This window comes from Toxotes jaculatrix, chromosome 15, assembly GCF_017976425.1.
Source record: "Toxotes jaculatrix isolate fToxJac2 chromosome 15, fToxJac2.pri, whole genome shotgun sequence".
Lineage (NCBI taxonomy): Eukaryota > Metazoa > Chordata > Actinopteri > Toxotidae > Toxotes > Toxotes jaculatrix.
Window position 1 is genome coordinate 13,788,366 of NC_054408.1, and position 563,056 is coordinate 14,351,421.

Consider the following 563,056-nt stretch of genomic DNA (forward strand, 5'->3'; position numbering starts at 1 on the left):
GTCAGATTTTTTTGAAGTCAAAAAGTCAACATTGGTATCGGCCTGACAGATCCCGTATTGGTCAGGCTCTGTTAACGTCACTAATTTCCCATTTTTCAATGTTACTCAGACACTGATACGGAAAGAGGATGAGCAAAGTCACAACAACAGTCTTGTTTTATGATTGTACCTACAGTAGACACTAATGCACTGCATGTACACTGCACAAGGAAGGTCATTTACAGTGCACACCATCACAGAGACGTGCCCTGCAATCTTCTTGTCATAGATGCTTCTCTGTTGTACTTGTTTGTACAGCAGCTAAGCAGCAGCCTGAGCAGCTCAGTGGATGCACAGCTAGCAGCTGTTCGACATAGTGTGAGCACTCTGATATCAGTGTTCTCCATGCACAGACCTCACACGAGGCGAGGTCCCCAAAGCTACAGCTTGTTGTGTCGCCTGAATGGCAGGTGCAGCTTCTCTCAAACCTGTGGCAAGCAGTAAGAGGAGACACCTCCATAATGGAAGATAAGCCGCTGCTGCCAGGAACTCTCATGTTCACTGGCCGGGCTGTTACAGGAAGGGGCATATGATGTGTGTGTGGTAAGAGCCACCTGGAGAGGGTGTGAAGAGCCAGGACCGGTTAGGATGAGGACAGCGTGGTGGGGTGAGAGAGTTGAGGTGAGGGATCAGACACTCAGGGTCATGTTACGCAGCAGCCACTGCTGAGAGCGGCTGCCGTTGCAGTCTCTCAGGGTGGGGACCATCTTGTCCTCCTCAGACGGCATGTCCAAACATTGGTTGCTGTTCACGTGCAGCAGGGTGAGTCGCTGGAGTGAGGCAGACAAAGATGCAGGCAATTACACAAATGTAAAGAGGTACACATAAATACACAGACATGACACAAATACAGGTTAAATACAATTTCACCCTTGCTTCACTGTAAAATCAACCTACAGTGTGTCCTCATTTTGAGTGTTATTTAATGTTGAAGTTTTTCAGTTATAATTGGATGGATAATTGAGGCTCCCGTTGGTGGGCAGACTGTTGTCACTGCCACTTTATAGGAAGGATTTCTTTGTGAATGACTCTCAAGCATCGGAAGCATCAAAATGTTAAAAAAAAAAGTATCTAGAAAGAACTCTTTTCCCTCCTTCAGAGGGACTGCAACCAAATGTGCAGCCTATGTTTACAGCTGCCAATGCTGCTAACAATCACCACCCCCCTCTCTGTAGCATTCAGCAACTTTCTACTCAATGTTTTGGTTTGCAAACCAATTTTATGCTCCCTGCCCTGCATGAAATGGCCGAGAGACAAAGTGAGCAAGTGGTTAATGAAGAACACCAAGCCAGAGCAAATGAACAATTTCTCAAGAGTTGGCAGGCTAAACGGGGGATAAAATGCCAGTAAATATTGGACATGAAGGTACAGTCAGGAGATGGGGATATAAAGACTACAACAGGAGGAGCTTCATGTTAATGTGTTTCTGTCAAATGTCCAAGTAGGGAAGGATTTTCAAAAACATTTGCTCTAAGACTGTACAGACACTGTATTAGACCTAGGTGAAGAGGACTTTTCAACACAAAATTATGGGGGACACTTCCTCTTGTGTTTCATATAAAATTCTCATTTCACCAAAGTGAAAGTTTAAAAGAAGATAACAGTCAAACAGCAAGTGTACAAGTTTTCCTGGTAAATTTTTAAAAATCTGTTCTTTTTGCAGCAAAAGGAGGATGTAAGGCATGAAACATATGTATAAAAAATACATGTCATTTCTTTGAGTTAAGGCTGCCATATTTAATCATTCATAAAAATACTGGCATCAGTCTTAATCTGATTAACATTTGTCATACCATTACATTGACACAATTGTGACACTGACATATTCATTTTTAATTGACTGATGAATCAACTCACTCTCTCATTGTTTCAGCAGTATAATCAATAATTAATAAAAAAGAGCTTAGCTATGTCAGGTCATGGGAATGATTAAAAATGTTTAAATATAGTTTAGATTTAAATAGTCCTGACCTCAAAAATTCCTGTTGTTTTTGGAGTTTATTCTGCAGTAACAAACCATGTCACCACAGTATGAGCTCAAATTTATCTCTTGCTCCTCTCCACACATTGTCCCCTCTTCCCCTGTCAGCCCTGTCTGTGTGCTGTTCTATCACATAAACCAGAAAAGCCAGAGGACAGAGCAGGCGCTTTTAAAATGTCCAGACTGGAAAAAACACACCTGTTGTGATGAGCTGAACTCAAGCACCACATGAGCATGTAGCACAGAAATCTGTGGCTATCTGCCACAAGGGCTCCAGAGATAACACCCCCCCACTAACAACTGGAAAAGAGCGTTCAATGGCCTTGATTAACCATTTATGCTCATTCCCACAGAAGTAACACGCTTCCGCTATTTCGTTCTTCACTTTAGTTGCTTTTCTTGTCCTAATGATCACATGCAGTAGCAGAGAAATTGGAGTTGGTTGGTAAGGAGAAGCAGTGCCTCTGCTGGGGGAAACACTGTCGTGAGAGGAATTGGGGAAATTACGTTAACTGTTACTGCATTAAGATACCATTCACTGTTATTAAATGTAAGGACTTCTGAAGGAAAACTTGCAACGTGCATGATAACTCGCCACAAAATGAGAGAACCTCTGTATCACCAGTTTGCACCCTGTCATCTGGGAGTCACTGTCAAACTAAACAACGGAACAAACATAAAAGAAAATACCTGAGAACAACTACAACAACAGTCTTCATGTGGCATTACAACATGTGCATCAGCACAATTATTTTATCCTGTGGCTGAGACATAATTCTTCATTAAAACAAGATTGTACTTTGAGTGTTGACAGAGGATATTCAGACTAATGAGCACACAGAGACGCTCAGGCCATGTTTGACCTTAAGCTATAAAACACAAGGGCCTGACATTCTCTGCCTGGATACAAAGAAGTACACGCGCACACAGACACACACACACGCGTACACACACAAACATCTTTCCTGAAGTACACATTACAGGCTGCCCTACAGGGCACATTTGTTCAAACAGACCAAGAACAAAGAAAGCAGGTGGCGTTCGACCTCACACACCTGCCAAAAAACTAAAGAACAATAAGGTGGCTCTGCGCTACAGATATTTTTCTTTTCTTGCTTCATTAAAAAAAACTAAAATTTTAAGGATAAATCAGAAATGCTCTTTTATTCCAGACTTTTTTGAAATAAAATATGCATTTTTATATATTGTGCAAATGACAAGCTGCGAAACCAACAAATGCTTCTCTGTAAAGGCGTGTTCATACATGGAGCCTCTCCGAGCTGAAGGTAGATCTAATCTATAAATCATAAGAACCTGGCTTAGGCAATAATGAAAATAATATTTTTTTCTTTCATTCAAAGATCCAAACCTACTCTCCTGGCAGAGACGACAGAAGAGGGGTATAACAGCGGAGGGTAGGGAAAAAAAGGTTTCACATTTAATGAAAATACTAGAAATGTGGAGGTCCTGTCCTTTGCTCATAATTATTTCATGCCTCCTTTGGGGCAGAGAAAACTCCCATCTCAGCCTCCCAGCAAACCAAGCAGTGTCTCCGGAGCAAGTCGCTGAGTGTGTGCACAGCTGAGACCAGCTAATTAAATGAGGACGGTTTCTAACCATAAGCCCCGGTTGAGGAACATTATCCTCTTTGTCACCAGGCAGCACACTGGACTTGCTGAAAGGCACAAGAGTTCCTGTTTGTCATGGTCTTGCGCTGAGTCTGGAAGAAAATCTAGAAGTTTCTGCTGATTTTTGTGGGAAATACAAAATCAGCAAATTCCTTTTTTCTCAAGGCAGAGTGGGGCAACAGTCTCATTTATTCTAATACCACCCTGCTCTTGTGTACAAGCTCTCCTCTTCTGCTGGTTATACCACGAGGGCCTCTGAATGTGAACAGCAAATCAGGCCATCTAACAGCAGGTCACTTTACTGCCGCAACTCTGACACACACCAGCAGCCCTGGGAGCTCCTTACCCAATTTACCCTGCTTGGACACAAAAACTGTGGCATGCTACAGTGAAATTGCTCTTTAGCTTTTTGAGAGATACAACAGCACAGGACTCTGAGGTGCAAAATTCCAGATAACTCAGCAGAACAGAAATGACTGCAAAAAAAAAAAAAAAAAGAAAGAAAGAAAGAAAGAAAAATGACAGGCACTGCAACTGGAAAAAGCAGGAAAATAACAACCCTGAAATGGACAGAAATGCTGAGCCAAAAAACATTCCTTACAAAAGTATGTAAATAAGCAGGCCGAGTGGTGAAAAGCACCGATAATTGGGATTCATTGGTTTTACAATATGTACATGGCACACAGTGTACACAGCTGCTTCAGGCCAACAGGAGAGTGGCCTGAGAGGCCAGGGACATGAAAGGTAGGTTCACAATGAAGGATCACTTCAAAAGAACTTGTAAACAATGGCAAGCCCATTTGAATCAGCCCAGCATGTAGATAATCAGCTAAAAATAAACACGTCCCCCTCCATCTCAGGCATCATTCACCAAGCGCTAGCAGTCCAAGGGACAGCCAGTGAATTTTCCCATCTAAAATAAAATATTTATGTTGGAAAATAAATGTCAAATGAGATCTAATTTAGCATGAAGGCTGGCTAAAGGTCTTGTAGATAGCATCTTATACACAGAACCATCATGATGGGACATCTGTCACTGCTTGATGTGTTTCTGCCCCTGCCTTTATGCCTTTTCCCTGAAAGGTCACCGGCAAAAGCTACTTAATGCCTCCTAAAACAATCTGCACACACATTCAGACTAATAACTGGAAGATCATCATCATAACAACAAGCTCTGCATTCATCTGTTCTCACTGACACTAACAAGAAAATTAAAAATACTCATCCTCAATTAGCGACAAAGATGCCCATCAAAGCCCAGGCAGGTCAGACTAATCTACTACCAGTTCTAACAGTGCTAAACTACATCACTACAGATCTGCTACAATGAGCACCTACTGTCTACTGTAAGCCTAAATTATACTGACCTGCTCACCTCAGGGCCTACAGCGCCCCCCCCCCCAAAGCTGATGGGGGCTTAGAGAAAATAATCAGTGGGGCTGAAGTAGAGGTGTCTAGCGACCTCCAGACGAGTGTAGTTGTGGAGGATCCAGGTCTGCAAGGGACTATTGTTACAGTACTCCACTGTGGGGCCGTAGGTGCCATCCTCCAGACGGCTGATGGTCAGACAGGACTGGGTGATGATGTGGAGGAAGGTGTGCTTCTGCGGCGAGCCGAGAGTGAAAGGGAGACATGGTAGCGAAGGTAAATCTGAGAGTCGTCAGTTTTTCTTAAATGAATCCATCTGGCCTTCAGAGCCGATTTTTCCAGTTTAATAACAGGTGATTTTTCAGTGAGAGTTAACAGAAAAATGTGTTGTGTGTTCAAGATATTCAAAACTTGGACTTAAAAGCTGACCTTTAGATAAAATTTGATAATTTCTGCTGCGTTAATATGAAATATTATTTCAAGTATTCACGGTTTGTGAGAGAAAAGGTTGGATTCCTGCACACTGTCGGTACTTTACTAGTTTATTAGACATAATATTTTCTTCAAGGACCCATATTAGGCATTGAATTCACATTATGAAACAACAGCATCTTAATACTAAAGCCACAGGATGTAACAACCAGAAATCAAAAGGGGGATCAGATCTCAAAACAAGGACAACTACCACATCAGTACTTGATGAAAACATCCTTGAAATGAGACAATGTAATCCAGTATCTGTGCAATACAAATGCAAACAGTAAAAATAAATAGATTTTTATCATATTATAAAAGATTAGATGGGAAGTGCAAAGCAGTTTTCATCACCTTCATCATGTTCTTGTGGTATCAAGATTAAAATAACTGAGTTTCTCACTCCTAACTTTTTTTGAAAGCTCTGACATGTCCAACTTGGCATAGACTGAAACTGAAGTGTCTGTGAACCAAAGAAACACGGATGTCACCCAAATTTAATAGATATGGTGTTGTACTGTAAATGCACAGTATTTTATTAGTCACACAATATTATTTTTTCCTTTAATTTCACAATGAAGATTTGTGATGAAAACATTATGTTTCTTAAAAATTCAGTGATGACAATGTGCAGGAATTCAACCTTTTCACCTTTTACATGATTGCAAATTCCTACTCATCTGTCCACCAAGTGCACTGGATAATGCTTAGTTTATATATTCACGGCTTGAAATAATGAAGAAATTTGGATTAGTTACCTTTATGTAGCAGAGCCAACTTCATAAGACAACCTGACAACTCTCAGTTGGAGAACTACAGTAATTGAACCACAGTCTCTACAGCACCACACAACACAAAACTTCATCAGTAAACCCAAATGAAAAGTACAGCTGGATAACCAGCAGAATAATTTTGACTGTCATAATGTATGTAACTGGTATATTCATGTGTGATTGTTGGAGACGGCCCAATGAAAACAGCTTATTTCTGGCTGAAATAGCAGAGCGGGTGAAAAGGAAGGGAAGGCCGTCTGTTACGGTTCTGAATGACTACAGAAGGAATATGGAAAAATCAGGTATTCCTGTGAAACCGGTGACCAGATGAAATGTTAATGGTACTGTAGTCACTCAGGATTCAGCCCCGACCGTTATACCTGGACTAAAAATAACCTCGACCACTGACAGTGGTGAAACCCCAATGCTGTTTACAACAGAGACAAGCCCTCTTAGTTTATGAATTATTCAATTTTTTCATATTAAGAATGCACCCAGAGAACAAAGTGTAATGAAAGTGTTTCTCCTAGGGTTTGTTCAAAGCGTGATGGAAAGGCCTCCGGGCTTCCTCACCTTGTCATTTTCACATGTCAGCAATAGGACATCTCAATCACTGAGAGATAACACCGTATTCAGTGCAGTCTTTTCTAACCCTCTCCCGGTGGTTGAAAAAAAAAAAATCCATAAATTGTTAATATAAAAGATGCTTTTTGAGTTGTATAATCTATAATGTACTTTGAGTTCTGAGTCAGCACGGCTTGAGGAGAATATTTTGAGTTCTCCTATGAGATTCACATTGTCTGTTTCCCATTTAAGAGATTCCAACATCTGTTTCTGCATTTGATTAAATATTGAAATGATAAGACTATTACAGATTGCATAAGCAGGAATATTAGGTAAAATGAAAACCCTGGTGTTTAATATGCAGTTTTTGGCATTGTCATTTGTCTAATTTTAGTTTTCATTCTGGAGTTACAATACCACAAATGAATAAGCCGTGCCTCTCACAATTGTATATTGTATAAATTCAATAGTGTGTCTTACAGGCTGAAAGGTCCATAATGACCCACACAACATGAAAATACATCAGAACGATGTTATTTCTTTTTCATCCTCGTTCACCACAGATTTAATCATTGTTTTGTTTTGACTTCTAAGATATTACGTTAGCTGTACTTCTGAAATTTGCTCTACATTTATAGAATGGCCATCACTTTGAGTATTTGTCCTGTCATTGGTGTAAATAATTTGGCTAATGTCTATAGCCACCACCTGGTGGCGGAAATTTATAAATAAATAAACCTTTTTTTTTTTTTAAATTTAGGATCAAAATCCACTTAAATTCCCCCCCCCCCCCTTAGCACAAGAGATACAGTTTACATAAAGATTTTAATTATCTACTCTAATGACCACTGACACTTCACAGTCGACACACAGTTGCAGGATTTCTGGAAGAACAGGTACAAACTACAGGGCGATATTCTGGAGTGATGATTAGAACAGCTTACCTCAAAATCATATTCCCATTTGCCAACATACTATGTAAAAGCAGAAAACATAAGAAGAGAGACACAGCTGCTGGGTGGCAAAAAGCAACTCAACTTCTGTGCCGCTTGAAAAAAAAAAAAACTGGCATCCAGCACCATCTGGTGGCTGAAAACTGGTACTCTATTTCTACCTTTGCACTCAAATTCTCAGTGTGAACTATTGCACGTGCAATCTCATCAGACACAGACAGACATAATCCATCAGCATTTCATCAAAGTCATTTTCGATACATCAGCCATAAGGACGCAGGAATGGCTGCCTGCAATAACGGCCTCGGTACAGATTATTTGGCTACTTTGGGGAACATAGATCCTACCTCGGCATCATACTCAAACATCTGATTGCCCTTCATGTGGTGACACTTGAGCATGACGACAGGTCCGTTGAGGCGTGACACGTCCAGACAGAGGTCATCTGTCCTAATTTCTTTGTCCGCTGTGTATGAGAACACCTGGAAAGAACATGTCTCAGAAGATGAAAAGAGTCTGCAACAGCAACATTTTTCACCATCTTACATTCATAAAACAAACAGGATATATAACCAAACTGAATATATTAATTCACATCATAGATTTGGATTAGACCAAAGAATACAAAATGAAGAAGGGACTGTATGTACAGTATTAATTATGATATATACAGTATAGGGTAAATAAGAACAAATACTGAAACCGAAGACTTTACACATGCTTTCCTGACCTGGTTTCCGCCCATGCCGTGACAGTTGAAAAAGCCAACTTTCTCGTTCTCCTTTCTTCCCATGTTGTCCACACACTGGTTAGTCTCAACATTTCTGATCTACAAGCAAGAAGTACACAGTGTTACAGGTTTATTTGCACTCAAATTTCAAATTAAACTAACCAGAAAACCATCACTCAATTCTGACAACTCAAAATTCATCTGTTAATATGGTCATATGTATTTTTCTTTGACAGTACCCCAGGCTGCACATCATACCAACAAAAAAAATATATATTTTATTTTCAGGCAGACCCTACTCTGTATGTCTCATTAAAATGTATTGTCTTTTCTACCCTTTTTTTTCTTTTGGTTTTTGGTTAATGTTTCTAACTGTCCTCTTCTTTAGTGCTATTGTTACTTACAAATTTGTAATGTTTTCATAGAGCTGAAAACAGTTATTGTTAATGGACTAGTTGATCGACAGAGATTCAATCAGAAACCATTGTGACTATCAGTTAATAGTGGTAAGTATTTTTCATGTACACATTTTCTGGATCCTGTGAAGATTTGATGCTTTTCTTAGTCATATATGACAGTAAACACATATCACATACCTGGAGTTTGAAACACGTAATTTGAAAGTACTACCCTGGACCTTGGGAAATTATAAAAAGCATTTCTGACTATTTTCTAATCTTTTGTAGACAAAATGATTTTTTGAATAAGTAATTGAGAGATTAATCAGTAATGAAAATAATCATTAGTTGTAGCCCCAGTTTTAAAAATGCTATATCTGGCCTAACTGGCTTCACATTAACCAGCGTGATGACAGCACCTTGCTGTGTAAGGTGCTGCTGACGTTGAAGCCAGATCAGACACAATTCACAGCTTGAGTGTTGTAGAAGACAAAACCTGAGAGACTGTCAAAACTGGCTGTTTACAGTAGACAACCGTAACTGTTAATCAGTTTCCAAACAGCAAAAATGCATGTTTATCACTAGGTTTTTCTGACTCCACTGATTCCTCAAGGATTTAAATTCTAGCAAAAATCATGCATACGACAGATACTGAGTCAGGTTAATACGGCTTCTATTCATTATCTTCACGTTACAAGCTGAAATAGATAACTAATCTGAAAGCACAGTTCACAACTATTGACATCACAGCTCCCACTGACTTTATAGTCAACTCAGCTTTCTAATGAACTCGTACTTTCACAGAGCTAAAGCTGAGCTGGCTCTAAATGTTGTCTAAGCAACTTAATATGCCTATCATGCAGGAACAGAACAGCGTTCATAATGAAGTGATATAAAACCTAATGGCTCCAGCTGTTAAAGAAAGGCTGACTGTGTTATGGAGGATGAGAATCACTCAGAGAAAGTCTGGTTTAGAGGAAGACGGGAGCTGAGGTGCTGCAGTGGCAAAAGAGAGAGCTTGTACTGCAATACAGCAGAGCAGCACAGATGAAAATATCCTCTCATCCTCAGCAGTATGAATGTTGAAGGATTACAAGCTCATTCACTGTGAGTTCTTCAAACGACATTACTTTTAAATGGCCCTCCATCTATTGTACAGACAGCACACTGGAGGTCAGCTCTGACTTTACCCCCATGCTGCACTGCTGTCGACACGGAGCCATGGGCACCAAAAGGCAAAGTCAGGTCACTTAAAATCCGTGGGAGTGAGAACTAACTAATAAATGGAACTTAAACTTCTGGTATCTTGAAAACAATTAGCCACGAATTCTCACGCCTTAGCTGCAAATTATCAGTCAGTTCCCACAATACCCTTATTAATTTCTAAAGGGCACTGCTTTGTAGTTCTGTCCCTGACTATTAAAGTAATCATCTGATGAAGCATTTGTTCAGTTTTTTAAGTATTCACATCACAGAGAAATACTTCTCTTCTACAACATAATTGTGCTTTAAATTTTAGGTCATGTACAATACAAACCTGCACCATGAGACTGTGTAGAATGTATACAGGAGCCTAATCTCACCTCCCCACCATGCATGGTTTAACTGTTTAAACATGTGACTGGGATCAATACCAACTGCACGAACGTCCCCTTGTTTGTTTATCATACGTGTTCAATACGAACAGCTGGGGATGTTTGTTTTTATCTCATTTTGTTCAGCATTTAATGGATTCTGAGATTTTCAGATTTATCTCACCAGCAATATTGTCTTTCTGAAAACAAAGCCCAGAAGCTGCAAGGACATATCTGACTGAATGCAGACGGGGCAGAGTACATGAAAGCTCATACTTCACCAAGTGAGTAGTATCTTCTTGGGATCTGGGAATCTGGGTAGATGTTCTCTAGATACCAGGAAAATGGTTTGCACTTCAAGGCCTCACGGAGGGCTTTACGGGACGAAACGTCTCCATAGTCCACCCGCATCACACCTGCAGAGGAAACGCAGTGACAAGGATTCAAACACATGTATCACTGCATCATCAGTCAGTATTCACCTTAGTATTTACATTTCTGTGTCCTGAAGATATAAGGGCACTCCTGTTTTCTTGCACCACCGAAACCTAACACCAGAGGGACCCTTTATAAAGACCCATGTTGCATCTTTACCTGAAAACATGGACTATGTGGGTCATCGCGGAAGGATTTTCTATTAAATGTTGCATACATCATCCGGTATGCACAAAGAGCAACGTAATAAAGAGTCATGTTTTATTCATACAAAAGGTGTATTGGTGCAAAATTTGTGGTATACATGTGTCATGAAGTATTTTACTTTAACGAGATGTAAAAGCCTTAATGAAACTGAACACTGAGGACGGACGGCGACTGGGCACAGACACTTACAAACACATTAGGCAGATGGTTTCTCCCCAGAGTGCCTCTCGAGGACTCATAGCTTGCATGTACATAGAGCCAGAGGGGTAATTTTTCATGAAAGAACATGATTGCAATAAGGGAAAATAGAGTACAATTTTCAAAAACCAGCCAACATGTGAGACCGGCAACACAGTGCTGTGTATTTAGCCATCAAACACAAGGAAGACAATGCAAACAGCACCTTCTATAACACCAACAACGTCTTACACTTTAATCTGGGAAATATTAATTTCAAGCTGGCAGATGAAAGCAATGAGCTGAAGGCCACTCTTCCTCCCCTGGCTCTATACTTCCCCTTCTCTCTCTCTCTCTCTCCCTCTCTCTGTAGGGCCTGAGCATCACATGTTGCAGATGATGAATAGCCTCTTTGATCTTGAAATCACCAGTGCAGAGGAGGGATGAGGAGGGAGATGCACTTTTAATAGGATCACTCGATGCCACACCCCAAACTCAGCCGGAGCATCATACTGTGCTCCTCTGTGTCAATAAGTGAGGTCTGGCAGCAGCGTGGCCCAGATCATTCTCCCTAATGTCCTGGAGGAACAGATAGTCATTGTGGGGCCACAATACACAGAAAGACTCATCCATCACAACCCCAGCCCTGTCTGCACACTTGCCTGTGGAGAATCCCACCTGACTGAGTGGAGGGGAAGGTCAGAATTTGTGCCATAAGATCGGCAGATTACGGATGATCCCTTATAGGTTGGCTGGCATCTGAAACACTTAACCGGAGATTTCCGGGGCACTGCTGTCTGCTAAAGGGTAATCACATTACTAAGTCGACAGATGGAGGGCTACTCATCTCTCAGCCTGCACAGTCGTATTGTTCTAGTTTGTCCGTGTGTTTTTTAGCTCTGATGGAGAGGAGACCATCTTTGACAAATTTCCGAACTCAGGTTCAGTAAAACACTAAAAATGTGAGCAAGAACTAATTAATTCCACTTTGCAGATGACAAGGGAGCATTAAATTCCTATGTAAGACAGTCAGAGGAGAAATATAAATTTTTAAATGAGCAAAAAAAAGTACCATGAAAGACAATGAAAGGATAAAAGAGAGCAGACAAGTCTTTCCTTTTCACACCAGTTAGCTAAATGTAACATCAGCGAGCACATAAGTAGCACAGAAAAGTTTCATAATGAGGATTGCTCATATCTGCTTTTGAACAGCGGTGCACAATGAATAAAACATCCTGACTCAACTATATATTCCCCAAAACTTTTCAAACATGAAGAATTCATGCCATTTTGGCATTGTCTTCAACGTGTGATTCCATTCCAGTGACAGAGAGATGCAGTCAAACGGAGGCAGTTTCACTGCTCTGTACCTGGTGATATGATATAGAAGAAGTCTTTGAAATCATCCATCCAGACTTCAGCCAGGCGCCTGTTGTTCTTGTTGATGACTTGGCCCGTTCCTCCGGGGAAGCTGTATGGGGTGGCCTTCCGGAAAACATGCCCCACGTGGGAACACGTTACAATTTCCAAAGAACCGCCGCATTGCCAGATCTGCATACACATAAAGACAAGCTAAATTTATATAGCATGTGGCAAGAGAGCAGACAAATACATTTGGTATAAACCTACAAGACCTTTGGTATATGCCATTTCCCTTAACTGATTGTTCATCACCCCTTGATGCTCAGGTGACAAAGAGATTGATGAAATCTGTCAAGATAATTTGCTCTTAATTTTGAGAACAGTGCAGCTTCCAGGAGGAGCAAGAAAACAAAAGACCAGTGTATGACAGACTGCAGGATGCTGCAAGAGAGTGGGCTGCTTTGAAACAGAATCATAGCAAAACCACACTTTTATACCAGCGTGGACACACACTTGGACCAGCTCATGTATAATATCTATCTAACCGTTTATCCTGTGAAGGTCACAGGAGGGCTGGAATCAGTCCCAGTGGACACTGGGAGAGAGGCAGGGTACAACCTGGACAGGTCGCCAGTCTATCACTAGCGAACAACCATTCACACTCACATTCACACCTAACAACTGTTAATTTTTCATCTAGCGCCATCATCAGGTAAAATTTTCATTTGTCCAGCACTTTGTTTTTTGTTTTTTTAACCATATACCTCTAAAACTAATGGTACCCACATCAGCCTTAGCTGTGCTTTGTTATTAATTAGCAAATTTCAGCATGGTGACACTAACATTTAGCTCAAAGCACCGCTGTGCCTCAAGTAGGTAGGTAGGTAGATGCCTTTGTCGGTCACTTACTCTGAAAGACATTTCCAGGTTCTCTCCACCCCAGATATCCATCCCTGGATCATAGCTTCCTATTTCTTCAAAATATGTTTTGTCTATAGAGAACAGTCCTCCTGCCATGGTGGGAGTCCTGCAAGAGACACACGACAAATTCAGACAAAACGCATAAAAAATTCCTTTGTAATATCACATCTCCTCACGCTATACTTATTAGTATCTTTGTGTACCACTGAGAAACACTCAGAATATAATAAAAGACCAATTTGTTTGACAATGTGATACAAAGCCTTAGAGGGATAATTACTTTTTTCTTTTAATTAGTTCTATGTTGAAGTCTCCCATAAATTAAGGATAATGTTTGTTGCTGGGATTTGAATGCTGGCGACAAATTGTACCCAGTTTTGTGAATCCAAAAAAAAAAAATGCAACTGCGAGCAGAGATTCCATTTTTCTATTTTTAAAATAAATGAGCTCATACATACTTACATTACCACAGAGCACAATCACAATTATGTAGATGCTGTTTAGGCAGTTGTTTGCATCAGTGGTACACACAAAGGAAAAAGATCTATTTCCATCTGCGGATAAAAATGGCAATTTTCATAAGAAGAGCTCTTGTGAAGAAACTAACCATGTCTTCTCTGTAGCCTGCTGCCATCACAGATAAACTCATTCTCAGCTCAGATGAAAAACTGAGAACATCTGTTTGAACTTGGAAAAGTTTCTTTTCACTTCTTGTGTACTCTGGCATATTTTCTGTTAATTCTTAATCAAAAACATTAGTCTGTCACACGTTCCCCTCAAAAATGATCTAGATTTAACTTCAGTGGAGGAAGAAACATTTTCTTTGTGTACCTGACAGGAAGTGTTCTGTCCCCTTTGCGCCGATCCATCTCCCGCTGGGGAACAGGGTACCAGCGGAAATTCAGCTTCCAGTTGAACCCACCATACGTCATATCTGAGCCTGCCATGTATTCAAACGTCTCGTCGCTGATGACATCGATGATAGGGCACACCACTGCTGTCCTGAAAGACACGAGTAATAAAAGAGTAAGATTCAATGTTCAGATAAAATATCTGTGCATGCACTGTACATGACATGTAACTAGAATATATCATTATTTAACAAATGTCAAACATAATGTGGAAAGGCGAGGTGGCATATAGGCTATATACTCTCTGAATGTGAATAAATCAGGTTCTGGTTTGTAACTGTTTCTTCCCTCACTCTCTCAGGTAAGGGAAGAAAATAACCACACTGGTACTGTTTGCAAGAAAAATGCATGTACTTTGTTGTAGGATGGCCATGGGCAAAGGAGTATCTTCATCAAAAAGGACCAGGAAATTTAATTTCCAGATTCTCCAAATGAAAAGTGTCCTTCATAGACTATATAACCATTGCAAACCACAAACCATCACTAGTTCTAATTACTGTGCCTTTGTATCAGGACTGAGCATTCAATACTATTGTTTACTGAATTTCAGTGACATTGTATGATAATATTATGATACCATCATGTTATTGTACAAAAATTGACAACATGAGGATTTGAAGTGTGAAGACTTTTTTTTAACCTGTTGTGGAATATAGTTTATTGCATTGAACACTTTTTATATGAGACTTTGAACACATCTGCCATATTGTAATAGAGTATACATTGATATTTGATAAAATGTTAATATCACAGATCTGATTTCAACCATGTATCTCAGCCCTACATTGGATTTAACAGAGTTACCTGTATCATCAATCGTGTGAATCTGTAGGGAACATATGGTGTACTTTCTACACCATCGCATCAGTCTGCACCCTATAAATATATGTGCAGCAGCATTCAGTAAAAGTGTAATGGCTTCTTAATATAATATTCTGAGTCATATGATACCAATTTATTCCTGAGGGAAAATAAATGCGTCTGACCTCAGATAAGAGATGGATCGCAAGAGAATCATTATTAATCCATCCATCTGTTTATGTCACTCACACATACACACACACACTCAGCAGATACATAGTAAAAGCTTGAAAAAATAGCTAAAAATTCTGATAAAGAATAGCAGGCAAACACCTTGTCACTTTAAAATGAACCCATCTGGTTTAACAAACACATCTCCTACTCAGCCATGTCATATTAATCTCTAAACATGTAACTGTTGAAGCAAGAAAACATGTCCTTGTCCACTTTAATCTTGACTCTGCTAGCATCAGTTGCAGCAGAGTAAACACAGAGATGGTCCTACCATAGACAATGCAAAATGATTATCGTCTCCTATCAGCTGTGTCAGTCTCAAATAGTGTATTCATGACTGATAGCTTGCTGCCCCATCAATATTCAGATGGAGCCTTGGCCCAAGCACCCAATGATGCAACTTAAGTGAAATGTGATAATATAAGTATTAACTACAGTAGAATGCCATTCAGTAGAGTGCATACCTCCACCAAGGCAAAACCATCCTACCCATGTTTGTCTAGCTCTTATAACAGAGCAATAGGAGGCAAAAGGAAATAGTCTGCTAACGTAAATGATCTCTTTGTCATAAAACATAGTAAAGTACATCTCTGTGTGTAATGTGGATTCAACATTTCTGTCCACCCGATCCAGATTATTATCAGGATCTGGACCAAATTGTACAAACTCATGGATCTCTGCCCCACCATTAACCAGATCCAAACCAAAATGTAATGGATCATTCCCTGGCCCATGCCCCATTCCTCCCCTCCACCAAGTTTGGTGCAAACTGGTTGAGTACTTTTTGTGTAATCTTGCTCCTAAAAAGCAGAATATGTTCATTATTTCATACAGGCACCGTAAATATCAACATTAACTCCGATGCATTCTTTGTGGTCGATTTCAGCTCCAACCTGTCCTCTTTGATGCGTGCCAGCAGGGGCTCCAGCCAGCCGACTGTACACTCGCAGTGAGCGTCCAGGAAGGTGATGACCTGACCTTTGGTGGCAGCCGCCCCCCTCAACCTGGCTCTGATCAGACCCGAACGCTGCTCCATCCTCAGGATTCTCACTGGCACCTCCAGAGTCCGCACATAGCTCTCCAGCTTCTTCTTCAGGAAGTCTGAAACAAAAGAGCAGACGATCCAGCAAGGGTTCAACTCAACAGAGCTGAAACAACTGGTCAGAAAAAAACAAGACATTTAAATATGTCATCTGGGGGTCTGGGAAATTCTGATAGGCATTTCTTTTTATTATTTATACTACTATTATTGCTTCCAATATTTTCTGACTTAATTTAGAAGAAACTGTTAATTGACTAATGAAGAGTACAGATTAAAACCAAAGCAACAAAAACAACTGTTATTTGCAGTCTTACATCTCAGTGTAGTTGGTGCATTTATTGTCACCTGATCCAAAGACCAAATAAAGATCCCTGTTGTTGCTGTAAAAAGCTGTTATGAGTTAACTGATTCTTATATTGATACCATGCTGGAACAGAGTTTTGACTCCCACACTGTTTACACTGATCATCAGCCTTGACTTGAAAATGTACATCCTGTATCCTTGACTACAGAGTTAAACCAGTGAGTCTGTCAGACATCAGACGGCGTGTAGTTTGTGAGCTGCTTATTAGCCACAGTGTATACTACCAACCTCGCTCGCTGGCATCGTCGACGAGCACGATCTCCACAAGCAAGTGTCTGGGTGAGCGGTTGATGACACTGTGAACAGTACGCAGCAGGGTACTCCACGCCTCGTTGTGAAACACGATGACGATGCTAGTGTTGGGCAGGTCGTCTGGGTACACCTTAGTTTTACAGCTGATAGAACAACAGGGGGGAAAAAAGGGAAACTTAGTGAAGCAGAACTGAAGAAAGTACATGAAGTTTCATTATGGAATTTCACTGAGCTTGAGGAATGAAGAAAGCCACACTAGCAGTTTTAGACTCTTTAATTTAATGCAGTGTCTATTTGTGACATGAAAATGTGAGAAGTTTAATCAAAGAGTGATTTTCCCTTCTCAGAAGGCCTACAAAAGTAAAACTTTTAAGTATTCCACAAAAAAGAAACATTAAAGAGGAAGAGAAAATATATGTTTTTAAATTATTCACCACTCTGTAATCATTTTGCAACTTCTTTGATTCATCTCAGGACCCCCTGTTGGGGTCCCAATCCCTAGATTAGGAACCACTGTTTTAGACTGCTCCACTAACAGATTGCTGCTCTTAACTCTAAAAGAAAACAATCAATTCAATTTTGGTCATAAATTCATCCTTTAATCCAGCAGAATTTCAAGAATTTGCTGGTTAGAGCTTCTCACGCGTATAACTGTAAATTGAATATAGATGTTTTGAACACCCACCATTTGTCCTTATTTTTGACATTTTTTCACAAAATTTTGAATTAATTCTTTGATAAATAAACAGAGAATAAAAATTCTCATTAGTAGCAGTTAAACTAAACTCATTCACATCTAATTTAATACCTGAGCTTAACAATTTGTATACTTATACTTGAACGTAACCATCTCTAACTTACCCAGTCTAAATTTTTTGGTCTAAAACTGTAGTGTTGGTTTCAAGCTGCAGCCACAGCAGTTCTCTGTGCCTGCAGCTCATTATCTTTATGAAAAGTGTCTGAGAACAGAATCCTGCTGCTATCCAATGCTGCCATCACTGCAAAAACATTGTCATATGAGATTTACTGACAAATATCTCCAAAGAAAGTAGAAAAAGTAAAACCAGCATTGACAGCTATGTCAGCATGCCCTTGGCTTGATGGGATGTCTGTCAAAGGCAAAGAGTGACAATGTGGCAAACTTGGGGGAGGCGAAGTATGGATGATGTTGAATAAAGAATGAGCTGCATTACAGAAGAGGAGGAGGTGAATGGCCAGAGGAGCTTGTATGGCGGGAGGAGGAGTAGTGGGAGGTGACGGAGGGTGAAAGAAGCTATCGGAGCAGATAGCATTGCTAGATCAGTCCTGTCTATTCAAAGTGACAGCACTGACTGACACAACTAGGCCGGGAGGTTGCCTTCAAGACAAAATGTTATCGCCCTTCAGAGGCAACGACTGGCAATTCTGCATGGCTCTGGATAATTTTCACCACCCAGCTGGTGAAATTTTGCAAGGCTAAGCTGCGTTCTGTAATAAAGCTGCTGTAATATTTATATTGAGACAAGGATGGAGCCATAATGGACCAAAAAAACTAGAGGAGTTGGAATCAGCTGAATATTCACTTTTTCCTTAGTAATATGGGTCCTCTTTTGCACTATGTAGGCAAAATGATCTCTATATTTGAATCTCCACATTGGAAAACATCTTGAGTTGGCATTTTCTTGGTATAAGTGCAGAATGTAGGTGTGGAAAAAAAGCCATTCCTGTGGCCTATTTCTCATGTGAGTGGCAGAGCCTTTGGTATCCACTTAATGAAAAGTGCTGTGGAGAACTCGCGTTCAGCTTGAATATTTAAGCATGAATCACTTGGATAATGTCTCCAAGAGAGGCAAATGCCTGTGCATACCAGCAGCCCAAGATGAATGTGCTCATGTTTCACACAAATTGCTCCTTGGATTTTCATTAAGTGCTCAAGTGGATCTTGAATGACAGTAAACAAAACCCTACTCCCATTCAAATGTCAGGTCTAATGTACACACTTGAGGGATCTGATGGATTTGGCGATGAAACAGTGCCCATAATTAGAGCTGTTTTTTTCCACATTGGATCGTGTTATTAATACCAATGACATCTAACTCAACAAACAGTTAAATTTTTTTTATTTTAATCATCAAAATAGCTTTGCTTTTATAGTTTAGAGCATTTTATCTACAGAAACAGCGCCTTGTATCACTGTCTGCAACCCTGTTGAGGGTCTTTTGATAAGAGAAAGAAGCCCTGCTGCTTTACTCAGCTATCTAACACATTTGTCAGAATACTGGAGCAGTTTCTAGTGAACCCGATATACGATGAGTCTGCACACATTAAGGAGTGAAGAAGCCCAGAAAAATAAAGAAATAAAGAAGCTAAAAGCAGAAAGTATCAGTTGAAATGTCAGCTTTTTCACAAAGAAACCACAGTTCCCTGTGATATGTGATGGGTATCAAAGGTATCAAAGTTTACAGGCAGCGGAGGAGCAGGCTGTCTGAGACTGAGTGTTATGCTGGGCTGCTGAAAAGCGGATGTACAGTTTGTGCGAGAAGGTGTTAGAGGGTCAGTAGAGTGAATCACAGCATACATCTGGAAGACACCCAAGTTTACGCACCCATCCAACCTCACATCCGGCAGACTCCTGTTGAGTGCAATCATGTCACTGGCCATCAGATTGAACTGGTTAATCTTGAAGAGCTCCTTCATCTTCTCCTGGTCGTCCTTGGGGATGTTCACTGCCTTGCCCATCTCCCCTGGACCCTCATGGCTTCGTGATATCACCGCTGCAGCATAACAGAGGCAAAACAGAAGGATATCTGATAAGAAAGCAAACTCTACATTTGTTTTGTTTGTAGTTGTTTTTTTATTTTTTTTTTATTTCTCACTTAATGCCAAAGTACATTGTAAAAAAATCACTTAGAGACTACTTCTTGATGGGAAAACAATGTGAGAAGAACTACTGTGTTATAAAAGCCAACTAAACTACAAATTACATCTCCTCTCCAAATGGGACTGAGAGTAATGAGGACTGACTGACCTCCATGACCCCAGTCTGTTGGCTGTTCGCCCTGTTCTTACCAGTGACGGAAAAAAAAAAAAGGGGGAGTTGTGGTTGTTTTTCAAGAACTCGAAGAAGGAAGAGTGCAAGGGCTGATATGTATATATGGCAAAGAGAATAACACACAGATAAGTTCAGAGTGATCCCTTTTGTACTGATAGCAATGGCCCCTGGTAAGATACACAAAGTCTGTAGTGGGCATCATAGATGCAGGGTTTATTATCTGTGTCTTCAGGCTGAGGAGAGTGCAGCTAGGCATGTTAGTTCTATCTCTTTACACTCCACTGTGAAGTGTAATTTTCTATAATTGTAAAAAGCCAGAGCAGAAAACATAATTTTCCAGATCAGCGTGCATGTACCAAACTGGAATTACAGGTTTTAAGAGCATTTTATGTACTGGAAGCTTCTATATAGGATGTGCACAGTATGGCATATTGCCCTTTAATAACACTTGATAACATCACATATACAGAAAATGTGATAGCATTCTCATTTGCACCATTAAAGGCTGGGAAAAAATATGTAACCATACACATTATAGAATGTGAAAAACAGTGTAAGACATTTGATACTGACTGTGCAGAGGCTCTGCTTAAGCTCTCTCCTGGTTGCTGTGGTTTGATCTGATTGGGTATTAAGCGCTGCACAGTCTGGCAGCTATATTTAATTTTAATTTAATCTATTAGGAGGTTTTGAATTCAGAGATTTAGGAGAATGTATTAATAGATGAAAAAGTTGCATGAAAGCAAAATCCTTCCTACAGCTGCTACAGTCTCTTTTGCTACAATCAAATGCCTGCAAAGCATCAGCACTGCTGTTGTTCTTGTTGTTGCTGCTGCACAGAGCCAGCTCCTTTCACCAAAGGTAAATAACCTCCCATGGATTTATGACTCTCTCTCTCTCTCTCTCTCTCTCTCTCTCTCTCTCTCTCTCTCTCTCTCTCTCTCTCTCTCTCTCTCTCTCTCTCTCTCTAATAATCTCTCAGAGCAGAGGCAGCGATTTCCATGAAAAGGGGGCGCACAGTTCACATTAGCTGCACGGCCCCCCAGTTAAGAGGATTCCCTACGACCACTCGCAGAGACGGGCTGGTGTCGGCTGGACTGTTAACCTCAACTGATCCTGCTCTTTTCTTTATGGTGCTGCTGACACTCTCCATTTGGATGCTGGCTTAAATGTGATGGACGCAGCTCAAGAGCTGAGCTGGATGACTTAGTACATACTCTGCTTGTCCAGCCCATCAGTCCATACATACGAATAAAATCAGGTTACGAATTTTCAGGAAACATCTTGTCCCTCAACATCAGTCTGTGTCACCTTAATTTATTTGCATCACTACAAGATAACAGATACAGATATAGATACAGATTATTTAAAGGTTCAAGATTATACATATTTTAATCTTACTATAAAAAAAGGATTACTACTGAATAACATGTGGAACAGTGCCATCAGATGTGAACAATCACTGAGAGCAGAATACTTTGTGAATTTTGTAGGAGACAGTCCTCGGGCCTTGAAATAACAAGGCAAGCCATCATTCCCAGGTCACCGCAATGTTTCTGGTCCATTGGTACAACTCAAATATCCTAAAATATCGGACAAATTCATATTTTTCAAGCATGGGTAAACCCTTATGTGACATACACAATGGCTAAATGTAAGTATGAATAATATGTTGGAATAATATGGTTGCAATACCAGATTGAAATACCTTTCCAGGCAATGAATCCTAATGACTGGTGATTTTGACTTCCTCTAGTGTCATCACGAGGTTAATTTTTGTGGTTCTGAGTGATCTGATTGACAACTATTGGGGAGTTTGGCATATTCTGGTACAAACATTCATCATTGTGGTCCTTTTGTTGATGCCCTGAATTTTTCTCAAAGCACCATATTGGCACTGTGAGCATGTTGGCATGCTGATGTTAGCATTTACGACAATGCTAACATCACACAGCTGCTAGAAACATGTCTTTTTCAGGGTGTAGTTTATGACACAGTTGAAGCAATGCTACCAGGGGACACATCAAGGATCTCCTTCCTGCAAGGAATATTTTGTTCTCAAGACTTTCTACTATCTATTTAGAGTATTTGTGTACCAAATGTCAGCATATTTATGTTGCATTAAGCAGCCACTCACTTTTCTTTCAACACTTAATTACGTCATGTTTGAAATAATATGAGTTTTATGTGATTAGCACATTCTCAAATTAGCAATTTAGCTCCTTCATTAAGACTATAAATAGTTTTTCACCTTCAGCACTTTCAAAAATAGACCATGTATGAAATAATACAACCAGTCAGACTGAATATAAAGGCTAGAACCATTCAAATAAATCAGCTTTTGCTTAGCAACACACAGATCAGAGGAATCTTAGGAAACAAACTCTCTGTGGTATTTTCGAGCATGCCACACTCTCCTCCTGACACAGAGCATTCATTATAAAAGATGGCTGCGATCATCTGGGAAGAAAACAGTGGCTCTGTCTGTCCTCGGGTCAATCAATCTAATTCAGTGGTCCCTGCCTGCAGCTTTATCCCAAGCAATTACAGTGAAAAGGTTTTCCTCACACTCGCAGGTAATGAGTCTTCTGAGACACAATCACTCAGATTTCAGTGTTGAGAAAAAAATAAAGTGCCACATGCCTTGTTGTCCAACTGTCCATTATGTAATTTATCAGATTATAATTCTGACAAATTAGCAATCAATGTGCAATTCTAGACTCTCTAAAAACACCTGCCGTCTGTGGTATACGTAAGCCTTACATGCCTGTTTACAAGAATTTAAGATTCTTCTTGTCAAGGTGGACTCAGACAATAATTCCCATGCAAATTGTTCACTGACTTCTATATCTTGTGACTTCAACCATAGCCCAATTATTTTCATTCACGTTCACCTTAGAGGAAAAGCTTTGCCTTGTGAAGCTCTGTCTCTTCGAGTTCTTCATTGCTGTTCCAAACATAACACACAGAGTTGTGCTCTGTTTTTTTTTTCTCTGTCTGTGCTGTAGTAATGCAACAGTCACATAAAGCACTATTCACTTACAATGTTGAAAATAATGAAAAAGTTCAAATGCATTTCACCTCCATAAACTAATCCCAATTGACTAATAATTTTCAATCTATTGATAAATTGATGGAATACTTTTTAGTTTAAAATACAGATACAATTCTAAAAGTATTGAAACATCTACCACTGAATTCACCAAACATCCTCTTAAACAAATGATCACACGTGGCTTTTATAAACTAGATTAATGTGGCAGATTTACTTTGTTTATCTACAAACAAATTGCAGTGGAAGCTTTAAAACATGAGCTGCACAATCGAAAGTTGTTCAGTTGCTCTTTTTCACCTCACAAATGGGAAAACTGCAAACAGTTAAAGCAGGTGATTAACAGCACTTGTAGAGGTCTCATGACAAATCTCCACAAAGTGTAATAACTGGTTGGTTCAGCCAAATTAAAAAGTCATGTTTGAATTGGTCAGAAAAGAGCAACAAGAATATTTCTAAAAGAAGAACGAGTTTTTACAAATTCCTACTCCAGTAAGTCATGGATAGAAATCAGTTCCTGCCAAGGCTCCGTTCACTCATCATGAGTGCCACCAAGCCTGTGAAAACTGTCATATAACAACTTCAGTGGCTCTACAGAGAGCTTGCCAAAGTCTGAGAAAATAACCCAGATGATGTCTTCAGGGTTACCTCAGATTGGGATTGAGAGGAGAAACAGAAAGCTCTTTAAACAAACTGCATGGAGTTTGAAAGATATTTGAAACCCATTTAATAGAAGGTGCTATTGAGTTATGGGAAGTACAATGTTTTGGGGACTTGACCTGTACTGGGGATTAAAGGATAAGAATATCTCGGATTTTGCTTTCCTTTTTTTAACCTGTTACCCACATCCACCAGCTTATGCAAGCATAAAAAGTTACTGAAATAGCCCTTTAAAACAAAACTCCTGATGCACAAGTATTTGTACATGTTCTTATGTGATTTCATCAGGAAACAAAATTAGTCAGACTGTGGTGCTAAACAGAACAGAGGAATGAACACAACCAAAAAATCTGTGCTTAAACGAGATCATGTAACATACCAGTTCAGACAACTTTACTTTATCATGTCAAGCAAATGTTAAATCCCAAATAAACATAATGGACAGCAGTGACTGGTCACAAAGTTTACTCTGGTCAAACTGAAAACCACTGACAGGAGCCAAGATGTGTCTAATCTAATCAGGAATTTAAGGCAAACATTCTTTAAAGGGTCATTATCGACCTGGTAATGACCCACGCATCCAAAATGGATGAACTGGTGGAGAAACTGGCTGCAACCCATCAAATCATACTGTAAGCTCTGGCAACTCAGCCCAAGGCTAAGTGATTTTAAATTAATTTAAACATGCATTAATCAAAATGACTGACACTAACATTTAATCAGATTTCTCTGTGCAATGCAGATATAAGCCAAATTTAGCATTATGAAGCTTCTTTAGCTGATTGTTAGCAGCTCTGAAAAAAAAGGAAAAAAAGAAAAAAAAAACCATAGGCCATCATTTCCAGTTAAAAAAAACTCTTACAGCTTACTGTTTTGGTTTCATGCTCACAACTTACCATTTGTGTTCAGCCTCACCACTGTCATCACCATCATTTTTTGATGCTGCAGGCTGATGTTTTTCGCTAAAAACCTCTACAAAGACACTGTGTACCACCTGACCGAGCAGATCAACAAAGTTAGCAACTAGCTGATTAACAGAGTGGAGCATTTTGTTGCTAAAGAGCCAGATGTTTCTTTCAGGTAGACCAAAAACAGAGCTAAATGCAAAGTGAATATTGAAATTACATTTGTCCAGTGGACAAAAACACAAATCCAAAGGAATGCCAATGTGTCTGCTGGATGTGTAAATAGGCAACTGGCTAGCAAGTTTGCCATAACAACTTTATAAGGTGATAATATGTAAATGTTGTGTTTACAGTTCATTTATGCTGCCTCCAAGAAGCCAAAAAAAAAAAAAATCTGTTAATGCAAGTGAGCTAAAGATGGAGCTAAAATGAGAGTGAGTGTTGGACTCACGTTTGTCAGGTGGCCAGAAACAACAGCTGTTCTGAGGCAGTCCTATAACGATTTCTTTTTATTGTATATAATCTAAAATATAATATAGTGACTTTTTGACCGCATAAGTAGTGACTGAACAGTAAATACTTCACTTTTGACTTTATAAAAATGATTCCATAACAATCAAACTGGGTCAATTGATTCCAATCAAAAACTGAACATGTGAATCAGTGCCAGATTAAGAGTGGGCTCTTCAGTTGCGGGCTGAATGAATTTAAGATTACACTTGACAAGGTAAAACTTAAAAACGCCCACAGTGTTGTGGCAAAACCAGTGAATGAAAAAATTCTCAACACTCTGTTCATATATTAAGCAAATCATCCACTTTGTAAGCAGTATAACATTAGACTTTTGTATGGTAATTAGTCTCAGTGGCTGGCAGCTCTTCCTCATTCTAACCTTAAAAGCAGCTTAGCAAGCCTCTTAGAAACCTGCTTACTTGAGGGCATATGAGGAAATGAACTCTGCTAAAACAGCACTGTGGTTTCGGGTTCACACGCACACGCACACACACACACACACACACACACACACACGCATAAAGCCATTGGTTTAAACTTACAAAGGTAAATTAATGCATCTTTAAATGAATCTTCTCCCACAAATTAGAGAAATTAGAGATGGAGATACATCACATCACTAAATTCATCAATAACTACAAATTTACACTTCTTACAGAGTCAGCTTCATTGTGTTAATATATTTGTGACAGATGATGACTAAGTTAAACACTGAGCTGGAAGGATGGAGTCTATAGCTTAAATTCACAAGCATGTCTGAGTGATCCTTAAGAAAAGGCAGAGCCTACAAGATCAAAAATGCAGACAACCAAAACAAAAACGGGAACTGTGAGTTAACTGTCGTCTCACTTATAAACTGGGGTTATCAGATTCAATAGTCCTACAATTTGGAAAAATTCTCAAAGCTTTTTTCTTAAGAAGGCTCTTAAAAATGGGTTGGTTCATGCTGATTGCTGCCTCAAGAGAAAGCCAACTGTTCCCTGATTTGCTGAAACCTTTTCTTTTGTACATTCAAGGGCTTGAAAAACCAAATCTCAAATTCACATGGCTCCAAAACTGTAATTTTAGATATTTTGTGATTTATTTTTATTTCCAATTACCATTAATATCATGACCCACGTTGTAGAGATTTACTGAGCACAAAAGTTGAATTAGAAGAGAGATCACACTTCACCCACTGCAAAACACACTCCACACTGAATGCTTCCCAAGCAGACATTCATCCTGTATTTATTTTGATTAGGCTGTCATTATGTCATGAAAGGAATTACTACCTAAAAGCTAAAACATGCCTGGCCCACTTTTTCAAGAGTATGAGGCTTTGTGTGGTGTTGGTTTCAATGCATTCCAGTACAACATTTAAATCTACATGTAAAGATTACAAAGTTAAATAGACATGTCATACAGAAAAACAGTATTACAGCAGGCTTTCAAAAGAGGATGTACAAGATGTAGTTTTCTGTACAGTATGTACAGAAACATAAAGTGGTTTATTGTGTCATTGCCAAAAACAGGCACAATCATGCATATGTTCCTTAAGGATGATTTAGGGAATTCAAATGTCTCTCTGTCTCTATAGTACACACATGCAACTATGTTCAAGATGTTCAAAGATGTTGAAGATATTGTTACGACTTGATTTAATTTACGAAATGAAACAAAAAAAAGGTATCACAGAGTCAAAACACTACCACTTCTCACTGCGCTTTTGGACTAACTCCCTTTAAGATGTCACAAATGGAAAACCAAATCAAATCATCACCAACCAAATAATTTCCTTTGAACGACTGCTAAAGCCCCTGAAATCCAAAAATGAACATTTAAACTCCCTCTGAGAAGTTTTAAAATTCCCTCACTGTAACCCCCTTTGCAAACAGAATCTTCATTCATTCAAGAGAAAATCCCGACAACCGAAAAATGGCACAGTTAACATTAAAGCTTAAAGATACAGGGAATGGGAAAGGGAGAGGGAAAGAGGCAGTCCAGTCTGAGACTTAGTGTATCTCATAATGGACTCCTGAAACCTTTAAGCCCCATCGCGTTTCATTCTGTGAATGAAAGGTGTCGGAGGCACTGATCTGGACTCACCTCGGAGGGCAGGGAGCAGCGAGCGGTCTTTCCTATCATCACATTTGTTACACTCGCTGAAGTACAGCAGCAAGAACACATCCACCAGCACCCACACTAGAGAGGTGGTCAACACCACCTTACAGTAGACGAACCGTCGCATCACCGCCCCAGGATGTCAGCGGGGCAGCCAAACAGGGAGGACCGCAGTGAACGCTCAGTCTCCTGATGAGATGTTTGAACTCTGGTGATGGGATGAGAAACTGAGAGGCGACATCCTACAGGAGAGAGAACAAACAAAATAAGACAATGAAAAAAAAAACTGTAACACAGACTCCTTCGACGGTCGGTTAGTACAGTCTACACTACAACAAGCCATATTGTCACAAAAACCTATCCGAGCATTGGCAAACAAACACGGACACAGCAGCCCCTGTCAACTGTTGGAGGTAGCCGGAGGCCTCTGGATGTAGCCGCCTAGCCCAGCCGATACTTTAGCAAAGAGCTAACTGCCAGTGCCTGTCTATGGTGCTGTCACTCATCGTAACCCTAATTTATGTAAGAATTTTAAGCCTAAATAACACTAAAACGGTTGTGGTACAAACCCCCCCCCCCACACACACACACACTGTTCATGGAGGTGGAAACTATCAATAGAGACCAAACACAAAAAATGTACCAGGCTGTAAATATGTTTTTTAAGGCTGTAAAGTTGGCTATTTTAACATGGGGCTCAATGGAGAATTGCTCACTTCTGGAGCCAGCCCCCAGCGGCAGCCAAGGAACTGCAGCTTTTTGAACGCGGAAGTGATCCTCACTGCTGAAACCTACAACTCCCCCCTTCTTTGAGTCTGGCCACAGACCTTTGTTGCATTTCGTTCCCTATCATTTCATCATCTCTCTCTAGTGTCTGTAATAAAGCCATAAAAGTGCCCAAAATAGTGCATTACTTTTGTCTTTTAAGACTAGTGACCAGGGATGCAACGACCGTATCGTTATCAGGGCTGATATTGGCCATATTTCAGAAATCCAATATTGGCCACATGTGACAGATCCACATTGAAAAACTGTTGTTTCATCTGTGTCATCAAAAACTTTTTTCAGTTTCCACTATCAGCTTTTGTCATTAAGTCATGGCGACCTGTAAACTCAGTTTATAGTGCCACAACCCTCCCTGAGATCATGTTAACTCACATAAAAACGATCCCAGTGAGTTCCGACACACAGCACACAGCTTTCAAGTTTGAGAAAAAGATAGCACTGGTATTAAATCAGAAATCAATATCGACAGGTACCCTGAGCAGAGGTATCACAATGATATTAGGAGGAGAGAAAGATGGACTGGTGTGTCCCTGGTTGTGAAGCTATGTACTAAGCTGGGACAGTTTACAGTTTAAAAATTGGACATTGGACTGACCCCAGACCCTCAACATTCTTCCATCTGAAAGGATAAGTGACTGTTCATTTCCCCTTTACAGACTTCTCCCACTTCAACAGTAGTGCTGCTAAAACCATCTGGGAAGCTTTCATACCAGAGGCAATTTGTGGAGATTAGATATCTCATTGGCATGGGATGTATGGTTCACAATATTTATGATGAAAAACAACATCATTTTCTGTCAAACAGGATTTCTACCAAAATTAGAGGTTTTGGTGAACGAAAAGCTTATGAAAGTATAATGAGAATGAAATGGGGAAAAAAAGCCTCCAGTCAAAGAGAATCAAATACATGAATAGCCAGTAGCCTTTTAGACACCCATGACACAAATATAGGCTACAACAAACACCACACAGCGTAGCAAATTTAGTTAAAGCAAGATTAAAGGTTCACAGCTCGATTTTAACCTAAGATGGTTAACACACTCAGAATGTTACATATATTCAAAATAGGTTTGAGAATATGGGGGTGAATTTAACTGCAAATGCAAGTATGTATAATAACTAACCTAACCCTTTACTTTTACAACTAGTAGAGAATGCCTAGAGCATCTCTCGTTGGGAATCTGACAGATTTCCTTATCTTTCACTTGCAGCATGGTAATGATTTTGCACTCTAAACACACACTGTCCCCTCTGCTCGCTGTCTAAATGTCCATCACGGGGTCTGACACCGCTGCCTTGGGCCAACTCTTATCTCATTCACAAACAAGGCAGCCTCTGCCCAGCTGTATCAGGAGTTTCAGAATCAGATCACATGCAATCACGTTCACACACCGTTCACAGACCTTAACCCGAGTTAAGTCGATGGGCACAGTCTAGACTCCCAGATAATGAGTAGAAGCAACAAAATGGTCTCAGTAAAAACTACTGAAATCCAAGCCAATGTGTAAGATATCACCTCCACTCACATCGGAGACAGATCAATGATGACTCTGTCTCACGATGTCTGTTTGCATCTCTAACCATCTGCTTCGGTGCATCGGTGGCTGAGACATGTTTGGGTTTGGTGATACTAACGGCGCTGACGGCAGCTTGCTGGAGTCTCGGCCCAAAGAAGTCTGAGTCAATTAATCCAACCATCTGCACAGATGAATTTTACCTATCTGCTGTGCACTGCTCCATGAACAGAGCTCCCCAGCCTTCACGAGCCACATTTTTCCCACCCTTTAAAGATAAGTGTAAACCACCAGGCACCATTAACTGCTTCTTGAAGTGACACTTAATTGTGTTGTTAACAACACTCTTTGTTGTGAAATGGCTGGTTCGGTGCTATGAGCTAAATAACATATTCCTTAGTCACTTAACAGGACTGCTTCAACTGTATGCATTTGCCAGACTGTTTACTAATTAGTTCTCACAGTAAAATAACTGAACACACCTTGGATCAACACTTGTTACTGAAATCATGACAGTAACATGACAAGAAAACATAGAAAACAAAGCTGAAAGAAAAGTGACCTGACTCCTTTTCCTCCTCTACATTCATCAACTTTCTCAGAAGCAGCCAGGGCAAACCTTAGCCGTCTGCTGCTGACCACTGACTGATCTAGGTTAAAGTGCCTTGCAAAGGGGTACATCAAGGCTAGGAGAAGAAGGATCATTCACACTCAGACCTGTCCAGCAAGGGATTCAAACCAGCGAGCTTTCAGTCACACACCACCTGTGTGTCTACTGTGACAAGCTGCAAGTAGAGCTGCGTATCGAACATCAATACTTTCTGACTGCTGAACAAATTGTGTCTGTGGCATCAGGTGTTGAGAACTGACTTGAAAAATTGGAACTGAATGATTGGGGTGAACATGTATTAAACAACAATAAATAGTACAGAGTTTTGGCATGGAAAATAGACTTGAAATTAAAAAAAAGATAGAATATTCCTCAACTTAAAATATTGAAACAAGTATTTTTTATACAAGTGCCATAATTTAGGTATCATTTTGGCACCAGTATTGAAAAATGTCAATCTATACCCAGCCCCAGCAGGAACAGGAGGTGATTATAGAGCTTATCCCAATAAGCCCATTAGGCCAGTGACTGAAGCCTCTTTTTTTAACCCAAACAACATAAAATATGTAGATGTGCTCGATGTGCTCTGCTGAAATTTGCTTGTGCACTTAATCAACAGAAAATACAAAAACTTACATTCATAATTCTCATTGTTTTGATTTCAAAGGTGTGGTGTATACGCATACACACACACACAGGCACTGTCCATCTTTCATTCATCTGCATGCACATCATATATTGACTTATAAATTGTGGGATTTGACGGAAACAAGATGGAAAAACAGTGTAACAAAAGCAGTTAAGCAATCAACAATCACCCTGAACTGATTCTGCATAAATACAACACATGGGAACCAGGATTAAACGTCATATCAGCCTAAAACCAACATCTCAGCATCCTTGAGATCACCATCACATGTTGCGATGTGTACAGCAAAAAAAAAAAAGGACAGCGGCATGATTTTCCTAATGGAAGGTGTGCACGCAACACGAAAATGAGGATACTCTTTGCTTACCTAATTTTTGGATGGGGTGAACCAGTGACCTGCTCCAGCCTCGCTCTCAGGCAACGTGTTGAACGCAGACAACATGACCCAGTATAGGCTACAGTACAATTGGTGGCTGAATAAAACTGGGTAAATTTCTCCTGCAACACGCTCAGCGTCTCAAAACGACACTTAAGTCACAGTCCATATCAACACAGAGTAGTCCACCATCCAATGTGATACTGTCCGTCCAGTAATGCCTCTCATGGTACCTGTTTGGACTCCTTGATATGATTTGTCCCTAGTTGAGCCGCAGTAAACCGGCGTACACGAACAGTCTCCATGAATTGTCCCGTTCGTCTAAAACGGGGAGCGGTCAGCGAAACATACTTCTCAGCTCGCACCTGTTCTCCGACTGAATATTACAACGGTAAGAGGAACAAGCCAGATAATATTCAGCACAATCTAACCTCAGCTGAGACCGACCTGGAAAATGTCTCGGTTCTCCTCTCTGATTGGCTCACAGCCACGTCCGTCATGAAAGGCTTTTTGAAGTGGAGCGTCCCTGGCGTCTGGTAAATGTAGGCGCGTTACTCCACACTATAACCAGCACAGGCAAAATACTGTATATATATTAATTTCCAGTTAGTTGGATGAAATGCCAGGGGGGCTTGAACATAATTGTGTTAACAGGTTTTTTTGTCGATTGGATTTTTTCGAATAAAAATTGACAAAAGTATCCGTGTCTCAGAAATTTCCTTTTTAATTGAATTTACATAAGGATTTTCATTACACATGGACCTTAATATTTTGCTTGTAAATTTTGCTTTTCACTTAGCTTTTAAGTCATTTATTATACAGAACAGCATCAGATTATGACCCATTTGTCATCTAAAAAAAAAAGCCACCACAATTCTGTCTTTGCATAGTAAAATCACAGCAGAGCATTTTAGTACTAAGATGAATCAGATTAGAATAATGGCAGATCTGCAGATTTGTTAAATTTCTCTAGCTTTAAGTTTTATTACTATGGTGCATATAAGAATTATCCTGGAATTCTTCACAGTGTTGTTTGTTTTCACATTATGATCAACAGCAAGGAAGTAGGTTTATATTGTTCTGCAAAACAATTTTCACCCAGGCAGTTGTTACATAAACAATTAAATCAGATATCAAGCATAAATATCATACACCTTAGTGTACATGCATGTGTGTGTCTATATGCTAAGAAACTCAAATATGCAGACTGACAGTGCTGTGTGGCCTCCATCACAGGAGACAGGCCTTTGGTGAATCATATTGAACAATGCTGCCATCTGCTGCTACTGATGAGGCACCTTCAACGTTGCATTGATCTCTGGGCAATGTAGTACATTCAATCTGAGCCTAGCATTTAATTAACATTTAGCAAATCGTAGTCACTCTGATGTGCTATTAATGACGCACAGTCACAGACTGCAAACTGCCCTTTTTAGGCTTTTATTGCTATTCCATTAAATTCAACTATAATAGCTATAAACAGCTGACTCATACTGCAGCCAGTGCACTGTGGGATGAATTTGACTTCCATTCATGATTATACCGTCTGGTAAGCAGATTACAAACGCTGTGTTCACGCCAGGCTCCAAACATCCACTAGATGTCAGTGAATGCTGTGGTTCCTCCAGTTTCAGAGAGGGAGGGAAACTTTTTTTTTTTTAATGTCATGGCTTTGAGCAGCTGCCAGGAACAAAATGTGATGGAAAGTTGAAAAAATATATATTTTATGAGTGATGAACTTTCACCTATTATGTGATGTGCAAGACATACTTTTACTGTGAAGTTGTGGCTATGACATGTTTTACCACCAACAAGGTTTTCAGCGTCTCATTTTTGCAGTTTTTTTTCTTCTGCAGTTTGAAATGCAACAGTAGTTGCATTCATCAGTAGTTTGTAAAAGTAGTGTAAAGACCACCTGTAATGGGCGTCAAATTAGTTTCACGACTCAAAATCCAAAAAGGTTGAGGAGGGCTGATATAGAGCTGTGCCACTGAGTTCAGTTATTATTAGTGATAACACCTACAATCGACTGTATTAGTGTACAGAAAAAAAAATTCACTAAATAATAGTGAGATGTTCATTTACCTCTGTTTGCTGCTCTGTTTGTGTTTGTGGTGGTTTGTGTTGATCTGGGCTACAGGATAACAAAAGTTTTTTCTAACATTTTGTCAACTAGAATATTAGATGCACCTCATAATACAAATCTCTGAGTCAAAAATAAACTTCATGTTTCTCGCAGGGCTCTTGCATCAGGCTCCATACACACAAACATACATAGCACACACAGTACATAATGTACTAAATACGAGCGTGCACATTTCTGACACACGTGCGGTCTGGTCGTATGGTGGCGCTCTTGCCGTGTTGTCCTGTCATTTGAACGGTCCAACGTAGGCAGGTACAGTCAGGCTATTTAACCGCGGGTTGGCGGATTCATTCCGCTCTGAAACTGGCAACAGATCACATGAAATCTCCAGTAATGCAATGCCAAAGCGGCTTGTTCAACTCCAGAAGAGCCTCGTTTGATCTGACGGAACTTCTTCAACTCACCGCCTCATCATCTTTACTTTTCACTTGATGACAATTTCTGTGGGATTGTGCCAGGCGCTTCTTTCCCTCTCTGACTTTCAAATCTCTCGCACTTAAAGTTTGATATAAATTTTTGTTTCTTAAAGAAAAAAAAAAAGTGGAGATGAATAACACCGGGTTCAACCAAACGGAGAGCGGACTGTTCAACAAGACAGAGGAGTTTTTTTGCTGCAACTTTTCATCCGTGGTGACTGATAATGGCTTTGTGGCTGCCGCTCCGGATGAGAGGAGCCTCTTCATCATGAGGGTGGTCCAGATAGCCGTCATGTGTGTTTTGTCCCTCACGGTGGTGTTTGGCATATTTTTCTTGGGTTGCAACCTTCTCATAAAGTCAGAAGGGATGATCAACTTCTTGGTAACGGACAGGAGACCGTCAAAAGAAACGGAGGCAGTTATTGTTGGAGCCTACTGATCAGATGAGGACCTGTACATTTTGGTTACTCTAATCTGACGGAGACAGATGGGAGACAATGCGATGATCAGCTGCCTGAACAAGTCCCTCTTTTCATTTTTTTTTTTTGGTATTTAGATAAACCTCAGAGAAACAGTCACCATGTAAGAGGTAACTGAACCCTGGTGACTGAAGCTCACAGATGTTCACCTTATTTCATGTGGCTTTTTAACGCCAACAAAGACTCATTCATCTCCAGGAGGTATAGTGCGTTTTAAGCCTCTTTGTTTATAAAGTATTCCGTCAAGCACTGTTGTAATTTCCGTAGATGGAGCACCATTTGTAAAGCAGCATCCTTTGTCATGTTAATGGCAGAGTCTTCGTATTTGCTGCTTAATTTTACCCTCTCATATTGCTAATGCAATGGAGAAATTAATGTTTAGGATGTTCTGTATGTTGTATGTGTTTTTGCATACAATATGCAATATATTAATCAGTGTATTTCTCTGGTTTTCCTGGTGATAACTGTGTGAGTGTCTACGTGGGTGGTGGAGAAATCCCAACATGCCATGTATCTTGTTAATTGGAATAAATTCACCTGTAATTAAAGTTTTCCTCTTAATTAAGGTCTATTTTTCTACCATGAATATTGCCCTCACCACGCCCTCTGCCAAAGTCATTTAGATTTCAAAAACTAAAATTAGACCCTTCTAAAAAGCTATTTAAACCAGTTATTTCTCTAGTTTAATTTGGTACAGTGTGGTAATTATAAAAATCCTTTTAAGAAAACAGTATTTGTTCTACTGATCCTGACCAAAAAAAAAGCATTGTATGAGCATTTATTAGAACGGACACCAAAACCTATTATTTTCTCTGGCATTCATATGAGGAGCAGTAAGTGTTGAATCCGGAGGAAATGACTCCACACAATCTCAGCCCCTTTCATTTGCTCTTTCCATTAATAGTCATAATGCAAATGTTAATTCAATTCAATCAACTAAATATGTTATTTTTTTCTTTAAGCTACTCCAAAATTACTACGTAAAGACTTTAAAATGAAATAGTAATATCCTTGTCATTGTCTGAGGGTATTTTCTGTCTGGGTCAGATTTTGATCCGGGCATCGTTTTTACATCTTTCCTCCTTCCATCAAAGCATCTGTTGTGCTCTGCTCCTGGCGAACCTGGATGCCACATCCCCAGGGTGAAACCCACAGCTTCAGAAATGACTTGTCTTGTCAACCGAGGGAGGATAAAGCTACCGGGCAATATGCTGCTGTCTGATTGCCCACCTGTGCTCCACATACACAGCTGAATAGTTTGAATCGACTTACTTTTCTCCTTCACCTCAGTTTGATTGACACGGTCTTATTCGGTCTGCTGATGGATGGCTACAGCTTGTCAAGACTGACACAATGGCCACTGTCTTAAGTCACACACTGGCTGTCCTCATGTCAGATTTGAAGAAAACAACCATCACAGGGATTGTTAAAATGCTTTGTGAAGTTCAACATAATAATATGACCCATCAGATGTTCTTGTGGTGGACAGTGTACATTATAATTATAGCAACCACTGTATTATATAATACAATTAAGTAAAGAGACAATGGAATGAATGTTGCCTTTGCAAATCTCACAATGTTCAGTTCCTTGAGGCCATAGTTCATAGTGTTGTACTAGATTGCATTATGTTGTAAGATGTCTTCCCTTGTGGGTGAAAATATTAGGTATATATTGCAACACAGTTCCGTTTACATCACCAAAAATCTCAGCTTCAGAAATTGCCACAGCTGAATCAACACTTTTCTGACACAGTCTTCACCAAAACTCAGTGTTACAGTGTAAACCTCAACAAACATGTCACTTCTTGTAGCATGACTACAGTTCGGATTTTTGTCTTTCCCTGTTCAAAACATCGATGTGAAAAGTCTGCAATGACGTATGAAACTTTTAATTTGACAAGTGCTGTCAGAGCAGATTAAAAATGGCAAGTTAAATCGATTCTTTACAAGTAAGAAAAAAAATCACTGAATAAATTGGCACTCATATATCAAGGTCTCACGTTGACACAATCTAGCAGATAAATTTAGTTTATGTATGATGAACCTTATTCGTAAGTGTTGGACCATATTAGAGTAACATATTAACACTGTAACCAAATATATAAAATTAAGACTTTTCATTATGGAGATATCGATTCCATTCACAGTGGAGAAAAAAGAAACTGAATCCAAACCCAATATACAGCAGACAAACATACCCAGCTTTAAAAAAATATTGCTTAAAATGTCAGTTACCTGATTATGTATGTTATGTTGCAGTGAGTATACAAAAAACAAACAACAAACAATTTTTAGACAGTGCCACAGTCAGAATTACTTTCTACGTGTCACACCAAGTGTTTCTTTGCTTTCTCTTTGCTTTGTGTGATTGCTTTCATTAGGGTGTACTGGGAATAGCTCCCAGGAAAGTGTTGTGGTAGTTTAGCATCCAGCAGAGAACAATCTTCTGTCTGCAGCTGAACCATTGTTCGTTCATCCTGTGGTGTCTTCCACACATACTCATATTTCCAGGATGGATTCTGACCTGCTCTGCAGAGGTTTTGGAGAAGTTGAAGACTGAAATTTAAAAACCACAGCTGCATTGACTGCAGACTCTTTTGAGAAGTTAGTTTCTTGACTGCCAGCTCAAAAGATTTCGCACACCAGTGCTCAGATATTTAGGAGATAGCAACAGCAACAGTCATCTATACCCCTGGCACTCCTGCCATCAACAAACTGATAAGTCCTCTGCAGGGCTGATGAGCAATTCTTCTCCAGATTTTTAGGAATGTATTGGGAGTTTTACACGGCATAAACCAAAAGCACCGATGCTGGGCATAAAAGATATATAATTAATTCATAACGTTGGTCTGGTTTTACAGTATGCTCTCACATTGTTTCCCAAAGGCAGAAGTGAAAAAAGAACACTTTACATTTTTATCGTGTATCTGCAGTCTGGTTAGAAAAAGTTATATCACCGGAGCAGCACAAGTAAAACAAGCATCAGCTTACTCTATCTCATGTCTACTGTATGTGAGCTGTGTCCCACAGTCACAGCATCTGCAGGGTGTTGATTGCGAGTTAAAAGAGGCTTCAGGTCCTGGCTTGCTCTCATGTGATTGGCTGGCGAGTATAGGTCCAGTCGATGAACTGGATAGTGACTAAAAGCTCCAAATAGCAGCACGGCAGGCACAATCATCTCTCCTGTTTACTCCTATTGTCGCACAGCTCCTCATCCGTCCTTTCTCCTGTTCTTACATTACTTCTGCTACTTTGTGGTGGGAGATACATATCTGTTAATGTGGTGAATTACATATATTATTATATTAAATTGTGGTTGTTTTATATTGAGCTTCCCTCTCCCCCTGACTGTATCTCTTTCCATGAAACTAATATTTGATGCATGTCGTATTGATTTTGTACTGCGGTCTCTTCAGAGCCAGTTCCGGCTAGAGTTAGATCACTGACTCCAGTAGGAACTGCGCTTTTGAAGGACACAGGCAGACAGACGTTTCCATCAAAAGCACTGCCTATTCAGTCTGAACCAAGCTGCAGCAAACGTCATGTGGCGCCTGGATTCTACGACAGCAGCAGTAATTGTGGAAGTCAAGCTGTGATAAATCCATGCAGACTGATTCTGAAGTTATGGCTCTGTTGTACCACTGATTGTTTCACACTGAAACATCACAGGGATTTCACATCTGAACAATCCTGCAACTAACACTTTACTGTAATCCACTGTGTGTTTGTGTTATTAACATTGAGGGGAAAAAAAATCTGTTCCTTGCAAAGTAAACAATTACATTTCAAAGTTGGTTGGACCTGGTTTTTGGTTTAGAATAGAGCTATCCATATATCTATATCTATATCTATATTTATATTTACAATGCATCAAATGATCTCGTGTAGTGAAAGGCATGGCCTGTAGTGAGGAAACCAGTCACCTTTCAGCTGACTGTTCTCATTTTCTGACCCAGGCTTCTGTTTTCAGTGAAAAAGACCCTGCCCAGCACTAAATGAAAGAATCTAAGCCATGTTCAGACCAACTCCAATGCCAATTTATTTCTTGATCGTTGCAACAAAAGAAAAAATTATTGCCGCCATGATGACTTTCCAGAGTTGTAAAATCCTGTCTGTGAAAGTAGTAAAACATGCTGCAGTGTTTTGGCATGTGATAAGCCTTTAAACACATTTTCTGTTATTCCAAATGGACTTCCTGGATCATACGCCAATGTCTCACCAGCACCATAACACACCTCACCAACGCAGCCCCCTGTACTGTTTTAACACAGGGCTGTTTTTGTTCTTAGTCTTCGCTGAGAGACTAGCCAGTGAAGACAGTGAAGCATCAAACAACCAGAAGATCTAGGAGACAGTTGTACCATCACTTCCTTGGTTGGATTGCACATTTAATGGTTGTAGTAAAGGTCAGAGTTAGACCTTGTATGTGTCTGTGTGCATCTGTTTGTGTCTGTTCCTCTGGAAGTACAAAATTTATTCTCTGTTGTCAGAGGTAATCAGGTTATTTTGTTGTGTCAGTTCAAGAAACAAATGTACTTTTGTAATTAGATGGTACAGCACATTTCTCCAGCGAAAATAATTTCCTGTTTAAATAACCTTTCTTTACACAACTGACACAAGGCAATATCATTAAAGATGACCAGCAGGAACTCATTATTCACTGCAGTCATGCAAACGTGTAACAAGTGTTCATAGCTTTAAAAGTAATAGCTGTGATGATGTGATATTGACCCTGAAATCCATTTTAATTTTTGCGTGAGTGTGTTTCAGGCTTTATTGACCTTCCAATCATGCAGCTCTCTGTCAGCTACATCAGCTTCAGCACAGACTTGTCTCTGTAAGTGAACTACTGCTTTCAGGGGAAGGTTTCTCCCTACACCATTACCACAAAGGTAATAACCTTTTCAAGAGAGCACTCAAAGCACAGATGGAGTTTCAAGTGTCTGTTTCAGCATTAAGACAAACTTAAAGGGGAGTTTTCAAATTCGCTGATGAGGAATGTGAGGACTGCTACTGCTTCTTGGTGGTATCCAGATACAATTTGACTGATAGGGTAGACACATGGTTTTCCTTGTAAAGGCTTTCTGGATCATTTTTATCTCAGCAAAATCATAATCACCTGAAGTATTTCTCAGCCACATGTTTTAAAGAGCTTAAGCTGACTGACAGTACATTCTGTATAGTACACTCTACAAGGATACTCTGCCACCATCCAGCTTAATTCCCCTGAGCCTGAGTAAAGACACCATTAGCTGTCATTTTTCTAAATCCACCACGACAGACCAAATCACTTTTTTTTTTCAACGCATAGCAGCCTGTCAGCTTGGGAATAGCCATCAATAATGTAGGTGTGTGTAGGCAGGTGTGAGTAATTACACAGCACAATGTTGATATGATGATAGAATGATAGAAATATGTATTATTTAGCCAACTGCTTGTCTGGGCACAAATGACCTATGTCTGTCTGCTGTTTATACCCTGGCTTATGCAGGGCCATGTCTAAAGAGAGGGGGGGGGGGGGTGGGGGGTGGCACCAACCCCTGGTGCCCCTCCCCAGTACTGTCAGTGCTGTATTAAGGCACTGCATAAGAGCCTTAAAACATTTTCTAAGACAATTTATTTTCAATGCTATATTTATTTCTAATAGAATTTTCAGTTTTTTTCTCATTTGCAACAAGCTTATCCAAGCCTCTTGCTGTGGTTGTATACAAAATGCTAGAAGGGCAAACTGTACACATACTTATGTAATAAATAACCTGTCACAAGAGATATTTATAAAAAAAAAAATCTATACAGCCTAACATCAGCTGATTTCTATGTGCACCTGCCCGTGTATAACCTTTGGACATTTTCTCCTACTATAATATTTTTATCTTAAAGATGACTTCAAGAAAACACCAAAGACCCACTGGCACTCTTCTACCTTTTATAGTTTGCGGCACCACATTTTTCCTGACCTGTCACACTGACTCAGGTGTATCTGAACATGTATTTTTCATCAAACTGTTGAAAAGGTCTCTTTTGAAACGATTGTGCTCAGAGCTCTTTGTGTTGAGCTCTGACAGGCGGTTTCAGTAGCCATGAAGAGACCTCAGCCCTACACCTGGCTCACACTGGCATCATGGATATGGACTCATCTGCAGGCTTTATGCCATCATTATCTTCACCACCACCACCGTCACTTGCCCTCCTAAGACATGACTGACACAGGGGAGCTGTTACTGACTCACATGTTTCACAACAGAATGACAAAGATGGCACTGTGTCTGAAGCAGAACAATAAAGGAGAGAATATGATTAAGGTTAATTATTAATGGTGCTAAAAATCTTTGTGAGGTCATGTATAATTATGATTATTACATTTCAAAGTCCTTTCTAGCATTTATGCAAAGAGCCGATCTCTTGGCTGAGCAAAGATACACTGATAAGAAGTGCTCTCTTCAGACCTGACTGTAGAAATCAGCTGTGACAGTTCGGACCTGCCTGCCAAGTAGCAGTGTCCTGTCTGCCTATGTGGCGCACTCCCGTGCCCCAGCTGTCAGCTGCACTCAGTCACTGTACCAGTAATGAACCACCTTTGGCAAAGCCATCTTTTACCACTACATACAGTATGTCCTCCCTGTTCATCCCCTAACCACAACTACATCATGTCTATGCTTTAGTCACAACAGGATTTTTGTACAATGACGCTATTTGTCACATTTTGTCCCCCAAATAAATCCAATTTTTACAATGAAAGTCATTCAGTTATTTTCTGTGGGAGATTGTAGAAAATCTTACGCTGTTCCATAGGAAACCTGAATGCAGGAGCACTGAATTCATAAACTATACTGCCTACATGTAGTGCGAATGGTAGATATAATCTGATTTGCCAGCTGAGCAAAGTGTCCCATGTTTCAGATGTGATGCTATACCTTGGGAATTCATGCCTAATGGTGCACCTCCTGGTTCTGTCACAGCACATGAAAGTAAGCCTGAGTGCTGTATGATAAAACCTCTACAGGGTTGTGACTTATTGAGCTTCTTCAAATTGTTTCTTACAGTGCGGTAAGCTCTTCCTCCCTCAGGCCTGGCTCCATTATCACCTGGCTCTGTCTGCAGGTGCTTTACAGTCACATCACTGACGTCCTCCATTTAGGCTATGCTGCAGCTTAGCGCCAGGGAAAACCACCATACTGCATGCTGCTGATGATCTCCACATCGGCAAATCATTTAATTGACTTATTGACTCAGAAATAGAAACACCATCAAATAAAAGTAATAATAACATGTTTGTTTGTTTTTTTTACATTAAAAATGATGGTGTCACTTTCCTAATGATAATTATGACTTTGTGAAAGAGAACAGATTCTCCCATGTTTGACTTTTTGAACAAAAGTATCATATTTTATAAAAGACAGACTCCTTAAAGGGGAGACTTGGTGAGCAAAGATAAGCAGCTGCATTGGCAGAACAGATCTATCATAACGCAGAAGAGATACAGGGAGACTGAGAGAGGAAAAAGTAAAGATATTAGAAGGAGAGGCAAGTTAAATCAAATGAGTCAGAAAAGGAGATGACATAAAATGTTATTTCTGTGCAGATGATGTTATCTGAGCACAGGAAAAGAGCGTCAATCACTCAATATCAGTGTCGCCCACCCCCCTTCACAAGCTGTGTGTGACTTCACAGCCGAAACGGGATGACATTCGAAAATGTCACTAATGTAACACTGCTGGTCCCAGGTAGAGTCAACGTATGGGCAGCAGCTGAGGAACCAAGCAAACGTTTTACAGTTATTAACCGTATGTGTTCCCATACATGCTAAATCTGTTGCTGTGTTGTTTCACAGCTTTGAGTGCCAAAATAACAGTGAATAATCTCGGAGATGAATTTTGTTAACAACTGCAACCACCCCGATAACATCTTCCTTTCAGGCTTCTTTTGTTCAGTTTGAGCTGTGATTCAGTTCTAGTAGCTCTCCCTCTCTTTTTCACAGTGTTATCTTTACTGTGTGGTGTGTATGTGTGTGTGACACCTTCCTCCCCTGTGCTAATACACTATAAGGGTCTGCATCACAGGTGCAGCTGTGACCGCGGAGCGTTGCGGCAGTGTGTGTGAAATGACAACCCAGCCTAGCAGAGCCACACCTTACAACACAACAGCTGTCACAAAGGATCAGCATCTAGGCCACCACACTCCAGGAGCCGCTTTCTAAAAGACCTCTGCTGTTCTGTTGTCCTCACTGCTTATTCTTACAAATGAAAGGTCAGCCGCATCACATGACCAGCAAACTCCCGCCTGTCTGCATCAGCTCAGGTTGGACCATAAAGCTGATAATATGGGTTATTCAAGGCATGAAGTTCAGTACAAACAGGGTTATTACCCACAGTTTCAGAGCTAAAAAATAATACCTCTCTACAGTGATACTACAAATTACACCAATCCTCCCAGAACATCTTCTCAAATCCAACATAACATTTAATCAGTAATCACAAACATGCCATTTAGCCTTTTAGTAGCTCTTACTCAATGTCCTAAGTAAGTTACAAACCACTGTTTGTCCTAAGTGCCAGTCATACAATCAAACATTTCATGATTAGCGTATTCCTGACTATCCTATGTGGCCTCATTCCATTTACACTGGGGCTGAGCTGTAGAATCACCCATTTAGAAAAAAAAAACACAAAGCCTGGCAATAATATTGTGAATTACGCAGCTGCTCGAGTCGCCACATAAAAGGTTTCATCTCAGAGCTTTGCACCTGGCTAGTTCCAGGGATGCTTTGATCTGTTTCTCTGCTTTGTAACCATTAAACAGCTCCCTGGTCCCTTTGAGACGAAATTGATTAGTGATTAAAAAAGGAAAGAGAAGGAGGGGCGTCTTTGTGTCCAAACAGACTCCCAGTAGTGTGGGTGGCTGCTAACAGTGCAGGGACTAGCTAGTGGATGTGACAGGGTGATTAGACGATATCAGCGTTAAGCCTGCTAAATCTGAAAATGCCCATGTGAAAACGGCATGCATCCATACTAGAGTTTTCAGTTTATTTTTGGTGTAGTCTGAAATGCCTGGACAAAAGGAAAATAGCTAAATCTCTTCTGCTTTATCCTATTTCGGTGAACAAACTACAAAAGCATTTCCCCCTCCATCGTCATTTGAATTGCATCTTAATATAGCCAAACCTCCCAAACATGTTTTCAATCTCTGTTGTCAAATAAAATGAACATAAACTAGTGATTAGATCAGAGCTCACAGAGGCTACTGTTTAACTTGGTGAGCAGAAATTATGCTGCTTTACTGAGATCTCAAATCACTAGTTTATTAATAGTCATGTAGTCACATACCATAGTCATCTGACATAGCATGAATCCAAGGTATCTAATTCAGATATTTTAGCTCTAGGACTGGCATTAACCAGCCGGAGCTATGAATGTTGCCGGAGTTCTACTGCAGACATGCTCATAAAGTGAGGAAATAAAGGTGTTTAGAGTGCTAACAGCCTGCCACACCACTGCTGCTGTGAGAGAGGTGCGACAGCATCATAGCTGTCATTAATCTAAGCCCTGCAGTCGCAGCCGGTCACAACAGCTGCAGCTGGTGTGCACCATTTGAGTCTGACTCCCTGACTCCGACTCTGACCTCCTCCCCTCCACTCCTTGCAGAACTGATCGCATCCCTTGACAACGCCTCAGGGTTTCACCTGACTGATGGTGCCTTTCACTACACCTCTCATCACACATTTACCTGTCAGTGGGCCTTGCTCTGGTGTCTGACGTGGAGCATCTGTCCTGTCCGTGTCCTTTTCAAACCTGTTAAAGTCATAGACACTAAAGTTGTATTCACTTGTTCAACTTCAGTAGTGAAAGCTCTAAGGAATTAATTATTCTTCCCACATTGTGCAGTGTTGTTAAATTATGTTCTAACAGAGAGTTAGAGGAAAAGATTGACACCACTCTTATACAGCAGGGATACACTTAGCTTAGCTTAGCCAAGGTAACAAAATCCTCCCACCAGCACCTCTAAAGCTCTGAAGTGTGTAAATATGTGAGCTTCAGGGGTGTTGTTTGTTACCTACAGACAGAGCCAGGCTAGTTGTTTCACCATTTCCAGTTTTATGCTAAGCCAACCGGCTGCTGGTATCAGTCTTCTCATCTAACTCTTGGCAAGACAGGGAATGAGCATATTTTCCAAATGTTTCCTATCTGCTTCCCCAGTCAAGAATTCCATCCATCTAGCTCCAGTGTCACAAGTCAGTGAGGTCTAAATACTATAACAATAATATAGTATTTATTTGTATTACATGGTCTTGACAACTATAACATAGAAATTTCTAGAATTTCTATTCACCCTCGTCAATCAACACACATTGATTGAACTCTTTGTGGAAGCACATTACATAGTTTAACAACAACAGCCACGAGCATAAGGCTTCATACTACAGACCATCTTATTCACTTTTTAACTTATTTTTTCTCTTTTACAAAATTGTCCTCTAAATTGAAGTTGTATTTCTGTAACCAACAAACCAGAAAGTTTTAAACTTCAATCGCTGCCTGTTGTGATTGCTGGTCTCTGGATTCAACCTTCAGTGCACACAAACTCATGTCCCCTGTTGCATCCACTACTCACGTTCATCCCAGTACTTTTCATTTATGAGACAGAATTAAAATCAATGCGTATGAATCCATGGGATTTTCCACTGCTGAGAACAGCGACCCACAGCACATCACGTGTTTTCTCCACTGAGAGCAGAGAGGAACACTACTGTTTCACCAATATAATATATTGATAATAGCACAAAAGAGTCCTCCTCTGACATTGGCAAAAAGCATATATAATTTAGAAATCGGCACAGTGAGCTTGCCAGGTTAGACCAGTTCACCATAAACTCCCTCAGCTGACAGCCAGTAAAGGCTGCACAGGTCCCTGTTGGAGCGACCCCAGGGCAGACAGAGAGAATGCTGTGCTCTGCCGCCCCCCACTTTCATCACGCAAAGCACATCAGAGGGTCCCAAACCAGGCAGCCTCTGAAGGGGGGGGGGGTCTCTTCGTCATATGTCAGACAGGGGCATTATTTTGTCTGGGTATTTAAAACATTTTTGGAGAGACAAATTGGTTTCCAAAGGTTTTCTCTAATAATAGCTCAGCCAGTGTGGTGCCATGCCATGTTAGGTTATTTTTACACAGCAGATGCGATGCACAGGGAGAGCCACAGCACTAAATGGATGGAACTGACATGAAATGGGCTGGTAATATTGCCACCTCCTTTAATCTTTGCTAACCCAAGATGATACCAGCACATAACAGAGGCTGTGACAGAAGGACTAGAAAGAAATGCACTTTTCTTCTCAGGCATGACATTGTATATGCATTTTTAGGCTTAATACTCTCTGACAGCTAAGTGACAGCAGCCACCCCTGAAGCCCTGAAGCAATGAGCATATAGAGGTTACGAAACTACAAGTACTCTCAACACAAGAAACACACACATCCAATGCATATGTACATACACACACAAATACTCAAATAATCAGTCTGCAGAGGTGATGGCTTTGACAAGAACTCCAGGGAGTATATGACAAGCTGTCTCCGTTACACAGTTTATTTCTGCTGGTCAGCTGCTTGTAGCTGAAAGCCCTGAAAATTACAGGTGACATTTAGAAAATTGTTCATTTCATGATGAAAATGTAATAACAGGACATGTCAGCTGCCGGATTTCTGAGGTAGACGGGGCTGAAAATGAGCTTGTTTAAAAATATGAGAACTTTATGGTGAGTAAAATCAAATCTGTCTTTCTCTTTGTCTGCACTGTTCTCTGTTTATTTGTCCTCTGGTTTTCAGTGGTCCCCAATCCTCTCCTCTCTACCTTTTTCCATCCCCAGGGTCCTCAGTGTCCCTCTGCTTGCTTTCAGCCTGCATTTTGGTGACAGCAATGTCAAAACACATCAGCTGTATTTAGGGCAGAGCAGGTTTTGGTGCCATCAGGCTCCACCACCTGGCTGTGTTCAAATGAAACATCTCTCACAGAGGCTACAGACACCCTCATCCCTCCCTAAAACCACAACATTAAAGCTGCCCCCCCACACCCAACAAAATAAATGCATTATTTTTGAAATCAGTGCCTGACACACTGCTCTAGACTGAGAGGAACATAAACTGAACTCTAATAATACCCATAAATGTGATAATGTGTTTACTGAAGAATGATAGGACTGTAGATAGCAATGTACATAGCAACAAGATCTGTGGAGACAAGAACAGGGAGAGATGAAAAATGTAGTGGAACTGTCATAGTACAGATAGAGTGAGCAACTTTATCATTAGCAAGCAGAATATTTTTCACTGAGTTACTGTGTCTAATTGTTGCTTTCTCCTCTATTAGTAACCTAAAAATGTTGTCAGTCAAGACCGTCTGTAGTCAGTCATTCTCATTCTGGGTGAACAGAAATACTCAGCCCAGGCCTCTCATCAGAAAAGAGACAAGTGCATGCTGCTGCTGAGTGTCTCAATACTGGTTAGTCTCATAATCCCCACTTGATTTTGTAGCATCCAATTTCAAAGGCTCTTCTCGAAATACTCCTTCATGAGAACTGCCCACATGGAGATCGACTGTATAAGAAGAGGAGTAAGAAGTCAACTGCAGTTTGCATGTAACATGTAAGTGACATCATGAGGGTGAATATAGTCCGTACCAGTTGCATGTTGTTCTATAAAAAGAACCGGAGTCTAACTAAAAAAACACAGCACACATTACAGGAGCAGCACATGGGGGTCCAGAATCTGTGGTTGCTTGAACAAGGTTAAATAAGACCAGATTCAGTCAGGACTGGAGAGTGTTCTAGTGTCTTTCAGCTCGCAACTTTACTGTTTTGGCTCAGCCTCACTGCTCTCCTCAGTGCCATCTCAAGTTACAGCATGCAGGTGTGGTCAGCAAAAAAAAAAAGTCTTGGATAAACCCACTCTGAACTACCTGTCCAGCTCCAGATGACAAACAGTAAAAAATAAAATGATATTGCTTTAAAGTGTGCATGGAAGCATACAAATGCTGAAATAGAAATATCAAATCTTTCTGATTGTCAAACCTATAGAAAATTTCTGTCCATGTATTGTTTATTCCAAAACGACAGTGTATAGATGGACATGCTCCTGTTTCTTTACTGAGATGCCACAAATAGCTGTGAGCAGTATACTGCAGTTTCCTAGAAGGATGTGGGGAGTGACATGCTGCATGGGTTTGACAACTGTCATATTATATTAGCCTTTGGATGCTGGCTCTGATTACAGGCAGGTTGGACAGATCTGACAGAAGGCACCTAACACTTTTAAGATTCATGATTGAGTAGCAGGGACACTGGAATGGAATCTGAGAGCTGGTTGATAAATATTCAGCAGTGGCCTGTGTCTCTCCGGTCAAAAGCGTCACATGCAGAGACAACAAATCGCTGTTCAGAGGACTGTTCTCTCCTTTTCAGTCCTTTATAACTGAATTAATGTCCGCAGCTCCTGACCTTTACTTCCATGTTCAGGTCTAGTGATGATAGGCATCACATCCTTCAAAGATTCTTATTATGGAAATGAGCATGTTAGTGGACTTTGTGAGTGGGTTTGCAGATTTAATAAGTGACTCTAACAAGAAGCAGCTGCCTCTCAAACAATAACACCACAATCACTGTTAACACAGGAAGTTTCAATCAGTACTTTAACACACTTACATTAAATGGCTGCACTGATTGCATTTCAGTTAATGTTGAGTACGTAAAGGTGACTGCATTAAAAACAACTCATGAACAGCAACTGATGTGTGTTGTTATACATATTATGTTATATGAGAGAATGCACGTGCATCTAGATTTATCTGGTTGTTTCTTCACCAGCGCTCACAAACATACAGACAGATGACAAATTATACAAATGATGCACAAGGCGGTGTGATCATGCTCGGTGAAATGTACAATGCAGAGCTCGCCCTGACCTTGATTTTGGATCAAGATAGCAAGAGGAATGAGAGAAAATTTGAAAGACATTTCATTACTGGATGGCAGGAGATTTAGGGACAAAGACTTCTCAACTGGTTAACATTTCAACAGTGACTAAACTGACATCTGCATTTAGGTCTACATACGGGTAGGGCACCATACTGTATGTGAAGGAAAACAGAGGACCAGCATGATCAGACGGTGCCAACAAGAACACTCAGCTGACATCAACATATAGAGAGGGATATTATAGAGGGATTGCAGCGTATAAAACCCACATTACACAGATGAATGAACACCTTAGAGTTCAGTGGTGCAAAAAGTTTGAGCACCAGGCAACACAGATCTGCAAATATGAAATGTATACTGTACTCTATGATCAGATGAGTCATTCTTCACTTTTCTTAACAAGTGGGGCAAATGCATGTGTCATCGGCATTAAATTGGAGGGGAAAGCAAGTAACTGTAAAGGTGTGGCATCCAAATAAGGAGTGGCACAAATAATCTAATTCGAAACACTGAAGTGGATGGTTAAACATAAAAACCCTTTAATAATATGGGATATTATATGGGTACGGTATCTGAATTTCTGCAGGAAGCAAAATTAGCGAAGCATCACATTAGACCTGGCAGAACACTTGAATTTGCACACACCATCAGAATGAGCTCACTGTTGTAATTACTAATTATGTTCAAACAAGACACCAATCACAGACATTAAGTCAATGAGGCAGTCTTTTTTTCTATTTTCCAACAAGTTCTCACTCATTATGCAGCTGTTGCTAGTTATGCTTTGCTCCTAATGTACCTGCTTCACACAACTGTTACTTGTGTTGATTAATTTCTCCAACTCCTCCTATAATATTATCTCAGTGATATGTGTCAGCTGGGGTTTGCTGCACAGTCACACAACTACTGAGATCTACTGAGATCTACTGGGGTGCACCCTCAGGAGCAGAAACTATTTTACCAAAGTGAAGTGCATGATCATTTATGCAATAAATTTTCCGATATCTTCTGCCATACTGTCCCTCACAGAACCAATCTGTTGAAATGGTTTGGCAAATGTACATGAATGCAAGATGACTGCCATAACATTCAAAAAAGAAAGGTAGTGACAAAACGATAGCTTACTTGTTCTGAAAGGGTTGTTTTCCTCATCAGGACTGAACCCTTTAAAACTTGGAAAGTTGATTGCAACAGAGACAGGTTTCTTTCTCCTTTTTCTAATTTGAAAGATGAAATGCTTTTCTGTGATTTGCACTGACTTGCTCATCAGTGTAAGTTACCTATTCAACCACAGCATTACACTACCATTCATAAAGTCACACTAGGTGGTGTGGTTAAAAATCACATTGGTTCAATGTTGTATAAATATTTTTGACTGAATAGCATTGATTTTTGGCTTGATATATGTCTGATATAAACAGTGAGATACAGTATTTTTTGAGCCCATCTGTTTCCAGACTGTATATAGTTTGTGATGGAGCTGAATAGATGGCCTTTCTGTGCAGTGCTGTCTCTCCCTTGTGGCTGCTGTACTGATGAATCCCCAAGACAGTGTTACTCTGTAAGGGAGCAGCATCCAGTAGGACAGACACAGACAACTGGTGTAACAGAAAATAGAGAAGGAAGAGAAGAACAATACAGCTTCTCAAATTGCACTTTTGTGAACTGTTGGTAAAACATTTTCAGTCACAGTGTCACAATAAGCCAGGCCAGTGAGTGAGCATGCACACCATTGATACTATTGATTACGCCTATGATTTTCCTGCTGTAGCATGTCAAAATATTTGCTGTGAAATCTATAAACTGTTTACATTTATCAGAAAAAAAAAACAGTCACAGCACTGTTGTCCAGTCAAAACACTAGGCTAATGTATGCCCTGACTCATTTTGCTGCTTGCATTTAGAATTGCATTAAGATATGTAGTTACATACTATATATACCTATATATTGACTATCATATCCTCTCCAAAGGAAAATAGTGATTTCTTTCCTACAATAAAAAATTGCTTCTAACAAAGTGGGGAAATTTACAATTCTTCAGTGCTGCATTTCAGCCAAATTGGACACTTCTGAGTGTGTCTGCATCTGGCAATCCCCGATTGTTAATTAGATACCATGTTAAACTGTCATTCTCTGTTTGCCTGACTTATTTAATTTGCCCCATCCCAAATGCTCTGTTCCCCCTTATCTCCAGGAAACAGTTGGGCTGAAGCCATCTCTCTGCTGGCTCTCACTTAGGCTGGTGCAATCCTGTTGACTTCACACATGGAGCAACCCTTTTGTGCTGTTTCTCAGAGGCTCTGATATCACGGGTCTGTCCTGTCAGACTTGAGACAGGCATGTAATTAAAAGAGCACTGCTGAGATGTTTTTTTCCACTGTGTTGCTCTGAGCCATATCACTCTTCACTGGGTCAAGAGGTATTCAAGGCACTAACGTTTGGTATTGCATCTTTTGAAACGGGATTTCTATCTGACAGAAATTGATCAACCTCTGAGCATCTTTTGAATGGACTGATTGCAAATTGAGCATCACCAATATTTAATATTGTTCTCTATCATCTGTTGTCTCTTACACAGTTGTGATATTTATCAGTATGAAAATGCTTAATTGTTTGGATAACATAAACACCTCTGTAATGACACTCCTCTAATCACTGAGCACAGATAAAAGCCCTCAGCTCGCTCTGAAGCTGTTTGTGTGAAAAATGTGATGTGATGAAGTTCTCTGACTTCTGACATTCATGAAATCTTACTTGTAGTGTCAGGTATCCTTTATGTAAGTTTAGCTTTGACACACATAAGAGTTAGTTAATAAGTTTGTCTGCTATCATCTTAGTGCTAACCAAGCTAGCTATTATATTTGCTGTCTGAGTGTTGCTAATTCACCATTATAGGTAATTACTGTTGGGCTAACACTTGTTACTCTTGTAAACTTTGTGTTTGCATTTACAAGATTTACTAGATCAGTTGTACTTCCTATGTGAACTTAATGTTGTTTGCTTTCTCCCTAACATGATTGACATTGTACTGTAGGTACAAATAACAACAGCAAACATTTAACAAACTTACATTATTAACAGCTCTGGTTCTACATATAGCTAAAACCTGTTCCACTCATTTCTCGTGTATCATCTTTATTGATATTTAAGTATGAAAAAACATAACATCATTAATTAATTATGCCATTCATGATATATGTGCTACCAAGACAAGAACAACCGCTAAGTGCAGTCATTAATATGCAGTTGGTACCCAGTAAAACTAAACAGATCATACTCTGTACTGGGATTGTTGTGAGATTTTAAAATTAGGACCTCTATGATTATTCACTGATTTTGATCACAAAATAAAAATGACCTTTCACTATGGAGTGAGAAATTGCATTGTAAGTTGGAATAATTATGAAAACAAACCTCAGCAAAGTGAGTGCGACAGAGAACAATGCGAAATTGGTTCATTACATTCCAGAGGCAGCTTAAGGCATCAATTTAATGAAAAATCAAACGCTTCAGCAAGTTACAGTGGTGGGGCATTTTAAATGGAGCCACCCCACCTGAGCTTCAGACATGAGGTCATATTTTTTTTGCCTGGGCTCACGGTTTCTATCAGGTTTTTGCCATTTGGTTCTCATGCAGCAAACTCTGCATACTCATTACAGACTGGGAGCAGGTGCTTTCAGCTAACTGAATATCATAATGCTGCGTCAGTCACCACATCTGGGAGGACAATGGATCTGTCTGACTCTTTGAGGGTCTCATGGGCCCCTGGGAGGCTTTGAAATTGGATATTCAATGTAAGTCAGAAAATAGAGCTGCATGGAAAAAAAACTCCATATAAATACATTTTTTTAAAAGTGTAATTGAATGGAAGCCATAAAACTAACAAAAATAAAATTTACTTCATTTCACTGACTAAATATTTCGCATAGGTGAAACATGACATGAGAAATGAATTTCCCATCCACTGTTATGAACGAAAATGCCTAAGATATTGACACAGCAACAAATATAAGTGGCATTTCAATTAAAAATTCCGTTGTGGACTGTCAATTATAATTACAGAGTCAAGACAGGCTGCTTATACAATGACACCTTAATGTTTTAAATCATTTTATATAAGGCTTGACAACACTGTTGTCTTTTGTGAGGTGTTAAATATCAGTTTGTCGCTATTACTGTACAAATTTGATAACATTGCTTTTGAGCTGGGGTAGATCTGACGGGGATCAAAGAGTTATTTATGCAATTAAATGTGTTGCTTGGAGTTGGTGGACAGGTATTATTATTTTCATCCACGCTGTTTTCATCATGTAAAAGGACAGTAACTGGGCCACTGAGATGAGATGACTTTGTCACACATTGTGTTGTTCCCAGAGTCAGGAATGATATGCCATGCTCAAAACAGTGGCAGTGATTTTCCTAATATTCTAACGCCATGCAGTATTTTGGTGTCTCGTCTACTGCTGACACATTAAGCTGTGGCAATTTACAAAGACGTGGATTTACAAAGTCTGTGGTGTTGTGCCAAATGTTCTGAATATGATGTTAATGTTTATGCCCCCTTTCTACATGTCATTTCAAAAAAAAAAAAAAAAAAACTTCACACATCCAAAAGACAAATCTAGTTAACTTCTCACAACAAAACTTCAAAACAAAATATTCTGTTCTCTTGTGGCCTGAGTGGTCAGTCTTGCATGTCTAATTGGTATTGCCAGATGTTTAGAAGCATTCCAGTGTGTTACAGAATTAGTCCTCTTGCATAACAGATGTCAAATGGTTCCTCTGAATGAGCATTTTTTGGGGCTATTTATCTCCAGTTTGTCATGTACTGTGGGATTAAACAAGGTGTGATGAACCTGCCATCGCTGCCCCGATTTTACAGTACACTTCCCACAGCGGCGCCCTCTGGGATCTGTATCACATTCCACATCTGATGTTGGTTCCCCACCTGATCTCAGCAGTCCTCCAAAACAGCTGCCACATCAGTCTCAGACTCATGCATTTAGATTCATAAAGTTTGGTGAGCATCATTATCTCCATGGAGTCGCTCTGTCTGATTGACAAGCAGGGTATTACATACAGACAAATGAGCACTGTAATAGCTAATTGACCAGTCATTCATGTCCTGGACACAATGTTCTGTGAAGAGGGGAGGGACTATAAAACAGCAATTACATTATGCGGGGGAAGTCAGTGTGCTTATCGATTCTGTGTATTTTTCTCTTCCTTTGGGTAAGAAGGTCCTGTGCTGTTCCTTGGAGATAGGACTAATATCAGATGAGTTTAAATTGGCCACTCTTTTGAAAGCAGTCTATATTTCAAAGTAATCTTCTCGGAGCAGTGTGGTGAGTGTGGTTAAAAGCCATGGCTGATCCAGAGATTACACCGCAACTCACTTGCTCTTCGCTGAGATAAGCTGGAAAAAATCCTGTGACTAAAATATTCATCCTGCACTTCAGCATAAGTTTCCATGGCTATTAGTATATGCGATGATGCAGTAGCTTGGTGGAGGACTCATGTTTTAATTAAACCTGTGGTGTTTAGTACAAGACTCTAATATGTGGCTGCATAATACATACAGTAAAGTACCTCCCATACAAAATACCCAGCTGGCAAACTGATTTAAAATGCTGCACAGAAGGAATCAGAATGAGTGTTATTCATGATTATGCTGTTGATCACGTGATGGAGTGAACAAGCAAGCAAGGAGACAAACAAACTATTATAGTGGGTTACTATATATGCTGCTATGTATCAATAATTTCCTAAAGCCAAACTCTTACTTTGGTTATGTTGTATTTGTATTTATATCTTCAAAGTGAAAATTATGAGTTCATGCATATAAATGTGGTTTTGCTGGCTCCAAGAGGTCTAATTTGAGTTTTTTCTTTTTTTTAATCCTAAATATAAAACTATGACATTCAAAAGAACTTCACTTGCTCAGTACAGGTGGGTACTTATTTGGAAATGTTAGGGAGGAGAAAAATGGCAAGAAAGGTTATTTGAACAGCACCAAAGAAGTCATCACAAACCAACCTGACCTGAGGAGATTCATGAGAAAATCACCTGCAGCAAATTTTCTTGAAACTCCTAAAATACCTCAAATAGTGCTGTAGCAATCATGTCACATTCAGATATAACACCACTTGTTCCATATAAGCCAAAAATATTTTCAAGCAACCATGCATTCCTGATTAACTCTCCCCCAGCACAATCATGAATACACATCGCTGCAACAGGATATTTTTTAAGAAATTTGAAACGTAGGACATGAAGCATAAAGGCCCATTTCGAAGACTGCTATTACACATAAATCCCCTGGCATCCTCTTTGTGCTCCCACCGCTCCACCCTATTTCTCTAGCCATTTCCTCTCATTATAGGCCACAGACACAGCAGCCAGCGAGTGCCCACAGCTGGACATCAGTCCTCAAATGAAAACCACTCACCACCTTCACTCCTACCTAAGAGACATGAAACAAGGACCTATATTTCATGCTATGTTTCAAAATGGTGGTAGGCAGATATATTGCATGAACTGAATGACTGAAGAAAGAGCGCATAACCTTTTTGGTATCTAAAGTTGCAACTTAAATGATTTTACCCCACACTGTGAATCCATTTCAGACAAGCAAGAACAAGGTTTATTACAAGTCTGATGCCTATTACTAATGCGCAGAGAGAGTGGAGTGATTAGGTCTACCACATGAAGAGCCATATGCATGTCACTGCTGGGCATCTCCCTCACTAAAACTCGTTTCTCATTCATGAAATAAAACCATTTGCTTTAGCACAACTGGGTCGATAGTAGTTGATGGCAGGGCTTTGTGCGTTTAAATTCAACAAATTTCTTAAAGGAATAGTTTGACATTTTTCGAAATTTACGTTTACTTCAAAATGGAGAACAAGACTAATGCATATGTTTGAGAGTTTCATGAAGCATGGAGTGTTTCTAAAAGTGAAGAAACCCATTTACTGATTTGAAAATATTTACTAATTTGTTGGGAAGCAAATTACATCGATAATGCAGGGCCTGTTACAGTCTCACTTCTGTCATTTCAGACCTTGAGCAAGCGTGTGTGCGACTGTCTCTCCATGTCCTGCAGCCTCTGTCTCTTTCTGAGTGACAACCTGTCAGCGGAGGCCTGACCAATTCATTTTCTGACAGATGACAATGCATCCTCGATCCTCTCAAAGTGCTCACACACCCTCATGGTCCACAAAAGAACACATTCAGCAGAAGCTCTACAAGCGCTGAGCAAAATGTCAGGTTTATCAGACAGGAAATGTTCATATCCAAGGCAGAGAATTTTCCTGAGTCGTCACGTTGCACAGGCGACAAATAATTTCAACAGAGATTTCAAAGTGTAAAAAGAGGGTAAGACAGGCGGAAAATACAGCATCTGACATTTACTATGACATTCAGCAGCCATATCTTATTCATACTTTTTTTTTCTGCTGTCCTCTGACATAATGGTCATAGGTTTGCTGTCATCTCCATCAGAAAAAGTTGAAAAAAATGGTATGGTGCGTGTATGTGTGTGGAACTGCAAAATATGGTAGAACATGGCCTACATGATTGATATCCATAAAATCAGTAACTCTTTCAGAACAAGAGACTGTGAATAGCTGGTACTCAGCAATCAACAGCTTTGTGTGTTCGTGTGTGATAATTGCAACCCAGAGAGGAATTTACCAAAAATAGTTTCTCAACTCCTGCGATAAATTTGCTGTACAGGCTCACTGTAGCTGAAGTTAAAATTTGTGATCCCAGCGTCTGACAGAAGCAGTGTAATGTAAAGTCACAGATAAACCAGGCTGCATGTAGCATGTAGTAAATGTCATAATGTTTGATTTTTTTTGGCTCAAAGTTCATGCTTTCATCGATCATGTGGCACAGTGGTCAATTTGTCCAGAGGACAAAAATGCTTTTAGACTAAATATGCTCCCCTCAAGCAACAAGAAAAAAGTGAGAAGAGATGATGTTACTTATCTTATAGCCGGACAAATCCTTTCCTGAGGGCAGATTACTGTACAAAGGGCATAATTTTAAAGATATAAAACAGTGCTCTCATTTATATAAACTGTGCTTCTAAATCCTCCACTAATCACATTAATCATCTGAGTGTGGCTTCAGTTGGAGAGAAAAAGATCCCAAGCCATGTGAATACATGAAATCTTCACTAAAGAGATTTTGATGAATCATAAAAAAGAGGTCTTCATGAATTTTCTTTTGGAGCAGTTTTCTCAAAAAGGTGTCACATAAACCTTTTTGTAAAAGCTCTTAATTTGAGAAAAAATAATCTAAACAGACTTACACAACCTAATTCAGGGCTGTTCTGGCTCCTTTATTTTTAGAGTGGAAATCGAAAAGCATTCCGCAAATGTAATATTGTGCTTTGTTGATAGTTAATGTGAGCACAGTTGACAGGAAGCCAATTGTTAGATGAGAGAAGAGTGCCTGTAAGGCAGGTCAGCAGCAATGCTGGAGTCAAAGCTCACCGGGTAAAAATGGCTGGAGGCAAACATTGACCATCTCATATATTGTGAATCAATCACACACTCAACAATGAGGCACTGGCAAACTGTGTTAGGATTTATAAATAGAACAACAAAGAATATAAATGTACTGCGAATATATCTGCAATGTGGGGAAACTGCTGAGAAATTATCATCATTATTCATCTACAAGCAAATGAATGATAAATAAAAGATGGCGAGTAGATCAATAAAAAGTAGCAAAGCAAAGACTTAAGTTAGAGTGGTATTTGATTTGTGTAAGACACCTTTTATTGAAGTCTGTCTGGAAATTTTTTTTCACTTGTACTTGACAGGAAGGTCCAGACTTGTCAGATACAGAAGAGCACCCCCGCTGGTAACAAGGCCTCTGTTTCTTGCTGAAAAACTCTAAGGTACCACCATGTCAAGCAGTTTTACCATTTTAGTCTTTTATCATCATATACTAACTTATAAGGAGTTAAAGCCTTTTTTAAAAAAAAAATCATTTACAACTGCTTACATATTTGTATGTATGGTACTATTAAAAAAAACAAATCATAAGCTTTTTTAAATATATGAATAATTTAGATCCTGTGATGTGTCTGCTCAAAGATCAATATATTCATACTCAGTAGAAACTGAATTTGTGACATAAAATTAAAAATGAAAGCTCAATATAAATATTACACTCTCTAAGAACTGTTTTTTTTTTTTTGTTTTTCTTTTAAATCATTCAGTCCAACCAAAACCATTTGCAGCTATGCAGTACAGTTGATTCATGGCTGGTTTTATGTTTGTTTGTTTCCCTGAAGACAACTGATGCACTGTGGTTGACTGACTCCCATCATTAGGTTGAGGCTCAATCCATCACTGCCCCTCACTGTCGCCTTGTTGTCTTTTTGCCTTGTTAAGAGAATGGATAGGGAATTCTCCTGCACTTGTCAGTAAATGCATCAGAGTTTATTGCAGTCTACCTCAAGTGTGGGCTCATCTGTTTCCCCAACTCTTTGTAGCATGCTTCACACTCCAGTAACACTCTAAATCCCAGGGACAACTCCACAGTAAACAACAGCACTGACAGCAGCATAAAGATAAGCTGTAATATCCGTTTTTCACTTTGAAAAGATCTTGAATACATACCACCATCATTCAAAATGTTTAAGACTGTGTACATGGCATCTCTACACAACAGCAATAAATGAAAATCAATGTGCTCATTAGACCATCAAACTAATTTTCTGTTTGAATAACCCTCATAATGGGTGAGCGACTGCTTAGCCTTGTTTTGTGGGAAAAACATATGACCAGAGTGCAGGAGCAAAAAGAACAGGATAAGGGTGAAAACCATACCCATGTGAATGGCACCTAAAGAGGTGAAAAGTGTGTAGACTGACCACTTTCTAATTTCCCACCGTCATTAGGAATCATTCCAGCCACATACAGCCAAGAGAGCCATGTCACAGAAGCCAATAATTGGAAAATCACAGCCAGTTCTCCAAATGATCCCCAATACACCAAGGTAATTTTGCTGCGGCTGAGCACCAGCTACTCCAGCTTCTGTAATGGGCACCTGTTACAACATCTAAAATAACAGGGGAGAAAATCACTTGTTGTAACAGTGTAAAAAAAAAAACTCCATGGCAAAGAATTCTGTAACGTGCAAGGAAGTGCAGGGTGAGGACTGCAAATAAGTGGATCTAATATGGAATATAATTAGGGTCATAGTGACATTTAAGAAATACCCTTTAACATAATTTCCCAGTTATTTATGTCATAGTATGACAGACAGACAGACAGACAGACAGAAAACTTTATTAATCCCCAAAGGGAAATTAGGTTGTTCCAGTAGACCGTGAAGAGTAGATAAAATAGGATAAAACAATATGAAATATACAAATATACAAACAAGAACTCCAGTACTAAAAATATGTATAGATAAAAATAGAGATAAATAGAAATAACAAGAAATAAAAAATGAAAAATAAAAATCTAATACAATAGAAATAACGAGGTGTTAGAACATATGGTATATACATAGGAAGGTGCTGTGAGTAAGGTGCAGTGGAAGGATGGTGTTTAAGGCTGATGGTAGTGTAATGTTACTGAAAATAGCACAATGTAATGACATAATAACAGTATATAGTGCAATAACATAATATAATAACATAATAACAGTATATAGTGCAAGTAGTATATATATAGTAAGATATAGTAGGAGCAGTAATAATAATAATAATAGTAATAATATAATATACATTACGATAATTATTGTAATAATTATAGTATAGCATTCTATGTCTAGCACACATTGTGGCAATGGTATATTATAATTATGATAATAGATAATAAACACAGTAAGAGTAATAGCAACGATAATTATAATATGTGCATGAGTAGTGCAAACTGATACAAATATTGCATGGTGATACAAATATTTATGATATATAATATCAATAGTAGTAGTATCCTCCTTTTTAAACAACAGATTCCTTTCAGTGACTTTAAGTGAAATGCTTTTATAGGAAAGTAATAATGCTACTAGCCTACACAAGCTATGTATAACCCTACTGCAGATATACTTTATGTAGCAACAGATATATCTAAGGTCACTATTGTATTACCCATACAATATTTATTCCAGTGTTCTTTGTACCACTTCCGTAGCGCGGTTATTTACCAGACCCCAATCCTGTACATTTGACCTGTATGCAGAATCTGTACACTAGTTTTTCCAGCTGTTGTTTTTGTTGTTAACTGTCATTTTAATACCTACTTGCCTGTTCAATGTAGCTACATAACTATTATGTATTGTATTGTTTGTTTTTGTGTAACTTGGTTGTATCTTTCTTTACCTGCATGTCTATGTTTATGTATTTTCTGTCAAATCTTGGAATGTTTTTTAAAAATTATCTTCTTAATGTACATTCGAATTACATTTATTAAAACGTTTTAATTGGTTTTTCTATATTTTATTTCACTGCAGGCCTATTTTAAGTTAATATATTAAAAGCATTTAATTTCAAATCACATTGTGATTAGTTAATCTTCTATTTATCCAAGTTAGACAAACTGTTGCATTTGAGAAGAAAAGCTTAACTCAAGGTTGACTTACTGGCTTTTTTGCAGCTCAGGGCCTTCCCCAGCAGATGCAGTTTGCTCATTTCGCGTGGAGACGGCTCAGTTCTTGCATATATTGTTGTATATCGTATTTTCACGAACTCATACAGTTATTACAATGTCAATACCACCCCTCTGTCTGTTATAGTGCATTTCTGCACACAACAGACGCAGAGCGACGCTACAGAATCTTTACCTTTGACCTCTGTGCATCAGGAGACAGTTTAACCAATCATTTTGTTCGTTGTTGAGAGGTACTGAAGTTCCTCGTAGGCTCTTACCCTCTCGTCAACATGGTGAGTGCATCCATTCAAAAATACTTTATTTACAATAAAGTAAAAACCAAAAACTGTCAAGACTGTTTTTGTTCAACTTTATCGTTTGGTTAATAACCGTCTTTTGGCTTCTACAATGTTAAAATAACGTTAGTCGTCCTAGAATATCACAGGTTAGCATGTCGTGTTAGCGCTGAGCTAAGATAGCGGCACACACATATCGCCATGGTGCAGACTAAGTCCTGGAACTCATGGTAACTAGAAAATAAGAGTAGAAACCACTACACACAGTTAGTTTTGAATGCATAAACGTTTTGTAGATACAAATAAGGATATACATAATCTAAAACGTCAGTGTAGTAAAAGGCGTATTTAGCGAGCCGAGTAGCTAACTAGCTAAGCTCTCACGTTAGCTTTAAACCTTTATTCTCTACCAGAATTTAGACAGAGTCTTCAATCATTCAGAAAGAACAGACTTTTACACTGGAAGAGTTACCTAGCACGTTAGCATTATTCGGATGCAAAGGTAAGTCTTTTTGTAATGTCTGTGTTTGTTATCGGTAAGAGTTAACGTGGGGTACAGCGGACAAAGACAAAACCTGATGTTGGGCAGCCTGTCAAACGCAGCTAACATTAACGGTATACGTTACGTTAATGCAGAAGCTTTCTGGTAAAGTTAAAGTGTTTTCGCCGTCGTTTATATAAAATCTCATGAGCTAAAATCCCATGTAACCGAATCAGCGGTATTATCTAAAATAAATATTTCTTTAGGACTTGTTTACAAGAGAATGAGCTGGGGTAGCCAGACTCGCGCGTATATCGTTTGGTGATAGTATAGTTTTTTTTAAACGAATGTACTTTTATATACGGTCATGTTTAATGAAATGTGGAGGATGCCATTAAGTTTAATTCCATCGGCGTTAAACATAGTAAGAGTTAAGCTTGAGCATGACGGGATAAAACGTATTTCATTTAAAGCCTCAACTGTTAATGAGGTGCAGACAGTAACGCATGTTAATAGCACCCCTGCAATAAATCCTTGTGAAGGTTATAATGTTGAAATGTTTTGATTCAAGATTATGGTGATTTTGGAGGCTGCAGTTTGTGGTGCTGCTGAATCGTATTACATTATACCGAGAGACTTCACGTACTCCATTCATTGTATTTCACTGTAAACAAAAACTGCACCATTCGGTTTATTGCCCTCGTCGTTAGACATAACAGCAGTGAGATTTACATTGTACATGTAATGATGTAATAATAAAACTTTATTTTATCTCATCAACAGTGCTGAAAGTACAGTAATATAGTGAGAAAACAAATTTAACAGTAATTTATAAACTTAGGGACACATTAGGTGAAACCACGTTATTACACCACAAGCTGTTGTGAGTTCACTAACTGTGTGGTGCTTCTTATTCATGACAGTCTTCATCGGAGGCCAATAATGGCCCGAGCCAAGCGCCACCTTATCCAGGTGTACCGCCCTCAGGGATACCTCCCCCATTTGTAAGTCAGTGACAGAGATGTTTATGACAATTAGCTCTCCTCCTCTTTTTTCGAGTTGTCATACAGGGCTGAACTGAAAGTGGTAAATGTTAAAGGTTGTCATTAATGTTTAATTTAATCTAATGTATCTTCCCCCCCTCTCTTTTTCTACTCTTTAGATGGGACCACCAGGAATACCACCTCATTTCCCTCCCATTGGAATGCCTCCTATGGGACAGCGACCCCCCAGCATGACTCCGATGCCTCCTGGTATTATTCCCCCTGGTATAATGCCACCGATGGGGGCACCTCCAATGGGACAGGTGAGTCTTGTTGGAAGCACATAGGTTTTTCTATATGTTTTTTGGACTTGTTAGGTCTGGGGGCTTAGTGGCCAGTGTTTCCGCTTCTTCTTTCATGCCATTTCATCCTGCTCTCAATCTGAACCAACAAAGACTTAATATTTTAGATGAAGAAACTAGATGGCATTACTTTACCAAAGAAAAAGTCTTGGATCTGCTCTGTAGTTTTTCATAGTATACTGGGTTAATGATTTATAAACTACTGTACTGAAAGAAGAAATAAGTTTTCATGTGTGGCCTTACAGAAACAAAAACTGCAAAGTCTCATTCGGGAAAGATATGAAAGTTAAAAAAAAAAGTTTCATCACAACTTGAGCTTTATTTGAGGTACTCCAATCATTGATTTTATCTGCAATGATATATTACTCACCAAAGTAATGGCTGAGATATCTTAAGTTGAAACATCCCTAAAAAAATGGTTAGGTGGGGTATGGCACATGAATGTTTAAATTAATAAACCTCAGTGTTAGTCCCAATTATTTGAAAGAGAACCAGAGGCAAATGCCAAGTCCATCCAGACCAACTTCCTGGTTTAAGTTTGACCTACTATGCTTGTTTGCTGTTGCTTCACATAGATCTAGTAGAGATTTTCACAGGTTCACTTGGTTCTAAGGAACTCAGTCTCAGCCCAGGACCCGAGTCAGACAGTGTCAGATAAGAATGCAATGCATAACAACTTTGTTCTGACAAAGGAACTAAAGCTAAGCTTATTAAAGGAAAATCACTGGCCCACAAGATTTACGCTATGAAATGACAATTAATAACATAATTAAATCAAACAATTTAATTTGGAATTTGATTCACAGACATTAAATAGGGCAAGTAGATTTTCTTTTGTCTATTGATCACCCAGTTGGTCACAGAATGTTTTATTCTTGGTTCAGAAGATGGAAATAATATTTTGAATTGTTTATATAATTTTGTCATTCAAGCATTTAGATGAATTATTTTAGTTCCTTTGACTTAACATTTGTCATTAAAAATGAATTATTATTACATTACTGCTCTCTTCCATCACAGCTGCTCGGTAATTGATCAAATGAATCGATATTGCAACATGCAGCCACTGGTGTGTGTGTTAGGGTCTGTTCGGATCGACCATATTTTGGATCTGGTCTGTTTTGGGTTGGGTTTGGCTGTGCTTAGGTTACCCTTGGGTCAGGTCTCTCTTTTTTGAAAACAATTTTATGTGTGACCTCTTGTTCTTAGTGCTTTAAAGAGATGCCACTTTTTTATATTTATTTATTTAAAGCAAAAAAAAATTGGTCACATTTAGCAAGAATATGTGATTCTGTCACAGGGTAGTGTTTGATCCATAGACTGTATAAAATATGGACGTAGTACCCGTGACGTCACCCATTGATTTCGGGGAGTCGGTTTTGTGACCAAACCATGGGCATTTGAGCTGCACCATCTTGGATTTTAGTGTGAGTGTGCTTTCCATATTTGGCGAAGAGGCGGTTACTCTACGGGTCAGCCAGCCGAGAACCCGGCCACTTAGCTCGGAGCAACCGAGCTAGCCTAAGGCTGATCAGCTAACCAGCTAGGCTAACAAGCTAAGCGGCAGCTACACGCAGCTACATCCACCACACCGCTCCGAGTCCGACCCGATTAGCTCGACCCCGTACGACCGCGACACACAGCATACAACAGAGATCATAATGTTGCTGCTGTGTTTTAAACATGACTGTTTCAGATAGAGTGGTTTTAGGAGGAACTGCAGGGTTTGGTGGATGTAGGTTGGTTGTGGGGGGAAATTTATTTCTAGCCTATTATTTAACTGTGAAACAATCATTATTATTTCATATTAATAAAATATATAAAAACGTTAAAAACATTATTGTTATTATTGTTGTTGTCATTATTAGTAATGATAACAATAAAAAAATAATGTTAGCTGCTCTGTCCATGCAATGTCGGACTTTTTAAACAGAGCACGGAACACACCGCAGCAGCGTTCCTAACATTAGCTGCTCCGGTCCTCTATCTGTATCAGCAGCGACCATAAATCGGCAATTAAGTCAGAAGCCAGCGGCAAAATATGCTAATACACGCTAATTAGTGCAAACATCCAAGTAAAATAGTGAGAAATTTACTTACCGAAAAAACTGCAACACAGACTCCTTCGACGGTCGGTTAGTGCAGTCTACACTACAACAAGCCATATTGTCACAAAAACCTATCCGAACATTGGCAAACAAACACGGACACAGCAGCCCCTGTCAACTGCTGGAGCTAGCCACCTAACCCAGCTGATGCTTTAGCAAAGAGCTAACTGCCAGTGCCTGTCTATGGGGCTGTCACTCAACGTAACCACGCCGTAATTTATGTAAGAATTTTAAGCCTAAATAACAATAAAACGGTTGTGGTTTTAGTTGTGTTCATGGAGGTGGAAACTATCAATACAGACCAAAGCAAAAAATGTACCAGGCTGTAAATATTTTTTTTAGGCTGTAAAGTTGGCTATTTTAACATGAAGGTCAGTGGAGAATTGCTCACTTCTGGAGCCAGCCCCCAGCGGCAGCCGAGGAACTGCAGCTTTTTGAACGCAGAAGTGATCCTCACTGCTGAAACCTACAACTCCCCCCTTGGTTTGATCCAAGTGCCAGCAGCACAAGCCTGGAGAGGTGGTGTGGGGATAAAGTGGTGTGGTGTGTTGCTGCTTCACAGATCACAAGTTGTGGCATCACACCATAAATAAGCATAGCAGACTCAGTTTCAGTCTCACCTTCTCTTCCCAGTTGCAAGCAGCCTTCCACATAGACACCAACACCTTGTTTCACACTGTGTCTTGATACTTGTGGCTGCACTAGGTGGTATGGAAATGCCAGATGAATATTTCATGATGCTTCTTTTATTAGATGCCAGGCATGATGCCACCTATGATGCCAGGGATGATGATGCCCCCTCGCATGCCAGCTGCGGCTGTCCAACCAACGGGACCGGTAACTCTCCTCACTACTTTTTCATCAGTGCTCTGCTTCACACTTCTTAAAAATACACTGCAATCTGTGAAATGCTAAATGAAGCATTTGCACATCCAAGTAACACTTCTGTTAGATACAATTTGATGTCACCATATTTAAAAAAACTGTATATTCTTAACCACATATTAAACGAAACAGATGAAAAATGTAATTACTGTGCCTTATTAAAATGAAAATGAACACCTGCGTGCAATATGTCCCATATTGTCGCTTTTTTGTTTTGGCTTTGGTTCAGCTTTGAATAACTATCAGTGTAATGAAACACGAGTCCGTCACTGTTGATGTTCTGTTAATTTTTCTTTTCACTGAGTAGCAAACAAGTTATGCAAATGAACAGACTGATATATTTGTTGTAAGAACACCATGGCAGCTTAAGAGCTCATAAGACATCCACTTAATCAACACAAGTATATTTTTGCATCTTTACGATGTGGAGTTTTGTACTAATTAGGAAAACTTTGTCAGTTGCTGTGTATTGTGAATGATGAGTCTGTATTCCCAGCTGAATTCATCACTCAGCAGTAGAGATGGGATGCTGTAAACCTCCAGATTTGTTTCTTGGGAAAACAGTCTTCTAATATATTTGTCTTTTCCACAGCCCGGTGTTGATCCCACAGGTAAGCTCTTTATTTGATATGAGTTATGAACAGTATTCTTCTGTATTTTGTGTTCCTTCTAAGCACAGGTTCTGACTGATTTCTGTTTTTATCCTCACAGCTGCTGCACCCGGAACAGCTGTAAGTGTAATATAATTATTCTTTACATGCAGAAATTGCAGTTTTGAGTTCTCATCATTTGCACCAGTGTTTTGCCCTCTGTCTTCTCAATAACAGCAGTCTATCAACCTTTCATTTGTTTCTTTGTCTCTGCAGAGTACAACAAATGGATCTCCACAGGAAGAACAGCCAAAGAAGGTTTGTGCACATTGAAAATAGAAAGATTGATGTAAAAGAGTTGACTCTATCAACTGGGAACTGTAAAAGCATTTAAAATCAAATCAAACTGAAATGGTTTCTTGCTTTGTTTTTTAATACTGAACCAGCTGATTCTCTTGTTAATGTCCTCCTCAGAAGTCCCTGTGGACGGAACACAAATCACTGGATGGGAAGACCTATTATTACAATACTGAGACCAAGCAATCCACATGGGAGAAACCGGATGAACTCAAATCTCCTGCAGAAGTACAAACCTTTATCAGTTATATAACTTGTTTTGTAGTTTGTCTTCATCATATGTTTTGCCATGTCTTACTCTCTTGTATTGATCAGGGACAGTGCACATTGATCAAAATTAATTAAATTGTAAATGTACCAGATTCAGACAGGGTTGACTATGTCTCATCTACAGTTCAGTTTTCAGAACACTGAAAGGCACCGCCTGCATATATTAGAATGTCTCTCATACCAAATACAATTAGATTAATTGCATATACTTAATAAAATAGATTAGTCACTTTAATATGGATCCTAACATCACACTAGTTACCCTTATTACTGTGTGTCCCAACTGACATACCTTCCCCTCTGTTTTTTTGCCTTTAGCAAATGCTGTCTAAATGTCCTTGGAAGGAGTACAAGTCAGACACAGGGAAGCCTTATTATTACAATTCTCAGACGAAGGAGTCCAGATGGACCAAACCCAAAGAGCTGGAGGATCTGGAAGGTAAAGAGTTGCTTTCTGATGATGTGGAGCCTATTGTGAAAAAGGCAGTGATGTTCCATACTGGTGAGCCTTTAACAGCATGGTGAATGGCAGACCGCTGGCTTGTTCAACAAATGACGCCATGCATTAGGGGGTTTGAGCGTCATTGATGTACAAGCACTGGAAGTACAAATACAGGAACACATGGTGGCTCCTTCAGTACAATTATCTCTGTGCTGGTCTCTTATGTGTAGTAAGCTTTGAAATGAAAACAAGTAGCCTAACAGCTATCTCCTTTTGTCTATTCCAGCTATGATCAAAGCAGAGGAGAATGGGTAAGAGCTTCTTGTTTATGTTTGGTTACCCTTTGCTGATACACCATGTTTTATGAACAAAAACAGTAGTTATTAAAAGTTATCAAAACTCTGTGTATTATTAATAAATCTATGTATTTCATTTTCATTTGAAAGCCCTCCATATCCCAGTCAGTACATTTTGCTCATGTTCCACCATCATGGTGTGATTTCAGAACGGCAGAGGCAACGGCCCCGGGCACCACCACAGCTCCTGCAGTGCAAGCAGATAACACAGCCACTATGGCGACCGTAGTGGAGGCGGAAACTGCAACAGCAGTCTCAGAGGAACACCTGTCCCAGGCGGCTGCGCATCACACAGCTGAGGTCAAGACTGCAGATGCACCTGTGGCTTCCTCAGAGAGCTCAGCTGCCACAGAAGCCACAGCCAGGTAAACAATTATGTCTGACACAGAGACAGGTACTGTCTCCAGTCCCACACACCTCGGACAAGCCAGAACCACACGGTCGCAGTGACAGATCTTCCCATGACCCTTTCAGCTTAGGAGGTCTTGTTTTGTGTTTCATTTATCTAATTTAGATCACTGGATGTGACAAACACTCAGTGTCTTAAATGCAGGGCTAAGTTAATCAATTGTCATCTTCCTTTACCCTCAGCGTTGAAGTCACAAAGGAAGAACGGCCAGAACTTCAGAAGAAAACTTACAAATGGAACACGAAAGAAGAGGCCAAGCAGGCCTTCAAAGAGCTGCTGAAGGAGAAGGTGAGACAGATTGTCAAGTGGGGTTAACCTGGAGATGAGCTAGAGGCCACACAGTGTAGGAAAGTGCGGGGGCTGTGCTGTCCCTGTGGGGAAGTAGTGAATGTTCACGTTAGTTGACATTTAACCAGTCAGCGACAAAAACTTCCATCTGCTTGTTTCAGTGTGCTGGCCTGGACATTTGATTAGCAATGCGGTCTTCTAAGAAGCGTTCTAATGATTGAGTTTTACACCACTATATATAGATCTGTTTTTAAGATTCATTTCTCCACCTCTCTCCTAATGCCTTACCAGCACACACTTTGCATTTTGATCAAGATCTAATCCCTGTCCTTCCCCAGGAGCCCCTGGGAGGTCTTAGCACGATTGTTAAGGTTCACCTCCTGTTGCGTCGGGTGTGTTGTGTGTTCAGTTGCAAGGTGGCCTAGCACCACCCACCTTGAACACTGCTATATTTAGGCTCTATTTAATTTTGTGCACAAAGCTCTCCTCTGAGATTACTTGCCATTTCCTGTGAGATCTTAATGGCTCTGTCTTTATGATTAGCTTTATTGGATCATAGGCACGGGGCTCGCTGGAATTAAGACAGTGAGAGAAAGTGGCATGCCTCAGTGAGTTAGAATAACTGTGACAGCTGACAAGGCAGAGGCACGTGGTGGAATTGGTTTATAATGGATGAAGGAGTCTCTCTCTCTGGGAGAGGCAAATGGCAGAAGGCGCACTTCTTTGAATTATTGCCACTTCAGACCTCTAAACCCAGCATCTATTAGTAATAAAGAAAATGAGTGCGAGGAGCCAAAGTAGCAAAGCTCGTTGCTCCTCCGCTTGTCTCGTGTCTTTTCTAACAAAGGGTAACAAGACAATCCACTTCCTTTGATGTATTTGTATATGTTTGAAATAATCACATGTAAATTTAACAATTTAGTTTGAGCTTAAAGGCCATCACAACCATATCTTATTCTCTGTATTTCAGGGTGTGTCCTCAAACTCCTCATGGGAACAGGCTATGAAAATGATTATCAATGATCCTCGCTACAGGTACACTGTTCTCCCATGATCAGTTTATTCTGTTTAATGTACAATAGGAGGTGGGAATAATGTCCATCTCTGACCACAAATTTCTCACTTATCAACACAGCGCGCTTCCCAAACTGAGTGAGAAGAAGCAGGCGTTTAATGCCTACAAGGTCCAGACAGAGAAAGAAGAAAAGGAGGAGGCCAGAATTAAATACAAGGAGTCCAAAGAAACCTTTCAGAGGTTCTTGGAGAACCATGAGAAAATGACGTCCACCACCAGATACAAGTAAGTACTGCAGTGATCCTGTGATGAATGTGTGTCTCCCCCCCCCCCCCTCCATATTGATTTGTGGTTCCCTAAACTGTCAATATGATTATGCAGATGAGATGACTGAAAGGTCATCTATGGCTTATGCACGACATCATGTAGTTACAGCATTGTCAGCTTCCACTTAAACTGATGTGACCTGTTAGAGCTCATCACACTTTTGCTGAATTGTGTTCACCATAACACAGTGCTGCCAGGTCTCAATTTAGTGAGTGAACAGAGTTAAGCAATATGGAGCGACATTTACTCGTTCTAACAATGAATCTGCACAACATCTTTGCCTTCTATTTTATCCAGCTTCTTGCGGTTTTCACACGTATAAAATGCAACAGATTCCACAAACGAAAAGAACAGTTCCTTTTTCTGTTGGATCAAGATTTTTTTTTTTCACCGTTAAACATGTAGCAAGGAGATATGCTCTGAAACATTTGGTCCATAACCTATAGAATGTTGCAGTTTTGATCATTGGTCTTGCAAGTGACATCCAGTTCACCGGCACTTTTTTTGGTTTGGCGTTTGTGTGAAAGTCATTGTGACGGACAGAGGGGACGGACGGATTGACCGGTGACCTTGACAACGAGCCAGTTTCAGAGTTTCAGACTGGGGCTGCAATCTGGGATGGCACACAACAAGCAGTTGGAGAGCGATAGCCAGGCTGTCTGATGGTGTGTGTGTGTGTGGTTGGTTGTCCTTCTATCTTTGTGAAGACCAATATGAGTTGTAGACCTCATGAAGTGTGAACATTTTGAGGAAGATGAGGACATTTTGGCTAGTCCTCACAGTCTGACACACCTTCAAAGGGATGTTTGAGGGTTAAGATTTGGTTTTTGGTTTCAGGTCAGAATTAGGTTTAGGTTGGGGTAAGGATTTTGGTGAGGCATTTAGTTGTGATGGTTAAGGTAAGAATGCATGTCAATGACAGGTCCTCTCAAAGATGGAAATGCAAGTGTGTGTGTGTGAGAGAGAGAGACACACACACACAGAGCATGAGTATGTCTCTCTCTGTTTACATTTAAAAGCTTATTTCATTGTAGTCAACCACAGCCTCTGATTTTTCTGCGCATCCTGTTTGTAACAGCGGTCAGGAAATGAAATGTTCAGTGCACATCCTGATGAGCGATGAGTTTCCCAAAAGAAGTGCAACTGTACTTATTAAGTTTTTAATAAGATTTCATGAGTTTTGTTACAACTCTTCACCACTTTGCATGTGATGGCTTGGTCTGAGCATTAATGACCAACGTGTTAAAGGAAAATTTGGCCTGTGAAATGCTGCCATCGTGTGGGTTATTGTGTGAAAATATCCGAAATGTGTGTCTCTGTGTTTGTGTACTTCCAATCCAGGAAAGCAGAACAAATGTTTGCAGAGCTCGAGGTGTGGAGCTGCGTTCCAGAGAGAGACAGGCTGGAGATCTATGAAGATGTGCTGTTCTACCTCGCTAAGAAAGAGAAGGTAAGGCTTTGTTTTCCAGTTCAGCCAAAACTCCTTCCAAGTTTTAGTCTTTGAGGAGATTTTTAGTCCGATGTCAGCTAAAGATAAGAGTTTGGCTAATACTGACACTGTTAACATCCTGGTTTCATCTTCTGTTCCAATTCGGTTTCCAGGAGCAAGCCAAGCAGCTAAGGAAGAGGAACTGGGAAGCTCTGAAGAACATTCTGGACAACATGGCCAACGTCACCTACCGCACCACCTGGTCTGAGGCCCAGCAGTACCTGCTAGACAACCCCACCTTTGCAGAAGATGAGGAACTGCAGAGTATGAGCACATAATTTCATGTCTCGTGTAAAGTTTATCTACTTTACACGCTACTCATAGGACAGATTTACCTCACTACATCTAAGATAGTCACAGGTTTCCTTGGTTCAAACCCTGTTGATATTGTTATTATGCACTGACAGATATGGACAAGGAGGATGCCCTGATTTGTTTTGAGGAGCACATCAGGGCACTGGAGAAGGAGGAGGAGGAAGAGAAACAGAAGACTCTTCTGAGGGAGAGGAGACGACAACGCAAGAACAGAGAAGCCTTCCAGGTGAGAGGGATACTTGCAAACATACTGGAAGTTTCTGTGTTGGGGAAAAGTAAAGCTGATTTCTCGCATTGCTAAAAATGCTGCAGTGGGTCCAATCTATTTATAATGTAAACTGTTGTGTTTTTTATATTTATGTTGAACCTTTTTCAACAGAAATATAAAAAAAAAAAAAAAAAAAAAACAAGTAAAAGGATAAATTCTATTAATTTGGGATATCATTTGCTGTCCTGAGTCATATTTTGCTGTTTTCTCTCTCAGAAATTTCTGGATGAGCTCCACGACCACGGCCAGCTTCACTCCATGTCTGCCTGGATGGAGATGTACCCAACCCTCAGCTCAGACATCCGCTTTGCCAACATGCTGGGCCAGCCGGGTAGGACAGCAGGCCACAGCACACGTGGCTTCACACGTCCGCATGTGCTGAACGCTCTGAAGCATGTGAATGTGACATGCAGACAACAGCACACGACATGAACACAGAAATAAGGCATACACAGCTCAGGATGTAAATACTGTATGAAACACAGCAGTGCACTGTTGATCAAGTTTGAATTTTTATGCCTGTCCCATTCACTCTTTTTTTTTTTTAATTGTAAAATATTTTTTTGTAAATTTTTTTTTTTTTTTTTTTTTTTTTTTACTTTTTCCCCAAAATAATTTTTTACATTATGGTATCTACTGTGCAGGTTCCACTCCCTTGGATCTGTTTAAATTCTACGTGGAAGATTTGAAGGCTCGCTACCATGATGAAAAAAGGATCATCAAAGATATTCTTAAGGTGAGATTATCATACCTCTGTCGCAAAATGCATATTGTCATAGGAGCAAAGCGTACACGTTACATCCGTACATATCAGTGGCTCCTCTGAGAGCTTTGTTTTGGTTTAAGTATATTTTGCACAAGTTATTTAATTTAATTTTATTCCTTTCTGTCCCTGCCCAGGACAAAGGTTTCCTGGTTGAAGTCAACACCAGCTTTGATGACTTTGGATCCGTCATCAGCTCAGACAAGAGAGCCACTACACTGGATGCAGGAAACATTAAGCTAGCCTTCAACAGTGTAAGACTCCTACAAATATTTTTCCTCCTTAGCTTTTCACATTAATCCTTCATATACTCAGTGGCCACTTAAAGGTACACCTGTTCAATCTGTAGCAGTTCAAAGCATCAGCTCTGCCAGAAACTTTTCATTTTCAAAATGTTTGATGTTCAGTTTTTGTTGACAGTGTCAGATATGTGTAAATTCAGTTACAAGTTTATTACTGAGGTCAGAGTTAAAGGAGGTGTTGTACAGGACTACTTTTATATCACGAGGTGTTTTCAAATTTTTTGTCCTCCCCTTTTAAATACACAAATGACAATGTCAAAAAAAAAAAAAAACCCACTTTACAACCTCTTTCTGTGTAGTTGCTGGAGAAGGCTGAAGCCAGAGAGAGGGAGCGAGAGAAGGAGGAGGCCAGGAAGATGAAAAGGAAAGAAGCAGCCTTCAAGAACATGCTGAAACAGGCCACACCACCACTGGAGCCGGAGGCTACATGGGAGGGAGTATGTCCTTTATGTGAATAATATTGTTTTAGTTTCACAGCCTCCATTTATACCCGTCTCTCCACTATTTAGCTCTAATCATTTCTCAATAATTCATAAAAGTAATAAAGAGCAGGTTGTCTTTTCAGTTTTTATTCTACTCAGTGTCGTATCTGTGCACTTTGTGGTTTGTGATGATTCATAATTTAATAATAATGATTTTCAGGTAAGAGAGAGATTCTTAAAAGAATCTGCCTTTGAAGACGTGACTCTGGAGTCAGAGAGGAAAAGGATATTCAAAGACTTCATGCATGTCTTAGAGGTAAGGCTGTCACGACAGTGGGAATGGGCTGAATTTATCATTTATGATGATGGTGTTAAACATAATGTTTATTATTTGAACAGCACGAGTGCCAACATCACCACTCTAAGACAAAGAAGCACTCCAAAAAGTCCAAGAAGCACCACAGGAAGCGTTCCCGCTCTCGATCGGTCAGTAGTTCCCACCACCGTGTAGCTTGAATCAATAATCCGCACCCCATATTGTGAATTGTTGAATTCTAACTTACTTGACTTTAATGTTTTCACAGGGATCAGAGTCTGAGGATGAGGAATACCACAAGAAGAAGAAGAGGTCGCAGTCCAAATCCCCCTCTGAACGCTCCTCGAGTGGAGAATCTGGTGAGTGGTTTTCACAGCTTAGTCAATCTATTTATCATCATATACATTAGGTGCAGAGCATTTGGCATTTACTGACACTTTCTGCCTGAAACCAGAGAGAAGCTATAAGAAATCCAAGAAGCACAAGAAGAAGGGCAAGAAGAGACGCCACAAGTCTGTAAGTACACAGGAAGACCCCAAGATCTGTGTATTGTGTGTATATATATATAATCTGAATGTGTGTTGTATTTGTATTTAATTGTGATTGTGACAAACAGGCATCACCAGATTCTGACAATGAGAAGAAAGGAAGAGAGCGTGATGGAAAGCGAGAAAAAGACCTAGAGAAAGATAGAGATAACGACAAGTCTCGGGGGAAATCTCGCTCCGACTCTAAACAGAAGTCTCCTAAAAGGAAAGCTGCCAAAGAGGAGGTGAATTTTTTTTTATTTATTTATAAATAAATAGTTTTAATTCCATCAAACCAGTGTTTTAATGGCTGCTAATATAGATTTGAACAGTGAAAGTTTTCAAAAAAAAATTTCAAAAAAAGTGTTTTAGATTTATCCCAGTTAATTTTCATTTCTCATAGTTTATTACTTTACCAAGTCTTGTTTTCCTGTGTCGTAATCAGGGTGGCTGGGATACATCAGGCAGCGAGCTGAGTGAAGGAGAGCTGGAGAAAAGGAGAAGAACTTTACTGGAACAGCTGGATGCACCTTGATGATCACACCTCTGCTGCCCTTCTGTTGTACTGGTACACCTCTACAAACATGCATTCCCCTTCAGGCTCATCTGACTGCATGGGTCATACCATTCTGGACAGACTGTGAGATAACGCCTTCACTGCTATTTTATGGGAATAGGCTACACTGAACTTGCACACTTATTTGGTAAATAATTTGATATCAGTAACAGCTGATCAGTCGTTAAATGTCAGGTTGTTCTTTTGTTGCCTTTGTTAGCTTTAAGATTTTTTTTTTTTTTTTTTTTTTAGTTGACTGTAGTTGTACGTTTTCCATCACAATCATTTTTATATTCAATTAAAAGCATATCTCAGTGTCCGACTGACTATCTTTCACCTGGAAATGTAGCAAGAAAACGGGCACATGTCCACAAATAACAGGAAATACTTCAGATTTGATCCAACTTAACTGCAGCTGTGTTCTCAAGAAATGATCCGAAAAGGTTTCAATTGCGGCATTTTGTCAAAATTGATGTATTGTAGTTAAATGTAATAAAATTGCTTCAAAGAATGACCCATGGTCTGTAACTGGATACTTGTGTTCAGTACGGCAGAAGTGACAGATTCTCTTATTTACTCCCGTAATTTCTTATATTTATGAGACAGGCATACCAACTACCAAACCCTTCAAAATGTCTGCAGTATTCCCCTAATGTGGCCAAATAATGGATCCCGTCCACCATAAGAACATTCTGTTCAAACAGATGTAAAAACTTAACCAACAGAATGTTCTCTGTCAATTCTCAGCCAGTTTCAAGTCGTGAACAAAACGAAAAAGCGATTCAAGGTAAACAATTCTATAATCAATGTAAATAGTTTATTTGATCATATTTGTTGAAAATCTCATATCACCTAATTTTAAAAAAGCTTGTTATTTTGTAATAAGCACAAACTGCCTAAAATACATTTCTGGTGAAAGTAAAAACAAAACAAAAAAAAAAAAACCATGCCAGTATTACCCAGTTAGAGAAATGACACTATTACAGACAGTGAATTTGAGAGAAAAGGAGATGTACGGCAGCACATGCTTCAGTGGAGATGATTACAGTCAAAGACAGAAAGGTGCATCACTGAGCCAAAAAACCAGCTCATCACAGGTCAGCAAACACAAATGAGATTAACAGTTACAATGAGTCCTTGTGGAGTTGAACACTTGCAAATCGGAACATGTTGCGTGTTGCTGTCTTTGACGCACCTGCGATACTCTCACAAGCAAACTTGATCCTCCTGCGTAATGTGAGACGTGATTTTAAAACAATACCGTAGATTTCTGGCTGCATTTGGCTTAATTAAATACAAAAAAAAAAAAAAAAAAAAAATGGAAACAAAAACTATAAGTTAAAATAACATTCAAGTTGTATAGCACAAGGCAATGAAAACTTTTGTTTAAACAATATGTACAATATTAACCATCTGGTAATGTGAATAAGTATAAAAAAAAAAAAAAAAAACAAACAAACATGGTTTGTAGCAAAATATCTGTACATTTTTTTTTGTTGTGTAGTTTTGTTTCGCCATGTTCTAATGACTGTGGACACACATTTGATGGAAACATGAGCTTAAAGAAATCTTTTCAGTGGTTAAATACTATACATTAAAATTACAATAAAGTGAGTAGACACAGTAGCCTAGAATATGATTAACCTGTAAGAAAAAAAAAAAAAAAAAAAAAAAAAAAAACGTTTACAGAGATAAAATGCTGTTATATCCAGTTCTGAGGGTGAGATCATCCAGTAGGGTTGAGTATCTTTCGTGCAGTTTCTGTGCTCGATAGAAAAACTATCGTGTGTTGCTTCTTAACTTGTTCCCAGAAACCAGTGCTGCTATACAAATGGACGGTAAGAGTTTTATGTAAGAGGGCAGCCTTCTTTTATGGATTAAGAGCTACAAACAAAGTCGAGCTTGATCCATTAACTGTAGTAACCAATGATGAAAGAAAAGCCAGTATGGAGAAGTCTAATATGTACAATTCACATTAGCCTGGTCTTGTTTGGAAAAGAACTACTGTTTTGATGTATTTTTCCATTCATTTTTCATCTACGTCATACTTAATTTAGTACAAATATAGATTTTTCATGATATTCTTGTTTACTTCCTTCCTGCTCGATCATCAGCCCTTGCGGTAAAAGATGAGAAGCCTCATGAAACGCATGTTTGTATGGTAAGAAGAATGGAAAAGAGCACCGAAATATTACCGAGTGTCAGACGTTTGTAACAGCTAAAGGGAACGCGTCCCATACATTCTACACTATGTTTCCGAGGAAGCATTTCTTCTCGTGGCTCTTAAAGCCACCGCGAGTCCAGTTTTACACGTCTTACAATTAAAGCCAAGTCAAATTGTATTGCTCGAAGTGGGGATATTAAAAACAGTCACCAGACAAACAGAAAACGACATTAGAGCACAAAAATAAGTTCAGGCACTTGACTTGTCTAAGGTTTCTGAACCAACCTTTCAGACACTTTTCTTTAAATTCTGTCCCACACATGTCCCAGTCCTTCATAGTGAAAAGCTGCTACGATACCACAGACATGGAATAACATGTATTCTTATGTAATATATATACATACTCATCTCTATGGCTGCTACAACACTCGTCATCTTTCTCTTATCATCCTTCGCTCTGCATCCAACCGTCTGTCTCTCCCTCTCAACATTTTACATCCTCACCACCTTTGCCTCCTCCACCTCCCAGCACATGCACCGTTCCCTCGTCACATGACCACTTCGCCGTTGTTCACCGGCCGCAGGTTCTGATCATCAAAGCGTCTCCTGACACTCCTCCGCACAGCGTCTGCTCGCCTGTAAGGCTGATTCCTCAAATCTGAGAGGGAGGATGGGGAAGAAGGGATTGTATGGGGGGGAGGGGGGGACAAAAGAACTGTCAGTCATCTTGTCAGTGACACTTGATGTGAGCCCACATCCTCATGGTGCTGGTAGCCTGTCTTTCAAAGCAGCGTGAGGTCTACACAGGGAAAAAAAGACCCTCAGGTCTGCTCTCTCTCAGTATTACAACTGAAACAAGCCACAGGGTTTTGACCTGTAAGGTCAAAGAAATTTAGAAAATCTGAATCTGTAGTTTCCCAAGAAAAAAAAGGTGAAACTACTACAAAGAGTAACTAGATTATTTTGCATTTGATATTCAAATGCACAGTTATTAAGGAGATATAACAAGGAGAAAAGAAAGGGACAGGTAGGTGATTGCTGAGTGAAACCTAAATGAGAGGACAGTAAAACAGGAAGGGAGGTAAATAAAGAGATGCTTGCCAGGTTTGGGACACATCCACCACTACAGGGGTGCTACTGGAGGAGTTCCTTACCCTCGAGTAGACATTGGGAAATTTAGTAATATTATTCTTCTTTAGGGCTAGATAAAGAGAAGACAAAATGAAGGTTAAAAATGGAGGAGGAGGAGGCTGACCAGAGCATGTCAGCCCAATATTTTCACACTGGCTTTGCACAGTGAGCGCTGCAAGAGCAAAGCAGAGTGGCAGCAGGCTGCATGGGGTGGGGGTAAGGAAACGAGAAGGGAAAGAGCTGGAGGATGTTAACTGGTTCAACTGGCAGGGAGGAGGATAGAGGGAACAGGGTAGAGGATCAAAGCTTATTTAGCTTTTTTTTTTTTTTTTTTTTTTTTTTTTCCCGGTGTTACTAAACCCAGACTGCTTTGCAGAGTGGCTACCAGCAGGAAAGAAAAAGAGCCCGTTTCAAACTTCAAGTACAGAGCAATTGTGAACTGAAACAAATAAATATGGTCCCAGGAGACAGCAGGATTATGTTCAACAGCACCTTCACCAAAAACCAAACAAAGAGCATGCATGCAGCCAGGAAGACACTGATTACCAGTGAATGCATTACTGTCAAACAGGTGTCAATACAGTGAAACAACCTGGTTGCATGTTAGTAGCACACAAGACTGCTGTAATGTAAAAGATTATTTATATGCAGGCATCATGCAGTGTGTTAGTGAGCTCGCCAGACAGCACAAAGTCATGTGGCAGAGCGGTGGCCTGTCAGCAGACAGCAGGACCAAGCACGGCGTATGGGCTAAGCGGGAGAGCAGGGGTGCGTTGTGGGAATAGCGGCAGGGATGAAGCGATCAGCATGCAAGAAGCTGTATCAACAGCAGTAATGATATATGATCATGAACACACAAACACAAGTCATTTATGATTAAAACATCGATTGAAACAAACAGAAAAAGCAAGTTATAATGCCACAGGCACTTACACATCATGACGTTAGTCATACCTGACATGTAGATGATGGCTGAAGCTTTATGTATAATAAAGTACAGTAGAGGATGGCACTTCAGCATGATGGGTGCCACTGACCAAACTGAATCATCAAATTAGAATCTATTCAGAGATGAATGCTAAATATTTCATTCATTAATTAGTATATACTTTCAGCTTACTACCACTAGATGGCAGCACCCAGCTAAACGTTTCTGCTCCTTTACATGACCAAAAACAGTACAGGTAAGACTGACCTTGGATACTGTTCTCTCTGTGACATTATGGTTTGCCATGGTTGATAAAATAATGGTGATAAATGAGGGTGTCACACTTCATGCAAGTGGGCAGAGAAAAACCGTTACTCCAACACCTTGTCATGCTCAGGGAGGGAGAAAACGCGTGAACACGTACACATACAAACCATAAAAACAAAAAAACCATTAGATTCGGGCTCAGTGCACATGCACAGGTCCGAAGGGTGAGAGTGGAGTGTGACGATTAAAAGGAGTGTGAAGAGGCATGCAAAAGGAGGGAGGAGAGGAAAGACATCAAGATGAGGACGTTTTGTTCCAGCAACCTTTGAGAAGAGAGAGAGTTCTATAAGCTTAGTAATGGTACTCCTCATTGAGGGCGGGCTCGCAGAAGAACCGAGAGCCGCGCTTGGCTGTGCGGGCGGTAAAGGGCACTGTCTTCAGCACTGCATTAAAGAACAACAGGGACAACAGCCAGGACAAGACAAGACAAACACAATATAAGAAAAGCAGATACCTACAGGGGTTTAGCACTGGTTAGCACTAAGCAAATAACCCAACAACCGCATCAAGAGGGGCCGGGTGAAAAATGTCTTCAGGAGTGTTTGAGAGTGAATTCTAGCAGCTGAATGCTTTACTGAAGGGCCCGACAGGCTGCTAGTGAACAAACACGTAAATTATTCCAGGGTTACTAGTTTTGCCATAAACATTTTCTGGCTCTATAAGAATCTTAAAAAGCTTTATTGTTACACAGTTTTGGATCAATCTGAATTTCAACTGCCAGGGGTCTTTAACAGAAGTTATTCCTGTGGCTAGTGGTGGACCAAGTATCCAAAGCTTAAGCCAAAGTATAATAAGTATTAAAGCCCTTATTATGAATAAGTAGCAAACACTGGAGATATTATAATATATAATGTACAAGTGCCTCCAAACTCTATTTAAGTACAGAACTCTAACAAATGTACTTAATCACATTCCACCACTGACCATGTCAGGTTTTCATAGGCTGTGAGTAAACTTCTCATTAATTAACATTCTAGGAGATAGTCACGGCCCGGCCCTGTCTACGTACAGACGGTGTTACAAAGCAGTGACAAAGCAGATAAGCAATGATCATCAGAAACATTTGAGCTGAATATCATTGGATTAGCTTGACTGTCAGTGCATGTTTGTACTCATCAGGTTAAACCTTTAGTTCTCAAACATCTGACAGCTGAATTTTGAAAGAGTCATCGTGTTAGTTGCTTTAGGATCCCTTTGTTAAAGACTGAATGTGCAGCATAGAAGAAGACCTTCATGCAGAGTGACCTGTATGTATGTATGTATGTATGTGTGTAGTGTGCAAGACAGCAGCCCAGGTCCAGGTCACGTTACCAGTGATGATGTCCTCAATTGCTCCATCTTTGCCTTCGTAGACGTGGCGGCTGTCTTTCACCTGTTTCCTCCTGAGCTCCTGGATCAGCTCTTGCTGCTGCCGCTTGTTCTTATGGGACGGAGACTGAGAAAGACACACACACACACACAGACACACACAAGACATCATTTAACATCTGTTAATAAGTCTTAATCTCAGTCACGACTGCAGTATGCTCTCCAAAGGATTCTCCCACTCGTAATTTTCTTTTCTTTGTCTCCACTCATCCCTTCATACTAGTGTTTGTGCATGTGTGAGTTAGTTGAACGGTTTAAGAATTATAACCACTGATCCTGAGTCGATGTGATGTGGCTCAGCAGGTGTCAGGCTGTAGAACCAGATATAGAAGGCAGTAGGTGCTCAACTAATCCTGTGATCAGAAGTCTGGAGGAAGAACGGATGAAGAGGAAGGGGAGGACGTGGAGCCGGCTTACTTTCTGGTTGTCGTGATCCACTGTAGTCTCCTGCCCTAGAAAGCGATACAGGGAGGGAGGGGGGGTTGGAGAGTTGGGAAAGAAGAGCGACTTACCTTCTGGTCTTCCTCCATCATGGCCTCTTGTTCTAGAAGTTTCTCCATCATAATCTGCTCCTGTCTCTTTTTTTGCTCGTTGTCCTCTTCTGCTTGCTGAGGAGATCACATAGTCATGTCATGCACACACAGACACAAACAGTTTAAATATAACAATGACTGTCAATGACAACACTAGGTTGTTGCCATAATAGCGGAAGCCCTTCTACAGTTTTGACTGGATTCAACACTGAATTGTAAAAACACAACAACAACAACCGAATGTTCTCTGCAAACTGGGATTATACTTGAGCATATGAGCAGTTTGGAGTAAAAGTTAAAAAAGAAAAAGGAGAGCACTGAACAGAGGTGACACACAGCTGCTGTGGAAGGACAACAGCTACAGAAAGACTTGGCTTGAATCCCAGTTCATGTTGATCAGACTGATGCAATGAGTGAAATATGTATCTATTTAACATACAATGTATTTTTTAAGTGGTACTGTAGTAGATAATTCTTAGAATTAGCTTATTTGTAAAGACTTTTTGTTTTTGTTAAGCATTTCAAAATATCTCCAAGCTGACTTTTCCCAGATACTATAATCTAAGTCTAGACATAACTGCTGGCCAGGTGTGTGTTTTTGACCGGTTTTGCGTGACTGTGTGAAAACGATTTTCCAGCTCACCCTGTAAGCCTTAACAAATCGCACAAACACAGGGAAGAAGACGGACGGCGGCGTGGTTTTGGAGTTTTCCCCGAAGAATTTCACTGCCTCGTCGAAGGCATCCTTTCAGAGACAGACAGTGGGTTTGCTTAGAAAACATTCAGAAGACTGTTGGGGACTGAAGGGGCAGTAGTATAATGACAAAGCGAGGTGTGCTCATGTTACCTGTGCAATCTTGGCGTCATCCTGCAGCTTTTTCAGCTTGTTTTCATTGTGTGCGATGAAGTCTTTGAGCATGGTGTTGTGGCCGTGCATGCTGTACTCTCGTTTGGTCAGCTCCATGCCTCTCTGCAGCTCCTTTACGTCTAGCAGGACGTTCTCCAGCGAGACTGCGAACAAAGGGAGACTTATAAGCGCACATGCGACCCCATGCCCAACTGTACCAAGTCAACTGATATCAAATGATGTCAAAATCTTGTGGACAAATTAGCAGAAACTAATTGAAATTGATTGAAACTCCAAGTAAAACAGAAACACAAGAATTTGTCTCTGTGTCATTGACGGAGACCAATGGAAAATATATGAACTAATATTCCAACTCACCTGCTGCAGCTTTCTCCACGTAGTGCAGCTCATTGTAGAAGAGAGAAACTTGTGTGTATTTCTCCTTCACCACATTGGCTATGTAGTGTAACAAAGTTATCTTACGGTCTGTCGACTTGGTATCAAGTAGCTGTGAACGAAGTAAAAGAGAGATTAAAATATGCTGAAAATGTGTCAGGGAAAAAAAGGGGACAATTTGGCAGGCAGGAGGAAGCAATCTCAACTTACCAAGTCTAAACTCTGCAGCTTGAATCCGTACACTGCTCCTCTTTTGCTGCTGTTCATGTAGTTTCCAAGTGCCAAGATAATCTGCAGAACAGCGAGGAACACGAATGTGAAAAAGGAAGCCAGACATGGATTCAACTTTACGTTCAGTCCTGACACAACTGGTTCAATTACCTCTAGAATTTTCTTTAGCTTCTGTGATGACTTGATGGACACTGATGCTGCAATGACTGCATGAAGTTGCTGTGAGGCAAAAAAAGAGGAAGACAAGATGTCAAACTTAGTGCAACATTGTTGTTGTTATAACATCAGAAACTAGTACTACTACAAATAATAATACTGTATCATATTAAAAGCATACTTATTTTGAAATTTAATGGGAAATGTTGTCCCAGAACTCACCGGTGTGAGCATCTGAATGCTCTCACAGAAGTTGCCGATGAAGGCCATGATGGTCATCTTCTGCATGAGCCGCTCGATCTTACTGAACTGCATCATGAAGCGGTCCTCATCCGTAAGGCTTTCCAGCGGTTTGCGCTCCTTTTCGAACTGCCGCAGGATTTTTATCTCGTTCTCTGTGGGCTGGAACCGCATCAGACACTCCACAAAGTCCACCGGCAGAGTCCGTAGGTCGAACCTAGGAGACGGGTCATGTTCGCATCATATATTCACTTGTAAATGCCAGGTAGCAACATTAATCCAAAATTTCATTTTTAATCATTGGTGTATTTTATTGTAACATTCATCAAATGCCAGTTTACAGGACACTTGAGGCATAATGGGAAAGCATGTAAGAGCACCAGAGGGATCAGGGGGTTTTTTGTTTTATTTTGAAGGGGCTTACAACTGAATGGCCTTGCAGATCTCCTCAGGTGTCTTGCCCACTTTCCTCAGGGTGATGGCCAGGTTCTTTGCCCTGTTGGAGTCCAGCAGAGCCACCTTGTTGGGCCCCTTTTGGATGACCTTCTGCTTGCTCATGGTGAGGTCAATTGGCGGGCCCTGGGCTTTCGTCTTAAACATCTCCTCGAACTCATCCACATTCAGGTCCTGAAAGGCGGCAACAAAGAATCAAGTTCATGTTTTCAGTTTTCATGGGAATAAGGCTGAGAATGGTCGAGGCTAAGTGACAGGAGACTCTTACCTCGAGTATCCTCTCGTCATCAATCTCATTGAAGACGGTCCCATTGATCTGGTTTGGTTTAAGGGCTACCCAGTTGAAGACGGGCATACGGAACTTCGTCTTGATGGGCTTCTTGATCTTAACAGCTGTACATAACAGACAAGTTAGCACAGTGTTTCTGCTTATCTACTATTAGAGAACACACATGCTCACTCACACACGTGCAGGTGAGAGGATGGACAGATATTTGGGATTTGTGACACACGTGGATATGACTCCCTTTGTGGCTAGATCCTAGGTCTGTCTGATCTCTAAAAACATACAATCACACTTTATTTTGATCTCTTTTTTTTTTCCCCAAGCAGAGTGAAGCCTCTTAGCCTCAGGCAGGAGAATAAGGCCAAAGGGTGTACCTGTACAGGAAAAGCTGCATATGGTGAGGATTTCCTGCCTGGCCGAGTGCCAAACTATTTATTAGAGAGATTAAAGCTATTTGTAGCCACCTGCGCTGATCCTTTGAAGCTAAACGTTACGATGCAACACATGTGTCAGCGGGGACGGAAAGAAAACGCTGTTTTGGGTAAACAGCATTCCAGCTATGCTTATCACTTTCTTTCGTCAGCACGCCACAACAGGTCATGGTGTTTCAGCATGCAACCGACACTTTGAGATGTGGACGAGATACTTCATTCATACAAACACTGAAATATACACAATCACACTAATACAGCAAGGTGTGAAGGTAAGTCATGCAAAAGTTTGATATCTGGTATTTTCATTGTTGCACTGTGAAGATCTGTTGTTCTTGTGTTTTCAATTGGGATTCAAACACTGAAAATACCATTTTCAAAACTTGTGGAAAAAGGAAGGGAATAATGGAGGGGGGGGGGGGTGATAAACATAACACCAAACATGACAGGCAGAACCTACAGAAAAGTTTGATGGGTCCCTCTGGTGTGCAGAAAAAAAAGAAGCAATTCAAAGACAAGTCATTAAGAAACTGGAAGTTAGTGAGAAAGCTTAAAACACACACAACTCAAACACACATGGCTCAGTAACGAATATGTGCTTTCAAAATAAAACTTGAAGGGGGTTTCTAAAGTTTACTAAGTTGCGTAACAAACATTACTGGGCTGGCGTCGTCGTGTTTTCTCACTCAAAGGTTTTAAGCTTCTTGGGGAGGCTGTTACTAAGTACACATACTTACATATCAAGAAATATACACCCAGACAGCAAGTTTGACTTTGTTTCAGATATCTTAACATAAAAAACATGAATACTGGCCTATGAAACTGGAAGGCTTTTACTGTGAAGCAGCTGTTTTTAAATTTCAGTCCTTTGCAGTCACTTAAAAAGAAGCTGCTATGCCCATCATAGAATACATTTTCACTAAATAGCATATTACTCGTTCACTACATATACACAAAGATACTTCTTGTGTGTGTGTATTGTTTCAATGAGTCTGTGTGTGACTTTACCTGCTAACCCAGAGTTCATGATGACAGTAGGTGTCCCACAGCCGGGCAGCGGGGGGGCCATAGGAGGAGGTGGAGGAGGCAGAGGGGCTGAAATTCCTGAGGCTGGTCCTGGGGGTGGAGGGGGAGGCGGAGGGGGAGGCGGTGGGGGAGGTGGTGGAGCTGCTACCGCTGCCGGAATGGCCGATGACGGTCCATTTGGCACTGGGACAGGGGAGAGAGGAGAGAGACGGTACAGTAAATAAAAAACGGAGGATATGGCAAACCCTGCATCTTCTCTCTTCTTTCTGCATTAATGATCATTTACTTATCAACTGGACTAATATTAAACCTACATGTGCCGTTCACCGGCAGCGGAGGGGGCGGAGGTGGTGGTGGAGGTGGAGCAGGTGTGCCTGCTACAACTCCTACATGGTTTACACCGACAGCTCCTCCAATCACAGCACCTGGCACACCCTCAACGCCGGTGGGTGGCGAGGGCAGGATGGAGATGTCACCATCGCCCTTCTTGTGGATCTTAATGGTTCCCTGCTTCTCCAGCTCGTGGATCTTCTTCTCCAGGTTACTCTGTCGCTGGATGGCCTCATCCTTCTCCTTCAACATCTGCCGCAGCGAGTGCACCTGCGAGCTGGTGTCCTTGTAGACTTCCTGTGTGTGGGGAAGAGACAGAAACACAGAAGTTTGGATTGTCAAGATATTAGACAAGCTAGAACAGTCCAAATCTAAAATAAGGAATGGAGAAATTAGAAACATGTGAATGCACAGGTATTTTCTATTATTATATTACATTTTTTATTATATTTTTCTATATTTTTTCAACTGTTTATCAAATGGAGATTTGATTCTTGTATTTAGTGAGTCCTTAAAAGACAAATGAAAGGACAAATGTTATGTAAATGTCCAGAGTGCTAGTCTGACCCTGATGGATTCAAGATCCTTGTTCCTTTGCATCAGCTGCTTCTCCAGCTCCACAATCTTGGACATGGCCTCGTTCTCCATGTCCTGCAGCTTCTCTGTCATCTATAAGAACAACAGCCAGGAGAAAGAGGTCACACAGTGACGTGAACTCATGGCGATGAACATCCAACTCAATATGTCAAAGAGATCCAACGGGGCAGGAAGTAAGGCATTTAACATACATGTTTTTCTGGATTAAAACAAACTATGAGGACTTAAAGTTATGAATGTTACTATGTCTGTGCCCATATATAATGTGTCCTTTCAGTCTTGACAGGCAGCTGTCAGTTAAGTGAAAGAATTAGACCATAGTAATCCCATGCTGAGAGGACACCATATGACAACAAGTGAGATTGACAGGAGGTTCACACACATAGCGATGCCCTCCATCAATACGCTGTGTCTTCAGCGTCCTGACATGCTGGACGTTAATATATAGCCTTTTGCGAGAGAAGAGAAATGAGACTAAGGAGTCGGTTTTATTGATTTTCACATGGTAGAATCAGTAGTCGAAGGCTCTCACGTGTGACATGTTCTCCTCCAGCTCCTCCACCCGCTCCAGGGCAGCGTTTTTGGTCTCTGCATCCTCCAGGAGGGCGCCCACATCAAAGACGTTATCCAAGTATGCCTGGATCTGAACCTGCAGCTTATCGCTCTCTGTATGCTTTAGTTTCTGGAAAACACACACACACACAAAAAGAGATCAGAGTGAGGCAGACAGGGAGTGAGAGTGGGGAGATATTCATTTTTTGAGTTCACCGCATGAGGCCGACATCTCAGACTCCGAGGCCAGCATCGATCTCACCTCTGCAGCGAGGCGGGAGACGAGGATTTACACAACTGACTGATTTTTTTCTGAAGTAATGGAAAAGCCATTATTGACTGCTTTTCTGTGGCTGCTGTCTCCGGCCAGCTGTAATGACAACCTACTGTATTCTCTGGACTGAGCTGAATATTAAGAGCATGACTGCTATGACTGTCTGTCCACTTTTCCTGCGCCGTCATGTCTCAACTCACGTCTAAGTAGTCGTCCAGACACAGTTTGGTGAAGTCGTACTGTAGATGAACTCTGAAGTTCATGTCCTCCACTGAGTGCACAACAATGTTGATGAACTGCATGCATGCCACCTAAGGAATATAAACAGAAACAATACAGTTAGTGGATGAGGATACACTTTATACACTGTGGGCTTTCTGAATGTTTTTGTACACATCATCAGCTGTAATTCGAAAAGTGAATATAAAAATGGCTGACGACGCAAGATTAAAAGTGTTAATGAACAGATTTACAACAGGTTTGAGATCTGTTGCCTTTTAATATCGCTTCCCCTGAAACTGTGTGTGTAAATCCATGATTCTGCTCACATAGAGGGCAGAGTAGTTTATCTGGCAGATTAAAAGGATCCATGAAAACAAATGAAAAAAAAAAAAAAAAACAGCCAGTCAAATTCCTGCATTTGCTGCATTTTAGGAGGCTGTATAAACAGATCAGGGGGGGGATCTCCTCTCTAATGTATACACACACACACACATGCCTCTCCTCACACTGACAATGGCTTAATGAACTCCCTGTAAGAAGCTCAGCTGTCTTGTGCAACATGGCGGTCAAGTCTGTTTGCTTTAGTGCTGCTGTGAGACGACGACTTGTGACAGAGGTCCGATTCAAAGTCCTGCTGAAGATGATTTAAATACAGCATCTGCTGGTTTTCACTCACACACTGGCAGTGAGCGAAAACCATGTCTCAGTTGGCACTTTCTTCACAAGTCTCTTTTAATTCTTATCTGCTAGGCTAATTAGCATCACTCAGCCTGGAAATGACAGACTTGGCATGGCTTCCTCACTTAGGGCCGCTGCAGTCTGATGTACAGTACTACATCTGCAGTTTGTCCTCAGCGCACAGACACTAATAGCCCTGCGAGTGTGCATTATAAATTTGTCCGTTTCTTGTTTGAACACACATATGAGGACACGTGCGGAACAATATCTATTGTATTTCTAACCGCCTGGAAACTCAGATTTTATTTCATCACAGCTGGACCTTTGCAGCTCTCTGTGCACCCGTTTAACCTGCAGATTACAGTTGCTGTAACACTACCGTGCAATAAGCACCAGTGAAAAATTAACAGCAAACGCCTTCACTCCAGGCTTTTTCAGCCCGAAAATGCTCACAAGCCATCTGTGGTTTGCCTTGTGATGTAGGATTTTCAAGGGAGCGCAGCACAATAACACAATCAATAGTCATTAGGGGAGCGTGTGTGCGTGTGTGAGCTTGTGTGTGTACAAACCATGAAGTCAATGTTGTTGTCCTCGTTCTTGAAATACTCCATTAGCTTCTCAAACCGCTGTGTCTCCATACATACCTGCAAAACAAACCACATCACTGAATTTAGAGAAGTCAAGGTCTAGAAAGTAAGAAACAGTGATTAATGCAATCAATCAATCACTGATTTACATGAGTGGCAGCCGCACCGCCAACCTCTTACAATTTACATTGATTAAGTCATAATTGACACGTGATTTAAGCTTTAATTTCTGCCTGAGTTTTCTCTCTCTGCAGGAAGACAGACAGGGGTGTGTGTTGGTGGCACAGAGAGTGCTGACAAAATACAGAGCAGGACCATATCCTTGTGGCCCTTTAATCCCTAAATTAAAAAATATATATATATGGCCATTATGCTGTCAGAAAACCACACATCATAACCAGTGTGGGGTGAAAATAAAAAGTCAGGGATGTTGGCTGCTAAATAGGTTACACAGTTTTTAGAGTGATAATTACTATGATCAGTTATTCGTGAACTACTGCTGGGTCATTCCTTCATTTTATACACAGCTCACACGGTGCATCTGTGTTCAATATTACTTGTGGTACAACTTTTACCACATGCACTTTTTTGGTTTGTTTGTTTGTTTATTTATTCATTTTTTTGTTGTGCTGTGTAAAAGACTGTCTGAACTGGACTTTGGGAGAGAGAAAAGAACAGAGAGATAAAAAGAGGTGGAGAGACATAGAGACAGAGAGAAAGAGATGCTCTGCAGCTCAGACAGTTCATGTGGAGGGCAATGAGGGAGATGGAGCATGATAAAGAACTGAGAAGGAAGAGGAGGAGGAGAAAGTGGACGGGTGCGGATCCAAAAACCTCTGAATAGCTTCAGCCTGCAGCCCTTTCATCCAATTTCTGACACAGGACATCAAAGTCACTTGGCAAACTAGATCTAATAACATTACATTTGAAAGTGTCACTTTGCAAATGAAAAAAAAAAAGGAAGGACACAGACACGTGAGCACATCCTCACATTCTTCCAGCAGCCTACACTATCATGATGATTTTTCAACCTTCATCTCATTAGACGAGCTATGTTCTCTCTAAGCCTTATTCTCCCACTAATGCCAATGCCGCTGAGAGCAACACTCAATATTTCATTCAGGGGTGTAAATATTGCATTAACTGCAGTCGGCCCATGTTTGCGGGCTGTATGCTACAAAATGGGGCTGCTGTTAGCTCCCACTCCATCATAAACCTCCCACTCTTCTCTCCAGCAGCCAGAGTACCTCATCCAGACAGGCAAGGGTCAGGGAAGGTTGTCTGTTACATTTGCCTGTCTGCTATTCTGAGCTTTGATGTGTCCGCCAAATCCAGTTAACACACACGCAACTGTTTTCTCTCTAGGTCCTCCTATGTTATGCGGCTAAACCGGTGTCTGTAATCAGTTGACAAAGAGCTCATTCCTAAATGCTATTGCTTTGCAACAATGAGGAATCTGCTGGTCTCGCATCTGCCGGAGGAGCATTCCACCGGGGCTGAGTCACTGTTTGAAACTGCACAGTCGAAATGTAATGACATATTCGTCTCCTCAGACCCCGCTTCCCCTCTCCGTGCAGCTCCTACCTCCTTAAAGTTGTCGAATGCGGAGAGAATTATTTCGTGGCCTCCTCTCACGAGACAAACTGCCGCCAGGAGCTCCAAGACCAGAGCTTTAGTTCTGTAAAACAGGGAGAATATAAAGGCAGGAATGGTTTGTAAATGACAAGTGTCAGCGCTGCAGCAAACCTGTACTTAAACACAGAACAAACAACGTGGAAAACTGTGTAATTTCCTCCCAACGCTGAAACATCTGTGTAAAACTGATCTATGTGGAAACTACAGTTTTTACTACATTTAATGTCCTTTCAATTTCATGCATATATTGAGGAAGAACACTATCACCATATATTGTTAGGTTTAAATCAGTGCCTGAAAGGTTAAAAAAAAAAAAAGCTGCACATTTTTGTCTAATTCATTGGATTAAAAGGCAGGTATGAAATAGTAATACTTCAGGCCCAGTCCGTGTGTTTGTGTGTGTGTGGACAGAGACATCCTGTCAGTCCAGTCTTAGGTTCATTCATGCAGGATGTCTCTGCCTGGATGAGACAATATGTGACAGGTGATGTGGTTTCATATCCACTTTTGAGGAAATCAGACCCTTAGAGCTTAGACCCCGGGCCATGAAGTGGAAACACACCGACCCAACCATTCACACACACACTCACACACAGAAGCGGGTCCTTCTGGTGACTGTCTCAGTAAGCAGCTGGACAGTGCCAGTGGTGGCCTGACATGTCTGTTGGGATGAAAGTGCCCCTGAGCAACAAAAACACTCACTCTGGATCAGACTGTCCAGGTGCACTGAGGCTAATGTTGGACTCTGTGGTTTTATTTTGAATTTAGGTCCAAGTTGGTAAAATACTTGGATTTGTCAAGCTCTAAATCAAACAAATCTCTTAGTGAGTCTGTCCCCACCTGACTCTTTATGAGCAAAGAAAAACTTGAGTTTTAGTTCTTCAAATGTTGAACTGAGAATTTTTGTTCTTACAGTTATTTTTAATGTTTGGTTTGAACTCACCTGGGGTTTTTATTGTTGAGACTTAGTGCAATTTCATTCACAGCATGTGGGTGTGACATGACCATGTTGAAGCCATACTGGAAGATAAAAAACAAATTAGAGGGAGAAAGACAGAGACAAATTAGCTAATTAACAGGGAACAGGGGCCACTGAATGAGCAAGAGGTGCATTCCGCAGCATAATAAATGAAATATGAAGAACTAACAGTAGAACAAATTTAATTTGGCTTTAGTTAGATAAGTGTGTTTCAGGCAAGAGGGGCATGAAGTCTGCGTGGCTGTCCAGCAGGGAGTGCAGAGGGCTGACCTGGTAGTTCATGATAGCACGCAGGCACATGATGCAGACGTGGACGTCGTCTTTCTTACAGACCAGTCTGGAGTTTTTCAGCGTTCGCCGGCTGGGCAGTGTGTTACAACTGAAAAATTATACAAAGCACAAAAACAAGTGAGTGAAAAGAGGAGAGAAACACTATTGTACTAAAGGAAGAGTCAGGTCTATGAGCATCTGAACACAAACAAGAAAACAGATGCCATTAGTGAATGAGCCCTCGTCACACAACCTCTCCCTTCACACAGGGAGGCTATTAAACCACCACGCCGCCTCACGTTAACACACACAAAGGCCATATAATCTACAGCCTCAGCAGGGGCCACAGGATGCCCTCTTTCAATTGTTTTAATTTAATGTCCTTCACAAAGATATCACTTACAGCTAACACAATAGAAGCCAGTCATTTGCATGCAGAGCAGTGATTGGGCAGCTTTATGTGAACAAAAACAAGGCCTTTGCTCCTGGTGCAGCTCGCACAATAAGAGAGAAATGCTGGAGCAGCAGTATTACTGACTAATATGCAGAGCCAGTCACAGCAAAACAGTTTATTTTCGGACTTTGTCACGAGGTTCAATTACCAGCCCGAGTTCTGGTTAAAAATGTGTCTTCAGGCTACTGACAGACACGCTGATTCGTGTCAACTCCTATGCCTGAAGGCATGACTTCCCTGAGTCAGAACACGGTGTGTGTGTGTGTCTGTTTGTTTGTCTGAAAAAGGCAAGCACTCATCTTTAATTGCAAAATTTCACACTAAGATAAGCTGGAAAACAGTTTTATGGCCTGAAAAATGCTGGGTTTGTGCGTCTTTGTATTTATGTGTATTCTGCATGTTGTGTTCAGCAGAATGTGGTGCGGGCCCGGTGCAAAACAAGTTCCCTGACATAGATGCAGTCGATTCACGAGACTCTTTCTGACAGAACTGGAGCACCTGCCTCACACAGGAGAAAAACTAATCTTACAGGACTTCTGTCCTGGGCTTTTCCTCTCCTGATTGATCAACATCCAAACTGAGGTGGGGCACAATTTGCAGGAAATGACTTAGCAATGTTTCTTAATCACAAACCGAACCAATGATAAATGATTATGTAATGCCAGCAGTGTGTCATACCTGAACCTGCTTTGACTTGTCTGAAATTACTCAACTAAACTTGATATAACACAATAAACACAGTGGACCCAAAGGGATTTGCAGCAAATGAGAAACGTATAAAATAGAGAACAGAATAAAACAACAAAAGTTCAAGAAATAGTACTAAAGGACAACAAACTAATGATTCAACAATTAAGTTTGGCCTCAGTCAAACAGAGGACAAGCAAAAAGTTGGATAGAGTTTAAAGTTGAACCTTGAAAGCCAAAGAGGGTGGCGATGATTAATTATCAATGGAAGGGAGTAGGACGTTCAATATTTTAGATGATAAATGAGAAATCCTCATTGCCATAACATTAACCTTTGGATAAACTGTGAGGACAGACTGAGGCATCTGGAAGACTGCTTTGTAGACAAACAACAAGAGTTTACTTTCTGAAGCTGTGACGGGAGATGAGAATCTGAGCGATATGGTCTCGACCCATTTCCTTGAAACAGGAAGACCATAATAAACAGAACACGTTCTAAATAACACCACAGAACATAAAACACTAAGACTATAAGTACAAGCTATAAAATACAGACAAATACAGCTACAGATTTCTAGCTAACCCCATGTAACTGTACAGGCATACCGTCTTATTTGAGAGCACTTTGGACAGCTCAGTGTGCTTGGTGTTCTTCAAGATGGCAGTTTGAAAAGGACACATACGAGTCACAATTTAACATCCAGTTGTTAGCAGTTAATAGGTTCACATTATTCTAATTCAAAACAAAACTAAAGAGTGATAAACACAATAGGGGATAAAGATTCTGTATAATGGACGACTGGGAGTTTAAGAATTATTTAAGAAGTACTGATAGCAGACATGAGAAAATGCTTCATAATTAACGTCTCCCGTAAACCAGGAAAACAGATAATGCATCCAAAATACAGAACATTACAGAAATACAGAACCATTAGAGGATACCTAATCTATCTGTACTGTTTGTAACCTAGTGTTTAGCTTTTGCAGGGCTTTTGTAGAAACTAGGCTAGCGTCTGCACAGAATGGCATTTAGGGAGCCACACAAGCAGCACACAGGCACAGAGGCAAGAACAATGAGTGCAGAAAAATCCATTTGCTCCAAGGAAGGGAGAATTCAGTCTCAAGCACGGGAGGGGAGGCTGGCAGTACAAATAATTCACATCCCCGACACAGACAGCGGGACAAATAAACCGGGCAGCGCTAGCAGGGAGGTATAAAGTACAATGAGGCAGGGAGACTGTGTGTGTGTGTGCGCGCACGTGTGTGTCTGACTATGGCATTATGTGTCTGGGGAGGGAGCAGGGATGGTTAAGGCTCCAGAAAGCTCACTGTGAGCCAGCAGAGCGAAGCTGAGACCTGCCTGCTGTCGAAGACTGGCAGACAGAAGAGTAGATGACTATGGAGGAACACCAGGACAGAACAGAAGAAGACAGTCAGCCTCAGTGAAGACCCTCTGACCTGTTACACATACTGCACATGCTCAAGTGATGACACAAGGGTAACATCTGGAGACAGCAGACGCCTACAAGTGATGTGAAGTAGGGGTAAATGGTAATTTTACAGATTATTATGAGATAATATAGATATTCCTAAATTTAATGTTCAGAAGAAACTGTTTCAAGCTGCACTGGAGTAGTGCAGTTTTCTTTCATGATTTTGTGTACAAAACCAGGACACTCCAAAAACAGGTTTCCAGATTGATTTCATTCATAAACAGCACCTTACAGGTGTTGCTTAAAATAATACTGTGTATGACCAATGGAAAACTTGGATTAGCATCTAACTTGCTATAAAAAAAAGGGGAGCTAAAGGGTAAAAACAGTAAAATCTGTTTTTTTCTATGCTACATTTACTCATTTAATATGTCTTAATTTAATATGTCTTACTTAAAAAGACAACTTTTTACTTTTAGAGACAATAGGCAACTGAAAACAACTCAAAGAAGGAATAAAAATGGTTGGCTATTATCGTGCAAGGATCTTATTAAGATGACATGTGCCTCATTGAATCAATAGTGCTCTTTGTGTACGTCTTCAAGTTAACCTCTTCAAAAAAACAGATTAGAGGTCATAGAAGTCAGTGGGAGTGCTGTAATGAAACATCAATGGAATGACCACGAGGATTAGAGAAATAATGCACAACTGAATGGGATTTGAGCTTCAGAGAGTATATTAGCACGGGCTTATGAATTAACTGCTGTGAAATATTGTGTGCGCAGGATTTGGAGTTAAAATGGTCTGTTTGGTGTTCACAAAAACAAAGCAGGAAAAAAAGATTCATTCCATAAAAAGAGATCTTTACTTCTGCTGCCATCATCTGTCACAGGGAAAATCACTGTCCAGCATGTGTCATAATCATGTGTAAAACCAGCCTGAGTCTGACAATCTCAAAAATCCAGACAAATGGTATTTGCATGCGGCTGCAGAAATGTGTCTTAAGCCATTTAAAGTCTTACAGACCTCATGACTACACAAAGGGGCCACTGGGGCATCATATGAAATGTGTGACTCCTCAAAATAATCACAGTACAATCACACTGCTCCAGCCGAACACTAGATAACTCAGAAAATGGAATTCAGAAAGGCAAACAAGTTCAGATTAAACAAACACACATGGTTAGGAGTGAAACCTTTTAACCATCAGTGGTAGTCCGTGTGTGTATCGTACCGTAACGTGGAATGTCGCCCAGCACGTGTGATGCCATTCCCAGTGATGGGAGATGGCAGGGTGCTTCCTCCATGCAGGTCCTCTATAGAGCGACTCCAGGGCTTCGACTTATCCATCGCAGCCTCCGGGTTATTCTCCATACAGTCTCCATCAAACCTGTTGCACCGTGCAGGCAAGACATAAAATAAGGCACAAACACAGTATTTACTTTAAATATAGCTCATCTTCTTTCTGGTGTTATTTAAAGACTCTTTTGTTGACCACATAGAGAAACTTTTTTTTTTTAACATGGATCCATGAAATTTAGTTTCTCAACAGTGAGACACGTGCACCTAACAAAAGGTATTTCCTTGCCAGTCATCAAAGCATCCTTACCAACAACCAAAGGCCAAGCTAACTAGTATAGCTAAGCTAATGTAGCGGAGCTAACCAGTGCATTGTGAGCACTAGCAGCCATTAACTACCTAATGACCCAAACAAGCCTTATGAGCTAACAAGACACAGATCATACACTTCTGACATTAGCAGCTGACACCACAAGATATACACATAAAAATACATGTATGGGCGGATGTTATAAGCTCAATACACCATATATTAAAAATATTAAAAATATAATATCTAAGTTTTATAGTATATAAAATTTTAGATTTTCGGTTCAGATGTGATAGAGAAGTGAGAGGGCTCATGTTTCATTGTACTTGGCAGAAACTTTGGAAAGAGCTGCTAGTTACAGCATACCTGTTATGATCTATTACAGTTTTCAGACTGGACGTTTCCATGACTTTTATGCTGCTGCTGCAGTGGTACTGAGGGTAAACACACTTTTACAGCTAACCATTTATAATGTGGACAGACCATAATAACATATGGTGAAATGGGGGGGGTGGTGAATTAAAAATTTAACTACATGGCTCTTTGGCCCTGTACAGGGACTTTGTGACTGACTAATAATCACACTGTCAGTCCATGAATAGAAGCCTATGGTTGGTATAAGACACAGTGCCAATGTGTCAGCAACGGGCCCCGAGTGACTCAGTGTTTCTGACAACCAGGCAGCAGCGGCAGCGGCGGTGGTGGTGGTGGTGGTGCTGGCGCTGTGTGGTGATGCATCAGCAGCTGTGCAGAATAGTAGCATTGTGTTGGCTGTCAGCTCTGCATATAGACTAAAGTGGTAAAGAGAGAAAGAGAAAGAGCTGCTAGTGACTTACGTGACAGCATACTGTGCAAAAGAAAGATACTCCACCAGCACATCCAGGCCTTTGTTCTCTTCATTTAGGAATTCTCTCACCCACCTGAGGAGAGATGAAAACAAGGTTAACTCTGTAAAAGTTTATCAGGAGACAAACTTTTATAAAATCATTTCATTAGTTTTTGGTTAGAGATCCACAACCAGCTTTAATAAAAGGGGGAATTTCTCTGTAAAACTGGTTTCAAAAGAAACTCATCTCCTTTGGGAAAATTCACAGAAAAAAAAAAACAAAACTCTTTCTCCAACTCTAGAAAAAAGCTGGGGTGTCCACAGTGCAGCTTGAAGAAATAACGTTACAGTACCTTCTACTCGGAAAGAAAAACTGCAAGAATCTGCCTTTTCTTTAGTTTGATCATAATCTGTAGTGTAATAAGCTTTGTGATAACTTTTCCCAGGCATGTCTGCAAGTATCTGTTTGGCATGTCTAATATGGACATACCACACAATCCCAACAATAAAATATTTAAACACACATAAATAGAAGTCATATGAGTCTAAAGCTCTGGAAAATCACTTGCTGTTGTGATAACAAAAAGATATTTTTGAGATGTTTCCGTATATAGTATATAATGCATCATTTCTTTTCTCTAACAATCACTGCAGGCTTTGACCACACCTGACCTTGGTATACAGATGTTTTCAGATAATTTCCCAACTCTCCTGCGATTTTCCCTCTCTATGCCAAGAAGAATGGTAATGACCCATTCGACAGACTTCAAAGCCTCCTGGCTCGGAGCAGCAAACATATCACACATGCATATGTCTGCAAAAGCACAGGTATCCACACACACATAAACAGAATCTCATTACTGAGTTTGCCTCACTTTTCTATCTCTGTTTCTCTACCACACACACACACACACACACAGTTTCAAACTCTGATAAAGACAAGCCCTCAGAATGATCAAAAGCCCATTCTCACCTTCCTTGTTGGCGCTGAAGTGGGCCACCCATTCAGCACTCGGCGTGAATTCATTTTTTATTCTGCACAGAAAAGCCGAGCTTTTCACAGGAAAGCTCCTGCTACCTTCGGCATGTTTCTGTTCTCCCTCCATATTTATAAGCAGTGTTGCAACTGAATCACAGAACATCTTTATTTAATCACATCATATGAAGGCCTGATTGCTCAGTGATTAGAGAAATTCGCAGGGCATAAACAGGCTTGTGAGTGACACTGCACTGATGAAGATGTAGGGACTAAACTGCTTTAAAAATCTACTAGCTGCTCCTTTATTAGCTCCCCTGTGGTGTAACTGCATGAGAGTTAGTAAGACTAACAAGAGCGTCCAGTAAAGCGGTGCCTGGTAGGGCCCCTCGTGTTTTAAAAGGGTTTGGAGGTGTGGCCTTGTAGGACCACATGGTAATCATTACCACAGGACACTAACTAACAATCCTCCCATTCACCACATGTTGTTGGCCACGAAGCAACATATGAGGAGCAGGCAGGGAGGTTAGCAACAGCAGTGCATGTACAGGGACAATCTGCCTATTATACATGGCTTATATATACATTTCACTGTTTCTCCTCTGAAAAGAAGAGGTAATTATTCACTGTCTGAGCGGGTGACATCTTGCTCCCTCGATATCCCCTGCCCCCCACCCTCTCAGTCTCTCTCTCTGTCCCTCTGCCATCATGGTAATGCTTCGTTGTCTAATCTAGATTAGGTCGATTGATAACGTAATCTAGTTTACCAACATAAGGTCGCTAAAAAGAGTTAATCCTTGTAAACAGTGCCTCGACTGCTCTGCCAGATGGACGTCGTCTCTGGTTGTGGTTGGAGTTTATTTTTGCTTTGAGGAGTAGGATCTGATCAGTGTGTAAACCGCGTGTAGGTGTGTGAGAGACAGTGTTGTCAGAGACACAAGACGATATGCGAATCTGTACGAGAGAAGCAGACGAATTGGAGCAAAGTGTGCATGGGAGGGACGAAAAAGAGAAAAACAGAGGGATTAAGAGACATAGTTCAGATAACGTGTGTGTGTGTGTTTGAGATCTTGTGATGGTTGTGTAACTAGTGCATCTTTGTTTCTCTGCTGTCACAACAGTCTGTGGCCAGTGGATGCTCTCATGTTTGCCTGTGCTTCCTGTCCTTGAGGGGGTATCTCTGTCTCCTGTGATCGCCCACCTCATCTTCATTCTGACTAATGAATCGTGAGACCTAATTTATGAACTATTACACAGAACAACCGTTCAATTCGTAAATTACAGGCAAACTAACTCTACTGTCAGCTGTTTCTTCCGGAGTAAAATTATGGGATGTCTTTTTTTTTGTTTGTTTATAAACATAATGCTGCCGGTTTCTCTTGTTCCTCTAGTACGGTTCTGTATAAGAACCTCTATGTATCTGTGACATTTATATTGTGTACTGCATTTTTTTTTTTTTTTGGCCATCACATAAAATAAATTGTTTTTTTATTCATTTGGAAATAGCCTTAATAAATGAGACCCTTGAATCCTACAGATCCCAGAATGCATTAGGCCTCGTTAATGATGCTAAGCAATCCATCATAGTCTTTAACTATCAGGGTCTCTACTGACACAAACAGGCCTTGTGATTTAGAGCAAGACAAAAAAAAACAAGACTTTGTATGATTCTCACTGAGATATTGATCTTTCATTGAGGCTGGATCAATATCAGTTACAGCAGGTTCAGGCTTGTTATCCTGGAATACCTGGAATTACCAAGTGTTTTTATCTGTTGTGAAATCAAGCTGTCTTTAGTAGCATCTACTGTAACACCTCTGCAGGACGGCACACTGAAACACTGATGTGTAAAGTTGTAAAGCTCAACTACGGCATGAAAAATGTGTTTTCCCTCCTCTAGAGACTGTTCATGTGTTAGCTGCACCGAACAATCAATCAATTCATCTTTCCTCCATCGCCACATGGCTTTCTGTGTAATATTAGGCCTGAGCATAGAGATGAATGGGGGATGGTGGTGGTTAGTGTCAATGTCTGCGTCTCCGGGTGTCTGGAATGCCAGACTTTTCCCCCTGAATCTAATATAACCAGGTCCAGGACATTCAGCACTACACAAGCTTCACACAATCCCACAGTGACTCACCCTATATGATTGGTCCGTAACGAAATTTCCAGTTCTCTCAGGACTTGGGTGGACTCCTGAACCCTCCGCCTGAATTTCTGAGGAAGGAAAGAAGGGGTGAGTTAATATTTCACCGCACCACTAGACCTGTAAATCATCAAGCGGTAGCACAGGGATGTTTTGGCTGGAGAAATTTTTATTTTGACAGAAAGGTCAGACACAGACACAACCACAGTGACATTTAAATGTGAAAGCAGGAAAACCTTACGCTGATTAAAAACTAAAAAAAAATCTAAGCTGGGATTGGGTTGTTCTCATAAGATTCTTAAATGGGCCTTTTACGTGCCGGAAACCATTCAACAGGCTAAAAAAAAAAAAAAGGACGAGCTGAGTCACTGGAAACTGTGAATATGGAATAGTTCCCGTTATCTTGTTTGTTCATGTTGGTTTTCCATATAGCAGTAATCCCCCACTGGTAGCTGCGTGATAAAATCAAGTAACCTAATTGGTTACCTCTTAAGCCCAGAGCAGGACAGGCAGACACACATGTACACACATACACATTCTTTGTCCCGTTACTGTGGATACAGCTACTAGAAAGAGGTGTGGGAGCGATGTGCATGAAGGTATGAGCTGCCAGTGAATGAGAGACAACAACAGAACTGGGAACATGAGCGGCTTCCGCTTTGATTTCATTCCTCTGACAGGAGGTGATCTGCAAAAACCAAAAACAAAAAGCCCTTCAGGCTCCTACACAACCGCAGGACCATAACAAGCAAAGTGAATGACCAGTGGTGATTAGCCAGCCTTAGAGCTACAGGAGGGGGAAATCCCCGGTGAGAGAAACTGTTGTAACAGAGGAGAAAGAAAAAGTAAACTTCAACTTTTAATATCACAATCTTCTGCAGGGTCAGCAAGGGTTTTTTTTTTTTTTTTTAACTTTTGTTAAGGCTTGCTTTTTTTTTTTTTTTTTAATTCAACAAAAGCATTAAGCCTCTTTGTTTGATACATTATTAGTATGAGGGGAAGAAAAAGCTAATCTTTTAATATATAAATATCCTTGTGTAGTTCAAAATATTACAGTATTTTTTTTTTTAAAAAAGAAAAATTTTGAAATCAACACAGCCTATAACAATATGCAAAGCGTTTTCTGTTTTTTTTTTTTTTAATACATTCCATTAACCCTGTGTCCTCTCTCTCCCGTAGCCCTGTGCTTGTTTCTCTCTGGTCTCTCTTTCTCTGTACCTTTCTGCAGGTATCTCTGGCTCCGGAGCTGCATGTTCTATGGTCCTGGCTCCACTGACCTGCTGCTGTTTATTGTCTACAACTATCCATTTCTAACACATTTCTATGCTTAATGTTCCACTCTGCTTCAGATAAAATTTGAATTAACATTCTATGCAGACTGTAATGTAAATAATTACCAATCATGACAGATTTCTGTTTCTGTGCTCTGTTTCCTATCATAACTGTAATCTGCTGAGCACACAGTATCCACTAACTGTTCTGTAATCTGAATGCTGGCCCTCTAACATTGTCCATTGCCAACCTTGTTTGTATCATATTTTATATGCTGCATGTCCTTTTCCTCCTCTCCTCCATTCCCAGCTTCCTCCTTTTCCTCCTTTCACCCAGCCCGGCCATCGGCAGGACGGTCCCCCATGTGAGCCAGGTTCTGCTCAAGGTTTCTTCCTGTTAAAAGGGAGGTTTTTTCTTGCCACTGTCGCCTTAAGTGCTTGCTCTGGGGTCAGGCTCTGGGTCTCTGTAAAGCGCTTTGAGACAATTTTGATTGTGGAAGGAGCTATATAAATAAAAATGAACTTAACTGAATTGAATACAGTTTTCTAGGTTTTTTTATACTGCCAAAAATTCTTCCAGCTTCTCAAATATGGGATTTGAAGAAAGATTTTTTTCAGCGTTGTATCATTGTAAATATGAATTAAATTTTAGACTGTTGGGTGGACATTTATCACTGTTTTCTGAAGAGACCAAATGTTTCATGGATTAATTGGGAAAATAATTGGCAGGTTATGTAAAATAAAAAAAAAAAACTGTTAGCTGTAGTAATAATGGCCTCCCCAGGCAAACTGCTATTAAGGAGTTTTCTGTACTTTTTTCAAGGTGTTTCGAGTTTCAAGTTGGAAAACTGCAAGAAGAGAAGAGGAGAAGAGAGAAGAAGAGAAGAAGTCCAAGGATCCACCCAGAGTTGGAGGGCCGGGTCACTTTCCATGATGTGTTTGTATCAGGGAGGAAACAGAGCTCAGCCCTGTGTTAACCTATTATTACCATTCACAGAGAGGAGAGCTGTTCCCATAGCGAGGGTCTCTCTCTCTCTCTCTCTTTCTCTGTAGTCTGTGTCTTTGGGCTTGGGCGGTGTGTGTTTGGCACATGAGGAGATGAGAAACAGAGTGTTTTTATTAGGGAGGAGCCCTTTGTGTGTTTGTGTGGAAAGCAGAGCATATTTAGGGATACTGCGCAAGCTCCCAGAGGCACCCCAGTCCTCCACCTCCTCCTTCTCCCACCAAATGCCCTACACTCTACACTTTAAGTACTACCAGCTGCATCACCGAGAGAGCAGGAAGAGAGAGAGGAACCGGCAAGAGAGGGTGAAGACTGCATGAAGGGGAAGGAGAAAAAGAGGAGGAGACGGGGAGGGAGCAGTGAAAGGGGAAAGCAAGAGCAGGGAGGCAGGACTGAGAATGGGGGGGTTTGAAAAAGAGAGATTTTGGGGAGTGTGAGCTCAGGAGGGGTCATCCTGGAAACAAATCAATGGCTGATACATTCTTGAGGACTAGTTGGACTGGAGCTCTTCCTCTTTGGCTGCCTATTGGCTGGGAGCTGCCCAGAGGAATGCACCGGAGCCTGCCTATGGAAAGCAGAGGCAATGACCTCCAGCTCTCTCACAGTGGCACAATTGTTTGAGTTTGAAGAAAAGGGGGATGGAACAGGAATGTAGGAAGAAGCCCATAACTTTCTTTTCCTCTGTGCTCTCTTGGGCTTCTTTTTTGTCTCTCTCCTGTTCTCTATCCATCTCTTGCTCTCCCTCTACCCTCTCTCGATCAGTCAGCCTTTCCCTCCCTCTCCCTTGCCCTTCTCACTTTACACTCTCATTCAACTCCCATGTCCCTGTCTGCTTCGACTTTTTGATCAAGGAATAGGCGGCAGCAGCAGCCGCAGCACCTCGGCACATGAGACTAAACACTAAAAACAAGATGATAAATGAACAAAGACAGCAAGTCTCTCAAAGGTTGTCTCATCTAAAGTGGCTTAAGATAGACCCAACAACCAGTTAGTCATGTAGCCACAGATGAGTTTGACTTAGATCAAGTCTGACAAACAAACATTCGTGTCCACCTGGTCTGGATGAGGTCCTACAGCCATGACCGTGTTGAGTGTTTACACTCAGAGGTTTAAACCTGGTCAGCATCTTCTTAAAGGAAACGTCTGACATTTTGGATCATATGCTTATTCATCTTCTGGAGGTTCATACCAGCTGCCGACAAGCCTGCATCTCTAACCTTGAGACTGCCCTGCCACAAACTGACACGCTTTACATTGTTGTGTCGATAATGTCTCCTTTAACTTGCGTCACTCCTGCCTTTATCAGATCGACTTGTGTGTAATCTCACAGGAATTACAATACACAGAAAACACAGGGGTTTAGCTGAAAGTAAGCCCAGTGGCTTTCACCTGATATAACCTCCCCACGGGCCTATCACATAAACCCAAGTAGCCCTTCATCAACAACAAACCTCCAAATGTGGTTCATCTGAAATGATTTTAGACTCTGAGTTATACTATATGTTCACAAAATTTGGACTCCGTTTACTTTGGTTGACAACTGGACTAGTAGCTGGACATTTAAACTATTCCTCTTAGCTTACTATTTCAACTGACTAATTTAAACTTTTTATTTAACCTGTTCCCACTTACTTTAAAGCTATCAGTTTCAAGCATTTATCCATTTTTCCATAATGTTAACTATTTTAGCTAACATAACATTTCAACCCTGCTGGCTTGTCTACTTTATAATCTTTCCACACAACCCCAGTAAAACTGCTGAATTCCCCATTAGGGTGATACCATTTGGGAATTATTATCAACATTAATAATTCTGGTCTGAATTATATCAAACACAAGATGTAATGTACAACACATTTTTGCATGTTTTATAAAATCAGGCAGAGGAATGTAATTCAGCAACTGTGTGTGTGTGTGTATGTGCTGTGATTTCTAGGAGTTTGTGTGGCCATACATGCCTGTGTGTGCGCCTATTTGTTCCCCTGCTCGCCACAGTCATCTCCGTTCATGCTGTTCTAGCTAAAATTTCAACTCCAGTCAGTGCTAATTGAATTATTCAGCGATTTGTTGTTATTCTGGCAGAGTCTATTGGTTAATTTGTTTATCACAGAGACTGGTCTCCCAGCACTCCCCGCACAGCTCTCTCACCCAAGCCAAAAAGACTTAATTCTGGCAAAGCCTGCGAGCTGGCTGATACTTTGCTTCATGGAGCCCCTCCTCTTACTCCCTTCCACAAGCAGCCAGGGAAATAGCCAGAACTGGCTGCTGGGATGACATAAGACCATTTTTATCATGTAGCTGATATCCTCCATTAGCTCCTGCCATGCTGCAAGGCAATGTCAATGCCGCAATTAGCCTGACTGTCTGCAACACTATTATTGCAGTATTGTTGGTGTGTCTTGCCTAATGACTGTTCAGCTGGGTAGAGGTTTCTCCGACATGGGCGTTTCAGATAAACAACTGTCTCTTTTCTCACTAAACTACACTGCTGCCTGTTTTGTAACCAAATTTCCCAAGCTGTCTCCTCCAGAAACCCTGTGCACAATCTTTCTTCAGCTGTAGGGATATCCTGGACAAGAGATATAGAGGGTCAGAGGGGAAGGAAAAGCTGCAGCTGTGGAACAGCCAGGCCAGTGGAAAAGGATAGAGTGTGGAGAGGGTGCTCACCTTTCTTGTGACTGCTGGGTCTAGATAACTCCTCAGCTTTTGGAGGTATGTGTGAGGCGGGTTTTTCACTTGGAATCGCTCCTGTCAAAAAGAGGAAAACAAGAGTGAGATGAAGGGAAGGAAATTTTTTTAAAAAAGGGAAAGGAAGGAGAATATAAAGCAGAAAGACACAGAGACAAGACATACAAACATAAGAAAAATCACACCCTCACAAGTCTGAAAACATCTCCTGCATACAGTAAACTGTTATTGACACTAAAACCATCAGATTAAAACTGAACAGGCTTTGAGTAAATTACAGCCATCATGAGTCATCCTTCACCTGATGGGAACTTCAGATTATGTTCTACGTTAAGAGGCTGAATGGGAGTAACAACAATTCCCACACTACGAATCTGCTTTAGCGGGGGATGACAAGCTTTTATATAAGGTCATATTTACTTTGCTTGGTGTGATGAACCTGCATGTATGAACCAGCTTTTCTTGGAGATTTCAAAAATATCTTCTGCAGCCCATTCAAGGATCATTTACAGTTTGTGTTGCACTGTAAGAATGGCTCTTGTGTGGACAATTGCACTGTACTATAACTGCATGTTTTGCTTGTTGGAAGAGAGGGTTTAGCACTTGACAACTACATTAATTTTTATTCTATTTTCTTTTTTTTTTTTTGCAAAATTCTCAAAGCTCAACTGTGTGTTTCTACATCAGTGGTTGTGTTTAGCTGGCAAACAGGTGGATGAGAGCAGGAAGGTGATGAACTCTGCAGATCCCTGGTCACAGCCTGATAAAACAGAGCAAGGAGACTGTGACTGTTAAGGTCATTCAGCCTGCAGGAGCTCATAAATGATCTTCCTGGTAATTATTGTCATTAGCTTTAATGTGCTATAAAGAATAATCTGCCTCTGGGATTGTTACCGAACCTGTATGGTTGTGTGCGTACATGTCCTGAGTTCAGCCAGGAACAGGTTTTAGGTCAAATCCCTCACATCACTGTGCTCTAAATATAAATACAACAGATTAGTGCTGGATTTGGATCAGTGTGTTGAGTGGGGAAACCGTATTTGGATCAGGCTGCGCGCCACACCACAGTGGCATGAATGGTTCTGTTTAGTGATTTACCCCACTGCACTGCATCGGAAAATGTGAGACACGAAGGGCATGTCATTGAGGAAATTAATTTTGTGCAAAGACATTTACTTCGTTTGTCAACTAGCTAGGACAGCTGACTGACTTGACAGAAAAGGAAAAAGGTTCACCTTTGGACACTTTCTCTGTTTGACAAGAGAAAATCTGATTTTCAGTGCATAACTTAGTATGCACGGATCTTAGACAGAGAACTGTAAGAATCAGTCTCTGTGTGTTGGTTATTTGATTTGCTCCTCATGCGAAACATGTGCTCTTAAGCCACTATACTAAGAAGGCACACATGTATTAATCAGCTCATGGAGGGCTGTACATGTGCATACCGAGAAGTGGCTCCATCGTTTTCTGAGTCAATGCATATTATCTACGTATTCTGTTATTTGGTGCAAACAACGTCAGAGTTCCCTGCAGTGTTTTACAGTGGAGATGAATACCACATCACCTAACACCATTTCACACAGTGAAAACATTATACTTCATGAGTGTGGTTATTGTTTAGGTTGTCATGTATTAAAAAAAACTGAAGATGAGGCCAGATACATCAGGATCAGGGTGGCTTTACCACCTTGGTTGAACTGGGGACTGTGCCACCTCAGCAATTTGGTGCTTGCTGAATTTGGTTTTTTATTTCCCCATTTGTCTCCCTACTTTGGAACGCCCTATTCCCCTCCTGTTCATGTGGTTCACTGGTCACCAACCACTTCTTTTCTGGTGATAACCTCCAGAAAGAGGTTCATTTATTTTCCTTTATTTTGCCCTGATTCAACCCCACACTGTGCCGAAGCACCAACCAACTAGTACGAGTCAAAAGTGCAGTGAAAAGGACATGAGCCCTCACCAGCTTCCCACTCTTAAACACAACAAATGTCTTCACAGAGTCACACAAGTCAACAGAACCACAACTGGGAACTGAGCCCTGGATCTGCGCCGACCATATGAACGAGTATTTTCACTCACTTTCATCAAAATTACACACACACACCATTCCACTCAAGCGTACATAAAGTACTACAAAGTACTATTGTTTATTTATGATCAAGTGTTTTGGTATACTGTAACCATTTTACCCTCAACCAGCCTTGTCCACTTCTACATGAGTTTGAGATTTTCCTACACTTCCCAGAATCCCCCACAAAAATGGACCAGTTTCAGATAATGGCACAAGGCTTTTTAACCAACTGGGAAAAAGTAAGCTAATTTGTAAGGGTATTTCTGTTTCTATATTTATTTTCTCTGTTTATGCTTCTCTGTATTTATATGTAGGTTGTACAGGCAAACATAAATACTTGACATTAAATTGAAATTTTATACAAATTTAATACAACAGTACCACAGCTTAAAAGTCACCAGAGAACTGATTCAGCCTCTTTCTGACAGTCTAAATGGAATTCAGTTATCAGCTTCATAAAGGTAGGCTTTGTTGTAATGCTTTTATAAAAGGTGTCTGCCCTCTGTGTACAAATACTGGATCACATGCTCCTGGCTTTGCTGTGTTAATCAGCAGCATCACATTTCTCCAAGCCACAGCGCAACTATCTCACAAAAACAGGAAAGACGACAGCGGCGTCAGGAAAGAGAGCTGGCTGTCATGGACACAGCTGACAGCAACGAGCAGACAGGCGGCTCAGTCCTGTTTGAGAGTTTCATTGCTAAAAAAATTCAGATAAAAATCTGGCGGTCGGCAACATAGTAAATGAGTCGGCAAGCGCTGAATATACCCTGTTGCATGCAAAGAAATGTGAGGAATGGAAACAGGCTGTAAATACGTGAAGCAAGAGAGTATATTATAGAGAACACACGTCTGGTTTTTAGGAGCTCATATAAACTGGTTCCAACATGCTCTCTGTGGCAGTTTTAGAGTTTTGCCTGGGAGAGCTGGTTTGTATTAAAAATTTGAGAGATGAGGTACACTTCCCCCTCTGCACCTGAGGAGTGGAGCAGAGACTCAAGAGGGGGAATCACTGTACAAGAAAATGGGCAAGCAGTTTTTTTTTGCCGTTGGTTGTATGCAGACATGTTTTGGGTGCATTCAATTATGCGTAAAGACCCATCTATATGAGCGACTTCTCTAGGAAATGTTTTGCTGGTTGGAAAGAAGCCACAGCCTCAGGATTTGACAGCAGTGAGTTCATCATATCCTTTTCTTTGTACTCTGGATGTCTTAACCTTGTCTTCACATCAAGAGAGCATTCTCCATCTTTCATACATCCTCATAATTGCCCCAAAAATGTTTAATATTTCAACCTTTGCAGGGCCTGTTTTTCAAAGGGGATGTACCTGTCATCTTTGATTTTCTGCCTCCCTCCATCACCGTTGCCATGGTTACATAAAGAGATTCACTGTAGCTATGACACAGAAAAGACTTTACTCCCAGAGCTGCCTGTGCCGTCATGGGTGTAGGTTTGAAACAAGTAAAACAAGTAAGGGATAAAGATGTTAGAGGACTAGTTTAACAATATTTTTTTTGATGTTTGCCATTTAAAATAATGGGGAAAGTGGATGATCTTACACCAAACTTACAGTGCTGTACAGTTAAGAAACCTCACACCTCTTTTACAGTAAGTGAGCAACTATAAAGAAGCCACGATACTTGTCAGCAAAATCACTGGGCAATGTTTTTGTCAGCTTCTTCACAAAGGGAAACCGCCTATTTTCACTTCAGGTCTGACAGAGGAACATAAAGTTCTCTAAACTGAAAGAGGATCTCTGTCTGCTGGTCAGCTGCCCTGTGGGTTCTTTCCGGCACCGTTCCCTTCAGGGTCAGCAGCCGTCAATGCAGTTTGGGGGGCGGGAGGGGGTGGGGGTGGTCCTGATCTCATCTCCGTCTTTCTCCTCTGCTCAGGGATGCAGAAAAACTCTATGGCACGGAGGTTGCGGGCTGAGTGGAGCACTCCGACCACAGCTCACTGCATAGCCTGCACCCTCTGTTATTTTCTACATGCAGAACTGATGCCAATAACACGTTGAGTATTTTAACTGGCTAACTGATGTGTGCTCCCTGCCGTGCCACTTAACCCATTTGACCAGGGAAGTCAGGGCAGTGTGTAAGGGCCAAGAAAGGCTTAAAGGATAAAGGCAGGGCAATGGAGCATGGGTGCCGTGGTCACGACACACCGAGGTACAGACCCTTTCCAGGATTAAATATTCAGTAGATAGTTGAGACATACATATATGTAGCATCACTTTTTGTTTTCTTTGTGGAAGCGCTAAGCAGGCTGATTGATAACTATATACATAAGTTCAATTAATCTCAAGATTTTCAACATTGGTTCCTGTGAGTCTGGTAATTATGCAGCCACAGTGCATCAAGTGTGACTTGCACCGCAGCTACATCACATCATATCATACAGATGAGTGAGTGACACCCACCTGATCACAGATGAGTTCCCACTTCTTCTCGTTGTCGTACTGCCGCAACAGTCGCGCTTTGTCTGGGGGAAGATTCATCGAGTTCTGAGAGAGAGAAAAAAGGGTTAGAGTTAACTGGATGCAGAAAATGAAATATCATCGTCACATGAGTCCAGTAAAAACTGAAAACACACACCTACTCAAACAATGAAACTCCTACACAGGAGGGAAAGGGAAGTAAGGAAACTGACCATCTTTACTGGAAGATCCACATTTCCGAGGGAAGAGGCACCATATTACCATTCTGCTTTGACACAGATCGCTCAGTCCTTCAAGATCTAAAACAACGGGTTGCAGATCTGCGCTCGGGCCTAACACCACCTGACCATTACCTTCACACTCGCCATTGTAGGACTACGATGGAAAAAGGTGACCTAAAATCAACAGGTTTCTTCCTCTTTCTCTCAGGCCATTAGTTTTCGTGTTACAGTATGTTCATCAGTAATAGACAAACAAAAATTTCCAGATCCCCTCAATTATACAGATAAGGGACAATGTTTTCTTGTGGTCAGCAGTGTAGTTAAAGTGTTGCACTACAAACCCTGGTCTGTGTGGATAATCAGCACACAGAAACATGCCATTACACAGTATGATAAAGAAAATTAGACTGTCAACCATTTATTTTTATTTCACCACCGACAGACACTCTGCCAGATTAAACTACAGTCATCTACCATGCTCACTAGGCTGCTCCACTGCAAACACTGGAAACTAATAAGCGTCTCGCTCAGTGGCACCTTGGAAACTGTTGTTAAGGAGAACCCAAAACAAAACTTCATTTGCTTTCCCTGATGAGATTTTTTATGTCAGTCCAGGTTAAAACATCTTTTCCCTTCTAAAGTTTCTCCCTTTTCCTTGAAAACAGTTACCAACTATATGACTGACTGAAAAGTAACTAATGAGAAAAATCCCAAAATACCTGCCATGTGAAAAGCTGTAGAGCAACAGAGGCTGGGAAAACAGGTCTCTCGTTTATCACACCGAACGTAGAAAAGTGAAATCTCACAGCTCTGCTGTCTGAGTCACCGCTTTGAATTTGAGGCCACTGGGCCTGACCACGTCATACTAGCCAGCATCAAATGTATGCAGCTGTCATTCGACACTTAGCCCTTTTTCTTTTACTTTCTTTCTTTCTCATTCTCCTGATATCAGTGAATCAGGCATTCCCTTTTTTTTAATGTTTTCTAGAGTGATTTCCTGAGAAATGTGTGTTGTTCAGGACTAATCTAATGTGACCCATGTGCTGCTTTGCACTCTGTGTCTGAAACCAAGCCCCAATCGTCCAAGAACTATTACACAACTCCTTTCTTTATCCTGCTTTTCTTTATCAACATCTGCTTCATGTTCGAACACCTCTGCAGTTGTCTAAAATTTGGCTCTTTCCAACACAAGCATGATTCACCCCGCCCTCAAGTGAATTAGAAAAGCTTGAGACTATTAACCAGCAGTTAATCCTACCACCTACAATATGTAGAGGATGGAACACGCAAATTTATCCAGAAAAAAAAACTAAATAAAATGTGTGACCCAGATGGAGACTGGTTAGATGGCCGGGGCAAATACATCTTGCAGACAAAAAAAAAACAAATGTCCCAAGACAGACACAAGACATATAAAAAATATCCTGTTACAGTAAATCAAAGCTCCAAAAAAAAGTGTTTCATCTGCCTCCTTCATCTGCAGCTTTCAGTCATAAAAGATATAACAACTTTCCACTGGTAAGGGGAAAAAAAAAGGGGGATATGTGGCCATTATGCACTGCTCAGCTTGGGGTTCGTTTCCACTCCATATTCGATGGGCTGGATCATCTATCAGTGTGTGTTCAGCACTCAGCCTCCACTTTTCCTCCGCAGGACTTTCCAGCAGAGCTCACAGGAGGAGCAAAGGGAAGATGGATGAGGAATATCCCTGGATGGGGCCTATTCCCAGGAGTCAGACACTGATTGAGTGGTCTCATCCCCCAACTTGCTTTAGAGTTTTGTTTTATTGTTGTTCTGGAGTTGTTTTAGAGTAATGATTTATTTTTCATTTTGTATATGATGCTATGACAAAGCTATTGATCTATACAACCATCCAATTTAATATTGAAAGAGCACATCTGTAAGAGAAAATCAATGTAGAGAGAGCTGCTCGGGAGGTGAAGGGAGGGCCTTATACACATCATTGTCTCTTACTAAAAGCTACTGAGAGGAAGACTGTAGACAAACAAGAGCAGGTTTGTGCAAATGTGGTTAATACTGGTAACAAAAGAACTAGAGAAGCATGAGGATAAAAAGTTAACCAGTATGTTGACTTTTATGCTAACTCCTTATTTCATTGTGTTCATTGTATTATCTTCTGTCCCACACACAGTTAAACCTGTTTGCTTTTCAAAACAGATATTGATATGGCTGAATTGATTTCATGCACGAGTACCAATAAACCCACAAAATGAAGTAAAATCCCAATATAAGAGTACAATTTGCTTTCAGTGTGTATATATTTAGATGCATCAAATCAATTTCATGCGCAATGGTGATGTTTTACTTGGTATAAACGCAGGTTGTAGCCCATCCAGTCTCCTCTACGAGACCGACCAGGAAATTGCATTAGCATTCAGCAGACGTTGCGAGTCGCGCTGATTGCAGCTGTGCTGACTGCAGGGAATTGGGAGTCAGGAGGGCTCCACTGACTCAGTTTGGCTGCAAACCAGATGAGTAGAGTTAGTACCCGTTTTCCTTCCCTAAACACATTAAAATACAACTTGATACCCGAGTAATCAGTCACATTAGATGATATTAAATCGCACACAGAAGTGCAAAAAAGGCTTTTCCATTTTGTTGATGGCAAGCTCAAATTAAAGGAGGAGGGCATTTCTAGACTATTGCTTTAGCTACAAATAGGTTTGTGGTAATGATGTAGGTGCTCAATATAGGTGCTGTGCTCCTGCAGGCTGGTTGGGTGACTGGGTGGTTTGCTGAGTCGCTGCGGGTGCACTGAGCTGTGGGCTTCCTGCCTGGTGAGGCTCCAACTAAAGCAAAGAACCACTTCTACCAGCCTTCATTTCATCCCAATGCTAATGAGCTGTGACAGGCACTCAGCTCACTGGGGTCAGGTTACCCCATGTCTACAACCACACGATTTGTGTGTGCGTGTGTCTGTGTGCCTGCGTCCGTGTGTGTGCCTGTGTCCATCAGTGTTATTAATGGGGTGATGCTGAGAAGGGTGGGGCAGCTTTTCACCAACACATGACAGCAGACCACCCTCATGGCCCCACACACAACTAAATTTGACTCATTAGCAAGTCGTACAATAATTAAAGTGTTCGTGCAATAGCGTAAGCAGAATTGTGACAGGTCTGAGACATTCGAAAGAGAAAATATCACATGGATTAACTGCATACAATACAGACTATCGGTTTCACAAGCCTCAAAAGCTTCAAAGCCCCCACAAGCAACACATCGCATGATAACTACAGCAGCTGACTGCCATTGTCATATCAGCTGTGTGGAGGGTTTGCACCCTAAAGGTGAAACAGCAGAATCCAGAAGCTTCAATAATCTGACTGTATCATGCAAAATATAATAATGAAGCTGTACAAGAAACAAACCAACAACCCTCAAGCAGACAATTGTGCAAGGGAGAATCAAACACTGTAGGAAACAATGACAAAACATGAGCAACTCTCTCCTGACAGCAACAATATGAAGACGGGGGGGTGGATTGAGGAATTTACTGTGCTGGATGACCAGCCCCCTCCTGTGAAATGTGGGGTTTCAACGCTTCAACATCTCCAGCCATGCTTCAGGCTGCCAAACTCACATTTCATCTCCAAAGCAGCTGTCCCACATGTGTACTGAAAGTTAGTGAATTCCTTCAGAAACATTCGGAAAAAAAGCTAAAGCTGCGACTTTCAGCTCAGACAGAGCCGTACAGTATGCCAAATCTACTGTATACTGCAATACATTTTCACAGTTATCTTTTTATTCATAAAATTAATGTTAACTAATTTTCAATACATCAGTACTATATCTTGGGTCAATGCTGACATCTTTTTCTGACTAATTACAGTAAGGATGTTGCATGATGCATGTTGGACGTTTGCAGTAAGCCCCTGTCTCCTACAGGTCTTCATCCAACCACTTCACTTTGTTTATTTTTTTATTATTAAACTGATATGCTAACAAAAAAGGGCTGAAAATGCCCCAAACATTGTTGTACAGATCAGAGAACAGTGAGGCTGCTACAAAACCCCCAGAACAGTGGATCTCACATTACTCAGGAGCTAGTTAATAATAAGAGGTACAACCACATGATAAATCACACAACTTGGACAAAGGTGTTACATGTTTAAGGTCCTCTCCCGCTCCTGAACAAGTCAACAACATCGAGGGACAGAGTGGTTTTCTTCTGCTGTGAGGCTGCAGAGGAAACGCCTGTGATCACGTCTCACCAAACCATGCAGGCCTTTAGGCCTAAATGTAACTATGACAACCAGTAGCTCAACTTTAACCACAGCTACTGATGCCAATTCATGCCAGTGTTTAGCTCACATCAGGTCTTAAGGTTCAGAAATATGGGGAGAACCTATTAGTGTCCATGTAGCCTCTCATTAGGCAGCTTGAGTCATAAAAGGGGTAAAAATAGACAGCTGGCTCGAAGCCCACCAACCACCCACTACCTTCCAGGAGGTCTGAGGAGACATGGCCTTCACAGCACAGCTGGCCAGAAAAGCAAACACACAGCCCACATGAAGGACTTGTTTTGGTTGCTATTGCTGTGAAAAGATGTGGACCATGTTGACAAAAACGAGGAGTTATCCACTGAGGGCATCCCATGGGGATGAGGGCTAAAACAGAGTATTTTTCTAGCCTAGGTGAGCAAACTGACCGCTGTGTGTGGTGACAGAAAGGTTTGTTATTCTCCAAGATGACCCATCAAAGTCTGTTTGTCAATGCAACAAACCGTCACCCAGGCCAACCAATGTCAATACTAATTTCTTCAAACATCACAGAAATGTAAGAAAGTTTGACTAATTTTGATTGATTTCACTTTGGTAACTGTGGTGACTTTGGTAACTAACCCCTGGAAATAACTACAATAAAACAAACAACAAACCACTTAAAATCTGCATCTTTACTAACTACAAAAGAGTTTTTTGGGAAAGTTAAGGGTCTTTTGGGAGCAAAGTTGCAGAAAGTGTGTTATGTTGTGGACAAAAAGCAAAGTCAAAGCTTTGAAATGAAAGTGATTTTTTTTAAGCCAGGTCACTAGAAAGAAGCTCAAAACCTCAAAACAATGCTAAACCACCAAGAAATACTAACTTTCTTGAAAGCAGATGACTGAAATCTACCTCCTCTGATGTACTTATACACAACAACAAGAACAAGAGACAGAAACTGACTCTCAGCCACACATCCTCCTGTCAGATATCTTTCAGAGCAGGGATTGATTTGTCCTTGGGGACTTGGGCTGCAGTAAGTTCGGGACACGCCTACGCTCCCCTCTTAATTCTGTCTTTTTCCTTGCTAACCTATCACCATCAGAAAGAACTAGATGCAACGTGACTTGATCTAAATCATCAAAAAAAAACATTTTCCCAGTTCTTACAAGCGATACGACACCAGGCAAAAATCAAACGAGCAACCTTCACAGACAGCAACTCTTTCTGTTGTAAACACTCCATCTGAATCATTCAACGCGATGTTCCAACCTCTAATTTATTACCATTCATTAACATGTCTTGCTGTCTTTCTAAACCAGCATTACGGACTCCACACAACATGCCGCAACAAGAAAAAAAAAAAACTCTGACTGCATCAGATATTGATGACTAGTCATAACAAATATTTGCAAATTGCTCAATACTCCGGAAATGACTGGATGTTGTACTGTTCTTTCGCACTACTTGCTTCATCAGTCACTGGGGAATTTTATGTTTTTAAGGCATTTCCACAGATATAATGAGGTTAGCGCTGCAGGCTGCTTTACAGCGGTGAAACACCTCCCCAGGTGGGGAAGTAATGCGTGACAGACTGCACAAGTACTCGTAAATGTCACGTTCCAGTTACTTTTCTTCTGGTTTACCCGGCAGGGACGTGAGACAGTCCTGCAGCTCAGACCTATAAAAATCAAAATCTGTCATATCCATAGTGGAGGTTGTGAGCAATAAGGAAGAAAGGAGTAACACAGCCCTGAAGTATGGTCTATGCAAGCTTTGCCATCATCCCCTCATTAGCACAGCATGGACCCATAATCCTTGGCATTCTTTGGGGGCACAGGTGTCCCCTGTCTGTCCTCAGATTAGCTTTGTAATCCCCAGGACCCCCTGCCCCTGCTCAGCGGCCTGCTCCATCGAGACCGTGGTGTTTATGTTTGCGAAGCTGTTCAGTGGAATGCCTCTCAAACAAATGGCGAGTTCAAATGTTGTAGCCTGGCCTCTCATTTCTTAGCCCTTTACAAGCACATTCCTATGAAATTCCTTTCATTTACCTCAGTGATGATGACTCTATAATCTTAGAGACAGTGCTTAATGCACCATCTGTGCCACTGCATGAAACCTTGCATGCACCACAACAAGTTCATCAGTCCGTACCAGCTATTCTTTGTGAAAGGTATCACTTCATTGGTGTAATTTTCCTCACACCATCTCTATTGTCATCAAACTCCTTTCTGAAACACCCTGTGCATCCAGAAAGCCATGCCATACACCATACTGTATATGATTAATGACACAGTTAAATCAACAGTGATGTACAGAGAAAACAGCAGCTGCAAGGGGGAGGAATCAAATTTAACTTCCTCTGCGCACAGTCTTAAAATCCGAGGGAAGAACCTTTAGAGAAGCAGACGTTTAAAAATCCATAACACTCGCTTGGCTATGTGGTGGGGAAATTTACGGTATATTGCAAAAAGTCTAAAGCAGAGTTTATGTTGTGGGTAAAATCACTTTGGCTTGATACAGAATGTCTTTCATGGTGGACATAATCCAAATACCGGAAACATTATGGAGATGGTTTGGAGCAGCAGGAAGTCGTCCAAATAAAAATAAGTGATACATGAAAACAGGGGAATTCTGGCCAGGCCAGATGTTGCAAGGTTGTGAAAGTGTCTGGGCAGAGGTGGAGTCCGCGTTCTTGTTCCAGCCCCACGATACAACGAATATGAATCAGAAAAGCTGTTTATCTAAAACATAAACAAAGGCTCTGGGGAGCGTAAATGCAGTGAGTTACAGAATGAAATCATTGGTTTCCTTGAAATCTGTTACATAATGTTTGAAGAAAACACCTTCAGTAAAAGTTTCTACATGAATAAACTTTATTTCTGTAGGAGGCAGTGGGATGAACAGGAAACTTTGAGCTCAGAAAAAGGAGGCTAACTAATTTAATACTGCTGCTAAGTATAATCCTACAGAGCTTTTAATCAGTCCACTGTTAAGTACAAGTACTTTTGGTTATGTGACAAATTAGTTCTTCTTTGCGTCTGAGGAGCTCCTGCAAGTTTTTTGTCAACGTGCAGGCACCTTTACTTATGTTATGGGGGTGTTTTCATGCAGCACAACGTTGTGTCGTGGCAAAAACAATCACATGTATTCTAGCCTCATCACACTGGAATTGTTTTTGTGGTGCAATATGTCTCCTCCTGCTTTGACGCCACAGTCAAGCAACGGTCCCTTTAATACAAAATAAAACAAAATGAAACTTTTTGTCCCCTAAAGTGCAAAATAAACTGTCTAATAAATAAACACTGCTTCACACATGAAATAGTATCAGATTCAGACTTATTTAAGTAGAAAAGATGTTTTTTCTGGCTTGTCAAACACATGCACTAATAGGCAAACTGTAACAGGCATAAACATCTGTTTTTGCTGATATGGACAACTATAGCAAGCTTTACTGGTGTTTGGAGATATCAAGTTATCAAACTCTTGCATGTAACAGCTAGCAGCTTTAACACTTTACTGACTCGGAGCTGATATGACAGGCTTAGTTTATTCTTTGCTTAGTCAGTTGTGTTTCTGGGATATTTTTGGCACCTCTGATACCATTTCTGACAGAATGATGATTACCAATAAAAACCCCAAGCTCTGTGGTAAACTTTAAAACTGCAATCACACCACAGGGATTTTCCTCACATCCGAAAACATCATCCCTCCAACACAGGAGAACGCATCATAAGGAGTTGTACAGCCACTTCTTCAAATGAGGTGATTGATGCCCTCTGAACTACAGGGGCCCAACACAGAAATGTGCTTTTGAATCATTGAATCATCAAAGATTGCTGATCACGTAGCTGTCGTTATGTCAAAATATAGAAAAAGAAAGGAAACAGCAAGAAGGAGAAATCCTGAGGCCCAGTGCATCAAGCAGAGCACAAAGATACAGTGTGGGCAAAGTGTTTACCGACTGAGCGGTTTGGATCAAATCTGTCAGAGCCAAAACATCTGAGCAGCAGTTTTACTGTACTTATTTCACTCATTAACTAATCGGTCCATTCATCTGTCCAGTACAGTGACTCGTGCGTCAGTTATTACAGGCTTATCATTGAAAATTACCTGCTCACCTAATCACAGGCTTTGATCCCATAAAAGTAAGCTCTGTGATCTGCTGCATTTATAATGTGTATTTAACCTAGCAGCAGCTGAATGAAATTGGCTGAGGCCGCTACTGTAGTTAAAAAGTAAGTAAGTCCACAACAATAGGGTATGTGCTGCTTAAAACTCTCTAAATAATAAACTCATTTCAAGATGGAATTTTGTCAAGACCGTGCTTTGGCTTTTGCGTTGTTCTTGGAATACATAATTACTTAATCTAAACCCCAAGCAATGAGACTGTGGCTGGTCCGCTATGCTTTGGTTTCATGTGGGAGGTCCAGTGTGACAGGCACATCTTCTGTCCAATAAAACCTGATACAACAGACTGCTGTATTGTCCGTGGCTGTGATGGGGCCTATCAAACTCTGGCAAAGAGCAGTGAAGTACATTCACATGCAACGGGACCTCCCATTCTGCTCTGCAGATGTTAGTTCTGGCAAGTCGTTACCCGACAAAACCTGCCTTTTTGATTCCTGCAGCTTCAAAAGCAGCATATGTCCCAAGAAAGGACTTAAAAAGAAATGAGACTATGTTAAACTGCTGAGCTTTTACAACAGCCAAAGTACAAGTACAAGTGACAGTCGAGGATATCAACAAGGATATTGAACAAGGTTGTAAAAAGTCCAAAAATGGACAACATGTACCAACAACTCCAAAGCATCAGCAGATAGACCATGAGTCCTCGTCCTTAGACAAGTCTCACAGATCCACATTATTTGGTTCCAAAAACAGAGGAAGCTGTGATGATGATTCTGCAATTCAGCCTAAAATCAAACTGTAAACATACTCAGTAAAGATCAAGGTCCCTAAAAGAGAATGACCACAACATCAATGTCACAAGATAAAGCGGAGTCTGAAGCCACAACACCACTAATCTGTCACAGTGACACAGACATTTGAAGGTTTTTCTGGAGCTCAACACCACAAATGTTGACTCGTTTTTAGCAGTTCACAACAAAGCACACACTCTTGTGCAGCACTTCAGCCAAGCAATCTCACTTTATAGCGCAGCTGCCACTTTGGAGCCTGGACAGATCCTGACCATAATGTACTTCTCCACAGAGCTGTGTGACTCTCCTGCTCTTTTGTCCTTGGACCAGTCTCGTTGGACAACACAGGCAACTGACTATGTCCGACATGAAAGGATCAGGCTGGCCTTTTCCAAGCTACATCATTATGCACCTGCTCCCTACACAGGAAGGCCTACAGCAGAGAAATTCATGGCCAAGTGCAAACTCACCAACTCTGGATCAATGTCAGAAACTGCCATGGAAAGTTTGTCTTTCCTTAAAAACGGTCGATATCTGGTTTTCATTCACAACTTCTTATTAATCTCAAGCAAAACATTTAGCTTACTCACTGTAAGTGAGGCACAGGGGCACTATGCCAGACCTCAGAGACTGTGTTAATCCAAAACAAGTGTCAGCAACAGTTGTAATCAGATACGATCATGCTGAAAACCATCTGAAAAGCTTTTAATGTCACTAAAGTTTTGTTTGGTCAGTAATGTAAGCGGCCTCTGCCACCCACTCAGCAGTGCTGAAAGTCAAACCACCTCCAAATGTGCGACTGTCAAAACTGAACTGAGAACAACAATACTGATTGAAGTCCAGTGGTTTCAACTCAGCGGTGCCTGCACACAGACAAGAGACCTGTCCCTGCATAATCAGCTGACCCTCGGCCAGCCAGGCAAGATGCCCCCGGGCTCCGCTTTGGGGTTTTGAGCAGCACATTATGGCTAAACACTGCAGCACCTCACATCCCCTCAGAGAGCCTGCAAAGGCCAGCACACTGGCTGCAGGATCTCATCGCTCCCCGAGCATTTCATGCTCAGCTCTGTTACGGCTAATTGGTTGGTGAGCATCCTGGGCACAGCGGAACCACACACATGCACGCATGTACACACACACACACACACATTTGAGTGTATGTGGTGGTCTCTCGCAGCCTGCCGGGTCTGGGTCCAGTGCCAGGCTCCGTCTTGGGCTCTCCACAGAATAAAGAGTGGCTCTGTTTCCTGGGCCTGCTGCACGGGATTCAGCCACTGTTCACCCTCTGCTCCTCAGACAATACCCATTGTTCTTCTTTTTAATGAAGAAGAGTCAACATGAGAAAACTTGAAGGGCAAGCTTAGTCACTTCCTGGGTCCCATGTAGGAGTGTAAGAGATGAAGGGGTTACTGTCCTCACACAAACAGATGACACACTAACAAACTGCACGTACATTTCTCAAGCTTGTCTCTTAGAATAACCTAAATGCATTTACATATTACACTGTATTCTCAATCTATTTTTTCTATTCGTTTCAGTTTCATCACTTGTTCACTGATATACTTTTGGGTGACAAATTAACATACTAGCCTCCATATAAATGCACAGTGGCCCTTCATACTCCATATGCAAGCATCGGCATCTCTTACGCTCTATGCTCAAGTAGGTAATAATTTACTGTGGGTTCATCACTATGAGCAATCACTTTCTTATTGTACCTGGTCATTTCATCCACTGTTCATATCACAACATTCACAAATGCAGCTTTAAATACAACTTCAACCTGGTTTAAGTACAGCTGAATACTTCTAGGTAGAACTAGTGTGTCAGTTAAAGAAAAGAAAAAAAAAAAGCACAGCTACCTTGGACCTGTCAAAGTGACATATTAGACTTTAGTTAAACGTGAAGGCTACTCATGTGATTAATCTGGGGAGTAGATTTCAGATGCAGTACCTCACAGCACAAATACCAGCAGCTCGTGGCACTTCGGCAGCCTTCAAACAAAGCAGCTTAGATGTAATCTGGGCAGACTATTGAGAAGAGCAGCTACAACAACAGCTAAGCCTATAGCCCCCATATGGCATTTCAACCAGCAATGGCTGTAAACTTCTCTGCTTCCTTGACAGCAGTGAGGATGTCCAGAAAACACTTGGAGTGGATGGTATCCTGGATGTGGGTGCAATTTTAAATTTGATGTCAACTGTGGTTATCTGAGGCAGAGGAGCAGGCATGAGGCCTGAGCTGCATTCCTATTACACAGAGTCATTTTCCTGTGGCTCAGGGTGAAGCCTATAGAGCGACTCATGCTGTACATGTGACTCACAGAGATTGATTGCAGTCATTTTTTCACATGCTTTCAGCCAGTATGCCCTTACAAACCGAGAAAACGAAAAAGCCACACTGAGGTTTTGCTTATACCCTCTAATGGTTGCCTAAATGACAACGTTAGACTGATTAGGCAATAAGCGCAGAGTAAACTGATCTACCAGGATGTTGATATGGACAGCCCTAAAGTAGACTCACTGGGATATTAGAATTGCGCTGTGCAGAGTAAACATCAAGAGCGTTGGCCTAAAACTAGCTCATCTTCATGTGCAACCCATCTTCTTCTTGTAGACCTATGTCACCAAAACTATGGCAACCACAGGAGATGGGACAGGCTCGCAAAAATGCTTCCAAGAGTAAATACTAAGCCATTTTACCCTGGATGCTGTATGAAAGCATGAAAACTACAACCAGTAACGTTCCCAACAAAACATCCAAAGCAAAGCGAAAGCCTTTGACGCACACAGTAAATTGCTTATTGAAAAAAAGTGAATGAATTCCTGTTTACACCCGTATGGAAATCTACCACCCTCCACCCTTTTAAGTACTTTAACCAATGAATATTTGGGTTTTAATCTCCACCTCACTTCACAGCCAAGGTCACATGTGAATTAGCCCTCTCTTATCATGGCAGAGGCCTTGCATTACAATTAGCCGAAGTCTATTTCCAAGATCAGCCCCTGGCTCCAGGGATTCATGAGACACAGACTTCAATGGGAGCTTTTCTTTTGGAAGAAAACTAACTAAGCCAGCAGTAAACCCTGATTTTTTTCCAGAAAAGTTTTGCTCCAATCATACAAGGCCAGATCACAGTGTGTGACTAGTAAAAAGTCAAACCAACTGACAACACTGATATGCAAGCTGGCAACAGGTGGTACGATATCACACATACAACCTTATCAAAGAAGGCTGATAAAATTTAACTCTGAAGGGTTGAAGCAGTTAAAAATGTGTTGTGTTCAGTTAAAAATGTGTTGTGTTCAGTTAACATCATTTTAAAATACATACTGTTTGTGGGATAGAAAGACACAAATTTGAGAGACACAATATCTTCACGATTACTGAGATATATCAACTGAAATGTCCCTGTACAAAACTTAATGGAAGTGAAAGCTTCTTTTGTGGGAAAACTAAAAAAGAAAGAGGCAGGGCTGACGTAATCAAATATGACATCTGTATAACCAGAAACAAAAACCTGTTTTACAGTAGATTACATAGCTCTTGTATGGCTGCTTGTTTTAACAACATTAAACACTAATGCACTAGTAAATTTGGCATATTTTGTCAACCAGATACACGGGTTTGAAGAAAAACGTGCTCAAATTCCTCAGACTTTGACACTGATAAAAAAGTATTGGTTTGGTATTAGTACCAAAACAGGGGTATTGCACTGGCACTGGAATAATGTAAAGGATTATCGACCTAAACAAGTGATGCAAACCCTGGAAGCATGAGACCTGTCTCATGTTAAAAAGCAGCAGCACTATCTCCTAATGGGCACACTGTAGGCTAATGTTATTTCTCAGTCTAAGGATCAAATAACTTTCGCAACTGATGATCTACACTCATTTCTTACTATAGGAATTAGTCACATATGTGGTCTGCTCAGATGATGAAACTCATGAGTCAGTGTCTGAAAGGAGTCACTGTCCTAGCACACAGCATGGACCAAGATTCAGATACTGTGTGCCCTTAACAAGAAACTCAAAGGTTTTTGAGAGGTGTAGTGCTTGAATGTGGTCGAACACAGCACAACCCTTTAATCCAAATGTTCCCCTGCTGTGATCCAGGGCTTTCATGTTGATCAGACCTGTCAGCAGTAAGGTGAGGGAAGTCTCTAACGTTTTGCATTAAGTCCAAAATATGTGGAATCAGAAAAAAATAATCTGTTTGTTGTATTTTATGTGATTTATTAATGAGGGAACCAGTGAAACAGATTAATCAAAGCACTGCGAGTGTTATTTGTCATTTGCAGACAGTATCAGAAATTATTAATTAGTCAGTGGAGTGTTGATCAGTAGCGAAGAACACTTAAATCTCAATTCATCAGTCCTGGTAGCCACTAATAAGTTATAGAGATATCATTCTTAACATGTGCCAGTCAAAGTGAACTGAGGTCATCAGAGTCACACAGTGCCACTCGCTCAGGCAGTCAATGGAGCCAACTGCCATCAGGCACGGCTGAGACACATTAGGGTTTAAATGGCAGTAAATAACACTAAATGCTGTGATTATAGCTCTAAATTCTTCTGATGCTGGAGGGCTTCCATCCCGCCAAGAGCTGAGGCATCACGCTGGCAACAGGGAGGAGGAAGGGAGGGAGCGGGGGAAGTTCCTGACATGCTACGAGGATCGGCTTTTCTGACAGTCAGCCCACGAAATCCTAGAGTTAGACAGGTTGATTTTTTTTTTTTTTTTTTTTTTTTTTAAATTCTGGAAGGCATGATGAGGATTAATTTTGTAAACCAAACCTATGGATCCTAATTATTTTCAGATTCCTGGCAGTTACCACACAAAGTGTTTTTACGGAGAAGAAGCATCCCCTCTGATGTTCAGAAACTGTAGGACGTAGTTGATTCTAACAGCAGAGTTGATTAAGAAGAAGGCACAAATCCCTCATCAGTGTGACGTCAAACCTCCAAACAACCCCAACGTCTGCTGCCTCCAGGAGAATGAGATTCATCAGCATCTGACAAGCAGCAATCACATCCCAACACAACACCGTGACACAGTGATTTGACTTCCACCTAAACTTGATCCGCTTTTTGTAATGGGCTTACATGCTAAAAAGATCTGTGACACCAATTTTAACGTTACAAAAAAAATAATAATCTTGCTCAGTGACAGAAAACAAAAAACAAAGTGAAAAAGAAATACCTCTTTCTTGTCTTCCAGACAAGTTTAAGAACTGTCTTTGCTCAAGTCAAATTCCTTCTCCTGAGCCGCTAATGTTTATGGGAGCAGTAGGCCGGGCGACAATCACGTTTGACCCACATTTTGCCAGCTCTCAAATTTCACCCCAACTTCACTGTTGTTCTACACAGCCCTTTATTCACTGGCTGTGGAGCTGTGTCCTGGAAATTCTCCTGATCAGCAAAAGTTATTTGTCACTCCTAACAACGACCTATATAACGATGTTTTACAGCACAAGAGAGCATGAATAACTCCTCAGTGTCCAAGCACTGTACTACTTTCTGACCTACTAATGACCCACGAATCAATCGACATAGTGGTGATGGAAGTTTGTGTACACATGCGACCAGTCTAAAACTGTTTCATCATTCAGAAAAGCTGGATCCTAATGGAACCACTCTGCACTTGTGTCTACACTATTAATCGACCTGTTAGCACTTTAAAGTCTGGAGGACCCCTCAACAACACCAGCCATGTTCAGCGTTCACCTCCCAGGTAACATAATTGTTGACAGATGCTGCTGACACTTTATGATGTGACAGATGTCTGAAAGGACCTGGCATGCTGGGCACTCACAGCCACAGTAGTGTAGCCAGCTCCTAGACTCATAAAGTTGGAAAAGGACAGCCATAAAACCAATCATTTGCCCTGTTTTGACTACAGGTGTCTCGTGCGACTACACTTGGAAACTTACAGAAGCATTGAGGCTGCTAAATGAGAAAACTACTGTACAGACAATTTGTATTTAGGGTTGACTGAGCTAAAATATGATGTTTGATGTATTTTAACTTGGTGTGGCAAAGAGTAGAAAGGCTGGTGAACACTTCTCAATGAGAAACTTGTTGAGTCAAGACAGATTTTTAGGGTTAAAAGACCAAAACGCTGAAATATGATGGCAGAGAAACAGATCTCATGTACCTCTGACACAAGTAAACAAACTTTTTTTTTTTAAGTCAGAATACCCCCTTTTTTTTTTTTTTTTCAGCTGAACAACAAAGAAAGGATCAGGCGTGCTGGACAAACAGAGGACCAACCTACACACAGCTGTCTCGTCCCAGGACACTGAAGCATGGAGGGAACAAAGAAAGAGAAGACAGATAAATGTTTTTTTTTCCTCTTACCAAAACGATTGCAAATCTTTCCTCCAGTTCACTTGGCTCTGGCATGGGCAGTTTCAGAGGCATGTTGTGTCCTCTGAAATCAGAGTGATGGTCCATGCTCCCTGCGTTCCCCATGTTTCCTCTTTAACCAACAAGTACAACTTTTCCCCCCCGCACCCCACGTCCACTCGAGAAAATCTCCGCACGGCAGAAAAAGAAAAAAATGAACAAATATCCTTTAAGTTTTGCTCAGTCGTCCTTAAAAACTCCTCACAGTTTTTTTTTTATCCTGGTCACTTCTTCAACATAAAGCACATGTGAGGGAGGCAGCGTAAAGCGACGGGTCCGAGCAGCAGCAGCAGCGGCACAGGCGGCGTCGGCAGCGGCAGCAGCAGTGGCAGAGCCCCCGGTGAGGCATTTTCACGGCAGACAGAGAGAGGAGACTTGGAAACTTGACTGGATCCACACGGACCTAATTCTTCGCTGTTATCCGTATCTTGCACAGTTCCGGCTCCACTCCCAGTCGGTAGTAATGACGACGAGCATGATTCACGCTTATTGCAATCACCCCCCTCCTCCTCCTCCTCCTCCGTCTCCGTCTGTTAATGGTGAGTGAGCGGAGCTGGCTTTCCTAATCCCTCCACTGCTGACCAGCTAGTTAAGGAGGAGGGGGTCCTCTCTCTCTCTCTCTCTCTCTCTCTCTTTCACACACACACGCACGCTGACACCACACACACCGCGGCACACACACACACACACACACACTCCCATCCCTCCCTACAATGAGCCCTTTCAGGGGCAAGCCTCCCACTTCTTCTTGGGGCGTAGCTCCCAAAGCCGTAGCCAGGGAGATGATATTTTTTTTTCTCTGTTGCATTGTGGTACTTTGAGTCCATTGTGACAGACAACAAACTTGAGTTAATGGTAATTGCGGCGACCCCCCCCCCCCCCTCCCTCCCTCCCTCCCTCCACCCCGCACCCCACAGGGGCCCCTAGGCAGGAGACCCCTTAGAAAACTCACGGGCGATTACAGGGGTGAATTCATTATGTGTATGTAGGTTTTTCCTCTCTTTATTCAGCCACATGTGGTGATTAAAGTGTTTGCTCAAGGGGTTAATTTGTTGCATTTAACGTATTGATTTATTGATTATAGGTCCATTCCAGTGCCACTAAATGTTTTACAACATAATATCCTGCTTTGCTAAAATGATAAACTATCTTATTAAAACTATTTTCCATGATAGTCTGTGAATGTTCAAAACAGCAGCTCCCAAATACATTTAGTCATGAGATACATTTAGATGAGATACGATTGTTATTAATCACACCTTTGTTTGACAAGTCAGAAAGTATGCTATGGGAAAGTTATGGCTTAATACAGTGACTTAAACCCTGACAACACTTTTGAAAACTGCAAGCTTTTGGTCATCCAATGATAACACACACACACGAGCTTGTATCACGTTTGAGGTTAGCCAGACTAATCATCACATTAAACAGTGTTTTCCAAAAGAGCCTGCGAATGTGCAAACCAACACCTAATGTCAGTGAATGCTATGACAAGATTAACTTAACTCACTGTTTCAATGTTGAAATCACTCCACCCAGGCACTTTTCCACTGCAGACACTTTGAACTGCCACAACAGGAGTGGCACAGGTGATACCACTAACACTAACGATGGCTCTGTCCCATTAAACCCAAGCAAGTGAGACAGCATAAAGATGACCAGGACCCTGAAACCTGCAGGCATCACATGATTGTTATTAGTTACACCTGTGTGTGACAGGTCAAAATCTTGTCATTTAATGTTTGAGGTTTGCCAAACTAACCACCGTATTTAACAAAAGTTTCCCCAAATTGTGTGTGTGTGTGTGTAAGCGTTGTATGAATAATCTCAGTCCATATAGTATAGTATATTGTCTGTATATTGTCTACTGAATGTGTCTTTTTATAGGATTCCTTGAGATGCTTTCAGTGAAAGTAGATTTCATTTATTTAATTCAGTCTATTCTGTCTATACAGAAGATGTTTTTTTCACTCTTTCTGTCTTACACCCTTGTTTCACACCACAGACAAACATCCTTGGGCCACAAATTTGAGCAATTACAGATCTTTTCTTTAGGCTGAGAGCTATCACTCAAAATGACCTAAAATCCCTGAAGACTAAACAGTCCCTCCGCTACCTTCTGTTCACTGTTATTAAAAAAAACAACAACTTAAGAATCATTGTAAAACTACAATTTTTATGAACAATAACAGTCACAGTCACACATGTTAACTCCCCCTCAAGATCTTAAACATGCATTAACATGAAATCTGATCTGCTCACAGGGTGGAGACCACATTACACACAAGTGGGTGACGTCAGCATGCAGAGCTCTGGAGATGATCCAGAGGTTCTCCAGATGCACAGTGGTTTCATTCACGATGCTGGACCGATTCAATAGGGGAGGGTGTCACATCTGAGGTTAGATGCTGGCTGGATGCATTGAGGAGGAGAAACACAGCTGACTGACCTCATGCGATCGTTACATGTCCCAAGTTAAGTTGATTTGCTCTGTCTGAAGACCCCCTCCCCCCCTGTGTTGTGTACATTACATGTTTATCCACTTATTGGGTTTTATTTACTCACAGGTTGCTGCGCGTTTTGGCGTTCTTTCAAATTATGGTGGAATGACACAGCAAGAGCGCAACTACCACGATTAAGGAAAGATAATCTAGTCTTGTTAACGGGGGGTCGAGTTTCATTCACCTATTATTATGCTAATGATGTCTATATATACACTATACAGAAGCATAGTTACAATAAATACGTGTACGTGACTGTGCAGTTGGATTCAGTCCATCTATTATCTTGCCACAATAATATACAAATTGTCCTTACTGTACACTGTCAGCAGAGCAGCACGTGAGTTAAGACAACGAATGAGCTTTAAAACAACAATAATACAAAGTGTCTCTCTATTAACTGCAGTGAAAAAAAAAAAAAACAACTGAGGGCATGTGCTGCCTCGCACGCATCCCTGACAGCTAATGGTGACACAGCAACAATGAGTTGACGGGAATCTTGCCTGTTAATGTGTGTATGCTGAGTTTGTGTGGTGAAGTGCATATAAAAAGTGTTTTTTTCTTTCAGCGGTTTCATTAGTGTCTTTGAATCCTCCCTCCTTCCCAGTAGGCCTCATATTCAGTCAATCACATACTTATTTTGAGAAAAATATTTTTTCAGTTTCATCAGTGAAGTGCAGCAGCTTTGCTTTTAGAGTGGTGCATTTCACAACACAACATTTCTTCCTCCCGGAAGCTGCGCATTAGAAACCAGAGACAGTTTGAATGTATGGGTGGAGGGGGCACCTTGCAGCTGCATCTCTGAGAGGTCTGGGGGAATATGAGTGGCTTCAGATATCTCCATGAGGTAATATAAAATGCAAAGGAGATGCCAAAAATAAAGGCAGCACAATCAGACCAGTGTGCGAGGAGTCTCACAGGAAGTTCATTTGGCTCCTCAGTTTAGTAACATCTGTGAAATGAAGTTCTCTTAAATAAGAGGAGGCTCGTGAAGTTATGGCCTTCACAAGGCTGGAGTGGAGCAACAAATGTGTCTTTGTACTGTGGCTTAAAGGGTGGAGTATTCAACCAAAACAGACGTGCAGAGCCACAGTGCCCTCTAGTGTGTGAAAGATATGTTGCCCACTCTGAGTGAGACTGCCTTAAAAAAAAATCATGATTATGGGCTCAGGTAAGTTCACCTCTGCTCCAGGGCTTCACATCTGGAAACAATGACTCTTAAGTTTCCACAATAACATAAATTAGTGGCCGAAATATTTGTTTGAACCTCTGGTTACATGAGACAGTTACCAGATATCAAACCACAACTCAGGATAGAAAAGTCTATTTCAACACTCAGCCTGAAGTGATCTCTCTAACCAAGGCCTTTAAATGTCTGCATGTTTATTTACACCCAAAATGTGAATATTTTAAAACATCCGCCCTGCATTGTGTAGTGTCGTGTAGCTAAAATATTCATGTCATAGCAGAGCCACATAAATGGAAGCTAATATATACCTCAAGAGGCCGAGTATCAAACTATATTTATTGTATACAGTATAGGGACAACAAATAATGTACAAATTAAAAAAAGAAAAAAAAAAGAAATATACTGTCAATGTCGCCCTGCAAATCTAACAAATGTTAACTTTTAAAATGATGGTGGACATTCTCACAAAACAAGCTTTCTAGCAACACACAAGTCCAACTAATCTGTAGATGTGGATAGATTTTAGACAACTGTATTCAAATTGGCAACACAGCATTGACTTGTTGACTATTTATACACTGAAATATATAACCTTATATGAGACATGTATTACTTTCTGGACTGCCAAAGGTGACATGTTTAGTGTATATTTTAAGGTCTTGAAAAGGAGGGAAAAGACATAAGAAACATATAAGACATCTGCGTCTTATATGTTAAAAAAAACCCTTTTATAAAAGAACACTATTCATTTAGCATTTTTGGTCCAGAAACATTACTGTACTTTATTTACCATTCAGTTAAGTCTGTGTTGAGTGACAGTATTGAGGTAAAACATCCATATGGATCATATTTTCTTAGCAACTGTATCAGGTAAATGGGTCTAGATACATGAAATTATTTTAAATGTTTCTTTAAAAAAAAAAACACTACTAAAAGTTTGCTACATGAGAAATATGTAACCTTTCCCATCTGTGGAGAGATTAACCAATGACTCCCATGCAGCAGTTTTCATCAATTACATGAATTAAAACAAGCCCATCCTGATTTTAAATGCTTACAACAATCTGGATAACTTAAAAGGAAAAAAAAGATTTTGGCATGTACTTTAGCTTATGATTTATGAGACATGTAGGATGTCATCCCAACATCAAAAGAAGAAAAAAATTCTAATCATCTGCTTATGTGAATGAAACATGAAAAAAATCCCTGCATCTCAAAGTCATGATTTGACTTTGGATGATTACAAAACCCTTCTTTATGTTGTGAATAGTCTGATATTTAGCAAAGCACAGTGGAAAAAAAAGGAAATAAGTAAAAACAGAAATGAACAAATACAACATGAACAAATGGTGTGGATGTTCTTCAAAGAGTAGAGTTCACATCACACTTAAGAACAGACTCCTCCTGTCTGTTGTTGAAATACATCAATAGTGTCTTCATCCTCCATCTCCAGCTGTGAGAACAAAGCAGTTTACACATTAGTCATTCAATAACACAGAAATACATTTATTTTCTACAATGCATAATATTTACCCTTTATAGATATTAGCTCATAGCAACAGCTGTCAAAATTGTCAAGTACTCAAAGTATATTTTAAAATTTTCTTAATTGTAGCTCATCTAAATCAAAATGTTGCTACTTGTAGATTATTTTGACAAATTTCTCTGATGGTTGCTTGTGCTTTGACATGGACTTTGTATGGAATGAAAAAAAAAAGGAATTTGTAAAATATTTAGATTTTACTCAGTGTAAGCCATCAAAAAGTACTGGTGCATCACATAACTGCCGCTACCACCATGCTTTACTGTAAGGATGGTATTAGTCACGTTGTTCAGTTTTGTCTCCTCAGACCAGAGAATCTTTTTCCTAAAGCTCTCAGAGTCCTTTAAATGTTGTTTGGCAAACTCCAAGTGAGCTGTCATATGTCTTTACTCAAAGTGGCTTCTGTTTAGCTTCGCAATCACTTAGGCCTGATGGATGGAGTGTGGGTGAGATGGTCGTCCTTTAGGCAGGTTCTTCGATCTCTGCAGAGGAGATCTGAAGCTCTGTAAAGAGGACTTCATGGCTTGGTTTTAGTCCTGACAACCAGTGTGAATTGAGGGATCCTATACACGTGTGCCTTTTTAAACTATGTCCAGTCAATTAGAAAATGTTTTATTTTCATTATGGATTATTGAGGGTTTTTTTTTTTTCAGCTCAGTTCCTCAGTTGAAAGGCAATAACATCTGGTTGGTCAATTTCCTCCCAAAACTCATGTAGACAAAGCAGTATTCTTAACCAATATGCCACAAAGTTAGCGACAAGTATCAATCAGGGAAGCATACAAGAAAAGATCCAAGTCCTCCAAAACTGATGGGCGGTGTGAGAGGCCACCAAGAGGACTACTGACACTCAGGAGGATCTACGAGGTTACATGGCTGAGATGGGAGTCAAGCTACTTTTTTAGCAGGGGAGTGTCTCAGAGAAAGCGTCTTCTAAAAAAATCGGCATGTTAGAAAGTAATATTAGAAAGTGGATTGTAGGTTCTGTTTTTTTTTTTTTAATCAAATGGAGGACAAAAACTGTAGCGTCCAGGTGTGAAAGGCTGATACTGACTTATCAACATACAGTAACACAAGACAAGTTAAAACAGCACAAATGGTACAAGGGTTTGGTGATATTTCTTTCTAAACAGCCACTGACAGTAACAGTGACATGCTCACATATCCCTGCAAAATATTTACTGAACATGAAAACTGCTATTGTGCTAGAACAGACTGGGGAAGGGGGTTGTAAGGAGAGCTAGTTTAAATATCTCTTAGCAGGTGTTGGGGAATAGTAGAAGGAAGCAGAGGAGATATATTCCTTCTTTGATATGACAGATGTGCTTAATTAATTTCAACTTGTGATGAGGTTTTTAAGATTGTCAAACTGCCCTTAACTTCAACAATTCAACTTCAAATCGCAAACACCTTAAAATATGAAAACAACCAAATATGAAAAATGGTCTCATTTAGAACAAGCCATTACCACTATTAGCTATGAATTATACACTAACCACTTATTTACCTGTTCATTAGAGCAAGCAGGTAGCTCAGTATATTCAGGGATAGTGTAAGTTAGATATGGATGCCATTATAATACCAATCACTGAATAAGTTAGTTCTCTACTAAGAGCCTGACTAAATGTAAACAAACAGGTGGAGAACAATAAAGAGGTGCCTTATATGTGTGTGTGTGCACTTTAATGTATGAAAGCACACATGAATCTCCTCTGGTTTAAAAACAAAATTTAAACATGGCTGACTAGTGACTTGAGGAAAACAAATATACATACCAGTGCGCACCTTAAAAACTTTATAAAATAGTTACCTACAAGACAAGACTACATACGTTTTTAGAGCAGCATAATGTATTGTGTTTCACTAACCTGTGCAGGTGTGTCTGTTTCATTAATTGGCTGTCCATCAAACCTAAACCTTATCTGACGAATTGACAATCCCTGAAAAAGACAGAACATACAGAAAGAGCATGTTAAAGAGATTTGGCAACCAGTTAGCTGTTAACAAAAAAACGTAAACAAAGCCAACAACTGAAGTAACAGCGCAATAGTTTGTTTATGGCACCCTTCTGTAAACGTTTATCGTTATCACAGGGAATGAGCGGTTTCGGTTTTTCCGGATGTGTTTACCTGTCTTTCGCAGTATGCCTTCATTAGTTTGCTGAGCGGAGTGTGCCTCTTGATTTTGAACTGTACGACTGACCCGTCCTGACCAGCTACCTTGAGGTTAATGTGGTCGTTCTCCGTCTTCACTCCCTCCTGCAAGAAAAACCGCAATCAGCAGCTGCAACATACCGGTGTCCGATAATGTAACGTTAATCTACAAATACAACAGCAGCTAACCCAAGTGGCCAGCTAACTTAAGTCAGTTACATTTACAAGACAAGCTCGGTCCTGGCGGCAGGTTTTACCCCCTAAAACCACCACACACGAAAGGAAAGGTTCCAAGCTCCTTTTGGTGGTTAGCATAGCAAGCTAGTCGGTGTTCAAACTGGCGCAGAAAGCCACAATGGCGCAAATGAAAGGAGAAACACATCATTCATTTCACATGGAACAGCACAGACATTAGCAAATATTGCACAATTTAATGGTAAAACAAATGGGTAGTAGCAACGGGTGTTGTTATCAGAGGAACACGAATAACGCCAAACCGTGCGCCTAAATACAAAATATCCGCAAATTGGTGAACCTTTGTTTTCTCCATCTACCCGCTCAAATGCGGTATCTGTAGCCTAGGAGCAGGCTAGCCTAGCAGAGTGTGCTAACGTTAACTTGCGACTGGCAACATTAGCACTCAACGGCAAACATAAACACGGTGTTCCTTCGAAGAAACACAGCACTGACCTTTGGCTTTTCTTCAGACATTCTGCTATTTTCCCCGGGATTTATTAATATTTGTGGAGACCAACGGTTAACAACGAAGCGAGTTAACAGCTCCTCCGGCTCTTTCGTTTGGACCAGGAGCGCGCGCTGAAATTTAAAATATGATTCGACCAAAAGGGTCACGTGCTTTCGGGGCCGCGGATACGAGAGCGCGCAAGCTAATTTTGCGCACTCCCGCGAGTTAGGCAAAACAAAAAAAAAAAAAACAAAACACCTCTGCAGAGAAACCCTACAGTCCAGGCCAGAGGCAATCAACAGCCTTTAAATAAAATTAAACTCTATTTCAGTGGGAGCCAGAAACAAAGGAAACCAATCCACTAGAAACATGGTAGTAATATTTTTTCTTATCTGTGGTTTACATAAGCATACTCTGTCTTAGTGGGCATTATTCCACTTAAAACAGTGAAGTGAAAAGATGTTTGGATTATTCTAATACAGTTTTGATTATTACAATTACACCCCCTGTAAGTTATATAGACTTGGTTGAAAATATTCTGCATGCCCAGCTGGCACGCAACAAAATCCGACATTTCTGTAGGCCTGGGGCCCAGACTGGAATTATCATTTGAAAACAAATTCTTCTCAGGAACTGAAACATGCACAAGGTGCCTCCTTTCCAGGATTAGGTGATTAAAAAGATTCATGCATATGAAAGAATATCACTTGGAATGTGTCAATTGTCCAGAAAAATATTTCCAGGGGAACATACATTTCTGTAATAATGATGTGCTGGAAGCATAGTGATGAAATTAATTTCCATGTAGGATTTATGGTTCCATACTTTCTCACAGTTTTAAATAACTCCCTTCTCTTTCTTCCCCTTTTTTGTCAAAACACAGCATTGTAGTTTTGTTGACCCCTCTTGTTCCTGTATGTGTGTCTAGGCGGGGTGGTGATGGGATTTTAAGTTAAAAATTCAAGTCACAAAACATTTTCAATTTTTATTCATTGAACTTGAAATTTACTGTTACAATTTGTTTTTAACAACAGCTGCACAGGAATCAGATGCTTCTCATGTAATTCAAGGATGCACATTTCCTTTATCCAGTAAAGTTCTGAATCTTATTCTGATATTTAACAGATAAAATAGCAAAAAACATGTAAAATGTGTTACATGTTACAAACGAACTATTTATATAAAAATAAATGGTGAACTTTAAACATGAATGATGATCAGTAAAATAGTGTGCAAATACAGAATGAAAGTGAAAGTGATAATTTTATTTGTTTAAAAAGCATATTTTAAAAAAACCATAAGCACCAATCAGCTCTAGAGTTGTGGCAATTTTATAATACTGCATTTTATGCAAATGAATACAGTGATGTTTGCTTATCATGGTGGACAATATCTTTTGACAGGTTTGCGTTTATATTTTGTTTCCTGTGTGGACAGAAAAACAAGTCAATTGAACAGATTTTCACACACTCATTCACGTCAAAATGAAGGCAGACGAAACATTAGTAGCAGAGAGTGACGATTATAAAAAATGAAACAGGTGAACGGACCACGTTTGGAATACAGTACACAGTCAGTCAAAATGGCTTCAGAACATTTTGGTGACTTTTTTTTGTCATCATTGAACCACTGAAATCAATCTACATAATCACAGTTTATCATATGCTACTTGTGTGCTGTATCTCAATGTTACTGGCATCAATGGGGATTTTCTTTTGAATCCAAATCATCGCTGAGATTCTGCTTAATGGTCGTCCATCCGGGAGTATGGATTATCCTTTGCCAGACCTGAAAAGAAAAAAGAAGAATGGAGGACAGATCAGGTGATCGATAGTACAGCTACAAATGCATCACTCTGAAGAATTAGGAATATGAACTATTGAGATGAGTTTTGATGTAGATCCTTGTAGTCATAAATTTGGAATTGAATTCATGTATATCAGGTATGTACAGTGTAGTTTTTCTCCAGCAGATGTCACTACTGGATTATTATCATTATTATTATTATTAGTTAGTTCCATCTTTCTTAGTTATGTCTTTCTCTTGGTTGATAAAGATGTTTTATAGTGGTCCCTTGGTTCATCTGCTCAGATTTCATAATATTAATTTTATTTTATCAATCTTACCATTCCGCACTTTTTTGTCACTGTGCATGTAAACTAAGCACAAACAAAACAAGCCTGTTTGATATTCCACATTTACATTTATTAATCCACTCAAACCACATAAACAAGAAATGTGTCTCACCATATTTCTGCCTGATTTCATCATGCCTCATCTGCATTTCTGTTCTCCTGTAATGGGGAGTGACAATTACAAATTGTTAGACAACAGAGAACACTGGCCACTCTCATGCCTACAGTGTCTGAATCTTGGACTAAGGACCAACACAATGTGCTTCTGTAATATGCTGATAGTATCTACCAAAACCCAGCTTCACATCTTAACTTAACAGTAGGTGTGTACTGATTCAAACAACCTCATTTATGATCTAGGCTAAAAAGAAAATAACTCATGAAAGAAAAAGAAAATATTCAGTAAACCTCATTGTAATGTATGTTAGTGGTGGTCACTGAGGTATGTGGCAAAAATATACTGGCCACTTAAAAACAAACAACAGCACCATCTGCACCATTTGTGTAAAAAAACGAATGAGGGTTCGTATTATTTATCTGAGGATATAGTTAAATTGGTTACTGTCAGACCCCTGCGCGTTTACCTTGCCTTCTGACGGGCCTTCCTCGCACGGTTTTGTCGCTCCACCTTTGCATCTTCTCTCTTGTTTCTGGAATATAACATTATGCAATCATCATGGTTGTGTTTGTGTAAATGAATGCTTATATTGCAATATAAATGCCAATAGTGAGAATTTTACTTTTTGCTTGAAAGAATAAACTCTGATGTGCTTACAGTTAGTCAGTCCAATAATCTGACCAAATATAGCACCGTTTTCCTCTTAACACAACACCCATTATTAAATTAAGTAGTTTTTGGAAGAAGTTTGAGCACATCTTAATGGAAAAAAGCAATGTTATTTTCAGAGTTAAACTGCAGTCACAAATTCTGGCAGGCTTTTTGGAGACGGCGGTATCAGCCTAGCCTTGCAGAAAAACAACCCATTGTGTTCCCCATCCTCCTCCTCCTCTTTCCGCGCTGAACCAGATTTCACAGTCAACACTTCATGTGACTTAACGCTTACCCAATTCTTTCACATTTGCAGCAGCAGATGCAGCAAACAAGAAGGGCAATAACGATGATGCCAGCCAACACTGACATGGTGATGATCAAAATCTGGAAGTTGACTGGGAGAGACACAGGGAAAAGGTAAAAATTCACCTAACCGTGAGCCTGGGATGCACAAAACCAATGAACACACCAAATGAGGGTTTCACCTGTCAGACTTTAATTAACAACTTGGTGTTCAGGGTTTTGGTAGAGTACAAAATTTTAGCCAGTTTGATGTTGGTGCGATTTTTCTGTGAAGAATAAGCACCATATTTGAGTCATCATTATATTGAATATTGATTGATTGATTGATTGATTGATTGATTGGAGGCATCTTATGATAACTGTCCTTATCTGAGAAAGGTCCTACACTAGGAAAGTAAATTAATGCTTATTTTCATTATTGGTTGGTCTGTCATTTATTTTTTTCTATTGATCAGTTTATTGTTTATGTACTGACCTCTAAAATGTAAAAAAAAAATAAGGAAATTTCTACAGCTGTAAGTGACATCTTCAAATTGCTTTGTGTAACCAAATTGTGAAACTATTCACCTTAATATCAAGTAAGAAAGAGAAAGGCAGCAAACTCTTGCATGTGAGAAACTGCAACTAAAGCAATTTTTGCTTGAAAAATGACTGAAACAAGTAATTAACTATAATAATAGTTTTCCACAGTCTGTCCCACACATGTCCCAAATATCAAAGCCAAATGTCAAATACTTGCAGGGTATGCCCAGATTTATCTGAGGCCTGAGGGTTGGAAAGTCTTACCCCAACAGACCCCCCATCGTGCATCAGTCAAAGGACACACACTGCTGGGGGGCAGGATGTTCCTCACTGGGTAGTCAATGCATTGTTGGGTTGGAATGCACCACAAACACTGCAACAAATACAGCAACAAACACAGTGCTGACCGTCTTATCTTTGGTATTTATGGCAGCACATCACTAATAAAACCAAAGACAACAACAGTATTTAGTATTTGGCTGGATTTTAGGAGACTTACTGTCACATTCTGCAGGCATTCTGCACAACTGGTGTTGGATCTGAAGGAGCAAGGAGCTGAAATTGAGAGAAATCCCAGTGTGTTATAGTGTTACAGGCTGGGTACTGACCCTAAATTCACTTACAGGCTCATGCAGTTCTATAAATGCAGTTACAAGAAAGAAATCTAGAAATCAAATCTTTTGCCCACAGCGACAAATTTTGTGTAGACCATGGAACAACATAGCTTGTAGTGAGTCAGATAAACAAGATAAAAACAAGATTAAAGTTTTCTGTATAATTCAACAAACGTCCATACGCAGGTAAGCCATTACAGTGAAATCAGACGATTATCTTTTCTTCTATGGTTAGTGAAAATCCATTTTGTAGCATGTCATGTGACAGCCTCCTGACCTGACTCCGGCTGAACAAAACAAAACAAAGCACATCAACTCAAGAAAACTTACTCGGAGCTGGAGAAGGAGTCGGTGTTTGCTCCTGTGTAGTCAGACCAACACCGCAGAGGAGTAAGGCCACAGCGAGGGCCGAAGCTCCGCAAACTCCGGACATTGTGAGACGAGAGAAAACCATCGAGTGCATGGAAATAACCAACAAAGTAAAGCGTCCGTGAAGTGAGAGTGAAGGGTGGACCGAGAGTTTACGAGCGGGCTGACGTCAGAAGCTCCTGACGCTGGTGTCATGAAACAGCTGCAGAGAAACATCTGTACACTGAGGACAGAGGTCTATTAATGCCCGAGCATTTGGGGAAGACACACACACACACACACACACACACACACACACACACACACGTCCGTTTCTTTGTGTTGTATTTTACGAGCAGTAACACTAACTGTCCAAAGACGCACTCAAGTCAGTGCTGCTTTCAAACAAGACACCATTTTGTCAAGATTTTATGCTGTAAACAATGACTTTACAAATACATGGTGAATCATGTACTAATGCTGCTATATCAGGCTGGGGCCAGTACTAATAATAACAACTTTTGGGTTGCTAAGTTGTGAAAAATCTCACTTTAATTCTCACACAATGACTTATTAGTTCTCAAGTCCTCCAGGGGAACATTGGACCACTTACTCAACATAGATAGGACAGCAGAGCAAATATTGTAATCCACAAGAGTAAAAAATATATGTGCAATATATAGTCCAAACCTTTTCAACATGTTTTTAGCATGTAAAATCCCCTTTTTATGTTTTGTCACCATTTATGCCAGTTAAATTAACTTCAGACTGGTGATTCTGGAGCAAGAGTTCGCTGTTTATAGTAATTGTTTCAAGTTTCAATGTTGGCATACAATGTGAACTACCCATTACCACAACGTTTCAAGTGCTGTTTTGTTAAAACAAACATTTTTACATTTTCATAGAAACTAAAACCCCTGTATCTTACAGAAAAATGCATTTTGATGGCATCGTCTTTTTGTCATCACTCACCCTCAGCTGTTAAAGTTCTGTGGGAAGTTCTGTACATGTAGCGTAGCAATGCTTTCATCATTTTATTCTGTTATTCATTTTATCTGTTGAAATGAAGCAAGTGAATGCAAGTGCACATAGACACTAATTGAAATTCCAGCTCTGTTAATTCAACCATTGTAATGTGTTCATGTTTGGCACCACAGGAGACTGAAATTCACAGAGTTGCTGAACACATCTAAATTCTGTATTGTCCAACATATGACATCCTCAAATATTCGACACTGATAACAAACACAAGACAGACTTTGAAATACAATAATTTATTAAAGCATCTTTAAATTCTGATATAAAACATTTTCTGATTTTTCTTCTTCAAAACAATCAGAAATCTCAGAAATACAGTCATCGTCAATGGCAAGATCAGTCTCTGGTGTGGCCGCCGGCAGCTGACCAGAACGCCTAAGTGAGTATGATTGGAGAGCAATGGAAGACAGTGATGCAATGTGAGGTAAATACTAAGCTCATTAAGTCTGGATCATGTTATTCTTATCATGAAATATACTGTAGTTTGATTGGTATAAGCTTGAATCCTTTGTGTTCATTTACAGTGGCCTAAGAGAGGAAATATCCTCTGGTTAGTTAGACAATAAAGGGAACGGAGCATGTTGGATGCTGAGGGCAACACACTTAGGTTATTTCATGTTGACAAAAGGCCAGAAACAGAACAGGGAACAAATGGGAAAAAATCAATAGTAAATCATGAACAACTTGTCTGTTTCTGAATCTTGTGAATTTTTGTGTCCCTGAACGCAGATATAACACAAACAAAGTACTAGCAAAACTGCATCATTACATTTCCAGCACACAGTTCACTTCTCTGAGCTTATTCTCCCAATCCATTGACACTTCAATAAATAAATACCCCACCCTCACATGGCCTTTGACATCACTGGAAAAAACACTTTTTTAGACACAGACATACTGAACAGGTCATACCATGCTTGCCTCTTAAAACACATCCTTGAACATCAGTTTCAGCCATAAAAAGTTTCAAAGACATACCCTCAACTCAGTACATGTTAAATCAGCTCAATGCTGAGCACGTGTTCCAGGACAGAAGCCCAAATAGTTCAACTGATTTTAGGATTGGTGCCTTTTGAGAGATTACTCTACAACAGTGGTTACACGAGTTGCATCTCCACTGATGCAGTGGTTATTCACATTGAATTTCTTTGTTTTCTGCATTAACTCAACTTATATAAGGTAAATTTTATTTATTTTTTAAATTTCATTTAGAGATGTGAATGTGTGGCACATGCACCCATGGAAGCAATAACTACCACTCATCAAGATACTTAACACCCCAGAATTTAAACTCCGTTCCTGAAAGGCCACATTTGCACTCAAACTATTAGTCCACAATAGCTACAATAAAAACTTAAATAAGGCAAGATGAGGGAGATAATCTCCCTGGGAGGATGACAGTCATATTACACATTAACCTGAGGGAATCTCCATTCAGGAAAACATTCATTACAATGGGCTGCAATATTCTTTTAAAAAAAAACACTTAAAGGGTGACAACTCAGTCAGTGTATGACTCAGTCATGTTTGCCATTCCAACACATTCTTTCACAGAGTTTGGGATGTAGGCTTAAATGAAATTCACTGTTTTTGGAAATCAGATTAAGTCCAAATTCAGATGTGAATGTGTGTCTTAAATTATCTGAAATATTTGGTGGAAAAAGAGCATGGGAGCTCTCGTCAGCTTTCTCTGGGTATTAAAATAAAGTCCACCAAAGGATACCTGAATTACATTTCAAGTAGCATGACAGAAATGACCAGTGTAACTTATGAGAGCAACCAGGTTCGGAGACTGCATGGAGGGAGGCAACACTCAGGACGACTGTAAAGCTTAAAACGGTGCAGATGCTTCAGTGTTCCCACACTTGCCACAAGCAGTAAAGATATCACCTTTTTTGTGTCTCTTTAGAGCGGAATCTTTCTGGATGGAGTTTGTTTACTTATGTTGTGTTGCTACATACCCAGTTTCTATTTATCGAAGTGAATTGTTCCTCTTCTCATTTCCATTCTTGCTTGTTATTGTTCAGGTCTACAATAGCTGAGTCCTCATTGTGCCCCGTACAGTCGATCACCTGATCCAGTTGGTCCCATAACTAGAGACAGACTTCACACTGCAGCGCTTCTTCACGATCATGTTTATGTAGGCTTTCATGATCTTTGTGATCTCTCCAACCTGGAAATGTGCAGATGAAACACACAGTCAGAAAGAAAAGCAATGCAACTAAACTGCATGTGTAAAGGACGCAGATATCCATGTTATTTACAACAGACTGACAAAACTCTTGAGTGTCCGTAAACAAGAGTGTCCACTGCTGTAATTTAGGCTCTGATGAACAATGTGTATACAAGACAAATATGTACCTGTGGTGTTTCAAAGAACATTTCTCGCTCATCCACCGTGATCTTGTATGTGCAGGGCTGTGGAGCGCCAAAGAAGATGATGTGCTCATATGGGAATGTCTCCAGAGGCTTGGGCTCCCCTCTTTTGTAGACAGACACATTTTCAGCACTCACACTCAACCAGAGATCATGAGGGAAGCCTCCTTCTTTGCACTAGAAAGACATAAATACAGGCTCTCATTAGAATTATTCAACGTGCGAGCGATGTCGAGGCCAAAATTGACCTTGCAGATTGAGTATCACCAGGATAAAATTCATTGTTTCTGCTATCATTTGCATTTATTAAGTTATGGCAGGCCATCAACTTTAGTTTTAGATCCACAGCAATAATATTACCAAACATAAAAAGGCTTCAATGAGTTCCATAGAGGAGGGTAAGCAGATTTTAAAACTGGGAAAAAGAGAGTACTGCTCTTGAGTCTGTACTGAGTATCCACTGAGTTCCTGAGCTGAAGTTTTGGATCTGCACTGAGAGAAAAAGTCAGATCCCTGTATCCCTGTTGCCAACCTGACTGACACCTAAGTCACGATTAAGGTCTCTGTAAACTTACCTCGACATCAAACAGTGTGGATCCATATCCAGGCCATTCTTTGATGATGGTCATGTATTTGAGCATCGCCTGGTGCTGATCCAGACCGCTGAGGCGGGACCACTTCTCCACGATGCTGGCTCTAGTGGCAGACATCTCCTCCTTTATCCACATCTCCAACATCTGCTCCTCCTCCATGCGCTGCTTCTTCATGGAGCCCGTCTTCAACCCCCGACGCAGCGTCCCATCCAGGAAGCTGGTCCTCCGACGCTCCAGAGTTTGGCCTGACCCCGAGGCTCCACCCACCTTGGTAAACTGTATGATGCGACTGCGCAGGCGGCCCACGGGGTAGACATTTTCCAGACTCCAGGTGACCCGTGCTTTGTCTCCGTACAGAAACTGCAGGCGTAGAGCGGCCAGGTGCTGCAGGGTCTCCTCGCGGGCAGGGAAGTGGCCTCTGGTCAAACTTTCATGAGCCTGAAGGAAGAGAGTTCAATATTAGGACCAACAATCGTGATTAAAAGAAGCCTTGGTGAAGTGTAACATGCTGAGTAAAACACACCTGCTCAAACATGAACGCAAACTCCACTCCTTCCTTCGGCATGCTCTCCACATCCAGGAAGCAGTAGAGTTTGAAATAAAGTTTCCACTGGCCTTCATCCTCAGCTTCCTCGCTGCCAGCCAGTCTGGTGGGACAGTCACAATCATGTCACTTACACATTGCTCTTTTGGTCATTTCTAGCTGTTGAATTTTCTTATCATTATTATGTCCTGAAAACAAATTTCCTCTATAGGTGTTGGAAGAGGAAACCAAAATCTTAAATATATTATTAAACACATTATATTAAAAAAAAATAACCTTGTAATCTCTGCATGGGTGACATACCTTTCAAATTTAGCCAAAACATCAGCCACCAGGACCCTGCTTTCCACAGCTCTGTCAATAGTGTTGTTGTGTTCAAAAAGAGCAAACATGTTCCTGCTGTCCTCCATAGCCAGACCTCTGATCAGCTTCTCGACCACCTGAACAATGTAAGGCAAAATATAAACAGTCATAACATAATCACATAATTACATGCCAGTTTACATTGTATCTTGGAGAGCAATATTTAGAATAGTCAAGCAAGTAACCGTGTATCAGAAGTCACTAAAGCTCTCTTACCTCTCCAGCGGTGGTGTGTGAGTTAATGGAGATCTTACAAGAGCCTCCTCCGTGGCAGTAGACTGTGGTTGTCATTTCCTGTCTGGTTAGCAGTGCCATGATTTCCTCTTGGGATGGAACAAACTCTCTGGTCTTGGTTTTCTTCAGAGACTCACCAATGAAATGGGCAAACATTTCAATCTCTGTACCAGGGAACAGTTCCTTAATCCTGAATATAAGGAGAAAGGACAAAAAGACAGTGAAGTGTAAATTTCAGCCCGCTGTAATCTGTTGTCATGGGATTTTTATGAATGAAGGCAAGTGTTCAAAAAGTGGCCCATACCTTTTGAGGTGAAACTTGAGGTAGCGTAAGATGCCTCGGCTGGGCAGGAAGGTGCAGCTCATACAGGTCAGGAGATGCCAGTGGGCACGATTGGCGGGACTGTTGGGGTGTGGGACGTGATTGGTTTGTTTGATCAGCTGACAGTAAACCTCGTCTCTTAATGGCCTCAGGTCTTGACAGGTCTGCAGTATTCCCTGGATGATTGGCACAGGGTCTGAAACTGCCTCCATCTCCTGCAGTGAGTTGAAAATCTTCACAGCCTCATCCTGCAGGCTGGTATAACCCTTTTCCTTTTGCACTGGGAAAGAGAGAGACCGAGAATTTAAAAACTGTTGAAATTCATTTTTAAACTAGTTTCTTTACTTAAGTGTTTTCCCTATGTAGTACCTAGAGTACTACTGTGTACCTAGAGTAATCTGGTATGCCCCAAAAAGCAAAAGTATCAAAACCAACAGAAATCAATAGCAATAGCTTGTAAACAGTAGCTGCAGGCCAGAGCACTTACAGTGGATGCTGACATCTCCATAGGGCAGAGGTAGAAGAGGGGAGTGCAAAGGATGCTGGGTATATCTCAGGATGGGGTTCCTCCAGTATGTCTGCTCCACAGCCTCCACATTTAAACTGCTCTCCTTAAAAGACAAAAAACAGGATCAGCAGTCTTCACGTGAACTCTTCAGGAACTGCCTTTACAGCAAAACAGAACATCTTAAATAGGTGGGAGTTTATATTTAAGTCAGATTACAAAAATAACAGTAGTAATATCAGCGATGAATATTGTTATTGAAGTTGGGAAACAGCTGTATATGAGGAAAATAGGTAGATAAAAATGTTTTGAAGCACACAAAGTTAAAACTTGAAGAGGATCACAGCACACACGTAGTGAGTACAAGTACCTCACTTTACTACAGTGTGTGTCCCTGCCAAAGGTTTGCATGACTGAAAAGAATTTGAGTTACAATAACATTAATGCCAACATGTTAATGCAATGTCACACAGAATTGTTTGTCAAAATCATTTAGTGACACAAATGCAGAATAAAATCTCACAGCCAACACAACAGCACAGATCACAACAAAGGGAGGAACAGTCAAGCAAATGTTTGAATACCTTGATGTCCCTGATGAGTTGCTGCGTTGGAGTTTCGATGGGAACTTTGCTGTCTATTGCTCCCTGGATGGCATTCGTCCACCTCATGGCTTCATTCAGCATTTTGGTGTAAAGACGGTATGAGTGCTTGCGCCCATGGACGATAATATTCCAATAACCTGGGTGAAAAAGACAGAAGGTAATTACAGTCAAAATAGCTCCCTGGAAGAATCTGAATTGTTGTAAAATGTAAATAAATGATATAGAACATAAATAAGCCACACAGAGGTTTGGAGAGTTTTAAGAGACTAATCCTTAACTATATTTTTCCTAAAGCCAATAGACTGAGCATAATGTTGACCACGAACTAACCAGTGTCCTTGAAGACCTTCTCATCAGGCTGCACCACAGAGCAGAGACTGTTGAGGACCAGAGTTCCCAGTTTGGAGGCACTGCGCTCGGATGACTTGTAATAGTCCAGAGAGTTACTGGTGAGAACAAACCAGCGCTTCTTCAGCTTCAGAGACGTGCTTTTGGCTCCTGATTTCATCTCTTTATGCAGCCAGCCTGTGAGGATAAACAAATGATTTACTCATCATGTTTTAATAAAGAGTATTCTTGTCATAAATTGTTAATCCTTAATAATACTTTGTTCTCTCAAACAAATTCAACACATTACGTTTTTTCAGCGCAGAAACACTTCAGCTATTTATGGACCTAACCACAGGTATTCTGCTACATATATTATTAGTGCATGAATCAACCCTCAAATCGTAAGCATCCCAGAGTGCGTGTCTGCTGACTCACCTCTGACTAAGAACTCCTGTCCGTCAACCCTGGTGTCTCCCTTGGATTTCTGCAGCAGGCCGATCCAGTGGTGCATCTCTTCGGGTGTGTCCGTGTTGCAGTGGATCACCCTGTTAGCCGTGATGATCACAAACGAGTTCGGTCTGGAAACAGAGCACATCACACATACACACACACACACACACACACACACACACACACAGTGTTACGCTGCATATTGTACATGGTGTCATGCCGCTCAGACTGTAGTTTAAATACTTTTAATCAGACATGGGTTAGGTTTCCTCACCTGTCGGGGTTGTCTGATGCACAGACGGAATCAATCAAGCCCACATCTAGTGTGCCCTGGACAGACAAGAAAAGGGTGAATTGAAATATTATTAGCTTTTTGTCCATTTGTAAATACTTTTCTTGTTGGGTTTATGATGATTTTGCAGTCACAGCAAAGATCTAAACATCACTGTCCTGTACCCCAAGCAGTTTTAAACATGTTATAAGAATGTGATTCACTTAATAATACTGTGTAGAGTCAAATCAGGAAAGAGACAGGCTGATGTGGTGTACAGGATTCTTGTGGGGTGTGGAGAGTATAAGAGAAAGAGAGTTGAAGGGAAGTAACAGGATGTTTCTGCTACTGTATTGGTAATATTACATATGTTTGTTTGGCTGTGTCTATGTAAAGTGGCTTGAATCAACCCATCATTTGGTTTTCCAGCTCATTTAATCTGAACATCTGCAAATGCTATTAAGTACACTGTAATTGTTTCATGTCCATAAAAATGAACAATGACACACCAGTGTGTGTATTCTGCTCCTTCAGCTTAAATTACTACATGGCCCAGATCTGGGCGGTCGTACTTCAGCTGATTCAGTTTTATGCTTCATCATTATTGGTGAAAAATGGAGTTGAGGCTGGGGCCCTGGCAGCAGAGAGGTAAAACAGCACTAACCACTGCATTCTTTGGGTTGGCCTGTTCATGGTGCATCTCCATGAGCTGTTCTGGGCTGGCGCTGTGGACCCGACTCAGCACACTGAACCAACCACTGGATGGGGTGAAAGGGAGTTCAGGAAGTAAAAGTTAGAAAACATGTAATTGAAGATTGCATTGTGAACTCCCACTGGCAACCACAAGGGGGAACTTTATTTCCACACATTACTTTTACAGAGAGAGACGCAAAGCAAGGCAGAGCACTATTCATAAAAGAGCCACAGTTAGCTGATATACAATATATGGATAAATATATGGATATGCTGTACCTGGCATCTTCTGGGGACTCTGCATAAATGTGGTAGGTCCTTTCCTCAGTCACAATATTCAGTGCATTTTCCTTCTCATGATTGTCCACTATCTCCCTACATAGAGACCCAGAGTGAAACTTAGTGGACCATAATTGTTCAGTTTTATGAGGAACAGTAATTAGAGACAACAGAATAAGGTATTTAACCCTGCTGACTGAGAACAGGGTCTTACTTGGCTGTGCGGATATCAATGGTTCCTTTCAGCTTCTCTTCGCTGTCGTTCTCAAAGTACATGAGCTTCGACTCCCGCAGAACGAACCAGCGCATCTTCCAGTTGCGCCGAGACAATGTGGACATCCCTCCACCTTTCTTGTAAAGCCAGCCGGATTTGACGGAGTCCTGCTTGGCCCGAAACCACATGAAGGTCTCGTCCTTGAGCACACACCAGCGACGACGCCACGGGATCATCAGACCACCTGAAAGCGGGAAAGATGCACAGAGCAGAGAGGGAGAAATAAAGGATGTTGAGTTATATTATTTCCTGTGAAACCCCAGTATGATGTGGGAAGTTAAAAAGAGACCCACAAACAGTTTTAACACCTCCCATAGACATACACATGGACATTAACACACATATACACATGGAAACAAACACAATAAATGAAAAACAAAAAAGACGACCTATGTTTCAGAAACATATACAGTGGTATTACATCATAAAAGTACTTGAAAAGGAATAAAGAAAAACAACAAGCAAGCAAGAAACAAAGAAAGCCTGTAATGAATTTCTAGAACTGACACGACGACCAATACGAGCTGCGCTCAGCTGTGCATAAATCATGTGCATGCCTGCTGGGCAGTGATTTGATAAAGCCACTTACTCTTCATGTAGAGGTAGCCGTGGAAGTATGGAGGCCCGCTGCCATTCAGCAGATTCACTCTCCCATTGGAAACTTCCTCATCTGTGTCCACATAGCCATCGTTGTCCTCATCGCTGTCAATGAACTGAAACACAAACACCAGCGTTTATGGTGAGAGAGGTCCTTCATGAGAACCTTTGGCAGTCACTTTTAGAGTAAAAATAATTTATAAAAAATGATTTTATGAGCACTTTATATTACGATGTTAAATTTTGTGAAGACTATGTGAAGTCAGAGTCTTCATTTTGCAATTTAAGCACTTAAACCAGTGTCCAAAATCTGTCTGACCTGGTTGTCACTATTTGTTAATCAGCCTAGCCATGAAAGTGGTGTATATACACAGCCACACACACTTTCACATGCAAACACAAACACTCTCCTTGTTCCCCTTTGACATTTTGCTGATCTGACAGTGTTGGGTCTGAGCTCTCTGCTTGACTTGCAGTATCTGGGAACAGATTCATGTGTTCATCAGCAGAGCCAAAACAAATAACTGCAACAGTGTTTCACTGTTATTCTGACATGAGCTGAGTCTTTTGATATGTTAAGAGAGAATTCAGGCTTGCAGACATGCAAGCATCCAGTTCAGCACCGTATGTGTATAGTATTATTATAGACCCAGGGGAAATCTAGGAGTGTGTTAAAAATTTGAGGCCAAAATTTTAGTTTACTTTTTTTTAAAGTTCAACTGTAATTCAGTCGATTTCTCTATAAACATAACACCCGCTTTGTCCAGGAGGGAATTCCTGTTTTGGCAAAATTTACTAAATTTAAAAAATTTACTAAATCTACATCCACTGACACCAGATTAACCAGTTGGACAAGTGCAATTCTGCACATTTTCCAGCTGTAAAAACTCAGCAGCTTTCAACATAAATGGCTCTCGGCCTGTTGGTTCTCACCGAGTCCGAGCTGCCTCTGAAGGAGTCCAGGCTGTTCTGGGTGCAGGAGGATTTTCGTAGCACCTCCTCATCTGTGATATGTCCATCGTTGGTGCTAGCACCTGAGCTCCCGTGAGCCTCCTCAAACTCCTCCTGGTCATAGTCTGATTCCGTGTCTGGCAGGTTTGAGTGGGACGGCTCCTCACCCACAGGCTCAAAGGCTGACCCCCCGCTGACCCTCTGGCATGGCTGCCTTTCTCCATTAGTGACCACAGTGGGAGGAGGAGGAGGAGGAGGAGGAGGGGGGCCGGGGGTTTGGGAGTCTGTGAGAACAGGGGTACGACTCAGTCCATTGGGGGTAACTGGGGAGAGCTTTCCCACTGCAGGAGAGGAGGCCGAAGAGGGCGGGACCACCAGTCCTTCTGCAAAGGCAGGAGGAGGAGGGGGAATACTTTGGAACACTTCCTTGTCCAGAGGAACCACAGCTGGAGGCGGGAAGTCAGGCAGAGGAACGCACTCATCCTCAGCGTGGAAACCCTCGTCGACCTCCTCCTCAGCCAGAGGGGCGGTGGACTCAGTTGGGTCGTGTAGGTTCTCCTCGCTCGAGAGGGATGGCTCTAAACCACCAAAGTCCAGCAGGTCCAGGAACTCAGTAGCAACGCGGGAAGCCTCCTTCTCCAGTCTGTAGATCTCTGCATCCCTCATCTGGCGTAGCTCCTCGCGAGACACGTCTCCGAGGAGGGACACGCCGTCTTCCTGCTGCTTTTGCAGACGCTCGATCTCCCTCTCCAGCCGCAGGATCTCCTCCATCTGACGGCTCTCTTCCTCAGAGGTGTGACTGTAGGACAAAGTCTGGGACAGCTCCTTCTGTACATGGGACAAGACAACATAGGAATAAAAATTGACAGCTTTATGATGCCACATTCACGTCTCATAGTGTGTTTTGTGTTATGAAGGTTATTAAAACAAAATTACCTTCTGACAAGCACCGTTAACCAGTGAGTTCCTAAAGACAAAATAATTATGCATTAGTGATGAGAAATAATACATATTAAGAGTCATCTGATTTTTATGACTGCACTTCAAACTTAATACTCTACCTTTTCTTGTCCGCTTTAGCTGCCATTTTCTGCTCTTCTTCCTTCTCCTTCAGCCTCAGCTCCTCCTTCCTCACTGACTCCTCCTCCTCCGCCCTCCTCTTCATCTCCTCGTCCATCAGCCTCTGTTTCTTCTCCTCCTCCTCCCTCCTTCTCCTCTCCTCTTCCTGCTGTCTCCTCTCCTCCTCCATCCTCCTCTTCTCCTCCTCTACTCGCCTTCTCTCCTCTTCTTCTTCCTCTCTCTTCCTCCTCTCCTCTTCCTCTCGCTTCTGTTTCTCCTCCCTGAGCTGGCGATAGAGGGATCGGGCCAGTTGGCCTCTGTGGTGTTTCTGGAGGACGATGGTCGCCAAGCGCAGGCGCAGGAAGACACGTCGCCAAAAGTGAGCGCGGTAGTTCTTCTGGATGGTGACGACGCTGGACAGAACCTTTTTATATTGTTTCCTGGTGAGAGAAGCAAACGCATGCATTTGTAGTCAGTGTAAAGTCTCGTATTTAATTCAACATTATCACCACAAACATATTTGTGACGTTGCACAGCACCACACGGTCTCCTCCTAGCGCCCGCTGGCATTCTCTGTTTAAATAAACACACTGGTAAGAAAGCCTGTACATTGTGGACTGTGCAATGTTTAGAGTCTGATGAGCCTGTGCTGGTCCATTGTGGCCATGTGGGCTGTTGTGTTTGGGTATGTGACTAAACCCCATCACCCACACACTGCAGATGCACTGAATACACACACATGTAAACACGCACACACACAAACACACATGACTTGTGAAGGACCACACACAATGCTGTGACTCTCTGACCCTTAGCACGGCCCAGTCTGCACAGCAATCACCTCTGACTGGTCTCAGGACAGGCTCTGAGCAGAGATAATGTTACATATAATAATACAAAGGCTTTACTTGTGTCTTTGGGGAACTTCCGGAGCCTCTCTCTTTAGTATGAGAAGCTCTGAAGGGAAGGGAACCCACAACCTGAACGCTGTCATCAGTCCCATTATACTCTCCCAACGGAGCCTTTCAGAGGACTGTATGTGACCTTACATATGGCAGCACGCAGGTGGCTGTCTGCATGTGCTGATTTTTAAACCACCATAGTGATGGATGTCCTGTCTGTCAGGTGGAGTGGAAAGGAGGAAAACTTGCTGCTCAGCCTGAGATGATAGCATCAACTGTACTGCTGATTATTTTCCAATAAATGAATAGACACTGGCTTTCCAAGAACGGTCCAACTAAGGAGCATGACCAGGACATTATTCCAGATCAGACTGTTAAATGGATGTTAAAAGGATGTTAAATTCATTGCTGTTTGAAGCTAGAAAAAATGTACACGAATATTAAGTGTTTTTCATGGCTGCACCACAACTTCATATGGAAACATACTAGATATCTTGAGATTCACTTTATACACATTTCTTCAGTGTGAAAGAACAAAAACAAAAAATCCTGCACATTGTCGATCACTTGTACTCACTCTATCGTGCTCTTCAGATCTCCATTATTAAATATTATCTGAAGAATTTTACCTGAAGAGGGTCTATGGACTGAAACGTCATTTATAAGTAATATAAGTAATGCACAGGTGGACACCTGTTTTTAAGTCTTTCTAGAAGCATTGGAAACTTGGCTAGAATTAAAAAAAAAAACAACGAGTTGATTTGAACGATGTTTGGCTGCACAGTGTCAGTTTATAATGACTGGCCTACTGGCGAGTCAGCAAGATTTAAAAGGTCTATTTAAGAGGTCTCTGTGGATATTTCACTTATGAGATGAAATACCTGTAGAACTGTACACCTATAATCCACTACAGAATCTGTAAAGCTACTTCTGCACTAATACAGTATATAAACCCACACAACACTCAGACAAAAAAAGCTAAACACATGTGTAAAGGCATGCACATATGCACATAACCCCTCCCCCCCGCCCCAAACATATACAAAGACTGTACACCTCTATTACAAAACAAACACTGACAACTGTCACTGCCACTCAGCACCCCCATCCCGCCCCCACACCCACCCCCCCCTCACCCCACCCCCTCTTCACTCTACCACTCACCTTGCCACATAGCTGAGGATGTGGGCGCGGATCACCATGCCAGCCCTGCGCCGCACCTCTTCCCTCTCTTTCTCCAGCCTGTGCTCCAGGGCCTCCTTCAAGAACACCTGCGGGACGAGCAGTGCCGCGGCCGGCAAGGAGTGGCAGAGACAGGGAGAGAGAAGAGAGGGAGGTTTGAATGGAGGGGGAGTGGAAGGAAACGGGATGGGTTAGTTCCTCTTCTTGGTAAAGGTATAAAAAAAAAGAGGGCCCACAGAGATGTGAAGGCCCCCTGTTGTCTGTTGGCAGCACCCTGTGCCCACTGCAGAGGAAGCTGTGGTGCAGCTGAGGCTAGCAGGCTAGCTGCTCTCCTGGATTGCAGAGCAGAGCAGAGGGGAAAACTGGCACTGGGACTGCAGTATTGCTGCTAATGCCGCTGCTGCAAAGCCTCATTGTGTTCGGGCGTCCTTCCTGAGCATTTCCCTCTACTGCTGCTGCTGCTGCTACTGCTGCGTTGGTAGCTCGACTGACGTGCACAGGCAGAAAGGCACAGAGAGGGAGGGGAGGGGAGAGGTAGGGAGAGGAGGGATGGAGAGATGAGGGGGAGGGATGGTGGCTGGTGTCCAGATAGCAAGCCACACCCCTCCTTGCTCTTATGAAGGAAGGAGGAAGAGTTTTAGTTAACCCTTCCCTTGCTCCTGGAGACTTTTTGTCCAGTTGGTGCTATCTCTGTGAAACATTTGGCAGCTTGAAACTGCTCCTAAACCAATACGCAGAAAAAAAATTAACATAACATGACTACAACATAATCAGATTTCATCTAACCATGTTAGCAGGCTTGGAAAACCAACCAGCTGCGTGTCTGGGTTTTTGTGATAATGCAATATCTGTTGCTGGCCTGTAGGATCAACTACTGGGGGGGCTTTTAGTGGCTGTGTGTGTGTTTGTGTCCCAGATGTTCCACCACCAATCAAAGGATCCCACAGCTGCAGCCCTGCCTGCCTCTGTAAAGTCTGTGAGAGGAGGAAGCTTCCTCTTCGTCCACATCCTTCCCTGGTCTGTAAAACAAATGGCTTGCAAACTCACACACACACACACACACTATCCGTGCAACGTGACCCAAGCCCCTAATTCTGGGCACACACTTCCTCTGTACACAATCAGCACATATATAATTACACACAGATTGTTTCTCCAAAGGAAATGAATGTAGACCCCCTCTGTCTGTCAGCCTCCTTCACACAGCCCACACCAAATTTTCCTGAGCCCAAAAATATTGTGCTGCCATCAAAAACACAAGCATATGCAGGGAATGGCACATACTCAGCCTCTCCGTGCATTTTTTGGCCTTCCCTTGGAGAACTAGCCTCTTCCTCCTTCTCTTTCAATGTATATACTTTACTATGCAAAGTATATACTCTGTTATCAGCAGAGAGTCAGCCAAAGGTCAAAGTTCTGACCCTGGACGCATAATGAAGTTTTACCCACACAGAGGAAAAATATTTCTTTCGCTTAAGTCAGTAACACACAGTGACTCCAGAGATTTACACTGTGCGCATGTGTGAGAAATTTAATATACACAGGCATGTGCATATTCGTGGTTATGCACCAGTTATGTATTCATTAAGAACCAACATGTGGTTCACATCAAACCTTTTCAGTCCTGATGTATATTTCACCCTGCCATATGTGCAGCTGACACTATTCATAGTACGCAACCCAAACGGGGTATTACAACAAAACTGTCCAGAAGGGAACCAACAAATTTGAAATGTCTCAGTGATTTTACATCCTCAAAGAAACCACAACTTAGAGCAGGAAGTAACAGTGGGACAAATGTGGATTTAGCTGATTTCAAGAAATCCCATAAAAAAAACTGTTTTATTTATATCCTCTCTCTCTGCTTTGTAGAGACCATTTCTGCTGAGTCTGACGCAAAGCAAAGAGGGTTTTACTGTACAGATCAAACAAGTCATTAAAGGTTAATCATTCAATGAGAGTGCAGAGAAACAGAGAGGGTGCTTTCCGCGGGGGAGATGATAATTGTTTGTAAAAAAAAGAGCCAGAGAGAAAAAAAAAAAGCGGGCGAGTGAGAGATAAGCATCACTGAGAGCTGTATTGCAGCAGATGGAGATCATAAAGCTATAATAACTCTTCTAAGACAAATGCATGAGATGTGACTTTCCTCTAACCTCTGCTCAGATGCAACGTCTCATCACTGTAGGCCTCCTCCACATCAGTCGCCTGGAGTTTAGTTTATCAAATCAACAGCTTGGTGAGTGTCAAGAGGCTAACGCTCTTCCAGCTACAGCAAGGCTGCCTCAGGATTACCGTAAGCCCCCGCACTGGGTTACGGTTACAGTAACAGTTGTTGGTGTCAGAGTTTTTAGGAGTAGCCATGTAACTCTGTGGTTGCCAACAGGAGAGCAGTAGATTGACCACAACCGGCCAGAAAAATCTTTGGGACATGAGTCATAGTGGGGGCCGTCCAAACTGTGGCACAAATTAACAGCTTGGGAATGACAACAGCTCGATTTTAGAGAAAGAATTTGTCCCTGAAGAGAACCAATCTGGTCTCAAGATTTTCTTCAGACCACTACATTTTTAAAAAAAAACTAGCTTTCAAAAAATCAGTCATTATCCACATGCTGAACATGAATTGAAGAGCATACATTACGTATATGTAATTGACTGGTGTACTGCAGAGGTCATCTTCCAGGAAAACATAAGTGGACACATCACCTAATTCCTCAGCTTTCCCATCTGTGTTCTTGTCTGCTTTGAGCCTGCAACTCTATCCTGTCCGAGTGTGTGTTTGTAATTGTATTAATCACACTGTGGGGACAAACATCTGTTCACACATCTGTTCTGTCATTTAACAGGGGACTCACCTCTCATTCTGGAGACAAAAAGCTGGCCCACACAAAGTAAAACGTAACACTTTAAGATTTAGAGTTTTTGGTTCACATTAGGGATAAGGTTGAAAGTTAGGTTAAGGGTGGGGCTGGGCTGGGGCAGTGGTTAGGGTTACTGTAAGTATCCAAGGCATGAATGTAAGTCAGTGCAATGTCCTTCTTAGTGACAAAAACATGTTTGGACGTGTGTGTTTATATAATTGTGTGTGTGTGCGTGTGTGCTTCACCTTTGTCTTCCCCAGGTGCCACTCTTTCTTGGCTTTATCATGGAGCGTGAGAAGCTCTGAGCAGTCCTGCTTCTCATCGTCTGAGTGGATTTTGCTCTTCAGGATCATCTTGTACCTGTGAAAACATATATACACACACATACACACACACACAAGCAGGAACACACATAAACAGATGGCAACTTGCACAAAACTGTGAATAATATGAGTACATTCACATATTGCACAAACTGTAAATAAAATTGTGTACATTCACCACAGTCATATCTTTATAATATTGCAAGATTCATATGTACATCTACCACATGTAAATTCTGATCCCTAGTGCCCTCTAATTTATAATATATTTATATTTGACTGTACTTTCTTTCTTTCTTTTCTTTTTTCGAGCACCTCACAGAGCCTAAACAAAATGTCATTGCACTGTACAACCTGTATTCTGCAATGACAATAAAAAGATTCTTATTCATATACAGTATTTACATAAACATAGCACAAACCTGTCAGAATATCTAATATCAGTGCAGAAGTATCTAATCTTTTTAACAGTTGAGAGGGTTTTTTTTTTATGTTTTTATGCGTATGTACTTATTTTCCTGACCTGCTATAGAAGTCCTTAAAGGTTCTGCGGACAGGGAACCCAGCCCTGCGGATCTTCACGGTTTCCAGCATCCCAGAGTATCTCAACTGGTTAAGTACTACGTCAGGATCAAACTGGTTGGCCTTCTGTAGATGACAGACAACAAAACAACATGAATCTGCAAACACTAAAACATAAAAAGCTTATTCTTCTTAATGGATAACATCACTTGATTACATCATTTTTCTGCCGTTACTATGCACTGAAGGTTGACCTGCATACAGGCTTTGTTCTGCACAATTGATGTTGTGGTATGTGTTCCCTAAATACAGCCTGCCTCACCCCCAGTATCTGTTAGTGGAAGATATGGGACACTTAACCACTGCTGGTAAACATAACCCTACACTGTTGAGCCCACACACCTATTCAAATGATCTTACTGCTGAGTCAAGTTAAACTTGAACTAAAAAGTAAATTACCATGGTGAACGCTATCATTTTACATTAACAATCAGGTTACGGCAAAGAAAACACACACCAACAGAGAGAAACCTGAACGACGTTGAGCAAGACCTTGCTAACGGGGAAGACCTTTCTTTCTGGAATAATCAGCTGCATTGTTCACAGCTGTGTGTTACCAATGATCCCCAGTCCTGCTTATTATAGAGGATCTGTGATGTCTGCTGCCTCACACCTCTACACAGGCTGCCTGATCACTCAGAGGGTCCACCCGAAGGCTGGATAAGCCCCACACAGCACCGCAGCATTCCCCAATGTGTCAATCTAATAACAGGCTAATGCTACTATGCATGGAAACAGACACACTTTGATACAAAGGCACTCGAACACTTCCATGTGTTCATGTTCATAATCAGACACATACACGTGCACCCCTCTGAGCTCTGAACTCTGCTCTTCAGCAGAGGATTTAGGCAGCTGAGAAAGGTAAGGCATGTTGACTTGTTTGAGTGAAAACAAGCTGACCCTTCCCTCAGTGACATTTATTCCAAGGAGAGCGGGTGTGTGTAAATCACACAAATACACTATGTGTGCGTGTGTGCGTGTGTGTTTGCATGCATACAATCATGTCAGAGAGAGAACTGTGCACGCAATCCTGTCATTCTGCAGGATTAACAGAGGCACGGCTTGTTCCGTCTTGACCAGCAAAAGACAGGTGAGCGAATGCGAGGCGCTAGCCAATGAGAGCAGGCGACAGATCAGGGGAAAAAGGCAGAGAAAAAGAGGCGGGCGTAGAGAAGGAGGCTGAGAGGACGACAGTGCAGCTTCCATGGTAATAAGTAAGCGAGAAGGTGTGGAATGACGTATAGGGAGTGGGTGGTGAGGAGCAGAGAGAAGAGGACAATCACCACACTGTGTACATTAATAAGTAACAGCAACAGATTTCAGAGTAGCCAATTCAATATGTCACGTAGAAAATAAAGAAACAGAATAAACAACATTCAAAATGATCCAGTAATGGGGTTCAGAAAAGTGGAGGAATAGATGCCTACTACAGAAATGTCCCACTGTGGTCTTATCTTGGCTTTCCACTGATGCAGCCAGATCAGCAGAGCATCAGCCAAGCCGCTGCAGCTGGAGCAGCCAGCGATGACCTCTGACCTTTGGTAAAGGGGCTTAAGTGGTAGGAATGTGCTGGTACACAGCCCTTTTATTTGAGGAAGTACAATGAGGGCCTTTGCACCAAAGCAGGAGAGCGATATCAGTTTATTAGTAATGAAAATTAGCAGCATGCATGACCAAAAAGAGCAGTTAGTTTTCAAGTGGAACATTTATGTGACTTTGCAGTAATGAGTGCCATTACACCGTAAAATTACTTACTTCTTAGCTGGAGTCATGAGACAGCAAGACTAAATATTAGCTCTGAGCAATGGGAGCTATGAATAGCACCAAGGAGGTTTAACTTTACAGGCGCTGACCTTGACAAGACCTGGCATGGGTTTCTGGCATTTTTTTTTGTGCTATGAAATTTGCATGACCTACCTTGTCCATGTTTGGTTTGATGCAGCGTACAAAAAAGGGGTTGGAGGCACTTAGTGTGGCCATCAGGGAATGGAGAGAGTCCTGAAACACATCAGCAGCAAGAGGATAAAGATCAAGACAGCAGAGAAGCTGGCTCATCAGTCCAAACATATTCCTTTATGTCTGTTTATTTATGCCAACATCGGGTTTATTTTTAATAGGAGTGACTTGAAATATGTAGATTTTTCATAGCTGTGCTTCTCACTCAAGACAAGAAGACCTGAGATCAAGACATGCCTCACTTTTCTTATTTGTTCAGTGCTTTCTCTAAAGCATGTGTGTTTAAAGGGCTCGTTTTAAAAGATTATTATTGGCAAACATTTATTTAAAGTATTAAAAGTAAAGGTACTTACTAAACATTGTTGTTACATCTCTTACATGGTTACTGGTTGGCCCATATTTAGCCCAAAAGACACATATGTACAGATACACACTGCGAGGACCCTTGAACCTCACAAGCTATGTCAGCCTCACTCTCCTCGCTGCCTCAGACAGTCTGTCTCCAGCGAGGCCTGGCCTGGCAGAGCTGAGCGTGATTGGCCCCTGGTTGGCCCCTCTCTGCCCAGCCATCAACCCTAATCCCCTGGCTTTGGGAACTGTAGGCCAGGGCAGCCTGCCAAATCCTCCTCTGCTCCTTCTCTCCACACTGCACTTAGGACATGCTAAGCTACCCCCCCACCCCCCAGCCCCCTTGGGGCTGGGGGGTGGGGGGGTAGCTCAATATGTGGCTCACAACCACATATTTCATACATCCCATCACCCATAACAGACAGCATTCTCCTTCCCACTCTGTCTCTCCACGATTTCTATACTCTCCATTTTTTTCCACTGTGCTAAAATGCATCATGCCAAATTACAAGGCTGATGTTAAGGGTTAAGTGGCCATCATGTGCAGCAGCAGCACATGGGAAACAATTAACAGGCTGTCTGTGTGATGACACAGTCGTACAATCATGGGTTTGGAACTGAGAGAGATATTTAGGCCACAAACGCTTCAGTCTCACCCTGAACTGAGAGCTGACAGTGGGCTTGCGTCTGGCTGTGCCCATCTTCAGTGTCTCATCTCCATTTCTGCTACCGACGCGCTCGAAGAGGTCGTAGATAAAATCGAGCCTGCAGGTGCACAGTGCAGAATAGGGCATGTGAATGTAGAGACACTTGCAGTGAAACATACAGGTGTGCGCTCAGCATGCAGAGGAGAGAGTGTGGAATACCTACCTACTGTCCTTGAGAATAAACAAGATGTCATCTCTGAAGGTGTCTCTGTTCTTCTCCAGGATCCCTCGCACATCATAAAGCACCTAAACAGGTGAAAACAAAAAAGCAAGTAAGAGGAAAGTGTACAATAAGAAATAAGTAAGTAAGTAAGACATATATATTATACCCATTACGCTACTTGGGTGATATACATGATTTATGCAATGTGCAAATAGCTGTGTGCATATACACAGAAGTAATGAATTTGCAAATAATTGCAAATTCATTTGTAGCAGTAGCCAAATATAATCCCGGTTTATCAAATATTCAAAACATTTCCAGTCATGAAAGTCAGTGACTAACATCATCAGAGCTTAATGCGACAGACAACTCAAACTTTAAAATAAAGCTATTTGTATGCCAGCTTCACTATAGGCCCAGTAGTAGTAAAATGCCAAGAGGTTTAAGGTCAGTCCAGCACAGACTGAACGTTCATGTCTTCAAATGATGGATGACTCACTTGGAAATAAAGCTCACTCATCCAGGATCATTATCCAGACATATGTGCACAAAGTGTGACATGAAAGGGAGCCGTAAATGTGTGTTTAAGGCTCGGTGTGAACAAAGCAGAGGAGGGTGGGCCTCTTCAAGTCCAGCGGAGCGCCCGTGTGTAAATGCAATCACCTGTTGAATTCTGTTCAGCCTTCGTCTTAGCAACATAGCATTCCTCTGCTCGCCCCTGATCCACGGTACTGCGCTCTGCGTTTGTCTCAGTGCGCTCACGCAGGTGTGCGCTCGTGCGTGTATGAGAACGTGTCGTGGAAAGTGAACGTGCAAAGAAAATATTTTATGCAAGAAAATGCTAATGTAATAAGAAGAAGATGCATACTGTAATCTCTGCCAGTGCGCACACACAAGCCAATTTGTGTACATGTGCCTACATGAGCTTGTTTTCACAGCTGCGTGTGTGTGTGTGTGTGTGTGTGTGTGTATGATATAATCTAATAACCACCCCCATCCCCCCAAGCTCTGAGGCTCACGGGAGCCATGAGAACCAAACATGACGACATATGTATTTAGAAATCACAGACACTAATTACACTCCATTCCTCCAAAGAGGAGCTTCCAAAAAGCTCTCTGTGTCTGTCAGTTTCAGGTTCGTGAACTGGGATGGTCTCATATGATGCCACAGAGAAATGGGTTTGTCGAGGACAGCACGCTGTTTGAAGGCAAAACCTTGCAGGTGGTGAGTAGTGCGTAGTGAGTAGTAACCACTGAATCCACAGAAATAAAACACAGTTCACCTGTAACTGTATTTCTAAAAGTTTCTTTGCATTATTGCTTGGAGACACGTGCATTTTTTTTTTTTGTTATCCGTGAGTAAACAAGGTGTCTTTTTTTTCTTCGCAAATTCACATCTTAAAATGAGAGACTTAACTCAAATGAATTGCATTTCTCTGGCACGATACAGCTAATCACATCCACGGGGGAATGCTACGACTCCCCCACTAAACTCACGGCACCGTTTCTTATAACAGTGGGAGCTTTCAGAGAGGCGACTGAACTCCTCAGAGAGGCACACTGGAGAGCGAGAGAGAGAGAGAGAGAGAGAGAGAGAGAGAGAGAGAGAGAGAGAGAGAGAGAGAGAGAACAACTGGCCGGCCTGCTTGTCCTCTCTAGACCAAGTCATTACCATAGACAGCCATGCCAGGCTTGTGACTGAACTGCCACACTCACACTGAGGAGACCTTGTCTTAGGCAGGATTCATAAGGCCATTCTTTATCAAAGCTAATCTTTCTACTCCCCCCTACATCCCATCCATCCGTCCGTCCCGTCCCTTTCCACTCTCTGTGTTTGTGCTTCTTTCCTGATCTCCTTTGCCTTTCCATACACTTGCATCAGCAGTAATGGATGCCATTATGTAAGTAAAGGAAGGAGAGGGTGATAGAGAAGCTGTTTCAAAGGAGACCCTACTGACCATCCAGACCTTTACCTCACTTCCCCAAATTACTCATTCAGGGAGCAAAAGGAACCTGGTTTTGCTCTGTATCTGTGTGTGTGTGTGTGTGTGTGTGTGTGTGTGTGCTGTTAATGACCTCTCCAGCATAGTGCTTGATGCCAAACTGGTGGTCGGTCACTCTGGGCTTCACATAGTATGGGTTTGTCTGAGGAGAAAGAACAAAGAGGCCGCTGGCTTTTAGAAATGCTGTTCATAATTAGTTCTAATCAAATTAAACAGAGCACATTGTACAGTGAGTCGTCCAATGGGAGTTGCATCTGCAATTAATGATTACTTTCATTAACAAAACTCCTGCTCATTCTTTTTTCCAATAAACTGATAAATGTTAAGACAAAATTTGATGACATCTTGTTTTGTCAGATCAACAGTCCCATATTAAAAATCAATCAATACATTTGACAATAATTTTGCTTTATTTTAAAAAAAAATTGTCAATATTGGACCTGATTCTATGTCTTCTGTGGATCTGATTAAATATTAAAAACTTCAGAATAAAAATAATTAAAATAAATGAATAAATAAATAAATGTACAATGATAAAACAGAGAAAAACAACTGCTGAAGATGGATTTTCTGTGATCTACACCCTTGTCATGAAGTGAGACAAAGAATCTATTGCTCCTTCAACCATAACCTTAAAACATAACACATGGATCAGCAGTGACAGCTCAGTGACACCTCAGGGAGAGGTCAGGCTGTTCTTAGTTCTCACTTTGTAACTCCTCCTGTTGTTTCCGTCAGCCACAGAAATACCTGTTGGGTTTTCTGAGGGCACTCTTTTCTCCTGCACACAATGCTGATCAGGCCCAGAGAACGGCTGATCACATTTCAGCATTGTTGTGTTTGCATGTGAGAGCGCTCGGGGGCGTGTACAAGTGCTGAGCAGACGTTCAATCCGGTACCAAAGGCAACAGGCGATTCATCAGACAGGAGAAAGAGTTAACTCTTTGAGGCTGTGTGAGCTGGTGGGTGGTGAAGGCAGTTCCTCAAGGAGCTATGGTGAGGGGATATGGATCATTTTTATGACTTTGCAAGTGTTTGCCTTGGAGGGATAGGGTGTGTACGCGCTGCTGCATGTGTGAAAGATGCAGGTTTTCATGTGCACATGTAAACTCACTGCGTGTCGGCTGTGCAGTTTCTCCAGAAGGGTATAGTCTGTGCCTTTGGGGAAGCGACTCTCCTCATTGATAAGAGCCAACATGCCCAGTTTCTAAAGGGGGAGACAGACAGAGGAGCAGAGAGGGTGAAACACACCGCAGTCATGATGGAACTAGTTATAATCCCGCTGGGTCACATCTGGCAGCTTTTAGTATGACAATACATCCAGGAAACAGCATAGTAATTCATTCAGTTTTCTCTTTTATTTATAAAGAGAGTATTCACTGAGCGGGCACGGTATTTGGCTGCAACGATTTACTTTACATTCCCACATGTACATAAAGTCACCATTAGCGAGTCTTTTTGATTCTCTTAAACTTTCCAAGCTTGTGATTTTTGACCCCGAAATCTTTCAGACACAAGCCCACCTCTGCAGAGGCTCAGCTTTAACCATCATTATAACTATGGCGATAAAATAACACAAATTGTCTTCATGCTTCACTTCAGTCATACCTCTAACCGCCAACTGGTGTACATTACTGTGCACACAACATGCAAAATGAGACTATATAATGATAGACTGGGAGATGGGGGTCAATGTAAGCACAGTGTGGCGTCTGGGTCAGCACGCTCTGGCTGGCGGTTCGCGGTCGGTCCTGGTGGTGGCTTTGCTCTCTCAGGGGCTGACTGTCTGTTACCTTCTCTATGAGATCCAGACACTCTGCGTTATCCATCCAGTCTATGGCCTCCCACTGGATCCCCTCCCTGAAAGGACAACACACACACACCATGTATATATATATAAATATAAACAACCAGGGAGACACAATGGTTGTATTGTTCAGAGTGAACATGTGATGAAATGAGCCATGTCCAGGCTGTTGGCCCATTATACAAGAAAACAACTGTCTGGGGGAGAAACTGAGCCAATTCCAAACCTCTGGCAGTTTGCCTGCATCGCCTTGAGCAGACCCAAACCCCACCCCCAGCCCTATCTGTCTGTGGGACAGTCACTAACACATGCAAATCCTTGTTTTATTTTCTATATCCATGTATCCATCAGCAGCACAAGCCTGGATGTCTTTGAGCATTTTAAACATATCTAACATCTTTACCTGTTGTACTCCAGCTGCTCCAGAGAGAAGATGTGCTTGTTGAAATACTCCTGAAGTTTCTCGTTGGCATAGTTGATATTAAACTGTTCAAACCGGTTCACCTACAGGACAAGAAACCAGTTTGGTTTTATAACAGTCTGTTCTGTAGGTTAGGCAAACAAACATTTAGAGACATGAACGAGTGATTTAAGATGTCTGTGGCCTTCGAGAATTTTTCTCATACTTGGGATTTTCTCTTAAGTCCAAATGAAATTCATGAATGGTCCATTTAAATGAGGTACAGACAGTGCACCTTTCTCCGCAGGGCAAAAAAACACTCCTGAAATCATAATAATGCCTTAATCTGAATGAATTTAGAGTTTAAATCAGATTATGTTTGATAACAGCAGCTTATACAGTTAAGTAGTTGATGGAAAATGCTCTCACTTCATCACATTTTTTTATGCAGGCCTCTGACCAGTATCATCCTCTGTTGCACCTGACAGTGTAACATCACCTACTGTGATACTGCGTACTCATGAAAAGAAGCTGTTTTCAGGGCCTTTAAATGACGATTTAGCTGCGATGCGCAAGCTTTCACCTCAAAGTTCTCAAAGCCGAAGATGTCCAGAATGCCGATGGACTTGAAGTTGTCTTTTCCTTTTATCTTCTGGTTGATCCTCATTATAATCCAGGAGAAACACTGAGAATAAAGCGCCATGGCAACCGAGTCCCGCGAGTCTACCGCCTGCAAATCGTGACATGAAGAGATGAAGGTTACCATGGATACCAAGTCAGGCATAAATAATAAGAGAGAGGAAACTTTGCAGACTGTATCGTGAAGTCAACATACAGTGCATCATCATATACATTTCATCAGTTCTGTCAGATGGCGGTTAAAGTGGTTAGAAACAAGGACAGGTTTGATTGTTAGACTGATGGTGCGTGCGTGCATGTGTGTGTGTGTTTGTGAGACCACAGTGTGTAAAACAAATAGTGGTTTGGAGACAAAGGTGTGTTATGTCAGCGTCTGTCTGCAGGTAAGACACTGTCTGTTTTCACAACAGACAGCGTCCTTTATCACCTACATCTTGAGAGTGACGCACTGCAGTCAGTATTTGTCATATTACAAACATCTAGTGAAAACAAAGACAATTCCAAATACACTGTATAAAAAATGCTTTCATACATGACCGTCTCTAGTCTTATTTATTTATTTATATATTTATTTGTGGCACCTTCCCACAGATACAGAGAGGTCATAACACCACCACCAGACCGGACAGAGGCAGTGGTGTGACGTACACTTTGAGGAACTTTACTTATCCATTTTCTGTGACTTTATACTTCTACTCCACTACATTTCAGAGGAAAATGCCTCTACCACCCCTGGACAGACGATGTACACTATTTGTACAGGAGAGCAAACGGATTGTAAGACAAGTTGTAATTTTACATGGAAAACTGATTGTCAGACAATTAAACATTATAACAGAAAAAAACTAAATCTACAGATGAAGACAACGAGATGTGATTGGATGTTTCCAAGGTCAAGAATGAACTGTCAAATTCAGCTTCAAAACCAATATGGATGCAAACTCCTAAATAAAACAGATGAAATTTTAAACATCTGCAAATTTGTTGCAACTAAGCAAATCACTCAATCTGCTAAACAACACCATGTGATAAGCTCAAAAGAAAGTAAGTGGGACTCAGAGTCGTGATTAGCAGAGACATTACCGGGGCTGGTAGCTGTAACTCAACTCATTTAACACTCCAAAAACAAATAAATTAAAAAAAAATCTATTTGAATTGCCATTTGACCCAGCTATGATTTTCTCCAGCTGCCACCAAGTCGGCTTCTCAGCCAGACACCATCTGTGTATGTACATAAAAAGCTCGAGCTTGCCAGATACACTTCCTCCACAGGCATTGTGCTTGAACTGAAAACAAAACAAGAGTGTGGCGGTGTGTACTGTATTTGGGGCAACAATGCTCCTGGGCCTTTGAGTAATCCATCATGCCCAGTCACCTCTTGCAACTAGCGGGTGTGAACAGAGCGCTGGTGGCTCCAGGATCTCCGTCACAGGGGTGAGAAGAATGGCTGTTTGTCCAGGATTGGGAGGGGGTGGGGGACGGTTGGGGGGGGACTACTGCAAGCAGTCGTGGGGTGGGTGACCCCTGGCCACTGTGAGAAGAAGCCATTCTTACCGACTCCAGGACTGGAATAATGAACTCTATTAAGAGACAAGCTGCTTCAAAGGCCAGGCAGAACAAGCAGCAGCGGGGTGACAGCACAAGGTCTTTGTCTGGTGATGAAAAGCTTTCTTGTGACTTTCGGGTCCCCTGTGATAATAGTAAAGGTCCATTCTGCATATTCGCTGACATTTACGAGTATGAGTGGGCCAAATGCTTGAGCTCAGCCAAAAAAAGGATTGTGTCATGCGTCAGAATGTTCTTGTGGCATATGGTGGAAAGGATAACACATGCAGATCAGGACTTGTGAAATATTCACATTAATTACAGACAACAGGGTGAACATTTGAAGCAGAGAGCGACACGAGTGAATTATTGCGCCAACGTCTTTGGGTGTCTGGCTGCGTTGCCTCCAGAGGAGAAGACTCTCGCTTCAGCCCCAGTCATTGGCTCTATTGTGCTTTTGACTCAGATCACTATCATGATGGCTTTATTGTGCCAGGAATCTGGCAGACAAAAAGCAGGAAATGGCTGGGAGTCACGCAAGGGATCTGGAGAGGCATGTGGGGGAGAGCGCCGGAGAAAGGCTGTGTGTGTCACCAGGACAGGGGAGGGAGAGGAGTGAGGACGGGGGTTGACAAACAGGCATCTACTGTATGTTTCAGTGTCTCGACAGTGTCGAGCTCTGAACAATCCCTTGCACCCAATCCCTAGATACTGCACTGAAATCTGGGTAATAAGGGCGGGGCAGCAGGATTGTTCCGTGTAAACTGTATGACTCTTTAATGGATGTGTTGTTACCTGCTCCACGGTGAGGGGGGAGCAGATCTCCTCTCCTCTGAGGATCATGGAGCGTTGGGTCAAAACCTCTGACAGCTGGAAGGAGTCCAGGCCAAGCAGATCACTGACATTACTGACCACTGAAACACACACAGACATGGATATAGACTTACACAGTGTATAACAAACAGAGCACAGACAGTTCAGGTGACTCCCACTGATGTCAAACAACACATGTGACTGTGATCCTACAGAGTCTATAGGAAACTCCATTCTGTTGGCTTCTGCAGTCACTGTAGTTCACTGGTTCTTTGGAAAAGAGGTCAAACACAGGGAACAAAGGAGCCTTGAGCTCATGTTACAGCCTGCTCAGTGCTCCGTCTGCTAGTACAATGTCAATCAAACTCATAAGGAAAACTGCAGAGTGGTCCAACATCAGTGGTGAACTTATTATCTGCTTTAGAAAACAGAGGTTTCCTACAATAAATTCCAGCAGAAACAGCTGGTCATTTTAACTGGGCCTAACCACTTAAAGCCACATGTTCCAAGTTTCCCCCTGAAATAGAATCAAACTTTGATAAAGCGTTTTTCCACTCTTTGATAAACATCACGTATATTTGGGATCTGCTTCGCCCAGCACTTCAAGCTGTCATTTGTGACATTTTCTCATACACACCTTTCTCTATTATCGTTGCAATGTTTGAAAATGTAACGAAAAAGGCGTGAATCTATAATAAAGTTGTACGGAGTTAGTAATGATGGTCTCACCAAAGAGTTCGAGAGGCTGAAAAGGTTTGCTGCTTGTTTGTTTGGATGCCAAAGAAGAACTGGTTTGGTAAGCACCGTGCTCTCATAATTAAAAAATACTTTGGTTTTCCGAGAGAATAAATACTTTCACTGGCAATTTAATTTAAGGCTCTGCAATTTCCAAATCATTTCCTACTGATTTCCTAGGAGGCGTCCTGGAAATAACTAGATAATTGAGTACTCGGTTTCAAGGGAAACAAGAATTTCCTTGGAAGAACGGCGCAATTTAAACCCAAGTGAATATTCATTCATTACCTATTTAATATTGGAGACATCCATCTGCGCTTGCTTTTTGGCAAATCTCACATTTTTCCACATTCATCTAACCTGCTGCGTACTGACTTAAAAACACTGTGTATGAAGTGTACAAATTGAGTGCAGCCTCTATAGTTAGCACCAAGTCACACAGTTCTTTCTAAAAAATTTCCCAGGAAATTATTAAGACATTACTCAGAAATTACACAGATAAAGCATTCCCCGAATTTCATCTTGCTACTTACTTGTGTCCCTCACAGTTTCAAAAGTATGGTGCAGATTGTGGATATGTGCAACACTTTTACACTACACTCTATGTGTAGTAGAACTGCATATATGTACATACATACAAATACATTTAATTCCTTCTCCTACCCCCTTTTGAAGTGATCTGAGCTCCGCCAGCAGTCATGAACTCAATGTTACCCATCTGGAGGACAGCAGACAGCAACTTGAACACATCTCTGATCTCCTCCTCACTGAATTCCATCACTTTCAAGGCCTCCTGCAACACAACACAACACAACACAGAGTTGGACAACATGTCCCTATAAGGACAGTATCAAGATGTGACAGCAGTTAAACATTTGCTTTTGCTCCCAGCTATATTACGACATAATTTAGAATGTGCCTCCAAAGCCAATATATGTTTCCCTCAGGCTCAAGTTTCTGGAAGATAAGTCTGTCTTACCAGATACACTCATGATAAAGGGTTATGGCGCCCCCTGGAGGCCAAACAAACTGTATACATTAAAAAATTCCAGTATTCTTTCCCTCTTCTCCTTCTTACCATCACACTATCAAAGAGGTGCTTGTCATCCAGGCTGCTGTCCTGCACGCAGCCCGACTGGCTCAGGTAGTGATATGACTCAGGACCTTCAGACAGTAAATACATGTCTGAAACACACGGAGCAATGAATGAAATAAACAGAAGTTTACTTTGTGCTACTTGTTGTTAACCATATTGTACAAAGCAACAATGCTGACATTTACAAGTCCGTTGTACGGCCTATAGATTTATAGGTAGTTGGCAGAGGAAGAGATAAATATTTAAAAATGTAAGTAACAACCATAAAAAAAGGTCATTTTAGCTCTGGTTTGTTCAAATTATTGGTTTGCTTTTCATTATTTTTGTGTATATTTGATTTTCAAAAGTAAAGTATCAGAGCTGGCTCCCTGCCATTTAAGATTATTTATCATTTAGCTCTAGTGAAGCACATATTTTGATGAAAAGTCGGGACTTGCTATTACTAACTTTGGTGACCACAGTTGGTCAAAAATTTGGAGCGCTCCTTTAAACCCTGTAAAAACGAACCTCTGTGGTCTTTGTCAGCCCCTGCTAACAGCGCATAGAAGATGTGGTAGTTTCTCTCTCCAGGATTCTGACGAACCACACGGTTCTTGGAAAGAGAGGATGGTTAGAAGAAAATGTATTTTAATATTCATTGGATTTTTGCTCGGGCACGATACATTACATGTTGGCTACTGAACGTTTCAACACTACACAAACTTACCTTTTCCAGCAAATCTGATTACTGTAAGTCAAGGAAAACAAAAGTAACTTTAAGTAATTGCATCCTCTGGAAAAATGCTGTAGATGATAAAAACTTTCTTTACAGAATATCAGAGTGAACTTTCGAAGGATACAGTCAATGATGCAGCCTCCATGAATGTTTCCATTTTGGGAAAAGTGAAGCTGGATAAACTTCCCAAAGCGACTGGAGTTATTGTTGTACACAGTCTTAGCATTCCCAAATGCTTCCATGATGGGGCTGGAGAGAGAGGACAGACAAGTCAAGAAAATCAAAATGTCTTCTAAAATGTCTGTCTAAAATGTACCCAGTGATTGTCCATCTATTTCTATTTTGATGCAGATGTGGATGCAGATGTGGATCCAGATGCAGATGAAACATTTCTTAAAATTTTCTGCAGCCTTGATGGAAGTGTGCACTCTAACAGTATTTTCTAGTTTGTCTTGATTTTTTGCTCTATGCTGTGCCAACTGTGTGAGTGACTAAAACATTTTGGATATATGGATGACATGAGGGACACCTCTCCGATCAGTACTGTGGGTTGACAAAAAGAGACGCTAACCAAATAAGCACTTTTTATTCAGTCTCGATATTCTGGTTCTTTTTTCAAGCAGGACCGTTTATAATCCTTGATGGTCTAAACAGTGTTTTAGAGATTTCCCCGCCCTGTCAATTTTGCAATTTTGGTGGAGCCTCTATCAGTCAAAACAAATCAGTTTCAGAATTATAAGGACGACATTCAAGAATAACAAGATGATGAGTTGAGTTAGTTGAGTTGAGGTAATCTTGTTGCCATTACTCAAATGTGGTTAGGAACTTGCCTTGGTGAGCTGACAGGACAAATGCAATGTAAGCAAAAAATACTGAATACAATGAATAGCTACAACAAAATATATATTAAAGTGCCAAAGGTTTATGATTAAAGAATCAAACAACCTAGATCTAGTATTATCATATGCAAAATACCACAAATAATAACCAAGAAAACATGTTTATTGCTCTTCAACTTTTAAAATGTAAAGGGCACAAGATAGCAGGTGACAATTCTTAAGAGACAACTCAAACCCTAACAGACTAGGACTCGGAGGTCAGCGGTCAAACAGTACCTGCTCTGGACGAGGGCCTGCTCCACCCTGGTGGTCCTCTCTGACGGAGGAGTGCCTGCTGAGTTTTGACTCATCACTGAGAGAAACTTCAGCAGCAGCTTGGTGCTCTCTGTCTTCCCAGCACCACTTTCCCCACTGAAGAGGCAATATACACAATCAGACAGAGAGAAGTACATATTTAGATGATATAATGATATAAATCCCCCTTTTGGGGTAAATGCCACATTAAAACTTTTTTTATTCAGCAGAACTATTTTCCAATCAAAAGACTCATAACTTAATCCGTAATTTACAGCCTCTTATTTTTCCTCCTCAGTCCTCACCTGATAAGCACACACTGGCTGTCGTGCCTCTTCCACAGGCAGCGGTAACACTCATTGGCTACGGCGAAGATATGAGGAGGCAGCTCCCCCATCTGGTGTTTGCTGTACAGATCGACTGCAGTGCCGTCGTACAGTCCTGCTATCTGCTTATAGGGATTTACCGCTGCCAGGATCGAACCTATGTTAGTCTGAAGAAAATAAAAAGGCAGACAGAGGTGTGAGAGAGAAAAGGGAAAGGAGGGTTAAAAAGGATTATCAGAGATTATCAGTGAAAGATGAAAAATGCTTTTAATGTATTTTACTCTAGGATTTATGACTCTTGCCAAGCACTCTACTAACGCTAAACTTTTATATGAGGCCTGCAGTACAATTAATTAATATCAATTAGGCAGATTCTTCCAGTTTCCTGTCTCCTTCCTCTGACATGGTACCTGTAGTCTGTAATACTCTTAAACTGTTATGTATGACCTAGTTTGCACTGATGGTAGTATTTTAGGATCCATTTCTTCTGCTCGGGTAATGCGCTTTGGGGAAAAGTGCCTCACAAAAGTGTGTTTGTGGGTCATCATAACTGTTCTGTGATGCTATGTAGACAGACTGGGTGAAACCTCTGGGATGAGATTAGGAGATAGGATTTCCAAAAACATAGTTACCATGTGTCTGTGGGCAATGATTATTTTAATAAAGCCCAGATAGAGTTTCAACCTCAGAGGGCTTCTACTGTGAAAATAATCCTGGGTATGAGAGCGGGTCAAACAAACATATCTGAGATCTTGCATTCTTGAAAAAAATAAAAAAATACAGCTCTGAATACCCTTACAATGTTTTGTTTCATTGTTGTTTGAGGTACATTGTAATCCACGAGTTATCTGTCCCAGAATGTCCTCAAGTTCCAAAAAATGTGAATATTTCTTATCCAGCTGTGGTTATGTATGCCCAGTGAAGAGAACGGGTGCGCTAGTAATTGCAGGGTAATATCAAGAGTATGTTTGGAAGTCGTGAGGAAGTGCAGGTCATGCTCCTCACTCAAAACACAACATATCTTACTGATACATTGCACTTGCCTTATATAGAAATTAATTTGTAATGCTTCCTGTTGATGTTTTTAGATGGTTGGAGATTTGTTATACTTTGAAATCTCAGTCAAATCTCAGTCTCTGCTGTGCATCACAGTTCTCAGAAATACAAAAAAAGAAAAGAAATCCCTGAACAACATAAAAGACCCACAGATACACCAGGTACATGGTAGTGTTGCAGGGTGAATGTGCTCACAGACTGTGCGGTGCCTTACATAGATGTTGTCTTTCTGGTAGCGCATAAAGAGGTTGTGCATGATGGCAGCTTCATGCAGCTCTGCCAGAGTCGACATGTCCTCCACTCCATGGACACTACTGGGGTGCATCGGGTACACAGTCTCTCTGTTCAGCTCTGCCTTCTGTAGATAGATCACCTGCAACAATACACACACACACACACACACCCAAAGAGTTCCCAGTTTGAGTCTGGCCATGGACCTCTGTGTTGCTCCCCATCAATTCACTGACATTTCAATTAACTGCTTAATTGATTCAAGGTGTACTGCACAGTAAATAGCTTTATTTACACTTTCAATATCTCCTATCACAGCTAACAAAGTCAGCCGAGACCCACAGGCTTCAGGGTTTGAACAACACTTATGCAGAAGTTGAGCTTGTCGAGAAGTTCACACAGATGTGAATCCAGCTGCTGGCACATCAGTCTCACCTCTGTGACCATAGCACATGAACGCATGGATGACAGGCAGATTGAGGAGACGATACAGGAACCACTAAACTGACAGACTGAATCCCTTATGTGTTCCTGCATGTGCCTGCTGTTGGCAGGTAGAGAACCCCTGTCTGACACAAGCCCAGACACATGTCCATAGATTTGTTCAGTTCACTTCTCTGTCTCTGTACAATAAATCTATCGCATGTCACATTCCTGGAACAAGGCCTATTAGACGCAGTGGTAAAGTAAATGCAATGACTGGAGGCATGTCTTGACTTTCAAAGCCCATTTTTAGATGGCCGATTTGAAATGAATCAATGGGGAGTGAGTGAGAAAGATGAAGGAAGAAGATTTACTCGTAAACCAGCAGGGACAGACTTTCTGGCTATCAGAACTCTAATGGTCAAGACATGAGATAAGACAGGCAGGCTACAACTGGTCACTTGATGGTAAGTAGGGTTTAGATCAATGCTGATGGACAAGGGGCGGGGGTTGCGGTGTCCCAGTACATTACTGCTGGTCTTCTGGAATATTTATGTGGCCCAGTTGGGAGCAGACATTGGGTTTCAGAGAGCTGCTGAGTCAGCACAGAGGGGCTGCTGGGCCTCTGTGGGAGTGCTGATGAAGGTTTGAAAGGGGTTAGTTGATTCGTTGAAGGTGCAGCTAATGAACTTGAGAAACCAGATCCTTTGTGTATTGGCCAAATGACATTTTGAAATGGAGCCCTTTATGCAGTAGAGTTGAGATGAGCTGAAAAACGCTAAAACAAGCTGTTAAGCTGGGGGGGTCTGGTAATTCTCACTACAAGTGACACCTAGTGTTAATATAGAAATATTGATTAGTGAAGCTTTAACAAAGTCAGTGGCTTCACAAGAAAGCATCAAGACCCTCCATTAATGTCTTTGTTATCAAATCAAAGACACTTCAGCACCATCTCCTCTTCTTGTAAACGTATCCAAATAGAATTAAATACACACAACAGATAAATACACAGGACATGAGTCAGCTACATGAAGATAAGTCATGGGACATCCTTCATGTTATAACGCATCTATGTTTCATTCTATACATTATAGATCTGTAAAGCTCTTAAGAAGATTGCGTTGTTGGAAGGTTAACTCTGTGTTAAATAAGCACTGTTCGTGTGTGTGTGTGTGTGATTTCCATCTTTTGCACCGATTGTAATGCATTAACTAAAGTGAACCTGTATGAAAGTGTTAAAACAGTCTCCTGAGCATGTGAAATGATAAACTGACTCTCTTCTGGCAGCCATGTCCATTTCATAGCTGAAAATAGATGGACGATAGAGAATGGGCGTGTGCGGAGACAAAAGCACAACAACAATGCAGTCATCAGTGGGTTGATACATGTTTTTGTGGTATTAAGGACTTTGGGGAGAAAAGCAGCATGTGCAGTGATGACATCCATCGAGCAGAAGCTAGCAGATTTACAGCCAGATGTCCCTAAACATTTGGCTTTAACCCCACCCTCTCCTCTCTGGCTAATTGGCCTGGGTTCACCAGGCAGGGCCTCACTGACTAATAAATCAAACAGGCTTTTCACTTGTTTTACATCTTTAATCAACATTATCATTTTACGTTCAATTACATCAGTCGCTTAATGTGACTGATGTCAGAATCAGCACCTGAGCACAGCAGCTGATTTATACAGGATAATATACTGTATATCATTATTTTCTTTCATATATTTTTATATAGATGAAAAAGGGACATGGTTACAAGCATCTTCAACCCTTCATCCCTCTTTCATCCTGTAAAAGAGGATGTATCACCTGCTCTCAGTTCTGAGCTCACCTTCTACTGACACTGGTGGAGAGACACTGTGTCCAACAGCCAACCACAGAAATCTGGGATACGTCTTCCACGTGTGTTAGCGTTCTTTACATTCCCAAAGCACAAGTTCAAAGTTGCACTGAGATGACTGGAAGCAAAGATAATACAAGATAACAAACAACTAGGAGAGGCTGCAGGGCAAGATTAAATTCTCAATTTCACCTAGAGTTTCACAGGAGGAAAACCAATATGGTTGCTTTAGCTAAACACACCTTCACCTTGGAAAGCACCTTCACCACATCTCTAGCGATATAGCTTCTGTGCATATTTTTTGGTGTGTACATCCATAGGTGTGTGCGCAGATGTATGTGTTTGTGTGTCTCTACATTATACTACTTGACCCTTGTTTGCAATCTTCTTTAGACCACTGTTCAGATTTCAGAGAGAGAGCCTCTGGGACTTTTTCATGACTGAAACATCAGAAATGCTCAAGAGAAAACTGAGCTGGATTTTCCAGCATCAAAAGGGGTTTCGCATTCCTCCGTGTTGCCCCACAGTGGTCTATGATTGCTTGGTTTCACTGTTGGTTTCATTCCTGTAAAATCAGTCACTGAGCTCTGGCCTCACAGCGAAAGCGATTCTCATCAATATTTATTCCTCTCCTCATAAATTTGTTTCCAAATAATTTACTGAATAAACAGCATCCCGCAGATATGGCTAAAAGGAATCTAAGATGGAACATGAGAGCAGATAAGGTCTAGACACAGACCATTTCAATCTCTATGAGGTACAATTATGTTCTCTTAGTGTCCATTATAACTGCCAGACATACTGGAACATTTTCCCTGTGGGAGCTGCAGAGCCGTCAGCCTCAGTCCCATGTGATGCCACAAAAAACACTCCAACAAAAGCCTGTCTAATCCAACACAGTGATGTAACACTGTGTCCACTGTTGTTGGATTTCAACTTCCAAAAGACAAATTAAACCACAGTTTGAATTTATGAATTCGCTCTGAGCTCATAATCAAAACTCACCAACTAAATCTAATTTATTATGAGCACAAAGCACATGGCGACGCAGCATCATCAAAGTTAATCATGTGAGTGCTGTAACGATGGCCGGAGATACTTTTATGCCACTTACAACAACATGTGACTCATGATTGATTAGTGAAAATGTTGCACTGCACAAATCAATGCTTTCCAAATGGAGCCTTGTGTTAACAGTAGCACATTACGCTGTCGGCCACGAGGCCGGACACAAAACAAAACAAAACAAAACAAAAAAAAAAAACAAACAAAAAAAACCCCACAAACGTCTCAGTGATGATATAAAAGTTTTAACTTTCTTTGAGTCGTTAACAATAACCCATAAAATTTTGCACAGCAGTAAACAGCACATAGAGGGTGTGTGGTAGATAATATATGGTAATTTTAATCCGTCAATGGACCAATAATTATGCATGAGATATCCAGTATTTTGCACAAAGAGAAATTTCAAAGAAGAAAATAAAACATTCAGTGTGATAAAATATTTCAGCAGTGGTGCTGAAACAATTAGAATGGTTGATCAATGGCATCTATTTTGATAATCAATTTTATCAATCCAATGATTTTTCAAGCAAAAGGATGACTATTTCTAAAAATGTGAAGATTTGCTGCTTTTCTTTGTCTAATGTGATAATAAACTGAATACATTAAGGTTTTTGATTGTTGATCGGACAAAAAAAAAAAAAAAAAAGCAGTTTGATTGTGGGGTTTTTTTTAATCCACAGCTGATCCATTAATCTGTAAAGTGAACAGCAGATTAATCAATAATGAAAATGAAAGTTACATGCAACCCTACTGTGCAGTGAGTCACAATAAATTATGAAATGCTGAATTTTTTTTGCTTTCAGTTCATTTCTTAGACAGAAACACTGCTTCTGCTTTACTCATTGAAAATACAAAGTCTCACCAAAATGATACAGACTAAATTGTGGCAACATTTTTTCTAAAGATGACGAGAGACAGAATCCATCTGAATTTCAAAACTTTCTTGCAGCTGTAACGCTCTTTCTCTTTGTTTCCACCTCACTGAAACCACACCCTGCTGTTGCTTTGTTCAACCGGCTCCACTCAATATTCACATTTAGATGGGGTCAGACTCAGTGACTCAGTGGACTTATGTTACACTGGCACATATATTCAGGGCTTTAGAAATAGCACATGGCCAGATACAAAATCACAGGCTTGTGGACACAAACACAGTCTTGTTTATCACTGTCTGTTTGGGCCTCCCTTTCTTTTTCTGTTTTTTTTTTTCTTTCACACAGTCTGACTCTCTCTCTGTCTTACAGTGAATCCATCTGCTGAAGGGAGATCCCGCCCAGACCCGGGGGGATATGGGGTGGGTGGGGGGACAGGGGGCAGAGGGGGTTAGGCTTATTAATGGTGAAAACTGTGCAAAAAAAAAAAAAAAATATATATATATATATAACAGAGAAAGACGTGTACATAACAACCTGCTCCAAAAAAGCAGCCAAAATCTTCAAGCTAGTATTGCCTACAAGGCATAAAGCAAAGCCAAACCTAAAAATATTTTTTTACCACACAGTCAGACACAGATGCTCACAATAATGTTTGTGTGAGCATGTTACTTGTGTGACCACGCTCATGAATGCACATCGCTCACATTAAGGCTCACATAATGGATCCATTGACTAATAATCCAGAAAAGACTGAGGAACTATCAACGATCTATTTCAAAAGTCAGAGACTGTGTGGCTACAGGCCCCAGGCAGCTTGGGAAGAGAGAGGTCTCATCTCTTTCACTGAGGCTGGGCAAAAGACAAAAAAAAAACATGCCTGAAGAGTGAACGAAAAAGCTTCGAAATATTCACTTTAAGTATATGAGCAATATACACTACATATGCCAAAAGATTCATGCCTAAATATGGTATTGGGACTGACATAGACTGACATAACACGGTCTAAGATCGTTTTATTGTTCAGTAAGATGACATCACCAGCAGCAGCTCTTTAGTTCAGGTGACAGAGCCTCTTCCTGCTTTTCTTTGTATGTTCACCCATCTGGGGATAACACACACACTGTTAATCCAGCTGGTTCCATCTGGCCACAGGAAAACCAGACACAGACACACATGCACTCAAACACACAAAGCCACAAGAAGTTTAGCTTTAGCTGTCTGCTCCGGTGTGTCTGCTGCATCCACTCAGGCCTGTGGTGTGGAGAGGATGAGACAGTGATGAATGCTGATATGATGGTTAATGTGACTGAGTCAGCCTGTTAAAGCCATAGACAGTGTGGGTTAAGACATTCTCATGAGTCTGCGAGCTGAGCACTAGGACAGGGAGCAGCACCTTATTGCAAGCACTGAAGACATGGATAATGGTATATCCCGCTCCCTGAGGGGAAAATGTTGCCAGGATACATTTACCAAACCACCTTTGACATGGAACATGGATGTAAAAACACCAGGACACAGACAGACAGACTGACAAACAACTCATATACGCAACGCTGTGACTTTGCTGGAGGAGCTGGATTAAGTAAAAGATTGCAACTGGCTCAGGAAATACCGTTAAACCTCAACAGATACAGCGTGTAGTCCAGGAACAGGGATCACATTAGGTCAGTCAGGGACCCTGAAGGTGGAGACAGCCTCACATTCCTGTCATTCTGGCAGCAGAGTCTTAGGACTTGGACACAGAGGAAAAATCCATACGCCTGGCCTGATGACGAACACATTCTGAGCCCACATGTTAAGATCATATGAGCACACAGTCCAGCTTCAGATCAGCTGCAACACTATGGTCCAGATCAGTCCCAAAAAATGTGATCATGCTAAATCGCACTGAGGGTGGTGAAATATTTTTGGACTGAGAACAGCATCCTGTGGTATTCAGTCACGTTTATACAATAAATAAGAAGCACGGGTCTGATTCCTTACTCAACTTCTGACCTGGTGCTGTGATAGATGGTGTTTCCATTGGTCAGAGTCACCCCCTACCCTTCCGACAACACATGGTTGACCTCTCACACTGCAAGCATCCCCACCACTGACCACAGAACGCCATAAAAATACGCTGAGGAGGAGGACACAAGGATGAGCTCATACACTACACTTTATAACCCTCTAACTCTGACACAGCATACTGCTCTGCATTAAGATACGTAATGATATGATGCAACTCCTCTTCTAAATATAAATATAAATATAAATATCAGCCAAAACAAGATGCTCTGATTATTTGCCTTTTTCTATTTTCCCCCACACAAACATTGGAAATAGTTAATATTAATATTTTGTGTGACAGCATTATCTTGTCTGCATTATAGAGAACAAGCACACCAAATCTGAGGAAAAGACTCATCTGTACCATAAATTTGCTTAACATGTTAAGAAACACTTGCATATTCAGACATCTGTGAGCCAAAGAAGAACATTAGCATTTATCTCAAGTTGTGTTTGTATCCACCTGACAAATCTAAGTACAATATTCACTTGACTTTCATCCCTGTGTTGCTCTGTTGTTTGGTGCTTGTAGAGTACAGTAGGTTTTTAAAGCTGCCCTGCTGCAGATGGAAACAGATGAGAGCAGTGAGAATACAGCAGGCAATAAAACCAAAATGCTAAAAAAAAAAAGCTTCAAAGATACAAAAGGGAACTGCAGTGTTGTGTGATAATTCTCTGTGGGTTTGTCATTGACAGAGCATTTTCAACCAGAAAAAATGCTGCTCCCCAGCAGCTTGACCACCCCTGCTTTCTGTGTAGTCCTTGAAGGACTCCAGTGAAGGAATGACACAGGGCTTTGGCTTGTGTTTAGGATGATATCTTTGTGGCAGAGACAGAGACTGGATGTGGAAATTGTGCTATGTGTCTTGATCCTGTGGACAGAATGAGTCCTTGGCCCATGCCCTCCTGTTCCTTCCCCAGGCCCCCGGTTTGATCAAAGACCTGCGGCCGAGACCAGGTTTGGAGATAATGAACAATCATATGCATCGCTCATGGGGCTTGTTCGGTACAAAGACATTCCTCAAGATAAGAGCGGTGCTGGGAGCTCATTTTTGATCTGTAGTCTCTGAACCCAGACATTGCGTTAGGGGCTATTTTCTAAACATCCATCACCACCAATCGCTCCCTCTCTCTCTCTCTCTCTCTCTCTCTCTCTCTCTCTCTCTGCCTCTCTAACAGGATTTCCTCCAGACACAAAGACCACCATGAACTGCCAAACAGATAAGCTCAGGCCAATGACTTGACACAAGGAGTCCATTCCTGTCATTCTTACTTTATTACAAAAGGTGTTGATCCCACAGCTGAGTCCTGACATGAAACACATATGTGCAAACAATTAACACTCACACATACACACTGGACTGCTCTCTTCTCACAATATAGCACAACCCTGTAAATGATAACACAAAATGAGGGGAGGTTTTACATATACACTATATTGGTCATAGCCTATGAGATATCTGGTGTTCAGTGGCATGTATGGGACCTTTGGCTTCAAAAAGTATTTTATTGGCTTTAGGGCGAGTGCATGAATCCTCAAAGCAATGATGCAGACAGGGCACACAGATGAACGTCTGGAATGGTTTAAAGTGAATCATTGTCAGCATTAATGGTTCAGCAGGGAAAAAAAGCGGCATTCTTACCTTCCCATAGTCGGTGGTTAGGACCAGGGACAAATCATCACAAGAGCTGACGGTGGAGGGGAGGAGCTGCTCTTTGTGTCTCAGCCAGACACGGGCCCCCTGCAACACAATAGGCAGCACAACACCATTAGCATCTGGACACAGGACTCGTACTGGAGTCAAGTGTGTCATAGGAAGCTACTGGACATTTACATAACAAACACATTTGTAGAAGTTTAGCTGATGCTACCGACACATTTGTAGACCCTTATTCGAAACCAAGGAAGGCAAAGGTCAAACCAGAAATTAGTTAAAGAAATATTCCTTGCCATATTTGGGTGAATTTTGAAAGTGCCAGGTGAGTAATACTGTAGTTGCTCAGTTAGAAAAGACAGCAGAGTTAATTCTAGAAAGAAGGAATTATGCCCTCTGCTTTTCTTCTCTGTCTTTTTCCATTTTCCCCTCTTCTCAGCTTTGCTCACCGCTCTTTGCCACATAGCTACTCCCTCACCACACCAGACTGGCACGGTTATCCTCTTATTAAACTCTCTTTGACTTTTAGTGGAGAAATGTTGCTTGCCAGGCATGCATGCTAAGAGTGTATCAGAGAGTTTAAACTACCACTCAGAGTCATACACGCTCAGTAAAACCCTCCAAAAGGCTTTTAGTCTTTGACTGTGAGGCTAATTTACTCCATAAAAGAGACGAATATGGTTCCGAATAAGTGTCTGCCACTTCAGCAAATCAATCAGTACAGATGCTTCTCTGCCCACCATGCTTCCTTCTTTTCTATTCTTTAATTGGGCAAACCACAGCACACTTCTCACCATTTTCCCAGATCATAGCCTGGTTCCAGAAGGAGATTAACACCAGCGCAACAGCTGATCTGGTCTCTTGTGTTTTGTGTATCCATGTGAAGTCACTGACCTTCCCAGACATGTTTGTTAGCAGCTCAGTAACAAGGAGCAATAACAGGAATCTGAGGCTGATTGCTCAGACGGACTGTCATTTCCTTACAGCGGCGGAAGACAGATTCATGACCTGTGTGGTCTAAACTGATTATCTTTTACAGTGACTAATTCTTTAACAAAAAATGCTATGGCCTTTAGAAAACATTTAACATTTTGAGAAATATGCTTATTTGCGTTAGATGAGAAGATCAATGCAACTCTCATGTGTTTTTATTTAAATTTAAGGTTACAGTCAGCAGCTGGTTTGCTTAGCTTAGCATAAAGACTGGACTCAGGGGGAAACAGCTAGCCTGGCTGTGTTCTACTTCAAAAAAATTGCCCACCAGAACCTGTAAACCTCACCAGATATGCTGTTATGTTTGTCCTATCCCTTGAGAGTGGTACTGCTCGTCTCTCGTAACTAAAAGGTGAATGTTGAACTCTTCCTTTGTTTTTATTTCCTCAGTCTATGTTCTCAACTCTAAGTAAGCAGTATAAAGAGATTTGGCCTGAAAGTCTCCATCCCTTATAAGAAGTCTGGCTTTGACTAACTAAACACCATTAATCATCAAAAGTGCCACCACTGGCGAGGGCGGGGAAAACACCGAGCAAAAAGGGAATTGTGTGTCCAACGGAGCATAAAACTGAAGAAATCAATATGCATGGATTCCACTAGGAAACCCTATACAAGGTCACCACTTTCAGACATCAATCCTCATTAACTATTAACAACAGGCTGCCACGTGTGCACATACACACACATTCTCATCCATGGAGCATAAACGTGTTTGTTACGGGGGTCAGGACAAAGATCGAGACGCTTTTGTTTAGTACACTTGCTGTTTGCATGAAATCCATTTTGTTGAGTCACTGAGACAAAAAGGGAATCAGTTCAACATAAAGAATTATCCTGAATCCATTAAGAGTGAGGAGTGATGACTCTAGGTCTCTAGTCTTTTCTGGTTCTGGTATTTTGTGGTCTGGGCTTCCTTCTTGGACAAAGGGTCACTCAGCCCAACCATCCAGTCTGTAAACCTACTTCCATCATCAAGGATTTTTTTTTTTCAGTCCTGCTAATGGAGCACAGCTAAATGTGGCTCTCTCAAACCACAGGGGAACACCAGTGAGTGGGATAAAGGGGTCGTGTAAATTAGGAGGAGGCTGAGGGGGGAGAGAGAGAGAGAGAGAGAGAGAGAGAGGGGAAAGAGGAAGGGTGCAGCCACCTGATAATGTCCCGCCTCCCATTGTCTGGAAAAAGAGGCAGACAAACAGAAACATCAGGACACAAATATAACGGAGGTATTCACAGACACGTGGCCTCACATTAACACACTTTGCATTTAATATGAGACGATTGGTGACTTCCACGCCAGTGACCAACTGTGTTTGCCTGGTACCAGTTTGGCATGCATAGCCTGTTCAGGGAAAAGCTGCTTCACGTGAGTTCACTGAAGTCCAGTGAGGAGATTAATAGTGCTTACTCTATAGATTTTAAGAAGATCAGTTGCTGTTATGTAACGGGAAATCACAGAGGCTTGAATTTAGCAGAATATTGCTTGGTACTCTTCATCTTGTGGTGGTTTTTTTGTGCTTGTAACTGAAACAGTGGAGCTGACAAAGTGAACAAACATGCAAGGGGTAGGTTGTAGCAATAGGTAGATTAAATTATTTGTTGAAAAGAATAAGGCAGCAGGCAAGTCACGACACGGGAAGGAGTGGGATAGTCCATAATAATGTGTGCTTTTACACCAAATCCCATTATTGCTTCAATTCAGAAATTTCAGTGATGCAAAATATTAAAGGAAAATTCTTCCAAGAACTTGACTTGAACTGTTCCAGTCGCTGAGTCAGAGTCTTGGAGGTTTTCCAATCATATGAGCAGGGACTTTCTCAAAAGGATGAATAGTCACCATCTTAAAGATAAAGACAGATAAAATTCTCTGGAAAGCATGTTGAGTGCACGCAGACCTTGTTTTTAAACAAGAATTAAGATATCCAGTAATTCACATAATAACTGGTTCACCGAATGAAAAAGATATGGTAAACCAAAAGTCAGCAACAAACTGGCACATTAAGATGTTAATGCTGGTTTGGTTTGCTGCACCAGCGTCTGCACAGTGACTTGCTTTCTGGAAAACTGCCCAGCAGGCACTATAATCAAAACTGGGCATAAACAGCTACACCAGTACGAGAAAAATACTCTGCAAACGTATCAGATCGGATCATTTTTAGCTCACAGTTCTCTTTTTGTCATTTAGGTTTTTAGGCAGACAAAAAGACTATAGACAAGATGTTGCACCCTTTATGTATGAAAGAAAATGATCTAAGTTTGACTTTTTTAGCTGACATTCCTAAGATTTTAACTCTTCAATATACACAGCTGACACAAGTCATCACAGAATGAGGGAGCATTCATCGCTTCATCTTGTCAAGTAAAAGAAATGTGATGGTGTGTCAGGGGCAGCAGTAGTTGTGGGGAATGGTCAAAAATATAAATCACTTTATCCTGCAAACATACAGACCTTTAGGTGTGCCTTACATAAACACAGGGATTTGTCTGGATAACTGTCAGCCAGTAAAATTTAAGTTGGCAGAAGAGGTGGGGTTCTCCTGCAACTAGGCGGCTCAAGGAAGCCGACACCAGATGTGTTTGTCCATTTGTTTGTGTCTTTGTACGTGAGCGTGTGTGTGTGTCTAAAGACTCTGAAACCAGAGGGTATAAAGTCGGGATGAATGGTCTCAGCAACAGATGGTCACACTAAAACTCCTCCCCCTTGTCTCCTCCATCTTCAGGAGCTTCGTCACTAAGTGAGGACAAAGGCAACCACCTCTGACTGAGAGCTCAGAAGTTAACCAGGCAGAAATATCCCAAACAAAGGCCAGCTGGGACGCAAAGGGACATGGGTATCAGCTCCTGTCAAGTCCCCCAGACTTGAATCACCTGCTTCAGGACAACTAACTACTCTGACTAAACTAGAGAAATTGTGTGTACTTCTTGCATAATAAACATTGGAAAGAACAGTGTTCATGCGGTAATGAAACACACAGTTTAATTATCAGGTGTCAGTTAACTCCACTCCCGTGCCTCCGGTAACCACATGTTTTAATAGCCCCCATTAAAAAGCACAGCTGAACTGCTGCCATGACATTTCCAGCTCAGGCTAATTTCAAATTCTTAACGCTGCATGTCACTGAGCATGTGTAGCACTGCTGAGGCAGAACCGACTGACAATGGTGATCTGATCCACCAAAGCAAGGCGGCACGGCGACGTCCCATCATGCTTTCTGACACAGAAACCACTCGGCCTGAATGATGTGATCCCAGAGTTGGAGGCTTGAGTTTCTGCAGCTCGTATAATGACATCCAGCTCACAGATTTGCTAATGAACGAGCCTTAAATATTTAAGGGCATACACAGTACAAGGTGCCAAGGCTCTTTCTCTGCTGTCTGGCCTAGCATGAGCACACTCAGTATCAGGTGATGGTATCAGAGAGAACAAAGGAAAGCTAATTAACTCAGCCTGACTCGGACACAGTTGAACAATCAGTTATGATAAACTAATTTCTTGGATCACAGTGGGGTTTCGGGGTGCGGTGAGTGAACGCCCGCCCAACACACAGCAGTGAGCGGCTGCTGGTGTTGCAGGTAGGGCCTAATGCTACCCAGGAATGATGCCTCACTCAGGGATGAGTACACTGAGCTGGATTCCTGACAAGCATCTCATTTGTTGTGGTCCGCACGTGGAGGAGGATAAATTAACAGAGGAGCACTTACAAATGCAATTCCAAAGAAACTCTAGCTGTTCCTGCTTTCACTTGGTATTGTCAAATTTCCCCATTTGTGTGGTCATTTACATTGTCTTTTTTTTTTTTAATAATTATTAGGTTTGCAATCATGTTTCTTCCAGATCAGTATACTATCAGTAACTCCCAACTTCTCACTGACCTACTGCATCTCATTCAGAAGCAGATGTTCAAACACACATCTCACATTCTGGTTCAGCTCTCTTTTTACACCACTAAAACCAAGACATACCAACATTATCATAAGAATAGAGAGGCATAAGGCCAAGTCACTAACCCTTTGTGACCCCACTCAGTGTGCCTGTGCAGATGTGCAGTCCTGGACATTGAGCGGCTGGATGACCTGCATTTAACAAGGTCAAACAGCATATTGACGCTTGCTTTCATGTTTCATGTTTTTTTTTATAAGAAATTAGCCTGTTGTAGGTAAAAATTACACAATGTTTACTTAAAAAAATACTTTGTACACTGAATCATTCTTTTCCTGTTAAGACATTTTCCAATTTCCCTGACTTGCATTACTTTGAACTATGAGCAGAAACTCTTGCACACTTTGGGCAGACCATGAATAAAGGCTCCTGTCAGCCGGAGGATTCACATTTTGCTGCGATGGCTCGAAAACCCATCTCATAGACTGAACAACACGTGTTGGAGATGGAATAAAGGCTGTTTGTTCTTTTTTTTTCTGCTGAATAGTTAACATTTCATTACAGATATTAGGTTTTTTTATTTTGGTTGTAATGGCTTTACACAGAATAATAAAATCACAGCAATCTTTGTAACCTGTAGTATTCCAAAATCAGGTAACAATGGCAAAATTTGTTGCTTTGTCTATCAAAAGGAACAAAAGAAAGCCAAATTCAGGGATTGCAACCAAATCTCCTGAATGCTGAGTGAGTGGAATGAAGAACAATCCGCCAAGTAGTTGGTGAGATTAAACAAGTAGGCTGAGTGCGGCTGGAAGGGGAATCTGGGCAAAGGTCCTTCTGGATCTCTGGCCATAAGATTTCCAATGAGGCAAAAGCTGTACATCTTACAAACAGCACAAACTCAGGCATTCAGACAGTTATTTATTATCTTATTAGCACAACATTTTTCTTAGTCTCTTACTGAGAATTTTTTTAAATATGATAATGAAAACTGGTTTACTGAATCTAAATTCTTTTTTTTTTTTTTCATAGGGATATGTGTGAAATGAAATGAAACTTTCCACTGGACCAGTCAGAGGTTAAGTAGCATCTAAAGCTCTTCAGTAGTGGTTATTGAGAGAAAGGAAAAGTGTTTCATTCACTTTCTTGCACAGATTTTCCGAGGATTCAGACTTGCAGCTCTCTGCTAACATACTAGCTTTAGTTACAATCATGTCACTCTAATTACTGAGCATTCAAAGGATAAATAAAAGTAACTAACAGTGATTTAATATCAATGCGCCTCTGCATGCCCCTTTGTTTCTTTGTTTCCTCGCGGCACTGTAATGTTTAACTGCTGCACATGGTGCAGCCCGTGCCCGCAGCCAGCATAGGGTGAGGGTGGGGAAGCGCAGGGTGGGTGACCGAGGGGAGAAATCAGATGATTAAAAGCAACCTCTAGCATCTGTGCTGGAAGACGTATGAATAAATGATGGAGGGAGCAGCTGATCAGAAATTAGCTAATGGAGGAGGAGGAGGAGTCCCATGGGGAACCAGGCTTTCCCCAATCTGCGGTGAAGGGGGGTGACAAGAGGAAAAAAAAATAGAGGGTGGAGGGTCCAGTTCATCAATTGTTCTTGACTCCATGGAACTGCCTGAACCCCCTGCAGAGGAAGCTATAAACAGACATAACAGCAGGGTGGCCTGGAGGCAGCAGCCTCATCGGCTAAAACAGCGAGGCAACTGGACATGTGGCCCAATAACTCAGAGACATCATGCATCATTTTTATTCGCAGTTTTTTCTAAAGCAGAGGGTCTGTAAATGATTAAATTATAAAGACAACTGTGTCACTAGGTTAATTGAAGTCAACCACATGCAATGCAGCAGCAGTTTGCAACATCAATGTCCTTTATGCTGTTTTCATTAACATACTAAACAGAACAACTGAGCCACAACATTACTTTAGCAAGTGTATGCAGGTTTGTGTGTTGGCGCATGTGCATGTGCTTATGTGCTTATGTGCTTGTTTTGTAGTGTATGTGTCTGTTGTCTGTCTGTCTCTGCCACAGACAGGGTTGGGTGGTGGTGGGCCCACCATCATCTGATGGCGCTAATCTGTCGTGTTGCTAACGAGTGTATTGAGCAGAATTTGCATAACAAATTACGTCTTCAGCAGCACTTTGGAAAACAAAAAGAAAGAAGAGGAATGCTTGACACTCTGCCACATACTCTTGGCACGGTGTCCTGCTTTACATCCTGTGTGAACATATTTCCATTCCACTGCTCTTCCAGAGTGATCAAACTATTACAACGATCCTGTGCTCAATGTTACACCCCCTATGTTTTTTTTTTAACAGAAATGGTTGCAGGATGGGAATAAGAGGCAACAAATGATGTGATGACTGCACATTTGATTGGATTTTCAGCAAAGCTTCATGATGTAAAATATCTACAGAGCCACCTGCCATTCCCCCTTCTGTCTGAGATCTACATATCTAACCCTGTCTGTACTTATCTCTGGACTGTTATATCTGTAGGCTGGGTCACACAGCAGGGATCCCTGAGATATTCCAGGAATGCTGCTCAGTCAAGACAGTCAGAGACTGCCGATGTGTGTGTCTGACTGTGTGAGACATCACTAGGTAATCAGGCTCCTGTTACACTGCCTTTGACCTCTCCTCATACTTCATGCTGTCCCAGAATGATGCTGGGGATTCTCCTGCCTTGGTTTATTATTAACAGTTATTTTATATAATTACGTTGCTTGAACACTTAACCGTTTAATAAAACGATTAAAAGTTTTTCCGTGTTTGATAGAACTTTTAACAGAATTTCTCAAAATATGTCATTATTTTTGACAGTTTATAGACTTTGGTATAATAATCAATAATTCAATAATTGTTGAAGTCAATTTCAAGCAAAAAGGCCAAACCCTCTTTGGCTCCAGCTCCTCAAGTGTGAGGATTTGCTTTTTTTTTTTTTTTTTTTTTACAGAGTTTAGGACTATTGGTCAAACAAACAATCTGAAGATGTCATGTTAAGCTTTAGGAAATCACGCTTTAGATTCTTTGACATAATCCATTATTCAAACACAATCTGAAACTTAATCAATAATGAAAACAACAAATGATAAAATTTTTGCAACTACTTCCAAAACGTTCACAGCAATCTCTAAATACTCATGGGAGCTGCATCACTACCTACACATGCACACACGGTTTATCATATTTTAAGCCCATAATTTGTAGGGAGGGAGGGAGCACTGGTGGTCAGGATGATGTAATGTGTGAGGCTGTGCAGCATGTGAAAGTTCAATCGTATTTTTTTTTTATACTGTCTGTGGATAAGGATGTGAAGGAAAATGTGGGCTATTCCTCCTCATGGGAATCTCATTATGTCAGTGTATCATCCTATAAAAAGCCTCAGGCCTAACCACACACACACACACACACACACATGCTCATGTTTAATAAAACAGACTGGGAATGGATGGGAACAGTAACAGGTCATGTCTGTGGATTGTGCCACGCTGTGTTGTTTGCTTCTATAACCCACCAAGGTGCCAGCTAGACTCTTCAGGCCATGGCAGTCAAGGCTCATTTAGTGTGGGATGTATATTTAAACCCGGCAGGGTGTTCGTCCTGAAATTATAACTGCAGAAGTAATCTCATCACGAGAGAGTGAATAATGTTGCAGTTTTTAATATTTTTTTCCTTGGGCTATATTCCCTTGTGTTGTTGCAATGTGTTTAACTTACACTCATAGGATAGTTTAAATTAGAGACACACATACTCCATCCCGTAATGGGCCGTCTCCATGCGCAGTAATCATAGGGGGCTAAAAAAGGAAAGTCAACATCTGGGCTGGGAGCAGTAATCACAGGTTGGCTGTTATTAAGCTGCCAGACGAGACCTCTGAACTGAGAGGATTTGAGCTACACTCATTACCAGCTCACAGTGTCTGTCAGGTATAGGGCAGCCAAGGTGAAGGCCAACAGATATTTTACTGCGTGAGGGTTAGCGGCGATAAACAGGAACTTTAATTTTCTCTGTGTTAAGTATCCTGGACAAATACACAGCATACCCATCTGGTGGGACTGATCTGGTTTAGAGTCCAGCTTTACCTGCTGGAGATGCACACAGGCATTACTGAAAATCTGAGATAATGAAGACAGAGACATGAAAGCATACCTGACATGATAACATGAGCAGATCACAGACATCCAGTCAGCCTTCAGTGGGAGCAACTTATCATTCAGAAACCTCTCTGGCTACAGAGAGTCAGCATTGTGTCACTACAAATGTTTAGATTTGAAAGAAATAGTATGACATACTGAGAGATGCGGTTATCCACTTTCTTCTCAAGAGTTTAATAAGAAGATTGATACCACTCTTGTGTCTGTATGGTAAATATGAAACTACAGCTAGCAGATGTTTAGCTTAGCTTAGCTTATCAAGATATAGTCCTGTAACCCCTGTAAACTACTGTGTACTCAATGTTTTTTTTTGCACCAGTTAAACAAACAAGAGTCAGCATGTAAATTAGTGAGTTTAAGAGCTGTTGGTAGGTGGATTTTGTTACCCTTGGACAGATACAGGCTAGCTGCTTCCCCTGTTTCCAGTTTGCTATGCTAAGTTAACCCTCTCCTGGCTCCAGCTACATATACATGAGCTTGTGTTGATCTCAGCAAGAATGTGAATAAGCTTAATTCTCAAATGTCAAACAATGTCTATTGCTTTGATTAACAATTAACTAGCCTGAACATGAAAAGAGGAGGATCTTTCTTTTCAAATACTCCCTTGAACAAATAGCTCACTTGTACTTTTCTGTGTCCCTGTGGTTCTTACACTGAAGACAGCAGGCACATGAAACCATGAGTTATTGCTTGTACATGTTCAGACTCAACCCTCCATGACTGTGCGATGATTTGTTCATTTCACTTAAAAATTCACAGATTTTCACAGACAGTGGTTGGAGATGTTCTCTTTCCTCAGAGCCTTGTTGACATGGCAAATTAGTGATTCACCCAAGTGCCCCTGAGGTGATTTATATTTCAGAGAATGACACACCCATGACTGATAGGGATACACACACACACACACACACACACACACACACACACACAAAGGACAGGAAGGATGGGCGTTTGGGAGTACACTGACCATCAGTAGTATGATTTTTATGTGCTTTGTCTTGTGAACACACTGCAGCCTACAACAATCATTGTACATCACAACATTCTGGGATATAGCCTTATTTGCATTCTTGCAGAGAGTCACATGAGAACAGTGATACCACTCTTATGTTCGTATGCTCAAAGTGAAGTTAGAGCTAGCCAGGTTTTAGCCTAGTGTAGCTTAGTATAAAGACTGGAAACAGCTAGCTTGGCTCAATCTAGCCAACAGTACATCTAAAGATCAGTAGTTAACGCATTTACATACAAAAACCTGAAATGTAAAAACAACAAACTGCAGGAAAATACTGTTTGGTCAAGAAATACTCAATAATATACCCTCCATAAAACCACAACTTCCCATTTCTACACTTTTTCATACGTATTTGTACAAAATAAGCATGCTAACTGGTAAGTGCTACCCTTGTGCCACTTTCCTGCTTCTTACATTGTTTGAGCCAAACTAAGCTAACCAGCTGCTAGATTATAGTGGGCAGGTTTATTTAATCTTCTCAACCAACTCTAGGCAAGAGAGCAAATAAACATGTTTCATAAAATGTATAACTACGGTGAACGAGCAGAACAGACCATCAAAGACTATGAAAAAAGTCGTCACGTCACTCCGTACAGCAACTGTTTGTCCATCATCGTGTGCCAATAGGCAGGAATACATGCTTCTGTGCTGCATTATTTGTTATTAGTGAATAAACTGTGAAACAATGAAGGTGTTCTTCTCTTCTAATCACTACAAACATTGACAGCTTTGTCTGAAGGGCTTGGAATTGTAGCAGGTTAAAGCTTAAGTCAACAGCATGGTGTCAGCAGGAGGTTATCACAGCACTGAGCTCTCCATGTGATGTTCAGCTCACTGATAAATAGGGGTCAGGTTACAAATAGAGGCACAAGAAGTGCAAACACAAGCTAGTGAAACAACAATACTAGACTCAGACTATTACCAAATAGCTGATTGTAGTTTCAAAGCAAAACTGGCCAGATTAAAAGTGTGGAAAAATGTTTGTTGAGTAAAAATGGAAAATTCAAATTCCAAATTTTCTTTTATCATGAGCGGTGGTTTCCCAACCTAAATCACCTCCCCAAATACTGCAAAACTGCATCATTATGAGAAGGGAGAAGGGATTATCCATGTTATTTGGTGTGTGGTCATACAATGGCTGTTGGCAATTAGTCCCAGTGCTCTTGTGACAGATTAAACCACCTCCAGACTGTAGCAAAGCTGCAGGAGTTCTGCTGACGCACATATAAACCACTGCCTTAATAATACCTCCCTCTGTTTGTTCATAAACAACCAGCACTGTTAATTCACCACAACTTCAAGACTCTCAGCAGCAATGTTTGAAAATCCCCTAATTTGATGCGATAATGCACACTGTAACCACTTCAAGTTTATGACAAGTTAAGACAGCTGCGTAGACATGATTCAAAGGAATGCAGGACCCATTAGCCATTTTTTGTAGCTTTCCTTCCTTCCTTCCTTACATCCTAACTTCACTTCCTGACTTCCCTTCTTACTGCTTCAGCCGTCTGCATGGCTGGCTCTCTAAAGTGGCAGCTGGAGGAAGAGACAACTGGGTAGAAAAAACCCTGCCGCCGCAAGAAAAAAATAGTCCGCCCTCAGGAGCATCAGGTCGGCCTTTCTCACGTTACCCATTTCACTAAAGAATGCTTACCAAGCATGCCAATCCACGGCTCCAGCTTCAAAGAGCCAGACATAAACAGCACATAGAGCTGTGAATGATGTTTCAGGATGGGGAGAGTGTGTCTGTCTGTGTGTGTGTGTGCAGGGTGGTGTTGATTGTGTGAAACCTAAAGCCTTGCCACCACCACGCTACAATGCATGTATGACAGGCGGCCATGACCGGGAATTTCAGAGGTCAGGGCTGGGAATTTGGGATTCCCTCTGTCAGAGTATCTTTGAGAGCATGGAATTTGGTGGGTAATGCAAGGAAGGAGTTAACGGTTGTGGAAAGGTCCTCATGTGGCTTTACAGTGTGTAGCAGCTGCTGCTATAAAGGAACTGATTACCAAGTTTAGAAATGCACATAGCTGGGATTCGGCTTCGTCAACAGGATGTTTCACAAAGACATGAAATATCTAAGGGGTGCTGTTATGTGTGCGAATGGATGATTGTGTGTGTGATCTCACAATGTTTTCATCTGTGAAGAGATGAAAGAGAGGAAGAGAGATAAATCTATCTTTAAACACACACACAGAGACACACAAGCCTGTATGTGGGATTACACAGTATATAATGCTCATACTCCCAACATATGGAAGTCTAGGGTAACCAGATCCAACAGGCTGACAAGATCTCTCCAAGCTTATTCCATGTGTTTGGTGGGTGACATCCAGAGAGAACGGATTGGGTGTGGAGTAAAGGCAGTGGCGCTGAGGGTTTTATGGTGTTGAGAGGAAAGGCGGTGCTGATGGACAGGATGGGACTTTCAGGATATACCTCCTAGCACACACCCTTGTGCCTGCCACTCCTCTTTACTCTACCACTACCTCTGACCCTGTCATCATCTTCATCATCAGTGCTAACAGTGACGTGCAAGGGAAAGCCGTCTCTAGATTTGTACTCTGCAAACTGACCGGGAGGCTCGATAAATGCAGGTCACTGTTCATTTCAGCAAACCTGATCCGCAAAGGAATCCCTTCTAGCCTCAGATTGAGAGGAAGATTTTAAACTGGGTTAATTCAGTTCTATGAAAAGGGTTTTTCTATGAAAAGTCCAGTCATATTATAAACGCGTTTATGTTCACATCATCAGCTGTCAAGAAAAGATTGATTAACAATGATGACTCGTGAAATAGTTATCCTGCTGCATTTGTTTTCACTGAGTTGAGTTTAATCCTCGTCTTACTTCACTTCCAGAATTCCTGCTTAATTAAATCCACCCTGGTGGCACTGTGGCGGTCAGAATCCTGCTATCATTCCATGACCCTACAGTCATTTAAAAACCAGGGCAGTTCATTCATTTATTTTAACGCAGAAGTGAAACATCCATCACAGATACACCTGTACTGATACGTCTGTACAGAGGCAGGATTTGAATTCACACTTCAGTCAGTTGAACTGCCTTTAACTATTATCCCCTGACAAAAAAAAAAAACAATTCAATCCAATCCAATCCAATCCAAAAGACCTACAAACTGCAGCCATAAAACCTTACCTCAGAGTTGATCTAACACCACTCTGAAATTTTTATTTAAAAAAAACATATAGTTGACAGAATAATCTTACAGCCAAAGTCCTTTCAGTAGCTGTTCTGGAGCTTTCGATCATACAACGCAACCTCCCTTAGCACAAGATGTTTGCCCAGTCATTATTGCAGACGTTCAAATTTCATTATTTGAGAGCACTTTAAAAACTTCTCACCTGAGTGACTCCCTGGGGAAGATCATTGGATAGGATGAAAAGCTGTGACCTTTTGGTGAGATTCTATTTTGTGAGCTACCGTTTCCAAGGTCATGGATAAACTTTCAGTCTCAACTTCACAAAGGGAATATTCATTGCTGGACTATAGCACTGGATGGAGTGAAATACAGCATTGTGCAAATCCTATATGTTCATATATTCTGACCAAATTACATGTAGAAACTTTGTCCTTCACAAATAAATTCTGTTGGTTGAGACGCGGGACAGCACCATTTGTTATATCCCAGGATGAAAAGCAATATACTACGTAACCATATTAGGTAAACAAAATGGGGCCAGGATGAAGTCAAATAAATCATTGGGGAAATCTCACACAGTTGGTCCCGAAAGATAGAGACGAAATTACAACAATGATCTCTGCTGAGCTGAGCTAAAATAATAACCTTCCTCTGTACAGAATATCACTCTAATAAAATCAGATTATGACCCATAATCCTGTTCACCCCAATCTGTTCACTACACGGTTGCTTTATTCAACATAATATTGAAACCTACAGTTTAGATATGACACAGTTCTACACATGTGGACTTCTGAAGGCCACAGTCAAAATATGAACTGACAAGAATTCATTCATTTCTTTTGTGTAATGTAGGAACAAACTGAATCTAAAGCTCAGAGTTGGTCACCATAAATATAATAAATACTACTTTTCCACAGTGTTTTACATACAGTAGCACTGGGCAAACAGGAATCTCTGTCATGTCAAAGGGTGAATGACCTCAAATATTTTCCCAATATACCACCCAAAGGCTAGCTATCACTCCTTGTACAGGCTTGGCTACTGTTCAGCATAATATATGGGCGACAAAGAAAAAAAAACAACCTAAACACTGTAACGCTAAAATAAAAGCAGAAAATTTGATGGTTAGTCACAGTACAGCACGTCACTGAGGGGCAGACAGGGATGATCCTGGTGACAAAGGTACAGGAGGTGAATGGAGGGACCATTAGAAGAGGAGATTCACATCATTGCACGCGCACACACACACACACACACACACACACACACTTCTGTGAGTGTGTGTGTGTGCCCTCTTCTGAGTCAGAGGGGGATGACAAATCAGACCTATAGCCAGTCTCTACATAGCCTCTTAGTGTGTGAGTGTGCTGGTGTCTGGACTGATTTCCAGATGACACATCCAACCTACATGGGCACACACTCAGCATTTACAGGCACTCTCTGCTGGAGTCTTTGCCACAGTTTAAAACTACAAAAGATCAAAACAAAAAAAAAAAAAATCCGAGGAGGCACAGAGAATGGCAGAGATGCTGTCGCATGGGTGATTAGAGTCTTGTTTGTCACTGATGAAGTTATGTGGGCTGAGGTGAAACTTGCTGGGACACTGAAGTTCCCCACTACAACACTATAACCGCATCCTGTAGACCAGCCCAGTGCAAGGACACCGCCGCTACACTGGGATATATCAGTGGATGAGAAAGCATCACAGAGACCTCACGCCACAGCAGACTAAAGATGAAAACTTCTGATCCCTTTATTTATTTATTTATTTATTTATTTATTTATTTATTTTTGTAGTTTTAAGTTAACTTTCGCTGAAAACTGGCACTGATCTGAAACCAGTCAGACTCAAGAGAGGCGCACAACACAACATGGTAAAACAAAACAAAGACCCGACGCGGTCCCCCAAAATAATTTAGTAGCCACGCCGAGAGTAGAGATCAAACACAAACGTATTTTATGCATGGAGAAGGTAAACTAACTCACCTCTGAAAAGAAAGTATCCATTTTAACCAGCACCGGACCTCTCCGTCCCTTTGTAGTCTGACTTCAGGGTACCACAGTTGAAGAGGAGGAGAGGAAGCTGCACACCCAAATGATTTCCATCCGCGTCGCCAAAACGAATTAAAGTTCTTCTTTTCCTCCACTCGTTCAGCTGACTTTACAAATCAGAAGCGAGTCATTTTCGCCGTTCTGTTTTGCGGGCACTTCGGAGCAGTTGAGTTCTTAATCGTTTGTTCAGTGTCCCGGGAAGCCGCTGTGGTGCTTGTGCTGTGTTTCTGCTGTCTAGTCATTTCAATGAACCCGGCATATTATGCAGAGAGGAGGAGCCTGCAGGGTCACAGACCCACAGACCTCCCCTCAGCATACGCCCTCTTTGTGTCCATTTCCACAAAGGGTCTAATGATTTTAAAGGATGTGCACATTTCCCCTGTTGTTTTTTTTCTTCTTCTTCTTCTTTCCCCCCCTTTTTTTGTGTGTTTTTTTCACCACACACGTTTAATGTTAGTTTAAAACAGGAATTAGTGTACAAAGGGAGGGATTGTGGCCGAGTGAAAAACATCAGGGGTGAATCAGTTGCTTCAGCATAGTGAATTCACTCCCAGTTGTCCAGGTATGTGTGTCTGACTGAGGATAAGACTTCCTCCTTAGGGAAAGATAAACTGAAAAGGAAGAGGAAGAGAGCCTGTCTTATTTTAGATTGTTTACTGAGTGATGTGGGTCTCAGGACATGTGCAGTCTGATTTTTTTGAGTAGGACATGTATAAATGCTATGTAAGCAAATACAAGGATTCTATGATGAATGCTAAAAATGAATAGACCAAGTTTTAGATTTGTCCAATAGATGGTGTATTGTACTTAAACGTGTCTCTATAGCACCCTACTAGCCTTTATCAAATTGGCAAGTACTCAGAGATGCGGAGGTTGGTTTCAGATTCTTACTTATTCTTTGATCCAATATCCTGATTTAAAACCTGCAAGAAGCTAAATTTACACAGAATGTGAAAAGTTTGACTCATGTTCTAAGAAGGTACTGAAAGAAGTATTGTTTAGGTCCTAATCATTCCCAGCAGATCTTTCGACCCCCCCCCCCCCCCCCCATCGCCCCACCAACCCACCCAAACAGTCCTCGCTAAGTGTATCAAAATTTCCTATGCCTTTCCAAGTTGTTGTTCTCAGAACTTGGGAACTATTTTTTCCTGATTATTATTATATTTCAAGTCAACTGCTTTATAGTAACCATTCTAGCCTCCTCGTATTTTTTTCCTGAAGAATACTTGTGAACATGTAGAATGAGCATGTTTTTCATTTTCATATATTTATTTATTTATATTTGAGGCAAACAATTACCTTGGGAAGATTAGTGACGTGCAAACTGGCAAACTAAACAGTAAAGATTTGAGGGTACATTATACTGTGCATTTTCTTCACACTCACCAGATGGAACCCCACTGGTTGTATTTAAAGCTTATATGATCATTTCCACTGAGCAAGAGGAAATACACAAGCTTTTTAATCTGCGACCTTATGCCACTAAGATCAGCAACCCAGTCTTGACCTGTGGATAACAGAGGATAGACACACACAAGTTAATCTATATGCAGTAGTCATGCAAGAGAGCCAGCCTGGGATATTGTGTTGCGTCTGTTATGTAATCAGTGTTGACAGCAGCTAATAGAGCGACATGGAAGAGTGTTTTCCTCTGAAATTCATTTTATAATGTTGCTCAGAGATACTGCAGTTGACTCCCAGTGGCTTTGTTGCAGTTTGTCCTCCCATCTGACTATTGTTTTAGAACCAAAATACCATAAAGTAATTTTTTTTTCTTTCAAGCCAATTCATCTCTCTACCCAACCTTTAAATCACGCAAGTGCTATTCACTTTATCCCTGAACTACTGATGTGAACTTATGGGATTGGACTAACTTGTTGTGGTGAGTTAATAATTCCTGATTATAAGGATAAGAGTAGCTTTTTACAGGAAAACTCCAATCATTGTTTTTTGTTCCAGTAAGGCCTTAAAGAGAGTAATACTTGAAAAAATCCCTGTACCAGTGCCAAAGCTAGTCTACCACTCAATGACCTTCTGACTGTGGCAGTGCTGACTGAGAGCTTGTCCTCTCAGAATCACCCGGATTCCCCATCCAAAACACAACCAGCTGCTCTGATTCTCTGTGGCGCTGCACAGATTAATCATTATATGTTGGTTACTTCGCTTTAATGCCGATAGAAACAGATCAGATCTCTCACAGCAAGATTTACTTGTTTCTGGACAAATCATGCATTTTTATAAAGCATTATATTAGTATATATAGTGGTATTATTAGTTAAATTGCAAATGCATATATCAGTAATGCAACAAAGGGGCACTAACAGCATACAGTATTTGAAAGCATGGTTAAAATTTCTTATCGATTAAAATCATTTGGAGTTGTGAGTCTGTTACATACAGTTTATGAGTAAAGCTGTGAGAAGTAAATGTATCACCAGTTGCAATACTTGTGACCTTTGATTTATTTTCATTCAGTCATACTGACCACAATTGCTTAAAGTTACACTCTGATTTTATGAACCTAAACACAGATCAGAATTTATATCAAAAACAAACTGTGTATTTGGATGCTGCTTTAGAATTTGTTAGTGGTACTGGGCTGTATAAGTGTATAGTTGATGTCAGCATAAGTTTTGTTCAGGGAACAGTCCACATCATGTCCCAGATGGTTTGACCTTAATCATAAAATCAGAAATGAATGCCAGCTTTGACTGAAAGTAGACAAGGTGGCATGCTAAGGATATAGAGCATTACACCGACTAAGCATTGCCCATTTGCCAAAACCAAACAATAGTGAAAGAACTTCTCTTTGTGTGAATCATAAAAAATTGTGGCAAGTTGGCAGGCAGAGAATAGACTGTGTGTAAGAGCAGAGCCGTCTTTCTCTCTACCTGAGAGGACAAAGAGTACGAGAACAAAACATCCATTTGGTCATCAAGAGCCCCAGAGGCACCGGGGGAAGGGACGAGGACGACCTGCTGTTTTTGACTACAGGTCTACAAATGCTGCTCTGGTCCTTTGAGGAAAACAATTGCACAGGTGAAGTATGAGCAATGCTTTTGAAGTCTATTGGTACTAAAGTGGATTCGATTAAAAAAAAAACAGCGGAGGACCATCACAGCAGGAAAATGGCACCCACTAATAAAGGAATAAGGACTAAGCACAATACCATTATCAGTGCTTTAAATAATTAAAGTAGATAAAAACAATATTTTACCCCAGGCATACCACAGACTGACAAAAACATCAGCTGAATGTCAGGTCTGCAGGGTTGGAGCTGATACTAAACATTTGTGGTCAGTGTGAATTTGAAAACCATGAGCAGATGTGCTTCATGACAGAGGAGTCATGCATTTAACAAGCTATAGAATAAAGATTGTTGAGGCAGCGCACATACCAATCCACTGTATCATTATTGTCCCCACTTCCTGCTCTTACAGAATGCGGTGCATCTACGGAAAGATCTGTGGTTTCAGAAATGGCCTCTGAAGCCGCTCACAGTGGCAACCACAGACAGAGTCAAGCACTAGTTTTTAACAGGCCCCTCCAAACAACATTTCAGATCAATCTTCTGGTTTTATTACATAAATGTCTGATTAAGCATGAAAACAGAGCATGGCATGTGATGAACTGTGTGTTTGAGGGACTAATGGAGGTGGCGAGACTGTGATGACCACCCCCTCCCCTCCAATGGCAGAAATGACCTCAGGCAAAGTCATTTAGGTCAGGTAAAGGACCCTTTCGGTGCCTCATGTCAAATAAAAAGTCTGGCTTGAGAACATGTGATGGAGGTCCTACTGATTGAGCATGACCGTTAGATTAGTCTTTCTGCAGCCACAAGCTGTTAGTGACAACCAGACCATGATAATCACTTAACTGGAGGTGGTTTGATTATGTAAAAGGCATCCATCCATGTATTACTGCCCAAGACCCAAGTGCCAGCTAAATATTGAGCACAAATATTGATTCACCCTCAGTCATATCATTATAGTACCATCTGCTTTTTTATGATTTATCCTCAAAGTCAGTGGCAACACTGTCAAATTCAACAAAGTCCAAACACTGGACAATCCAGACACAGTTTCCAGTTATTCAACTGGAAATATTACACAAGTGTGACTGGTACCATAACTGCAAATACCGATATGATGTTAATTAAAAATGATATCTGAAATCTGCTAGGATTCTTATTGATGAATTACACAAATGAAACTGATGTGTTCATTGCTTATCTGTCTTTCAGGGTGGGGATGGTGTCAGGGAGGCTGTGGATTATTGGACACACCCAGGGAACAAAGCAAACAGGGAGAGAGTGAGGGTGAGGGCGTAAAATTGATTGAATGAGACATAGTTGAGCTAAGATGGATGTCAAAACCAGAGGCGAAAAAGTGAACGCTCAGATAAAAATGGAACATCTAACAATATAACAAAGGTGATTCAATCTATATTGGACCACTTGTCTCGCTGGCAGCGTCACATTACTGTGTAAATATGGTCGATGACAGATCCTGGTGCCACATTTATTAGATTATGTGGCTGATCATGAAACCCCACCGAGCCAATAGGTCTCCAGCTGAAAGCATTACTCACACCCATGTCAATAATATATCTGCTGTTTTTATGATTGAGGCCACAAGATGACAGGATAAAAATATTCTGAAAGTGATAAGAATTAAGTGGATTCAGTTATTCTGTTTTTTTTTTGTTTTTTGTTTTTTTGCTTCACTGCAGTAGCTCTCAACAGGCAGTCTTTTCCCAGTAATGCAGTCAGATTCAAATGCAAATCTAAATCTAATCTAATGTTTTTTAATGTTTCTGTATTTTCTGTATAGCATAAAAAGTTATTATGCAATAGAGTCACAGCCCTGGAGTGTATGGATTTGAGGGACCAGGGCAGGGAAATAGCAAATTATACATTAAAAAGAGAAGAATCATTAAATAACAAAACCATGCTAGCTGTGAGGCTGTACTTTTATACAATGCTTGCTAAAAGTTTAGCAGGTATGGTGTTTACCATGAAATTATAATCTAATAATGGTGCTACATTAAAAAAATAAGGGATCACCATGCACAAAACCATGAGGAAACAGCTTCTGGAAACTGGAAAATGTTTGTGTTAAATTGTGTCTAAATCCTGTGGATAGACGTGGAGATATATATCTCTGGATAACTGAAACTTTTGCCCTGCAGATGGCACTATATAAAAAGTCAGAGGATCACCAGAATCAGCAGGATTCATCCATTGGGGACCATGAAAGTATTTATAAACTTTCATGGCAATCCATCCAGTAGTTGATGTTTAGTAGTTGAAGATATTTCACTCTGAAGCATTGGATCTACTGATGTTGCTGTGAGTGGAATCCCGACACCAGCATGACTAAAAATAAAGCTACAACTAAACTGAGAAAGTTTGCGAATTGAGTGTCAACATATTACCAGAAAAGGAAGGGGACAGAACGGAAGAACAACATTAATCACTGCTATGATGATCAGCTATGATGGACCTCCCTGGGGTCGAGTCCGAACAGCAGGATTTCACAATATATCTCACCACAAACATTCCTCCTCAGACTTACTTGCACCCTAAACGCATACCATACCTTCCTTAAGGCTGAAAAACGAGGGCCAGCTCATACATTTCCCATGCTCCCCCTCACTGTCAACTTCCTGTTTGTTTATAGAGCTTCATATTTCAATGCTCCCACAGTAAGACTGTATTCTAATCCCTATCCATTCCTATCTGAGGCTTGCTTTCATTAACCTGAAAAATTATGCCAAAGATGCAAACAACTGCTGAGTGAGTTCAGTCATAAAATCCAAACATTCCGATGGACTTTTGTCATATTAGTGGTATGTTTTTGTTTAGTGTTTAGTTTCTCAGAACAATTTTCTCTCAGAGTCCAGAGTATTAGCCTGTGTGAGCCCAGCAGTGATTCACTGGTCATTCAGAGCCTGAGAAAACACAAGAAGGGCACATTCATTCTCCATTGTATATTGAGCTCAGGACTGATGCGGAGACCTGTAGGGAATTCTGCAGCGCTGCCTCGTATCATATGATTCAGCGGTGTGAATCACAGACAGCTCAGCATTTAGTTTTCCCTTAACTGTTGCACCTTTAATCGATGACCTTATATGTTCACATTTGGCACAGAAATACATTGGAGTGTAACAAGTATGAAAAATAATCAAACTTTTTTTTTTTTAAGTCTACAAACTATCTGCCTGTAGCTACTTTTCAACAAATGAATATTTGAATTAGCAGTACAAGAAGTATCGAGATCCTTTAATCAAAAGTAGCAACATCACAGTGTAAAAACACTAAATAATAAAAGTAAAAATCCTGCATAAAGTCTTTTCTAAATCTTAGGGGGAAAATGAAAAATAGTTGTTGTTTTAGCTGGTTGAGGTGGAGCTAAATTTCTAACCTGGTTTTGTAATTATAATCTTCAAGGTAACTCATAACTGTATCTGTCAGATTGATGGAGTGGAGTGAAAAGTACAGTGTCTTCCTCTGAAATGTAGTGAACTTGAAGTATAAAGTAGCATACGGTGTGTTGATGGCATCATTGCCCCCCTTCTGGGTGTGAATGTGCTGTGCACAGATAAAGCAGAGGCCCACTTTAATGCCTATTGGTATAGAAACACAATACAGTAAGAACGCTGAGTAGTACTCCTCATGACAAGTAAACCGGTCTTTTAAATGCAAATTGGTGGAGTGCCCCTTTAGCATCAGCTGTCCTGAGTGAATTGCACTGTATTTCCAGGAGGTGGGGGTAGGTGGGGGCAGGGGGTATCTGAATACACCTGCTTCCATCAGAGACAACAAAGGGGGCTTATTTTGGGGGTGGTTGGACTGAGGGGATGGTTCAGTCTAATTACAGACTCTGGGGAGATGACTTCACCGGGGTGACGCCTGACCCTGGGGTGAGTGTTTTTCCGCCGTCTCCCATCACATCAGGGGCAGGCCTCTCCAATTACTGTAGGCAGGTCTGGTCTGTGCCTTTATTTGGTAATTAAAAAGGCTGACTACAGTGTTTTGCAAGTCAAATTAAGAGTTTTTAAAACCCTGTGCACTGTAGTGAATGCAACCTGATCACATCAGCAGTGTCTGTGACTGCAGTAATGAGAGTGAAGCACAGAGTTAAGGTGTTTGTATTAGTCCAAGCCACCTCCTTTCGACTTCCACTCTTTGTGTGGTGCCTCAGTACAGTGGTCTTATCGTCAGTGCATTAGTCACTGGGTTTTTTGTGGTTCGAACATCCATTTTCCACAAGCTCGGGGGTTTCAAAGATGGGATACTGACAAGCTCTCTTCAGGCACTATCACGCTCATAACCACATTACAAGCCCATGTATGTCGTTCCTCCTCTCATTCCCAGGACAATTAACTACGTCTGACTGTGGGCTAATGAGCCATAGAGCACAAGCATTTGTCCTATCTTTAGTTGAAATCAGTTGCCATTAGCAATTGTGAGCTCCCCCTTACCACCACCATCACTGCTTCCAGTCTCCTTACAATGGAGACTGATGACTAGAGAGGCAGAGCAGGAAATGAAATTACTGTATAGACAGTCACATACAGTTGGTGGGGGGGGGGGGGGGGGGTGGGGGTGGGGGGGGGGGGGGGGGGCGGGGGGCGTGTGTGTGTGTATGTGTTACCCAATGGACACAATAACAAACCAGCAGAAGGCAGAAGCAGGCATTATTAACCCAAATAACCAGGATTAACTGCTTTGTGTTTACCTGACAGACAGAGATAAACGGTTGTTTCCATTACACACTACAACACCATCCACTTCACTCCCACTTAAGAGCTCTCTGTAACCATAATGGTGTGCAGGCAAGCTGCAAAACTGTCCTGGAAGCAACTTTGATTTTTCTTTGAGTCAACACACTTGGAAGCAAATGACTGCCTCAGTTATGATCACACAGCCTTTTATTCCCAGGAAACATATAGTTAAACAGACGGATAGTAGACCTTCGTGACTACTTGAGTCAATAATAAACAGAGTAAAAATACTTGTAAAGACCCTACTGGTCCAGACTCGCATACACAAATACTTCTCTGAAACTATTCTGCGTACCTAAACGTCAGTGTAAATTTATTCTGAGCATTTGGAGGTACATTTCTAGTTTTTTTTACCCCCTAACTTTAAAATATAATTGAGTCATTTAAAAAAATAAAGCTTCCTTGTTGTATGTAGATTAAACTAGAAAGGGCCATAATTTGAATGTATGGTTTAATTTCTTAAATTTTCTTGTGACAGTCTGACACTGTCATCTTAGACAGGACTTCCTGTGCAGTTTGGTTCTTTCAAAGTATTGAAGTGCCATCTAGTGTCCTGAATAAGAAAGTTACCACTCAAATTAATTCTTATTAGAAAACTCTCTGCAAATGTATTATTATATGATTATTTTGCCACCATTGCAATCTCATCACAAAATGAAGTGTCTGTTTCTGGGGCCTGATATTAAAATGTATGTAAAAATAGTCATAAATCTTAGAATAAACATGCAGATTTTATGTTGAAAGGCTGACATGTAATCATCATTCAAACAACATGAAAAGATACACAGACACAGAGCTGGGTGCTGCAGCTGTGATAAAGCAAAGCATTCCTGAACTGGCTGCTTTGTTATGTTTCCATGTCAAACACAATGGGAATTGTTCTCAGCCTACATAACGCATGGCATAACAAGATGACAGCATGTTGTGAAAGCATCATATCATATGGTTGCATTGTATTTAACTCTTCTTTCACATACTTTAATTTAATTTTACCATTATTTTGAGTTACTCTTTGTGTTGACATACATAGAGACACCTGCTTCAAACTGGTTAGGTACTTATTTACTTTTTATTAACTTTGGTACATTTCAGTTGTGTTCTCTTATTTCTCGTAAAGGTGAAAGGTTTAGACCTAACAGTGACATCTTGTGGCCAGACTCTAAACCTATTTAAAGTATGTCAAATTATTTTTCATCATATGAAAGCGGACTGAGCATATTTCCAGGTTAACTTTTTCTTTTTTAATTTCCAGAAGATATTTCTTTATTATTCACTGTCTTTTAAATCAAAGTCTCCATGTTTGTTATAAATAATGACGTGAACTGGTCATTCACAAAATTAGAAACAGCAGGATTTGCTATGAAAAAATGCTGTTTGAATGTATGTGGACAACCATGCAAAGCACATTGGAAGTGGAGATAGGAGGACATGCAGGTAGGAGTGGGTTGAGTTGAACCCGGCGGGGTTTAGGACCCAGCAGGTGCCCAATGAGAATCACATGATAAGCACAGGACGTTGACGGTTGTGTTGCCTGTCCAGCGAACAGACGTGCAGGGAGGAAGACGTCGCATCTGTGCCAGAAGACTTCAGGTCGTAGGAGCGTAGTAGTAATGCATTAGTTTTGGGTGGAGTCGTTGAAGAAAAGGCAGCGGAGATGGCTGCTGGTGTCTTACTCTTTGTTGCAGTGAACCTTGCCTGTTTATCTGTCAGTGGAAACCTGGTAAGACAGTAACAAAAAGTTGTCTGATTTACTAATAGAAAAGTCACCTGATCACTCATTCGTCCGTAGATCCTGGAAAAAATGATGCCAGTTCTAATATAATTTTTATTTTACCTTGCTTTTGTAATCGAGGAATTCCCCTTGAATTCAAGCCTCTCGCATCTTTAATCTCTATAAATGCAAATCTATTGTCATCTGTTGACAGATGACATGACAAGAGACAAGAGGCATAACGTCTGTCCAAACTGGTGCCAAATATTGCACTGTATATGATGGAAATTATACATCTCACCCAAGCAAGACAATGTAAACTTCAACCAGTTTTAAAATGCACTCTTGCAGGTCTCTGGAGAAAGATCTTTCTCTATTGACTACAAAAACAACTGTTTCCTCAAAGATGGGAAGCCTTTTCAGTACATCTCAGGTAGTATCCACTACTCCAGAATCCCACGGTACTATTGGAAGGACCGGCTTGTGAAGATGTACATGACTGGTCTCAATGCAATCCAAGTGTAAGCTGAACACATACATACAGTATATGTGTATTTTTGTCAGCGGGGATGTTCCTTCCTAACCCTTCTGTAATGGGATGACTACATTCACTCTGCCTTCACACAGATATGTGCCCTGGAACTTCCATGAAGCAGTACAGGGGGTCCACAACTTCACAGGGGACAGGGATTTGGAGCATTTTTTGGATCTGGCCAATCAGACAGGTCTCCTGGTCATCCTGCGTCCAGGACCGTACATCTGTGCAGAATGGGAAATGGTGTTAAAATTTGGCCTTGCTTTGTTAATGTCAATATATAAAGTCCAGTTAGTCATTATATTCATAACTAAGACAAATAATAATTCAGAAATGGTTTTTATTTTAACAGTCACAACATCACAGCCTAAAGAAGAGAGAGATTTACAAAGAAATTTGACAGTGTATTAAAGCATAAATTACAATGTGGTGTTACAAAAAAATTAAGAAACAAACAACGTTGCACATTTGATAAAATGAACCACTTTCAATATATGTATTTCTTGTTTATATATTCAAAAAATATATAATTTGTTCTTACTTCCCAGGGTGGATTGCCAGCGTGGTTACTTCAAAAACCAAACATCATACTTCGCTCTGCGGACACAGGTATGACATGAACCCTTGTCTCTTTTTATTTTTTTAATGTCACATGCCACATTGATTTGTCTTCTTTTGCTGCAGATTATGTGCAGGCAGTCAGCAACTGGCTTGCTGTTCTCCTCCCCAAAATAAAGCCTTGGCTCTACATCAACAGGGGTAACATCATTAGTGTCCAGGTAGAGTAGTGAGTGCGTACCAATAAAGTTTTTGTTTCATAGCTCGGTTATTAATCTTGGTTTGAATTAATCATCTCCCTTTGATACAGGTGGAGAATGAATATGGAAGCTACTATGCTTGTGACTACAACTACATGCGTCACCTACGGACTCTGTTCCGCTTCTTTCTCGGTGAAGACATGGTCCTGTTCACCACTGATGGCAACACAGACAAGGAAATGACATGCGGGACTCTGGAAGGATTATATGCCACGGTAGACTTTGGCACAGGTGTGTTAAGGAGATAACAGCATCTACTTATCTTAAGTTAGTCATACAGAATTATTTTGCACTTTCTTCCATTTCTTCCTTTATTCAGACACCAACGTAACTGAGGCCTTTGCCCGACAAAGACGTTTTGAACCTCGAGGCCCTCTGGTTAGTTACTTGTGAATTCTTGTAATTATTTACATTCAGTGATTGTTGACTCATCCAACCAAGCCTTAGGATGGAAAAATGTTTTAAATGGCGTTACAGGTGAACTCAGAGTTCTACACCGGCTGGTTGGACCACTGGGGAGATCAGCATGCCGTGGTTGATGCTCAGAAGGTCAGCAGAGTGCTAGGAGAAATGCTAACCATGGGGGCCAACGTCAACATGTATGTCTCCCCAAACTCTTAGTCCTTCCAAGGTTTCCTCCTCTCTGTACAAATTTGGTTACAGGGAACAGCTGGCGTTGTCCTGTATTTTTTAATTCTTAACATATCCTTTGAAAAGACCAAAACCAGCAACGCATTAGTCCTTATTTATGAATTTCCAGCTTCCCAAGTCCATTAATTCCTTGTGAAGATATAAATGTAAAACCTGTTAGGAAACTTTACTGAAACATGCTGGTTGTGGTCTTTTAATGGGATTTGTTCACAGTAAGAATAATTTCATCAGGCTCATCCTTTTCAAGATACATCACTCACCAATTTGAGCTCCCAAGAAATGAAAGTCACACCTTCTCATTCTCCCTGAAATAAGGCCTGCCGCTCTCTCTTCACAGGTACATGTTTGAGGGAGGCACTAACTTTGGCTACTGGAATGGTAAATTCCTTTGTTTTCACAATGACTATCTCAGTGATGGAGATAAGCTGAGCTTGTGGTGCAGTCATCTCTTTCTAACTCTCCACAAAGGTGCTGATCATGACTCGAGGTTCCGCTCAGTGGTGACTAGTTATGATTACGACGCCCCGCTGTCTGAGGCAGGAGACCCCACAGAGAAGCTGTTGGCCATCAGAGAAGTCATTAAGCAGGTAACACTGGTTGAACAGCCACCCACCCATGTTGTTGTTGTGATCACACTTGTACATATGTCTGAGATATGATTAATTAATCACTGTTTCTCTACAGTTTAGAGATATTCCTTCTGGACCCATGCCACCAGCAACGCCCAAATTTGCCTATGGCTTTGTGACCCTAAGAAAGGTGATGCTGTATTATTTCAGGAAATGTTTTTAAATGTTTAAAGGCACAAAAAATGGTTGGTAATGAGAACAAGTGGCTGTGTTTGATGTTAATAATGCAAAACCTTTTTACAGGTTGGTAACATCAGCGGTCTGTTGAACACTCTTTCACCCCTGGGGCCAGTCAAATCTCAGTATCCTCTAACATTTGAAGAGATGAAACAGGTATGGTGTCTCACCAACTTCCCTCCCGTTTGTCAACAACATGGGAGGGAATAGTGTTGTAGTGACAGCGAACCTCTTGAAACATGGAGAACTTCTAGACTGTTGTGTCTGCAACCTGTCATGTCTATTGTGTTCAGTACTATGGATACATGCTGTATCGGACCACGCTGCCCCGGGACCTCTCAGAGCCCACGCCACTTATCTCTCCACTGAATGGGGTTCATGACCGTGCATATGTGTCCGTCAATGGGGTAAGCCTTTACAATGAACTTTTGTTGTCTAACCAATCAGATTTCCAGGTCATGTATAGGAAAAAACATCACAGGTTAACTCCAAGCATGCTTGTTCATGTAATGCCATGTTGTTTCAGATTCATGCTCAGTTACTTTGTATTTGCTGATGTTCATAGTGGTGATAAAGCATGTGTGTCTGTATGACACAGGTTTTCCAGGGCCTGTTGGAGAGAGACACAGCACTGGTGATGAATGTCACTGGACAGCAGGGGGACACTGTGGACGTCCTTGTTGAGAACATGGGCAGGGTTAACTTTGGCAGCAAGATCAATGACTACAAGGCAAGTCCAACCCCATAGAGTTTCCATTTTTCTGCACAATCACATCTTTAGCTCTGATGTTTTGTTGAGATTGTCTTTACTTCCTCACCATTTGGGGATGCAGAGACCTGAATGCTAAATGTGTAGAGATAATGATAATTACTAGTCTTTTTTTTTAAATTAAAATATTCTTTCTTTGGTTCTGACTTATGAAAACACAAATTGTGCTAGCAACCATAAAGCATTGTTTTTAAATCAAATAAGAAAACATTTCTCCAATAGGCAAACTCTTCATATCTACACAAACATAAAATACAGATTGATACAAGTACCATGAACGTTCCTGTATGAAATGGTAGCAAATACATGTATCTTAAACTTTAAAATGACCATGAAAAATAATAATTGTTTCAGATTATTTGTTAGTTATTGAGAGTAAAACCTAATTTCACAGAGTACAAATGTTAGCTGGTTAACAGTATGTGTTACTGCAGGGCCTCTTGAGCAATCTGATCCTGGGTAAAGATGTACTGACTGACTGGAAGATCTACCCTTTGGACATTGATGGAGCCATCGCTGGTGGATGGCCTCATTCAGACAGACAGTCCTTCCCCACACCTCAGAAAGAAGCTTCAGCTGGACCGGCCTTCTACATGGGGACATTACAGCCCAACGGCTTGGCATGGGACACCTTTCTCAAGCTCAATGAATGGACAAAGGTAATGTGGCTTTTTGGGGATGGAGGACATTTTGGCACCAAAACACATAATTCCCCTGTGGGTTTACCTCATTATTCAGGGATAAAACAATTCTATCCTTTCTAATGTTAATGTTGTTTTCTTTTTTTATATAACAGGGTCAGATATGGATTAACGGTATGAACCTGGGACGATACTGGCCAGCCAGGGGCCCTCAACAGACCCTTTATATCCCAGGACCCTTGCTCAGCACCACCCTACCCAACAACATCACAGTGCTGGAGCTGGAGGGGGCACCAGCACACTTACGGGTTCTCTTCATGGACCGGCCTCAGCTCAATGTCACGACTCAGCAGTCTTAACAGAGCGCACTGAGTTTTGTAGCACATTTTCTCAACATTTACCTGGAGAAATACTATATCCCAAACAGTGATCCAATAATGATTTTGTCTTTGGGTTTTAATATTCACTGAATATTTGTGTTATTTTAATGCATTTGATTTTTTTTTTCACACATTTTTTTAACTGCAGATACTGTGAATAAATTATAAATTTATGTCATTATGTTTCTGGTACAGTATATGCATCCAGTTGTGTAAGATCATCTGCCATTATAAAATGATATTTGAAATGTGTGTTCAGAATTGAAAATGAAACTAACACATTAGATACTTGTACTTTTTATGAGGTAGCTTCCTTCCAGCTAAAAATTTCCACACGGGTTTTAGGTCTTCCCCTGAAGAGGATTTGCTTTTCGATGTGCTTGGACACACTGAGGGGTGCAGAAAGAATACTCCAGGTACTGAAATGGGATCTTGCCAAGCAGAGACTCCCCACACAACCAGCACCTCCTGGTGACAAAGACAAACCAACACAAAAACACACTGAATTTCATTTGACACTTTTGAATAACTACTGGTTAATGTAATGTGCTAATTTACACTGTCACTAAGCTCAATGAGTGGATGGCTATTAGGGGTCTTACTTGATGTTAGAGAGGCTGATTCCTGTTGCAGCTACCTGCTCTGCTAACCTTTTCTCTGCTGCCAGAGCTCTCTATAATCAACAAGCAAACAGTGAACATTTAAAAAATTTTTTAAAGAAAACAATTAACTGAATATCAGAGATCAAATGCACATTAACTCACCTTTTCACGATCAGTCAGAGATGCAAACCTCTTCTTTTCCTCTGCCTCCAAATCTTGTTTCCTCTTCTCCTCCTTCTGCTCTTTCTCTCGCTGTTTTCTCAGTGCCTTCTGAGCCCTTTTCTTCTCTGTCTTTTTGGATTCAATCTCTGCCGTCAGCGGCCCAGGGACCTTGAGTTGCACAGGTGTAAACCATAAGTGCTCTGCTTGCATTTAATGGGACACATATTCGAGGCTAGACCAGCAACTCTTACCTGTGCCCTGCTGTAGTCATATTTGTCAGGATTCTCACCCATGTATTTACGGAAGACATTCCTTGTGTCTTTGTCAGGGGCGACAATATACGGGGTCTGCCCTTTGTTATCCCTGTAAAGGAATATTGCAGAGATAATGTTCACATTTGGGCACAGATTCACTGCATTTACAAATTATCCCACTGAAATTTTACTTTTACAAAAATACCTACCGGCTGGCTGGGTCTGCTCCTGCATCAAGAAGCAGCCTAACCACTGCCTTTTGTGCAGTTGCTGATGCAACATGCAGCAAAGTGAACTGTGATGAGTCTATGGGCTTATTAAGGAGAATCCTAGGACTTGGTGCATTAGAGGGGTTGCTCTCCAACCGCTCTTGACTCTCCGCTGTTTCTTCATGTGGCCCCAGGAGTCTACTTAGAGTGTCCACATCCCCAACCTTGCAGGCTGTAAAGAGGGCATCCCTCAGGCCATACTCCCATGACTCATCGACAGTTTCTATGAAGACAGAGAAAGCTAAATAATGAGTTTGGTGGTGGGGGGGGGGGGGGGACAGATGCAATACAAACAATATCAAGGAAGAAGTCCGTACTCACCTTCCAGCTGTTTCTTGGTCTGTGCTTTTCTCTTCTTCTTGTTCTTTGATTGTGCTGCTCGAGGAGCGTCTCCTGGTGGTGTAACCTCCATCAACTCCTCCTCTTGATTGTCGGTTTCTGTGTTATTCAATTCTGTCACAGGTGGATATGAAATTTCATTAACCTTGCAGAACTTTTGAGTGAGGGATAAGCATTCCTTGGGATCCTGTCATGAGGCTATAGCCATATATGGAATGGCACACTGGACTGGACGTACCCTCATTTTGCTCTTTGGCCTCCTCCTTCTTTCTCCTCCTCCTTTTCTTGTGCCTGGAGGGATGTATTTCATACTCCCTGAGGTCCAAGGTTCCTAATGTCAGCTCCACCATCTCTAGCTGGATCTCCCCACCCTCTTCTTTATCTGAGCTATCATGGTTTTCTTTCGCTGATGCCAAAAATAAAAGAAGTGTACTGTAATACCAAATTTCACAGTGAATTAAGTTTGTGTTGAAACAGCAATAAGTTTGCAGATAATTTTCTTAAGCTATGTTTTGCCATAATATTTTATCCACAGGGAATTAAACAGACTGTATATTCACAGTGTACAGTCAAACTTCTTAAACTTACTTTGCTCTTGATCAGTGATTTTCTGTTCAACTGGCTTGACTGTTTTTTTCCACGTCTTCTTAGATGGACTGAAGACTGCAGACATGTCTGTGTCTCTCCCTGGATTAAGATATTTTTGATTATACACTGGCTGCATGACAATGAGCACACAACATGTTATTACACGAAGTATGTTATTGAGCTTACCATAAACATGAACGGTGGAAAGCACCTCGTGTACCCTCTGTACCTCTCGAAACGTTGCCCTCCGTGTGGCGAAGGGAAGTGTTCGGATCCTGGGGTCTTTTTTGTCAAGGGGGGCTGCTCGACCACCAAAGAAGATGGTCCTGTTATAGGTAGGGGCTCGTATAAATATTACAGAGGCCTCCTTCAAGTATTCAGCCCAGGTCACCAGAAGTTCTTGAATGTCCTGTGAAAGGTAGCAGAGCAATGCACATGAAAAACTCATTACCAAACCCTATAAATGAAATGCACTGACAGCAAAAAGTTAAGGATTGAGTCACATTCCCAAGACCAAGTACATTTACAAAAATGTACATAAATTACTTACAGAACACTCCTAAATTCTGTAACAACACGAGCAGTATGTGCTTAAAATGACAGTAGTTGTTGTCCATTGTCTTCAATATGCAATTGCTGTCTCAAGTTTGCCTTTCAGAATAAGCAACGCTTACACAGAGAGAACAAATGTTTTTTTGATCAAGCAGGCCCTAGGCTCTGCGGTTGGACCAGCACAGTTTCACAAAAGTAGAAAGAAAAAATGGCCCCTTTTGGAGGGAGGGTGGCTGCCCTGACACAAACTTTAACTGGTACAAGAGAAAATTAATGCAATTCAGCAGAAGGGTCTTACCAGGGTTATGTAGATCATTGTTAGCTATGTTTAATGAACATCAGCCTTCAACTGATTTTGGCTGATTTTGCTGATATATGGTAAAAAAAAAAAAAAAAAAAAAAAAAAAAAGATGTTGTGATCTTGCCTTGACTAACGCTGCCTCATTGTGTCGCCTCAGAGCAGCTCCTGCAGACTTTGGTGTGTGGCTGCGGTTCTGAGAGTCTCTGACTCCTTGAGCAGTGCCTCGCTTGGCTCGTACAGTGTATCGGTGAAAAGTCTTGTGCTGAAGGACTTCTTTTCTGTAATGCAATTACAGTGTGTTGGGCAGATACTTACACACAACTAAACTTCTTACACTTCTGACCATGATGTGCAAAATAAAGTGCTGATAAACCTCTCAACTCACCCGTGGAAAATAGCACCAGCAAAGTGGCCTCCACCTGTCATGAGAATGACCCACACTGTCTTCTTACTTATGGCCATTAGGGAGGATCTTGCATCCTGCTCATCACCTGACTGAAATATTACAGGAACAGAACATGAAACCAGTAAAAAAATCAAAGATCTGTTAACACAGATTGCACACTGTGCTGTACTGCACCTGCTGAGTCTCACCTTCCCCTGCAGAATGCAGCGGTAGACTGACAGATACTGTCCTGCTGAGTTCTGGAAAACCACCTTACTGGAAAGCCGGCCAGTAATTAAACTGGTTTCGGCTGAGCTCTCATTATCTGTGCCAGTGATGTTACTGCTTGTCCCCCCACCATCACTATCTGAGTCTTCTTCCCCTGAATCGGACTCTGAGCCCGAGATGCTTGACATGTCCCCTGTAAAGTGATAACCGAAAATCAATTAGCTGTTACAATCACTGTTTAAACTCCACGCTAGGTGTGCAGGCCGCTGGTTTCCTCACCAGCTCCAGTCTTCCTCTCAAACTCCTCCACTGTGACTGGTGGCATTCCGGTCATCTTCTGTCTCAAGTTGAAGCGATGCCAGTCGAGCTTGTAGTGCTCCATCTGAAATGTAAAGAAATGGTAACTGACAGTCATGAGCAGTCTTCTTCGCGTCAACACATCTTTATGAACTGAACACATTGGTGTTTGACGAATACCTGTTCCTCACGATTAATAAAGGGACATCTACAGGCTAAACAGACCATCTTGTCTGACACCTCTCTAGCCAGACTGCACTCCCGCTGTCTGTCATCCTCGAGGCATTTATCTTCCAACCCTGTGAGGAGGACATGGTTACAAACAGACAGATAATTAAGGGTAGGCTATTGTCTTCATTACAAACATGAAGCTACACGAAGCTACAGTTCATACATACCGTGTGAGGATGGCTCAGTGTTAACTGGCTGCTTCAGGACTGGGTTCACTTCTCTCAGCCCAATCAAAGCCTCGTCATTTGGGCACAAATTAAAGATGGAGTGGTAATCAGCCAAAGTCGTCATTGTGACTGTGATTTTTATTTTGTCTTTTATCTTATGACCTGTTCGGACATTAGAAACAGAGAAACTTGTTGTAAGTTTGGTGTTCTTCAAAATAACCTTCCGTTCGGAAACATCCACAATAATTAACTGTTAGAGATTCAGTCAACTCCTCTTTGTGTTCGACACAACATTACAGTCATGAGCAACAAATTACAGACCAATCTTACTCTATTATAAAAGCTAAAATTATCGTGGCTGGTGTAAACCTGACCATATGTGTCCTTTGAACGACACGTGTAGTACTGACAAAGCAGTGACTATTATCTTTATTTTAAGGGCTGTGCTGTTTTCTCTCTTCTCTAACAGGTCGAGTACATTGAATACAATATAATATACAATTAACTCTTTTAAAAATAGGAACTTACCGTAAAAAGATGTCTCACAAGGCTACGTTAACGTTATGGTACCCTCTGTTTCCGCCTGACTTACTACGGAAGCCCCAAAGCATCAATAATACCTCAACGAGAACGCGTTCACAGATCAAAGATGGCAAGCTAGTTCAGTGTGTCCTACAACACTGAATATACATTGACCACACGTTTCACAAGTTTTACAAGCTCTTTGTGGTTTTTATACATATATATATAATTCATTATTCACTGTAACGCTTTACTCCTCGCTTTTGATGACTCGGCAGAATGTAGCAACAGACGTCACTGATAACTGAGAAATCACAGCATACACTGAAAGATTAACAGTTTACAACTATTTTTATGTATGTCAAAGAAACATTGTACTTTAATCAGATGATGCAATAAGTTAAACATATTCATCTTTCATTTCCTTTTTACTAACTTTTAAATTTCAACCTTCCCACCTGAATATGTCTTTAGTTTATTCATGTACATACTTGCTTTTAAGATAAAGACTATTTCACCTATGCACAAACTTGAATGAATCAATAGGGAGGTTTCCCATACATCAGTTGCCAATTATTTTGCACCTGAGCCACTGGATATAAAGTACAAGTACTTCTGGGACAATATCACGTCAAAGACTTTATTAGGTGCAACAAAATATATACAAAATAAAGTATAACAATTAAATACAACACACAATTAAAACAATTGTACCTGTAATTAAAAAAAAAAAAAAAAAAACTTTAAATTTGTGATTCACTTGGATTTGCCTTGCTTTGACTTGGATTTGCCTTGCTTTGACTTGGATTTGCCTTGCTTTGACTTGGATTTGCTGGTTTGTGCCTGTATCAAAGCTTCTGCTGTTGGCAAAGAAAGACAAAGCATATTACAAACGGTATCAAATAGTTCCCCAGGATGTAGACATCACACCGTATTCCCCTTACCAGCCATATTAGTAGCCTTAGCCTCTGCCAGACGTTGTTTCACTTCCAAAATTTCAGCAGCGAGGCTTGCCCCCTTTTCGTTGAGACACTCAATCTGTCCCTGTAAATAGATCTTTTGCTCTCTGAAAAATATTGAATAGGCAGTGAAGGTTTGTGCGTTTATATATTCTCTCTCTGTGCACACAGCAAGCAGCAATACCTGTGTTCAGAGTCTTGATGATCCAGTTGTTCAGAGAGTTGCCTCTTCTCTTCCATCAGAAGATCCAGTTCCTGTAACATATCAAAAGCACCGATATTCACCATCATCAGCCCTACCCGCCGCTCCAGTTCCTTGGTGCTGAAAGTGAGAGCAGAACTTATTAGACAATTAACATTAACAAATTTTCTGTCCAAACTCCACTCGGGTTGATGATGGAAGAAAAATGCGATTTGAGACCCGTTTCCTCAAAGGCTAAAACACTGTACCTTTTAAACATTAAGGGGTCCATTTTGAAAGATAGCTGGGTCTAAGCATATTGCATATCACCTGTGATAACACCTGTGACACACACACACACACACACACACACAGATTCCACGCTTTCCTATCACACACCGGTGATACATTAGGGGCAATTTGGGGTTCACGATCTAGCACAAGAACTAGTCTAAATCTGTAAGCACCGACGTTAAACTGCAACTGTTCAGACAAAACGGATTTTTACATTATAAACACGAGTTCCGCTTAACTCAAGTTATCCAGAGTAAGCAATGCAGGTACCATTGACGCAGTTCTTCCTCAACATGCAGTCTTTGTTGGCGGACCTCCTCCAGTTTGCGACTATTTTCGTGGATGGCACGCTGCAGCTCTTCGACCTGCTCCTGCAATTCAACGAGAGGAATTACAGTGTTTGCTATGAAAGTGTTAAAACTCGCCGTAATGTTGGCGAGCTGTCGGAGCAGTTTCTTTAGTCATTTTCCCCGATAATTTGCAACTCAAGTGTTAACGTACTTTAGCCTTAGCTACCGACAGCAAGCTTTGCAAATTCAGCTAGCTAGTAACAGTTAGGTACCGTTAGCATTAACCTACCAAAAAATCGTCATGGTGTGTTAAACATGTAAGGCTAGAAAAAGCGGACATGATATCTTGTTTTTCTGTAAGTCACTTGCGGAATGTGTCGACCTGCCTCACTGAGAGTAAGGCTCAAAGAAGTATGAGTGGTATGAGTGCTGTTTAGGAGGGGCTTATATAGTGTACTGGGGCGCTCATTGACAGAGCCCGGATAGCTCAGTCGGTAGAGCATCAGACTTTTAATCTGAGGGTCCAGGGTTCAAGTCCCTGTTCGGGCGTTCGTTTTTTGTTTTCTCTCTCTCTTTATTCACAATACACTGACAAATACAATATGTTGTTCACACATGAGTTTTGCAACAGATACTTATTATCTGATATGAGCAACGTATGAGATGCAACTGCATGACAACTGTTGGTAAGCTTAGCTTCAGTGGAAACAAAACAGTAGGCTACTCCTGGTACAATGTATAATACATCCAAAGTCCAAAATTGCCCCAGATCTGTGCCAAACATTAAACCATTTAATTTAAACCTAGTCATTGAGGTGGGGCTGTTATTACACACAGTGAGACCCCACATTATCATACTGTTGCAGTTGTTGTTTATGAAAGAATCTAACTAATTTGGGGATTAAACTCACTCACAAACAAATAACAGTAACCCTGTAATTCACCAGAGATAATCATGGGTATTATCTCAGGACAGTGATTGGGAACACCTATAAAGCTAGGTGTTAGTTCAGGTAAAATGGCAACACTGAAGGCATATCTGACCAGCAAAGATGGACCGGATTATCCTCTTGTGCGTGGTTTCCACCTGTCTCTCAGCTGTACATGCCCAGGTAAATATGCATGGCATTGGAGTGGGACTGCAATTTTAAAGCTGTTGTTGAACTTTAAAAGTTCAACAACAGCTTCGCAAATAACTTTGTCTTTTTTGCAGAAATTTTTGTTCAGCCCAAAATGGGGCCCCATTGGCTATAAAGGTAAATACAGTTTGGATTTTATCAATATGCCAATTTAAGTGTGACTGCAGTAAAAGCACACAAACTGCACTGACTTATAACTACTTTTTAAGAGCGTGAGGAGAACGGTGATGGGACAGCAATGGATGAAATCATTAAAGCTAATGAGTTCCAAGGTAAGGCACACACAGTTTACTTGAATTCTCTTGCAGATTACGCAACATGCTGTAATAAATGAGCTCCTGTTGTCCAGTCGAGAATGATTTAATTTCCCCTGATTTCCGTCTCAGCTTCCAGAATCATTGACGGCACTACTAGTCTCAGAGAGGGAGACATTGCTGTTTCTGCTGGAAGGCGCTCCAAAGTCTGCTTTGCACGGAGCTGCCTCTGGTCTAAGTCAGTTGATGGACATGTCTACATTGCATACAGGCTCTCACCTGAATATTGTATGTTTGTTTTTGTTTGTTTTTTAGTTTAAATGTAGTTATTAAAGTAGAAGTTAGTAGAACATTACAGCCTAATCATTTCTAAGATTCAGCAACATTGTTTTCAGTGATTTATAAATTGTTTCTGCCCCCTCCATTACGTCTACACCAATGAACAGCTGAAATGGAGACAAAGCTGATAAAGAAAGGGATGGAGAACATAGAGAAAGGTACCTGTGTGCGGTTTGTTCCTCGGACTCACCAGCGAGACTACGTCGACATCCAGCCAAAGTCTGGGTGAGAGCGTTTGCCTGGAAAGTTTGACTCCATAATGTTGTAGTCTTTATTTTTTTTAAAAAGTTACTCCTTTGGAAAAATGTTTTCCTCTGTGGAGGAGATGTGAAATGCAGAGTTGAGTTGTATCAGTTATTAGAAATATGAGTAGACTTACTCAAGGAAGTGTTTTTCTTTGAATTATTGTAATCATATGCTCTGCATCTGGGTGTGTGTGTGTTAATCCAGGTGTTGGTCCTACCTTGGTTCGCGTGGTGGAAGACAGACCATATCTCTCCAGAGCCCTGACTGCCTCCAAACTGGAGTGATTTCCCATGAATTCATGCATGCCCTGGGCTTTGTGCACGAGCAGTCTCGTTTTGACCGGGACAACTATGTCACCATCATGTGGCCAAACATTTGGAGGGGTAAATTCAAAGGGGCGGGAAGGGGGATGGCATTAGGGAATGAAATCTCCACAAATGGTAAATTAAAGAATATTTATGATTAACCCTTCTTCTACACCAACTTTCAAAACAAAGATGTTTTAATGCTTTAAATTGTATAACAAAAATACATTCTGGACAAGTGCTTACATTTAATTATTGTGTGTAAAACAATATTTTCCAATTTCCAACAGATCGTTTGAGGAATTTTGAGAAATTCAAGACTGACAGTCTGGACCTACCATATGACTATGGTTCAATCATGCACTTTGGGATGTAAGTTATTTAACTTGTTTAGATCACAGAATAATCTTGTGGTATAATTTATGTATTATAATGTAAATATGTATGTGTGTCTGTGTTTTCATATATTTTTCATATTATTTAGGTATGCCTACTCTCAGGATGGGGAGCCAACCATCATTCCTAAGAACAGCAAGAACATAAAACTGGGCCAGACATCAACTCTCAGCCACATTGACAGGCTGAAAATCAACAAGCTTTATAAATGTGGTTTGTACCAAACATCCTGATCTAACAATTATTTCAGAACTAGTAGCTGTAATGCAAAATGGGCAAATAATACTAGAGATGTTCCTCGTGGCCAAATGTTTGATTCCTCTCTGTCTCCCTCCACAGGTGACAAGGATGATTACTAACCAAACTGAGTGTGGATGAAACAGGAGTCTACTAGAAGCTAATATTATACTTCAAAATTAAATCATGGAAACAATTTCAATAAAGATTGATTCACGCTTTCTATCAGCATTTCCGATGTGTGCATGGAATTGTGTGAGTTTAAACGAGATGTGTTGCTTATGTTGAGAAGGCTGAGAAAGTTATAGTGAAGCAGTGTTTGAACTAGCCATCCAAGTGTCACCATCTACCCTATACGGCATAAGTCATTTCATAAATCAGTCAGATATGACTTGATTGTGAAGAAAATGTCATCCTAATTGCATGCAAGCTTTACACCGCAGTAAAATAAAGAATCTGAAGAATTAAAACAGGGGTCGTGTGATCACATTAAATAAGAGAAGTAAAGGAGAAATAGTTTTCTGTTTTAATTATACAAATAATAATAAAGAAAGTACTCACCTGAATTAATGAAGAACCAGTTTGTGGTATGGCAGGACATGTAAGGATCCATAACTGAAACCGTGCGCATATACAGAAATTTTATAATACTAATGTTCTTGCAGTAACCACAGAGGTAAGAGTTAACAAATGCCACAACATTAAATTCTTCCCTCAGTCATTGCCCTTCAAATTGGCCCCTAGATAAAAATAGAAATAATATTGGGAGAAGGATAATGTTTTGTTTTTATATATTTACCTATGTGACAAAATGATTGCTGTCAAGACAGTTATCAACCGAGTTTATCACAAAATCACTGGTTGCCAGTTCAGTCAGACACAAATTGCTGGTCTGTCGGACTGGGTGGACAGTTATTCTCCTGGTAGCAACTGCTGAGTTGTAGCACGTCCAGTAGCAAAACACCTTTAAGTGTCTCATTTCTGAAAGTGCTGAATCTGAACACGGGATAAGTACAGGGCACAGGTGAAGGTCAGCATCGGGACCACCTGTTACGGCTCAGCAGTGGACTTGAGTAAATTACATATACTGGATGATGAGGGGTCTTAATCATGCTTCATCACAGAACATGTGCCCAATCAGTACAGAGCACAGGAGGAGAAGTGGGTATATAGATTCAGTGGAGGTGAGGAGTTCATTTAGCTCTTGCGTTGGAAGACCGCAGACTGAAACTTGTAAACCAATCCGAAACACAACAATGCATTCTACCATGATCCTCCTGGGTATCTTCTTTGGCTTGCTGACCCAGGCGTACACTCTACCCGTTAAGGTCAGTACCAAGAGAAAATATTTTGGATCAGACCCCCTTTTAGTATTGTTGTGCTTCTCTGCCAAACTATATTATCATGGACCTTTGTATTACAGAACTCCACAGGAGTACATGAGGGAAAAGTGAGATTGAAAAGGAAATACTCAGGTGGGCTCTTGGAAAAAGCTACTTTTACATGCACTTCATTATGCATGTAAATAATACTTTATATTTTCATGATAATTCTGAATATGGAGAAACTATTAAAACTTGTTTGCTTTTACATTTAGATGAAATTACAGACCGTGATGAAATGAATGTAATGGATCAAATCCTGGAGGTCAATAGCAGTAAGTAAACTAAATGATTAAAAAAAATTGTACTGACATTTTTAGCATGTCATGGGGTCAATGCAATGTTTTTTTTTTCTCATAAGGGTTGCGAACCCCTCGAGGACTGACATTTAGAGAAGGAGACATTGCCAGTTCATACGTGAAGAGTGCGATAACCTGCCCTGGCAATGCCTGTCTGTGGCCTAAATCAGTTGATGGATTTGTTTATGTGCCATTCATCCTGTCCCCGCTTTATGGTAGGAATCTTCATATTTAAAGAAGTGTTACAAAGGCTTTTGCAGTTTGAATCTTTCTGCAAATTTTGCTTGGTTTTTTCTGGTAGATGACATGGACAGAATCACCATAGAAACTGGCATGCAAGACATTTCCTCTGGAACATGCATTAAATTTGTTCCACGCACTCATGAAGCCAGTTTCCTTGATATTCAGCCTAGATACGGGTGAGTAAGATTTAAACAAATGGCTTTTACATGTGACACCTGTCTTGATCTTTACATATAATTCTAGTGTGGTGGTTTTGCATTGTGTTCACGCGCGATCTTTTTTCGCACCTTAAGCTGCTGGTCGTTTCTGGGGCAGACTGGGGGAAGCCAGACCTTGTCACTGCAGACTCCTGGATGCATGTGGTCAGGAGTGGCTGCCCATGAGTTCATGCACGCTCTTGGCTTTGTACATGAGCAGTCCCGCTCAGACAGAGACCACTATGTTACAATTGTATGGAAAAACATCATGCCAGGTTAGGATCAGCTTCCAACATTATGTTTGTGCATGCAGAAGGCCTTTTTATGACTTTTTCACACAATGAATCTGATGTCCTTTTTTTGTGTGTGTGTTTTGACAGACCACATTCATAACTTCAGGAAACAGGTGACGAATAATCTCAACAGCCCATATGACTACAGCTCTGTCATGCATTATGGAAGGTAAGTTTCTGTTTGAGGCAACATAATTATACGTTTCTCATGTTTTGCTGGGGCGTTACTACCATACACTTTTTGCATCTTTGATCCAGATATGCCTTCTCTGAAGATGGTGGACCAACAATAATCCCCAAACCAGATCCTTACATTCCCATTGGCCAGCGAGATGGGCCAAGTGCTCTAGATCTTCATAAAATAAATGTCCTTTATAACTGTGGTAGGTGAACTTAGACATATACTGGCTTGTTGAAAAATGATTTCTTTTATTAATAATAACTGATTGATTTTTTTTCTTCTCCTCCTCTATAGGTGCCAATGAGTAACTGGATCCAGAGCGTTACATTCGGCTATTCTGTCATATTCTTTTAAATCTGCTCTCAGGTCATGTCAGACGGTTAATTAGAAGTGCTGGTCTTCAGCATATTATGTGGGAAACGTGATTTTTTTGTAATTTCATTTTCATTACACAAATCAGAACTGTTATAGTGTCAGACTGACATGCCTGCTGCTGCCAATCAAATCACTGCATCCAATCCTTTCCGCCTCCTTCTCAGCTTCTGCTCACTTTAAATAAAGACAATGCAACAGTAAGAGTTATGGTTTGTTTTTACTCAGTTTTATTATGTCTTGCAGAAATGAGCTGCAAATGAGGTCTTGCATTTTGGTCCATAAGAAACATATACAGTATTACAGAACTTCAGTCTGATAAAACCTTTTTCTGTTCTGACCTATCTGAAAACGATGGCTCCCCTTGTGTGCACTTGCTCATGTAAAATGATCAGGGTTTGATTAAAACAAAAAAAGTTATTTTTCACTTATATTTCTTCCACTGCACTAAACCCTGTAAGGTTCAAGAGTTTTAAACCAGACAAATGAACTCCAAAACAAGGTTTGTGTTCACCACTGGTCTTTGAGATGCTTTTCTGTACCCCTGCCACCATACAATCCAGTCAGTGGCATTTAGAGTAGCTTGTGAGTGCTCTTACACCAGAGTACGCCACATACCTTCTCTTTAATCATGGGATTGCTGTCATTTTCTGCTATTCACTGCCTAAACAAAACTGCGGCAGAAGAGGAATGAAAGGCACAGAAAACACAGTAAATAGATTGACGAACAGAAAGCAGGAACACACAGTCAGCACCGTGGTTTGGTGTTAATGGGATGCATTCCTAGAGTTGACAATGCATGAATAAGCTTTATTTTCCAAAATATGATCTTATTGGCTCCAAGACCAAAGAATTATGAAACATTAAACATTATGAGTGCCTTTGAGAGAAGGTGGTGCTCCAGATACAATTCAGTTTTGCAGTTATATTCATAAAGACCACTCTTAAATTAGGTCTTCATGTGCATAATGTTTTCTTTTGAAAGACAATTTGGTGGGAGGGTGGGGGGCTCCATGTTTAACATGCATGAGAAAAAAAACAGTAAGTATTATTGATTGTAATTCTCACAATATAAAACATGTAGTTAGCTTGATTAATATCCAGTACATGGCCATCTCAAAACCACCTCCTAACCAGAGCCTGCAACATTTTGTTTCACAGAATATGCCCTCAGATTGACATAAATCTTAAAACTCCTTAATTAAATATTTCAGCAAGTTTTGTGAAAAGTCTTATTTCCATTAGAGTTATGTTGTGAGTTTCCAACTGACAGTTGCTTGAATGGCAAGCTATAAATATGACTAGTTTCATTTTGCCTAAAGCGAAAATGTGTGGTTTTCGTTAAGGAAAGTGTAAGAGTACATAGTGGAAGAATGTAATTGCTTATGGTCATCTGCCTGCAGAACATAGGAGGAGTTACTGTGTGCGGTCGCAACTGCTGCTGCATAGATACGCTTTAGCTTACACACACACATACTGTGTGATTGTAGTTAGTTGTCTCTTTTAATATATTAATTGTTATTAAAAATGAGCGACAACGACAAAGGTCAGGTACGTATGAGCTTTGTCAAGGTTTTGTCTTTAACGTTTTTTCGGGAGCTAACGTATTAGTAACTCGGTTGAATGGAACTGCAATGTTTACTGTTGTGTTGGCTAATGTTGGTTAGCTAACGTTAGCTAGCTAGCCCTACAGTCCAAATCAGTTACTTATAAAACATGCATTTATCAGGGTAATTTTGATGAGCTGACACTGTATTACTAATGTGTGTCCCAAGCAAAATGTACCGTAAACATTAGCGCGTGCTAATAGTCGTTAGCTAGCTGGCTAACGGTAGCCCGTGAGTGTCAGCTAGAGCTCAGGGCCTGTTTCACTGTACGAGTAATGTAACACAGAGGCTGCATTAATGCCAACTTTAGGTAACCAGCCAGCCTAACCAGTTATTTGAGACAAACCTGTGGATAGTCAGAATGAAGGTTAGAGTGTTTATCGTTAACATTAATTATTTGAGAACTTAATTTTGCTACGTCGTTGCATGATGTTTTAAAAGCAGTAAGGACTTTAACATGTTGAATATAATTTAGCTAGGCAATTCAGCAGTCTGTGTGCACAAGCCCAAGGGTATATCGTTTCTATGTCTAACTCGATTTAATACATTTCAATGTATGAATTGTGAAATGATAGTAAACTGTATTTTCAGACAATACATAGGATCTCGTTTGAGTGATGTGAATGTATGTTTGCTTACATTAATCTTAATATTGCATTATGTTTCCTGTCATTTTGGGCGCGGCAACTTGTGTCAGTCATGCGTTAAACATCTTAACAATGTCAAACAAAAACGCCCTCAAGATTTCCTCTTACTCATTTGCATTCACTCGCACTTTAAGCCATTGCATTATATCTTGGCAACATAGTTATATCATACCGCAGCAGGTAGTCAAAGTCCGGTTCTTGCCGTCTGTCACTGGACTGATCAGTGTGTCTGTATAATTTTTTTTTTGTTCAGAAACCACTCTAAAGTAGTATAACCCATATATTGTCCTGTGCACAGCACTAAAAAATCTGGACTTTAATGACATTTCTGTTTGACCAGTATGTCTTTTATTTTAGCCAGCATGTACCTGGGGTCACACGCTACAAGGGCAAATGACAGATTTGCTTTGGTCTAAGACATTAGTTTGTTAAAACACATTTGAATTATTATTATAATTTTTTTTTTGGAACCAACTGGTTCTCAACCCAAGGGGCGCGCTCCTTGTCGCTGTAGAATGGCTTCTTTAGGTTTGTTAGACAAATGACTTCCTGTAGACACTGTTGCTCACATTGACTGTGGACATGTAGTTTACACTGGCTTGCTGGCATGACAAATTAAGTTCTTTGCACACCAGCCTAACCAGTGTGATCATCTAGACATGGTCTCATGTGGTTGTATTGACTCATGGAAAAACCTCATGTGATTTAATCCGTCACAATAAATTATTTGGAGGCAGTTTGCTGAACACGTATGAGGATAACTGCAATGTTTTTTTTAATTCTTGTTTCCTATTACAGTTGCATGCAAATCCTCTTTAAAAGTCCAAGTTTGTTAAAGGTATAGGCATACCTACAGCTTATGTCCTGAGGAGGTGGTTTCATGGTTGTTTTTTCAGCACTAATGATGCCAGTCAATACAAATGAGTGACAGCAACATCTTGAGGTCGTTTGGGCTAACTTAAGCCAAGATTTATTTATTTTTTTAAAATGAAGGCACAGTTGAACAGACATTCACATTCAGTGGTTTGAAATGCACTGATAACTTAAAGGCCACTTGGACGAAATTCAGTCAACAGGATTCTTTCAGAACCTCTTTCAGAGGAAACATGATATATTTATTGCAAGAAAGATTGAGAGGCAAAAAATGAAAGGTAATCATGTAAACATAGTTCATATTATTCTTTGCCATCTTCTGTACATACATATGTATACAGGACAGTGTTATTTGTTCTGTTTTTCTGCACACAGCCTAGTCAGTCAGTCAAGGCACAACCACAATGGAAAAATTTGATGAGCATGTGTCCGCATGCTTACCTTTCAGTTTTGGCAGCAGTTTTCAAGTTAATCACACCTTCCTTTCTTGATTTTTTACATCTACAATGCTTTGTATGCTTCAAACTAAAGGTGGCTAATAGGTTATGACAGTGAATGTAGAACCACTGGAAGTGAAATGTAAAACTAATTCTGTAGATTTGTATTATGTGGTCTGAAACATTCCCATGCATGTGATAAGACCGTAATAAAAAAGTTGAATGAGGGTACGGTTTTACTTGTAGTCATGTATTGTTCATCCTTTTCTTTTTCATAAAGGTTAAGGTTGGACGAAGAAAATGCAGAAGAAGTCTCATGTCCACTTTATTTTCAATAATATGAAGCTCAGATGTGTGAAGCTGAATTATTGAATGCATGCTAAAACATGAGGAGGGAAGAAGTGTGGGCAGTGTGTGAGATGGGGGAAGTAAGAAGATGTAAGACAATTGAAGAAAGAAGAATAATGTGAAGTAATGAAGTTACAGAAATGAAGTTAAGGAAGTAATCTGGATAAGGTCACTGCGCTAAGTAATTTTCTGGTCTGTTTGTCCAATGCGTGCATGTTCTTTTTATTGAACAACACACATTAGTTTAAATCAGTACAACTGACACATTTCTGCTTTTTCATCATGTTGACAATTTAATAATGCCTATTATTGTAATCATATTAATGTCATACTATCCATGGCTACACAAAATACTATTAACCTGCATTCCTAATTCATAATCCTAAATTCTGTTCTTCTCTGTACTCTTCACAGGATAGTTTTAATTCTTAACTGCACAGAAATATTTAGGCACATTTCTGAGTTTGTCCTCTGATTTGCGCTGATAAGATGTGTGTTGGTGTGTGTGGTCCGCTCAGGAGTCTCGCTCTGCATCTCGGAGCGTGAGTCCACGGGGCTCAGGGAAGTCAGGAAGCCGTTCTCCGGCTCGCTCACCAGCCCATTCAAAAGAAGGCTCCCGCCATTCCCGCTCCAAATCTCGGTCCCGGTCCAGGTCAAAATCTGGGTGAGTGAATGTGTTTTTGGGAATTGCAGTGGCATAAAACTCTTCTCTACCAGCTGTCAGACAGGATATGAAGTTGCTAGTGTTGTATTTCGAAGCAGCTGTAGAAGAATTGGATGTGAGCAGCCATAGAACCAATGTGAATTTAGATGTATTGTTTCTGTCTATACAGGTCCCATTCCCACCGTAGTTCACGCAGACACTACAGCCAATCTCGTTCCCGCTCGAGGTCCTATCACCGCCGATCTCGTAGCAGGTCCTACAGTGGAGACCGTCGACGCAGGAGCCATAGCCGCTCACCCATGTCCAATCGCCGTAGGCACATCGGCAACCGCGTAAGTTCTCAGTGGCTCATTTTAAAAAGGTTCCCAAACGCTGCTATGAGTTTTTAAAATTTACCTGATATGTAAGAACGCCAACTTGAGTATTGCTGGACTCTTTCAGTATATCAAAGAATGAGAGTATCCAAATCTTAATGTCTTTCAAAATACAGGCGAATCCAGACCCAAACTGCTGCCTGGGAGTGTTTGGTCTGAGCTTGTACACCACAGAGAGGGATCTGAGGGAGGTCTTCTCTAAATATGGCCCCTTGGCGGATGTCAGCATTGTGTATGACCAGCAGTCGAGACGCTCCAGGGGCTTTGCCTTCGTTTACTTCGAGAACACAGATGACGCTAAAGAGGTATAAGAATACGAGTTGACAAAGGCTTCTGCCGGACCTGTTCCTGAAATATTTTATGGGTCTTAAGTCGTAATTTATGTTTGTTCGCGCTAGGCAAAGGAACGAGCCAATGGAATGGAACTGGATGGTCGTAGGATCAGGGTAGACTTCTCCATCACAAAAAGACCTCACACCCCAACCCCTGGAATCTACATGGGCCGACCCACATAGTAAGCCATCTAGACCATACTGAGTGTTTCATTCATGTTACCACATTTCATGTGGTGTTTCATTTAGTTCCTCCATTTAACAGATATGCTCTGATGTGGTGTTCTTTTTTTTAAAAGATCTGTTTTAGATCTAATCCATCAAAGAGAAAGATCAGTGCTTATAATTTCCTAAGTAAATTCAGCGAGTGGCCATGAGCGAAGGGAAGGATACTGTTTTCTGTTAGAGGCAAATATTTTTGTCATTTATTTGTAAAACAAGTTTTAAACCAAAAGTGAATTTCTAGCAAAGCTATGGACATCAAAATCATTCCCAGGGAGGGGTCAGCTTCAGTTCAGCACCACACATATGCACCAAAATCACCAGCATTATTATGACGAAAGTGGAAAAACAGCATAATAGCATAATAGGTAGCTGAGTGCTTTTGATGAACCCCTTCAACTTCCAGATGCATTGATAGTTTGTTCAGTGTCTCTTTATACAAAATTATTGCTGGGTTCAGTGCAAGGCTCTAGTTAAAATTTATGAGTCATCTTGAGACCCTCAAGTTTTAATTTTTATCCTTTTAAAAGTAAAATAAAGTGTATAGATAATTCCATTCTTTGTCTGTGTAGTGGTGGAGGTGGTCCCAGTGGTCCTCGACGTTATTCACGTGACTACGACCGTGGGTATGATCGCGGATATGACAGAGGTGGCTATGATCGCTATGACGACAGGGACTACTACAGATCATACAGGTGATAATCTCAATCCATCAAGTGAGCAGATTACAGTTACAAAATTTGATTCTTAACTCATGGCATTTCGGTTTCCTGTGCGATTTTTTTTTTTTTTAATACCCTTAGAAGTTGATAAAAATGTTAATTTTGTCTTGTTTTCAGAAGACGATCTCCATCACCGTACTACAGAGAGGCTTACAGGTCTCGGTCCAGATCACGGTCTTATTCTCCCCGTGAGTCTTACTCATAAATGATCAACTGTTTTATCGTTTATGATTCAACATGTTGCTCTGTGTTGGGGGTTTGTCTGATGACTGTTTTGTTTCACAGGTCGTTATTGAAAGTTGCTGTCAAGCAAAAAACCCTCCTCTTCGCAAGCACCTACAGGAAATGTTTGAGTGACAGATTTCAGAATAGATGTCGTTTCTTAAGGTTTACACCTCTGTGTAAATGTACACCGACTCAAACTGTCCCCATATGTCTTTTTGAATGTACAGGCAACCCCTGACCTAAATGTTGTACTGATGTTTTGCTTTTTTTGGATACAAGTTGAGTGAAAATTCATCTTTGAACAAATTAAAAATGGGAATCCTTTTTTCACTTTGACTTGAATCCCTCCTTACTGGACTTCTTCATTGTCTGAAAACATTTTGCAAGGCTGTTATAATAAAGACAGGGATGTATAAAGACCTTCAGCTTACCACATTGCTATGTGCTAATTTATGCAGAATTTTACTTCTCTCAGCTTTAACAATAGCAACTGCAGTGCATGTGGATGCCACATTTTTTGTGTTTAACTAAGTATTTTTTTCTGGAGAGCCACTATTAAACTGTCACATCAACAAATGAATAGTAATAATGGGCACAACATGAGCTCACATATCAAGCCTCAAATGCTTTCCTCTAAGAAACTATAAAAAAGAAACCCAAAATGCACCCAACCTACCAGTTAGACCCATGTAAATTCATACTTTTACAACACACATCCAAAGTGACAATTTAATAATATCAAATCATTTTCTTGGGTCAAAATGCAGGTGTCCTAACATTCATCCATCTATCAGGATAGAGGCAGGAGACAGTGGACAGGATGTTTTATTGAGATGTCAACACGAATTATATCACCTCACAGAAAAACATAGTATTTCTATAAAACATTAGCCAGAAATTAGCCATTATTACTTGAAACAGACTTTGAAACATACCTTGTCTTAAACCTCTGAATAATGTCCCCGCACCTTCATCTTAATAATAATGATGCGGAACAAAATGGCAGTCCAGTCTGATTGTCAGGCTAATATTCCCTGACTAGAGGCTATAAATCTGCGATTCAAATGCCACTGCTCATCAGGCTCAAATTTAAACTCAACAATAAAAAAAACAAAATGCATATGCATGTTAAATGACGATTGTATAACAAACTTATGAGGATTTCTCATCCATGAGTTAAACACAGCTGAACAAATCAATTTCACCAAGTACAATGTTTACTGTTCCGTTGTTCTCTCACCATGTGGTGTAGCAAGACCTGCCGAGTCGCGTCTGGCTGCAAAGATTTGAAGTCCAACATCTACCCCTACTGGGCACAGAGGAGTCCAGGCTTATTCCAGCATCCATGACATACAGTACAGTATATGACAAAGTCTATGGCTTGTTGGGGTCTTATAGTTTATTGTAGTTATATCTCTGATCCTTAATTTAAAGAAGAGCAGTAAAAACAGGCTGAGTCCTTGCTTTAAGGGTTGGTTCAGCCAAATTATTATCTTTATTTATTTGATCTTTTTTCGCTTAAGTGGGATCAAGCCATGCAGATCATTTCTTGTTTTATTTGTCCATGCTTTGCAATATCCGTTCTGAGATTCCTCTTCCTCCCTTCACCCCAACACAAGAGGTGAATTTCAGCTGTGGTGCTCACAGCTTTGAATTTTCTTTTTTTGAAATTTTTTTTTAACCATTTAAACAAAAGCATTATAGAATTAGTAGTAAAAAATAATTTGTTTCCTGTAGGAAAGATGTAATGCAGAAATTAAGTTTTCAAGTAATTTTGTAAAGGCAATAAAATAAATTTAACAGAAATCATTTAGACTACCACTTCCTCACACCAAGTACTTGAGTAAATAGGTAATTCACACTTTGTTTTACAGGATAAAATAACAGAAGAATGAATCTTTGAGAGTCTAGGTATTAATAGGAATGCATGAACTCTTGTTGTACCATGTTTTATGCCCACAGGGGATAAAACAGGACAAGGAGAACATAAACTGTCATTTTAATTTCCCTTTAATCCTAGCTAGTTTTAATGTTGTTGTTTGAATAGTTCTTTTACCTGATCCACCCCCCTCCCTTTTAACAGTTTTTAACAGCTGTCCCCACCTTGGAAACTCCATAAGCCTATTTATTTCCCTCTTTTACCACAAGTCTACATGTGCTTATGTGTGTGTTGTTTGTTCTGGTCAGCAGTTCTCTCTGGGTTCCTCAAATGTCACATCCCTCCCAGTCCCACTTCATTTTCCTTTCTGAGTGGAAATCATTTTTGGGTGGCTGCATGATTTGACAGCACCCTGACCTAAATGGGGACGACATATAACAGGAAACAAAATCCTGAGTGACATTTTTCTATTTTGTGTTTATCTATTTACAAAAGAAAATAAATATTTAATCTAATTGCTATTTAAACAGAAATGCACCTACAAATGGGTTAAAGTTAAAAGCAGTTGTGGGATATTGTTTAATTTACAGTGTAGTTAGTGCTGTGAATGAGTTTTGAAGTGAATGGGTAAATCTGTTTAACCTCAGCTCTGAGTGAGTCTCACTTGGCAGCAGCAGAAAAGCCTGCAACAACTGTGTTAGCATGTCATCAGGAAAGTAACTAAAGAGCTGTTTTGTAAATAGAACACAGCTTGGACATTCCTCTGTTCACACACTGACGTAAACAAGGAGAGGAATGGTCACTCCGGCTGCTGGCACTCTCTCCACTACAGTGGGGTGGCAGTAATGTTCCAAGGCACAGGCCAGTCACATGTAGAAAGACTCAAATGCTGCAGGCAAAGGCTCCTCCCCTTGGTAACTAGTGTAGGTACAAGACCACACATCCATGCATAAGCACTGCAGCCATTCCCCCCACCTCATGCAGCTGCAGCCTTTCCCTTACAACATTTTAGCTTTTGTTTTGAAATCCACTTGCTGAGCTTCACTTCCCTCCCAAACACACCCACATGCACCCACCTACACCAACAAAAATGAAAAGGAGGGAATAAAGAAAAGAAAAGAAAAGAAAAGAAAGATGCTATAGCATGTCTGTAGCCTGTGGTATGAGCTCAGACTGGCTGAGTGACACTGCATAGAGGGCGCCTCCTCTCTGCACAGGGCCAGGAATCCCCTCACTTCTCCTTATCAGCGTCTAAATATAAACCTTTGCTCGATTTTACATTTTTCAGTTGGATCCATTAGCACTATCCACAGGTTGAAATGCAAACTGAGAGCGTCATCACGTTTAATAATATTGTGTGAAGCGAATGGAACATGGCCTATATGCTGCAGGTCAGTGTCCTTAGACAGTGGCCCCTGGTCAGGGCGTAGAGGGTCCCCAACAAAATGCAGGAAAGCTTATCACTTAACACTGTTATTTCTACAAAAGCACTGAATTTACAGGAACAGCTGTTTTGAGGTTTCACTTTCTGTATTGTTTAAACCCTTTATTTATTTATTTTCTTACTGTTCTGTAATTGTAGCTAAATACTGCAAGACCATGAATATTATCTCAGATGGGTTTTTTTTTCTTACAGGTTAATATCTCAAACAGGCGTCCATGGCGAGAGGTGTGCCCCCCCCCCCCCCCCCCCCTGCATATACCAATCCATATTTCTGTGTTGCCCATAAATAAATAAAAGGCGAACTACGAGGACCAGTGACACTGTTTGGGTCGACAAGTACAGTGACAGCGACTTGATTTTCCACACAGTAGTCCCCTTTTTCACTCCCGCAGCCTGGAGGGACCCAAGGCACGGCCCTTATTATGATTTGATAAAATAACCCATCTGCCTCCTTTAAGCCCATCCCTTTGCTGAATGTACCCATTGATCATCATGCCACTTTCATACCCTAATGCACTTTCTACTTCGGGAAAGCTGAAGTGATCCCATATGCACCTCCAAACATTTTTTTCTTGTGATTTTAAGGGAGATTTTATTTAGAGGCGGTGCTTGTTGGCTTCAGAGTAGCGTCGTAACGACACTTTTTTTCCCCCCAGTCCTTGTTAAAAGAGTTTGACCAGGGCCAGAGTTAGTGCTGGGGGGTCGCCTATAGCTTAGTAATTTCCTGGGGGGTGATTGCTGCATTTTTTTTTTAAATCCCAGCAGATTTTTCTATTTTATTTTTTATTTTATCTTTATTTTTTATTTTTCTACTTCTCTGAATATCGCCACTCTCTCACTCTCAAGATCTGATACCCCTTCGAGATTTTTCCTTTCAGATCATGAACAAACTATATGTTGGGAATTTAAGTCCTTCGGTCACTGTCGAGGACTTGAAGCAACTCTTTGGGGAGAGGAAGCTGCCAGTGGCCGACCAGGTCCTGCTGAAATCCGGCTATGCTTTTGTGGACTTCCCCGATCAGAACTCGGCCATAAAGGCTATAGAGACTCTCTCTGGTAAGTGTGGATTTGATAAGTGATGCTGCTGGTGACAGGAAAAAAATTCACAGCGAGTCGAACTGATCAGATTAAAAAAAAACAATAGCTCAGGTTGTCCGAAATGCGAAATATTAATCATTTGCTTGTGTTATTTTTCTTTTGCTCGGGACAGTGTTTTGCGATCACATCCGTGTGCCATCAGAGTTTAGATGAACGCTCAGTCATGCACGCTCCAGCAAAAATTGGATAAATTATCGATCGCAGGACACACTCAGGGCTTTGGTGCCCGTTTGCCTAAAGAAAACAAGAGCCGTCGTAACGCAATTAAGGCGCACAATAACCTATATTTTGGAGATTCCGATGGTGCGGGGCGCTACTTTGCAATCACCCGCTGGAATGTATGGGATGGTCTGATGGTTCGGGTAGGCATAATTATTTTTCACTTATTTTTTATCTTGATTTTATTAAAGAGAGCACAGCGAAGCCACCGCGGAAAACTTGTCAGATCCATGTTCCTCTGATGTCTGGGTATGTTTTTACGAGGTGTCTTGGAGGTGGGTCATGGGGGTCCGGAGGAAAGAGCTAATAAACAGGTAGCTGAGTGGGGGACGAGGTGAGACGCTAATTCCGTGCTGCGCCAGGCCACTCATAATAGTAACGAAAACCCGTGTTCAGGCTTCGCCGAGGAGCGCTTCAAATTCACCCCCGGGCTGGGTCAACACGTACAATCAAGAAGCACCTACCTACAATAGAAAGAGTACAAGTCATTCTCCTTTCAAACCATCTCTTCTTTGATGTTGCATTCTTTACTGAGAGCAGAAAAAAAAAATACCCCTCATTGCACTGTGAGGGTTGTGGGAGTGGAAAGCATGGCTGCCCATTTCCCCCACACACTATATAAGCTTATCATGCTTCATTTTGGCGCCGATTTCCTCCATTGTGACCCACAAAATGTCACATTGTGCTTGTTTTAATCTAAACATATAGAGTTTATCCGCCGCCGTGCGCACAAGGCGCCCGCGTAGAGCTACTTTTTTTAAGGGGCTGGCTGTTTGAATGGGGACGCACCTACTTGGTGAAGTGATTCAAAGTGTTGCTGTGTAGGCCTACCAGCTTGCATTGTTACTTTCATAACACACAGCTAATGTTACACTATCAATTTTCGTCCTTACAGGTAAAGTTGAATTACACGGAAAGGTGATAGAAGTAGACTACTCTGTTCCCAAAAAACTAAGGTAGGCCTACAGTCTGACACACACACACACACACACACACGTACACAAACGCACGCACACACACTGACATTGTGTCATACGCCTATACTGTGCCCCATGGCAGACTGTGTGACCTGTAGGCTTCCGTAATGAAATATAGCAGGCAGATTTCCCTCTGTGTGTGTGCGATTTGTACCAGGCTCCTGTTGTTGTCGTGTTTGCTGGCGATGGAAGTGCAACTGCATGGGGATGAAACAAAAGAAAGAAGGCAACAAAGAAACAGTTTAGTCCCAACACCCGCAGAACACACGGTGGCTGCTGCCATATCGCGTGATCTGCAGCAAGGCCTATCCCAGTGTGAAACATGGACTCAGACACACGTAGACACGCAGTGCATACAGGAAATAATTTCACCTTAATTGAGTCTCACGTGTAGACTATCGCCAAACTTTCCCATAGGTTGCTTGACAAGTGTAAATTGTTTCCACGGAAGGGTGTTTTTTCCCTATAAGTAGGCGTTAAAGTTTCATTATTGACTGTAACACTGCAATGCACGATGAGATGCATACCAATCAGCTGAGCCTCTCCTCTGGTTACTATAGGTCTCTCTGTGTGTGTGTGTGTGTGTGCTTATATACATTTGCGTGTGAAAGAGAGACAAATTGTGTGTGTGTGTGTGTGTGAGGGAGACCGAGGAAAGCGAGGGGTGGCTTGAGCTCTAACGTATAGGCCAACCGTCAACTCCACAACAACGACCCTGCTGTCTTGTTTTGTGCTTTTGTATCAGCTGGTCCACTCCGTTTACAAACACAAGAAACCCACGAGCTTAACATTGCTGGGAAATAGTCATTAAAACAAGCAGCATTTTCCTTGTGCGTAATGCGTAATAAAAGCGCTCGTTTGTGGCAAATTTAGGAGCCTATACTCTCTTGACACGTATAGATGCGCCACATATCTCAACAATGCATTTGGCTGTAGGGAAAGACTACATTGCGTGACAAAAAGGTAAATATTCAGGCCCCTTTTGGAGGAACACGTGACCCATACTTTATGCGTTTCCAGCTTAGTCCTCCCCCTCTAGTGCAGGCTACACTTTCCTGCATTACAGCTCTCGCTTTTTTTTTTTAAAGTTGGCTGTGCAACGCTGTGGAGAAAAAAAATCTGTATGTTTTAAATGTTCAGTGATCGAGCTGCTGTGCTTTCTCCTCGTTTTGTGGCTCGATTTGAAAGCGTTTTTGTGAGCTGCAAAGCGCAACATGGTGTAAAAGCCTGCGCCACTCCCCACAGTTAATGTGCACGTAGGCCATGGCAATGTTGGAGAGCCTCATAATGGCTGCCATGATGGCCCTGCACACTGCACGGCTATAGGCGGAATCAGGTGGAGCAAATGTCCATACATGTGCCCGCATGTGTCCAATCGGCATGTGTAGAGCTGCTGGACCTGTGTGCATGTTCTGAACAGGCCTTTAAAGCGAAATCTCCGCCATATCAGCGAGGTCGACATGAGTGCAGCGTATGGCATGCACAGGTGTTCATTTTGAAACACACTGTGAACTGGGCGGAATCACATGTGGAGGTATAACTTCATATTATTTGTTCAAATTGTGTTAGAGCGATAATGCTTTTCCACGGTGAAAATTTTATTTCGTGCCTATATCTCCCAAGGTTTTTTTTTTCCAGTCACTGTTTTGAGCGTTTGTCTGTTTTCGCGGAAATATTTGCATTGTTTTAAGAATGAAACCTTAAAATGCGTATTTTTGTCCCACAGTGTAGAATATAAATGTCATAATTCATAGAGGTCTAACAAATGCAGATTTCTTTTTTCTTTTTTAAAAATTAATTCTTCTCTGGTTTCAGCCATATTAAGAAATACAATTTATATTCAAAAATAATAAAAGCTTACAATACTCAAATTTTATTTCCTTTATTAATGTTATTTATAAATCTTGTATTTAAATACTAATATAAATTGTTAAAGTTGTTGGTATGTATTTCCTTTTAAATGTATATGGTAGCTATAGTGAGGTCATAGCTAAACAGGACACGAGCAGTGAACCAATGATCAGTTTTTGTTTTGTCTTTTAAGAAGTTGTGTGTGAGCTCAGCCTTCACCTTCAGGCCTGCTGGCTTCTCTTGGTTTTGTGTGGGTGCTGTAGTTTCAGCTGCCGTTTGCTGTGTTAGGTGTTTGTTTATATATTTTACTTGGGTTTTGTTGTGTAATGTCTTCAGTCTGCTGATAGCCAGAGTGGGATTAACAATTTATGTCAAATTATGTCAGTTTTTAATGACAAGAAATTATGACTGATCATGATTCATATTAATGATATTTTGTTTGCTAATGAGCTTTTTCTCTAAAAGACTGGGCCTTGTTCAGTGCAGTTTTGAATAACCTAGCAAAGGCAAAGCTATGAATAGTTATGGCTTTGATGTCCTAGTTGTCATTTAAATGTTATTTCATTTGCATATATTTTATATTTGAATATTTCAAATTGGTTCAGAGACACCAGCTTACATATATTTTTACTTAGAGCAATTTTAAAAGAAGTAAAGTAGATTTTTGATTTTATTTGTAAAAGCTTTTGAAGCTTCTTGTCCCGGAAAATACAGAATAATTAGTTGCACATTATTGGTCATATTTCAAACTGAGTTTTTAAAAATTAATAGAGTTATTTCTATTAAAATGAATTGATTTGATCACTTTAATAGTGCTCTAATAATGTAGGTTACTTTACATGGATTTCACTGCTGAGATGACTGATGTAAAAAATTAATTGAATATTTTTATGTTAGTGAGTAAAAACTTAAAAACTTCTGTTATATGTTACATGTGTTTGATTGCTACAATCATACAAACTTGATATTTAATTGTAGGTTAAAAATTTTAACTGTTTAATCCTTTGGTGAAATTATCAATACAACAGAACTCATGAAATATTACAGAAAATAAATATATTTATGTAGAATGATTATTATAATTATGACTTCTTGATTATTACTTTTTACCATAACTTATATTATTTATATTGTCTAAATTTGATTGGAAGAATGAAAATGAGTTTGAAAACAAAGTTATGTTTGTTTCCTTAAACCTGAATATCATTCTTGCATTATTTCTTACATGTTTTTTTAACAGTGACTTATTTTGATACCAGAAATCCGCAAAACAATATTTTTCTCCTCCTTATTAAGTTTCCTTGTTGAGCGGTTTATGTGGCTGAGTGTGTGCTCATGCAACACACACAAGGAACCAGAGTCTGACTTGGTGTTAATTGATATTGGTGCTTCATGAATGATATGCAGCGCTGCTTGACTACGAAATAGGCGTTGTGGGTGTGGACAAAGCGACTGATGCGAGCTCTTGCTGTGAACATGATCAATATTCAGTTATCAGTATTAAGCATGTGAAGACTGCGTTGTTGTTGTTGTTGTGGGATAAATACAATTAAAGCAGCCTCCCTGCACGGTATAGAGATTTGTTTACTTGCTTGTTTAGCAGCTGAGAGTGACAGAGCCAGACTTCCCTCCTCCTAATAATCTCTCTACACCTTTGACTTAACTTGGAGTGAAAACCTGCTCACATAGTGAGTAAATAGTAAGTGATGAACATGCGCTAACTCTTGTATTACCCTCCATTAGGCTGTATCACAATAAACACAAGTTGAGCTGTTTGCAGTGTGCAGTTTAATGTTGTTTGATAAAGCTAAATTGATTACGAGACCTTTTACTTACAAAAGGATACAAACCGAGACATGGGTGTAAACATCTGCATTGCACCACAGTGGTGCACATGCAGATGTGTGTGTTGGTTTGTCAGTGCACACTGAGTCAAAACAGCGAAATATGATAGCCATCAGTTGATCCACTCCGAATCCATTAATACTCCCCAGTTGATCCTGGGTGAAGGGGAAGCTCTCCAATTCAGGCTCTGGTTTTCTCTGGAGCGATAGCAGGAGTCACTTCACTGCTCCCCTCTGAAGCCACATCCGCTGCACCCTCCTCTTGACTCCTCATGTCTCCCTTCACCCGTCTGTGAGGAGGCATCGTGCAGAGGGATCTGTTTTTGTGGAGAAGATGCCCAAAGTGTCTCCCAACTATGTTCTTTTTCTGCCTTAAAAAGCATTGTTGGTTTCTTCTTAACTTACGGTTGGTCTGTAGGGTTTTGACTCATTAAGGCTGAAAAAGAGAGTATATGTCACATTTTAGATCATTTTATCAGTGGATGAGCCCTTTTGGTGTAACATAATGCTCAAGAGGTGTGAAAAATAATGACAAACGAGATAGTTCTTCATTAGCTCCTCCAGAAATAATGACTATTGACTTGTATTAGCTAAAGTCTTTTACTTCAAGTGTGTTGAAGACACTCCACTTTAATTCTCCAATGATGCTAAATTTGTATTGCAATTATTAACTTTTTCACTAAAGCGGAGTGGAGTATTTTTTTATATCCTGAAGTGAAAACTGACTTGCAAGTGCAACAGAGTACATAGCTTAAGGGAGCTGGGAGATTAGATGTGAGGGAATTGTAGATTCACTGTGTGTCTATCAGACCTGTGGGATCGCTGTTTAAGCTCTCTGAGAGCTGGAAACACCTTTCTTTTAACAGACACTTGTGTGCACATCACAGCAGCAACCATAGAGATTCACTTCTCGGTAAGCTGTCACTCACATTCCACTCCAACCTGTTGCATGACTAATACGTTAGTGCAGCATTGCACTCATTACAACCAGGAGTTTAGTAATCGGCTAGATGACTCGTAGGAGCAGCAGTGAGGAGGTGTGGAAGGCGTGGTCGGGATGAGGAGGATCGCTCTTACTGGACATCAAGTCGCACATTTTTCTGTTAATAGCTAAGTCACTGAAATATACTAGAGATAAGAGAAGTAAAACAGGACTGTTCACTACTTGGAGATGGTTTTAAACTTAAGGGAAGTGACAGAATTGGAGCAGAGGCTGCCGATGTGTTTGGTCAGTGACAGGAGTTTGGGCTGAGGAACACCATTCATCCAACAGGAGATGAAAGAGACTCTTCATCTGCCTGTGATTTTATTTGTGACCTCAACATTATACATGAGCTCCCACAAGTTCTTATTTTTGAATGATGAGGCTAATGGAGAGACAGCCTATGACAGAAGTAAAATCTTTCGAGGTGAGAGCCATAAGGTCCTTGAACTGAGCCATCGAGGCTATTTTTCTTCTGTCTGCAAGAGAATTTTTTTCATTGATGATATATTCTTATTGGCTTGAGTGTCTGTCTGTTGAAAATAAAAGAAAGTTGCATCCAGTGTATTCTCATTCATGGCACTCTGTCGGCACTGAATTGATTAGAAATATGTTTCAATCATGCTAAATATTGTATTTCATTCTATTTCTAGTAGATTCACTGCTAACAGCGTGTATGGGTTCAACTTTTCTTTTGCATTATTTCATTGCCTTTGTCACCTGTCTGCCAGGCGTGCATTAGACAACACCTAATTTGCTGGTTGTACAAAAGAAAAGTGTGACCACTGCCATCTTAATCCTTTAAAGGAAGAACGGACATGGTTTTGAGCAGATGTTTGAGGACGCTGTTTTGCTAAGCAGGGTTTGATGAATTGCTGCAATCTTAAATGCGCTGCATATGAATATTAATGAACTATAAATCATGATTAAGAGTAGTACAGTTTGTACCCAAGTTCTTTTTTGGGGAAGTAATCTGAAGATGTAACAGCTGCTTTGTCTCTCCTTCCATTTCTGTGTCCCTCTGTTGCTCAGTCTCTTTCTCGTGTGTGTGTGTGTGTGCGCACGCGTGCAGCATGTGGGTGTGGGGTCAATGCACATGTAGGTATGTTCACACACAGCTTGAGGATGACACTGGAGAGAAAGAAAAGCTGGAGTGAACCCCAGCTGAAAGCTACATGCCGGATGTAAAGTTTAGTGTTTCTCACCCCTCGGTGAGACCGGTGCTTCCCAATGGGCGCCCAAGGGTGTGGTCTCCATGGAAGGGCGGGCAGCTGAGGCACACAGCAGGTGGCATTGCTCAGACAGGCAGATCCCGTCCTTGTCCCAAATCAACACCATATAACCCTACTACCCTTGTGCAACTTTAGAGCTCTGATGGGTCTTGAACAGGTGAAATGAATACGGCGGAAACTCCCAACCAGCCAATCAGGGTGCGACACGGAGTGAGCCGGGGGCCGTAATGCTTACTCATAACCAATCCTACTCAAGCAGGTCGAGTGCTAGGGATCGAGGCTCTTGAAGAGGCTCTGTGACATTGGCTTAGAGTCTCGAGCTGGGAATGCTGCTGGCCTGAAGCTTTACCCAGGTCAAATGGTCTTCTTAATCTCCTCTGCTGGACCTTTTCCCCTCAGACATTTCTCAGTCTCTTACCTTGCTTTTAAAAAGGCTGTGGTGTGGCCAGAGGAGTGGCCATGGGTGGCACAGGCCCTCGCTCCAATCCTATATGCCCCCTTTGGTGCCCAGACCACCAGGGTTGTAGGTAGTTGCTTTATAAGTGCCTTTGATGAATTACTAGACAGGCCTACTGGTTGCAGGTTCAGGACATCCTGGACTGACCTTCTGTATGAAGTGACTATTAACATTTCTTGTTGAAAAGTCGAAAAAAACCAAGTATAAAGACACACACGCACACAAAGAAAACAAACAACCACAAAGAGAGAAAAACACAAACAGAGAGGTCACAGAAAAGAGACACAAAATGACTACAAAACGAACTGGGTGCCTTTTTCCTATGTAGGAGTGTGTGGGAGGCATTTTACATGTGTGTGTCTCATAATCTCACAATGACTGTAGGGAATTTGGATTTTAAAAAAAGCAGCTGTGATTTATTATATGGTTATATTATTATTTTATAAGATTTAATGTTTTTTTTTTAATGTGGCATTGGTTTATCACACTGAATAAACAGAGTAACTAAGTTCCAGACCTTTAAATGTGAGTCTCAACAAATTTTTACTTATTTTACAAATGCGCCCCATTCTTTAAAATTGTGCCCCACACCAGTTTATAAACATGCCTCTTTTTTTTAGGAACGTCTAGATATGGTCTAATACAGAAATAATATGCATAGATTGTTGCTGCAGGAATGTATATTTGTACTGTCATCTCTATGCGAAGCATCAAATGTTGAAAGATACAGTGTTGTGACATTTTCAGCATCTTGATGTGGGAGCAAAACTATGCCATTGTGCTTGTGAATGTGCTCGTGTGTCCACGTGTGTGTACAGGTCACGCCGTGTTCAATTTCAGCTGTTCCAGGTTAGGGCCTCCACATTGCCATTGCAACCGGTTTTGAGCGTTTTGTTTAGATATAGGAGCAGAGCTCAAACGATTAAGCCTTTCAGGAAAATGAACCCAAAGTCCTCCAGTGTACAGAACACCATGTAAGCAACAAAAAAACAAAACAAAAACAAACTAAAAAACAAAACTTGAGTTTGCTGCATTCGACACTCTGAGATTCACCCCGCAAGTAACCATTATAATATCTTTTGATATCACTGTCAGAATCCTATGATTACAGCTTAAGTTTGTTATGGACTTCTGTCAGTTGGGGGACCCTGTAATTTCCACCCATTCCCAGGAGAGTGGAGGCTGCCTACCGGTTATAGCTGCAAGCCCTATGCTGCAGTCCGACCGTGTGTTGGTGGCTCACGCTATGGGCGTTGCAGTGGTCAGAGTGCTGATTTTATATGACACTGAATACATAGCCTAGTAAGGTGCCTCAGTAAAAATGCCTGTGTAAAGCTATCGCTTCATTGAAATGTTCAAGTTCTCATTTTCTTTCTCAAGCTCTCAAAACTGCTGAGTGGGCTGTCCATCTATGTCACTGTCGCAGCCCTTTTGTGACCTTTCTTATTCATAAACCCACTCTGAGCCATCATTTCCATCCTTTTCCATATGTATGCGAGGGAAGCTGGGAACCCCCACCCCCACTCCCCCCACCCCGCCCCTCAACAGAACAAGTCATCTACAGTAAGGTCCTACCACAGCTGAGCCTCCGACACAACCTGGAGCACAGTCTGACCATTGTCTTTCCTCTGTTTGACACTGTGTCTGACGGAAGAGGAAGACATGAAGAGGACTTCCGACTCAAAGACACACGCATGTCCCGTGTGTGCTTATGGTTTCCTCTGAGAGTGCGCTTGTGTGCGTACATGCTCCTGTGTGTCTGTGCTCCTGTGTGAGGAGAAATGAGCACTGCTGATAGAGGGCAGTATTTCTTCCCCCCCTCTCACTTAGTTTCACTTGCAGGATGTGAGAGGCTGCTGGTGGTTTTAAGTGCTTTACCCCTGTCTCAGCAGACTGGGACGGCTTTGCTCACAGTAGGGTTTCTGGTAGCAGGTGTGAGACCGACAGTAACAGAAAATCACGTATATTCTCATGTCAGTCCTTAATCTTTCTTTTGGTTGACCTGGTCACTGGGTTTGTACCCTGATTTACAGTATATCTAACCTCTCAACTAGCAGTTTGATATGAGAATAAATAGAAGAAGAAATATCCCAGCCCACAATTAGTAGGATGAATTTCTAGAGTAACAAAAAAAGGACTTATCTCATTCTCTCTAAGGGGGTCGTTAAGTTTAGTAGGACAGCACCAATTGAGATCATATTCCTGGAAAAAAGCAATTTTCTTTTGGCAGATTAGACACAAAACATTCACAATAAACTCCATCCTCACTTGAAGCTGTCTTAGCGTGTGCACGTTAAGTTACTTAAAGGAATAATGCAAAATTATGGAGAATACGCTTATTTGCTGTCTTGCCAAAAGTTAGATGAAAAGGTCAATGCAACTCTCATATCTGTCCATTAAATGTGCATACTTGTGATAAACATGTCATTTTTAATATTCGTTGATTAGATGGTTATCTATAACCATCTAATCTGATGGCCATAAATGGCCAAAAGATTATTTATTTATATATATATATATATATATTATAACCTTCACTGGTTACCCCTAATCTGCTTTACCGGACTGAGCTGTGGCAGCGTTTGCAGGCTGTCCTTCAGTTTCAGCAGAAGTAGTGTTTAGTATTTGGCAATAGTGATAACCCATAAAGCCTGTTGTTTTACACAGCTGTGCTTGATCCTGACTGTGATTTGCTGAGCCCAGAGATGAGTCGGGTAATGTGGGCCAGGCAGGTGCTAGAGAGTAGGACAGCTCCATCTGCCTCTCTGCCAAGTGACCCAGCACATGCCAATACCCAGTCAGTCGCTGTGTGAGAGACAGACAGAGCATGTATGTGAAAGAGAGAGAGATTGTGAGAGAGCAACAGAAAGAGAAAGAAAAAGTTGCAAGGGGGTGTAGCGTATGGGAATCCTTTTAATTTTTATCATAGTGAACATCAGGTTGTGGTGAGAGGGGGAGAGTATATTCCTAGAGCCGCTGCAGAGCTACAAGCATAGAGCCGTGAGCAGAATGTGGGAAAAAAAAATGTTTGTAAATAGTTGTTGTCTTGCTGACCCTTGGCTAATATTTCCCTAGAGGAACAGAATATTTTATTGTGAAGTGTTCAATCTGTGCATGTCTCACTAAACAGTCTATACGGGGTTTCCCATGGGTGCAGTAGCTGCTGCGGTAGCAGTGAGCCACTGTGCGCGAGGAGTACTGTGTCAGTCCTGAGGTTTTCAAGCTATTTTGCTCCTGTTTTGGAATTTATTCTATTTAGGAGTAAAACAGCACATATAAAATCGCCAAAATGTTCCTCGCAAGTTGCTAGGATACCAGCCGATTGATTGATTGGGCGCGTGTGTTTAGCGTGGAGTTCTTTATATTTCTTGTTGCCATCTGTCTTCAGCAGTTGCCAACACACTGGCTGTCCAGCCAGCAATGCAGCACCTCTGTCTCATGCATGTAAACAACATAATGACACTGACTGATGAATTGCCTGTTCCTGTCAGGTTAAATGAAGCACGCATTGACAGAAATTCAATTAAAATTGAAGAGTACACCCATAGCAGATAGCATGATCTTCTTAGAAAACCTACAGGCAAAAACACGGAGCACGGACATCTTCAGCTCACCAGGTTAGTAAATATTTGATGCTGAAGCAGCCATGCATGTGCTCTTGTTGGAGGGTTGCAAAAGTTAATGGGGTCTTTGCCCGTTAAGCAAAGTAAGAACAAAACTGCACTTTTTAAAAAAAAAAATTTTTTTTTTCAGTGTCTACTGAACACCCGCACACTCATTCTGTCCATGTTCAGATTAATTTTCATTTTTACTGATGGTGAATTCCACAAGATGTAGCTGCAGTTCACCTCCTCACTCCAGGGAAAGTCACACTCTCTTTGCACTGCAGCATTTGCTGCCTGCCCCCCCCCCCCCCTCCTCCTCCCTCCATCCTCCTCTTCTTCCTCCTCTCATGTGCATGCTTTGTGTCAGCGTCCATGTCATGTGTACTACCTAGATTGCGTGCATTGTCTCTCACCGCCTCCATGCCGCTCACAGTGTCACTGCTCCCCCGGCACAGCTTGGCAGAGCAGAATGAAGCCGGCTATGTGTTAGCATTAGCGGGCGTAAATAGCGTACAAGTGTATGTTATGTACTGTAAGCCTATCAGATAGTGTAACAGAGACAGGCATTTTATTCTTAGTTAGAGTTGTGGTTACCACTATTGGAATTCTTCAACAGTAGACCTCTGTGTGTGCATGTGTCCGTGTCCGTGTGTGTGTGTGTGTGTACAGTGCTTCTGTGTTCCTGCCATTCCCCAAGCGGGAGGCAACAGTTCATTTCAGAGATGGTTGCTGAGATGGTTTTGTTTTAAGTGGTGTGAGGAGTGACTCCAGGCAGCCCAGTTTCCGGTCGCTTGACGTTGCGGGAGAATAAATTACAGAGATATAGAATGACAAGCTTCAAAGACGAGTTTGATGTCAAAGAGACAGCAGTGTAGATGTGGAGCCGCTGAAGATGATCCATCAAATAAGCTGCACTTGAAGAAAAGTATAATTTAACAGGACTTGTGTTTGTTCTTCCTTTTGTCAAGCATAATTGTTGCACCCTTTGATGGATGCATGACCACCTCAGGGATTCATAGAGCATTTACAATATTGCTGCTTCCTCCCCATCATCACATATCATCAAAGCTGGCGTGTCACAGCACATGATTCACACCCCGGGTCCACACACAGACACACACACACACACACACACACACACGCACACAAAGACAGGCTCTGATTTGATGAAACGTCAGTGTAAATAAAAGAAATGCCACCAGACAAAACACAACTCTTGATTTGCTTTTCCTAACACTGGCACGTTTTTGCTTGTCTTCATAAAATGCGGTGATCCACCAGTACAGATGTTAACCTTTTCCACAATGAGGTCTGATAATGATAAATGACATTATTAGAGTTTTGTGTGTGCCACAAATCTCAAACGTGCCAGGCCATCACATCGACTCAGTGCTTTTCAGAGCTGTTATTGTGGCTGTCTTAAAGAATGAGGGTTAGGTTTTCAGATCAGCCTTCATTCCTAATAACCCCTTCAACTTAGACAGGGTGTTTGTTAAAGAGGGGAACCAGCCTTGTATGTTTTCTGCCAGGAATGATGAAAGCAGCCGGCCTGTAAATGCTTGCAGATTTGTTTTGGTGTTTCTGTGTGGAGGAGAGTCATAAGGCTGAGTGGGGCTGGAAATAGTTGTTAAATTAGTGGACTGTGCCGTTGAATCTCATGTCTTGCAAAATAGAGACAATTGTTATTAATCTTTTGAAATTGAGCCTCAGGTGGTACTGAGGAAAACCTACATTCGAGGAAAGTCATGTTTGAACTTCTGTTTCTCCTTTGGAGGATGCCAATAGATTAGGGAGAAGTTTGAGTCCTTGATTTTGATGGCGATAAGGATTTAAGATTTCCACCCTGACATTTTTTTAAGCCAACTACTGTGTTTGTGTGCTGTTGCATTCACATACTGTAGCATTTTATCGAATGTGGAAGACGAGTACAGGGGTTTCTGCTTTTGCAAGTTGAGGAATCGCTCCAGCTTGGCAGTCTTTTGGGCTCTACTGAGTGCCTTCTAGTCACATATATAAGAGGCACCAACAACAAACCTTTCCCTCAGGCTTTTCCACAATCACCAATAATTCTCTCTCGCCTTCTCTGTCTCACTTTAAATGCTGCCCACACAACAGGCATTTCCACCCGCTCCCCTCTGCTGTGGAGCTCGGCCTCCCTAACTTGAGATATTGACATCAACTCAGAATATTTACTCAAGTATTTATCGCTTATTGATCAGGGCTGACACCCTTGTGAGCGTCTCCGATAATTGAATTAGTCTGCAAATTACATTCTCACGCAGCATACAGGCATCCTCCAAACTCCAGCTACCGCTTTCCTTCTCCACAACAACAGCTTCCCTTTCCCAGATCCCTCCTCCCATTGAAACACACACAGAAACACATACGCATGTAGCTCCAGCACATACACACAGCTCTGAAGCCTACCATCTCTAGTCCACTTCCCCTCAAGCCCCCTGCCTCATTTTGCAGAGTAGGTCAGGATTTGGAGCCATTTTAGCCACAGGATTAAAGTCTGACAGGGATAATGCCACTTCAGCCACTTGTGGGTCATGTGACACGAGATGATCTAAGGTTTTGGGAGGAGCACTATAATGTAATTAATGTATTGGAGGCTCTTATCCATTTGACTCCTCCCAATCGTAGAGCCGGATGCCCATAACCATTAAAAACTGCTCTTTTACAGGCGATGGTAAAGAAAACAGTGTTGGGGATTAGTTGTTTGCCACCCCTGCTGTTTTTTTTTTGCCCCTTTACGCTCATCCTCTGCAGACAAGAGATAAAATCCAGTCTCTTTTCTGCTCAGAACTGGGTGTTGATGTAAATTTAACCTTAAACCCATTTGTACTGTCCCCCCAATGCGCACAAGTGTGTCCTATATAGATAATCCCACTGCTTTGTTAATCTGTTGATGGTTTATCAGGGTTACTGCACTTTACTAGACTTTACTAGACTTTACTCACTTGTGTAAAGTTGCTGTTAGTCTGCAATTCATTTTTATCTCTTTATCTGTTCTTATATCTCACTCATTCTTTGTTTTTCCTTCACTTGTATTGTTATTTTTTAAGAGGCGTTAATTATTTGTGATGTTTAAACCGCCTTATATAAAGTGTCTTATGTGCCATCAAAATTATACCCTTATAAATAAATAAATAATCAATTTGTGCTTGATTTGTATTTTTCACAATTATTATTGACCATCAGGACTCTACAATATTTAAAAGTGCTGAGGCATTTAAATAAATGTTTCAGGGCTTCAGCTCACAATTATTGTTGTTATCGTATATCTGCTGATTCATTCATAATTTAAAATGTTAGAAAACACAGAGAAATGCTGATCTCAAGCTCCCAGAGCCTAGAGTGATGTCTTTATATTGTTTATTTTGTTTGACCGACAGCAAAATCCCCAAAATACTGAATTTACAATGGCATAAAACAAAAAAACTGAGCAAATGTTCACATTGAGAACCAAGAACCAGCAAATTTTTTGCTTGAAAAATGACTTTAAGAATTTGTCAGTTATCAAAATTGTTGGCATATAGTTTTCAGCTTATTTGTTTAATCTCTAAAATACTTATAATTCTACTTCTTCTATTATAATAATTACCTAATGATTATTTATTCTTGTGGCATTTAAATTAATACTTAAATGAATGTTTGATGAAAATTCAGGCATTGCTACCTTCATTTTCATTCATTTTATTTTATTTATTTATTTATTTATTTATTTTAACCAGGTAAAAGTTTCAAAAAGATATGATTGAGAGGGCAGCATTAAAACAATATAAAAAACTATAAATACAAACAAGGCAATCAGTCTAATACAACTGTCACACAACAAAGAACACAAAGTCCAGTTAGTATCTATGAAAAAGTAGGACTTCGCAAAACTACCTAAAATATTGTAAAAACAATGCATTTAAAAGTGAACACATTAACCTAGACTTCTAATTTTCAGACCCTTTAAAGCTGACTTGAACTCACCAGCAGCCATTTTAAGAGGCACCGTAATTAAAGGCAAACACACAGCTTTAATTAAACTTATTCTAAACCATGTGCATGTGTGAGGCAGAGTCTCCCGGCCTGGCACCGGTTCTCGACCCTGTGTTTGAGAAACGTGGTGTGTGTGTTTCACTGTTTCCAAAAGCTTTGTTCTGCCGCTGTTTGCAGAACGAGTGCTCCTCAGTGACAGCAGCTGTGACTGGCAGGGGTGTTTTTGAAATATGCTGCTCATTGACCAGGCTTGCCAGTGTTTCTCTTTCTCCGAGGATGAATCTTCACTCACCTCCTGCTAGTTTCTGTACGTGTTTTCACTCTCTGGTAGGAACTTCCCCGCAGACAGGGGGAGGGGAAAGAGAAGAGGTAGTGCGTTCATGTGTGTGTGAACAAGTAAAGCTTGCTCTCCAGAGGGAGCTGGAGGGAGAAGTGAGACGGGTAGAGAGAGGGACGATGAGAGACAGACAGCAGAGGAGCGGGCGACAGACAGAGAGGGGGAAGCAGTCCTGAGGGCTTGCGTAATGTTGAGTGATGTGTGTGCGTTATTGATCCAGGTTAACCCTGCTGGGACCTACACCTATGGCAGGTGGGCTCAGCCTTTCAGCTACAGAATAATACCTTATGGTTGGCAGATTAAAGGATGAGACCCAAGGAACAAGCTTGCACAACTCAACATAAAGCAACAGACGCAGCCATGAGGAGCAGCTAACAGCGGACCCACACTGCACCACCGCAGTATGAGCTGGTATCTACCTGTCAGTAGCTCTTAGCACTGAGGTGTGTGAGAGCGAGAAAGACACCGAAAATACATCAGTGTGATCGTGTAGAAAGGAGTAGCCACACCAGTTGACTATACATTAGTGTGTCTGTAGATGTGTGTCTGTGTGTGTGAGACTGTGTGTCAGTTGTGTCCCTGTAGGCTCGCTGTGTGCCTGTCATTGACAGTGCTGACTATGTGCTTTGTGACTGGGACTCAGAGGAGTTCTCACTTAGTGGAGTAGCAGCATAGGAGCAGGCAGGCGTTTGATGTGCTCAGGACAGGACAGAACAGCGTAGCACATGACACTGCAAGTCCTCTTGACTCTTCTCTCTGCTAATTAATACTTGTTTTCTTTCTAGTCTGACACTTGTGGCTCAGTGTATTAAAATGAAAATGCTGTCATTGCACGTGATTGAATTTTGCTGCATTTGGAATGATCAGCAGAAATTTCAATATTCTGTATATTTTTAGATGTTGGGTAAATAGTACTTCTGTTGTAGGCTCTCTCTCTCTCTTTCTCTCTCTCTCTGTGTATATATATATATATATATATATATATATATATATATATATATATATATATATATATATATATATCCCATCCCCTCAAGCATGTGTGCAGTGCAGTTTGAAACTTTTCACATTCATCTGGTGAAGGGGGAAAGTTTCTCTGTTCTCACCTTAAATCTCAGTTTAAAGTAGGAGGCATCTTGTGTTCAGCAGTGAATCTTTTGAAATATACAACATTTGCAAATTGATAGATTCTGAATTTTTTTTGAAGGACTTTTTAACTTTTTAGTTGAAAAAACATCACACAGAAATGATTAGTCAAAACTGATTTTAGATATTTTTATACACCTTAAAAATGCCTGATGGGGATTTTGAAATATTTATTTATGTATTATTACTTGACAAATGTCCACTACTTAAATAAATATGTGGTTTGGTGACAGTGTGCAGGGTGTTACTCTTTTCATCGATAGGTCTTTGGAGGCTCTCCACTCACATGTTTTATTGAAGTTTCATTGACATTTAATCTTGAAAAGATTTTCTTCCTGTGGTAAACAGTTATGCTTCATTGTTGTGGTAGTAGTATCAGATTGTCATATTTTCTTCTCCGTGTACCGTGCTTTGTTGTTGTTTCCATTTGTGAGCTCCCTACTGCAGAGCAATCAGCTGCTTGCTGCTGTGGCCACCTGCTGTACTGGCCATAAGAAGGTTTAGCAAAACATGTGGTTAGATAGATGTGGAACAAGAATGCACGTTCCACCAAATGTAAATGTCTGGATTTGATTCGAAATATGTGACTGCATGTTTAACATCATACCGAGAGGCTCAGTCATTGTGTTAGTGTTAAAAATGCGTTATGTGTCAGTGATGGGAAAGTGGAGCTTTTTTAAAAACACTCATTTCATTGGCTTAGTGGGCATAACGGGAGAAAATTTGTTTTGTGTCAGCTGGGCACCCTGTGGCATTTTAGCACTGACTGAAAATTAATTTGTGATGATTGCACCTGAGAACTGAAAATCATTTTATATCTGCAATGGTATGCAAATAGCTTTGGACACTCCGGGTGGATTTTTTTTTCTTTCTTTTTTTTTTTGAAATTGTGAAATTGTTTTTCTTCCTCTCTGTGGTGTTATTATATGCATGTCTTTACTCTGATGTGTAGTGAAAATCATAACACCCTCTATAAATGGCTTGGTGGTTACAGTTGATAATGAGAGAGGACTGTCTGAATCAGAGTAAACATTACGCTGCTATAAGCTGTCTCTCACACTGTGTAAATCTCAAACATAAATGACTTGCTTGGCCTGAGTCATTGAAATCTATTGAATCATTTGTAATTAGGCCTATCATGAGATACTGAATCATTCCTTGATACAAGGATATTAATGTGTCTTAAATTTCCGTGTGTACCAGTAGACCTCATCAGTGAACTTTATTCCACATCTAATGGATGAAGAAACAACTTGCAGTGTTTCCTTATGTTACGTCTTTCGATTAACCGGCTGAGTGAGTGTTGACATCGAGGAGTAGACAGACAAACGTCAACAGGAAGGCTGTGGCTTCCATTAGAACTGCGTGTGCTTACCTGCCTGCCTCTCAGCCTGTGTCTCCCTGCGCTGGGTCTACAGCGAAAACAAACGCATGAAGAGAAACAGGCAGGCGGGTAAGTCTCCAGAATTCTGATCAGTTCTCACCCGCCGTAGGCTGGGAGGGAAGACTGAAGCAGGCACCTGAGCCCTGCACACTGAGATGAGATGGTTAGCAGCACCATGGAGAGGCAGCCTTGTTCACTCTGCAGTATCAGTGTGGAAAAATATGTGGTTAGGGAGCAATGAAAACAGCAGATACAATGCCTGTTTTCTAACTCAGGATAGATTTTTTGATGGATGCAAATGAATGCCTGGAGGAATAAAAGGATTTAATGAAACTGAAAGTCAAGGAAACTGTCACCAGTAACAATTATTTATACCGTGGAAATCTCAGTACTTTAATTTAGATGAATGAAGTATTGCCTCTTTTTTGTCTCAGAGGTATCTGCTTTGTGTGCTTTTTTACACCTTAAGGAGGAGAAGCAATTTTCCCACATCGTCTCTGAAGGTTCTCCCTCGCCATAAAAACGACAATTATGATATTGTGTTTAGATTGTGACACCCATCAGTGTAGAGAGATTATTCATTAAGTTAAAGCTGCTGTAATTGATATTACTAACTGTGTAATGTGAAATGGGTCTCTCTCTGAGGCAAACCCTCACCGAATTATCACTCAACTCTGCAGATCCCCTCAGTTGCATGGAATGTTTTAGCACTTCTCAGCTCATTGTTTCGGTTTTACAGCCCACAACTTCTCTGTTTTGGAGCATTTAGCAGCTGAAGTAGCAGATAATTCCTTCAGGAGTCGGTAGAGGCCTAAAGCAGAGATAAAAGAGAGTGAACATTGGACTTACATTCACCACGTGGCAAAATCACAACTCCAAATGAAAGGTAATGTTGCTCCATATCTGCTGGATGTGTAAATAATCAACTGTTTGCTAACACATTAGTCATATCAAATTGAAGGGTGATAATAAGATAGATTTGTGTGTACAGCTTGTGTCCGTTGCCCCCAAGTGGTCAGAAATAAGTCAGTGCAAGTTTAATTAAAGAGGATAAATTGATAAGTTGAGAAGACAGATTCATTGGTTGCATTTCCAATAGAATTCTTTTGTCTTGCTTCAGAACTCAAATCAATGATCTCAAAACAGAACACTTGATGTTCACCTTGATGTTCTGTCATCAATTGATTTCATTTTTTTCCCTTTTATGTATATATGCATTTTATTTTTTAAATTTAAACTAAATCTCCCAATCAGAACTCTCACTCAGAGTGTGTACTGCCCCCTAACCACTTCTCCAAAATACTTATGTCACTAATGTTGAACAAAATAGGCTGCAAAATATTTTGTGTCTCAGATGCTGAGATTGTTTCATCAGCTTCTCAGGTCAAGGATGAACTTTCAGTGTTAGTTTTCAGTTTTTCAATGATTACTATCGTCTGTGAGCATACACTTTGAAACATTTATATTTAAACCATCAATATCCATCCATTTAAAACCTTATTTTAAGGGCCCTTAACCTCTGTATAATTTCTTCGTAATTTCCATAATTTCAAGTTTGATAATTTCCATTTTCCTTGAAAGAGTTGAGAAACTACTTAAAAGAAAAAGAGGAATGCCCTTGAAAGAAAAGCTCAATTTGAAACCCTAGAATCAATTTATTATTTTAAATTTTGCAGTTCATATGCATTTAATTGTTTGTTCGCATTTTGTATGCAGAGCTGCCATTACTGAACTGACTAAAAAACAATCTAAATTCAACTAGCAATTAAATTTAATTAATTAATCAGAGGTGTACAAATTGAACTCTGTCTCTTCCCCCCTCCAATAAGTACAAATTTAAATGCTTCGTTGCAGGAAACTTAGTAGAAATTATTTGAACATTACAGACCAGTAAAATAAAGTATTACCATCTATAATACAATGATAAATATGTTTTTGTGGCCAGGTTGTAACACTGAGTTACATTTCTACAGCGCTGTTAGTTACACATCATGGAAAAAAAATGATTTGAAGTCTAACACAATGTTGCAGGTTGCAGTAAATACTATAAACGAAACGCACCTTAGAGGAGGAGCAGAGGAACTAGTTCAGAGTTTGTCTTTCTGGAGAACAAACACCTACAAATCTTGTGGCTGAGAGACAAGAACAATGCATAGACACTTGTGTCATACAAATCCTGTTATCTCTTCTCCACAACAATTGGATGGGCCTTAAAGAAGTGCTTAAGAGCACTACACAGAAATGGTCTAGAAATGGTCTGAGCTCTGTCTTAATCCAGTGCCAGAGAGCTGGACACAGTGGGAGCGCTGCCAGAGTTTGAAAAGAGAAGCAGGGGGACATCTTCCACACAGTAGGGTCTGCTGAATATTGTTGACTTGTTGCTTCCTCTCTGAGATTTCAGGGCATTTAGGCGCTTAAGAGCTTAAGGGTCAAAGCTAGAAATTGGGTTACTTCAGATTAGACGAGTCAGTGGTTGGTGTATAAGGACCACCGGACTATTTGACCAACCCATCCAACCTGATCCATATAACAAAGTACTGTTTCATGTCTAGACTGGGTGTAAGTTAGAGGTTTGTCTTTGTTAGTTTCAGCTGGTATAAAGAAGAAAGAAGCAAAAGCAGTGTGGACATGCAGCAGTATTAGTTTAGAGCTGTACAGTCCATACTGATGACGTAAGAACAGTAGGACTTCACATACATGCACATGTAAGTGTAAATGTAGCTGATTGTGAGATGATCACATTATACTGCACTCAGCACTGGAGCATCAGACTACTACACATACAAGAAGCAGAGGCATTAGTGTTGCCTAGACAGTCTATATCAGTGGATTTGTAATATGATCACGTAATAAGTGCATAATCACACACCTACAGTGTGATTTATGACCGCAGAGGTTTTCATTTCCTATTTTATCTGCATGGTATGGCTGGGTTGATGGCCAGCTCATCTTTCATTTTGAAAGTCATCAATTATCTCCTGTTCTATGAAGTCCTTCGTTGGACTGTTTCTGGACCGATGTGGACTTCCCTTCCTGTGTCTTTGTGTCATTAAGCGTGGCCTTCAGTGGGAACAAAGCGCTTTGTCAGGCAGACAGAGAGACAGGGCAGGGAAGGCGGAGGGGGAATAAAGATTTCTGTTTTTCGGACATAAGACTGATTCATTGGTATTGTTCATATCTGGTCGCAAGGAATGAATAATCTCTTGAAGAATTATACGTGCCTATAGTGATGTGACACAAAGGTGAGGTGGTCATAAGTGGAGAGTTTTGTACTGAAAATGAGTCAGCGTAAGTGTTGACAGCTAACTCGACACAGAAGAGAGGAAATGACAGTAAAATGGAGAAAGAGAAACTTAAAGAGGATTTTGAAAGCAATTAAGTGTGAGGTTTCTGGTAGAGAGGTGACTGTGTGTGCAGAAGTGTTTGTGGGAGTTTTTGTGAGGCAGCAGGGTCTCGGACAGGCCCGGTGGACTGAAAGGCTGTTTGGGATGTCTTTTTAGAGAGAGCGTCCCCGCTGGGCGCAGCTCACAGCCTTGCGAGCCGTCTCTGACAGCATGGGCATCCGCACAGAGCACGGAGAGAAAGGTAAACAAGTCTTTTAAAGGCCTCATTAGACCGAATCCTCGAACAGAGAGGGAAACGTTTAATCATTCACTCCTGTGAGTTTGAGTTAAAAAAAAAAAGGTTTTTGACCTCAGTGAAGGAAGTCTAGAAGATGCGTGAACAAAAACACTCTGTTACTTTTTTATGTTCATAGTGTCATTCTCTGATTTTTGTGGGGGTGGGTAAGAACAAAGTACATAGAAGTTATGACAAATTGAATAACCATTATGCCCTGTTCATAGTGACAGAAGACTGTAAAAAGTTGCCCTTGCCTTACACTTCAAGTTTAAAAAGCCACACAAGCTTTTAATCTTCACAGGCCATAGCTTCCAATAATTTACTGTCAATCAATTAATAAGTGAAGCTCAACTGGTTGCAGTTCCTTTCCTTATAGCTCTTAGTCACAGCCAAATGTTCTCAACCGGTATTTGGCCTCTTTCACCCATAAACACAAAGGTGTTAAAATGTAAATCAGAAATTAAAACAAAAGGAAACATAACAACGGATGAAAACACTGCAGAAAACAAAGGGTTCAAACGAAATAGGTTTCATGGGTTCATCTTTAGGAACACTGTAAACTTCTGGCTTGGGGTGAATACCCTCTTTCTCACCCCTCTGCCCTCTCAGAGGTTAAAATTCCTTCGACTGCTCCACGTGCATGTGCATGTTAGTATGCCCGCGTGTGCACAGACACGGTTTCTTACCTTGTGCAGGTGGGTGCAGTAAATATTAGCTTTTCAAATTAACATGGCCACCCTCAGATATTTAAAGGCTGAAATTGAGAGGCTTTCTTTTTTCTCTTGGCGGGCCGCTGCAAACCAACAGCAGACAGCTTGGTTACATTCAACAAACATTAAGTAACCATTAAGTCTGTATCTTCTACTGTAGTCCATTTTGGACTTTGGGAAAGGAGGAGCTGAGAAAGGGCGCTGAGTTCAACAGGAGATATTAGCAGAAATTCAGCATATAATACCGCTGGGTTATTTCCTGATTATAAAGCAATGTGTATAACCTAAGGATGTACAGCTGATGTCTGAAGCTAGACATGAACATTGTAGACAGACAATATTATATGTTGCATGGTGGCATGTATTGTGGGCCTCTCCCTGCCCTGGAGGCAGACAGACAGACAGAGAGCAGTGATCTCTTGGTCAGCTAGCGGCCACAGGCACGCTGAAAATGAGACCTTGAAAATTGTCGGGAGGCCGTGTCACTTTTTCCGAGAGATGTCCATTCAGGAAGCTTCCTCTGCATATTTCAGCATGACAGACAAGCAAGTGGCCTTTAGAACGTGTGCAAGTTCCAGAGAAGAAAACAAAAGAAACAGACGTGGTGGCCTAGCGTGAATAGGAAGGGATGCAAGTGTTGAAGTCTTATTGAGACAACATCCTCCCGGAGTTTGCCTCACCTGACAGTGGATCCGCTAATGTGCTTATTAACAATAAAGAGCGCAGAGGACGGCAGGACTGTGCTGCAGCTGAGCATCATGTGGTCTAACATTACATCAAGGTTACACTTGGCAAATCAATTAACACAAACACAATAGAGACCTGGGCCCTCAGAATTCACAGGCTATTTAAGCAGACGACGCTGAATGAAAGGAGCTTTTAGTTTCCATATTCGTGCAGCTCATGGATGCCAGCGTTCTGGGGCTGTGAGATTTGAGATTTTGAGTTGGCCTTAAATGCTTGTCCGCTATTGGCTGCTTTTGGGTTGCAGGAGGTTGTGTACTACGTTGACAAAGGTGATGTGTTTTAGTGGCACAGACACATTTTTTATCGGTTTACCCTTGTTTGGATACTGGTTGCCAAGAGAGGTCTTTCATCGAGCCACTCGCTTTAAACCACCATCAGTGACAGAAAGCTTGCAGGCCACCGTGCTATAGGACACACTTGTTGCTATTTTGTGATTGCTTGTCTTATAGTCAAAATTAGCAGTCTCATTTATTCAACAGTATTCTAATATCCCTGCTTAAAGTACAGATAGATGGATGAATGAGGAGAGGAGAGTTGTCCCAAATCCCTGTGACGCTGTGTTTCTCCTCTTTGAGTTTTTTTTTTTTTTTTTTTTTTCTTGAGCGGCACAATCAGAAAGAGTCATTCATTCATGTCCAGCTGCCAGCTCGGTCCTCTCGTCCTCTTCTCGCCACTGACAGGAAATTCTGACCTGCGGTCTTTTTCACCCAGACGTGTTCGGAGAGAAAGATGCAAAACCTAGATGGAGAAATGTGTGTCACTGTGTGAACATGTACTCAGACGTAGGAAAATAGCTGTGTGTGTGTGTTTGTGTTTCCTGTTTCCTTTGAGAGTCCTCCTGAACTTAGATCCACCTCTCATTATGGCTTGTTACCTTTCCTCCACTCTCCACTCTATCTACCTCCATCCCTCATTCTGTTTTTTTTTTAATGCCTGCACTGAAATGCTTCTGAATTGGTTTTTTGGGATATAGTAGCTCAGCGGTGAGGCTCTTTCGCCACCAGCCTCTCTGCTTTTTAAATCTGCAGCTCTCATTGCGGAGCTGGACTCTCTCACGTTAATGTAGTTGTTAACAGCTTGTGGTCACCAGGCGGTTTGTGTGGCTTTGCTGTTTGAGCTGACACGCTCACTGGAGGCAGAGAGACGCTGTGTGGAGACTCTGGATTCCAAAAAAAAAAAAAAAAAAAAACACGGGCACAGCGGGACACTGTCCCATTTGCCCATTTGTACATTTTTCTCTGTCAATCTGACTGACATATTTTGACTAAAAACTAAAAGCTTGTTCAAGTCCTTATGATTAAATCAAATACACAAAGGTGCAAACAGCTGCCAAGCTGACAAATAAATAAAAAAATAAAAATAAAAGATGGATAGAAATTGAAATGCATATGAATTGGAAGCAAGACTGATAAATTGTCAAGGAATAAATGAATAAATTTTCGAGGAATAAATAAAAATCTTGTTTGTTGTTTGGTAAAGTTTTTTTTCCTTTTTTTTTTTTCTTTCTTTTGTTCTCTTATCTAAAATCCAAACCAAAAACATACCTTCTGAGGCTCAGTTTGCTTCACACAGGATGAAGGAAGCCTGTCTTTGTGGTCACAGAGACATCTTAGGTCGTCTCAAATTATGTTTCACTGCTGTACTGCAGCCATATTTTATTAAACTCTACGTTTTCTTGTCATTTGTGCCACTCTTTCACTTTGCATAGTGAGAGTAACAGTAAGAGTAAGAATAGCGCTCGTAGGAGGGTGTTACTGAGTGTCTCTAATATGCTTTCTAATAAAAGTTCTCACCTACACACCTAGATCTCCTTCTGCACTTCTCTGACAGTCCTTTGATTGTTGACGCTGTTTAATGAACTGTGGGTGTTGTAGAAAGTAAGATCACATTGACTATTAAATTACGCACAGTGTAATACAGCTCTGACTCTACATTTCTGCCCCCATCATAGAAAGATCTCCTGACAGCTACGATCTGGCAAATGTGAATGTACACAAGTGACGTTTGGCTTTGCCATAAACACAACAGATGACTGGAACAATAAGTGTGGGTGTGTGTGAGTGTGTGTGAGTTTGCGGTTCAGGTCTGTTAAATCCACTCCGTCTGTGTGTTTCGTCTCTGCAGGAGTCGGAAGATCCAGATCCGGAACATTCCCCCTCATCTACAGTGGGAGGTCAGTTGTTTGTCTGTGAATGTGCGTGTGTGTGTGTGTGTGTGTGTGTAACAGTGATGCCCAGTTGAACAGCTTGAACCAGGTAGCACATAAACTAGTTTCCTGACAATGAGTCACCAGCCTTTAAACTGTATTCCTCTTTAGGCTGAAGTGTGTGTGTGTGTGTGTGTGTGTGTTGTATGTGTGTGTGTGTGTTGTGTGTGTGTTGTGTGTGTGTTGTATGTGTGTTGTATGTGTGTTGTATGTGTGTTGTATGTGTGCTTATATCTACATCTACATGTTTGTTCCTCTGCTTTGCCATCGCCTTACTGGGGGTCCAGGCTGCCCTTGTGTCTGTCTTCATGTCTGCCAACTTTCTCATTACTTTCTGGGTTGCTATCGTACCTGTGGGTCGTTTCCACGCTGCCTTTTGTTTTCCTTGTAAAACTTATGAAACTTCAGAGACCATTAAATCAACTACAGGCCAAACCAGTCTCTCCGTTTGTTTGAGAGCTTATGCAAAGTTGCCAGATAATTTTCCTTAATATTCACTCATTTCACAGAAAACTTGTTGTCATGGTGTTTCATGTTCCTGTCGGTTTTTGTCCCCTACAATTCTGTTTTTATGTCATCTTCTAGGTACCATTATTTAATAATCAAGACACTCGTACAGTTTTTGAAAGTACATTTACTTAAGTATTGTACTTAAGTACAATTTCTAAGTACTTTTCTTGAATGTTTCCATTTTTTGCTTTGTGATACATCTGAATGTCAAAGGGAAATATTGTAGTTTCAGTTCCACATTTATTTGAAGGCTGTAGTTAATTTTCTGATAAAGATTTTTTTAATAGAAAATATGTGGTTGACTTCTAAAATGTGGTGCATTGTTATGAAGTGAACCAACCAGCCGTGCATAGTGAAGTAAAAATATGGTCCATCTCAACCAGTTACAGTATCAAAATGCTAATTACACATTTATGCTTCAGTGATAGTCCTTTGAGAGTTTGTTTCATACATGATATTATAACATTCTGAAAGGAGATGTTCTGCATAATAAATGAATGAAGTGAATGCAGGACACACGTCGTTATTAAGTATTTTCATATTGTGGTGTTTATATTTTTACATAAGTAAAGGAGATGAATAACTGCACCTGCCTAACATCAGTAGTAGCAAAGGTAAAGTCTGGTGCTATTCTGCAGCACCTAAAGACCTTTATGGATTGATAGTTGCGTCCCTCAGTCTTTACATTCTCAGAAATCTACAGTATCTCAAATAAAACACAACATACATGGTCTTGATTATATATCAGTGTGTGTAGTTTAACAGAATAACAAAACTGGTCACTGTGGAATTAATTTGTAGAAACCTAAAACCATACCTATCCCTAAATAGTTTTTATAGAAATACAGTTACTAGGTGAACAGTCTGATTTATATGAAAAGTCAACATTTTGTGTGTTTTTCAGCTGATCATGAATGAAACTATCTTCCAGTTGAAGAAGTGAACAAGCCTTTAGCAGCATTACAAAACTTCAGTGATTTAAGTATAGTTCTCTGTATTGTCCAAGTATTAAAGCATCTGTCTGTAATTTTAGGAATTAAGTTAGTTAGGTTCCAGTTAGGTTCCTATCTTGTTTCAGACCAGTGATTTACTAAATCAGGTTGCACAATCCGGTTGTTCAGGTTTAATACTTAAGGAATGTTTCAGTTAGTAAAAACTCTACACTAGTATTGTGTAAAATAGTTGCTAAGAAACATCAAGTTCCTTGTTTACCGTCATATGTAAACAGAAAGTCATTGCGGTTTCACAAGCTATAACATAGCTTAAAAAACAGTTTTAGTAGGCGGAGTGCTAACTTGACATTCCTTTGCAGATGTAGGTAATACTTTGTTTTATTTAATAATGCATGTATGAAAAAATATTTATGTTTCAGAATCAGTCGTTTAGAGTGACACAACATGTTAATAAAAGAGCTTTGGAGGTGCTGGCAGGTGTACTTTTTTCACTTTTCGTTCACTGCCGTTACAGCTGTTTCCGTCTGCATCCAGTCTTTAAACTAAGCTAAGCTAATCAACTCCCAAATCCAGTTCCATATTTAACACACAGGCATGAGAAACAAGCAAAATGCTGAACTGTTCCTTTAAACTATCAAGCCAAATTAAGACTGCAATGAGCCAGATATTAAAATGATACCGATAATGATATTAAAAAATAAAACAAAATGAAGCCTCACTTCAGAGCTGACAGATTGCTACCAATGTTTTTGTATTTTATGTAATAGATAAAATTTGATAGAGCACATCCTTGATAATGTCATATGCCCTCACCATTGTAATTCATTGATTGATTTACTTGCATTTGCTAGTTTAAGGGCTGGCGTGTAAATGCTATTTTACTCATTTTCACTTTCTGTCAACACACCGTTTCCATCTCAACCAAGCTTAAACACTTTTCTGTGATATTGTGGCTTTTATATTAAAAATGTGCAGAAAAACTGGTGAATTGAAAGGCATTACTCGTCCTCTGTCAAGCTGCTGGTGTTTAACTTGAAGGGTCTTTGGATTATGAGTCATGTTTTTCTTTTTTTTTTGTAAAGGCAGCTAAAACAAAAATATTAAATGATCACTTATATCACATTTTTTTAAAGAACTTTTCAACCCCTGTGTAAAAAAAAAAAAATGAAGTAACTACACTGTTACCTGAGCACAGGCCCACATTAGCAACAGTTGTATTAGATCTTTGTGTGCATGTGCATTTGTGTCAGTGTGTTTTATTTTTATTTTTTTCATCAGTGGCCATACTTGCATCTCTAACTCACGCTCTCATTTCTCCCTCAGGTTTTGGACGGCCTTCTAGCTCAGTATGGTACTGTAGAAAACGTGGAACAAGGTACAGAACTCTTCTCCTCCCTGTTTGCTGCTCATCTCATCATCTGGCTCCGACTGTTCAATGCACACGTGTCTATTTAGCAACACACACATACACACAGACCTCCCAGTGAGTCAAGTCTCCCTGTGTGACTTGACTTCCTCGTTACCATCATCCCACACACCCATTATCTAAACATAACCCATCTCTGCGTATAAATCTGCCTTTATCATCTTGTCTGTCTGCGTGTGTGCATGTGTGTCTTATAAGTCTGACTCAGGGAGAGGAGCGTTTGAATTACATGCAGCCTCTATAATAAGCACTGTGTATTGCCATGGGTCCCCTTGGCCTCAGTGTATGTATTGAAGTGGGCAGACATGGCAGGCGTCCATTAGTAATGTGTCCATGTCTGTGTGTGTGTGTGTGTTTATGCCTGTATGTATTTGCGTGCGCGTCTGTTTTGGGGAGGTGCATCGTGGTAATGGGTGAGGACACTGTAGGCGCCTGTGGTAAAGCTTTTGCACTGTGTGAAGGAGTGTGTGTATTTATGTGCGAGTGCGTGTGTGTGTGTATCTACTCGTGTGTGCTGAGTAGTTAGCGCTAGAGCTATCCCTAAGAACTTTTCGCTGTTTACACACACATACATGAGTAGTAGACTCACGGGGAGAAACAAACACCCACAAGCTCACACAAATACTCACACACACACATGCAGTTTTTCTCTGTGCGTCAAACCAGCCAAGACCAACTACCACCCACTGCAGTCATGACAGGTGCTAAAAGAGAACCCAGCAGAGAAATTACTACACTCAGAGTTTCCCAGTTGCTGCTGTAAAACAGTCATCCGAGCCATCCCAGACACCAGCGCAGCGTTGCCTCTACCTCTTTCTTCTTTATGCCTCAACACGACTATCCAAACGTCAGCGATACACTGAACATTCAACTTCCACCTCCCATCTCACTCGTGTATCCGTCCCCGTCTTAGTTGCCGCCTCAACTTCCTGTCTGCCCGCCTCCTGTCTTGTCACTTTTCTGTGCCTGCGTCCATGCGCTCTGGTTACAGGGGTGAGGTTTTGGAGGAGTCCCATGTTCTTGTGTGGCATGGTGAAGGCTGCCGGTGGTGGGGCAGGGCAAGGCAAGGCGAGGCGGGGCAGAGCTGGCTGTGAGCGCCGGGGCCGGGCACCAAGCCAGGCTCTGCCCACTCACCCTCTCTAAGCCAGCTGGGCGCTCTCACTAGTTTTAACCCTTCCAAACCTGCTGTCTGCTGTGAACCAGCAGGTTTGGAAGTTTTTTGTTTTCGCTGACAGAAAGACAGGCTCAGATGCCTATTTTTATTTTTGACTCTTTAAAAGGAAAAAAAGTCCAACACTTTTCCAGTCTTTATATGATACTGGCAGTGTACCTTGTACCTCCTGGCTCATTTATTTTGGTGATTGTCACTTTTTTTTGTTTTTGTGAGTAACTTGCCAAAAATTGCAGCGGAGTTTATTAGCACACTTTTTAAGCTATCTAAAGCATCTACAGTAAGTGTTTCTTTTTCTCCAGACTTTGGCTTCAGCCCTCAAAGAGCGGTGGCTTCTGTGTAGACTCATCATTCTGACATTTAGAGGTTACACAAACAGGGTTTCAACGATGACAAAGCAGAAATGCTGCTGTCTCTTCTGACAGGGGCTTTGGTAGACCAGAAGGTATATCATCAGTAAGACATGCTGTATGTCTTTTGCTCTTGCAATCACTGTCACTGTTGCACTCTCACCCTACACGTACTGAGAGTTATGTTCTGTGAAATAAAGCAAAATCCAAGCTGAGGCAGAATTAGATAATATGTATACAACACAAAAGTAAATTACAAGTTAAACATGAAGCCATTTCTGTTTTTTAATATGATGACAGGTGATATAAGTTTTCCTTGTTCTCACTGACAACAGGAGAAAAAGTGTTTGCAGTTCACAGTACTCAGAGTTCAGTACTAAGCATTTTTACATAATTTGTCTCTCTTTAGGGCTGCAGCCAATGATCATTTTCATTATTCATTACTCAGTTATTCTCTTAAGACCAAGCTGATATGATGTTAGTACGAGGCAAAGAAAATCAGCAATTTTCAAAATTTTTTGGCTTGAAAAATATTCAACCCATGATCAAAATAGTTGTCAGTTTATTTTTTGTTGATCAACTAATTGATTAATCAACTAATCACAAGCTTGTCCTGTCATCTCATGTGCTGTACATTTAAAGTCACCTGACCGTTCAGCGTTTTAAAGCATGTGTGGTGCCAGCGGGAATCAAACCCCCTGTAACTGTGGCAGAGTCAGTGCTGTTCTTTCCCCCACTGTGCAGCACTGGAGCACATATCCTCCTAAGGTGTGTCTCTGTTGTGTATTTCATTTCACTTTGTCACAGATTACCTGCTTTGTTTAGGCTGTCATGAGAAACTTAAATCAGTTATTGTGCAAGTGGCAGAGAGTCTATTGTGTTAAGCAGCTACTGTCTGTAGCAGCAGCAGCAGCAGCAGCAGGGCCTGGAGGGAAGCCAGTGTGGTGATGGCTGTAATGGATTCACACAGACAAGTGGCTCTCTGGGTCACCACGGGAACCTGGACGCGTGTCTGACTCACCTACGGCAACAACAAAGACCTGCTATGTACATGTGTAAATGTGGCCCTATCTCATGCTTTTGCTTTTTTTTTTTTTCTCTGTGTTTCTTGTTTCACAGTGAACACTGACACAGAAACAGCAGTGGTGAATGTTACGTACGCAACCAAGGAGGAAGCTAAAGTGTAAGCAGCACAAATAATGACTCTGATGCAGCCAAGTTGCAAGAGTAAGGCTTGAGATATACTTGCTTTTTAACAACGGTTTTGCACAGACAAGCAGCGGAAACACAAGCAGCATTGCTCACATACTTGTTTGTGTACTCTGTGTGTACCTGGAGGATTAAAAAGTATATCCACTAGGTCAGAGCAGGGCCAAATCAACTCTGGAATAGACCTTGCAATTCTGTGTACATAATTAAACATGGTGATACCTAAGGAGGGTTCTATATAGTTAATGTGAAGATGATAGCTGTAAAAAATCAGCGGTCGACAACTTCAGTTACAGTGTATTCACATAAAGGTAGCTACATTTAAAAGTGCTCCTTTTTCTTTCCATTTCAGCCCATCTGTCCATAGTTTGCGGGCATTTTATTTTCTCACCTAGACCGAGCTCTTTTTAAAAATGGCCTCAAATGAGTTTTTTAGTGTCTACAGGGAAAACTGAGCTTTTGGAAAATGATGATGTAAATCTGCCCTGTCAGTGTAGGAACAGAGTTAAGAGGGCAGTCTCTAACTTTTTCTGTGATCTCTCGTTAAAAAGGTCAATACAATCACATATCACAGAGGTTGAAATGAAATACATAAATGAAAAACTAAATTGTTTTTTTGAATGTTTGTTTCCACTCCAGATGTTAGGTGTGATGTGTCATTCTGATGTTAGCAGACTGAAAAGGGGACAGTGAAAAAGAGATTTAGCGTTCCAGTGTGGACAGAAATCTTCACAAAAACCACATAGAGTTTGTGGACAGAGTCTTTGTTTCTCTGTAAAAATGTATTTTCATTTTGTTCTGTTTGCTGCTAACCTGATTTCATATCCTTGTATCCTTGTAACTGTATCCATTGTTCATTTGCTTACATGCAACCATCAGAAGTTTAGTGTTAATTCTTTAGGACGCACACAACCAGGGTTCTGAAGAGAGGCAGGATACATGAGATAGCATCGTGTGCACACTAACACATAATTAAAAGCAAGTATATCAGAGTCTTACAAAGTCAGCCAATCAGTTTTTTGATGAAGGTTTAAATCACAGCAATTTGCAAATTCTCTCTCAAAAACTTGCACAAAACCTCTGTGCTGATATGCCATTGCTTCCTTGTGATCATGTATCTATTTATACTTTGTCAGAAAAATGTATTGTTTTATTTACTCATCTTTTTCTCTCCTCTTCCTCCTCCTCTTCTTGATGTCTCCCCTCATTTCTTCCTCCTTTCTCTCTCCTCCTGTCACCGCCTGCTCCTCTTCTCCTCTCCAGAGCCATTGAGAAGTTGACAGGACAGCAGTTTGACGACTGCTCCTTTAAGGTGTCATATATTATGGACATGGATGCTGCTCCACCTGTTCAGGCTCCCCGTGCGCGGCGCGGGGGCCGATCATCTCGGGACCAGGGCGCCTCTCAGCCCGGGCCCTCAGGAGGCTTTGGTGCTCCGCGCCAGAGACAACACGACTTCCCCCTGCGCATGCTTGTGCCTACTCAGTTTGTGGGAGCCATCATTGGCAAAGAGGGCCTCACCATTAAGAACGTCACCAAACAGACACAGTCCAAGTAAGCTCCAAGACCCAATAATGAACTCAGATTTTTGTATGTGAAGACCAACTGTCTGAGATATAATGCAAAATAGAAAAGGGCAGGGCACATAGTTCATGGGTAGAGGATGGCATGTTTACTGTTGCCTTGTATTTTGTTCTTGAAAATATTCCTAAAACAGCTTCTTTTCTTTTTAATTCTTTATTTTTAGTCTTCGTGATATTTTCTTTTCAGTCTCTTACATTTCTGTCTTTACACTCTTTCGGCTTGTAGGGCGCTTGACAAACTTCATTTTCAAATAATTGAACTGATAGTGATCCTCTCTCTCTGTCTTTCTGTCTCTTCCTCCCTCAGGGTGGACATTCATCGGAAGGAAAATGCAGGTGCAGCAGAAAAACCCATCACCATCCACTCAACACCCGAGGGCTGCTCGTCCGCCTGTCGCATGATCCTGGACATCATGCAGAAGGAGGCCAACGAGACCAAGACGTGAGTCTGCACTTCAGCATACAGGAACATCCATAAATGTGCACATAAACACGCTCAGATATTCTTATGCAAAGCATGTATACACTCCCACAGGGAGATTATCCATAATGTCTGCAAGGCTATAATCTTATCCTTTAACCTGCCTGCACACCTTTTAATCTCACATGCATTCTCCTGCTTGGACCACTAACACAGTAAACACAGTGCACACGACACACACTCACATAGGCTAACACGTGATCGCAGATTAGCATTTAAGAAACCAGGCCAACATGTCTAATTAGGCTTGACACTTTTAACAAGACACTGCACCCTTTAAACTCTTCGAACTTCTGCTCGATCGGAGGATCAGCACCCACCTTTCACACATAATACCAGTGTTTGTCTTTTGTTGTTTATTTCGTTGCGCTTTACATTACATCCTAGATTCCTAGATTCAGAGGAAGACAATTACATTTGAATATAAAAATGTTTCCACAGCCTTTCATTTCCTCTCCATTTGCATAAGACGATACATACTGGTGAACGTCACACTTAAACTCGTTTTGTCAGATGTTGTTTATTTTGTTGTTTGATCATGCCTGGTGTTTTTTTTGTTTTTTGTATCAGTGTGTGCATTCAGAGGTCTCTCATTTGACCAGGAAATATGTCAAGCTGTTTAATAAATGATGGTTCACATTTATAACTTTGAAAATTGGGTCCAAATTCAATTTTTCCCCTTATGCTATGACAGCATCACACTTCGCTTCCTGTCAATCTCTTGACATCCAGAGGAAGATAGGGCTTAAAATTTTTATGCTATGTGTCGTCATTTTGTTTACATTCAAACACAGTGTTACAGGAATAGTTCGACATGTTAGAAAATATGCTTAAAGACTGGAAAAATGGGGGAAACAGTAAATAGTGAAAAAATTATATATAATTACACCATTCAAACAAACCAGACAGTAGGAAGAGTGTTGTAGCTCTAAATGCCACCAATATTTTCCTCACAATAAAAAGCATAGGGAAAGCATCACCAGCTTTTTGATGACTTGTATGTCTTGTTCCTATTGAGTTTTAATTCAGTTGATCTAAATTGCTTTAGGTCAACAGCGTCTGCCAAATGCGTGCAATGTATTCTAACAGAAAGAAATCAGTCGGCTTGTCTGATCCACCTCAGTCTGTCAAATCATTAATCATGCTCTCAAAAGTTACAGTAACATCCACACCTCTGATGTGTGTCGACTAAATCACTAAATTGTTGGCAGCTGCATGGGTGCCACACCTGTAGAAATGAACCTGTCGCCTTAGCCGCCCTACACCCTGTAATTTTGTGGAGTCTGAGGAGGCGCAACACCCAGAGAAACTGGAACCACTAAACCTTTCCTCTAAACTCACAACACCGTCGTCTGCCCTAATTTGGCCCACAGCTCACCCCAAACTAATTTCACCCTACAGCACAGATCTACACTTACAGATTATAACATGCCCCGCTCCCCCTACACACATCCCACCACCACCAAGTCTGTGACCCAGCCCAAAAGAAACCCCCAGCATCTGGTTACCCTCCATCACATCCCACCACAAACACTCACACCCCACAATTGTCCCGCATAACAGAAATATAGATTATACAGAAATTATACTCCTCCTATTTTAATGACCTATTACCATCCCATCAACACATGTTCGTACATACAGCAGGGCCTTTTTTGTCATGCTTTATAGCTCTGTTATTTTCTAACAATTTCAGCACAGTTTCTTGAAAATAAAAACTTTGTAATTTGAAACTAATTTTAGGGAAATTTGAGTTAGTTTAGTTAGTTGCACTGGATTTAAAAGAGTTCTTAATTTCCTGAAAAAATGTAATTAAATACTTACCATTAGAGTCTTATTACTGAATGAATGAATAAATGTTATTTTTGTGTTATGCACACAAGTATGCCGAGCCAAGTGAACAACTTTCACAACAAAATCTTCACATCCGCTTTGTCTGCAACAAAATTCATGAATTACTGGGGAAATGATGGAGAAGTCAGGGTAAATATTATTTAAATAATTCATCTTGCCTCCTTTTCCAGGCTTTTGAGACATAGCTAGAGACTTAAACATCACAATTAAACAACCATTCCAATTTTTGCCCATCTGTACACCACAATATGTCAGGGTTTTGTGGACCCATTTCATGGAAAATTAACTCCCTTAAATTATCATAATTTGTACAGTACAACGCTTCACCCAAATTACACAGCTTTCAAACTGTTTTCCTCCTGAATATTTTTAAATATACCAACATCAACAGCCAGAGAAGAATAACAGTCTTCAGCTGTGCAACTAAAAACCTTTGGCTTCCAGATAAATAATATGCAACATATGATTCAGGGCCAAGTTTGATATGCATATACATGTTCTTAATTCTGACTTTGATCAGAGGCATTATTATAAGAAACTTTATTTTTCATACATGTTAGATATTATGATGGATTAGCAGGGAATTACAGCAAAGTTTACCAATTGAACTCTGTTTCTATTTTACCTATAAATACTGCAAAATTACATGGTTTTCTTCAGGAAACATACCAAGAAAGTCTTAGGACATTACAAGGAATTAAACTAAAAAATCCAGGCATGCATCACTTTTTAATGAAAATTTATTTAAGAAAAAAACAAAACAAAACAAAACAAAAAAACAGGGAAAATCTGCAGTTTCGCTTATGTCTCCTGCTTAGTGAGACACTGGCACACAACAGCACCTTGTTTATTGTAATGGGCTGCGATCAGTGTGTTCTTACAGTTGGAAACATGACAACATTTGGTTGCACACAGGCACAGCATCAGCAGGTTAAAGCTGACCTGCCTCATGTAAAAATCTGGGTATTTTTCTGTAAAACCAAGAAAGGATAAACCTTACATTGTGGTTGGGCTTGTGTCTTAGCATGGTCGCCCTGTGCTTATGGCAGCACTTCCAGCTGGGCAGCTATCCACATCCCTATTCATCCCCATCACAGCATCGCATTCTTCAGACCACATCACACTGAGTGACACTCAGCAGAACTTATCCTTTATCACCTCGCCTAACCTGTGTGTGTGTGTGTGTGTGTGTGTGTGTGTGTGTGTGTGTGTGTGTGTGTGTGTGTGTGTGTGTGTGTGTGTGTGTGTGTGTGTGTGTGTGTGTGTGTGTGTGTGTGTGTGTGTAGAACGGAGGACATCCCTCTGAAAATCCTTGCCCACAACAGCCTGGTTGGTCGGCTGATTGGGAAGGAAGGCCGCAACCTGAAGAAAATCGAAGAGGAGACAGGGACCAAGATAACCATCTCCTCGTAAGTCGCCTCACCTCCTCTTCCTCTTTCACACACACCCACAGTGCTTTGCGGCTGCACTACTGGCCGAACCTTAAAACCACAAACACGCACGCTGGAGTTTTTGAACACTCTGACATAAGGGCTTGTTAGAAAAGCAGCAGTGATGCTTAGAATGATTTTCAAGACAAAATTTTGACTTACTAGTTTTAACTAGTGCACAAATAACATGCAGTGATTTCAGGATTTCAGGTTCTTGCGACCACACCTCCCTCGCCCAGGCACATTAGCCTTTTAGCATGTGGTTTCTCTTAACTGAGCTGTTACAGAACAAATGTTAAGAGTTGATTACAGCTCCTTCACTCCAGAACATGATATTACAGAGGTGGCGATTACACCTCATTTAACGGACTGCGTTCATCAACCTTCGTGTTCAGTTGGGGCTAATGAATTGCTGTGTCTCCGTGAGCTCTGAGGACGTAATGAGCCTTGAGAAGGAGACAGAGAGGAGGAGATAGACGAAGAAGGAAGGAGAGTGGATCCTTTTGAGTCGAGGCAAACAGTATATTCAGTATTGATGGTTCTGTGAAATCCTTTCAAAGTGTCCTCCCCGTCCTCCGACACCGAGGACAGAATAGATTGGTTTTGCTTCAAAGGCCTAAAGCTGTTATCGTTTGTGCATTGTCCAGGCTAACTGCTTTATGGAGCGATCGCTGATTTGATTCATGTAACAGACCGAAAACCTTTTCAGAGCTGTTAAAATAGTTTTTTCTTACTGTGCTATTCTCTCAGTAACGCTGCGGTCAACATTTTGTTACTAGATCCAAGTAAGCATTTTGGTCGCCGAGCTGCAAAATCTGGGTTTCGCAGAAAGTGTGAGAACAACTTTTGGGCCAAAAGATTTTGAGTTTTCACTTTCAAACATTTTTTTGTTCTAATGGAGGTTAACAGTGGTTAAATTCAGAAACAATGAGTCACGACTTTCGTGTTGCACAAAATTAAAAGATGAAACCAAATGTTGTCTTGCAGTGTTTTTACATTCTGTTTATTCTTGTGCAACGTTTTTTTTTCTCTTCATGTAATTATAACAAGGACAGTTTAGTCCATGTAAGCTGTATAAGCATGTCACTGTGCTGATATTCACATCCTGACCTCGTGAGAGACAAAATAGTTGCTCAAAGGGGGCACTCCAGTTCTCTTCATGAGGAGCACTCAGCCTGTGAAGAGAGCTGTAGGACGTCTTTTGTGTCTCTGCAGGAGCTTTGAAAAGAAAATGACCCTGAAGATGTCATCAGGGTTATCTTAGTTTGGGCTGGTAGACAAATTGATCTTATGTCGGAGTTACTGTAATGTAATGTAATTTCCTACTTTTAAATAGCATTTAATAATTAACTGTAACAGACTTGCATGCTTAATAATACAGAAGAGCTTGAACACCAACAAAATATGGATCCTTTACTTCAGCCACAGTCTGTTGTTCAGTGTAATTCAACCCACTGTTAATCTATATTCTGTTATGTAGTCAGTACAGACCACCAGCTCTGCAATCATGTGGCCATGCTGACTTGTCCACTGTTAAAGCTCACAAGGCATTAATCATCTACCATCCATCCCATATGACATGAATGCAGTGAGTTGCATGATGGGAAGTGTAATATCCAGTGTTTTTCGCAGCCTGACCCAAACTAGGGAAGTTGAAATCATAGTGTCTTGGTTTTGACCATTCTTTTTTAAAATCTCGCTTAAAAAGTGAGTCCTCCAACAACTGAATTGCTAGTTTTGCTAGGCAAGACATTTTGATGCCTGTTGTGATGCTGATGACACAGTCTTCTGTAACGCTTAAATTAGCCAAGACAGGAAATCCAATTAAAAACAGCTCAGTCACCTCCATCTTCTCAGAAAAAATGTGAGCAGAATATGAGCATGGCTATTCTCTTTATTTGTATTTGCATGTATTCATTTGTGTGTGTGTGTGTGTGTATGTGATCTCCCTTGCAGGTTACAAGACTTAACCATTTACAACCCTGAGAGGACCATCACGGTGAAGGGCAGCTTGGAGGCGTGTTGTAAAGCCGAGGAGGAGATCATGAAGAAACTGAGGGAAGCCTACGAGAATGACATTGCTGCTATAAACGTAAGCTCATCCCGTGTGTGTGTGTGTGTGTGTGTGTGTGTGTGTGTGTCTCATGATCTTGTGGTGACTCACACAGACTTGACAGGTGAATAGTGGAGAGGACTGATGATACACAAGGATAATATCACACCCCATTCAGTACATGTTACCACCCGGATTAGCAATACCTGTTGTTGTGCTCTCGGTAAATGGATAACAGTAAACGATCGCTGAATAGCTCATCAGTGACTCAAGTGTTTGAGAGTACAGCATGTCTGTGGACGTGTGTTTGTGTATGTGTTTGTGTCTGTTCCACGGAGCCTCTGACTCATGCTCACTTCCCCGCTGCGTGTCTGTGTTCCTGCTGCAACACACTGCGTTTCCCAGCATCCATCTGATATCTGTAGGCCGCTCTCTCGCCTAACTCCTCTTTCACACTGCCCCAATGACATCACCGGTGCTGCAGCCGGAGAGGTCAACCACAGAGGAAGAGAGATAGCGTCGATAATGATGATAATGCACTGCATGTGCAGCACAGATACGAATGCCTATAATGTGACTGTATTAAGTAACAGCGGTGATGCTGTTTATGATGAGCAGCTGGAACTTGTGGAGTGACTCAGAATTAGTATCCCGGTGTCTGCTTTTTCTTTGCTGCTTTCACACAAACTGCCAATTTCTCCTTCATTTTCATTGTCCAAATATTGGCTCGGAAATAATCATCAAGAAGTAACACGCAGCGTGCGGTTAAATTGTTATGGCTGGTGTGTGGCAGTTCTGGCACCTGTCAGGCTGAGCGTCTGCAGTAAGCGGTGAGGGCCATCTAGCGTAGTACTGCAGATATTACACAAAGCTCCCTGGGAACAAGGAAGTGAAAGGAGACCGCGTGTCTTGTCACGGCCATGAAACCAGAATAGCTGACTTGACTTCGAGGGAAGAATATTTTTGTCATGCCGTTACAACAGCAAACTGTCCTGTGAAAACCATGGACCTGCAAAACATCAGCTTTTCATGAGCTAAGAAAAACAGACTGGTTTTCAGAGTTGTTACTGTGCATTTTCCTCACAGATCAGTGGGTTTTTAAATGGTTGATTTAGCATAAGAAGTTGGAGAATTTTCTCAAGCCATTAAGAAATGCTTTTATCTGAAACACTGAAACCTTGTGGGTGAGGTAAAAGGAGAACATTAAAAACAACATTTCATTTTGATTGTGTGACCCCAGATTAAATCTAGGACTTTAAAACAATTTGGAAAATTATTGGTTTCTTTTTTTAAACAGGTTTTAAAAACTTACTTACTCAGATGGACTCATTTGTGTTTTCTCTTCATTTTCTCTCCTCTTCCTATTATCTGTAGATTTTCTAGGTTGTGTTTTTTTTTTTTACTGTGGTCTGTACTGGTCAGTGTCCTTTTGCAGTGTAAAATCCATGTTAAACCCAGTTTAAACTGATCTGCTCCTTTTAAAAAATGCTTAAAAATCAAACAAACAAACAAAAACGATTAGCATTAGATAAATCCTAACGTATCGTCTTCTTTCTTGTAAGTTGTGTCTAAAATCCGCCTCTGCCTTTCTTCTTCTTCTGCACAGCAACAGGCCAACCTGATCCCAGGCTTGAACCTGAATGCTCTGGGCATCTTCTCCTCTGGTCTCCCGGTGCTGCCCCCTGCTGCTGGACCACGTGGTGCAGTGCCCCCTGTGGCACCAGCAGGATATAACCCATTCTTAGTGAGTATGCCCTTATTTTCTGCACACAATCATAAAAGGTAGAGCAAACAAAAAAAAAATTAAATGTTCCTTTTAGAATCTCTATGCCACTGTTTTTTCCCACCCAGGAGCTGTGAAACAATGCACAGTTCCTGTGGGGATTAGTTTTGACTTAAAAGCAACTTGTTTCTAACAAATGATAAACTAGGTTCTCCCTGAAGTGCTTTTTTTTTTTTTCAAAAAAAACAAAACAAAACAATACTGTGTTGACTCAGGTCTTCCTGCATGATGTTGTACACAGTTTGAAACAACCAGAATTCCCCCATCTTCTCCAGAGATGAGTCAGTTTGTCTGTAAAACAAAGTCTCCACTCACTGCCTGATGAGGGCGAGCCAAAGTGGTGTGAGACAGTGTGTGAGAATGTATTTGCGTGTTTCATAGTCAAGAAAGTTAGTGCATGATTCACTGTGAGTTTATGCCCTGAAATTCCCCCGTTGTCAGAGCTTGAGTTTTGTACATGCATGTGCCTTGTAATGTGTGTGTGTGTGTGTTTGTGTGCCATCTGATCGGTCTGCTTGTCACTTCAATTTCAGAGTCACTCTTCACATCTCAGTGGCCTGTACGGGGTTCCTCCAGCAAGTGCCATCCCCCACCAGCACTCAGTATGTTCCCTAAAATCTGCACTGCGGTCAATGTTTCCTTGGTGATCAGAGACTTTCCAACTTGTTTCATGTTTTTTTTCCTGTGCTACTAGATGATTATTTTAATTGTTCATGTCAGTATAAAACCATGTTTTTTATAAGCACCAGACGCTTGGGTAAAGCCTCACACTTGAGGATGTAACAGTTTCCTTCCTCTTGTGTTGAGAAAAAAAAGTCTCACTCTGCGAGTGACAAAATATCCAACCGTTTCTTTGTGACATGCTACAGAATGGATAAATAAAGGAACATAAAAGACTAATTGAGGGGGGAGACATAAATAATAGACTGTTACAACCTCTCAGTCATCGTCTGTGTTGGACAGTGGGTCTGGCATTTCTGCGTACCATCGCCCAGTCACCAGAACACCACAAATATTTCTGGAAGGGGACTTTTCAGCCCAGAGTTGTGGCTTGTAAAAATTCACTTTATAAACCTCGAGTACATGAGTGTTACCATGCTAAGAAAAACAAAAACATAGGGCAACCATCTGCCCTAATAGGAAATATTCCATTCAGACTCAGCCAGAGCGGGATGTTTACCCAGAGAGAAAACCCTCATAGAGAGCTCAGTTTAGCTTTCCTTGCATGTGGTGTCATCGTTTTCGGCTGCTCTTCAAGTATCTGACAAGTTAAATCAAAATTTTTGTAACTATTTAAACTACTTTTAAATGTTTTGCTCTGCCACCATCCGCAGGAGAGTTTGGTATAAGTGTAGTGAAATATGTTTTTCTGTGTGGTCTTTTCTTTTTTAGCAACAGGCTCCAGAACAGGAGGTTGTCTACCTCTTTATTCCAACTCAGGCAGTCGGGGCCCTGATCGGCAAGAAGGGCCAGCACATCAAACAACTCGCCCACTTTGCTGGAGCGTCCATCAAGGTGGGTTTGTCACTGTAAACAGAGCGCTGACTTCAAGGAGAAGGGGGAGAGATGGCTAAACCATCTCTTTATCAACATGTAGAGTTGAGTCCACAAACACAAGTTAAATGTGCATCGCATTTTTCAAAGCTTAGGGCTGTTAAGTTGGAAGTGAGTGCTGGCTGAGTCAGCGGCTCCTCATGGACCACATCTGAGGTTGTTAGTTATTTATGGTCAAAAACAAAGCAAAAAAAGAGATGACTCGTGAACTGAGCAATTCCGAAAGCCCCTCAAGCCCCGAGTCTTGAGAGGTGGGACAGCTGGTCAATGAATCCTCATAACGTAATCACAGGCAATTCTTTTTTTTTTTTTCTTTTTGAGGAATTTGCAGGCCTCTCAGATGATTCAGCGCTTTGCATTGAATGATCACAGAGCAAGCTCACCAGCTTTTGCCCTTATTTGTCTCCATAACCTGTCTCTGTGTGTCTGTCAGATTGCCCCAGCTGAGAGCCCAGACGTTACTGAGAGGATGGTTATAATTACTGGAACTCCAGAGGCTCAGTTTAAGGTAAAAACACTATGAATGTGTGCAGGAACATTCATTAAAAAATAAGCATTGTTTAATTCTTAAACTGCTACTTTAAGCTCATACATATTTTTTCAAAAATCACTCATTGGTCCTGTACAGTATTATAGTAAACAGCAGTGGATCATTGTGTGTCCCCATTTTCCCCAGTCTCTCCTTGCCTCATACCCTCCTCTGTATTCCAGGCCCAAGGTCGGATATTTGGGAAGCTGAAAGAGGAGAACTTCTTCTCAGCGAAGGAGGAGGTCAAACTGGAGACGCACATCAAGGTTCCCTCAACTGCAGCTGGCAGGGTCATCGGTAAAGGAGGCAAGACGGTGAGCTGATGCTTGATTTGAACTAAATCATGGGTAAGATTGGAAAAAAAAACCTGGTGCATTTCCTTACATTACTTTAACTGTGTAAATTATATACAGCGCTTTTTTTGAGTCTTTGACTGAATATAATTTCAGCCAGCAAAGCAGAGAATGATGTTCTTTGTTCAGCTTTTTTTTTCTCTCATCTAGACTAGTTTGAACTCTGCTTGGGAAAAAAAAATCGACTCTAACAACAACCTTTTAACTCAGCAGCTTTTTACCCCAATGATGATTGTACATGAAGTAGCACTTTGTTTGCTTGGTTTCATCAAGGATTGTTAAAGTTTACCACAATCTGATTGCTTGTCTCTCAGTGAGCGATGTCAGTGTGTTTTGTAAATTCAGAGGGAGATGATGACCTCTGAAGTCTGTGTCTATGTTTCAGGTAAACGAGCTACAAAACCTAACAAGTGCAGAGGTCATCGTGCCACGGGACCAAACTCCAGATGAGAATGACGAGGTCTTTGTGAAAATCAGTGGGCATTTCTTTGCCAGCCAGGTACCAAAAAGAAAAGAAAGACAATAACAAGGTTATAGCTGTGAAAAGTGTTGGCAGTTATTTGGGCTGATTAGTTTGTTGTCAAATATATGTACTAAAGGAATAGCTGCGCTTAATTAAGTAAAGTAGGGGCAAAAACAAGCACTAAAAACAACAAAACAGGTGTAAAATTGTCAAACACTCCAAAAAGTGCAACAAAGCTAACGGGAGAGTAGGGAGCTGTCCGTCAGTCTGAACACACACACACACACTGTGTGTGTACAGAGATTATATTTAATAAGGCTACAAAAGTAAAAACACGTGTGTGAATAAACCATCTGTCTTTATGAAAGACGGAATTATCATACACTGGCTGGTGTGTTGACAAGAAAATGTAAATAAGTGAACCTTGAGTTGGCATTGTTTTGTCAAACTACTATTTCCAAGGAGAAGAATGATGCCTTATTTTGTTTGCAACAACAACTACAGATCCCATTAATCTTACCCCTAAGGAAGGTGCGTTGTCAAAATCTTAAATTTTTTTTTAACTTGTGACCAGCTTTTTAAAAAAAAAAAAAGGTTAACACCTCGTCCTACATGTGATGTCTTTGCAACAGACTGCACAGAGGAAGATCCGGGAGATCATACAGCAGGTCAAACAGCAGGAACAGAAACACCAGCAGGGCGCCGCTGTGTCACCGCACCACTCCAAGTGACCAGCGGGGCGGCTTCAGTGGGCGCCAGCCAATGAATGTAGCCCTCCCAAATGGACAGAGACCTACCCAGACATAGGCCAAGGCCAAGGGGGACATGCAGGGCAGACCAGCAGCACCGGGATCAAAACCAAAGAACTTTACCAGGGGGGAAACAAGTGAGAGCCAAAGGCTGAGGGCATTGTGTGCACTGCCAGCCCTGTGAGAGCAGATAGAGTGGGAGAAACCGTACTGATATAATACAATAAAAAAGACCAAAAAAAATCTACAAGAAAGATGGAAATGGCACAGTGTTGGAAACTGTTGTCTTCACAGTCAAAAAAGGTAAACAGGAAATAGTACGTCGCCCTGCATAACGTTATCTCTTTAGTTGGACTAACATAGGCCTAACAAATGGATAAAGCAACTGTATTAACACGAGCATTATACAAGGCATTGTGATTGATGTTTTGGGTTAGAACGAGAGCGAGTGACAATGGACCTTCTCTTACAAGAGTTTGAGATATTCAGATTGCAAGATTAAATATCCTTAGCAGTATTAATACAGAATACAGAGTAGAAAAGTATATTGATACACACTGAGAGTATGCACTGTTATTTTTCTACCAAAATGACAATACGACTTGGTGTAGTTTTTAATATTTTACTTGTTTCAGAGATTGATTGGGCTGTGACAGCCACACAAAGCCTAGTTACAAGTTACCCTTGTTTGTTCACACTTTAGGCCACTTAAATCAAAAAGAAAACCCCTATAAGTAAATATGGTGAATGGCTCTGAGTCTTTGTGACAAGCCTGTGTGTGTGCCAACGCAAAAGATCCCTATGAAATGTCTCTCACCATTCATATCTGAAGCTACACTTATTTCTTTTTCTTTCCTTTTTGTGCTAATTTCTGCTTCACTTTCTCATCACTCTCTCTCATCTGGCAATCTGTTGTTTTTTTTAATAGGATAATGTTATAGGATTTGACAATAGGATTTGTTGTCAAGAAACACTTTTTTTCCATAGCCTTTTGATAACATTGAACTGACTGCCACTTTTGCTCAGCAGAGGTTAAATGCCACCGAGGGATTTGTTTTTAACCAGTAAACTGGTATCACTCTCCCATGCTGTACAGTAGTAGACTATATACATGCGTTCATGCTTGTTGTCCTGATTTATTAAAAAAAAAATCAAATGGATGTCTCTAAAGGCATTCTCCTCGATGATCAGAGCAAAAATTGACGTCTTAAAAAATAAAAAAGGTGCACCTTTGCTTGTTACCAGGCAACCAGTCATTTTGAATGTGCACTGCCACATGCTCAGCCTTATGAGGACGTCACGAGGGCCAGCGCAAAATGTGAGCCGAGGGCCCAGAATGGGAATGGGTGGGGGGTTAAGGGAGGAGAAGGCCGTGGGGGTGGCAGGGAGTTCAAGGAGGAGGTTGGGGGTTTGGGAGGGTGCAGACTTGTGGTGTGTGGAGTGGTAGTGAGGAAAAGTTTTTAGAGTTAGAGGGTGGGGGTGGTTGGGGGTTGGGGGTTGCGGGTGGGGGTGTTAATAGGGAGGCACTGTATGACCTGTGGTACACACACAGCCGCAAACGTGACCGCAGCCGCGTTTGGCTTTAACCCTCTCTTGTCAGGGAGCTTTCTAAAACGGCATGACAGCTGTGAATGTACAATATGCAGCCTTTTTAGAAAATATCACCCCTGCCGTGTCCAGCAGGCCAGAGGCACAGACACACAGATTGTCATTCTCACTCTCGCTCTCTTCTTTTATCCTCACTCTTTTCTGTCCTTTTTATTTTGGCGAGCTGGCCGACTGCTCTGTGAGCATGCTGGACACGCGGGTCCTGGTGTCCCTTTGTGCTTTACTTTGGAGACCGTGGAAGCTTGTTGCCTTATTTTGTCACCTTTCAGACATCACCCATCAGCTTCATCTTCCAGACGCAAGGTTATTGCCAATACGCACAGCTTCCTCCGTGTGTGTGTGTGTGTGTGTGTGTATGTGTGTGCGCGTGTGTTTGTGTGTATATATATATAAAAAGAGAGAGTAATATTTATGAATCTATTTTTTTCCTATTTTGTGATGAGAGCTATTGATAAGAAACAAAAAGAAAACAAAGTCATTTTCTTTTTTTCCTCAGTGGGACACTGCCATATTATTTTGAAGGGAAGTGTTTATTTTCTTGAAAACTAGACTATGAATAATAATATAAATAAAAACCTGAAAAAATAGGAGAACAGTAAAGTGAACGACCGTGCTAACTTTGGTCAGGATGTGAACAGTGCGCATGTCAGTATTGTGATCTACCTCAGGCTTCAGGGTACCTCAGTCCAATCTTTCATTTCCCCTTTTTCCACATTTTGTATGCCTTGTTAACCTTGTTGATCATTTTGAGCGTTTTTAATTTTCTTTTTTAATGAAAAAAAAGATCAAGAGAAAAGATCTACAGTAATATCTCTAAGCTCTTCAGGTCCAGCTGACTAGTGAAACTTTGTAAACCGTAGTCAACTCTTTTGGACTGTCTTTGCCTGGACACCAGACAACCTCTTAATGATACACGTCAAAGGATTTCCAAGTCGATTTTTTTAATAGAAAGGAATGAAGAGCAGGATCTAAGGGGTACATACCTGCCCGAAGTGGTTCTGAATGTGGATGTTGTGTACTGATTTCACCATCAAAGAAAGACAGAAAGAAAAAAACAAACAAACACGATACAAATCGGTTGATAGAAACAGAAACTAACCAACTGTACCTCCTGTTTTTCCCAACTGTACCTCCAGGTTTTTTGAGACTTAAAAAAAACAAAAAAAACTAACCAAAAAAAAAAAAAAAAAAGCCCCAAAAAAAACAACAACAACAAAAAACAAAAAAAACAAAGATTATTCACTTGTGAATTTTATAACAACCCAACCCAATCTTACCAGCTCTATTTGATAACAGCATACTCTGGGGTTGATTTGAAGAAAACACGAAGCTGCAAAAATACACTGACAGGACTCTTGAACATGGTGTAAAACCCTAGTCTTCTGTGTAGAATGTAGAACAACTCTAGTCGTTGAAATGTCACTGTGTACGACAAGATAACTGTATATCTGTAAACATGTACAATAGAGTCACACATAAATGCATCGTTTTCTGTCTCTCTATAACACTTACCAGTCTGCACCTGCATTGTGAGAGATGGTGGGAGAAGTTTAGAGCGTCACAGCTTCTACCTCTGACCTCTAAATGGTTTTCTCATCAATCTACCAATATTATTTTAATTTTTTTTTTTTTTTGTGCTGTACATTTCAGAATTACCTCTCAGAATCCAAGGCTGACTTTAGTTACTAAAACCAATGTAGGGCAAAAGAATTAAATAAATGAATGATATAGTGAAAGTTAGTGTTTGTCTTTGGAGTTCTTTTAACTGTTGAGAGCTGATTTTTACTTTTGGAGGGCAGACGTTTGTCATCAGATAAGGCGGATCATTTTTGTCCCAGTGAACACAAGACTAGCAGTGCTAAAATAATAATAAAAAAAACATATAAAAGGTCTATCAAACTCACACAATGCCTGAGGCTTTCTCAGCGAGCCTCCCCACAGCCGGTACAGTACCTCATACTGATGAACGATAGCTCACCAGACCTGATTAAAATACCTTGACCTTACCCACACGAATGCAGTACGGTGCTTCTACTCGAACGCGTGACTCCTGTGGTGGTCTGCTTCACTGTAGTAGGGCATGTTGAAGAGAAAACGACTTTTCACGGTAGCACTGGAAATCGTAGTTTGTCAGTCATGGTTTGTTTGACTGTTTCTTAGAGCAGTTTTGAAGTTGACGCTCTTTTCTTGCATTGCGGAGGACTCTTCAGTCTTTCTGTGTTCTTGGCTCTTTATAAGCACAGGTTTCCCTCTAGCTGGTTCGGTTTCACTGTGGTGTTGTGAATGGAGCATCCTGGTTGTTGAGACATCTGTGAGGCAACCACAGTCTGAGGCGAAACTTGTCAAGATGGTAACTTTTTTTTTTTTTTTTAACTTCCAAGGATAGTTGTTTCTAGGTTTTGTTGGGTGTTGCTAGGCATTAATACCACAGTTACACACATCACTAAGGATGTACATTGTTGTTAGTCATATCACACGGTGGTTGGATAGTTTAGGCTTTATTTTGTTTTCTGTTGATCTGGTTTTCTCGTCATTCACACTGATTTAATAAATGCAGTATGTCTGGAGCATTAGTCGGGTTTCTTTGCTTTAATATTCATTCCTGTTAGATCACTACCAATAATACTAGTTGTTAAAATGTGGTTGAAGAATATCCTAGCTAGGGTTTTCAATGTATTTGGGAATCAGAATGGCAAAAAAAAAAAAAAATTGCAAGTAGATGTGACTGGTTGACAAGCAGGAGGGTTGACAGAGTATCCAGGTCGATTAAACTGCCTTTGAGACTGAACAGCAAAGAGGGCATTTAACAACCATCCAAAAAAAAAAAAGATGGATTAGCTGAGGAAGGATTTAGTAAAGTCTGGTCAGATGTATGCAGAACCACAGCAGTGTTTTTTCTTGTCCCATCTTCTTGTTCAATGAGAAAACACCAAGCATTGCATGAGACTGTTGTAGGCGATCCAGTATGTACTACACTTCATATAGCACTAGACTTTCAGTAGTAGTTTTACATGGATCCATGTCTTAACTGCATTTCACCATTTGGGAGATTCCTTTTGTTTCCACAGTAGGTCAAAACCCTCAAGTCCTACATTTCCCATGGGCCAAAAGGTCCCAAACACCTCAAGGTAATTGGTGACTGTGCACTGGACAGACATATGATCCATTTCTAATACATCTCATGGATCCATGCCTTTCTGGTTACAGCCATGCTGTTGTTTTGAGTTGTGAGTGAACTGTATTGCTGAGCAACCTGGATCTGAGCAATAAAGAATATTTGAAAGAAAGTGTTGGTTTTCATATGTTTACTGTTTTATTATTTCAAAGCTTTTTTTTCCACCTTTGGAATAAAGATACCATAAACGTCTCAGACAAACTGTGATTTACATTATATTTAAAGGACCAGTCTGTAGGATTTATTGGCTCTAGTGGGTCAAATGAAACAAAATATTTATGTTTTCATAATTTCAGGTGATTAAATCATTGTGTTTTAGTTAGCTTGGAATCAGCTACATAGGGAGCTGGTCCCCTTACACAAAGCCCATCATGTTGCACCATCATGTTTCTACAGTAGCCCAGAAAAGACAAACTAAACACTGGGTCTAAAGACAAGCCTTTTGTGTATTTTTTTATTTTTGGATTTGGAAAGAAAGGGATGAAAGGAGAGGTATGCAGTTGCAATCTGAAACTTAACCGCGAGATGACACCAAATCCTACACACTGGTCTTTCATATGAATTTACATCTCTGGTAAAACAGAATTGCATACACAACATTTTACACCTTAACCCACATGAAGAAGGAGTTTTAAAATAACACTTTATGCAGCACAGATGCTGTAGACCAGGATATGGTTCAAGACACATGGACACATAAAAGGAGGCAGTAAAAAAAGGGTTCTAAAGCAACATTAAGGCTTGATTTCACAGAGGCCTCACACTGCCTGAATTAACAGCACATTCACTTTCAAATAAGAACCCAGCTGATTAATATCAAGACATTAAATCATGGTCTCTAAATTACACTGTACAATTTGAAAAACATACAATTCATAGTTGAAAAATAGTAAAAACTGCTGTATATACTTTGTTTCAATTTATACTGAAATTGCAGGATGTGATTGTCAAACAAGCAAAATACAACATTGTGTTGTATAGTATATGCTGCAAACATAACCAGTATTTCAGTTACAAAGGAAATAATTTACACAAACTCAACAAAAACAATCATCTGAACCATCCAGCCTCTACAAACATGGGTAACATTTACATGAATTTTTTCCACTTGTCTGTGCCGGAGGTAGACGTTTGATTCTAAAACTGCATCACAGGCACTTTGAACACTGGCTGTTTCCACTCAAGAAGTACTCGCACTGTTTAACAAGAGTGAAAGAGCGGCATCTCCTTAAAATCCTTCCCTCTTTCCATATGATCACTGTACATTCATACATGTATATAGATATACTGTGTATGCTGTGCCCACATAGGTTGTGCTACAGAAACACCAACATTTGGTAGCACAGCAAACTCAAGTTTGACTGTTCACAGTCTCATCATTTTTTTTTTTAAAGTTACAATCCCTTTTCCATGTCCAGGTGGTTGTGGAAAAATAAAGCAGATAAAAGAGGCTGTCGCACAAAACACAGAGGAACAAACTCCTTTCCAGAACAAATCACTGGACCTTCTTATCTGTGATGAGCCCGTTCTTTGACTGGTCATCCAGCTTGAGACGCCTCTGACTGTAGCGGCGGATGAGAGCGCCGGGAAGCAGAGCCATGCAGGCGATGGCCAGCAACTGCAGCAGCCGCTCCCAGGAGAACAAGTCATCCAGTGACGATACCTCAGAGAGCATGACGCCTGTCTGGACACAGATGAAGTTGTACGGCAGGAGACCTATGACAGCAAATCAAAAATAAACTGAAGTGAGACATGAAATGAAACTTTATTTGCAGAACTGAGAGAAATATTTTGGTATTCTTGTTTGAATTGTTGCATTCTTGACTGACAATTTACAGGGAAAAAAAAAACTTTAGATCTTAAGGAACATAAACAAAGAGATTTTGTGGCTGATTGGGCTGATTGCCTGACAATCAGCCCTTTGATTTGTTACAAATAAATTACAATAGTTACTTCAAAATGTGAAGTGCTTTTTTTGTCTGGGAGGAAGCAAAGCATGAACAATAGCCTTATTGTGATTTATGAATATGTGACATACAGAATGAAGTGTGTGGAGAGACAGTCATCCCATCATTTACTCTACAGCTCTAACAAGCTGTCAGTTAGGTGATCCCTGTGTTCTTACCAATGAAGACTGAGCAGAAGAAGAAGGTGATGGGGATGTTTACAATCGGGGCAGACATGTTGAGAAACCAGTTGGGTGTCATGGGAAAAAATCTCAGGAAGAGTAGAAAGAAGAACAGACAGTCCTGGTTCTCCTCAACCTGGGAAAGAGACAAGAATCTATGAAGAGATGGCAGATGCGTGTTTCTTTTTTGTAATTTCTCTTTTGTTACATGTGTAAGTTGAGCTCTCAAGTCATCTTATGAGATTTTACAAAAATAATCGCAGCTGTTTTCATTGGGACCCTCAGAATGGAGAGCTGCAAAACCATAAATGATTACAATAATGTTGTATGTGACCAGTAGATGTGGCTCTTGACACAGGAGATTTTGTTTGGATTTACTGTCTCTATGTTCTGTTGTAACAAGATGTAGTTTGCAGTGTTGTGGATAGGGTGTGATTTGTGGTTTCAGCAGGCTGACATGCACGATCCCATGAGGTGAACCTGATATCTACATTTCACTGATGATAACATTTGTCTTTTCACTTTTTTACTTGTAAGCATCATGCAACATGCAGGCCTCTTGGTTGTGTGTGTTTATACATCTGCACACCTTGAGGAACAGTTAAGTGCTGATATTTAAACTTGGTGCATCAGTGCTTCACAAGTTCGGATGTTGTCAAGTATAATTTAACAGTAACAGTTTAAGTATTTGTTGGATTCAATTTGTTGTTTACACTGTGTTAAAAATGTACCTTCCTCTGTAGCGTGGAGACTTTATCAGGGAAGAGGTTCACAATGTAGCGTTTTCCGAAGGCCTGGGACAGGAGGTAGCACATGGTGGAGCCCACAGTGGTGAGCACACAGGCTAGCAGCAGTCCTTCATATGGTCCAAATATAGCTCCTGCAAGAATGTTCTGCACAAAGACAAGTGGAGACCAATGACCTGTGTTACTACACGTCATCAGTATGTGGGTATGATGATCAGCTCTGACACACTTTGTGATCTAATTGTGGTTTGAAGACACTGGGTGCAGGCCACTTTAACCTGCATGCGGTTTGTGGTTTGGGCATTTTCTCTGTGCTGCACACTCAGTGCTGCAGAAAATATTCTGTGTGTCACACAAAAGCATGACTGCCGCACAAAAGCAAATCCGACATCCCTTTGTTGTTTGCACTAGATGGCTATTTTTATCCTCTGCAGTGTGTTCTCTTTAAAGAAAAAACCCAAACCATACAAAATACGCATGTCAGGTGCTTTTTCAGTTTTCCTCACAGAACATCTTTCATGAGAGCCTAAATTCTATCAACGTTTTTTGCAAATTTCAATCCGTGTGTCATATTTTTCTGTTCAACATATTCAGTGTTCTTGTCATCCAGCATCAGCATAAAAAACATCTGAGATTTTTTTTTTTTTTTTTACCTTACCAGGAACGAGGATCCAGGAATGGCAAAGGACTGCTTGTACAGATATGCACTACAGAAGAGTAACAGGACATATCCAGTGTGCTCTGTCTTGTAAAACTGCAAGAGCTCAGCCAGTTCCCTCAGCTCCTCCAAATCTGAAGGGAACTTCAACCTGCAGGAACATCAACACCTATGTCAGTCACATCATCCACTTATACATGTACAGGAGGTGTTGAGAAAAATGGACTGAAGATGTCATTGTAATCCAAAATATCTCAATAATACAATAATGTAACTGTTAGTTGCAGCCCTATCTTATTATATTTAACACATGCTACTTATGGTTAATTATGTTATGGTGTAATGCTGTTACTCCACAACTGTGTAGCTTTAAACACAGAATACATGGGAATATTTAACTGCACCATGACAAGCTGAATTATTGCCCAGGTGACTTCTCATTATAACTGGTGTTTCTGGTTGTACCGTGTGTGTGCGTGTGTGTGTGGGTGAGAGAGAAAGGGAGGAGGAGATGGGGCGGGAAGGGGCAAGCAAACGTTAGCTTTCTAGCGACAGTAACTGTACAGTAGCATACAATTTAACTCCGAGTTTAAACACTGTAGCAAGAAACATGTACCAAATCTAGCGAAATACTTTATCTCCTGCTAACAGCAGTCACCTGCTGGCTTCTTCAGCGCTGTCAGGGGGCGGCTCGGACTCTGCTGTGTCCACATGTCCTATTTCGTGAGCTGAATGAGGACGTCGTCGGGGTCCACTCGGCAGGTACAGGGACAGTGAATACAGGTACAAGCTGGCTGCAGCAATTACAGCGATTAGCCCGACGAGTGAGCGCATAGTTCTCACTTCGTTAGCTGGCAAACAGCCGCCAGCTTCAGCTCCCGGCTGTCAGCGAGAGCAACTGAGAGAAACAACTTCCGGCTAACCGCTGCAGCGACGTCACATCCCCATGTCACCGGACTCGGTGTTATTGTTACCTTAGTAATAACAGAGTATTATTATTGTAATACTTAATTACAAATATTTGGCCATTTGATCGCACATTATTTATCGCCAATAATATACTGGATTGAGATAGGTATATTTACACTATATAAACAGAGGCAGGGGGGAAGCAAATTGATTTTTTTTTTGATCGTCTCCAGACCAAGTGGGGGCGGTACTGTTCTGAGTTGCTGCCGTCAACCGTCGCGTTTGAAATCAGACGTCATGAAGACAACGAAGAAGAGCGTTTGGATCTTGTACAAGTCCACGGGGAGCGAAAGTGTGGCCAAAGGTGATGTCTTCCTGCCAGCAGGAGTGAAGCTACAAAGTTCAGCCCGCACACCAAAAAGAAGTGCGACAACTTGCAGTGTTCGATCGACATCATGGCTCAGTACACTCGTGTTTCAGGCTCCGTGGGTTTGATTACTCTCCAAAATCCGCCTGTCAACGCTCTCAGGTGAGCTGAAGTCACAAACAAGGCTGCAAAGCGTCTTCAATACAAGAACCATGATACTTGTCTTGTAGAAATACAAATTTTCTGCAACTTCATATGCTGCGAGGGGTTTTTGTAGGAACACTAGAGGAGCAATGGCTGTACTTGCACAAGAAAAAGTGTACACAAGATGTGTATGTGCGCACAAGAGATTAACTTTTGAGATTTTGTGAGCTCGAGATTTAAAAACTGTTTTGCCACAGGGTGGCGTCAGAGGGGAGGCTTTTGTTAGATAAATCACTGACACTGACATGGGCCGTTCTTCTGCATAATAAGTATTTCACCTTTACGGAGCCCTTCTGGTGACATGGCCAAAAAAAAAAAAATTAATTGTGTCTACAAAGTTGAACTTTAATGTGCGCACGAAATACTAATTCGTGGCCACGAAATAGGTATAATTAGCGCGCGAAATACTAATTAATACTAGTAGTATCATCCCTGGACAACTGGGTAAGCAAAGCAAGCGCACCGTTTCTACAACCTGCAATAATTGCGCACGGGGCAGGTTGTAGAAACGGTGCGCTTGCTTTGCTTACCCAGTTGTCCAGGGATGATACTACTAGTATTAATTAGTATTTCGCGCGCTAATTACACCTATTTCGTGGCCACAAATTTTGTAGCTCATTCCCAGCCTAAAATAAAATTCTATCAGACAGTCCCTGTCCATCGTGTCGCTTTAGCCCCTCTAATACCTCCACCTTTGACCCTAGAGAGGGTGCGCTCAATTTGCTTACTCAGTTGTCCAGGAATGATGTTAATTGTATTAGTATTTAGTGTGCACGTTATAGCTACTTTGTGGCCACAATTTAATTTTTTTTTGACCATGTCACCAGAGGGGCTCCGTATTCCTTTGATACTATAAGCACATTTTAATGATTGCACTTATGCACGTTTTTTACTTAAGTGAAAGTTAGAACGCAGAATTTTTACTTGCAGTGAGATATTTTACAGCTATGGTGTCTCTGCTTTTACTTGAGCAAAGAATCTTCATACTTCTTCCGCCCCTGACCTAAATCAGGTTTATCCTGTGTACATTGGGCTCTTTTAGGGGATCTCAGGCTCAGCTTTGCTTGTTAGGAGGACTTTTTCTCACACCCATTTTTCCTGTCCACTTCTCTATTTAGGCCACCACTGACCCATTTTGTACAGACATGTTTTATATATAATGCATGGTGTGTTCTAAATAATGCATATCTGATGAATTTAACATTTGATTGTGCTCTTTGTCAAGGCCTTTTATTTAAGTTGAATTTATCTGAATTGATAATTGTGGCATTTAAGGGTGGAACCATAGAAAGTAAGCAGAGGGTAAGAAAGTCATAAAGAAATGAAACAATAAAATGTATTTTAATTCAGAATTTTGTAAGAAGGACTTAAAAATGAAGAAGTGCTTCACCTGAAAAGTCTGTCTCTTAATCCTAGATAATAACAGTTTAAAGGTTAACAGATACAGAGGATTGCCCAATTATTGAATGGTAGTTTAAACTTGTATACTGTATATCAATATTATTATATGAAAATATATGTTTTATTTTATACAGTGCAGCGGTGAGGCAGGGCATCGTTGACACAGTGAAGAGAGCACTTGGTGACCCAAAGGTGAAGTCAGTGGTTATCTGTGGCCAGAATGGAATATTCTGTGGGGGTATGAACGTTTTTTGATCCTTATTTATTATTATTACTTTTTTTTTTTTTTTTTTTTAAAGTACCACTCCATGACATTCTGGTTGCAAGTGGCGATGAGTGCACTTGCTCTCACATCCCACATTGTTACCTTTATGTCTTCCCTTCACTGTGGTTCTCTGGTCCTCAACAAAGGAACAAGGGCAACTGAAGTTGTATTCAAACAGCCTTCGCAAGCAATAAAAGAAATGAGTGCTGTACCAGATAAAAATCAGATTTAACTTGAACATCAGTGTCAAGTACAATCTGAGCTACATTATTTTCGCTGCTGAAAATTGTGTTAATCCGTTTAACTACAATTTTCAATTATTATATACCAAACTTTACCTTATGAAAAGAATCAAAATGCTTTAGGATATCTTCTTTGGCTACAATTGGCAGTCTTGTTTATCAAATAAGTGCAAGTCTTTATTTAAATAAAGTGTTTAAGAATATTTAAAAGTGAATCAGCACTTGCATGCTTTCCTGAAGCCCAAGTTGATATCTTCAGATTTCGTGTTTTATCAGTTTTAAAACTAAACATATTCCATCACATAAGACAAAGAAATCTAGAAAATATTCATACTTGAGAATCTGAGACCAATGAATGTTTGGAATTTTTGCAAATGACTGAAATGATAAACCGATTATTGAAGTAGTTGGCGATATTTGAATGAATTTTTATGAATTTTGTTCAATAAATTGCTTCAGCTCTAATCAACAGTGTGTGATTTTTATTTTATTTTATTTTTATGTTGTGTAATCTTCCTTCAAAGTCGACATCTGAAAGAATTTGGAACCAGATGCACTTCATAACACCACTGATCACAAAATTAGTTTCATTCACATAACAGGGGCCGACATCAGAGAGTTTGGGACGAACATGTCTGGGCCTCCACTGGTACCGATGATCCACGCCATCGAGGCTGCAAACAAAGCGATGGTGGCAGCCATAGAGGGGAGCGCTTTAGGTGGAGGCCTTGAGTTGGCACTTGGCTGTCATTATCGAATTGCGCACTCCAAAGTTAGTTCACTCTTGAGATCCCTGTGTGTCTCTCTCTGTCTGTCTCTCTGAAGTCAGTGTCGAGCTGCATCACTGTCTGACTGTCTGTGTTGAATTGCATATTACAGAGTGACTTGTCACTATATTGTTAATGAATTGCTGTTTCCAGAATCATTAAAATTAAGGCTGGTTCATTTATATTGGGTGAGTTCAGAGGGGAAAAAAGGGAAACATAATTCCTAATTAATAACCAGTTCTTTTCCACAGTCTATCTATTCTAGTCTATCTATCTTTGATGTAAAAGAAGATTTTTTTTCCTGCCCTTCTAAGCCATGATATAATTAGTGTAATGTATTTACTTACCAGAGACAGTTGTGTCTGTGAATGTCATGCAGACCCACTGTTCAGTACCCTCCATTCATCATACTTTGTGCCTTTGTCTCCTTTCAGGCCAGACTGGGACTTCCAGAGGTGAGTCTGGGTCTGCTGCCAGCTGCAGGTGGGACCCAGCGTCTGCCAAGGCTCATCGGGGTCCCAGCTGCATTAGACCTCATCACCACAGGTAGCAAAGACAGGTTAACCTTGCCTAACTTTTATGGAGTTATTCTTATGGGTTTAGACAGTTCTTAAAGCATTAAACCAGGTGTAAGGTAGCATCAGTAAATATGAGGAAATCGTTGCCTTGGCAGAGCTATTGATAAACACTGTACACAAGAGTACAGCTGCTATTACCAAGAGGTTTGTAGTTTACCGTGATGACCAGCAGATGTCAGTATGTGTCAAGTTTTTCCATCATATCTGCTGGTGAAACCTCATAGTCATCATCACGTGCCTTTAAGCTGGGAATCTCTGTAAAATTTCACATAATGACAATAAAGAGTCTTGATTCTTGGTTCTTGATCATCTGAAAATTTCTTAACAAGTCACTTCAGGTAAACTATAACTCTTAGTCTTTTTCTTTTTTTAAAGACTATTTTTGTGGTGTTTTGCCTTTATTTAATAAAGGCCTGAATCAAACAAAGGGCTGATGCAGTATTTGTCTGAATCACAAGGCCACCAACACCCTTGTGTATTATTGCTTTTCTAACAATTTGAAATGTGACGTCACCCATGAAGATCCCTGATGTCTTTCATGTCTCCCACAGGCCGTCATGTCACTGCTGCTGAGGCACTACAACTTGGAATAGTGGATCAGGTTACCGATCACAGCACTGTGGATGCAGCAATAAAGTTTGCCCTGAGTGTTGCAGGTGAGACACAGGAAAAAAAAAAAAAAAAAAAAAAAAAAACCTTGGAGATGGTTTAAAATCCACTTGCTCTTCACCGGTTTAAGATTTAACTCAGGAGAAGGAACAGAAATTCCTCCAAGAGCAGTTATTTTAGGCAAGTCCGACCTCAAGAAGCATCGACATGTAGGTTGTGGAAGTCAAAGGAAACAGAAAACACAGCAGGCAGATCCTCCACCAAAGAAATCATAAATGTTTCATAGCTCTGTCAGATGTGCTCTGATGTCTTCACTGCTTTTGCTGTATTATTCAGAAGGGCGAAAAGGGACAAACTTTCCTAGAATATTAATAATGGGGCCCTCGCCAGTCATTTAGAAGGATGAGGATTGCCCTGCACTTGTGAATCAGACTCATTTACCCACTGAATAGATTGCTAAAGTGTGCCACGTCCCTGCAGTTTATGGGGAATGATTTTTCAGCCTGTGTAAAGGATAACCCGTTCAGATTTGCTGCATGGTGATAATACTGACAGACCACACTTGTAGGCTCAGCTTGAAAAGTAAATGTGAAATATAAGAACATGTAAGACTGGTTTTATTGTGCTCTTGATCTTTTTTTTTTTAACATGCTTTTGTATTTCCTCTGTGCCTCTTTTGCAGAGGATGATCTTATTCTTCACTACAGTAGAACAGCAGCCGCATTTCTATGCCTTTTGTTGTTATTTTGAAGTAGTACTTTGACATTTTTGGAAACATGATTATTTGCTTTCTTGCTTAGAGCTAGATAAGAAGAGTGATGCCATTTTTGTATCTGGTTCCCTGTGCTTCTGGTCTTTATGCTAAGCTAACCCTGTTGACCTAGCATTAGCTTCATATTTAATATACAGACGTGAGAGTGGTATCAGTCTTCTCATCTGAGACTCATCAAGGGAATAAGCATATTTCCCAAAATGTCAAACTAATTCTTAAAGCATTTAAGAATGTTATATCTCCTTTGGTATCGTGAACCAGTACACAAAACCACCCACTCTGGTGTGTGGTTTTGTGTGTTAATGTTGTCCAAGTACATGAGGAGAGGATGTATTTTGTTCAGCTTTTCCTCAGCAGAGCCCTGGCTGAACAAGAGCCTTTGATTCTTCTGCATGACTTGAAGATGAGGTGATGTTTTCATGACTCTAGGTAGCAGGTTACTTGCCTTGGAGATGTCATCTGAAATCACCTTTGTTGCCGTCTTACTTAGACTTTAAAGTTTACATGAAACTTGTTAGTTTGTGCCTAATATTGTGCCTTTAGCAAACAATCTCACTACATCTGTGGGAAATGTCAACAGCAATTCTCTAGGATTGCATGTAAAAAAAAAAAAAAAAAAAACAGTTTACAATCAAAAGATAATTGCAGTCTTATGCTTTTTAGAGATGCTTTTTTTTGCACACTGCCAAGATGACTTTGAGTGGGTGAGAAAGTGAGTGTTGTTAGTAAAGCTGAGGCTTAGGCTGAGTCAGACAGAAAAGCCAGCAGCACACAAGACGGGAGATTTGAGGAGATAGAACCAAAATCTGTGAAGATTTTGACGGGTACGTCAGTCTTGAGTTGATTAGCAGGGCTGTCAAATGGGGACAGGAAATGTGTGTCTAAATTTACAAATCAGCTGTGAGTGTTTGTGACATGGAGATGCACGGCTGGTGAGTCACCCAGCACAGAATAGATTTAGTCTGTCGCATCCATAAATGCAAACATAAGACACTACAGTTCTGCTGTAAAGCTGGCACACGGGTGTATATTTATGCAAAAAGAAGTTGGCGCACAAAAATGGATGCACGTGTGGGCTTGAGCACTCACTCACTCACACACACACACACACACACACACACACATTCCATCCACATATGCACAGATTCAAGTCTCTTGCTGGTGACAAGATTAACTTTTTTATTTTATTTATTATTTATTTGTTTATTTATTTTTACCCCAGTCGTCACAACATCTGCCCGCTACATCTGTCAGGACAACCAGGCTTCCCACTCGCTGCAGAACAAATCCACAGCTCAACCATTTACAGATTAACTGCTGCAATAATGCCCTCCTAAAGTACATTGGATTCACATCGCACCACCACACAGCATCTTTTTGACATTTCACTGTGGACAGTGTACGTTTGACTGGTCTGAAATGACCTTCACCTTTATTGGTTATCTCTGATATATTGATACTGACAATTGTATTAGGCTGAATTGTTTGTTATTAGACAAAGTGGAGACCATAAATCAGATGTGGCTGCTGTCTCTTTAAGCTTTGCCATGGTGACCCAGTTTCTGGCCCAGACCCACAGCTGAGTGTAATTCAGTGGAGCTGTGAAGGATTCTGACTACTGTCTCATGTAATCATGTCAGAGGAGACAGGAATGGGAATTAAGATGCTTTTAACAAGGTTTTAGCAGAGTGGCCTTCTTTTTCACTCTCATTGTTCCCAGGCTTAAATTGCCACAGACAGGAAGTCTTGTGTTGTAAAGTTTTTAGGCTCTAATATTAAATCTTCTCATGTAGTTTCACCTGGAAAATTGCTCCGTATTGTACCGCTGCTCACAGGCCAGGGAATCGCAAAAAATTCAATTTCCTCCCCCTCTGCTCTCAGAGTTGGAAATTTACCAACTATTTTGCCCAGAACCAAGTTGTTACTTTTCATTGCGTTTCAGACTGGTCTTATTCAAGGTGAACTGCAGTGCACTGGCGGAGTCTCTTCGATTATCTTGGAAATGGTCTGTCAAATCGCTGTGCTCTTAGAAGCTCCTTCGGGTATCTAGTGATTGAATGGACGAGTGTGCCTGAAACAGTAATTATAGCCACACTGAGTGCTGGCTAACAAATTGGAGAAAGTGGTACCAGTGGAAAAACTAGGAGGTATTTTACAGTTTAAATGCAGGCGTGCATTTTGATTTGCTTTTTAAATGGCAGCAAAAGTCACACAACTATTATTTAAAAGAAAAAAGTAATTCCTCTGGAGTCTCTTTTCTTTCATACTTTCTGTTTTAGGAAAACCACTGGATGCCCGTCGTATAAGCACCTATCCATGTCCATGCCCACCTGATCTGGATGCTCTGTTTGAGGGAGTGATGCAGAAGGTGCGACAAAGTGCCCGTGGCGCTATAGCACCAATTGCGTGTGTCCAAGCGGTCCGGGCAGCTGCCACGCAGCCCTACGTTCAGGGCATGGAGCGGGAGAAAGAGCTGATGGCCACTCTCTTCACCTCAGGCCAGGCCCGCGCCCTGCAGTACTGTTTCTTTGCCCAGAGAGCTGTCAGCAGGTGGAGCATGCCCAGTGGAGCCCGCTGGGACACGAGCAAGCCTAGACCTGTATATAAAGCAGCTGTCATTGGTAAGAATGTTGGACTTTCAATTTCTACTTGTCTGAGCTTTCAGTAAGCACAAGCACATTGACTCATCAAGCTATCTGTGTGGCATCTCTAAATTTTACATTGCCCATGGAAACTAAGCCCTCATTTACAGTTCAGCTGAGTTTAAATAGATGAACTCTCTCTTCCCTGCAGGGAGGATTGGATGTATGACAATCTGGATATGTGAAGCTCAGCAGCTTGTGCATTAAAGTTGCAAGCTTTGGAAAAACTTTATGCTGCCAGGCCAAAAATATTTACAGTCTAGTGTTGCTCATTGTTAATTTTTTTGTAGTCACTGTGTAATTTTGTCATCTAAGGTCTTGGCACCATGGGGAGAGGAATAACAGTGGCCCTGGCTCAGACAGGGTTGTCTGTAGTCGCCGTGGAAACCCAGGAGAAGCAGTTAATGGAGGCAAAGCAGGCAGTGTCAGGCATGTTAGAGCGAGGGTCTAAGAGACGTGGGGTGGCCCCTGCACTTGATAAGATCAGTTACAGCCCCGACATCAGGGTTGTAGCAGACGCTGACCTGGTCATCGAGGCTGTGTTTGAGGACATGGCTCTGAAGAAGAAAGTCTTCCAGCAGCTGTCTGCTGTTTGTAAACCAGGCACTTTCCTGTGCACCAACACTTCTGCGTTAGACGTGGACCAGCTGGCCTCTCAAAGCCGCAACCCAGAGCTGGTGGTCGGGATGCACTTCTTTGCCCCAGCCCATGTCATGAAGCTGCTGGAGGTGGTGTATGGATCACAGTCTTCTCCTCAAGCGGTGGCCACTGCAATGCAACTTGGAAAGAAAATGGGCAAAGTCAGTGTGGCTGTTGGAAACTGCCGTGGCTTTGTGGGGAACCGTATGCTGAAGCCATATGTTGAGCAAGCTTTCTTCCTGTTAGAAGAGGGAGCCACGCCTGAGTTGGTAGATGGAGCACTGGAAGAGTTTGGGTTTCCCATGGGTGTGTTCAGAATGTCCGACCTCTCTGGGCTTGACGTGGGATGGAAGGTCAGGAAGGCGCAGGGGCTTGTGCAGCCTGCTGCGGCATCAGGGCAGCCAGCTAGAATCCGAGAAGGCCATCGGTACAGCCCCTTGGGAGACCTGCTCTGTGAGCAGGGACGGTTTGGTCAGAAAACAGGACGGGGTTGGTACCAGTACGACAAACCCGGCAGTCGGGAAGCCAGGTCTGATCCTTGGCTTCACAGCTTCCTTGAGGAGTACCGAGCCCGGCACGGCCTGGTGGCGCGCCGCATTGACCACCAGGAGGTGCTGGAACGCTGCCTCTATGCCCTGATCAATGAGGGCTTCCGCATCCTGGAGGATGGAATAGCTGCAGGACCCGAAGACATAGATATCATCTATGTGTTTGGCTACGGCTGGCCCAGGCACCGTGGAGGCCCCATGTTCTACGCCAGCTTGGTGGGGTTGGCGAAGGTCCTGGAGAGGCTGGAGCACTACCACCAGGCTCACCCTGATGTGCCCAACCTGCAGCCCTGCAGCCTGCTCAGGAGGCTGGTGGCCAGTGGCAGCCCACCTGTCCACATGTGGAGGGAAGTCGTAAAGAAACTCCACAGTCAGCTTTAAATTCATTTCAGCTTTAATATCTTAATACGCCTTGATAATAATGATATTACACTGTGATAAACCCAATGGGCTGCTCCTGCATTATATAATAATAATAATAATAATGCTGATTGATTTCTTATATATTATGTCATATTATCTGAGGCACTTGTGCTTTCTGTGCTTAATAACCTTAATATCTCTGACTGACCAGTAGCCTTGTGAGCCTACTATGAGTCACCAGTTTATTAGGTTCAACTGTACAATCTAATGTGTACTCCCGTCAGAATCCTATCGTTGTGCAGCTTATGCAGTTCTTGTTGACGTTCTATCAGAGATGTTGATTCAGCTAGCAATATATTGACTGAAACAACTTTCCATATACTGCAACTACTGCAAAAGTTAGAACAGAGCTGAATGAAACATCCCACCAAATGTGTCAACAGAACTGAATATAAGTTTCACGACTGGATGTAATGGGGGGTAATGTACAGATGTACCTAATATGTATACCTGATAATTAAGTGTACGGTAGGCTTTGAAAAAACCTTTTAAGGAATCACACTCAGAACAGCAACATTTGCGTAAAAAAGTGATGATTTTACTGATTTTCCTATATTAGGCTTGTTTGATTATTACTTAATCATGTATGATACATTTTGGTACACTTTTTACTGTGTGTGCAATATATAATTCAATTAAAATTCCATCTACATCTATCATCTGATGCCTCAATTAAGAAATATATACTCATTTTGTGTGGAGCTGCATTGTGCACTGTAATAATGTATGAATTGTTGCTATTTGGCTTTTTATTCTTTTATCATTATAATTATTCTTACCCCATTTTCAGGTAACTGTTAGATTTAAGTTCATTCGTTTCATCAGTGACATTTATCTCTGGAGGAGAAAAGTGAAAATGTCCTTTTTGTGGTGTGTGTGTGTGTGTGTGTGTGTGTGTGTGTGTGTGTGTGTGTGTGTGTGTGTGTCTATCTATGTGTGTCTCAGGTTTCCGTTTTCTGCTGACTCAGATGCAGCGGTGACGGGAGAGCTGAGGCACACGACTCTCAACTGCTTTTATATAAATCAGTGGCTCATGCCCGAGAATCTAACACCCTCACCGGTGAGCAGCTGTTGGGGCTGCCACCTAGCGGCCGAAGGCTCCACACTGAACAGCTGGATTATACTGTAGTAAATATGCTTCTTTCTTAAAAAAAAAAAAAAAAAAAAAAAAAAAAAATCTTTCGTTGTTTCACTGAAAGGTAAAATGCACCAACAAAAAAATACGATTTAAGAATCTATATGACTATGAATTATTACCAAGATCTAATTTATAATTATAATATAATCCGAAAAGCCCATGAACGAGTATTTTTAGGTCAATAGGAGGATGTATTCATCTCGGATCCAGACCCTGATGTTTTGAAGTTTTTACAGGGACCGATGAAAGCCTGGACGTGTGTTTGAAGTGCGCAGAGCAGCTGGCTTTGTGTTTGTGGACTCCTCCCGTTGTGTGATGAAGTTCAGATGCGCGCCGTTGTTCCGTACGCGCGTCACCGGCGCACAGAGGAGCTTCCCGACGCGAGGGGAGGCTGGAGAGATGTGTGGATCACGACCATGGGAGGCTCTGAATATGTTATTACACCCCGCTAATTGACGCTCTTTTTTGTTTGAGTACTAGCCCAGCTGCTCTGGATTCAGAGATTCTCAATCTCCCGGTGTGGACCGTAAACCTCGGCTCGGTTCCTCGCGGTTATGCTGTAGTTTCCTCGGACGAGGCTTTGTGCATTTTTTTCCTCTCTCTTTTTTTTGATCCAGTGATCCAGGAAATGTTGGCATGGCCGCCTCGGGAGCACAGAAGTGTCCGAAGAGTGAGAAGTTGGACGAGGCGCAGGCTTTGGCCAAGAGCTGCGCGGGGAGACCAGACTTCCTGCCTTGTGATGGACTCTCCATCTGCGCTACGCACAGCCACGGGAAGTGCTTCAAGCTGCACTGGTGCTGTCACTTGGGCTGGTGTCACTGTAAGTTTGTTTTACATGGTTTAACAGCTCTCTGTTTTACCAGATATCTGTCTCACTGTCACCACAGTGGCAAAGTATGCTGGATTTTTGGCTACTTCACGGCCATGTTAAGAATTCAGAAGCATCACTTCACTGTAAGACCACACTCATACCGTGTAGCGACTAAAAAAAAAAGAGCAGAAATATAGCAGATATTGGTAAGCTATTACAAAAGGTATAAAGTGACACATTATGAGAGGTTATGTAAAGGCTGGTCATCTGTTCGGCTGACTCCCGCTCAGAGGAAACATTTTCTACCTCAGTAGTATTATTTCATATTCTCTAAAACTAAAATACATTTTACAGTCTTTTTTATATTCACTGCAGTAATATCGCAGACTTCGCAGTCATATATATATATTCCTAATCAGAGTCAACCCTTCAAATAACCCCCCTTATATGAATAGTTGATGTGGTCTAAACAGTGGAGGCTGAAAAATTCATGAGCAGGGATATGAATGTTTCAGGCGTTTGGCACTGTTTTATCTTCTTAAATCTAAAATCTTAATATCTTAAATTTTGATATCCAACCCAGACTGTCAGTATATACTGTACATAAAGTTCAGGTCAGGCCCTGAAAAATTTAAATCAATACAGTCTTTCAGAATTAATATTGTGCATCTTTAGGTGTTGGTCTTATTGATATGTTATAGGTAAAGAGCACAAATTATTGTAATTATATTGATTTTATTCTTAAAGTATTATTAATATAGTATTATATAAATTTGACTGATTACTGATTCAGATTTAAAGGCATTTAGGAATGGAAAACACAAGAAAAACTGTCAAAATAAAATATCAACAGAAGTGCACACACACACACACACACAAAACATTGACTGAATCCACCATCAACTGTTCTTTACGTCACTGTTATTGGAAATACTTCATGACGTGCATGTTGACATGACACACTTGAATCATCACTTTCATTTCTGCTTTACAAGTCTTGTGATGTTCCATATTTTTGTTGTTGTCAACAAATCCCAAGACCAAAAAAAAAAAAAAAACCATGATGATCTGATACTACTAACAAGTAAAGTACTGTCTGTGTAGTTAAAGCCTGGCATCGCTTATTCCTCTGTCACAGACCTTCATTGTTGTTCAAACACCATTTTTAAAAATCCCCATAATTCCTTCATTACTATGAACATGGGTCAGTGTCACAGACATCCTCCTGGGTGCTGTAAACACTCACAAAGGCACTAAATAAGTATCAATCCACAGCTCAAAATAGTCCTCAAAAATGCACTATTTATTCCTTTCTGAGTAAGATTTACTGAAAACTACGGTGCCTGGCAGTTTTAGGAAATTACCAAGCCTTTTTTTAAAAAAAATGAAACTATATGCTGTATCTGTGACCCAAATTTGAAGACTTACATCCTGAGTAGGAGGGAGTGAGTGTTACAGACAGCGCTGGGAGGTCAGAAAGAGATGAACTAACATACTGTAGTTTCTGTTTTGGTCTTTTCATTGGATTTGTTGATATTAAGAAAAATGTAAAATAATGCCAGTGTTATCCTTTAAAGTAGATTTTCTACTTTTGGCCACAATAGCATTCCATGCTAAGATGATGTCAAGTAGTCAGACAAAATCAGCTGATTTTCTTTGGCCACAGGCCACATTTCTGGTGATATTAACTGAACTCGTTAATATTATAGTAATATCATTTATGCTGACTATTCAATTCACTGTACTGGAAGAGCACAGGGCTGCAGCTCCACTTAAACATGGCCAATTTTCTTTTCACATTGCGAAGTGTCAGTGGCATTTTCAACACCCGTGTACCTCGAGACATTTTCTCTCCATTTGAACCTTTCTCGACCTGACACTTTGACGCCACCGCAGAGTCCCAGTAGCTGTGCTTGAACTTGACAGGATGTCCGTCTCTTTGTGTTGCCCCGTCGCTGGCTGCCCTGAAAATCCTCAGATCAGTGTGAAACACAATCACCATCCACTCTGCACCAGCCAGTCCCCGGGCTTACAGTGTGCAACTGCAGAAGTCACATTGTAATCTTTGCCATGTAATCATTGGATTTAGATCCCAAGCCTCCGTTCAGAGCGAGCCCAGTGATCTGAAATATCTGATGTGGCAGAAAAATGATGAATCCTGTCCAGTGTTTATTATGAGCCACATCCGGGATTTGTTATTCTCAGCAAAGTCTGCTCAGTGTTACATCATTCGTAAACATTTAGACTTGTCCCTCCTTTCTGCTTTGAAATATTCATCACTCTGACTGAAAAGGTCCTGTGCAATGGACATTGAGCCCTTTGTACCCATTATTTAATTCAGACTTGTTATGCTGCAGAAGAAAGAGCTTGCCACATCACCAGCCGAGCTTCTCACCTTCACATCTCTGTCCACTGTAATTCTCAAGTTCCCCTTGCATGCACCACAGCTTAGGCTGCTGAATCAGGCAGAACCAGGACACCCAGTGAGAAAAGTATAGCTGCGTGCTTCTGCATGCAGTGCCCACCTGCTCTGCTGGGCTCACACCCTTCTTTCTAGAGATCCATAATAACGTTAGATTCAAAACAGTGACATGTTGTTACGGCCTTATCTCGTCCCGTTTTCATTTGTGCCTATGACTGTTGCCTGGAGTATAAACTTGTTCTGAAGCTGATAATTGTGCATTCACCACAGGGAGCCTTGCTAGACTGCCTTTTTAATTACATTTTTAATAGGTTTCCAGGGAAACAAACACAAAAGGTCACTTGGCTCAGCATTTAAATCCTCAAACACAAATTATTTCTGTTTTCTTACCTGTAGAGCAGCATGGAGCGAATACCTGTGACTTAATTCCTAGCTTTTCCTATTTCCTCCGTGCCACTGCAAAGCTTAACAGCTTCAGAGTGCTGTTGTCTGTGCTCAGAGGTCACAAATCATCTCTGCAGGCTAAAGCAATAAAATGATGTTGTCTTTGTTGTTGTTGTGTTGATGGCCTTCCCGTAATTTCTACTTAGCTGTAGCTTTGTTGAAACCTTTGGCAGGGAAAATGGGGAAAACTGGAATTGAATGTAGGCAGAGGCAGTTTTCCCAGCTGGTGACAACATCAGTCCAAGCCTCTCATTAGTGGTAATTAGCTGTGTTTAGTGTCACCGCCAATATGTCATGTCTGATGAGAGTTTTTGCTCACAGCAGCACTGGAACCACCTGGACTGAATGCTTTTTTCTGTCTCTTTATCCTCTGCTAACTGATTACAATTACCAGGCAGAGCAATGAATTACTCATTAAGAAAATCTAACAGTCTAACGACTCCTGAACAGTCCTGTCAGTCTGTTTGTACTGCGTCAGCTCTAATTTTGTACACTGGAACTTGTACTTCCCTTGTAGATACAGGAAAGTGGGATCTGTCTGTCAGAGTTCCTTTGCGGTCTCGTCTGTCACACCATCCAGCTGTAGCTTGCAAATCTTTCTAAAGGGAAATATGGACAAAACTCTGACCTTTACTGATTGATTTGGTTACGAATTCAAAATTTACTGCAGTGCTGAATCATGAAAAGCTTCACCTGTTATTAAAGGATCAATATATTGTCAGCACAGGCCTGAGGGGATGCTGTTTTGATCGATTGTTCGTGTTTGGGAACCGCATGGCTTCGACCACTTTAACCGCTGTTCTCTCACTGATGGAAGCAGAGCAGCACCAGAGCAAAAGTTCAACAAGTTTGCTCTTACATTTTAAAGGGGATAGGTTAGGATTTTCTCAAGTCTCCCTCAGTACAATACCACATGCCGTGTTTGTGTTGCTATCCCCCTTGCAGCTCAGAAAGGTAACACTGTCTGAGAAAACACAATGAGGATGAGGAATTTGGTCCTAAAACTCACTTGTTTTCGCTAAATCAGACAGCTGAAGCCACATATTAACTCTGAGCTGAATTTCAGATCACGTATTTGTACTGAACAAGGTCACTGTCTCAGAGAGAGTGAGTTTGAATTAATAGCAGCTATCATGTAATTACTATCATGGCTGATTGTTGCTTCGTTCGTTCATGACAAGCTAACAGGTGACTTCAAATTGTTGCCGTGGTAATGCTCTTTGAGAAGGTAGCAAACAGCCTCACCTCTCATCCACTGTTTGTCCATGTATGGGGTTGAATCCAAATGCTACTTCTCAGATGATTTGCTGTCATAATTACACATTCTCGCTGGCTTCCTCTGTTGTACATTAACAAAGAGACCAACAATTTTCACAGAAGACATTCTGACATGTCACAGTAGGAAAAGCACACATGTAAATGTTAAAATTAATGATGGCTGAATTCTGTTTAGCTGCATCAGTTTCAGCAGCTGGTATTCTTCAGGCTGTCATGGCTTCATGGGAACTCTTGAATAGGACAGCTATGGAAAAAAACCTTATTACATAGTTAAATGATACTGTAGGCCAATAAAGCATCAATAAATCATTGATCACTGATTATACAAACAGCCTTTTCCTTTAAGGCCTTTACTGCAGTTGAAGCTTAACGCTTGCTATGGGAAAGCAGTCCAGAGGGTCGCATTCTTTCACGATGATGACAGACTAAACATTGGATTTGAAACTGGCTGTTAGTCAGGAACAGCCTCTGCCTCTGGAGGCATGAAACAGGAAACAGGAAAGGAGTTTCACATGATGCTGGGTCAGACCGTCCCCTTCCCTGAAACCTGAAACTTATGTTGTTGGCCCAGCTTCAGCCCCTTTGTCAGACAGATTTAAGCACAAAGGAGAGCGAATGTGTGGTATCCACCAGTCAAATGGGTACAGCAGCTGTTATGAAGAATGATAACAATCTGCAAAGATCATTTATTTTGTTCAGCCGGGTTTGCCAACATGCTGCACAGAAAAGACTGCTGCTTTTGGCTCAAACATACAAAGAAATAAAACTGTGGGGGGTTGTTAATGACTCTGTCTTCTGAGGCTTTGATATAAGCTGATGTTAAAATTACATAATCTGTGAGAGGCTGTCATGCTCGTTCATCTTGACCACAAGTTGAGCTGGTCAAAAACGAACCTCCCGAGTCTCCAAGTATTGTCCTTCCAGCTGCAGTCTGAAGGGTGAGAGCAGAGCTGAAATTTGGACAAAGTCATGGTGAAGCTCTGTGAAAGAGAGTGAGAGACTGATGGGCTACCATGCTGCATTATTCAGAGAGACCATGTCAAGTATTAAACCAGACTGTGCAGTTGTCGGCCAGCCACAGGCCCAGGAGGGAACAGAGGAGGCTTGCAAAATGAAGAGGGGCGGTGGCAGAGGAGTTGGAGTTCCTCATTCCTCCTCCACCGTACTCGCTCCTCTAGAGAGCAATCTGTAAGAACGAGCTGCCTGTTCTCCCGCTTTCTCATTAACCTCTTGCCCTCTTAATTTTCACCATAAATGTCTTTTAAAAACATCTTTCGGCTGTATATAACATTTTCTATCTCCTTGTTCCAGCCCTTTAATGAAGCCAAATTATTCTTCCACTGACTAAAATAATTAATCCCAAGTTTCCCTAAAATATATTGTAGATATTTTGTGATGTTTTCCTGTCTCTGGACACCTTTCTATGTATTTCCACAAGCAAAGTTTGTTCTCTAACTGTAAAGTGGGTGAGAGAGTCACCTCCATGGCTTTTAACTGCAGAAGCCTTGCAGTCATAATTATATTTTTGCAGTGAAGAGCTGTTTTACTCTTTTTGACATATCCAACAGCCTCATTTACAGTACATTGCCTTTAGTTAGTGATCTTCTACATCTCCTGCGTGAACTTGTTGCTTTTAGTGGTTAACGTAATAAATAAAGGAAGGAAAGTCAAGACAAAAGTAGGAGTGATTCCTTTTACTCAAAGTGCAGCTTGTCCTATGACTGCGTATTATTCTGGTCTGTTGAGGCTGCAGTCAGTGGAAAAAATTGTGTCTGTGTTTCCTCTGCTGTTGATTTCTTTCAGTACGATTGTAGGTGTAAAGCGGTGGGTCTGCAGAGGAGCTCCTCGTGTTTTTGATTCTGTAGCACTGACTCAAAACCTTGACATTATCTGTTGATGCTTCAGATGGCTGATTTTTTTTTTTTTTGTTCTGTCAATCATCATTGTAACAGGGCTAGAAATGTCACATTCTGCTGTCCAGTTGTCTCAAGGAACAAGAAACACACTGCAAAACAACATTTTATTTTTTAAGCCTCACTGTTAAGGTGAAGTGAATATCTGGTGATATTCTTTTTTTTTCTTATTGTCAATAAATCCTACAAAAAGACCAAAACCAGCAAAGAACTGATCCTATTAACAAGTTCTGTATGTGTGTGGACAAAGCCTGATATAGATTATTACTCTGTTGTTTAGTGTTGTCCAAAGACTATTGAACACAGCAATGATCCACACTGTTGATGTGTTTCTCTTAACATAAGCACACACACTGTAGTTCATTTTGATACAATCACACACACACACACAGCCCTATTTCATGCTGTAAATACTCAAACCATACCAAATGTGTGTTGATCCATGGCTGAAAATAGTCCCCAACACAAGAAAACACGCTATTTACTCTATTTATGTTTTAGTAACATTTGCACAACATTTGCACAAGAGTGCCCCAACTTTTAGGTACTTCTAGCTTTTTTTGTTTTAGGGAAAAATATAACTTTGTATTTGTGTCCTGTTTATTCAGTTGAAAATAAGCTTGTGGCTCTGAGCTTGTAGCTCATCTTGTAGCTCAGCTAACCCTCAATGAAAAAATTCCTATCCCTGAACTAAGAACTGTGATTTGTCTAAATGTCTTTTGCTATTTTTTATTTCTTTCCTTGTTAGGACATCCGGGCCTTGTTAGTGTTGAAACAAAAACACACACAGGGCAAAGAGAGAGCGAGCTGACGCTGCCTTACAGCTGACATTGTCATGTCAGGCTTCAGCAATGGGCAACACGGAAGGGAAGAGTACAAATGAATATCAATAAGGCGGCATAGATAGTTTTCACTGGTTGTCAGTTACTGTTGGTTTCAGTTCTCAGCCTGAACAGTATAGAGACATGGAAATCACACTTATGTTGTGTCTATGACTGAGTCCCACATTGTTGCTCCTGGTTGATACGCACGCAGGATAAGACATTAGCAGCAACTGACATTTTGACACAGGAATTTAAAATTAAAGGTCCCCTGTAGGGTTTATTGTAGACAAACAAAAAGTTATGTTTAAATTCATTGACCAGAACACAGTCTTGAGGTCTAATGTCTGAGCGTTGAATGTATGTCCTTTGTCATAAAATGTTTGCAATGACAATTTTAAATATATTTTAAATACGGCATCATTTACAACCATGTTTACTAGCTAGCAGTCTTCTTCTCTGCCTTTCTTGGTGCATTGCTGCAGTTCTTTGTGCATTTGTGCACCCCCAGCTGTTCCTCAGAGGAACAGAGTGAAACCAAGAATGTAAATCATGTCATGAGTATGATATAAACAAAACTGGGACCCGGATATTTTATAACTCCATAATGCTACTGCCGGTCAGAATCTCAACGGGATACTTTTAAAGGATCATTGTCAAAGTTTGAGAAATATCATGTAATTATAAATTATGCAATAACAATAGTATTTGTATCACAACAGCATTTGTAATAATCTAAACTCAGCATGTCGTTGAGCACGCAGTCCAGGTATTAGAAAAGAGAAAGCTGTGTTTTGCTTCACATGAAGATTCTCCTCTCTTCCTTTTTTTTCCAGACTAAGTGAGATTAATCTCACACATAACACACTGTCCTCTGAGGCTCAGAGAAACAGTGATATTTCTAACTGAGTGCAAACTAATTCTGCATTCTGCAGACACCTTTTAAATCTACAGACAGCCTGTGTTCCTTCTGCGGGGCTGTTGAGGACAACCAGTGTTGGTATGGCATTAGCTCCATATGCCTGTCTGTTTTGTTGTCTGCCCATGCATCTGTCTGTCCCCTTGTATTGCTCTTGGTATATGAAACTCCAGATGGATGAATGCAATTATGTGTAATATGCTAAAAACTAAATGTCAACACATTGCCCTCTACAGCTTTAGCTCTCATTTGTTGCCACTATCTCGTCTGCCTGAACGGGCTCGTCTCAGTCTGAACACGGACCATTGAGTTTCTCTCATTAAACAGAGGACGGCTACTATTCCTCCTTTTGTGCGTATCAACATTAGCCCCTGTGTTTTGTGTTAAAAATATTTGCAAATTGTACCGACGTCAAGCTTCAGTCACAGCCTCTTTTAATCTATATAAGATATATATATATATATAATCTGTATAAGAAGTTTTATGGTTTCAGTAATGAAGTGTTCAGGTCATGTGACTTTTGTTAAAACTATTCTGTGACTGTGTAGCTGATTTAGTTCAAATAAATGTCTTTTTTGTGCTGAAAAAGATGTCATCAGCATTACAAACTCTATTTGTTCATTCAGCAATGCAAAACAGGGCCACTTCCCTACTTCGAAGTAGTTTGATATTTTCACTGTAACCTGTGATTGAATGGGTCCCCTAGCCAGTGACACAAAAGAGAAGGACACAGAGTGAGAGAAAGTGATGCGTAGGCCTGTCATCTTCTGTATTTTCTCCCTCTCCGGGGAGCCAGTTAAACACACATCTGAGCTGCACTATTCAGGCAGCACGACTTGGAGTTGGAGGCAGTGGGCAGCAAACAATGAGATACATTTGAGAGCAGTCCTTTTACACACCACAGGTACAAGAGTTGCCAAAACGGGAGGCGTAACTCACATGGAAGGCATTGCAAATTTTTATATGAATATATTCTTTCTACAGAGCAAATGTATTTATTTGAGGATTTATGTGACACTATACAGTCCAGTGCGTCATTCTAATCCACTGTGTTAGTAATCCAGATGTAAATCAGCTCCACATCCTGGTTTCTGAGCTGTAAACGTTGTTGTATGGCCTTAATTCTGTGTGTCGTTTCCTCATTTCTGCACTGAGTCTTGCATCAGTTTTGAAGGGTCAGAAATGACAGATGCATTGCTCTGGATGTCTTGAAATTTAAAATATGTTTCACTCTGGCGGCAGCTCGACCTCAGATGGTGGTGGCAAGAAAGGTATTTTTTTGGCAGCACAAAACTCTTTGTGATGTGAAAATTGCCTCCACCCCCAAGAAAGGACCGATGATTGGTTATTACAGACACACTATATGCTCACAGCCCACTGTTTGACATCTTCAAAAATTGTCCTTGACTGTGACTGACTGAAAACACATGTTTATACACTTGTAGTGTTATTATTATTATTATCATTATATTGCTCTTCTGTGTTGCTGCTGTGTTGCACTTCTAGCTACTACAATCCAAGGATTGTGGTTTCATATGATGAGAAGGCTTCACATTTAATTAGATAAATGTATGTATATGCCTCCTGGTGTCATCAGTTAGAAAAAAGAGAAAAGCGGGGGTTTTGGTATGTAAATGCTCAAAAATACTTTTTTTTTTGTTACTTATGTTTGGTATGTAACAACAGATAACAGAACACAAAGTCACAAATTGTATTTTCATCTCCCTGTGTCTTTAAAAGCAAAGCTTATTTTTATTTACATGAATTGCAGTTTCCAGAGCGCGTACACGTGCTGCTGCTGGGATTCTTGCCAAATGTTTCCACATGGTGCCATATTTACTGTTTCATTTATTTAAACCTGCATGTAGTGTGTGTGTGTGTGTGTGTGTGTGTGTGTGTGTGTATGTATTTTCTTTTTTCATATAGTGGAAACAACCTGTTAACACATAACTGACATTTTATCACCATTTAAGGTAATAAGGTAAGTGAACATACTAGCAAACCGCTGCCTATTAAAATATTCAGTTGACAAGGAGCAGTATTAGCATTTATTAAGCATCGTGTTTCTGTCCACCTGATTAATTTTAAGTCTAAGGTCCTGTTCAGACCTGGCATCAACATGCATCTGTCCACTTGTCTCATCTCTGAAGACAAGTGGACAGCTCTAAGTACGTCATTTCACACCTGGCATTTTCCATTGCCTGTCTGCTGATTGGTCCCAAACATTTTGTGTACAGTGGCTTTTAAGAGCTTTTTTTTTTTTGCTTCCTGCTGATGTGAGTGAGCTGTTAAGTTACAGACCTGAAAACCAAATCAATAACCTGAAAGATGCTCAAATGCTCTTTAGTGTGGAGGGAAACTGCAGAGCCAGGTCATGATTTTTGAGGGTTAGTAAGCAACAAATCTTTCACATGCAAGCAGGTATTTGATCAATTGTTAATATAATAATATTGAGCATAGCAAAGCAGCATTAAAATGAAACAATATGATCTGTGAATCTCCACAGCCTAATATTTTGCCATGAAGTAACAGCTAACCAATGGAAATTATTTTCTGTATTTTTTCTTTCCCACCCCTCCTTTAGGTAAATATGTCTACCAACCCATGACCAATGTGTGCCAGCTGCCTAGCACAACTGTGCCACCTGTCGGCTCTGAGTACAGTAACACCATCGACCTGTCTGTGTCTCTGGCTGAGCGCTTCCTGAAACTTGCCCCTTGCTTCCAGTCCCCGCCTCACTTGGAGTCACCTAAATACTGTGTCATCGCAGACCTGTTTGTGGACGACTACATTGTGAAACGCATCAGCGGGAAGATGTGCTACGTGCAGCGCCCCCCGCCTCCCTTACCAGAACCGCCTCATCCTTCCACCCCTCCCCCACCTGCCCCAGCTACACCGCAGATGCCCCAAAATCCCGCTCAGCCTCGGCAACCTGTCAAACCCACCCTGGCATCTCAACACACACCGGCACCTGCACCTGTGCAGCTCCCCCAGCAGGTGTACAGTGAACACAAACACCCCTCTCCTGTGGATAAGATAAAAGGTCCCAAAATGGACCACTGCTCCTCTCCGTCCAGCTCCGAGGACTCCGGCATCAATGCGCTGGGCCTGCACTACCTGGAGTCCTGCGAGGAGGAGAGTGAGGAAGAGGACGATGACGAGTTGAGCACAGATGGAAACTCCAGCCCCGGCAGCCTCTGGGATCAAGACGACTGTTCTGTGCTTTCTCCCTCCAAGTCTATGATAGAGATCATTGAAAAGATCGAAACAACTGTGTAACTGTCACGACACTGAAGTGGACACCAGCTGAGAGGGAGCGTGATTTACAGTGCGAAGTCATATTAATGAGAATAACAGTCGAGGATTTATTTTCCATGGACCAGTAGAAAACAAAACCCCTCTCTAACGCTGCTTTCCCGGGTTGTTTTGAGTTGAACTGATTTAACCTGCAGGTGGTCGAGGACTGTATGTCTGCGCTCACACACAGCCTCCCCTCTGTCCACATCCCCTGCATGGAGTGATTTTCTAGAACCTATTACAATAAAGGAGAAAAAGGAAGCACAAGAATATCAAGCACATGCAAAGTGGATCAAATAGACCTCTTGTACATGGTAATTATAAAATCTGAAAATACAAAACAAAAGAAAAGAAAATACAAAAGAATCTCTGAGAATTTCTCTCTTACTGGAGCTAAATTATAGGTCCAGTAATATATACCTTCCAGAGAGAAATGAACAGAGGTGGTATAAGTAGATTTCATGATGATAATAAGCAGTTTAGTAATTCTTAGTATTCTGGCAGTCAGACTTAATTCTAATTCAGCGTTCAAGTGGCAGATAAGCTTGCCATTTCTTGTTCTCTGGTCAGTGGCTCCACCCACACACGTTAGCAATTCTGACACTTCAGCATAACAACCATAAGGCCAGCTACCTCTCATGGGCCTAAAGCACATCAGCCTTTTAACCCGTTAATTACTAAGCACCGAGCTGATGGGACAACCCTGATTTTGTCGCATTAACAAAAAAAATAAAGATAAAAATGCCGGCCCACAGTTTGTCTGCACTTTACTGACACCAACACGAGCAGTAGTTAGGTAGGTCAGTGTTCGACAATCAAGGATTACACAGAAGCACATTCCTATAATGTACCTGCCAGCGAGGACCAAGGATACACTTGTACCTTCTTAAACCATTTAACAGGCATTAACACATTGTTCTGACCACCTTTTTTCTGGTCATGCCGAACTGAACTGAAGTGCTGTTCAAGGTTAAATGGGGCTTTAGAAGCAAAACATGACTTTTATTGACCTCTATTAGCAGCCAAGAAATTAAATAGCATGGACGTGTCTCTGGTCTGAGTCGTGCCATCACAGCAGAGACTAGTAAGACACCTAGCGAAGAGGGAATATATCTAATATAAACATATAAACTTATAAGTTAATGAAACTGCATTGTTATTTGCTTTCTGGGCTTGAGAGTGAAATGTCTTGTGATGCTGGCTGAAAGGAGTCTGGGAAAGGTGTTCAGACTAGGTTAGACTTTATGTCACAGTTATTTTATGCTATGGGGCAGGAATATTCACTTAATGCACCTTTAAAAGAAGATTACAGTAGGTATGGAATAGGATGCAGAATAGGTGTTTTGATGTTGTGATGGACAAAATGTTATAAGAAATACACTTAAATATGAAATTAGCAAGAGCCCATTATTAGTCAGTTAGTAAAATGAAGCTGGGCTGCGTCTCCTTTTTTTTGGTTATTATTATTATTATTATTTATTATTTCCTGGAGAATTAGTAGCAAAAATCACTCAGATGTTCACATATATGTATTGCTACAATGCTGCAAGCACTAGATGTAATAAAAAAAAAAGTCATTTTGCATGACTGCATTCATTTGCAGAAGTCCCGCATATCAAAAAATCAGTTTAACAAATTTCTGATTCAGTGTTCAACGAGCACAGATCCTGTATCTGTTCAAATTCGAATATTTTTATTTCTTTTTTTTTTTTATTCAGGGTCAGTCCTTGACATAACACTTAACACAGTCCCCCTGAATGCAGTTCAAAACATGTCATATGTTCTTATTATTGTTATATTATTTTCATATGAATAAATCTTAATGCAACTCTCCGCTTTTATTTTTTCCACTCTCAGTTTGAAATGTTCTGCTAAAAGAAAGTTTAAATCTCCTTTGAAATGCATTCAAACTTCCTCTACCTGACACACAGATGACTAATACCCTCCAGAGATTTGGTGGAAGAGCGAAGCAAACTAAGAGCTACAGTAAAAGTCAGAGTCATTACTTTAGCTGTGGTTGTTTGTCTCCCTTGAAATGTCTTGATGAATATCTGTTGTTTTTGTGTCTTACATCCCCTGCTTTGTAACCTTTGCTCACTTGTTCTGCGATGACGTAGAGAAATTACTTAAAAAAAAAAAAAAAAAAAAAAAAAAGTGGGCAGCTTGCAGTGAAAGACTTAGGATTGGAGACCATTAAAAGATGACCTGTGCCTCAATTTTAGTATTTCATACAACACTGAAGAAAGAAATAAAATAGGAAATAAAATATTGCTTAGAGTCAGACCTCTCCACCTTCGACCCTCGTGTGTTTCCTCTTATTGATCCACATCAGTGACAGAGGCAGAGTCCTGCCTTGTCCTCTGGGTCTCTGTCCCAGACATTCTTCTCCACTCTTTGTCTAGGAGCTGATTTTATAAGAGACCATGCAAGTGCCTTTGACTTTGAGCTCAGATTGATTTCTCCACGCTCCTCTTTTCCCCCTGCATTGTGTGTATCGATTCTTTGTGCTGCGCTACTGCGAAGAGAAAACCAAGGCTGAGATGAAATGCTAATCAGTTTACATAAATGTACATCACCTCTCCTGCCTGGTGATGAAGAGGTGGACTATGCAGCTGACTGCTGGAGAGCCTGGATGACAGCACAGAGTGGGAGAGGAGGAAAAGATGGGAGGGAGTGCAGCGACAGGCACAGGAAGGGAAGCTCAATTAAACGGATGATGATGCAAGCACATGTAAAGTCTTAGGCTGGACTGTGTGTGTGTGCGTGCGTGCGTGCATGCATGTGTATTTCTGTGGATAGGCACAGTTGCGTGCTCTTCAACATTTTGAAATTATTTCCAATTTCTCAAAATCCAACAGACAGATTTGATGAAGACATAGATCCCAGTTACTATTTATCCCTTGCAGCAAAGTCATTCAGTTGGCAGGCACCTTGAGCAGTGTAAAGCTCACAAACACACACACACACACACACACACACACACACACAGAGAGAGAGAGAGAGAGAGAAAATACACACCATATCAAAAAACGCCCTTGTTCAAGGACTTGCTTCACAAGCAGGGCTGGCACGGCACGAGTCACACGAGCTGTGGGGAGATGTTGTCAGTTCCATTTTTTTTTTCCTTTTGATGTGTGTACCAGCACGTTACCCGTCTAAGGAGGTTTTCTTTTAATTTCATACAAATGCATTTTCTCTCCAGAGGCCAGTTATTAGACGTGCTGAACCTAAACACTCAGAGGAGGTTTTAAAAGACAAAATGAAAACACGGAGTAACAGCAGTGCTTCACCTGAGGAAGGGGAGAAGCACTGGGAAGAACAGGGGATTATTGTCATTCACAGATGTGTCTCCCACAAATATGTCCTCAACCTTAAGTTTTAAACTTACATCTTGGGTCTATAGAGACCATATTGCACCTAATTTTAATCAATTAAGCACTAAAGTACCTTCAAACTATTTGTTATTAACAATTGTATTGAATCAAAAATGATTAATAATCCTTATTTTTCTAAAGATTTTCTCTAAAAAGTTTTTTTTAGAGACCAGAGGTATGTAAGAGTATGGTAGAGTATTGTATGCAGGTACCAAGTAATGTGTTTTCCTGTTTTGCCTCATTTGGCCTCTCAGTGCCCACAAACCAGTGACAGTGATTTGTGACTACTGTGCTAAGTAATTGTGCTGTGGGTAAGAGCCATTTATTTGGCAGTTTCATTAGCCTATGAAAGTTTTTATACACATCTGTGCATCTGCAAGTGCCAAAAAATATTTTTTTTGGTAGGGTTGTAATAATTCACACTACAGTATTTCCTGAAAAGTTTAATATTTCTATTTCAGGACTGTTTTTTTTTTATCAATTCAATTGTATTTATATAACTCCTTCCACAATCAAAATTGTCTCAAAGCGCTTTACAGAGACCCTTTTAACAGGAGGAAACCTTGAGCAGAACCTGGCTCATATGGGGGACCGTCCTGCCGATGGCCGGGCTGGGTGAAAGGAGGAAAAGGAGGAAGCTGGGAATGGAGGAGAGGAGGAGAAGGACATGCAGCATATAAAACATGATACAAACAGGGTTGGCAGTGGACAATGTTAGAGGGCCAGCACTCAGATTACAGAACAGTTAGTGGATACTGTGTGCTCAGCAGATTGCAGTTATGATAGGACACAGAGCACAGAAACAGAAATCTGTCATGATTGGTAATTATTTACATTACAGTCTGCATAGAATGTTAATCCAAAATTTATCTGAAGCAGAGTGGAACATTAAGCATAGAAATGTGTTAGAAATGGATAGTTGTAGACAATAAACAGCAGCAGGTCAGTGGAGCCAGGACCATAGAACATGCAGCTCTGGAGCCAGAGATACCTGCAGAAAGGTACAGAGAAAGAGAGACCAGAGAGAAGCACAGGGCTATGGGAGAGAGAGGACACAGGGTTAATGGAATGTGTTTCAGTTGGTTGGTTTGTTAGTTTGTTACATTTTCAAACAAGACGTATGAGAAAATTTCAAAGATAATGCTTTCAGACAGAGCAGAATAAGATGTTTTTTTTTCTTTCTTTCTTTCTTTTTTTTTTTTTTTACTTAAAGCTACTTCTGGGAAAATTTACGGGAAAAACCTGGAGGTGAAGGCGTTAATATAATTCATAATTTGACAGTCCACATCATAGAAATCCATATCAGCTCCCTACAGGGACCCAGCACCATATTGCAGGTGTATAGCTCCCTCATATGGTCCATCTCTAATCTGAAACATTCAGAGCCAAACTTCAACAGCAGCACTCCATTTCAAAAGGAGCATTTAAATGTGCAATTTACAGCATAATGTCCCTGTGATTGGCCTGATGCAGGTGGTGTGCAGGTAACAGGGGAACCCACCAGCAGGCTGCTGATAAACAATCTGATAAAACACATGGCTTTCCCTCTGCCGTCCTCGATGGGTGATAGGTTTCTGATAAGCTTTATAAACGCAAGAGTGTCACCTGGAGTGCAGCTCCGCACTCCCTGCCTGTAAAATATTCATTACTTTTTTCCGTCACTGTCTGCCCTCGTCTTTGAAATGGATTTGGAGCACTTTTTTCCTTTTAGACTCAGAGCGTGACTTTCTCCCTGCACACTCAAGACAACAGCTTCAAGCTTTAGTGTCGTTAGGCAGGGCTGTGTTTGAAAGTATTACCCTTTTGTTACTCAAAGCTGCTCGGTGATTCATCCTTTTAGGACTTCTGGGGAAATGCCTGTGAGTGCTTCTTTTCGCAGTGGCAGCATGACTCACAGTGGTATATCTTAATGTGATTAGTTGACTTTGTTGCTTTGGATTAGTCTGTATTAGCTGATGATTCTGTAGTTGGAGGAAGTACTGGATGAATGATCACATTTGCACATAAAATTTTCAACACCTCCTGAATGTTTAAAATATTGGGCTTTCCATTTCTCACACATGGAAGGTTTCTGATGAGAAAGCTTACTCACAATGATCCTGAATTAAATTTGGTAACATTTTCACAATATTTCACAGCTGAAATTGATCTGTTGTCTTTTTGGTTCCCTGCCGTTTTCAGGGTTTTGATGGTAGCAGAACGTCTGTGTGGTTTTTGTGTTCTGAGTGAATCCATCTTAATCACATTCAAAGAGTCCGAGGATGTCGGAGATGCCCACTCTGGCTTTCAACTTTGAATCATTACAGCTGCCTTCTCAGTGTCTGTTTTTCTGTTTGTTTTATCATTTCTCTCATAAATTATATTTTGTGTCTCTCTTTTGAGTTTTAGAAACAACGAAGCATTAACTACAGTCATTAGGAGTGGGCAGATGTATCTACTCTCTAAGGTTTGTGCAAAAACCTTAAAAAAAAGTGAGTTGTGTAAATTGAATTTGATTTCAAAGGCATGTGTTCCTGTGTTGCCTCTTTAGATACGGAACATTTTATTGCAGAATTAAATCTGATGGAAAAAGAGAGCAATTTTCACTCTTTTCATCCACACATCCCCTGAGAAAACCCACAAAGCACCTGTTGAGAGACCGTGTCCCCCAATTCAAAGGTCTATGCAGCCAAAACCACTCGAGGAATTAATCAAAAGCTGGTGGCCGAAAGGGTCCAGTGGGGGTTTACAATCACTTGAACTCTGATGACACACAGACTGCAGTTTTAAATCATGCCAACTCAAGTGGCCAACCCTCATGATGGACAATAATGGAATTAGAAGGAAATTTCAGATGTGACATTAAGAGACTAAAACATCATAAAACTCCTTTTCCTCCGTTCCTGAACCTGTCGAGAGCTGATTAGTATCACAGTCAACATTCACATGATTGAAGTCACTCCAGTCCTCTCCCACAACACTTTGGACAGATGTGACTGTCATCTGCGAGACTATTTCATAATGCCGCCACTCAAAAATTGCATTGTTCTCCTCTGTTTAATACTTTCTAAAGGGTTGCCCAAAATAGAGGGACAGAACTAGGCCAGCGCTGGACCCAGATTGCTTCTAGCAGATATCACTGAAAAAATATGGGACGTAAGCTCTCTCAGACTAAATGCCTGCTGCCTGTCAACCATAAAAAACATTGGTTTCGGGGGATTTATAGCATTATGAGATCTTAGCCATTATGTTGCCCCAGGATGAGCTTTGTGGATCCATTAATGGGTGTGGAGATCTTGAAGGAAAACGTTGTCCTCAAAACCACATCATGCTTTAACTCACATATGAAAAGCATCAATTGAAGTTTTAGAAACCTCTACTCTCTCTCTTTGTACTTTCCCTATCCAAAGTTTCTAAAATGTCACTGTGTTTAGTGTTCCACCTAACTGCACACAGTAATTGGTTGTTTCACAGGTGATTGGAGTTGTTATTTCAATCATGGCTCTATGAGGCTATTCTTGGTCTTTTTTTTCCTTTTTTGCCCTCTCTGGATGGCTAAAGTTACACCCACACCAACCTTTGAATCACATCTAAATAGAGGACATTACACCTACACCACACAGTGAGAGTGTGGAAGAGAAATAAATGTTGCTTATGTTCTAGCCTTGAATTCTGCTCTCTGTAATGCAACGTGCTAACAAGTGCATTATAATCTGTCTGTGAAATACAAAACAATATCTGGTTATTTCAAATCATAAAACACACAGATGTCCACAAACAATAGCTGCAACACAATGCTAACAATGAAAACTGACAAGTCAAAACTCCAAACGGAGAGAAATTTTAATGGCGACCAAAACCAGGTGCATTACACCACCATTTCAGCTGTGTGTGTGTGTGTGTGTTTGTGTGTGTGTATGTTTGTTTCTGTATGTGCCAGAGAGGTACGAGTAGGAGGAGCATCCAACAGACACATCTGATTAAGCAGTGTGTAAATGGACCTGCTGGCTGGACCATATGAGGACCAACAGATGGCTTCCCACACCGCAAGGTTCTGTGTGCTGCTCTGTGCCACACCATGGCCCCCCCAAAAACCTCCTCAACTCAGCAGCACAGCATGGACCCCTGCCCCGGCCCCCATTCTCACTGCCTCCACTAACACTATTAGCATGTAAATGACAGCTGAGCCCCTTCGCCCGTGGGTGCCGATTGGCTGCAGCAGATCTCCAGCTTCTCGGTGCATTGATATAATTTTCTTCATTGTTGTGGGATTATGTGGGGGTTGGTGCTGGTTGTGGAGAGGTCAGGCTGGCTTGAGTCATGTTATGAATATGTTGTGGAGATTCACACCATTTCTAATGGATACAGAGGCAGCGTTGAAGGAGGAGCTGTTGCCTCAAGGACAACATTTTGTTTCTGCAGCAGAGCATCACAAAGGAGAGAAACTAGACATTTGCGATCAGGAAACATAACATGAAGACATAAGAGCTTTCTTTTCCTCTATTGTTTTATTTTTTTTTCACACTTATTCAATGTCAGGTGGGAGCTTATACAATCAGGTGTTGAATGAAAAAAAAACTGAACAAAGCTCAGAGGGGCACATTAACTAACATGCACTAATATGTCGCAGCTGAGTCCGTTTGCTTTTTAATAGAATCATTGAAGGGGCCTGAGATTTTAACAGATTGTTCCCATTGGTCCCATATTATAAATATAGTATTTCAGCCAGGTTAAGGAGTAGGTTTATACTATATTAACATTTTATATCAGTCTCCAGTCAAACATCTTCACCTGCAAACAATACCATCATATTGTTCTGCATGCAGCTATTGTTGATTATACCACCTTCGACCCTGCTAGTATGGCTTTGTTTCCCACTCCATTTCCTGGCTCTGCTTCTCTTCTTTTGCTCCTCATTTTTTGTGCAGCACATTGAGGCTTGTGAGCGCAATTATAATAAATTTGATTCATGGCTGGAATTTTTAGCCAAAGGATGAAATGCTCTCTTAACCAAAATAACAGGCATGTGGCTGCTGAAGCATAAGCAAATACATGAACAGGAACACAGATAAACCTAATGAATGTCTCATCCTGCACCCACCCATCCCCGTCCAAAACAAACACTGACAAACACATAAAGTATTTCAGGACTGGAGAGAAGCTAAAATGTTGCATTGACTTGAGCTATTTTTCATAGAAAAGCCAAAATGTGTTTTTCTCATGCTGTCACATCTTGATGCAGCTTCTTTTGATCAACCTCCTCTGTTCACTCTCATCCTGACAGCTGCAGGAGTCCAGCAGATGCACGCTGACCGTGCCCGCCGGGCTGCCAGCCTTCAATCAGATTTCCTGCACAGGTAATACTCGCAGTGTTTAATCATCAGGTTTGCACAAGTCAGATGATATAGAAACCTTCAATTTCCCCCCATTCACTTACTGCAAAATTTTAAGATTTCTTGCTCTTTCTGAGAGAAATCTTGACATATTTAGTTTGTATTTACATCATGTAAACCCCAGTCTGTATTTCATTTGTTGGCATCAAGATCAGAATGTTTTTGAAGTCATGACACTCTGTGCAGTATGAAACTGTGGGCAAAGATATGAAGTTACCTGGGTAAACCAAAGTGCATCTCACCTGAGAGAACTGTACTTTCATTTGTTATGATGTCTGCAGCTTTCAGAGTAGTTTCTTCAGCACTCCACACAGAAACACAAACATACACACACATATGAAACACCTATTCTTTGCAATAACTGCACAGAACACTGGAGAGAAACAGAAGGTCAGAGGGTTTAGATAGCTGATAGATACAGTACCATAAGTTTTGCACAGTAAGCCCCTCTGTCCCTAACTGCACTATGCTATCCGTGGCCGCACTAAATTATTTAAGAGACAGCAGTCAACTCTGCAAAAACACTGGATTGAACAGAGACTCAGATGCAGAGTAATACTCAGGAGACGGAAAAGTTCCAAAAAGTAATGTCTTTACTCGATGGCAAGGTGGTCATAGACAGGTAATCAGTCCAGAATGGGTGAACACAAACCGGGTTGAAAAACATGAGGAGATTTCTGGTAAGCAACAAACACACTAGGTAGAACAAAGACAATCTGGCAAAGGGAAAGAGGAAACAGGGAAATATATATACTGTCCACAGGAAGGACTGACAGGAACACCAGGGGCAGGTAAGTGATCGGAAGGAGGTGAGGATGATCAAGGGTGGGAGACACACAAGGACAGGACAAGAATTACAAAATAAAAACAGGAAATAATGCATGAAACATTAACAGGGTGTTACAATCTTTGAGGAAACCCAACAAACTCTCTTCTGTGTCCCATTAGGCCAAGAAGAGGCAGAAGGGTAGCTGAGGCACTGCTGCCGGAAATAACATGGCAGAGAAATTTGGCTGTCGTAGCTTTAGTACATAGCTGGTATCTGGCTCAGAGTACTCTGCTGCAAATGGACCCAGTGACAGCAGAAGAGAAGAGTCAAGGTTTCCAAGCAGATGTGCTAATGCCAAGTGGGAACAAAGGCCTCTTCTCGGATGGTGCACAGTGAGGAGGACGGCTGTGTGTCTAAAGGGCATTTCAGAGTCGTGGACACGGCCAAATCCAAACAAAAGAGGCTCAGTCCTCATCTCAACCTCTGTTGCCTTTTAGGTTGCTGCCAGCGCCCCCTTTTCCCCATTCATGCCTCTCCTCTGTGGAAAGTAACAGTTCATCTTTTTTCTCGTCCTCAGGCGTGACCAATCAACCCTGAGAAGAGTGATGGATGATGACAGAGTCCTCTCACTCCTACTCCCAGCACCTCACCGTTTCAATCTTTTGTTATTCACCTGTCACCCTGCTAATCCGTATGTGAGGAACCTTACGGTCTCTTTTTTCTTTCTCCTGCACCTACCTGAGGAAATACAACAACACATACATTTGCACTTTAAATTGCTCAACACTTGCCCACATACACACAACAGGCAGGTGGCAAAGTTATGCTTCCGTGGGATGATCAAGAGATACAGCATGGTTTCTGTAACTCACAGATTGCAGGTTCTAACTCAAGTGCAAAAAGCTCTAGAGAGGAAGCTCTTATCTCTACTTTCCTTTAGCCCCCAGCCAAAACCCTCCCAGATACAAAAACCACTTGGTGCTCTGTCAGAGTTGAAAAACTTCAGTCTTCAGTGTGTGTGTCTGTGCTTGCATGCTCAACTGTGTAGGCAGACAGGCACACATAAATTAACATGGCGTAATTAGATTTAAATGCAAGATGACGGCACGCAAAGTTTTACTCACCTTCACACCTCCACATGCACACAGACGCACAAGGGAGGGCGTCCTTTCAAACTGACAAAACTCCAAGTCAGGAGTTGTCTGGTGACCGCCTGGGCCCTGCTGTCATCCTTCTCACTCTGGGGAATCATCACCCATTATCTCCCTTTCAGTTTGGATCCGTCCTGTCAAACCTTCTGTCTGTGCTCCCACCGTAACAGGCCACGCAAATGCATGTTGCAAAGGTTCCTGTGGAGCAGTAGTGTTGAGCAGCAGATATTGGCTGTGAATTGGGCTTCTGGAAAATGACACACCTAACGAAGAATAAACTGTTTCAGTCTGTGTCTCTCAGATGTCTCCAGAATCCTTCCTCACATTGCCCACGACACAGCTGCACTGGGAAGGAAATAAGCGTACATGCTGGTGTATTATGTAATTTCTTGAATAAGGCCTGGAGATTTACTCTAAGTGATATGTTTTTACCCTCACAAAGAAGGATAGTAGTGAGCCTATTTTTTCCAACTGAAATGTGAGGCCCATTTTGTTATGTGGATGACATCACGCATTGCCCGTGCTCATTGTGGAGAAGAGACACATGGGACCATTGTTAGTCTCATTTTGTCTCTGAAATCATTAAACAAGCAACTAACTAAAAACAGCCAAGACTAGGAAACCGTACAAAAGTGCTAAGAGCCTGGAGCTCTTCACACCTATTCGAAACAGGTGCAGAATACATCTTGTTTCTACTGTAAAAACAAAAAATAAAAAGCATCTTAATCTTTCTTGACAAGTGAGGCATCTGTTTCCAAGGCTGGCGAGGGAAGACATAACACAAATGTCTGAAACTTGAAACCAGACAAAGTAGTTCAAATTAAATCCGTTAGCCCGATGCCCTTCCTTTGTAATGAAAAGACAAGGCAGAAACTCAGAGAGGAACATTTCAGCCTCACAGCAGGACTTCTGTTGTTATTGTCAGTAGTTCTGCCTGCATGGTGAAATATGATGCAAGCTTTTCCCCAGTTTATTCCCACACTCCATTACCCAATTTAATTTCCCATTGTCTTTAGCTGGATGTCTCTTTGATTTATTCCCCGTTCTGCACCATCATGCATCACTACAGATGTTGTATTATAAGTCCCAGCATCTCTCTGGCTTTAACTTACTTCCTCACCCATGGCTTTCAAAAATAGGTGTGTTTCTATGTAGTGCTGCCGACACGTCGGGCAACACCAGGCGTATTACTTTTTCAAAAAAACTGATTAGGCTCCAGCTGTTTTTCTTCCTTCCCTCTGCCATGCACAACTGTTTTAGATGCACACTAATGAACGAAATTAAAAGAGTCAGAAAGTCAGTAAATGAGATTTTCAAAGGCACAAGTCTCTGGGCTGCAGTACATTACAATTAAGTCTCTTTAATCTTGACATCTGTACAGGTGTTGTGTATCTTCATGCACTGTACATTAAGGTTAGACTCATCAATTTGCCGTACATCATGTCACAATAAAAAAAACCTTTACTTGTCATCCCATCATTCTTTATCTTGTGACACGATTAAGGGATAATTCCTTAAGTATAATTAAGTTGTTTTTTATTGTTTTAGCCATTATTTCTATCAGTTATGATAATACTGTTCTCACCAAGTTAATTGCTGAGATCTGGAAATGCTGCCACATCACTACAACAAAATTTAATGGCGCAAGAAACATGAGCAGTCAGATGACAGCCTCTACACAAGCCAACACTTTAGCCAGATTATCAGATTATCAGATTATCTAAACCTCTGTATTTGGAAGTAATACCGAAAGTGACCGGACCTGTAATGTCGGTAATAATCCCCAATTGCACGAGGAAACTACATCATTGCACAACTAGGGTAAGTAGGTCAAAGATGAACCAGGAGGTCAGTCTATAAAATGTGATGGGTGTTTACAGGTAGTTTGGCTTTGTCTCCTGGAAATTATGTTCGTGTACAACTAATATGCAACAGCAAATATTGTTTTCTAAGAAACATGAGAGAGACGTGGTCATAAATATATATAATTATATTTTTCTGTCTTCATTTCAGCAATGTTGGCATTTTCCCAAATCAAGATAATACCTGCCAATTATTTTGGCAAATAAAATTCTAATTATTATTTCCAAAAGAAACCGTAAACCAACAAAAGCAAGACAAGTGGTGATAAAATGAAAAAAAAAAAAAAAACCCAAAACAAAACAGTGAAGACAGATTATCTGGCTTGTGAATAACTTCAATTGTCAGCTAAAATGACAAACTACTTCAGATTCAGTATTCTGTTTATGTTGTGTTTATGGTTAGGATTATTTCGTTTGTGGTTGTTAGTAGCTGGTACAGCCTTAAGGCTCACTGGTAATTAAATCCTAAAGATGTAATGACACATAATTTTATCAGTACACAGACTGAGTTGTGATGGTGTCAGCACATATAGCCTGTAAAGACTGAATGGGTAGCTGATTCAGGACTCCAAATACTAAAGTTTTGGTAGTGTTAACATTTTTTAAACATTTGATCTGCCCATATTTCTGGATTAAAGATGCTGAGCACTGTCATAGCTACAGTTTTCATGCTGTAACCTTCCTAATTCCTCTCTTGGGGAGTTGTAAATTGGGATGTCATTACAGCTTAGGTGTCAGGAAAGGAGTTTCTCTAGCCTGCTATGGGGGATTCAGGTGTAAAGGGCTACATATAAAGGCAAACTGAGCTGTCCTTGGGCAGAGGAATGACACATTTTTATTGCTGAAGCTCTGCACCCTGCTTTCTTTAAAGTTGCAGGTGACTAATCTTCGCTTGTCAAACAGGCAGCTTGTCCTTTTTTTTTATTCTCAAAAGTGACACTTTGAAGGTCTTAGCTCATTCCTCTGACTTTTTTCCTGCAGAGCTCAGTTGTTGCTGATATATCCTGTCCCCTGTAGAGAAAATAACTATAGCATGATACTTATATCATATACTTATACTTGCAGAGCAGGGTTCTGCTTTAAGGAACAGAGCCCCTGTGTCATGACTTAGTAATATGCTTGGGAGAATGTCATTAGCTGCTGCTGAAAATGCCATGCCGATGAAAATTGATGTTACAAGAAAAGACAGGGGAAGTAGTTGCACCAGTATTACGTTCTGTGGTAAAGCTGTATAAATACTCATAAGAGTATCCAGAACCGTACATTGTTGCAAAACAATGAAAGCTTTTTCAGTGACTCATGCACGTTTGGTGCAAAAGTCAAGCACTCGCGTTTACCCCACTAACCTCTTCACCCTCACACCTTTCCCTCATTAAATCACCAAACAGTACAAACACAGGGCTGACACTCTGGGGTGAAAGAGGAAGGAGTGCAGAGAAGAACTGAAGAATGCAGATGAATTGGCAACAGAACTAAAGGCACAGAGGAACAGCAGGTCCCACACGCCCCAGCCCCCTCAGCTGGCTTTGTTCCTGCATCTTCTTTGCAACAATTCAAAAGCAGCTTGCACAAATTAGACCCATGGGGAGAGAGAACAGACCAACGTGCAGCAAACTACTGTCACTCACAGCGCCTTCTGCTGAAGAGAGGGAGGAAGGGGACACTGGATACGCAAGGTGCTCAAGCAGACGAATTGGCCACGAGGGACCAGATGTTCCTGTACTGTGTAGCCTCTTCTTGCTAATAAATGCTCTTGGCATTGCACTGCAGCATAAACCTACATTCTCATGTCTTTGCTTGCATCTTTATTGCTTTCAGTGCTTGGTGGTGTTATTTAATGTGGAGCAAAGGGAGTATTTATACAGGTATCATGTATTGTTTTTCTGTTATTTGCAGGCAATAAAGACATGTGATAGAGCTGCTCTTTGCGCACACACCTGGTACAGATGGTACAAGAGGTGGCAAAAAAAAAAAGTGACAAGAAGAAAAACAGAAAGGCAGACAAAGAGAGAAACACGTCTCAGCATGGGAGGAACTTGGCAGCTTCCTCAACTTTGTAGATCGCAGGTGTTGTGTTCACGATTGTGATCGAGTTAGGAATGCCACACATCAGTGCAGGCTGGCAGGATGAGCTGGCAGGTGTTGTCTATGGGGAGATGCACTGGCAAGCCTGAGGTGTCATACAGTGGAGTGGATTGGAGCAAACCCTTATTCTGTCAAAGCCCGGCTTGTGATATTCATTGTGGTTAGATCTACAGTACTGAACTGAAAATCTTCAGAAGCAGCTGCACAGAACACCCGAGGACTGTGAGTGTGTGTACTTTGGTATGTATCTGTGCAGCTTGGCACTTCAGCATGCCACTGCTTAAACAGGATTTTCCACACTTATTAGCTGAACATTGTATTTATCCAAAAGACGTAAAACATATTTAACACTTGAGCAGTAATGCCCAGCATTATGAACCTGACCTGAAAATACAATGACTCATCAACATGAAAAAAAACAACCTTTTAAAGGGGACATAAATGTTTTTGAACCACTCAGTAAAGTACATTTTTACTGAACAATCAAGTACAAATGAAAATTGTTTTACAGCTGATAAAGGTAATTAGACTCTAACAGAAATGCTGCATTTGAACAACACACTGAAGGCAATACCAAAATAGAAACACACATGGTTCTCATTTAAACAACAATGAACTTGATTTCAAAAGATGGTGGTGGCAACATGCTTCTTTTCTTTCTTTTCAGTGCCATTGTCAGGGGTGGTGCACAGTTTGTAATGGCAGCCAATTACAGAGGCTTTTCATCCAGGAGGCAGCATCAAACCGTTCGACTGTCAGCTTTTGTTGCTGGAGGCAGACAGGCAGACCAGCCTGGGGAGAGGCTGGTGCACACAGCAGCACTTTCTTCTTCTCTCTCTCTCACTGCCCATCTCTACATGATAAACAGCCTTCAGAGTGACTGGTCAAAACATCGATGCAATTATGACCTCTTTCAGGTGAAAGAGTTGAGGGCGCTGCACTGAAGAAGACACAGAGGCTCTTTTTCAATGTGCTGAGCTTTCATCCTCACATGAGAGAAGTATAGAAAACACATGCAGCATTGCAACCAGTGGCCAGTGACTGTTGATTTAAGAGGTTCTTACTTAACCTCACCTGTTTGTCAGTCTGCTGTATCATCCTGTTGCCATCTGAGGGACTTTCCTGAGCACCGTAGGTGGCCTCCCCCTGGGGTTTGACAAATACAATGGATGCAGCATCAGAGCAATGAAAAAGCCTTCAGCTCACACACACGCAAACACATACATGTATACAGAGAGAGAGAGAGACAGAGCGCAGACATAAAGGCAGCAAGGGACAAATGGTTCCTGCCTGGGAGGGGGTATATTTAGAGTCTTGCGTAATGTGCTTTTAACACAACACAGAGTGGATGAATTTTTAATGCCAGGCAAGAGAGAGGGTGGGAGAGGGGGTAAAAAAATGAACAAAGTTAAGTATTTAATCTGTGCTGTTGCTTAGGGGAGAGACAGAGATCTGAAAGCAGCCTATGAGCATCAGGCGTGGCACACAGGATAGTCACCGATGTAGAAGCCATGGATGAATGGTTCTGCAAGAGAGGGGATGGAAAGAAGGAGGGAGAGAGCAAGTGATGGAGGCAGAGGGAGGAATACCGGGAGACGTGAAAGGCAAGAGAGTGAGGAGGAGAGAGTTTGCATGAATGAGCGAGCAGGAATAACTACGAGCCATGTCAACACTGTGCTGGGGAACCCGGGGGAAACAAAGAAGTGCACAGTTTCTCTGGCAAAGCCCTTGCACTCTGATGTGAATGTTCACAATGCAAAGACATGTACAGACATGTCTATCACAGTGTTTGGCTGGGAGGAATGTAACTCAGCATAATCAAATGTGAGGGAAAAAAAATCATTAGCAAATAAAACTGCATTTCATCAGCTCCCTTTTTCTTTAGTGTGACATTCATAAAGCTGTTCTGATTGCAGGAAAAGCTGTGGAGAACAAGGAACAAGCTTCATGAGATATTTGACAGACGTGTATTAGAAGGAGCTGCACACAGAGGTGTGCCAATATTTCCAATATTACAAAAAGGCATAGGAACAAGATACAAGGAGGTGACATTTTTTCTAAAGGGCAGCGATAAGGTGATGTGCAGTACAATTCACTCCTCTACTGGGAGAATGTTTTCAGACTGTGTGCCAAGTAATTAAAATCAGATTTATTGCTTTGTGGGTTTTATGTTCATACTTAGTTGTTTTCAATCCCAGGAGTGTTTCCCATCCACAGTTTCATTCAAAGCACACACAATATTCAGAAGACATAAGTCTGGGGCATACAACTATTTGATGAACCACTAAACCTTGACAGACAGCCGTGTTCAGTCGTGCTCGTGTGTTTTACAAAAGCAAGATCATTTTCATTGTGGAACTGAGTTTGTTTTGATGTTGGCCAGACAGCAAATTTTCTCAAAAAGGGTTTCTTTCATTAGGCTTTATTAAAGTAAAGGCTGGGGCTATATACCACCCAAATCAGCAATGCTTTCAGGACTTTCTGACTTTACCCTGAAAATGTTAAAATTTAAACATGGCTCACATACAGTATAGTTTCAATAAAAAAATAGCTCAGTAATTTCCTAAAGCAGTTGGGCACTATAGTTTCTAATAAAATTAATTTGAAGGATACACATTTGGTGCTGTAATGAGTATTTTGCAACAGCAGAACTTGTTCATTGTTTGTTGATCAGTTCATTGTTGGTTTGGTGCTTTCATGGTATTTGTTGACAATAAGAGAAATACAGAGTAACACCAGACTAATCCTTTAAAAGCTGAAATATAATAGAGTTTTGTCTCATTATTCAAAATTAGTTGTTGCTGAATGCCAACAAAATAATCTGTCCTTTTGTTCACATGTTTTTGTTGAAAGGACTTCAGCTCTGTTTTGTCTTTAATAGCTGGTTATTCATTTGCCAGAGTCAACCAGAAACAACCCACCACTACATCACTGAATTTAATTTTAATAACACAGTCCTGCCTTGTTTCCTTCAGCTGCTCTTCACTTGCAATTACAGGCTTTTGAGGAAAAAAACTTGCCAAATTACTTGTGTTTAAAGCTCCAGAGATGGAGTGTAAAATCACATGATTGTGTGCCAGTAAAAGCGTAGGCAACAACACTTCATCAGGGTTAGACTGCATGATCAACATACTGACTCACTGACATACAGTACAGTACTTCATACTCCGAAACATGTGCCAAGACCAAAATAGAAGAATGTGTGAATTAGCAATGCATTTCCCTGCTGCTGGCTTGAAAACAAAAACAAAAAAAGGAAATAAAGTATACATAAAATGTCTTGAGATGTCTTACAAACACCTGCCCATAAAAGCAGCAGACTGGGGCGAATCCCGCTGGGAGCTTTTCGCCTACTGTATGACTCACTACATGATTTTCCTCTCAGCCTTTCTGCTTTCTTCACCAGAGTAATACTTGACAGATGACAGAAAATGTACCACAATGGCTACTTGGCCTTTCCAAGTTTTTGCTTGAAAACATTATGACAGTCAGTGTCGCTGGAATTTATGTGATATAGCCTCAATAGTCACTACAACAGTAGTGTTTGGTGCTGGTGGAAGCCGGAAATGACAGATGGGTGATCAAGAGCTGGCTATCAGTCTTCTCACATGGCTTTACTGTACGAGGGAATCTTTAGAGGCGGAGGATTGAAAAATGATCAGGATCGTTGATCAGCAGATGTTATAGGCTCACTGCTGCTAATCCTACCCATATGTGCAAATCTCCCAGAAGAGGGACAACAGTGACATGACAGTGAGTGATGGTCAGGCAGCATCAGTCGCGGGTGATGAGGAAATGACCTCAGCACAGGCAGTGGCAGTGAAAGAGGAGATGTCAAATGAAGTGCCACACGTTCAATAGCATTCACTCTGATGGCTCTGAAAGCACTTTTCATCTCCTTTTTTTCACCGTCTGTTAGTAAAAGTGGAAGAATGTCAGCGTGTAATACATTTTCCCTCTCAATTACAGTATTCAAAAGCAATTCTAAAAGCTAAAAAACATCCCAGTAAAGGGTTTTCAGCCAGTGGAAAATAGTGGTCCTCGTGTATTGATCGTATCTTAGAAAATCATGCAGAGGGGCTTTTGGTCCCTTGTTGATACTTAACTTGTTGCATTTTAGTCAACATTCAATTGTGCCTAACACCAGACTTCTGGAAATCATTTTTTTAAACAAACAAACAAACAAAAAACAACTACCATCCCACAACAACTGGGAAAATATGATTTACCAATGAAGGCCATGTGATATGTGCAAAGGTTGAAAAACAGTTACTCAGTGTACCTTATAGACCTTACAGTGAAGTTGTTTCTGAGCTGCTGTTCCAAAGGTCAAGAACAATAACTCTTCAGCAAATGGAAATTTGAACATCTGCAACTCCCTGATTACTTCAGGAAAACTCCCATCTGCTAATGAAGACCATGTGACATATCACATGGTCTAAAAAGCTCCATAAGAGCTACTAAACTGACCCGAGACCACCATCTCAATTATCTCTCAAAAATCTTGCTTTCAAAAGTGAATACGACAGTTTATGTGAAGAACCATTTCACTGCTGCATACGTGTACATTTTGACAGACATTTCACTTGTGATGATTTCACTTGATAGAAGCACATGTGTTTTTTGGCATTTCACAAGCGAAAACATTAATTTCATACTTTTTTTGTAAGACTTTGTGCATATTTTATTGTACCCTCTGGCTAATGAGATACTGCAAAAAAGGCTCTGAAAATACTGATGAAAAAAACACTCAGGTAAATCAAACAAAGAATTATTTCCAGTTAGTATAAATGTAAGTTCTCATACTCCTGAATTTATTCAGCAGGCCTGCACTTGTGGTTATTTTCATTTTCATTCAGTCTGTCAGTAACGTTTTGTGAACAACTGCATAATAATCTTCAAATGTTGTGCTTTGTTCAACCAACAAAAAATTATTTAAATATTCATTTATTATTTATTTATGTATTTATTTATTTTATGCCAATCAAGCATTGTAAACCCACCTTTTTCAGCTTTACCAAAGGAAAAAGGGAGCTTAATAAAATATATGTACCCTACTTTCCTGTATTTTTTTATTTTTTTTTTTTTGTTTATATCTAAAAAAAATGTTCTCTCATTCTTTTAGTTCTTTCTATTCAGCTGAAGAGCTGAAGAGTGGCAGTGATATCCTGGAGATCAAACATGTTTGTATACACACTCGCGGAGCATCTCTTCACGCCGGCTTTGCTGGTAGCAGAAATAAATTTAGAGGCCCATCAGTAAGAGAGGTGGGAGTGATCTTTCTTCCTCCACAGTTTCCCACTGAGGCTTTACTGTAAACTGATCTCTGCCACAAGAAGAACAAAGCAGGCTTACCAGACAGTACATATGCAGCTGCAGCATACAGGAGCAGGATTATTGCCACAGTGGTGTTTTTTATTCTGATATTACACTGTCTGTACTTAAAGCTGAAGCACCTGTTGGGGTTTGAATCCATATGATGCTCCATGAGGTGGAGAAAGAGAGAAGAAAAAATCAGGATTTGTTATGTGAGATCACATCTCACAACACAGTGTCAGCACGCGCGCTAGTTGTCTTTTGCCATGAAGCATAGTGAGTGGTGTGACTTGTTTTCAGACTGACCTACCACAAGGACTGGAAGAAAAATCAAAGTCATCCTCAAACACCAGCAGCTCCATAACTTTCTCTCTCTAACAGATAGGTTGTGACTGATGGAGCCCAGAGGTGTGTGAGCTGCCATCCTGGGCTCATCTGGCCCGTTACGACCCTGAGGCGGTGGCTGTCACCGGCGAAGCAGACCTTCTGCTCCCGGCTCTGGTTTCCGTTTAGGCCGAGGCCGGCTAATGAGGACATTATCAGATCAGTGTCTTCAGCCTGACACAAGCCGAGCCGCCAGCACATCTGATTTGACCTTTTCCCACCTGCTCTCAAGATGAACGACCAGCGACTTCACACAATATAGTCACAGGGGGAAAGGAGGTCATGGTTATTGTATATTGTCTCTAGGAAGTGCATAACTTCAAAGGCGAATCAGGGAAAGGAATGCAATTTATGTGACACAATTCAGTTTCAAAAGTATGTGGGTTATACTGTCGGGTTTGGTTGATGTATTGCTGAATTTTGTTTGGTCGAGATCCCTGGATCAGATTGATCCTGTAAACGACCAACTCTGCTCTCTGCTTTTGTTTTTCATTGTTTTCATATACAGATTTAGCATTTCTTTTTTCATAGCAATTCAGTGTTTGATATTTTGGAAAATTTGACCTGATGACGGCACTAGAAGAAAAGTTATCACCAATGTGATTACAATTCGTCCTGAGCATGACATGTTTACTTGTTTCCATGAAAATCCATCCAAGAGTTGTGGTAATTCACTAAAACCACAAATGTCAGCCTACTAGTGCCACAAGAGGGAAAGTCAGATTCAGATCCTTCCTCAGGGACACATGAATGTCAAACTTTCATGGAAATCCATCTGACAGCTTCTCAGATATTTAAATATCAAAGTGGTGAAACGACCAACCAAGCGTCTTTCCCTAATAATTAGTCATTTTGGAGTCTGTGGCTTGTGATGAAGGTTTTGTCAGATTTGAACATTAATGAATTTTCTTTAATTAAAAAAAGTGCTAATGTGACACAAAGTGCAAAGTGATTAAGCAAGTGCTGCTGTTACTTAAAAAAGCAAAAAAAAAAAAAAAACGTGTTTAATCAGTGGCACTTAGGTAGTGCCCTCAGCACGGCTCCTTGGTGATGGGTAATTGGTATGTTTGTACGTGAGTGGCTTCATCACATCGCTGAATGGTGTCATTAGCAAAAACATGCACCATCTACAGAGAAAACAGCAACTAGCTATCACACTGTCATACACCCATCTTCACACAACACTTAAAGCTGAAAACAGCGTTGGTGTTGCCTTTAGAAGTCTTCGAAGGGGCACACACCAAGTGTGAAAACTAACTGCGACTGCCGTGCGTGTGCTGCTGAAAATTTGCTTGACAGGGCAAAGTTACAACAGATGAGGACTGAACAACAGCAGAAAGCCATCTGTTTTACCTCTACTCCTGAGACAACAGTAAACATCTCAGCGCCACTCACTGTGATTCAGATTATGAGAAACACAACAGCAGCATTTTTTTATCCCCTGCTGTTTCAGAGCAAAAATCTTTGCAGTAAAACATAAAAATCCATTGTTAGCTCTGCAGCGAGAGAAGCATCATTTTCCGACATTGGAGAGACCCGAGAGCAAATTAGCTGTGTTTACTGTTTAGTACTAATACATCAACATAATTATCACCGCTATGATGATGGAAGAGAGGTGTCTATAAGCTGAAGCCAATTTAAACTTTCAGTTGTCATCTCCCAAACAATGAGCTATTCTATCATTTTGAAAGCCTTATGTGGGCCATTAGTATGCACAATGAGGTGCACTTCATCTTTGCACACAGGGAGCAAATTAACTTCAAGCACTGCCACTGTAGTGGTGTTGTGCAATGGTGGACTGAGGGTAGGTGTTGTTTTTCTGCACTTGGTTGCACACTCAGCTAGGGACAGTAGGGCTGCAAACATCAGATGACATGTTATTTATGTATTTATCCTTCTAACCAGTGAGCTGTTTGGGCAGCGAGGCACCGTACTATCCTTTATACATCCGTTTCCAAAATGCCATCTTGGGCAGCGACATTCACAGAGCATCTATATGCTGGAAGCATGTTTGAGAGGAAGCTCAGAAGATGACAGCTTAATGTCCTCCGTGACAGCTAATTTGGTTGCGTGGGAGCGAGAGGGAGCTGCCAGAGTGTTTATTTCCCTCAGAAAAAAATCAACATATCTGATCTCGGGTGGGAGGGAGAGTTATTTTCCAGAGTGAATTTTCCTCCTCGGAGAGAGTAACAGCCGTTAGAGGCTGCACAAGATGACTGCCTCCTATTTTCACAGGATGTATTTCTAAATTGAGATTAGTCACAGGGGTTGTGCTGTTACTTAATGCATGCATTTGACAGCTTTGTGTAGGAACCTTAATGAACGTTGCAGCCTTGGATGAATCTGTGAGAAAAAAAAAAAGAAACTCAGAAGAAATGCATGGAAATGTACAGAGGCAGACAGACAATATGGTCCATCCTTTTATTTTGGTAGCAGTTCTGCTTCCATTGACATGCTGAGCACGAGTACACCAGGTGTTCTGTATGTTTTTCTACAGTCGAGTGAAATTGTTTAATAGTGATAATGATGTAAAAGTGCTGAGACACTGTAAAAAGACTTAAATTTGCCTTAATTGCTTTAATTGAGAGTATCAACAAGCAGATATCAGAAGCTTAATGTCACCACATTTTTACCTCTTTACAACATTTTTTGATAATTACCAAGCAATTTTACAAGGCAAGCGCTGCTTTTATTCAGTCCAGTTATTCAGTCTGAATAAACTGTGTTACGATTTATTTCCTTTGTTGGAGGAAATGTGAGATCCTGCTGCTCCAGTACAAGTGCTTAATGAATCTTTTTATGTTGGTCGGTGTAGGGGTGTGATAACAGTTCCAGTCAAAGAAAAGTGTGTATACTGTGAGGGATTTTAAATAGTTCTTTAACTAATTAGAGCACTGTGAGATGGTTTTAAGCAAGTAAAGCTATTTTCATTGTCTTTTGTGTCAAGGGCATCATTGGTAGTAAGATCAATCTAAAGCTTATGAGGTGTCCAAAAAGAACATAAAGTATGATTCCCAAAAAGTTAAGACACATAGACTCACCTCAAATGATCCCTGTTGTTTCTAAATATAACAAACATCCCTTGTGTGTGCGTGACAAGGTGAGATGTTTAATAGGTCTCAAATCCATTACAAGCCAAATATCATCATATGTAATATTATCGCAGCAGCCTTCGACATGAGCCTGTCCCCGCGCCCAGAGGTAATAAATAGGTGAACTGCCACATTATTGTACTTCTGTGAAGCACACTGTGTCCCTTGACAGTTTGAGTGGCTGTCACATTTATCAACACTTCACACAAAGCTCAGTGTCGCTGTTGCCTCAGGTGGGAGTAACCGGCCATATGAAAAAGAACGAAAGCCTCGGGGACGATCTGATAAAGGGAACAGCATGAAGATGGCCAACGGAGCTGAGAAAACCCATTTCTTTGACCATGGAAACATTCTTGATGCTCCAGTTTAATTTACAGAGTGCTCTGTGAAATACATACTGTGTCAGCAAAGCAACATAAGCCAAGAATGTGATTAATCAATTCTTTTGATGGGTGTAGGAAGGCATGGGTTTGATGTTGAATACATTTAAAGTTTCACTAATCAAAGCTTTTGAGCCATGGGTGAAATGGTTACATGTCATGTGAAAGGGGTCTGCTGTACTTTACAGTCTTCCAGCTCATTTGGTTTTTCAAGCTCAACTGAGTAATTACTCGGTGAACGCAGTGGAGCATTGATCAGTTTTAGAGACAGATATTTCCTCCAGGACTTTGTGGAGACCAAAACTGAAAAGAGAATGAATATAGGACCCCAAATTAATGCTATTGCACCATGTCAGCTGGATCTGTAAATTGTTTCTAATGTGTTTGCCATATCATCTTTATGGTGACAATATGTCAGCGTTGTGTTTACAGCTTGCCGCATCATCAAAAAATCAATTGAAACAGGTTTAAGAAGAAGTCCAAGAAGTCTGGAAAGTGTTTTCAGAGTTCATTGCACTTGAAAAGAAACAATTCAGCTCAACCCGTCTTTCAGAGCACCTTCAATTTAACAATCATTGACCAAAATTGATGAATCGCCTCCATGGCAGCCCTGACTGTCACAGTTGTCATGACACTGGTTCAAACCTCTTCACCTCCAGACTGGAAGAGGCTAAGGACAGTGTGAAGGTGATGAGAGGAGAGCACCTGATTCACCACGCAGCCTCTCCCTCTGTCTCGGTGAGCAGATGGTGAATTGGATCAGTGCCTTTAGACTGGCTGATATCTTCTCATCTGTGGCCTGTCTCTGCCCATCAACAGTTGTCTCTCAGACAGTAAACGTATTGATTAGAGGTTGCACTGATCTCTAAACAGGTAAGCTCAGGCATCTGGGACTCAGTGGGAGGAAGCAAGAACACAAGGAGATGCACACAGTAATTCTTCGAGTGGCAGAGTAGAAAAATAGCAAGCACATCCAGTGATTCTCTAAACACACTAAGGAAGCTAATAAGAGTAAAACCTTCTGCTTCTTCCTTTGCCTTTAACATAGCAAAGGTGTGAAGATGATATTGGTGTTGCAACGCTTGCTAAATACAGAACACTAATTGGCCAGGAAACTGGATAACAAGTTTAATTAATGTCAGCAAGCATGACAGATGCACACATGCACACACCCACCCACCCACACACACACACACACACACACACACACACACACACACACACACACACACACACACACACACACACACACACATGCACTACAGTTTGTAACAGCGTACTTCCTGATGGATAAATATAGTGGGAGTCATGGTGGCCCTCTCTATAGGAGTGACTGAATCCACAGGTGCTCTGTTTTCAGTTGTCCTGAGCTGTGTAGAAGACTTTCTGCTTTGACCCTCATTAAAACCCTGGGTGGCCTCATTACTCTGCCTCTCACAGTGCCTGCAAGGATTTACATTATCTTTCATACTCTGATGAATAATTAAAAGCTGTGGGGCCTTCAGTACTCTTTTTTTCCCAGGATGTGAGTATGTACGTGACTCTCAAAATATTTATGATATTGTCGAATTGTCAGATGTTTTTCTTTCAGAGTGGGGTCAATTATTAATATCAGGGCGATCAGGGAAGTGTCAGGAATGTACCATTCCTACTTTCACAATACTGATACCAATAACTGAACTCAGGGTGCTGATACTGAGAACCAATCTGACAACTGGACTGTGAGTGAATGAATGTAACTTTCAGCAGAAATAGCAGATATCAGATATAGAAAATACTGTGCTCTTTCAGCAAACAGATAGCAAATCTTACTGTGCTGGTCTTAAATAGAAATAGACAGTTTGGTTGTTTGCTTTCTTGCCCAGAGTTAGAGAGGATCAATACCACTCTCATGTTTGAATGGATAAATATGAAGCAACAGCCAAAATCCAGTTTAGCCTAGCATGAAGACTGGAAAAGGAAACCAAAAAGGTGTTCAAAGGTATCAAAATTTGCCTACCAGCACCTCTCACTAATTACATGTTATAGGTGTTGGGCTATTTCTTGCCTGGGTGCAGTGACTCTCCTCACGTCTATGCTGGGTGCCAGGCAACAAGACCCAAGGAATTCACTGCTACTGCTCAAGAAATAGCCCCAACAAAAACACAACTTGTTATTTTTTACACTTTTTATGGTTTAAACACACAAGATAAAATGTGTTAATTGGTATAAATAAAAGCAAATATGCAGATTTGTTGATCTGAAAATGTTGATCTATTACTTTAAGAAGTTGACAATTTAAGACTGTCAGAGAGTTAAAGTACTTGGAAACTGTAAATTACTGCAGGCTTTGGTTAATATTCCTGAAAAACAACACACTTCCCACCTTGAGAAATGTAGGCTCAAAGTGTTTTCATTTTCTGTGATCATGCTGGTGTATTAATGATGAAACCCAGGATTAGAGTACATGGACCAGTGCAGCCTTGTCCCTGGACAACACAGCCAACATGTTTTGTATTGTTACTAAGTCAGTATCATGTGAGGTTCACTGAGCACAAGTCAGCATGAAAACATGCTGTACCCTGGAGCTAAAGAGAACAAAGCCACTACAGAGAGAATCCAAAACTTGGCTACTCCTAACAAGAATGACTTTTAGCTTTCGAAATGTCAGTGCGTTCACCTAGGTAAAATTTATCCAGACCCCTCCCTCTAAAATAGGCTTTCTTACCCAGGCCCTTAGAGAATTGCTTAAGAACATCTGAAGGTATTTCTCCAAGGCTGTAATAATAAGGTTAGGGCCTGGTGGAGCACTTTTTAATTACTTAGTCATGGCCAGAGTCCTGCGAGAAGCGTTTTACCTCGCTCTCAAACTTCCCAGCAGAGACACCAAGGTCGAACACTTAAAGAACTTAACAGACTTAAAACGTCAAAATCAAAGAGTCCCTACAGGTACTTCTCTTAATTAGCAAACTTTTACCTAATGTGTTCCACTTTGAAACAGTTAGGGAGGATGCAGAGGAGGGGTAAATATGAATATCTAAATAAGAATGACACTGTGTAATCCGCCACAGCACCTTAAGCTCATTTAAACAGCGTGTTAAAGCATCCTCCTGAGCCTGATATTGTTGCTAAATGTCATGGTAACAACCTAGCCAAGCAGGGTGCAGTCTCCCTCTGACACAGTCTCCTTCCTGACTTTCATCATTAAACTGCACACACGGGCAAGAGGCTTTGAAAAGCCTGCCACTACTGAGCGCTCTTGAAAAGAAGGCTCTTTTCATTTAGTGATCTACTGAAGATGATTTGCATTCACAGATTTTACTTGTGCTGTGTGATATTCAACAGGCTAAGCTGCTCCAGAGAGCTTGCTCTTCTCATCTGCATTAGTGATTGATGGCGGCTGATTTTCCCTTGAACTCTCAGGGCTGTAGAGTTCAGAGCACCGGGGGTGATGTGATGGTGAGAAGGGAGCAGGAGAGGAGGGGCAGGCAGGAAGCAGGGTGGGCTCAAGGAGGACAAGCTCTTTAGTCAGTCCATATTCATAGATAATCAGACAATCAGCCATGAGATGCCCTTTGAAAAGGCTTGATTGTAGCTCTCTGTGATAGTAGTCATCCAATAGTCTTCAAAAGAGGACTTAAAGCTGTCACTCCACAAGGGCAAAACAGATGAATTATCACTAAATTTATAGTGAAAAAGCATCTTTGATAGCATTGTGCATAATGCGACACATGTTCTCTTGAAGCAGGATGTGTAGTAACATGCACAGGGTTCTCTCTTACATGTTGGGGAGGAATTTGTCAAAGCCTGGCAAACCTGTGCCCTAAAAATTACAACTACTGTGCAAAAGCAAATATGCTTTATAAGAAACATATTGCCACCAAGATCATGTTTTCTTCAAACACAATATAAGGAATCTTTGTCAATGCCACCTTGTGGAGTTCTGACCAATAACAGTGCCACACACAAACACACTACAAAACTTAATGTGTTGCTGTAATACATAAAAAAAAACACAGCAGTACCCCAACAAATTCTTCTTCTTCAAGGAAGAAGAAGAATGCTTGGAAGTAAACATGAATGGAAATTATGCTGGAATTGAAATATTTTTAAAATGGGATTTGCAAATATTTTATGAAGAGGAAACTGCATTCAGCATATTTAATAGGCCTCAAGGATACACTGAATGAAAACATAACTTTTGTTTGTTTACAAGAAACCTTCACAGAACACCTTAGGTTAACATACCGTATCTGTATCAAATGTTCACCAAGTATATAATTTGTTTTTCTACATTATAAATTCTTGGAATATAATATACACTCGTAGCAGCTAAAGCATTATGGCTGTGTTTACACATTGACAGCACTTGCATAAGGTTAAGAAAAAGAATGCCCTTCGATATTGAAAAAGTCGACACCGACTTGAAGCAGAGAGAGAGGATGTTTACTTTATGAATATCGAACTGAAACCCTGATCTTTGCCAAACGTTAATCAAAGTCTTTTCTGTTTCCTGAACTTAATCTGGAGCACATAAATGTTGCACCTGCTACCCTAGAAAAATGTTGGCAGGGAACATGATCAAGGCAGCAATTACAATTCCTACTAAAAGTAACTGTATAAACAGATAATTAGTATATGAACATGATTTCTTGGAGACAGGACAAAAGACACACCTGCAAAACTAGAGACCATCTCAAATCAGTGTGTATGGTGCAATGGAACGTACAACATGAGAGAATTAAGTTGGGCAAAAGAGATGAACTGCACAAGATTTACTCAACAGCTTGTTTTGCCTCTCAACTTAACTCCTCCAAGTCCTGTGTATTCGAGGTGTATTCAACTTTTTTCCTAAGTTGTGTAGTTTTTGAACGGTGACCCTTTAATGATAATGATTGATTTTGGAAAAATTACAATGGGTGTGTGTTGTGGAATGTTCCAGCCTAGAGTGGGAGCTTAGAGTGTAGAGGCTTTTAAAAAAGTCTCAGAAATGTTTTCTTCACATGATGACTACAGCCACAAATTTTACTCTACAGCAGTGCTATTCTCCAACTTTGTAGTCACACTCGTCTTCTTTCTCACAATGTGTTTACTTTATCGGTAGGATTTATGGTTTTTGAATAGTCTGCCTTTTACCAACATGAGTCGCTCTCATCTGCTCCATTGACTCCAATGTAAATCGAGAAGAAGATTTTTGGAGAAAAGCAGAAAACACCCTTTTTTAAACTCGCCGTATTATCCACATTTTTGACACTAGGACAAAAAAACTGTGTTCCTTAAGGTCTCATGGCTTTGACGGTGAAATTTGTTTGGCGATATCATGTTTGGTTTTTGAATAAATAGCAGGAGTTTGACAGGCCCGAATCGGCCTATAATGAGCCCGTCGTAGCAGCTGTGAGGCGCTCCGAAAATTTCCCAAAGGCAAAACATCAGCATACAAGAAAACGAGAGAAAACAAAGTCCTGTGAGGATTCCAGTGTCCTGACATGGTGCAGGCACATTAGATCCATTCATAGGATCAGACAAATTATTACTGTGATTAGCAGTGATAACAGTAGTCATACTAACTGCAGTAAAAGTCAAATATAAAATAAAAATAAAAGTAGTAGAATTAGTGGTCAGCAATTGCAATTGCAGCAAGTGCATTAAAAGGGAAAAATGTAAACATGTTATTGTTTCTTAACAAAAACCTATAAATCTGTGGTTCTAAACATGGGGACAGCACCCAAAAGGGGACCTTAACCAAAGATCGTGAATGACAGCCAATAGTAGTTTTTGCTTTCTTTTTTTTTTTCAATTTGCCCCATTGATTTTATTTTTCACAAAAAAAACTGTGTGTAATGCAAGCAATTTTTTGTTATATTTTTACAATGTTGATATTGTTATTTTGTTATATTGTTGTATGTATATATTATTATTGTTTCTGAACAAAAACCTGAACAAAAATCTTAACTTAAAAAGTAAAGTTTAAATTTTGACTTAAAAAGTATTTGTATTTGCCTAAAATCTTTGTCCTGTTTTTATTATGGTCATAATCAAAATCAACTAATTGAAAATTGAAAATCATAAAATCATTCAATGATCATGAAAATTCAAATTTTCAATTTTTATTCAAGTTTGCATATTGCATTCACTTCATAAATTATGACGCATTGCTCCGCCCTACACAAAAGTAGATAAGCTGCTTTTCTGAGTAAAAACGTATTGACATTGATACGGGTATCAGCAGCCCTGGCCCTGTATTTACTTGGTATGGGATCACATCAGATTTTGCAGTATGGCACACCCCTATTGGTTTCTCTGTTTTGTTTGGTAATACATGACCTGGAGATTTTAAGGTCTGGCTCAATTATCACTGGCCAATCATTAGCCAATCGGAGATGACGACCCACCTGGTTGTTAGAGGGTGGGACTTAAAAAGGGCCAGGTGCAGGCCGGGAGGACGCTAAAAACAGGGGCATGCGGAAGCGCTTGTTGTGAGTTTATTCAAATCTGTGAAATACTGTTGTTCATCAGGTGAAGACCCGGAAGTCCCGGGCCGGGACTTTGAGTCAAAGTGTAACCTGATAGAACCGGACGCTGAGCCGTGTGTTGGAGCTGGTTTCAGCTCGTAGTTCAGCTAAACCACGGTACCACTGTGACCACCACGCAATGCACCGAGTCCGCCATTACCGCGCCGGTTCGGAGGAGAGGAGAGCGCGTGTGCGCGGAACACAGACTTCCACCGAGTTTCTGAGTGAGTATGAAGACAGTGTGAGCACACAGAGGGAAACAGACCAGGTGTTTCAGACCAGGTGTATCAGACTGTGAATTTCTTTGCTTCAGATGTTGCAACAGGGGCGCCCGGGGCCTATCTACCTGGTGAGCCACAGACGCCACTTTATGCTCGCGCACACGCTCGCGGACACAGCCTCAGTGCGCGTGTCTCCATCGCACCGCTCACCTTGGACAGACGGTTTGGAAACGGCTTTCTGGACTTCCTACGAAAAGTGAGCACACACAACATTTTAATCCACGATTTCAGACCAGCCCCAACAAGCGCGTCAACGACATGGTTCCAGTTTACGGTGCCATGTTGCGCTGGTGCTACCCTTATGTTTTAAAGTGGAGCTCGCCTGGTTCTGTAGTAAATATTCCTTCAGGTGGTTTGACATGAACCGTGATGTGGTTCATGTGGTAAAGATAAAGGCTGAATATGACACGCGGGACAGCGCAGCCGCACAGAGATAATTAGGCCTCAGCGGCCTCCTCAGTTTACCTTATCTGTTCACCTCCTCAGAGTTTTTACCCACATAAACATTTATTAGTTATATTAGAGTCCAGAACTGCAGGTCAGTGTGCGCGGACCGTGGCTTTCTGGTGCAGGTACAGGTGCAGCAGCGGCCTGGGTGAAGGTGAACCTGAGGGCAGCATTTCGCTCTGAGTTAAGCTCAGACGGTAAAATACCGTCATCAGTTTGATCACTGCTGGCTTTCCATTTTACTCGAGCAGAATTTTATCAATAAACTTTATTAATAAAGGATAAACTAAATGTAAAGATTGTGAAACTCTGCTCAGTGAAGAGAACATGCTACTGATCGCTAAACCACCTGCAGTCAGTCTGAAAATCTTCATCTTTCAGCTTCACCACAGTCATCCTCACACATCACAGTCTCCAATATGATCAATATCTAAGACAGGTATGTTCCATAAGCTCGATCACAGCAGGAGAAATTATTATTCCCTGATCAGTGTGAGGTGTGTGTATGAAGCTTCACACAGATGGATTTATATTCAGTGAACTGATCTGAGCTGAGTGTGAGTGTTGGAGTGTGAGTGTTGGACAGGATCAGTCCACTCCGTGTCTTCACGGGTGAACTGGCTCTGACCTGCAGACTCAGACTGAGCTGGTTCTTCTTCTTCTTCTTTCAGGTCCACAAACAGATCAGCATGAGAAGAAATCAACTAATTGTAAGTGAAGTTTTTATTCTGCTACTGCGGTGTTTGTGTCTGTGTGTGTCTCTTTCACACACACACACACACACACACACACATACACACACACATACACATACGCGCACACACACACACACACGGCTACTGTGCCAATCTGTCTCACCCTCTTTTTCTTTCTGTCTCACACACTGCCACCGTGCCATAATTATTTGTCCGCCCGACCGTTTGCCTCTCTCTCCCTCACACACTCTCTTGCACTCTAACCCTCTCTTGCTTTATAGCGTCGATTTTGACAACGTTGGATGAAGAGGCTATACGAGGTATCAGCTTAATTTTTTTGATGCTGGGATGTCTGGCCGCCGTGCCATAACTTTTCCTCCTACAGAATTTGTTCCTGTCCATCCAATATGGCTGCCATCAGTTGTCTTTCTCTCACTATTGGTCTGTTGGTCGGGCGGTTGTTTGTTTGATCATTGTTTGTTTTTTTATTGTTTGCTCGTCGATTTTGACCACGTGGGATCAAGAGGCTATACGAGGTATGCAACTTTCACTTCTTTGATGCTGGGATGTCTGGCCGCCGTGCCATAACTTTTCCTCCTACAGAATTTGTTCCTGTCCATCCTTCCAACCTGGCTGCTGTCCATCCAGTCTTCAAGAGGTATGTGATATGTGGTATGTGGTCTTTGCTCGGCCACCGTGCCGTCACTTTACCTTGTCTCGGTTGCTGTGCCAGTCTCTGTCCTTCTCGCTCACACACACGTACATATAGACTCACACTCACACATCTGTCTCTCTCTCCCTCCCTCTAATCAGCCTGTTAGGGGGGGCCCAGCATTGGGGCTGTTTAGGGCTGTTTAGGGCTGTTTAGGGCCTGGCTCTCTCTGTCTAATATGGTTGATTTTGGCCTCTCCCATCCCCATTAGCTTTATGTGGGGTTATTTGAGGTTATTTGGGGACCCTGTGTTGGGTCTGATTTTGCCCCACCCCCCATTATTGGCAGATCAGATCAACCTAAACACGCAATTTCCAAAGATGACAAATGATTGGCAGAATATATAATCATATATATCAGTAGTTATATCACATGACAAAATGCTTCAAATAAGACAAATTAACTTGAACTGGTGACCATAGTCACAAGTGTGAAAGGACAAAAAACACAGGCAGCTGTTTTAAAAAAAAAAAAAAAAAAAAAAAAAAAAAAAAAAAAAAAACAACAATCAGGCATTTTGATAAGTCAGACCCTCCTTTCAACTTTCAGTTTGGATAGTTAAGGTCAGGTTAGGGTAAGGACCTAAGGCATTATGCTTCAGTGTGTTCTCACAACTGAAGACAAAATGTGTGTGTCATAGGTCTACTGTATATAGAAGTGATTACTGTTGAGATTTATTTTTTTATTTTTCATTTTATTTTTATTTATTTATTTTTTATTTATTTATTTTTGTTTGTTTTTCTTGTCCTTTTTGTTTCTGTCATTTTTTCTTTCTTTTGTTTTTCCTGTTGATGAGGAAGGTTTATTACTTTTTGGTCATGAATCACTGTATTTTGCATATTTATTTTGGAATATATTTTATTTTATTTCATTTTTTTGTTTTAGTATTTTTGGGTTATTGCAACTGCTGATCGAGAAAAATGAATAAACTAAACTAAACTAAAAGGTAGAGTGTGAGCAAGGAGGCATCTACAGCCGCCATGTTGGTGTGCTGGCCGTCTCTTAGGCTCTGATGGTGTTTCCTCCAAGTAGGTGCTGTATTTTAGTTTAATCAAAATCTGAATTTTTATTTATTTATTTATTATTATGTATTTAAATTTTTTACTGTCTCCACATGTGCTTCTCTGTAAATTCTTTTAATCCGTTGATTAACCATGTTATTTCCTGGTGATAACTTCTCTAAGATCATCATGACTGATTAGGACCAAGACTTTGATAATGACTTGCCTGTATTTTGACTGGTCTAAATGGAATTATTGATAGAACATTGCTATTCTGATCTCGTTGTAAATGTGTTTCTGATGTTGACTTTCTCAAGCAGTTATTCAGCCCATGGATGTTGTTTTATGAATGCATTTAAAATCTGTATTGGCATCTGAGATATATTTGTGATCACATTTTTTGATATTGAGTAAAATCATTGTTAGGTCAGTGAGTTGTGAAGTTTTCCATCATTAAATGGTGGAGGTACACGGACAGGTCTGATGTAGATGGACTGGGGATCCTCCAAAGTAAGAGTTTTAATAGTATTCAGCCTGTGTCCTGAGCATAGTTGCATTGCTGTCCATCATCACCCAAATTTTGATAGAAGCTTTATTGTACAGGGAGGGTGAGTTGGACTTTGAGGTCAAACACTGGCTCATCTCGCTCTGCCAAGTTTCGTTCTATGGGGAAACTGGAGTAGGACCTTTCTGGGTTGACGTAGGTGTGGTGAGGAAAAGTTTTGTAATTGTTAGCTTTATTTGGCGTCGGCACAAAGGGAGGCCTCCCGACAGGGGAATTTTTCCCACCCCTGTAAAGCTCTATGCACGGTCAATCGCGGACAAGATTCACTGCAATATCAAGCGGCGTGGGGTTATTTGGGCCCGGCGTAAGTGTAGGTGGGTTTGTACTTTTTTTTCCTATTGCATGGTGGACAGGGTAAGGGAAGGAAGCCTGGCAGAGAGACGACTCAGATAGCTCAGACGACTGTAAAGATGCACCCAGTTTGGGTATATTTGCTTACTTTTTTGTCTAGTGGTGATGATGGACACAGTGACCACTGTGAAAACCTAATAGATTTGTTAAGTCTACCAGGTTGAATAATGATTAATTTTCTCTTTCTGAGCTACGTACTATTGACGTACTTGAAATGAGACATTGTCATGGGCTGAATTAAAGAGAAGGTCTTAAGGATAACAGGCTTTGTCTTGAAGTAGAACTGCTAATCTTTATAAACAAATGTGAACAGAGTGACAGCCATTTCAGAAGGCAAACCTGAAAAGATCTTTACAGATAGTAGAGAAACCTTACACTATGTTTTAAAAACCGTGCCAAAGACACTAGAGGGGAAGACACAGTCAAGCCTCGTTCCAGTTTTTGAAGAAACAGAGTGAAGAAGACATGTTGAAGTTTGGCCAGACCATAAATTCTGCTTAAATGATGCTGTAGCTGCTGTATTTTGATTCTGAGTTAACTGAGGCTTTATTCTGTGGCTGAACTTCCAGTGATGGTGTTACTCTCTTTATCCATACTATTGACTTTTACATTGTCTGTTGCACACATTTCTCCCAAATTGTCAGTTCTCTGTCTTTTAGCACTGTTTTTCATATACTTGTCATTTTATTTATTTTAGTTTGACTTTACATATTTATGTGTAGGTTTTGTTTTCATAGTTATCCTTTTTCTTAAATTTCTTTGTCATTGTGAATTTATTTAACTTTGTCACTTGGATGAAGCAAACCTTGTACTCTGTAGTGCTTGATCATTTGTGTTTTATGTTTTTTTTTTTAATTTCTTGCTTTACATTTGGACTTTTCTGTCTCTGAGCCCAAGACATGGAGCTGTCAACCTGTTGATATGATTAGTCTGCAAAAGGTGGAAAGTGCAGTAGAAGACAATAGTGTCTTCTCAGACTGTCTCCATGTACGTCAGGACATTGGGCTTGCTAACTACTGCTGATCCTCTATGGAAGGGTTTGCAAAGATCACAAGACCACGGTAGAACATGCTGAAGAGGAGTTCCAGGGACAATACAGAACTGGAATGTGATGAAGTTTCGAGTTAATGGACTGGTGGAGAGGTGAGTTCGGACACTCCCAGCAGACTTTCCACCCTGCAGAGATGGATGCACTGGACTGTTCCACAACAGTCTGTGAAAAGCAGCAGACACCAGAGTCAGAGGAAGTGAGAGAGCAGCAACAAAAGGTGAGATCTGAGGTCATGTTAAGGGTTTACTTTAGTCTGTTTGCTTTTTACTTATTACTAATGATTGTTTTTTTCTCAGTTTAAGTCATATGTCCAACCTTATGGAAGACTGGAAGGGGAATGTTGTGACCTGATCCACCAAGCCCTGGACACCGCCTAGATCTCTGGACTTCACCTCTGAAGGACTGTTGCAGCCCACATTGCACAAGTCTGCAAGCTGCTCTTAAAGCTACAGGACATGACCAGGAAGTGAGTCTGCTGCATCTAGGAGGTGGATGGGATGATTTTCTGCATAGTAAAGCTGATTAAACACAGACTGTGACCATTTATTAACTCTGTTGTTGGAACTGAAGTTTTACCAGCTCTTCACTTGTGATGCCTCAAGAGGACATGGTCTCAGGAAAGTGCAAACGAAACACAGCTGGATCTGTGGTGTTGGCTTTCTCAAGCAGTTATTCAGCCCATGGACGATGTTTTATGAATGAATTCAAAATCTGTATTGGCATCCAAGATACATTTGTGATCACATTTTTTGATATTGAGTAAAATCATTGTTAGGTCAGTGAGTTGTGAAGTTTTCCATCATTAAATGGTGGAGGTACACGGACAGGTCTGATGTAGGTGGACTGGGGATCCTCCAAAGTAAGAGTTTTAATAGTATTCAGCCTGTGTCCTGAGCATAGTTGCATTGCTGTCTATCATCACCAGCCAAAATTTGATAGAAGCTTTATTGTACAGGGAGGGTGAGTTGGACTTTGAGGTCAAACACTGGCTCATCTCGCTCTGCCAAGTTTCGTTCTATGGGGAAACTGGAGTAGGACCTTTCTGGGTTGACGTAGGTGTGGTGAGGAAAAGTTTTGCAATTGTTAGGTTTATTTGGCGTCGGCACAAAGGGAGGCCTCCCGACAGGGGAATTTTTCCCATCCCTGTAAAGCTCTACGCACGGTCAATCGCGGACAAGATTCACTGCAATATCAAGCGGCGTGGGGTTATTTGGGCCCGGCGTAAGTGTAGGTGGGTTTGTACTTTTTTTTCCTATTGCATGGTGGACAGGGTAAGGGAAGGAAGCCTGGCAGAGAGACGACTCAGATAGCTCAGACGACTGTAAAGATGCACCCAGTTTGGGTATATTTGCTTAATTTTTTGTCTAGTGGTGATGATGGACACAGTGACCACTGTGAAAACCTAATAGATTTGTTAAGTCTACCAGGTTGAATAATGATTAATTTGCTTTTTCTGAGCTACGTACTATTGACGTACTTGAAATGAGACATTGTCATGGGCTGAATTAAAGAGAAGGTCTTAAGGATAACAGGCTTTGTCTTGAAGTAGAACTGCTAATCTTTATAAACAAATGTGAACAGAGTGACAGCCATTTCAGAAGGCAAACCTGAAAAGATCTTTACAGATAGTAGAGAAACCTTACACTATGTTTTAAAAACCATGCCAAAGACACTAGAGGGGAAGACACAGTCAAGCCTCGTTCCAGTTTTTGAAGAAACAGAGTGAAGAAGACATGTTGAAGTTTGGCCAGACCATAAATTCTGCTTAAATGATGCTGTAGCTGCTGTATTTTGATTCTGAGTTAACTGAGGCTTTATTCTGTGGCTGAACTTCCAGTGATGGTGTTACTCTCTTTATCCATACTATTGACTTTTACATTGTCTGTTGCACACATTTCTCCCAAATTGTCAGTTCTCTGTCTTATAGCACTGTTTTTCATATACTTGTCATTTTATTTATTTTAGTTTGACTTTACATATTTATGTGTAGGTTTTGTTTTCATAGTTATCCTTTTTCTTAAATTTCTTTGTCATTGTGAATTTATTTAACTTTGTCACTTGGATGAAGAAAACCTTGTACTCTGTAGTGCTTGATCATTTGTGTTTTGTGTTTTTTTTTTTTTTTTTAATTTCTTGCTTTACATTTGGACTTTTCTGTCTCTGAGCCCAAGACATGGAGCTGTCAACCTGTTGATATGATTAGTCTGCAAAAGGTGGAAAGTGCAGTAGAAGACAATAGTGTCTTCTCAGACTGTCTCCATGTACGTCAGGACATTGGGCTTGCTAACTACTGCTGATCCTCTGTGGAAGGGTTTGCAAAGATCACAAGACCACGGTAGAACATGCTGAAGAGGAGTTCCACGGACAATACAGAACTGGAATGTGATGAAGTTTCGAGTTAATGGACTGGTGGAGAGGTGAGTTCGGACACTCCCAGCAGACTTTCCACCCTGCAGAGATGGATGCACTGGACTGTTCCACAACAGTCTGTGAAAAGCAGCAGACACCAGAGTCAGAGGAAGTGAGAGAGCAGCAACAAAAGGTGAGATCTGAGGTCATGTTAAGGGTTTACTTTAGTCTGTTTGCTTTTTACTTATTACTAATGATTGTTTTTTTCTCAGTTTAAGTCATATGTCCAACCTTATGGAAGACTGGAAGGGGAATGTTGTGACCTGATCCACCAAGCCCTGGACACCGCCTAGATCTCTGGACTTCACCTCTGAAGGACTTTTGCAGCCCACATTGCACAAGTCTGCAAGCTGCTCTTAAAGCTACAGGACATGACCAGGAAGTGAGTCTGCTGCATCTAGGAGGTGGATGGGATGATTTTCTGCATAGTAAAGCTGATTAAACACAGACTGTGACCATTTATTAACTCTGTTGTTGGAACTGAAGTTTTACCAGCTCTTCACTTGTGATGCCTCAAGAGGACATGGTCTCAGGAAAGTGCAAACGAAACACAGCTGGATCTGTGGTGTTTGCTTTCTCAAGCAGTTATTCAGCCCATGGACGATGTTTTATGAATGAATTCAAAATCTGTATTGGCATCCAAGATACATTTGTGATCACATTTTTTGATATTGAGTAAAATCATTGTTAGGTCAGTGAGTTGTGAAGTTTTCCATCATTAAATGGTGGAGGTACACGGACAGGTCTGATGTAGGTGGACTGGGGATCCTCCAGAGTAAGAGTTTTAATAGTATTCAGCCTTTGTCCTGAGCATAGTTGCATTGCTGTCTATCATCACCAGCCAAAATTTGATAGAAGCTTTATTGTACAGGGAGGGTGAGTTGGACTTTGAGGTCAAACACTGGCTCATCTCGCTCTGCCAAGTTTCGTTCTATGGGGAAACTGGAGTAGGACCTTTCTGGGTTGACGTAGGTGTGGTGAGGAAAAGTTTTGCAATTGTTAGGTTTATTTGGCGTCGGCACAAAGGGAGGCCTCCCGACAGGGGAATTTTTCCCACCCCTGTAAAGCTCTACGCACGGTCAATCGCGGACAAGATTCACTGCAATATCAAGCGGCGTGGGGTTATTTGGGCCCGGCGTAAGTGTAGGTGGGTTTGTACTTTTTTTTCCTATTGCACGGTGGACAGGGTAAGGGAAGGAAGCCTGGCAGAGAGACGACTCAGATAGCTCAGACGACTGTAAAGATGCACCCAGTTTGGGTATATTTGCTTAATTTTTTGTCTAGTGGTGATGATGGACACAGTGACCACTGTGAAAACCTAATAGATTTGTTAAGTCTACCAGGTTGAATAATGATTAATTTGCTTTTTCTGAGCTACGTACTATTGACGTACTTGAAATGAGACATTGTCATGGGCTGAATTAAAGAGAAGGTCTTAAGGATAACAGGCTTTGTCTTGAAGTAGAACTGCTAATCTTTATAAACAAATGTGAACAGAGTGACAGCCATTTCAGAAGGCAAACCTGAAAAGATCTTTACAGATAGTAGAGAAACCTTACACTATGTTTTAAAAACCATGCCAAAGACACTAGAGGGGAAGACACAGTCAAGCCTCGTTCCAGTTTTTGAAGAAACAGAGTGAAGAAGACATGTTGAAGTTTGGCCAGACCATAAATTCTGCTTAAATGATGCTGTAGCTGCTGTACTTTGATTCTGAGTTAACTGAGGCTTTATTCTGTGGCTGAACTTCCAGTGATGGTGTTACTCTCTTTATCCATACTATTGACTTTTACATTGCCTGTTGCACACATTTCTCCCAAATTGTCAGTTCTCTGTCTTATAGCACTGTTTTTCATATACTTGTCATTTTATTTATTTTAGTTTGACTTTACATATTTATGTGTAGGTTTTGTTTTCATAGTTATCCTTTTTCTTAAATTTCTTTGTCATTGTGAATTTATTTAACTTTGTCACTTGGATGAAGAAAACCTTGTACTCTGTAGTGCTTGATCATTTGTGTTTTGTGTTTTTTTTTTTTTTATTTCTTGCTTTACATTTGGACTTTTCTGTCTCTGAGCCCAAGACATGGAGCTGTCAACCTGTTGATATGATTAGTCTGCAAAAGGTGGAAAGTGCAGTAGAAGACAATAGTGTCTTCTCAGACTGTCTCCATGTACGTCAGGACATTGGGCTTGCTAACTACTGCTGATCCTCTGTGGAAGGGTTTGCAAAGATCACAAGACCACGGTAGAACATGCTGAAGAGGAGTTCCACGGACAATACAGAACTCGAATGTGATGAAGTTTCGAGTTAATGGACTGGTGGAGAGGTGAGTTCGGACACTCCCAGCAGACTTTCCACCTTGCAGAGATGGATGCACTGGACTCACAACAGTCTGTGAAAAGCAGCAGACACCAGAGTCAGAGGAAGTGAGAGAGCAGCAACAAAAGGTGAGATCTGAGGTCATGTTAAGGGTTTACTTTAGTCTGTTTGCTTTTTACTTATTACTAATGATTGTTTTTTTTTCTCAGTTTAAGTCATATGTCCAACCTTATGGAAGACTGGAAGGGGAATGTTGTGACCTGATCCACCAAGCCCTGGACACCGCCTAGATCTCTGGACTTCACCTCTGAAGGACTGTTGCAGCCCACATTGCACAAGTCTGCAAGCTGCTCTTAAAGCTACAGGACATGACCAGGAAGTGAGTCTGCTGCATCTAGGAGGTGGATGGGATGATTTTCTGCATAGTAAAGCTGATTAAACACAGACTGTGACCATTTATTAACTCTGTTGTTGGAACTGAAGTTTTACCAGCTCTTCACTTGTGATGCCTCAAGAGGACATGGTCTCAGGAAAGTGCAAACGAAACACAGCTGGATCTGTGGTGTTGGCTTTCTCAAGCAGTTATTCAGCCCATGGATGATGTTTTATGAATGAATTCAAAATCTGTATTGGCATCTGAGATATATTTGTGATCACATTTTTTTGATATTGAGTAAAATCATCGTTAGGTCAGTGAGTTGTGAAGTTTTCCATCATTAAATGGTGGAGGTACACGGACAGGTCTGATGTAGATGGACTGGGGATCCTCCAAAGTAAGAGTTTTAATAGTATTCAGCCTGTGTCCTGAGCATAGTTGCATTGCTGTCCATCATCATCAGCCAAATTTTGATAGAAGCTTTATTGTACAGGGAGGGTGAGTTGGACTTTGAGGTCAAACACTGGCTCGTCTTGCTCTGCCAAGTTTCGTTCCAAGGGGAGACTGGAGTAGGACCTTTCTGGGTTGAAGTAGGTGTGGTGAGGAAAAGTTTTGCGATTCTTATATTTTTTGGCGTCGGCACAAAGGGAGGCCTCCCGATGGGAATTTTTCCCACCCCGTAAAGAGCTGCGGACAGAATCAAGCGACGTGGGGTTATTTGGGTCAGGTTTAAGTGTAGGTGGGTTCGTACCTTTTTTTTTTTTTTTTTTATTGCGTGGTGGACAGGGTAAGGGAAGGAAGCCTGGCAGAGAGACGACTCAGATAGCTCAGACGACTACAAAGATGCACCCAGTTTGGGTATATTTACTTTATTTTCCATCTAGTGGTGATGATGAACGCAGTGACCACTGTGAAAACCTAATAGATGTGTCAAGTTTACCAGGTTGAACAATAATGATTAATTTGCTCCTTCTGAGCTACATGCTATTGACATACTTGAAGTTGAACACCTGAATCCAAACCCTGAAGAAACTGCTGGTATCTGTGATTTTTAAAAGAAGTGGTATCTTTAAAAAAAATAAATAAATAGATTGCATGTTGAAGTCAAAGGATTTCTTTGTCCCTTTTCTCGGTTGTTTCTCATTTAATTTTGTCACTTGAACGAAGTGACTTTATAGTGTTTAATTCTTTGTATTAACTTTTATTTAGTGCTCATACTTTGGCAGTAATTTGGTGTCATTAACAGGATTCAATTAGCCATATTATATAGTGAACAAGGTCAGACTGAATCAATTCATATGACATAAGATGTGATACTAATATGACATAGTGCTGTTGTAAGTATTTATTGTTCATTTAGACTGTTGCTGACTCTGTCTTAAAGCTGTATTTTTAGTGAGGGATTTTATGAATGAATTTCAAATCTTTATCGGCATCTGAATTGTGTGTGTTAAACAGAAGAAACCATAGCAAATTATTGTTTTAACTTTAGGTTCTTATGATATGGGATATTCTGTTGTTTCCAAGGTTACCATTCTCAGTTTGTACTGTGAGGTCGGTATTAGCTGATTGTGCTCTCTCCTGATTGTTAACTGATGCTCTGTGTCATTTCCAGTCTTTGGTCTGTGTTGAACTGCAATAAGTATGTTCATGATATCGTGATTCGGACTCTTTTCTATCCGTCCTACACTCCCTCTCTTCTTCTTCTCCTACCCTCTCTTTTATCATTCTTTCATTTACAAAGGTCATGAATATATTTTGGTCTCTGCTTTACCGTAACAGTAGAGACAATGAATGGGAGAGCACAGCACACCGCACCACTCTTGCGATTTCCAGCAGGGGAATTGTCTAGTTTGACTTAAATTTATAAAGTTTTAATGTACTCACTGGTGTACAAATTTACAGAAACACCTGCGCACTCTGAATAGTTGGTTGTAAGGCTTCTTAGATGTCTGGCATGTAGTCAGGAGCTGCTTCACACTTAAATATTTAAATTATCTTGAAATTATTACATGTCACTGAAACAGCAACCAAATGTAGCCCAGTTTTAACTTGGATGTCTGGGTTAGCAGGAATGATCACTCACTGCCTGACTGTCATCATTATATCATTAAAGGTTTGTTTTTAAATGTTTTGCATTACAAATAAACTATTATTGACATATTTCTTGAATTGAAAACACTAAAGATTGTTCTTTCCATCAATCTAGCACCTGTTGGAAACTAATTCATCGGGATCCTAGTGAAGTGTTATTCAGTTGCTTTTGTTATGAAATGAACTAATACAGTAATCCTTTCTCAGTGTAAGGGCCAGAGTAAGATGACTCTCCATCTTTGTCTTGAATTCAGGTTAAAGTGAAGACAAAAAAAAACTGATAAGAATAATAATCTACAATGTTGTACAACCTCTTACTTAACGCTTCTCACTTCAGTCACAGTATGTTGTTAAAAAAAAAAAGAAGGGACGGGGCGGGGGGGGGGGGGGGGGGGGGGGGGCGGTTTGTTGCCGGATACATACAGGAATCATGGAGCAATGATCTTAAATGCAATCAACCACACTTTGTCCACCAAGCCAGCTCTTCCACTTTAAGATGTCACCATTTAAACGATTACGCATTGTGAGTGCAGCACTGTAGAGTGGAGGACACCTTTCAGTGCTGAAGCAAAGAAGATTAGTTCAGCCTACAGATGCTTGGTGCGCCCCCCACACTATTCAATGATAAATGCACACCCGGCAGAAAGAGAGTGAATGTGACAATCACTTCCGATTCACTTTACAGACAAGGCTAATTAAATTAACCTTCATTTTCTGCGTATACCCCCAAAATGGTATCTGACATCTACTGCTGAGAGCGAGAATAAATCCTCTCTGTTGTAAACTAAAATGAAGCCAAGCTAAGTTGCTAGTCATAGCAAGAAAAAATAGCTTTACAAATATTGTTTTACTGCATGTTTATTTGGCTGAAAGGTTTTTGCTGATACCTTTTGAGGAAATACCCTTTTACAAGTTCTTTTGGGATTCAGTTGGATATATTAATAATGCCTGAAATAAAAGCTTCCTTTTGCCGATTAGGGAGGGCATCTGAACAGTATTTAGGGAAACATCTGACTATGACAGCTTGCAGTGGAAGTCCATCCTCCAGTGTGAGTCAGGCACATCATCTTTACTGCATTCAGTCTTTGAATAATGCATGCCAGCTAGCCGCATGCATCAGCAGAGGATGCACAAGTCTATGTGGCATTTCTTCTTCTCACAGCCATACTGCAGGCACCCCATCTGCTCCCACTGACACACACAAAAATCAGTAATGAGGAGCAACATCTCCAAAAAGTTGAGCCTCGAATAGCCTACTTGAAGAAAGTAAACACTACCTTCCAAACAGTTCTATTTTTTGGAGGATTTTGTCTGCAGTGGATGTCATGAGAGGACAGCTGCTATAAACTGCTCCCTCACTGTTACAGCATGATCAACTGTATGGATGCACAAACATGAAAGATGAAAGACTGAGGCAGAGCTGGTAGCAGAGCACCTCAGCTCTCTCTGAATTGGATGCCGAAGATCACAGCTCCATGCTCCATTTTCGCAGCTCGTTTTGTGCCATCCCCGGCACTCTGAGGACACAGAGCACATGTGAGATGCTTTACCATGAGCTCACCCGACCTCTGAGAAATCCCTGTGCGTGTGCTCAACTGCATGCCGGATGTACAGTTCATGTGGTTTGACAATGCAGGATGCAGCACCAGAACCTCTCACAATCTCTACAGATGTTCTGATTGTTTCACAACTTACAATTTTCGCAGCTTAGTCTGAAATTTTAGGATTATGAGCTTTGAGTTTTAGACAAAGGTATTTTTTAGCCTTTATTCTTTTTTCACTGATCATGGTAATCATCAAACGTAAATCAACTGCTGCCAAGCAAAAACCTGTATGCCAAAAATCAACTTGCCAACTACATTAGAGTCTAGACTCTCTGTTCTGTGTATGAATGTTCACAGTTCTTTTTCAAACACCCTAGCTGCATAGAGACACCTCTGAACAACATTAACATTTTTTTTGGCAATGCTTTTCCATCAACCTCTATATTTCAATAAAATACCCTCACATAATACACATACTCATTAACAGCACAGTGTTTGTTTGTTTTGCTTCATGACTCACAGTGGCCTCAAACAGATTGCTTTTGTCAAGTATGTAAGAGCACCACTACTGTAAGAAGTCTGCAGAGCAATAAAAAAATGCTGAAGTGTATGATACTACAAATAAAATCTTAACGTCAGAACATGAAACATATTATAACCACTGAGTTCTATTCTCACCAGACTTGCAGGCAAAGGCAAATGAAATCAGCAGAAAACTGTCAGGGGAATTACATCTGGGGGAACTGAAAGCTTCAGTAGAAGCAGTCTATTATCTATAATCATTTGGGAGGGTATACGAAACAAGACCTTTAAACCGCAACCCAACCCTCAGAAGACCGTCTACCCACTAATAAACTGCCTTTTCAATTAGCACATATCTGACCTTACAATGATAACACAAAACCAATTACACGCTGTGTTGCAGATAACTCGTAATCCACTAAATAGGTCTGATTTGACTTTTTTCTTCTTCACTGCCACCAATGCTGCCCCGGGGCTTCTTTGTTCTCCAACCAGAACAAGGTATCACTTTGAATTATCAGTATCGACGGCACATCTGTGATAGCAGACAGGCCAGCCAATCACCTAGAGGTTCTGATAGAGCGTTTTCATGTCTGCTTTGGAGGTGAGAGATGCAGAGCGAAGTCTTCATCTGTGGCTCTCCAGATTCTAACACATGGATTCAAAGTTCAGCCTCACTCATTCAACACACCTCTGCGATCTTTGTTTTTCTCCTAGTGTTGTTAATTAGCTTTAACCTTAACCACAACTCTACAGGAATGATATTCAGCCTGTTTCAGCCTATTTAGCTTACAAATGATATTGGTATTTTTGCTGGGAAATGACTTAAACTATTAATCAAGTATCAAAGTAAAATCATGGAAAGAAAATATGACCCTTTTCCTGACGGATGCGAAGGATTGTCACTTCTGCTTTTCAGTCGAACCACACACACACACTGTGCTGCAGAAAGAGAGAAGTGAGCTGCAGATCTGGGAAATGAGGCTTTCTGGAAGCAGCAGAGCTGAATAAGTAGACTGAGTGACTGCAGCTATTAACCTGGAGCTGTTTCAGCTTTGACAGATAACAGAGACTTGCCTCTAATGATGCCACAGAGTCACAGCAACAATCCAGCACCTCAACTGAGAGAAGAATAAAGAGCAAAGAGCCTTGATTAAATAAGACCAATATTCAAACTACAATTTGAAGCAATCAGCTGCAACTTTGCATCCATGCAAAAGTAATCACGAATTTCCAAATTTTCGATCAAAGCAGGTCTGTACAGCCCCGAATAATTTTCTTTCATTTTACACCTGATGTGAGGCAGCTCATCTCATGCATCATACAATGCACCAATCAATCATAATTTGCATCAAAATGATATTTCAGTGGAATCTTTTCTCACGTCTCACTGCATGTTCTCCCTGTCTAGGAAGGCAAACAAAAGCCAAACCATTTTTGCTTCAGGCTTGTACGAACGGGTGGAAAAAAAAAGAGATGGTAGATGCATTTATCAAATATGGCAATTTGCTTAATGGACTCTGACAAAGCCATTGGCGGTCTTTATTTAGATGCAGATGACTTCCTCCGTACTGGCTTCCTCTGTCACTCTTGCAGCCGCCTGTCGGGGAAAAGAGAAGAAAGCTCCCTCCTGTTTCTGCTGACTGACAATGACTACTGCTATGAGACTGACTGACTGCCTGCCTGCAGTCTCAGCCCCCTTGGCTCACACTATTTCCTCTTCACTGTGTATAAATTCTCCATTAATGCAGCAAAAATAGAACAAACCATCTCTTTTGCTGGACTGCTCCATGTGTATGAAGGAACATGGTCATGGTTGTCATGTTGTCTGAGAAAAATTGAGAAAGTTGGCAGAGAGAAATACTGACAGGTCTAAAAATGTGTCTATATTTCATTTCATCAAGCACCGTATCACTGAAAAGCATAGCCGCCACTCCTAAACACAGCCGGGTGAAATAGTCAGATGAAATAGTGTTTTGCTCCACATTATACACCATGACTTTTAACAAATATACCAGCAAAAATTAAGCTATTCTGTATTCAACTGCTGCATTGCCTATGGGATAAGTTTTAGGCCTGGAAGAGCTGATAAGCATGCAACCAGCATACTGAAAGCACAGGGTTTTCCTGCTATTAGAAAAACTCAGCTGTGTGTGTGTGTGTGTGTGTGTGTTGGGAGGAGTGAGGTGAGGACAAGGGGGGGTGATTTAATGTTAAGGCAACAGTGCCCTCTTGGAAAAAGAAGCATCAGCCTCGCTGTTGGATATTATCAGTATTGTTGTTTGATGCGCCGAAGATTTTCAATACGCAATTTGTGCATAAAAATATCGGCGAAATAAACCTTTCTCTTAAACATTTCACTGGTGTGACAAGTGAAATTAAATGTATGTGTATGACAATGTTTTTTTTTCACAATTGTCACAATTGTATGTACTTTACCGTTCTTGCTTTCTTTAGCTGTTACACATTTAGACTTCTACAATCTGCAACGATTAGTCCATCGATAGATTAGATGATCGGCAGAAAAATAATCAGCAACTGTTCTGATGTGTTGAATGTCTTGGACTTTTGGTCAAAGAAAATAAGACATCTGAAGATGTTACTTTTGGTTCTGTGATGGGTATTCTTTGTGTTCAACTGACTAAACGGTAAATCTATAATGAAAGTAATCGTACAGCACTTCCTTCAGTTGACTTTGTAAAAAAAAATCTGACAATGAGAAGAAAACAAACTGTGATGTTTCCTTTGTTTTGAACAATTCCTTAAAGGCATGATGTTGTAGACCGACTGGGATTTCTTCACCATTTGTTTGTGAATAATTAGACTGAAGTCCTTTGGGTCTTAGCTTTGAGGATGGCAGGATAAAGCCTTTTGCAAAAATAAACAGCAAATAGAGTTCTTCTTTAATGAGGCTTAAAAATGATTTCTGTGCTTAAGATGTGCTAATGGAGATTAATCTTCAGCACTGTCATAGCTTCAAATCCTCTGTGTCTCTCATTGCAGAGGAGAGATTAACAACAATCCACCAAGGAAGATGATAAGTGGTTCTTCAAGTCTATACAGGGACTGAAGGCCTGCTGAGAGACTAGGAAATTACCTATTGTGCCATGGAAACCTCTAACATTAGTATGTAACCAACTTTAAACAAAGCCCAAACTCTGTTGATCAAATGGCCCGTGGCAGAGAGTTTCTCTGAATTCAGTCAAGGGTCAGTGGAGATGCACTGCAGGATTTACACATTTTTTATTTTAAGTGTTTTGGTTTGATGGTTATGAAACGCAATGTTTTGAGGCCAAAATATATTTTTTAAAGCCCCTACTTTGAGCCATCATTTGAGCAGGCATGTAAACAGAAGTTTGTCAGTAGCTGCATGAGGAATGTAAATGAGTCAGACATTATTTTAAAAAATATTTGCTTCTCCGTCTCGTTGGCGTGTAGAGATTTTCAAGAACATTTGTAACATAAATGAGAACTCTGAGGATATGATTTCTCACCACCTATCTAGATACAGACAGTACGACTTGTTCATTTAGAGTGTCTACAGCTTAAATTGTTTCCTAGTCTGAAAATGTGCCACACTGACTTTGTCAGCAATTCAGCTTCATCGGCTTGAATGAAATAGTAACATTTCGTCCAAATACCCCCAATCTTCAATCTTCCCTCTGTGCATTCCCCTGGGATGGAGCAATCACATTTCAGCTTGCAGGAGCATATCTGTTCAGGATACAGTCAACTGCAGGCAGGCAGCAGCAGTCATTACTGATGACATTTGATGACACAAAGGCCAATATTTGAATGGGGCACATGGGACAAAAGCATCAAATCATTGTTTCTCATTGACTTGATAGAACAAAAACAATCACTTCCTTGCATCTCACTGATGAAACGCGGCACAAAAACACAGGGCTACATATTACGCACTGTATGAATCTTATTTCTGAGGGCAAGGGTTGTGTCAGGACCTTGTCATGGCAGCCATGATGGAGGAGAGGTGATTGTTGTTCCCATCTGGCTGCATAATGAGCCTGGAGCGAGACACAGGATTACTAATAGAAACATGTCATATGGTACATACAGCGCAGTGGGAGCAAAACAAACTGTGCAGCTGTTGTCTGTAACAAGGACCCAGCCATTTCTTTTTGAGTGTCTCATTTTATAATTTTCTCTCTCACTTATTGTCACAGTGCACTGCGATTTGTCCTTTTACAAGATTGCTCTAATTGTGCGACTTGCTTTTCTAGGCCCACTTTGTAAGGGAGGGGGCTGTGAACCTGAACCACTTAAGTGCAGCAGTTCATTGATATTCATGTGGCAAGAGCATGCAAAAGTGGTCTGATCTTTTTAGAGGGCCAATTTCACTATTAAATGAAATGTTACAGCCAGAGGGAAGTCTCTTTGAGGTGTCAGCACAGCTCTGAGTAAGAAAATATGAGTTTCGACACCAAAGAGAAGACACAGGCGACTACCTATAGTAAACACCTGATTCCATACATTATGGTTGCATTTGTACAAACACAAACTACCATACATCACATACACAAAGTTCTGTCTTTAGTATGTCAAGAAACACAAGATTATAATGGTGATGTGTTGTTTCCTAGGGCAAAGCAACTGACTCTGTTACTGTGGTCGTCATGGTCTCTCAAACACATAGGAACTTGCATCTGATGTAAAGAATGGGCAGAGGTGAGGACGTCAGCCTGAGCAAAGACTGTAAAAAAAATTCACTAATACTCTATAAGGTGATTAGAGCCGGCTGTACAATTACAGGGAAATGGTGTCACACAGAAGGATCTGTCTTTGTAGTGGGCTATGTTCATTTTAATATCTGTATTATTACAATTGCATATTGTACAAAGAGTGAGCATTACTAAATAAAGTTGTGTTGAAAGGGGTCCTCTGTGCTTCAGTGGTGCACTTCCATAAACTTGTAGGTGTTTGCGAGAGGCAGATTAAAAAAGAATGGTCAAAGTAAATTCAGCAGAGTATGAGAAAGCTTGACTTTTAGTCCTTAGGGTCAAAGTCCATAAACACTGGCTCCTACATTTCCTATAATGCAATTTTGGAGCATCTTTTAGTTGTACCTCCTTGCCTGGTAAAGGCCCATGGTTTTCTGATTCTCCACCCCCAGTTTGCAATGCAGAAGTTCTGGTACAAATTTGTAACCAGTTATTTTATCGATTATAGGGTCTATTAATTAATTGATAATTTGATCTGCGGAACATCCTTGATCCAAGGACCTTGAACCCCTCCGCTTCACAAGAGGGGGTTTGGGGTTGTGGAAGAAGTGTTTTGGTTTCTGTTTTTTTACACCTTGCAGTATAAACTAGCGTATACAACATTGTGTGTGTGGTGGGGATAATTACATTTGGCACAAAAGATTTATTGGTTGTATGAGCTCATAGTTCGTATTCATATTTTGGGGATAAAGAGAGGACCCAGTGCGGAAGAAAGAAGAAGAAAGCTGTATGTCAGTAACCTTCATCACGTTTTTCAAAATAAAGGTCCTCTGTTTCTTTCGTGTTTTTATTGGTGGGGGGCAAATGGACAAATGCACATATTCTAAATATTGAAGAGGGAGTTCCCCACCGAAATGTACCCTGTGATATATCTTTGTGCAAAAAAAAAAAAAAAAAAACACTAGCCACCTTGAGATTTATGAATGCGTGTCAATTTATTGAGAAATAAATAAATGTATATCAAACTTAGATAAATAAAAGATAGATAAATAATTCCTATTTATCTATTTATAGATAAATATATAAATGTTTAACTAAATGGAAGAAAGTCTGAGTCGAACAGGTGCAGGTAACTCACAGGTAATATTTTATTTCCGGTACAGAAGTTGCGGAAGAGACCCATGGGGAGCGAGTGGTAGCACCCAGTCTTTGCTAATTATGACATGTGTTATTAAACTAATCGACGTGCATAGAAAACAGAAAAAAACAACATTTCTGGGCGTTAATTAAGTGACAAAACATGTTATCGTCGTATAAGCTAATAACGGAATGGCTCCAGAAAGCGGAAGGCGCCGTTGCATAGCAACCAGGGGGTCAAACAAGCGCTAGCAGGACTTCGTGAGTGCTGTAACTTGACATTTTAGCAACTCGCCGTATTAACATTTAAACTAATTAAACTTAAACTTATTTTTAGCATATCGTTTGGCGCTTGATATCACTTTTAGATATATTATTTAATCTGATGAACTTATAAAATGGCAGGCAAGAAGAAAGAAGCAAGTCTGCAGGTTGGGCAGCACACAGCGTGGTTTCTGTACTGTTAAAAACAGCCTTCTCCTGTCTGTATGCTTTTAACTGCCTTTATGAAGCCCTAACTTAATATTTATTGATTTTGTCCAGGTGTCTATCACAAATCAAGAACAGTGGGAGGAAATGCTTGCAACCAAAGGTTTAACAGGTAAGGTATTCAGCAGAAAAAAAGAGTTGCTGTTATGTCCTGTTAAAAGTAACTACTTAAGTATCACAGCGATAAGCATCTGTCTAGTGCTGTTTTAAGTTGTTAAAAAAAAATTGTGTATGAGCTCTACCATTGTGATTGTAATTTATTGTATGCTGCTGCCCCACTGTGTTCACTGGGATAACTGCAGATTGAATACTCATACCAGCCAGTCCTTTTTTCCCTCCTTTTCCTTCTCACACACACACACACACACACACACACACACACACACACACACACACACACACACACACGGCCTCTCTCCTTCTAGTTATAGATGTAAACCAGCAGTGGTGTGGTCCCTGTCGAGCTGTGGTCAGTCTGCTTCGAAAAATAAAGAACGAACTGAGTGATGACCTTTTACATTTTGCCACAGTAAGCCCTTGGTGAATTTAAAATTGAATAATTCGGACTGAAACCAAAATTAGTGAGGACATATCACTAAACTCGCATGCATGTGTTTGTGGTGCAGGCCGAGGCAGACAGCATCGATGCTTTGGAGAAGTATCGGGGCAAATGTGAGCCCACCTTCCTCTTCTTCGGGGTAAGTGTGTGTGCATATATGCTGTACATCACTATACTGCCAAGGTTCAGCATATAAGAGCCACCCGGTTTGTGTGTTTTGCATTTTTGTCCTTTGTATACAAATCCTGTCCTGAAATTTCCTTCTCTAGTTATTTCAGTAACACTCTATAATACAGGCCATGATTACCTGTGTAAAAATACAGTGTGGAAGTGGAGCAGTCAATTTACAAGTTTGCCTGTGGACACTTTTACTGTAGGCACCAGTAAGTATTTTATTGGTATCTGATTCATACAGCAAAATTACACTGTAAATTGTTGGCTGCATTATAAACTGTTTTTTTCAGTATGTATCTGTTAATTTTTTGTGTATATTTGCTTCCCCTTTTCATCCTGGCTCTATCTATGATGTAGGCCACGAAACAGGGCTGCCTATCACCACCAGAGAGTGGTCATGTGACCTCTCTGATCTCCCTGTCTTTGTTGACTGCTTACATGGGCCTCTGTAGCCCAAGCATCGCTGTATCTCACAGCTTGTTAAATTAAATTTCATTTAAAAAATGTTATAAAAGCAAAATCACTAGGAGGCCTTTGTGTTGAATAAACAGAGTGGGGAGCTGGTGGCTGTGCTGCGAGGGGCCAACGCTCCTCTGCTTCAGAAGATGATTGTAGAGGAACTGGCCAAGGAGAAACTGGTCCTGGATCAAGGCGGTGAACGCAAAGTGGTGGGCACTAAGACACACATGCAGTCACATATAGTTACCCACTCAGACATATGTTCACTTTAGGGCTGACACAGGTCAGACATGTAAACATAACAATAGTAATGACTCTTCAAGTATCCCAGTAAACCATGACAGTTTGACAGTGAGCCAGCATGCACAACACCAGGACTCTGAGACTGAAGCAGCTAAATGTAAATCAGTAATGATTACCTGTGGTTTTCCTGCTGTGAAATAACAAAATATCTTGTATTGTGAAAAGGGCCCGATTAATCAATTAGATGGCTGACACAGTTTTTTTTCCTATAATTTTATTTTGGACTTTTAGAACAAATAACTCAACCCCACTACACTATTATGCTGCAGCCGAATCTGTTTGCTTTCTGATATGATCGGTCAAGGGACTCCACATTTCAGTCAGTTTTCAAGCAAAAAAATCCAAAACATTGTCTTGTTCCAGCTACTCAAATATGTGAGCATTTGATGCTTTTCTTTGTCTTACGTGATAGTAAAGTGAATCTTATATCAATATGAATTTTGCATTCTTTGTCAGACAAACATCAAATATGTTAGACTGCACAACCAGTTGTGCTGAATAGACCACATCTTATCTTATGTAGATGCCACCTGCCACGCCTGGCTATTTTTTAGTTTTTACACAAAAAAATTACACATGAATCAAGGAAATAATCAGCTGCTTAACTGATATTAAAGTGACCAGTAGCTGCAGCAGTAATTCATTAATACAAGAGAGTATGTGTGCAAGTGTTTATAGTCAGCCATGTTTAGGGTTTGAGTGTTTTTATTTGGTTTTGTTGTGCGTGTCAGGTTAAAGACACTGGTCTGGTGAATGATGAGAAGAAAGAAGAGGAGGAGGAGGCGCCTCAGCAGTCAGAAAATCAAGAAAGCGTAATTGGTACAATGGAAACATCATTATTAATTGTCATTGGCGTTATTGTTCTTACTGTGATTACATTTTTTTTCCCCGGTGATTCTGTGTACCATTTTGAATTTTATGACCATTTCTGATCATTTCTCAAGCTGCTCTCTTCTCCTGTAGTTCCTGCTAATAAATCCTACACAGTTGCCATCATCAAACCAGATGCTGTTGCTCACGGCAAGGCAAATGAGATCATTATGAAGGTACACAGAGACTAACACCGCTCGCATTCTGAGAAGACAAGATTGTCTCAAGACTTCCTGCTGATATTATTTTATCGTGCTGACATTACCCTCCTGGCTAGATTCAAGATGCTGGGTTTGAGATCCTTGCCCATGAGGAACGCACGCTGACCGAGGCTGAAGCTCGAGATTTTTACCAGCACAAAGCAGCAGAGGTATGGTATAGTAAATTGAATGAAACAGAAAATAATATCATAGAAAAATAGTAAAAGTGCCCATATACAGGAAGACTGATATATATGAAATATTTGCATTATGCATCATATAAATATAATGTATATATGTATATGTATATCTCCAGAGAGTTCATCTGATACAGACACTCATGGGTGCAGCTCATTGCAGACATTGGTGAGGTTAGTCTGGGCAATTTGAATTCTGAGGCAACATCCTAATGGGAGAACAGTCACGACCCGTGCTAAAAAGCATTTCAGTTAGTTTGCAATACATCACATATCCATCTGCATCTCTGCACAGGGCTCAAAATAGAGCTGCTGTGTAAGCAGCTTTTTTTTTTTTTTTTTTTGCTTATTGCGCTGTTTATGATGAGACTACATGATTAGAATTCAGAAATAAAATATGTGTCTAGGTAAAGCAGTTATGTTCATGAAATTTTAAAAATATGTATGACTTGAACTGCAGTATATTTGTTGTGTCTGCTTTTTATAAAATAATTTATACTCATTTTGATCTCTCATTTTATAAATGCGTAGCCTCAAAGAAGGAAGTTTAAGGAGAATTATCTGCTGAGGAAAACCCAGGACTCTAATCCGAAACACGAACTGACATAAAAGGACCTGTTCCAAGTTCATTTCATTAACGTACTATATCTGTCTGCTCTTGTCTCTGTATGTGTGTGTGTGTGTATGTGATGGTGATTTATAGGCTTGCTTTGAGGATCTGGTGCGGTTTATGTCTAGTGGTCCCTCCCATATTCTGGTACTGTCTCAGGCAGAGGGCTCTGCCAATGTTGTGCCAGCATGGCGTGAGTTCATTGGCCCAGCAGACACAGAGGAGGCCAGGAGAGAAAAGCCAGAAAGGTTGGTTATGGGAAATTATACATATGCTCCAATAAAGAAAAAGAGTTTAGAAAACGTCAGAAACGTTAAAATAAGATGCGGTAGAATGAAATTATCATTTCTGTGTCTTTCTAAAAAACATTTGTTTGTACAGATATTTATTCACGCACCGTTGACTGCAACAGTGTAAAACAATCTCAGTCTGAAGTCTGGAAAAGAGAATGAACAGCATATTCTCGCCTGCTCCCTCAGACACACCCAAACATTATGCTTCTCTCTGGTTGAGCACCAGCAGAGCAACCATCTGCTCTCCTCTCCTTTCTCCCCCCTGGCTTCCTGCAGCTTGCGGGCACAATACGGCACACAGACACTGTTCAACGCAGTGCACGGTAGTGAGGACAGCGACCAGGCCAGCAGGGAGCTCGCCTTCTTCTTCCCCAACTTTAGGACGGCCTCAGTAATGGAGCAGGATGGGGAGGAAGAGCATGTGGAGAGGACACTGGCTCTTATCCGGCCTGACGTTGCCAGAGAGAACAGAGGTGGGGCCCGTGCCAGACACACAAGCACAAGTGCACACTTGTGCGAGTACAGACACACACAAGGGTGGTTCATTTTACCATAGTGGAACTGCTCCTTGATTCCTTTAGCAAAGCTGTTGAATGACACAGTTGAATACTTGTTAACATATCACAGCAGAAAAACTGATCAAACTTTCATGATATAAAATAGCAACTATATGTATTAATCTGTAGTTCATGTCTGTGGTCCTGCAGAAAACATCCTGGCCCAAATCCACAAGTCAGGTTTCACAGTGGCCCTCCAAAGAGAGGTGATGTTGACAGAGGAGCAGGTCAGACAGTTTTACTTCCAGCATGTTGAGGAGGACTACTTCCCTGCACTGCTAAGAAGCATGACCAGGTAACTTGCATTTGCTCTAAGAAATATCTGAAGAGTAGTATGCTACTGCAAAAGTTTATTCAACGTATGTGTGTATTTACAGTGGGCCGGTGCTAGCTTTGGCACTTGCCAGAAAAGGGGCTGTCGATCACTGGAAGAACATCCTTGGTCCTTCTGACGTTAATAAAGAGAAGAGTCCCGACTGGTGAGTGATGTGTGGTTCTGTTTGTTCATACGCTGAAATGAGTCCAGGGAAGTTACTGTGGGATGATTAATAATAGAAAAGAATTAGAGTTTCTGATGCTACTTCATCTGACAGCTTGTTGTGTGAAGAGCTGCCATGCTCCAAATGAGTGATTAAAGAGAAGAAAGGCTTCATTTTTTTACACTGACATTCAAAAGTTGCACAGGTAGAAATCAACTACATTGCACTTTATTTTCTTAACAGTAATACAAGCTCCATACAAAGAGACAGAGTATTATTGCAGTCTCTCTTAACCTGCAATGCACCATGTTCACTCTAGTTTCTGGGGTCTATCTTAAAAATGTGAAAAAAATCAATAGCTTAATATTACCTTTAATTCTGGCTTCTGTAATCCTCATCACTCAGTCTAAGGGCCCAGTTTGCTGGGGAGAATGAGCCCATCAACCAGCTCCATGGCAGTGCAAGTCAAGAAGACGCAGAACGAGAGATCAGCTTCTTCTTCCCCAAACAGCGGACTCTGGCAGTGATTAAACCTGATGCTATGGAGGAACACAGAGGTCAGTTGTGGTCATTTAGAACAATATGCAAATGATCAAATTTACCGTTTTGGTTTTTATAGATGTAACATTTTATAGATGTAATATTTGTTTTATTCCCTCTGTCAGAGAAGATTTTGGAGGAGATCCATGCCAGTGGTTTCTCTGTAACGCAGCTGAAGGAGACAGTGCTGTCGAGGGACATGGCTGAGGAGTTTTACAAAGAGCACAGGGAGAAGCCTTTCTTCAGCCAGCTGGTGGACTTCATGTGTCGGTTAGTTTCAAACAGCCACAGGAGTAGGGTAGGACAAAGCAACCACACTATACCTCCCCTCATTCCTGTTGCCGCTGCAAGTTTTATCAGCACTTTCACTTTCACACTTACTGTAGCTACAGCAGTAATCTTAGCAGCTTAGAATCAAGGCAGCCTCAGGCAGGCGGCTAGGAAGTCCATCTCAATTCATTCTTTGTTCCACCGCACATCTAGATTTTAGAGTTATCTTCCGCTCCGATTAGCCCCTTCACTTGGTTGTTACACAACTGCTCGGGTACAATGGGCAGAGAGATGGGTGCAGCTGGGCACTTCAGCCTGGGAAACTACCTTTGCTGTCACACTGCCTCAATATCAACTCAGATTTAGCTGCAACTGTACTTTTCTTTTTTTTTTTTAATATTTTTGGGCATTTCCTGCCTGACCGAGGGACAAGGGAGTAACATTTAGCAAAGGTCCCCAGCCAGACGCAGACCAGGGGCATGTCCCATAAAGTACTGAGGTGATCTGCAGATCAGTTCTCATCTAGAGGTTTAGAGCTTTAAACTGGGTTAAATTAAAAAATGTATTTTTCAGAGTGTAGTGTAATCTGGTGTAGTCTAGATTACATATATTATTTCAATAGCATTTCAACAACTGCGTTCAATGTGAAGCAGGCTGTAGCTACATGTTCAAATATAGTGATGCTGGATGCTAAGTTATTACATTTAACTTAGACATCTTTAAAAAAAAAAACAACTTACATTTCAACCACATTTAAGCCAGTTTTTATCCAGACATCCAGATATATTTTTACCTTCAGTTCACCAAATGAATGCTTACAGGGAAGGTGTAGTCAAAAGCTGTTTGCAGTAATGGAAGGTGTCCCATTGTGTCGCTTGACAGTTTAATTGCATTTATTCTGTGAGTTCATTTTAGTGTAAAAATGATCTTTTGTCATGTTTGATATTATGTTGCTAAATTTATATCCAGAGCAGCAAAGGAGACCACACTGTAGTGCATGGCTGAACTTTGATTGTATTAATAAGAACTGCCCGTAGACAAAGTGAATAAGAAGGTTGGTAGGTGCGTCACCCTTTCACACTGTTTGAAAGGTGTCAAATGCATTGACAATGGAAGGATAAGGTTCAGTAGCCACATGTGTCAGCTGTCACTGGTTATATTGGCCAGCATATTTTTACAGAAGCACAGTAGCAGTGTATGCCTGTCAGGCTTTACCTGGAATTAAGTGACATTACTCAAAATTCTGTCTGTTATATGAACATCCCATCGTTGTTTGTTTCAGGGGGCCCTGTATGATGCTTGTCCTGACTAAAGAAAATGCCGTGGAGGAGTGGAGGGCCATGATGGGCCCCACAGACCCTAACCAAGCCAAGGCGACATCCCCAAAGTCTCTGAGGGCCCGCTTTGCCTCCGACATCCTCCACAACTCAGTCCACGGAGCCTCAAATGAGCACCACGCAGAGGAGAAGATCCGTTTTATCTTTGGTGACATCTGCTCAGATGCAGAGCTCACCAGTGATGGAGAGACTGACAGAACCATTTCAGGTAATCATATGATGTCATTTCCATCTGTCATGCCATCTGGTTTGTTTTTGTTGTTTTTTTATACTCTGTTCCTGCTAGGAATTATACTTCATCCAGCCACGTTTTAATGGTCGAAATGACAAATTCTGCAATTCAGACTTGAGCTTGAAATAAAGATTAATTTCTTTCAGCAAAACAGCAAGACAGTTCTGCAGATGAAAACAAAAAATTTCCGATTCAACCCGCCAAAAAAAGTATGATGTTTTTATTACATGACATTTATGACATTTTGAGGTCTTACAAAAATAGGACTTTTTTTGGCATTTCTTGACGCCTTACGGCCGTACGACATTTTTTTATGACATTTTGAGGTCTTACAAAAATTTGACTTTTTTGGCATTTTTTTGACGCCTTACTATAGTATGACGTTTTTTATGACATTTTGAGGTCTTACAAAAATTTGACTTTTTTTTGGCATTTCTTGACGCCTTACGGCCGTACGACATTTTTTTATGATATTTTGAGGTCTTACAAAAATTTGACTTTTTTTGGCATTTTTTGACGCCTTACTATAGTATGACGTTTTTTATGACATTTTGAGGTCTTACAAAAATTTGACTTTTTTTTGGCATTTTTTGACGCCTTACTATACTATGACGTTTTTTATGACATTTTGAGGTGAAAAAATTTTTTGACTTTTTTTGGCCGATTTTGACGCCTTACTATACTATACTATGACGTTTTTTATGACATTTTGAGGTCAAAATTTTTTTTGACTTTTTTTGGCTGATTTTGACGCCTTACTATACTATGACGTTTTTTATGACATTTTGAGGTGAAAAAAATTTTTGACTTTTTTTGGCCGATTTTGACGCCTTACTATACTATACTATGACGTTTTTTATGACATTTTGAGGTGAAAAAAAATTTTGACTTTTTTTGTCCGATTTTGACGCCTTACTATACTATGACGTTTTTTATGACATTTTGAGGTGAAAAAAAATTTTGACTTTTTTTGGCCGATTTTGACGCCTTACTATACTATGACGTTTTTTATGACATTTTGAGGTCAAACTTTTTTTTGACTTTTTTTGGCCGATTTTGACGCCTTACTATACTATGACGTTTTTTATGACATTTTGAGGTAAAAAAAAATTTTGACTTTTTTTGGCCAATTTTGACGCCTTACTATACTATGACATTTTTTATGACATTTTGAGGTGAAAAAAAATTTTGACTTTTTTTGGTCGATTTTGACGCCTTATGACGTTTTTTATGACATTTTGAGGTCAAAATTTTCTTTGACTTTTTTTGGCCGATTTTGACACCTTACTATACTATGACGTTTTTTATGACATTTTGAGGTGAAAAAATTTTTTGACTTTTTTTGTCCGATTTTGACGCCTTACTATACTATGACGTTTTTTATGACATTTTGAGGTCAAAATTTTCTTTGACTTTTTTTGGCCGATTTTGACACCTTACTATACTATGACGTTTTTTATGACATTTTGAGGTCAAACTTTTTTTTGACTTTTTTTGTCCGATTTTGACGCCTTACTATACTATGACATTTTTTATGACATTTTGAGGTGAAAAAAAATTTAGACTTTTTTTGTCCGATTTTGACGCCTTACTATACTATGACGTTTTTTATGACATTTTGAGGTGAAAAAAAATGTTTACTTTTTTTGGCCGATTTTGACGCCTTACTATATTATGACGTTTTTTATGACATTTTGAGGTGAAAAAATTTTTGACTTTTTTTGGCCGATTTTGACGCCTTACTATACTATGACGTTTTTTATGACATTTTGAGGTGAAAAAAAAATTTAACATTTTTTGGCCGATTTTGACGCCTTACTATACTATGACGTTTTTTATGACATTTTGAGGTGAAAAAATTTTTTGACTTTTTTTGTCCGATTTTGACGCCTTACTATACTATGACGTTTTTTATGACATTTTGAGGTCAAAATTTTCTTTGACTTTTTTTGTCCGATTTTGACGCCTTACTATACTATGACGTTTTTTATGACATTTTGAAGTCAAAATTTTTTTTGACTTTTTTTGTCCGATTTTGACGCCTTACTATACTATGACGTTTTTTATGACATTTTGAGGTCCAAAAAAATTTTGACTTTTTTTGGCCGATTTTGACGCCTTACTATACTATGACGTTTTTTATGACATTTTGAGGTGAAAAAAATTTTTGACTTTTTTTGTCCGTTTTTGACGCCTTACTATACTCTGATGTTTTTTATGACATTTTGAGGTGAAAAAAATTTTTGACTTTTTTTGGCCGATTTTGACACCTTACTATACTATGACGTTTTTTATGACATTTTGAGGTGAAAAAAATTTTTGACTTTTTTTGTCCGATTTTGACGCCTTACTATACTATGACGTTTTTTATAACATTTTGAGGTGAAAAAATTTTTTGACTTTTTTTGTCCGATTTTGACGCCTTACTATACTATGACGTTTTTTATGACATTTTGAGGTCAAAATTTTTTTTGACTTTTTTTGTCCGATTTTGACGCCTTACTATACTATGACGTTTTTTATGACATTTTGAGGTGAAAAAAAATGTTTACTTTTTTTGGCCGATTTTGACGCCTTACTATATTATGACGTTTTTTATGACATTTTGAGGTGAAAAAATTTTTGACTTTTTTTGGCCGATTTTGACGCCTTACTATACTATGATGTTTTTTATGACATTTTGAGGTCAAAATTTTCTTTGACTTTTTTTGGCCGATTTTGACACCTTACTATACTATGACGTTTTTTATGACATTTTGAGGTGAAAATTTTTTTTGACTTTTTTTGGCCGATTTTGACGCCTTACTATACCATGACGTTTTTTATGACATTTTGAGGTCAAAATTTTTTTTGACTTCTTTTGGCCGATTTTGACGCCTTACTATACCATGACGTTTTTTATGACATTTTGAGGTGAAAAAAAAATTTGACTTTTTTTGTCCGATTTTGACGCCTTACTATACTATGACGTTTTTTATGACATTTTGAAGTAAAAATTTTTTTTGACTTTTTTTGTCCGATTTTGACGCCTTACTATACTATGACGTTTTTTATGACATTTTGAGGTGAAAAAAAATTTTGACTTTTTTTGGCCGATTTTGACGCCTTACTATACTATGACGTTTTTTATGACATTTTGAGGTGAAAAAAATTTTTGACTTTTTTTGTCCGTTTTTGACGCCTTACTATACTCTGATGTTTTTTATGACATTTTGAGGTGAAAAAAATTTTTGACTTTTTTTGTCCGATTTTGACGGCTTACTATACTATGACGTTTTTTATGACATTTTGAGGTCAAAATTTTTTTTGACTTTTTTTGGCCGATTTTGACGCCTTACTATACCATGACGTTTTTTATGACATTTTGAGGTGAAAAAAAAATTTGACTTTTTTTGTCCGTTTTTGACGCCTTACTATACTCTGACGTTTTTTATGACATTTTGAGGTGAAAAAATTTTTTGACTTTTTTTGTCCGATTTTGACGCCTTACTATACTATGACGTTTTTTATGACATTTTGAGGTCAAAATTTTTTTTGACTTTTTTTGGCCGATTTTGACGCCTTACTATACTATGACGTTTTTTATGACATTTTGAGGTCAAAATTTTTTTTTACTTTTTTTGTCCGATTTTGACGCCTTACTATACTATGACGTTTTTTATGACATTTTGAGGTCAAAATTTTTTTTTGACTTTTTTTGGCCGATTTTGACGCCTTACTATACTATGACGTTTTTTATGACATTTTGAGGTCAAAAATTTTTTTTACTTTTTTTGCTCGATTTTGACGCCTTACTATACTATGACGTTTTTTATGACATTTTGAGGTGAAAAAAAATTTTGACTTTTTTTGTCCGATTTTGACGCCTATGACGTTTTTTATGACATTTTGAGGTGAAAAAAATTTTGACTTTTTTTGGCCGTTTTTGACGCCTTACTATACTATGACGTTTTTTATGACATTTTGAGGTCAAAATTTTTTTTGACTTTTTTTGGCCGATTTTGACGCCTTACTATACTATGACGTTTTTTATGACATTTTGAGGTCAAAATTTTCTTTGACTTTTTTTGTCCGATTTTGACGCCTTACTATACTATGACATTTTTTATGACATTTTGAGGTGAAAAAAATTTTTGACTTTTTTTGGTCGATTTTGACGCCTTACTATACTATGACGTTTTTTATGACATTTTGAGGTGAAAAAAAATTTTGACTTTTTTTGGCCGATTTTGACGCCTTACTATACTATGACGTTTTTTATGACATTTTGAGGTGAAAAAAAATTTTGACTTTTTTTGGCCGATTTTGACGCCTTACTATACTATGACGTTTTTTATGACATTTTGAGGTCAAAATTTTTTTTGACTTTTTTTGGCCGATTTTGACGCCCTACTATACTATGACGTTTTTTATGACATTTTGAGGTCAAAATTTTTTTTGACTTTTTTTGGCCGATTTTGACGCCTTACTATACCATGACGTTTTTTATGACATTTTGAGGTAAAAAAATTTTTTGACTTTTTTTGTCCGATTTTGACGCCTTACTATACTATGACGTTTTTTATGACATTTTGAGGTCAAAATTTTCTTTGACTTTTTTTGGCCGATTTTGACACCTTACTATACTATGACGTTTTTTATGACATTTTGAGGTGAAAAAATTTTTTGACTTTTTTTGTCCGATTTTGACGCCTTACTATACTATGACGTTTTTTATGACATTTTGAGGTGAAAAATTTTTTTGACTTTTTTTGTCCGATTTTGACGCCTTACTATACTATGACGTTTTTTATGACATTTTGAGGTCAAAAATTTTTTTGACTTTTTTTGGCCGATTTTGACGCCTTACTATACTATGACGTTTTCTGTGACATTTTGAGGTCAAAAAAAATGATGACTTTTTTTGGCCGATTTTGACGCCTTACTATACTATGACGTTTTTTATGACATTTTGAGGTCAAAATTTTTTTTTACTTTTTTTGTCCGATTTTGACGCCTTACTATACTATGACGTTTTTTATGACATTTTGAGGTCAAAATTTTCTTTGACTTTTTTTGTCCGATTTTGACACCTTACTATACTATGACGTTTTTTATGACATTTTGAGGTGAAAAAATTTTTTGACTTTTTTTGTCCGATTTTGACGCCTTACTATACTATGACGTTTTTTATGACATTTTGAGGTCAAAATTTTCTTTGACTTTTTTTGGCCGATTTTGACACCTTACTATACTATGACGTTTTTTATGACATTTTGAGGTGAAAAAATTTTTTGACTTTTTTTGTCCGATTTTGACGCCTTACTATACTATGACGTTTTTTATGACATTTTGAGGTCAAATTTTTTTTTTACTTTTTTTGTCTGATTTTGACGCCTTACTATACTATGACGTTTTTTATGACATTTTGAGGTAAAAAAAAATTTTGACTTTTTTTGGTCGATTTTGACGCCTTACTATACTATGACGTTTTTTATGACATTTTGAGGTCAAAATTTTTTTTGACTTTTTTTGGCCGATTTTGACGCCTTACTATACTATGATGTTTTTTATGACATTTTGAGGTCAAAATTTTCTTTGACTTTTTTTGGCCGATTTTGACACCTTACTATACTATGACGTTTTTTATGACATTTTGAGGTAAAAAAAAATTTTGACTTTTTTTGGTCGATTTTTACGCCTTACTATACTATGACGTTTTTTATGACATTTTGAGGTCAAAATTTTTTTTGACTTTTTTTGGCCGATTTTGACGCCTTACTATACTATGATGTTTTTTATGACATTTTGAGGTCAAATTTTTTTTTGACTTTTTTTGTCCGATTTTGACGCCTTACTATACTATGACGTTTTTTATGACATTTTGAGGTGAAAAAATTTTTTGACTTTTTTTGTCCGTTTTTGACGCCTTACTATACTATGACGTTTTTTATGACATTTTGAGGTCAAAATTTTTTTTGACTTTTTTTGCTCGATTTTGACGCCTTACTATACTATGACGTTTTTTATGACATTTTGAGGTGAAAAAAAATTTTGACTTTTTTTGTCCAATTTTGACGCCTATGACGTTTTTTATGACATTTTGAGGTGAAAAAAAATTTTGACTTTTTTTGGCCGATTTTGACGCCTTACTATACTATGACGTTTTTTATGACATTTTGAGGTCAAAATTTTTTTTGACTTTTTTTGGCCGATTTTGACGCCTTACTATACTATGACGTTTTCTGTGACATTTTGAGGTCAAAAAAATTATGACTTTTTTTGGCCGATTTTGACGCCTTACTATACTATGACGTTTTTTATGACATTTTGAGGTCAAAATTTTTTTTGACTTTTTTTGCTCGATTTTGACGCCTTACTATACTATGACGTTTTTTATGACATTTTGAGGTGAAAAAATTTTTTGACTTTTTTTGTCCGATTTTGACGCCTTACTATACTATGACGTTTTTTATGACATTTTGAGGTCAAAAATTTTTTTGACTTTTTTTGCTCGATTTTGACGCCTTACTATACTATGACGTTTTTTATGACATTTTGAGGTGAAAAAAAATTTTGACTTTTTTTGTCCAATTTTGACGCCTATGACGTTTTTTATGACATTTTGAGGTGAAAAAAAATTTTGACTTTTTTTGGCCGATTTTGACGCCTTACTATACTATGACGTTTTTTATGACATTTTGAGGTCAAAATTTTTTTTGACTTTTTTTGGCCGATTTTGACGCCTTACTATACTATGACGTTTTCTGTGACATTTTGAGGTCAAAAAAATTATGACTTTTTTTGGCCGATTTTGACGCCTTACTATACTATGACGTTTTCTGTGAAATTTTGAGGTAAAAAAAAATTATGACTTTTTTTGTCCGATTTTGACGCCTTACTATACTATGACGTTTTTTATGACATTTTGAGGTCAAAATTTTTTTTGACTTTTTTTGTCCGATTTTGACGCCTTACTATACTATGACGTTTTTTATGACATTTTGAGGTGAAAAAATTTTTTGACTTTTTTTGTCCGATTTTGACGCCTATGACGTTTTTTATGACATTTTGAGGTGAAAAAATTTTTTGACTTTTTTTGGCCGATTTTGACGCCTTACTATACTATGACGTTTTTTATGACATTTTGAGGTCAAAATTTTCTTTGACTTTTTTTGGCCGATTTTGACACCTTACTATACTATGACGTTTTTTATGACATTTTGAGGTGAAAAAAAATTTTGACTTTTTTTGTCCGATTTTGACGCCTTACTATACTATGACATTTTTTATGACATTTTGAGGTCAAAATTTTTTTTGACTTTTTTTGGCCGATTTTGACGCCTTACTATACTATGACGTTTTCTGTGACATTTTGAGGTCAAAAAAATTATGACTTTTTTTGGCCGATTTTGACGCCTTACTATACTATGACGTTTTTTATGACATTTTGAGGTGAAAAATTTTTTTGACTTTTTTTGTCCGATTTTGACGCCTTACTATACTATGACGTTTTTTATGACATTTTGAGGTCAAAAATTTTTTTGACTTTTTTTGGCCGATTTTGACGCCTTACTATACTATGACGTTTTCTGTGACATTTTGAGGTCAAAAAAAATGATGACTTTTTTTGGCCGATTTTGACGCCTTACTATACTATGACGTTTTTTATGACATTTTGAGGTCAAAATTTTTTTTTACTTTTTTTGTCCGATTTTGACGCCTTACTATACTATGACGTTTTTTATGACATTTTGAGGTCAAAATTTTCTTTGACTTTTTTTGTCCGATTTTGACACCTTACTATACTATGACGTTTTTTATGACATTTTGAGGTGAAAAAATTTTTTGACTTTTTTTGTCCGATTTTGACGCCTTACTATACTATGACGTTTTTTATGACATTTTGAGGTCAAAATTTTCTTTGACTTTTTTTGGCCGATTTTGACACCTTACTATACTATGACGTTTTTTATGACATTTTGAGGTGAAAAAATTTTTTGACTTTTTTTGTCCGATTTTGACGCCTTACTATACTATGACGTTTTTTATGACATTTTGAGGTCAAAATTTTTTTTGACTTTTTTTGTCCGATTTTGACGCACTACTATACTATGACGTTTTTTATGACATTTTGCGGTGAAAAATTTTTTTGACTTTTTTTGGCCGATTTTGACGCCTTACTATACTATGACATTTTTTATGACATTTTGAGGTGAAAAAAATTTTTGACTTTTTTTGGCCGATTTTGACGCCTTACTATACTATGACATTTTTTATGACATTTTGAGGTGAAAAAAAATTTGGACTTTTTTTGGTCGATTTTGACGCCTTACTATACTATGACGTTTTTTATGACATTTTGAGGTGAAAAAAATTTTTGACTTTTTTTGTCCGTTTTTGACGCCTTACTATACTATGACGTTTTTTATGACATTTTGAGGTCAAAATTTTTTTTGACTTTTTTTGGCCGATTTTGACGCCTTACTATACTATGACGTTTTTTATGACATTTTGAGGTGAAAAAAATTTTTGACTTTTTTTGTCCGTTTTTGACGCCTTACTATACTCTGACGTTTTTTATGACATTTTGAGGTGAAAAATTTTTTTGACTTTTTTTGTCCGATTTTGACGCCTTACTATACTATGACGTTTTTTATGACATTTTGAGGTCAAAATTTTCTTTGACTTTTTTTGGCCGATTTTGACACCTTACTATACTATGACGTTTTTTATGACATTTTGAGGTGAAAAAATTTTTTGACTTTTTTTGTCCGATTTTGACGCCTTACTATACTATGACGTTTTTTATGACATTTTGAGGTCAAAATTTTCTTTGACTTTTTTTGGCCGATTTTGACACCTTACTATACTATGACGTTTTTTATGACATTTTGAGGTGAAAAAATTTTTTGACTTTTTTTGTCCGATTTTGACGCCTTACTATACTATGACGTTTTTTATGACATTTTGAGGTGAAAAAAAATTTTGACTTTTTTTGTCCGTTTTTGACGCCTTACTATACTATGACGTTTTTTATGACATTTTGAGGTCAAAATTTTTTTTGACTTTTTTTGGCCGATTTTGACGCCTTACTATACTATGACGTTTTTTATGACATTTTGAGGTGAAAAAATTTTTTGACTTTTTTTGTCCGTTTTTGACGCCTTACTATACTATGACGTTTTTTATGACATTTTGAGGTCAAAATTTTTTTTGACTTTTTTTGCTCGATTTTGACGCCTTACTATACTATGACGTTTTTTATGACATTTTGAGGTGAAAAAAAATTTTGACTTTTTTTGTCCGATTTTGAAGCCTATGACGTTTTTTATGACATTTTGAGGTGAAAAAAAATTTTGACTTTTTTTGGCCGATTTTGACGCCTTACTATACTATGACGTTTTTTATGACATTTTGAGGTGAAAAAAAAATTTGACTTTTTTTGGCCGATTTTGACGCCTTACTATACTATGACGTTTTTTATGACATTTTGAGGTCAAAATTTTTTTTGACTTTTTTTGTCCGATTTTGACGCCTTACTATACTATGACGTTTTTTATGACATTTTGAGGTGAAAAAAAATTTTGACTTTTTTTGTCCGATTTTGACGCCTTACTATACTATGACGTTTTTTATGACATTTTGAGGTCAAAATTTTTTTTGACTTTTTTTGGCCGATTTTGACGCCTTACTATACTATGACGTTTTTTATGACATTTTGAGGTGAAAAAAATTTTTGACTTTTTTTGTCCGTTTTTGACGCCTTACTATACTCTGACGTTTTTTATGACATTTTGAGGTGAAAAATTTTTTTGACTTTTTTTGTCCGATTTTGACGCCTTACTATACTATGACGTTTTTTATGACATTTTGAGGTCAAAATTTTCTTTGACTTTTTTTGGCCGATTTTGACACCTTACTATACTATGACGTTTTTTATGACATTTTGAGGTGAAAAAAAATTTTGACTTTTTTTGTCCGATTTTGACGCCTTACTATACTATGACATTTTTTATGACATTTTGAGGTGAAAATTTTTTTTGACTTTTTTTGTCCGTTTTTGACGCCTTACTATACTATGACGTTTTTTATGACATTTTGAGGTCAAAATTTTTTTTGACATTTTTTGTCTGATTTTGAAGCCTTACTATACTATGACGTTTTTTATGACATTTTGAGGTGAAAAAAAATTTTGACTTTTTTTGGTCGATTTTGACGCCTTACTATACTATGACGTTTTTTATGACATTTTGAGGTGAAAAAAATTTTTGACTTTTTTTGTCCGATTTTGACGCCTATGACGTTTTTTATGACATTTTGAGGTGAAAAATTTTTTTGACTTTTTTTGTCCGTTTTTGACGCCTTACTATACTATGACGTTTTTTATGACATTTTGAGGTGAAAAAAAATTTTGACTTTTTTTGTCCGTTTTTGACGCCTTACTATACTATGACGTTTTTTATGACATTTTGAGGTCAAAATTTTTTTTGACTTTTTTTGGCCGATTTTGACGCCTTACTATACTATGACGTTTTCTGTGACATTTTGAGGTCAAAAAAAATTATGACTTTTTTTGGCCGATTTTGACGCCTTACTATACTATGACGTTTTCTGTGACATTTTGAGGTCAAAAAAAATTTTGACTTTTTTTGGCCGATTTTGACGCCTTACTATACTATGACGTTTTTTATGACATTTTGAGGTGAAAAAATTTTTTGACTTTTTTTGTCCGTTTTTGACGCCTTACTATACTATGACGTTTTTTATGACATTTTGAGGTCAAAATTTTTTTTGACTTTTTTTGCTCGATTTTGACGCCTTACTATACTATGACGTTTTTTATGACATTTTGAGGTGAAAAAAAATTTTGACTTTTTTTGTCCGATTTTGAAGCCTATGACGTTTTTTATGACATTTTGAGGTGAAAAAAAATTTTGACTTTTTTTGGCCGATTTTGACGCCTTACTATACTATGACGTTTTTTATGACATTTTGAGGTGAAAAAAAAATTTGACTTTTTTTGTCCGATTTTGACGCCTATGACGTTTTTTATGACATTTTGAGGTGAAAAAAATTTTGACTTTTTTTGTCCGTTTTTGACGCCTTACTATACTATGACGTTTTTTATGACATTTTGAGGTCAAATTTTTTTTTTACTTTTTTTGGCCGATTTTGACACCTTACTATACTATGACGTTTTTTATGACATTTTGAGGTGAAAAATTTTTTTGACTTTTTTTGTCCGATTTTGACGCCTTACTATACTATGACGTTTTTTATGACATTTTGAGGTGAAAAAAAATTTTGACTTTTTTTGTCCGTTTTTGACGCCTTACTATACTATGACGTTTTTTATGACATTTTGAGGTCAAAATTTTTTTTGACTTTTTTTGGCCGATTTTGACGCCTTACTATACTATGACGTTTTCTGTGACATTTTGAGGTCAAAAAAAATTATGACTTTTTTTGGCCGATTTTGACGCCTTACTATACTATGACGTTTTCTGTGACATTTTGAGGTCAAAATTTTTTTTGACTTTTTTTGGCCGATTTTGACGCCTTACTATACTATGATATTTTTTATGACATTTTGAGGTCAAATTTTTTTTTGACTTTTTTTGTCCGATTTTGACGCCTTACTATACTATGACGTTTTTTATGACATTTTGAGGTGAAAAAAATTTTTGACTTTTTTTGTCCGTTTTTGACGCCTTACTATACTCTGACGTTTTTTATGACATTTTGAGGTGAAAAAATTTTTTGACTTTTTTTGTCCGATTTTGACGCCTTACTATACTATGATGTTTTTTATGACATTTTGAGGTCAAATTTTTTTTTTACTTTTTTTGTCCGATTTTGACGCCTTACTATACTATGACGTTTTTTATGACATTTTGAGGTGAAAAAAATTTTTGACTTTTTTTGTCCGTTTTTGACGCCTTACTATACTATGACGTTTTTTATGACATTTTGAGGTCAAAATTTTTTTTGACTTTTTTTGGCCGATTTTGACGCCTTACTATACTATGACGTTTTCTGTGAAATTTTGAGGTAAAAAAAAATTATGACTTTTTTTGGCCGATTTTGACGCCTTACTATACTATGACGTTTTTTATGACATTTTGAGGTCAAATTTTTTTTTGACTTTTTTTGTCCGATTTTGACGCCTTACTATACTATGACGTTTTTTGTGACATTTTGAGGTGAAAAAAAATTTTGACTTTTTTTGTCCGTTTTTGACGCCTTACTATACTATGACGTTTTTTATGACATTTTGGGGTCAAAATTTTTTTTGACTTTTTTTGTCCGTTTTTGACGCCTTACTATACTATGACGTTTTTTATGACATTTTGAGGTCAAAATTTTTTTTGACTTTTTTTGGCCGATTTTGACACCTTACTATACTATGACGTTTTTTATGACATTTTGAGGTGAAAAAAAATTTTGACTTTTTTTGTCCGATTTTGACGCCTTACTATACTATGACGTTTTTTATGACATTTTGAGGTCAAATTTTTTTTTGACTTTTTTTTTCCGATTTTGACGCCTTACTATACTATGACGTTTTTTATGACATTTTGAGGTGAAAAAAATTTTTGACTTTTTTTGTCCGATTTTGACGCCTATGACGTTTTTTATGACATTTTGAGGTGAAAAATTTTTTTGACTTTTTTTGTCCGTTTTTGACGCCTTACTATACTATGACGTTTTTTATGACATTTTGAGGTCAAAATTTTCTTTGACTTTTTTTGGCCGATTTTGACACCTTACTATACTATGACGTTTTTTATGACATTTTGAGGTGAAAAAAAATTTTGACTTTTTTTGTCCGATTTTGACGCCTTACTATACTATGACATTTTTTATGACATTTTGAGGTGAAAAATTTTTTTGACGTTTTTTGTCCGTTTTTGACGCCTTACTATACTATGACGTTTTTTATGACATTTTGAGGTCAAAATTTTTTTTGACATTTTTTGTCTGATTTTGAAGCCTTACTATACTATGACGTTTTTTATGACATTTTGAGGTGAAAAAAAATTTTGACTTTTTTTGGTCGATTTTGACGCCTTACTATACTATGACGTTTTTTATGACATTTTGAGGTGAAAAAAATTTTTGACTTTTTTTGTCCGATTTTGACGCCTATGACGTTTTTTATGACATTTTGAGGTGAAAAATTTTTTTGACTTTTTTTGTCCGTTTTTGACGCCTTACTATACTATGACGTTTTTTATGACATTTTGAGGTCAAAATTTTTTTGGACTTTTTTTGTCCGATTTTGACGCCTTACTATACTATGACGTTTTTTATGACATTTTGAGGTCAAAATTTTTTTTGACTTTTTTTGGCCGATTTTGACGCCTTACTATACTATGACGTTTTTTATGACATTTTGAGGTCAAAATTTTTTTTTGACTTTTTTTGGCCGATTTTGACGCCTTACTATACTATGACGTTTTTTATGACATTTTGAGGTCAAAATTTTTTTTGACTTTTTTTGCTCGATTTTGACGCCTTACTATACTATGACGTTTTTTATGACATTTTGAGGTGAAAAAAAATTTTGACTTTTTTTGTCCGATTTTGACGCCTATGACGTTTTTTATGACATTTTGAGGTGAAAAAAATTTTGACTTTTTTTGTCCGTTTTTGACGCCTTACTATACTATGACGTTTTTTATGACATTTTGAGGTCAAATTTTTTTTTGACTTTTTTTGGCCGATTTTGACGCCTTACTATACTATGACGTTTTTTATGACATTTTGAGGTCAAAATTTTCTTTGACTTTTTTTGTCCGATTTTGACGCCTTACTATACTATGACGTTTTTTATGACATTTTGAGGTCAAAATTTTTTTTGACATTTTTTGTCTGATTTTGAAGCCTTACTATACTATGACGTTTTTTATGACATTTTGAGGTGAAAAAAAATTTTGACTTTTTTTGGCCGATTTTGACGCCTTACTATACTATGACGTTTTTTATGACATTTTGAGGTGAAAAAAAATTTTGACTTTTTTTGGCCGATTTTGACGCCTTACTATACTATGACGTTTTTTATGACATTTTGAGGTGAAAAAAAATTTTGACTTTTTTTGGTCGATTTTGACGCCTTACTATACTATGACGTTTTTTATGACATTTTGAGGTCAAAATTTTTTTTGACTTTTTTTGTCCGATTTTGACGCCTTACTATACTATGATGTTTTTTATGACATTTTGAGGTCAAATTTTTTTTTGACTTTTTTTGTCCGATTTTGACGCCTTACTATACTATGACGTTTTTTATGACATTTTGAGGTGAAAAAATTTTTTGACTTTTTTTGTCCGTTTTTGACGCCTTACTATACTCTGACGTTTTTTATGACATTTTGAGGTGAAAAAATTTTTTGACTTTTTTTGTCCGATTTTGACGCCTTACTATACTATGACGTTTTTTATGACATTTTGAGGTCAAAATTTTCTTTGACTTTTTTTGGCCGATTTTGACACCTTACTATACTATGATGTTTTTTATGACATTTTGAGGTGAAAAAATTTTTTGACTTTTTTTGTCCGATTTTGACGCCTTACTATACTATGACGTTTTTTATGACATTTTGAGGTCAAATTTTTTTTTTACTTTTTTTGTCCGATTTTGACGCCTTACTATACTATGACGTTTTTTATGACATTTTGAGGTGAAAAAAATTTTTGACTTTTTTTGTCCGTTTTTGACGCCTTACCATACTATGACGTTTTTTATGACATTTTGAGGTCAAAATTTTTTTTTGACTTTTTTTGTCCGATTTTGACGCCTTACTATACTATGACGTTTTTTATGATATTTTGAGGTCAAAATTTTTTTTTACTTTTTTTGGCCGATTTTGACGCCTTACTATACTATGACGTTTTCTGTGACATTTTGAGGTCAAAAAAAATTTGGACTTTTTTTGGTCGATTTTGACGCCTTACTATACTATGACGTTTTTTATGACATTTTGAGGTCAAAATTTTTTTTGACATTTTTTGTCTGATTTTGAAGCCTTACTATACTATGACGTTTTTTATGACATTTTGAGGTGAAAAAAATTTTGACTTTTTTTGGTCGATTTTGACGCCTTACTATACTATGACGTTTTTTATGACATTTTGAGGTGAAAAAAATTTTTGACTTTTTTTGTCCGATTTTGACGCCTATGACGTTTTGTATGACATTTTGAGGTGAAAAAAATTTTTGACTTTTTTTGTCCGTTTTTGACGCCTTACTATACTATGACGTTTTTTATGACATTTTGAGGTCAAAATTTTTTTTGACTTTTTTTGGCCGATTTTGAGGCCCTACTATACTATGACGTTTTTTATGACATTTTGAGGTCAAAATTTTTTTGGACTTTTTTTGGCCGATTTTGACGCCTTACTATACCATGACGTTTTTTATGACATTTTGAGGTAAAAAAAAATTTTGACTTTTTTTGGTCGATTTTGACGCCTTACTATACTATGACGTTTTTTATGACATTTTGAGGTCAAAATTTTTTTTGACTTTTTTTGGCCGATTTTGACGCCTTACTATACTATGATGTTTTTTATGACATTTTGAGGTCAAATTTTTTTTTGACTTTTTTTGTCCGATTTTGACGCCTTACTATACTATGACGTTTTTTATGACATTTTGAGGTGAAAAAAATTTTTGACTTTTTTTGTCCGTTTTTGACGCCTTACTATACTCTGACGTTTTTTATGACATTTTGAGGTGAAAAAATTTTTTGACTTTTTTTGTCCGATTTTGACGCCTTACTATACTATGATGTTTTTTATGACATTTTGAGGTCAAATTTTTTTTTTACTTTTTTTGTCCGATTTTGACGCCTTACTATACTATGACGTTTTTTATGACATTTTGAGGTGAAAAAAATTTTTGACTTTTTTTGTCCGTTTTTGACGCCTTACTATACTATGACGTTTTTTATGACATTTTGAGGTCAAAATTTTTTTTGACTTTTTTTGGCCGATTTTGACGCCTTACTATACTATGACGTTTTTTATGACATTTTGAGGTCAAAATTTTTTTTGACTTTTTTTGGCCGATTTTGACGCCTTACTATACTATGACGTTTTCTGTGAAATTTTGAGGTAAAAAAAAATTATGACTTTTTTTGGCCGATTTTGACGCCTTACTATACTATGACGTTTTTTATGACATTTTGAGGTCAAATTTTTTTTTGACTTTTTTTGTCCGATTTTGACGCCTTACTATACTATGACGTTTTTTGTGACATTTTGAGGTGAAAAAAAATTTTGACTTTTTTTGTCCGTTTTTGACGCCTTACTATACTATGACGTTTTTTATGACATTTTGGGGTCAAAATTTTTTTTGACTTTTTTTGTCCGTTTTTGACGCCTTACTATACTATGACGTTTTTTATGACATTTTGAGGTCAAAATTTTTTTTGACTTTTTTTGGCCGATTTTGACACCTTACTATACTATGACGTTTTTTATGACATTTTGAGGTGAAAAAAAATTTTGACTTTTTTTGTCCGATTTTGACGCCTTACTATACTATGACGTTTTTTATGACATTTTGAGGTCAAATTTTTTTTTGACTTTTTTTTTCCGATTTTGACGCCTTACTATACTATGACGTTTTTTATGACATTTTGAGGTGAAAAAAATTTTTGACTTTTTTTGTCCGATTTTGACGCCTATGACGTTTTTTATGACATTTTGAGGTGAAAAATTTTTTTGACTTTTTTTGTCCGTTTTTGACGCCTTACTATACTATGACGTTTTTTATGACATTTTGAGGTCAAAATTTTCTTTGACTTTTTTTGGCCGATTTTGACACCTTACTATACTATGACGTTTTTTATGACATTTTGAGGTGAAAAAAAATTTTGACTTTTTTTGTCCGATTTTGACGCCTTACTATACTATGACATTTTTTATGACATTTTGAGGTGAAAAATTTTTTTGACTTTTTTTGTCCGTTTTTGACGCCTTACTATACTATGACGTTTTTTATGACATTTTGAGGTCAAAATTTTTTTTGACATTTTTTGTCTGATTTTGAAGCCTTACTATACTATGACGTTTTTTATGACATTTTGAGGTGAAAAAAAATTTTGACTTTTTTTGGTCGATTTTGACGCCTTACTATACTATGACGTTTTTTATGACATTTTGAGGTGAAAAAAATTTTTGACTTTTTTTGTCCGATTTTGACGCCTATGACGTTTTTTATGACATTTTGAGGTGAAAAATTTTTTTGACTTTTTTTGTCCGTTTTTGACGCCTTACTATACTATGACGTTTTTTATGACATTTTGAGGTCAAAATTTTTTTTGACTTTTTTTGTCCGATTTTGACGCCTTACTATACTATGACGTTTTTTATGACATTTTGAGGTCAAAATTTTTTTTGACTTTTTTTGGCCGATTTTGACGCCTTACTATACTATGACGTTTTTTATGACATTTTGAGGTCAAAATTTTTTTTTGACTTTTTTTGGCCGATTTTGACGCCTTACTATACTATGACGTTTTTTATGACATTTTGAGGTCAAAATTTTTTTTGACTTTTTTTGCTCGATTTTGACGCCTTACTATACTATGACGTTTTTTATGACATTTTGAGGTGAAAAAAAATTTTGACTTTTTTTGTCCGATTTTGACGCCTATGACGTTTTTTATGACATTTTGAGGTGAAAAAAATTTTGACTTTTTTTGTCCGTTTTTGACGCCTTACTATACTATGACGTTTTTTATGACATTTTGAGGTCAAAATTTTTTTTGACTTTTTTTGGCCGATTTTGACGCCTTACTATACTATGACGTTTTTTGTGACATTTTGAGGTCAAAAAAATTTTGACTTTTTTTGGCCGATTTTGACGCCTTACTATACTATGACGTTTTTTATGACATTTTGAGGTGAAAAAAATTTTTGACTTTTTTTGGTCGATTTTGACGCCTTACTATACTATGACGTTTTTTATGACATTTTGAGGTGAAAACATTTTTTGACTTTTTTTGGTCGATTTTGACGCCTTACTATACTATGACGTTTTTTATGACATTTTGAGGTGAAAAATTTTTTTGACTTTTTTTGGCCGATTTTGACGCCTTACTATACTATGATGTTTATTATGACATTTTGATGTGAAAAAATTTTTTGACTTTTTTTGTCCGATTTTGACGCCTATGACGTTTTTTATGACATTTTGAGGTCAAAATTTTTTTTGACTTTTTTTGTCCGATTTTGACGCCTTACTATACTATGACGTTTTTTATGACATTTTGAGGTGAAAAAAATTTTTGATTTTTTTTGGCCGATTTTGACGCCTTACTATACTATGACGTTTTTTATGACATTTTGAGGTGAAAAAAATTTTTGACTTTTTTTGTCCGATTTTGACGCCTTACTATACTATGACGTTTTTTATGACATTTTGAGGTGAAAAAATTTTTTGACTTTTTTTGTCCGATTTTGACGCCTATGACGTTTTTTATGACATTTTGAGGTGAAAAAAAATTTTGACTTTTTTTGTCTGTTTTTGACGCCTTACTATACTATGACGTTTTTTATGACATTTTGAGGTCAAAATTTTTTTTGACTTTTTTTGGCCGATTTTGACGCCTTACTATAATATGACGTTTTTTATGACATTTTGAGGTCAAAATTTTTTTTGACTTTTTTTGGCCGATTTTGACGCCTTACTATAATATGACGTTTTTTATGACATTTTGAGGTCAAAATTTTTTTTGACTTTTTTTGGCCGATTTTGACGCCTTACTATACTATGACGTTTTTTATGACATTTTGAGGTGAAAAAATTTTTTGACTTTTTTTGTCCGATTTTGACGCCTTACTATACTATGACGTTTTTTATGACATTTTGAGGTCAAAATTTTTTTTGACTTTTTTTGGCCGATTTTGACGCCTTACTATACTATGACATTTTTTATGACATTTTGAGGTGAAAAAAATTTTTGACTTTTTTTGGCCGATTTTGACGCCTTACTATACTATGACATTTTTTATGACATTTTGAGGTGAAAAAAAATTTGGACTTTTTTTGGTCGATTTTGACGCCTTACTATACTATGACGGTTTTTATGACATTTTGAGGTGAAAAAAATTTTTGACATTTTTTGTCCGATTTTGACGCCTATGACGTTTTTTATGACATTTTGAGGTGAAAAAAGATTTGGACTTTTTTTGTCCGTTTTTGACGCCTTACTATACTATGACGTTTTTTATGACATTTTGAGGTCAAAATTTTTTTTGACTTTTTTTGTCCGATTTTGACGCCTTACTATACTATGACGTTTTTTATGACATTTTGAGGTCAAAATTTTTTTTGACTTTTTTTGGCCGATTTTGACGCCTTACTATAGTATGACGTTTTTTATGACATTTTGAGGTCAAAATTTTTTTTGACTTTTTTTGTCCGATTTTGACGCCTTACTATACTATGACGTTTTTTATGACATTTTGAGGTGAAAAAATTTTTTGACTTTTTTTGTCCGATTTTGACGCCTTACTATACTCTGACATTTTTTATGACATTTTGAGGTGAAAAAAAATTTTGACTTTTTTTGTCCGATTTTGACGCCTTACTATACTATGACGTTTTTTATGACATTTTGAGGTGAAAAAAATTTTTGACGTTTTTTGGTCGATTTTGACGCCTTACTATACTATGACGTTTTTTATGACATTTTGAGGTGAAAAAAATTTTTGACTTTTTTTGTCCGATTTTGACGCCTTACTATACTATGACGTTTTTTATGACATTTTGAGGTCAAAATTTTTTTTGACTTTTTTTGTCCGTTTTTGACGCCTTACTATACTATGACGTTTTTTATGACATTTTGAGGTCAAAATTTTTTTTGACTTTTTTTGGCCGATTTTGACACCTTACTATACTATGACGTTTTTTATGACATTTTGAGGTCAAAATTTTTTTTGACTTTTTTTGGCCGATTTTGACGCCTTACTATACTATGACGTTTTTTATGACATTTTGAGGTGAAAAATTTTTTTGACTTTTTTTGTCCGATTTTGACGCCTTACTATACTCTGACGTTTTTTATGACATTTTGAGGTGAAAAAAATTTTTGACTTTTTTTGTCCGATTTTGACGCCTTACTATACTATGACGTTTTTTATGACATTTTGAGGTCAAAAATTTTTTTGACTTTTTTTGTCCGTTTTTGACGCCTTACTATACTATGACGTTTTTTATGACATTTTGAGGTCAAAATTTTTTTTGACTTTTTTTGGCCGATTTTGACGCCTTACTATACTATGACGTTTTTTATGACATTTTGAGGTGAAAAAAAATGTTTACTTTTTTTGGTCGATTTTGACGCCTTACTATACTATGACATTTTTTATGACATTTTGAGGTGAAAAAAAATTTGGACTTTTTTTGGTCGATTTTGACGCCTTACTATACTATGACGTTTTTTATGACATTTTGAGGTCAAAATTTTTTTTTACTTTTTTTGTCCGATTTTGACGCCTTACTATACTATGACGTTTTTTATGACATTTTGAGGTTTTACAAAAATTTGACTGTCTTTGGCATTTTTTGATGCCTTACTATAGTATGACGTTTTTTATGACATTTTGAGGTCTTACAAAAAGCACGTACAAATCAATCTGTAGCAAATAAAATGAGATGCGATTCAAAATAGGAGAATCAATTTTGTCAACATGGCTCTGGTCTTGAATTTAATAAATATTGACTGTTAACAGGATTTCCTATAGCATATAGATAGCCCATATGTGCCTTTGCACCCCATGTATCCCACAATCCATTGTGCACCAGTCAGTTTATACATGTCAATCCTCATCAGTTATGTAAGGTACTTGTCATCAGTTCTCTGTAAAGATAATACATTATTAAGAGCAATCAGAAAATATCAGCAAGTTGCAAATAATGGAAACCAGGCATAAACATTATAAGAAAAGTTAAGTGTATGGATATATTCACCATTAATCTGACATTGTTTGCCATTTTTCCATCTGTGTGTTGAAGTTAAATGTCACAAATTTTATTGAATTTCAGGTTGCCACTGATACTGAAATTTTGTCAGCTGTTTGGTGATGTTGATCTACTCTTGGGGAACACCTAAAAAATACCACTACTTTTTGGTCATGCTAAATTTTATTTTGGGAGGAGATGCAGATCACCTGAATGGGGACACAGCAATTATTGCATTATGTCTTAGGAACTGAGAGAAGCTAGCAAGTAGATACATCTCTTAATACAGTTCATATGGCTTCCATCAGGTGTCTCTCCTGATTCAGAGAATTGATGTCACTTAATCTTCATAATGTCACCAACAGCAGCTGGAATGGAGATGTAATCTGCTCCTACAGTCTCTCGGTCTAGAGTGAAGTAAATCTTGACCAGCTGTACTGTGGCTGTGGTGGACATATTCAATGCAAATGTGCAATTATGTCCCATGATCCTGTTTTGTTGACATACAAACAGGTCTAGTAGACAAAATGCCACACCTGTGCAAGTTCTCCGGCTCATGAATTTCAGCCATTCAACACAACTAATCCTGTGTTGTTGGTTGCAGAATCTATATTTGTTGTCATTCAGAAGAACTGATAATTATATGCCAAGCTAACCATCCTCCTTTATTTTGCAGGTGACCCACATAGTGTGAATCCTTGCATCCCGCAGACAGGAGAGAGTGACGATCCAGGGCATTCAAACTGAATCAGCACACCTCTTTTTTTCTCCTTTATTACTGGTCTTTTCTGCAACATTATGGGTACAACACAAAATGCCATTCTACTAATCGTGAAATAAACACGACAAATATATCTGACATTTCCACCTTTTTATAGGTGGTATTTTGAGATCATGTAATCCTCAGCCAGTGAATAGGAGCACCTGTAGACAGGGGGTTGAGTTCTCTTAATACTGCTGATGGTAGTTAACGGTATAAAGGCTCTTGACTCACAACAGCAGCTGTAGGGTACATGACTAAGAACAGGATCATCCAAACAGCACAAAGCAGCTGATAATTTCAGTGTTCACAGAAGAGATCGATTTAACTGGGATTAATGAATTAAACTAAGAGAAAATGTTTGGGTTTTTTCTTTTAAACAAAAAAAAAAAAAAAGCAGTATGCAGTCAGGTTCAGAAAAATTCTAAAAAGTCACATTTATCAAAAAAAATGTTTATTAGACTATTATTTTCCATCTGCCAACTTTTATAAAACAAAATAAGTTTACATCAGTCATGATAGGCGAAAAGTCCTAGGAACTAGGACTTGTTCTGATGAGAAAAAGAAAGATATGTTCATATATTTTTTCAAGTCATCTGCTGAAATAGTCTTTGATGCTCTTTTTGCTGGGGCTTTGTTTGACCATGCCATGGTGTTGACCAGAACTGTTTTTGGGTGGAGTGTCCTCCCAGTCATTTGCAGCCTCCAGTAAGATGGCCTCGTCTATGTCGTCATCCGCTGTAAAAGACCTCTGGAACATCTCCATGATGCTTCTCTGGTTTGAGTCCTGAACAAATCCAAATAATCATGTTCAAGACTGAACCTACAGACATACATTTGGTTTAGCTATGGAAGCTCTGTTGTCCTGGATAGTCTCATGTAATTGTATTTAATCCATGTGAAAATGCTACTTAACAGGATTATATGATCATTTATTTACGTCCATATGCAGGATATACCTTAGAGTGGAAGCTGGTGTTCACTGCGTTGTCTGAGAGGTTTGACTCAGACAGACCCACTTGCTCCAAGACATTCATTTTTGCTTGGATCATCGGCCTACATCAATACAGAAATAAATTATTATGATAGAGCAGACACAATTTAATTCACTGTTTCTCACAATATGCATAATTAGACAGCCCACATTAACTTGACCCCCTGCTATTTCAATTTTGGCACAGTGGCCAACAGTAGTGGAAGACTGACAAATATGAGAGGAAACAGTGTGAATACCCATGATAAACCCTGTAGTAGGGTCATGTTGGGAATGACACATACCACAGGTGATCATCAGCAGTTCCCTTGGCAACCAGGTAGTGAATGTTCACATTGCTGGTTTGTCCAATACGGTGCACCCTATCCTCTGCCTGAATGAGCACCTGCAGGATAAAAAAAAAAACATTCTTTTTTAAATGCAAAAAAAAAGAAGCTGTTTCCTGCCTTCATTCAGCAGCAGTGACCCCTAAAGGTCAATGACTGCATGATAAAAATGACAATAAAATGGAAAGTAATTATTCTGGCTCATAATTAAGCTTATTTAAAGAAAAAAAACTATTAAAATTCCTTCTGCATTTGTCCCCTTTTACTCCCAAATTTTTAGAATACCCAATTTGCTTGTATTCTGATCCATGTCACATCCTCACATCACTACTAACTACACTGTGCCTGAGAGAGTGTGGGGGTGTGGACAACCTCCTCTGGCAGACAGAGGTGGACTTTTCCCACATGAAATGGTTTTATATGGTTGATGTCACCTCTTGAATGCAGGGAGGAATCCCTGTAATGCTTAAAAGAAAAAGTCTCTGAGTCAAGTCTATATTGAATATATAGGCCTAAAAACCAAAGAAGGATAAAAGAGGTAAGTTGGGCTGGAACCAAAACCGAGTCATAAATAGTAATAAATAGTGTTCATCTTGAAATGGTTACAATGAACGCGCAGTATTTTGTCGTGATATCGTGTCATGGCTCACCCCGGGGTTCCAGAAAAGCTCAGCAAAGATCACCAGGTCTGCAGAGTGCAGGGTAAGACCCATGTTAGCTGCAGTGATGGACAGCACAGCCACACAGGTCTTGGTCGAGTACTGAAACCTCTCACACAGCTGCTGTCGCTCCACTGATGGGGTGGTCCCGTCAATACGGATGAAACTGATATTCTGTAGAGGTGTGAAAGAAAGGCCAATTTAATTTTGTGTGCCATTTCCAACCCAACTAACCAACAATTGTCCCTTAAGACACCTACCAAGCTGAATGATTTTAAGTGGTGGGCCAGCTCAGACTAATTTAATAACCCTACCCTTAGAAAACATATAATAATTATAAGTCATACTAGCTCAAATGAGCTAAAATGTACTCTTTTATGTCACACTCATGTAACCTTTTTGTACAGAGTAACATCTGTATGCTTTACTCACCTTTTTCCCCAGTTCGGTGGTGATATGGTCCAGAGCTAACTTATGATGGGCAAACACTAGAAACTTCTCCCTCCCACACTCCAGCATATCTGTGATGTACTCCCTGTCAGTGACAGGAACAACAGAGTTCTCTACTATTTCAAAGAAGCACTTTAAAATATTCAGTCTTTATGTGAACTCTTCCCATTATCTTGAATCCAGTGCAATCACAACGGTTCAAACAGACAAAAAGACTGATTTGTTTTACATTTTAATCACACTACTCGCTAAATCTAAGATGATTCAACTTCACTGATCCCCACCATTAAAGGCTCTGTACTTACATAATAGCTTGCAGCTTGGCTTCAGCGGTGTGGTTATAAAAGACGAGGAGGGCTTCCTTCTCCTCCATTTTCTGAAAAAGAGTTAAGGAATGACACAAGATAAGAAATGACAGGAGATTCTGTTTGATGATTTGATAAGACTGCCATTACTCTGAGGAGCAGTGCGATTATGCACAATCAAGCTCAGCAACTCACTCCCATCAGAGTGTATAAACAGTGTTAAAATAAGGCTCGCTGGAGAATTCTGGGTTGGTTTAAAAGCACTTGTGCGTGTTTGAGGCCTGAAAGGACTCACTCATGTGAACTGATACATCTGACTTCCCTGGACTAAACAAGGGTTCCTTAACATTTTCTGCGATGCCTTTTTAATCACAGAGACTCCATTTAAAGGAGTAAATACTATTGGATTTTATGTTGTGGAAACTGGAGAATAGAATAGATTAAGTGATATACCTAAAACCTATTTCTTTTATTTTAAAATAATGTATATTAATATGATAGTATTTTATATACATGCAATTGATAAAAATGTCAGTGCATCAGTCTTTGAAATCTTCGGTGACTTTACCTGGTTATCCACCTCTTACTAGCTGTCTATATGTACAATGAACACCTACTTTACTATGGTTTTATGGACTACATCAGATTTGTTAGTCATCTCAATATTGTCTTTCTCAGCAAGTTTGGGTGTTAAATAATTCAAAAACAGCAAACTTGAGATAGATCATAAAGAAACTTTTAAGACATCTCTCACTGCAATGGGATCTTCCAATTTTCTATAATTATTGCAGCAGAACTGACACTGGGTTTTCTGATCAACTGTGATGCAACTGGCCGCAGTTAATAAGAATATTACTTCTTCCATTATGTTATCTCTTCCAATTTCACCATTCTGAGGTTAAATATTTAGAAAATTATGAAATTTTAAAAATAATGCTCAAAATATGGGCAATTAACTGCAACACTGTAAATACCTACAGAAACTGGGTTTTTTTGGGGGGGGGGGCAAAAAACAGAATTTCATTAATGTTTCTAGAGAAACATTTGTAACTTACATTGCGCTGTCCCTTTGCCAGCTCCTTGGCAGCAGCTGAGAGAGCAGCTTTTGTGCGGCTGTTGATCCCATCTATGGTCACCGTGACCACCTTGCGCTGTTTAGCAGGAAGCTGGGACAGGACTTCGGACTTCAGACGGCGCAACATCAGACACTCCTCCAGCAACAGCTTCAGCTCCCCAAGATTAGAAGAACCTGAGTAGTCCCAGCCCCAAGTCATCTGGAGAGGATTGGAAGGAGAAAGATGAAGAAGAGTGGAATTAAGAAAATAATGGTTAACAGTGGGAAGGAGTAATGGGCAGACATCAGATAAATAACACATGTAGCAGTTAGGCTATTAGGCGCTAGGCCATTAAAGCTAGAAGTGTTCTCCTTAGACAGAGCTAAATATACATAGAGGTTCTTTTTCATCTTATACTGAGATTTGTGTACATACAAGACAAACTAGAGACAAGGAATGTGGACTGGAACGCCCAGATTCTAAACAGAGTACAAAATCTCTGCCATCTTCAAAATTAGTCATCATGGCCAAATTTAAGATGTAATTGACCTTTAAATCATGCAGCGTGTTCCCTGTTGAGCTCACTAAAATTAATTAAGGAGATACAAGTGGCAAGAGTGGAGCGCAAAAAAAAAAAAAAAAAAAAGAGGATAGAAGAGGATAAAATGCATTGATTCAGTGCTCTTTTGACACCAAAAAACAGTTTAAATGTGTACACTGTACACCAAAATAGACTGACTTGAAAGTGGAATAATTTACCTTTATAACCATATTGTTGTGTACTTGTCAGCAGAAATGTGAAATTTTCCCAACAGTGCATGTACTGGACCTCCCCTTCAGACTACACGATGTAAACAAGTCACATAAATAAATATTTGCCAATCCCTCAGTCTTCTCTGTTCTTTGAGGTATCCTGGAATTAAGCATCACACTTCAGCAAAGGAGGACTCTTCAGACATAAGCTACCTGTTTGGCATTGCAGTAGCGCATCCCGAACTCATGGAAGCGAGGGAAGAGTGTAGGTCTGACAGCCAGAATCTGGGTGTAGAGCTCAGAGGGTCTGGACATGGCAGGCGTCCCAGACAGAAGAATCACTCTCTTTGCTGCCTGAGAATGGAAAAAACAACTCTGATCAGACCACTGCTGAGAGAGTCTAAGTAACAGAGCAAGAAATTAAACTAAATAGGCATTCTGTCGCTCAATCAACATCAACTGAAAATATTAACCTCTTTAGTCTCATGCCAGTCCATTTATATAAATGATCTATTTCTGTGTATAAATAGTGAAATAACATCTGAATGGGCCGTCGATTTTTTTCTTAAAAGTTTGGTTTGTGTGCACACATAACTACAAGCCTCTGCCTCTGTTAGTTAAACTTAAAAAGAACAAGGTAATTGTCTTATGGCAGAAATCCCAGATCTGGTTTGCCATGAAAATCTAATCAATTGTTTAGTTGGCCCAAGGTCTATTTGACAGGCAATTTTATGTAAATCTGGGGCTTGTTCCAAAGGTTTTAATGAATTATATGAATAATTTTGCTTGCAAATACTGGAACACCCTGAAATCTGATTTGTGACCTGATGTACAGGAAACTTTCCAGGCAAGTTTTACTCAACAAAGTTATACTTCAGTACTGGAGTGAATCTGCTTCTGTGAACAGATTGACCTAGGTACACTGTAATCTGCTTCCTCTGATATTTTTGACGTATCCTGCAGAGAGTAATATCACTAACAAGTAAAGATATTACTTCTTTGACTGAGGTAAAATCATGACTCCAAACACAAAACTTATATGAGAGAGAAAAGAAAGAAAAGCACCTTGAGCAGGGGCAAGGCTGCTTTACAACGAGCAGTCTTTATGTTCTTCAGAAAATGGGACTCATCCTACACAGAGCAAAAAAGGGCAAAATTATTTCTAATGTCAATCAATTAGACAACTGACTGAGGTGAATAAGGATTCAGGAGCCATGTCTAAGTAAAGCACAGTCCAACCACACAGCTGACCATGATGAGGACATTGAAGGGGTTTCCTGGCTTCTGCTTGTCCATCCTGCTCAGCAGGTCGTAGCTGATGATGTTGACCAGGCCAGACCGCAGATTGTCCTTGGCTTTCACCACCACATTGATGCTGTCAGGACTCAGGGAGGGGAGCCAGCGTCTAAAGGCCTACATACATAGATAATACTCATGTCAGAGATGCAAAGTGAAACAGAAATCCCCAGACTAGCTATTGATCTTCAGGCTGTGCTAATGTCAATCTCTGAAATCTGTAATGAACATGGTTTGAATGTCACTTATCACTAATAATTCATCCTAACTACTATCACAGGATTTCCATTTTATAAACAACCAATCATGTGATTTGGAAAAATGTTCACTGTGACCCAAATGTTTCTGACAATTCACTTACTTGCTCTCCATTCGCCTGTCAACCTGGCTTAAACTCACTAAGTTATAGCTCCCATGCTTTGCAGTAGATTTGGCCAAATGCTCAGGACTAACAGTGCAGATAAGAGCCAAGCCAGAGACAGAGTAAGTGTCCTTTAATGGGACAACATCCTGCAAGTAAACTCTGCTCTGTGATTCCAACTCCTGATTGGGGGACTGTATTTGATCCAAGATATCTATTTAGAGAACAGACTGTCTTGTCTTGTCAATAGACAGAAGGCCAAGTAAAGCTCTTCTGAAAATGTGCCGTTGGTGCAGCCTGTTCATAATGCTGCGAGTTAAGCAGTGAGGAGATGCTACAGCACATGAAAAAACCTGAGATGAACTCAGGAGATGAAATTAGAAAGTATTGAAACTGTAGAAGGAAAACAGGGACAATGATGCGCTAACAGTTCAATGATCCCAAGTGGGGGCGCCACAGTGGCAGTGTGGTATGAGACGTGTACCTGTCCGCTTTCTCATAAAAGCCCAGAAAGTGTCTAAAAACATTATGCTAAATGTAAACAATAGAGCTAATGTTTTAGTCAAACAGCAACTATTTTGATTATCGACTAATCATTTCAGCTTTCAAGTAAACAGGTCAAACATTTGCTCCATTGCATTTTTCAGATGTGAGGATTTGTCGCTTTTCTTTGTCATACATGACAGTAAACTGAACATCATGCTCTGAACTGCTGGTAGGATAAAACATGCACTCTGTATATAGCACCTTGGGCTCTCACCTTGCGCTTTACAGTGGCCATTTTTTTTAATGTTGACATTTTACAGAGAAAACAATTCATGCATTAAGTGAGAGAACAACCAGCAGATCAGTCATAATGACAACAGTTGTTAGTTAGCAACACTAGTAAACAATATATTTGAAGCTTTGATGTCAGGAAAAGCAGAAATCAGTGAGAGAGCACTGAACAAAGCAGCCACATAAATTAGCTGTATTAGCATCTCCACCATAAATCAATGCTTCACAATTCAAGTTACACACCTGCACCCATGGGACAGAGAAATGGAAGCATGAAATTCAATACTACCATCTCCCCTATTGAAGATAAAGTACCTAAGAGGGTGTAAGTAGTCCTTGGGGAACTGTATTAACATTCCTCTGATGCAGAGAGATCTTTAAGCAGAAACCAGCATTTTAATGTGTAGGGCAGAACTTTTGTCAGAGGAGGTTAGACGATATTCTTAAGACGGTGCCTGCTGACTTAATGCAGACCGATAATGACACCATTAAATGGAAACACAGTGATAAACTCCCAACACCTACTAAGTAATGGCCTATTTTTCTTCTAGGCACAAAACTTGGAGTTACAGAAACTGTGTTGAATGTTGTTACCTCAGCCCAGGTGAATCGTACAGAGGAGGGAGCCACCACCAGCAAGGGCCACTCATTCCTGTAGTAGGCTGCTATGCAAATGGCCTGTATTGTCTTTCCCAGGCCCATGTCATCAGCCAGGAGGAGGCGGCCTTGTTTAAACACTGCAAAACTACAGGGACACAAACGAATACGAATTAAAAGCTACAGCAGGACAGTAAGTGGAAGTCACACTAATATGACCCGCACACAAATATTGACTTAATATGATAAGCACCTCTTCATTTGCAAAATACCAAGCATATTATAGATGAATAGCTATCTCCTGGTATTGCGTTATTGGCTACACCATGCAGAAAAAGCACTAATGGCTGTTAAAAGACACCTACTTGACTCCTTCCCTCTGGAAGGGCATAAGACTCTGGGTGAGCGAGGGGTCGATGTTGAAGAGGTCTGCCTCAGGGACGTCTAAAGACTTGGCTTCAGTCCCGTCAAACCTGGCAGAGAAAGCCTGGATTACTGCCCTGGGCAGAGGCTCCACCTCCACTGCTGCTATCCCACCGAGGAGGTCCACTGGGTATGGAACACAGCACGGTCAGACAAGATGGCAAATGTAACAGAGACAAACACAGAGATAAACCTGCTACATAAAGCAAATGTTGTTACTCACTGAGTTTCTTGTAATCCTCAAGTGAAAAGCTCCACTTTCTTGTTTTCATGTCTGCCACACACACACACACACACACAAAGCATCAGAAGCCACAAAATGTAAATATAACAAGATAAAAGATTATCAAGAAGACTTACCATAGTTCTTTGTCTGCATTTGCTTGAATGCTGCAATGACATCGACATGATAACCAATGTCAACCTCAAATTTTGTCTGAGACACCAGGATGCACTGTCCCTGCAGAGTGGCTCCAGGTTTCTGCCAGCCGTTACACAGCTTCAGAAGTGCCCCCAGTGCCGCACTGTCACGAGCCCGGCTGGTGGCTGCTCCAACATCCACAGCTTCCATTCCCTCCAGAGGCCTCAGAGACACAGAGGCAATAGAGGCTGCCTCCTCCACTGCAACACAGGGTCAAGAGAGGGGAGATGCAGCAGCACCCCAGACAAGATGAATACTTTATCATGTCTTGAAATTTAGGCTACTTTAGGACATTTTTATACTAACATTTCCCTAATATACACACTTAGCTGTTGATAGTCCTTCAGGCTGAAGTTCCACATCTTCGTTGCAGGGTCTAAAATAAAGCAAAATACTTTATCAACTTTATTATCCCAGAAAACAGTAAAGGGACTGAGATGAACATACAAACCCAGACATATGGTGCTGAAAACTGATATTGTAAGGGTAAAATATCTGTATACCCGCTGTGTTCAACAAAGGATAATTCTCAAGCTTTAGCCAGTTGATAAGAGTTAATATTGTCTTTAAAGTGGTCGGCTGAGTAATTAAGTTTGGCCTTGCAGGTTATCCTGATTATGTGCACAGATGCACTCTGGCACTACTATCTGCTACAGAAAACAATACAGTAAATCAGTATTCAAAAACTACTGAGGTTTAACACTCAGACCTATCTGGCACATGGTGCTACAGAACCTACTTCAGCTATTGACTGTTTTGCTCATTTGAGTGGGAACTGTGAATTGAACCAGCCAGTTTTGACAGGTTTTGTTAACATTGATGGGCTTACATAGCAGATCAGTTTTGACTGTGTGATTTCATTCCTGTGCTACTTCTTTAAATGTACTGCTACTGACAGGGCCCATGTAGCTAACATTAAACAAAATATATACGTGGTGGTTTTGCCTGTGAGTGAAGGGCAATATGTGGCGACAAAAACCACTGACCATCAAGAGTCAGATGCAAAACAGCATAGTTACATCTGCAGATGCTTACCATAGTTCTTGGAGGGGATGGATTTGAAAACAGAAATAAGCTCTGCATGGTAACCCACTTCTACTCTGAAGCGGTCCTCTGTGTGAGGTACACATTTTCCTCTCACAGAGATGGCAGGCTTTTTTGCAGGTACAGTTGAGGAGTGTGAAGGAAGTTGTGCCACAGGACTTTGGGTAGGTTTTCTAGTTACTTGCTTGTAGAATGAGCCAATTGCACCACCAGAGCTGCTGGAGGTGAGGTCAGGTTTGGGCTGAGCTGGTTGCACACCAACGCTTCCTCCACTAGATAAGACAGGACTGCTCGTATGTTGACTTCTTGACTGAGGGAGTGGGTCAATAATTTGTACCTACGAGGAAAGACAACAAAACGCATTATGAAAAACAATGAGCTGTATTTCACCCAAATATTAAATGACTTGAACATTCAATCTCACCTGTCTTGAAGAGGCAGAGTTACACAGTGTACTCTGGTTGATTTGGTTGCCACTACCAGATAACTGCTGATGCTTTGGGCCTTGCTTTTGGTAGCTGAAGCTCTGTGACTCTTGGTTGATGGGTGCAACAAACCGTTTTGGCTCAGAAACTGAGCTGGATGTGTCTCTGTGTTGGGCGATGTTGGCAGGATCCGGAGCGACGCTCTGTTTAGGGGGCTGTATCTGTAATGAAGTACTGCTGAATCCTGCTGAGGTCTGCTTATTGGTGCAGACAGTCTGTCCAAGTCTTTGGGCTCGTCTCTCTAAAGCCTTCCGTCTGTTCTCCTCAATCTTTCGCTGCTGCTCCGCAGTCAGCTGATTGGACATGCTGAGGCTGCTGCCGTTTAACAGCTAAAGCTAACTAGCACAAATTTAGATTACTACCAGTCACGCCTTTGAGCTAGCCACTACGTCTAGTTACCTGCAAACAAGTGATCGATGTAGATCCATGACTGCTTTACGACGCTGAAACTTTGCAAACGCACCAACTTGCTGCACTGCTATCTCCCCTGCTAATGGTAGCAGCGTAGGGTCGCAGCTAACGAGGCTAGCCAGGGCGCCAACAGTCAAACTTATCAACAAAATATATCAGCAGCGTCACAGTGGTGGTAGACACATGTGAGCATTCATCCGTGGAGAAGCAGATGACCAGCAGTGTGATCTGCAGCTGGCAAAAGCAGTAAACGCTTAAACATCTACTTAAAAACTAGTGCTGGATTCGGTATCTGCCGCACAGGAAGTGACGCAAAAAAACAAGCAGGCACGTGGAGGTAGTGGTTTCTTAGAGAGAGAGATGGTCCGAAAAAAAGGGTAACTGTCAGTATTGACAGTAAACAAAACACAATAAATTTAGAGGTTTAAATTCTGCTTCTTTGTACTGGGAAAACCTCAGGCAGATATGTCTGATGTGTTAACTTGTAAGACAAAGTAGGAGAGCAAAAAGAAGATAAGTTAACTGTATAGTTAGCTGGATTTAACATCATGTCAGACTTAATCAAGTTGAGCATTTAAGAGTATTGGAGAGTACCAGTCAGCTTTTACAAAAAACATAGTGTTAGCAAATCAGTAATTGTACAAACAGTGTTAAAGCATTCTGTGATTAACATAACCATGAAAATGCATCTTGATAACTACACACAAACCCACTAAGCTTGCACATCATTTTACATTTAGAGTTCCATAACAAACTATGTCCAACAGAAATACAACTAATAATAGCTTGAAAAGCACTATGGAGATGGTATACATGAGAATGAGCTTCATTACAAACGGTCACAAGTAATGAAATGCATGTTACACTATCCCATAAGCCTCTCATGGGTCAACATTCATGTAAGTGATAAAAGTAGTAGTTAGTTGAATTTGCTTGACAAACTGTTTATACTGTAGTTCCTTGGAGTTACATTGTCTCAAATGGCCACATTTAGATTTGTGGTTATGCAACAACAGACAATTAGCTCTGTAATACCATTTTGTTTGGTCAAGATATTAATAGACATGTCAAATAGTATCCGGGCAACATATCTAACACTTGTTACCATACTAACACAGCAGCAATGTAATGTTTACAATGTTTACAGTCATACTGATGTAGATAGGCCAACAAAGATGTGTAGAGTTATACCATGCTATCATGAGTCTAATCAATGCCATTTAGGTGAATTCTAGGTTAAACCTGTCACAATATTTGTCAACTCTATATTTCTCAGCCCATCTCATGCGACTACTTCATGGTTAAGTTATATTCAACAAAATTTACACAGTTTTCAAAAGCTACCAAGATCCATGGTGCTACCTCCTAACTTAGACATGAGCCTCATAAAGGAGGGCTGCAGCCTACAGTAGTTTCTATGTATTTTCTAGATTTAAATCTATTTTTCAAATCCCTCGATAAGTATTACACAATATGTTTAATACTCAAGTTATACAATTGTGAAAACAACAATAACTCAAGCATGCCACGCAGCCTGGATCAATTGTGGCTGAAACAGGGCAACAAATGGCTTAGCATCACAAAAGCAGCTTCCCAATGCATTTACTATATGGTAGACAAGATGTTTTTTACTACATAGATGCTTTTTTTCTGAGTACTCTGTGATAATTACACAAGTGTGTGATTGGTCTCATTCCTTCTATAAACAAAGGTAAACTAGCTGAAGTGACTTTGCTCGGCTTTGTTGAGCCTGAAATCCACTCGTTGCTGCTCGCGGCTTTAATTTTTGGCAACTGAGCTGCTTCCTTCTGTTGAGCGCAAAATGGTTTGAACCTAAAAATTGCCGCTCGCAGCTATATTTTTCAATAGCTTTTTAATCAGGCACTACTTTACACCTGAGATGGTATGAAAGAGCAATCACTGGCAATTACCTGCCAGAATAGAAAACCAGCAGGAGTGAGAGCTACAAGTTTAATCTGTCAATTCACTGCTGGCAATCCATTAAATGTACACCCCATGGCCACTAGCCTGACCACAGTCTTATATAAATTTGGACAAAAAAAGAACTACGTTTCTGCTGGCCGAGACAGTCCAGCCACAGGTGTGTTCATTTCAATTATTCAGTCAAGCTACACAGAGCTGCTCTGACTAGCCAGTAAATTGCTCTCCCTGTGTCTGTCTTTTCTGTCCAGCTTTGCAGAATTGTTCATTCTTACCTTTGTATATTTATAATATGTCTCCAAAGCCAGAATCATTCATCGGTAGTGAAAATTAACCAAGCACATTTACTTTGCTTATGTAATATTCTGGAGGACTTGTACTTTACCAGAGTATTTCATGTGTTACTTTTCAGAGAGAAATATTGTACTTTTTACTTCTCTGCATTTATCTGACAGATATAGTTTCCAAAAACTTCAATTACTTTTCTGCAGAAAAAAAAATTCATAATAATTATCCATTAAATCTTTTTGTGCAAAACTTTCATGTTTCCTGCTTCTCAGATGTGAGGGTTAAACTGTTAGAGCAATAAATCTGAATAAGCCAACTTGGGCTTTGGGAAGCTGTGATGGGCATTTTTCACTATTTTCCGAAAGATTTTATACTATTTAGAGACCAAGTATTTTTGAAGCCTTGCTGCTTTTAGTCCCAGTACTTCTTCCCTTCCACTTTTAAATTTCATGTTCTTTCTCTTTGTTGCCAAAAACGTGCTGAGTCTTTTCTCCTCTCCGCTTTGGACGTGATCGTTTTTAAACCTTCAGCCACTTGCAACCTAAATAATATTTATGTTGAGCACAATGACACTATTTGCCCGTGCTGTTATGAATAATTTGTTTGCCTCCTATTGCCTTATAATTGAATTGTTTAATTATTGATAATTAAATGGTACAACTTAATTTTCTGCTGCCTGTTTCCATGATGAAACGTCTTGTCCGATGGGAAAAAAACACCAGTCATGTCACCTTTAACTTTAACGTGTCCTTATATAGTGATGGATGTCTGACTGACAACATGTAATTAACCATTTTCCTGTGTATTTGTCTCAGTCCTCGGTTTGTAGTAATGAGTTGGCTGCTTGCATCACTGTGCGGTGATGACGTGCGGCGTCTGGGAGCTGTCCCAGGAATCATGGTGCTGGAGCTGCAGCACCAATTCAGCAGCCAATGATCACAGGAGAATCCGGGGCTACGGATGCTTTCACCCAGAGCAGGACCGTCCGACAGTCGTGTTGGATTTTAACCGAGGGATGCAAACCCCATCGGCTTGTTCTTCGGACATGGGAAATCCATTATTGGGGATGTAAGCTTCATCACACAGACTTGCCAGCGACCTGCAGTCTGGCTGGAGATCTATGACAAAAAAAAAAAATCCTGAAACTGTGAGTCGTATAGGAAACGGTGGAGCTCGCCAGGTAAGACAGATTTCGCTTCCTAACACGGCACGCCATCGATTGACTTGATTTGCTTTGAAAGCCTTACAAGACGTCGACAGTTATCTGAGCCGTGCTGATTTAAAATGTGGCTTTCGCTGTTGTTGGAACATTTGAATTTTAAGATTGAGCGCTGACATTTTGTTCTATGGTCTGTTTCAATCGATTGTACCAAAGGCAGATTTGATTCTTGGTTTCTGCACTCGTCGTGGAGCTGGAGGGAGAAGCTTGTCCAGATAGTTTATGTTACACAAAGCAGGCAGATTGTTAAGGCCATGAAATGACAGTGGACACTGAGTGAACGGGCCATAGCCTAATTACTTGAATGCATATTCCTATCAATCTAACATTTGACTTTCCTCTTTTAGCGGATCCAATTATTGAGCTTAATGGCTTCAGACACTTGTTTGCATCCATGGGATTTATTTGCCTTCTGGGTTTCGTTCCTCGTGGGAAGACAATAAAAGACATTAAATTAGAACATACGAAAACTAAAAGGGTGCTTTAAACCCCCAAGAAACGCTGGAAAACGCGCCCCTGCACCCACCATCCCATCCCACAACATATGAAGAAGTGTTTGCTTATGACGGGGACACATACAGTACATGCTGTTTTCTTCCAGCACCTTTTCATGGTGCTGTGAGTTTCTGGCCGGAGACAGCCTGATGCTGCGCAGCCAGGGCATGCTGAAGAGCCGCTGTTGCGTCCTGCTCGGTGACCTGAGGGTGCTCCTGCTCGGGCCACCGGCACCGCCGACACCGCTGCCTCCGCTGACCCCCATGAGCGGCCAAACTACGGAAAGCCATGAGACAGGCGTCACCGTCCCCGACAACAACAACACGTTGACGCGGAGCCACCAGCACGCAGGGGACCGGACTGCCCTACCTGTGGCAGGAGCCACCGGGCCACCGGGCGGAGAGCGACCGGTGGCGGGCTGGGTCGATGCTGCAGAGCTGTCGGCGGCCCTGCGCGGCTGCAGCAGCTCCTCTGATGACTGCTCAAAGGGCAAACTGGAGGAGAGATTCTCCCTCACCAGCTACACGGAAAGTGGCTTCAGGACGCCTGTGTGCAGGATCTGCTTCCAGGGACCAGAACATGTAAGTCAAAGAAATGTTCCTCAAAGAACATAGGTTAACTAAGGACCAGGTGATGGTAATGTTTCCCATTAAAATCTAGGAATCATCCCTTCTCTAGTAGAGCCTCTGCCTCTGAGCAGGCTTCCTATTATGAGGACTTAATGGTCCAGCTTCTTCTCCAGTGACATCCACTCCCAGATTCTTGTTAAGGCGGCCACACAGCCTGAGCAGAGATCCCACTGCATCCTGCACTCATCCCTTTGCTCAGCTTGAAAAGACAGCCATAGCTAGCAGTGGGAGGATAATGAAGGACCTTGTCCCCACGGTTGACAAGTGTGGAGGATACACAGCGTTGCAGTAACAAGTCATTATAGACAAACACTGTGAATTCACATTGAATCATTACATGCATGAAAAAATCAAATAATACCTCTCACTCTGCTGCTTACATGCACCACCTGGAAACAGCGGAAAAAATAATAATTATGTGCACAGAACAGAAGGGAAGAGCCTTCAAGTTAATCACACTGCATGCCTTCGCCTTTTGGGCCATATTGATGATAATGTCACACTACATCAATCAGGAGAAGAAAAAACGTGAACGAAGATGACTACGGGGTGCCGCAATAAATAATATTAAATTATAACAGAGAAGCAGGCACTTAACAATTTGAAGACATTAGTTACACTGTTTGACAGAGCCTTTGAGACCACATTGACAAATATGTCACACCTCACCGGTTGTAATGGAGGTAGGGACATTATAAAAAAATGTGTAGCAAGATAACTGAAGTGTAGAACATAACTTTATATCCAGCAGTGTGTACTCACGGTTGCCTTTCCTTTAACCAAGCAGCAGATTTAGTGTATCATTTCATGGTCATTGCTCTGTGTATGGCCTATAATCTCTCTATGTTTCATCAAGTAATTACTCCAACAGTAATTTTGTGCATCATTCCACCTCTGAGCTCAGACTTTGTAATTATTACCGACATGGGTTCCAGTTATGAGATTTAGAGACAGGGCCTCATCCTTGTTTTTAGTTATTTTTTATTTTTTCAAGAACTCCACAGATAGTCAGTGCAGCCTACAGTGCATACGAAGTACGGCTTACAGAATCTGCAGTATTTCCCATGGTCTCCTCCAGCTCATCTCATCAATGCTTCCTAGAGACATTGCAGCTAGTCAATAGCATTTGATTTCATGCCATCCTATCATTATGCAGGTTCTTATCTATCACTGGCCTTCCTCTTCCTGTCTTTTTTGCCTTTGGTTTGGGTGAAGTCCAGATATGGATCTGCTGAGGTGTAAATGGGTACAGGGAGAATGAGGTTCCCATTTGAAAAGAGAGATGAGTGGACTGTCTGTGTGTCACTGTGTGATATAGGCAGTGGGGACATTAGTTATCCTCCATCCTCCCTCAGCCTCCAGGATGTCACATACACCAAGGTAGCCAGTATCTGATCTGACAATCCACCTTCAAAACACTTCCATCCCCAAGGCTGAGATACTCAGGACAGGATAAAGATGGGAGTGAGAGACACAGTTTTCCTCAAGCATACTGCCAGAAAAGGGCTTTGAGTATCTGACAAAGTCAACAATTTGAAAAATGATTGTGCTCTGATTTAATATGACAACCAACAATGTATTCATGTTACTGTTTTGGTGCCATTTTCTTTGAGGTGCTCTGAGTGATTCATAACCAAAGTCCTGCTCTCTTTAAGGATAGGTTAATATCTTTATGTCCAAATCTGTCTCAGTATAATACTCATATACTCATTTGTACATGTAAAGAGTTATTGGTTGCTATAACCATTTATATTTCCCTTACATGCCATGAAGCAATTCCTTCAGCAGTTTTCCAAAGTTACAGTCTTTTTAGCATGAAATTCCCTCTTTTGGTAACTCTGGATCATACATTTGATTGCACAAATCAAGAACTATGGATTTTGCTCTCCGTCTCTTAGCTTTGAATCACATAGAAATAGATCTCTCCATGGCCGGTATGGACACAATAATGATTACAAAGAGACCAACAACTCTTTTAGTGTGTATATATGGACATATATGTTTTTAAGTAGGAGAGACTTAAAAATAAATCTTAACCAACTGCTTAACCCAGACTACTGTCAGAGTTACTTTACATCCCCAGACACGCACAATGTGAAGTAAAATGTACAGCTGAGACAGTCTGAGAATAGCACAAATTCATTTCTTATCTCAGTAGCTGAGGTTGTCCATAAGGTATGTTTTTTGTATACAGCTAAGGTGAGACACAGTTCAATCAAATTATTAGTTCTATTTAACTAAAGGTCGGCGAGAAACTTTACAGAGGACTGTGGCTTGCTTGCACGGAGTGCTTGCTTTATTCAGGCTGTTGCTTTCAGACTTGATCTTGACCCCGGCGCTTGCAGAATAAGCAGTTACTTTGTTGTACTGTACCTTGAGATCATAGAGAATTTTAGGAAATAGTCATGTAATACACTCTTACAAAAGGGATATTTAAAAAAATAATGTACAAAGAAAAGTCATGGAATATTCCAATGAGCGAGGGAGGATCTTTTCCTGAAGTGTCATACACTATTACATTGAAGTGGCCTTTGGGGCTAATGCTGCTACTGCCCTGCCCTCACTTCAGCTGCATGTTGAGAATATGGCAGTCCCTGCTGCTTAGAAAAAATGTCAGCTTCCCCTCCTAAATCATAACACAGATAATGCACTTGCAGAGTGTGTTTGTCTGCAGCACAATGAGAAGCCTTGAGGGGTCAAGTTAGCATCATTCTTTCTATATGGCTCCACAGCGGCGAGGCACCATGCTTTCTGTATTCCATCATATGTAGGATGGGGCCATTTGTTAGGATTGGGAAATAAACAAGTTATATAAGCACATAGTTGTTGTTTTTTTTTTTGTTTGTTTGTGTTTTTATTTTTGCTGAAATCTATAGACGGGAGCTGTGAATTCATAAACTTAAATTATAAACCCTGGTTGGTTTTTCATTCAGTTACTTTATAAGGTCCATTAACTGTCTCTGTAGGCCTAATGGATCCTGTAAAATAAGCAATAAGTGGAACGTCCCCCAGCATATGTTTTATGAGCAGCCATTATAGGTAAATAAATTTGAAATTATATGACCTTCATTTTCATTTTTCAGTGAATGGACTTCTTTTCCCTCTAACTTGTTGAACATAGTTAAAATGCGCATATGAAGCTGTTTTTCAGATAACTGCTGTATTGCAGGTTCTTATTACAGAAATGCTTGTGGCCTGAATGTCACTGGCTATTGTAAAAATCGCTTTCATTCACTTTCTGTGGGAGCTAGTTTATTATACCACAATTTCCCTTCGTCTAGAGTTAATGAAGTTCACTCGCATTGATTCCAGACCCTTAAGAAATGCGAATAGCCATCTCTAATTTAGCTTCATGTCATTATATACATTGGGAGTGGATCCAATTTTATAAGGAGAAAATTGGGTGCACTGAGGTGTTTTTGGGATGATTCAGCACAGAGAAATGGAATAGCCTGACCAAACCTATCGGATTTATCATCATGTTAATACATTTGTTGCATTGTGTGTGCAGTGTGTGCAGTGTGTGTGTGTGTGTGTTTTTCAATAATCATAGCTGTTATATCAACAAAAGGACATTCATCACTTTCTGTATGCGTGGGCTGTAATGCCACATTTGTTATCAGTTTCTCTTGCTCCCTCTCCAGCCTCAGTTGTACTGGAGTGATCTAGGTTTCAGCTCTTGGCTGTGATCAGGCCAGTCACAGTGAGCAGTCTGAGTCCCACTGGACACGGCAGAAGTGTTCTGGTGCTCCTGCCAATACACTCCCACCCTGGCCATCTGTAGATGGGCCTTTTCTCCTCTATCTCCCTGCTTTTCCCTCCCTTCTCCTCAGCCAGGGTAGTGCTCCGTCTGTCAGAGATGTCAGCATAATGACACCGTGGAGAAATAATCTGGAAACTCACTGTGTTGTGCGTGGTATTGCTACAATCTCCATACCATGTTCATGGTAGACAGGGACAGGAAATACCAAATACTAAATTAACAATATCTGGGAAATTGAATAGCTCAGCTTAGAGAGGTTGAGAGCTTTCTTACAGCAGAAGGGGTTGGCTAATTTATTTTTCCATTCACTACATATTTTTTTCAGTCCCGTTAAGATTAAAACATCTATACAAGAAGGTCCTGTTTTGAATCTTACAGATCCAAGTGCCTTAAACTGCAGGTCAGGGCCTAAAAAAGGTGGTAAGCCTTCATCTTTTGGGTCATCATCTATATTCAATATGACAAGACTAGTAATGTATTTTAATGTGCTTGGGGCCCAGGGTCAGAGAATCTCTCACTTGCACCTGAGGCTGAATGCAGTCTTAGAATAATGGCTGAGCACATATTGCTGTTAAGTGAAAATCTTATGATGCTCCATTTAAAGAGTTTCAAATACGAAATTTGAAAAAAGGCATTTAAATGATTTATTAAAAAAACCCTGTCAAGCCCCATTGCGTATATTGAAAACACATGCTGGTCAAGTTTAAAATAAGGCAGCTAAATATCATGTTTTTATCTAATAGCAGTGATGTACTTATGCTTTTGAGGCGGTAGCAGTGGGATGGAGGAGCTGGAGCAAATCTCAGCTGACACTGGGTGAGAGGCGGGGTACACCCTGGACAAGTCGCCAGTCTATTACAGGGCTGACACATAGAGACAAACAGCTAATCACGCTCACATTCACACCTACAGGCTAATTAAACTCACATGCGTGTCTTTACCGTGGGAGGAAGCCGGAGTATGAGGTGGAAACATGGGGAGAACATGCAAAGTCCTCACAGAAATGCCTTGGCCAGCAGGTTCAAGCCTAACCACAGCACCACATTGTCACGTCCTTTTCAGTAGTGCTTTCCTAAAAAAAAGGTTCAAGAAAGAGTTCACAAGCCTTCTGCTGTTTTTCACTACTGAGCACCTCTTCAGGAACAAATTGATGTTATTTCCCTGTGCCAATCTTTCTTGAAGACAGACTACTTCAGCAACCTTGAGGTGCTGAAGTGAAGGTCTGATTTTCTTTCAGCTACTTAATTACCTCTTCAGGATCTAGACTACTGCCTCCCAGAGGTTAAACACACAATACAAGCATTGCTATTTTGTTTTTCAGTGAAATCAGTCATTCATAGTTCTTCACCATGAAGACAGATAGGACTTGAAATGCCCCTCAGTTTTGCTAACATCTAACTGACAGTGAGTGTCATTTTAAGGTAACCGGAATGTCAAGCGACCATATCTTTCGCAATAACTGTACCTAATGTTAGATTTTGTTGAAAATTGACCCGTGAATACCACAGAAATGTAGGACACCTAGACAAATGATTCTAGGTTTTATATTTTTTCTTTCATAAAGATCAGACGCAGGCAGAGAAGGAAGACAGGGAGAAAAGTGTTTCTTTGACATTTGAATTTGGTCTGAAGCAGACACATTTGCAGCTATAAAAGAATATGTATGTATAAATGTTAGCTCCATTCAGTGTATGAACTGCAGTAACAGTGTACTTCTAGTGCAATATTTTGGAGCTTTGTTGGGGTTCGCTCTTTGACATAAGCCTCAGTGACTAATCCTGCACTTTTCAACAGTAATCGCAATCAAGCATTTGTATGTCAACAAGGTGTAAGGCAAAGCTTTCATTTCACACCTGAACAGGTGTATTGCTGTAATATGACTGAGCAGTGCTGTGTACTCTGTGTGAGTCTGTATGTGCGTGCATGCTTGCCTGGCTTTGCATGCAAAGCTCTGAGAAAATCAATCTGCCAGCACAATGAACTGCAAAGAAATATAAACGTATGTATAGTGGAGCCTGAATTAAAATGTGTGTGAAAGGGTTATCTGCAGGGGGTAAATAAAATCAGAAAACCAGCGATCGTCAGATGGTATAAGTTATATTATTGGATTTGAATTACAAGAATATTTTTATGCTTGATAAAAAAATTTTTAAATAATTATTTTATTATTTTACAAAGCAGTATGTCTTTTAAAATAAATAAACACTGCACTTCAATTCACATCACTTATGTTTACTGGGAACCATGCCATCCAATCACACTTTTTACAGACCCAAATTAGGCCTATTTCTGCCCCCTTGGCCTACCTGGACAACGGTATATTTACTGCTGTGTAAGAGATGTTGCAGATCGTGCGCTGAGTGTTCAAGTGTCTAAATGCTCAGCCGTTAGCACACTGGGGACTGCCGTCTTTCCAGTAATGGCCCTGATTTACTGGTCCAGCTCACATAACTCTGGACGAGCCATTCCCCCTCCAGTGGACAGTGTGTCTCTTATGTGTTTGGCAATGTTTGGGGGTTTTTTTTGGCCTCAGATCTGAGATCCAACCATTTTTCTCATGTCATAAGTTGTGTGCTTATGCATCTTTTTTTGATATTTTTTTATCCACTACTGACGAGATTAGACATGACATCTTGTTTTCTGTTCACTTCCTGCAGCAGTACCTCCCCTTCATAACTAGTAAAGTTTTTCTTACATTTGGAGTTCAGTCCTTCAGATTTTCTTCTGGCATTCTTCTCTCTCATATTTTCTTTTTATTATCTGTGTGTGCACGCGGCCCACCAGTCTCGTGCCCTTTTATGGGGATCAGTTAGGCATTTACTTATGCTAATTAGGAACAACTGGCTTGCACTTTCAATTTACGAGGACAGTGAGATTCGTCAGTGTAAGAACACTTGCGAACAATTCTGCAGTTTAAGAGCATGTCATGAATCTGACGCAGACTTTTCTTAGGGCCTTTCTCGAGACCTTTCATAGAAAAAACTTGCTGAATGAGGCCCAATGACTGCTGTAGGCAGATATTTCTTCTGAATCACAAATCACTACTTACAGTATCCTGCTCTTATGTTCCAGTCCAGTATTATGAAGCAGAACGTTTTAGCAGTTCTTTTCTTTTTTCTTTTTCTTTTTCTTCTTTTTTTTTTTGTAGTCAAATGTAACCCAGGTTGCATGAGTGCAGGACTTTTTCACCAGCGCCAGCACAGACTGTCTGAGCAAGACATTCACTGACAGTGAACATCTGAAACACATATTTATACATTTACATTTACATTTAGACATTTAAATGAACTAAATTCAAACACTCATCTCGGCATGCTAGTCCTGACTAACTCTATGTCTTTACTGCAGGGGGAGCTCCTGAGCCCATGTCGGTGCAGTGGGTCGGTACGCTGCACCCACCAGCCCTGCCTGATCAAATGGATCAGTGAGAGAGGGTCCTGGGCCTGTGAGCTCTGCTACTACAAATATCAGGTCATTGCCATCAGTACCAAGAACCCACTACAGGTGAGTTGTGGGTATAAAGAACAGCACTGTAGACATTTGAAAAGGAAAAGAGCCAGTTGAGAAGCCAAGATTTTATCACCATGTGGGAAAATATTTGTAAATTCTATTATGGATTATGACCAAGTTATTGTACTGGGGGACAGTGGCAAGTTAACAGTCTGGTGAAAAACTCAAAACACTGAGTATTGAAGTGCATGTTTTGTCATCTCATTAGGAGAATTGCTGCGGTATATGGGGAAAAGGGGTGAGACAGCCCCTTGCCCCCTGTCCTATGGCACTCATTTGGATGCATTTTTGATTTACATATCAATGTTTGGTTTAAATGAAACTGCCATGAAACACAGTTTCCAAGAATCACAGTCTTTAGTCTCTAGTTCTGCTCTGCTTTAGTCTCTAGCTCTGCTCTGATCATAAACTGGAGAATTCAACTAAAAATGAGAGAGTTTTTGAATTAAACAGGGCTCTTTTCCCTCTGATCTCTAGAACAGAAAGATTGGAGAAGCAACTCTCTCACACTTTTAGACTTTGGTGATGTGATAGGGTCCTTTGTGAGTGGACATAGATTATTTTGGGGTTTTCCCAGTATCATTACTGATGTCTGAAAGATTTTTGGCTTTTTATTTTGCGCTTTTTATTTTGTGCCTGTTGTCAGCTGTAGCATTCCCTGAAGTTTTAGGCTTTTGTTTTGGTGGAATATGACTATCAGCCTGAGTAATTTGACATGTATATGTTTAAGTAATTCAGAAAATTTAAAAGTGAAAGAACAAAGAACTAAGGCTTACTGTGGTCTATGTGTTCTTGCAGTGGCAGGCCATCTCCCTGACAGTGATAGAGAAAGTGCAGATAGCAGCAGCCATCTTGGGCTCCCTGTTCCTGATGGCCAGTATCTCCTGGCTGGTGTGGTCGTCTTTCAGCCCGTCGGCCCGCTGGCAGCGACAAGATCTGCTTTTCCAGATCTGCTACGGCATGTACGGCTTCATGGATGTCGTCTGCATCGGTGAGGTGCTGCATTTAATGCGGGTTCATTACTTTTTAATTTAATTCAAAGTTTATACTTCTTCTTGGAATGTGTTTGTCCATTTTACCACAGAGAATTATATTGAATGTGTCAAGTCTGGTCACATTATTCCAGGTACATTATGCATTCAACCGGCAAAAGCAAACATAATGTCATAGCTGTTCAGCAGAGTCAATAATTACACCTGCCGGCTGTGCACAATTATTGTGAATGCCATGAACTGTTTACACTATTGACAATCAATACAATTAATCTATACCACATAGTCAGCAACTTCAATATTGAGTGTGTGGACACTTATATTTCACTTCGTTATTAATATTGCATGTGTGATTGTCTGGCCGGTCTTTATTAACATTTCTGTACTATTACATTTACTATAATAAAGTTGATAAAAATGTTGCATCAAAACTTACTTACATAATTATACATGAATGCTTAATGTTCAAAACTCAGTTCTTTCTGCAACTGAAGTGTTTTTTTACTGCGTATATTAAAATGAATTTCACATTATAATAAAAGCTACAGCACCAATGTGAGGCAAACTTTGACGACCATTGTACACTGATATAACACAAGAGAGAAAAAGGCGCATTTCTACATTTTTAATTCTTTTGAATTTGTGTGGGTGTCCAAATTGAAACTTGTGGCGTCCACTTTTTAAGCCTGCTGTCCTCCTCTGTAGCCTGAGGGCCCTCGTGTTGTGGATGACTGTGTGATGGCATCTCACATTAAGAAAACTCTTAACTGCCTCCACCACAGACAGCAGGATGAGTGGAAGAGGAGATTGATTGTCTCCGCTTTGGTGGCAAGGATTGACTGTGGAGTCATTAACTCTGCACTTTACAGAGATTAACTTGTCACCTGGCAGATTTTAAGAGCAGAGACCTGACTTTCACTTATCCACAAAGTTTGAGTGGAGGAGAAAGAGATTTGCAGAGAAGAGATGGGATTTTACTAACAAATTCTGTAGAGGAGGTCAGGAATTATTAATGCACATATTTGGTGAGAGTGCTGTCATTGTAGTTGTTGCAATATGTAAGGATGACAATACGATTAAACTCTTACTTCAGGACAATATGATGCTATAACTGAAATGAAGTACTTAATGAATTATCTGTTAGCTGTATAATGACTACAGATTCTATATACAGTCTATATACAACACTTATTTTAACCACACCCATTTTGCATTTACTGCAGCATATTTATTGCAATATTTAAACATGTAATAAATTATTTACAAAATAGCTCTATTAGTTCTATAAGGAAATTAAGTGTTTATTGATGCACAGTGTTTTCCACAAGTACAGCTTCTCTTCTGAAAACACATTTTATATAATTTATATTTTATAGATTTTTATATTTTAATTATAACTTTTTATACTATAATTGTCATTCATTCATCCGTTTGTATATAAACATCAAGGGTGTGGATACTTCACAGGAGGAGAAGTTTTTGACAAGTACATCAGAAAACATTTTGTATTATTATGTATGCGGAGTTTGCATGTTCTCCCTGTGTCTGTGTGGGTTCTCTCCGGGTACTCCAGCTTGCTCCCACAATCCCAAAAACATGCACATTAGGTTAATTGGCGACTCTAAATTTCCCATAGGTGTGAGTGTATGCGTGTGTGGTGGTCTGTCTTTGTGTGTCAGCCCTGCGATTGACTGGTGACCAGTCCAGGGTGTACCTCGTCTCTCGCCCATAGTCAGCTGGGATAGGCTCCAGCTCCCCGCGACCCTGACGGATTAAGCAGTATAGAAAATGGATGGATGTTTATATACTGCTTAAAAATGTAAATGCGTGAAAAAGTGTTACCGATTATATAATTCAGTTCAAATAAATTCAATTATTATATAATTCAGTACAAAAGACACTGTATTTCCGTCTACATGACTCTAATATGAAAAAAAAGCAGTAAAATCTTGGGGTCCAAGCATCTATTGTTACAGACTGATTTCAATTTTTCATATACTCAGTTCAATGAACACGAATCAATAATTAATTTTAAACTGTGATAAGATGTTATTGAGCAACCCCAAAGACCAGATGCATCACTTTTGCTAACTTAAATCCAAAACTGGTGAGTTTTGCAGTGTCATAAGTTGTACAGTTTTCCGAAGAAATAAAGATCTTATCTCAGGGTTATGGTGCAATACTTTAAAGATGAGTTGTTTTGTTCTGCTGCTCCCTCAGCTAATACTTTCTGCAGGCTTTAACACAGTGAATCTAACACTGCAGAGATATACATCACTTGGTGGTGTCATTAAGACTCCTGCCAGACAGTGACATTCTCTATTTGATGCTCTGATCTCCACAGCACTAATTGTCCACGAGGGACCTTCTGTGTTTCGTATCTTCCACCGCTGGCAGGCCGTGAACCAGCAGTGGAAGGTCCTGAACTACAATAAGTCTATGGACAGTGATGACCTGAAGGATGCCACTGTGGACAGGACTCTGTCTCAGCCCAGCCAGGGCTATCAGACTGGGATAGGAGTGTCCACCTCCACCTCCTCGCTGATGGTGGTAGCCTCCACAGCTGCCGGCTCCACTTCTACAACTGTGGTGACGGCCGCTGGAGGATTGGGAACACATGTGGACCCCAACAGCGGCAGCGCAGTGCCAGACCAACACTGTCCCTACAACATCCTCCACCTCCTCAGCCACCTGAGGCAGCCAGAGACCCGCAGCCAACCCAGCAATAGCACACGAGAGCTGGTCATGCGAGTCACTACAGTCTGAGGAGTAAGTTGAGGCCTTATCTCACATGGAGGTGAAAGATTTATGAACCAGCTGACAGTTGAAAAAAAAAAAAAAGTCTCATCTTAACTGCACTGGATTAATACCATGTTCTTGTTTGTTTCAAAATGCATCTCTGATGTCCGTACATGGATTGAATAAAAGTCAAAGTTGTTTGATTTTCAGAACTGGTTGGAAAATAGTTCTTTTAAGTACAATTTCTATGGTATGTGCATGCATGTTCATTCCTAATCTGTGGGATGAGTGAATACAAGCTCAGAGGTCAGTTTCCTAATGATTTAAAGCTATCAACTGCATCATTTATAAGTGGGGCTTTGAACATGCTGTAGATTCTCTTCATACTTCTACATAATTTGCTAAACTTTTACCTGGACATTTGTCTGTCAGGAAAGAGAACTCAAGAGAGCATACACTAAAGTGGCACGATCCTCTAAATTTTATTTTACACTAGAAAATGTGTGGAATCTGTATCCAACCCAGATCCCAATCAAAGTAGTAATAAATAAATATGGAAGACATTCAGATTATTTTTTTTTTAATTTAAGTAAGTGCATGTTTTTCTCCATTGTTTAGATACATTTCTTAGATGCATTGTTGTGTTAAGACTGTAGATGCAGCAATGCAGCAATCAAAACTTTAAATGCATTCACCTAATGAGTGACACACCAGGTTGGACGCCTACCGTATATGACAAAACAGGATTAGAGACACAGGAATAGAAAATACAGCTGTTGTATGTAAGGTAGGAACATTTATAATGGGGACTTGTTCAGCTTTGTCATATTAGATGACATGAGGCTCCAACACACGTTGCACTGTTTTTTGTAGGTTGTTTTTCTTCTATTTTTCTTTTTCTGTCTTTGATGGGCACTTTTTTGTTGCCTCGTTTTCTTTTCAGACACCATTATGTGATTATGTTGATTGTATGAAGAATTTTGAGTCATTATGAGAATGCATTTGATCTTTTTGGAACACCTTTTTTTTTTTAAAAACTAAATGAAGCCTTTTACAGTATTTCTAGCAATGCATCTGAACAATGGAGAAAAACTGTAATAAGGCCAGTCATCAGCCAGCCTGCTTAATTGCCTCTGCCCGTATCTCCACGCATGAGAACACGTCTCTGCTCCAAAGCACTGGGGGTGTCACTTGCAGTCCATTAGGCACATATTCATGTTCACATTTGGCTCACAAAGCCAGTGATTTCCCTATCTCTTGGCTCCCAGATTCAGATATGCTCTTTGATATTTCTTCACAGCTCTTGTTTCATGTCCATGAAAGATCAGTTTTATCCCAAGGGACACCAGATCTCTAAAGCATGTTGTGGGAGGGAAGAAACACTGGTAAAAACATGCTCATAGCTGGGCAGGGATGAGGGGGGTGGTGGGGTGGGAGGGGGTTATTGATGTTACCCATTTTTTTCATAATTGCAAGACTGGCACAGAGATGATCTACAAGGAAGACACTGCTTTATTCTACAGTTTCTCATTTGGATGCAGTCTCCTAAAAACCATTTTGACGCTAATATTATCTTACTGCTAAGATTGCTACAAGCCAGAGCTGATCATTGTGAGAAACATTTTTCAGAAGCACTGCCTCAGATGCCTTTGAGCTTTTTCCAACATGCATTACATTAAAACACATCATTAGCTTAAAAATACGTCTGATATGAATGATCTGCAATCATTTAAGTCATGCTGCTACATGATGTCAAGCTTTTTCATTCCTGTAGGTTTTCGCAATGCAGCTTGTCCTATCAACGTAACACTGGAAGGGAACTTCAATGCTGTATTGAGGGATGACATTTAGTAATTCTGCTGTCAAAAAACATGATCAAGAAGTATGTTACCTGCTTTCAGTTTAGCCTTTAGTACTCTTTCTAATCAATCATGGATGTGCTATTTTTCAGCCCTGCTATTCCTCATCATAATCAAATGCCAGGAGTACAGTATCTGCAGAGAATCAGGTAGCACCGTGATTTTCTGCTGAATTATTTAAGCCATGATATCAATGGGTGGGAGCTGCCGTACAGAACCAACTTGCAAAGAGCTGGGAGGTTGCAGAGAGTTCACCGTGAATCTGCCTGCCTCAGTTCTCTTCACACCTTGTCTCTTTGAATACACAGGCACACACACCTAGCTTTGATTTAAAAAAAAAAAAAAAAAACTCAGCTCGAAAAAACAACCAGATGGATAGGAATTTATTACCCGAATGTCCTCTTTCAGGATTATTATGAGTCACATGTCTCCAGCAGTTTAAATATTTAACTGTACTCTCTTGCATATTTTGAGATCATATCTATTTCATTCTTAGGAAACATACTGCATGTTCACTGTCAATTCCTGTATATGTTGCTGGTGTATGGAGCACAAGGTCTAACAGTACTTCTGATCCAGTATTATGCATTTAAAGTTATCAAATGTATTCTTTTTAAACAATGTGCCAGCCCTTACAGGGTGGGTTTTGGTGCAATTTCAATTCATTTTTCAAATTATCCAGGTTTAATTTGGTCACTATTCTCCCATTAGAAATAATTATATTTTTCATATAAAATGAGTCAACATTCAAACCAGAGCAGGTAACTGCAGTGGCAGATTTTGCAATTTTAGCTTGAAGGAATCATGAGAATGAAGCCTTTCATAAAACTCATTAATATGATTTTCTATCCAGTTTTGAAGCTTTTAATATCTCTAACATGTCGGCAAAAGCAAATAATTGAGCCACTTTGCAAAGCATGAATGTGTGAAATTCATGTGAACCAGTGATTTCAGAGGGGTTGTCTCTCTCCTGGTTGGTGCTCGGTCTAATAAAGCCATTATACACATCGCTTTCATCTGCAGAAAATTGACCCAAAAAGGATTTTTTTGCAGACTATATAGAACGCTGAACCTTTGAAACTGAGTAAATTGCATACAGTTAATGTGCTTTTCAAACAGGTCATCTGAAGTCTGAATCACACAGGCAGAACACGTCGCATCCACTCCCTGCAACTTCTGCTAGCCTTGAAAATGAAAAGGAGCATTTTGAAGAGGTGCTCTTTCTTTGCTGAGGTGAGATGAAATGACAGGTATTATAGAGAAGTCAGAAGCATTGACTGTCAGTAACAATGCTGGGGAGAAATTGCAGGAGAGGCTGCCTTAACACCTGCAGTCAGATTCTTCTCCTTTTTGAAAGCAGAGGCATACACCCGTCCTTTTTCTAAACCTGCTTGTTCTTGTTCAGGGTGAGAAGCTTCTGAAGCCTGATGCTACATTCACTGGGTACAACATAGAAACACACTGAGGTTCAAAGTTTAACTAATCTGCATGTTTTTGGACTGTGGGAGTTACCCTACATGTACACACTCAGGATCTTCTTGCTGTGAAGTGACAGAAGTAAGTACTGGCCTGCCACCATGCCTCCATTTAATGACTTTCACTCTGTAGAAAAAAAGGCACTCATTACTTTCTTTGATTGTGTTTAAACAGACTTTTACAAGAGTGGAACCAATTGAAAAGATGAAAGGCAGTGTGTTCTTCACTTGTCAAAAATGACCATCAGGAACAGACATGAATCTCACCTACATGCTTATGCAGCTTGTGTTCTCCCCCTGGTGGTTCATTCATGTACTGCTCTTGAGGACTTGCTGAGCAGTGGCTACACTAAGTACATCCAGCAGGACGTTCAAGTGGCAAAATTTGAAACGTGGGCAGTAATTTAAAAGTCTGAAACCAGCCAACTCTCTGTGCGCACACTCAACTACAACCACAAGTAGGTGTTTCATACCTATCTCAAGGGCATTTCCACAAGATATACGACAGTCACAATAATAAAACCTTTCACCAGTAGTCAGGGGAATGATCAAACAGTTAAAATGACCATCAGATGTAATAGAGTTTGCCTGTCTGTCATATTGTGCTCATGTATTTAATAGCTGTTCAGGGCCACATGCAGGATTTTAGAGATACTGGGGTCACAAATCCTTCCAACACACCCTTTACTACACTAATTTACCCATCAGTGTATAAAGTAGTTCCACCCCAACTAGCTGCAACAACAACATAATGAGTGTTTTTCTCACTCAGAGGCTACAGTACTTGGTTGTGCTAATTCTGAAGCATTTCTACTTAAAGCCACTGTGGTGCCACCCAGTAGTAGCATCTAACTTATTCTATCAGAATAATTTGAAAAAAGAAAAATTCTTTAGTGCAGTACTTGCAATATATACTGTGTTTGCGCTGTAGCTGGATTTTGATTTATTGAACAAAATTATAATATTTTATAAATGTACAGAGACTTTGTCAGTGATAGAACGATAAAGTCCTGGACTCATTTCCATTGTTGTCCCTATTAGTGGTCTTGACCAATATGACCAAATACACTGGTGATGATATCTGACGTCAGCATACAGATGCAAACACTCGACAGTGTCATAAACCTACTAATGTTCATTGCAGCCAATCTAGTAAATTTGTTCCTGGTCTTATGCCGCACAGCTTCTCTACCTGTAAATGTTCATCTGAATGCAGCAGACGTTTAAACAGAGTGTTATCCAGGAGGAATACTCTCAGATTGCCCGCCTCTCTCTTAATCGCTCTCTTGCTCGCTCAGCATCTCTTCAGAAATGCACACACACACACACACACACACACACACACACACACTTGGGTGCTCTACATACAGCAGCGCTCTGTGAGTGGGTCAATAGATGTATTGCTGCATTTCTTTAATTGAGCCCCTGATGAGGGACTTTATGAGCTCACTGCCTTTGGAAGTCGATAGTCAGTAACCCATGTACATTAAAGCATTCCTGCTGATAGTCACAGAATGTCATACTAAAGTGTGCGTGACCTGATTAAAAGGCATCTCTCAAACTAGGGTGCGTGCCTCTAAATGTCCAGTCCCAAAATATCCCCGCATCTCCCCCTGGTGAACATGACTTCCTTGTTTTGTTTCCACTGTTAATGACTGGGAGCAGCTCAAAACATCACAGCTTTACAGCATCTGGATAACTTTATCGAGTAAAATCTGGCTTGTGTATAACCATCATATCCTTTAAAGATTTGATGGGGTTTTAGCCAACAATCAGAAAGAAATGTCTGTTTTCACACCTTCTTTACATTTGTCAGCATATTTTTTTGAGAGGTTTTTCTCTATTTGTTCTGTTTTTGACAGTGGTGAGTTTGCCCAGCACTTCAGGATGAAAGGATTAGATTTTAGTGGGGATGGAGATCTGGTATTTTCCAAATATGTGTACTTGCATCCCCAAAGTAATACGCATGATCAAAGATAAACAACAAATGGTTTACGTCCTCTCATCTATGCTCTATTATCCTTAGATCCCCTTGTCTACAAGCTCTCCTGATTTCCACTACATAGATCTCCTGTTTTTTTTGTTTGTTTTTTTGCCTTAATTGCATAAATTGCAGAGATTAAACTTAAAGTGTTTTTTTCTTCACTTAATTCATCACCGGCATAGACAACATGAACATAAAACACAAATTATGATTGTACAGGTTTTTGGCAAGCTATTGTGTAACTAAAAGGAATGGACAATTACAGTAAAAAGCTGCACCACAGCACTAATGCATCCCAATGTGAGAACATTACCGATTCATCTTAATAGTGGGAGTCCTTGACCATCTGTAGGAAAACTTACAGTGTAGTTATACACTCCACAATCTGTAAGCACCTCTCACAACGTTTTTACCAAAGCATATCTGTACGTGCTTATAAATACTAAAGTTAAACGAAGCATAAAGTTCCAGGCATCGAGACCACTGAGTGACCTCGCCACAGCTACTGCAGAGAGGACACGTCTCTGCCCTTGCTTCATTAAAAAATGAATAAAATCATAGAGGCTTGAAAAGACAGACAGGTCATCTGTAATAATCTACAGTGTCTGAAAGGAAAAACGTCCTTCAAGAGACAATGAAAAATTGATTGGCTGCGAGAGCTAAGCTCATGCTACAGCATCTATAGTGCCATCAAGTGCAGAGGGCCTGTACTTGTCTTTTTTTCCTGCAGATATTCAGATTTAGTAAGAAAGAAAGACAATTTAATTAAATTCAACTGATCTGGGTAAACCTTAAGTGAAAAAAAAATTAAAATTAGAGAGGTTTCTGAAACTAAGAAGGTATTGAATGAGCCTCTTCTGGATTTATAGGTTGAAAGTAGCTGGGCTTTCTTTTTTTTTTTTTTTTTTTTTTTTTTTAAATCCTGTGGAGTTTTTGACCATTAGTAGTACAGAGCAGGGTCTTTAAGACCGTGTCCCATTTGGTTAGTCATCATGCACAAGCACACGGTGACGAGATACACAGTCCTGCCAGTGGTTTCACATTATTCCATTATTAAAGCAAAGGCAATGAAGAAGGCTGGGAGCATATAAACATGGATGTAAAGAGTGTATGTTTCAAAACTTTTAAGAAAAAATAAATGCCTTAAAAATAATTAAATTGGTATATCAGTTACCAAAATAGTTGCAGACTAATATTCTGTAGATCAACCAACCGGTTAATCGAACATGCGCTTCAAATACCGGACAGTTGCAGCAGTTAAATTCCAACACGACATCTCTCGTGCTGTATAGTCTCGAAACATAAACAGACAGTGAGTGCGCGCAGCTCTCTCCATGTAAGGATATGGCGCGGTGGAGCTGATGTGTTAGTGAAGCTGCTCTTTGGAGAGGATCAGTCTGCGACGCTCACATTTATTCATGTCAGATCAGGCAGATGAATAGACTGTTGCAGCACGCTGTATTTACACAAAGCCACTTTATTCTCCAGATTTTTTTCTGCGTTTTGGAGACTGTGCTGTGTCTCTAGCATCCAGCTGCTGTTTCACCCAGCAGACGCTCATCTAAACATCAGTTGCCCCCACCACTCCACCCCACCCTCCTCCTCTCCTGTGCGTCATCTGAGAACAAAACGGGCGGCCCCCTCGACCAGGAGCTGACCCTGACTGAGCCCGCTGATACGGGACCCTTGTGATTGAGATGATTATCTGTAGTTTACAGTCTGTGGAAATTGCTTGAGTTTCCTGAGGTTTCAAGTCGCAGCTTGGATTCCCTCATTCTCAGTACTGTGGCCGCGGTGAGTTGACTTTATTTTAACTTTTATGAAGATTTGGTGAAGTGTGATTTGCGGCGCACCGACAGATGGATGGATTCAAATATTAAATCTTTAGTCTGTCTCTCTTCTCTTTATTTTAAAGCTGACGTGTGTTTGTGGAAGAAAAGTAACAGTACTGCGGTATGAAGAGAAAAAAGGGAAATTATTCAGAGCACCTAGTGTGTCGGATATAAAGGCCAGGCCAGTGGGGCTCACTGTGGACCTCTAATGGAAGCTGGGCTGTTAATGTGCAAATAAAGTTTTATTAGAAGTAACATATATACTTAAAACGTCAAAGGTAAAAGTACTCATCATCTGAATGGCCATGCTTAGAGAGTTATATTATTATATAGTACTGGATAACAATTACTGATGCATTGTATAAAACCAGTATTTTACTGTTGTGGCAAGTGGAGGTGGAAGTATTTTGGCTACTTTACAAACTGTTGGGTATTTTGGATGTAAAACTGCAAAATACTGGTACTTGTTGTCTGTTAAATAAATGTGATGGAGCAGAAAATACAATATCTCAGAGCAGATTTTACAAAATCACATGAAATGTAAATACCTCAAAATGGTTTGTCAAGAACAGAACGGGTTTGAGTTCTGTCAGCAAAACATGATCCATCTGTCTACCTGATGTTTTTTTTATGTTCTTAACACGAAATAGTTTGGGAACCCTGTTGTGGATTGAGGTTCCATAAACCCTCAGTTTATGTTGTTTGTTTTGTTGTTTGTTGACAATGGATCAAGGGAATTTTCAGCATTCCCAGTAGAAGCATCTTAAAAGTTCACATCAAAACATTTCAACTCTTCTCAGAGGTAATTTCCTTACACAAAATCCCATCCAGACCCTCTGCTGTCACCCTTGTGTTTTGGGGTTCTTGACATGAAATAGTTTGGGTGACCCCCCCTTGCTCTGGATTTCAGCCTCACTCGGTGGGGTGCAACAACCAACATTTTAATTTCGGCTACAATTTAGATTTTTCCCTCTTTTTCCAGAGTGTGGTTATTCACTGACATTGTTTAAAACAACGATAAACATTCCTAAGCTCTGTGGAGACGCCTTCTGTGAAGACTCACTTGTTTGACAGCTATTTCCTGCATTTAAAGGGAGCGCTGTAGTTAAGAATAAGCCTTCAACAACTGTCCTGTCCACCTTTATCTGTCTTATTTTTTAGGGGTTGCAGGAAAATGGGGATGATTTCAGGGTTCATTTTTTTGTGCATGCTCCAAGCTGCAATCCCTCAGCGTCTGGACCCTCGTGGACCCAGGCCAATACCTGGGCGAGGTGACAGTCCAGAACCAACTCCACTTCCATTGCCACCTGAGCCCACACCAAGACCTAAAGGTTGTGAGAGTGAGTTCCATTAATTACTTTCCTGCTCAGTAAAATAAGATTAGAATGTTATTTTTGGGTTTGCCTCTTAAAAATTGAAGCGTTTTTTTTTTTTCTTTTTTTTTAGTCAGCGGTGGAAGAAGTGGTAGTAAAAGTATTCAGATCATTTACCTAATTAAAAGTAGGATTACCACACTATAAAAATGCTCCATTACAAGTAAAAGTCTGGTATTCAAAATATTACTTAAGGAAAATTACAAAAGTATTGGCAAAAAAAATGGAAGTATCAAAAGTGAAAGTACTCATTAGTTAGTGTTACATTATACATTATAATATTTATGAAAATGATAATAATAATTAGAGTGATAAGCAGAAAACCTTCACAACTGAAAAGCTGGAACCATGAGAGGTTTGGCTTACTTGAAAAATGACAATGATCAAGTGCTAGCAAATGTCCTGTCAATTGATTAATCAACTAAAAAATTCAGCCCTAGTTGTATAAGCTGTTGCATAGTTTAATTTATAGCAAAGCACAGTATTTTATAAACTCTTCATATGTTTTGCATGCAAAGATATATAATTGTAACAGACTAAAAAGTATTTCCCTCTCAAATGTAGTGGAGTGAAAATATAAAGTGGCATGAAAACAATATTCTCATTTAAAATACAAGTATCTCAAATTTGTATATAAGTACAGTCAAATGTACTTTCACCTACTACATGTAATACGTTTATAATTTGTTTCAAAGGCAGCAAACTGTGCAGTTAAGGTATTTACACTTTAGTCACTCTTCTTCCCCGCAGCCAGGATTATCGACTGTCCCATCAAGCTGTTTTTCACCATCGACACGTCAGAGACCATCGCCTTACAGGAGTCCCCGCCTGGTATCCTGGTGGAAAACATCAAGGAGTTCACCAAGATCTTTGCACAGAGGCTGGCTGATGAGGAGTACAAGGGCCAGATCCAGATCAGCTGGTCCATCGGAGGCTTGCATTTCTCCCAAACCCAGATTGTCTTCAGCCAGTTCACAACCAGGGAGAACTTCATCAGGAATCTTGGTGGGATCAGATACCTGGGCAAAGGCACCTACATCGACTGCGCCCTGAAAAACATGACCCACCAAATGACCCAACACTACGCAGGGACAAAGGCCGTCCTTTTCTCTGTGGTCATCACCGACGGCCACGTGACAGGAAATCCATGTGGGGGGATCAAGGTCATGGCAGAGAGGGCCCGGGAGAAAGGGATCCAGATTTTCTCAGTGGCAGCGTCCAGATCCATTGATGAATTAGGGATGAGAGAGATAGCCAGCTCTCCCATTGAACTTTATCGTGATGACTACATAGCTGTGGACATTGTTGACGGGCGACCGAAAATCAAGACTGAATCCATCGATCGTATCATAAAAGCCATGGTGATCTAAAATCTTTTGCCCTTCTTGCATTGAATGCTTATGTTTTGATTCAGATTTAATTACAGTATCACTTTCAGGTACTCTTCACTTAGTGCTGTCTTTTCTTTGCAGAAATATCAAGCGTATTTACAGGTAAGCGAGATTATGCGTATGCTATTAACAAGACTAGTTTTAAAAAGAGGTTTTGGATACATTTCTGCTTTTAGGATGCACCAACTCTCTCTCGTTTACCTTGTTTTCACATATTACCACATTTAATATTGTTTTCTTTTTCCCTTTTTGATCTTGTAGTGTTACGAACATAAATGCTTTGAGACTCCTGGGATCCCTGGACCAAAAGGTTCTCCAGGTCAAAAAGTGAGTAACGAAAAACAAAATCAAAGCAAAAGTATATAAATGAAGTATGTACAGTGTATTTCCAAATTTGTACAAAATATTGTTTTGTTAAAATGGCAATATTTTTTCTTATTCGTAGGGCGCAAAAGGAGACAGAGGTCAGGTTGGGCCAAAAGGCCAAAGGGGTAAACAGGTTGGTGGAAATTAATATCTAATAAACAATGAATCATTATTACACTTAAAATTCTACTTAGAAAGATAGTATCACCATTTTAATTCTAAATATAATTTACTATGTTTCAGGGTGATCCTGGTATTGAAGGTCCTATCGGACGACCTGGTCCAAAGGTTTGCTCAGGATGATCTTTTATTTGTGCTACACAGTTATCTGAGGTGTTTTTTTTTTTTTTTTTTATCTCAATAACACATCCTTCTGTGCTTTTGCGTAGGGAGAGATTGGTCTGAAAGGTGAAAAGGTGAGAGCTGGATCTTTATACTCCTGCTTTTCTGTTCATCTGTGAAGGAAGTTTTATTTGGGGTTAATGGGTCTGCTTTACCTCATCAGGGTGAAATTGGAACAAGTGGAGCAAAGGTAAATAACGTTTTTAATGTTATGCTTTATTCGTGTTTTCTTTTCGTATCATACTACACCCAACTCTGTCAGTTGTAGTTAATTTTCTTTGCTGATGTCCAAACACTCAGGGAGTGACTGGAGTACTTGGCAGAAATGGAACTGATGGCCAGAAAGTGAGTCTTCATATGACATAACACAATGTACAATGTCTCTTATGTGCTCACTACACTGAAATGATATGATTATCTCTGTGAAATCTGCAGGGTAAAATTGGTCGAATTGGAGCCCCTGGTTGCAAAGGTGATCCAGGTGACAAGGTGAGTCCACTAGTTACACTAATTTATTTTTCACGTTACTCCCAAGGTGCCATGAAGTGTCATGAAGAACAAATGTTAAATGTGGTGGAATCTGTGGTTTATCTGTGGTAAGATCATTAACAGGTCAAATTCTGTTCTAATCTTCTTATGTAATCATATTTATTAAATGAAAAAAAACAACATTTGGCTGGTTAATTTCACAATCCATCAGCCACCGAGCTGTAAAGATTACTTTCCTGAATAATTTTGTTTTTGTCTCGAAAAGGGACCAGACGGCTACCCTGGAGAAATTGGTGACACTGGGCCACCTGGTGACAAAGGAGAAAAGGTCTGTATTAAATCAAAACTTGGATCTTTCTCTCCCTATAGATGAAGCAATTGAAAATAAAACCTTCAGCAAACTTGATCTGCCCCGCTAGGGCTCTAGAGTTGGCGCATTGCTTATGTTGTTTTTTTGTCCGTCCGTCCAGCTCTTTGGTTCAGAGTAAAATATTTACAGTAATTGGAGGAACTCCCATGAAACTCAGTGGGGACAGTTATAGAACTTTAGTTTTCACAGTGCATCCAAATCATGACCAGATAGCACTGCAACTAGAAAAAGGCAAATGCTTGTTTTAACAGAAAAAAAGCATATCAGAGAGTCCTGAAGACTCTCATCATCCATTTCCAATGTAATGTAGCTTGGTTATTAGAACAGCTGCTAGAGCAGCTGAGCAACGTGTTATGCCAGGAAAACTGTTTTTCTGAGGAGAGATCCTGGTTCAAGACCTCTGAATCGCCACCCATCTCAGTGTTTTCAGCAATGCAAAAAAGTCTAGTGTTGTGCTCAAATTTGTGTTTTCGTGATTGGAAAAGAACCAACCAAAACCTTTTAAGGCAAATGGGTAAATAATGTCTATGTGTTAGTGCTAGAAAAATGGCAACAATCGTGGATGTTGCAGCTACACAAGTTGCTGCAATTTGACTTTAAGAAGCAACAATTCTTAAATTAGAATATTTCTTTGATCGGCATGAAAAGGTTAACTGCTCATAGCAACCACTAATGCAGCATCTGCGTCAACTGTAAAAATGATACAGATTTTCTGAATTTATCTCTCACTAGTGATTAGTTACAGTAAAATAAAACCCCTACCAAACACAGAACACCTAACAGGAACACCATGTCAGGCTGAATAACAAAGTAAAAAGTTCTGATTATCAGGCTACATCAAACCAGGGGCCTTTGTTGTTGTGCGGCAACAGTGAAAATCATTGATCCAGCATGCCTCAGATACAGAGAGAGCTGCAGAAGCACACGCCTCCCTGAGAAGTCAGATCAGCTGAACACCATACACCTGTGTGAGCTGGATAGTCAAGTGATAGCAGAACGTTGTGAACAAGACATGACAGGCCTCATTCAGATAGTACTGCACAAAAAGTCCAACTTTTAGCTAACACTTCTATGTGGCAGCAGGTGTAGAAGAACATGGTAGAACAATAGTTTAAATCCTTTAAATAAAAAAAGGATGTGTGTGAAAGATTTCAAACTCAAAACAACATAATCAGACCAAACCAAACCAAACACATGGTGTGCCTGTGGACAGAGAAAGAGAGAGAATGAGCAATCAATTGCAGTGGCTTAAATAGACTCTCCACCAGAGCCCAGGTGTGTGTTGAGCCACTCAAGACACCTGCAGACAGGAGGAATAGACACCCAGAGGGTGTCACACAAAGACAAGACACAACCAAAGGATGACACACATGAGGCATCATAGCGATTAGCTATTTCCACTAGCTGCTCCTTCTAACAGCCCTTCACAAACACTAATGTCGGTGACTCAAAGAACTCAGCCAAGGATGCCATTACCACCAACACTCATTCAGAAAATACAGTGATCACCGTCAAGCTGCATTGAGGCAAATACCAGCCTCTCAACAGGGAATATCTCCCCTCACTGCCTACCCCAAACTGGCTAAATCTCAACCCTAGGCTTCGTGTGATACTTGTGGTGGGTATTTACGCACTGCATTACCGGCAACAATCATGCAGGCAATGACTCAGCCCGACAGCCTGGTAAAGCAGCCATGAACTGGCGACCCACCTGCAGCAGCAGATGTGCCCCCGAGACACTATACCCCCCCAAAAAAACCAAACAGACCCAATCCCTAAAAGAAAGTGCCCCACAGCCTGCTGGAGAATTCCCTGTCTAAAAGTGCACCTAGACGGTGACACCAATTTCCTGATCAGTACCAACAAAACACAAATCACAAAATATGGCTGCCAGAAAGCACATGGTGTAGCTCCCACAATGACACAGAGCCAACAGATCAAAATATCCACACAAACTGCCCAAAATACAAAGCACAACCAAAACCAGCATGTGGCTGGACCAAAACCAACTAAACAAAAAAAAAACATACCACCCCAGGTCCACTTCCTAAGGCCCCATTTGTCATGACCTAGCTCAAAGGGTCACAACAAAAAGAGAGACAACACCATGTAGATGTTCAAATAAATACTTTATTTAACCAAATTAAACCAAATAAAACCAAATTGAACCCAAATTAAATAATCATATTAAATATTTACATTGTGGGATGTCGAAAATCAGTGGAGTCAGTAGTGTAAAGTGTGCATGAGTGAAGAGTGTGTTGAATGATGCGAAACAAAAGCAAAAGGTTAACGCAAAACAATATAATCAGACCAGACCAAACCAAACACGTGGTGTGCCTGTGGACAGAGAGAGAGAATGAGCAATCAATTGCAGTGGCTTAAATAGACTCTCCACCAGAGCCCAGGTGTGTTGAGCCACTCAAGGCAGGAGGAATAGACATACCCAAAGGGTGTCACACATAAAGACAAGACACACATGGGGCATCACATACTGGATTAGTAGCTTTGTTTTTGTTTTTTTTGTTTTTTTACATGCAAACAACATATACATATTTGGATTAAAACTATAAGAAAAAGGCATTTACTCACTCACTAGCTGACCTCTCTGAAGTTCTTTTCAGCGAGTGGGAGAGATAATCCCTTAGCTCCAACCTGGAATTACAAACGAGAGGTTGACATTAATGCTTTTTCGCACTCAGCTGTCCATGATCACAGCCTGACGGGTGTGACATGAATGTGGCCAAATACAGCCAAGATGAATGAGATCAATCAAGTGTGACAATCTGAGGCTGAGATGTTTTTAAATGGCCACTGCACAGAGGATAAACCGTGGATGTATTAGAGATACAGTGTTCCACAATGGTACCCTCTTCATTTCAATCAAAGTTTTTCTCATCCAGAATTTTTTCTAAGCTTTCAAATTCTTGGCCTGCACCCACATGTGCAGTGAAGCCTTTCTGAAAGAAAATCACAAAGAGTATATTTTGATACGACCCTCACTGGCTGTGAAATGTATATTCAACCTTATGGTTCAAATTCAGTTTCTGAAGAGATTCTTTTGAAGAGATCCTTTCGATTTTTGACTTTCATATCCACAAAAGGCAAAGATATGAGAATTGCAAAGTTGTCTCTCCAGTCATTGGGGCCGTAGACTTTTGACATGTTAAATGTACACAAGTTCATTTGTTCAGTAACATATTTTTATTTGTTGTTTAGGGTGACCTTGGGCTCCCTGGGAGGCCGGGTCCTCCTGGTCCTGAGGGAGAACGAGGACCACAGGTAAGCTTCAAATTAAAACACAAAAGAAAACATCATCCAAAAATGAACGTTTTCTTTACTTAACTTTAAAAACTAAATCAGTGGCCTCAATCTTTCTTCTGTAGGGTGAAAGAGGAAATCCTGGAAATCCAGGGTCACCAGGAGAAAAAGGAAGTCCGGTACAGAAGATTTTTTTTTTTCATTATAATTACCTGTGTTATACTGTAAGATGTTGTCACAGAGCTGAAATAAAACTTGTAACTCTTGCAGGGGCCCAGAGGCTTACCTGGACTACAAGGGGAAGAGGTATTTCAAACACCTTTATTTTATGAAATAAAACATTTTCTTGTTTGCGAATTTCAGTTTATCAGTTATTTAAATGTTTACAGGGAAGGAGGGGAAACGCTGGGGCAAAGGGAGCACCAGGACCTGATGGGCCAAAAGGAGAGAAAGTAAGTTCTGGGTTTAAAAAAAAACTGTCGTTATTATATTTTTAGTTTTGTTTCTGAAGCAGGTTTGATGCATTGCATGTAGTTTCAACTGTAAAAACCCACCCTGGCCAACGTGCAGAAAATACTACAGAATTCCGTCTGAAATATGACTCAACTTACTGTAGTGTTCTAAAAAATCTGTGAAGAACTGGAGGGGAAAGAGGGCTGGTACTAATGACCTGAAAGCTAAGTAACAACTCATTTTGAAACTCTCGGATTCTGTTGACCTTCCCAGAAATTTCAACAGTGCAAAATGAGTCCCATGAGTTTTGGATTTCTCTGTGGAGTGTTACTGTTCCAGAGAAAGACCATAAACACTTCCATGCTTAGAATAATTAGCCTCTGTGTTGCTACAAGACATTTCCTAACCAGATTCTCAGGAAACTTATTCAAAAATAGAATTAACACCTCCCAGTTCCTGTTTATATTGACACATTCATTTATTTTCAAGGGAGAACGAGGGCCACTGGGAGACAGAGGTCGATACGGGGAAGACGGACTCAAGGGCGCAAAGGTGAGGGGATCATAATGTGGGTGGATTGTGGCACAGGGATGACTCAGGGATGACTCAGCAGCTTCCTAAGAACTAAGAGCAAAACGTCTTGGACCTCCAACACTGGAGGTCTGCCTTCATGTACTGATTACCCTGCCAAAATATCCTGAGCTGAGTCCGCTATCTTAAAAACACATTTTCCAAGGAAACTGTTCTGTGAAAAAGGTGTCCAGTATTATGTATTGCCAAATTCACATAGTATTAGTAATTCTATGTGGGCTGAAGTGAATGTGAGTGGATGTTTTCTGTTACCCTCTCTCTTCCAGGGAGACCAAGGACTACCAGGACCGAGGGGTCAGCCGGGAGAACCAGGGCCCCTGGGAGCAAATGTGTGTTGTTCATAATACATCGTAATCATCTATACAAACTACCCATTGTTGGAGCTTCTGTTTTGTGTGTTACTGAATGTCATTTTCTGTGGTTGCAGGGCACCAGGGGAAATCCAGGAGATGCTGGACCAAGGGGAGACTCTGGGCCCCCTGGACCAAGGGTGTGCTAAGTATTAAACTTTTCTGATCATCAAATTTAGCAAAGAAATCGCAGGGGTTGATCAGGGTTTGTCTTTTTTTTTTCTTCTGAAGGGAGACAAAGGAAGACAGGGATTCAGCTATCCTGGACCAAGAGGACCCACTGTATGGTTTTCTGGTTACCTCGTGAAATTCCTGCATGCTTTGAATGTCTTTTTTTTGAGTCTAAAGTAACTCTGCTCCAGGGAGACAGAGGTGATCCAGGCAGGAGAGGACCTAGGGGCAGCAGAGGCGAATGTGGCGCCAAAGGAGATCGTGGAGACAAAGGACTACCAGGAGAGGCTGTAAGATTTATAAATCAACCAAACAAACGTGTAGAAGCAGATTAAAAAAAAAACAAAAAAAAAACAAAAAAAAAAAACAGAATAGATATAGTTTATGTAGTTTTGGTGCAACAGGTGGACTGGTGGCATGTGATGTCTTGATGGCATATGTAACCCATCATCAACACATCACACCTTTTGATTACACAATTGAAAATGTTTTGGCTCATTCATAGTGCCTATGGGGTGTTTAGTTCTTAAGCATTTCAGAAAACACACAATAGAAGAAATTAAGAACATGGTTTACCTTGTTCTGCTGAAGTTGTAAAAAAAAAGAAAAGAAAAGAAAAAAAGCTAGATTTATGCAGTAACTGGGGTTAACCAGAGGCAGAAATCAATTCAAAAACATAACTTGCAAGGAAAAGCTATTTAAATGAGTAACTTGAATGAAAAATGTTTTCTTTTTAGGGTGAACCAGGTCAGCTGGGTGAGCCAGGAGAGAGAGGACCCAGAGGGGAACCTGGAACTGATGTAGGCAGCAGCAGAAACACTCAAGTAATGATTCAACCATTCATGCAAATTTGAGATCCAATTGCAATGCTCTCTCTTTGTGTGTGTGTGTGTGTGTGTGTGTGTGTGTGTGTGTGTGTGTGTACAGGGGGACCCAGGGCCAATGGGCGATCCTGGGCTAACTGTGAGTAAATATTACAGTTTTGTTAATATTACAGTATCTGTATTTCCTTGATTGTATTACATTTAACCTGAATACCTGCCACTGCAGGACTGTGACGTCATGACTTATGTCAGGGAAACGTGTGGTTGTTGTGGTAAGCAAATATCCATCATACAGACATGCAGCATGAGTGCTAACTCAATGAATCAAAGCTCTATTGATTTATCTTTACTATCCGTATCTTTCAACGTGGCGAATCCTGTTTGTGTCTTTTGTCTCAGACTGTGAGAAGCGCTGTGGAGCTCTGGACATTGTATTTGTAATTGATAGCTCAGAGAGTGTTGGGCTTACAAACTTCACCCTGGAAAAGAACTTTGTTATCAACACCATCAACAGGCTGGGCTCTATGGCCAGCGACCCAGCGTCACCAACCGGTACGCTCAAGCAAAATCACAGCACACATGTCCCTTCAATTCCCTTAGCAGACATTTTTTCAAGTGACAAGAAGTAGAGGTTGCCATTAAAAGATTAAACATTTGCAAAGACCAAATCACTTAATCCAGCCCTAAATATACAGTTATGGCCAAAAATATTTGGAAAGGCTGCTGTATTGGCCCCATTCTCTTTGTTAATAGACTGTACAGTAATGACAAAGTACAGACTCAGTGTACTGTAAACACTGTAAATTCACATTCAAACTAATGTGAACAGAAAACAAATACAGAGGTGTTCCCAGAAATCTTCATCTGTACCTGAACATTTTGACTAATGCAGCTCTGGTTTTGGCCATGGAATTTGTTGACAAAAATGGTTTTTGTAGCCAGTCTTATTCTATAAAACTATACTTATACTATAAAACTGAACTCACTAATTTGAAAATGCACTGCCTCACATGTCTGCCTCTTCTAGGAACAAGAGTGGGAGTTGTGCAGTTCAGTCACAACGGGACCTTTGAGGCCATTCGTCTCGACGACGCAAACATAAACTCCATGTCTGCCTTTAAAACGGCAGTGAAGAATCTACAGTGGATTGCTGGGGGCACCTTCACGCCATCGGCTCTCAAGTTTGCCTATGATACCCTCATCAGGGACAGCAAGAGAGCCCAAGCCAAAGTTTCAGTGGTGGTGATCACAGATGGCCGTTTTGACCCACGCGATGATGAGGATCTGCTCAAGTACCTTTGTGACGACGACAACGTGGTGGTGAATACCATCGGGGTTGGTGATATGTTTAAAAAGGAACAGGATGATGAGATCCTGGTGTCGATAGCGTGCGGCAAGAAGGAACGTGTCACGGGTATGAAGAATTACATTGACTTGGTGGCTGAGGACTTCATAGAAACAATGGAGACTGTGCTCTGCCCGGGTAAGCCTGTAACAGTACACTCAGCAGGATTACATTACTGGTGTGTCCATTTGTCTAACCTGTCTCCATGTGATTTCCCTTCCAGAGCCAGAAATTGTGTGCCCTCATCTTCCCTGTAAAAGTGGTAGGTGTTAGTCATTGCTAGAATCTATGATCAGTGTTTTAATGGAGTGCAATGCAGTGAGTCATTTTTTCCTTTCCTTATAGAACCTGCTGTTGCTCCATGTGTCGAGCGGCCGGTGGATTTGGTGTTTCTGTTAGATGGCTCGGAGCGCCTTGGTCCGGAGAACTTCCGGATTGCCCGTGAATTTGTGCAGAAGGTGGCAGACAGAATGGTGCTAGCCCGGAGCAGAACTGATCGTATGCGAGCCCGCTTAGCACTAATAGAGTTCGGCAACAACAACCACACCATAGCCTTCACACTCACGCACGATCCTGCCATCATCGCTGACAGCATGGCACGCTTGCCTTATCTGGATTCTTCCTCGAGCGTGGGGCCTGCCATCATCCACACCATCGACGTCATCTTGGGTAAAGGAAATGCTCGCCTTACAAGACGCAACGCAGAGATTTCGTTTGTTTTTATCACCGACGGCATCACTGACACCACAAACCTGGAGGAGGCGGTAAGTGCGATGCGTGGGGCACAGGTTGTCTCCACAGTGATAGCAACCGGAAGTGACGTAGACCAAGAAGTCCTGACGAAGCTGGCTATGGGTGACCAGGACGCCATCTTTAAAGTAAAAGACTTTTCCGATGTGTCCCGGTCCAGTTTGTTTGACCGTTTCATCCATTGGGTATGTTAAAGAGACATGAATATCATACTGGTGCTACTGCTGTTAATCTGGCATTTTAAACATGAGATACTGATTTACTATGATTCTACTATGCACTGTACAATTTTCACGTCGTCACCGCAACTGTAATCATGCTCAGTAATTTGAAAACATAGTACAAAGTTGAGCATTCTTCAACCATTAAGCCTTACTGATCAAAGACAATAAACACGGAATTTATTGGATGCTGAAGTGTTGTCATCTGTAAACTCCCAAAGGTTCTTAGTGCACATTTATAAAATTTACATTCATTTTGAGATTAAGACATCTAAAGTCTTCAACATAATTTTTGTAAATTTGAACAACAGTAGTCTTCTTATACAGTACTTGGGGAACCAAAAAATTTAAGTGGAACCCTGTTCTGTGCAGTATTACATGCAGTTATGCGGTATCATTGGTTACCAAGAGGGGGTCTCCAAATGGGAGGCAGAACAATGGACGGCTGATTTGGTTTGGTCTGGTCGGGTTGAATGATAGCATTGATCTTATTTCTCTGCATGTCCACTGCAGACGCTCCCATTGCCTCCCTTCTTACATCATGTCCAGCTGCACAGGAAGAGAGGGGGGGAAAAAAGTAAGACTAGAGAGTTTATATCAGAGGTCTCAACAGGCGTGGTACATAATCAGACCCACACTTAGACATATCCTGCAAGTATACAGGAAATGGCTTTAACATGAGTTTGGGGAACAAGAGTTAAATATTTAAAACCTGAAAAGGGGCTGTCACAGAAAACATTCACACACTTACCAAGTCGTCAACATCTCCTGTATCTTCAGCCGGTGGTGCAGCCACCTCTTCTTTCTTCTCCTCAGTAACCAGAAACTGAAGACAAAGTAGTCTTCAGTCAGTAATGTGGACAGTTTCAAGATCACCTTAATTTAAAATATTCAGTCGCTCATAATTCAACAGTTCACACTGTTTGAAACAGACGTTTTCCTTTAAGTCACCTGATTAGCTTCGTTTTTGGACACGGTGCTTCCTTCAACCTCGTCCTTGCTGATCAGAGTTATGGCATCTGTCAAATGAAGCAGCAATAATTAAGTCCACAAACATTGAGTTCTTTCAGCAGGCTTGTGATTCAGGCCACAGGACATTTCTATGCATCAGTAGTCAGTTCCCATTTTTGTATTATTTACTTATTTTGCACTCAAGAAACTATGCAAAAAATTCATCTCATCTCCAGGGAGGAATGATTTGAGAGAAATCCTGCAGCCCCAAATAAAGAGGCTTATCATACCTTGAACAAGTAGGTCCCAGAAGACCTCTAGCCCTCTGTTTGGAATGCTCCTTTTCAGGGACTGGAGGTAGCTATTGTACAGATCAGCATTTCCCAGCTGAATTACGAAAGAGATGAAACATTCAAAATCCATCTTAGTCTCCTAAAAGCTCACATCTACATGCTGACACATAAGGCAGACTCGCACAAGAACTGGCTTCGGTTCAAGTCGTGAGAAATGAAACAGGCTCATGGTAATCTCAAGTTGACTCAGTTTTCATGCAGTCTTGATTTTCAAACTGACTCTTAACACAGAAACCCCCACATCATCGTGCATTTCCCAAATGGAAGATAATGAATGTTTATTTACCTTAACGGACTGCTCTCTAAAAGCCTGGATACAGGTGACGCTTTTCATGTAGTAGTGTGTGTTCTTGTTGCTAAGCAACTGCTCTATCCTGTGAGTTAGTTGCTGACAGGCTTGGAAGGACACAGGGGTCACCACAACCAAGAGATAAACAAAATTACAAGAGCTGAACATGAGTCACGACGGTTTATGACACAACTGGAAAAAAATGTTTATCAGCACAGATCACCAGACAGAAAAAAAAAATTAAAAAATAAAAGGATGAAAAACTAGACCTCACCCTCTTCGAATGGAAGACTCTTCCGCTTAATCAGAGTGCGGAAGTCTCGGGCTGGATCCACGCTTCCCACCTTAATTTAATATTGTGAAACGGAAATTTTAAAGTATACCTGTTGAAACAAGTGGTGAAATACTTTATTTGAAAAAGCTGATTTTTATAGACAGTGGTTCTCTCTCCCCCGACTCTCACCGAAGTAACAGAACCTTCAGCAATGTCAGCCAGGTTATACTCCTCCTCTTCTTCATCTCCTTTTGCTTTCTTGGCCTCCGGCTCCTCAGAGCTGTAAATCACATAGGGGTCAGTGTGGTTACTGGAAATAGTTTAAAAAAATATTATCTTTGAAATCAGCAAAGCTTCAGCCACACACATAATGAATGTTAAAATAACAATGACAAACAGCCTTGTCCGTGATGTTTAAAGATCTACCATCATACTGAATCAAACATACTCTTTGCCAAAAATCTGAGCACTGGTCTTCAGCTTCTTTTTCTTCTCCACTTCTGTGAGAGGAAACCTCCTCTTTATCTCCTCTAGTGGAGCTTGGCAACGCTCGCTAATGACCACAGGGCGCTCAAGCGCAGCCTTCAGCCACGGCTCTATGGAGGGAAGAGGGGTCCCGGGGTTAACTGCTCGATGATGCAGACACTGAAAGAAAGGTTGGGTAAAGGAGGTGAGGCGGACAGTGAATGAGAAAGAAGCAATTCTGGTTGGCTGCTGACTGACGCTAGCTGGAAAAGCTCTTGTCAGGCAGATGAAAGCTTTTTCCATCCGTTTTGAGTTTTGCCATCTGCCCCAGCTCAGAACAGGAGTGCTGTACGTCTGAAATACAAACTGTACTGCAGTACCTGGAAGTGCCTCTGGAAGGCAGGGTTGGGAATGTGGTGGACCTCGAACATGTCCTTTTGTTCTCCATCCTCATCTTCCTCTACCAGCATCATGGTGTCAATGAGAGAGTCCACAGCAGACAGCTGGGTTTCTAAAGAGATCACACGGCAGTGATGTATTCCACCAAAAAAACCCAGGAAGTATTAACTTTCACTGTAGCACAGTCAACCACCAGTAGTGGTTCAGTAATTAAGTACAATTCTGAAGCAACTGTAATTCACTGGTATTTGCATTTTATTGTCATTTATATTCATACTCCACCTCATGTCAGAGGGAAATATTGGACTTTTTACTCCACATTTATCTAAAAGCTATAATTACAAGTTACATTTCCATTCAAGCTTTTATGTATAAAACACGATCAGTTCATAAAATATTAGTATACTGTTACACAGCATATAAAACTGTTAAAATCAGCTCTGCTTTGATCACAATAAAATGCCACTTACATGTATGAGTCAGTGAACCAGTGCTATTCCAATACTATACATTTATACGGCAAATATAACTCTGAATGGAGCCATTTTACTTATATAGTGTTTTCCTGTCAATGTGTCTATACTTTTACATAAGTAAGACTTTGAATGCAGGGCTTTTACTTGTCATGAATGTTTTTTTCACAGTGGGATTTTACTTAAGCTAAATATCTCAATAGCTTCTTCCACCCGTGCCAGCCAGTATCAGCCCTGCAGTTTGGAATCTGTGCCAGATGTAGACTAGCACAGAAACAGCAGCTGCATGTAGACATGCCGATGAGTGCCATCTACAGGCAACAAAGGTGGTAGTGCAGCATTAAAACTGCAGCGCTCTTTACTTTCTGTGCCTGTAGGAGACACGTGTACATCAGCAGGTCTAAACAGCCGCTGTGGAGGATTGTTCCAACAATGAAAAGATGATCCGTGTTGCGGAGCATCTGCTGCCTGTTTAATATGAAAATGAGGTGCTTCATATTTAGAAAGAGCTGTCGGGGATTAACAAGAGTTTGTACCATACATTAGTGAATTCTTTAAATCCTCCATCAAGTGTAATACTGTCAGTACTTTTGAAACAAGAGGAGTTCCTACTTTGAATAAACATGACATGCAGAAACAGTACCTGACGGAGTGAACTTTTTGTTGTTTTCAAGGGAAGGAAATGTAAACTGTCTGAGGTCTTCGGTGAAGGGCAGCTGGATGTACATCAGACACTATGGAGGGTGGGAGATGGGCCGTTACTTCAGCGCCATTTGACACAGGTTTAGTGAATAAACTTGAAAACAGCATGTTTAGGAGTCTATATTCTCACCTCATAGTGCCGCTTGATACAAGGGAAAGCTGCTCCTATTTGAGGGTTGCTGCTTCGGCCATAAGCGTAACGCACAATGGCCACCATTTTGAGCTCATCCAGCGCCCGGATGAGGGCCGACAGTGCCACTCCTGCGTGCTGCTCAGACACAGCGTAGAATTACAAACAAGCATGACAGTATCGACGTGTAGTCACAAGCAGCGTATCCGGTTCTCTGTGTTCTCACCTCATCATCCTTGGGAGCAAACATCTTGATGACCTGATTTCCCATAAACTGATGACGATGTACCTGCAGAAAGAGACCATAAGTAAATAAAGTAACCAGCTCAAAAGCAAAATGTCAGGTTTCCATTAGACTTGTTTTACTTGAATGCTTTTTAGATGCCACGTTCAATCACACTGTTATAAAAAAAAGTATAATACCATGCTCTGGTTGGTAAAGCCGAGAACGGCAAAGCACTTCCCATCGTGCTTGTATTTCATCTGCTCTTGATCCACTTTGGAGAAGGGAACAATGTCACTTCCATAACGAAAACCTGCGAACAAAGAAGAAACAAACCTAAATGATGAATCAATTCGGTGTGTGATTTCACTGGGTGTCGAGGAATAACAGGAACAAGAACAGCACGAGCGCTCAAACATTCAAACAGCTTCCTCACCCTGAATGGTGTCATCCTTTTGCACCTCTGTCTCATTGTCATCATCCAGACAGTAGACAGTCTCTCTCTTCACATCGTCTTTCAGGTTGGTTTGAGCGTCGACTGTAATCCACATCTTCGTCAGCTTCTCCTCAGTCACCTGTTGGACATGATGGGTAGTATTTGTGGAAAAGAAAAACATCTGGCTTCCAGCGCAGCACAATCCAGCACAGTTTGTAGTGATGCAGAGGAGTTGTCACTAATTGATGAACTGAAAAAACAAACAATTAGACTTAAAAACTACTATATATATGAAGTTCCTTTTAATTATATGAGAACGTCCGCAGTCCCTCATTGCCAACTTGAATTCACTTTTTTAACATTACGTTCTGCTCGCGTCCGTCTACTTCCGCGTCCAAGAAACGTCAAAATAAAGGTATGCATTTCAAAATAACAGTCTCTACTCTAAACGAACAAAATGTGCCCCAAAGGCAGAACACTCCCCACCTGACCTTATTAGGTCACCATTAAACCATCACCAAACCTTGCTTGTTAATTCACTGGCAAAAGAAGGACTACTTCTGAGATGGGTCTGCAGAAAACCTTTGAGGAACCTGGACCTATCTTAAGCTCAACTTCCCTGACTCTGCCATCTCTTCCTGGAAAGACAGCAGTTATCCTTGCCATAGGCCAATTGTTCCGTGCAGCCTGACAGTCCTTTAGAAAGAAGGGGACGATGTCCCCTTCTTTCACATCTCTTTTTGTTTCAGTCCTCTGTACCTGTTTCCATTGTTTACTGTAGAGATCCTTGTTTGTGAATTCTCCTTGCGGTGGGGGAACTCCCACTTTCTGAGTGAGAATCATAGCAGGAGACAATATGAAAGGTGACTCTGGGTCGTTGGAGACTGGGACCGGAGGCCTAGCATTAATGATAGCAGCCACCTCCATCATTAGAGTGCATAAGACGTCATGAGTAAGCTGAATGTTATCTGGCGTCGAGGATGCGTCTTGACAATCCTATCAGCCGTTCCCATGACCCCCCCCCCCCCCCATGTGGGATGGATGCATGTGGTGTATTGAACACCCACAGACAGTTCTGATCACTCAAAAACGTATGCACTGTGGTGTCCGGTTCCTTGTGACTCAATCCCGGCTCCTTTGCTGCTGCAACAAAGTTCGTCCCGCAGTCTGATTGTATCTGTTTGACAGGTCCACGTAATGCGAAAAACCGCCAGAGTGCATTGATGCAGCTGGAAGTATCCAAAGAGGCAATGATCTTGATGTGCACTGCTTGTGAACTCATGCAACAGAAAAGCATAGGGCCTGGCCACCCCTTGTGCGTCTGGAGACAACTAGCCAGGGTCCAAACACATCTACCCCAACATAGGTGAAGGGTGGGGATATGTGTACACGCTCTGGTGGCAAGTCAGCCATGAGCTGTCCTTCTACTTTGCGACGCAACTGTCGACATACTACACACTTGTGCAAAACTGAGGTGATGAGCCACTTGCCGCCTATGATCCAATAGCCTGCTGCTCTGAGGGCCCCTTCAGTAAAGTGGCGGCCCTGATGTTTCACTTGCTCATGATATTGTCTCATTAGAAGCAGGGAAACGTGACTGTCCTTTGGCAAGATGATAGGGCTCTTTTCGGCCATGCTCAGCTCTGCATGTCTTAATCTGCCACCCACACAGATCAAATCTTCTTTTAAAACAGGGTTCAGTGCCCCGTGCGTGTGAGAGCAGCAATGTTCTTGTAGAAAAACTCTTCCTGGGCAGCTTTGGTAATAACCAGTCTAGCCTGAGACAACTCATCAGGAGTTCGTGGGAACCCACAATGATGCCACCCTTTGCATCTGCCTGACCTGTTTTGTTTGTAAGTTCTGACAATGTGGATGAGTGTTGCAACCGCCCTGGTGAGTGAGTGCATGGAAGAAAAGCGTTGGAACCGTGTGGCATTGAGACCCTGTTTGTGAGTCTGTGTCTGATAACTGCTTATTTCAGAACGTATCTCAGAATCTGTGTCTGGGTTCACAAGTTCATATGTCTGTTTTGCGTTCTCATGACAAAGACTTGGTTTGTGCAGAAAGGCTGGCCCAGTGAACCATGTTGTCTGTGCCAGTTGGGATGCGGGAACTGACCTTGATGCGTGGGTTGTCCTCTGAGTTGACGTAGAACCACTGGTTTGGTCTTGTTGATTGATGAATGCGACGAACTCGATTGTAAACATAGATGTGGAAACGTTTGGTCTGATTGTGAATATATCCGAGCACAACCTTGCTGTCGCAGTAGAACTTAACTGAATCCAGTTTTAAGTCAAGTTCATCTTGGATGAGATCAGCAACCTCTACAGCCAGTACTGCGGCGCACAACTCCAAATGTGGGATGGTGGGTTGAGAGAGTGGAGCTAATTTAGCTTTCCCTAGAATGAATCCTACATCCACTTGTCCTTCAGCTTGAATGATCCTGAGATACGCCACAACTCCGATGGCTTTTGTGGATGCGTCAGAAAACACACATAGCTCTCTATGTTCAGCTTTGGTGAGCGATGTTGGTACGTATGCATGGGGAATGTGCAGCTTGTTCAAATCATGCAGGGACTCTGTCCACGCTTCCCATTCTTTGAACCTCCCTTCTGGAAGTTGAGCATCCCAGTCCCTCTCAGCCATGCTGAACTCTCTCAGTAGATTTTTCCCTTCAATCCTTCAATCATTCAATGCTTGCAGGACAACCTCGCTATTTGATGCAAACGTGTCTAGCCTTAAGTTAGATTCACTGAGGGAGGCTTGGGTCCTCTGCAGGAGACTAATTGCTTCAGTATCAGCGGACACACTAATGAGGCCATCGTCAACATAAAAATGACGTTCGACGAAATGGACTGTGTCTGCTCCGTATTTGCATGCGCCCTCCTGAATTGCTCTCCTGAGTCCATAGATGGCTACGGATGGGGATGGGCTGTTGCCAAAACATGGACCCTCATCCTACTCAGTGACGCCTTTGGACATGTCATTGTCTCTGTACCAGAAGAATCTCAGGTAATTTCTGTGGTCTTTGCGAACGAGAAAGCAGTGGAACATCTGCTGTATATCAGCGAGGACTGCAACCTGCTCCTTCTGGAAGCGGATCAAAACTCCTACAAGTGAGTTATTGAGGTCAGGGCCTTTCAGCAGCACGTCATTTAGAGACATCTCTTGGTGCTTAGCGCTGGAGTCAAAGACCACACATATGTTTTCTGGTTTCTGTGGGTGAAAGACTCCAAAGGTCGGCAGATACCAGCACTCTTCCTTTTCTTCCAATAGTGGGGCCTCCTCTGCATGCTTGTTCTGAAAAAATTTGTTCATGAACTCAAGATATTGATCTCTCATTTTTGGTTTTCTTTGTAATGTCTTTTGCAGTGGGTTTAGGCGAGACAGCACGTACTCACGGTTATTGGACAGCAGTTGACGCTGAGGTCTGAAAGGGAGGGGTGCTACCCAGTTATTTGATTCCCCTTTAAATGCTTCTCTGTCCATCAAGAAGATTGCATCCTCTACAGATGGGCCAGGTTTGTTGTCCGAACTTGTTTCATTGAAGACATTCTGCCCTAGGATCTCTAGTGATGCTTTGCAGGATTTACTCCTTTGCTCCTTGCCTTGACATGGATTCTCGACCAGTTTAATGGAACTGTCGCAGGGTGAGCAGATAGAAGGACGGCCGTTATCCAACACAAGGTCTCTGACGGACCTTGTGTACCCTCAAAATGTCTCTCCCCAGCAAGATGAGGATTTCTGCGTTGGAGTCAAGTTCCGGGATGTGCTCTGATATTTTTCTCAAATGAGGGTGATTGCGGGCTGCATCAGGGGTAGGGATTTCAGAGCGGTCGTTAAGTATTTCATCACACTCAATTAGCGGTGGAAGTGAGAGGACAATTTTTCCGTCAAGAGATTCAATCTGGAACCCTTCCGCTTTGCAGCCAGATGTGTCAATTGGCCCAGCACAAGTCTTAAGTTTGTAGGGAAATAGCTGGCTTTTTATGTTGAACAGCTCAAAAAAGTCTGAACGCGCCAGCGATTACTTTTATCATCCAGAATCACATACATGTTGGCTGCTTTATCTTGTTGACCTTGATAATACACTCAAACCAGACAGATCTTTGAACAGGATCTCCCTGTTTGCCCTTGTCCACACACTTGGGTACATTGTGAGCTCACCGCAGGGTGCATTTGAAACAGATCCCATTCTCCTTTCCTCGATTGCCTTTGCTCTGAATGCTCTGCATTTCCTTAATGGGTGTGATTTGTTGTGGATGGGACAATTTTTCTCTGGTGCGTCAAATTTCTTTTCAGGCGGGTTTGCAGATGATCAATTAGATGATCTGTAGAAATTTCAGTCTTGTGAACTGATATCTTGTTCCCATAATTCCATGAGGGTGCCTCGTGTGGTCTCTCAGTAGTACGTGAGAAAATAAAACTTGGGTCACTTCTCCTACGTGCTTCCTGGCAGATGAAACTGGTAAAGAAGTCAAACGGAGGAAAACATCCATCATTTTCTTCCTTGAACTTTGACCCGACTGAGAGCCATTTCTCTTGGAGAGCATAGGGAAGTTTTTCTATTATGGGTGCTAAACCCCTGGCAGTGTCTAGGTACCTCAATCCTGTCAAATAACCTTCTTCTTTAGCTCCATGGAGCTCCATGAGAAGATCACCTAAGTCCCTCAGTTTCCGGTAGTCTCTGGCAGACATTTTTGGGAATTCATCCAGTCTTTTAAACAGGGATTTCTCTGCCACTTCAGGTGCAGCATAGCCTTCCTGGAGGCGTGTCCAGGCCTTTTGCAAAGCTAGAGTTGGGTTTCCAGCATGCACAGAACGAATTCTTTTAACATGTTTGACAGACTCTGGCCCGAGCCACTTAATCAGCAGATCCAATGTTTCAGTAGTGAGTCCTATGTCTGCAGTGGCATTATTGAAAGATGAGTACCATGCTCTATAACTTTCGGGTCTGTCATCAAATTGGTAGAGACTTGTACTCACCAAGTCACGTCGTGCCAGGTATCGAGCCAAATGTTCTGTTTCAGGTGCTACACTGCTGGGAATCGCAATACTTTGAGGAAAGTGAGCTGGTGCTGCTGCATTTAGTGAAGGGCCATAGCAGTGACGAGTTGGCTTAGTCTCAGTCTGAAATCCCTCCTCACCAGAATAAACTTGAACATTGCCTTTGTCATTGATGTGCTCCTCTTGTGACAGGGCGTGCCACGTGACAAAACTCTCTTCTGGCAATGCTGAACTAGGTACTGTGGTGCATGTGGCTGCCTGACATCTCTGTGACTGAAGCTCCGCCTGTGATTGAACATATTCTTGAGTCCTTACTGCAATTTTCTTTTGTAACATTTCCTGAGCAGAGGGTTCCAGCTTTATTGATTCCAGTTCCTCAGCTGCTTCCAATGCTCTAGCTTGTGCGATGGCTGCTGCTGCTTCTCTCTGGAATGCCAGGGCACTCAGCTCAGCTTCTAACTTAGCTTTGCCTAACCTTCGCTCTGCTTCTTTTGCAGCACTTTGTACTTTAAGCATTGCTTCCTTCTCAGCATAAGAGGCCCATGCTTTTGCTGCCTCTGCTTTGGCTCGTGCTTTAGCCGCTGCGCTGGACGTGGAAGAGAGAAAGCTCTTTGCACTGATGCATTGTCTGACTTTGCTTGTTCCATTTCTTATCAGTTGTAGAACTCCAGGTTGTTCCGTCTTTTCACTGTACTGTCCTCGTTGAAATGTTGAAATTTCAACTAGACAGTGAGCTAAACTCTGATTTAATGATGGCAGGTTGCGGGTTTATTACACATCGTTGGCACCGCTTTGAATACAGAGTGAAACTAAAAATAACAAGAAAATACATCTACAATTAGATATTTGTACTTTCAGTAAACTTAAACTCTATTCAGAAAATCATAAAGTCACAACTAATTAATTAATCCTCGTTTCAACATAAGTCAACGTCAACAATCAACAAACTGCTCCCGACAGCCTGCCAAGAGTAGTTTAGCTTTAGCCACGTAGCGATAACCATTTCTTATTCAGCTCTCCAAACTCGGTTTGTTTCTTGAACATGTTGGCATTAAATAACTGTATAAATGCATACATACAGACGTTGCTTCTGCAAGGAGTTATATGAAGTTCCTTTTAATTATATGAGAACGTCCACGGTCCCTCATTGCCAACTTGAATTCACTTTTTTAACATTACGTTCTGCTTGCATCCGTCTACTTCCGCGTCCAAGAAACGTCAAAATAAAGGTATGCATTTCAAAATAACAGTCTCTACTCTAAACGAACAAAATGTGCCCCAAAGGCAGAACAACTACAGTGTCTTGAGTGCATGTGGATATGCAGTCCATTATTCAGACATGACAGAACTCAGCACTTGCTCACCAGTTAATGTGGACTGAGACATTGAATAAAGCTATGTAATTAGCATTTGGTGTGTATTCATCCAGTGCACTTCACAGTCAACTCACAGCTTTGTACCCAACAATACGAATGGACAGGGAGCTGCCAATCGTCAGCTGACAGGGCCAAGCCGTGGGTCTCTTCTCGATACGCTTGAACATGTGCAGCTGCTCGATTGCCTTCCTACAGCAGGAGTGAAGCACACAGAAAGCAAAGTCACATGACATCATCCAATAAGATCATTAACTACTTTTCAGTGCAGAAAGAACTGTGATTTAGAGACAAACGAGAGGAAAAGCTGAAGACATGAAAATAATCATCCAGTGTTTAGCATGAGAAGTTTAACCTGAATGTATAAACTTCATCCAGGCCGTCCTCTTCATCCAGAGTTAGCATGATGTGTTTCACCATGTCCAGGCCTTCCTTCTGCTCCCTGGACAGACCTTTGCCCGAGCCCGGGTGATCAGGGCCTCCTCTGTCCCCATCCCCTCCACCCTTCTCATCATCCTCCGCAGGGAAAGGCAAACTGGAAATGCAAACATTCATAAATAAAGCCAGAGTAAAGAAAACAGACAGCATAAGGAATCATAAAACCAAATCAGTTTAACATAAAAAAAACTTTGATAAGAACATGTTTTATCTACAGTGACTTTTGATAAGTGCACAGTAAGTGTTCAATCAAGACAAAGGTGCCTGTTAGAATATGAGCCAAATAAAACGGGATAATGTCTATAGTACACCATTTTAAAACAAAAGATGAATTGATAATTGTCAAAATATCAACTATTAGCAAAATGAATGTCTCCCTCAAATAGGCTGATTTTGTTGCTGTATCACATTTAGCAATAAATATTAGTTTTGCAATTACACATTTTTAATATATTTGAAGCTTACAAGAACTGCAAGGTGATGCCAGCTTTTTCCAGGTTTTCAGTAATAACATCCAGGTGGTCTGAACTAGCCTGGGTGCTAAGGTCAGTCAGGAGGACAATGTTGAGGCGATCGTACTTCTTCCCACTGAAAAGAAATTCCAAACACAATCTCAGTCACTCTGCTAAACAACTAGTAATTCATTCAGCACAATGAAGTTAGTGATGAGATACAGGCAGCTTCTTACTCAGTTTCTCTCTTAAGGAGATCCATGCAGACAACAAGAGCATCCAGCCCTGTTGACCAGGAGTTAAGGAGCTAACATTCTCTCACATATCATCTGGGGACATGAGATTCTGTGTGATCCACAAAAACAAAAGAAGTAACGTAAAGTAAAGAAATAAAGAAATTTGCAGTATGCATTAATACTGGGAATTAAAAGAGGATGTCCCAAATGCACCCACAGATTTCTTGTTGTTTGTGGTGGTAAATATTCTAAAAGCAAAGTCCACTTTCTAATCTATGCTTGGAGCTTTTGATTGACGTAACAAAAGTCCTGTACTTAAGTCACGTACAATATTGACTCTTGTGCAAGTTCTATTTGCTGAGGAAGGCTGTAGGATAGCTAGAAAAGTGGGCTTTGATTTAAAATATTTACCACAGATGATATGAATACATTTCCATTCTCATGTTGTTTTTGTTGTAAAAAAAAAAAAAAAAAAATTGGAAGAGATTAAATCCCACACTCATTCTTGCTCTACGCACATGGGTGATTTCAATTATTTTGCCTATTCAAACCTCTACTCAGGACAATTTGGATAAGTGCAGCTCAATGTGGCACTTAAATGGAGCAGAGCAATCTGTGATGTTATTAATTTTATCTGTGCTTTTCCTGCTATGATGAGTACAAAGTGTCTGCAGTGAAAAGGTTTACTGAGGAGCTTTCTGTATTGTTACAAATGAGTGTGAAAGGAAAGCCTTGGAAATGATGTATCACAAAATTAAGTGAACAATATCTATAAAGTTGTCTATCATAATACATGTGAATTTATATCACAATATTAATACTAATCCAGGTGTAATACATTTTCTGGAAAAAAACAACAACAGAGAATGTCTGTTCTGACAATATCAGAATACCATCTCAAAACACCACTAAAGAATGGAAATTATTTGTACCCTCATACCAATGTTCCTGCATATTTACTAAACTTTCCACTGCAACATGAAAAGTACCATTAGATGTAGACTCATTACCTATATACCTTAAAAATTGACTGATAAACTGAAAAAAAAAACATTGGTCAAAAGGATACAATCTGCTTGCTGACTCTCTGGATGGATCTGATTCTCAATTTCCTCCAAAAGCTCAAAATCAGGCATCATGAGGTGGCGGTGGATGGTGATGTTCTGGTACTGGCCGTCCCGCTCTAGAGGGTTTTTGGTGGAATCTGTGCCGAATAGAACTAAAGCCAGTTCATCCTTAGTCTCAGCAAAAACCTGTCAGAGTACAAAAGACACGTCCAGTGTGTATAAAACATGCCTGAGACCACTCATGATAGAAGTTTTCTGTTTTTTTTCCTTGTTTAATAAATGTGTAAATGCACCTGACGCTGGACAAACTTCTGGATGACTTTTTTGGCGAGTTCAAAGGGAGGCTCTTCACCCGGGGCAGAGTTTGACATGGAGAACCCCACATCCATGCACAGCACCAGTGCTGACTACACAAAGCAAACAACATTAATATAGATCAGGTTTTAAGTCCAAGGAGACTTGTTTGGTTCAACACATCAGAGGTGACAAAGACAAGAACGCTTTTTAATTTTTCACGGGCACTAATATAAGGCGCATTTGTTCTCACGTTGTTAAAACTGATACACACTAAGTTTCCTTGCATTCGCCACGGAGCGTGACAGCGTCTGCCAGTTTCAACATGTCTCAACATGTCGCTTGCTCGCTCTGAAATTCAATGGAGCTGAAAACCACCTTTTAAACACACGGACTTTACCTAGCAATGCTGTTTATAGTAATAAGTTAATCGATTTATTTAAGAAATATAAGAAAATGTAACTTACTCTAGATCCTGCCATCTTCTTTTTTTTCCCTCTTCCAAAGACTGCGTGTCACTCTATTATGGCTCCGGAGAGAAACCGAGGGTTATGTTTACAGTGAGAAGTGTTCCGCTGTTGTTTCATCGAGCTTCACACGGATGTACAAGGTCGATTGCCCGCTGGAAATGATCATTTACCTACTAACCAAAACGGGGTGGACCCGTGTAAAGCTGTGATCATGTTATTCTTGGTGTTTCTGCGCTCCTGAAATAACGTAATAAAATGTAGGTCAAACGCCCTCCAGCGTTTAGTGCAAGTCCAGTGGCAGCTCATTTGTCGGCTAAAAATATGGCTCATTTGTGCAATTTTGACCTCTAGACTATGTTGCGTGTTTTCACCTTTTTAATATTTGTTTTAATATTAGTTTGACAAGATCTAAGAGTAAAACGGGACAGTACCAATCTTCTAAGTGTGTTTTGACCCTGGCAGTGCTTTTCCCTAACATACTGTATTTGGTACACTGCTGAGCTTACATTGGGGTAATATGGATTTTCTTCAGTGGGCATCCCAATGTAGCACCAGGGTGCCAATAATCAAATCTGAAAGCGCACAAAACTACTCATCTGTGTGCACCACGCAGGGATCTGTGCTGCCTCCCCCAGAGTGAGTCTGGAACCACAGAAAATAGTGACCTGCTGTGCATTGCTCTATAACAGCATGAAACAAAATTCTGCTCTCTATAATATGAATTTAAAAATTAGAATAAAAAATTAACTGCAATGTAGTGATACAAGACTTTATTTTATTTTATTTGTGGGATTCTTTACTGTGGTGCATCCTGTGGATTCACAACATGTAATGTGGAGTACAGATTCAATCCACAACCACTGATTTATGTCTTTAACTGTAAGACAGTAAAATTACTCTACCCAACCAGATCTAATCATAAATATTTGAATATTTAAACCACCTGATCTATTTAAGCCAACCTCCATCTGCTATGTATTTCAATTAGTTAATGATAGCTGTTTGCAATACATTAATTTGAAAGTGCCAGAGTGTAAAACACCTTGCTACAAGAATTTAAGAAATTGTACTAGACTTAAATATTTAAAATAAATTAAAGCAACATTTAAAATATGACCACATGGAAATGTAACAAGAATTCTCAGGTAGAAAATTACAGAGAACTTCAATTTACTTGTGTCTGGACCAAGATTGTGTAGACACAGAAACACAAGTAGTTTAAGATGACAAACATCTGTTCTGATGGTGTCTTGAACAAGTGAAAACGTGACACTGAAAAAACTCAAATTCACCAAATAAATGCTTGATTTGTCAGCTTGTCCTGACTATGGCTTCAAATCATGGCTTGTGGGGGCCTTGTGGCAAAATTGAGCTGTAAGCCATACCACTCACTCTTCCTCCCACTCACTGTGCATTGTTTATGTACTCTGTCAACTCTAAGCACCCTTCAAGTACAGAACACACAGCACAGTACACATGGCAGCTTAATTATAATTAGCCTAGAGGCCCAGAAACCAGCAAGTACTCACATGCTAGGACACCCCCCCCCCCCCCCCCCCCCCCCATGCCCCATACACCACCACCAGCACCACCACCGCCACCACCACCACCACCACCACCACCACCACCCTTTTGATGTGCTTCAGAATATTCACCAAGGATAAATCTGGGCATATTCTATATTTGTTCTTTTTGTCAGCAAATCCTATAGAAAGACAAACGTCAACAATGGAGTAATCCCTCTAACAGTTAACACCACCATAGCTTATTCCTCTCTGTTATCATAGTCTTTCATTGCTCACCAGAAATTTTTTTAAAAACATCAATAAGCCACGCTGTTGCACTGGCTGACATTTCCGTCATTGCCATGAGCACACACTCACACACACTGCAGATTACTTAGAGGACTACATTCATAGTCCTGCTGCTGAAAAAAAAAATAATTAAACCACTAAATATGTATTAATGCACAACTAAAAACTGTCCCCACAAATGTACTATTTAATCCTGTTTGGGTGACATTTGATAAAAATGACAGTGGCCAGCTGTTAATGAAACGACTTCACCTCTTTTAAAAGTTACAATATATAGAAACATAGATTTGTGATTCGTGATTGGTTTCAGTCTTTTCATGGATTTGGTTGACAAGAAGAAAAATATAGAGTAATGCCAGCATTGTCCCTTAAAATTCTCTTACCAAGACATTTCCCATCTTCAAATGCTTTTCAACTTAGTAATCAATCAGATTTCCAAAGTAACTGACAGACATTAGACCTGGATCTGTGGCCCTGCCGCAGTTGCCCAGTTTCTCCAGTTGGTTTTCCAGCCTTGCTTCAGCTATAACTTTACTCAGTGATCATGGTAACTTCACATACAAGACACTGTCGCCTTTGAAATGCATGCTGTTTTTGATGTCAGTGCACAGCACAGTGATCATATACATTTAATTACAGATATTTACAGATGAAATGAAACTTGATTTAACTTGCAGGCCTCAAATGTAGGTATCAGTGTCAACAGCCAGTTTATGAAAACAGAAGGAATCAAGGTTTATGTGTATAAAACCTATAAAATCTTCAAATTGCAGTGCTGTTCAGTAAAGAGGCCGTTTAATGATCTGAGGAGAGCTGTGATAACCATAACAACCTGTAAATAAAAAATGACCCCTAACAACAACTCCCACACTCAGAGTTCAATGCTTTACAACTCTGTAATAATATTTCAGTCCCTTAGGACAGTTCAGGCAGTGTTTAATAAGTTAACATTTACAGAAAAGCGTAGTGGAGTAGCTTAAAAATACCCTCTTGTTATTCTGACAAGAAATTCTTATCAATAGTTCCTTGAAATTTGTTTCTTCTGGAGCTTTCAGCAAAATCTCAAGGCCTTCACCTGCAGATGGAGTTTGCTCAGTAAGTCAAGTAAGTGGTTGAGTAAGTGGACCTTGAAATAGAATTAACCTTTAAGCTCACTTTTCTGTGACTAACTTGAACTTTCTGGCACTCGTTTGTCCTCTATTTCTGAACCAAAACTCATGTGTTGAATCTCAATCAAAATGTGTGCTTCAGCGTTGGACTTCAGTATCACCCTGCTTCACACAGATGATGTCTGGGCGAGTTCACTGGGGGCCTTGCTCTGCAGAGTGCCAGAAACAGTGTCAGAGTCGAGCAGCTCCACTATGCTGTAGGGGGAACAGTCCTCCAGCCCCAGCTTCCCACAGGCCCAGCCACAGAAGCCTTTCTCCAGGTCTCGTACCGCCTGCCACCACTCGCTGAAGGCCCAGGACACCTGCACCACAGCAGAGTACAGAGCCAGAGACAGCGCCATGGGCATGATGAGCATGGGGTAGAAGATGATGAGGAAGGGGCATATTGTAATCTTGTGCCAGAACGTCCGCTCCTCATTGTACACCAGGAAGACATTGTACCATGTGAGAGTGCCGTAGTAGAAGGAGGTGATGAAGGAGAGGAGGAAAATCACAGGGGCACAGGAGATGCTCCACAAGACAACATGGGGTCCCTGGCACACACCTAAGCTGCAGGTGCGTTTTGAGCCTTCCCCCGCCTCACACTCTGCATCAAGACGTTCCTTTGACTTGGCCAGATCCCTGAGTTCCTTCTCTGTCAAAGTGACATGTATGTCCACCACCTGACCCTTCTTCTTGCCCCGTGTGATGGTGCCTGTCAGGGTCACGTAACGGCTGTCTGGAGGAAGGTTCCAGCCTCCACCTGTTAAGAGATAGCATGATATAAGACCTCTATCCATGTGACAGAACATAAAAAATAAGGTCTAATAGCTGACATGTAGCTTCATGATTTTAACAGTCTGACACCCCCTCACCTTCGCCTGTAGGTGTGCAGAGGAATTTCGCCCCCTCTTCAGTGCTCCTCTCTGCTCCCTCCTCACCGCCTTGGTCCTCTCCAGGCGCCCTCTCCATTTCAGAGCGGTAGACAATAATGGACTCTGGACGCATGTCTTTCTTCTTCCTCCTCTTCCTCCTTAGAGAGGGTCCCACTTCTCCGTCATCCACATGGTTCCCTGATGCGTCTGATCTTAGAGAGATCATCTGGGGGCTGCCCTCTCCTTCGGTTTGAGGCTCCTCCACCTGTGCCATGGTCTCCCCTGATCTATTCGACTTTAATGCTACTTTGTGATGTGTTAAATACGGAGACTAGTGTAGTCTGGAGTAGCACAAACTATGTTCACCCATTGTGTGTAAGTTTTCAATCTAGTTAAAATTTCCAGCTGAATGCTAAGTGATGAAAACAAACACACACACACAAACACACAAAGAGAGAATGCCATTAAAAGCAGATTTGTTTACAGTCACAATAATCCTCTACAGTGGTCCTGGCCTAGATCCTACAGTCAGCTCTTCTGTGATGATGACTAATAACATCTACCAAATGTCACATTATTATTGATCCACTGGTATTAAAGCATTTGACCAGACAGAGACCAAACAGCACTAGATAAATGACAAACAATGCATGATGGATTTGTTTAAAAAAAAAGGGGGGGGGGGGGGGCTGTCTCTCTTTTGCATGACAGCGCACTGATACTCTCAGTGGAAATGCTTCGAGCTCAGTCTATGATCATCATCCTAACCTCCTCTGCAGATATTAATGACAGAAAAAACACAAAATTCATGAAAGAACTGTGGCGTTTTTTTTGCCAAAGGAATGCATAATATGCTAAGATAAAATAAGATGGGGTGAAATCGACAAAGCAACCCATTCTTCACACAGCTGATCCCCTCCCATTTAAATCCCACCCATGTCCGCTCTTTGTCTGCAGACGGCAGCCGGCGAACAACATGTACTGTGACTGGAACTGCCACTTAAATTGAATCTTACCTTAAACAGAGTGGACGAGCACCGGGTAGATAAACAAAGCCGTGTGAGGACAAATCACTGAATTTGTCTGACACATTGCAGGAGCTCATGTACAGCAGCGCCAAGACAGATGCGCTACGCAAGATGATTTCCAGAATAGCACTAAACCCGCCTCTCTAAACCTCTGTCACACCAATCCCATGACCCACTGCCGTCATGTGTACAAGGAAATATGATGGGAGGGAGGGGGGAAACCCACCATGTCTTTTAAAAACACATCTGTCCCAGAGCACGGCGACAACACATTCTTAAATGAACAAAAATAATATAAGCGCAGATTAAGTGTACTTAAAAAAAATAAAGGCTACAACACAAGCATCTAGCCCTGAAATGTGTTTCTTTTTTCTAAATTGTTTTGACATTTATATGGGCTAATAGCACAATATGCTTTGAATAATTAATTAAGAGTTGTATACAAAAATCGTGATAGGGTTAAATGTTCAGTATGAGTGGTCACTAGCTAGCACATAAGACAAAGTGCACAATACACTGTTAATTATTCGGCTTTTATTTTTTTAAATAAGATACATCATGGATATCTTGTCCTTCCACACATAACCAAGATGATTACCTTTTCTGTTCAAGGCGCAACAAGCCGTTTCTCCTCACGTCTGAACCGTTGACACTTACTGGATGTCCCCGGACAGCTGAGGCAGGACTTAAGCTAATGTCACTAATGTTGGTGTAAAAATGGATAACTACCAATATTCATTCGATAATATCGACAGCCTCGCCTTTCAGATTGGTGTGTAGTTGTACTTCTGTTGTAATTTGGCGTTTTTAAAGGTTTAATATGAGCTAAAGTTAGCTGCTCGACTAAGGGACGTCAGTAGCAAGTTAGCTACTGCCAGCCCAAGCTAATTAGAGTGAAAAATTTCAGAAGATAGTAACACTTTTAAGAAATAAGATAACTGTTATTTGTATTTCATAGCTCTTCAATCACGAGAGCTTTCTCAAAAGAAGAATGAAATCAACCAGCAAATTAAAGGTATGCTAAAAATAGACTTTTTTTTAAATGAAAGACTAGCTCTAACAGTGAGACAAACTACTCTATGCAAGTTAGCTACATGAGGGGAGACCTTACAGTTTTTTAATGCCATAGCATTTTTTGTTGTGTTAAACGGTGTCCTTATGTATGTCAACAGTTTGCAGAGCTGACATTGCTGAGAGGAGGTCTTACATTGAAACAATCCACAGAAATATCGAGAAACTTGAGGAAGAAATAAGGACGAAGCAGAGCGCTGTCCTACATAATAGAGCAAATGCAGAAAGGTATAATCCACGATGGATCAAGGTGACACATAATCAAAGTGTACATGTTACTTAGCATAAACAGTGCCATATACTATGGATTTTCATATATTACTGCTTGTCATCCATATAACTGTAGCATGAAGGCCACTAACAGCCTGCTTCTTCAGTATGAGCAGACACTGAAAGCAGAACTTGAGAACAAAAAAGCCAGCTACAACCATGACATGTGGGTTCAGTTTTAGCTATGGTGTTTATTTTTAATACGTCTTTTGTGTGTTCTGATACACAAAGCTGAATTGTTCTTTATTTGTAACCCAACAAGGGAAGTCTACAAAGAGAGGATTGCAAGCTACAGAAAGATATTCCAGTTACATAAAGAATATTACTGCAAAAATCCTCTGGCGCAAAAGCTCCTCAGGCTGCATGGTGAAAAAGAGGAGATTGAGTGTAGGATCAAGGCCTGTGATGATCAAATCACCATGAAACAGATGGAGCTGGACCATCTCATTGGTAATAAACTTTTCATACCATCCCAACTTGCCCTGGTAGAGCGGAATTATTTACAGCTATTTATGCAGTTGATTTCTTTTTTGTCTGACCAGATCCAGAATTCGATTTTTCCTCTACTGAGAAGCTACCAGACAGGTATCCCTCTGCGAGTCTTATAAAGAATAATGCCTCCAGCAAAGCTTAGTTTTTTCTCTGATTGACTCTGTTTTCCTCTCTAGCATTTCTGGCCAGCAGCCCTTAAAAGAACCAGAGAAACAATTAGATCATCAGACAACAGAGGACTGTGATTCTGCTGTCGACATCTTCTCTCTTCAGCTCAACCAGACAAAGGTACTCACATGCCATTAGTAAAAAAAAAAAAATTCAAGTCTGTCCAAATTCTAGTAAATGTGAAATACTTTTAAGATGTAGTTATATGCAAACTGTAAAGACTGTTCATGCAAAATGAAAACTAAGTCGAAGCTGTTCGTTCTTGAAGAGCATCATATTATCAGTAGCCAAACTGTAAAACGTGAACAGATGCTGCAGAATATTCAGGTATCCGTTGAGGTAAATGCTGGAGGTATCCATGAGGAATACCAGGGCCAGGATACTACTGCATGCAGCCCTTACCCAGAAGAGGCAAGCAATGAGCTACACTCATATGAACAGTTGGATGGTAAGTAGTACAACTTCTGATACGCATTTCAGTGAATGCCAACACATTGACACACCGTGCTCTTTATGTTTTGGTGTTTAGAGGAGATGCACACGGATGAGCAGGAAAAGGAAATGGAACTGCAGGACCAAGTCTTGGTAATGTTTGTCTGCTCTACTGAACCTGACCTTAAAATGCCCACTATTCCTAGTTTACCAAAAACATTTTCCCTCTTAGTGCTGGCATCTTGCATAAAATGTGTTTCAGGTACTGGTTTTGACATCTGCACTACTGGACTGTTCTGATGTGCTGTAAACTCAATCGGGACCCTTTCCAGAATAAATCTCAGGTTAGATGTCCTGTGTTGAAATGCTTTTACAATGAAGATGTTTTCTGCACAGGAACAGCAATCTACTGTGTCAGAGGTAGAGGACACGGTGGAGGAAAGAGTACGCACAGAGGACCATCAGACATCTAGAGAAGAGGACATTGAGGGACTTACTGCTTTTCCTCAGTCATCATCTCAAGAAACTAATCCTCAGTCCTCCCCAGCAAAAATGACACCTTCAACCCCAACATTCCCATTTCAGTAAGGTTTTATCTGAGTTGTCCAATACTTTAAATCACTGTTAAGATAGCTACTGAGAGCTGTGTTTCTTGTGTTCACTTCAGCTTTAGCCCTACCAGCTCTGACACCAAATCCCCAGCTTTTCTCTTCTCCCTGAACTCTGATCCCAGCACCCCAGGCTTCTCTGGATTTGGATTTGACATGGGCACATCGCAGGATGAGGTGAGGAGCGACCAAAAGGAATAAGTAATTTGACAGAAATCAATATTTCTTAGTTTTGGACTTACCTTTGTATTTCTTCGTAGGACACACCTTTTGCTTTCGCCAGGTCTTTTTTCAATGAGGTAGGTACTGCATTTTATACTGGAACCCTTTTCATACAATATTCATGGGACAAAAACACCAAACTCTATTCATCTCTTTTCAGAAAACCTCAGAATCAAAGTCTTCAAGCGGTAAGTTTCAAATCAGAGCCCTCTTTTTTCGTGATGTGAGTGTGTTACCTGCTTTGAACAACAGGTGTGTAAATGATTTTGCAGGCCCCCAGTTTCTGTTCGGCCAGTCAGAACAAAGCGAAGACTTTCCGTTTGCCTTCACCTCCAAGAGCCCTCAGACAACTAACAAAGATAACACCAGGGATGATTTTCCATTTTCATTCAACTTTTGAGTTTGTTTTTTGAGAGAAAAACATCTAAAATGGTTCATTTCATTTGGTTCTGAGACCAGTTCCTGGCTTATTACCTTCAGTACTGTTTGTGTGCAATCAAAAATATTCAAGCTCAAGTTCATGGATTAACAGCATTGTCAAATTTATAAGGCTTCAACAGTTAAAAATCTGAGTGGAATTTGCCAGATGAGACTTTTCTCATAGCCTTTTCATTTTTTATTTGGTTAAATGGTAATGGTTAAACAGTTGCTATTTATTTGTCTGCTTATCTTAATAGCTTATTTAAAAACCTGTATACATTATAATATACTTATTTCCATTGGCATCATAATTGCAAATAGCTGAACATTTTATTGAAGATATAGTATTAGTATCAAAATAATACGTCATTATTTCTTTAACGATTTCCCTGTTGTAAGTTCAGTAGTTTCTAAGTATACAGTGTAATGAATTGCTTATTGATGTTAAGTCATTTGCTGTTCATTGTGCATTAATGAATAACAGAAGGTGTGTTTCAGTCCCACACAGTGTATAAATAAAATGACATTTACGCCTAACTAATCCCATGAGTCCCACTCTGACATAAGTTGCTCAGTGATTTGTCTCACTGAGGTTGCAACTCCTTTTTGTATGGGATTTTGAAAGCAAACCACACCACATACAATTGTCTTTGTATAATATATTTAGCAGTAAATTAATAACATTTTGGCTTCATGGCACACTTGGTCATTTCTTTTTATGGCAGTGATTTGACTATACAAAGGCTTGCTTGGCACAAGGAACTGTAAAATGTTCTGTTCTGAAAGCCTCTTTCAATAAATGAAGTAAATGTTTACATTGTAATACCATCAGTACGTGACACTGACAACAGACATCAGTGCTGGCTCTATAAGTGATCAGTCCTGTAAACACACACAGCAACAGACAGAATACCATTCTTAAAAATTGAAATCTGTGTAGAAGCAAAGGATGGACAGATAAGGGTTAAAAAGTGCAGAGAGTATACTGTAGTTTCAGAGAGCCTAGAATCCAGAATCGATGCTGATGGAGCGTCGAGTCACATGTTCAATCTCTCCTGGGACATATTCACAGAAGCTGGTTTGATACTTGGCCAACATTTTAAGCATCGGCCGCAGATTAAACCACCATTGGACCTTGGGCATCCGGTGCCTGAAAACCAGTGGCATATATTAATTTATTTATTATTAGGACTAATTTATAATGAACATTTGTTATTTGACAAAAACACTGAATTTGCTTACTCAAAATCAGTCACAGCCTTCAGCTCAGTGACAGGGGTGAATGAGATGACCTTCCTGTTGAGGCCAAGCACACATGCTGTATCTGGTGAGTTGGCGAACACACGGCCTGGTGGGAAAAATCACTGTGGTTAGACTTTGGGTTTGCTGAGCAATTTACATATGTATAAACTATGACTTTATGCAGCAACTCTACCTTGTCTGAAGTTTTCTGTCAGTTTCTCTGAAAACCACTGGACAGCCTTCACACCCAACTTTGTACCAAAATTTCTATCAAAGGGAGATGGTGCCCCTCCCTAAAAAACAAACACACAAACTGGGTATAAATATGTCGTAAGACTGTCACACACAGTAAAGTGTCACTTATATTGTTACTGTAACTGAAACCATTTCTAAGTTGTTAAGCTGTGTTTTGCCCTGTGTGGCTGAATCTTATACGGTGGCTCCACACCTGCTGAAGGTGTCCCAACACATTGACTCTGCAGTCAAAGATGCCCTTCCCCTCTGATGAATACAGTTTATGGATGAAATCTGTAGTGTAGTTTTCATGGCATTTTTCATTCCTGTTAAAACAGAGAAAATGATCAACAAAGGATCAACAAAAAAAAACATCTGACAATGTTTCATACGTACACTGTGATATAGATTTTTTTATTCCAAAGGTAGCAAGAGCTACGTCCTTCGGCAGCCACCATGAAATTTTGCTCAAATAATCGTGTGCCCCAGGTGATGAACCCCCCTGACTCTGGAATGTAAACTAGTTAAATTGTCCTGGTCACCCAAAAACTTTGATTTATGACCAAAAACCTGAAAACTAGAAAGTCATTCCCTTCAGCCTAAGCTCACATGCTATCATGCTCAGCTAAACTGGTGACCCTGATAAATATTACCTGCTTAAACACCAGCATGTTAGCATGGTCACTGAGACCACTTTAACAAGCAGATGTTAGCATTTAACTTCAAACCCCTTACCTTAAGTACAGCCTAACAGCTCTAGTCTCTTGTTTTGAAAAATGTAGATACAGCAGTTAACATTTAGGCAGCAAAAACATGGATGAAACATAGATTACAAGATGCAAAGACACTTTTCTCATTGATTTCAGTAACAGGCAGTGCATGTGAATCTGTATAGCTGGAACACTGTACCTCAGTACTAGACCCCGCTGGATGTCCTTCTTCATCTTCTCAGTTAAATGCTCCACATTGGTCTGTCAAAAGACCAGATAATTAGAGGCAGAAAGCTGCGAACATTATGGTTAAAACAAACAGCACAGGTTTGTCTTTTGGTCTTACCTTTAGGTCGTGGATGTTGAAGGGCTCTTCAAAGATGTAGGCTGCGTCAGCACCCACAGCCATACCAGCTGAGGTTGCCAGATAGCCACAGAATCCACCCATAGTCTCCACCACAAACACTCTTCTCTTGGTCCCAGTGGCAGACTGCTTGATCTTGTCGCAACCCTGACGAGGAAATTAAAATGGCAGAGTGAAATAAGAGAACTGAAGGCAGGGTCAAAGAGTTGCTCCTCATGGGAAGTATTTTCTTTTTTTTTTGGAGCCTTATTTATGCACCAGGTGTGGTGCTTAAAATCGAATTACAGGGGTTAACCAGATCACTTCCTGTCTCAATCTCCTTCCTCTCAAAGTTTAAATTTAAAAACTAAATCTCTAAATGTGTCACCGTCACCACCTGATTTGACTATGTATGAGGAGTTCAAAGTCTAGCTCAGTAATACAGCGGCACATATTTGAAGTGATGTTTTCTGGCGTGGTTCAGTCCCTGTTCATCTTAATCCTGAAACATCAAAGTCACACAGTTAATGTTCCATCTGCTCAGCGTTACCTCCATGACAGCATTGACAGCCGTGTCTGCTCCCAGGCTGAAGTCAGTTCCAGGGACGTTGTTGCTGATGGTGGCAGGGATTACACACATGGGGATGCAGAGCTCATCGTATTGACTCCGGGCTTCGAACAGCTGCAGCACACCTTCGTACCCCTTTAAACATCATCAAAAACCACTCTGATTTAACACTGACTCTGTGATTTAATACACCTATTATGCACGAACAATACTCTACCTCAAACCCTCCAATTACGAGCAGAGCTGAGATGTTGAACTTGGCAATGGTTTCCACAATCTTCTCCATGTGTTTGTTTGGAAGAGTCCTGAAGAAAGACATGAAACAGGTATTAGAAATCATGTAAAGGGGGCGCCACTAATTTTAAAGGCAATTTGCTAGTCACAGGAACTATTACACAGCCTGTGAAAACAGTTGTATAATTTCTCCTGTAGCTCTGGAGGACGCTTTGTCAAGCCTGAGAAAATTACTCACCCTAGTCGCTCCAATTTGGCCAAATTTTTTTAACCAGAAAATCTGCATTACAAACTGGGGTTGTTGAATTTGAAAAATATGACTGGATTTAACTCTTAATAATAATAAAATCCGTTCAGTTTATTCAAATCAAAGGGTCCTGTTGTTCACCGTTTCGTCCCCAGCAGTGAGCCCCCTTGGCCCGTCCATCCCGCCACATTGTGCCAGTCCATGTCAAAAACCTGCCGACAGACAGCTGTCAGTACACCGCAGTTTCCTCTCAGTCTCTTTCCTCTCAATCTTTACCTACTGCAGGGTAGGTAAAGATGTAGAGATAGAAGGACTTACTGCTCCTTTGGCAAGTCCTTCAAATCCGTCATGGACAGTGTAGACCTTGTGTCCCTGAGCAAGTGCTAATCTCACAGCTGACCTCACCGCCGCATTCATCCCTGGAGCCGGAGCACCCACATTCAGAATAGCCAAAGAGAAATTGCTCTGCGGGAACATGTGTGAGATATTAATAATAAGCACATTTTAATTCTTTTTCATGTACTAAAGCTAATGCCATAAAGTGTGTGTGTGTGTGTGTGTGTGTGTGTGTGTGTGTGTGTGTGTGTGTGTGTGTGTATGTGTGTGTATGGACGTGTGCGTTTGTGTTAGTGAGAGACTCACCTCAGACTGGGCAGGCTTCGGGAAGGCCAAAAGCTTGTAGATGTTCCAGTTGTTCTCAAAACTCCTGCAAGAACATCATTAGTTTTAACTTTGTCTTGCTTTTATTCACACAGAAAAACAACAACAAATTTAAATGGCTTGCATGATAAAATGAACATGAACGGACATTTACAAGTTTTGCATAATTAGACATGAATGTATATAACAGTTAAATATTCACAAATAAATCTCAGCTCTCACCCTCCACGCAGTTTGACAGTCTCATCAAACCTCTTCTCATTCATGGCCGTCTGCACCAGCTTAGTCTGCAAACGGTGGCAAAAAGTTGAAAAGTACAGCAACTTCCCACTGTTTGTGTACAAGTCCATCAAAATCAATTGAACTGTAGAAGAGAGGAGAGAGACTCACCATCTCCACACACTCCATAAGAGGAAGACGAACGGGATGGTTACCCGACAGGCCGATGACACAGGCTGGGGTGTCAGGAGAGGCCTCCAACAGGGCCACCACCGCCTCCACACCCAACTTACTGCTCTAAAAACACCAGTGTGACACGACTGATGGACCAGTGGTTAAACTGTTGACCGGTGTTTTATTAAAACATCAACATTTTAACCCTGTTAAACCGACGGGAGCGCCGGCGATCTTTAAGGGGTTTAAACCGACGGGAGCGCCGGCGATCTATTTTGCATATCAATTTTTAAATGCCGGTAAAACTGCAACCACATGAGATAAAGCAATAATTCTTTTTGCATATTAAACCGGAGGAGTAACACTTACATATCAAACTTTAAACATGTCTCAGAGAGCTGTTCTCTTCCACGAGTGGGTGTGCAGAAAACCAGTAAAAAATCGCAAAAAATCCATAAACAGACAACAATACAACACACACAATAAAACTAGTATAATCCAGATAGCGGGTGTTCGTTTTGTTTTTGTCTTAGTTTATAAATTTGAGTGTATCTCAAAGACTAGCCAATGAATACACTCAAATTTATTGTGATTTAAAATTATTTGTGCAACTTTTTTATATTTCTAATTTTGAGGGATACAGCTAAGACATCATGTATTTAGAAAAATATGTGCCACCACAGCAGGTAAAAATGTAAAATATGTTGTGGAGGATTTGGTTCTATGGCAGGTTTAAAAGGGTTAAACATGTTGTTCAACTCACCAGTATTCTGTCAAAAGCTGAGGGAGTTCCTCCTCGCTGAACGTGGCCGAGCACAGTCACTCTGGTGTCGTAACCCAGTCGCTTTACCACCAGCTTCAAACATACACGGAAGAATTTCAGTGTGTCATTGTTATTCTTAATATTATAGGTTTGAGATTCCCCAGAAAGAGAGACTGTGAGAGAAAAAAAGTCCTTAATAAACAACAGAGAGGAAACTCTTATAAAACATTTACAAAGTTTACGGCTTGATGTCCCACAAACAACAACACAACCTAGATATGCACCTTGTAGGGAGGGGACAAATAATCGACAAAACAATATATGTTATATGAGTAGCTGTTACACACAGTATAGTGTAGTGCTTAAATCTTTAAACGTACATCTTTCACGTAGGTTGAGGAGATGGGCTTGCCATTTATGTCAATGGCTCCTTCTGCGACAATTATAATGTTGAGTCGTGACCCTTTTATTCGGCTCTGCAGGTAAACAGACACACACACATTAGCCAGTAAGTCATTCCACTGTCATTGGATTTTATCTCTATTCCTGAAACGCTTGGAAACACCTAACTTACACTGAAGTATAGTTTTTGTGTCTTACCCCCTCTAGACGAGCACACATACGGTCCTCCCAGCCCTCCTGAGGAGGATCCTCTGGAATGAAGAGCCAGTCTGCACCAGATGCCAGCGCTGACACCAGGGCCAGATACCTGGAGTAATAGCACAATACGTTATGTTTTATTCAGTGGCAGTGTATAAATGATAGCAAAATGGGTCAAAGTGTTACTCACCCACAGTGTCGCCCCATGACTTCCAGAACAAAAGTGCGCTGGTGGCTGCAGGAGGTAAACAACAGTTATACAAAAACGAGCTAGTAAACTTTTGCAGCAACTATGTGAGCATACAAACACAGAGAATTTCCGATCGCAGCAACATGCCGAGGTGCAAGGAAGCAAGTCTGGGCGAGCTCACTGAAATCATGCCAAACAGACTCGAACAGACATTTTCTCCATTAAGGTACCACTGAGGTCTTGTTATGTATCATCATGATCACACGTGTCTGACCTCTGTGCAGTGGTCACGATGGCATCAATTATCTCCATGATGCGGTGCAGAGCAGAGTCGGCTCCGATGGTCATGTCAGTGCCACAGAAGTCGTTGTCTATGGAGCCCACAAGCCCCACGATGTTCAGGTGATCGTGCTGCTTGGCCAGAGTGTCTGTGATCCGTCCTGAGGTAGCACACACACACACACACACACATGGTGTTGGAAACATTTTATTAGCAGCTCTACTAGTTTATAATTATCATCATATCACTACAGAACAAGCTAGAGAATGATTTATAAATAAAACGGTGGTTTTATCTGAGCACCAGTGATGATATGAAAGGAAGATGACTCTATACTCTGGACAAGGAAATGATGCCTCACAGGACAATTTCACCATAGAATGAAACTTTATTTTCCTTTTATTTCCAGTATGCAGTATGAGTACACGTTGAGGGTTAACTTTTTTTTTAAGGCTCAGTGACAAGTTGACAATAGTTCATTGAGAGCGATTTACCTTTCTCTACGAGCTCCTCCAGCAAACTGCTCCACTCACTGCGGAAGATGTTGGCTCCGGTGAGGCTGCCGTCTCCACCACACACACACAGGTTGGTGATGCCTTTCTTCACCAGGTTGAAGGCGGCGGAAAGTCTGCCCTCACGGGTTGTAAAGGTCTTACATCGAGCGCTACCAATCACGGTCCCACCCTGCAGCAGAGAAGTCATATGACGAGTCACAAACCAGTCTGGCCATAGCAGGCCCTGACATTGTAAAGTGTCAATGACAAATGTTCATGCTTAATGACAGAAAGTTTTCTTTTAGCTCTGATCCCTGAACTGATTTTTAGAGAACAGGTCACAAGTGGTCAATTCCCTCATGCCAAACATGACCTGCAATCTGGATCTATCTGGATTTGAACAGTCCCACTGTCGAGGTAAGATGATGTGGTTTAAACACAACAGTATAAACACAACCATTAGAAAAGGTAGAACATGCGCTTTCAACACATTAGCTACACAAATCCAAGACAACTCATCATGTTAGGCAGTGCAAAAATAATAATGTAGAATAGTGTAGCTTGCTGCTTCTTCAGTAGATAAGGCATAAAGCACATGCAGCAAGACCTCTAACCAGGTTATTATTAAACGGGCAGGGAAAGAACAGATGAGAGCAGATGGATGAAATAATAAAATTCCTAACAAAGCCATAAAAAGAGAAATAGAGAGAGAGAGAGAGATTTTTTACAGAAGGGATTTTGGCATTTGAGAAAAGGAAAGTGTAAATAGTAAAATTAATGATGATGCTACTGTGTTTATAGTACCGCTCTGTTACTGGGACACCTGAATATAACAGAGCCATGATTTTCAATGTTATTATCACCTGTGTTTTTCCTACTATGGCGAATCAAAACTGTAAAAAAGGCCCATCATAGCTATCTTTACCACTTCTGTCAACAATGACCGAAAAGAATATTTTAACCTACCAGCTGGATGATGTTGGTCACACTGTGCCAGTGTGCCAGTTTGATGTTGTCTCCCCCATCCACCAGGCCCTGGTATCCCTGAAAAAGTAAATTAAAAAGCATGTAGGGCTGATTCCAGTCAAGCAAGACCTAACTCATGTGTGTGTATATTCAACAGGGTCGAAGAAACAACTTGTTTACCTCATGAATAAGATAGACCTTGGCCCCCACATAAATGCCCATGCGGGTCACAGCTCGGACAGCAGCGTTCATCCCTGAGTCAAGGAGAGATTCAACAAGTCGTTACACACAAGCGGTTGCACCATGTCCCTGCAAGAGGAAATCAAAGCCTGTGGTGGTTATGACTTCATTATCAGTTATTGCAAAGGTGTCATCTGCTCTGTGGAGACAGCAACCACAGCCCCTGACAGGATTTGCTCAAACAATATGAGTTATCAGTGAGGGTCATGTTACTGTACTTAATTAAAAGCAGCAGTTACAGTCTTGAAATCCTCTGATACAAGCAAAATTAATGCATTTAAAATTTTACTTTAAATTTACTTTATTATTTATTACTTTACTGTTTTTACTGTTTTTACTGTAAAAGTACTCATAATGCAGAAAGGTTCCTTTCAAACTAATATATTTTAATGTTTCAGCTGGTAAAGATGGACTTACCTTATACACTATGCTGGGTCGGGGATTCACAACGTCTCATTTGTTCTTAACCCACAGTAATACATGATCACTTATTTGTTAATTATGTTGTGCATTACTAAACCGCATAATAAGTACAGTAAATAAGGTTATTAAATACATTTAGTAGAGTAAAACTACAAATTTGCAGTGGGGTAGAAGCAAAAAGTGTCAGAGCATGGAAATACTAAAGTACAAGTAACAGCTTAAATTGAACTTAAGTACAGTACTTAGTACAATACTTACTAACAATAGTACTTTCCACCATTGTGAGTTACATACTGTACAATAAAGGTGCTGTTTGATTGCAGCCCGGACATGACCTTTGACCCATGAGCATATAGGCTAATGTGACTGACAAATCTGCAGGTTGAGCAGCTGACACCGTACAGCTGCGTTTTGATCCGCCTGTCATGTCGTGTCCACTCTCAGTGAACGAAGTACTGTTGTTGCAGAAAACAAAGCTTAATATATGTATATGTACTTAAAAAGCGACCTACGACCTGCATTATAAAGCCAGCTCGGCTGTGTTTTAAGGTCACCTTGTGCATCTCCACCGCTGGTCAGCACCGCTATGGCCCGACCAGCTCCCGTCATCTTCAGCTTCTCCAAGTCCATCGAGGACATTTTGACCCCTTCAACCGAAAACAGAAAAAAAACAGTGCGGAAAAAAAACAGGAAACGTCCTTTAAAAAACAAAAGAAAGTGGTTGGTTTGGTGACTCCTGTGGAGTAAACCCAGACGTCGTTTCCTCGTTGGCAGCAGTTTAACCCTCAGTGAACGCAGAGCTGTTACACCTCTCCCCACGGTTTGTCTCCGCCCTGTCCAAAGGAGAGCGCTTCGAGTACACAGTGTTAGTTTAGTTTTATACCCCGCACCGCCCGGCGACGCACTTTTCCTTCTGTGAGTTCGCCTTGTTCCCTGCCCGCCCGCTGAAGGCTGGAGGCTGAGGTTTATAGCACACAGCACGTATCACTCGAACTAATTTCAACAGGTAGGATTACGCCAATTACACCAGGAGGAAGCCCCACCCACGGACCTTCACATTTATTCAGATATACTTAAGCGGCGGTGCAGAATAACTGAGTGCAGTTCCGGTACTTGTGCTCAACCACAATTTAGATGTAGACACTGAACTTTTTACTCCACTGCATGTGTCTGACAGCTTCACTTACTGCTTTTTCAGTTTCAGGTCGTTAATGCAAAATGCGATCAACAAATAAATGACGAACTGTTAATAATGAATTAAATGAATTCAGATTAACCCCACCTTTACCAGATGCAACGTTAAAATGACGCTCACACGTAGTTGTATCTACAACTGGAAGAACTGTGCAGAAACTTTGTTTAAATATCAATATCAAATATCATGGTGTTGCCTTAGGAACTTATGTGACAGCTGGTAATTAGCATGTGGGTACTCTCATTGCTTTATTTGGTTTACATTTGTCTTAAAAATGATAATTAGGCCAGTGGAATGAATAAATATAATGATCAGTTACTATACATTATGTGCAAAGTTGATAGAAACCAGCAATAATCTTGGTTACAGAAGAGAGAGACCACGGTGTTTTGGGTACAGTACATCAGCATTTATTCCATGCAGTTGTTTGCTCTGATTTTATTCTCCCAGATACCCATTGCACTGTACACTGGATAATACAGGAAACTGACAGGATTGGTTGATCGTAATGCCATTCAAAAGGAAAGGGAGTTGGAAATGAGAGTAACAAAGAAACAGATGTTTGATACATGGGATGAGGTCCACAGTTAGAGACAATTTCACTGTAATTCAGATGTAAGTCACTGGTCTTTTGATTAAAAATGAGAGGAAGGGATCACTGCAGAGGTACAGAAATCAGCATCACACGTGCTTCCAGGCTTAAAGTCTCACTTACCCTGCTGTGACAGTCACTAGACTGACTTTTGGTTGGAAACAAGTGATTCCTTATAACTTATGTCAGGATTTTAAAAAAAATAAAGAAATTAGGAACACTTGCTAATCACGGAAGTCTGAAAATCAAAACTTCATCTGCAGTGATGATCTAAATGACAAATGGTCCCCTGTTGAATCAGTGATATGACAATGCTTTTGTTCTCACGTACAAACACTGTCCTCTTCCCATACCAATTCATTGTGTTTCCTTTAAATAATACTTGTCAGGAGAAATCATAGGTCACAACATGTCTAAAGCTGCCTGAAATTAAAAAGAACACTGCACCTTACCATCCATTCATAATAAATTAATTCAATGATCATGTAGGCCAGCTACAAAGAAAAAAAACAAGAATCAAATGTAAATTAAACCTTCACAACAATCATACTTCACAGGATATATGCCGGAAAGATTATGTTATTAACAGCTTGATCAGATTACCCATTCATTTCAATACATTAGGTTATTTCACACAAACGTAAACAAGAGTGAAGAGGGTTGACAGAGGCTCGAGGAAAGGCAGCAGCTGTTTTCAGTACCGGGTGTAAGCTTTTCCAAAGCTTTCAAGCAAAAAGGTAATTTATCCATCAGGACAGTTTTGGATTCACCTTGTGCTACTCGGTTTTGTATGACTCACACCCTCCCGCAGTGTTCAATACTGATGTGATACAGATTAAAGAATTTCCTGCTCATTTTCAACCAGTCGGCTGGTCATCGGTGACAGAAAGCTCGCGGCTCTGTCAGAGCTGTGCGATACGTTACAGAGAGAGGACAAAAACAGGTCACATTACATTTACAGATGTTTATATACAGGAGTAACTAACACTGAGATGAGGTTGTTGAAAACCAAGAGCAGCTTAATTGCTCTGTGGCCTTGACTCTGGCTTATATTCCTTGTATGTATAATCTCAGTCGTCTGCATACACTTGAGCTGACATCTTGACATCATTATCATTAAATTCAACCCTCAGCTGGCTATTTTTCAACCACAAAATCATTAGGGTGAATGACAAACACTCAAACAGAGATAAAAAATAAAGCCCCCACAGATGCAGTATCCCTTTTCAAAGACGACAAAAAAAAAAAATATATATATATATATATATATATATTATTAATAATATTGCTGGCATTCTGGGATTTGGACGGTCATAGGAAACATGGGATAAATGACCTTGGGTAGGGAAAAAAAAGCAGATGAAGCCAGAGCATTTACATAACACAAGAACACAAGGCAAAGTAAGTCATTGTAAGTGTTGCCATCTAGTGGCTGTTGATGCATCGCTCCTGCTCTCAACCACCAACATAAAACCTGAGCACCGAGCCTTGGAGAGGCGAGTTCACAAATATGGGACAATTGAAAAATATAGCATCTAAAATAAGCTGTTTGACACTTGCTGCTCTCCTCTAGCCATCAGTCACTGTGTTGTGTCTAGCCAGCTAGACGCCCCAGATCCTGAGCAAGGAACTACTTTCTCACCTGAGTGCCAACCTATGTTATTGCTGTTATATTCACTACAGCACTACAGAAAATAATTAGCATTTTTGGACATTATGTATCAGACAGTAAAAATTACCCTGCTAGAAAATGGTCCATGGGAGACGCTGCACCTACTGATTTCAAGAAATGGGATACTGCACCTGGATTGCAACTAAAACACTCTACATGTCTATATCACATTAATGTCCAGCAATAAAGGGTTGAACATCAAGGCTATCCGTAAGACCTTTTTTAATATTCCTGCATGGTCCATAATATGTGCCGCTCAAAGAACATTCCTACATACAATAGTTGGTCCAGTCCACTTCCTCACAGTCCTCAAACAGTCCTGAGATGAGACTTGAAACTGTTATGTCTAATGGGGAGGAAAGGGCTTTGTGTTCACACACACACACACACACACACACACACACACACACACACACACACACACGGATGACTCCCTCAATAACTCTGGTCATGACATCTGATTGATGATGACGATGACATTGGCGTGTCTTAGAGAGAAGCACGAGCAGGTTCAGAGAGGAAGAGTCATTTTTTTTTCCCCCCCTCAGTTGTCGGGTGAGTCTTCATCTCTGTTGCTCTGCTAGTTTGTCCACTTCATGCAGTCTTCTGGCAGCGTTTGCATTCTGCGAGCTGCACAGACATGCTTGGACAGTTCAGCGGGGGAGGGGTCCTGATGACTAGACACATACAGTGGTTTTACGGAGGGAGAAAGTCAGATTGCGAGGCAGGTTGTTTCATGCTGGTGTTCACGCTGTTTCCATGAGTTGCCTGTTCCCTGTTTGGGGCGGGATGGAAGCGGAGGAGGCGGGGTTCTGGGGCTCTGCGCAGTAAATTCATGGTAAAGCAGGTTGGTCAAACTGTAGTAAGAGAAGAGTGCTTGTTGGTTGGGGTTTTTAGGTCTAAAACAGTGAGATGCTTAGAGCGACTGCAGCCAGAGGAAAAGGGTCGTAGTGAAACTCATTGTCTGCGTCAGTCACCTGAGAGACCAACAATCGCAATGATATAACTTCCCACAGCTGTCAGCCTCAGATGGATCAGCACTTCAACACGTCATCTTTCCCATCATCATCATCATCATCATCATCATCATCATCATCATCATCATCATCTCTGCCTTCATCCAGTCATCAGCCTCTCCCCAACACACAGTTAGCCCATGCTCAGTTTCAAAATGTCAGTTTTTTTTTCTCTGTTCGGATCAGAGAACATACAGAGGTCCAGAATTTTCCTTCAAAACTCCGACAAAAATAAATTATGAATGTTACACTATCTACTGTACATTATCATTCAAAAGGGAATCCCTGCCATGGGTTGCCTGGATGCTGTGCTAGAGAAGAGGGGGAGTGGGGACTCATGAAGGGAAGGGTTGGGGGAGGCTCTGGGAGAGATTGCATGGGACTTTGCTATAGGGAGCTATGTTTACAATGTCGTCCTCTTATTGCTGTATTTTCTGCAGGGCAGATTGGGACACGATGGCCTCCAGGCAAAAACACAACTGAGCCCTGGGGCAGGATTCACCACGAGGAAGGAGCCCCGACTTTGTTGTTTCTAATGGTGGCATCGGAGCACTCTGCTTCTGACGAATCACAGTCTGAGTCTCCAAACTGTAGCGGATTCTGAGAGAAAAATGTGACAGAAAAGAGAGAGAAACATTGGCACATGCCGACTTAATAGCTTTTTGGGATGTAAAACGAATCCCCTCACATCCACTACTACTACTGACCTCGTAGCTGTGTTCATCGGAGCACAGTTTCCCCAAAGAGATCTGGGTCTTGACCCTGCGGACAGCGCACTCCTTGTCAGAGAGGCCGTCTGACTGGGTGGAGATGTCGATGGGGATGTCCGGTGTGTGCGACAGCAGCTCGTCCAGGTGCTCCTCCTGACTGGCGCTCAGCCTCTCCAGGGGTCCGCTGTGGGAGTGGTCGCTGGTGTTTCCCTCCTCTCCATCAGACACAGACAGGTTCTCTGAGCTGAAGGTGGAGTAGGACTGGAAGCTGCTCATACAGCGATGAGGTCTGTGAGGGAGCAGGGGAAGACATTTTTGATGCTGCTTTTGTTTGGCAGTTGCCTTGAGCCTGGTTAATATCTTGCTCAGTGTACGTGGAACTTGTATTGCTATTACAAATTACAATCATTATTTTTGTTATGTTGGTGTAAATAGTCTGCAATTTTCTGTTGTTGCACCACATGATGCAACAGTGTCACAGCACTTTAAAGGTCAAGTTTGCAAACTAAATAACCAACAGTACTTTACCTCTGTCTCCTTGGAAACTCCACTTCACTATCCACTTCTCCCTCTTCCTCTTCAGATGACTCATCTCCACCCTGTAAGAGAAGAAATTAACACTTTGCTCGACACAAACACACACATAACAAATTCCCTGATGTACAGTGGGGTCCAAAAGTGCAGTGCTTACCTTCCTGAGTGGTCTGATAGTGTGGGGCAGTGCAGTGGGCAGGGTATGTGTGTGTTGGGATGCCTCCTGTTCCTGTGGCTCTGCCGTCTTTGTGGTCTCTCCATCCGAGGCTGGATCTTTGCTGGGTGCCCCTAAAGAACACTGAGTCCCTTCTTGGGTGCTGAGAAGCGAGTAGTGGGGCAGCTCTGGGTGGCTGGCTGCAGGCAGGGTCTCCTGACAATGTAGGCACCCAGGGAAGGGGTGTGCCTGGCAGCAGGGGCACAGAGAACCGGCGGCAGCACCCGGCACAGGATTGGAGCTGGTGGATGAAGTCCGCTGTCGCGTGTCTGCAACCACGGTAGTGGAAATGAGATCGGGGCTGGAGCCGGAAACGTGACGCTGCAGGTGGTCTGTCTGAGGACTACGGAGGGCAGCGGCAGGGCCGAAGTAGCGCAGGTTGTTGGCACAGTTGACAACAGCCTCCTCACGGCCCTTCAAAGGGAGGAAGGGCCCCTCTTTTGGTAGGTGGTGGTGGTGGTGGTGGTGATGGTGGAATGACTGCTCCTGGAGAGACTGAGTATCTTCTGAAGCCCCAACAACAGGCTTCAGCACCCCGGGGAACTCGCTGTGGCTGCCTTTGCTGTTGGCGCGGCGATGACGAGGCTTGCTTCGGTAGCGGGCTTTACCAGGAGGCGTGGAGACCTTTGGGCTGGCAGATAGTGGCGAGGGAGAGGGGAGAGGGTCAGCGCTGGGGATGCCATCAGAACGAAGCAGGTCGGGCCTGTAAGACATGCATTCAGCAACATTGACATAACATATTTAAGTGAATTTAGTTCTCCACGACATATTTTGTTTTAAGACATTTCTTATGTACTTGTAGCTGAACAGAGGAACATACAATAATTCATCTTTACAGAGAATTGACACTTAATAGATAAATGTTTGCAGGTAATTGATGTCAAAGCAGCTGAAACTGAGAATTTTTTCTTTTGTGATTAACGGTTCCATTAACTAAGACCTTTTGGTGGGGGGCATCCCAGGTTTGTGGGAAATGCTTCCTTTCTTCTTGATGAGCTTCTCTACAGCGTTGGACCTGACGATGGGTCGGACCAGGTGCCGCTTGTAGGTCCCAGGATATTTTTTCTCCACTGCCTGCTCTCTCCTGCAGGGACGGCAAAATTAAAGTTAAACGTTACCTGACTGTGAACAGCATTAACATTCACTTCTACGCAGAGCTGTACTTGAATCCAGAAATCAAGCAAGGTGTGCAAATCTTTATGTATGTATACATCTGTAAAAAACAGTGTAGATTATCTGACTCTTAATACAATGACCATGCCTATCTTCACTTTTTGGCAAACACACAAGAAATTATTCAGAAAAGGAAGAAAATTCCGGTGGGCAAAAAAAACTGTTCAAAGAATTGGCAGCAAGTCAAGGTAATCAAGAAACTCCCTGAGACTTTTATTTATTTGAGTCAAACCCCAACAAAAACAAAAGCCTAAGAAGCCGAGGCTGAAATGTGAAAACAAAGTCTGAAAACTGATTGTGAAGTGACTCAAAAATGCCCCATTGTTCTAGGGAACACCAACTGACACAAAACAGAGACTGATTAATTTACTTCTGTTCTTCTGACTAGCTGAACATACTTTCAGTTGTCTTGCTGTTCCATTGTAATCATTTCAAATATGTGTTACTGGAAATGCCTTTGAGAAGGAGGAAGTAGTTGTAAGGCCTGATAATGAGGAAAGGAAGCTAACTGATGACTACTGTGATATAAGGCTTATTTACATACTTCATCAGTTCCTTCTCCCGGACCTCCAGCTGCAGCATGATGGCACTGAGCTCCATGTAGAGATTGTTGGCTCTCTCCAGTTTCCTCTCATAGTGCTCCCGAATGTCCAGTGCATGCCTGAAGGAGTACAGCACATACAGCTAAATAAAATCTCCAACAACTTCTGCTTCAATTGAAAAACTACACTATTCACACAAGGTAATAAAGCCCTGCAAAAGCAAACTGCCACTGAAATAAACAATTACTAAGGATTGTCTGTAGTCTGTCTGCCGGTCTGTCAGATACTTTGGTACAGATCAGCCAGTTGGAGGCGCTACAGCATTTGTTTACTTGTTACCAAATCTATGCTGTTTACTATTGCCTTGTTTATCCCTGAGCGTCGTCATCTCTCCCACTAGCTCTCATTTCATACACACCTGAGTTCATCCCTCCTGCGTCGGATCAGCTCCTCGTCCAGCCTGTGAATGCAGGTCCCTTCACTTTTGATCTTCTCGAAATGTTTCTTCACTTCCTCCCTCCATTCGGCCTGTAACATGAACGGACACAGTCAAAGTGCTGTCCACTATCCACATTGCTATCAGTGCCATGGTATTGTTTTCTTGGCCAAATAAATATTTATGACTTGCGTAGTACTCTTCTTCTGAGTGCACACCAAATGTATCTTAAGAAGTGTATAAAACTGTGACCAATACAAAGTGAAGGTAATTTGTTTGTGTTTTTCAGCTGTAGTGCAGACCTGAGACTTAAAGTAGGTCTCCTGAGGAGCTCCAAGGACGTCGGCAGAGGCAATGTCGAGGTGTAGGAGAATCTGACGAAACGAAGGCCTGTTTCTTGGCTTCCCCTGCCTGAAATTAAAAAAAGGAGGAGGAGGAGACGTGATTGAATGAGAATGTATACTTTTTAGCAGGGGGATCAGAAATGGTGGGCAAAGATGATGCACCTGATGCATGATCCATACTCACCATGTTTGTTTCATGAGGATTTTGAAGCCATCTGGGCAGGTGGAGGGGACTGGGAGGTGAAGACTATTGCTGCCGACACCCCAAATGATGGCTGAGGAGTCTACATCTTTGTAGGGAATCTCCCCAGTCAGCAGTTCCCACAACACAACTCCAAATGACCTGCAACAAACAAATAAAACGGTAAATGGAATAATGTCCTCGCTACTTTTAAACTTAATTAATCACGTCTCAGATTTAAACTGTATCAAGCTTCGGTGGTACATATCCTGAAATTACATTCTACTATATTTTTTAAAATAATATATTATTTTTAAACTCGTGGCACTTAAACACTTACCAGATGTCTACTTTCTCAGACACAGGCTCGTTTCTTATCACTTCTGGGGCCATCCAGGCCACTGTACCCGCAAATGACATCTTTGTACTTTTGTCACTGAGCTCTTTGGATGTTCCGAAGTCAGAGATTTTCACAGTGTCATTGTGGGTGACCAAAACACTGAAACACGCACAAACAGAAAGCACAAACACTTATAAGCAAGATCAGACTGTTTGACTACGAGGATCAAAAAAACAAAAAAAAAAGACCAGCTTAACACGAGTTTTCAGAAATCCTATAATATGGTAATTCTAGAGTTATTATAAAAATGTGTGTTCACCCTTTAATGTTAAAGTAAGGCAGTTTCACAACCGGTCCAGGTCTGATAACCACTTACACTGATGCAGAAGTTTCTCCAGTGGTTTTAAAGAGGTATGAGTTTCTTTTCGTAGCATTTGAAATCAATATTCAAGCCTAAAAGACCTCACAGCTACAAAAGCACATTTCTGCATCTGAATCACCTCATTTAGCCAAGTGAAACTGACCTTTCCAGCACATTCAGCCTGCTCTCGTTCTGCTGACTAATACAGTGTTTGGCACTGCTGCAGCATGATGATATTGATTAGAGAAACAGGGCTACAGCATACAGAGGACGAGACAGGAAGAGGAGGATGAGATAGGACACTGTGTCTTACTCTTACATTAAGGAGACTAGCTTTTATTAATTCTGAGAATGGCATTTCAGCTAATGTCAGACTATTCAGAGGTGAAAGGCTGAATTGTTGTTGCTCCTTTAGGCTAAGAAATTTTAAAAAAGGCTGCTGAGCTGTTTTCCTGAGCTTTACAGATCAGTTTTAAGAATAGGCTGCTGCATAGCAAAGAAAAAAAACAAGAAAACACACTGTCCTCCCCTGTAAATCTGAAAGAAACATTTCTTCTACTTTACACACAGAAGCATTTTCATTTAATTTAGCTGTATTTCTACTGTAACTCAAAACAACTGTAAGCAAGGCTCCTGCTTTGATGGTGTTTAGCGATTGATCATTTTCATAGTAGCAGAGTACACAGAAGTGAGAATTAAAAAGCACTGAAGAAAGTCAATCATATTCTCATTTCACAATACCGGCAAAACAATAAACTCACTTGGGAGACTTAAGATCTCTGTGGATGATCTTGTGCAGGTGTAGGTAGTTCATGCCGCTGGCGATGCCTGAGGCCCAGTCCACCAGCAGCCTGGGGGTCACTTTCCTCCCCGCCCTCAGCACCTCGTACAGCTGGCCCTGGGCACAGTACTCCATGATGATGCAGTAGCACGGTGCCTGAGTGCACACACCCCTGGGTTGGATAAAACACAGGAAACATATTTATAGACCAATGGACAAACCCAGCGTCTGCCAACCATGCAAAACAGGACTCGGCGACAAACAAGGTGTAGTGGTTGCAGACTTACTTAAAGCTGATGATGTTGGGATGCTTGAGTTTGCGCAGGTGTTTAATGTCAGTCTCCTTCTGCTCGCGCACTTTCTTGATGGCCACCTCCTCAGAACGGAATTTGCCCAAGAACACAGCCCCCTGTGCACCGCTGCCCAGCCACTGTAGCTCCGAAATCTCCTCAAACGGGACCTCCCACATGTCTGGAAACAGGTAAATGGCATTTTGTCAATATGACAGCAGCACAATGTTTTGTGCTGTCACGTTTGCTCTTTAAAGGAACAGTTCAAAATTTGGGGGATTTATTCACTTTCTTGCTGAGATTAAGATGCATACTTTCATATCCGTCTCAAGTCTGTATGTCTGTAGTCTGTATAAATAGATGAAACTACAGTAAGCAGCTGTTCAGCTTACCTTAGCACAAAGACTGGAAAAAAGGGCCACCCCTCCCTTTTAAAGCTCCTTCATTAATAGGTTATATCTTGTTTGTTTGTTTAATCCACTGAACTGTTTTTTAAGAACAAGTTGCGGTCCTCCCTGAGGTGAAAATGAAAATACCAAACTATTCTTTTAAGAAGTGAAAATTTTACTTGAGGAATTAAACCAGTACAAACCAAAATACTTCTCCTATCAGCTATCACCTCTCCTTTCATTCTCACTTAGTAACTGAGAATATATCAGAGGTACAGATCCAGTATGAGGCACAACCACAAAAGCACAGTAAGCAATAATTACTGTATGACTTAGTCATACTAAGAAAAAAACAAACCTAAGGCCTTGTGCTAAATGCTATAAATGTCTTATGATATTAAAACAATGAGTCATTTGCTATTCCATCCTTGCTATATATAGCTATAAACAGCATAGAGGAGATGCTATGCTGCTAAAATCTACATCTGAACATTAGCTGACCAACCACAAGGCCCAGCCCAGTTCTGTCTGACCTCGACTCGTATCCTGTGTGTCCAGCCTGTTCAGCAAGGTGAGCCTACCTTTTACCATGACCTCAGTGAAAACTGACAGCTGTACAGCTTCACCACAACAGCAAAATAGTGAAGCTAAGGGTGGATAATGAATTACGGTTTCAGGCTACATTAGGAGAAACAGGAGGGAATCTGAAGTTTCCAGAAGTCTTAAAGAGACAGGGACATCGGAATCACAGAGCATTTAGTGTCCTGAACTGATGCCGTGCAGAAAGACAAAACCCAAGAGCTAACCTTGCTGTTGTAGCTTGTATTCTGTCGAGTATGTCTTTCCTATGATGTTCCAGACTGGCCGAAGACAGCCAAAGAGCCCTTCTAAGAAGCCCCCCGACCCAGGCCCTGCTCTCTGGAAGTGTAGCTTGATGTCGTCAGGGTGATGAGGGTGGCTCTGTCTCCCCTCTCCACTGTGGTCCATGGGACAGTCCCCTTCTCCCATCTGCTCATCCATCCCACTGCCACACCCGCCGTGCTCACAAGACGCCGGCGACCCGGCTTCTTCATGGTCCTGCTCCTGCAGCTGGAGCACGCTGTTGTCAAAGTGGCCACCCTCGCTCCGTGTCGAGTCCACGCTCAGTGCCGTGTTTGGGGGACTTATACCCCCCAGCATTGACTCCTCATCCTGACCAGGCGTCTGCAGCGTCTGCAGGGGAACGGGCAAGTGTGTCGGCGGGGCCAGGTCTGTGATAATCTGAGGAGGTAAATTAGCGGGAGGGGCCTGAGGAGGCTGGGGTTGGGAGTTGGGTGAGTTTGATTTCTTCATGGCGTCCCCAACCACGGTGAGTTTGAGCTCCTCCTTCAGCTTGCCCACCAGCAGACTGGGGCAGGAAGTCCACGACAGCACCTCGGGGGAGCTACCCATGGTGTCATGCATGTGCATGGGCTGCCCAGTGATGATGAGTGAGGCGCGTCCTAACACACCCGTTTGTCTGAATGCTGAAAATCACCTGCAGGGGAGAGATACACAATGAGAAAGAGGCATGGGTTAACTAAATTATAGAGGACCTATAAAATGAAATGCAGATTAAAATAAAAGCTAAGGTGAATCCATTTGGATGATTGTAGACACCTTTGACATGACGATTATAACTGTAACTGCAATCCTCTGACTTTATCTCATTGATCTGGGATCGAGAGAGCTTACAAACAATGCAAACAATGCAGAGTGGAGCAGATCAGGAATTTCAGAAAGGCTTTAAATCAGTGCTAAATGAAAGACACTGCAGAATAGATGTAAATAATGGATTTCTGACAAACTTCTGGGAAACAGTTGGACTAAACAGATCACACACACAACCTCAGCTTTTCTGTGATCTCTGTGAAACAGTAACAGTATAGCAGGGATTAAAGGTCTTCCTGTGTATTAGGACTACTGAGAGCAAAACATCTGGCACACACAGCCCATCCTCACTGCTTCACCAGCAGGGCTGGACATTGTTGCCACAGACCCATAACCAGCTGCACAGAAAACATACTAGTTCTCCTCAGTCACTCAACCACCAGAAGAGAATCTATACCATCTTAATCTGCCTGTTAGTGTCACACAAGACACCACTGAAACAGGGTCAAGGAAGGGACAAGAAATAGGCTAAGGTGTCGTCATGTGACCTAAGTGTGGAAGTGTGGTCATGTGATAAACGAGCAGTCCAACTACAGAGGCTGATGAAGACCATACAATGTTGAGGTTGATGGCTCAGAAAAATCAGGCAAACAGGTTTGGCTGTCAGTAATATAAGCAAGAAGTCTCATCGCCTGTCACCAGCTGTATGAACAGCAGAGAAAAAGAAACATGTAGAGGTTAACAACTGAATAACGCAACACAGAAATGTGTGAACATTTCTATGATGGAATAACATTACCTTGCCTGAGGTTTGTTAATGACTTGACACAGGAAAAAAAAGGAAGCAACTTCATAAAATACTTCACAGCAAATGAGCATGATATAAACAAACAGGGTTTTAAAACTATATTTTGAGCCACACAGTCTCTCTTCAAGACTGGGACTGTCATTGTAGATACTGTACTTCAGTGGTACAAATATCTGACAAATCTGTGATTAATCAGATTATCTAGACTCAAATAATATGGAGTAAATCTGGCTTTTGGGGCCCCTGGGGATCTGGGGGCCCTGGGTAGACCTGGGTAATCCTGCCTTGGCTACTGACTGTTTACCTATTTGTACCTTATGACGCAAACCCTGCACTTTACAACCAACAGTGTTTAGCAAAAAAAATGCTATGCTTCATATCAAAGATGTAGTTAAGAAAATGTGCAGCTCTTTTTCTGTCAATCTACTGAACTCTAATAATAGTTTTGAGGCACTTATGCATAGTATTTTGCATGATTATAACATCTCACATCAAATTCTTCTGTCCGCTTAAGTTTTTGTTTATTGAAAAACGAGACAATCCTGGAGTAAATACTCAGAGGCCGCTTTATAGCACACAGTCTGAAGGTGCTCCTTTACCAATGTGGGCAAAAAAAAAGGAGAAAAAAAAAGCAGCACAAAGTAGTGAATTAATCGCTGTGAAAATGACACTTGAGTTCTTTCTACTTTAAGCCCATGAGGACACAGCCTCAGAAATCCAATCAAGTTTGAAGGGCCAGCAGAAAATAAAAATCGCAGGACACAGTGAGGGGGAGATAGTGAGAGACTGTACAGTGTGTACAGTCGGGAACAGGAGATCAAAGTCCAGGAAGGAGGAGACAGTCAGGCAGAGCAGTGAGTTGGCTCTGCGTTACGTGGAAGTTTCCTGACGGGGAGAGGAGAGTCATTAAGTCCAATCGAAACACACTTTGTTTACGCTGCCCTCTGTGGGGAGCGCTGCCATGGACGCACAGCTCCTCCACTTGGCACAGGTCAGAGTACAATCAAGCCCTGATCCCGCTGATGCAGATAACTTTGATGCTGAAATTCTGCAAAGCCACCACATTAGCCTGGATGTCGGGCCTCAACGTGTTTTCAATTACGCATTTGTTATTCAGTATTTTGCCTTTTTTTTTGGATACTTAACAATAGAGTGAAGAGCAGAAAAGACAGTGAAAGAGAGAGGCAGAAGATGTGCATCCAAGGTTCGTGACAGGGCTCAAACTGGAGATGTTCACAGTTACATGCCTCCTAGCCTGCTGGCCCACACAAATGCTGCTTCCATGTTTGTGCGAATGCACGTAGTGTATCTGTGTGTATCGACTGGAGGTAACCTGAGCGCTGTGAGAGTGTGGTGGCTGCCAGGAGCTCATCTATAATGCAGGCCTGTCTCTAAGCAGGTTGCTGAGAGTGCAGGGGAAGGAGAGAATGCTCTCTCAGGTATCCAATAAATCCGTCCCTTCCACAGCAGAGACAATCGAGCTGTGCAAGTAGAGGCCCGCGCTGTAATTCCACCCCACGGACGATTCTCAGAGCTGGACTTCTGACGTGGGCTGCCGTGGGTGGATGTGGTCAGCTGGATGGAAACACGCACGTGAGGACACAAGCCTGAATGCACAGTAACTTCTATAAACCAACTAAAACGTTGTAATTATCTTGCCTGCATAATCACCACGGAGCACAGCCTGACAGAAAATCTGATGCCTTTCAGCCTTTTAAAAATTTTCAGCCATTTGTACTCGTTCTGCCCTGTCTGTCTCCTCCTGTCTTTCCTAACAGGCGGAATCTGGACTGAGTCTATGCATCTTCATCTGACACCAAGAATAGGAAACAGACCTCTCGCTCTCTCCCAGTAATCTCTAATGGAAGATCTCTATAAGCATAGAGTCCCATGAATAATGGCTGCGCCTGATCAAGAAGGGGCCCAAGGTTTCATTTACACAGTCATTTATTTACAGAATTGACCCAGCCAAGTGACCATGGCTGGACAAAAGGACAGGCTGACCGTCCATCCGATGTTAAAAAAAAAACACTGTTACATGTTTGTATAAAGTATATATCACTTCAGAGAAGGACACAATGCAGATATTTAGCAGAAGGATGAAATGAAGAAAGAGGGAGAGAGAGAGAGAACTACAGAGGGAGAGAGAGAAATTATCAGGAGCTGATCCTTTAATCCCTCTACAGGGCTCTAGAGACAAGCTTGTACAAACACAGACCCTATTCAGCCCTCCCCCTCCATATATCCTCTACACACTTCCTTTCAGTTCTTACCTCTCTAAAGGTGATCTAATGTCAACGCCCAGTAGGACAATGCATTATGGTAAGTATATATTTAGTATAGGAACACAAGGTGCAAGGCAGGACTGGCAGAGGAAGACCTCACTGGTTACTGTACCATCTCTGTATATGTGTGTGTACACGGCAGCTGGTGGTGCAGGGGGATCAGGTTCAGAGAACACATGTGTTCACACACAAGCACACACATGCCTGAGGCGTGTCTGGCAGGGTCCAATAATCCCACTACTCCCAGCAATCCACTGGGGAAGGCAGTTTTTCTGGCACTGAGCTAATGCCAGTGTGGTTGTTTTGACTGCGTTTTAATATACTGCACCTTCACAAAAGCAGCTGGACCTTCCCCATATTAATGTAGCAACAGACAGACCTTTAACATATACAGACATACACACCGAATTCATGCTCACACTCACAAACACACAGCACCACCAGTGGCATCTGTGTCTCCATCACTCTGCTCCTCATTAAGGGAAGCCCTGCTGGGCCCCACAGGGGGAACCTCCCTTTAGGTGACAGCTGCGCCACCAACAAAGAACCAATTTAGCCCCTATCCCACCTCATCATTCACACGTTACCATGTCAACACAGCATCCATCCTGACCTTCTGCTACCAGTCACACTCACTATCATCCAACACTCAGGTTTGAAGAGGCCAAAAGCCTCCAAACCCAAAGGGAAAGCAGAGTTGTGTGGTGTCTTAAATAAGAGCAACAGTGGTATTTATTATTTTTAAATAGTTAGAATATAATGGCCTTTTCTGAACAACAAAGTACATATTATAACTTGTTACCCACATATAAGATGGGTACAAATCTCAGCCTCACGAGCTACCAGATACTCAACACTTGTCCAGCACTTGGGGGTTAAAAAAAAATCTGACTTTCATATCCTCAGACAGCTAAGGCATGCAGATATACATGACTACGACACAGTGAACCAGGGTCAAACCTTTTCACAATTACTGCCAAGATCCAGTTGACTAGTCTGCTCCATCGCTTTATCCTGCAGAGCCCATTGCTGGGTGGGAAGATAAATACCTGTTCCAGACCGTTTCCATCCCTCCTGACCTCCTTTTCTCGAAACAAACGGAGCAAAAAATGAATGGTGAGAGCAGCGCTCGTCTCCACCGAGCACCTCAAGGAAGCAATAAAGGAAGTTTAGAGCATAAAATCCAAATAGCTTGGACGAACACAAGAGTCTCTTCTCATCAGCAGCTCAGGAGTCTCTGTGGTCTGAACTACACATGTGACTGTCTGTTATTCTGGGTCACAGCTGAACAGTTGCACTCTGTTATCTGTATGTGTTTCCCTGGTCAATGCAGACTATGGACTTTCACTATGTAGTTCACTATGTAAGTAAACATTGTTATATAACAGAAATCTGGAAACATACTGTTCATTTGTTTCTTGTCACTGAAGCACACAAAATTATGATGCATTTAGCAAAACGAACATCAAATACAGAGACCTCGGAAATATGACTCTGCCAACAGAGCTGCCCAGTCCTGATTTGATTGTCGGGATGTGGGCCGATGTCGAAATCAGCTTTCCCTTGCTACCATGGCCGTGAGTCCTGCCAGAGGGGATTGGACAGCCTGCTGTAGGTGGGTGAAAGTAATAATCTGCTGGTGCAAGCGCAGGGGTGGAAGGGGAAATAAACAAATTCTGGCACAGCATTCAGGCATCTGCCATCACACGGCTGACATTTTGTTATAATCCTTCGTTCTTCATATTCTGACTCCCTCTGGTGACTCACCTGGGCTGACTTAAATACCTGGCGGTGGCTGGAGGGGAAAGCAGGCCATAGAACAATAATCCCTGCCCGCCTAAATGCCTGTGCGGGTTTTTGACTGGTGTTGCTGGGCAAATAGGTACAAGGTCAAAGCTGTTGCTGAAGCCAAAGGGAAAGTGCCAGGTGGGATCTAGTGGAATATGAATGGTTTGTTGTGAAGGCTGGATTTCACAGGGGGAGGAGGAGGGCTGTAAGGTGGATGAATGAAACTGCCAGAGAAAGCTGACTGATAGGAGGATGAAAGAGTGTGTAAAAACAAAAACAGCTACGCCTCGGTTTCTTCTTCAAAAACATCAATGTCTGACTGAGTAGTTTCCCTTTTTTTGTCAGTGAGCTCATCAAACCAAATTCATAGCAGACTATGGCTGAACAACATCCTCTTTAAGTACACATTCAAATTCAAACATGGGGTTAACATGGCTAACAATCATTAGCACTCCAACCACACACACACACATAACTTGTGCCTCAAATAGCCTCAGCCGGTACCAGCCAGAATTGGAGAAAATAAATAACTGAAGAAAAGAGTGTGCGCCATCGACACGTCACACACACTCTCCCTCCAGCTTCAGTCTCCCAGCCTCTCAGTGAGGCTGCAGCCAGCGCTGCAACCAGGACACACGGCCTTCTGAAATCTGAAACTATCATGCATACTCTCCTCTGAAAAAGGTCAGAAAGCTTTAATATTGGCCTTTTTCAATCAGGCAGACCCTTTGTTCCCAGTAATGCTTAACGATAAACCTTTACAGAGGTCTAATCATGAATACTAACCAGATCCATCCGGATAGATGATGAATGCAAACAGACAGAAAGGGACGGTGGGGCCAAGGAGACAGTGGAGGGAAAGAATGGCTCAGAGAAAAATAGAGGAAGAAAAGGAGATTAGGGAGAGACAGAATATGGGGGGCATGTGAATATGGGAGATGAAAATTTGTAGCAGAGAAAAATGAATGGGAGACAGAGATAAAAAAAAAAGGAGAAAGAGAAGCTGCTATTCTGCTGCTGCTGCTGCGGCTGCTTGCGGCACGATACTGTACCGACCACGCTCCAATGGGAAAGACTCCCAGAGCGACAACAAAGGACACAAGAGGAGCCGGCTCCATGTGAACTGGGCCTGTCTGCCCTGCACGGCCAGGAGACAGCAACACACACACACACACACACACACGCTCAACACTGCACACCAGAGCAGCTGCTGCCACAACAATCCCCCTTGTGCTCTTTTAATAGGGACGGCCTGCTTGGTCTGCCAACAACAAGGGCTGAGGAGGGAGACAGACACACAAGAAGTGACACAACAGACAAACACGCATATTGCAGGAGACTGGCTGTGACTGACACCATTTTAATGGCTGCAATTTAAAAGTGCACAAATCTGCAGAGCAAAGAAAATGTGCACGAACATGTGAGAGGAAGTGGGTGTTGTACTATATGTTATTTCTTCTGCTGTTCCACAGCAGAAAGCTGGGAAATCAATACACATTAGTGCTTCTATTAGCGCTCTCCCTACTTGCTCTTAAAATAACCACAACATGCACCTAAAGCACATCTAAATATTAAATCTAGTGCCCCAAACAGCTGAAGTCAGACGCTATATAGGAAACCCAAAAGACAAACTCTTCTTGGACATGAGTATGCAGCCATTATTTTAAACACTCTGTGGAAAAAGGATGGATGGATGGAGCTCTCCTCTCCTCCCCCTCCTCTCCTCCAAAGGCCGGCTGCCGACTACTCATCCTGTGCAGTTACATAAACATGCTTAGTAGCAGAGGACAGAGGTGGGCACACACAGAGCTTTCCTGCTGCCAAGCCGAGTAAATAAAGAGATGGATGAGGATGCAAAGTGGGGGAGAGAAGTCGAAGATGGTGAGGCAGACAGAGGGAATGTGGAAAACTGAGAGAGGCAGAGTTCAGTAAGAGAACATGAGAGACTGTGAAAGGAAAGTGAGTGTGATTTGTGTACGTGCATATACAGAACTGCCTGTGGCTGTGCACAATACACATGTGCCCCAGGAAGTCTTTCTTCTCTGACCACCAGTGCTGTAATGCCTCAGAAGTGTGGGTTCCGCTGGTCTATACCTTTTCCTACATCTCAACCTGTCCTTCAGAGGGCACAGAGAAGTACTGCATCAAAAAGCAGCAGCAGCATCACCACTGAGCCTAAAATAGCTCCTGTACGCACCGACGCACGGCCGCTCAACACACTCCTGCAGCACTGCTACTGAACAGACACTGACAGCTGATCCACATGCAAAACAGCACATGTATACAGACATACGAATGTCTCTTTGCAGACATATACACATGCACAGTAAAAGAAAACACCACAGAGAAATCATACACACAAACAGGAGGAGGAGAAGAACCTCCACATCACACTCAAATATACAGCAAAGACACAGCATCAGCAGACTACTCACAGCAGACAGAGCTCAGATTCATTCCAGCTCTGAGGCAGGGATGGGAGAAAAAAAAAAAAGCCGGGGGAGAAAGACTGAACTGACGGTCAGGATCCAAGAAAGAAACAGCAAGAAAACCAGGGCGACAGAAGCTGGAGAGTGACAGGCATTCCTCTAAGTCCCGCAGCACCTGTAAAGTGAGTGGGTGGGCGGCAGCGTCACCGGGTCGCTGAAGACCTGCTCACGTCACACTTTTCATGAATGGAGCTGTCTGACGCAGAGAGGACGCGGCTCAAAGAGCAGAGGAGGGGAGGGTGGAGCTTTCTGCACAGACTCAGAGAGGAGGAGCAAAGAGAGATGAAGAGGAGAGGAGACGAGAAGAAGGGGTGGGCGGGGAGGGAAGGGGAGGGGGGTGTATTTCAAAGCAAAACCAGCCGGGAACAGCAGGTTAGGCTGTGGTAGCGTCTCTCTGTAAGTAGGACAGACTGTTTCTGCACAAGAGAAAATCCCTTTGTTCTAAATCAGTGATCGGTTCTCTCCATGCCAATTGTATCAGCATCTCCAGTATAACTGCACGTTTAATCTGGTCTGGGTTCTTCCTTTGTGACACAATTCATATGTGCATGTTCACTTCAATACACTGCTACTCTCTGCTTTCTTTAAAACACCGTACCAAACATATTACAAACTATCTTCCTTTATAGTTTTGTATAGTGGCAACACAAAATGCATCCTTTGCAGCCCCAATATGATGCTAAAGAATTACAATTACCACAATAAGGCACTGTTACTGTTCAGAAGTTGTAACTAATGGTTTTACTGATGGTTAACAAATCATTTACTAATGATTAATAGATAACCTATAAACCATTACAGTGACACAGAATAGTCTCCTCTTCTTCTTCATCCTCCTCTGAGATAATATTGGTGGCAACCAAAAAAATGTTTTTTTAATTAATTAATGACTTATAACTGATCTAAAAAGCATTAGTAAATCATTTATTAATGAAATGTAATGAAATTATTTGCAACATATCAATCCTTTATAAATGCTGTCTTAATACAAAAAGGAATACGTTTTTGGAAGGTAAAATCTTTCTGATTAAATTACTGATTGGTGCTTTCACTCTGCGACCCAAATAGAAGTCAGTGTTTTGTGATGCATGATAACAGTTTAGCATAGAGATGTAGCATGTTAGCATCAGTTCAAAAGTCCTAAACACATTATAGAGTCAACAAAGGTGATAAACTTCCATTTTTGTCACAGGGTGTAAATGCTTTGCATAGCGGTGATTTCTCTTGGAAAAGGAAGAAGTTTCCTTCTGCAGTTCAGTCTCCTTCTATGTGACCTTGTTGATTAATATCAGCTGAGTTTGGACAATTTTCTGATTTTGAGTTCTAAAATATCAAGTCAAACCACCTGAGCTTCAGGGCTGAAGAGCTATGACAGTCAGAGAAAAACCCAAAGGTCAGAGCCAGAATGACACAAGAACCGTTCTTTTCTCTCCCCCAAAAGGTCATTTAATGTCTCTCACAATATCTCGCACTTGCACTCTTTATTCACCCATTCATTTGTGTGTTTGTGTGTGTGCTTTTATGCACATGTACTGACCTGTCAGGTGGTTTCTGAGCATCTCATTGGTCTGCTGAGCGCAATGTGGGCTCAGGTTTGGCTCCGTCTTGCTTTTCACCTGCACACACACAAACACACACACAGAGCAGGGAAAGAAGTTCATATGGGTGAGTGACATGTTAAACATTACAGATTAAAGACTAAAATGAATAAAGATGATGCACTTTAACCACAATGCATAAGTGGAGTGCTAGCAAAGCACAGTATTTCTACAACATTTCCAGGCTGACATGAAGAAACTGACTTAAAAGACAATCCAAAGACCTATGAGGAAAGAGGGTGCAACAGACAGGAGGTAGATACTGATGGTGTATTGGTCTGTCTGTAGAGTACAGTATATATGTGTGCGTGTGAGAGGGGTGATGGCAGAGACTGCCTGAGACCAGAGTGGGTATTAAAAGAGACTGATTGAGAGGGAGGGCCTGCAAATGAAAGGAAAGGCTTGGGGAACAGATGCTCCACCCCGTCCTCTCATTTCAGGCCCAAACCTCTGGGGAAGACGATGGGTCGGGGGGCAGGGGGAGTAGTAGGAATGTAATGATGCATGGAGAGTGAGGGGGCTGGGATATTAGAGCAGCATTGTCCAATCTCCGACCTCAAGCCGCACCCCTGCGGGGGACACTGCCAGAGGAGAAGGTCTGGTATCCCGGGGCGCGGTTGAGGCAGAGGTGTCCAAACACTGCCTATAAATGGCGTGAAATGACAGTCAAATGAGTCACGGTGCAGATGGCCGGGGATGCTGGCTCTAAAGGGTGAGTGTGCAGGCTAATTGCTGGATCTGCTAAAACTGCACCTTTGTGATACAAAGTCCCTATTAACACAATGTCAAGCATTCTTCTGGCCCCGAAGAGAACATGAGTGGGTGAGAACCAAAGTTGTTATTCTTGCTATGTTTCTGAAGACACTCTCCTGTAAACAAGCACACTGCATACACAAAAAAAAACACAGTAAGGGAATTCCCAAAAATAAAGCTTTGGTTAAATATTGACAAAGAGCGTGCGAGAGCGAGAGAGAGAGACATCAGATATCCACAGCAGCAGCGAATTCAAATTCCTGACCTGTTTGCTTAGCGAGAACATCAAGCTCTGCTCTATGGCCCAAATTCCAAAGGTCAGCAGATCACAAGCCTGCGTGCTCATGTGGAAAGAAGCAAAGCCACATTGTATTACGAAAACAAACCAGAAACACCTCTAACCAAGTATTCTTAAATGGAAAAGAAAAACTTTTAAAGCTACAACAGCAAACTCAGTTGTGGTTGTACAATTTAAGGGCTTCCTTAGAGATGGCACTTCAGTGAAAACCCCTTTCACCCTGAACATCTCACAAGTTTTAGAAAAAAAAATAAAAGCCCACTTAATGAGATCTGTCCAGCAATTAATCCTTTTCTATACATTGTTCCACTCATAAATTTTGGAGCATTTAAATTCCCATTAATGAATACTGACTGCATTTATACATTAAACACATTAAAGCAGCGTTGATTTGTTAGGACTATCTCATATAATTAAAATGCATTATTAACAAGTTAACAACTGAATTAAGATACTGTGAGCTACATCAAAGCTTAAAGTTCATTGTATTTCCTCCGTCCTCCAATTTTTATGAGGATAATTTAATTCATTTAACTTTAATTAAAAGTTTCAAATAACTTTGGAGCGTGAGCAGAGCAGCTGAAATCTGAGCTTATTTGTTTCTACTTTGATCACAGCTTCCTCAGGTAGAAACTGCCTGCCAGTACAGTGATGTTCATACTGGAGTCTTCACTTGAAATGAAAAGATTCGAAAAAAAAATGACCACTGTCTTTGCGTCACAGGATCAATAACAAAATAAAAAGATCTCTAAGAAGGTACTGTGATCGTGAGAAAACAAAACAGAAATCACCAACACTCTCAGGTGCTCCCAACACACCTCCTCCAAACTTTTATAAATTTGCAGTGTCATTGCCACAGGGATGTTGAAAGTCTTGAAAGTGATCAACTGCCACTCACAATTTTGTCAAGCTACAACATAAAATGAATGGTATCATAACTGTGTCTTTATCATACAGTAAGGTGTTATGGTGTCACTCTTACAAGAAAGTGTATAAAACTGAAATAAATCTTCTTCAAGATTTATTTGTAACAAAGTGCATGAGTCATCCAGCAGAGGAAGAAAACTGTTCTAGCAATCATTTACGTGATTGATTAATCTGACATTTTCTTGAATAAGAAATTAATAATTTGCCTTATAAAACAGAACAAATAAAAGACGATAAAACCTGTAAATGCTTGGTGCTTTGCTGGGAAAAAAAAAGCTAAACTGTTTTTATAATCAATTAATCCTTTCGGTCATTTTTCAAGCAAACATGCCAAAGATTGTGATTCCAGCTTTATTAGCAGTTTTTCTTCATCATGTATCATTGTCAATTGAATATTTTTTCTGGGAAGGTGGGATGGGCATTTATTCACTGCTGCTTGGTATTTCATAAAACCAAATGATTAATCAATGAATTTGAAAAAATGGTATGCAGATTAACAGACAGTGCAGACAGTGAAAGTTATCATTAGTTGCAGCCCTAGTTTCAACAGTAATCCAAGCAGTGTCTTTGAGGTCAGTGTCAAGTCCATGATCATTCCCATAATATTTCACAAATAAAACAAATATATAATAATAAACTCACTTCCCTTCTCTCAGTTTTCAGAGGGTTTAGATGACCTACGTGGTCAAATAAATTCCAGACCGCTTCTTTAACATTTCCAAACCAAAGATATAAAAGAGTCTGACCTCAATACCTCAATTACTTTTATTCCAGCGGTGGCCAAAGCCTCCTGTTCTGTCTCCATCACCGGCACACGGACCAGATGTACAGCCAGTCAGTGCTCCATGTGCCCTGGCCTCACCTCCAAGAACTACAGAGCTGTAAACCACACTGGCTCAGCTCCGTTATACACACTCATTACTATTTCACCAGCAGTGGAACAGCAGCACTGACAGCTCCTGTGTCCCCCGCATTAATAAGAGAAAAAGCATCATCGCACACACGAGCTTACAGTGGTTTACCTTTCCAATCTGCCATCGCAAACAGCGGCCACGGGCAGACACGCCGACCCACGCGCTCAGCTATGATTACTGACAAATAAATAAGACTTCCATGGAGGCCTGCTCAGTCTGCTGACACGTTCAGGTATGTTGCTATCACACAACATCCTATGAGACATAACATGTTGATACAGTCACTGGCGGAGGACGTAGTCAGACCTAGCAATGTCACCACAAAAATCTCTACCAATCACCATCAGTGATTCAAAAAGTAAGCAAGTATTTGCCATAAAATCTGTACCAATGATAAAGTTATTTACAGTGAAGAAAAATATAGTTAACTTTTCCTGTCAGATGAAATCCTGGTACTTCCAATTTGGGGGATTTTCATGCTTTAAGGCCAGATGAAGTGTTCATTTTTGGACAAATTCTACATGTTTTTTTTTTTTCAGTTTTAGAGATTTTTACGCTTTAATTTGAATAATTAAAAAATACCCAGGTAAAGTGGCCACATCTATAATCCTAGTCCACTACAATACTTGAGTTGTTAGTGTGGTTACAATAATACAGGTCAGGCATGTCTACCTGGTGTGACTGCAGTCAATGCAGGCCAGAGAGAGCCTGAACCAGCAACCTCCAAATCAGTGTGATAAACTTGGAAACAGTGTGCAAAGCAATCAAACTGTCAATAAAAGGCTTTGTCAGCCACTCTGACTGGTTCAAGGTCTGTTGTTGGCACTGTCTTGGTCTGAGGTAAAGAAGCTGGTGAGACAGCCACAGAAAACCTTGGCTAAAGTCAAATTTACTAACTTTTTTTCCTCCATTTTAAAGAACCAGCATCTTACTAAGTTAGTTTGTTAGCCCACATGAATAAGAGCTAACTGCAATCACAGAAATGAGTGATGCCAAATAAACAACAGTCCTGCTAAACAACGATAGCGATTGTTCGTCAGTGTGGAGTGGCACAATTAACATCCCACCCATACACTCGCCCGACTCAATCAGAGCCATTGATCACAATCCCACACCCCCTTTTTATAGCATCAAGTTACTAAGTAAAACCATACTTCAGGAAAATGTACAGACATCAGCATGATAAGAAGTACCTAAATGACAGAAACCTTCTTTTTATTTTGTGTATACCATGGAAGGGCTGGAGTTTATGGCCTATACTGCAGTCAGCCACCAGGGGCTAACTGAAATGTTTTGGCTTCACTTTTGAGGAGATGTCCAGTCGTCCACAGACAGGTGCTTAGGTATTATATGCATTGGGGGTAAAATACAATGATCAGCTTAAAACTCCATAAAATGAAGGTATCACATTTTATATATCTGTTATACAGTTTGCATAGTCTGGCATTTAGTAAATGGAAGGAGGAGGTCAGATGAGTCGAGAAAAGACTGGTCCTGAGCATTTTGACTTCATGCACAAGGGCAAACCTGTTTGGCTAAAACAGAAGACAGAAATAGCCTGGCCTGGCTGATTGGTTGGTTTTACAAAGGCAGGCATGGATGAGTGAGTCCTGCACACAACAACCACTGATTCTGGGAGACAGATAATGCTGGTGAGATTACCATGCTGAGCCCACCAACAACCCACAGCCTGACCAATCCGCGCTGAGAGGAAATTACATAACAATGACTGTTCAACACTCCCGGAGGATTCTGCCCGCACCGCACCAACAATCCATCTATCCTGATTCCCTCTTTATCATGAGTTCAGAGTCGACTACAGGAGCAAACAGATGATGAGCAGCAGACAGAAAGCCAGGCTCTGCTGTCCTCCCTCCTAACTGTATGCACCTGGTAATCCTGAGCGTGATTTATGGGATTGCGTGCAGAGCTATAATGCAGAACACAGCAGCCAGGCTTAGATAACACAAAATGTTACCAAGGCTCTTCAGCCGTCTTGCTTCTAATTATTTCACTAAAGAGAATTACAGAAGTGGGAGGAATTGAACGCATGCTGGGATGTCATGTTTACATACACTTCACCACCTCTTCCTACATCCCTAGAACAAGGATGTAAGAAAGAGTGTGGGGCCGCAGTGGTGGTGGTCTGCCTGAGATTCAGCAAATCCTCACTACAGTCTCTTGGTCACAGTTCTTAAAACAAATAAATAAATCTAAAAAATGTCTCCTTATGTTGTGTTTAGAGCGGCAACTATGAATTATTTTCAGCACTGATTAATCAAGTAATTTGTTTTTTCAAGCAATAAATTAGCTGTTTAATTATTTTGTCTGTAAGATGTTAGAACATACAGAAACAAACCCCAGGTTCCTCAAGCCCACGTGAAATCTTCAAATTTCTTGCTTTGTTGAACCCACTGAATTAAAAAAAAAAAAAAAAAAAATCTGTATCAGTCAGGCTACAGTCTAAATACAGTTTGCCTCTTTACACTTGCTGCTGCTCCAGTTTGTTTTGGTCACGTGGTGCACGCTGCACACTCATACCTTGTGACTGATTTAGGGAAATTATCCCTATTGCATTAGACAAGCATTACTATTGGATACATAAAAACACATTATATCATGATCTACCATAAACTGTGCATCACTGTTATTCATGTAATATTCTACAGATGCACACATTAGAGGCTGGAGATAATGCAAACACACTCAAGCAACCATAGCCACACACACACACACACACACACATACTTATTGTAAGACTTGTGCATGTGCTCTGGTTCTTGCTCCTCCACTCGTGTGTGTTAATATGCTCCCCATGAGGCGCTGCAGGCTGTGGTAATTATAGAAGCTCGGCTAGCAGACACAGCACACGAGAGAAGTATATTAAAAGCCATGTGCAATTGCATAAATATAGCATATGCATCCATGCCAGAACATTGTCGATAGCTGTATAGAAAACAAGCATCTACTTAAACTTCACTTTGATCAAACCTTTTCATGTAAATGGGCCTCCTCTAAATGTTTTTCATGGTGTGTGGCCACATTCCAAACTTAAATAGTGCAGATAAATTAATTTTCAAACATTTTTATAAATATGACTGTGGCCTTGAAATACCCAGCAGATGCAGGCTGCTCTGCCAGTTCACCCATCCTTCCTTCAGAAAGTAAAGCCTGCACATTATTAGCAGCAAAGCCCAGGCACACTTAGGGTTCAACAATGCTGGCTTAATCTAACCCCCTCACAGTCACAACTGTAATACCCCTGCCCAAATATAAAGAGATGTGGGGCTTAACCCACTTCTCAGCAGAATCCCAAACCTCAAACAGGCTGACCACCAGAGCGTCTGTGAGTATCCAATAAAACCTTTGGCAAATGACAACTGTATCTGCAGGAGAGCCAAAAGAACGCAGGAGCCCGGAAGATGGAGGGTGCTTACTTTCTTAATCAAGCCGAGTTGTCATTATTGGCATTTAGTGGTCTGATATAGATGTGAGGCGTGCCAGGCGGGCTCTCGGTGTGACAAGCTGGCCCTGCATGTTGCGCACAGTAAGCTAAGGATGAGATGGAGGCAGGGCCTGTGGAGCTCAGACAGTGTCATTACAGAAATGTCAGTCAGAAGGAAGGAAAGGAGGAGAAGGCCCAAGGGAGGAAAGAGGAGGAGGAGAGGAGGGAGGCTGAGTGAGAAAGGGGATCCAGACAGAGAAAGAGAGGGGGAGAGAAGGAAGAGAAGGAAGTGGGCAACACTTTCATGTTCACATTCCTCCTTTAGCCCAACGTTTGTTGTTTGGCTTTTTCCACTCAACTGCCCTTCAATGGCTGCGCTGCACGAAGAGTGAACATTCAGCACAAAAACCCATGTGACATCTATTTCTGGACGTTAGCTTTCAGGCAGTCGTTAATGTCAACTAAGCAAATCCACAAACAAAAAACACAATTTTTTTTTTTTTTTGTTTTAAACTGAAGGTAAGAGATTAATTTATTTATCTTATGGGACATTTTATGCCTTTGACCACGAGAGGTGGTTTGATTTGCAGCTGTATGTCGGATCTATTGCTGCAACTAACAACTGTTTTCATTGTTGGTTTCATTATTAATCTGATGATTTTTTTTTAAATTAATCATTTGTTTTGATAATGACAAGACAAATAAAACTGTGAAAATTATGAATTTACCTAAACTCAACATAATGTCAAATTACTGTTTTAGTCAATAGTCCAAAAGGTGTTTGAGTTACAATCCTCATATTTAAGAAGCTGTGGAGCTGGAACAAGTGACTTGACAATTTAAAAAATGACCTCTAAGACTGATTTATTATCAGAGCTGTTACATAACCTTTCTGTCCACTGACAGTCATGTATCTCTTCTCTAATTTTGTGCCTCATTGTTCACTGGTTACTCTAAAAGTAGCCTCTGTGTGACAGTATTTAGCAACCCTAAATTTGGGACTAAATCAATATAATGGGCAATGTCAATGCCAATTTTCTTTAAAAAAAAAAAAAAAAAAAAAAAAAAAGAGGAACTGTATTTTGTTTTCAGGTACAAATGCACCAGCTAGAGAAAAACAAATCAGTGAGTCAAAGGCCCTGCACACCCACACAGGTGTTTTCAGTTATTCTGGCTGATTAGTGCTCCCTAAATAAATAAATAGATAGATAGATAGATAGATAGATAGATAGATAGATAGATAGATAGATAGACTAACTGATGTAGACAAGGGAAATCAAACCTGTAGCTTTACAAATCAGACAGAAGTGGGTACAGTTGATGGCTGTAATGGATCTTCATCAGCATATCAATTATGACACATACATTTTTTTCATTTCATCTTATAAAATACAGCAATGAGCTTATTCGTTTAGCCTGACAGGACATGACACTGACTGAAGCCACTGCTATATAAATGTGACCGTAAACAAACAAGCCTGGTCTCCAGGGCTGGGATCAGAGAGATGAGACCAGCTGCAAGGCTACACGTCAATTACATAAATACAGCTTCCTGTCTCTAAGCCAGCATCAGGACCACCACCCTGTGCTTCCTATGCCTGTGCTGATGCTGTGCTCAACTCTTAACACCTGGACAAACACCATGCTGAGTGACCCACTTTTTCAAGAAGAGAGGATTTGAAGTGTGAAATATATAAAGAATAAGACTACTGTTACTCTATATATTTTTACCAAAGGCCAAAAAGGCCAAAACCCACAATGTGTTAGTCCATATTTTAATACTTTCCGATATCCCATCATGCATGTGGTATTCAGCCGCACACCCATTCATCTCTACTGAACATTTAAATCTAAATGTACTGTATACATTTGTATGCATTTTTTTAGACCAACATGGACAAGAAGCCAGTTAAAGTGCTCAAAAATTGATATCTGAATATCACAACAATCGCGTAAACTTCACCTGCTGATAAAGGTCAAGTAATATGATTGAAAGCTTGAGAATAACTACTAAGTGGTCCTTAGTGAGACTGTTTTGTATACTACTGTTTCCAAGTTTCAACAAAACACATTTTTTTATTTTTAAAAAAGGCAAACGGCCGGGCACTGTAGTTTTTAGCAAACATTAGTCAAGCAGGAGGAAATACCGCGTTTGTTGGGGACTATTTTCAGCTGTGGAAGAACACACCTTTGGTGCTCCAGTGACTGTTTACTGCACTAGGATTGTGTATGTGGGACTGAGCCAAACTAAACAGTGCCCATGTTTGTGGTAAAGAAGGATCATGTCACCCACTATCAATAAACCAAAGATACTAAATTTAAAATAACATAAAACACAAATCCTCACATCTGAAAAGTTTAAGTCAGGCAATTCTTGCCATTTTTGCTTGGTTAGCTGATTATCAGAACTGCTGCAAATTAATTTCCCTTGTCCGTCAAACAATCAATGAATTGTTTCAGCTCTGCCACTCTTATTGTTTAAGCAACAGTCATGTTATATTGGCAGCTGAAGGAATGCAGCAGGGGAGGAAATTCCAGGGCTTCAACTCTCGTTGTAATGTATCGGGAAATGAAACGGATGTACTTTGTTGGTGGCAGAGCTTGAGTTCAACACTAATGCTCTCCTTGTATAAAAAGAAATGTTCTTGGTTCATTAAAAACTAGGTTAAAGAGCTTCAAAAGCCAAAACTGGCCCACATGTGTAGTTGCTCACGTTGGCTGTAGACCTGGTGTTCGGTGTCTTTGTGCCATAGTTAAGAACACAAAGAACACCTGAGAGGTGCAGCCCTCAACACAGTGTTAGCGGGGGACAACATTTGACAGGCAGCCATTACAAGAAAGGCAAAGCCATTAGTGACACACGTGGACACTTACTGGAAATGTCCCACTCAGCACAATGAGGGTGGAACACAATGCTGCTGCCGTGACAGCGCACAGCATCCAGCAATCACACATGTAACGCTGTCCACCACTGGCTGACTCTCAAAGTATGTGGGACAGAAATGAAAATCAGCCCAACCATGAAAGGTGTTGTGACATCAAGTCTTCATGAAAGACGGATAAATGATCGTCTCTGATTTGTGTCAGATGGCCACTGCTCGCAGAGGGCATGCAGGGTGAAATGTTACCAGCCTCACATCTGACAGAGGACTGTTATTTTATATTAATTAATATGGCGATTATTTCCTTGACTAATTGGTCAATTGTTTCGTTTAGAAAATGTCATAAAATAGTGAAAAATAAAATAATTTTCCCAGAGTGACGTCTTTAAATGTAGCTTAAAAGCAGTTAAAAAATAAAAGGTAAATGCACATAAATTCTCTGTCCACCAACTAATTGTCGCAGCTCTAGATTTCATAAAGCCACACTTGTAACTTGCAAAACAATGACTTTGTCCCACTTTTACTATGTAAATCTGTTGAATTGCACTGCATTATAGTGAGATGAGTTTCTAATAGTGAGTGTACCCTTACTGGGATAAATGGGTAAGAGAAAACATTAGAGACACCTCTCAGCATAATGGAGTTTAATCCAGCAGCCTCAAAAATGACCATGATGTTGAATCAACACGTCCCTAAAATAAAGCTGAACACAGTAAACTTCATGAACGCTGAATTTAATGCAGGACTGTCGCATTAGACTGCAAACTGAGTATACACCATGCAATGTCCTCAACAAAAAGAAATAACATTAAATCAGAGCCTATCCTTTTTTTAAGCCACGTAGTCAAAGATACTAAACAAAAAAAAAGTTCATTCTGAGTATTTAACTAAAAAACAAACAATTCTTCACCACCCACTATAATTTAGCCTCCTCTCCTGCAGCAGCACACAGCACTCTATAATTTTCTCCTTCTTCTCCTGGTTAAAACACACAAGACAAGAGTCTTTTCTCCAGTATTCAACAAGAATGTGCACTCGGTTACATAATAACACAAACCCTTTTAATACAAAGATACAAAGTGCGCAAGGCCCACATTGTGTCTGCTGATTTAGACTAGTGCTTGGGGGCTTGTTGTGCTGACTCTGGGCGGTTATAGGTGGCTGGTCTGTGGCACAGAATCTCATTCACAAACAGTGCAAACAGCTGGTGTAACAGTCCATCGTCGTGTTAATGCCCCGTACTGACAGCTGCCTCCGTCAGCACATTTAGCTTCATCCCACCACCAAAAACCAAATCGCTCCTCGTCAAACGATGCAAAAGTGAGGGATTTGACTTCATAGGACAAGCTTTCGATAAATGTCACACACACGGTGGAGAAAATTACCGTTTTCGCTCGGCTGAATCCCTCAGAGACGTCCGGCTGCTCTCTCCCTCTCTGTCCCTCGGTTCATCTATTTACTGTCCACTCTAATGGTATAGACCGTAGTCTTGTGAGCGTCACACGTCACCTCCGGACACTCTGGCTCGTTCACCTGTAAAACCCCTCGAAGATCGTCTAAAAAGGCGATGACTCCGACAGCGGGCTGAAAAAGCTTTTCCGTCCCAAAAAAGTGTATGTGGAGCAGGAGTAGCGCTCTGCTTTATCGGAAATTAGCTGGTGTCTGATTGATCAAGATGAAATAGGCATGGAAGTTTCCATCCATTAGGCTGTGGCGGGAATACAACTAAGTTCATTTACCCAAATACTGAAATTAAGTACAAATTTGAGTATTAAGCGGTTAAAATTAGTTCTTCGTTTTAAAATTTTGCTCATATGTAAGTGTATCAATATTCATTATATTATATTTATTAATATTCATTGTACTAATGCATGATACACAGACTAGCAATGGCCTCTATTGTCTATGTATTGCAGCAAAACAGCTGCAGTTCACATTTCCAAACTAATGCTTATATTCCACTTACAGGAGCTACAGTCGCTTGGTGGAGCTGTTTGAGGGATCATGAAAAAAGAGCAGAGTGAGAGCTCTTCGTTTAACCTCATCTCTGGACGGTGTGGTTAAAAATAGCCTCGGTTACTCTTCAATGGCGCTTCACCGCAGGGGATTTACAGGAAATAATATTAGTGATAATAATAATAATAATAATAATAATAATAATAATAATAATAATAATAATAATAATAATAATAATAATAAAGAAGGCAGAACAACGTATATTTGTCTGGAGAGTAGGACTGCGTACATATTATACGGGGGTTCTTTGTTTTGTTTTGTTTTGTTTTTATTCTTCTTTTTATTTTTAATCAAACGTCTTTACGTAAATGAATAACCTTGCAATCAGTTCACCCATTAGACATTAAAGTCAAGTCGTTTTTTTTGACGTAGAATAATCGATTTATCCGACGGAGCAGAAAAGAGCAAGGGAATGAGGAGGTTGTGAAACCGATACTTCTCTATGTAGCCAACTCTGCCTGAACCAATGAGCGCTCTTAGAGGTTGCTCCGAAACTAAAGCAAGGCCGCACGCTTGGCAGGTAGAGAAAAAAACCCCTGTCGAAAATTGGAACAGATTACAGACGAATATGAAGGAGTTCACGTTACTGAGATAAATCCCACAATGTCCAGTTTGAGTTTAATACCTCTGCAGAACAAGGTGAGAGAACACTGTCAGCGATAGAAGGAAATTCAAATTGTAGTAGCAGACTTTTTAATAATTATAAAAGGCCAAGAGTGATTGATTATGCAAAAGTAACACGTGACATAAACACCGATACCCTGTCATAGAGGAAAACTGAGCAGCTAAAGTATCCCAGTGGTGGAAAAAGTACTCAGAGGAACACCTGCTTCAATAAGTACCACAAGCAGCAGTACTACAAAAGCACACTCACACACACACACTCGCGCGCGCGTGTATATATACATATATATTCCATCACAAGCGAAAGTCCTGCATTCAAAATGTTACTCTAGTAAAAGTGAATAAGTATTAGTACCCATTAAGCAATAAGATACTTTTCAGACATATGTGACTTATATTATAGGATTATTATTAATATGCATACATCACCTTGTTGGTAGCATTTTAATATTGCATCCACTCCAGCTGTAGCTTTCTAACTGTATCATGTTGGGTATTTTCATCTAGAATGATGCATAATTTATATAAAATAATGATTTGCATTTGTGTGTTTTGTTTTGAATACACATAGTGGACACATAATCGCACATTTCCTTACGTGTATTGACAATGGATGAGGAATTGCATTTGTATGTATTGTATGAAAAAAGAAACTGCTAACTATAGTGTCAGATAAACATAGTGAAGTAAAAAGTGCAATATTCCCTCTGAAATATAGAAGTAGACGTAGAAGTATGAAGTAGCATGAAGTGGAAATACTCACGTGAAGTGACTCACCTGTTAGTACAGTTTAAAGTATTCATCCTCATTGTACACATGTGAATTATTACACGTGTATGAAGTGAACAACACAGTGTGTGGGCTAAACATTGAGTTTACTGTCCCATGACACCATAGCGGCATACATCATTACAGCGTCTTGTCTTCAGCCATGTTTTTTTTTGTTTTGTTTTCAGTGCAACAGAATCAGTCTATGTCAGCTTTAACAAAAGGCCACATTTAACAGACAGAAGTAAACCCGTGGATGAAGAGGCACATTTACAGCTACAGCAGTGTGAAAATCAGAACTTCCTGTTGTGCAGCTCAGCAACCTGCCGCAGAGAGTCTCTTTGGTTTGAGCTTATTCCTGTTTTGCTGCTCACCTCCTGCCACTGAAGAGCATTGTTGCTTTTCACCACCTGAGGCAATGATCAAGAAACAATTATGTATTTACTGTAGGGAGAATCATGACCTGAATTTTGTCCCAAAATATCACCCAAATACATAGGGAAGTAATACTGCATCAGTCAGGTTCATCATGTAATTATAAAAAAAGGACGCTCTGCACATTTTGAAAAAAAAAAAAAAAGTGTTCTCACCATATTATTGATATCTACCATCACCTGGCTCGTTCTGTCCAGGTGAATGTTTTGGACGGTGGTTTCCACCCAGGCATTATCAGTGTTCCTGCAGTCATCCACATAACCCTCAAACACCTGAAACACAGTGACACAGCAACTGCAAGTTTGAATCAACAAGCTCATCAATGTCAGCATCAAGAAAAGCACTTTTGAATTAATTAATTATCATTCATTTAATTCTTAAACAGTAGTCAAATAAACAATGGTGGACCTCAAGTATGATAAGAGCTTCAACTAAATACAAAAATTTTAGTGGTAGAGGACTTTGTCCTCTGCCGTGATCAGATGGCAGCTGGTCTTCTTTCCTTCATCCACCACATTTATATCAACAGGAATAGACTTTACAGGAGTAGGATTTACTGCAGGGATGCTGTATTTGACTGCAGTAGTTTTAGCTAGATGTTCCTAATAAACTGACAGCAAATAAATAAATTCCTTGGCTATAAGCTTGGTTTCCATAAACCTAGGGGACAATTTCGATTCGTGATCCCATATAGTAGGTCCACAAGGCAGGTTGTGTATCTTGCAGGTCACTGGCAAGATATATGATATATATAAGGTATATGAGGATAAAGGGCTCCTGGCTGTTCAAGTCTTGTTGTCCTGCCTTAAAGCTCAGCAAACTCTGTTGAGTGCTTCACTGTAAGTCTCATCTCAAAACCTGATTATTGTGAAAGGCATTTTGTGGATGTCTACTTGACCAGATTTGTTCCTGTTCTTTAACAATTCTTGCATCTCTTTGATTTAAATATTTAATCAAATGCTCTTTATTGCTTTTCACTTACTTTACTAAGAGGTATTTTTGTTGTTTTTTTTTAGTCACTGCTGTACTTTTTGCATCCATTATTCATTTGACTGCTGCCTGTAAACCTGCCCCTCAGGTTTTCCTATAAAAAGGCAAACCGTGTTGAAAAGACCCACCTTTGTTCCCTCTGATACTTTTGCACTTATTTTTCCATACAGTGTCTTGCCCATGGTTCTCTTAAGCGTCACAGGCAGGTGGTCAGTAGATTCGACAGGTCCCTGAGGGTTTAAAAACACAACAGAGCTCTTAAATTTATTTGAACAGCTGAAAAAAGCACCCAAAGTGACCAAACAGGTACTGACCCCAGGTAAAGCCAAAGTTCCTTGGCTCTCGTCCCAAACTGCCAGGAACTCCAAAACAGACCTCTCGCTGTCTCGCCAGCTAAAAATCCATTTTCAAAATCTTAAATCATGTCATGCAACAAGAGGTAAGGAAAATAATCTATTTTTAAAAGCTCTGTGCAGACATGAGATGCCCTACCGTGTAACAACAAGGTCTAAAGTCAGATTTGGACCCAGCTGGCTGAGTGCACCTCGTCCCCTGATGCCAGTCCTCCCTCCTGGGTTTCTAATGACAGAGAAGATACATCTCAGACATCAAGACATGCTTGTAAGGTTGCTGTAAGTGCCATTTGATACCTTTTGTATGTTCTCTTGTATCATACCTGTAATTATCTAAGGTCTCTGATTCTGATCTGTGGCGAGAGAGAGAGAAGAAATGAAATTTAAGAGATGGGAGGAGCCCGCCTTGTAAGTAGAGAGTGGCCCGACGGTTCTGGCAGAAAGCTTAGTTATTGTGGTTATTCGGTTTAGTTCAAAATATTTAAAAATGCAACCTGAAATGTAACCACAGGCATAAAAATCATTATGTATGGTCTCCTCATAGCCGGTGCATACCCATCCATATTGTCCCCACTGTCTTCAGAGGCGTAATAAGTCGGCATGTACGAGCTGAAGCTGACCTGAGAAAAGAGGACATGAAAACAAACTGGATCCAATAAACCCAAACCGTCTTTTCATGCAGCTGGTGATTTGACGGTGGAAAAATATGTGCAATACCTCCCACGGCACTTTCTCCTCAGGCACTGGGAAGCGTGTGATCTTGCTGTTCGGATAGTGAAACTGACGGGCGTTCACGTGGAACCCATTCTTGTTCTCTGACATATTTCTCAAAGTGTCAGGGGTCTCATCTATTATAGTTGATGCTGCAAGGAAGAATTTAAGTGAGGCCAAACAAAAGGAGATTTGAAACATAATTATATTTCAATCATATTTGAAAAACAACATATAAATTAACAGTAGTAGTGAATGAGGAATTTGGTTCCTGACTCAGTGATTGTGCTTCTTTTGCAGCAAGGCCCTGAGATCTCAGACTGTCCATAATCCACTGCAGAGCTTTGGTTGACTGGACGACCTGAACCAAAGCAAAAGTGGGTCAAATACTTTTGATGACTCCTTATATAACATTGAAAATGACCGATTTTTTACGGGGGACATCTGGAAACAAAATACGACAAACACACATGCGTGCAATAGGAACTGTGAGATCACTTCTCTGCATCGTGTCGTGCCTTGCTCCCACAACATAATGTGCAATGTTACAGACACAGGTGCAACATTAGTGATAAAAAAAAATCAGGTCACAACCTGCTCCTCTAGTCGTGCCAGTCTTTTCACCATGGCAGCAGAACTCGACTCCTCTTCCCTCTCCAGCTGATCGGCTATGGTGGTAACCCTCAGCAAACAAAAAAAAAGCACAGATAAGCCAATTGTTTGAATATCACTCCCAGACTGTTTGATGTTATACACCTGTTATGTGCAGTCAAATTGGAATTTGAACCATATCAAGCTGTGTTGCTGCATTAAAGGAATAGTTTAGATAAGAAAACTGATACCACTATCATGTCTGTACATTTAATATGAACTATACCCAGCAGCCACTTAGCTTAGCAGAAAGAGCAGCAACAGGGGGGAACAGCTTGTTTGGCTCTGTGCAAAGTAACAATCTAGTCTTGCAGTTTTAGCTTCATATTTAATGAACCGACAGGAAAGGGACATAGATCTTCTCACCTAACTCTTGGCAAGAAGGCAAATAATATTTCCCAAAATCAGGGACTATACCTTTAAAACTGCATAGATTTATTTTTGTGACAATTAGGGGACATTTAGCGAACATTTACATATTAGCACCTTTTCAGTGGATATGATAAACTTGTTATCTAACAGTTGGCTGTTAACACATCCAGCAGTTACAGAGCAATATTATCATTTTTGGAGCACTTTTTTCAAATGTTTATGTCCAGCATCCTCTGTCCTTTTATCTCTGTTTTGGTCTCCACCCACTCCTGAGGGAGATTTCTGGCTCTGTAGCAGTTAAATGCTTCATTACATTCACCAGCTGTGCTCTGTTTGGTGCTGCGCAGGTAGCACACATTGGGATTGCCGGAGCTTTATTTTTGGCTGAAAACATTTGCCTTCAGCTGCTGGAAGCAATGCTAACAAGAGTGATGAGAGTGAAATGAAACAGCAAAGATGTAGGTTTAAAAACTAAAACAATGAACTGCAAGGATGAGGTAATTCACTGTAAATTAAAATTAATGGTGTGATGAGGGGTCTCACATACACAGCAGGATTGTTATGCAGCTACACTGGGCTACATTCCTGTGGGATTTTACCTTTGGGCAGTGTCCAGGATGCGTCGCTCCATGCTCTGGCTCTGCTCCTGCTGTGTGGACAGCAGGTATCTGTCTTTCATCAACGACTCCCAGGACAACAGCTCCTCTTCCTCTATTTGAGTAAGCTCATTTTCTGAAAAACAGTGTCACATGCTTAGTGCCACTAGCACAACTTCACCAAATAAACAAGTCCAACATTAGTTTGTTATCATTTGACCAAAGCATGAAATTTTGGTCATGTGATTACTGGCAGTTGTGTATGGAGGGTGATCATAAAACCCACTGTAAGAACCTTCATATAAAAGCACACATCTTATACAACATATTTTCTACAAAGACTTGACTATAATGTCAATAATTCGGCCCATGAATGAATGAATGAATTTTCTAAAATCAGTTTTTGACAGGCTGATGAAGCTAAAACCCTTAAGAGGTCCACAGCATATCATTCATGAAGCCTACTTTTAGCAAAAACAGACATAAATAATTCAGTACTGACTGAACTCCTTGCAGACGATGGGTGGCCTGCACAGTACCACGTTCCTGATGAAGAGATAAAGATGGCTGAGGATGATAAAAGGAGGAGGAGCGGCGGGGCGGCTGTGGTACTCCTTAATCAGCTCATATCTTTGAAACTTCCATATTCTGTCTGTGTTGTCCTGCACTTCCTGGAACGTAAAGCTGCGTAAGAAAGCAAAGGAAAACACAGGCAACAAAGCAGTGAAAACAACAAGTTGTTGTCATCTAAGCTACTTTCAGGACTTACAGTATTCTGATCACACTCATGAAACGATGACTGAATCAAGGAGCAGAGATGTTGAGGAGGACTCACTTGAAGATAGCTATGAGCAGATTAAGCAGCAGTATGTTGGCAAAGAGCAAGTAAATACAAAGCATGATGATGGTGAGCCACACGGGGAAGGCTGGTGTTTGGTTTTCATTCAGCACAGGACACTTGGGCTTCAGAGGATCGGTGCCATTCATGGTGCAGGAGTTGATGTCAAATGCAGTATCTGCAAAGTGATTATTTTCTTAGTGGTAAAATTTTAAATAAATATCTTAAAGATCAAAAGGGTGTAGAATGCTTCTCTGGTTTACTGAAACTAAAACATTTTATCTGTATCAGAAACAATTAAAACAACACTACACAATGTTTCAACTACAAAAAAGGCAATATTGTTCTCCGTCTCCACTCACTATCAATATTGTGGGGAAAATCCCCAAATATGATGAGGTACGGCTCGTAAACCGCTCCACGGACAATCCAGTCCAGCCGGTTGTCATTGTGGATGAGAATGCCCTGTTTGGCCACACCGTACGCCACCACCCAGATACTCAGCAAGAACATGAAGAAGAACATATCCATCATCTAGAGGACAAAGAGACATCAAGTCACAAGCTAGAAACTCTGAGGAAATGGACACATCTGAATACTGTGACCAGTGACATGTAAAGTATGTACAGAGGTGACTTTATTGTCCAGTTGGTGACTTTAACTAAGCTGCAATTTAAAATCTAAAACCATATGAAGTTGTTTTTGTCACTCTGTGTGCTGCTGTGACAGATTATGATCAGATCAGATACTTTGCAGTGACAAGTTTCAATATTTGCAGGTTGCACTGGCTTCTACAGGTTTAATCTCTGCACAAACAATGGTAGATTTTTTTGAAAATCATGAATGGAATAATTGAAAGTAGCTGAATGCATATCCCATTTTCGAGGATGGGACTGACTGAAAACCAGTGTGGTAACAGACAGTCCAGCTGCAGCACTTTGTTCAAAAACACCTTTTATTTCATACAAAGAGCACACCTCATCTGCAGACACCAGATGGAGGCCCAGTGAGGCAGAACTCTCTTTTTGTATTAGATAAAAGGTATTTTGGAGCACAGCATTTTGCGTTCTGCAGTCACTCACACATTACCTCAGGCATTCATTGTATTTGTATGTAACCATCTCACCATCCTCCTGACTATGATGATTTTGGGTCCCAGAGTTCGACTGATGGTGAAGATGGCCATGAGACGGAGGCAGAAGACAACAAAATCGATGCATAGGAGGATTTTACCCGCATAGAACAGCTGAGATGTCAGCCTGAAGCAGAAAACAGATGATTCACAGACAACCCAGCTGGTGGAGAGCACTTCCTTGGCCTAAAGCGTTTGTCTGGGAGGAAGGAAACTTACCTAAATGCAAGGCCGATGATAAATAGGAGGATGGACAGAACGTCTAAAATATTCCACAGGTCGTTGATGTACATCCTGGCTTTCTTACGAAATCCGAAGCCATCTGGATCATAGAACAGCTGAGATGAGAGAGAAGACAAATTATTATTTAGAAGATTGGGATTTTAATAATGTGGTGATGCACATATTTCTTAGGAAACTGTCATCAAACTATACCATTGTTGTTCTGTGATGATTCAGCTAATACAGTAAATCAACACTAGACCATACAAAACAAAAAACTGCCAGTGACTTAAAATTCTGAAAAACAGTTGCACTTCTGGCCACAGCACAATCAGTGTTGGTGTTTAAGCCACAGTTGAAAGCACTGCATCAGTTTCAGACCAACACACACTGATATATCTTTTAGTATTTGTACACGTGTGTGTCCCAGCTGCAGTCCCTCACCTGTCTGACCTCCTCACACACCAGAGAGCACAGCCAGATGTAGAGCAGCACCTCCCCTGCAGAGGGCGTAACCTGGAAGTCAATCATCAGCACCACAGCGAACAGGAAGAGGAAGGCGAAGTAAGACACTATATTCCAGTAGAACTTGACCTGCGGAGAGCTGTACAGGTAGACTAGTCTGGACCAGCTGCCCAGAGGCTTCAGGTGCTGCAGGCTGGAAGAGTCACTGTGGATGGAAAGGTCATGGGGGTTAGAAACAGCGATGATGTTTTCATGTTGAACTGCATTTCTTTTTTTACACAGTTGACATTTCTTGCTTTCCTCTAACTGACCTGCTGGTCTAGTCAATTTTATTCATATAACGCTAAATCATAACAGAAGTTTTCTCAGGACACAGTGATCTTTATTTATTTATTTAATATTTAAATGTCTACTTACGAGCCACGAGAATTTTTTCTCAGTGTACTTCCCGTCAAAGACTCTACTGTCTTGATCTCCTCGCTCTTTTCATTTTCTTTCTGAATGACTTCATCACGTCTGGGGAGAATTATAATATTACACTGTTGACCGTCACTACAGAAACAAATATGTTAATCACTTCAGATATGTTTGCTCAGAAAACACAATCAAATTTGTACATGAGTGTGGACTGAGGTTACATTCAAATCAAACCCTTTTCAGTTTTGATAAATAATAAATCTCTCAGTCAAAGAGGTCTTGCTGCCACCAGGTGGTTTGTGCAAATAAAATGTGTTTATTTCTTAATATATATTAGACCAAATGCATGGATCTATACTTAATGTGATGGTTTTTGTTGTTTTTTTGTTGTTGTTGTTTTTAACTATGCACCTTGTGCTTGTAACACAAAGTTTTCATCCTTCTGCACTGGCTGCAGAGACACGTGGCAGCAGAACTAGTCACACCATGCAGACTCGTTGAGAATGTGTCAGCGTGAGAGTCAATTTGTGACGGCTGTTCCACTTTACTGGTTCAGTTTAACGTGAAGACTTGTCCTCTTTGCAGTAATTTAGCAATTTTTGTGTATTAAAAAAAAAAAAACAGAAAATGTATGGCTTTTATAGAACTCCGTATGGTCTCAGTTTTCTTTGGAAACCCATCTAGCGTGTATTTGTCTGACCTCTTTTAAGATTCCCCATCCTACAAAATGGCATTGAATTTCACATGATTAAGTTTTTATGCTGTAATGGTAATTTATTTCTTTCTAATGTAACACCTCTCTTATTTTTTCCATCCCTTCATCTTGTATAACGAGAACTCTCCTATTTCTAAAAGAGATCACTAAACATACTGAAAATGAGTGCAGATTTTTAAAAATTTTCTTACAGCCAATAAGACTGACCTGAAAATCAGAAAGCCAGTGTAGATAAGAGGGAAGAAGACCATGCAGATCATCACCCTCCACACAGGATTGTCCACTGAAAGCTCCCCACACCAAATCTGAGTCAGAAGAGCCTGGGAGACAGACATGTCAGTAGACTGGCTCATACTGTATCTGCAGCAATTAATGCTACTGAGATTGAATTCCAAAAGACTCATATTTGAGTAACAAAATGAAATGTGGAAAGTCTTATTTATCAGGTTTTATCAGTCTAAAGAAAACTCTGAAGATTGCTCTACCTGAACACCTGACTGAGCTATGAAGCTTTTATCGTCAGCCTCCAGTGCCAGCCTCAGGCATGTCGTCCTTCCCCAAAATGGCGATGCACGAACCAACAGCTTCTGGGCCCGCTCTTCATCGCTGTTGTGGCAATTGCTGAACACACCTGGGACACACACATACACACATGCACATTGAAGATAAATGCTGGCCTTGTAAAATGACTGTATTTGACATCAGTAAAGCCACTCATTATGTCTGCGGTATACCAATGGCATGTTTCTCATAGTGATTGGCGAGCTCTTGCATGTCCTCTGTCTTGTCTGCATCACTTCCTTCCTGTGCCATTTTCTTCAGGATCTTACTGGCAGCCAGAGCTGCAGATATGCAGTCTCTACACTATACAGACACAGACACAGATACAGATACAGCTACAGATACAAATACAGAAACAGAAACAGAAACAGAAACAGAAAGAAACGTGTGTTTCCAGACTTTGTCCATGTAAGTGTGCAAGTGTTTTCATCACCTGCTCCCAGGCAGTTTCAGCCAGCTCCTTATTGTTCTGGACGACAGCCCAAAGGAAAAGGTCTCTGCTTGGATCCTGCTGTATTTCTGCATTGTCCTCCTTGACTGGACCTCGGGAATCTACCTGACTTTTAGACAGCTGGAGGAGAAGTGAAGTAATGTGTTGCATTAATTGTATGGTTTATGGCTGTAGCCAGGACTTCAGACATATTGATGGCATCCGTCTAAATCATCCTAAGGCATACCCCACCCAATTTGGATTTTTGCTATTTATTTATTTTCAGCCAGATGTTTTCAGACTTTACCTATTGTGAAGGTCTAAGTACTGTTTCTACATTGTGAAGAAATAAAATTCTGGAGGGAAAATACTGAATCTTTTATCAAGGCCAAAAAGGTGTCAAAACACTGCAATCAACCCAACATCTTAAATGTCATAACCCTTATTTGGTGAGATGTATTCTTTAGTTTTGGTTGTCAAGCTACATTCATTTAATCATAGTTTTGGTGGTAGTAAGCACAGCTGAGCACATGATGGATAAACATACTCACCGATGCAGACGTGTCCTCCATAGTCATGTTGACGTGGTATTTCATGGTGGAGGGAGGGTAGAGGGGCTGGGTAAAACTGCCCAGCAGATGGCGCACCTCATCACAGACATGAGTCATGGAGATCATTTTGCCTTGCCTAGAGTCAGGTCGATGCCTGATTCCCCTGAATGGTGACCCCCTGCTGCGGCGAGAACTGTGGACCCGCTTGGCCAGCTTGCGGAGAAAGAGGCAGTTGGGAAGCTGTTTGTAGAGCTCACACAGAGTGTCCTCTTCCTGCAGGAAATCCCTCAGGCTCACTCCATTCTCCAGCAGCAGACTCACAAACTGAGGCTTGTTGCCAGCCAGGGCTGAGAACATGGCCCAATGGAGGTCACTGGACTAGGGCACGATAACAAGGCAGCAGGACAAGACAGAGTTAGGGTCTGACTGCTGCTTGTAATTTACTATTTTTGAGAAATGTGATGGCTTGTTTTTCAGTGAAGTGACTGCTGTCTCATTTATGTCAGGTGCAACAACATAGCAGTGCAGATCGTAAAAGAATCATTTCTTTTATGATTTAATTTATGCTATTTTATGATGTAATTGTTCTCTGCCCCTTGTATCATCAAACCTTTATGATATAAGATATTATCTTTCAAAAGCCTGGTGGTGGTTGAAAATTTTAAATGCAGAAATTTTCACAGCTAAAACATTTAGCTGTTTTCTAGGAGGATTATAACGAACAATATACTGAGATGAAAATAGATATATTTCTGTCATTGTTTTCCTTGTATTGTTAAACCTGGATTTGATATGGAAAAAGGCAGTTATTTCACAAAGTGTAAGGAGGATGATTATGTCTGGGACAGATCAGGGCTGGTGTTGTGGTGTGTGATCAGCAGACCCACCCTCCACTGGCTCTCTTCAGTGAAAATCTCAGTCTCTGCTATATCCACTCGGTTCCATGCAATAGCCAGCTCCAGCTGCCTCTTCCAGCAGTCGATTGCCAGTGACTCTCTGGTCTTCGAAGCTGAGCGGAGAATTTGCATTGACACCATTTTAGTGTCAAATAATTCTACTTACATTAAGTCAAAAGACAGCCAGACTGCTGGAGAGCTAAAACCTCTCTGTTACAAGACAGTCTCTCTACAGAAGAGATCATCCACTCTCTTCAATCAAGGCATATTTTTAATATAAAAGCATGCAGCTAACAGCTATTTTCATTGTCTGCTGTTCTGATAATTATTTTTTTAACAACTGACAAATCATTTACTCACAAAATGTCAGAATATTGTAAAAAGAAAAAGTCACAATTCCCCACAGCTAAAGGCGATGTCTTCAAATTTCTTATTTTGTTCAAAACCCAAAAATATTTATTTAAGGCAATGTAAAATGGAAAAAAGCAGCAAATCCTCACATTTGAGAAGCTGGAAAGAGAGAATGTTGCTGTTATTGTTAGATAATTGACTTAAATAATTATTCAACTTTGCAAAATTTGCTGATTAATTTTCTCTCAATTGACAAAACAGTTGACTAATGATCTGTACTGTAAAATGCTATCTGAACAGCTACACAGCGTGGTCAGGTAGCAGGGCTTTGCTCATACTACTACAAAGACTCTGCTATGAACTTTGTGGTAACAGAAGAGAAAAAACATTGGATGTCCTACAATAGATGAGTGAGCAGGGCCGCTTCCTGGAAATGCATTTTAATTAATCCAAAGGAGCTCAGAGACGGAAGCAATGTACTCAGCAGTTCGGCTAGAAGGATGACTTATCATGATTAAGATGTTCCAGGGTGGTGGACTCACTTTTCATTTAGTGCATAACCCTGTGCATCAAGCTTGGCCTATATCAGTTTCATAAATCTTTTTCAAGACCATGATGAGGCAAAATAAGCTTCCAAGAAGCACTGAAGATTTCTAAATAGATTATGTTTGGCTATCAATGTCTCTAAAAAAAAAACAGTCATTAAGCTGAAAACATCTGCAAGAGACTAAGCACATTTGATACCACAGCCCAGACATTTTGTTTTCTGAGAGGCAACATTATACTTGCTAGAAGCTGGCTTGGTGCTAAGTGCTTCCATCTTCATGCTTAATGCTGTGTTCTACAGTCAACTCAGTAAGGTGCTAAACATCTGTGTGAAAACCACATCCCTACCTTTGAGTAGTGCTTGAAGAATGGCAACATCCACATCTCTGTGACTGTCCTCGCTTATTCTGAATATGGTCAGCAACTGTGGCATCCTGATGATGTCCTGAATCTGTAACAGAAAACAAACAGGCTGCGGGCAAGGTTTTACATCAAACTTTGTGCCAAGTAGCAGTTCAACAGGCACAGCATTGACTTTATTTGTGAAGCACTTTTCAATAAGAAGAAATGTTTCTTAAGACAACACTTGAAAGTTGACACTAAATTAACAAGCCTAAATTACTCTGGACTTGAACAGCCAGGAGAGCCTTAAACCGAGATTCAGCACATACAGGGTCAGGAGTTCACAGATGGATTTGGTGGATAAACCTAATTCAGCCTTTAACTAAAGGTTTGACATTTTGAGAAATATGTTTATTCGCTTTCTGGAGGAGAGTTAGATTAGATGATTCACATCACTGATGTCTGTACAGTAAATATGAAGCTAAAGCTAGTAACTGGTATGACTGAATTAATGTCAATAACTCAGTTAATGAGAGTAACAAGATTGCTATTATCACTGTGTGTTGTTGGTACATACAGCTGAATGTCGACACCACAAAAATAAAAATTTGTCTCCAAGAGGAATTACACAAACAGAAGTGGATCTAAAAGTGAGGCACACCACAAGATGGGCACTAGTGGATGAAGTGGTCCACCATCCTACACCGTGTGTAACCCTCAGGAGGTTCACAACCAGTTCTCTGTGCTATGATCAGATCTAAATCCAGTCTGAAATTTCTCAAAAATGTTACTGAATTCATGATGAAGTTTTTTTCTAAGACAACGGAAATAAACAGTCGTTTGGAAAATGGTCTGTAAATGTTAAAGTCATTAATCTGTTCATATACCATCTTAGTCCATTTTATGATCTCGAGGTCGGCAAAGGTCTCATACTCTTGGCCAAAGAACTTCTTCATCAGCTGGTGGATGAGAGCAATAGTGACCCGGGTCACTGGGAGTCCTGCGACCTGGGCAATCACATCTGCTATTCTCCCAGAGCCCTCCAATATCACACACGGTGTACCATTCAGCATGGCGTTATAGATGGTCTGAGAGGAGACACACACAAAAGAGTCGGACAAGAGAGACAAAGATGGCAAAGATGGAGAAAGAGGCTTAAAACTGATGACTCACTTTCAGAGTGCCTGGACCTCCATCCAAAACCACACACACCACAGGGATGGTCACGCCGCTCTCTGGAGGTTGGACAATAAAAAATCAATATTAAAAGCAGGGCAGAAAGAAACAGATATGAGATGTTATCTTTGATGGCTTTCTGCATCCGTAGACACTCCCTCTGCTATTTTTAACCTTTGTTTCCAAGACGCTTTCCAGAGATGCATTTCTCCAGACGGCTGCGCAGTTCAATCTCAGCGCCATAGCCTCCGTGGGTCCCATCGTCCACCAGCAGGAAATGGGTGTGGTTGTTATCGAGACAGGACAGCCGACCTTGACCATTGATGTCCATCAAATAATGAGCTGGGAAACAACCCTGCAGAGAGGGAGATGGCAAAAGAGGAAAATCACAAGAAGACTCCCTATCCAGATGATGAATTTTGTCACAAGAAAGAGACAAGACGTGTAAATGTGTTCACCGTACCCCTGAGTACACCAAAGTGTCCCTGTTGTGAATTACTCCCCATGTTGCCACTCCGATGGCCACGATCTTGCCCTGCATGGAGCTGCTGCTTAGGGCGTAATCCCTCACAGCCTGCCCTACATGCTTCATCACACCTGTGTGGGTACCTCCAGTGATGATCCATGCACCTGTGTCCAACACAGCATGTGTACAAATTCTGTCTTATCAAAGGAATAGTTCTGCTTTTTGGGGAAATATACATATTTCCTCTCATGCTGAGAGTTAGAGGAGAAGATCAATATCACCCTCATGTCTTTAAAGGACATATGAAGTTACACCAACATCGAAACAATTGAGCCTAAAAATAACGCATTATGATTTCATGGGGAGAATATGTCTTGGATCATTTCTTGGAGGGCTGCAGTGACCTCCTGAATTTCCAGTCTTTGTGCAGCCAAAAAGCTGAAAGCTCACCTTTTCAATCTAAGGTGTAAATATAATTTACTGCAAACTGTACCAACAGGAAATGATTCAGGGCATGTTCAGACAAATGTCAATCAGACAGTGAAAAGTTACTACAAATTAAACTCATCTAAGACAAAGCAAAATGTTTTTTTTCCCCAAAGATTTAAATGTTGCTTCTTTAAAAAATCTTTCTGGCACTTTCTGACCACCATCTACAATCTCCTCTGACTTTTTTGTAGCTGGGAGAGCTTGATTGCTGAGTACACATGTGAACACAATCCATAGTTCCAGTTAGAATATGTGCACAGTGCAAAATGGGGCACAGTCACTAAGATGTATAGGCAGCAAATGAGGAAACACTGCATTTTAAATAGCACAGGCACAGACAGCAGGGATGGACCTTTGAGGCATACAATATACATTTAACCACATGCCACAAAAACCTTTGACTGCATAAATCTGAATGTAGGTGGAGCACACAGACAGGAGGTGTGATTTGACATACACCCACACTCCACACCTACACATGTCCTGATAACAGATCCTTTTACAGAGTGCCTGGTTAATTATTGTTACACCATTGCTGTGTCTGGCTTGGCTGACCTGTTGTCTGTGCCACTTTCATAAGACCTCTGTGGAACATGTTCTTGAGATGAGTCTTCAGGTAGAAGTTCTTGGCTCCTCCGGTCACGGAGATCAGCAGGTTGGGAGGGGAAAGTTTCCACTGTTCAGTCAGTAAGTGGTACAGGACCTCAGGGCTGGTGTCTGTGGACACTCGCACATACTGAAAATGGACACATGGAGACACGGAAAAAGACATGCAGGCACACATTTGCATGCAACTCAACTTATGTCAGAGTGGTGTAGAGAAAGGATTGTTTCACCTTGCCTGTCTTTTGTCCCAAACCACCAAAGCTGATGTCTCCGAAAGCATCAGTGGGCACTTCGCGAATATGTCTGTATCTGTCCCATGACTCCCCGGTGAAGTCCTCTGGCTTGATGGCGTCACCCACGTGATCAGCCTTTGAATAACCACACTTACACACATCCTCTCTAGAGGGGAAACAGAGGCTAATACTTGTGATGTTGCCATGTATCAAAGTGGTACAGGATTTGCACATAATAGGAAGTATTAATATGCCTATACATGATTCCTCTGCAGACAGACAGTTTGAGTTGAAGTCAAAGTAGCAACTACAGTAAATAACTATTACATTCAATCATCATGCAGCTATTCTTACAGCAATTTAGGCCAAGGCCTACTCTTACATCAACACAAACAGTATCTCTGTTATTGTGCAGCTGCAGCAGCAACTACAAGGTCATGTCAGAGGCTTTCATCATCAAACCGACACAAGTACAGAGCAGCTTAGCCTACCTGACACCTTTTTCAAAGAAGCAACATTCCTTCTTGCGGATGTTCTCCCTAACCCAGGAGCTGAATGCACAGCGCTGGAAAGAAGGGGAGAGAGAAAGGTGCTTAGAGGATCTGGCTGCGCTGATTGCCAGCTGGGACGCCACCTCAGCTTCCCCCATCCCGGAGGTGACATCGGAGAGCTACGCTGCACAGATCTGCTCCAGGCTGAGGAGCTGACAGCACGGCGGGAGAGACGAGCCTCTGCAGTCGGTGCTGTGGGGGCTCGCTTGCGCTCAGCACTGCATCAGTGATGTCAGAGCAGAGCTACCGCAGCAGGAAACCAGAGCAAACCTTGTCTTTGTGGGACAGAAAGTAGCAAGACGCCAGTTCTGGATCAATAGATGACTGCATTACTGAGAGTGGATTAATACCATGCCTCTGCAGCATGAAAAATCCAACCTTTTCATTTTTTTACTTTTTTTTTTTTTTTAAAAAGGACACAGGACAGTAGTTTACAGTTTGTAAACTATTGATCACATCAGTTCATTGTACCCATGAGTAAGGGATACAGTTCCAGTTTTAAACACAATGACAAAAGTATCCAGTAAGGAAAATGAGCTACATACAAGTACTGTATTTTTGTGCTACTTTATGATTCTACTCCATCACATCACATCACATCACATCACATCACATCACATCACATCACATCACATCACATCACATCACATCACATCACATCACATCACATCACAGGGGGGAAATACTGTACTTATTACTCCACCACATTTACTTAAGAGCTGTAGTTAATTTGCAGATTCATAATTTATGAACAAAACACATCAGTTTATAAAACATGCTACATTGCTCTAAAAGTACCAGACAGTATGTGAAGCAGTTAAAATTATGTCGACCCCTCTAAATTCACATGCTGCTGATGGCTTAATAATAATAACTGTTTGATCTCAACAGACAAACACTCACCGCTTTGAAACAAGAAACCATTTCATTCAGTCCCAGTCTGACCCGCTGCATCTCCTCGATTATTTGATGAGGGTAAACCCTATTCTCAGATTTGGGCAGCATTTCTGAGGAAGTTAAAAAAAAAAAAAAGAAAAAGGAAAAAGTCTAACTGTTGTCAGCTGCTCTAAACAAGTATTTTGACAGTTGTGGACCCTCCCAGTCTGTGATACTTGCAGAGCCTCGGACTTTCTGGCATCTGCCTTTATCTTGCAGACATGTAACCTGATCTGCATTAACTCTATACTTCCTCCACTGAAGCCCCTGGGACAGCAAGACACTCTCATCTCTAACAAATGGATTTTCAGTTAAGGACCTATAGATACAAGTTCCACACTGACCTGCTGATTCTCTCATCATGTCCTGTAGTGGCAACAAACCCTTCATGATTACTCAGATGGACAGAGAGACAGTAATTGCTGAATGGCTCCATCTAAACAATATTAACCTCCTCCCAGTGAAACTCTCTGCCGGAAAAAAGTAATCTGCCATCCAATCAGGCCTTACATTACCACCAAACAAAAAGGGTTGGGATATAGTTTTTAAAACGAACTCAACACAAATGAAAGTGACTCAGCAAGGCATGCTTTTAGCCATTTCACTTCTGCTGTTTTCAGATTCCAGGTGGCCGACAAGACAGCTCATTCATTTTTCAAACATCAGTTAAAAACACATCAAAATGTAAATGTTAAATATTATGCTTTGTTGTAGATAACATTACCTTTTTTACTGTCTTCAGATTCTCCTTTCACTTGGATAAATGACAGCAACAACACGAAGTTGAGGTAGGTGTCTGGCTTGAGAAAAACATACACTTTCAGGTGAGTAGAAGTGCTGTGTCTCATGTCGATTTCCAGGCGTTACAACACATGTTGCCAGGTGACACCTCCAGAGTATTTAACTATAGGGATCTAGTTACTGAGCAGAGAACTGGTTGGTTTTCTGGAGCTGATCTATACTTATAATAACAATTGTTAGTCCTTAAAACTGTCAAGTTTCTGTGTTGAATTCTTTCTTTTCCAAAATGGTTCTATCTATCTATCTATCTATCTATCTATCTATCTATCTATCTATCTATCTATCTATCTATCTATCTATCTATTCCTCGAGTCCTCAGATATCCTCAAAAGTGAACACTGATCTTTGGTAAATGTGAAGTTACTTTAGAGCAAAACAATTCTGCAGGTTTTTGAGCTCAAATTCATTAGTAACTTTTTCCAGTCAGAAACCAACTTTTAATAGAACCCAGATTGTTAAAACCTATTATTAATGAAGCACTGAATTACAGTAGAGACGTGGACAGATTATGACAATATTGTTGTTGTTATTAGGAAGCAGCGCTGCATGTTGTGTCTGTGGTCGGTTCTGCTGAAACACAGCCACCAGATGTCAGCACAACACCACTGATCACAGCCTAGTGACAAGCTCAGAACCAGCTGTTTGTGTATTTCTGCGATGAAGCATTTCAGCCTGTTTTGCTCTGATTTTTATATCTTATTATTTATCTTCTGTAGATTACAACAAACACAAAAGATACTTAGTTCACTACCAGACAATGTTTGGCATTGCTTGAAAAAGCAAAAGTTTTATGTTAATCCAATGTGCTCAGCTCTTACTGGCTCTGATAATAACCTCAAAAGTTAAAAAAAACAAAACAAAAAAAACAAAAAACAATGATATTATGATGCCCTGTCAGTGTTTGATATTCAGTATCTGTATCGTATGTCAACATTTACTGTATTTTCTATAACGAGGTCTCTTTTTTTTGAGGAGAGGCTTAATCAAATTGTATAGCAGAAATATAAGGTTACAAAAAAAACATAGAACTGTACTGTAGGTATTGGTGTATATGATATTTTGTATATTTAACTCATTTAATAATTTGGAGAAGTGCTGTGGTGATGAGTGAGTATGAGCAGTATCACACACAAAGCAGAGCTGACACTCCGATCCCTTACGGCACAATATTTATTCAACAATATACAGATTAATTTCTCTCTACATATCAGACTGATCTTCAGGGTTTTTTTTTTATATTCATCTTGCGCTCACCTTTGTACATTTGTTATTTACAAGATTTAAAATAAGTCTTTCTCTCCATTTATACAACATGAATAGTACAGTGTTATCACATCTTACAGCAGCTTCCCACGAAGCATCTATATTAGATTCATCACTGATAATCTTGTTTACATTTCATACACCAACTGACGTCTTTGAGCCACAGAGCAGCAAACTGACAGAAGGGCTCAACATGCACCAAAAGTCCAGTTGTGGCTTTCGCTCTGTGAGGGCAGTCGGATGATAAACGGATGGTCCTCTTACTTAATCCACATGAGAGAGGTCCCCTCACTCTGTAGCACCACAACAGGGTGTATATAAACAGAATTGTCGAATGGGGATACTGTTGAGGATTTGCACCTTAAAAAAAAAAATCCAGCTTTAATGCATTTGCCCCATCCCACCCAACAAGGGCCACTGAAAGCCCGTATACCAAAAACAAAAAATGGGGAAAAAATGTTGCATAGAATCAATTCTGACCTCAAGAACAGAAATTTTGGTGCTGCCATTTTACTTTTAAAATGTGGCATTTGGATAAAACTCCTGAGACCTTCCAGACCCCGTAACATTTTATTTTTTATTTTTTTGGTTTTGAAAAGAAAAAATAATAAATAGCTGTACCCTTAGACTAACAAAAATAGCATTGTGTTGGATGTGACATCACATAGAAGTACTACTTTAAAGAGACTAAAACCCTGCATTGAGTGTATACACATTTGCACATCTATTATATATCATTTCAATAACTATCTTGAGGAGAGAGGTGGATGGATTAAAGTGCATTATACTGTATGAAAACAAAGCCCACAGTTATCACATGCAGGACAGGAAATGAACTTTGTCCACCAACAGCAGTGGCTGACCAAGTACAAATCTAACAAGAACTTTTACGCCACCTAAAAGAGATTTTTTTTTTGAAATGTAAGTGGACCTTGTGATGATTTCTGAGCTTATAAATCTGCCAAAATGAACTGAAGATAAAATAATGATCCACAGCCACTTTTTTTTTTTTTTTTTGTTTGACATTTGCTGGCTGGCGTTCATTTCCCGCCCTGATCACATGCAAATAACACCAGACATTGAGGGATTACTCTAAGTCAACATACAGTACCAACATGGCTGCTGGTAATCTCGGTCAGGGGCACTCATATTAATGACATGAACACGTCACCAGGTTCAAAACAGCAAAAGGTGCCACTCAACTCACAGCAAAATACAGCAAATGGGAACACAGCTCGCTGAGAGCCACACAGCACAGGGATGACAGCAGACAGACCAGGTGAGAGTGTGAACTGTAGCTGCGCTCCTCTCCTCTTCTTCTTCTTTCACAGTCCAGTCCAGCAGGAGGAGGAAGAGGAGGAAGATGAGGAGCGTTATAGGGCCAAAGAGGCAACGATCGAGGCGTTTTGGCCTGAAATGTCTAAGGCTAAAGCGCACACAGGACTCACTCAGGACTGGGAGCAGCAGCTGTGAAGGTTTCCAGCACAGCGTGAGCATGAGTGTGTGAGATTTTCACTGCAGACTGAACTGACTTTTATATACATTAATCATTCACCCTTGTTTTCCCAACAAGCACATGAGCAAGATGTGGGAAATGCAATACAACAGCTGACAATCTACAGAACACATACGCATAATATACTGAACAGCGAAGCTTCGTGATGACTGTGAAAGTACAACGTGCCGCACGCACCTGCAACGACTAACGAAGAAGAAAACGTGGCAAAAAAGGTGAAGCTGCATCTAAGGGCACATTGAGCTGTATGTCCAAACATCCCTTTTATTGTGCCTTAACTTTAACATAAGACAAGTAAACAGAAAAAAGAGGCATTTTAACTTAAGACACCCAAGCCAAAAAAAAAAAAAAAAATCCTTAAGGAGAGGATGTGTTTTGGCACATCTGGCAAAGACGAGACTTGAGTTTGGCTCGTTGGCTGTTTCACGCACCTGAAACAGCAGTGCTTTGCAGGGCACTAAACATGCAGACAAGCACGCCATGTTAAGAATCACTCAGTCTGGGCAGGGAGCACTACAGAAGGCTAGCTAGCACTGTGCGCAGATGCAGGCATTTAACAGCAGAGAAGATCCAACTCCATGCACGTGAGGATAAAAAAAAAAATTGCACTTTGAAAATCATTACATAAGCAAAAAAAAAAAAAAAAGAAAATGACATAAGCAGGACATACCTAGGGAGCTAAGAATAATCAGGTTAATCCCAGTGTGGTTGTTTGATATATGACAGAAAATATGAAAACCTGAAGACAGTCCTGTTCTTGTTTTGCAGCTAGATTTTGTGCATGATGTGATTGAACTGAAATGCAAGGCCCAGATATTCAGTCGCAACTCGTCACATGAGCGCACGCAGATTTTACAGTGTCATTACAGTTGCAGTGTGAAACCATATTGGTCCCAACTATTTAATCCCCAAACCGGTCGAGCGCTCCAGTTTCAAACCTAATGGAGGTTTTTAAATCCGGCATCTGATCGGGAGACAGGTGTCTGAGTGGCAGGTGAACACACAATGAGGTAGAACAAAATGTTTCATGAGCGTCCAATCAGAGCACAAAACTCAAGACGACCATCATGGTGACTGCTGATGCGCAGTGACTAGAACAAGCCTCCAGTGGGCAGTAATGACACTACACACAAGCCTCAACACAAACTGACGAAGACCAACAAGTGCTTTCATATGGAAGGACCCATTAAATGGTATAAACCAGAATAACAATCTAGTATAAAATACAGTCATTGCCTTTAGCTTCAAACGCAAACCTGCACTGTCTACAACGTTTTAATCCAGTTCATCCACAAGATACAGTTTCAGATTTTTAGGTAAAGTCAAAAGACAAATTCCTTTCCTCTTGTAGCTGCACAGTAGTGATTTCTTCAGATTTGTCCAGTTAAAAGCCTGGGGCAAGACAAATCCTTACCACATTCCAGTTTGGTTTTACAACATTCGTAAAAGTTTGATTTTACAGATCAAATCAGATTATTATTATTATAATTACAGAATAAAATGAAGGTCATGGGCTGAAAACTAGAGATTCACTTGGGTCTTGACTCATTTCTACAAAATCACTGTCAAACAACGTGAGGAAAAAAATAATAAAACAAAACAAACGTTACCTTCTTTGGATTGTGATTTAAAAAAAACAAAAAAAAACATTTAAAGATTTTTTTTTCATAAAACTATTTCTGCCTAATTTAAAATCAGCAATTAACAAGGAAGATAATCAGCAAGAACGATTGCACGTGAGCCCGGGAACAAAAGGGAAGGAATGAAGAGAAAGAGCGATAATCCCCACTCTTCTCCACATGAGCGACGGTAAGTGTTATTGCTGATTCATGCTGACTGATTCAGTCAGGAACTCAAAAAATCTGAAATGTCACATTTCCCCCTACAGCTCGCGTGGCATCCTTACGGCTTTTCTCTCGACATTTCCTCCTTTTGAGGTGAGTTTCTGTGTGGAATGCTCAGCTTAGTCAGACGGGAGGATGCAGTGACATGCTGGACTCTGTTACACTCGCCTGTCATTACAGCAGTGGGCACTCATGATGTACTACTTTTTCTCTTGTTGCATTCTCAGTAACTTGCAGGTCATGATTGTAAGTTTTAATGGATGTTGAAAGGGTGGAGACAACTGTTGAGATCTGAAAATGTGTTCCTACACACACACACACACACACACACACACACACACACCCACTCACACACAAATAGAAGTTGTTGTAGTAGGGCTGTAAAGAGTCGCAGAGAAAAACTGCATGAGGATGTGTGTACATATTTAGTGTGCATTTCTGTGTGTGTGTGTGTGTGTGTGTTTCTACCACACCCTGCACTGTATGTTAGACCTGTGATATGATCTGCATGTTGAAGCTGGGGGAACGGGACTGCTTGGTGAGAGGAGCTCCAGGAGACAGGAGGTCCTGGGCGTCCTCTGGCCTGATGAGGTGCTCCTCCTGGAGGCTAATGGTGGAGTGGCGGTGCGAGCCGCCTGCTGGAAGCCCCCCTTCCTTGTCGGAGCCTCCCAACGCCTCCTCTCGCTCGTCCTCGCCTCCGTTCAGGTTGAAATTCATGCAGTCAAAAGACTTGCTGGAGGAGGTGCTGCCAGTCCGCACCAGCGTGGGTCCCACAGGGAAGCTCAGGTGCTTCTTTATGGGGCTCAGCTGGATGGCATCCAAGGTGATGCTGGCTGGAGGCGACTGCTGCCTCTGGTGATGCCTCCTCACAGCAGCCTGGTGATCCGCAGACAATTCTGCCTGTTTTTCCCTCTCGCGCTCCTTCTCCTTCTCCCGTTCTCGCTCTTTCTCCTTGTCCCGAGACAGCCGGGCCGTGATGGCTTTCTTGATGCTGCTGCTGCTGCTGTTCAGGCTGCCGCCCCTCGGCCCCACGCTGCCGCCCACCTTGGTGCCGCTGGGCTGGCTGCTGTTGGACGCCCCGGAGGAGAAACCCTCGTCTGGGTCGTTGATGTTGAAGGAATCCTCCCCGCCGCTCATGCCATCAGCATCTGAACATGAACACGCATGAATGTACAGAGAAAGAAAGCATGACAAAGAAAAAGTCAGTGAATCAACTGTGGTTATGCTCAAATTTGCGTATAATCTGACTGTGATGAAAACTGTGAAAAACCCTATTTCCACAAGTTTTTTGTTTTTTTAGGAAACAACTTCTAAAATACCAAAATACCAAAGCCAACAGCTATTAACAATAAGGAGCAAACTCCTATTAATCTGAGCAATAAGAATAATAACATTTAGAGTGTTTAAAAGTAATGAAGAAGGCTAAATTAGTAGCCTTCTAGCAGGCTATCACTAACACACACACACTCGTCAGAGTGTGCTGCCTCATTAGTTCACTCATTATGCATCTGACATGGGAACAATTCAATACAGTACCCAATGACCTTGAGCTCTGATGATCTGACGTAATTCAGATTGACTAAAATCTAGACTAGCTGTTTGTTTAGGAAAAGTGTGAGTTCAATAACCTGTCTGATACGAGAGCAGAACCTGCTAAGCAAACATGCCATATTCAATATATATCAAACACTAATAATTAATATCTGGTGATAATTGAGCAGAATTCCTACAGGAACAATAATGATATGAAGAAATCTAAACAATGAAAAAAAAAACTTGGTCCATTTATGAGCTTTGTTTGGGAGCTGGAAGGGAAAAAAAGATGATATATTGAATTAGGGAAAAAAAAACATGTTATTGACATACAGTGTGCAGGGTAAAGCCTGTTAAAAGAAGGAGACAGAGAATCAGCCGTCTGTCTCCGTCATGCATCGTTGGGACAAGCAGAGCTGGACGACAGGGAACCGCAGGCAGCACCAGAAAAGAAACGGAGAAATCGAGAAGAAAAGGTCTGGACTGACATGCATACAACATGAGGAGAAGACACATGCTCTCCTTCCCCATCCCTCGTTTTCCCTCCTGCAGCACTGGCCCAGAGGTCACCTGATTGGCCGGCTGAGACGAGCCTGCCAATCTGTGTAGACCAGTGAGGCGAGTCCGTACACCTCATCAGATCAATAGCACTCCAGTTAGAGCTGGCAGCCACTAGGCTAAATGGGCCAGACTGCAAGCCTATCGCAAGCCAACCCGATCCCAAATGAAGAGGGCAAAGCTCTGAAGTCTGATCGTCACTGCTGCAATCAAAGGACTGTGCTAGTGTTTTTACATGTTTCAGCCTTTTGACTACAGTTTGCTTATGTAATGCATTCATTTGCTTGCATATGGTTTCCAGTCATCTCCGTATGCTATGAAAATCAGCCTGCAGAGGTTAATCCACTTCAGTAAACATTTCTTTGCCTTAATTTTGTAACCTGTTGTGTTGTTGTGCACTAACACAGCTGCCAAGCTGGGACCAGTTGAAAATGACTGTATACATTAGGTAGCGTTTCAAGGAATTAAATACTAAATACATAACTTGGTACTGGCATCAACGTAACACAAAGAGGGTGCTCCTGATGCATAGGTAGGCAAACAGTGTCCTAGGGGATTCCCTGAAATCTAAAGGCACACAAAGCCTTTATTACTGTGGCTAAGTTATTAAGAACAAGACAATATTGACTATCAGAGTAGAGTTGTGTGAAAGTAAGGAAGGAGTAAAAGGTAAGGAAAATCAGCCAAAAAACATACAGTATCCTGTGGAAAATGGTTGTCATGCAAAGTAAATGCAATCTGTAGTTAACAGGATTAAACATGCAAAACCACCAGTTTGGTCATTTCTAATATCAGGACATGTGTTGAGTTATTTCTTTCTGCAACCAAATGTGCAGTAACTGCACACAGACACTGAGTGCTCTCTCTTAACTGGGTGGCGGATTTCTATCAATGAAACAACTTCTTTCACCTCAGCTGCAGTTTCCTGAAGATGGGATGGCGCTCAGGCAAACACTGACCGTAAAGCCGGGGAATGAGCCGATCTTCAGTCATTTCAAAGGATCGGAATGATGTTTCAAGACCACACATGGAAAAGGACACACATTCAACAAGACAAAATGGGCCATATGATAACTCCTGGCAGTGGAATAGCTTTTGCTGAAGCAAGAGTTGGGTTCGTTAACTTTGACAATATTCGGGCTGTTCATTTGGCCTTGTCGTTTGAAATGTTAGTGTTCCAGGGTTTCGAGTTCTAGCAGAGGTTATCGAAGCTTGCCGTAGCGTGCGCATGCATGATGAAGGGGCTCGTTCCCACTCACTGAGCTGAGGAAAAGGAAATGGAATATGGTAGGACACAAAATTAGTACAATAAATGGTACACAAAGTACACAAAATGGCAGGCCTCTTCCTGCAGAATGGTGGCAGCAGATGGATGCTGCTGGCCTGAGTGACCCAAAACTTATGGAGGTGTCGAACACCGTAAGGAGCAATATGAGAACAAGATGTCGGGTACTCTGTGCCAGGTTTGTAAAACGGATATATTTTTCCTGTTAACACTATGGAAAAAATAAATCCATAAAACTAATTATCAGACATGGAGGGTTGAGAAAGGCCAGAGTAAAAGGTCAAGCTGCAGGCTGGGCCCTGAACATGCTCAGTGAGTGACAAGGGCAGCAGTCTAATGTACGCTGGAGTAGGCATGATGAGGATAAAGAGAGGATATGACATGATGACAGGCCCATGCAAAATGGCCACTAGCCACACTTCCTTCAAACCCAGAATAGGCGACTCTTCCACTCTTCTGTGAGATGAAAAAAGCAGCAGTCTGGTAGTAGTTTGGCTGAGGGTCTGAGTTAGTATACTCTGGGGAAGTGAAGAGGAAGCCAAAATGGGAACGGCAGAGTAAACCCCCTCAAGTTGAGGAGGGGTAGGAGGAGGAGGAGGAAGGTTAGGAGGATAGAGATCAAAGGGGCACCTCCTCCTGAGACCCTCTCTGCTCTGAGCGTCCGCCCCTGTCCCCTACCCTCAAGTGTGATGGGGGGAATGATGCTGCTGCTGCTGCTGTGGTGGCTGTGAGCCCGCCCTCCTCTTTCCTCTTTGGCTGCTGCGTCCCAGGGAGTGTGGTGGTGGTGGTGATGCTGGGCGAGGCTAGGAGGATTGACGATGAGGCTCAACTCTGCATCGGTTGAGTAGTCAAAACAATCTGGGAGTCAACAACACAGACGGGGAGACGTGTTTCTTTAGTGGCAGCAAGCCTCAGGAGATTCGGGTCTCATCATGGGCACAGCAGGCCTAACAGTGGTCTGTAAATTCATGTGTAGATTATAAAATATAAAAAAAAAAATGTATTTCCAAAATAAAATTCCCCATTAATCGCCCATCTACTGGGTTAAAATGGAGTCAGTAGAAATCTACAGGCACCATTTTGTTGTGAGTTTCTCCTAAACCGCAAACCTTCATTTTAACTGGTGATACAAAGCACAGCAAACACTTAAAAGACAAAACGAGCAAAGAAAAAAAAACAAAAAGCAATAAAGAGCAGTGAGTGGCACAAGCACCGCAACACAGAAACTATATGAACACAATTACATACAATAACTGACATGAAACACCATTTGGATGATGCTAATGGTGTGATTAGTTTACATAGGAAACAGTTTTTCCTTCTCACTGCTAAGGACAAACAACAGATAAGTAATTTTCTCACCAGATAGATCCTTCTTGTTGCCTTCCAAGAAAAAAAAACGAAAAACCAAAACAAACAAACAAACAAAAAAAAAAAAGTGACAGCTCGTAAGGTTAACCGAACACTGTCCTTGTATAACTTTCTTGTCCAACCTACCCTGGGACACTAAATTAATAATGAGGATAAAGGAAAAAAAAACAAAAAAAAACCAAACAGTATTGTAATGGATCTACTGTGCTGTTACATCTACTGAGATCTCTCCGGCGCTGAGGCCTGGTTCATGTCGCTGTGTGTCGCAGCCAAGACGGCAGATTTTCCAGCTGCTGCCTGGGGCTTCAGTCTTACCCTCTCTCTTCCAGCGGTGGCGCCGTATAGAGGCGGTGGTGATGGCTGAGATGGAGATGCGGCTGATGGTGGGTGTCACCTCGACCTGGAGCACCTTGCGCCCCCGCGATTCATCAGGAGCGCTTTCTGGCAGCGAGTTCTTCATGGCGTTCCCCAGCTGGGGGTGACACATACACACATGCAGGTCAATATGCAGTTAAATGACTATAGTGGTTAGGTGTTATGATATTTAGAGCCTGGTGACTGTTTTTTTTTTTTTAATTGTGGGCAGCCTGTGCTGATTTGTGAGTAACATGGCAGATCAAACGCATTATTTTTATTTGACTCAGGCTCCACAGTTCCTCTACTGTGTGTAATTAACACCATAACATACTGTGCTTGTGGTCTTACCAGAAGAGGCTGGGAGTAAAGCTCCAGCTGTGCTCTGTACAGAATGTCCTCCAGAGCTTCCCGCCCCATCTCCCACTCTCCATTGTATCTGCATATCACAACACAAAACACAAATCAGCGTTTAACAGCGTCATGTTGGGAGCTATTTTGGAGTAAACAGCGGAGTGTCTGACAGGATGCCGTGATGTCTGATTCACATCCTCATGAACTATTATAGGTTATTTGGTAATGCCTGAGGCTACAGCGAGGGAGAGAGGGTGAGGTTGGGCACATATCCAGTCAGACCGAGTATACTTCTTTGTCAAATCTGTGTCTAACTTTTTTTTTTCTTGAAACTAGAAGACAGAGTGGAGTTTTCAAGGGAACACATGAACTGAATTCCTTGGGAATCGTGTGTGATGAAAATCACAAAAAAATATCATGGCTTTAAAATGTGTTGGAAAAACTTTTCCGTCACACCCTGCATATTTGTGGGCTGTGTAATTAATCATGTACTGAGGCACGCTATTTTTTTGTTTACACAATTAATGACAAAATAGCAACCTTCTGGCTATAACTGAACTATAAAGATTCCTAATTTCTGTAAAGCTGGTGCATTCAAGTAATATGCAAAAGGATATAAAATAAGACTTTCTATTACCCAGCTCTTTGCTACAGGACGTGAGTCATCTTTAGCTTTGCATGAGGTGATGACGCCACATCCCCACATTCAGTCAAGGGGGATGAGAGGAACAGCAACAATAAACAAACTAATTGCATAAAAAAATAAATAAATAAAAATAAAAAAGAAGCGTGGCTGAACTCTCTTTGATCTGCTCCTGCACATGCAACAATCACACAGCCAAGGACAAATGCCTGGGGTTCCTTTTAAATTCAAGATGAAAAGAACGGGATGAATGGGCAGGTAGAAACAGACTCTCAGATGTTAGGGAAAAAAAATCACCCTAGGACACATTTCAAACCTGATACAGAAAGAAACAAAAAAAAAAATTGGGTGTGTGGCTTTTCAGTATTTGCTCTGATATCCTGCATGTCTCTTCCTCTGTCTCTCTTCGTGTGGCTCTACAGCACTGTAGCATTAGCGGACATATTAACCTAAATCCCAGTGTGTCCTCACACAAGTACCAAGGTCCCGCCTGCATGTGTGGAGCTGTGGATTCATGTTTATCTGCCCTTCACGTGCGCCTGCCCAGGCCAAGGGTGAATATGAGAACTCCAGCTGGCACTGAGGTGACCTATGGTAGGGATTACTAAAAAGGCTATTATTCTCTCTCTCTCTCTCTCACACACACACACACGTACACACACACACACGTACACACACACACACACACACACACACACACACACACACACACACACAGTCTGGGTTTCTTTCCAGCGGCACTCCAATCTCTTGATTGCTGCTGTGTACCCTCATGGGGGCGATGAGGCAGAACGCATACTCATTCTCTCCCACCCTCCTCACTACACCATCCTTAACAGTGGTGATTCCAGTCGCTATCGTATCAGGGGATCCATCTCTGAGGACGAGCTGTCATCGAGGAGCCGTAATCAGCTTTGCAACGACTGTCCTCATAGGGGATGAAATCACCTGCTCCCACAATGCATGGCTGATGTAATCGGTCTGTACAGTGGGGAGCCTCTGTCCTTGGTAGAGTGCTAGCATGCTGTTGGGAGATTTTCTGCAGTAGATCACAGCAAACTAGAACCAAGAGTGCCCTCATTAGAGATGGCCCGCAGAGGCAAACAACAAAAACGAGAAGCGCTGTGTTTTCTAGCTCATGAAGGAACTCTGTACATTATTATATCTGTTAAAGAGAGGAACAAATATGAAATTATCTTCCTCCCAGTTACCTGATATGCTTTGCAGAATGTCAGTGTCCTCATTGATGAGTGTTTTAAAGAGCGGTGATGTGAAATGGCATGGATGAAAATCATTTCAAGTTAATATACTGTATATAATCAATATTTGAAAACAATGTGATTCCAAAATAATGATAATGTTGATCTGTAACTGGTGGATGTGTAAATAAACAACTGCTTGCTAACAAAAGTTCACAATATTGACTCAAAAGATGAAGATGTGTCGATGTTGTGCTCACAACTTGTTATTTTGGCTTTAAAAGTACATACATGGCGTGATAAACAGCAGTCAGCATCTGCACCATGAACTCGGGGTCCAGCAGCACACGGTTGCACGGTTCCCTCCAAAGCTTCTGCTGCTGCCGGGGGAAGCCACATACACACAACCTGAGGAGGCAATACACACACACAGGCAATGAGTAAACTGAGTAAAGTCAAACTGAGTCACGGACAAACAAAGGGAAGTGGATTAGGAGTAATTAGAAGACAAAAGGTTTAGATATATTTTGCTGTGAAAATTGCAAGTGCCCTCTAACCGCTGCTGGAAGGAGCAGAGATTGGACAAGCTTGGATGAGGAGAGCAACTAAAGGCAAGATCAGATGCGACGTGATCTTCTAAACAAAGAGGAAACACATCAAACAGAGCGAGGCGAGACAGATTTTAACTACTTTACACTCATAGAGGTTGAGCAAGGTTAGACCATGGGGTGTTCAGGGTCTACACTGTGATGATGAACTCAAAGAGAGAGCATTGTTCTCGTGCTCTGAAGTCTTCACAGTTACAGTCTGTCTAGACTGAGCTTGCTTCAGGCATTGTCTGTCTGCTCACTCGGAGTAGGGAAGTCTTCATATCCTGAACCGTCTGCTCGCAGCAGTGAAATCTCTGGGCGGCGGATCCACTACAGAGCCTCAGATTGTGAATTCCACATTGATCCTTTCTCCTAACTCCAGGGCATCTCAGAGTTTCCAAGAGAGACAGACTCAGACAGGTATCCAGCAGTGATGCTTTCATTTGGCCAATCACAGACAACTGAGCTCTAATGAAATCGCACTTATCAAATCCCCCTGCAAAGAGGACAGTCAGTATCGAGGTTAGTGTATGGCTACAGGGTAGAGGAGGCGATTTAATCCCCGTTTCGGGAGAGCAAGTAATGAAGGTAGACGAGGAGAGAGGGAGGTTACTAATTGGGCACAGCAAGGACAAGACTGTGGGCGAAAAAGACAAAGAAAAAAAACATGTTTTACACATTTTCTCACCGTGAGCTCATTCTGCAGACTGACTGATAGGAAGAAAGGGGCATGTAGACCACAGCAGAGTTGTAGCAGAGCATGAGGAAACACAGCACTTCAAACCTGCAACCACAAGAGACAATCAGAGACAAGAACAGTAATACAGGCTCTTATTAGGGTCTAATGACCTCAGTTTAAAACAAAAGTTAAAGAATTTAACTTTAATCTGATGTCAGTTCAGCATCAACTCATCTGTTTGTGTTTACTAAATATTCCAACCAACATTCTCCTTGTGACCCCATTACTGAAGACAATTATGTAGAGTTGCTCAAGCAGTTTATCAACTCTACGAACTGTTAAATTAAAAGTCTACTAAGCAAAGTGCTTACCTAGGCAGCTTTGCTCATTGTGAGGTACTGTACTATATGTAGATGCATGGCCTATTGCACTGCAGTAATCGCATTTACACTTGAGATTTGCACCAAATGCTGTAGAATCAGCTCAGTGCAGAAGCTGTGAAAACTAAAGATTCAAGTCTGACAACTGAAACTATACTTTGCATCAAAATGTATTGTCACTGAACTGGTAAAATATTTTGAAATCCTTTAATATGAAATATAACATATATTATATATAACAAATCTGTTCATGAAATGCCTACAGTGTCTGCCAAATGAATTTAATGTAATGTAATGTCATGAACTGGCATCAGAACTGCATTTGACATTTCACACTAGTTTATGTGTATAATTCAACTGTTAATTTAAGTGCAGAAATGTGCCTTTCTGAAATCCATAATAGGCCCTTTCTGTTGAAATGTGACAGTTACTGGTTGACTTGGCATTTTCACTTGAAGCAGTGTCACAGTCAGCACATTACAGTAGCTTTCATAAATATACAAGAAAAAAAAAGATGCTTAAATATGTCAAGTCAAAGTAAAAATAATATTTTAGTTGAAGCAAATTGTGATAATTTCTTTAACAAACTGTAGATAATCGTGGACAGTTCATTCTTTTGAGATAAATAAGGAAATAAAGAGGTTTTTTGGATGATCCATTTGGAATTAGTTACAGTATCGTAGATAACACTGGTGAAAACAGTGAAAAGATAAATGATTGTAATGAAATGAAATGACAGCAAATGAACGCTATCCACTTGAAATGACAGATTTTCAGATATCAGTACAAATCTCAGTATGGTGCAGCTCTCTATGGACCATGTGTGTTTTGGATTGTGATTGTGTGTGTTGATGGAGGACAACCAGGACTAGGACCACGAGCGTATGGGCCATAATTGACTCTATGCGCAGGAGGAGGTAAATGGCCTGGCTATATATCATCAGTCGGAGAGAGCCGGCACCTCTCAGGAGCTTTAGGCTTTCTTCTCATAAACACTATCTCAGGCCCAACCACACAAATGGATTTCCAGATAAACTACAAGGCCTGGCCCCGCTGAAATCCATTCGGTATATTTATGACGCTCTATGTTCATTGTAGCCGAGGGGCTGCGCTGCTCCGGACAACACGTAGGATAACCAGCGTTATCTGTGCTGCTCTCACATTATCAGCTATGATAGCTCAGAGTGTGCGTCTGTCTCTGTGCATGTGTCACTGCAAACACAAATAATGAATGAAGTGCAACTCTGCTCATTTTAGTACAACAGAAAAAAAAAAAAACATTTTATGGCAGAATTCCAGCATGCTTCATTACTATGCTGAGATTATCATTCATCTACAGCAGCAGAGAAAATGTGAGAGCCAAAAAAGCTTTCAGGCCGGGCTGAGTCTGGCCAGAGGGAGCTGATTGAGAGCTGAGAGTTGTGCCCTGATCATCTTAAAAGGTCTTTTTCATCTTACAAGGAAGGACTGGATGCAAGGAAAAAAGGAACTGTTCTGTCATTTAAAAAAAAAATAAAATAAATAAATAACAGAGAATGATGACATGTATGAGGCAAAAGTTGGATTTAGTCTGTTGATACCACGCGTGTTTACTGAGGCTGAATGGCCTAAAGTGTCGCCACTTCTCCGTATCCAAAAAGGAAACAAGGTTCCACCCTCTGGTAACTCATTCAGTGCGTTAGACTTAACAAATGTCTCTGAACTGATGCAATTTAATCTCTGCTGCGACATTTGTACTACGTCTCAAATTACTGCCTCTCTATTAACAGCTGGCTGAGTCTGAGCCGTACCTGTTCTGAGCTGTGAAGGTCTCTCTCTGAGGGTGGAGGCCGCTGTACACCACTCTGATCAGGTCATGTTGACAGAGAGCCCCCTCTGTCAATGCTATGGACCCCAGACTGGAAGGCTACACACACACACACACACACACACAAAAGAAACCCAGAGTTAATTAAACACTTGCTCACCATGTTGGCTCTTCCAACATGTCAGTAAATTGGCAGTGAGGATGGTGTGATGCTAGCAGGTGCAAACAAGCTGCTGTGCCCTTCAAATTGTTAATTGACAAACTGGGGCCTTTGCTGTGCTCAGATGGGAAACTGCTGTGATTAGTGTTTATGTTTTATTACAGTGGAATGAAATAACCGCTGGACATCTGCCAAACACTCAACTTTGACTGGATCACTCTAACTGGCAGCATTTGACTTCTTTCTGTGATGCTCATTATTCGTTCCATACTTGGGAACAGGTAGATTCTAGTTGATAAACTGCTGACTGTACAACTCCTCCACTAAAATCTATGTGTTGCAGTTTTTCCTGTATTGTCAAAAAATTCCTTCATGCAACACTAAGCACAGAAATTATGCACTAGTCCCTTTCAACTACCTAATCCATGCTTCTATTTGAGTCTCTCCACTTTCTTAAAAGGCCTCTGCAACCCTGTACTGACAGGTTAGGGTTTCCTGCAGTGCTTCATGGTGGAGGTGGTACCTCCATTATATAACGTTATAATTATAACATTACAAAAGGTAATACACTCTTATGAACTAAAACATTAATCTTTGGGAGAAAAGTCATGGTGTTATTTTACACATCAAATGGCATTGTTTAGGCTGTCCTCTACACGTCTACACGGACACCTCTGTCTTGAATTACAAAAATATGTATTTGTATTTGTCTGACCTTAATCATATATATGATTACAGCCTCAACTACCTCTCATGAGACTGATCCTGACCATCACCTCTTCATTTGAATTCTTTTGCTGTTTTGTTTTTCATTTTGAAACTTGATACAGCAATAAGCACATTTCTTTCTGTCCAGAGTAAAACAGACAGAGGAGGAGACGCGTGTAAAGACTGGGTGGAATCTAAATTTATGTCAGAGTGAGAACATGTCACAAGGCCACTTCATTCTGATGGTGTACAGAGCAAAAGTCACCCCGAAATTGAATTGATATTCTGTCCTAAGTATCTTGGATGGCTGAGCAGAGGAGGAGGGGAGGATGGATTAATTCAAAAAGAGAGACTGGAGTGTATGCTAATGCTGGAGGCCTGTGGATGAGGCCATGTGATGTGCAGAGCCGTACTATAGCCTAGGAAGCTTTCTGAGATTCATGCACACGCACACACGCACGCGCACGCGCACACACACACACACACACACACACACACACACACACACACACACACACACACACACACACACACACACACACACACACACACACACACAATTCCCCCTCCTCCTGCCTTCATGCTTTCTTCATTCTCTCAGCATGGAGGGAAGAGCTCTCAAGCTTGTAATTACAGCGATAAATCGCCCACAGCACATGCCACACACTGTAGTCTCATCAACACTCACCAACACACACACACAGGCACCCACTAAGAGTCATCATACTGTATGAAAATATACTACACTCTTTGCTTTGGGTAGCAAGATAAAAAAAAAGGCAGGCAAAAAAAAATGGCCAACAAGACATACTGCTTCTTTGTGCCCTCAGTAAATGGTCCTAGGTCAGCATGTCCTGTTAAACACCTTGCTAATGAATTCCAGCCCAACACAATAGTCAATACTCTGGCCTGTTTTAGCAGTCGGAAGTTGGGGGGAGGTTGCACAGACCCAGCATGACAGAGAAAGAGACTAAAACAGAATGAAAGAAGAATCAACACCAAAGTTAAGTGTTACCGCCTTTCAAAATAAAATTAAAAAAAAAAAGAACACAAACAGAAAAACAGTAAAGAATTTATTCTTGATTTGTTTTTTTCTACTTTTCTCTGCCCAAAACAAAATGACAACACTCGAAGGCGGGGTGAAAAACTGGACGTTATAAGGAAGGGGGCACAATCGTTCCTCAAAGACATCTAAGGTGTAGCTTTTGGTTGTGTACACAAAAAGAGACAGGAGTAACTGTGTGAAAGCCACCAAGTTCCAACACTGGAAGAATATTGACACCTTAACACACAGAAATGGATAAGCCCTGGAAGTGGGGTTAATGAAAATGGATCTCCTGAAGCATTGGACACTGAGGAGGTGTCATCTTCCAAACAGGCACTTAAGTCTCTCTACCCCTCCCATAGTCAGAGGAAGAGAGGCAAAGAAAGAGACAGAAGCATCAAAAGATTAAAAAAAAAAAGGCAGGAGTAAAAAGCAGCATACACTGAGGAGAGAGGAGTGGTGAAAGCAATGATTGATAGGACAGACAAGCGTCCTACCTCGTGATATATTGATGGTTTGGACAGAGATGGGATTGTGAAGGACAGGAGCTTGCTGTTGCCGTCTTTGTCCACGATCTCCTGCAAAACCAAAGAGAGGGAGGAGGAGACAGAAAAAGCTGTGTCACTGAGGGCCTGGAAAGCAGCGTGGTAACACAATGTTTGTTTACACTCAGAGTTAGTACATGGCTAATTTGAACACAGTTTAACACAGTTCAGCTCTTTGCTGTGGACTAGGTGAAAACATTTAGCAGCATATGGTTAACAACTGCTGTACAATCCGCTGTCCCTCTCACTGCTGGTCCATGTTATTGACTCTGACAGACTGAGAGTCTGCCAGCATCCTCACTACTCAATTCCAGTTTCACACTGTGACACATAACACAAAGATGAACACGTCCTTGAAAATGACGCCATTTCTAAGAGTGATGCCTGATTATCTGCACTAGTCACAATCGCATGATCAAACGCATTCACAGAAATATACAACTATACGCATTTTTCATTTGGCAGAAAGCACGTATTATTCCTATTTTGCTCTGTGAACCAATTATTTGCAGTTTTAAGGATTCAAGTGCTGCGTAAGAGTCATCACAGCAACTGTTTCTACTGCATGTGAGGATGGCAGACAAGGCTAACTGATTGAGGTACACAGAAATAATTGTGTTTTCTCTGAGCGTATAATATTCCTCAGTTTTATCTCAATAATTTATGGCAGATGGCGAAGGTGGGGGAGTTTTTGTTATATCATTAAATATGGATGAATGTGCTTGAACTGCAATTGTTTTTTTTACATGAACTGCTCAAAGTGGTCAGATTTTCTAGCTGCAAGGGGCCACTGCAAGTAAATGAATGCAATGGAAAAAACAAACAAAAAAAATATCAGTTTATCCATTCCCCTGTCCAAGCCTGCATAATCTAGGTTACCAAAAGGCTTTTATCCCTTTTTTTTTTTATCTCCCTGACATTCAGCATACTGTTGGTTCAGGCCTTGTCATGCCCTTCAGTGGCTAAAAGTATGTCTCTGAATATATGATGGGACTGTTGAGAGCAAAGCTGTATATCAGAGCTTAGTGTTTGGGGGGGTGGTAGAGACACAGAGGAATAAATTATGCATGGCTATACCTTTAGCCATGCCAGCTGACATGGAGCTCTTTCTATTGATATCTCTAGCTCTTAGGCCATTTCCCCAAGGGTGTTTCCTGGTGATGCAATCTATACCAGGTCTATGCATTAGCTGGGCTTTTCCCTGCAGCTCGTTTTCCTTGTCAACAGACAGGCAGCCTCACTAATGCTCCACTTGTGTTAGGTCTAAAGATATAACCAATGATTTGCATATCAACGTTTTGGTCTTTTCTACAATTACAGTTCAGAACTGTGAGAGCCGCTGACGGCCATCTTCACAGTTGTAAAAACAAATGTTGTCGGATATGTTTCAAAGAAAAACATTATATCCTGTAAACTCTTGAGCAAATATTAAACTATGACACCAATGCTAATGACTGGTACAAGTGGAATGGGCTGGGGACAGTGGAGAGTTCTGACTGACAGCAAAAAGAACAGACAAACAATCCCAGTTAACCAATGGTCAGATTATATGTTTGAAGATTTAAGATCAGCTGCAGGAATTTGGACACAGTGGCCATCTACTAACTACTCAATTATGATTGAACTGTCATCAGCAGCACAGGACTCTTCACCTGGATAGTGCCTCCTAAACATTGTTTCTCTGTAGGACAAATATGCATCAGACCAGGGTAACCACATATTTAGAATTCACAGCGCAAAACGTCTGTCTTCTAAAAGGTCATGCTTTTGCCTCTCTCTCACCACCACCACCTCCACCACCACCACACCCACCACCACCACCACCACACCCACAAGGGCTGACACCCACCAGGTTATAGATGCCCAAAAGGAGGGCCTCAATGCAGCCATTGCTCTGGCGATCCCTGCTGGCCGTGATACGCAGGTATACCCACACCAGCTCAGGCAGGAACTGCAGGGTGAAACGTCGCAGGCGGTCTTCAGAGCTCCGATACAGCTCGAACAGCTGGTGGCACACAGGCTCCAGCAGCTGGATCAGAAGGGGGAAATAAATATATGCAAATTAGCACAGGTCTGACAACTTACTAAAATATGCACTATTTCATTCACTAGATCATATTAAGAAATCCTTATGATATAATATTCAGATCAAAATCCTGTTTTTTCTCATATGCAAAACTCTCAACAGCAACCTTTCCATCAGGAGGACATTGAGACAGTATCTCTGCCTCATAGCTCTTATTTCAAAACTCAGTGGATGTCATCCTGAATGCAACAGGGAGGGATGGAGAGTTGAAAGAAAGGTTTTGCTGCTGGTCAGTATGGGAGGTGCGAAGGAGCAGAGGGAATACATCTCTACACTGAAGGTCAGCTGTGCCAATGTGTTTACGCTGTCCTGGTGTCAGTGAAGTGAGTGCCCACACAGCACTACTCTTGTGTGTATTATGCTGTGGCTGACCCCTGAAATAAGCAGCAATTCATTAATGTCATTTGCAAAAAACACATCGTAACATGCAACAGTAAAGTACCTCTAACATAATACATAATATTCTATGCAGACTGTAATGTAAATAATTACCAATCATGACGGCTTTTTGCTTCTGTGCTCTGTTTCCTATCATAACTGCAATCTGCTGAGCACACATTATCCAATAACTGTTCACTAACTTTAATCTGAGTGCTGGCCCTCTAACATTGTCCATTGCCAACCCTGTTTGTATCATGTTTTATATGCTGCATGTCCTTCTCCTCCTCTCCTCCATTCCCAGCTTCCTCCTTTTCCTCCTTTCACCCAGCCCGGCCATCGGCAGGACGGTCCCCCATATGAGCCAGGTTCTGCTCAAGGTTTCTTCCTGTTAAAAGGGAGTTTTTTTCTTGCCACTGTCGCCTTAAGTGCTTGCTCTGGGGTCAGGCTCTGGGTCTCTGTAAAGCGCTTTGAGACTATTTTGATTGTGGAAGCCGCTATATAAATAAAATTGAATTGAATTGAATTGAATTGAATTAACACCCCACCCAACACACATACACACACTCACATACAAATTTTTGTACATCGCCCTAGCCCTTTATCCTAACCTTAACCATCCGAACTCAATGCCTAGCCCTAACCAAAATCCAAATCTAACCCTAACCCTAAAACCAAGTCCTCAAACAGCCCTTTAAAGTTGTGACACCACACGCACACACATACACACACAAAACCCCTCTCCTGGATCGCTTGTCCAGTCATTAATGGGATTGTGCAGCCAGATTGACAACACTAATGGAATTTAGATCCCTGGTTGCTTGACACCCAAATTCGACCATGAAAGAGCGAGCAAAAGAGGGAGAAAGAGAATTGGAGGCACCAACTGTATCATTAGAGTGAAATTAAAGCCCTGTCTCGTTGACTGCCTCAGGCCTTCGCTCAAAAATTGTGTCTTTAGGTCTTTTAAAGAGAAAATACTGGCTTAGCCCTGCTGGTATTGTGGTGCTTGTGTGTTGCAGTAAGCCTAATAATAACCTGAGTTTGTGACCAAGTCTGTGTGTATACAGTACACAGTATCAGTGTTTGAATCTCTGACTATGCAAGCTGCTTTACCAGTGTGGGCAGCAGATGTTCCAGTCTGTCAGAATGCTGTGTGTGTGTGTGTGTGTGTGTGTGTGTGTGTGTGTGTGTGTGTACGAAACACTATGTGCCATCTCACAGGTGATGTAGCTGGCACTGCCACTGCCCCCGTCCATCATACTCTCTCAGAGCACTGCGTTCTTGAATTTATACGTGCATGTGTACCTTGCAGACACAGCTGTGCGTCAGTTTCTTGCTCACTGCCAACTGGGACTACATCATGTGAGTCACGAGCAACACATTTCTTCGAGCTAAAAACAGCCACACTTGGGACTCTCTGTAAGTTTGTGTGTGCCCTGTGTGTATCACCTCATTGTTGGGGTCCTGGATGACTCTGTAGAGCGCCGGCACCAGGGACTTCTTTAGATGAAGGCTGCCGGCGTAGCTGGGGATGTGAGTTTCTGGTAAGGACTGGAGCAAGGAGAAAAAAAGGTTTGCTGAGTATGACAAATAAGCTCTATGCCTATTTTTACCTCATATGCCTCCAAATAAAAAATGTGAAAACACACATATTTCCAGGTCAGATACAGAAGAGTTTAAATGCAGGAATTTTCTAAATTAAAAAACTGGCAACTGCCACCCAGCCCACAATGCACCAAAGTCCTACGGCACCTCCCACAGGTGGTGGGCCCATGGGAGGCGGTGCCGCCCGAAGTGGGGCTCAAACCCACGACCCTGAGAGATTGAGTCTCGTGCTCCACGAGCTTAGCTAACCAGGCGGTCCCAAACACAGTGTCTTTTGTCTACCATAAGTCTGTAAGGAAACTCAAGCTCTAACTACCAATCACTCCACTTCAATGTTCACACCCATAGACCTTTAACCACATCAGACACAATCACAGGTGTTTCTAATATTATTAACAATGGCTCTGTTCTCTTCAAGTGTCTCACTAAGCCATGACAGAGAGACAGTGAGCCTGTATAAACAATACCAGGATCCCGGAGCTGAATGCATAATGGAATTCAGCCAACATTCATGTTAATATTTACACCTGTGCTTTTCCTACTGTGACATGCCAAAGTGCCATTTATAGTACTTTTCTCTTAGGCTGACTCAAAAGCATTCTGGGAAATGTAGCGAAATCACTGACTGGGAAAGTCAATAAGGCAAGTTAAGGTAAAGTGGATACACTCGTAAAAAAAAAAAACTTGATCACTAAATAGCTCTTTGAGGGGACTGATCATCACGGTTATGATGTTCGACTGGCTCCAATATCCTGGGGTGAAATTCTTCAAATGGTCAAGACCGTGTGTTTGTCTGCAGATGACAGAAGGCAGAGATACAAGCTCAGCACAGCCTCAGTCTGGTCATTTTGAGGACAGAACGCAATGTGCCTGGTATGAATCACTCACACCATGAGTCACACAAATCTATTTCCCTCACTATTCATCATACTCCCTCCTCTCTCTTTCACAAATTTGTCCTTTCCTCTGCCGCCCCTCCTAACACACTACTCTTTGGTTTCTTCCCTTTGTACTCCATCTTACACAAATAATTTTTAATACTTCATTTACAGTGGCCATTTCAGGACATCTCAGACTCTAGGCTCAAGTCAGCTTTCATTAGTATGACCTGTATGTTGTCATGTTCACCCTTGATGTCCACTGGATGGAGCTGCGTCAGCTTTTGGTGTCCAGTGTCCACATTTCAGACATGTGCAGCCACATTTTCAATGTTTCTCAGGGTTGTTATAACATAACCACTTTTGTGTCTTACGAGCAAGCTGAATACACTTTGACTTATGACATACCTGACTTATGATATGTCAGGTCACAGATACTTTGTAAATAAATGTACCAGAATTAGGAACAGACAAGCTACTGTTACTATGATTGTGAGTTTGACATGTGTTTATACATAGCATAAGGTAAGGCTCTGAGTTATGAAGACATGTTTCTTAATCAAAGGAGTATATAAGTAGACTATTAATATTAGCATGCCACCACTAACAGCAGCGCAGCTGAGCTTAAATCTGCATTGGAATCGATAACTCTGCCTTGTGTAATCCATACAGATTTATTTCACATTCAGACACTGTACTTAGTACAAAAAAACAGCAGGAAACCAGTTATCGTTTGACCATGTCTGAGATGTTTCAGTTATGAGTAAGTGAAACTGACTGAACATTACCATTTTTTTTTTTTTGTCAGTTTCACCCGCGATCAGCAGATGAGAGAGTTAGTGAGATAGCAGTAATGAGTCTCATAACACAACTTACACAGTGTACGGAAACTAAGGGATTACAGCAATTTGAATTCCGGTGTGTTAAACCGGTTCATACTTTACATGCCTGCAAGCAAAAACAAGTTTCAGTCAAAGCATGATGGAAAGCTCGAAACTGGTGATTATAAGACATGTTTCACAGATTAAATCAAAGTGTATGTGCTTGTGAGATAAATGACCAAAAAAATGTTTTAGCTTTTGTCTGAACAGGACAAAGTGCAGTCTTTAGCTGTCCTATAAAGTTTTCCGATTTACTAAATGACTAAAACATCAAAGAAGTGACATACACATACTTGCACACTCCACACTCTTTTTCATCATAATTGTTAAACCCACAGTGTGTGGTTTCTCTGGAAAATTGCCTGCAGAGGTGACCTCCGGCAGCACATTTCGCTGACATGAATCGAGATGGAGAACGCCGGAGAGCCTTTACCTTGAATTCTGAGAGCCATTCTTCAACAACACCGCGCTCTGAACCCAGCATCTTCCTCAGAGACCCCCTCTCGGCTGCCTGGTGAACACAGAAGAGGAGAGCAGAGACTGTGAAAGAGCAGGACACATGGGAGACATGAGAGCAGTGAGCTCTTCAGCCAAACACGTCCTGATGAAGAACTGTACAAGTGTTTTAACATGTTTGAACTAGGGATGCAAATTATCGATTAATTCATTAATCGTTAGTTGATTGACCTTATCGATCGATTAACGATTAACTGATAAGCGGCTTTTTTCCTGAGAATGTAAATTTCTCATGGTATCAATAGTGTCTTTAACATAGAAAGCAAAATATACTGAATAAAAATGCATGTTATATTGCTCAACTGATGTTTTATTGTACCAGTTGGGATACGGTACAGACAATGGCATTTATGTAGTTTAACAAAATAAAATTATGCACAGAAAATTAAAATACATAAAAAACAGTTGTGCACTGGCTCAAGCTGTTGCACGTGAAACATTAAGCAACATAAAATAAATTTAAAATAGAAATCTAAACAATATGGGTAGGCTTAGCCTACACAATATTAAGCCTATATATAATAATCTGGTAAACTACTTATATGAAAAACTTGAAACATTAGCAGCAGGATTTATAATCCCCATTGGTCTGAGAAAGGTAACAGTAAGATTACTAGCCCTGGAAACTTCAAATTAGAACTGAACACAACTTAAATCATCCCTGAGGAAGGTGACAGTAAAATTAGAGGGCGTCCCTCAGAACAGTCAAATGAAGATATAGACTACCTCTCCTGAAACAAAAACATTCCTGTCTCAATGTGTTTTGAATAGGCTCCTGACCTAGACCCCTGTATTTTTGTTCAAGAAAATAAGCATATTAACATGGTCAGGAGTAAGTCGTGTGCGCAGCCTGTTTACAGTGAGACCAGCTGCTGAGAATACGCGTTCAGATGGGACCGACGTGCCCGGTATGCACGCAAATCTTCTGAGTAATGCCCTCCGCTTTTCTGTGGTCACATACCCGCCTTGCCACCACATCAGCGATTGTAGGTTGTGATGGCGATGGACTTCCTCCCTGCAACACGGCTGCATGCAAGTTATGAAGGTGGTATCTTAGCGAACTCGTAGAGCTGTTGAACTCAAACGTAGTACTGCAGAGTTTACATTGGGCGTCTTTATCATCATTAATTAATTTGAAATGCTCCCACACTCCACTCCGTTTTGACCGCCTCATGTTTGTGTCGGGTCTCGCCACCCGCGAGAATCTCGTGTAAAGTTCAAGTACGTCCTGTGGAAAACGGCCTTGGATTACAATGTTAAATTACCGACAATTAATTTAATTAATCGATTAAATTCTTATCGACAATTAATCGATAGTCGATTAACCGTTTACATCCCTAGTTTGAACCTATCTACAGCACATGTATTTCACTCGACATTACTACCAACCATTTTCAAAAGTTGTTTTTATTTATTTCAGAATATATTTTCTCTCCTAAAAGGGCAACCTTTTTTTGTATGCAAATGACCTTGCAGGGACTTGAAACTTGCATGACATGAGTAATCCATCACAGTGAACAGTCAGTTTTTGTTTTAAATGTATGTTATTATTGTAAATGCAGGTCACTGATAAGAAAGACGGACGAGGTAGCTCCATCACAACATCCATATTACATGTCAAGCATCTTTCAGGTTTGAACTTTTGACAACATGAATGTAAGTCTGTTTGAAGCTTTTCATGATACAACTGCCTTTGAGCACATGCACGCACCACCCCAGAAAATTACTGAGATTGGCCCGTGATTATAATTATGCTGCAATGGCGCATGAAATCAGCAAATAAAGGTAATTAAATGTTAACGGTGGAGGACTGCCAATTTTAACTCTCCACATTCTGAAATAAACAGAGACCACCGCCTGCCTGGAAAGCAGTGATTACAATAATGTTAATTGTACATAAGTTTCAGTGAAGGGGATGCAACACGTACAAACACCAGTATGGTCCTTTAATGCCTCTGAATGTGGAGGCTAAGATGCTGGCCACATGTGGCATAACAGCTCACCTCAGTGACCTTACCTGTCACCACTGATATTAAGGCATGCCCACGAACCACCACAAGCATTCACATGGGCCTTCACTTGACAATTCAGATCTGAGGTGGCCAAGCTCAAGTTTTTTTTTTTTTTTTTTTTTTTTTTTGTTCCTTGCTACTTTTCACTTTTCAATGAAATCTTATAAAAGACAGACACAAAACCACACAAGGCAGCCAATGTTAAAAAGTAAACGTGGCAAAAACCCAGGAAAAAAAGCTTGTTAAATTAAAAAAATCACTTACTTAAATTTTTGATTTTTGCGATGATAAAAAAACTGTTTCCATTTTCATAATATATCAATAATGATGAGATATGAGATAACTGAAGGCAGTCTCTAGTATCTACAAACACATTTTGATCTTAGGCTGCAGGCATACTGTTATCCCTGGTCCTGCTTTGTATCCAGCAGCTAAAATTAACTTCTGCAAACTGCTGAAAATGACAAGTCATTTCTCCTCATCCCATGGAAAATATATCCTCATTACTTATCCTGTAGAAGGTTCGCCATGAATGAGACATGAGAGAGCGTGTGTGTGTGTATGTGTGTGTGTGTGTGTGTGTGTGGTGTGATAGAGCGAGAGCGGTCACACAGGCTCCAGTGACAGTTTGGATACAGACTGTAGGTGATGCTGCGAGAGACCCAGTGTGCCGAGTTGCCAAAATGACAAACAAGTCTTATGTAATGGCAGATGTACGTAATAGCTCATCATAGCAGACCATCCTTTCTCACTATGTGTCACTAACACCCTTCACCACAGACTATCATGACTGAGCCACCATTATTAACCTTTAGGGAAGCCAAAAGCAGAGGATAAAAGCTACAACCAGCTCTACGCAGCACAGTGCTGAATAAAAGCTGTAATGATCCGCTCTGACTCAAAGCTCAGAAACAGCACCATGTGCCATGAGCACCATGAGTCATGGTCACGATGGAGTCTCTGACAGCAAGAGCCAGCAATTAACGCACCATACATCTTCAACATATTCCATACCTCATCTAGCGTGTTAGATTTTGTCGTTGTCAGTGACTTTGTCCCTCTAAGGACATTGTGCCATTGTAAAAGCTCTTCTATAATGTGTTTGCCAGCCGTGAGCTTAGTGTCTTACTTCAGTCACATGTTCAAACACAACAGCACTTGAGCCTTTGGCCTAGGAAATAAAAACTGTGTGGCTCATAAGCTTGTTGTGGTTTTGACTTGATGGGATTATGGATTAGGACTAACTCACTATATTCAAAGTGGGAAGATCCCACTTAACATTTCAGGCTATAGCCTCTGTTGGCTGACTGTAAGGAGCTCTCCTGCAGACAGCACACAGATTGTGTTATCTGCATGCTTCAACACAATTCTTTCATTTTATCGAACACTGTCGTTGTGACAGAAATGTTCGGACTGTAATATATATCACATGCATACTGATATACCAGTATATCATGGTAGTTGATCATGATCACATACATTGTTAAGGATATATTAATTATATGCGTTTTTGGTTATTGTACAGATGCCGCAGTCTAGACAAACAGAGACTAGACTAGAGACTCCACCAAAGTGGTTTGTGGTGAACTATTTCATCTTTGTGTGCCCTCACACCGTAATGATAAGCAGTGATTACACTTAAGTCACAATCTAAGATATGACTAATTCACCCTACCTTAGAGTTCCTCCCCTTCTGCACCAAAATATGCCACCACAGCATATGACACGTGACAGAAGAGTGTTGTAAGATAAATAAATGTGCTCATTGCAGCTGTATCTGGGTCAATGTCCTTGGTTAACGTTCTGACATGTGCAAGTTCACAGAACTGAACTCAGACCACAGAGATTATGCAAACTGCTATTTAGAGAGTGAAGAAGTAAAAGGCGTATGAAAACCTTTCACGAGTAAAAAGCTGTGTGTGTGTGAGCAAACTTAGGAATATGCACACACAGACATTGTCAGATTTGGCAACCACTGCTTGTAAGATGTTCACACTGTTCCTTTATGTAAGCTCTGAACAGTGTCAAACTGTGTGCATGTGTACAATCCTAATGCTCTCCCCCACAGTAAGCCATAGTGTTGACACAACCCTGTTTAATCTTATTGGGTACACCCAAATCTTTACAGGCCAGGAAATTTGCGCAAGCTCTAAGGACTTTCTGAATTTACATGTCTGTTTTTATACCGTTTCTCATAGTTTCCATACAATGCAACACTGAAATGTAAAAAACTGCTGGCAAATGATGCAAATCTCACACAAAAGCCATAATAAAAAACTGTATTTAAGGCCTGAACAGACATTTTGCATGTACTTCATAGATAAAAGGTCAAATAAAAATGTAATTTAAGACTCTGATATTAACCTTTTCTATTATCCTACATTTGTTATATATTAAAAAACAGCTTTTCATATCTCAACTGCCATGATGTGACTGTTGTTTAAACTAGTCTTCTGATTTTTGTTTTGAAATTTAGCAGAGAAACATTTAAGTTCTGATAAATTGTAGATCTGAATGGCCTTTCTTCTAAATTGCTAATTGGCCTCTTCTTCTCATCCTTGGCCTTTCATCTAAAATCAAGGTAAGACTAAATGTAAGCACAACACATCCAATTAATTTTGGAGACAACTAAACTTGTATTGCCTATTGTATCCTGCATCAGCTCAGAGGCAAGTATTTTCACACCAGTATTTAGGGGTTACCATGATACTCAAATCCAAAATAAAACGATGCACGACTCCCTGAATGGTGCAGATAAGCCTGAAAATATTACAAAACAGGCTTAGGGGAGCAAGATATCCGATTTGCTGCGGAGTAGGAGGAGACAGAGATCATCTTCACTGCTCAGAGCAGATGACGATCTGAACGAGTGAAATTTTTTTGTGTGAGCACAGCCTTCCAAACTGTGTGAATTGAAAGACTCCATTTAGTAAGCTTGTTCAGCTCTTCGTGAAAGGCTGACTCATTCATTTTCTCTGGCTTGTCAAACTGTCAAAGTGAAATTCACCATCAGCAGGACAGGCTTATCAGTTACCATGGGACCTGTAGTCAAGTGACTTTCAGGCAATAGCATATATTCACCAACAATAAATATCTGTCTTGTAAAAAAAATAAAAATAAATAAAGATTAGATTATATTGTTCTCAGAAAAGATGCTAACATGTATTGTTGTCCTCTATAAGTAGCAACATAACGCTTCAGGTGAGAGCTCATTGTGTTTTGTTGCTTTTTTGGTTTAATTACATTTATTAGTCATATAAAAGTGAAAAAAAAGAGGAAAATGTAACAAATTTGTGCTAGATAGTAGAAACCTGCTAAGTGCTTAACCTTAATAAAACTGTAACTGCAACATTAAAGAAAAAAACAATCCATCAATATGATCATTAGGGGAAGAACTGTCAAGATCATTTGCACGTGCAGTTTCTGGCATCATATGTTTTCCAGAGTAACATTTTACATAACTGATAATGACAATCAGTCTGTGTTTGTACTGAAATAATGAGCATACATAAGACTTACACATAAAGATAAGTGTTCCAAATGTTTTGACAAACATGCAGGTAAAAGAATTAGTTATCAGTGGCATTTGTCTCAACAGTTCATGTATGCCAATGAAAATGTACTTCCTTCACTAACACTAAAAGACATATGTCTTTTAGTGATAGTGTAAAGTGTTATAAAAGGCAATGAATGCACGTTTAACCCCCTGTACTTACCTCAGTGTCCCAGAACTCAGATCTCCACTGGGAGAGGCAAATGGTTCTCCGCAGTGTCACACATCTGTCACTCACTGAGGGTCACCTGCAACCACACGGGGAAAAAAAAAGATCCATCAAACAGATCATCATGAAAAAATAAAACATGAAACAATACTTTGCATCGATATAGCTTGTGCAGCCTGTGAAGCTAGCATTTACCGGGTTTGTATATAATTTCAAAACAGTGAAACGTCTTATCCAGCAGCACGGCAAATACAACCACTACAAACAAATACAACCACCAAAGACAAAACTCACGTCAGTCTTAGGGTGAAGCTTATTTCAAACAAGAATTTTCAAGTGACTGTGCATAAAGAATTGAAGTAGTAAGAGATATGACAGAAGTGTCAGCAACCTTTTAACAAGAAAATGCTTCTGGCACCTAAGTTACATAACTTCTGTCTTTTCGTAATGGACACCTGTGGATGAGCTCACACACACAAGTGATATAACCAAACTGCCAAAATAACTTTAAAGAGAACAATATCCTGGTGTGTTTGTTCTGAAAGATAGATTAGATTACATAACATCATTATGTCTTATATATTATAAGTGAGAAAAAAACCACTATTGTATTTTTCTTATTGATTAATTTGCCAATTATGTTCTCAATTAATTGTTTGGTCAATAAAACATCATGAAACACTGATAAATGCCCATCACAGTGTCCTAGAGCACAGGCACATTATTAAATGTTTTGTTTTTGTCCCAAAACTCAATGCAAAAATATTCAATTTACCATCTTATAAGAAGAAGAAAAACAGCAAATTCTCATATTTCAAAATCTGGAACTATTACATATTAGGGATTTTTTTCTTGAAAAATGACTTAAACGATTAATCAATTAACAAAATAGTTGCCGATTCATTTTCTTTTGATCAGCTAACTGAATAATTGTCTAATTGTTGCAGCTGTAAAAATAGATGACTTTGAAACGAGTTCTGAATAAACTTCAAAGAGTGTTTCAAACAAAGGTTTTCAATCAATCTTATTTTGTTCTGCTGGCAAGAAAACAACATACATACAGTCAGTCAAGACAATGGACAAAGCAGCTGACAACATGGAGACTCAGACATCAACAGATGGCTGCTGCTACAACAGAATGACCCTCCACTAAAGACGCACAGTTTTAACATTAAAAAAACCCACTACTATGATGTAGAGAAAGGATGCAAACAAACAGCGTGCTGTTTTTGTTTTATCATGGAAACTCTATTTTTCTGTTTTTTTAAATACTTTGTTTTGAAGGTTATTTTGACTCATGGGACAATGAGTGCATTTCCCTGTTGTTGCATAGCAACAGTCAGCTGGCCAACTTGTCGTCCTAGCCTGCTAAAAATGCATCTTGAGGATCCACACCCATAGTATTTGCTGTATTTGGCAGAATGAATCAAGGCTTCAGTGACATAAGAAGTCGCTGTGGAGGGCCTGCTCTGCACAGCTGCATGTCCCTGAGAAGCAGACAGTGCCACATCACTGCGCACTGCATTTGATGTTAAGTACTTCCAACACAGCCTTGTGTTTATCTGAAGGGCCCTTACATTAGCAATTCATCACAAAGAGTCAAGGAAACTACCATGCTGAAGTCCCATCTGTCGCCAGTGATGCGTGTATCCTCTCTATCTACTGAAAGCTGTATAAGAAGATATTTTCCTTTGGTTGATAAAGTGTACTCGTGTCACTCATCAAAGCCGAGGATAACAGTGGCTCCAGGTGGAGTGGAAACAGCAACGGGAGGGGAAAGGGAACAAATAATACAACACAATTCAAAACCTGCAACATTAATAGACTGCATGTCAGATGTTAGAATCATGTAAGATAAAAGTAAAGTTTGAAATGGAAATATTTTTAATTATGTAGAACAAGATAGTACTTTGAGTCCCAATTAGATGTGATCAACCTCATTAAGGTATCCGCTGTATCTCATACACTCTACAGGGTAGAAATGAAAGTATGTCTCAAACTGGGGTGGGCCCGTGAGAGACGTGTGTGTGTGTATATAGGTATATAGTTTACAGCATGGTAGCTGTCCCTTTAATATTTCTGTGTGTATTACTCCGCCGTGGGAAAGTCAATAATATTTGCACCAAAATAAATATCAATGCATCAATGTGTAATGAAGTACTGTTGGATTAGCTAAAACTACTATCAACAATTCCTCAACTGATTTCCCCAAAAATCCTTTATCCATATTGAACCCAAAAGCCACAGTACTGATATAAAACTACTGTAAAAATAAGACTAGGAAAAATTAGCTGGAACTGTACTCAGTGATACAACATAATTCCTCCCCACTCTGCACCCATCTTGTCCCAGTATTTGCGAGTGTAGTAACAACAGTGCTCCCCAGCCAGCCGTCACTGTTGGCCTGGCGAATGACAATAAGCAAACTTTCCTTCAAGGGCTGCTCTTCCTCTATGGAGGACCTGCTCATTGTCCTGTGGCGGGGCTCACAGGGGAACAGGAGAGCGCCAGCCCATCCTGTTTACGGCACTTCAAAACCCAAAATCACAATAACGTTGCTAGAAACGCTGCTAAACAGACAGCGTTGAAACAAAGCCAACGACTGCATTTTGTGTATTGAGTTTCAAGACAGAGCAGTTAACACACAACATTCAGAATCAGAACATCTTTAAATTACTTCCAACAAAATGTTTGGCACTATAAACTTAATAAATGTAAGATGAATCGCAGGACTGTCATATTAAAAAGTGTGTTAGTTTTAGCTAGGTGGACCTAGTAAACTGGTAACGAAGTGTATTTGTGTTAAGTCACGTGTCTAAACATTTTTCTTCTGCGGTATTGTCTACACCATGAACTGACCAAAGGACAGCGAAACAAGGCTGCAGGCACCAAAGTCATTAGGACTGATGGTAGTGGACCAACTGACTGATAGACTCCTTTCTCAGTCTCAACTCAACACTCACATGATCTTATAGCGTTAAAATAGCGGAACCTTTCTCACCACCACTGATTAATACATTCTGGCTGCACTTCAGACGGCGGGGAAGAGCCTCAGTTGTCTCATGACTCATTAAGTTCTGTATTTGTTAGCTAAGTTGGTCAATGAGAAATCCCTTCATACAATCAATCAAGTCAGAGCTAAAATCCAGAACAGCAGCATAAGATTAACATCTCTAATATTGGGGGGCAAGACTTCTGTGTCTGTCTGAGTGGCTGTGCCGTTCCTCTGCCAATAGCTGCCAGGACATACAGGGCCAACAACAGCTGCAGCAAGCTAATCGACATGCTGTGCAACTCTTTAAACAAACACTACAAGCACACTAATCAAGTCAGTTCTATGACAGACAGCACGCTTGTATGCTAATCCCACACTGCTGCTCTGTGCACTGTATGAGTGTTTACCTGACTGTCAGTGCAAACAAGCCACTTAAAGTGGGGATTGGCCGTAATTTACATTGGGTGGTAAGGTACCATATATCAGATGATCATGCCATTAAAAGATAGTATTTCCAACAGGTGACACATTATTATAAACAATGCTTGACATAAAACAAAGCAATTCGTGCCTACAATCCATCCCTCTTAGTAGCTGGAGTCTTATTTCTACAGAGTACTGAGTGGAGGGCTCCTTTAAGCTCCTAACAATTCTCATCATTCTGTACAGACAGATGAATCATGTGAGTATCCCTGACTAAGTGATTCATTAAACCAATGTCAACAAACACAAGGTTGCAGCCCTGCAAAGTACACAGAACCACTCTTAACCACTGCTGCACCCAAAGCCCGGGAGGGGTGACAGACCTCAAGAGTTAAATGCTTAATCTGTTCCTGTTATGATTGACAGTAGCAACGGCCCTTACTTGTGTCAGCCAAGGTAAACCAATCAACACTGAGCTTGTATTGGTTCTTTTCTGGGACACAATTTCACATTTTCCCTTCTGAATGAATCCCTGTTGAGTAGAAATCATGAACTGCCTTAAACACCACGGAAATATCTGACACAACCAGCACTGGGTTATTCCAGTCATCATTGCTGTAGTTGCCAAGTAGTGGAAAGGAAACAAACAACCATTTTATTTCCCCACAAAGTCAGCTAAAAGGGTGTCAGAAGTTTTTCAACTTTGACAACCTGCGTCAGACATATTCCAGAAAATAATTCTGCAAATGAGGGTTCACATCATCCATCACCGCATAGGTAAATGTAGTAACATTTGCAAGAAAAATGAGAACGGTGGTGTATTGTCATAACAAATTCAAATGTGGCAGTGGAATTATTTACTGTGAGGAGTGTGATAACTGGGTGCAATACTTTTCAGCACACAGTGTAAAGAAATGCCCTGAGCACTCAAGGAAAAATGGTTATTGTGTTCTGCAGACCTCTCAACAACAAGTATGATCACAGCAACAGTTCCTCTCATCTGCACCACCGCTGAACTGGCACCTTTTATATTTCCACATGAACCAGCTGTTGTGATCAAAACTGATTTCTACACACAATTATTTGTGAGTAAAATGATCAGTTTGGCAAATTGTCATGCCATGAGATCAGTAGGAGAGGTTTTGGCAGCAGAGGAGTGAGGGGAGTCAAAACAAATTTGATTTCATCCCCCGTTGCTTCAGCAATGCATTAGCTCGACTTGCGTGTGCCGCCTTACAAAACAGTAGCTGAGTGCTACAGACAGTGAAGTTGAGAAACTGACTTGAAGTTTGAAGGTTACTTAGCTTTTACTTAGCACTTACTTAGCTTTTATCTTCAGTATGTATCTAGCTAAAAAAAAAGTCATTGTGTAAACACTGTTTATAATCTAAAGAACATCTAAGCTTTTAGCAGGGTGAGATTCTCTGGCTTCACTTTTGACTCGTTATGATCAGATTTAGCTTTAGCCTTATGTGTTATACATAAAACTGCAGGTGGGGATCTGTTTTTTGTTAGCTGCTTCACCAGTTGCTACATACGCCTCTTTTTTTTTTTATGTTTACAGCCGTAAATCACAGTAGTGTAACATGCTTCCTCTTTCACATGTACTCAACTCAAACAAGGTAAATCTACAAAATATATAACAGAAGTCAAAGAAAAAGCATGTGAAATACAGTGAAGAAATCCAAAATTAATTCTGGACAAATGGCAAAGTTGGCAGATGACTTTGTTACCTCGCATCGAGGAATGAAAAAAAAAAAAAAAAAGGCAGAGTGCACATGTACTGTATATGTGTGTTTGTGTCTGTCTGTCTCAACTTCTCCTCTCTGCCCTAAATGAGCAGTGCCAGGTTTCAACAGTCCAACACTGGGGCTTTTTCAAGGTCAGCTTAGCTCAGCCAGCCATGAATTATTGAGCTTGAGCAAGTTCTGTCCCTGTTCTGTTTGCGGCACTTCTGACACTGTCCTTCTTCCTTCAAGTTGGATTGCTGTGACCATGACAAACTGAATATCCAGCGATGATGCCGTCGTGACAACTTAGTGGTCTCTTTTTGGGATTTTTTTTTCTTTTCCTTTTAACCTCTTCAACAGGAAGGTCAGAGCACATGGTCACATACATATCAGCAGAGACTCAGTGTTTTTCTCAAAAACAGACACGTATAATTAGTGAGCAAATTTAATATGTTGTACTTTCTAAATTCATAAATAAAGTTTACAACAATCTGGGGCAGGTTCAAGACCACTGGAAGGTTTGTTTCAGCCTGCTGATTTGCACATAGCAGAGTCCAAATGCATAAGTAAGAAAAGAGACACATGCGCATGCACTAATTTTGTTTCCTTGCTGCCAAAATATTTCTCTAACACATCTGATAAGGCTGTGAGGGAAATTTACTCATCCTCTTGGTGTATGTGTGTTTGCAGGTGGCCACTCTTCATGGAACATACACACAATCATACCACAGACACACACACTCTTTATCCAGACACTTTCCCTAGGTAGAGGGATTAACTCTAATACCTGACCACAGTGAACCAGTCTGCCGTAATCTTCATCCCTGTGCCTCTCTCAATCGTAACAAGAACCAGCCACTCACCAGTGGAGTAGGCTGTCTGCACAGGAATAGAATGGAGTTTATTTATAGCAGATGCAACGCTGGAAAAATGCCCATGTTGCGTGGGTTTCTATACAGAATGGTGATCATATACAGGTATAGAAATAGAGAGGCAGACAGGTACACACACACCTCAGCGAGATGCCAACTGAGTGAGTAAAGGTCACAAACAGGCAGGCAACAGCAACTAAAGTCAATATGTTCCCGTGCAAATCAATAGTGCCCGTAGGACACGTGGACAGAAACCAAAAAAAATAAAAAATACTCTATGAGCACACAAAGTATATACTAACTGTAATAAATACAGAAAAAAAGAGAGGGATGGAGGTGCAGAGAATGGAGGAGAGAAAGAGACAGTGAAAAATTGGCTACTCTATCTCCCTCATCCTCTCCTCATCTCCCATAGGCCAGGCGAGGGGAACTGAGGCGTACGCACATCCTGGGCTAAAATTAGCTCTGCTGCAGCTGCAGGACCAGACGTGTTGGGATGGGCCCACATTGCAACTAAGTACACACACACACACAGGGTTCCACCAATTAGACAGGGTGAGACACAACACACAGGTGAATGCCAAAAGCATCCTGCCTATTTCCTCTCTGCTCCTCAAACTGTGGCATACAAATACTTTCAATGCAAATGTGTGTATACAAATCCATATACACTGGCTGTATTGAGGCCCTGCAGAAAGCCCAACAATTATCTCACCAAGACATATTGGTTGGGATAGAGGACGAACAACTCATCTCATAAATGCTAATGGCATTTCAAGCATCTAGTTTGTGACCTTATCCGCAGTGACTTACAGTGAATTCCTGTGCACAGCACCCTATAATTTTCAGACAAGTATCAGTAATAAGTATGGACGTGTACAGACTACAAGTGTGAGGCTGTAGTGTCTTAACAAGTCAGGGTTTTCTTCACACAAGAAAAAAATAACAGTATATTCTACTGTAGTTTAATTTCCAAAATCGTAAGACGAGCGCTCTCATTCATTTTTGGTGTACAACACTTGCAATGCAAATATTCCTTTGCACACATAACCACTGTGAAGGCGATACAAACTAGGAAAGAAAGTACAGACTTACAAGCTTATTATGTACACCAGTACAATCTAATGCAATTCAGTACAACTGTGCTGCAATAACTCCCACCCCCATAAAGGTTGTAACGCTCAGTTGTTGACACTGTGTCAGAAAAGTCTTGATTAAACAGTATAGTTATTTTCCAAGCTGTGGTTAGTGGTGGTGTTTTATTGGATTACATTATATTGAAAGGTATTGCTAATGTTTGGTACCCTTCTTATTTATGAGAATGGGTAACCAAAACATTACAGGCACCTTTCATTATAATGATTTCTAATATCACACCACCGCTAGCTACATCCTCAAAGAATAAAGATAGAGGTTGATCAACACTTTTCTGAGTGTCCACAAAAACTGATAATGTACTCCCAGTGTACTGTATTGCATTAGACTGAATAGGTGTGCCCAATAAAGAGTGTAAAACAAAAGTCATGAGGTGGAGGGGATTGTTTTTTATGAAATCTTGGGCACTCAGTAGTTCACCAACAGTTCAAACTACAGACACATGACCACTAATTCTGTTGTATTCAGTGATGCTGCTGACAGTCTGTGCATGATGTGTGTGCGGGAGGGGGGCAGCTAAGCATTTAACTTTACTCTAGAGTAATGGAAGAAAATTCTTTACTGCCATATAAGCCGATCAGCACTCTTCTAACAATGGGCCACCTTGGGTTTTCGTGACATGCCAAGACCACTGGACAGCCCCACAGGTCTTAGACCACAGTCTGCATGACCGAAGATCAGCAAAGGGAGGGGGGGGGGGGGGGGCATTACTACACATTACTACACAGCCGCCTCAGTTGCTGAGGGCCCTGCAAAAGTGCTGAATACCAAGAAAATCAAGAAGCCAGAGAACCTGGCCTCTCAGCTTCCTCCCACTCCAGAGACACGTAATAATTCTTACATCAAACTGTTTCCTACAATATAGAAAACAACAATTCATCCATCGCACTGCAGCAGATGCAAAGACATCACACTAGCTGGACAATAACAGAGTTCTGATAACAACGGTAGCCAAGTTAATAAGCATTAGCCATGGAGCCCTGGCCAGACTTTTCCTTGCCAATGAAACACTCAGTCACACCGAGTATTTTTAGATCTAGACACCTAAAAAAATTGAATTATGCAATGCAAAATGTTCCATTTAGGATTGTGACTGGCGCTTTAACTGTCTATATTTGATGTCCTAGCTTGTATACTTAAAAAGACAAATCCTCTTTCCTCTTGTTCCCAAACAATACTCAGAACACTGGCAGCATTAACAACTAGGCCTCAACAAATGTAAGGGAACACGTTTGTTAACAGGTGCCTCACCCTCCCGTGAACATCTCTCACAGCTTGCTTCGGCACAAGCCTCCACTTTCCTTCCCTGTCTTTTTCCGCCATATCACAACAACAAATAACTGGCAATAACTCAAAGGCTCCTGGAATCAACCAGGCTTTGGCATGTGTTCAACTTCAGACAGGAGCTGAGTCGTGACCAGCAAGCTGAGCAGGAGAACAGAGAGCTGACCGACGGGAAGGTAAAGCACAGCAGAGAACAGTGGCTGTGAAAGGACGATGACCCATTATCTTGGCTTTAACACGCTAACCATTCTGCCATATTAATGATACACAGCTTGTGTTTCCCCTCCAAACACACATATGCTCTCACACCCAGTGAAACAGGACTAAAGTTCAGGTACCTTCCAGTCTTGTGGAAACTGTGTTGAGGTCAAGAGCAGGATGTGTTGTTTCCTTCTGTTCAAGTGTTGCAGTTGCAGCATGTCACATGAGCCTATCTGGTCTAACTGCTCAAAGCACCTGCAACTTTTAATAACTAAGAGTCTTGAATAACAACATAACTTTTATTAGACTTTAAAAGTGTACTTTATGTCGTGCAAAAAGAAAGATACCTATTAATTCTTAGTAGAAATTATTGTTTAAATAAATATCACTGTGTGAACCTAAATGTATTTCTTTCATACAGTCTTCAATTTAGTTCAGTCCCTTTGTGCAAAACCAATGTGATGTTCAGCTATGCAAGCTGTTCTGACCTCTAGGCCATTACTACAGAGAAGCAGGGTTGGTCATTTATTAAGCAAAAATGTCAAACATTTGCAGGCTCCAGCTTGTCAAGTGAGGATTTGCTGCATTTCTGTCACTGTGAATTGAATCCTTGGGGGTTTCGTACTTTTGGTCGGGAATAGGGCTGGACAATATACCAAATTTATTCAGTTAATTTGAATTCTTGTTTTTGCAGCATGTAGAAAATGTCAACACTGTGGAAAGGTTAGTTTAGTCAAAAAGTAATGATGATAGCTGGCAACATTTGCTGTCTCGAGTCACGGCAGTCCTTTAAACTGTGACATGAGCAGTTATGACACTGTTCTGAGTCCAGGTGGCTCTCTGGCTCTGGCTATCTCATAGTGAATTTAATGGTTGCCAAAAAAAAAACTGCACTGATATGAGATCTTGATTTTTGTTTGTTGACAAAGTACTTTCTGGTTGCGAGGGGTGAAGCCACCGGAGTCGACTGAAAAGTGTGCACATTGTACTTTGTTCAGTTTGTCCCTGCCTGACGGGTAACTAAAGCCAGCTATCTCGGCAGATATCACACTATTGTCTTGTGAAGAAACAGAAACAGCAGGAGATGAATTAGTGGGCGAAGTTTTCTGCTTAATCTCTGCTGAAACTGGTTATTACCCTGCTATGCCTAGTTGAAGAATCTACTGATCCTCTATAGCTGTATGAAATAACATGTATTTTTAAATATGCATATAAATGAGACCGCACATCATGATATGTTTGTGTCTGTAGTTTGCCATATAACCTTGAAGTGTATATATAGGTGTCTTTCATTTCTCCATTTATTATCAATAGTGTACTGGACAGCTTTAAATTTGACTGAAATACCCACAATATGTTTGCCTATTCACTGCATCCATTGCAAAATGGTGTATTAAAAGTTAACTGCTTGATCTGCCAACACAGCACTGTATTAATAATGAAGGGCGGCAAACAGAGCACTCTCTAAAATGAACTGAAGGAGGTTAAAGTCTGTGGCACACTGAAATCACCCGGCGATACTGTACAGCCGAACAATGACAAAGCCTTTCATCACTTCCATGGGAACAAGCCATTTCCCCCTAGGGATAATACACTTAATCTAACCTAATCAAAACATTCACACACATCCAGCAATCCAACACTCTGATGATGGCATCAGAGTTTAGCAGCAAAGGCCAACGTCCTAATATAATCTGAGATTGTTTTAAAAGCTTACACTGCAAGCACATGTAATCCTCGTGTCACATGTCAACCACTGTCAAACCACAACAACAAAAACAAAGTTTGACTCATGAATTTGATAAATAACTGCTATAGTAAAGTACTGTGATATGTGATATACACTATTTTCACAAAATATAAATATTGGACTTGGAGAGATGTTACATTTGAATAATAAGATATGACAGTGCACAAATACATGCTGCTGTATGTGTTTTAAAATCTAAAGCTATGCAGTTTGTTTCACACGTAAACACTGTAAACTTCTGTAAAACTGAACTATAATGCAGTGTTTGAATGTAGTACAACTGGTAGCTACTTTTTCTAAACATGTATCCAATAGCTTTAGTTAACACAACAAGAGCTGCAACAATTTGTTGATATACCAATAAGTTGATTGAAAGAAAATTCATCTATAGTGCCAGCTTCTCAAATATGAGGAATGTGAGGTTTTTCTATGTCATGTATGATGCAAACTGATTATATTTGGATTTTGGACATTTGGTTGTACCAAACAAGCAATCGGGAATACATCACTTTTAGTTATGTTATGAAACATCAGTATACCCCCACCCCGCCCAAGGCTTGTATTGCATATTGCACAATTGCCTTTATGGTAATACCATCATTAGCTTGGACAATATAGCCTGCGATTCCCAAACCTTTTTGCAATCAGTTTTGAGAGCATTGATTCATTTACAAACAAGAGTGTACAAGCATCATGCTGCTCCACCTCTTTGCAGCCCCCAGAGGAACAGTATGAACTCTTGTTTGGCTGACAGAGAGACAAGGCACTCAGCGTGTGTGTGTGTGTGTGTGTGTGTGTGTGTGTGTGTGTGTGTGTGTGTGTGTGTGTGTGTGTGCTGGGGGGGGAGACATACTGTACATCGTGGAGACAGCCAACACACAGACAGACCTCATACCTGGCAGTGTAGTGAGTCAGCAGCACCACATCTCTCTCTACATGCCAACTGCATATCCAGCTGTTTCTCAATACTGACCTCGCACAGCACGACTAGTAGGACTCCACTGGTGACAAACATGGCAATTCACATTTTTTTCCTATTGGAGGAAGAGGAAGGGCAAGGGGCTGGCTGCTTGTGTGATCCTCCGGCTCTGTGGGAGCGAGTACAGTGGAAAATAGCCCCCACTGCTAATCCATGGCAGGCTAATTACAGCTTTGATCCCCTAGGCGTGTGCATCACCATAGGTGGGAGGGAGTCAACACACTCTGGGGCCCAGTACAGTTATGGTTAGATTTGTTTTGATTTAGAGCTGTTTTAATAAGCTCACAGCTGCTGCAGATGTGTGACCAACAAATGACAATGTTGTACACCATTAGTCAGCTCAGATACTAGAACAAAGTTTACAAGAGTTGACCTCTGCTTCTAGTGAAAACCCTCTGAAACCATTACGCAAGCTAAATAGTTCTTTTTACAGCACATATCCCCTCAACTACAGTATACTGCTCGTTAAGTGATTTCACCAACTCACAAAGTGATCCAATACATTTTAGGGCCTTCTGCTCATCAAAGAACCTGGGCTGCATGAGCTACCATTTGCTACACTGAGCAACAGAAGAAACTCAACTCCTGGAGAAAGAGACACAGATTAAGTGGGTAAATGGAGTTTCTGTCTAAAATAGACCACAGCTCTGATGATAGCTTAGTCCCAAAACACACAGTGGCAGAGATAGATCAAGGGAGGAGGAGAGAGGAGGAATGACGACTGAGGATGAGCAGCAGATGGCATGGAATTATCTGGATCTTCAGCTCTACATCTTTGCCCATGACGCCATTATTTGAGGGGCGGTTTACTTATCATGACCAAAATCGGTCCAAGCAGCATTCATTCATTTAATTTATTGATGTCAGCACCATGTCAACATCGAAAGATCAATTAGAAACCACCTTGGCTAAAGCAAACTGGCTTGGCAGAGCAGGGAGGAATGAGTAACAGATGTTGCTGTTGCAAGTGTTGTTTGCTGGTCACTTTGAGCATTGAATGACTGGTCTGGAGTAGAGCTGCAACAATAAGTCGATTAACTGATTAAACAATTGAAAAAAAAAATGCATGGGCAAACATTTTGATTATTGATAAACTGTTTAAAGTTATTTTTTTCAAGCTGAACTGCCAAAATGTCTCTTTCCGGTTTCAAGTTCTCAGTCGTAGGCTGCTTCTCTTCAGAGACTCTGTCTTCAGCCAAATGGTGCAGGTATAAGCACTATGCTTGAAAATAGCTACCCACATTAAATCTTTCAGTGTGAAAAGCTTAAGCAACACCAGGTTCCTGGCTTAATGCTTCTAAACTGACCATACTCTGTTAAGGCAAATACTTAACAGTATTTGTATTTGTTCAAACCAAACATAACTTGGCCACTCAGACATGCACATACTTAAATGCAGAGCCATACATATTCATATAAGTGATGTGGTGGTTACTTAAATCCCCATGGTACAGTTGCACACTGACATGGTATGAGGGCTACTTACTACCCAGCTATTAAAAAATCTAAACATACATGTCACTGAGTAGCCACCCAAGCTAGTTAACAATATAGAAAACGGTGTTCAGACACATCTGCTTTTACTAGTTTTGCTATTGGCGCAAAAAAAAAAAAAAGTTAAATATCAAGCCTAAGAGTATGCGACATTTAAATTTCCGCCCTTAGTTTTCAAAATAAAACCATTTTTGAACAAACGAGCTGCAGCGTTTTTGTTGAGTTCAACTCTAAAGTGTCACAGTGAAAATATCGTCAATGCTTTTAGGACTAAATGTGCAGTGGCTAACGTTCCGTAACATCCAAACTGTTGTTTTACCCTAAACAAGGAAACTAGCTAACGTGCTGTCTGGATATTTCTGCGCAGCCCTGTTAGCCAGTTAGTTAACCGCTAGCTAACGTCTGTAACAACACTGCCACGAAAGCTGGACCCTGGACGTCAACGTTAGCTACCTTAGCTCGGCTTGCATGCCGTTAGCGTGTCTGCTCCAATTCAGCAGCTGATGGACATCCTCGTCCTCCTCATTTTTCACCAGTCGTGACTAGGCCGAAACGACTGACTGCTGGCTGCCTGGCTTCACCGAAGCCGGAGCATCTGCTTTGTGGTCGGCAGACCCAAGACACTTGTGTCAGCACCGGCCAGCCCGCTAACGCTGAAGCCTCCTCGCCGCGGGTTTACGTCCACATCAACACAACCGTGCTGATGATGTTCCAACTCACCAGCAGCTCTTCACTACGACTACTTGGCAAATCCTGAATGTTTTGCCCGCTACCAGGTAATGAGATACTCACCGAAGCTGGCGATGGCAATGTCACCCAGTGACCGTGTCGGGGAGTTTGCCCACAGCGCTCACCCAGGTCGAATATTTTTCCTCCAAACGCTCACTCTCCTGGCGAGCAGCACCTCCGTACGATCACCTCACACTGCAATGGTGCTGCTGAAACACAGCGCGCCACGATTGGCCAAGCTGAGCGGAACTCAGTGCGTTTTGGTGGGCAGGGAGCAGAGGGGGAGCTGCGGTGATACCTTCATGACTGTCGGAAAACTTAGAGTCATAGTGTGGACGCGCTTGTACATTATTCCACACCTCTCCATATAGTTAAAGAAACCTGAACAAAGTTTCACCCTGTGTGTGTAAGATGTGTGAACTCACAGCAATAGAATTTTGTGAAGCAAAGTAGATTCATTAGAAAATGTGAAACAATATCAAATTACAAGAAAACCCATCCATAATCAGTCGTCATTTTGAATTTTTATAGACACCTATTGTTCTTAGTGACCATATTGAACAAAAAGTAGACAAAACATAACTTCATGATGCTACAAAATTTGCATAAAGAACCTCTTATATTTTCCACCCTCCCATGCAGCCGCTTAACAGAAACTAATGACAGAAAATAAACGTTCTACTCCAGTGGGTTTAAATATTACTAATATTCATGTTAGTAATTTCTGTTGCATTTTATAAATTGTGCCAAGGCGACTGATTTTCATTATTGGTAAATCTGCAGATTAGAATAGAAACGGTTCGTTGTAAATAATGACTTCACGGATTGAAACTTATTTTCTAACGTTTTATAGATCAGTTCTAAGCTGAAAAAAGAACAATGAATATCATTGGCTGGTGTGTTTTGTTTTTTTGTATTCTATAAGCCAATCGTCACAGATGTTAACAAATCATCGATAAAGGATATCAATCCGTCAAGTCTGTAGTTTTAAGGGCTGTCAAGGGAATGGCTTTTGATCCAGATCGTGTGCTCCCGCGGATATTCTTTGATAAAAAGGGCTTTTTGCTTTCACTTTCGCTCTTGCTTTCATGCCTTGTTGTGCAGTTATATAAAACTTCGAACTTCGAGTTGGGGTTTTGCCGTCTAGTCCATGACGCCTTGCTCAGACGGCCAACATATGCTAAACATATTTGTTTTTTCATTTACTCATGGGTTTGTAAAGTAAGGTACTTCCCGAAAGGGAAGGTTTTTTTTTTTTTACTGTAGTGCGTCATCTCTTCTGCGTTTCTGCTCTTCCTATTTTATAGCAACTGTACGCTGCACGGTAAGTTATTTCTATATTTCTGTTACCGATCTACTGAAATATTCTACGTTATAAGTTCATGATAGTTTAGTCTATGGTCCTAAACGGCCCTAAATTGGAAAATTTCTTGGTTTGTTGATGATTATATTATCGTTCTCGATTGCTGTAGGACATTATCTGCTTCCCTGTACCTAAAGTCCATGGCTCTTGTCGAGAAATCGGAATATGAGCTTCGGGTGATTAACCAGATGGTAGATGCTCTCAGCAGCAGTGACCGCAGGAGAGTCATCTACCTGTGTGGCAGCTTGGACACGGACAGCAGTGTGGCTTGTGTGAAAGAAATGCTGAAATCCAAAGCGCGGAATTCTGGGTTTGGCATGCTTCTGGCAGAGCTCTTGATAGAGCTGAAGCGATTTGATATCCTGAGGACGGTGTGTAGAACCACCAAAGAAGGGGTGGACAGGAGTGAAAACCACAAGGTTCTGCCAAAGTTCAGGCAAGATGTGTTTTGTGACGTCTAATAAGTCATAATTATGTCTGAGTTCACATACTGTGGTCCTTCAAGTAATCATAGTTTCTTTTATTGCAGAGTATTGATGGATTATATAAGTGAGGATATTGCCCCAGAAGATCTGAGCAATGTGAAATTCTTGTTAAGCAACAGGTTACCTCGGGAGAAGATGGAAAAGGCAAAGGTGAAGAAATTTATTGAATTCTTGTCTGTGTGTGTGTGTGTGGGGGGGGCGGGGGGGGGGGGGGGGGGGGGGGGGACACTATTAGGGGACACTATTCATTCATTCATTTTTTTTGCATGCATGCAGAACAATTTTAACTTCCATTTCTGAGGAAAAAAACCCAACACTTCCCCTCTCTCTTCTCTCTAACAGAATTTACTGGATGTGGTCATTGAACTCGAGAAGTTGGATTTAGTTTCAGCTGAAAAAGTTGACTTGGTAGAGGAATGTTTAAAAAACATTAACAGGGTTGACCTGGCCAAAAAAGTGGCTGCTTACAAGATGTCAGGTGAGACTGTGTTTTACCTTTACCTCTTAATACTGACCGGCTCAGACTTGTAGAAAGCTTATGAATCGCAAATAAGAAAACACTTTGACAAAATGTGAAAACTAACATCTCAAGTTACATTTAAGCTGTGAGATTTGTAACCTTTATACTAAACATACAGTGCACATGAAGCGTGAGATTTTTACACATTGTGGACAGGGAAATGTTGAAAATGAGAACTGAAAGCTATTGAATTAATTTTTTTTTCTGTGTCACACCACTGAAATGGTCCATGATGCATGACTATACCGCATGGGCTATATAAATGTAAACTACTGGTAGTTTCAAGTTCCAGAGAGACACGTCAGTTACTACATATCGCATACCTTACATAGCTCTCACAGCAAAGAGAAAAAAAGGAAACATGACACAGTAACAGAATCGAAATTAAAAGAAAAATACCTAGGCAACACATTTTCTTAGTGACCATCCATTGTCCAGATACTCTGATAATTCAAAAGTTTATTTAAGCTCCTTACATCTTAACGTTGTTGGTTTTTGTTTTTTTTTTTTTGGCAATTTTTCAGCTGGGGTTTTACCAGAACAAAAAAGTTGGAAAGCCCCAGGTCAGTTTTTTATATTTAACTTTGTTATTCATATTACTCTTCGTCATCAGCCCCAGAAAACCCACCAGTGCCTGTGCGCATAGAGCAGAGCTGCCAGGTAAGGGTCGCACTCATTACTGGAGCTTGTATTTTTTTATGTGCCTAATTAGAAAAGTGCATTTATGAAACTGCTTTGCTTGGTTCTTTGGATTTCAGAGACAACTTGACCAGTACAAATTTAACAGCAATCCCAGAGGACCTTGTGTTATCATAGACTGTGTGGGTAATGACGGAGGTGAGATACTTAACACTTTGTGCCCACAGTCTAGTGGTGGGAGAAGTATTCAGATCATTTACCGAAATAAAAGTACCAGTACCACAGTGTGAAAATTCTCCATTAGAAAAGTTGTGCATTTAAAATCCCACTTAAGTAAAAGTACAAAAGAATCATCAGCAAAAAATACTTAACTGTTATTAGATTGTTAATACAATGCATCAATGTGTAAGCAGAATTTTACTGTTGTGGCTGGTTGAGGTGGAAACTAATCAACACCCAACCTAGGGGGCAGTCCTCTTCAAAGGGCCACAAGATTAATGTGAGGAGTCATGAGACAATTAATGGGAAAGGAAAGGGTAAAACTGCTGATAGAACTGCTAACAATGCTGCTAATTGTGGTAAATCTTTTAAAATCTTGTTTTTTTCTTTCTTTACTTCCTCAGACATGTTGGAACAAACATTTAAGGCCCTTCACTTCAATGTGACCCTCTACAAGTGGCTGAGTGCAAGTGACACTCTTTCAGTTCTCAGAGGGATATTGAGACAAAGAGAGAACTTCAGAAGTGATTGTTTTGTCTGTTGCATCATTAGCCGTGGGACAGAGAATAATCTCCTGGGTACAGACTCGTACAGCACGCCTCTATTTCTGGACGCCATCAGATGTCTTTTCACTGCTGATTCATGCCCCATGATGGCTGGCAAGCCCAAACTGTTTTTCATCCAGAGGTACAGTGTCACCGAGTTCCAGCCAAGTGCTAGGATGGGCCATCAGGATGAGGATCTGGAGACAGATGGAGGCCATGGGCTGCCCCGTTATGATATTGTCCCCACAGATGCAGACGTGTTCTGGAGTCACTGTTGGACGGATGAACGTCAACTCAGGGATGGACATCATCAGTCCTTTTACCTGAGGATTCTGAGAGACAGCTTACTCGAAGGCCAAGAGAGGTGAAGGCAAACACTCAACATCAAAATCAGCTTTTGTTCAGCATCAGACAGTTTCCATGTAACCTATAAACTATAGCTGCTATACTAACTGTTGTCTTGTTTGTGTTCTGACAGGAAAAAAAAGCTTCTTGATATTCATACCGAGATGAATGGGGCCATCTTTGACTATAACAGGAGGAATCCTGGAGCAGCTTACCACATTGATCTGAAACATACTCTCAGGAAAGATTTTTTCTTTTAATAGAGGATTGTGTACAATCACATTCACTGAAGCCTCACACATAACTACGCTGAATACCTACATATACACAACAAACTCCCTGCTTGAGAAGAAGCTTTTTACTGCATAGAGACAGAGACACCTAGTGGTTCTATTTATTCAAAACAATTGTTTTTAGATGAACCTATTTAACTCATTTTTTAGTGTGTATTTATTTAATATTTGAGAATTCTCACTCAGTGGTTTTTTTGTACACCCATTTATGAATAATTTCATAATGCGCAAATGTACTCAAATGTACAGGACAAAACAATAATGATGATGGTAAGACAGTACTGGTAAGATAATGAGACTGCCATCTACCAGCTTCGACACCATCCCTCGTATCAAGAACATAAACAAAACTTACAGCACATCCAATAATTGCATTGCAATGGAAACAAAAAATTAATTATTTTAGATGGCATGTTCTAGTCATATGTAACTTTTTTTTGAAGCATTAATGTGAATGACCATCTTCTTGCCTTAATAGTGCAGCTAAACCAGATATGCAAAGATGCAGTCTTGTATCAGTTTCGTTTTTGAAAAATGTGAAAATAACATGTCATGAAGTAAATACTATAAACACTACATCTCTCTCTCTCTCTCTCTCTCTCTCTCTCTCTCTCTCTCTCTCTATCTCTATCTCTATCTATCTATCTGTCTATTTATCTATCTGTCTATCTATCTGTCTATCTTAATCAGTGCTTAAGTTTAATTTGTAATTTTGTAATAAGTAATATTTTTTTATCTTTTAGATTTGAGTTATGCATTTTCATTTTTTTTCTGTTTGTAGGAAGTGCCATGTATATAAAAAAAATACTGTTATCAACAATATTACATACACTAACATCAATAACATATCAGATGTTAGATTCCAAATTATGAACACATTCTAGGCACTAATATATAATAAACTTGGTAGACTTGTAACAAAATTAAGTGTAAATTTTACAATAATAAGTTTCTTTCAAAATTAAATAACAATATACTTAATATACTCATTTGTATCTCAAGTAATCCAAAATAATATGTAATAAATACAATAAACTTTGTTTATATATCATTTTTCACACAGTTACAAAGTGCTTTACAATAAAAAAAGCACAGTGCGCTGAAAGCACAAGAATTAAGACAGAAAAATTAAAGCATTTAATGACCAAAAACAATTAAAGGAATGTTTATATGGACCCATGGGAACAACAAATCGTATATTTACACATATACAAATATTTATGTTTGCTACATTAAAATGAAGTTAAAGAAAAACAACTGAAATACAAAAACCACTATGTTGATGTGGGTTACATGGTGTCCAGCTCCAGCATCATTGTGTACAGGAGGCAGGACCATGTCTGTTTCCGACCCCTCCCAGCCTTTGAGTCTTGACTTTGACAGGATCTGTTACCATTTGGGTTTTGCTTTTTGCGACCCTCCTCTACCCCATCTGTTCTGTCTTATCTGTTTGTCTTGATAAATTTATGTTAGTTTCTGATGGAATATTAAAGCAGATGCCTGCTACTGTTGAACTGATGACCATTGTCTGTCCTGTTTACCCACCTACCCATGTCATGCAACCATTATTGTTTTCAGTTTAAAAAATTGGAAGACCTAATCAATATAGTAATTAAAGATTTACTGTATGTCTGAATTCCTTTTATAGTAATGTGTGTAAAAGCTGTTTGAGGATGACTCTGTCTGATTTATGCTATGTTCTTTTCTTCCCTTTCACTGACCTTATACACACATATGTAGTGATTTACACAGCACTTCAGCTGTCATTCAGTTTATGCACTGGAACTGGCACTAATTTCTGTCATGATGACCATTTCAACTGATACATCTCAATTCACCACTTACACTTAGTCTGGTGTTTCAACTCCCGTCAGTGCTTGAACTTAATCTAAATTTTCAACTCATTTTAGTACTTTCACTTCAATTGGTTCTT

The 563,056-nt window shown here is 40.6% G+C and overlaps 27 protein-coding genes and 1 non-coding gene across 46 annotated transcripts; 14 read left to right on the forward strand and 14 right to left on the reverse strand.

Annotated features, from left to right (window-relative positions):
* Positions 1 to 635: 635 nt before the first annotated feature.
* On the reverse strand, positions 636 to 27,579 carry galnt13 (UDP-N-acetyl-alpha-D-galactosamine:polypeptide N-acetylgalactosaminyltransferase 13). Of its 4 annotated transcripts, XM_041057336.1 has the most exons (12): positions 27,455 to 27,579; positions 20,145 to 20,170; positions 19,773 to 19,941; positions 17,165 to 17,331; positions 16,424 to 16,631; positions 14,416 to 14,586; positions 13,573 to 13,690; positions 12,672 to 12,852; positions 10,759 to 10,898; positions 8,511 to 8,609; positions 8,128 to 8,262; positions 636 to 809 (listed from the first exon to the last, which is right to left on the reverse strand). In XM_041057336.1, the coding sequence occupies exons 1-12, from the start codon at positions 27,577 to 27,579 to the stop codon at positions 669 to 671; spliced, it is 1,680 nt and encodes a 559-aa protein (XP_040913270.1). In that variant the 3' UTR covers positions 636 to 668. The 4 variants fall into 4 exon arrangements, with proteins under 4 accessions (XP_040913270.1, XP_040913268.1, XP_040913269.1 ...); XM_041057334.1 differs by lacking the exon at positions 20,145 to 20,170 and having other exon boundaries at positions 27,438 to 27,579; XM_041057335.1 differs by lacking the exons at positions 636 to 809; positions 20,145 to 20,170 and adding an exon at positions 5,066 to 5,221 and having other exon boundaries at positions 27,438 to 27,579.
* Positions 27,580 to 33,857: 6,278 nt separating this feature from the next.
* Positions 33,858 to 34,909, forward strand: rprma (reprimo, TP53 dependent G2 arrest mediator candidate a). Its single transcript, XM_041057660.1, has one exon. The coding sequence runs from the start codon at positions 34,080 to 34,082 to the stop codon at positions 34,386 to 34,388; it is 309 nt and encodes a 102-aa protein (XP_040913594.1). The 5' UTR covers positions 33,858 to 34,079; the 3' UTR covers positions 34,389 to 34,909.
* A 25,357-nt stretch (positions 34,910 to 60,266) lies between these two features.
* On the forward strand, positions 60,267 to 75,069 carry prpf40a (PRP40 pre-mRNA processing factor 40 homolog A). Of its 2 annotated transcripts, XM_041057896.1 has the most exons (27): positions 60,270 to 60,305; positions 61,713 to 61,793; positions 61,952 to 62,095; positions 64,996 to 65,079; positions 65,720 to 65,738; positions 65,839 to 65,858; positions 65,994 to 66,035; positions 66,192 to 66,302; positions 66,663 to 66,783; positions 67,073 to 67,097; positions 67,292 to 67,507; positions 67,734 to 67,839; positions 68,810 to 68,874; positions 68,975 to 69,139; positions 70,523 to 70,631; positions 70,784 to 70,934; positions 71,078 to 71,211; positions 71,470 to 71,584; positions 71,898 to 71,989; positions 72,154 to 72,270; positions 72,618 to 72,755; positions 72,961 to 73,056; positions 73,140 to 73,226; positions 73,325 to 73,415; positions 73,511 to 73,572; positions 73,673 to 73,828; positions 74,029 to 75,069. In XM_041057896.1, the coding sequence occupies exons 1-27, from the start codon at positions 60,303 to 60,305 to the stop codon at positions 74,116 to 74,118; spliced, it is 2,640 nt and encodes an 879-aa protein (XP_040913830.1). In that variant the 5' UTR covers positions 60,270 to 60,302; the 3' UTR covers positions 74,119 to 75,069. The 2 variants fall into 2 exon arrangements, with proteins under 2 accessions (XP_040913831.1, XP_040913830.1); XM_041057897.1 differs by lacking the exon at positions 61,713 to 61,793 and having other exon boundaries at positions 60,267 to 60,305.
* Positions 75,070 to 75,696: 627 nt separating this feature from the next.
* fmnl2a (formin-like 2a) lies at positions 75,697 to 124,780 on the reverse strand. Of its 4 annotated transcripts, none has more exons than XM_041057895.1 (27): positions 124,105 to 124,779; positions 108,365 to 108,448; positions 103,853 to 103,933; positions 98,906 to 98,982; positions 95,800 to 95,883; positions 94,589 to 94,744; positions 90,781 to 90,889; positions 90,475 to 90,551; positions 89,481 to 89,574; positions 87,879 to 87,953; positions 86,610 to 86,720; positions 86,116 to 86,265; positions 85,554 to 85,655; positions 84,971 to 85,283; positions 84,639 to 84,839; positions 83,182 to 83,306; positions 82,885 to 83,087; positions 82,443 to 82,677; positions 82,215 to 82,283; positions 82,044 to 82,124; positions 81,816 to 81,945; positions 81,438 to 81,601; positions 81,234 to 81,335; positions 80,570 to 80,665; positions 80,001 to 80,124; positions 77,458 to 77,504; positions 76,827 to 76,961 (listed from the first exon to the last, which is right to left on the reverse strand). In XM_041057895.1, exons 1-27 carry the CDS (start codon positions 124,216 to 124,218, stop codon positions 76,956 to 76,958), a joined length of 3,210 nt encoding a protein of 1,069 aa, XP_040913829.1. In that variant the 5' UTR covers positions 124,219 to 124,779; the 3' UTR covers positions 76,827 to 76,955. The 4 variants fall into 4 exon arrangements, with proteins under 4 accessions (XP_040913825.1, XP_040913829.1, XP_040913826.1 ...); XM_041057892.1 differs by having other exon boundaries at positions 76,828 to 76,961; positions 77,405 to 77,504; positions 124,105 to 124,778; XM_041057891.1 differs by lacking the exon at positions 77,458 to 77,504 and having other exon boundaries at positions 75,697 to 76,961.
* A 3,379-nt stretch (positions 124,781 to 128,159) lies between these two features.
* Positions 128,160 to 132,345, reverse strand: sumo3b (small ubiquitin like modifier 3b). The gene is made up of 4 exons (XM_041057908.1): positions 132,228 to 132,345; positions 131,514 to 131,642; positions 131,253 to 131,324; positions 128,160 to 129,295 (listed from the first exon to the last, which is right to left on the reverse strand). Exons 1-4 carry the CDS (start codon positions 132,246 to 132,248, stop codon positions 129,230 to 129,232), a joined length of 288 nt encoding a protein of 95 aa, XP_040913842.1. The 5' UTR covers positions 132,249 to 132,345; the 3' UTR covers positions 128,160 to 129,229.
* A 1,121-nt stretch (positions 132,346 to 133,466) lies between these two features.
* pttg1ipb (PTTG1 interacting protein b) lies at positions 133,467 to 137,091 on the reverse strand. The gene is made up of 7 exons (XM_041056383.1): positions 136,899 to 137,091; positions 136,454 to 136,509; positions 136,219 to 136,327; positions 135,422 to 135,524; positions 134,942 to 135,007; positions 134,470 to 134,516; positions 133,467 to 134,010 (listed from the first exon to the last, which is right to left on the reverse strand). The coding sequence occupies exons 1-7, from the start codon at positions 137,029 to 137,031 to the stop codon at positions 133,967 to 133,969; spliced, it is 558 nt and encodes a 185-aa protein (XP_040912317.1). The 5' UTR covers positions 137,032 to 137,091; the 3' UTR covers positions 133,467 to 133,966.
* Positions 137,092 to 138,171: 1,080 nt separating this feature from the next.
* myo10l3 (myosin X, like 3) lies at positions 138,172 to 193,314 on the reverse strand. The gene is made up of 41 exons (XM_041057447.1): positions 193,038 to 193,314; positions 177,820 to 177,918; positions 169,907 to 170,065; positions 168,616 to 168,803; positions 168,293 to 168,427; positions 167,302 to 167,426; positions 167,169 to 167,182; positions 166,970 to 167,054; positions 166,445 to 166,551; positions 166,030 to 166,159; positions 164,614 to 164,732; positions 162,218 to 162,364; positions 161,638 to 161,738; positions 161,221 to 161,287; positions 160,542 to 160,634; positions 159,501 to 159,569; positions 157,425 to 157,507; positions 157,211 to 157,319; positions 156,168 to 156,248; positions 154,189 to 154,313; positions 153,588 to 153,702; positions 150,467 to 150,573; positions 148,403 to 148,840; positions 148,278 to 148,308; positions 147,324 to 148,169; positions 146,383 to 146,506; positions 145,734 to 145,977; positions 145,520 to 145,615; positions 145,212 to 145,305; positions 144,551 to 144,606; positions 144,262 to 144,404; positions 143,827 to 144,021; positions 143,476 to 143,633; positions 142,874 to 142,997; positions 142,369 to 142,666; positions 142,047 to 142,254; positions 141,771 to 141,907; positions 141,447 to 141,570; positions 140,906 to 141,361; positions 140,316 to 140,507; positions 138,172 to 140,127 (listed from the first exon to the last, which is right to left on the reverse strand). The coding sequence occupies exons 1-41, from the start codon at positions 193,056 to 193,058 to the stop codon at positions 140,023 to 140,025; spliced, it is 6,348 nt and encodes a 2,115-aa protein (XP_040913381.1). The 5' UTR covers positions 193,059 to 193,314; the 3' UTR covers positions 138,172 to 140,022.
* Positions 193,315 to 202,437: 9,123 nt separating this feature from the next.
* Positions 202,438 to 207,181, forward strand: glb1l (galactosidase, beta 1-like). Its single transcript, XM_041057449.1, has 16 exons — positions 202,438 to 202,611; positions 202,954 to 203,123; positions 203,230 to 203,380; positions 203,686 to 203,746; positions 203,822 to 203,916; positions 204,006 to 204,186; positions 204,275 to 204,333; positions 204,433 to 204,554; positions 204,944 to 204,984; positions 205,075 to 205,193; positions 205,291 to 205,365; positions 205,479 to 205,568; positions 205,706 to 205,819; positions 206,011 to 206,142; positions 206,616 to 206,840; positions 206,978 to 207,181. The coding sequence occupies exons 1-16, from the start codon at positions 202,546 to 202,548 to the stop codon at positions 207,179 to 207,181; spliced, it is 1,905 nt and encodes a 634-aa protein (XP_040913383.1). The 5' UTR covers positions 202,438 to 202,545.
* Positions 206,357 to 212,169, reverse strand: ankzf1 (ankyrin repeat and zinc finger peptidyl tRNA hydrolase 1). Its single transcript, XM_041057448.1, has 16 exons — positions 212,106 to 212,169; positions 211,578 to 211,739; positions 211,360 to 211,478; positions 211,162 to 211,264; positions 210,864 to 211,075; positions 210,655 to 210,764; positions 210,394 to 210,547; positions 209,603 to 209,825; positions 209,417 to 209,515; positions 209,067 to 209,234; positions 208,811 to 208,942; positions 208,430 to 208,712; positions 208,218 to 208,329; positions 207,967 to 208,134; positions 207,805 to 207,875; positions 206,357 to 207,670 (listed from the first exon to the last, which is right to left on the reverse strand). The coding sequence occupies exons 2-16, from the start codon at positions 211,699 to 211,701 to the stop codon at positions 207,544 to 207,546; spliced, it is 2,205 nt and encodes a 734-aa protein (XP_040913382.1). The 5' UTR covers positions 211,702 to 211,739; positions 212,106 to 212,169; the 3' UTR covers positions 206,357 to 207,543.
* Positions 212,170 to 214,299: 2,130 nt separating this feature from the next.
* On the forward strand, positions 214,300 to 214,372 carry trnak-uuu. The gene has a single exon. It is a non-coding gene; the product is annotated as a tRNA-Lys (tRNA).
* A 455-nt stretch (positions 214,373 to 214,827) lies between these two features.
* Positions 214,828 to 217,209, forward strand: LOC121194527 (low choriolytic enzyme). Its single transcript, XM_041057450.1, has 9 exons — positions 214,828 to 214,935; positions 215,037 to 215,079; positions 215,172 to 215,234; positions 215,349 to 215,504; positions 215,663 to 215,780; positions 216,006 to 216,184; positions 216,397 to 216,478; positions 216,591 to 216,715; positions 216,842 to 217,209. The coding sequence occupies exons 1-9, from the start codon at positions 214,876 to 214,878 to the stop codon at positions 216,859 to 216,861; spliced, it is 846 nt and encodes a 281-aa protein (XP_040913384.1). The 5' UTR covers positions 214,828 to 214,875; the 3' UTR covers positions 216,862 to 217,209.
* A 341-nt stretch (positions 217,210 to 217,550) lies between these two features.
* Positions 217,551 to 219,904, forward strand: LOC121194841 (high choriolytic enzyme 2). The gene is given in 11 exon segments (XM_041057922.1): positions 217,551 to 217,643; positions 217,752 to 217,843; positions 217,845 to 218,067; positions 218,163 to 218,214; positions 218,337 to 218,396; positions 218,483 to 218,635; positions 218,722 to 218,839; positions 218,957 to 219,135; positions 219,241 to 219,322; positions 219,412 to 219,536; positions 219,629 to 219,904. Coding segments are annotated over 11 exon segments (1,191 nt in total). The 3' UTR covers positions 219,643 to 219,904.
* A 1,223-nt stretch (positions 219,905 to 221,127) lies between these two features.
* tra2b (transformer 2 beta homolog) lies at positions 221,128 to 226,487 on the forward strand. Of its 4 annotated transcripts, none has more exons than XR_005895391.1 (8): positions 221,128 to 221,257; positions 224,137 to 224,282; positions 224,452 to 224,614; positions 224,773 to 224,961; positions 225,055 to 225,170; positions 225,783 to 225,926; positions 226,050 to 226,120; positions 226,218 to 226,487. XR_005895391.1 is itself a non-coding variant. In XM_041057452.1 (8 exons), exons 1-8 carry the CDS (start codon positions 221,234 to 221,236, stop codon positions 226,226 to 226,228), a joined length of 840 nt encoding a protein of 279 aa, XP_040913386.1. In that variant the 5' UTR covers positions 221,128 to 221,233; the 3' UTR covers positions 226,229 to 226,487. The 4 variants fall into 4 exon arrangements, 2 of the variants coding, with proteins under 2 accessions (XP_040913386.1, XP_040913385.1); XR_005895392.1 differs by having other exon boundaries at positions 226,053 to 226,120; XM_041057452.1 differs by having other exon boundaries at positions 225,783 to 225,905; positions 226,053 to 226,120.
* A 3,575-nt stretch (positions 226,488 to 230,062) lies between these two features.
* igf2bp2a (insulin-like growth factor 2 mRNA binding protein 2a) lies at positions 230,063 to 278,747 on the forward strand. Of its 3 annotated transcripts, none has more exons than XM_041056327.1 (16): positions 230,063 to 230,536; positions 231,693 to 231,753; positions 255,808 to 255,856; positions 258,676 to 258,727; positions 261,419 to 261,482; positions 262,772 to 263,062; positions 263,399 to 263,533; positions 266,713 to 266,835; positions 268,813 to 268,948; positions 270,516 to 270,653; positions 271,226 to 271,294; positions 272,085 to 272,207; positions 272,680 to 272,754; positions 272,958 to 273,089; positions 273,514 to 273,627; positions 274,224 to 278,747. In XM_041056327.1, the coding sequence occupies exons 1-16, from the start codon at positions 230,362 to 230,364 to the stop codon at positions 274,320 to 274,322; spliced, it is 1,836 nt and encodes a 611-aa protein (XP_040912261.1). In that variant the 5' UTR covers positions 230,063 to 230,361; the 3' UTR covers positions 274,323 to 278,747. The 3 variants fall into 3 exon arrangements, with proteins under 3 accessions (XP_040912261.1, XP_040912262.1, XP_040912263.1); XM_041056328.1 differs by lacking the exon at positions 230,063 to 230,536 and adding an exon at positions 230,880 to 230,940; XM_041056329.1 differs by lacking the exons at positions 230,063 to 230,536; positions 231,693 to 231,753 and adding an exon at positions 248,663 to 248,674.
* A 497-nt stretch (positions 278,748 to 279,244) lies between these two features.
* Positions 279,245 to 283,552, reverse strand: tmem41aa (transmembrane protein 41aa). The gene is made up of 5 exons (XM_041056330.1): positions 283,314 to 283,552; positions 282,656 to 282,806; positions 281,983 to 282,144; positions 281,249 to 281,387; positions 279,245 to 280,839 (listed from the first exon to the last, which is right to left on the reverse strand). Exons 1-5 carry the CDS (start codon positions 283,487 to 283,489, stop codon positions 280,619 to 280,621), a joined length of 849 nt encoding a protein of 282 aa, XP_040912264.1. The 5' UTR covers positions 283,490 to 283,552; the 3' UTR covers positions 279,245 to 280,618.
* Positions 283,553 to 283,866: 314 nt separating this feature from the next.
* ehhadh (enoyl-CoA, hydratase/3-hydroxyacyl CoA dehydrogenase) lies at positions 283,867 to 293,661 on the forward strand. The gene is made up of 7 exons (XM_041057902.1): positions 283,867 to 284,093; positions 285,671 to 285,774; positions 286,646 to 286,815; positions 287,245 to 287,356; positions 287,940 to 288,044; positions 291,049 to 291,390; positions 291,727 to 293,661. The coding sequence occupies exons 1-7, from the start codon at positions 284,020 to 284,022 to the stop codon at positions 292,977 to 292,979; spliced, it is 2,160 nt and encodes a 719-aa protein (XP_040913836.1). The 5' UTR covers positions 283,867 to 284,019; the 3' UTR covers positions 292,980 to 293,661.
* An 806-nt stretch (positions 293,662 to 294,467) lies between these two features.
* Positions 294,468 to 307,892, forward strand: zgc:162707 (UPF0524 protein C3orf70 homolog B). The gene is made up of 2 exons (XM_041057231.1): positions 294,468 to 294,979; positions 305,352 to 307,892. Exons 1-2 carry the CDS (start codon positions 294,796 to 294,798, stop codon positions 306,044 to 306,046), a joined length of 879 nt encoding a protein of 292 aa, XP_040913165.1. The 5' UTR covers positions 294,468 to 294,795; the 3' UTR covers positions 306,047 to 307,892.
* Positions 307,893 to 356,924: 49,032 nt separating this feature from the next.
* nme9 (NME/NM23 family member 9) lies at positions 356,925 to 386,021 on the forward strand. Its single transcript, XM_041058007.1, has 16 exons — positions 356,925 to 356,957; positions 357,070 to 357,127; positions 357,441 to 357,544; positions 357,642 to 357,713; positions 358,300 to 358,416; positions 359,242 to 359,329; positions 359,474 to 359,556; positions 359,658 to 359,750; positions 360,481 to 360,635; positions 360,957 to 361,153; positions 361,388 to 361,532; positions 361,615 to 361,716; positions 362,122 to 362,273; positions 362,382 to 362,526; positions 363,809 to 364,071; positions 385,731 to 386,021. The coding sequence occupies exons 1-16, from the start codon at positions 356,925 to 356,927 to the stop codon at positions 385,799 to 385,801; spliced, it is 1,878 nt and encodes a 625-aa protein (XP_040913941.1). The 3' UTR covers positions 385,802 to 386,021.
* A 230-nt stretch (positions 386,022 to 386,251) lies between these two features.
* Positions 386,252 to 396,462, reverse strand: smarcal1 (SWI/SNF related, matrix associated, actin dependent regulator of chromatin, subfamily a-like 1). Its single transcript, XM_041058006.1, has 17 exons — positions 395,700 to 396,462; positions 395,267 to 395,612; positions 394,557 to 394,607; positions 394,171 to 394,431; positions 394,034 to 394,084; positions 393,753 to 393,936; positions 393,385 to 393,535; positions 391,608 to 391,769; positions 391,422 to 391,487; positions 390,570 to 390,710; positions 389,604 to 389,822; positions 388,549 to 388,619; positions 388,226 to 388,328; positions 387,785 to 387,967; positions 387,093 to 387,193; positions 386,774 to 386,870; positions 386,252 to 386,601 (listed from the first exon to the last, which is right to left on the reverse strand). The coding sequence occupies exons 1-17, from the start codon at positions 396,063 to 396,065 to the stop codon at positions 386,407 to 386,409; spliced, it is 2,748 nt and encodes a 915-aa protein (XP_040913940.1). The 5' UTR covers positions 396,066 to 396,462; the 3' UTR covers positions 386,252 to 386,406.
* Positions 396,463 to 400,263: 3,801 nt separating this feature from the next.
* On the forward strand, positions 400,264 to 411,774 carry marchf4 (membrane associated ring-CH-type finger 4). The gene is made up of 4 exons (XM_041057676.1): positions 400,264 to 400,695; positions 407,855 to 408,010; positions 408,815 to 409,007; positions 411,353 to 411,774. Exons 1-4 carry the CDS (start codon positions 400,264 to 400,266, stop codon positions 411,772 to 411,774), a joined length of 1,203 nt encoding a protein of 400 aa, XP_040913610.1.
* Positions 411,775 to 418,725: 6,951 nt separating this feature from the next.
* On the forward strand, positions 418,726 to 431,382 carry LOC121194260 (collagen alpha-2(VI) chain-like). 2 transcript variants are annotated; one of them, XM_041057018.1, is made up of 28 exons: positions 418,726 to 418,859; positions 420,059 to 420,237; positions 421,021 to 421,631; positions 421,743 to 421,763; positions 421,923 to 421,988; positions 422,107 to 422,160; positions 422,271 to 422,315; positions 422,417 to 422,443; positions 422,533 to 422,559; positions 422,670 to 422,714; positions 422,805 to 422,858; positions 423,124 to 423,186; positions 426,448 to 426,510; positions 426,615 to 426,668; positions 426,760 to 426,795; positions 426,879 to 426,941; positions 427,432 to 427,494; positions 427,800 to 427,862; positions 427,961 to 428,023; positions 428,115 to 428,165; positions 428,246 to 428,344; positions 428,792 to 428,854; positions 428,982 to 429,017; positions 429,105 to 429,150; positions 429,278 to 429,430; positions 429,906 to 430,361; positions 430,447 to 430,485; positions 430,569 to 431,382. In XM_041057018.1, the coding sequence occupies exons 2-28, from the start codon at positions 420,072 to 420,074 to the stop codon at positions 431,165 to 431,167; spliced, it is 3,126 nt and encodes a 1,041-aa protein (XP_040912952.1). In that variant the 5' UTR covers positions 418,726 to 418,859; positions 420,059 to 420,071; the 3' UTR covers positions 431,168 to 431,382. The 2 variants fall into 2 exon arrangements, with proteins under 2 accessions (XP_040912952.1, XP_040912953.1); XM_041057019.1 differs by having other exon boundaries at positions 420,059 to 420,228.
* On the reverse strand, positions 431,364 to 445,320 carry xrcc5 (X-ray repair complementing defective repair in Chinese hamster cells 5). Its single transcript, XM_041057020.1, has 21 exons — positions 445,224 to 445,320; positions 444,756 to 444,869; positions 444,465 to 444,648; positions 443,396 to 443,444; positions 443,173 to 443,295; positions 442,625 to 442,804; positions 442,347 to 442,461; positions 435,890 to 436,028; positions 435,654 to 435,766; positions 435,457 to 435,519; positions 435,231 to 435,368; positions 435,042 to 435,132; positions 433,907 to 434,037; positions 433,510 to 433,706; positions 433,251 to 433,341; positions 433,062 to 433,131; positions 432,785 to 432,894; positions 432,436 to 432,532; positions 432,146 to 432,213; positions 431,946 to 432,020; positions 431,364 to 431,743 (listed from the first exon to the last, which is right to left on the reverse strand). The coding sequence occupies exons 1-21, from the start codon at positions 445,236 to 445,238 to the stop codon at positions 431,729 to 431,731; spliced, it is 2,178 nt and encodes a 725-aa protein (XP_040912954.1). The 5' UTR covers positions 445,239 to 445,320; the 3' UTR covers positions 431,364 to 431,728.
* Positions 445,321 to 446,854: 1,534 nt separating this feature from the next.
* On the reverse strand, positions 446,855 to 450,212 carry tmem169b (transmembrane protein 169b). Of its 2 annotated transcripts, none has more exons than XM_041057469.1 (3): positions 450,080 to 450,212; positions 449,064 to 449,468; positions 446,855 to 448,951 (listed from the first exon to the last, which is right to left on the reverse strand). In XM_041057469.1, exons 2-3 carry the CDS (start codon positions 449,335 to 449,337, stop codon positions 448,317 to 448,319), a joined length of 909 nt encoding a protein of 302 aa, XP_040913403.1. In that variant the 5' UTR covers positions 449,338 to 449,468; positions 450,080 to 450,212; the 3' UTR covers positions 446,855 to 448,316. The 2 variants fall into 2 exon arrangements, with proteins under 2 accessions (XP_040913403.1, XP_040913404.1); XM_041057470.1 differs by having other exon boundaries at positions 449,064 to 449,475; positions 450,080 to 450,205.
* Positions 450,213 to 454,418: 4,206 nt separating this feature from the next.
* On the reverse strand, positions 454,419 to 463,173 carry pfkla (phosphofructokinase, liver a). Its single transcript, XM_041057289.1, has 22 exons — positions 462,916 to 463,173; positions 461,879 to 461,952; positions 461,699 to 461,776; positions 460,733 to 460,922; positions 460,233 to 460,398; positions 459,959 to 460,003; positions 459,769 to 459,877; positions 459,549 to 459,644; positions 459,169 to 459,261; positions 458,403 to 458,528; positions 458,235 to 458,299; positions 457,995 to 458,058; positions 457,671 to 457,817; positions 457,494 to 457,564; positions 457,089 to 457,176; positions 456,854 to 457,006; positions 456,307 to 456,471; positions 456,160 to 456,221; positions 455,465 to 455,576; positions 455,210 to 455,309; positions 455,017 to 455,122; positions 454,419 to 454,924 (listed from the first exon to the last, which is right to left on the reverse strand). Exons 1-22 carry the CDS (start codon positions 462,998 to 463,000, stop codon positions 454,777 to 454,779), a joined length of 2,343 nt encoding a protein of 780 aa, XP_040913223.1. The 5' UTR covers positions 463,001 to 463,173; the 3' UTR covers positions 454,419 to 454,776.
* Positions 463,174 to 466,359: 3,186 nt separating this feature from the next.
* si:ch211-45c16.2 (mitogen-activated protein kinase kinase kinase 13) lies at positions 466,360 to 494,384 on the reverse strand. Of its 2 annotated transcripts, XM_041057161.1 has the most exons (15): positions 494,333 to 494,384; positions 483,668 to 483,746; positions 473,938 to 474,647; positions 472,740 to 472,923; positions 472,433 to 472,624; positions 471,311 to 471,469; positions 470,974 to 471,132; positions 470,748 to 470,856; positions 470,428 to 470,537; positions 470,012 to 470,128; positions 469,235 to 469,378; positions 468,238 to 468,997; positions 468,075 to 468,145; positions 467,544 to 467,835; positions 466,360 to 467,436 (listed from the first exon to the last, which is right to left on the reverse strand). In XM_041057161.1, the coding sequence occupies exons 3-15, from the start codon at positions 474,578 to 474,580 to the stop codon at positions 467,335 to 467,337; spliced, it is 3,042 nt and encodes a 1,013-aa protein (XP_040913095.1). In that variant the 5' UTR covers positions 474,581 to 474,647; positions 483,668 to 483,746; positions 494,333 to 494,384; the 3' UTR covers positions 466,360 to 467,334. The 2 variants fall into 2 exon arrangements, with proteins under 2 accessions (XP_040913095.1, XP_040913096.1); XM_041057162.1 differs by lacking the exons at positions 483,668 to 483,746; positions 494,333 to 494,384 and adding an exon at positions 478,903 to 479,359.
* Positions 494,385 to 495,992: 1,608 nt separating this feature from the next.
* On the reverse strand, positions 495,993 to 512,399 carry trpm2 (transient receptor potential cation channel, subfamily M, member 2). Its single transcript, XM_041057251.1, has 33 exons — positions 512,354 to 512,399; positions 511,391 to 511,464; positions 510,897 to 511,065; positions 510,616 to 510,796; positions 509,569 to 509,735; positions 509,280 to 509,460; positions 509,103 to 509,164; positions 508,817 to 509,017; positions 507,936 to 508,038; positions 506,682 to 506,803; positions 505,795 to 506,172; positions 505,247 to 505,369; positions 504,987 to 505,116; positions 504,738 to 504,883; positions 504,460 to 504,572; positions 503,538 to 503,636; positions 503,100 to 503,325; positions 502,653 to 502,771; positions 502,428 to 502,560; positions 501,664 to 501,835; positions 501,299 to 501,479; positions 500,966 to 501,147; positions 500,467 to 500,599; positions 499,439 to 499,526; positions 499,089 to 499,205; positions 498,851 to 498,976; positions 498,689 to 498,753; positions 498,457 to 498,486; positions 498,273 to 498,359; positions 498,095 to 498,173; positions 497,909 to 498,010; positions 496,946 to 497,062; positions 495,993 to 496,765 (listed from the first exon to the last, which is right to left on the reverse strand). The coding sequence occupies exons 1-33, from the start codon at positions 512,372 to 512,374 to the stop codon at positions 496,649 to 496,651; spliced, it is 4,344 nt and encodes a 1,447-aa protein (XP_040913185.1). The 5' UTR covers positions 512,375 to 512,399; the 3' UTR covers positions 495,993 to 496,648.
* Positions 512,400 to 515,367: 2,968 nt separating this feature from the next.
* LOC121193971 (protein FAM126B-like) lies at positions 515,368 to 557,348 on the reverse strand. 3 transcript variants are annotated; one of them, XM_041056411.1, is made up of 13 exons: positions 556,778 to 557,348; positions 543,097 to 543,181; positions 537,286 to 537,363; positions 534,938 to 535,039; positions 532,871 to 533,050; positions 530,974 to 531,054; positions 528,547 to 528,662; positions 526,386 to 526,481; positions 525,399 to 525,515; positions 523,263 to 523,350; positions 522,873 to 523,029; positions 521,865 to 522,044; positions 515,368 to 518,958 (listed from the first exon to the last, which is right to left on the reverse strand). In XM_041056411.1, exons 3-13 carry the CDS (start codon positions 537,334 to 537,336, stop codon positions 518,297 to 518,299), a joined length of 1,830 nt encoding a protein of 609 aa, XP_040912345.1. In that variant the 5' UTR covers positions 537,337 to 537,363; positions 543,097 to 543,181; positions 556,778 to 557,348; the 3' UTR covers positions 515,368 to 518,296. The 3 variants fall into 3 exon arrangements, with proteins under 3 accessions (XP_040912345.1, XP_040912346.1, XP_040912347.1); XM_041056412.1 differs by lacking the exon at positions 556,778 to 557,348 and adding an exon at positions 556,439 to 556,492; XM_041056413.1 differs by lacking the exon at positions 521,865 to 522,044.
* Positions 556,418 to 562,641, forward strand: LOC121193972 (CASP8 and FADD-like apoptosis regulator). 2 transcript variants are annotated; one of them, XM_041056415.1, is made up of 8 exons: positions 556,418 to 556,761; positions 558,187 to 558,513; positions 558,607 to 558,712; positions 558,905 to 559,040; positions 559,696 to 559,742; positions 559,841 to 559,919; positions 560,345 to 560,849; positions 560,964 to 562,641. In XM_041056415.1, the coding sequence occupies exons 2-8, from the start codon at positions 558,218 to 558,220 to the stop codon at positions 561,088 to 561,090; spliced, it is 1,296 nt and encodes a 431-aa protein (XP_040912349.1). In that variant the 5' UTR covers positions 556,418 to 556,761; positions 558,187 to 558,217; the 3' UTR covers positions 561,091 to 562,641. The 2 variants fall into 2 exon arrangements, with proteins under 2 accessions (XP_040912349.1, XP_040912348.1); XM_041056414.1 differs by lacking the exon at positions 556,418 to 556,761 and adding an exon at positions 557,621 to 558,038.
* The last annotated feature ends 415 nt before the right edge of the window (positions 562,642 to 563,056 follow it).

Excerpts from the sequence above, each read along its gene's own strand:
- galnt13 (XM_041057332.1), bottom strand. The coding sequence starts at position 27,579 with ATGCGACGGTTCGTCTACTGTAAGGTGGTGTTGACCACCTCTCTAGTG. Across the intron at positions 19,942-27,437 it reads GCTGCTCCCTGCCCTCCGAG|CGGTGATATCACGAAGCCAT; the intron begins GTGAGTCCAGAT and ends GTTATGCTGCAG. Across the intron at positions 8,263-8,510 it reads ACGGCATGGGCGGAAACCAG|GTGTTCTCATACACAGCGGA; the intron begins GTCAGGAAAGCA and ends TGTTCTTTCCAG.
- rprma (XM_041057660.1), top strand. The coding sequence starts at position 34,080 with ATGAATAACACCGGGTTCAACCAAACGGAGAGCGGACTGTTCAACAAG.
- prpf40a (XM_041057896.1), top strand. Across the intron at positions 62,096-64,995 it reads GGGCACCTCCAATGGGACAG|ATGCCAGGCATGATGCCACC; the intron begins GTGAGTCTTGTT and ends TTCTTTTATTAG. Across the intron at positions 70,935-71,077 it reads AGAAGATGAGGAACTGCAGA|ATATGGACAAGGAGGATGCC; the intron begins GTATGAGCACAT and ends ATGCACTGACAG.
- fmnl2a (XM_041057891.1), bottom strand. The coding sequence starts at position 124,218 with ATGGGGAACGCAGGGAGCATGGACCATCACTCTGATTTCAGAGGACAC. Across the intron at positions 108,449-124,104 it reads AAAGATTTGCAATCGTTTTG|AACTCGATGAATCTTCCCCC; the intron begins GTAAGAGGAAAA and ends TCTCTCTCTCAG. Across the intron at positions 82,125-82,214 it reads AGCTAAAGAAAATTCTAGAG|ATTATCTTGGCACTTGGAAA; the intron begins GTAATTGAACCA and ends GCTGTTCTGCAG.
- sumo3b (XM_041057908.1), bottom strand. The coding sequence starts at position 132,248 with ATGTCTGAAGAAAAGCCAAAG. Across the intron at positions 131,325-131,513 it reads AGGCATACTGCGAAAGACAG|GGATTGTCAATTCGTCAGAT; the intron begins GTAAACACATCC and ends TGTCTTTTTCAG. Across the intron at positions 129,296-131,252 it reads AAACAGACACACCTGCACAG|CTGGAGATGGAGGATGAAGA; the intron begins GTTAGTGAAACA and ends TTGTTCTCACAG.
- pttg1ipb (XM_041056383.1), bottom strand. The coding sequence starts at position 137,031 with ATGCACTCGATGGTTTTCTCTCGTCTCACAATGTCCGGAGTTTGCGGA. Across the intron at positions 136,510-136,898 it reads GACTCCTTCTCCAGCTCCGA|CTCCTTGCTCCTTCAGATCC; the intron begins GTAAGTTTTCTT and ends TCTCAATTTCAG. Across the intron at positions 134,517-134,941 it reads AAGGCCCGTCAGAAGGCAAG|GAGAACAGAAATGCAGATGA; the intron begins GTAAACGCGCAG and ends TCCCCATTACAG.
- myo10l3 (XM_041057447.1), bottom strand. The coding sequence starts at position 193,058 with ATGGATACTTTCTTTTCAGAG. Across the intron at positions 164,733-166,029 it reads TCAGATCACTTCAAAAGGGG|TGGTCAGTAATGTCAGTGAT; the intron begins GTAGGAGAAGGA and ends TGTGTGTTTCAG. Across the intron at positions 150,574-153,587 it reads GGCACCTGGGGAAGACAAAG|GTGTTCTTGAAGGAGGCCCT; the intron begins GTGAAGCACACA and ends CTCGTCCCGCAG.
- glb1l (XM_041057449.1), top strand. The coding sequence starts at position 202,546 with ATGGCTGCTGGTGTCTTACTCTTTGTTGCAGTGAACCTTGCCTGTTTA. Across the intron at positions 203,747-203,821 it reads ACTTCGCTCTGCGGACACAG|ATTATGTGCAGGCAGTCAGC; the intron begins GTATGACATGAA and ends CTTTTGCTGCAG. Across the intron at positions 206,841-206,977 it reads AGCTCAATGAATGGACAAAG|GGTCAGATATGGATTAACGG; the intron begins GTAATGTGGCTT and ends TTTATATAACAG.
- ankzf1 (XM_041057448.1), bottom strand. The coding sequence starts at position 211,701 with ATGACGACTTTGGCTGATTACCACTCCATCTTTAATTTGTGCCCAAAT. Across the intron at positions 209,516-209,602 it reads TTCCACCGTTCATGTTTATG|GGAGAGACACAGACATGTCT; the intron begins GTAAGCTCAATA and ends ATCTTAATCCAG. Across the intron at positions 208,713-208,810 it reads GACCAAGAAACAGCTGGAAG|AAACTGTCGATGAGTCATGG; the intron begins GTGAGTACGGAC and ends CTGTCTTCATAG.
- LOC121194527 (XM_041057450.1), top strand. The coding sequence starts at position 214,876 with ATGGACCGGATTATCCTCTTGTGCGTGGTTTCCACCTGTCTCTCAGCT. Across the intron at positions 215,080-215,171 it reads GGGCCCCATTGGCTATAAAG|AGCGTGAGGAGAACGGTGAT; the intron begins GTAAATACAGTT and ends CTACTTTTTAAG. Across the intron at positions 215,505-215,662 it reads CAGGCTCTCACCTGAATATT|CTGAAATGGAGACAAAGCTG; the intron begins GTATGTTTGTTT and ends ACCAATGAACAG.
- tra2b (XM_041057451.1), top strand. The coding sequence starts at position 221,234 with ATGAGCGACAACGACAAAGGTCAG. Across the intron at positions 221,258-224,136 it reads GCGACAACGACAAAGGTCAG|GAGTCTCGCTCTGCATCTCG; the intron begins GTACGTATGAGC and ends TGGTCCGCTCAG. Across the intron at positions 225,171-225,782 it reads TACATGGGCCGACCCACATA|TGGTGGAGGTGGTCCCAGTG; the intron begins GTAAGCCATCTA and ends TTGTCTGTGTAG.
- igf2bp2a (XM_041056327.1), top strand. The coding sequence starts at position 230,362 with ATGAACAAACTATATGTTGGGAATTTAAGTCCTTCGGTCACTGTCGAG. Across the intron at positions 231,754-255,807 it reads TCTGTTCCCAAAAAACTAAG|GAGTCGGAAGATCCAGATCC; the intron begins GTAGGCCTACAG and ends TCGTCTCTGCAG. Across the intron at positions 271,295-272,084 it reads CCATCCCCCACCAGCACTCA|CAACAGGCTCCAGAACAGGA; the intron begins GTATGTTCCCTA and ends TTTCTTTTTTAG.
- tmem41aa (XM_041056330.1), bottom strand. The coding sequence starts at position 283,489 with ATGCGCTCACTCGTCGGGCTAATCGCTGTAATTGCTGCAGCCAGCTTG. Across the intron at positions 282,807-283,313 it reads AGCGCTGAAGAAGCCAGCAG|GTTGAAGTTCCCTTCAGATT; the intron begins GTGACTGCTGTT and ends ATGTTCCTGCAG. Across the intron at positions 282,145-282,655 it reads TTCCTGGATCCTCGTTCCTG|AACATTCTTGCAGGAGCTAT; the intron begins GTAAGGTAAAAA and ends GTCTTTGTGCAG.
- ehhadh (XM_041057902.1), top strand. The coding sequence starts at position 284,020 with ATGGCTCAGTACACTCGTGTTTCAGGCTCCGTGGGTTTGATTACTCTC. Across the intron at positions 285,775-286,645 it reads GAATGGAATATTCTGTGGGG|GGGCCGACATCAGAGAGTTT; the intron begins GTATGAACGTTT and ends TTCACATAACAG. Across the intron at positions 288,045-291,048 it reads GTTTGCCCTGAGTGTTGCAG|GAAAACCACTGGATGCCCGT; the intron begins GTGAGACACAGG and ends TTTCTGTTTTAG.
- zgc:162707 (XM_041057231.1), top strand. The coding sequence starts at position 294,796 with ATGGCCGCCTCGGGAGCACAGAAGTGTCCGAAGAGTGAGAAGTTGGAC. Across the intron at positions 294,980-305,351 it reads TCACTTGGGCTGGTGTCACT|GTAAATATGTCTACCAACCC; the intron begins GTAAGTTTGTTT and ends CCCCTCCTTTAG.
- nme9 (XM_041058007.1), top strand. The coding sequence starts at position 356,925 with ATGGCAGGCAAGAAGAAAGAAGCAAGTCTGCAG. Across the intron at positions 361,154-361,387 it reads CGTTGCCAGAGAGAACAGAG|AAAACATCCTGGCCCAAATC; the intron begins GTGGGGCCCGTG and ends GTGGTCCTGCAG. Across the intron at positions 362,274-362,381 it reads TGCTATGGAGGAACACAGAG|AGAAGATTTTGGAGGAGATC; the intron begins GTCAGTTGTGGT and ends TCCCTCTGTCAG.
- smarcal1 (XM_041058006.1), bottom strand. The coding sequence starts at position 396,065 with ATGTCCAATCAGCTGACTGCGGAGCAGCAGCGAAAGATTGAGGAGAAC. Across the intron at positions 394,608-395,266 it reads CATCCCCTCCAAGAACTATG|ACCCTGCAACGAAGATGTGG; the intron begins GTAAGCATCTGC and ends GCTTTATTTTAG. Across the intron at positions 391,488-391,607 it reads CCTTCAATGTCCTCATCATG|GATGAGTCCCATTTTCTGAA; the intron begins GTCAGCTGTGTG and ends TGCTCTGTGTAG.
- marchf4 (XM_041057676.1), top strand. The coding sequence starts at position 400,264 with ATGCTGCGCAGCCAGGGCATGCTGAAGAGCCGCTGTTGCGTCCTGCTC. Across the intron at positions 408,011-408,814 it reads GTACCAAGAACCCACTACAG|TGGCAGGCCATCTCCCTGAC; the intron begins GTGAGTTGTGGG and ends GTGTTCTTGCAG. Across the intron at positions 409,008-411,352 it reads CATGGATGTCGTCTGCATCG|CACTAATTGTCCACGAGGGA; the intron begins GTGAGGTGCTGC and ends TGATCTCCACAG.
- LOC121194260 (XM_041057018.1), top strand. The coding sequence starts at position 420,072 with ATGGGGATGATTTCAGGGTTCATTTTTTTGTGCATGCTCCAAGCTGCA. Across the intron at positions 421,764-421,922 it reads AATATCAAGCGTATTTACAG|TGTTACGAACATAAATGCTT; the intron begins GTAAGCGAGATT and ends TTGATCTTGTAG. Across the intron at positions 426,511-426,614 it reads AGGGAGAACGAGGACCACAG|GGTGAAAGAGGAAATCCTGG; the intron begins GTAAGCTTCAAA and ends TTTCTTCTGTAG.
- xrcc5 (XM_041057020.1), bottom strand. Across the intron at positions 435,767-435,889 it reads AAAGGATGACACCATTCAGG|GTTTTCGTTATGGAAGTGAC; the intron begins GTGAGGAAGCTG and ends CTTTGTTCGCAG. Across the intron at positions 433,707-433,906 it reads CCTTCCAGAGGCACTTCCAG|TGTCTGCATCATCGAGCAGT; the intron begins GTACTGCAGTAC and ends CCTTTCTTTCAG.
- tmem169b (XM_041057469.1), bottom strand. The coding sequence starts at position 449,337 with ATGGCACAGGTGGAGGAGCCTCAAACCGAAGGAGAGGGCAGCCCCCAG. Across the intron at positions 448,952-449,063 it reads CTGCACACCTACAGGCGAAG|GTGGAGGCTGGAACCTTCCT; the intron begins GTGAGGGGGTGT and ends ATCTCTTAACAG.
- pfkla (XM_041057289.1), bottom strand. The coding sequence starts at position 463,000 with ATGTCCTCGATGGACTTGGAGAAGCTGAAGATGACGGGAGCTGGTCGG. Across the intron at positions 455,310-455,464 it reads TGTTGGGACACCTTCAGCAG|GGAGGGGCACCATCTCCCTT; the intron begins GTGTGGAGCCAC and ends TTTGTTTTTTAG. Across the intron at positions 455,123-455,209 it reads GACAGAAAACTTCAGACAAG|GCCGTGTGTTCGCCAACTCA; the intron begins GTAGAGTTGCTG and ends TTTTCCCACCAG.
- si:ch211-45c16.2 (XM_041057161.1), bottom strand. The coding sequence starts at position 474,580 with ATGCACATGCATGACACCATGGGTAGCTCCCCCGAGGTGCTGTCGTGG. Across the intron at positions 471,470-472,432 it reads AGAGATCTTAAGTCTCCCAA|TGTTTTGGTCACCCACAATG; the intron begins GTGAGTTTATTG and ends TGCGTGTTTCAG. Across the intron at positions 470,538-470,747 it reads AGACCTACTTTAAGTCTCAG|GCCGAATGGAGGGAGGAAGT; the intron begins GTCTGCACTACA and ends TTCATGTTACAG.
- trpm2 (XM_041057251.1), bottom strand. The coding sequence starts at position 512,374 with ATGGTTTCTTGTTTCAAAGCG. Across the intron at positions 506,173-506,681 it reads CTGAAGAGAGCCAGTGGAGG|TCCAGTGACCTCCATTGGGC; the intron begins GTGGGTCTGCTG and ends ATCGTGCCCTAG. Across the intron at positions 499,206-499,438 it reads TGGCACGACTAGAGGAGCAG|GTCGTCCAGTCAACCAAAGC; the intron begins GTTGTGACCTGA and ends GCTTTGGTTCAG.
- LOC121193971 (XM_041056411.1), bottom strand. The coding sequence starts at position 537,336 with ATGCTGGGTTCAGAGCGCGGTGTTGTTGAAGAATGGCTCTCAGAATTC. Across the intron at positions 531,055-532,870 it reads TTTTGGGCATCTATAACCTG|GAGATCGTGGACAAAGACGG; the intron begins GTGGGTGTCAGC and ends TTGGTTTTGCAG. Across the intron at positions 528,663-530,973 it reads AACCATCAATATATCACGAG|CCTTCCAGTCTGGGGTCCAT; the intron begins GTAGGACGCTTG and ends GTGTGTGTGTAG.
- LOC121193972 (XM_041056415.1), top strand. The coding sequence starts at position 558,218 with ATGGCTCTTGTCGAGAAATCGGAATATGAGCTTCGGGTGATTAACCAG. Across the intron at positions 558,713-558,904 it reads AGAAGATGGAAAAGGCAAAG|AATTTACTGGATGTGGTCAT; the intron begins GTGAAGAAATTT and ends TCTCTCTAACAG. Across the intron at positions 559,743-559,840 it reads GCATAGAGCAGAGCTGCCAG|AGACAACTTGACCAGTACAA; the intron begins GTAAGGGTCGCA and ends TTTGGATTTCAG.